This window comes from Podarcis gaigeae, assembly GCF_964106915.1.
Source record: "Podarcis gaigeae genome assembly, chromosome: 10".
Lineage (NCBI taxonomy): Eukaryota > Metazoa > Chordata > Lepidosauria > Squamata > Lacertidae > Podarcis > Podarcis gaigeae.
Genome location: NC_139686.1, coordinates 26,116,989 through 26,693,704, shown reverse-complemented (window position 1 = coordinate 26,693,704; position 576,716 = coordinate 26,116,989). Strand labels below are relative to the sequence as shown.

Genomic DNA, 576,716 nt, shown 5'->3' with positions numbered 1-576,716 from the left:
TGGAAGCTGAACATGCTTCGTTTTGAGTGCCACACTTCCGTTTTGAGTGTTACGCTGAAGTCTGTCTGCTTTTGCTATTTATTTTGCATTTTTGTTTTTGCAGCATTTTTGTTTTGTTTTTGTGACTGCGTGGAACCCAGTTCAGCTGCTGATTGATTGATTGTGTTGTAGCACCCTGCTTGTGGTTAACGCTTAGCTGGAATGAAATATTCAACGCAGCAATAGAGAAATTAAAATAGTAATTTATTTGTCAGACAAATAAATGAGAGGCACAGTGGTATATGGTTACCAAGCTCTGGCCTGGCCTCCTGCCATTCTGGCCAGCACTTATATTTCCTTAATCCAGCCCCCTTGCTCCTCCTTTGGCTGCCTCTGTCCAATCAGCCTGGTTGAAATTCCTATTGGCTGTTTGCTAGAACCAATCACAAAAGATACACCCATTTCCTTCTGTCCTTTTATGGGACACAAAGAGCTATATATTCTTCCATCTATAAATGACAAATAAGTAGTAATATATCTTACATGTGTCTCAACAAGGAATCTTAATTACCAGCTCACCTCTTGCCCTCCTTGCCCTATTGCCTTCCAAAACAGATGGTTAATCTTAAATTTTTATCTTCAAGGATCTTGAGTTCACATCAACATTGAAAGATCTCCTTCATTTGAAGGTTTCTAAACAAAAAGGCCTGACAACTATATATCAGGAGTGCTCGATGGCGTCTCCTGTCTGGCAGGAGGCTGGGCTCATTTGCCCTTCTGGTCTCCTATTGCAATATGACTCTATGAAATAAGAATCTAGCATTTCTTAAATCCTTTGCATAATTACATTTAAGCTAATATATTTCATACATTATCATAGGTAGCCTTTTAAAAGGAAAAGAAATCTTAAAAGGATCTCAGTTTAAGAAAGAAACAGCTTTAGAAAAGACTTTCCCAAAAATGCTCTCTTTCTTCCAGCCAGACCAGTTGCTTTTCTTTTCCATTTGCTCTTGGCCTTTTTAACCTTAGGAAGAAGATATGGCTCATTTTACTGGGAGGCACATGGTATTATTTTACTATTTACCAACCCTTAATTTGTTTATCTCTGCTTTTTTATCTTCTGTAACATGCAAGGTCAGTGTCCTCGCTCTCAGCCTGTAATTCCCTTTTTATGACTTTGAGAATTGTGCATCAATGATTTTTCAAAATTCTTGCAGCCAAATAGGGAATTATATTGCTGTAGCTGTTGAAATCTCTGTTCAACAGACTGTATGGCCATGTCTAAAACAGCATTGTAGAAACTTACTTTGCATTTCTGCTTTGGATCTTTCAATGCTTGCTGTTTGCTTCTCCTTTTCCTAACTTGTTCTGTCTGAAAGTTCGGTAGTATTTCTAGCTCCTTTGCAATCTCAGTAGCATCTATCAAAACTTGTTGAAAACCCTCATCACACCTGGAGCCCACAAGGTTATTCTGGGTCACTTGCAATTGGCTTGTAGCTGAATTTAAATCAGCTTCCTTATTTTGTAGTATCTTGCTTGTAAGATTGACTTCAAAAAGGAAGTTGTACCATGTAACAAAGGATACTACAGACTGAACTTTAAAATTGCATCAGCAAGGGCCTGAGCTTCAATTCAGGAAGTATTTCCAGGTAAACCTTTTAAGCTTGTGCCATCAAAGATCTCTATTAAAGCATCATATATACTGCCAAGATGATATCTCAGTGGTTTCACAGCATTGATCCAACTCTCTCACCTTGTTTTGCTCAATGACTTAACAGCTTTCCCTAAGTCTGGTACATGGCTAGTTAGAATTTGCCAATGCTGAGTCGGTGCAAAAAAATAACATAAAGATATAGATCTGTTGAACAAAACTGAAGAAACTAGTTGCTTCCAGACAACATTTAGCGGCACCATTGGCTACCAAGTTTAAAGCATATGCATTGCAGGGTAAAAAAAGACACATGAGTTTATGTCCAGAACCCTCTTTTGTATGCCATTTCCTTTACTGTTACTCCCATTATCAAAACCTTGACCATGCAGATTCTCAACTGGTAATCTCAATTGCTCAAGCTCCCAAGAAATGTTCTCTCTGACCTCAGGCTCAGAACATCTCATTATCTGATGGTTTGATTACATCAACATAACACAGTAAAATGGTTGTTTGTTCAGTATGACTTATATCAGACATGCAGTGCAGAATAATTTACTAGTATTTGGCTGAGTTTGCATGTGTTAAAATTTTCTGCTTTGTAGCAGCTACCAGAAGCTGTATAAGCTCATTTTGGATATATTTTTCTAGGTAGTTAATTCTTGTTTATTGATCTTTAACTCTGTGCTAACATTCATTCATGATAGGATCAAAAAGGCCTAGATATTATACACACTTCAAAAAATTCTATTCCTAGCAGTGTACAATGTTTCAGTTGTACCACATAATGCCAGGTTTAGCCTGCCAAGAACACTAACCAAAGCAATCAAGTGTTCCAAAATTTATTGCCAATATTGTTCTTTTTGCCTAATTTTCTGCTGGTTAATATCATCAATTGTTTTTCATTGAAATAAGTGCAATTCAAGTCCCCCCCCCCCCCAGGTCTGATGGTTTTCTAAATGGTCAGTATTCATCTCATGTGAAGACAGAATTGCTCCAATTTTCTTCCAGTCTTTTGAACCTGTTTCTTGTAGGTTTGATGCATTTTTTTATTTATTTGCTTCTCTCCTAGTATAAGCACATTTGGACAGTAGTTCTGTAAGCCAAACGAGACATATCGTCAGAGATGTCAGAAAGGATGTTCACCAGACAAATTCATTAAAAAGTGGAGTTTATTCATAAATCACTGGAATGTGAAATATCAAGATAACATTCCGCCATATGTATTACTTTCATCACTGATATAATTCTGAGTTGCATTGTTGCTGCTGTCCATAGCAGTTATAAATTTATATTACGTTTTGATTTAAAGATAGGATGGCTTATATATTATGGTGATATATGATTTATATATTTGGATTGTCATAATTTAACAGGGGGAAACCACCCTGCTTCTTTCATAAGACAAAAGTACATCCCATTTGCAATGTATTTGTATATGGGACAGTGCGACTCTGAATATCTTACTTCCTCTCTATAAAGCTCATGGCAAATGCTGAAGATGCTTTAGTCTCTTGATATACAGTGGTACCTCGGGTTACAGACTCCACCAACCCAGAAGTAGTACCTCGGGTTAAGAACATTACCTCAGTATGAGAACAGAAATCACATGCTGGTGGTGCAGCGGCAGTGGGAGACCCCATTAGCTAAAGTGGTACCTCAGGTTAAGAACGGTTTCAGGTTAAGAATGGACCTCCGGAATGAATTAAGTTTGTAACCAGAGGTACCACTGTATACACTTTTAGGACCCAGTCTTTGCCAACCTCTATACAGTGGTACCTCGGGTTACATACGCTTCAGGTTACAGACACTTCAGGTTACAGACACTTCAGGTTACAGACTCCGCTAACACAGAAATAGTACCTCAGGTTAACTTTGCTTCAGGGTGAGAACAAAAATTGTGTGGCGGCCGCACAGCGGCAGCGGGAGGCCCCATTAGCTAAAGTGGTGCTTCAGGTTAAGAACAGACCTCTGGAACGAATTAAGTATTTAACCCGAGGTACCACTGTACACTGTAGACTACAACTCCCATCTTCTCCAGCTAGTTGGACTACAACAGGAATTGCCCAAAACATCTAGAGAGCATCAGGTTGGTGAAGAATGACACTACAAAAGCTGATGCCAAAATAAATGTCTTCACTTTTAAAGTTCCACAGTGTTGTTTTTGCTGCTTAACACAGCTTGGTTATTGAACGACCTTAACTAATAAGGATAATTTCCTCTGTCCAATGTTTTCTGCCCACCCACCCTTATTGTCTGCCTACCCTGGTTATTCACATGCCTTCATATTTTGCAATCTCTTGCAGAGATGCCTTTTCAAAGTCACCTCACTCTGTTTTTCTGATTTTGTAAACAAATTCATCAGAGTATTGAAGAGGCACATGTTGACTGTCTGCACATCTGGTGTGTGAATGAAAGGAAAGGAAAATATTAAAACTGTCTTCAAATAAAGAAACAACAGCAGCAGCAGCCTAGTTATTGCAGGAGGATAAAAGCCCACATGAGCTGTAAACAATGGTGCACCCAAGGTTCACAAAACATCCTGGAAACCTTCCAACAATTTTTCAACAGGCAAAAACAGGGGCATGTCTAATTCATAACATCGCTTTTCTTAACAATAACTGAGCAATGGTATCCATGTTTATTCAGAAGTAAGTTCCAGAGGTTTCCCCTATAGTACAAATGTAGAGCAGGGGGTCGGGGAATCTGCTTCAGCCCTGGGACCCACTTTCCCTCAGCCGCAACTTTCCAGGGACTTGGTGCCAGAAGTGGGTGGTGCCACAGGCAGAGGTGGGGGAAGAAACAGATGTGATTCTTAGCTTTGTAGTGTAGGAAGTAGGCTGCATTCCAAACACACAGAATTCATTGGTTTCCACACATACACACAAGCAAGAGGCATCATCACAGTTCAATGAGGATGCCAGGCAGAATTACTGAGGATAGCTGCCAGGGGCAGAGAGCAAGATCTGGGGGGCACATTCAGCCCAGTCTAAGGCTGCAGTTCTATTCATGCTCCTAACAACTAAGCCCCATTGAACTTAATGGGACTGACCTCTGAGTAAACTTGCATAGCACTTTTGGTGAAAGATGATTGCCTGAGTTACTGCTTTACCCTGGTTGTGTGTGTGTGTGTGTGTACCCACTCTGTTCTTATTTTAACTGGTTTTAATATTGATTTCTTATAAAATATGTATATTATATTTAATGTCCCCTGGGACCTAATGGTGAAAGGCTCGTAAGAAATCAAAAGGAGAAGGAGGAGATGGTGTGGGCATGTCATGTGAAGTCTTATTTTTGATCAGAGATTATTGTTCACATTAGCTTCATTTTTTTGTGGGGGGGAATCATTGATATTTGGAATTACACTATTGTGATGTAGGAACTAACAGATGAATATTGAAAGTTGATCCTGTGAGCCCTTACAGTAGCAAAGAGACTTATACTTAAAGGCTGGAAGGATGAGCACCCACCACTCCATGTTCTGAAGATCTTACTGTCCTTTCTATACCTGAATAATCATCAGTCTTATTTGGATATCTGTTTGGGCATATGGACTAGGTAAAAGTAAAGGTACCCCCCTGACCGTTAGGTCCAGTCACAGATGACTCTGGGGTTGCATGCTCATCTCGCTCTATAGGCCGAGGGAGCCGGCGTTTGTCTGCAGACAGTTTTTCTGGGTCATGTGGCCAGCATGACTAAGCTGTTTCTGGTGAACCAGAGCAGCACACGGAAGCGCCGTTTGGACTACTTACGTTTAAATATGAATTGATAGGTTATTCTTACTGTTAATGTGGGCAGACATAGTTTCTTTCTTGTGTATTTCTATTATATTTGTTAATTAAAATTGGAACATCATCATCATCACACCACTACTGGATGTTCTTCATTCAGAATGTTGGCTATTTGTTTAACCCCTGGATTGGAATGGAAATGTTCTCAGGATCAACCCCAAAATGGTACCTAGACTATCAGAGGAGGCAGTATGCTTTTGAATGCCAGTAGCTGGGAACTGCAGCTGGGAATAGTGCTGTTACACTCAAATCCTGTTTGCAGGTTTCCCATGAACATCTGGTTGGCTACTGTGAGAACAGGATGCTGAACTGAATGAACCTTTGGCCTCATCCAGCAGGGCTCTTCTTATGTTCTTATAAATGTCCTATTCTAGGAATTCTGCCACCTCTGCCACTCTCTTCTCCTAAGGGCCCAGCAGTTGACCAGCAATGAATCCAGCAGTAATTGTGACTGCACCTGGAGCCCTTGCAGAGCATCTTCGCCTGCCAAGGAGTCTGTGACTCCTTCCACCTGCCTCCCTCTAGCACTCCAAGGTCAATTATTGTTCCTCTGGGCAGGGAGAGCTCATGACAAACTCTCAGCATCAAGAGAGTTTGCTTCAAGGATGCTTGCAATTACCTAAGCTTTTGTGAGTGCCACAGTTTGAGAGTTTGCAACATGTTTGAAAACACCTCAAAGAAAGTTTGATCTCACAATGGATCTGGCAGAATAGCTAAAGCTTAAAGGCATCCAACATGCTTCCAGAGGGGTTGCCGCGTTAGTCTGTTGCAACAAAAATGACAAAAGGGTCTTGTGGCACCATAAAGACTTCACAGATTTATTGCACATCTGATGAAGTGGGCTCCAGTCCACAGAAGCTTCTGCCACAGTAAATCTTAAGAGTCGAAAGACACTCTTTGTTATTTTTACATTCAGCAGCTTTTGCAATCTTGATAGGCAGCTATGGTGGAAAAGGAGGGGAGCAATGCACAGCCACTTCATCCTCATTCACACACATTATCACACATGTGCATTCCAGAAAGATGCACCCACTACCCTACATATTTATTTGATGAAAGAGGGAGTCTGAAAGAGAGGCAAGCAAATATGGCTGCTGCCTTGTCCTTTCTTGAAGGCTGCAATAAGAAGAAGACACAGTTTTAATAAACATATAGAACTCACTGTCATAAGATGTAATGACAGGACTTTATGGCTTTAAATGCAAATTCATTGTGGATTGGTCTAGCAATGGCTATTAAACAGCATTGGGGACAAGATTGCACCCTGTGGTACACCATAGCACAAGGAGAATGGGTTCAAAACACAGTCTATTATTATTATTATTATTATTATTATTATTATTATTATTATTATTATTATTATTATTACCAGCCACTCTAGGTGGCTTACATGAATTTAAAATTCAGTATTAAAACAGTTAAATTTAATTAGCAGGAACAGGGTGGGTCTTGAAAATGCACGTCTCAGGATAAAGAGGTGTGCCTTCAGCATTTGCTGAAATCCATATAGTGAAGGTGCCAGATGCAAGTCTGTGGAGAGGGAATTCCACAACTCAAGGGTGCCACTAGAATGCCGTCTGCCGGGCCATGAGTGTCCCTGATCTATGAACCTTCTCCTTCCAGCAAAGTGCAACCATACAGGACAGGCCAGCTCCTGGACTCCAGAACTTGGAACACACAACACCGCTATCATTTCTGCCAAGGCTGTTCTCTGGACACGCCCCTTTGGAAAGAGTGGGACCACTGTAAAATATTGCCCCCACTGTCCGTCCCACAGCTGGTCCAGGAGTGTCAATCACCTCAAAAGCCACTGAAAATTTTAAAAAGCAGAAGCGGAGTCACACTCCCACTGTCCTGCTTTTGATACAGGTTGTCCAAAGCTGATTCAGTTCCAAAATTTATAAAAACATAGGAAGCTACCTTATACCAAATTGGTCCATTGAGCTTGGTGTTGTCCACTCTGACTGGCAGTGACTCTCCAAGGTATCAGGCAGGGGACATTCCCAGGCCTACGTGGAGATGCCAAAGATGTTCTGGTTAGAGGAGAAGGATTAAGAGGTCAAGCTCGCAGTAAAACAGATTGAGAGAGGAAAGAAAAACATTCCTTCATTCTTGAAGAACGGTGCTTCTGTAATTTTTCTCCGCTGCCACCTGACAAGTATGCCTTTTATCGGGAAGAATCCTTTAACCATGGATATCTTCAATGAATTAGATGCTATAGATCTTTTTCCATTTATAATTTCTCTGAGAGCGCTAACAAATAGCCACACCTGGGGACATTAATCACATTTGGGGTGCAATCTTAAATTAGCAAAGAAGGTAATGGATTGTCCATGCTCAGCAGGCAGTTTTCTAATGTTTATAACACAGTAATTTCCAAACCAAATTTCTTCAAACAAGGCAGTTTATCATGCAGGACTGAGAGGCACTCCAAGGATGAAGTTTTGAAGTAAAGTTGTTCTGAGTTAGGCGGACCCTAAAGCGGTCAAAGGAAAGAGCCTCTTGCCAATTTTAATGAGGCAGCTTTTAGAGACCAAACAATCCAATTCCATATTTGGATTGAGAACCTTAGGAGAACTGAATACCTAAATAGTTATAATTTGGGGTTGCAGAATATAAATTCATACAATTTAAAACAGAAACGTCATTTCAGTCTTAAGGGAGTGCTACCCTTGTTGGCATCTGTCTGTCTTGGGAGACAGTGGAGGAGTGCACCTTTAGGAGTGAAGTTAAATTGATATGGGAGAGACATGTTGTGTTGAAGCTAGGACAGGTGAAGGTGTCTGGTTGTCATTCCTCTTTGGGTCCCTGCTACCAATGTGTGATCTGTCTGTCTCCAGGCACTGCAGTCATCTGCCAAGGATTCCCACATGGTGGGGTTGATGTTGCCAGCCTTCATGTCATGTTTGCAGATAACTTTGTAATACCTAGTTGGTTTGCCAATGGGCCTGGTGACTGAAGTCAGCTCCCCATATCACCTGAAACATTCTGTATGCAAAGCAGATGATTTGAGCTATAGCCAGAATGACCCTGGGTGAACATCAGACTCCTGCACTTCCCACTTCTCTTTCAGCATGGAGGCTTCTGCTTCCCTAAGAACACAAGAAGAACCCTTCTGGATGAGACCAAAGGTTCATCTAGGCCAGACAGATGTTTGTTGGGAAGCCCACAAGCATGACATGACCACAATAGCACTTTCCTGCTGATGTTCTCCAACAGCTGGTATTGAGAGGAATAATAAAAGGTACAGTAGTACCTCGGGTTAAACGCTTCAGGCTACAGATGCTTCAGGTTATAGACTCCACTAACCCAGAAATAGTACCTCGAGTTAAGAACTTTGCTTCAGGATGAGAACAGAAATTGTGCACCAGCGGCGCAGCAGCAGCAGGAGGCCCCATTAGCTAAAGTGGTACCTCAGGTTAAGAAGTGTTTCAGCTTAAGAACGGACCTCCAGAATGAATTAAGTTCTTAACCTGAGGTACCACTGTAGAGGAAGCTTGGGGTGGGGTAAAAAGGAGCTTTGTGATGCTTAAACAGACGAGCATGGAAGAGTCCTTTGCTCAATAAACTGTAGGAGATTCTCTCCTCTCCCCTCCTTTCAGAAGGCAATTTTGGTCCTGGTCCAACAACAAAAGTAAAGATATTTCCCCTTCCTTGTTCTGCCAATCCATTCACAATCACCTCATCTATGAGGAAATCAGACCTCAACAGACCCAGTGAATAAAATTGAAAATTAGAAATGTAACCATAAGGAAATAACTCCTTCTCATAAAAGGCAAGAGAGGGCTCAATAAATTAGAAGGATAAACACAAGACAGTCTTTCTAATCTCCTGTACAAGTCTCATATAATCCCTGTTAAGAACTACGAGGAGCTCTTGGATGACAACATCCAGAGTCTCAGACGTGGAGAGATGATGGGAGGGAAAGAGGGGAAACAAAGATGAAAGGTAGGTGCAGGGAAATGAGAGAAAGAGTGAGTCCTGAGGGCAGAAGAGGTTGGTCCATTAAGGCAAAGTGGGCACTGCCCCAGCAGCATCAATCTGCCCTCAGTCAGCCCTCACTTATCTGCTTTCTTTCTTACAACCAGTCCAAAGGTGGCACTGCCTGTCAGCTTTCTCCTCTTTAGCCTCATGTTTCACTGGTAAAACTCAGCAGGGAGGATGGGGACAAAATTAGAATTAGTTTTCCCATCTCTCTCTCATTGGCTCTGGCTGCACCTACTATTGACTTCCTTCCTTACATCCTACCAGTCCCAATGGACATCAACAGCCAACCACTGCCTTACAGAGAGTCATCTTTTGCTCCTCCTCCAATTAAGCAGCTCTGGTCCTAGGCCAAATTTTGCCTTCCTGTTCAGTGAATGTGATATTCAACAGTCCAAAACTGGCCTCCGTCTGTCCTCTCCTAAATGAAATGCAGAACTGCTGTCTCTGTTGCTTTGTTCAGAATGCCCTTAGCTCTTTGAATCAACCCGGATAATGACAGACAGAATAGCTGTCCAAATCCCCAAAAAGCTCTTGGCTTCCTGCCACTAGGAAATCAGACAAGCAGACGGGTCAGAGGCCACACAGCTCCTCAGCCACTGTTGTCAGCCTGTTCTCCTCCTTTCCTGCTGGTGTCTGACTATACTGCTGAGTAAAGAATGGCTGAGGCAGACGGAAGAGGCTTGTGGGCTTCAACCGCCAGATTCCCTGGTGGTGGCAATGGCATTTTATGTTACTTGGGGCCAGCCCTATCGTTAGGCAAGTGAAGAAGTTGCCTCAAGAGGCACATGCTGGCAGGGATGGGGAGCAGAGGTAAAGTGTTGGTGGACAGAGCTATGTGTGCTAAAGCCACTCTTGTTTGTAACCTTAAAAACACATTGGTGGATCACTGGTGGATTCCAGGGGTGTGCGCGCGCATAAGTAAATAATAAAAAGCCAGTCTTCCTGAACCTGTTGTCTTCCAGATGCTTTCTACTACAGCTCCTATAAACCCCAGTTAACTCAGCCATGCTTTCTGGGATGGACAGGAGTTGTAGTACAAAGCTCATGGAGGGCACCAGGTTGGGGAATGCTGTGCAAGACTGTGATCAGCCTGGGGTCGGCTTTCTTGTGATGGAGAAGGAGTCCAGCAGTCTCTATTTACAAAAATTAAGTGTGGAAAGTGGGTAAGCATTCAGATGGTGCAAGTCTTTAAAGAAACACAAAAGCAAACAGCATACTCTTGAAGACTATCTCCAAGGCATGTTCCTTTTTGCCACATAGCTGCACACTTTGTTGGCACTGGCTGCCTCTTAATTCCTGTTGCCCCACCTGAGCAGATGGTGCAGCTAATAGACACCAGCCATCAAGTTTCATTAAAGCTATTAGTTACATAAAATTCTAGATCTTGTTATCACTTCCTTCCAACTGTACAATCACATTTCTACTACATTACTTTTGTATCATTATCATCAGCATCGCCAGTATAATTCCTTTTGTTCCAAAGGTGGCTGAGGAAAGGACTCCCTTTGATTTGAGGCCTTGGAAGATGGGAGATGAAGGGGAGATGGGAGATTAGTACCACATTTCAGGGCTTGGAAGACGGGGGATAAGTGATTGCCTACAGCAATACAAGGGTCACATCAGAGGCAGCGCTCTCTCCAACCGGCCAATCAGTGCTTTGCTTTAGTAGTCCTTGTACTCTCTGAAAATGAATGCTGTGCATGGCTTGCTCACCAGAATAGCTAAGCATATTTCCAAGGATACCTGCCTCTTTCTTATGTGCAAATACCGGTACATTGATCTCACAAGCTGGAGAAACCTATGATTCAGCCACCTGCAATGGATTAGACAGGGCAGGAAAGCTTCACCTTGGATTTATTAGCTCAATGATCTAAGAAAATGAGATTTTAGAAGACATCTAATGAAGGGAAAGTCAACTCAGAGGGTGCTTTCAGGTGCCACATATACCCTATGATGTTGTCAGTCAAATGAAAACAAAACTGGATATCCATACAGAATTAGTTCTGGTTTGAAACAATTCTTTACTGTAGTGCTCAACTTCTCTGGAAACATTTGTGATTGTTTCATCATATATGTTCAGGATTTCAGAAAAGCAAGAGGGGCTTACACAGGAACAAATGACAAAAGCAAGGTGCTTAAGAGTCTAGGATTTGTATTTAGAAACTTTTCTTAGAGCTGTGTGCAAATGATCTCTCAGAAATCTCTACCCAAGAGAAACTGGAAGAACTATTTCATCAAATATCTCAAGGGAAAGGATAAATTATTGGGGCTCACCATTAGCAGTGGAAATGGCACAACTTTTCTCCCTGCCCCTTATGTGCCATTTCCCCCCCTCCTCCATTTCAATTCCTTTTCCTTTTGTGTTATTTTGTGCCATGCACCCTCACACCCTCCCCAAAGCTGCTCCAGAGGTCTGGGGGGAAACCCACAACAAATTCAAAAGCTGTGCCAGAAGAGAGAGGGAGAAGAAGTTCCACTGCACAAGCATAAATCCTTGACTAGCAGATCTATTTAGCTGGGTACTGCCTGATATATTGTGCTTTGGATGCTGGGCAAATGCAATATTCCTGCAACAGAAATGTTTTGTTGAGAGGAGACCTCTGACTCACAAGCCAACAAACTAAACAAAACACATTCCAGTACTTTTGTTGCTCTAGGAGCTGATCTTCTAAAAAAACCAAAACCTTTAATAAACTGTGGTGTGTTAATCCCATTTGTAAAACAATTGGCACTCACAGGGTCTATTCGGTTTCAGCTACTTTCTCTTAGCCCGCCAGATGGTGCACAATGGGCTCTCTGCCACCTCTGCTCCCTCCCCCACCATGTGTGCAAATGGGGGTGTGGCTAAAGTGTTCCATAACTCTGGATATTCTCACCTGCAGCTTGAGCCAAATGCTGTGAGCAGCTGGCTGTAAATTAGAGCAGCCTTTCAGTCTGTTCCAATTTATGATAAAATTTTGATTGAGACTGCAGCTGACCCCAGAATGGAATGATCAGGAATAATTAGGCCAGTGATACACACCTCTTGGGCCCTGTGCCAGGGTCAGCTCAGCTGAACTGCAAACTAGGTGAGGTGGTAGAATATTATAGATTCATGCATTTCCCACAGTTTGTAAGGGATTGGAAGTTTCATAGGAAACATATGAGAGATTTTTAAAAATTCAGGTCTCCAGAACCATGCTAGAGTATTATTCTGGAAGTTGTGAAATAAGAGTGACTCTGAGCATGCACAAAGAGCCTTTGCCTCACCAATAATCTATCACACCAAGCTGAAGGCTTTGGTTATAACCTGTCAAGCCCTGAATACCTTTGAGACCAGGGTGGTTTCAGACATACCTCTATCTCTAATGCCCTGTTTCAGCATAGTGCTCAGTAGCAGTTTATGCCTCAATCTCAGCAGCAATGAGGGGAAGGGCCTTCTCTGTGGTGGCCCCCTTTCAATGGAATTGCCTCCTGTTGGCGCTCCAACAAGCATCAATGCTGATGACATCCTGGCCCTTGTTTAAGAAATACCTGTGTACACAAACCTTTAACGGGATTTAATGTCATGAATGAATTAATAGTGTCCTTTGAATTATCCATTGCATTTTATAGTCCTGTGGTTCTAATATGCTTTATAGAAATATTTTGTACATAAATAAAATTAAAGTAAAAATATTCCCTGCCAGCTCCTTGCAATGGGAAAAAGAGTGCAGGGATTCAAGGATGGAAGTTATGTCTGCCTTAGGAAAGCTTAACATCACCACTTCTCAAGAAATGAATTATTGGTGGAAACGGATGTATTCATACACCAGGCTCTGTCTTTTACTCCTCTTCTATCTCCCATCAATTAACTTTGAGTGTTGCTGTGTTGAATAACTGTATTAAATAGTACTCATTAATTTCATTCTCGTCCCACCCCTACACACAGAGAGAGAGACTTTGCTATTTAAACTAGTTCTGTAATCAGGGGAGACCAGTCCACGAAGGCAAAGAGGACACTGCCCCACCAACTTCAGTCTGTCCTCAGCCAGTCTCCACCTGCTTACCTTCGCCCCACCTGACTCCATGGAGTGGCACTGCCTGTCATCTTCCTTGCTCATGGTCTCAATACTGCTCTTACAGATCTCAGCTGGGAGGAAGATGGGGAGAAATCTAGAATTAGTTGTCTCTATTGGCTCTAGCACCCCCTATACTGCTCTAGCATCTCCCTGCCTTCCACCCTACTAGTTCCAATGGACAGCAGCCACCACTGTCTATAGTCATAGACTACATACAACTAACCTCTGTAAGATTATCCCCAAGCCCTGCCTGACTTTATGGTCAACATTTGAGAGGCATATTTTAGGACCCACTCATTTCTTGCAATGGCAATTTTTTTAAAAAAAATAAAATGCTGGGATCTGAGGTTAAAGGACAGGTGAGAAATCATCTTCATCATCACTCATCCCCACTTTTTAACCAGGTTCGTAATGGCAAACCCACCTGTACCTCATGTGGCCAGATTTTAATTTTAATGATATGGGACAGCATCTAATGAAAGGTGTTTCCTTCAGCAGGATTGTAGCACCCAAACTGTAAGGGCAATCACAAGTTGTGCAACTCTACAGAGGAAGCACAAGTTGCCTCCTTCTTGAAGCTTTATCAATCTCAATGTTACCTTTTGATGAGCGATGAAATTTCTCTCTTAGGAACATAACTCTGCCTTGTCTTTTCAGCTGATTTTTGCAACAGTTAATCCAGTCCTTTTAAGACTACGACACACAAACAGTATTTAGAGGAATCCTGAGATTCCTTTGTATTTAGAGGAATCCTGAGATCTGGTGAATATCATTAACCAAAGAGATAGAAGTATAGTGAGCAACCTTTGCCCATACGGATTGTACGATGCAAAAGGCAATGGCCAGAGAGACTAAGCATGTGCTGGAAAGAAACAGACAGCTCCGACAGTAATGGGCTGTAATTGAGTTCTCAGCCTTGCTTTAACTGCCTTGGTGCTATTGCCTGTGAAAATTGCTCTGTTTTATGCTCTTTGTTAGGTTCTGTCAAGCCCCATTTAAAATAATGAGGCCCCTTCACTCACTTTCCCTCCGCAGAGTTCGGAAGGAGTCAAGAGAACTTTCAACGGGAAGAGCAAAAACTGTCATGTGTGGAGAACATGGGGGTTTGCGGTAAATTAGCGAGGTCTAGGATCTTTACAGCTGCTGCAAGCCGGCAGTGACCTTGAGGAAGGACAAATGAGAAAACACATTATGTCGTTCTCTCAGCCAATCAGCTCCTGCTCCCTAGAGGTACCGGATACCCAATAAAGCTGCCATTTTCGAGCAGCTGATCCATCTCCTTCATCAAGTGCATTAATCCAGAACGCACAGCACAGTGGCAGAGCAGATAGATGGCTAGCTGATTAAGGTCTCCTGTAAAAACCTGTTTGAAATAGCGCTGGGGTTTGGCCCACATCCTAAGGCGTCTCTCTAGGCAGCTTTGTTCACTGGATGGAGGATTTTAAAGAAGTGTTTTTATTCAGGCACAGAGCACTCTTGCCAATAGCTGGATGCAAAGCAGTAGTGTGGTTTTTTTTACAAAATGCTGTTGGGACTCATTCCATAAAAGAAGTGACAGAAAGAAAGAAAGAAAGAAAGAAAGAAAGAAAGAAAGAAAGAAAGAAAGAAGGAACCCTCTTCTTATTGAAAGCATAAATGTGTAGAGATCAATAATGGCAGCTCAGGTGCCATCATAACTTAGTCAGCCTTGGGTACAATGAACATAGTAAAGAGCTCTGTTGATTCAGACCAAAAGGTCCATCTATTCCAGCATCCTATTCTCTCAGTGGCCATCCAGATGCCTATTAGAAGTCCTCAAGCAGGCCCTATGGAGTTTGACTTGAGGAATGGAAGGGATTTCCCAGAATGGCTCTGCTGGTGTGCAGTGATGCTTCTGTTGGGAGGCTATTGGCTCCCAGTATGTTTCCGATCACAATTCAAAGTGTTGGTGCTGACCTTTAAAGCCCTAAATGGCCTCGGCCCAGTATACCTGAAGGAGCTTCTCCACCCCCACTGAGGTCCAGTGCCGAAGGCCTTCTGGCAGTTCCCTCACTGTGAGAAGCAAAGCTACAGGGAACCAGGCAGAGGGCCTTCTCAGTAGCGGCACCCGCCCTGTGGAACGCCCTCCCATCAGATGTCAAAGAGATAAACAACTACCTGACATTTAGAAGACATCTGGAGGTAGCCCTGTTTAGGGAAGTTTTTAATGTGTGACATTTTAATGTATTTTTAATCTTTGTTGGAAGCCGCCCAGAGTGGCTGGGAAAACCCGGCCAGATGGGCAGGGTACAAATAATTTATTATTATATTATTATTGCTGCAGCTCTGTCCCACCAGGCAAGCCATACCTGTCCCAAGTGGTGGGTACAAACACTGTCTGAGCGACAGCCCTGCAAATATATGGTGTCTATGTGATAATCCATTGTATCTACAAATGCACAGGCTCAGAAGGGATAAAGGGGAGTGCAGAAGTAAACACCCCAGAACAGCAAGACACAGAATAATATAAAAAGCCAAGCAACCCAATCCACCATGTGCTGCCAGCAGACAGCAGGAGTGAATACAGCACACTTCTCCAAGCTGATGATGTGTCTATAGAGCATCTCTCGGAAAACAGTTGAAGGCCTATACCACCTTGTTATAAATCTTACTATGTATCGGCTAGCTTTACTTTCTCACTAAAGGCTGTGAATACTTGAACACTAAGTAGCTAATTTCACACACACACAGCCATTTATTGTGAATCATATAGCACATTGCTTCATAAACTACTTTGAGATGCTTGGGTTGTGAAACTAGCTTGTAGAAAATGAGCCCTATCTAATGAGTATTTTAGTAGTCCTGCATGCTAGAAATGTGATAGTATTAAAAAGAAATGCAATATTTCCATTGCCTTTTTATTGTGCTTGGGGAATGTTCAGAAGCAAGGCAAGCAACTGAAGTCTTTCTTTCACTAATATTTAGAATCATAGAACTGTAGAGTTGGAAGGGACCATGAGGGTCACCTAGATCAACCCCGTGTGATGCAGAAACCTTTGTCTAATGTGGGGCTCAAAATCACAACCTTGAGATTACCGGTAAATCTCATGCTCTACTGACTGGAATCATTATCAAACAGAATTCTTAAACATCAAAAGTACGGTATGCTGTTCAGCAGTTGTTGTTACCTGTAGCATGTTACCCTCTCAAAAAGGTAAATTAATACGCCTCCCTTTGACTTAGAGTCCCTCCCTCAGTCTTCTAATAAAATCCATAAATTGTGTTAAGGAACCTATGGCCCTTATTGGATGCTGTTGGACTCCAATAGGACCTGTATTTAGGGATGGGGGAGAAATTTGATACAGTTTTGGATTAAAAAATGACTTTATCAAATTCACTCCTTCCAAAGCAATAGGAGGACCAAAACACAGCCATCCTTCAAAATTTGCTTTCTGTTGAATTTTGTGATGCAATTCCCCAACCAATGTTTTCAAAAACGCATATTTTAGGGGAAAGTGTGCAAAAAATTAACAACATACAAAATTGTGTTCTATTAGGTGACATTGCTTGCCCAGATGTGTACATGAGTCAAAGATCCATACCAAGGCTACAAAAAATCCTGAGTTTGTTAAGGGTACTGAGAGCTGTTAGGAGATCCCTGCTCCTCACATTGTGCTACGATTCCTGGTGTGGTTTAACAACCAATTACTCTTTCCAGGGAAATCTGGGAATTGCAGCTCTGTGAGGGGAATAGAGGTCTCCTAACAGCCGTCAGCATCCTAAACAAACTGCAGCTCCCAGGAAGGAATATTTAGGTGAAGCCATGTCTCTTAAAGTGGTATCATAGCCTTTCCTCACAGGGAAAGAGCTTTGGCTGCTTTATAATTTTGGTTCCTCTCATTCTGCCTTTGAAATCTTAAGGGGCAGGAATGTTGTGCCAATAGCAACCTAATGCAGAGAGCATTATATTCATGTGTGTGTGGGGGGGGGTGGATTCTAAAATGACCAAAGTCAGAAAGAGAACCATCTTCAACACAGTCTTTATTTCTCTTTTAGTACATCAGAAATGCAGGAAGCATGCCATTGTCCTCAGTATTCTGGATACTGGCCTCCAAAACCACCTTCCCTCACATAATCAACAATTTACCCCATTCAGCAATTCCCTTGGGCTGCATGGAAGGAAATGTGGTTTATTATTTAGTCATAACTGGCAACCAGACAGGAAATGTTTGATATTCTAGATCTGATCCCATGCAGAGTTGCAGAAAAAAGGCTCAGGGGCTGAGTTCACAAGAAAGATTTACTATAACTCATCGTTAACAATCCCCACAGCTGCTGCTTCCCCACAAATTTCCCTCACTTTTTTGTGTTAAAAAAGAGCTCCATTAAATCTAATATCCCTCTCTCCCAGGGAAGATGTTCTTCCTTTTTTGTCTCTGATATATCCTCCCTTTTTGCTCTTTAGAACCATCAAAGTCGCATGTTTGTTCTATCATCTATCTATATCTGTCTTTCTATATGTATCTATCTATCTATCATCTATCTATCTATCTATCTATCTATCTATCTATCTATCTATCTATCATCTATCTATCTATCTATCTATCATCTATCTATCTATCTATCTATCTATCTATCTATCTATCATCTATCTATCATCTATCTATCATCTATCTATCTATCTATCTATCTATCTATCTATCTATCTATCTATCTATCTATCTTCTATCATCTATCTATCTATCTATCTATCTATCTATCTATCTATCTTTCTATCATATATCTATCATCTATCTATCTATCTATCTATCTATCTATCTATCTATCTATCTCTATCATCTATCTATCTATCTATCTATCTATCTATCTATCTATCTATCTATCTATCTATCTATCTATATCTATCATCTATCTATCTATCTATCTATCTATAGTATATATATATATTCCTTATTTTTACCTTTGTGGATTCCCTGTACCAAAGCTTGGTTTCTTTTGTTATTAATTACTTTTATATTGTGTTGTAAATATACTTTATGTATTCCCCACTTTCCATCTTTCCATAATACATCCTTAACTTCACGAACTTCCCCCAATGCATATCAATAATTTAATTTTGGAACAATGTTTTGCCATGTATTTTTCCACACATTCCCATTCTTTCCTTAGTTTCTGATTTGACTGGAATCTAGATTATATTCTTCGCTCTTTCCTCATCCTTCTCAATCAAGAACACTGGCTCTGGGATTCTGTTTATCGCATACACCCGTCTGTGAAATTGACACTCACAACTCTCCCATAATAACACAGCAGCAGCAGCAGCAGCAGCAACAGCAGCACCAGCACCAGCACCAGCAACAACAACAACAACAACAACAACAACAATGTAAATGGGAAGTTGCTAATGGGAGTCCTGCAGCTACTGCTGGATTCAAGTACATTAGAGCATTTACCACAGGATGACGGATGATTTTTACATTCCATATTTTGCTGAGTAGCCTACTGCGTTACATTAAGGCAGAGTTTTGTGTTGAAATGTATATATCCCCCCCCCCTCTCATATAGCTGTGCACAAAGGCAATACACTCTTTGCATCTTAAAGCTGTCATTCCCTTATGGTTTGCTGCTATAAGGCTCGTGGAAGTAATGAACTATGGGAAATCTTTGCAGAGAGCTCTGGTTGTGTCACTTAGATGGAAATCCTATCCACGCTTACTTGAGCGTAAGTCCCATTGCGAGTAAGAGCATTGTGCAAAAAGAGACAAAGAGCTGGTGATCAGAAAAACTTGTTCATCCCAAGATCGACTTCTCTGTCAGCGTTTTGTGTATTTAATCTAACTGTGCTCTCCAACCCCTTCCAAATACTACAGACCAGTTCCTGTAACATTTTGACAAGTGAACAACTAAGTTAAACAGTGCATAAGAACATTCTGGCCCTTCCTATGACTCACTCTGGGAAGTTTATAGTTATAGTTATAATTATAGTTATAGTTATAATCCTTGAATTACTCTTGTTTTTGTGCCTTGGGCCTATCTCACACCCTGTGTCCCTTTTTCTGCAACCAATGCAAAACAGCTGGTCTGAAGTCCCTCTCATATGAGCATAGTATAATTATATTGGTATATTAGAATGGTTGTAAAGATTGGAGTTTTCTCTTCCCACAGACAGTGGGGCCTTGCTTTTACTTCTGAGTGCAATAGTTGCGGTTATGAACCTCTTGACATTTGGCAGAGTATGCAGGCGAGTATCAGACCTACTTTCTTGTAATTTGGCAATCCTTTGACCTTCTCCCTCAAAGCCATGGAGAGCACACACTCTCAACATCCTCAAGGCCAAATTTTTCATCCATGAAAACAGATTTATTTATTGCTTTCTTGGAGGAGTGTTACATCCACATGCAAACACAAATGGAGCAGTGCTTAACAAGCCATCTTGGTGAAATCAAGAGAAACCCAGTGCTTGAGAGGTAACATTTTGACAGCACAAGTTTGATGAGGTAGCATTAATAGATAGCTAACTTTCAAGATGATCCCATGGCCTTGCACTGGTGTGTCACTGAGCTAGGATTTACATTGATGCAAATCGGGTCCTCCCTTAAAGAGGGCACGTATTGCGGTGAGACCTGGACAACTGACACCCTGTGTTGTGAGTGGGTACATTGGTCAGCCACAACACCCGATTGGTAGGTCCCTCGAAGCTGGGTGCAATCTGGCCAATGGGACGCAGTCTAAATGGTTTGAGGGGCCTATTTATGCCCATACACGTGACCCAGAGATTCCTCTTTTGGTGTGTGCATTCGGAACACCTGCCCACCTCTCCCTACTTTTAGGGCTTGTTGCGCTTGACCTTGCTATGCCATTGTGTGTCGTCTGTCGTTGGGACAGGAGCACAGCAAGAATTTTCCGCACTTGGCTGATTGGCTGTTGCCATTTGGGTTTCGCCTGCTGCATAGCAAATCATCACAACTTGTAAGGTTGTGGATAGGATCTGGTTCAGATGATAGGGATGGGAGAACACTCTTGCCATCCCTAGGTGAAGGGTATTCCGTTAAAGGAATCCAGGGACTCGATGGTTTGGTCAAACCCTGAGAGGGGGTTTGGGGGCGGAGTTAACCCGTTCCCAGCTTTCTGCTTATCCAGGTGTTCACCCTTGGCTGACCTTTGCTGGAACCCTGGGTCAGCGCTACCTGCATGGCAGGGAGCTAGTTGAACCAGAGCCTATGCAACCAGTCGCTTTCTGTAATCAATAAAGTTGTGGCCTAAATTCTGCCGAAACCAAATTTTGAGTCAAGTGTGAATTTATTAAGGGGTGAGGTTTCTGGGTCTGAACACGCAGAAAGGGCCATTAGATTGCCCTGTTTATTACTGTATAGTAATACTATATAGTTTTACTATACTATAGTAAAACTTCTATGGAGAAGCCATCACGGATACAGGGTGTGAGCAAAGAGAGAGAAAATGTTTTGTGCTCATTCAGTTTTTACTTCCCCCTCCCATGTGTGTGTGTGTGTGTGTGTGTGTGTGTGTGTAGCATTTCTGACAAGAAACTTGTGGAGTTGGAAAATCTACCTTAAAAAGAAAAGAAAAGAAATGCTGACCCAAGTGCATCCCTTCAGTGCTCTCTCTCTCTCTCTTCCTCAGGACCCTCCCCAGCCTAAATCCCTTCTCAGTCACACACTCTTTCCCAGTGCCAGATTTACATATAAGCTAAACAAACTATAGCTTAGCACCCCACTCTCTTGGCCCCCCCAATTTTTTAAAATTGGATTTCACTATTATTATACTTCTTCTTAATTGTATTTCAGTTCACAAAATTCCTTTGATAAAAGAAGAAGAGTTTGGATTTGATATCCCGCCTTTCACTCCCCTTCAGGAGTCTCAAAGCGGCTAACATTCTCCTTTCCCTTCCTCCCCCACAACAAACACTCTGTGAGGTGCGTGGGGCTGAGAGACTTCAAAGAAGTGTGACTGGCCCAAGGTCACCCAGCAGCTGCATGTGGAGGAGCGGAGATGCAAACCCGGTTCCCCAGATTACAAGACTACCGCTCTTAACCACTACACAACACTGGCTCTAAAATACACATTTTGTTATGTGCAAATACGGTATAGCATTTATTCAACACAACAAACCAGCGACAATTTGTTGTTGACAAAGGACAGCTGGACATATAAAGGGCCGCATTACCTTCAGTAGCTTAGGGCCTCATCAAACCTAAATTTGGCCCTGCTCTTTCCCCAGGCCACACCTCTCTCACTGCAGCCTCCCTTGAGTATTTTTGCCTGGCTGGAATGTGTCCTTGAACTCTGACGATGCCTCTTGCTTTCCTGAATGGAGGACAGAGGACTGTGTGAGTGTGTGTGTGTTGAAATTTACCACCCATACAAAGGTAAAAATTACATTCATCACTCCACATCCATTTGCCTCTGGGTCACTGGCATATGGTCCCCAGAAGGCTGTCCAAAAAGGAAGGTGGCCTTCGGTCTGGAAAAAATGTTCATCACCCCGGTATAACCCATTGGGATTGTGTATTGTAGTGAATGGGTCTGCTGTGCAGTCCTTTTTAAGAAATAAAAAATTAGAATTATTCAAAGAATACCAGTCATGCAGAGGGCAGAAGCAAATTATTTAATAAAGAGGTTCCCAAAGGAGCATCGCCACCTCTTCCCAGCATATTATACAAATGTGCAAACAAGCTGTCAGAGCTCAGCAGTTCTAGTTACCCGGCAGCTGGTGCAAGACATGTCTTACAGTACGTTAGTCATTTGGCAGAGAGTCACCAACACGACTGGGAACTCTCTGGCTTGACGTCCAAGGAGCTATTGCAGTGCCAGAGCCATCTTATACCTGAAAATGTATTTATTGTCTCTTGAATATTTCATTGAGTTAGACTTCATAGACTGGAACTTTTAATGCAGATTTTATTTTATTTTTTAAAAAACATAAATTATGCACTCGAATCATTGCAGCTTTACTTCCATCACGTTTCACTGATTTTGGGAGCTCTGGGAGGGATCAGTGCCCATCGAAGGTGCTGCAGCAATTAGAAAGAGCAAGTTGTGTCTTGCAAGAACAGAAGCACAGGCTTTAAAAAATCTTCAAGGACTCATGATCCAAAATAAAATTTTAGCTTTCTTTGCATATATTTAATTGACATCCCTGAATTCTTAGCACGTCTTGTTCTTACCTAGCATAGTCAATTGCGAGGATGTTGCTATCATTCCCACATTGCTCTCACTTATCAAATATGCATGCATAGATAGCTCTTCGCTTGCGACTGCTGCACAGACCCAGATGCCAGCTCCTTAAGGAAAAAGTTCTTTTGGCTTCCTTCAAGTCATGGACTCAGCTGGAAGCCCTCACTGCTTTCTCTAAAGACAGACAAATGTAACAGTTCAGTGGAAAGAGCCTTCTTGGCAATGGCGCCCTCCCTGTGGAATGCCCTCCCATCAGATATCAGGGAGATAAAGAATTACACAACTTTTAGAAAACATCTGAAGCCCTGTTCAGGGAAGCTTTTAATGTCTAACATTTTATTATTATTTTATATTTTGCTGGAAGCTGACCAGACTGACTGGGGAAACCCAGCCTGATGGGTGGGATATAAACAATAAAATTATTGTTATTAATCATCATCATCATCATCAGACCATTTCCCAGCTTAGCTGCAAGCCATACTAGGAACTTAAGCATTCTGGTCTTAAAATAGGAGTCCAAAAACCTAAAATGACATCTCTCCCCCCCCCCCCCCAATCACAACACACAGTTATCAAGCTGACAAAAACCACAAGTTCCCTGACTCCCAGTCCACAAAATGAGGTATGTGTAATGGAACTAAATGTATGGTGTGTCTGCCCCTCTTTACCCCATGAATATTTCTTCCCTCTTCCAAATTTGTCTTTTTATCAGGTTCATAAGCCTCTCAGGTCAAGTTTCTGCTCTCTTGAACATTGATAAACACCACATAAATTGATGGTGCTCACTGGATGACTTTGAATCAGTCACTATTGGGAGGAGAAAATGGGAAGGAGACACCTTGAGTTCCTTGTCTTGCTATATACTAAAAATGTAATGATGTTGTCATGTTGCAGCATGATGACAGAACAACAGGCAGGCAGGGAGGTAGACAAGCTAGTGAGTGGCTAGCCTAGGCAAAAGTCACCAAGGAACAGTGAGCACAGAGCATGAATGACTGTGGTCAGACCATCTATGCCCAGAAACGGTCACTATGGCTTCCTTTCCTTCATGGTGCCCTTGTGTTACTTTCTCTTAGGGAGAAAAAGTAGCACAATTATATTACTACTGGCCTCTTCTTAACACACACTTGGTCCTCTCAACAGTCAATTATTTCCCAGTTCTACCTTAACTTTGATCACAGAAGAAACCAATCTATACAAAGCTCATTAGCTCTGTGGACAAACTGGACCTTTGCAGCCATTTGGCTGGGGGTGGGGAAATACATCAAATTAGTACTTGTCTTAGAAAAAAGAATTGTGATTAAATGAACTTTTTTGAGCATGGATGCTGACTAAGGCATCAAAATTCTTCCTTTTCTGGCATGTCCTCCAGGATTGTTGCAAACACTGACATATGAGACCAAAACAAGAGAGATATACTATCCTTGAGGGGCAGGTGCAGAAGAGGGAGAATAAATATGAATTCTTTCAATTTACCTGACAGTGCAATCCTATACATGTCTACTCAGAAGTAAACCCCATGATTTTCAATGGAGTGTTCATAGAGGCTACTCCTGTGTAAATATCTATAACATTGCTCTTGCATTATTCAGTTATTTAATAATGATATACTTATGGCATCCAAGGCATTTCTTTACTGTACAGGCACCTTTTTTTTTTTGAAAAAGAAATAAAATTAAACAATCTTGAGGCCACCTTCCATTTCCATTGTTTGTTTTTTTCTAACATAGTTCTATTAAAGATTTCTTGGTTTACAAAAGTATGTGCAATGTCTTTTTTTCAAGTTACATTTACTACAGATCAGTTTCATTTGTTGAGACATTAGTGTTACATTAGGAAGAAAAGGGGGAAAGAGGTGGAATGGGGAATGGGGAGTGGGGTTGGGGTTGGGTGGCGATGTTTCTATTCTACTTAATGTATATGTGGGGTTTTGTGTCAGCGTCGCTTGTGCGGGTTCTATTTGCTTGTGTTCCTTTGGTGGTAAGTGAGATCGAAAGGTCCTTCCAGCACCAACTGCTCCTCTGCCTCAAATTTTGCTTCTAGTAGAGAGTCAGCTCAGTGTAAATGGGGGCATCTGGTTCTACTTCATCTGCTTCATTTTGAACAAAGGAGGGAAGCCTTAACTAAGCTATAGAATATATTTACGATAGACATAAGCCTGAGCCCATCCAGGTTAATTCCCTTGTATCCCAAAGGAGTATTCAAAGCCAAAGCATCTGGATATGAAAAGGGCACAGCAGCCCTAAAACCTCCTGTTCCCTGCAGCCCTCATTTTTAAAATGCTTTTTAATTGTTAGTTACTTCCAGTTTGCATCTGACTAGATTGGAAATGATGTACAACTGCAGCACCTGGCTGAATTTCAAAGATAAAATGGCACAGGTTTGCAACATGATAGATGAAATAAAATAAAATAAAATCAGCATATGCAATTGGATCCATGCATCCTCCAAAATCAAATCATCATATACTTTGAAAGACTGCAAGCGACGTGGATATAGGAGAAAGGCTAGGCAAACAATGGAGTATGAAGGTAATGGTGAAGCAATGTGGGCACAGGAATCACTTAGTTTTTATTTTTATTTTATAACAAACTGGACAGCGTGCATGTGACAAGAGATGGATGAAATGGCATTGTGCCTTTCAGAATAACAGATAAGTAACAGTGGTTATAAGTCCTCCAACCAACAAGATAGCTTGAAGTGACAGAAATCAGATTCATGTTTTCTTTTACTGAATGTGACTAAGACAGTTTTCTTTTACTGAATGTGACTAAGACAGTGGTTTGGTCCATCCTTTTCTTTTTCTTATTTCAAGAGAGCTTCAAGGTTTATCCTAAAGAGCACCGGAATTGCTTTAGATGGGTGTGTGGAGGGGTGCAAGTTAAGGGAAGGTTTACACTGTACATGATTGCGGAATTATTTTTTTTAATAATATTTTTTATTGAGTTTATGAAATACAGAAAAAAGAATAGAAAACAGATTATATGAATAAAATAGAAAAGTTACAAATTTCCATGTTCTTTTTTCCATCAAGTCTAATGGACTTCCCCGCATCCTCCAAACCCTGCATTCTCTGTGGTACAAAACATCAGCAATTTGTTGACTTGTTTCAATACTTATTGTATCCTTCATTTTATCATGTTACCTAATTTCAAAGATGTTATAACCCAAATCATGTACATTTTCATTTAAACACAATAAAGTTATTTCATTATTCTACCTCTGACTTCTTGTGCCTTAATTTCCATTTCATTAATTTACCATTGCTGAAGCTAGAATTTCCTAAAGGGTGCATTTTTTAACATTCGTACAGCTTATAATGTTTTTTCAAATAGTCCTTAAATTTTTTCCAGTCCTCCTCAATTGTTTCTTCTCCCAAGTCTCGGATTCTGCCAGTCATTTCGGCCAGTTCCATATAGTCCATCAACTGCGTGTGCCATTCCTCCAGCGTGGGTAGATCTTGTGTCTTCCAATGCTTTGCAATCAGGATCCTTGCTGCTGTAGTAGCGTACATAAAAAAAGTTCTATCTTTCTTAAACACTCTCTGGTCCACCATGCCCAGGAGAAAGGCCTCCGGTTTCTTAGGTAAGGTAAATCTAAGTACCTTTTTTAGTTCATTATGAATCATCTCCCAAAAGGCCTTCACTTTTGGGCAGGTCCACCAGAGGTGAAAGAATGTCCCTTCCGCCTCTTTACATTTCCAACATTTATTGTCAGACAGGTGATATATCTTAGCAAGCTTGACTGGGGTCATGTACCACCGGTATATCATTTTCATAATGTTTTCCTTCAAGGCACTACATGCCGTAAATTTCATTCCGGTGTTCCATAACCTTTCCCAGTCTTCAAACATAATGTTATGCCCCAAATCCTGCGCCCATTTTATCATGGCGGATTTGACTGTCTCATCCTGAGTATTCCATTTAAGCAGCAAGTTATACATTCTCGAAAGTAGATTATTCTTTGGCTCTAACAGTTCTGTCTCTAGTTTCGATTTTTCCACCTGGAATCCAACTTTCTTATCCACTTTAAAAACCTCCTGAATTTGTGCATAGTGCAACCAATCTCGCACCTTGTTTTTTAGTTTTTCCAAGCTCTGCAACCTCCAACTGTCTCCAATTTTTTCAATTATTTCCCCATATTTAGGCCAATTGGCCTCCATGTTAAGTCTCTTACGTGCCTTGGCCTCCACCGGTGAGAGCCACCTCGGAGTCTTACTCTCCAATAAGTCTTTATATTTTGTCCAGACCATCAAAATTGCTCTTCTGACAATGTGGTTTTTAAACAATTTGTGCACTTTAACCTTGTCATACCACAAATATGCATGCCACCCAAAAGCATTGTCAAACCCTTCCAGATCTAGGACATCAGTGTTTTCCAGTAAGATCCAATCTTTCAACCAGCAGAAGGCTGCAGATTCATAATATAACCTCAAGTCTGGCAGGGCAAATCCCCCTCTTTCTTTCGCATCAGTTAATATTTTAAACTTTATTCGGGGCTTTTTGCCCTGCCAAACAAACTTGGAAATATCCTTCTGCCACTTTCCAAAACATTCCACCTTGTCCACGATCTGTAGGGCCTGAAACAAAAATAACATTTTCGGCAATACATTCATCTTTATGGCTGCTATTCGGCCCAACAAGGAAAGTTTCAATCTTGACCATATTTCCAAATCTCTTTTAATTTCTGACCAACATTTCTCGTAATTATCTTTAAACAAATTCAAATTTTTGGAGGTCAGATACACCCCTAGGTATTTTACTTTTTTAACCACATTTAGTTCTGTTTCTTTCAGAAACTCATCTGTTTCTGTAGTTGTCAAATTTTTTGCTAGAACCTTAGGTTTTTGCTTGTTCAGTTTAAATCCCGCCACCCGACCAAAGTCAGAAATTAATTCTAACACTCTTTTAGTACTAGAGACTGGCTCCTGTAATGTTAATACCAGGTCATCTGCAAATGCTTTCAATTTATATTGTTTCACTCCGACCTCAATTCCCTGTACCAACCGGTCCTTTCTGATCATGTTCAATAGCACCTCCAGAACTGAAATAAACAGTAGGGGGGATAGAGGGCACCCCTGCCGTGTCCCTTTTTCAATTTTAAACTCCTCTGTCACCACATTGTTTACTATCAATTTAGCTTTTTGTTCTGAATATATTGCTTCTATTCCATTTTCAAACCCCCGCCCCACTCCCATCCCTTCCAAGTTTTTCTTCATAAACATCCAAGAGATATTGTCAAAGGCTTTCTCCGCGTCAATAAAAATTAAAACCGCTCTAGTGTTAAGATTTGTTTGTAGAAGTTCCAAAATGTCGATAATGTTTCTTGTGTTATCAAACAAATGCCTACCAGGGAGAAAGCCGGCCTGGTCCTTATGGATCACTTCATTAAGCACATTTTTAAACCTACTTGCCAAAATGTCCGCAAAAATTTTGTAATCCACATTTAGGAGTGAGATGGGGCGGTAGTTCTTAAGCTGGGTCTTTTCAGTTTCTAGTTTGGGTATCAATGTGATGAAAGCTTCTTTCCACGTTTCCGGTGCCTTCCTCCCCTCCATAATCTGGTTACAGACCTCCAACAGAGGTTGTATCAAATAGTCCTTCAAAACCTTATAATATTTGGAGGTAAGTCCATCGGGGCCTGGAGATTTGCCTAATTGAAGGTTCTGAATGGCACTTTCAATTTCTTGCTGTGTAATATTACTATTCAGGGTTGTTCTCATTTCCTGAGGTATTTTCTGTAATCCGTTAGTTTTAAGAAATTGGTCCACCTCCGAATCTTTCTGCGGCCCTTGTGAATAAAGTTCTTTGAAATATCTCTGGAAGCACTTTCTAATTTCCTCGGGTTTCTGAACCATTCTCCCTTCAATCTCTAGATTTGTAACTGTATTAAGTTTTTGTCTCTTTTTCAACTGCTATGCTAGCAGTTTCCCACACTTATTTGCTGATTCAAAAGATCTTTGTTTCATTTGTTTAATTTTCCATTCCACCTCTTGATTTATCAGTTTCAAATATTGTGCTTGGAAAAATTTCACTTCTCTCAGCACTTCCTTCGACTTGGGCCTAGATCTTAATTTTTTCTCTCCATCTCTTATTTTTTCCAATATCTTCTCCTTCTTTTCATTCCAGAATTTTTTCTTAATCGTGTTTTGTTGTATTAGAAACCCTCTCATAACTGCTTTACTTGCGTCCCAGATTGTTCTTTTTTCCACAGTGGTATTTAAATTTATCTCAAAATAGTCCTTTAAAGTTTTTTGAGCCTTCTTAACAATCTTCTCGTCCCTTAGTAAGGTGTCATTCATTTTCCATCTAAAGGATCCGGTTGTGTTTAGTCTCAGTTCCATTTTCAGAGCGTTATGGTCGGAGCAGGTTTTTGGGCAGATTTCCACCTTTCTAGTCTTGGGTGCCAGTCCTCTAGTTATCCACATTTGGTCGATTCGTGTCCATGTCAGATGAGCTTCAGAAAAGAAAGTTCCTTCTTTTCCTAGGGGGTTCTTAACCCTCCATATGTCAATTAAGTCCATATTGTCAGTCATTTCAAAAAAAGTTTTAGGTAGTCTGCCATCTTTCGTAATGTTAGCACTTTGCGACTTATCCATATTTACAGACACAACCCCATTCATGTCGCCCAACATAATGATGTTGTTGTAATCTAAGTAGTCCAGCATAATCTCGTGCAGCTTCCTGAAAAATCCCGATTTTCCTTCATTTGGAGCATATATTCCTAATATCAAAAATTTTTCTCCTTGTGTCTGGATTTCAATCGCCAAAATTCTGCCGTGTTCATCTTTAAATAAAAATTTCGGTGACAGGCTCTCCTTTGCATATATCACCACTCCTCTTTTCTTGACTTTATCCGAAGAAATAAATTCTTGGCCTAATCTTTTGTTAATTAGCACTTTTCTGTGGAGCCTTGTCACATGTGTTTCTTGCAGGCAAATAACGTCCAATTGTTCTTTTTTCAAAATATGAAATACTTTTCTTCTTTTTTCCGGAGAATTTCCGCCATTTATATTCCAACTAAGAAGCTGCAAAGACATCCTGGTCTAATTGGTGGGTCCTACAATGGGGTGTCTAGGTTTCCCTCCGATCCCGGAGGTGGTAATGCTGGTCCAGATCCAGACGGTGTAGGTTTTGGAGATGGTCCCGGTGGTGGTGGTGGCCAAGAAGCTGCAGCTCCTTTCTGGAGGTCCTCCCCGTGGTCGTGTAGGAACTTCTGCTGGTCCTCAGGTGTTTTAATTCTTACTTTCCTTCCTTTGTAAGTAAATGATAGTCCTTGCGGAAACTCCCACCTATAAGAAATTGCGTTATATCTCAACAATTTGGTCAGATCTGTATAGGTGGTCCTAAGATCCAAAAGATGTTTGGGTATATCTCTATAGATTTCAGCCTTTTTACCTTCTATCTCCAAAGATTTTTTAAAATGTAGGCCTAGTATCTTGTCTCTTTCCTCTCTTGATCTCAAAATAACCAAACAGTCTCTGGACTTATCTTTCTTTATCGATCTTCCCAGTCTAAAAGCCGTCACAATTTTAAAATCCTTGTCTTCCTCAATTCCCCAGAATTTGGAGAACAAAAGCGTCAAAAATCCCTCTAAATTTCCTTCCTCCAGTTCTGGGATGGCCCTTAACCTGAGATTATTTTCCTTACTTTTCAGTTCAACCAATGGCAGGTAGGCTTGTTGTTTCCCTACCTGTCTTTTCAGAGGCCTTACTTCCCCCTTAATCTCATCAACCTTTTTGTTCGCCTGTTCTGCTTTTTGACTGGCTTCCACAGCTAGTTTATAATTTTCAGCCGTGGCTCCTTGCAGTTTCTCAATTGCCTGGGTGTGCTGGGAAACCTGATCAGATAATTTACTAATGGAGGATGTAGCTTGATCAATTTTTGATGATTGATTGTCCACTTTTTGATTTAAAATTGCCAGTTGTTCCAAAATTTGTTTCAGGACTGTTTCAGATCCTCCAGTTGCCATGTCTTCTGCAGCAGGCTCTTCAACTTCCACCTCCTGTGCTGTCAGCACAGTTGGGACAGATGATCTACGTTGATGAGTTAGGGTTGTTTGAACAAGTTGCACCGGTTTCTTTTCTTTTTCTTTAGCTTTGGCTGCTCTTGTTCTCCCTGAGCCACTCATTCCACACCTGCCTCTGTTCAAGGTCAAATTATCTTTTATTCCATGAGTCAGACAAGTCCAGAGTGTAAACAATTAAACCACAAAAAGTCTCAATAAAGTACAGTTCCCAGGCCTCTATGTCTCCACAATCCTCTAGGGGGGGGGGGTGTTTCAAAGTTTCAAGGAAGGAGAGAACTCTTTTCCGCCATTGAAGTTCCTATATTCCCCATATTAAATCTTAGTAATTCCAGAGCACAAAAGGGAGGTTCCCCGGGCTTTCTATTTCTTGAAAAAAGGCCACAAGGTGTCAAGAAGGGTCCCAGCAACAATGGTTAAGCATTAATGTCTCAGTCTATGTAACAGTTTAAACTCCAACAACAGTATCAGCAGTTTGACAGTTCTCTTTTGCGCACTGACAGTCCGACAACTGGGTTGTCCCTTTTAGCTCCGCATAGCTCGAAAATAGGAAGAAAGTTCCAAGAATAAAGTCCACAAATTTTACAAAGATTTCCCACTTGTCTTTTCCATACAAAGTCTATCAATGCACCTTTGTTCTGCTTTTACGATCCCTTTTAAGCGCTTCAGCACACTTCTGAGCCGTTGCTTTGATCTAGTTAGCAAGATTGGGAGACAGACTTCCTGTTACTCGCCTCCCGTTTTCAGCCAAATTCCACAATTTTAGTCCAATATTTAGTTCCCCTTACTCACGGGTATGTTGCAGCCAATTCCGATGTTTTCAAGAAGAAAGGTCAGCGCTCATCGGCAGCAGCAGCGCGGCTTTGCTTCCACGAAAAGAGCGATGAACTCACAGCGCCGCTCCCCCTTTCACGTTCCGGAGCCCCTTACGAGGTTCCTTCTTCGTTTCTGGGGGGGCTTTTGGCGCCTGCCGAGTCCCATGGCCACAGGCTCGCTCTGCCTGTGGTTTTTCTTAATGGGTCTCTGCTTTGCCGCAGCGGACGACCCTTTTTCGCGGAGCCCCTCTTCACAGAGTAAAGAGGACCGCCATTGCCGTTTTGCGCCGCCTCCGGAAGTCTACATGATTGCGGAATAAATTATTGACCCCTTTTAAAATGCATTAGCTCATTTAGAAGCTGATAGATGGGAGCTTTTATTAGCTTTGCAGGGTATTTCACATTTGTATCAATTTAGTGGAAACCAAGAGGAGGTTAAGGATGTTTAGATGGATGGTAGTGATAGCATTCTACTTACAAGGTCAGTAATCCTAGAATGATAATCCCTGAACCAATTTAAACTCTGATTTGTTTACACATTAGGGAAATAGGGGTTACAGATAAACCTAGCTGTCAGTTTGGGTTTCTCTGAATTTTTTCCAATCCTCAGTTCAAAACATTTCCCACACCGGTTTGCCAATTTATCTTAAATGTCCTCATGAAAATTCATTAGCATTTTACTATGCATTCTGTCCAAGTTTTGTATGCATTTATGCCCAATACACACATTTTGGAAAGCAATCTTCCTCAATATAATGCATTTTTTGTGTGTTGTGTATTTGTATGCACATTCCCCATATACGTGCATTTTGTACGCTGCATTGGAGAATGGGATTGCAAAATACAAATAAGCGCAAATTCAAAGATAGCTGAGTTTCAGTTCGCATAATATTCTGGGAGATGCAAAAACAGGAAGATTTGCTGACCGCCCCCCCCCCCATATTCACCATCTACTTGGGGTGGTGAATTCAGTAGGATTAATTTTGAGTACACACAAGGAAGAAATCGTGCTGGCAAACAAGTGTTTGCCACATGGTGGCAGCTGCTTGTGTATTCATTACAAAGCTCATCCCTGACAAATTCCTGTGGCATTACTGAATACCTGTTGGCTTCCTCTTGCCATTACTCAGAGTAAGAGGAAGAAACCACATATTCCCTCTGAACATCATTTAAGGTGAATATCACTGGAAATGTTTGCCGACAGCAGCTTTCCTTAACCTGGTACCCTTCAGATGTTGTAGGACTGCAATTTCCATCAATTCCCAGACAGCACAGCCAATGGTTAGGGATGGTGGGAGCCCCATTTAGGAAGGCTTGTCTAGAGTGTCTGGCATTTAATAATAATAATAATAATAATAATAATAATAATAATAATAATAATTATTATTATTATTTATTATTTATACCCTGCCCATCTGGCTGGGTTTCCCCAGCCACTCTGGGCGGCTTCCAACAAAAGATTAAAATATAATAATCTATTAAACATTAAAAGCTTCCCTAAACAGGGCTGCCTTCAGATGTCTTCTAAAAGTCTGGTAGTTGTTGTTCTCTTTGACATCTGGTGGGAGGGTGTTCCACAGGGCGGGTGCCACTACTGAGAAGGCCCTCTGCCTGGTTCCCTGTAACTTGGCTTCTTGCAGCGAGGGAACTGCCAGAAGGCCTTCGGCACTGGACCTCAGTGTCTAAGCAGAACGATGGGGGTGGAGATGCTCCTTCAGGACCAAGGCCCTTTAGGGCTTTAAAGATCAGTACCAACACTTTGAATTATGGAAACATTTTGACAGACATATGACACCACCCTGCCTTTTTAGTTATGCCAGGGGTGGGAAATGTTTGACCCTCTAGACATTGTTGGACTCCAACTCCATACCTGTCAACAGTGGTGATTTGACGAGCTTCTGATTGGAAGTTCCATTTTCAGTGACAAGGTCTTGAGCGATTAACAGCACAACCCAAACCATATCCACTTAGAAGTATATCTATTGGATTAAATGGTGGGTATTCCCCACCCAGTAAACGGAGTTAAGATTGCAGCCCAATCCATCAAGCCCAGTGTGAGAAGCAAGAAGGAAATGATGCTAGACGGTAGGATTAGTAGAATGTTAAGGATAGTGTTTTTTTGTTTTTTTTAAAAAAAGCTTATGGGTGCTGGAAAATTCATGGTGGGAATACTGTTGTCATCAACTTTCCCCAGCGACAAGATTACAGTGCACTCCCTATTGAGCATCCCTCATGTTCATGGGAATGATATGTGGATTGCAGTTTGCGCTTTCAAACTCTTCTTTGCATCAACCAGGAACAACAGTTGTTGACAGTTCTCACCATTCCATGAGATGCAATAATTGTCAAGGCTGCAATTCTGCATTAGCGGCACTCTCCTCTGAAGATCTAGTTTCTGGCATCATTACTCAGTCATGCCTTATTACTTACTGCAGTGAGACCATTTATAAACTATTCGGCTTGAACAAATCTGTTAGAATCAGGTCCCAACTGAACCAAGCAGAAGTAAGACCATATATGTTTCGAGCATTGTAGCAGCGTGACAGCTTGCTAAAGGAGAGGAAAACCAACAGGACCAGCACTTTGTTCACTTAGTTTAACAAGAGTAACACATTCTCATCACTTGGACAGAGAGCAGCAAATAGCCTTTCATATATATATTTTATAGCTATAATAACCAACATTTCTAACATGTACACAATCACTTCTGCCAAGTGCATCGATGCTGCTTAGATGTGGATATATCCTTAAATCTAACCTCAATCCATTGATTTCAGAGGGCTTACTCTGAATTAGGGTTCAGGAGAAGTTCTATTCAGTTCTTATTTAAATGTGAACTTACCTGGTTTGCACTTTCTGAAAAAAGACACAATCAGAAACACAACTATCCTTCAAAATTCATGCATCTCTGAATTTTGCAATTCAGTTCACCAGCCAAATAATGAGTACTTATGTGAGGGTAAAGTAGGCATATAAATTAGTGAAAACACGTTATATTAGATAACACTGCTTTGCAAAAATGTGTACGTGAAGCAAAATTGCACACAAAAATGTGTACATTTAAAGAAATTGCACTCAAATGTTCATGTATTATCACGAGGACTTAAAAAAATGCAAACTGATGTAGGGAACTGAACCATTGCTATTCTGAATATGTTTATTTCATTTAAATTAGAAGGTACAGTCGTACCTTGGAAGTCGAACGGAATCTGTTCCGTAAATCCGTTCGACTTCCAAAATGTTTGGAAACCAAACTGCGGCTTCTGGTTGGCTGCAGGAAGCTCCTGTAGCCTATCGGAAGCCCCATCTGATGTTCGGCTTCCAAAAATAGCTCACAAACCAGAACAGTCACTTTGCGGTGTTCGGGAGCCAAAACATTTGATAACTAAGCTGTTTAAAAACCAATGTACGACTCTTCTGGTCTGGTTACTTGCTCACAAATAATTCAACTAGCAATCAGTCAGGATGGGCTGCAGGTGGGTGGTTACAGGAAGGATAGAGGAGAGGTTGCAAGTCTCCAACACCTCTCAATGGCCTCATAGGAAGAAAGAAGACAGCAGAGAAGACTGGAGAAGGGAGAAGCTCCTTCTTGAGGGTCTCGGGCCTAAAAGGAACTAAGAACAAAGCAAGAGCTTTGATAGATCAGGCCAAAGGCCCATCAACTCCAGCATCCTGGTGACCTGTGAAAAGCCTGAAAGTAGGACAGGAGTGAAACTCGCTTTCCCCACTTGTCATCCTCAGCACCTGTTATTAAGAGGCATACTGCCTCTGACTGTGGAGGGAGAACATAGCAAGTAGGGCTAGTAGCCTCCATGCTTAAGAGAAGACTGAGAGAAGATGTGATAGTCAAATACCTAAAGGGCTGTCACATGGAAGGTGGAGCAAATTTGTTTTCTCCTGCTCCAGAGGGTAGGACCTTAACCTACAAGAAAGGAGGTTTTGAATAAACACCAGGAAGAAGTTTCTGACAGTAAGAGATGTTTGACAGTGGGATGGACTCCCTCGGGAGGTGGTGAACTTCACTGGAGGTTTTAAAGCAGAGGTTGGATGACCATCTCTCATAGATGCTTAAGTTAAGATCCCTGCATTGCAGAGGGTTGGACTAAATGACCCTCAGGGTCCCTTCCAACTCTACAATTGCCAAGGGTCTATCAAGGCTTCAGGGAATTACGATCCCTCCCCTGGTGGCAGTCAAAAGGCAGATAACCAAAAGAATTCTTACCACGTAATTTATTCAATATTCACAAAGAGATTCAAAGGAACACTGTCTCTATAATAACGGCGTTGCTCCGAGTAAAGTCCCACCCCTTTTCAGTCCCTCCTAATCTACATCACCCCTGCGCCGGCTGGTCAGTGCTTTCTGCCTCTCAATTTCTGTTCTGCTACTCTCACAGCCCATCTGGTTTTGGGAGAGGGAGGATCACAAATGCTTTCAAGAGACACTGAGTCTGTTAAGTGTCTCTCCCCCAATGCTTCTCCTTCCTTCTGCTCCCCCAATATATCCCAGCTTTTTCCCTCATCAGCCTCTGAACTATGCCCTTCCACAAACCACTGTTCTAAATCTATACTGTCCTCCTCTTCCTGGGATGGTGCAGAGAGAGAGGGCGGCAGCTCCCACCATTCCTCCTCAGTCCAGCCCCTGTCAACAATCCTATGAATAGGTCTGATCCTCTTTAGAAGAAGGTGAGTCCTAAAATATATATCTCAGCTGTCTAAGGCCAAGATAAAGAGTATCATCTTCAGCACACAGCAAAAGCTATACAATGAAATTGTCTGATACACCTTTGTGGGGAGGGAATTCCAGAGCTTTGGGGCTATCATAGTAATAATAATGATAATAATAATAATAATTTATTATTTATACCCCGCCCATCTGGCTTAGTTTCCCCAGCCACTCTGGGCGGATCCCAATCAAATGTTAAAAACAGTACAGCATTAAATATTAAAAACTTCCCTGAACAGGGCTGCCTTCAGATGTCTTTTAAAGATAGGATAGCTGCTTATTTCCTTCACATCTGAAGGGAGAGTGTTCCACAGGGGTGGGCGCCACTACCAAGAAGGCCCTCTGTCTGGTTCCCTGTAACCTCACTTCTCACAATGAGGGAACCACCAGAAGGCCCCCGCCGCTGGATCTTAGTGTTCAGGCTGAACGATGGGGGTGGAGACGCTCCTTCAGGTATTCTGGACTGAGTCCATTTAGGGCTTTAAAGGTCAGCACCAACACCTTGAATTGTGCTCGGAAACGTACTGGGAGCCAATGCAGATCTCTCAGGACCGGTGTTATGTGGTCCCGGTGGCCACTCCCAGTCACCAGTCTAGCTGCCGCATTCTGGATTAATTGCAGTTTCCGGGTCACCTTCAAAGGTAGCCCCATGTAGAGAGCATTGCAGTAGAGAATTTCCCCCCTTAGGGCGCAGCTTCCTGAATTTCTGAGGGTGGGTTGCGCTCTTGAAAAGTGAATTTCACATAGAAGTGCACATTTTGAATGTGTACAAAATGTGTACAGTAGAGTGAAATAGAGGCAAGAGAATTTAAGAAGCTGCCTTATTACTGAGTCAGACCACTGGTCCATCTTGCTCAGTGTTAGTGTAGACAATACTCAGTGTAGATAGCAGCTCTCCAGGGTTTCAGCTCAGGGTCTGTCCCAGCCCTGCCTGGAGATGCCAGGGATTGAGACTGGGACCTTCGGCATGCACAGCAGATGCTCTGCTTCTGAGTTGCAGCCCCAGAACAGGATGCAGGGGGATGCCAGGGGACAGAACAGAAATAAGACTGGGTGCCTGTGAAACCAAAATGGAACAAAATTTGCTGCTCAGCCCACCCTACTCACTGGACATCTGTAGGAACAAGATGAAAATCACCCGATCTGTGCAGGTAGCTCAGGTAAGCAAATAACTAGCTGCACAAAGCAATGTCAAGTAGCTTCTACATGGGAGCTCTGATAAGTCAACTGTCATAAGGAGAACTGGAAAAAAGCACAAGAGGAACATCTGTAAAATGCAGGGAGAGAATTAAGATAAACTAAGACTGAAACAGCAATGATCTTGTATAAAATATCTTCACTCCTCTAGGCCTCCCCTTTTCTCATTTCAGCGAGATTTATTTCTGAGCAAAAGGGCTGAATTACAACCACACTACCACAGCCTCTCAGACCCTATATATCATAGAAGCTGAGCAGCTTCACTCTCCAGAAAGCTCTTTACCCGGGATGTATTGCTAGGAGTATTTTTGCTAACACTTCAGCCGCTCCCTAGGGATTTATTTACGCCATCACAATATACTGAGCAATTCATTGTTATTTATGCGCACAAATATCTCCCCTCTTCGTCTTCTGAACAAGCATCTTTGTTACCAGGGAGTACATGCAGCTTGGGAACTTAAGCCTGAGAAATGGAAACCTCTTCTATGAACGTTTGTCATCATTAGTTACATTTCTGCGCAGTTGGAGCAAAAGGAAACCTGGCAAAATAATAACAATAATAAGTTTAACATCCTCTTACAACAACAGCCTCATCTGCAGCCTCTGACCTGATCCAGTAGGCTCTTCTTATGTTCTTACAACCAATGACACTCAATGCCTTGTTTTTAGTTGAGGTCAGTTGGGCCTCTGTAACATGGCGGAACAACCAACAACTCTCCTCTGGAGTCTCTCAGCAATTCAGCTTGATTTAAGGGCTCAGGCAAGACAGGATCCAAATTTTGGAATTGAGCTCAAAACTAAAAAACTAAAAAACTTTAAAAAGAGATCAATTTGGGGGGAGGAATTGAGCTATTTTCCCACTTGGGTGACAGAAAATATATCACTTTGCTGAGCCCTATTCTAGAACAAGCCAAGAGGAGTTCACTTTTCCTTTCTTAAAAGGCAGGAAACTCTATGGGATGCTTTGCGAAGGACCATAGTTCAGGGGTAAAGCATCTGCCTTGTATGCAGAAGGTCCCAAATTCCATCTCTGCTGCCCTGGCTAATCAGTGTAGACAATATGGAGCAAGATAGACCTATACAATCCAATGTATAATGTTTTGCAGTACAATACAAGTTTCTGGGTTTGTTTGGTTGTTTTGCATGCCCAATAGAAACGATGCTGCCCATTTTGAACACAAAATACTCAAAACACTAATGGCAAACAGGAAAATAAGATCTGTTTGAAAAACAACAACAACAGTGCACAGCAGCCGGAGTGGAAGATCTGGCCACACAAATAGAAGCCAGCAGAACAACATAAGAAGAGCCCTGCTGGATCAGGCCAATGGTCCATCTCAACCAGCATCCTGCTCTCAGAGTGGCTAACCAGATGCCTATGGGAAACATGGAAGCAGGATTCAAGCACAAGAGAACTCTCCCCCTCCTGTGGTTTCCACCAGCATTGCTGCCTCCAGCTGTGGAGCATCTCTACCCCCATTGTTCAGTCCGGACACTGAGGTCCAGCTCCGAGGGCCTTCTGATGGTTCCCTCACTGAGAGAAGTGAGGTTGCAGGGAACCAGGGCGCCCGCCCTGTGGAACACCCTCCCACCCGATGTCAAGGAAATAAACTGACTTTTAGAAGATATCTAGAGGCAGCCGGGTTTAGGGAAGTTTTTAATGTTTGATGTTTTTAATATTCTGTTGGGAGCCGCCCAGAGTGGCTGGGGAACCCAGCCAGATGGGTGGGGTATAAATTATTATTATTATCAAAAGTCATTACACAACACGGAGACATAACAGGAGACAGAGAGGGAGGAATTCCCCATGGGTGTGAGATGGAGCTGGTGGTCTCCTCTCTCTGGCGTGAAACGGCATCTCATGGGCTAACATTCCCCAGTGGCTAGACAAGAAGGCAGAGCCAGTTTTCTTTATATGGTCCACTCCTTGCAACAGAGGGAAGCCGCCTGATGGGATTCAGAGGCATCGAGCTGGATTTTTATTGGTCACAAATAATAATAAAAATGTGCTTCCCTATGATATGTGCTGCTGGCACATATCATAGGGAAGCAGTGAGATAGCAACTCACAAGTCTCATTGATTGTGGTGGCCCAATTGAATTTGGTTTGACAATGAGTCAAGCTATTTCCCATTTTTTCCTGAAACACAATGGCATGGTTGAGAGAGGGACAAGGGTTGTGTGCAATTCTGGGGTGCCTTTCAAAGCAAGAGTAATGATGCCACCTGCTAAAACGCCAAGTTAATAGACTATGGGTGGAGAATGGAGGACCAGAAGGCCAAATGCAACCTATGTATTTGGCCCCTCAGGCAAACCCTACAATCTAAAGATTTGGGGGTAGTAACAGGGGTTGATGCCTGGGAACCTACAGTAATTTGAGTGTGGAAAAGTGGGTGAATGTTGTGCTTCTAAGCAGTAGAGTCAGGAGGACTGCATACTGAAAGTAAGCAGCAGTGATTTGGTAGGACAACAAATGGGTATCTAAGGAGAAGGAATCAAGGAAGTACAGTTTGATCCAAAATGATTTCCTATTCCATGTCCCATATTAAGGGAATTATTTCAGTAAAGCTGGAGAGAGTGGCAGTTGTATTGCTTGTTAACTAATCCAAAACAGATTGTTAGAAGAAAATTTATGATGGATTTGAAAGCTATATTGCAAAGGGCAGATTTATCATGAACACATTCCAGAGCTGTTATTGCTAAGCAAAATGGTTTGGTTTGTAGCACACTATTTACATATTACCAATTGCCTTATTGGCCTCAGAATGGAAATTATAGTTGAGATATGCATTAGAAATTATGCAGGCCCAGGGCAAGGGGGAAATGCAATCAACTAATTTCATTTTGATGATGGTGAGCAAATTTTATATAGAGCAAAATTCCAGAGGACAGGTAAACCCTTTTTTGGTGGGGGGCGGGGGAGTGTTCTGCTTAATGGTAGTAGTTCAGTAGACTTAGCTAGCATCTCACGCTTCCCCTCTAATGTTAAAAATACATCAAAAGCAGGACTTCTGCAATTCGTTGAGCTGGGGAGGCATGTGTGAGTGAGTCGGTCACAGAGAGAGAAGGGGAGTGGGTAGGGCTGGATTAACCATTAAAGAAAATAGCACATGCTTAAAGCATTGAGGGAAGCAGAGCACCACAGCAATTTTCCATTGCCATATTTACCACGGACCATATGATGCAGCTGACCCAGGTTACACAAAAAAGATTCCCACAATAAATGAAACACACACAGAGAGAGACAAAACAAGTAATATAATAGTAATAATAAAATATTACTAATAGAGATTAATGAGATCCATTAATTTTGGGAATACACCAAAATTAGAATCTGCTAACTGGTAAACTACCACTTGGTCCACAGGCGCTCATGTGATCACTCTTCTCTTGGTCATATTGGCTGTCCTGCTCAGTGATCCACTGAGAGTGAGTACAGTGGCGCTCAGTACAGTGTTGCCTGGTGGGTTAAAAATGGTGGAACCAAAATCTTTTAAGTGGTTAGGGCCTCTAAAGGTCTTAATCCAACCCTGAGTGAAGGAATGGGATAGACAAACAGTGGTTCCATGCAAAGTTCTGTGGAGACCTGCCTTGCACCTGCCCAAGAGATTTGGTGTTGGTGTATGGATCAAGAATTCAGACCTAGGGTGGTGGAAAGAACCAGGAGTAAATGTGGGTGATTGAAATGTGGTACTGGTGGGTGATGACTCCAGAAATGTTGTATATATGCTTGGAATTTGTGGCAAATCAGGACTTTCCACCATACATGGACACGGTGAAACAGATGTGCATGCAGTAGCTTAGGTCCAGTGCACATGCCTTACAAGCAGAAGCTCCCAGTAGCTCCCAGTGATGGGAAGGAACTCTAATTTCAACCTTGAAAAGTTACTTCCAGTCAGAGCAGATGATGTTGAATTAAATGGACAAATAGTCACAGCAGATATGACAAAGCTTCCTATTTTCATTCAAAACAATCCACTCACGTTTCCCCAAGCTTTGCTGTATACCAGGGATCAGGGTTGAGGAACATCAGGACTGGGAGCTGATTGTAGAAGAGTTTGGATTTGATATCCCGCTTTATCACTACCCAAAGGAGTCTCAAAGTGGCTAACATTCTCCTTCCCTTCCTCCCCTACAACAAACACTCTGTGAGGTGAGTGGGGCTGAGAGACTTCAAAGAAGTGTGACTGGCCCAAGGTCACCCAGCAGCTGCATGTGGAGAAGCGGAGACGCGAACCCGGTTCTCCAGATTATGAGTCTACCACTCTTAACCACTACACCACACTGTAGCCCTCTAAGGTCAAGGGTGGGGTAACCTACAGGCCTGACACTAATTGTGACCATCTAAGCCTCTCTTATCCTGCCCTCAGGACTTTCCCAGGTCATGCCCCATCTCCCCAGACAACACCTCAACTGGCCCTGAAAGAGCACTAACACTTGTGAAAGACCACTGGCCAGCACCATGCTTCCCCCTGACCTTTTAAAATGATTTTAGAATCCTCAAGAAAGAAAGAAAAGACTTGCCCTCTGAATTGTTTCAGGGACAGATCCCATGAAGATCAGTGGGTGAGCGGGGCCATGCACAACCCTAGTATGAACCTTTGACTTTTGCATGACTGGAATGTAGATTACTGTACAAGAATCATATCAGTTACGGCACCCACTTTTGCTTTTGTCTGTCCTACTGAGGGCACCAGTAACCTGGCAGAGCTATACTGCCTTGCTCATTCTAGAAAGGAGCAGTCTGTTGGTAAGGGAATTAGTGACAGAGTTTCATAATTCACCCAGGAGGTGCTGAAGCACATCTTTGGGTAAATCACAACCTTGTCTCAGAAGCCCTGCTCCTGCACATCATCTGAGGCATGGTCCCTCACATGATAGGATCCAGGGTGCAATCCTATATCCACTAAGCTAGGAGTAAGCCCCACTGAACAAAATGGGGCTTATTTCTGAGTAGACATGCATGGGCATCAAAATTAAGCCTTGGGGAAACCTACATGACTGTGAATTAATACAGCAATATTAACAGCTGCAATACTGTTCATTGCCCATGAGATTTCTCATGACATTAGCTTCAGCTTATTTCTGTGGGCATAATTAGAGACCCTAGATCATGTGGATTTTATTTGCTGCTCCTGGTATGTTTTATTGTACTGCTTTATTACTGCGGTGGGTTTCTTGCTCTTCTTTTAAGAGTTCTTTTGGAGTTTGATAAATGCTGTCTGTTTTTGCACCCCATTCAGCATCATGCACAGTGGAAACCAGACCTCACACACATGGCCAATTACTCCTGAATGATATAAATGTTTGTGTGTGTTTGCTACATATACTTTACTGCCTTGCAACTGCTCCATGTGACATTTATTAGTTTGTCCTTTCTGCTCACATAATATTTACTCATTTATTTCATATAGTTCTATGCCACTTCATACCAGAAAAGACTCATCCACACTTCCACTTGTCCTGCTGCTGCTTCTGTGGTTACTCCCATGCCACTCCAGGTAACATATACTTTTGCCAAACACATTCAGGGAATAGAGATGACTGGCTTATTACATGGTAAGTCAGCAACACACATGGTGTTGTGCTGTGGCTAAAGGAGAAAAACAGTACATAGCTAGGTCTTTAAACACATATTGCAATGCAACTAGACTGAAGGAAATGCTCCATCCAGCTGCTAGAACTGGAAGAGAACTACAGGAGCCCAATCAGGTAAAAAAGCACTAACAGTCCATTAGCATACACAATGCATGAGTTGGCTGGTCATCTAGATTGGCATATATATAATATGGTTGCTTTCCGTCGTGCCGTGAATTCTGGAGCCTTTGCCATGTAGTTAGGCTTCCCATGGTAAGCAGCTGACATGATTGATAACATGACATGTAACCACAAGCAATCAGCATGCCACTCCAGGTTAACATATAAAATAGATTCCACATCTTATTTACAGGTATGCACATTTTCTCTGTAGTTATTTATGCCGCGGCTAGTGCTTGCTCTTACGTTAAATACAAATCCTTTACAAACTCACGAACTCCCCCATCCAGCCTCTTACTAACTGAGCCAAAGGAGCAATTTTGCAGCCTTAACTAGATGTTATCATCATTTCTCTTTTAATGCGTTATTGCTAATTTGCCTCCTGAGTCCTTTAACTTCCAGTTTAATGGAGCACAGGGGCAGCTTTTCCCCTAGTCTCCCCCCTCCTAAGTTTTATAAAGTAAAAAGGATAAACAAAGATAAGAAATAAATAAAAATACACACAAAACTAGATAAGGAAAGCACTAAAAAGACCGCCTGCGGTCTTTCACACTTTCTGGCACCGGCTCAGCTATGGAATCTGAAGAAGCACTGTAGCTCAGTTGTAGAGCATCATTTTTCCATGCAGAAGGTTCTGAGTTCAGTTCCTGGTATCTCCAGGTAAGTTTGCAATGTAGACAGTACTGAGTTTGGTCTGACTCAGTATTATAAGGCAGCTTCCTAAACCCCTAACAAATGAATTCCCTTCAGAAATTATGGTGACCAGGTTAGGGAAGGCTGATTTAAGATAACCCAAACTCAGAATTCCAGTATATGTAAAAGTGGAAGCACATGCCTCCAGTCTCTACATCTTGTCATAGGAGAAGAAGCCAGAATGCGAGCCTAAGATTCACTGCTTTTCCTCCTGCATGTCATGAACAATTATGCATGAAACAGGCCATTGCATTGGGAAATCTAGGAAAGGTTTCAAAAATGCTACCGGGCTTTCTTAGGTCAGAACTAAACATGATTGCTGCAAATCTGTATCTTCAGATTTAGGTTCCTTCATGCACAATAGCTATGAGGATGGGAATGGTTTCAAACAATTAAGCCATGGACATGAAGGGATTTCAAATCATGGAGAGTCACTGCCCATCAGAACAAAATATACTGAATTAGATGGACCAATAACTTAGTCGAAGGCAGCTCCCTATGCTTGGGTCATTTGAGCAGCATACCCAGAGGGAACATCCCTTGATCATCCATTAGTCACAGTGTAGAGCTCATGTCATTCTAGGCCACTGTAATGATATGAATATGAATATTTTGATCAATGGGCTATTAGATAATTTTTTGGCCTCTAGCTGTAAACACTTGGGTACACAGAACTCTCTTCGTACACAGTGTCTACAAACGGCTCTCTGCATCTTTCTGGGCATGATGCAATTTAAGTGATGTTTACAGCAACCGCACAATGAGAAATCTTGGCAAGCCATGCTTTCCTGGCATTTGGGTTTCTTACTATTCAGCTGGCAAGCCGACACTCAGTGCAGCACGGAAACCCGCCTGCAGTCTGTGATGTAGGGCTCCAGCAGTGCCAAGATGGCAAATCATGTCGCCACAAGATGGCTGCTGCCATGGCCAAGAATACCAGTTGTAATTAAAAAGTTGATTTCACTGCTTGTCATTTTATATTCATTTCGAGCTTTTATCTCCCCCGTCACCCTGAACATTCTGGACACTGTAGTGAGCAAAATGCATATTATGTTCCTCCCACTCTCTTTTTCTTAAAAAATCAAACCATTCAAAAAGGTTTTCAAAGATAGGATGCTGCTATATCTCAAGCTGTAAATGCAGGCTAAGATGTTTACCTTTCAAATGTGGACAGGTGACATTTTCTGAATGTGAAAAGAAATTATAATAATCAGGAAGAATATAAAAAGCAAGGAAGAGAAAAATGGATCCAGCGATATGTATGCATTCACTACATTTTCTCTAAGTTGTTCTGTGAAATACCTCTGCTAAATAGCTTGTCTGGGCTGCCTGCCTGTTGTTCATCATGTTAGACTTGGCATGGGTGCTTGTTAGTGATGGCACAACCTACAGCACGATGGCAGCCTTACATTTATATATGTATGTCTATAGGTGTCTTTGTACGTGTGAAGATATACACACTTTTCAATGCGACCACCAGCCAAATATGCATTTTGCATGCACCTTTTACATAAAATACGTGTTTTATGCACCAAAAATGCATTTACAATCCAGAGAAGTATATAATATGACAAGGAGCTGAATTCTAATCTGCAAGCAAGTTTGAGACCATCAGGTTGTGATGTTCTGCTGTGAAAAGCAGACCAAACAAATTTGTTCCCCATCCCTAGTAGTAGGCATACATCATTCTATACTGCCTCAAAATTGCAAAAATTGGGGAGAAAAATGCCCCTCAGGCTCTGCTGTGTTTCAACTTGGTCTTAATTTCCCCCACCCCCACTGCTGTCACCATGCTGCTAATTTAAATGTTCTGTTATTACAATTTAGCTACAGACTCCTCTATACAATCCCTGTAACAATAGCAGACATTTTCAAGTATCTGCATAATATTTTGCATTAATTACTGAAAAGGGCTAGCTTTGTATAAAGAACAGGGGGATCGGAACGTGTGCAACTCCCTGTAGCACTCTGGGGACATGCATGATTTGAAAGATGTTATAGTACCAAATGTGTGGTGAAAAATTGTACCTAGTAATGTAGGTTTTGCTTGGCTTCTCTCTGCTATTTCCAGTGGAAACATCAGTCTCATGACAGGTATTCCTCTTCATTCCCAGGAACCACAATGCAAACAAGGAACATTAATTAAGAACAGAAGTAGTATCTTCCTGGATCACACCCAAAGCCTACCTGATCCAATACCCCATTTCTCACAGCAGCCAAACAAATACTCATGGGAAGCCTCCAGGCAGGATGCAATGACTCTCCTGTTGCTCTTCCCCATCAACTGGTAGACAGCTTTTGCTCTTGGAGATAACCATCCGGCCTAGTAGTCATTTATAACTTTATCCTCCATGAATTTGCCTGATCTCCTTTTAAGGCCATCCAAGGTGGTGCCTATCACTGTATCACTGGTAGTGAATTTCACAGTTTTGACTATGGTTTTTGTGAAGAACTGCTTTTTCTTTGCCTGTCCTGAATAGGGGTGAGGAGAAATCCCATTCATTTTGCTTTGAAAAGCAAGGCCACTCAATTCTCACCATCCGAAACAATACACAGACCAAAACACAGCCGTCTTTCAAAAATTGCACTTCTCCTAATATTGTAGTGCAGTTTCCTAGCCATGTCTTGTATACAAAAGTGCAATGGATTAAATAACATGCAATAATGCACTATATTATGTAAAATTGCATTTTTTAAAAGTGCATAAATTTGCATTGAAATACTAATGGATTTTCATCGTAACTTTTTTTTTTTTTTTAAATCACAATCTAATGTGGACAAGTGGAGAACTGAACTTAACATTGGTAAAAATGAGAAATGGAGAGAAACCAAAATGGACAGGTACCCCCATCCCTGGTTCTGAATCTCCCACCATTCAGCTTCATTGGACAACCCTCAGTTCTAGTGATTTTAGAATTATCTCTAGTAATGCTCCCCAGCTATTTAGAAATGCATTTTTTAAAAACTGTCGTCATCCTCTGCTGATGATTTATTCTGGTTTTGCATTGTGTTTTTATGCTGCTTTAGATTTCAGGAATGGTTCTATTTTATGGTTGTAAACTGCAATGGAACCAATTAGTTCAAAAATGTCAATAATTGCCTTGCGTACTTAGGGTAATTTAGCAAGAACCACACAACTATGATGATTAGGAATATTTATTACGCAATATGACTGACGGCTTGCCCACACTTCCATTTCTCCTGTGTCTAGACAAGTGCTTTTATGTTTGACCCACACTTTTGGGGGCTGGAGCAAACGTCAGTCAGGAGAAAACCTCAATTGCCATTTGCTCTGATTGATGGAGCACTACACGGCCATTTTCCCCAGGGGGAAACAGCGGGACCAGAGGAAGTGTGGATAAGCCCCGACAATGATTGAAATCAGGTAGATGCTTCAAAAGTAACAACATGGTTAGCAGTTGCAAGTTACACAGGCTGCTCATACCCTATGGTGCCTGAACCATACTCAGTTCCTATTGCGCAGACAGGTGAAGAGATAAAGACTAATACAGTATGGAGGGTGTGTTAGTTAACAAGTCAAGATAAGAGTGGAATGTGGAAGACTAGGTAGTAAAGAAGATTTACTTTACTACCTAGTCTACCTAGGGACCCAGGTGGCGCTGTGGGTTAAACCACAGAGCCTAGGAATTGCCGATCAGAAGGTCGGCAGTTTGAATCCCCGCGACGGGGTGAGCTCCCGTTACTCTGTCCCTGCTCCTGCCAACCTAGCAGTTCGAAAGCACGTCAAAGGGCAAGTAGATAAATAGGTACCGCTCCGGCGGGAAGGTAAACGGCATTTCCGTGCGCTGCTCTGGTTCGCCAGAAGTGGCTTAGTCATGCTGACCACATGACCCAGAAGCTGTACGCCGGCTCCCTCGGCCAATAAAGCGAGATGAGCACCACAACCCCAGAGTTGGCCACAACTGGACCTAATGGTCAGGGGTCCCTTTACCTTTAGCTAGTCTACCTAGAGAGGAAGAGCAAGGCAGGAGGAGGGTTATGCTCCAGTCCAGAGCTTTTATCTTCTGTTGATGGGCACATGAATCTCCATTCATTTCAATGGAGAAGGCAACTCTGTTCATACATATTTTGTATGCATAGACTGCCCTCTTCAGCATAGACTGCCCTGTATTGGGAAGTTTTTAATGTTTGATATTGCACTATGTTTTTATTTGTGTTGGAAGCAGCACAGAGTGGCTGGGGCAACCCAGCCAGAAGGGCAGGGTATCAATAATAAAATGATTATTATGAAGTGCACAGAGAAACTCAGGGAAAGCAGGGAAGCTTGGTGTGAACTTTGAAACTTGTACAGCCAGAGGACTTTGCTAGGATCAGGGCATCAGCTTTAAATACCACCTGAAAGACATTTCTGTGGATTACCATTGAATTCTAGCCAGGTCAAATTCAGAACCGCTTCTTACAAGAAACAGATCGCTTCAAATCCCTTCAGACACACCTCTGTGAATACCAACTGGCTAGCAACATCTCTCTGAATGAATATTTCAACAATACGAAGATTGAGACATAATGAAGCCTTTGAATAGACAGATTTAGCAGAAGGTTGAAGGAAAGGAAACTTCTGTGTGGAATCAGAGGGCTAATAAAATTCAATGCATTCAAAATGGTTGCAGTGCCGGAAAGTTTAAAAATCCATATGCATCTTATCTTTATATATTGCATATCTAGACATAAGACTCAGAACGGACACACACACACCTCTTTTTCAATTTAAGAGACACATTCCTTCATGGCCAAGCTTCCAGGGGCTGCACACACAGTCTCTCCCTCTCCCACCCACCCCGTTGCCCCACATGAATGCACAGGCTAAGGCAGCCTGCATTTTCTTGCAGGAGTTCTTCTTTTTTAAAGACATGCCTCTTTTTTAAGTCTGAACACAAGAAGGGGGAGCTGGATTGAGCCTCCAACCCTGTCCCCCTCTTGACTTTTGTGAATTGCCTGTGTGCCAAGGGGTGCAAGTGGGCAAGGCTTAACTGGAACTGGAAGCTTATACTCCTTCCTGTTTGGAAGGATCTAGTCAGCAGCCCGGGTGGATAGGTGAGTGGAATCAGTCCAAAGCGTGAGGGTCTCCCTGGGTGGTTGTGTGAGGGAAACCAAGCAAAGGTAGGTCTTTCACAGGCCATGGTGCACAGAAGAAAGAACACATTTTCAAGAATCATGGCTGGGTGATGGGAGCATCCTCAGACCTGCAGGGCTCCAGGTTGGGCCAAGGACTCTGTCTGAAGCCTGCTCAAAGCTCAAAAGCTGGGTCAGAGTCATAATGCTGACAGGACTCCCTTGGTTTTTTAAAGTGCAATGACTATAAGGGCTAGGAGTAGGGAGACAGCTACTTCACTCCCTCACAAGAGAAGAAAGCCTGGACCCCTCCAAACATTGAGAGATAAGGTAAAATACTCCAGTGCCTCAGACTAATAGGGACCCAAGCTGGTGGGTTTAACCTTATTCAGATCCTTTTAACCTGTTTTACTTCCTTTTGTAAGTTGTAATTTTACAGCTGCAGAATGTTGCTTCATGCTGGTGCCTCATCTCTGCACTCCTGGGGACTAGGCAAGAAAGGGTTTCTTATTTGGTGGTGGTTCTCTCTGGCTGCATCCCCAAACTGCTCTATTCAGGGAGATACATTTCTTCCTACCTTTGAAGCTGTTCAGCCTACAGTTTCATAAACCACTGAAATAAAACGTGACCAGAGGCTCTCGAATAGAGATAAAACAGAGACTTGCAAAGCGATGCTTGTTGGTTTACGATAGCGAGGAAGTCATTTCTGCTCCGCTCTAGGTTAACATTGGGCAGATGCGTGGCGACTTCCTTTCCCCTACAGCCGGTGTGTGTGTGTGTGTGTGTGTGTTAGCTATCTAGAGACTCTCTTCAACCAGCCTCATTCAGTGCTGAGCAGCAAATAAGCAGTCAGGCATAAGTAAAGGTGGCTGCTTTCTCACCTATAAACTAAGGATGTCATCGTCTAAACTGGCCGCTTTCCTCTCTCCATTTCCCCTGCCGTAGCCACTTAGGTTTATGGGCCTCCTGGCTTCCCAGCACTAAATCCGAGTCCCTTGAAGCTTAAGCTTGCTCTTTCATGGTGCAACAACTGCTGGCGGTGATGTACGCATTTACTGTCTAGTTAGGATAATGAATGGGATAAACAGCAGGAGATAAATTGACTCAAGGGTTAGTTGGGGTAGTAGGGAAAAAATATAGTTTTGCAAATAAGATACTGTTGTAAACTATTCCGATTCTTTCTCTCCTTTTTAAAGTTAATATAGCATGAAAGGGACCACATCTGCCTGCCAGGGCTGCCTTCAAAGCCCACACTGGCCATAGATTCATGTCAAGTCTGTCTTTATTGATGGGGTTCCTCCCACCCACCACCATCAATTTTCTATTTTAATATTTATCTTTTTAATCTATCTCTCTCCTTTGGTTTCCCCCACCCCCCAATATATGATTTAAATTTTATGTGGGGAATGAAGTCATGGGTTTTCTGTATGTGAGCAGTTGGGTTGGATCCAAAAGCCCCCTTCCACTCATGGAAGGCAACACAGAACCTCCTCTACCAGAGGATAGGAATATTTGGCTTCAACCCCATGTCTGTAAAGTGATTTTGCACCAAGTATGCAGAACTGGTGGCCCTCCAGATTTTCTGGGATTCCAGCTCCCATCCTCCCTGACCATTGGCCATGTTACTTCCCATCCCTGCTTTACATAGTGTGCTGTGTTGTATCCAATGCTGGCCCTATGTAGAATAGACCGATTGAAGTTAATGGGTTCATTCATTTCAAAGAACTTGCTCCAGGATTTTACTTAGTAGATACAAACCAGTGAGTTTAGCACAATCCCGTGCACACTCTAACTGAAGGGCATCCCAGTAAAGCTAATGGGGCTTAACATCCAGTTAATGTAGTGAGCCCTGGAACGAGATAAGCTATATTACACCTGCTTTGCAAATGGCAGGTGTAATCAGTGGCGTAGCGTGGGTTGTCAGCACCCGGGGCAAGGCAAGTAATTTGCGCCCCCTAACCCGTGGATTTGCACCCCCTAACCCGTGGATTTGCGCCCCCTAACCCCCAGATGTTGCGGCCGGCCCCCCCTGCACCCCCCACGCTACGCCACTGGTTGCATTCATGCCACCTTGAGATTTGTTTGATTATTGTTCTCATTTGACACCATCTATAACTTATTTTTGGCCCGTCTTACTGATATTTGGGTAGAATAATAAACTGTTTCATGTTTATGTCCCTGTGCATCTGATTAAGAATGAACACAAATGGCCTTGCAAAATGCAGGCTATAAGAACCAGAAGACAAGCTTTATTTCATACAGCAAATATGACTCAGGCACCCAACAGACCCCTCCAGATCAGGAAAGCTGCATTTCGTGGAGTGGTGGTGATGTCGGGAGCAGAGGCATAGGGGGGGAGCAGAATCCTTTATTTGCCCACTATTTCCTTGCTGGGACTCAGGTGGTGCTGTGGCTTAAACCACAGAGCCTAGGACTTGCTGATCAGAAGGTCAGTGGTTCGAATCCCCGCGACAGGGTGAGCTCCCGTTGCTCTGTCCTTGCTTCTGTCAACCTAGCAGTTTGAAAGCACGTCAAGTGCAAGTAGATAAATAGGTAAATAGGCGGGAAGGTAAACGGCGTTTCCATGCGCTGCTCTGGTTCGCCAGAAGCGGCTTAGTCATGGCGGCCACATGACCCGGAAGCTGTACGCTGGCTCCCTCGGCCAATAAAGCGAGATGAGCGCCGCAACCCCAGAGTCGTCCACAACTGGACCTAATGGTCAGGGGTCCCTTTACCTTTTTATTTCCTTGCTGCAAATTCTTCCTGCTGGAATTGGCATTCTGATACACAGAGGTGTAAAATCCAAAATGGCAGGTCCCCAATTGACAGGAGACATGACTGACCAGAAAGTGAGCTGCTCTGCGACCCAAGAGGAAGCACAAGGAGATCCATTCATTTATAATTACAGAATTTATATTTATATCCTCCAATTGGACATGGGCTGTAGCTCAGTGCTAGTGCATCTAATGTACGCATTTTAGTGTCTTCCAAAACAGCTCCCACCCAGAACACCTGAGGGTCATCCAGCCCTGATGGGGCCAGGCTCAGGTTCTTAGGCAAGGTTGCCCATCAGCATTTCCTTGGGTTTCACCCCACCTCATTCATAGCCTTCATTGTTGTAAAGGCTTTTATCCTAATCCTCTCTTTACTCCTAAGGGAGACTCCTTGCCCTGCTTCCCTGGTTCTTATTGACTCTTGATTTGTTTCCTGAGGGTCGCGGGACTTGCGTCTGTCACTCTCCAGCCAGAACACGCCTCTGCAATTGTGGGATCACCTTGTGCCACTTACATATATTCTAGGATCGCAGTGTTGGCTATCCAGACAATCTGGAACCTCGTGGCTTTGTTTTAGCGAGAGGAGGAAGGCTGCCTTCTGCGAGGGACAACACCCCCCCCCTTTATAATCTAATTCAGTTAAAGCAGAAGGAACCTTTGCCAGTTCTCCCATCGCGGGAGGGAGGCAGATTATTCCCCCCTCCTTTTCAGGTGGGCTGTTGATTGATTGGAAATATTGCTCCCTCGCCCCCTTTGAGGGTTTCAAAGTCCATCAAAGGGCGGCTTACAGGCATCAGGCCATTAAAAACGGAGAGCGGAGGGTGGGCTAGGAGCCTTGGATTTTTATAGTACTAAAATCAGCCTCGCCCTTTGGGCATTGGGGAGGCTTCGCCTGCAGTCTCCAGATTCGGGCCCCCTTGAAGGAGCCGCCAAGCTCTTCGATGCTATACCCGCCCTAGACATGTTTCAAAAATTGAATATTGGGAAGGGGACGAAGCCGGGAAGAGACTTTCTTCCTCCACTTTGCCTTGGGTTGGGCAAGCGCCATCTCCCCTCCAGAAGGAAGCGGGGAGCCTGGGCGCCTCCTGCCCCCCCGGCTGCCCGTTGGCTCTCTCGCGCAGTCCCGGCGGGCGGGCGCTCTGCACATGCTCGCGGAGCCTCTTTCTCAGCTGCGCGGGGCTTCCTTCCCTGGATCTGGTTTTCGGCGGAGGAGCGAGGCCGTGGCGCCCGCGAGCATGTGCAGAGGGCCGCAGAGAGCGCGGGCGGCCTTTCCCCTGCGCGACTCCGCCTCCGCCCGGGGTGGCTCCCCGTCCTGGGTCCCTCCCCCGATGGCCGGGAGGAGGCGGGCAGGCGCGCTCGGCCGTGCCTGACTCGGAGGACCAGCCTCCCTCGACGGGGCGCTCGCGGGGAGGAAGGAGCGCGGCGCCGGCGCTGTCGCCAACTGGACGGCCGGCCAGGATCGCCCAGGGGGAATCGGCGCTCTGCATGTGCTCCGGGGCCGGCTGGCCACTGCGGGGAAACTTCACGCACCGCTTTCTAAAGTACAGGCGACGCAGCCTCCGCGAAGGGCTCGGCGCCGTCGGAAGAGCCCTGCGCGGCCCGAAGCTTCGCACAGTGGGCGGCGACCCGGCAGCTCGGATTCGCACAGCCAGCACTGTGAGAGAGAGTGAATGAGCCAGGTAGGGGCAGAGAGCTGCGAGTGCGCCCCCCAAAATGTTGCGCCCGGTGCGGCTGGCACCCCGTGCACCTCCCACGCTACGCCACTGGGTGTAATATAGCTTAAGTGGCAATATGAAATAGAAGCCAAATGCCACAGCCAAGCCATATTCTTTTCTGTGGTGGCCCCCAAGTTGTGGATCCTCCCTACTGAGCCCCAATTATGTAAGCCCTTGTAGATCTTTTATGCGGCCACAGCTGCTGAAGTCTTTTGAAAACGCTTTAGTATCAGGCTGCCTTCTCCTGAGCTCTTTTAACACTGCTGCTTCCAATTGCTGAGATGTCTTTAAAATATTTTGCTCTGTCTTAAGTATGAAGCTGCTGTTTCACTAATTATCTGGCCTGTGTTTTAGTTTTGATGCTGCTGTTTTATAACGGTTTGGATCTTCTTGTTTTTAATATATTCAACTAAATTTTACTCAGAGTAGATCCACTGAAATTAAAGAACATTACTAAGTGAGGTCAAGGGATGCGGGTGGCGCTGTGGGTTAAACCACAGAGCCTAGGACTTGCCGTTCAGAAGGTCGGCGGTTTGAATCCCCGCGACTGGGTGAGCTCCTGTTGCTCGGTCCCTGCTCCTGCCCACCTAGCAGTTCAAAAGCACATCAAAGTGCAAGTAGATAAATAGGTACCGCTCCGGCGAGAAGGTAAACGGCGTTTCCGTGCACTGCTCTGGTTCGCCAGAAGCGGCTTAGTTATGTTGGCCACATGACCCGGAAGCTGTACGCTGGCTCCCTCAGCCAATAAAGCGAGATGAGTGCCGCAACCCCAGAGTCGGCCACGACTGGACCTAATGGTCAGGGGTCCCATTGCCTTTACTTTACTAAGTGAGGTCCATTGATTTCCATTAAGTTTGAGCAAAAGTGAGTTGAATACTGCTAAAAGACAGCCCATAAGTACATAGACAAATAAAATAATTGGATTTACACCAGAACTCATATTGTTACCATTGATATTCAAATTATGGATTTGAAATATTATTCCCCCTTCAGCTTTAGACTACACTGTCGAGTTGTCATCTGGCTACGGAAGAATGGAGAATGTAGAAGAATTACAGATGCTGTAGAATTACAAGGAACCTCTCTTCCAAAGGTATTCATAACTTTGATGTTCTCATTTGGATTTTAAATTGCTTCCAAAAGAATTACTCTATAAATCCACTTCATTGTTTGGAGTATGTATTTTATGTGCAAGGGCTTGTGTATCAAACAGATTGCAAGACACTCATCTCTTAACTGCTTGTTAATTCTACGCAATTTACCAGGCAATAGAAGGATGCTTACATAAGCATGCCACCTGCCCACCCCCCTCTATTTCAATAGCAACTTTCATTAATGTCCATGGGGGCAGTGCACATGCATTCAAGGACTTAATTTGGCCCATGGTACATATCACATCATTACATGGTAAATTACTCCTGTCTTCTAAGCTACAGTGCAAATTGCAGGTAATTTTTTTTTAATAATAACACTTAGATCTTATCTTCAAAGCACATTGCTACTATTAATTAATCCTTACTCCCGTCAAAAGGAGGTTGCTGTATTATTCACATCATCCCAAATGGAAAATGAAAGCAAAGTATTGCGGCCTCCTTACCAGACTGGCATATGCAGTTGGGAACCCTCCTGTTCATTCTGCTGAGTGAGGCTTTGGACGTCTGCCTCAAAGTCCTGATAGCACCACTGAGGATGAAATCATCCAGCTTTTGTTTGTTGACATCTGACCCCGGTGTAGCAGTTTTTGAAGGCTGCAAGTAGGTGAATGGGAGTGAACAGATCTTCTGATATGGGAGCCATCGTATTACTGAAAGCATAAGTTCTGTGTCGGTCGATCAAGCTTGCAGTTTGTTCCGGATGCACAGGTGATGACTCTGGACAGTCATCACACGATTTTTGATGCAATTAGTTGGCTTTCGCCATCCTTGCTGTCAGTAACAATTGGATTTTGCTACATGCTTACATCACTGGAGACAAATGAGGGCAATTGAGAGCAAGGGCAAGTGATGACAATTTAAAGGAATAGACATTTACACCAGTACATGTTTACACACACACACACACACACACACACACACACACACACACGGGAGCTAATTCATAAAAGGAAAAGCTCTTAAAATAAATAAGTCAAGACAGTGAAATGGGTTATGTAGTAAATGATATTTGTCTGATATGCATCAAAACTATACTTCAGGTGTTGAAGTGAAGCAATACATATCACCATTTAAGTAGGGGGTCCCGAGTCAAGACTGTCACCAAACTATACCATTGCTCAGCCTGCAGATTGCTCTACCCTTCAAATATCTGAGCAATCTTCAAGTGGCTACATACCGAAGCTGAATACTTAATGTTGTAGAGCTCTGCCTTACCTGACTGAGCAAAGTGTAAAAGATCTCAAGTCAATAATTTTAAGATCATATGCATAAGTGGGCAATAGGAGAAATTACTTAGGGACTTGGGGAGGCAGCGAAGTCTGCTCTGTAGGACTTTCTGAACAGTATATTATATTTCATCCATAGCAGGTGCAAATATAATAGGTCTTGAAGGTGAACAGACCTTTATAACTTCCCTTCCAGCCCAAAAAATAGGAACAAGCAACAGCTGTTCACTCTCATTCTCTACATGATTTTATCTGTCAAGTTGCTCCTTGTAACTTGGAGAATAGATGAAAGACAAGAGCAGGTGGATTAAGTATATCTTGGGGACATGCGCTGAAAGGTCTTGCCAGATTGTGGTATTAAACATTCCTCCTTGCTGTATCACAGTACAAATATCACCTTTTCCTACCAAGCTCCCTTATTGGCTTGAGCTTTTCTTCAATCAGCTCAGGGATGGGTGGAGCAGGGGACTGCGACTCCCGTCCCCGTGACCATAAACTATGCTAGCTGGGGCTGATGGGAGTTGTAGTCCACCAATATCTGGATGGCCACAGCTCCCCCATCTCTGATTAAACTGATGGCTGCTTACGCCCAGTCTAATAACACTGCAGAGTTTGTTGCTAGCTAAAAGAAAGAAATTTTGACCATGCGGTCTCAGGAAGGAGCACAGATCAGTCGCTCACACCACTAGGTCCACCTTTTGCTGTCTGAAGCAAAGGCCAAAATGCCCACCTTCCATGTACAGAGGCCAACTGGACAAACAGTTGAATCTTCAACACAGTACTGTGATACAGCAAGGAGCAATGTTTAATCAGGGCATGAATGAGGCATGGTGAGGTGGTTGCCTGAGGGTGGCAGGCTCCTGAAGGCATTGCCACCACTGTGAACCAGCTGTGCATGCAGCGCACCACTGCCAGGCACTGGACTTTCTGCCTCCTCCTGCTTCCCTGTTGCTGCAGCCATGCCCCCTCATGGGGCCACATACACCCCACTGAAGTGGCCTGCCTGCACCTTTGCCCCCTCACATCCCCATCAGGTCACCAGGAAGGGAGGAATATCTGCCTTTCGGAAATATCACTTCTGTACAAGGCTCAAGAAACAGGGGGGAGGGCTGTCCCATTGGGATAGGGAGCAGAAAAAGCTGCTCTTCGAAAGCACCCAGGGCTTCTCCCTTTTAGAAAGGGATTTCAGGCAGCACCTTCAGGAGCTCAAAGAGGGGTGTGAGCCCAATGTAGTTTGCAATCAGCAAGAGGGCTTTCAAACCTCACTGCTCTGGCTTTGAAGTCCTGACATCCAAGACTTCAAAGCATTACCCACCTGTCAAATTTGGCCCACCAGGGGAAATGAGGAGTTAAAAACCTGGCCCATTGGCCAGAAAAGCTTCCTCACCCCTGCCATACTGGCTAAGCTAGATGGGCTGATTTTCTCCCTCAGTATAATGCAGCTTCCGTAGGTTACCTCCCGAACAGCCTCCTTGTGAAAGGTCACCACTTGAGGATGGCGCTGTTGATGGGCTGTTGGTGTGGAATGACTGTCTTCCTAGCTTCTGGGGCAGGTGGCCCTGGTCTCCTCTTGCCCTTTCCCATCACAGCACCAGCCCCCATCCTGCGCATCAAATGTAGATTATACTGATTCACATCTCAGCCGTTTATCATCACTAGTTTGTTTGAGAGATTGAAGACAAAGCAGCAATCTGGCTTTCCGTACAGCTGGTGTTATTAAAATCAGAGGCAGCCACAGACGGCTCTGCATGGGTGTGCTTTCGCTGCAAACTGACAGCTCTCTCCATCCCACTCCTCTCGCTTGCTGTTTCTCCTTCTTCTGCCATGCATCCTTCCTCTGACTCAATATCCCGGCAATCTGCTTTGCAAAGGAATCGTCCGCCCCCCGCCCAGGTTTTTTAATTAATTTCCCAGACCTTTTGCCACTAAACAATACATCTGGCCAAAGAGATATTAATAGTCCATCATTTGTTTGCTGGTTTGTTTGCTGGGAGGCTACACACTTCTCCTGCCCCCCCCTTCTTTCTGACGGGATTGGGTGCTCAGTGCTACACACACAATAAATCATTTTGGTCAGTGTCAGCAGAGTAATGAGGGCTGTAACTGCCTCTCATTTCTCTCATTTTATGTGTGAGATGCCGAAGCTGCAGCATAATGCCAGTGAAAGCTGGGGGGGGGGGCGGGGCGGGAAGCAACCCTGCGTAATGAAGTATGACCACTAACAGTTCCTTGCACCAGTTTTCAGGGTGCACAGGGAGGTGTTAGTGACTCTTAACTATTCTAGCTATACCTCAATATGCAAAAGGGAGCATCTTATATGCTAACAGCAAACTGAGTGGTTTTTTAGCCTAAACAGCACCAGCCATGCAGAAAAGGAAATGGTGACCAGGCTCAGGGGACTCCAAAGGTTGGCAGAAGTACCAAAACAACAACAACAGCCCTCAGAGGGAAGAAATCAAAGAAGAGTTCCCAAAACAGCCCAGAAAGGACTGAACATGCTCAATGGCCACAGAATGCTAACATATTTTGGGGAGGAGAATAAAAGCCAGGTTCAAGCTGTTGTTGAATCTAAGGAGGCTGTCATGACTTGGAGGCATGTTAAGGGAAGGCCTGGAGGAGGTGTGAGTACCCATGCATAGGAGGAGTCTGGTGATGAAGAGGTTAAGGGAGGGCTGAAGGAGCAGAAGTGTTTGTGTGCTCCTTTGTCTATTTGTACCTCTGCTTAAATTCTCTGGTGTAAGGGGAGGAGTGTGTGTGTGGCCATGTGGCAGTTTCAGTTATCTGGGGACAGAAGAAGGGCAAGAGGAGGATTTGAGAAGGAAGCAGGTGGAATTGGCTGGAAGTAATGGAGGAAGGTGAGGCGCTGTGGGGGAGAGGGAGTTATGGGTGGGTGACAGTTGTATGAATTTAGTAAGTAACCATGGGGAGCTGAGGAGAAAACTGGAGAGGGAGAGGAACTGGGGAGGGAGCTACTGAAAGTGGCTGGGAGTTAAGGGGGCATTTGTATCCTTGGGGAGAAGCAAGAGAGGGCATTTGGAGAAATGAGGGGGGGTGGGAAAGAGGGAAGAAGAAGCATGGAAATGGGGGTGAAGGGGGAAACAAAGGGGTGTTGCAGAATAGAAGGGAGAAGCAGCTTCAGAAAAAGGGTTGGGAAAGTGGCATTGGGGATTTTGCTGTTATATACATTTTTCCATGGGGGATAACTGCATGAGATGGAAAAAGGTATATCTAAGGCATTACCATGGGAAGAGTAGGGGGTTTGGTGAATGGAGCAAGCAAGGGTCACTGCCCGTGCCATACTATTATAGCCGCTGTCCTACATAACATCAGATGAAAGGAAAAGAGGAGGAGGAGGTCTCCTTGAAACACAATTATTTAATATCCTGAGGAGAAAATCCCTTCTGGGACAAGCGTTTTCAAAGGAGAAATTTGATCTGTCTCTGAATGTAATACCTAGGCTCCCATAAATTCCCCAGTTCCTCGGGCAAAAGTCTCACTCAGAGAGCCCTGCTGGGAAGAGATGGGCTGGAAACAATATAGGCTGACTCCTGTCAGGCCTACAGTGATGTGGAGAGAGCTCAGCCATTGGGGTTAAGGTATGCTCTGTGTGCACGTGGATACAGCTGGCTATGCTCTCCCCGATGGAGACAGGAATCAAGAGGCCAGAACAAAGCAGACCTGTGCCCAGTAACAGCAACTCAGCAAAGAAGGGGGAGACTTCAAAATCCCATGGCAGGAAAAGTGAAGGTTTCTGTTCTGCTTTGTAAACTAGCTCAGTTGGTAGAGCACGAGACTCTTAATCTCAGGGCTGTGAGCAAAAGATCCCCACATTGCAAGGGGTTGGGCTAGATGACCCCCACGGTCCCTTCTAACTCTACAATTCTGTGATTCTAAGTGATTTTTTTCATCCGAAGTCAAAGGCTTTGGTTTGAGCTATGGTTCTGCAAAACAAGCCAGTATTGAACTATGGTTTACAATAATCCTAGCATGTTAGCAATCTGTAGAGTGAACTGGCATTTCCCATTTCCTTCTGGATATTATTGGACTCCTTCCATCAGCCCCAGTAAACAATGGTCAAGGATGGTGGGAGTTAAAAGTCTAACATGTGTCGAGGCACCAGGTTATGTTTAAAGGTTGCTTTGAACTAACCTAGAATTACCTCACACGGAAGCAAATTCTTCCAAACTCCTCCTTCTGACAGAGCATTGATGATGTGAACCCAAGACTCACCACTACTCATGTAAGTCATACTAAAGCATCACTTGTGAAACAGGTCATTATATTGCAATATCTAGGGAGGGTTTTGCACATGCTATCTAGCTTTCTTAGGGCAGAACTAAACAGGATGACTACACCTTCAAATTTAGCTACATATCCAAGAGCTTATGAAATGAGGCTGGGTGTGATTTCAAGCAAAAAAGCAATGGGCAGGAGGGGGTGCATGGCAGACCCCTCTTGCACCCACTGCTTCCCTTTGGGGAAGGACCATAGGTCAGAGGGAGAGCATCTGAGGAATGACCCAGATCTAATCCCTGGCACTTCCAGGTATAGCTAGAAAAGACCCGTGTCTGTCAGACAGTGTAAATCAGCCCTCACTAGCCTGGTGTCCCACCCTCAATAGTTTTGGGCTACAACTCACATCAGCCCCAGTCAGCACCTGATGAAGCCAGGTTGGCAGAGGCTAATATAGTCAATACTGAGCTAGATGGACCAGTTGCCTTCTCAGATAAGGCACCTTTCACATGAACCCTCACCCTGAGGCCACTTTTAACCCAGCTATGCCTATATCTGCACTTGATAGCTGATATTTGGAATAAGGTAAGGCAGATTGTTTTGTCTGTAATACAATGCATGCCCCCAAATTACTCTTTTATAGGACAATAAGGGCACTGTGCCAGTGGTGTCCTGCTTTTAAAAGTTTGCTTAAGCTCCCTGAAATCAATGGGCCAATAAAAATGCTCAATGTGAGCTAGATTGTGTCCATAGAAACTTGGAGGTCTGCACATTGTTTCTTCTTTGCTATTATTGCAAAGGACAAAGATATGTTTCACCACCACCACCCTTAGCAAAAAGCCTTCCATGGCTCCATCTCGGCTAACCTGTACATCAGTCAAAACAATGTGCTCATTATCAGAAAGGAGGCGAGAGAGATGGCAGCCTAAAAATAGACTTCACCGTCACAGTGGACCTGTGTGCCAGTACTTCTTGCTTGACTGTGTGTCCTCTTCCTGAAGCTACAGAATTCCATTCACATCTGGACCTGCCTTGGCCCCACCTCCTTAGCTAACAACTTCTGCACATCTGGAATGCAGCTAGTTTGTCATTTTTGGAGTGTTTTTTCTTTATATCTGCTGCATGATCCAGCAGAAAAGGAAAAGGTGAATAGCCCTTACTTCTTGGGCAACAGCCTCTCCAAGTCAACAGCCCTAGTACAAGGACCTCGGAGCAAGAAGAGTAATTGCCGCCTCTCTAAGTGTGGTTATTTCCGTCCATCTGGCTGCAGGCTCAGCAACATAGCAAAGCGATGTATTAATTTGCAGTGTGAAAGCAGAAGAGCTAGAAATGCATTTGCAGTTAGGAATATAGCCAAGAGACAGCAAGAGGGCACCGAGATAATATTTTTCAGCTTGACATAAATTGGAATGTCTCTAATCCCATAGGGAAGAGCCGCAGAAGGGGGTGGGGAGCTTCTGCAGTCCACTTCATGTAGCTAATGAAGCAAGTTTGCTGGCTATGAAAGTGCACATCACAAACTAATTGTGGCCTAGTTGTGGTTCTGATACTTGTGGTTTGGTTTGGATGGTTGTGTTATGCTGCCTTTTTTGAGCAGGGCTGGGCTTGATAGTATTGATAATGTTGGGGTGGGTGAATAATTAAGAAGCTCATTAATTAACAAGTAATGATAAATAGGTGTTAAAATATATTTTACTGTTTTGTATGTTGATATAGTTGCAAACCTCACTGGGAAGAGGTTTTTCCTTTTGAAAGGTGGTATATAAATATATTAAATAAATACATAAATACTGCTATTTCTTTTCCGTTGTGGCATTACCTTCCCACCAAACCGAGGCAGGCACTTTCACAGTTCACATTTCTATGCCTCTTTAAAACTTATTGCTGTACCCATTTTATTCTTACCCATTTGCAGCTGCATTTATTTTACTGGGTTGTGTTTATATTGATGTATTGTATTTTTAGTTTTCAATAGTGCCTGAAGACTGTTGTGGGAGGCATTATAAAAAAATCTCTTAATAAGTAAATAAAACCAAAAGCATATATTCAGCAGAGTTTTGCCATCGGGGTCTGGATAGGGTCATCTGATTCATGCAAGTCATGCAATATCTCTTTCTACATCATGACATCAGGTGTGGAGGGCAGGAAAAGGCTCTTCAGCTTCCTCCAACATATGTTAAGCACAGTAAAACAAAAGCAAAAACCTGCACCCCAACCATAAGATTTCCACTGACATTTTCTCTCCCATTTGATAATTTTCCATTGCAATTTCTTACACTGATGAAGAATGGCTGGGGGGAAATGTGAGATAAATTTTTGGCACAGCGCTAGCCAGAACCATCCAGCAATTAGGCTTGTTCCATTTCCTCCTAATCTTTTTTGCCCATCTCACTAACATGAAGGGAGTGGATGAGGGTGTGCTGTCCTTGAGCTGCACATTACTCTTAATAATTTCACTGGAGGACACAAGCGCACAACAAAGGGTAAACCGCCTCTCTCAAGAATTAAGCTGCTCCAAGATTAATCGGAACCTCTTGTGCCGATGCCCTTTGTAGTTTCCAAACAACCAATGCATGAGAAAGAGGGTGATAAAAAGCAAATGCAGATTGCTTCTGCAAAAGCAGACCCTCTTTGTTCTATTGCCCGCGGTTACATATGATGCAGCCTCTTGACTTAACAGCTAGAATGCAAGCTGTGATCAGACAACATTGTGTCAGCCAAAAACCTGCCCACATGTTAGAAGGGTGAGGGCATATGCAGTTTCCAGGTGACACACTGAGCTGCTCTGCATGACTCTCCTCCATTTGACATGCCATGTGGCTTGTAGCCAGTTTGGCTATGACTTGCAATGCCTGGGACATGCAAGCATTTAGACTTCAGTTTCAGTGCCACTCCCCCTTCCCAGCTTTGCGTTGTCAGGGATGGCCTTGTATAGAACATCTGTGACAATTTATTGATGCATTTTTATGCTTAAATGTAATATGATGTGATGTGAATAGGGGGAGGATAAATTCAATGGGATCTGCATTTTAAAATGAAGCAACATAATTTGCTGGCCCTGGATGTATAAGCAGACTGGAACACGGCTATCAATCTGATTACAAAGTTTTTTTTAAAATGGACACAAAGTGTGTACTTTGCATGAAAAATGCATACACAAATGTGTAAAGGGACCCCTAACCATTAGGTCCAGTCATGGCCGACTCTGGGGTTGCAGTGCTCATCTCGCTTTATTGGCCGAGGGAGCCGGCGTACAGCTTCTGGGTCATGTTGCCAGCATGACTAAGCCGCTTCTGGCAAACCAGAGCAGCGCACAGAAACACCGTTTACCTTCCCGCTGGAGCGGTACCTATTTATCTACTTGCACTTTGATGTGCTTTCAAACTGCTAGGTTGGCAGGAGCAGGGACCAAGCAACGGGAGCTCACCCCGTTGTGGGGATTCAAACTGCTGACCTTCTGATCAGCAAGTCCTAGGCTCTGTGGTTTAACCCACAGTGCCACCCACACAAATATGTATTTGGAGGCAAATGCATACAAAATATGTACTTGAGGAAAAATGTGTGCAAACAGCCTATGACTGAATGCATGCCAAACTAATGTAAAATGTGTAAGAAATTTATACGAAATCCTGTGATTAGTTGCTGAAATAAGAATTTCACAGATGAAAAAAGAGGCAGGTTTTGTTACAGTCAAATGCTGATCAGCAGCACTGAGCCACCACTACTCCAATGATGTACTACAGTAGTATCCTGGTGTTCATCTGGTGCTGCCTGGGGCTGATGTGAGTTGTAGCCCCAAACAATTTTGGAGGGCACCAGGTTAGTGAAGGCTGGTCAAAATATACTTTAACAGCTGCAGACTTTGAAATGGCAAGCCATCCAAAACCTGGTGCTTTGTATTTATGAGTATGCTGTAGAACAGGGTACAGTATGCTCATAACCTGTGATTCTCCAGATGTTGTTGGACTCCAACTTCCATCAGTCTCAGCCAGCACAGCTGTTGTGTAAGTGTGATTAGAACTGTAGTCCAGCAACTTCTGGAGGTTCACAGGTACCACAATCTTTCCTTCAAGTTAAGAGTCAACCACTCCTTCCTCCATGTTTTAACTTCTAGAGATCCTGAGGAATGGAGCTGAAACAGGAAGAGCAACAATTCTAGCCAGTCACACTAACAAACTTAACGAAACTCATTGGTTGTATAACTTGTTTTTATCTATGCTCTGTTGACTGTAATAAACATGAATGGATGACTGAACAACTCTAGCAAATCATACCACAAAATTTAACAAGGCATCCTCTAAAGGCCAAGGCAGGGCCAGGGGCCAGAAACAGTCCTTGGTAGGGATCTTGCATGGAGAAAAGCCAACGTAAGTCCGTAGACATATAAGACATGAGCATTTGCCCCAGGCAGGAGACTCACACTCTGGCTGTGCAGCAGGAACTCATGGCCAATCAGGAGGGAACAGGTGGCTTCCCTCAAAAAGTTTGTGCCATCCTTCCCCTGAAGTGTTTAGTGGCATTGACAAGTCCACCCTTCACCATGTATCCAGCTGTGTAGGGTTAGCCAGTTACCAATTGGATCTGAATCAGAATTTGTAGGGCCGTTTCCATAACTGAACAAAGGTAGCATCTTTTTTGGCTATTCCACACCACAGGGCTGGAGGGTTGGATAACTGCATTTTGGTGAATTTGATTTCACATGTTGGTCACCAGTGGAAGGTTCACAGTGCAGGTTTCTTTCTTTGTTTCATACCACTTAATACCAAGACAATCTCAATGTGGTTTATGAAGGCATAATCTAAGTTCATTATCTGCAGGGAAGACTGGTTCATTAGTGCAACTGGGGAACTTTCCCACCAGTCTCAGTCTGTCTTCAGCCAGCCCCCACCTACATAAATTCAGTCCAGGGGGGTGGCACCACCTGTCAGTTTCCCCCTTCTTAGCCTCCGTGTTGCCTTTGTTGAATTCAACAGGGACGAAGATGGGGACAGAACCAGAATAAGTTGTCTCCACCTGTAATTGGCTCTGGCTCCCCTTCCCTGCTTTCTGCTTCTCAATGGGCACCAGCCATCATTGTCTTTCTGCCAAATTAGCATTTGTCTGCATGACACAGTGACGATCCTGGGATGGCTTGATTGGGATGGATCGTTTCCCCAGCCACATCTCCCTGCTATTCAGTTAGAGGGGATATGGGATGGAGTGACCCTGGCACTTGGCATCTTTGTCCCATTTAAGGCTGTCCAGCTGGAGTGAGTGGGGAAGGGATTTAGCACATCTTTGGATGGGCAGACAACGAAAAGTGCAGATCACTTAACAGGCTGGCCTTGGTACTTGAAAGCAAAGCAATCTTCTTCATTTAAAAGCAGACAGCAGGAGAGTGATTTCCCACCTCTTGCCTTAAACCATAGGAAGTCCACTTTGTTGGGATGGAGTTCATTATTTTCAGGAAGGCTCTTATTGCAGAACCATGGGTGTTGCAATAAAACTGTGGCCCTTGATGATCTTCATATATGCACATGTCTTTATTCCTGAGATGTTTGGGCAAACAGCGAGGACATGTGACTAGCAAAATAGGACCTTTCCCTATTGGAGAAGCAGCCAGAGGGCTGCTGTGTCAGATGGCAGAGCCGCCATGCTGCTGCTGCTGCCTTACGAATTCATCAAGGAGATGGGAGGACGCTATTTCTTAGCCATTTGCAGCTCTAATTTCCATGCCTTGGTAAACAGGTCAGCTGGAAGGAGACCTGTCTTTTGTTGCAGCAGCCTAATTAGAGACCTAATTTGTATCAGACCAAAAGATCCACTGGCGAGCTTTCTATACATCACTAGCAAACATTGAAGCATGCTCGTCTGGATAGTAATTACCTCTGGTTTCTAATTGACAGAAGGGTACCCACAGCTGTACAGCATGACGAGCCAACAAAGCCTTCTTAGACTCTGCTGCAAGAAAGGAAAGAATGGAACAAGCAAGCAAACTTTCTCTCCTGGTTGTATACTAAGGCTGTGATTCTCAGCAACGGGCAGGGGGACCATAGGCAATAGCCGAAGCTCTGCCAGACTCAAGTTGGCAGGGCAGAAGTCAGTGTGAAAGAATGCTCTTGTATTCCTCCATTTATTTCCTGGTTTTAATTCTTTTTGAGGCTGTTGTTCTCGTGGAATTAGACATGCTCAGAAGCACATCTACATTTCTCCCTCCTGCCAGGGGACTGGAGTGACTTTGGATCCTTCAGATCTCAACTGTTAAGCTGCCTCATACTAAGTCAAGCCATTAGACCATCTAGCTCAGGATAAGTGCCAACTCCCTGGGATCCTGGGTGCCCGAGCACCCACAAAATTCCCCATGAAAGGGCCGGGCACCCACAAATTTCAGTGCCAGGGCCATGCATGTTGCATGGCACCCATGGGCATGCATGGTTGCAGGGCCAAGTTGGCACTCCTGACTGACAGTGGCTCCCAAAGTTTCAGGCAGGGGTCTCGCCCTACCCCAGTTGGAGATGCTGGGAATTGAACCTGGGATTTTCAGCGTGTAAGTCAGATGCTGTACTACTGAGCTACAGCCCTGCTGAAGCTTGGTCCTCCCCATCCTACTCCACACAGACACGCCATGCCTTACCCCCCAGTGCCACTGAAACACCCTGCTTTTGGGAATCAGCTAGACTGGTAAAGAAAAAGTGATTTATATGCATTGTATATGTGATACAGTGGTACCTCTGGTTACGTACTTAATTCATTCCGGAGGTCCGTTCTTTACCTGAAACTGTTGTTAACCTGAAGCACCACTTTAGCTAATGGGGCCTCCTGCTGCCGCCGTGTGATTTCTGTTCTCCTGAAGCAAAGTTCTTAACCTGAGGTATTATTTCTGGGTTAGCGGAGTCTGTAACCTGAATCGTATGTGTGATATAATGGTTAAGAGCGGTAGTCTCGTAATCTGGTGAACTGGATTCATGTCTCCGCTCCTCCACATGCAGCTGCTGGGTGACCTTGGGCCAGTCACACTTCTCTGAAGTCTCTCAGCCCCACTCACCTCACAGAGTGTTTGTTGTGGGGGAGGAAGGGAAAGGAGAATGTTAGCCGCTTTGAGACTTCTTAGGGTAGTGATAAAGTGGGATATCAAATCCAAACCCTCCTATGTAACCTGAAGCATATGTAACCCGAGGTGCCACTGTATAACATTGTGCCACCAGATGGTGATATGGTGTCCTGTTTTTCTCTACCTGTTTTCCCTGTTTAAATTTACAACACTTTAAACTGAAATGCTTCTTTGATGTGTCTGTATCTGGCCTTGCTCTTACTGACATTAGAGCTCCCATATTGATTCAGCCAGGACATCAGAGGCTTCACTGACAGTGGGGAATAACAATTCTTCATCGGATCTTCCTCTCTGACATCCGAGAAGCATGTCCAATACAACTTATGGCCCCTAGATTGTATGCAGTGAAGAGGCCCATGTGAATGAAGATAGGCACTCTCAGCCCTTTCATCTTCTCAACCCCACCACCATCATGATGAATTGGTTAGGAATGGAGGAGGGATTCATTCTAAACCGATTTACACAAGGAAGTTGACATTTCCACCCCTATCAAGCTTTACCCATCTGTCAGGTCTGCCTCTAGATCCCAGCTCACAGAGGACCAACACCCGGTGGATATAATGTACAAAAGTCTTTATTGAAGTTTAGTTTCCATTTCAAAGCTCTGGGCGCGCAGACCCACGTCTTGACGCTAGACCGGCTAAGTCCCCTCTGACTCACTGCTCCACCCACACCAGTTTAAGATTCTAGCCCGGCTCCACCTCTTACGCTGTTCTTTCCTTCGCTGGGTCCTTCTGCCCTCTGGGGTTTCCTCCTTCCTGGACTCCTCTGACGCTGAGCCCCCTGAGTCTTGTCCCTCCCTCCGGCGGGCTTTAGGACCTGGCTCCCTTCCCGGGCTCCCCGCTGTGCCGCGCTCCTGTACATTTGAACTTGGCGCGTGCGCCCAGCCGGTGACTTTCCTTCTGACCGTTTCCCCGCTTCCTGATGTGGGCGTTGCCAAACCTGACTCCTCTCCTCCCTCTGGTGGTGAGGACACTGGTCCCGACTCCTGGGACTCCCCCTCCCCACTGCGCTCTGGTGGAGACGCTGGTCCTGATCTCCAACTGCTGCTCAGGGACTCCCCGCTGGCCCCTTCCTCCTGGGGCTTCCCCCCTGGAACCCCCCCTCGCTCTGGCCACCGGCGCTCCCTTCTGTGAGTCCTCCGATTCGCTAGAGAGGCTTGTGGAATAACTCTGGCCACTGTCACTGCCTGCGCCCCCCTCGTACTCCTCCTCCTCACTCTCCATTTGCTCCCCCTCCTGTGTCTCTCCTTCTGAACCCCTGACAAAGGCCTCTTGCATCAAGCACCCACTTATTTCTGAGTTGCTTGTGCATTATATGATGGGGGAGGGGGGCTTCTGGCACCAGGCCAACTGGCAGGCCAACTTTGCATTACAAAGATGTCTGCATATGTGATATGAAGACTGACAACATCACCCCTGCCGTGCGAGAATCCCTTACAGACGACCACACTGTAGTCAAGCTGTGACAGGAAGGGGGTGTGGTGGGGGCGGTTTGCCACTGAGGGGATGGCAAAATGTCGGGTGGCACTCACTGCAGGGCCTGCAGCGCACCTGAGCCGCACGTCTCTCCTGGGAGCGACACGGTGGCTCGAGTGCCCGTAGGCTGCACGCTGCCCCAAATGGTCTGCCTGTTAGAGGGGGATTTTTCACTGGTGGCAGATGACAGAGACTGTGACACCATGAGACTGGTGTAAAACCAAATTAAATAAAGGTTTTATTACAAAACAGCAAACAGCAAAGCTTGTGGGTGTTTTTCCTGCAGGCAAAGCTCAAACTGCAGCTTTTCTCCTTTTGTAGTCATGGCCAGCTGTACCCAATCAGCCCAGAGCTTACAGAAACTGTTCTTAAAGGTACAAACATCTTTGCTGCTTCTGTGCAGAATGACTCCCAACACTGCCCACTGCCTTTCCCTCAGCTGTAGGGTGGCTGAGTGGGAGGAGGCAGGCAGACTCCTTGGAGGCCCCACAGAGTGTCCTGCCCCGGCTCGCCCTGCCCCGTGGGTGGCTCACCCTGGCCCTGGGTACTGGGCACACGTGCCACTCCAGGCGCCCAATTGGCTTGCTTTGCCACTGGTAACAGGCAGTCAAGTTGTGTATCCATAGCAGTGACCAGAGGAGAAATGACTGCTGGGAGGAGTGCAGAGAGAAGAAATACCATGGTGCATCTGTGGTAGCACAACTGGATAGCTTCATCTGCCCCAGCTACAATAAAACATATCTCTCCTACATCGGTCTCTACAGCCACAGCAGGCACTGTAACCATCCAACAGCTTGACCTCACCCTCAAAGGCACACTCCTCCATTGTCTCCCAGAGCAGATGGATGCCAAATATTCATGGATCCCATGAATTATAGGATAAAGATACATACATTATGCATATAATGCATATAAGAAGTCTATCCTCACATGGCACTATATTTCTGCAGCATAATTTTAAAACTCTTAATACATACTGTATGTATTTATACACAGTTCTATGTATGGTTGTATGCCTTCCTTTATGTGCTGGTTATTTTAGGAAACCTGGAGTTTAAACACATATAACATGAATATAATAGTATATGTAAAATAATGTGTCTATTAATGCCTATTATGTGAGAATGTTTCATACTTTTAGAGGAGCCGGTAAAAAAAAATGAAACTTCACAACTTTTTGAGAACAAGGAGTGAGAAGGGAATAGAAAAAAATCTGTGCAGATAAGCTCAAGATTTTTCAGAAAATGCCATCCCTAGTTAATATCCCCTTAGATTATGCTACTGCATTTGAAGGCACTGTGTGTTTTCCCAGAATTTCATCTTTCAGTTATATACCACTTTGGGAAGCACAGATCATAGGGTTGTCAAAGTGCTGCTTTCTCCCTTCTGCATCAAGTGATGTTGAGGGGAGAAAGAAGCACTTTGACAGTCCTATGTGTTGGTTTTTGTTTGGTTTCGTAGAAGGAAAATAATAATATATATGGTATAATGAAAGAAGGAGAATTCCCAGGATGTCTAAGATTCAGGTTTGGAGCAAGTACTCTTTGTTGAGAGAGCCCCCACGGATATTTAAAATCACATAATATATAGCAAAGCAAAGTGTGGAAAATAGACTGTTAAAACTTTAAAATATCCCCTTCTATGTTGCTTTCAAAGTTCCCCACTTCCCTTAGCACAGGAAGAGACCACATATGTATTAAGTTAAAAAGGTTTACTTACAAATTCTTCAAAGGTCAGATTCATGTGCTTTTCCATACAGCAGCAAGAAGAGCAGATAGTATAACTTAGATTCCAAAATGGTAAAAGTTTCTAAATGCTTCTAAATGTTTCTAAACCAATGATGGTTTGCTTAGACCACACAGTCTAAACTTGGAGCAGTTTGATCGTTTGGTAACTCTTTTCCCCAAGGTGATGGGGATTGATGTAGCTAAGCCTAGCAGGACAACTTACTCTATGGTCTTAACCCCTTCATGCATTAATTAGAGTTAAGCATGTTGGTTATATGAGGTTAGATATCCCATATGCTCTGTGCTTTCCACATGCCAAGTGCAGGGCTGGCAAGTCACCTTGCAATGTGGTTTACGAGTACCAGACAGCAAGCTGACCATTGGCCACTTGGGAATTCTATGTGAGTTATTTTGACAAGTGACCATGTGGTGTCATAATCATGCCATGTCCCACCCACCTTTCAAAATTGGCCCATGGGAGCCAAAACGATTCCCCACCTCTGCAGCAATGTAAACTTGGGCTGAATTAGCCTTACTACTGAGGCTTTCTTCCTGGTTTACATTGACATCAGATCACATTTTTGCCCACTCTCCCTTAGTATGCATTTTCTGAATTAAATAGCACAGCTCTTCTTAATTCCCCCCCCCCCCAGTCCTTTCATTAGAAAGGGATAACTTTGTTGTGTAATTAGCATGCTTGTAATGAAGGATACAGAGATTATGTGCTAATTTCTCTCCCACACACAGAATTTTATCAGCAGTAATTGCATTAACATCTTTTCTTTTCTCCCCCACCCCTTGGGGCTTTGTAAAATTTGCATTTGGCCCTATCTCCCCAGCCTGCCCCACTTGCTGTCCTGCTCTGCAAATTTCCCAGAGAACCTCAAGCTGCTTAAGAAGAAAAGGACAAAAATGTTGATACATTTCAAGTTCCTTTTTTAAAAAGACTATTTTTTACACTCTCTCAAAGAGGCAAAGAAAACATTTCTGGAAGTGCCAACAAATAAATACCTTTATTTCTGCACAAATATTTCTTGTACCATTATAAGCAACTAGCTCCATTTATTGTACCCTGGGAGGGAATGGCTTTAATTAAGGCTTCAGGGTTTGTGCCTTTGAATTATGGAAATGGCCATACACTAACTTGGTTTAGAGACTCTGATCAGCCCCCTAAGCAAATGTATCTCCCTCACTCTTCCAGACCCTCTAAGGGAATAAAGGGGGTATAGATTTCAGACCCTAGGGGGATGCTTTAGGGTGCCATCTTGCCAATGAATGATCCTGACCATGAATATTAATCTCTTCTTTTACATCTCTCTTTAGATGTAATAATTATTGCATTCATCTTCATTATAACCCTGTGGGCTGGGTTTAATACAGGGGAAATGAGGTTATGAGTTAATGACTTGCCCAAAGCCAGTCTAAGAGTGTATGAGAGCATACAAATGTAGCAAGGGGCGGGGGCGGAGAGTGCCTTTCTAGATCAGACGTGGCTGGTCCAGCATTCAGTTTCAAACAATAGCCAACTGGAAGCTCCTCAAAGGCAGGGCATGAAGGCAACAGCCTTCTGCTTATTGTTTGTCCAAAGTATTTTGTATTCAGAGGTTCAAGGAGCACCTGCAACAGTATGGAATAGTTCTCAGGTTACTCGTTGGATCATATGACCATAGATTGTAGAGCTGAAAAGGATTCCAGGGTAAGAGTTCTTCAGTAGAATCCATAATCTGGGACTTGTGTAGAAATAAATGAGCTTTCCACTTACAAAAGATAAAAGTTACCAAGAAACAAAGTAACGCATTGCACTCAAGTAGCAGGCAATGTGGTTCAGTCCTTTAAGTGCCTTATGCAGTTCAGAAAACTTTCTCTGGTCCCAGAGTGAGACCCTAAGCTTATTCATCATTGCAGAGTTTAGTTTCCTCTGTTGCTGCAACTACTAGCCATCACTGACTTCTCGAGTTTACTCTCCCATTGTGAGAGATCTGCAGCTCAGTTTCTGGTGATAAGTCATCAGATAGCTTAACCGTGTGAAATGGAAAAACACCAGCCTTCCGCTTTCACCTAGAGTGAAACCTCTTGATTGAGGTTAACTTATTTGCTTTGCAAATGCAAACCTTTGCAAAAAAAACAAAAAACTGCTTACAAACATTACATTATATGCGCATTAAACTTTTAACTTTAACATCTAATTCAACTCCCTGACAGATGCTCATTCAGCTTCTGTTTAAAAGAATCCACCACCTTCCAAGGTAGTCCATTTCACTGCTAAACAGCTCTTACCCCCCAGAAAGTTCTTCTTAGTGTTTATTCAGGAACATCCTTTCTTGAAATTTGAATCCATTGTTCGGGTCCTGCCTTCTGTTCCCATAAGATAATCCAGTGATTTGAAATGTCTGACAATGCTCCATTAAATGCTTAGCAGTGCCAACATTTTTCTAATCAGTCATATATAAATATTTTTATGCCTGCCCTTTCTCTCTGTTCATTAAAAGCAACCATCCTGTTGACCCTATTATTCATCAAGAGAGAAATGAGATTTTAATGATGGTGCATCAGCCAGCTCAGTTATTAGTATTATGTGACAATACAGAGATGTGAAACACCCCCCATTTTTAAATACACACAAACACACACACACCTTCCTGTCCTTGAGATTTGCTATTATCAAAACATTTTTAAAACACATACAATAGAGGAGAGCAAAACAGAAAGAGATCCTACTTTAGATCAAAGGAGGAATGGAGTGAATGGAACTAGCACACGGTAGATGAAAGTTTATTCGATTGGCCATGGAAAGTGGCAGCTTTTATCAGCATCAAAGGAATATTGAGAAAGAAACAGAACACAAAAAGCAAAGACGAGGTGCCTCTCGACCCCACAAATAGACAGGACTTCCGCTTAATGGTAGAGAGTGCTGTTGGTCAAAGGACAGGCTCTGGTGGAGACTTTTTGGATGACTATGCATATGGCCTTGCAAAACTTCCACAGTGCATCAAATGTTTAGCATTTTACTAGAGATAAATGCAACTTACTTTGTCCTCACCTGCTGACCAGCAGGAGCAAAGGCAACCATATGTTTCTAGCACAGTCTTTGCTTCCTTGAGCCCTCCTCCCAAGTAAGGATCTTTGTGAATTACTATATAAAATGGACTTGTGTGTGGATCAGAACTTAGTTACCCCACTGGATTCGCAACTCAGTTCTCAACAGTTAAAACATATCAAAACGCACACAGATTGTCCTTTTTAAAATAATAGCGCAACAAAAATCAGAAATAGTTTTTCAAAAAGGCAATTTCGACTCTCTGAACTCATCTTCCCTTTAATAATTGATGCCTAGTTTTGATGGCTACAGCAAAAAAACACATCGCTATCTTTTCCAGTGTGGTGTAGTGGTTAAGAGTGGTAGACTCGTAATCTGGGGAACCGGGTTCGCGTCTCCGCTCCTCCACATGCAGCTGCTGGGTGACCTTGGGCTAGTCACATTTGTCTGAAGTCTCTCAGCCTCACTCACCTCACAGAGTGTTTGTTGTGGGGGAGGAAGGAAAAGGAGAATGTTAGCCGCTTTGAGACTCCTTCGGGTAGTGATAAAGCGGGATATCAAATCCACTTCTACTTCTAATTCTTCTTCTTCTTCCTTCTTCCTTCTTCTTTTTCTGTAATCTTAGGCCTGGAGTCTACCATTAAAACTGAAATATAATTTACCGGGGTTCCCCAAATGCAGAAGAAATACTTGGGAAATAAACTGGGATCTTATCTATCTTTATTATTATTATTTTTAAAAACAACAACCCTACAATATGGAAGAACATGGGGTGCTTAACATTCAAGTAGGTGAGGTATTTTGAAATGGATGCAGTGGAGACCAGTCAATTTTGGTGACAGGGACACTGCCCCACCTACCTCAATCTGCCCCCAGTCAGCCCTCACCTGTCTGTCTTCCTGCTTACAATCAGTCCAATGTGTGGCACTGCTTCTCTGCTCCCTCCTCAGCATTGAGCCTTGCGGAACTCATCAGGGAGGAGAATGGAGACAGAGACTGAATGACTTGCCTTTGCCTGCTATTGACTTCCCCTGCTGTCGGTCCCCCTGCCTTCCGACCTACCACTCTCAATGAGTCACCAACCCAAAGAATGAATGAAATGTTGATTTTAACAAGTTGGGTTGTGCTATATATTTCCGGTGTTACTTAATTGTGTGTCTTGGATTACGCTGTAAACCCTACAGCTCCACCCTGTGAATTTGTGATGAAGGGTGGGCGTCAGTGCTAAAATAAAAAATAAAAACACATCTCCTGATCAGGCCCATTTTTTTCTGAAGCATGCAAAACAATTTAGCATTTGAATAAGCAACCACTTACTGAAGGAGAGGAGGGGACGGGGGGGGGGGAGCAGGCTAACCGTGGCATTTCAGTTCTCTCTCCGGCTCATTTGTTGTAACATTATTGGCCTTTTAATGTCTTGAATATTGATCTGAAATGTGATACAATGCAGTTATGGGTAATGATGACTCATGCGTTGTTTCCATTGTATGGATACAGCAGGCTGACAGCAACAACAAATCCTTTGCTAAATGTCAATTTGCCTCATTAGCATTGCCCTGGCTGGTGTCCCACTTAGCTGCGGCAGACTTGGCAGCACTTTAAAAGGAAAGTAAACTTCAAAAAGGTTTCTGGACACTACAAGGAGAAAACACAGCGGGCATTGTGCGCTCGGAAGCAGTTTCTATACAACCTGGGGGCTTGGAATCTACTTACTTAACAGTGGTCAGCACTATGAAGAAAACACCATAACCCATCGAAAAAGTGCTTACTGACTGAATCGTAGTACAGATATTGCTTAAAAGTGAAAAAAGGCCATTAGATGGCTTGCCACAGAGCTACATGGCTCTGATTGCACAGAAAATGTGTAGGGATTTAGCTTCCACCAGCGGCTCCGGTTTCTCCATCAGATACTCAAGAATCCCAGGTTTCTTTTTTAAAAAGTTCCAGTTTCTTATAGCTCTTGCCATTGTAAAAGATGGGCTTTGAATTGTAAAAGGCTTTAGATGCCAAAATACTGGAGCTCCAGTGTGCATGGTGCACATATGGAGCTATGGAATTGTAGGAGCAAGCTGATTATATTTTGTGGTTAGGAGTGCATTGACACCTCTACTGCAGCTCGGTCTGCTGTCCTGAAAATTAAGAGCCCCCAGTGAATGTACAAAGCATTCCCCAACTCAGTTGGCCTGTGGGGCTTATGACCCCACTGGAGTCCCCATGGAGCTTAGAGTCATGCACAATGACTGCTTATATGTTTGGGGTTAGAATAGCCTCAGAGGGGCACCAAATGGCCTTTGAGGAGGAGTCTTTGTACCTTGCCTTCCAGATGCACCATAGTCCCTATAAAGCTGATCCTCTCTTCACCTTGAGTCCTCTTTATCCTTCAAAAGCTCTTCTGTATTGAACAGAATGTTCCTTTAGCAGAGGAGGCACTGCTTCAGATAAACTACATCTTTTAGATGGGATCACATCAAATAACATGGAGAACGTTTGCAGTTGTATTTAGAATCTAGCATAATTATACACCTAGACATTTCCAGAGACACAGGTGGTCCATCACACAGCACGAACACCTTGGTCATCCTCAGCACAGGTGTAGAAAAATCCCTGAACCTCTGGATTACTTCAAACATTGTTTTTCTCTCTACAATAATATGATAAATAATAAGCTTAACAATGATTTTGGGAAGCCATACAAAAGTCAACTCCACACTACGCAATTTCCATGTAGGCAAGAGTTTGTGTGTATAACAGGAGGTAGTTAGTCATTAATTTAGCAAGTATAGGTCACATCCTGTTCACCTGCTTGAATCCAGTTGAAGGCTGTAACAATAGGAAGGCAGCGACAGTCAGCAAGGTGCCCTTCAGACACAGTGCCATTTTTCTAGAAAAGGAGGTTTCGGAACTCACCAAGAATACCTCCCTTATTCTCTTAGAATGGCAATGGTGCCCACCCTCAGTGAGGGTCAGTGCTGTAATTTAGTTCTTGTGAGTTCCCCCTGAAAAAAAGCCCGTAATCATTGGTTTACAGCTCAGATCATATCACTGGGCACACTAGCTGGTGGGAGCTGTAGTCCAATACCACCTAAAAGCCCACACATTCCTGCCCCTACCCTAGGCCTTCCAATGGTCTTTCAGGTGTTGTTGAACTACCATGATCCATGCTTGCTGGGGCTAATAGTCCAACACCCTTCGTTTGTATATTCTAGACATGAATCAGAAGTTCTTCTTTTTGGATTTGAGGGCATGCTGGGAGAGACTGTGGATCTACAGCCTCTCCCAGTACAAACCTAGAATGCACCTGAAACACCTCAGCAGCCTCACAGAATGCACCAGATTTCCCTCTCTGGGCACAGACCTCTCTTTCCACCATTGGAGAGGGAGTTCCAATAGATGTCTTTGGGACACCCATCCATGTTACTATTGTATTTTATCAGTGCATTTTATCTTTTTTCTGTAGCTGCCTTGAAAGTTCCTGCAGTGATGGCCTGTGAATCTTTTGACTGTGTAGATATATACATTCTACAAATAACAACATGAGAGTCATTGACTTGGCTAATTCCAAGCAGTGAGACCACTTCCTGTATTATATTATCCCTACATTTGTTCTGTGGTGGCTCTTCCACCACAACGCCAATCATCTCCAAACAGCATGGCTAATGTTCAGGAATGATGGAAGTTGTAGTCCAGCAAAAGCATCTGGAGGACCACACATTGACAGTACCATACTCTAGAGCAGTGTTTCCCAACCTTGTGCCTCCAGATGTTTTTGGCCTACAACTCCCATCATCCCTAGCTAGCAAGACCAGTGGTCAGGGATGATGGGAGTTGTAGGCCAAAAACATCTGGAGGCACAAGGTTGGGAAACACTGCTCTAGAGGTAAATGATCATGAAAACAGGCCTGAATAGGCTACATCATTGGTTAACAGTAATAATTTCTACTATTTTTTCTCTCCAACATCACCATTTACCTCTTCACTGGCTTGCCACCTAGTCATTTAGATCAATGTTCTTGCTTTATCTATTTCTGCTTCTTCCCATTCAGCTAGCTGGCGCTTGCACCTGGTTCTGCATGTCCCAAACACATAGTTATACCAGTTGAAAAGAAAGAACAAATTTGCCTTTAACATCATTCCAAAAGTTGAAACCTCAGACTGCTTAGTTATCCCTGTCAGCCTCCCTCGGAGTTACAAATTACACCTTCTGCCAAGCCCGTCAATCCAGAGCTGTCCAACACACGGAATGGGGCTTCCACAGGCAGAGAAGCATTTTCAAGGTTGGGGAAAGGGAGGAACCTGACCAGCCTTATAATCAATCTCAGACAGTTCCACCTGACAAGAAAATCACCAATGCAAGACGCTGTGCTGCCAAAGGCAGTGGGTTACTAGACAACAGCCCAGATACAGCGCTGGCAGATAAATTCTACTCTGAGCAATTTTCAATGCACCATTTGTGTTATTCAGATCATCCAGCATCAGAATAAAGCAAGATAAATGCTGAGTTTTGCTTGCTGGAAACTGTTTTACGTTGTTAGCAAGGCCAGGTAACTGATCTATGTGCATTCCAAATGGAACCCATATTGCTCCAGCAAGAAAAGGGGGACTTGGAGCCAAAGGAACATGAAACTAAAAAAAGGAGAGGTGAAACTTCAAAAAGTTGCTGGATTTGAGCACTAGGAAAGCTTAAAGGAAATTGCAGCCACATTTGGGGGAGGGGAGGAAGCTTTTGTTTGGAGTCCATAGTCAAAAGTGTGAGCTAGTAGGATAAATCTGCAAAAATGTGTATAACAGGCAAATGTGAACAAAAGGAGATGCATCTATGTAGTTGTGTAATGGGGAGTTCTGAAATACTATCGATGTTATATTTAGCCATATCTCCCAGGCTTTTGGATAGACTGATGGGAGATATTTTGTTGACTGTACCTGTTGTTGTAATGTTGCTGAAGAAGGTTTTGGTGCTACTGTATTTTGCTGGAATAGGCTTTTATCACTGTTGTTGGCCACTGTTTCATATTACGCCTTATTATTGCTCTAATTTTGCACTAAATATTCACCACTTTTGATTTTCAGTTATGTCACAACTTCTCCTGGGGGCACGTGGAATGCTTAATTATATTCAGTCCTAAGTGGTGCCACATTTCCTAGTGCTACGGCTAATGCTGTTTCTGTGCTATTCCCCACATAAACACCTATGCCTGCTGCCTCTTCTTCCTGAACTCATAATGTGAAATCAGACTTTGTGCAGTGAGAAAAATGGCCGATGTACGGCCAATGGGATCTGGCTTCATCATTTTCTCAGTGAGGGTCAGTGGGTCTTTTTTATTTTTTTCATACATAACAGACTCAACAACTATGTCCAAAGTTTTAAAAGTAATAATATAGTGTTGGAAACTAACAACATCCAGATGCTCACAGATTCCCCATCCACCAAAGGGTCATGAATTAGAGTCAACTACATATTCAAGAGAGATTATATTTTTTGCCACATGTTTTAGAACAGTATATTGGAGGAGGAGCAGTCAAAAGAAGCTACAGTCTATCAATATCTATAGCTATAGCTATAGCTATCTATATATCTATATCTATATCATCTATATCTATAATCTATATTTTTTATTGTTTTTTTGCACAAATTTCCCAACATAACAACTTAATAACATTATAAGAAATATTTGGCTATAACAGCCTAAGACTTCCCTCAACCCCCTTCTAATGGTTTTCTAAATTCCTCTCTATTTTTGCATTTTATTACTATACTTATTGCTTTAAATCCACTCTTACATCATCTATTTTTAATCCTTTCCACAATGATTTATAAAGTCCTCCTTACAAAACTTCTTGTAACCCTACAAGCAATGTGAAATAATTACAATTGTCTTTCAAATACGACATAAATTTCTTCCAGTCCTTTAGGAAAATCTGGTCCTGCTGGTTTCGGATTTTCCCTGTTAGTCTCGCCAGCTCGGCATAGTCCATCAGTTTCGTTTGCCACTCTTCTTTTGCCATTCTTCTTTTATTCTTGCTGCAGTGGTCACATAGAAAAACATTTTTTTTATCATTGTTATGGATTTCTGAACCTACCATGCCAAGTAAAAGAGCTCCTGGTTTTTTTGGAAATGTATATGTCAGGGAACTGCCATCGGAAAGACAGGAGGTGGAGAGGCTCTCAGAAGCCAGGAGAGAGTCAGCAGCGGAGGAAGGCACCAGTAGGGGGAAATCGGGAAGTCTTAAGGAGAGAGAGATGGAGGCATGGCTCAGGGACTCTTCCAGCAGTAACAGCGGAGGAGTTTCAGATCCTCCCATAAGCACCCCCACTCCTCGCCGGAAACTGTCGCGCCGAGAATCCAGACGACGCGTTTCCGTCAAGGAACTTTTATGTTGGAATAGATTCCGTAGACGCCCACTGTCGGATTCTACCAGCGACTGACGGAGCCATGCTTTGGGGGCTCCGTTAGAGACAGAGGTTGGCTGGCTAGCCAAAACCCGGAGGGATCAAGCTTTACGCAGAAGCAGCTCATTATCCCATCACAGCAATCCGACAGTCTCTGAAAGCAGCTTGTGCAAGCAGAGGCATCATGAGCAACCCAGCCGGAACCGGAGGAGCAGGAGCTGGAGCTGGAGCGGGTCCAAGCCTGGAAGAAAGGTACAGGGCATTGGAGGTCCAGCTCGCGCTGCAAACGGTGAGGCTCGAGGAGAGGAGGGCTCAAGATGCGGATAAGGGGAAAACCACCCCACTCGCAAGAAAGGTGCCTGGATTGGTGCAGAAATTTGGGGAAGATCCCAGGAACTATCAAGCCTTTAGAACCGAGATGCAATATGCTCTCAATCTACAGTTTGATGACTTCCCCGATGAGGATTCTAGAGTGGCGTACGTTATTGGCCATCTAGAGGGAGGGGCGAAGGACTGGGTTAGACCCCTGATGGCAGCCAACAATGAAATCCTAAAGGACACGAGGAAGTTTTTTCGCGCCATGGACCTGATGTTTTCTAGCGAGATTGAGCAGGGAGTGGTGCGCAGGCAGTTAATGGCGTGTAAACAGGGGAGCCGATCTGTACGTAAGTACTGGACTGAGTTCACCATGTTGATACATAGACTGGGTTGGGACCTAGCGAGTGAACCCATTCAAATGCTGTTTGAAGAAGGGCTCTCTCCGGCAGTGAAAGATGAACTTTCCCGGGCGCCTAGGGCAGAGTCTATGGACCAGCTGACTAAATCTGCGCTGTCCATAGGAGCGCGCCAGGAGGCAAGAGCTTTGGAAAAGCGGGAAGGAAAGGGGGAACGTTGGAAGGATTTCCGCATTCCAGAGATTCCGGAGCAGCCTTTCCCGCCAGCAGAGCCGATGGAACTTGGAACAGCACGCGCGTGCGCAGTTTCAAACACCAGTGAAGGGCGGAAGAAGGAGGGAAAGAGTGCCAAGAAATGTTATCTCTGCCAACAGCCAGGTCACTTTGCCAGAGTCTGTCCGCAAAGAAAGGAATGGCAAGGGATGGCGGGAACTGTTGGGGGGAAGGAGGAAGAAGAAATAAAGGAGCAAGTAAAAGCCAACGCCTGGCTGCCACCATCAGGGCACAGCAGCCAGGCCAAGGAGTAGTGAAAGTGCCCATGCCGGAACCCCCAAGACCAGCGCTTGTGATAGAGGTGTTGCTGGAGCTGCCAAACGGACACCCACTAAAGATAAAAGCGCTATTGGATTCAGGCAGCTCCTGTAATTTCATGAGTAAGGAGTTTGCAGCTGAACACCAGATACAGACTATCCCGTTAAGTAACCCTCTGCAGGTGACCACGATTGATGGGAGGGAACTGTTGGGAGGAGAAGTGAGCCAACAGACTGTACCAATGATAATGAGGGTGGCAAGACACACAGAACTGATAGCGTTTAACGTAGCCACCTTGGGGGGAGCTCCTATTATTTTGGGGATGAGCTGGCTGGCACTACATGATCCGCTAGTAGGCTGGCATCAGAGGGTGGTTTCCTTTGGATCAGCACATTGCCTAGAACACTGCAAGGAGGGAAAGGCTCAGGAAGGGGCCAAGGCCACTCTAGCAGGGATGGAAGTAACGGACAAAGGGAAGGTGCCACGACAATATGCTGACTTGATTGACGTCTTCAGCGAAAAGGAAGCAGATAAACTGCCCCCGCACAGACCTTTTGACTGTCAAATTACCTTACTCCCAGGAGCACAATTGCCAGTGGGCAAGCTATATGCAATGTCAGACAGTGAGATGCAGGAGTTAAGGGAGTTCATTGACAAGAACCTCAAGCGAGGTTTCATCAGAGAGTCACGAGCGGTGGGGGGCAGCCCAGTGTTCTTTGTGGACAAAAAAAACACACGGATAAACCCAGGCTTGTAGTGGATTTCAGGGCCCTAAATGCAGTGTCAGAACCAGTGACTTTCCCCATGCCCAGAATTGATGACATTCTGACACGGGTGAGAAAAGGGAAAATTTTTACCAAGCTGGACCTTAGGGGGGCATATAATTTGATACGTGTGAGGAAGGGGGATGAGTGGAAGGCCACTATGTTCACCCCCTTGGGGGCTTTTGAGTACTTAGTTATGCCTTTTGGATTACAAGGGGGCTCGGCCTGTTTTCAATCATTCATGAATCACGTCCTGGGGCCATTGCTCTACAAGAACTGCGTAGCGTTCTTAGATGACGTCCTGGTGTACTCAGAGAATGAGGAGCAGCATGTGCGAGATGTAAGAGAGGTACTGAGCAGACTGCGAGCAAACCAGCTGTGGGTGAAACTGGAGAAGTGTCAGGGAGGTGGAATTCCTGGGGTACCGGTTGTCTGACAAGGGATTAGCCATGGATCCCAGCAAGGTTCAAGCGGTACTGGAATGGAAGACACCAAAGACCAAGAAGGACGTGCAAAGATTCCTGGGCTTCGGAAACTTCTATAGGAAGTTCATCAAAAACTTTGCCCACTTAACGGTGCCCATCACGGATTGTCTTAGCAGCAAGAAGAAATTTGTTTGGACGGAAGAGGCGCAGCGGGCGTTCGAACGATTAAAGAAGGTGTTTGCGTCGGAAGAGCAACTTTTGCACGTGGATCTACAGCAACCAATGAGAGTGGAGACTGACGCGTCAGACCGAGCGGTGGGGGCCGTGCTTCTCCAGCCGGGAAAAGATACGTCAGAATGGAGACTGTGTGCCTTCTTCTCGCGGAAGTTGAACAAATCCGAGAGGAACTACACAGTATACGACCAAGAACTGCTCGCCATTCATGAAGCATTCCGGAGATGGCGGCACTTGCTGATTGGGGCGCAGCACAAGGTTCAAGTCAGAACTGACCACAAAAATCTGGAATACTGGAGAACAGCCTGAGTGCTGAACCAGAGACAAGTGAGATGGGCCCAGGAGTTCTCCAAATTCCATTTTGAAATTCGTTACGTGCCAGGCTCGGAGAACGTAAGGGCGGGTGCTCTTTCCAGGAAACCTGAGTACTTAGAGGGGGAGGGAGCGCCTGAGGAAAGGCATATAATCCCTGAGGATCACTGGGTGTGTGGGGCGGCATTGGTGGGGCAGAGGGAACTGATAGTGAGTACTGAGAACGATGAATACGCCCAAGAGAAACTCAGAGAACTCAGGAGGACAGAGGAGAACACAGGGGGGTTTGAAGAAAAGAACGGGGCGTTGTATTACAAAGGGGCACTGTACATACCCGATGGGGAACTGCGGGGCAGGGTACTCAAACAGTTGCACGACAGCCCCACAGCGGGGCACTTCGGACAGCACAAAACCATGTGGTTGGTTACCAGGGAGTTTTGGTGGCCCAAGGTGAGGTAGGACGTACGGGAATATGTCAGGGGGTGCGACAGGTGCCAGCGAGCGAAAGGGGAGAGGCTGGCACCAGCGGGGCTATTAGAACCCTTACCCACACCAGAAAGGCCATGGGAGGCAGTATCCATAGATTTTATGACGGACCTGCCAAAATCCAAAGGCAAGACAGCTGTCATGGTGGTGGTAGATCTATTAACTAAGATGTGTCATTTTATAGCCTGTTCACATGCGGTCACAGCGGAGGAAACCGCCAAGTTGTTTGTAGAGCATATTTTCAGGTTGCATGGCGCCCCCTTGAGGGTGCTTAGCGACAGAGGGAAACAGTTTACTTCCAGGTTCTGGAGGAAGCTCATGAGCTTACTGCACGTGGAGGTCAATTTTTCAACTGCCCGGCACCCAGAAACAAATGGGCAAGCGGAAAGGGCAAACGGAATTTTACAACAATACCTGAGGTGTTATGTAAGTGACCGAGAAAATGATTGGGTAGATAAGTTGGCCCTGGCAGAATTTGCCTACAACACGGAGAATGTGTCCACTGGGATAAGTCCCTTCCTGGCAAACTATGGGTGTCATCCCAGGGCATTTCCAGGAGAAGGAGGGGAGAGGTGGAGTGTACCGGCTGCAGAACACTTTGTTGAAGAGATGGAAGCGATCCACCGGCAACTCCAACTTAACTTAAAGAGGGTTCTTTCCGGGGTTTTCCACCCTCACCGCCAGTAGAAAAGGGGGCGGGAGGGGGTGAAGGGGGCCCTGGAGGGGAGGTGGATGTCAGGGAACTGCCATCGGAAAGACAGGAGGTGGAGAGGCTCTCAGAAGCCAGGAGAGAGTCAGCAGCGGAGGAAGGCACCAGTAGGGGGAAATCGGGAAGTCTTAAGGAGAGAGAGATGGAGGCATGGCTCAGGGACTCTTCCAGCAGTAACAGCGGAGGAGTTTCAGATCCTCCCATAAGCACCCCCACTCCTCGCCGGAAACTGTCGCGCCGAGAATCCAGACGACGCGTTTCCGTCAAGGAACTTTTATGTTGGAATAGATTCCGTAGACGCCCACTGTCGGATTCTACCAGCAACTGACGGAGCCATGCTTTGGGGGCTCCGTTAGAGACAGAGGTTGGCTGGCTAGCCAAAACCCGGAGGGATCAAGCTTTACGCACAAGCAGCTCATTATCCCATCACAGTATATTTCAACATTTTTTAAATTTCATTATAAATCATTTCCCAGAAGTCTTTTACTTTCTTACATTCCCACCACATATGGTATAACGTGCCTTCTTTTTCTTTACATTTCCAACATTTATTATTTGTTTTATACATTTTGGCTAGTTTTACTGGTGGTATATACCATCTATACATCATTTTCATTATATTTTGTTTTAGCGCACTGTAGGCAGTAAAGTTAATTCCCTCTTTCCATAATCTCCCCCAGTCGTCTATTGGTATATTGTCTCCTATGTCTCTAGCCTAATGTATCATAACTGATTTAACCTCTTCATCTTTTAAATGCCATTCCAATAGTAATCTATGCATTTTGGATAGTATTTTAAATTTATTATTTAGCAATTCCAATTCAAATCTCAATTTGCTATGTACAAATCCATTTTTATTTTTGTCTTCTTTAAACATTTCATTGACTTGACGATAATGCAAGCAATAGTTAGATCTTGCTGGATGGGAGTCTTGTTTCAAGCCTTTGTCCTCCAAAAAAGGAACACGGCCTTTCCTATCTCACAACAAGCCATAGAGCTTGAGATGGTGTAGCTGTTTGCCATCAAGAATCCGTGTAAGATGCATGCAAAAGGCAAAACAAATTTCCAACAAGATATTCTGTGCATTAATTATTTCTTAACCCACTGCAAATATGTATGGAAGAGGGAGTACTGGCTCAGTTCATATTAGGAATTTTGCATTCGTTAGAACTCAGACGTTTCTTTGCATTTCCTTCGGTGCCTTTTCTGAAATTAATATATGCAAGCAGAGATGGGTTCTGCCAGTGGAGCTCCTATAGAGCAGAACTGTCATTCATCAGCGGACGGGTGGCCCTGAGAGTAAACCATCATTACGATTTCATAACATGCAGTTTCTTACCTCTGACTTTAAGATCCTTTGTGTGATTCTGCACCAGTTACTGTGCCTTAAGAGTTATACTTTTTCTTTTTAGAAAAGAATATATGAAAATAATTAATTTCATAGGGCTGCTCTGAAGCTAAATTTATTAATATTTCTTTAAAAAAAAATTTCACTGATGATGTGATGGACGGTGGTGAAAAAGTGTATAGTATCGTAATGGGTTTCTGGAATATGCTGAAGACACTGCTTTTTCCCTCTCACTTTCTCTCCCTTGAACTGGTGGGGTAGATCAGGTTGATTAAATAGCTATGAAGAGAAAACAAACAGAAATGTTTGATAACCTGATCTGGAAAAACAGACAACATGCATTTGCTGGAAAACATCAGAATGGCTAGTGGAAAGCATTTTTACTTGGCTCTTGCAGGGTGTCTGTGAGCCCATGCAATGAAGAAAGCAGCAAAGACCTCTGCCTATATTTATACAGTGGTACCTGGGGTTACATACGCTTCAGGTTACAGACTCTGCTAACCCAGAAATAGTACCTCGGGTTAAGAACTTTGCTTCAGGATGAGAACAGAAATCGTGCTCCAGCGGCTCAGCAGCAGCTGGAGGCCCCTTTAGCTAAAGTGGTCTTCAGGTTAAGAATAGTTTCAGGTTAAGAACGGACCTCCGGAACGAATTAAGTACTTAACCCGAGGTACCACTGTATTCCATGTGGACTATCGACTATTTGCAATGAAACTTGGGGAGGGGAGTGTAAATTGGTTGATTTGTTTATGTGCAGCTATGGATCTGGTTGAAAACAGAACAGGTTGAGTACCAAAGAAAGCAGATCAGGACCTAATGGCAAGAGGCAGGTGGCCTCAGAATAATCTCCATGCATAAACTTATTTTTACTCTCTAAAAAAAATGAGGCATAGGCAATATAAGCTTCTTATTTAGCTCTGGCTAAACCTAGGGCTTGACCTGCTGTGGCTTTAGAACTAGTATTTTCCCTGCTTCAAACTATAGGCTCAGATGTTTAGAACTGGAAAAGTTTATTTGGAGGTTATCTAATCCAATTTCCTGCTAAATGCATGATCTACGATGAAGGGTGCAGGTTAGTCAGATGGCTGTCAAGTCTCTGTGTAAATAACTTCGGTAGGTGAGCCCATCATTATCCAAGGCAAGGTATTACCGTATCAAACAGCCAAGTTTCTCCTAATTGTTACCTGAAATATGCTTCCCTTTGATTTCCACCCATTAGTTTAAGCTCTGTCTTTTGCTTCTCTTGTAGCTACAGTTCTTTCATATTTATTTTTTATTTTTTGCCCAGACTGAACAAGTAAATAAGCAGGGTTGTGAGTCTCTGTGTGTGTTGTTATGAAGACACATTATATCTTCACAGTGCTCTCCCCCACAGAAAATGGACCCTGTAAATACTGCCTTGAACTTTTCACCACTCAGTGTAGAATGAGTGAAGCAGGTTTATTCTTCAGCTCCATTAGGAGTTTAAGAAGACTGGAGTCTGTAGCTGGCACATCAATCTAAGATTGCTTCACAGATCTTAAAGTTGCTCAGGTTGGTATGACTGACTTGAAAAACCCAGCTTTGATTTTATTAAAAGCAGAAGCCCAGGTTTTTAAGCCACAGAGACATGGGAATATGATTGCAGATTACAAAAAGGCTCAGAAATTGACATTTCCTAGATGAGCACTTGTAGGGTCGCCAAATGCCAAGTATTTCACCTGCCCAATCAGCAATTTGTACTGCCTTGGGCAGTGTCGGGTATTTTCTTGAAGAAACTAGATACTTTGAAGCAGAACCTGGTAGTAGAATTGGAGTGAAGAATGTGGGGCGCTCCAGATGTTGTTGGACTACAACTCCCAAAATCCCTGATGACAGGCCAGGGGTGAAGAACAGGATCTTGCCAACAGGCCAGACTGTTATCTTTGCTCCTCTACCCGTTGCAGTCCAAGTTTGACAGATGGGCAGAGATGCCCAGTTGTCCATCACAGATGACATCACAATGACATGAGATTATGCTTTTTACTGACATGGTTTCATATCAAACTATGTAGGCAAAAGAACAGCCTACAAAACACCAACCATCAGCAAAGGATTGGGTCTTGCAGAATCCCTTACAAAGTGTTCCATAAAAACCAATAATTAGCTGACAGCCAGGTCTTGAGAAACCCCTTGCAAAGTACTTCGGAAGAGTTTTGCAGAGCACTTTGCAAGGGGCTCCACAAGACTGAAAATCAGGTGATTGTCGATCTTGCAAAGCTCTGTGCACGGTTCATTTTGCAGGGCATTCCAGGCATCGCTGAACAGCTGGTAGGTGGTACCTTCACACACCTCTTTGGCTGAACCTGGTCTTTATAAGCAGGTGGATTTGGCTTGGACAAAATGGTTATATGGACCAAACTAGGAGGCCTTACAGGCCTAATTCTGCCCATGGGCTGCAAGTTCCCCACCCCTCCATTGAGCCATTGTGACTGGGACTGATGGAAATTGGAGTTCAAGAACACATGAGGGCCATAGGTTCTCCACTGCTGGAGCAAAAGTTAATTTATTTTCTTGATTCTGCATCTCTGCTCCCAACATAGCAATATCCACCAGGACTCACCAAACATTCCAGGCTCCAACGCCTTGACCACCAAACTCCATCCAGTGATCAGAACAGTGACTAAAATTTTGAAAACCACTTCTTTGGAAACCTAGTATTTTCCAATTTGACTGTTCAGTACACTGTGCTGATGGTAGCCTTGAAATAATGGATTCTGTTCCTGGGCACTTATGAATGTGTCCACTAGTACAACAATGTAGCAGGAAACCAACTTACCTTGTTACCCACTTCATTTTAAATTTTAAAATAAACTTTAATCCTTAAAATGTAAATGAAAGCCATTGCCGAAGAAATCCCAGAAAAAGGAAACGCTAAAGAATATTTATCTTGGATTCTTTCAGTTTCTTCCTTTTAAAAGCATACTGGAATCCATTTGAGGGGAACGATATTTTCTTCCTTGTTGATGGCAAAATCTAAGTTACATATTATGGAGTGCCATCTACTGGCAGTTTCTCTAACTAGTGACTCTATGTCTATGCTACTAACCTCTTTTATCCAAGTTGCCTTGAGGGCATCGAAGGCAATCAGACACTGGGAAAAAATGAGAGATTCTGACACACAGAATTTCCTCTAACATGAAGGACAAGGAAAGGAGCAACCATAAATTTTGGATAATTGTTTGACAGTTGTGTAAGGAGGATTCATCTCTGCATAGGTACTGCTTATACCTTTAAACCCAGTTCCATGCACAGCATAAATAAATCCAGAGTAGCCATTTAATCCTTTCTCCAGAAAGAAATATGCGAGTTTGAAGCAGGCGGCTCATAACGCATTAGGATTTAAGATAGAATAACAATGAATGGCTAGAATCAGAGTCACCCTGTTCCTGTAATACAGGCATAGGCAACCTTCGGCCCGCCAGATGTTTTGGCCTACAACTCCCATGGTGCCTAGCTAAAAGGACCAGTGGTCTGGGATTATGGGAATTGTAGTCCAAAACATCTGGAGGGCTAAAGATTGCCTATGCCTGCTGTAATACTTTGAGAACATGAGAGCCTTGATACATATATGGAGTTCCTACACAATCAAGCACTTCCTCATTCATTTCAATGGAAGGGACACGTGACTCTTTTGCACATGTATAACCTCCCCCAATATTGAAGTGAATGCGGTAGCCTACTCACATGACAGCTCCATGAATGGTGTGGCACACCTCTGGCGTCCTGATCTAGAGGCCCTGGATTGCCCTGTCTTTTCATGCAAGGATTTGAGCATGTGGTTGTGCTTATAGTAACCAAACTCTCTACTAGTAATGTTGGACAAATCAGATTCTGTTTGCGTTTAAAGGGAAACCTACCCAATTCACACTTTCTAAACATGGTCATTCTCTGAAATGTTCACTTCTCTGAATTTTGCAGTGCACTTCTCAAGGCAAATACGTAACGTGTGCAAAAATGCATATACATTTTTGTGTAGAGTGTGCATAAAAACAGTGAAAATAAACATTCTTTGGAAATTGAGTATATTGCTTTGGAAATTGTGTACATTAAGCAAGATTGCATTAAAAAGTATGCACATTTTTTATGCAATCTTGCTTAATATACACAAAAATGCTGATGGGTTTTTTATGGTGACTTTTTTATTTTAGAAAAGCAGACAGATAGGGAACTGTGGAGAACTGAATTTAAGATTGGAAAAATGAGAAAGCAAAATTGATAGATTTGCCTGTCCCTACTCTTCACCGAAACCCAGAGCTGAATGCTGTAATATTTCCATACGCAATGCAGATACAGTTCAAATGTTCAGCTTGTTGCTTTAGTAATACAAAATTATTTTTAAAATAAAAGGCACACATACAGCTTTTAAGCAGACCAGACTCAGTCCTCGCTACAGAATCCTTAGGGCAGATGTCACATGAGGACAACACTCCAACATCATGTGACACGCAAGTCAAAACTCTGAATTGGTATCACTCCAACCACCGAACCATGCTAGAGTGGTTGCAGATGAGATTGGTTCCCTACCTCTGTTCATTTCTTCTCTTCTGCTCTTCTCTCTCATTTGTACTGAATCCTGCACTGAGACAGTAGGAATCTTTAATCTTCTCTTTGAATTCATTTGAGATGTGATAGATCTCGTTTACATTTAAGAAAGTGTCAGTGGGACCATGATAATACATCTCAAATGGTGAAAGTTTGCATCTTAATTGATTACCCGTGATGCTCTCTGGCCAAGTCCTCAGCTACTAATAAAGCATCAAGGGGTGTAAATGCAAAGGGAAGGGGGGAGGGAAGGCACTGAAGAGTTTAAAAAGGATTTGTGATAATTCCTCCAAGACGTCCCTGTGTGATGCTTCCCGGTCAATGGGAGATTAGATCGAAGAGTGGATTTAAACAAAGTGTTGGCTCATCACAGACATTTTTAATCCCCTTCTATCCATTCCCACAATAGGTATTGATGGAGAAACAACACACACACACACACACACACACACACACACACACAGCCCTGCAGAGGTCTTTTCATTTTACTCTTCTCTTCCTCTTTCTTTTTTAATTCACCAGCATATCTAGTTGAGCAGCAAAGAACTGAGCTCTCATGATCCCTTTGTTCCCAAGAAGGTAGCTATCAAGATGAAATCTGAAATGTTGATACACGATTTCAGAACTGACAAGTTCCCCACCGTAATCAGAAACCTTCTGGATTTTAGTCTGACTTTGTAAAGAAATAAGACAACTTCCACGCTCTGGAGAAAAGGTGGGATGGAACTATTGGCTCTGGTGCACATATTTTTCATGAATAAGGTCTAGAATCATAGACCTCCAGTCTAGAAGCCTGAAATTGTATAGTTGGAAGGGATCATGAGGGTCATCTAGACCAACCCCTTGCAATGCAGAATTCTGTTTTGCCCAGCATGTGGCTTGAACCTGAGACCCTGTGATTAAGTGTCTCTTGCTCTACAGGCACAGCTACCTGCTTGGTAACAACTGGTGGAAAAGATCTCTGCTTGGGTTCCTGGAGAACTACTCTAGTCAATGTATACCAGGGCTAGCCATTGTGGTGGAAAAGATCTCTGCTTGGGTTCCTGGAGAACTACTCTAGTCAATGTATACCAGGGCTAGCCATTGTGGTGACCTCCAGGTGTTAGACTACAGCTCCCACCAACCCTGACCATTGGCCATGCTGGCTGAGACTAATGGGAGTTGAAGTCCAACAACATCTGGAGGCCGCCATGTTGGCTACCTTTGCCATTTAGAATGACCTGGCCATACTTTGAGAGGGTACCTCCAGGTATGTCCAACATAAAGATATGTCTAATATATAATTAGCAGGGATAGCCTGCTTCCAAAAGCTAAAGTCTACATACAAAGAGGTCTACCAGTAGACTCCCCAAATTATGGAGATAGGACACACCTACTCCTCTCTCAGAGCTGCAATTCCCAGAGTTCCCTGTGAAGCAGAATTGACTGTTAAACCACTCAGGCCTCCTAACAACCATCAGCTTCCTTCAGAAACTGCAGCTTCCAGAATTCTTTGGGGGAAGTCATGACTGTTTAAAGTGATAACATAGTGCTTCAAATATATGGTGTGAATGTGGCTCAACTCTTTGCTGTTTACAACCATATATTTTAAACATTACAGATCTGATGAGAAAAGTTAATGGCATTATAAGCAACATTCTCTACGCTAGAATTCAGCCTTTCCTGATTGCAAATATTCTTCTCCCTGATAGAATTGAGGCTTGCTGCACTGTACTAATTTTCAGGAGACTCAAATTAATTTCATGTCCAGATGGTACACTGTGCCAGCTAAAATATACAGAATTATGCAACACATTCCTCTAAAGCATAACACTGGAAAAAGCTGTGTTCAAGTTTGGGAAAGAACAAAATTGTTGTGAAGGAACAAAAGATCTTGTCGCACTGTATATAAAGGAAGCCAATAACACTTTCTCTCATTATAGGATTTGTCCCTCATCTCCCCAGCCTTGATGCCAAATTATATGGGCACCTAAGTGGAAAAGCATAGAGCTCCCATCCTAAAGAGCATCCCTTTCCTATAGGCTGCCTGAAAGCTCTGCCCCTTAATACCTGATGGGGGAAATCACTCTGCAAGCATGTGCTCAAAAGACTGTTTATTAAGGGTCAGAGCAGGCCCCAAGATTCTCATTGTAGCCATGTAAAAAAAAAAATCCAATATCTCTCTGAGTTGCTATGTGCTATCTTCACAACAATCTGTGTTTTGAGTTCTGAGCTGCTCTGTTCAAAATCCTCTCCACTGCCAATCACTGTAGACAATACTAAGCTAGACGGATCTCTAGTCTGAACCAGCATAAAGCAATTTCCTGTGCTTCTATGTTTCCCCATTCACAATATTGGGTAATCCACCTTTAGCCAAAGTGGATGAAATTTGCAGGCACAGGAGCCCTTCTACAGCAGATTAAAGGGTAAAGGGACCCCTGACAATTAAGCCCAGTCGCTAATGACTCTGGGGTTGCGGCGCTCATCTTGCTTTACAGGCCGAGGGAACTGGCGTTTGTCCGCTTCCACAGACAGTTTTTCCGGGTCATGTGGCCAGCATGACTAAACAGCTTCTGGCAAAGATTAGGTAGGCCAAATTGCAGACAATATGTCCAGGTGCTTTTTGTGGGAGGAGGAGGAGAAGGAGAATATAAGTGGTTCTATATCTCCCCTTTATTTGTTTATATCTACAAGAAACATATAACAGAAACAAACCAAGCCAAATAAGCATTATGTCACTAATCCACAACTGGCTCTTATTAATGTCTGCAGCCATCAACTCACAAGCCTGCATGTTATTGCATATGTATGTTGGTTAGAATGTGAGATTAGGAAACTGGACATCCATTTTCAAATCACTACACAGCCATGAAACTAACTCTGTTCTCTCAACCCAACCTACCTCACAGGGTTGTGAGAATACAATGGGGAATGGGTTAGCAATACATTCACCTTGAGTTCCTGGAAGAAACGGTGAGATAAATGTACCACAGAAAATTAATTGGGGTTTATATAATGTGCCATTGGCACTCCATCTCCATCAGGAGGTAGGACTGTCATTCTTTTCACAAAATGAAGCTTTTGAGAAGTCCTCAAGGGTGATCCTTGCTAGAGTTTCCTTCCACAGTCTTGCCAGGAGGCATGAATGGTGATTGTACTGTGAAAAAAAGGGTATAGAAATCCCCAAAGAAGCAGTGTTGGATAAAAGTAAGGGTATGGCTGAACAAAATTCCACTAGCTGATCAACAATTTTTATTTTTATTTTTTGTGTGCTTACCTCAGAATTCCTTGAATGTTGAGAAATCCAAGTACAATATGAGGTAAAGATAAAAGCTAAAGGATCCCTGGATAAGTCTAGTCAAAGGCAACTATGGGACTGCGGTGCTCATCTTGCTTTCAGGCCAATGGAGCCACTGTTTGTCCACAGACAGCTTTCCGGGTCACGTGGCCAGCATGACTAAACTGCTTCTGGTGCAACGGAGCACCGTGACAAAAACCAGAGCGCACGGAAATGCTGTTTTTACCTTCCTGCTACAGCAGTACCTATTTATCTACTCTCACTGGCATGGTTTAGTAAACCAAGTACAATATGAGCCTCCAAATGTCTCTAGGCTTTGTTTTGTGGCAGTGACTACTGAAAAATGCTTTTACCAACCTTTGTGAGTGCAGAGATTAGGTACATACATGCTGTGGTAAAAAAAAAAAAAGTGTTCTCTTTTTAGTAGCTAAGGCCCCTATTGTTTCAATTCCAGCTAAGTAGCCTTCACCTGGTGGCACCTAGCTCAAAGCTATGACTTCCAGGGTCAAAAGCAGCTGGAATCAGAATGAAAGGCAGACACATTTATAGGCTGAGCAATGAAACTGCATGATGTGCTTGGCTCTGTATATCTTTATACTCTATGACTGGATGCACTGAGCAGGTCTTCCTTCCATGCATTCACTAAGATCTGCAAACTACCACTTTTGTGGGTAGCAAGTGATTGCCACAGTTAAGGTGCATTTCAGTTTTAGCTGCAAAGAATCCACTAAAACTCAAGGGTCATATCTATTGCTAATTATACTCAGATTAGACCCACTGAAATTAATGTACAAGAACAAATCCACACCATGCATTTAAAGCATTCAATGCACATTTAAAGCATATAACTTCCCACAGAGAACCCTCAGAATTCTAGCTCCCACTCTCAGAGGTACACTTCCAAGTACTCTTAACAAACTACAGTTCCCAGGATTCTTGGGGGGAAGTTATGTCCATTAAATGTGCATTGAATGTGCTTTGTTGTGTGGTTCTGCCCCTAGGTTCCTTAATTTCAATGCTTCTTAGTTGAGTATGACCCCAAGTCATGCCTTTCTGTCCATTCATACAAACATATTGTCTCTTCACCAGAAGTGCTCATTAGAGCAACGCAATCCCATGCACATCCACTAATGCCTTGAGTTCATTACTCCCTGTGTAGGTGTGTATAGGATTGCAGTCTTAATCTGCTTTCTTGTATCCAGACAGGTGAGGAGTGACCGAATCTAGTGATCTCCTTTTCTCCCCCGTGCCTTCATTTCTCTCAGCAGTGATTCACCACAGATCCCAAGAGACCGGTTTACAAGGCAGTTTAATTTCAAGGAAAGCGAACACGTATGTTTTTCTGACAGTGGAGCAATTAGCATAGTTTTTCAGCAGTCAAGCCACAGTACTCTGCACCTATGGAGGGAAATAACCTCAGAAAGAGCAGATAGTTCTTTAACAAGCAGATGGCAGCTTTCTCTACATCGTCACCCTATGGCAATCTTTCTCAAGAGCTGCTTCAGTGAGCTTCAAGCAGCTTAAGAACATCGGAAGACCTCTGCTGCATCTGACCCAGCTTTCATCTACTGCAGGGTCCAGCTTCCAGCAGTGGATAGCCAGATGCTTCTTAGAAGAGCAAATGGAGGGTATGTGAAGTTTCACAACAAGCAACATAGGTTTACTATCATGGCACTTACAGGACCCTGGACAGCTCCGTTGGTCAGAGTGTTATGCTGACAATGCCAAGATTGCAGGAGGCTGGACCAGATTATCCTCAGGACCCCTTCCAACTCTACAATTCTATGCTTCTATGACCGCCTGACAGCTGAGTAGCTGCTGCTTACTGTGAGGGAGGCAGGTGAGTTGACAGAGAGGTTGGTGTGGGGCAAATGCACTGAAGGAGCCAATCCAGCACTTTTGCCAGTGTGTTTGCCCTATGGCAACTTCCACTAACTCACCATCCCAGTAAGCAGCAAAGACTCAGCTGCTGGGAGATCAGATACGTGCTGCCGCCCCACAATGCTATCTGCTATAGCTTTAGAATACTGAAACCCAGCACAATCTTAATTATGTCTGCTCAGAGGTACATGTCCTATTGTGTTCCGTGGAGCTTTCTCCCATATAAGTGGGAATAAGTTTGCAGCTCAAGTTTCTTAGGCAACTCTTTGAAAAAGAGTGCAGGCCAGGAAAATAAATGAATCTCGACTTGGGAGCTTTGAATCCTGAAATTATTTTTGTGTGCGTGAGATAAGTAAATACTGCTACTTTGTGTTTTCCATCTTGAAAAGCGAGCTCTATTTCGACTGAGTTCACATGCAAATCTTTTCTACAAAGCCCTCAAATGCTTCATCAAACAGCTACAGCTTAAACATTCTGGATAAGGTTTAAATAGTTTTCAATTCTGCAAACTAAACAAGAGAATTAAAAACGGAAGAAAGGAAGGGCCTTGCAGTTCTGCACTCTGTCTAATCCACTTTCTGGTGCTTGGTGTATATTACAAGGAAAGATAGCTCCATTCATCCCCCAGGGGAGGTGCAGCATGTAAAACAATACACAGAACTTGATTGTGAAGTGCTCATTTAACAAGACTCCAATCTAAATGTCAGTTTTTATTTCCCCACAGGCATCCATCCCTTTCAAGCCAATGTTGCTGGTCCTGACGCTCCAGCCATCAAAGGGATTCATGGCCATCATTTTTTTGCTGTCATTTTACTGAAATTACAGAGCAGTGTTAAAATTTTGGTATCATAAATATTATTATTATCAGCATCAGCATCATTACATTTATTAGTTGCCTCACATAAAAGAGTCTCAAAGTAATTTAACAAGATAAAATAGAGATAGAATAAAATCAATTATGAAAACTAGAGCATATAAAACCAAGTACAATACACAATCCGTAAAATGTCCGTCCCTACCCCACTAAAAGATGAACACCATAGAAGAGGCCAGCTCAGCTACCAAAGGCCGGATAAATTTCTCCCAAGTCTAATACTTTTGTTTCTTACACTGTGTTAACTACAAGGAGAAGACACAACCTACAAGGATAACAGCCTCTATGTTGGATGCATTTACTGTTTACACATTTCTTTTCTTTCTTTTTGCATCGCAGTAAATAAAGAATCTGTGTGAAAGTAAATTATCTGAAGAAGTCTACGGGTGAAATGAGCATCAGTGAAAGTGCAGGAGAATTCAATATGTAGGGAAGAAATATAGTGTTTATTTTTCTTACCTTTCACGCTGGCCCATTCAAAACAACTCAAGTGCGGAAAAACAAAGGATGTTACTAGCTTTATTAACCTACAGTTTTGCCTATCCTTTTCCAAGGTCTAATAACTATATTTCTGTGACAAAGCTAGATCCCAAAGAGTCTTAAATCTATTCTTCAGCTTTAATATATGGATATAGAGAAATGCACATTGTTCCAATTAGTTGTGATCTGCAACTATTGAAATCAGTGGGAGATTTCCCTTTAACTTCAATGAGATGAGGCTGTGCACATGCTATACATTTAAATCACATCTCACCCCTAAGGATCCTGGGAAATGTAGTCAGTGGCGGAGCTTCATGCTCCGGCACCGGGGGGGGCGGAGAGCAGGCAGGGGCAGGGCTGGCGTACGTCCCAGGGGCATGGTACGCTGCCTGCAGGGGCGGGGCACCCAGTGTAGGGGGGGGCAGCCGCAATGGCACCCTGGGGAATGCACTGCCAGGGGCAGTGCACTCCCTCCACACTCCTCTTCCTCCGCCAGTGAATGTAGTTGACCTCTCACAGAGCTAAAGCTCTCAGCACTCTTAACAAACTACAATTCCCAGGATTCCTTGTGGGGTTTTTAAATGTATAGTGTGTACACAGCTGTAAGCTGCAGTCTACGGGTTGGATCCAGTTGCAGCACAATCCTATATGTGTCTACTCACAAATAAGGCCCACTGAATTCTGCCAGACTTACTCCAAGGTAAATATGGATAGAATTGCAGTGTTACTTACACTTCATTCACACTGATTTCAAAGGGAGTTAAACTCAACTAATTTACAGAGCAGCCGTATGGACATTACTCAGGAGCAAGCCCCACTGAGTTCAATGGCACTTACTCCCAGGTAAGCATGCATAATAATAATAATAATAATAATAATAATAATAATAATAATTTATTTATACCCTGCCCATCTGGCTGGGTTTCCCCAGCCACTCTGGGCGGCTTCCAACTGAATATTAAAAACAGTACAGCATCAGACATTAAAAGCTTCCCTAAACAGCCTTCAGTTGTCTTTTGAAAGTAAAATAGTTGTTTATTGCCTTGACATCTGCTGGGAGGGCGTTCCACAGGGCAGGCGCTGTGGACTGCATCCATAGGACTGCAGCCTCAGTTTGGCTCTAAAGGTATGCTTTTACATTCAGAAGTATGCACATTTTCAGCATAGGTCAAGAGTTGAGGATATCTTGATGTTAAATTTGATGCTGGGAATGTGAACTCTAAATCAGAGTAAAGAGGTTTACTCTTTAGGGTTGTTAAATGATCCCAAGTATGGTATGTGGAGGTGATCAAACGGCTCTATTACTTACAGTGACAGGCTAATAATGCCACACCACCTGAGGTTTTGCCTGATGAAGCACTGGGTTTGTCCTTTAAGGGGCTCAGGGAAATAAAGCGGAAATTTCAGTTAACTGGAGAAGGCACTGAGCATGGTTTGCTGGTGCTGCCTGTGTCTTGCTTAGGCTCCTCTCATGTAAGGGTTGGCCGTGGCAGTGAAAGCGATATTACATTGTTCAGCTGCCCAGATAAATGTGTTGCCAGGCAGCCTTTACTCAAAGGTGGTCATTCTAGTGCTCTAATTTGGACAGATCTTTCACCCACGAGCTGCTGTCACACAAGGGCTAATGACTGAGTTACGAAGCAGGAAGTCTTTAGCTCAGATCTTGCCTCTCCTATGAACTCACGACATGGCCACTCATTCTTCGCCTCAGCCACCCCCAATTGCCAATGTAATGCTACAATTCCAGACCCTCCAAGTGCTCCTATTTTCCAGGGACAGTCCCAGATTTGCAGAAGCTGTCCAGGTTTCTGCTTTGATCCTGGAATGTCCCACTTTTCTTTAGGACCTCCATATTTTCACTGGATAAATGTTGGAGGGTATGGAGTTATGCAGCCCCCCCAAACCAAGGAGATAAGTAACAATACAACCTTTAGAAGACATCTGAAGTCAGCCCTGTATAGGGAAGTTTATTAATGTTTAATTTTTTATTATGTTTTTATATATGTTGGAAGCCGCTCAGAGTGGCTGGGGCAACCCAGTCAGATGGGCAGGGTATAAATATTACTGCTACTACTACTACTACTACTACTATTGAATTCGGTGTCCCTATTTTCTCCAGAGAAATGTTAGAGGGTATGCAATTCCCTGAGCGGTTTAACAATAATCCCTCTTCCCAGGGAATTGTAGCTCTTTAAGGGAAATAGCGGCCTCCTACCAACACTCAGCACCCTTCACAAACTGCATTTCCCAGAATGCTTTGGGGGCAAACCATGGCTGTTTAAAGCGACATCATGGGCCTTTAAATGTATAGTATGAGTGCAGCCTTGGAGAATGCTGTTCCATGAGTACTAAAGCAATATTCAGTTGCCCATCGGATTAGCTTCCATGCATGGAATGGCAGAGGGGACAGGATCATCTTGCCCTTCACCTCAGACAGCAAAGTAGCTTGGGCCACACCTGCCTGTACTGGGGTGGTGTGGGGAGGTCCACTGAATTTGCCGACATGCCCATAAGACAGGGGTATCTGTCCCTCCACCCTGTTTCAACTCATAAAACAATTCACTTGGCGGCGCAACATCTGCCAATGGCAGGTGACCCACAGAGCTCGATGCATCCAGATGACTCCATCAAGTGAGCCAACAGGACTATCAACTGTGTACTGGGAGAGGGGAGGAGCATTCCTGGATCTCTGCATCCTGGAGGAAGCATCCTGAGGCCAAAAGCAAGCAGCTTTCACTTTGACGCCAAATGAGAGCCTTTCGCCCTGCTCCCCTGCTGTCTCCCCCGCACCATGTTCCTTCCGCCAAGCTCTTTTCTACGGCAGTTTGCACAGCGCAAAGAAGTTGCCAGCTGCTGGGCTCATTTCCATTTCAAACCAGGCACCCTGTTTTGTTTCAAACAAGAGAAACACCTCATCCTCTCTTCAAACCTTTCCATTAAAATGTCGCGGATTGGCAAAAACAGGGAAGCTGTGCGAGACGCATTCTGTGTAGGAACGCCTAGATTGATGGCTACACAGCCATAGGAGTGCATCATAGATAATGCTGAATGAACACACATAGGCATGCATAAGGAGCTACTAACATTTCTATTTAGCTTCTTCCTCTTTTGTGGATGTACCTCTTAGCTTGTCACCTGCCACATTTTGATGAAAGCAGATGTGCATGTTGGTGCCTTACTGAAGCTTGTTTGCAATATGCTAAAGGCATCCTTCTGGTTTAAAATATATAGCATCCCACACTTGCTATGGATAGATCATTCCTCTCCAGTATGAAGGATTTCTCTTCTTTTTACATTTGACTTGCTACTAGTTAATTAAAGGACTGGTCCTGGAAAACTGTTCTAGAAAGCACTAGACAGAAAAGAGGGTTTTCCCACCTCTTTCTGTTAAGCATAGCAATTGCTTTGTTCTATGCTTGTCTTTAAAGCTGGGAGCCATGCCAGCTCCATGCATACAAGATTTATGCATTGTGGCAAATTGATCAGTAAATCAACCTTGAGAGACGTTGTCCATTTTGAATTGTATAGAAAATGCATATATTACGAGAGATGTACACTGAAATGCTTAAAACCCTGCAAACTGATGCAAAAATGGGGTGAACTGAATTTAGGTTTGGAGAAATGAGAAACTCAGAGAAACCAAAACTGAGTGATTTGTCCATCCCTGCTCTACCAATGTCATGTGCTCCAGACAGGTGATTAGTTTATCTACAGTAGCCATATGTGATGTGGTCAGCTGACCTGTATTGTGTGAATTGGCAATGACACCCTGCTGGAAGAGCCCAATTGGTTTCACTAATGCATCTGCACAGCGCTGACATTGCCGCTATCCTGACGCACCCAGCTAAGCTGCAATGATGATGCTGTCAGGAGTGTAGCTCTGTTCCACCACCGATGTTCAAATACTCTGCAATTGCAGAAAAGGAAGTGATTTTCCAAGAAAGAAAGAAAAAAATCTATTTGCCCATAATCCTTCAATCACCATCCAAAAAAATAAAAAATGGGGGGGGGGATAGCTTACAAAATGTGTATCTCAGCAACTTGTCAGTACCACTTGCCCTGATCCATGTCTTCTTTGTGGTATCAGCACTGAGCCATCTTGAAAGGAGGGCCCTACAAGAAGAAAGCTTATAAATCTACTTTCCTGTATGCTGCTGTTGAAACGAATGCCACTTCTAGGAATGCTGTGTACAAGGCAAATGCTCAGAGAGCAATTTTATTAAGTACCACTCAAAAATATCTCATCTGGTAGGAAAATACGGCCTTGAAAGCAATGGGGAAAACCAGAAAGACAGATTTTGTGTTTCAGAAGTGCATGGAAATTACCCAAACACAGGTGTAAAATATAAATAACTGTGCTGTATTCTAAGGTAGGGGAGGGCAGACTTCAAGCTTATGGGATCTATATGGGCTTTTTTAAAAAAAATTAAGTGCACAAGTTGGAGTCTGGTGCAAAAGGCATTTAGAATTAAAAGGCATTTAGAATTAAAGAATTCAGAACATGAGAATTTTCCCTGAGTACCAGAACAGTAGGGGATGCAGGTGGCGCTGTGGGTTAAACCACAGAGCCTAGGACTTGCTGATCAGAAGGTCAGCTGTTCGATTCCCTGTGACGGGGTGAGTGCCCATTGCTTGGTCCCTGCTCCTGCCAACCTAGCAGTTCGAAAGCACATCAAAGTACAAGTAGATAAATAGGTACTGCTCCGGCGGGAAGGTAAACAGTGTTTCGATGTGCTGCTCTGGTTCGCTAGAAGCAGCTTAGTCATGCTGGCCAAATGACCCGGAAGCTGTACGCCGGCTCCCTCGGCCAATAAAGCAAGATGAGCGCCACAACCCCAGAGTCGGCCACGACTGGACCTAATGGTCAGGGGTCCCTTTACCTTTACCTTACCAGAACTATACTGAGTTCACAGTCCTTCCACACACAAATCCCCCAACCCCAGTTGCCTCCCCCAAGACTTCTTTATTTCAAAAATAGGGAGGTCATGTTCTTGTTACCATTGTTATACAACTTCAGTTTCAGGTTCCACAGAAATCTAGGAGACAGAGCTCCCTAAACAGTTATCAGCAGTGGACGGTGCAGGGTGCAGCAGCAGACATTGCAAAGATCCAAAATTACTGCACTTTTCTTTGCTAAGAGGATAACTCATAATGCAGTGACAGTAAAGAAAAGATGATACAGAAAGGTGTGGACAGCCTGAGAGAGAGCATCATACTGTGATGTGACAGCCAATTGGCGGAGTCACTGGATGTGTGCTATTCATCTGTGCAAAAGTCAATCAAGTTCATCCACAAAACGTGTCGATGAGATTTTGCCAACAAGAGGAGAATGACATCTCGATATGTGCAGGGAGGTTGCTATGCAAGTTAAAACAAACCACTAAAAAGATTTAGCTCTGCACTTGACAGAAAGCAGCCTTTCCTTTTCTGTGCCAATATTGAACTTGATGCTTTCTTGTCCATTGAGGCTGTGTGCTTCCCCATCCAGTTCTAGGTCCAGTTCAGGCCCAGTTCAGTGTGTCAGCTGGAGGCCTTCCATGGCCCTAATTGTTTAATTGTGGGTTTAGTCCCTAATTAAACATGTAGTCTTGAGGGGAGGGTGAAGGAGACATAGACATATGGATATCCATGCAGCAGGTCAGTGCAGATTTCAAAAAATGAATTAAATTTGAGGTGTCCATGTGTTTGCCAGGATATCACTTGGAAAGATGAAAGGGTTTCCCTCAAATCCGCCTGTCTAGGCTTTTTTGCTTGTGAAATGGGAATCCCTTGGGTCCTGCCTTCATCATCCACTCAGGCTACATAGACTTGGCAAGTGGTGACTCTGACAGACCACCTTCAGTACATCTTGAGCATGTAGGCTATGGGGAACCAGGATCAGAATTTGCTCATGAGGTCACCTGATAAGGAAGGTGGTGTTGGTTTCATGGCCTCACATTCAATAAGGTGGAGTTGGGGAACCTGTGGACCTTCAGACGTCATTGAACTCATCAGCCCAAGCCAGCATAGGCTGTAGCTGTGGAAGCTCAGCAAGATCTGGAGAGCCGGAGTTCCCCTGGCCTTCTATTAGGAAGGGCTATTAGAATGTGCATTCGAAGGTTGGGGTTGGGTGTGGTTTTTTGTTTTGTTTTGTAAAAATAAGAGTGCTTCCTGGTGAGCTGTTTTTGTAGCTTTCATCCTGATTTGCTTAAGGGGAGGCTAGATGTCACTGTAGATGTAATCCCACACTTCCATTACCACTTTCCTTATGGAAGAAAGCCTGCTCTTTTGGAGAAGTCAGTTTGTTGTGCAAGACCTCCCAGTCCACTATATAAGATCTACATTGGCCAGCATGTGTTTCATTCCCACTCAAAAGTAGTGGCGGCTTGCTGCTGATCACTACGCTAATCAATAAGTGCGTAGCCCTTCATATATGACACTTTCTGGAAGCTTAGTTCTCTTTCTTTCTCCATGCACAATTGCATGCTATCTCAAGGGTCTGATACATGACCCATCTGATCTGTCCACACAGGGTGTTAGCTATGTTGAAGAAGAAATAGAACCTGCAATATAATTGTATATGAAGATGCATAATATTAATATATCTACAAAAATTCTTCATATCTACCACAGTCTGAGTGCACTGCTGTTCTGGCTTCTTATTCTCACAGCAGAAAGAAATGGAAACACTGCCAATGACCTCAAATATGAATTTACATATGAACCAGCTGCTCTGTTTAAAGACCCTTACATGTGAAACTCGATGAGGTGCATTTGGTCACTGAATTACAAAGTGATTAATTGCGTGGACTTCCAGCAGTGTGTGAAATCTGTCTTATATGAAGCTTGACTTCACCAGGGTTGCTGGTTAGCAGCACATTTCCACATGCTGTACGCAAAACATCACCATTGTGTTTGTTAGATATTGCAAAAAGACGTCTGTTGAAGATCACAAGCACCAATGAAGATCCTGCAAGCTCATGTGAGCTGATGTGAAGTTAACTGAAGCAAAATATCAATGGGGTGTCCGTGCCATGCAGACATCTGCCTGTGTCATAAGCACAGCTTAGAATTTTTAAGTGATGTTATGAAAGCATTTGAAATAAAGTATTATTGATGAAGTTGAAAAGATGTTCTGGATGTTTCTGAAATGAAGAACATCTAGCCACCCTAGGGTTTGAGCTCTGATTAAAGGTAAAGGGACCCCTGACCATTAGGTCCAGTTGTGACCGACTCTGGGGTTGCGGCGCTCATCTCGCTTTATTGGCCGAGGAAGCAGTGCACAGAAACGCCATTTGCCTTCCCACCAGAGCGGTACCTATTTATCTACTTGCACTTTGACGTGCTTTTGAACTGCTAGGTTGGCAGGAGCAGGGACCGAGCAACGGGAGCTCACCTCATTGCAGGGATTTGAAACGCTGACCTTCTGATCCTAGGCTCTGTGGTTTAACCCACAGCGCCGCCCACTGGGCTCTGATTACTCACCAGCAAACATGCTCAAAACAGGCATACAAGTATATATCTTATTGAACTTAACTGGTGTTAAAATTTTGCAGAACTTGGATGCACAGAGATATAACCAATTATGCATTTACCTAAAGAATCCAACCCAATGATTTACAAATGATTCAGATGGTCATTTGAGCCATTCTAAGACAAATAATCAATCTTTTCTCACACCATTATAAACTCACTGTGGCTTATATGGCATGCAGCAATGGTGATGGATGGCACCTGATGCGTTCTGGTAGCTTTTACTAATGGTTACCATGTGCTGAAAAGGTCATGGGGGAAAATAGGCCTTTCGGCTAAAATTCTAAGCACAACTGTTAGGGGAATGTCCCATCGAACTTGATATGACTTCCAGTAAACATACTGATGATTGGAGTTCAACTCTGGAACTTTCAGTCATTGTCAAACCTAAGATTGACACTTCACTTACAGTGGGGGAGAGGTATTGCTCATTTACATACCTGAAATAATTTCATTATATGCACATCTAAAAGCCATTTAAAATTGCCTTTCAATGAAGCCTGAGACTGCTACCTTTCTCTGAGGGCATGGAGGGAGGGGGCCCTGCCGCTGTATATGTCACTGCATTTCAGTGTATGCAAATTTCAAATTGCCTATTCATCAGCTTTAAAGCCAAAGTAAGAAAGGGGATACAAAAAGTGAGGAAAAGATTCAGCTGAAAGCAGTCTTGCTAAAGAGTCAATCCAATAGCCAAACGGTGTGACCCTCATGGAACTTTAGCAGGGCATCATTATCATGCATATCCATCAGCTAAGAACAATACTATCAGGCTTATGTTCTCAGTGGTGCATCATGGGCAGGATATTTCTTGAAGAAGATCCTGGGACTTGGCGTTTGCTACGAGTGACAGGCCGTCACCCTGGCATTGTTTAACAATGAGTGGCAAGGATGTATTTCCATTTCACAATATGAAAACTAATATTGGGTTTGCAAAAACTGCTTTTTAATGATCTTTTGCAGCCCTCCAGAAAAATCTCATTAGCACTAGCAGAATCACTGGAGGCTTTGTAGAACAAGCCCTGCATGCACTGAAGCCAGGGACCATTAGCTACTGCTTCCCTCTCTAATTAAAGAGGCCTGTGTGTCACCTGGGGGACAGCAGATGTTTGGGGGGAAAGGGCACCTAAAGGGAGAGCAGAGATCTGCACAAAGGCATCTCTGGGGCTGCCAGACATTGAAAACAAAAGGCAAATGTCACATGAGGCTCCTTTCAACTTTTCCAGCTGAGCCTTCAGCTTCAGCCCAATGTGGGGGAAAAGATCCATGTGGGTTATTATGGAAGATGATGGTCTCTGCTAAGTGATATATGAGCACTGAGAATAATCTGTGGGACAGTTCCCCGATAAAATAATTATGACTCCATTGAAAGAGCAGCGCCAAAATGTCCCCAAATGAAATACCGTATACAGTGGTACTTCGGGTTACATACGCTTCAGGTTACATACGCTTCAGGTTACAGACTATTGTGCTCCGAAAGCGCGGCAGCAGCAGGAGGCCCCATTAGCTAAAGTGGTGCTTCAGGTTAAGAACAGTTTCAGGTTAAGTATGGACCTCTGGAGCGAATTAAGTACTTAACCTGAGGTACCACTGTACTAAATAATTAGATCATCAACAGTTTAGTCCAGGTAATCAGAGGTTAGTCAAGCCTAGAACTGGTCAGCGTTGAGGTGTGGACCCAGAAGATGGGACATAGTAACAAAAAGGGTGTCTCTGATCACAATCAGATAATTATGGAAGCTACCTTCTTAAACCCATTTACTAGGGAGAAAGTTCTGTAGAGGATGCATGGGACTTTGCTGCTGTAATCAACAAGAGGAGAACTTCTGTGGTGGGGAGCGTTCTCTAAGTTTCGGCCCATGGAAATTTTTGAATTCTGTGGGCACCACTACTATGGTCATTTTTCTCAGCCCTCCACTCCATGAGAGAGACAAAAGGATAACAATGTTATCTAAGTATGGATATGCTTAAAACTTCAATCTTAATGTTGGAAATGTAAAGAGATTGAAGGTACATTCTTTCACCTTTGGTGGACGTGCCCAAGGATTAAGACCTTCTGGGAGATGATCTCTAATGAAATGAAAAAGGTACTTAAATATACCTTTCAGAAGAAACCATAGGCCTTTCTCCTGGGCATGGTTGGCCAATTGGTGCCAAAGAAGGATAGAACTTTTTAAATGTATGCAACAACAGCAGCAAGAATACTCATCACAAAATACTGGAAGACACAAGATTTACCCACCCGGGAAGAATGGCAGATGAAAGTGATGGACTATATGGAACTGGCAGAGATGACTGGCAGAATCCGAGACCAAGGTGAAGAGTTGGTGGAAGAAGATTGGAAAAAAAATAAAATTTATTTACAGAAACATTGTAAGATCCAGGAATGTTAGAAGGATGTTGGAATGAAGTAATGTGGTTTTAGCAGAAACGATATAAAAGATTAGGTAAAAATTGATTTTTTTAATTGGTGAAATGAGAATGTAAAATTATAGTACACTAAGATAAATTATTAGGATAAAAACCAAGCTGAAAAGGATTTGCTGGAATACTTAATTGAACTAGAATACAAAAAAGGGAGGTGTGAGGAGGTCAGGGAAACAAGTAAATGAAAGACAAGACATGGAAAGAAGGAAATGTTTTTAATTGTTTTTATTTTTCTGTATTTTGTATTTTCTACTTTTTTTCTTTCTTTTCTTTTTTTCATTTTTGTAACTTTTTTTTGAAACTTTAATAAATATTATATATATAAAAAATAAAACTTCAATCTTAAGCATAGGAGTAGGTAAACTCACAGGGACACACTTCCAAGATTGTGCTGTGTGAGCATATTATGATCCCATATGTTGCTCTCAAAATTGCACATTTTCATTGGAGATTAAGTGAATTTAGGTGCCTAACTCAAGTTTGGGTCTAGACTGAACAAGCTCTTTTTATATGCCAGAACTGAACACCTGACCTCCAGACTGCAAAAAAAAATATCAAAGCAATATTGTTTCAGCCAACTTTTCTAAGGCTCCATGTTGTGACTCGAAACTATGTCAGTGTAAGGTCAAATACACATAACGTCTAAGCTTTTCATTATAAAAGCTATTTTGATGGGTCATGATAAGTTCTTAAAACCTGGAAGCACATCAAGAACCTAGAAGTTTGGAAGCCTTATAACTGATCAATAAAAGCAACACCAGACTTTCAGTCACTGGAGAACTAGACACATGCTGGCCAACCAACTGTTTCTGGAAGTTGGAGAAAAAAACAAAACTCAAATGTTGAGTTTCATCAACAGGAGACTTCTTTACAAGTGAAACAAGGTAGTGGTTAGGTCACTGTTGGGATCTTGTAGAATCTTGCATCTGCATGGATCACTGCTTCTTAAGTTGTACTTATGCCAGCTGAACACAGAGTTACAAAAATAACAGGATTTGACATGCATGAAGAACGTCTGAAGAAACTTGCTACAGAAGCTAAAGATGGAGGGAACTCTCTCTCTTTTTCATCCCAATAAATTAAGCTGGTGCTTAATTATGTACTAGTGGCATCTTCCAAGGCATGTCTACTCAGAACTAAGGTCCATTGAGTTCAATAGAACTTATTCCCAGATATGTGTATATGGGATTGCAACCTTATCTTATCCAGTACTTGCATAGTGTGCATTTTCAGCACCTTGTCCTCCCCTCCCCTGTTGATTTCAGTATCTCCTGTGGATCCAAAAGGAGAACAATAATTTGCTTATGTGCCCCTCACCTGCCCAGTTCTACCCTGCTTGCCAGAGGCCTGGGAGTCCCAACAAGAGAAAACCAGTGCATTAATACTCCCCTGTCCAAAGTCACAGTGTACATAACAAACATCCCATGCCGGCCGGCCTTCATGGCAAGGCTTCACACACCAAAGACAATTGAGTGCAGAAGGCCAGCCACTGGATATATTTTATTAGGTCAACCTGGTATCCTCCAGATACTTTAGACTCCAAATCTCACCAGCACCCAAACATCTAGAGTTGTAGTCCAAAAAATCTGGAGGGTATCAAGATGCCAAAGGCTGGACAATATTGAATGCCTGAATGCCTGTACCAGCATTTTCCAGAAGAAGGTCTCCTGTCCTTTTCCAGTTCTTTATGCACATAAGAGGATAAGTTCAGAAGAGAAAGGCCACAGCTCAACAGCAAAGCACGCATTTTGCATGCCGAGGGCCTTGGATTCAATAGCTTGAATGTTGAAGTAAAGACTGGGAAAGGATCCTATCTGAAACCCTGGAGAGTCACTGCCAATCACTGGCAATGCTGACGGAGCTAGGTGTATCAGTGGTCTGATTTGGTCTAAGGCAGCTTCAGTTCTTCCCAGAATCCATTTACCTATAAATATTTATTAGTGGGCTTTGCAATCTCTGTTCTATGCTTTTTTGGGGGGAGGATGCATCTGAAGCAAAGTTTGAGCTGCATTGTTATGGCAAACTATCTAAGGAATTTTTAGGAAAGCAAAAATAAGTTTTGCAAAGGCTCGCTAAAATAAATACATAAATTGGAGCATCAAGGTGTCTTTGCACATGGCACCAAATTTATCCAATGAATTACAAGGCAAATGTCTGGATGAAACTTCTGAGGAATTTTGAGGGGAGTAAAAATAATAACAATAATAATATTTTTAATAAAAAGAAAGACATTTCTCATGGGCGTTTTTCACGTTCCCAAAGAATGAGTGACAGCTTGTAGTTCTGGAATTGACAGCCCTTTGATGTATTCCCAAGTGATGCCACACATAGCTGGTAGCTCTTAGCTGTCACTATCAGTGTTCCTGCATAGCTGCCTGGATAAGGTGCTGCCTTAAGCTGCAAAAACAATTATTATTTTTCTTCCCTCTTTCTTAGCTGTCTTAAATGAGGATCAGCCTTCCAGGCCATGTTGTGAAAGGCATATTAGTTAACAGCCTTTAGGGATTGACTGATATACTGGACAGTACAGTTCTCAAAGCATATATATTGTGAAGGCATTTCTAATCATACCAGCAGCCTGATTAGTGACACCTGATGATGCCCAGAATAGTGTTCACTTATAATATCAGCATCTTTCATGGATTCACCTGCTAAGAGTGTATTTTAATGCAGGATAGTTATCCTTTGGTGCACTGCTTCTCTCATTTGGGACATGATTCACACTTATCCTGCTGATAGAATTGCGTGGGTGGAGAGCAATCTTGGCTCTGTAAGGTCGTCAGTTAATTCCAATAAAAAAATCCCAAGTCTGATGTGGCTATCTCATAATGAACATATGACGCTCTGTCGTCTGTTCCAAATGAAAGCCTCAAGTGTGGGAATTCTGGCCCAAGTTTCTGTGGTGGGGGTGTGTCTTGCCCAAGGCAAGGTGGTTCTTTTAAAATGAGATTCAGAAGTAATGCAAAATACACAAGTGAGAAGATTAAAGATTCTGTTCCAAGACAGCAAGCAACGTATACAAAGCAAGCAAGCACTTCAATCTGACACTTGGAAGCCCTAAAGAAGCGGCAAAGAGACCCCCCCCAGGTAGCCTCAGTTTGCACGGCCCTGCAGACAATCAGTCCATGCACAAGCTTCAAAGAAACTCTGTCCAAACCGTCCAGTTTTATAGATAGCCTGTGTGGCTTCCAAGACTGGCTATGTGCAAATAATCTATTAGCCACCGCCTTCCAAGGCCTCACTTTCTCAAAACATGTCCAGCATCAAAGAAGGTACCCAACATTATCCTCTACGACTGATTAAGGCAGCTGGGGGGGTTACCTCCTCCCGAAGTTCTCAGGACATTAAAGACTGTTCTCACACCATCAAAAAACTTAACAAGAGAGAGGGAGGGGGAAGGAACAGAGGCAGGAAGGGTAACAGTGTCAGACCACTAACTTCTCAATACATTTTTGTCTTCTGGATGCATTTCCCATACAGGGTGGGGGGTCCACTAAGGGAACATGCAGGACCAACAGCACAACAAGCACTCCACAGAGATCCCCCGCTCTCTGTCTGGTGACTCTGAATGCCCAGCCCTAAATACTTGCAAGAACAGCAGAAGGTGGAATCAGGTTTTCCTAGCTGGCGGAAGGATGAATGGCACAAGAACAAGCATTTGCACAGCTCCATGTGGAACTCAGGCTGGAGACTTCCTAAGGGTAGAGCTTTATTTATCAATTTACATTTTTTTTTGGGGGGGGGGTGTCAGTCCTGCCCTTCTAGTTCCCATGCATCACACAGAGCAGCTCTGAAAGGTTTCCAATCACACTACAGTGCAAATATATTAAAATGCAAAATGCAGCAAATTAGCAATAAAAATACAGAAAAGGCAAATAAAGTGCACAACATTTTAAAACAATGACAAATAAGCATGTCCTGAGCAAGCAAAGGCTTGCCGAAGTAAAAAAATAAAATAAAAAATGTTGCTGCCAACCGATAAAAGACAGCCAGAGTGTGGCCCACCCATGCTTCATGTGGCAAGTTATTCTACAATATTGGTGCTACCACAGAAAAGGCCCTATCTCTTGTTATCAACTGTGCCTCCATCTTGGGTAGAACATGGAATGGGACTTCTGATTTTAGGAAGTGAATAGAATGAGGATGAGATATTCCCCGGGCCAAGCCTTTTACGATTTTAAAGGTGATCACCAACACTCAGAATTGTGCCCAGAAGCAAATCGGCAGCTGGTTCAGACACCACAGTATACTTGTAACATAATCCCACACCCACTCACCCACTAACATCTTTCCTGTTCCATTCTGGACCAACAGAAGCTTCTAAATACTCCTCAAAAGTAACCAAATGTAGAGGACATTGCAGTAAAGAAGTCTTGATCTCACTAAGCTATGTGTTACCATAGCCAGGTTTCATTTCCCCAGGAACAGCTGCAGCTGGCACATCAACCTAAGGCAATCCTGGCCACTTCTGCCACCTCACCCTTCAGACATAAAACTGTATCTAGGAGCACAGTTGTTGGAACCTGATTTTTCAAGGAGAGGACAACCCCGACCAAAGCAGGATGGGTGTGGAATCTATGGAACCTGAATCTGATGTGGACTCACCTGGTGGGTCATAATGCAGATCATATCATGGATCCAGCTCAGAATCTGCAGGATCCCTTTAGGAGGCAGTCGGAGGATGGCAACATTGTTCTAGTGAGTGGCATGCAGTCAGTGGACTAGGCTGGTCCCCTAAATGTTCCCAGTAAAGTAGAGTATTAAAGTATTAAATCCTGGTGCCTCCTCCCCAAAGAGTGGGAAGCTTCTGCCTGGCTTAAGGAGGGAGGCGGGATTCTCTGACAGGGTTCAAGAGCCCTCCAGGGTTCAAAGCTCTTCAAGGCTTTGGGAAGGAGACAGAGGACTGGGGCTTCCTTCCCAAAGCCTGGGAAGCTTCTGCCCAGCTGAGGGAGGGAGGCACAACGCTCACACATACAACATCGGGCTGCTGCGACATCATGCGCATAACATCGTCCATCTTCCCCCCCCCCATCACCCTTAGAAGCTGGCGCCCCTGGCCCTAACAGTTTTCCTATGGAAATTTTCACTGCACGCCACTAGTTCTAGTAAATGCTTCTTCTTGCTGTGTAAACAAAATCCAAAAACAGGTCATCCAGCCACACATACAGTTCATTGCTGCAACATTTTGAATTAAGTACTGCAAAATTCCCAGGAGCAGCAAGGTTTTCTTGACATTCTGTTGCTCTCAGGGGGAACTGTACCAAAAAAAAAAAAGGCAACCCATGGTTGCCCCCAGTTTTTTCATAGGGGGCAATTCTCCCCGGGAGTGAAGGAACACGTTTTTCAAGTCCCAGGAGACTCCTAGCGTTCAAAGCAAGTGGTGCCCTGCATGCCCCACACCAGCTTCTCCAGCCTGTGGGCAGCTGGATAACCTGACTATGAACTTTTTTAAAGGCAAAAAAGAGCTTTTACTGAAACAGAAGCAGCACCGCAAACCACCTTGTAAGTGCTTTCCTATTTTTACTTAAAACTATTGTGTATCCAGGTGGATTTTTAAGGATTTTCCCTTTAAAAGCAGTACAAAAATGGGACAAGCACAAAGAATCTATCCACCCTTTTTCTTCCTCCTGATCAGGAGCACATCTGCATTGTCTGGACTGATATTCGGATTATTGGCCCTCACCCAGCTCATTGCCGCCAACCATCCCAACAACTTCACTGGCATTTGGTGAAAAATAGAAATAGGCTGTGTCATCCCCATATTAATGACAGCACATTCCAAAACCTTGGATGACCTCTTCTAGTGGCTTCATGAATAACTCGGGCGACAGAGTCAATCCCCGAAGGACCCCGCCACCAAGAAGAGTCCCCCATCGTCTTCTTGGACCATTTCCCACTGCAAAGGAGTGTCCCTCAGTCCTATTATTGCCGGCTTGAACATTTATAAATCCTTTTTCTTTCTTTCTACAGAAGAAATCCAAAGAAAGGAGCTACTGAGGTGTAGTTCTTCTTCAAGACAGAAGAAACATCCTCTCTGTCTCTCTTTTCTCCAGGTAGTGGTTTGAATCTGGTCAAGATCAGGAGCACCAGCATCATTTATTTTAGTCCAGCCACATGCTGATAGGAAAGTCTTAGGAATCACTTTAGGAATCACTGCATATTCAGTGTGCATCCTGGACTGTGTACAAACCTCACTTTCCATAGTCCACACTCTACAGATTAAGCACCCAGCCTTGGAAAATTTGCCTCCAGTGCAGAAGAAGACACACATTGGTCATCCTTTTTTTCCCTTCTATTGTGAAGATCCCCCCCCCCAAAAAAAAACCCACACACACACCTGTGTGCTGCTGACAGCAGCTGAGGATATAGCTCACTCCTTGGCACATTCTTTGTGGAGCTATATTCTTAACCTGGGGAGAAAAAGAAGCTTTTCATTTTTATTCTAATACAGTGTGGATTGCATGTGTGGCAGCCTCAAGTCCCTGACGGCTCAGCCAGCTGTGCAATGCAATTTTACTCTTTTCAATCGAGGGTATAAAATAAATTAGGCTTTTTGCTGCCACCAAATTACCCCTGATTTTAAGGGCTTGGGTTTGCTACAGCTAGAGGTCATCTCCTTATCCCTCTCCTATAATATTCTGCGGTGTGCACTGATGGTAGGCATTTTATGTTTCCAAGTTTTGAAACACATATGTGTGTGTGATTTATATCCACCCTAGCTATTAGCAGAACCAAGGCACAATACATACCAGCTACAGAGTTGACCCAGAAGGCAGAAATCTGCTGTGTGCCCCCCACACCTTTTTGTATTATTATTATTATCTGGAAGAAGAGAAGAGAAGGGAACAGGAGGACATGTTAGGAGCAGTGGAATGGCAATTTGAACAAGAGAGTCAAGGTGTTACAAAAGGTCATGCATTGCCGAAAATTATACCATGATGCCTAGTGTGAAAGCTACCTGGAAAATAAGTACCAAGAGATCAGCAGAAGGTGCAGTGTGAATGGACGCAGGAAAAAAATAATGCCAAGGTTGGGTCTACCTGCATTTGTAGAAATCAGGCAGGAAAGTGAACAGCTCTGTATTGGCAGATTTCCTAATATGTGTGTTTTGTGTAGTCTACACCATTGTGTGATGTTGCATGGACCTCTTCTTTGCCAGAGAAGTGGAAAATCCAAGGCAGTCTTTGAAGAGTCCATTTTTAGAGGAGAGGGCTAGAGGCTTATGGATCCTTTCTGATATTCTGTGTTTGCCAATGTGTGTTTTGACTGGGCAACATGTAGACGCAGAAAGAAACTGAGGGTCTGGTAGACTCCCACTCCCAAATGTTTTTCCGGAAACAATCAATATCTGTTCACTGACTTTCATTAGGGGAAGACATAGATCCACATGCAAAACAAGCAAATCACTCTGTTTGGAGAGCCCTGGAAAGATAATCAACCATGAATAAATGGTAGACCTGCACCTCTGAATGAAAGTGAAATATCCTGTACCTCTGTCCCCTCCTGTCTTGAGCTCTGGCCATTTCCCCACTCATCTTGGTTTCATTCCTCAGGGATTAAAAATGGTCACACACTTTTTGGGCAACTGAAGACACAGAGCAACTCAAAAACATAGGGAGGCCCTGGTACACCTCAAGATGTCTTGTTAACAATGCAAACCAACTCAGAAATGTGAAGAGAACCTTCCCCCAATCACCACTATTTGCCTTGTAGTTCGGGGTACAGACAGAGCCGATGCAAACCCCTTATATGCACACATGTAAGGATATCAGCAGGGAAATGTGCAAGGCTCTTCCTGAAAACATGCAAAGTTGATTGAAAGATTTGAAAACTGCAGGTAAAAACTACATAGAAGGAAGTTGTATTTGAAGTGACAAAACAGCTTAACTCCTTTAACTCCATTCCCATTTTCTCGTGTTCCTCTCCTGAGTGGAAACAGCGGGCTGTTTCCTGATGAATTTCCTTTTAGTATTGTTAACTCAACGTAGAATGTTACAGAACCTCCACACAGAGACACTTCGATTATTCTTCTTTTTTGTATGTGCTTTAAATGGTTCTGGAAAATGAAGGGAAGAGAAAGCAAAAAGAATCCCAGAAGTGGTAAGCCTGTGGAAAACATCCCGATTTTTCTAAGCCATGATTTCCTGAAGAGAAGCAAACCTTTAAAACAAGAGAAGCAAATCTTTCAAGTTTTCTCCAAGCCCTTGTCAATTAACCAACTAATGCTTCAGTTGATAGCAGAAGCAGCTCACCTGTTGGAGTGGAGACACAGCAGTGGGATATGTGCAGCAGCATCGCTGCTATGTATTGGGAGGGAGAGAGGCGAGGTGATGGGGAATTTGGCAAGGTGCAGGAGCACGGATGAGTGCTGAATTGACTCCAGTGGTGTGCCCACACTGCACTGACCTCCCTGCTGCCTTATCCCTCCCGCTGCCCCCTGCCACTCTCCCTCTTGGTAAGTGGCAGAATGCCTCCACTGTGAGGTTAGCGCTGCAGCGGTGCCCTACCTGGAGAGTCACTTCTGGTTGGTGGGTGATCTGCTGATGAAAGTTTTCAGCTTTAATGAAAATGCAGCAAGGATGAGAATTACAGATATCTATTCTGTACAAACTTAGCTACTGGGTGAGAGGCAGTAAATTGACCGGTACTGTCCTCTAGCCATATTCTCTGCCATTTACTGCTATTGCGGGTGGCATTTTGCAATATTAAATATAGCTCCAAGAGGCTGGGAAAAGAAATGAAGAGGTGGTTTTGAATTTGTTCTATACAGGTGTAAATGACTGAGAGGACAGGGAGCCTCCTGGGGCAGGAAACTGTTTTTCCAAGAGGGAGCAAAAGCTAAAAATGGAAATGGCTGTGATCATTTCATTTTTGCAACTGCACACAACCCAAGAGTGGGGGCATCACTTTATAAAAAACTTGTAGGGGAGAAAAAAGCCATATTTAAAGTACCTAAAATAACTACCGATAGGAGTTAGCTAGTTGCATGTAACCTACTGAGCTTTGCCATTGTCATGACAAATATGATCAGGAACTATATCCAAGGAACAAAAAGCAAGATGAGCAGCTAAAGACACAAGAAATTGCAGAGAGAGACAAAAAGAACAGCAGGTGGCTTTTATAGAAGTGCTCTGGTAAATACTACATATTTCTCCAAGGCTTAGTTCTCTTAACTGTGCTGTTACATTCAGGAGAAATGGTAATACTTGTTATTTACCATTAATACATGCAATGAACTTCCCATACATTATCCCAAAAATCCTTACAACAGGCAACATCTGGGGGCAGCGGTGGGTGATGATCAGGTAGCAACATTCCCCACATCCATAGCTGTGGGCTAAAAAATTGGTTTGGCTGCATGGCTATTGTTTCGCTGCACAGCCAGATTATACTTGCATCCTACACACCAGTAAGACTTTTGGTCTTGTGAATTAGCTCAAAGTGACTAAAAATATGTCCCATGAAGGCAGTCCTTCCATATTCCAGAGCTTTTCCTGGACATTTATTGGCCCTCTAATGGAAAGGTCTATTTTCTATATATCGGGGTTGGGGGACCTATGGCACTCCAAATGTTGCTGGACTACAACTCCCATCATCCTACATCATTGGCCAAATTCTGGCTGGTGCTGATGACAGTTGGAGTCCAACAAGATCTAGAAAGCCAGAGGTTCCCCACTCCAAGCTGTATACTAATAGCAAACTCATTATCCAAGTGTGCATCATTATGTAGCCAAATTGGCACCATCTATGCCCAAGTGGGAGATGTTGACAAGCCTGGAGATACCCCAAGTTTTGCCAAAGGACAAAAAAAAAGTCTTTTGAGAAAAAGCCATAAGGGAATGGGTACCCAACACAGTGCAATGAGCACAGTGGGCATGGAAGCCTGCCTAACATTTGAGGGTGGAAGAGGAATTTGGAGGAATGGGAATGGAATAGAATAAGGTACCTTGGCTGGCTGCTGGCTGTTGGCTGCTGGCTAGAACCCTGAAGTGGAGCTTGCTCCATTTTTCAATGATTGTTGATCAGATCTGATGCTTGGGGTGAACAGTGTGAGAGGATTATTCCTTTCCCACCCAACCCATTGGAAAGAGAATGCTAGACTAGATGGAGCTTTGGTTGTTGCATCTAGTTTGCTCCCCAGATCTATTCTTGCAAGATTTTCCACTTTGGTTTTGAAGTTATGACAGGGACACTTAGAATTGCATATGCTGGCAGGCAACTCTTTCCTGCTTGTAAGTTCAGTGCTGATTGTAACTTTCCTTGCTGGAGCAGTAAATGAGAGTTCATGATCCCCAAATCTTTTCCGGGGTTGCTGTTCTGCAAACAACAGTCCCCTACCTTGTAATTGTGACCTAAACCCTTTATTCTTACCTGTATGACCTTGACTGATTTGACATCCTATTATAAAGGCACTTCAAAGAAATAACTACTCATAATTTAGTTGCAATTTTCCTTAGAACAATCCATTAGAAACTATTTTCTTGTATTTATTATATTTTGCGGTTTTCCTTGAAGGACTATCGAAATCTTTTCAAACATAGCTGCACATTAGATTATACACAGTAAGACGCTTCACACAGGAAGAGAGAGAAATAAATTTTAAAAGACTCCAGCTGATTAACGTAATCTGCCTGAGTTTAAACTCAGTAGAACTCGCTTGCACACAACTGAAGGCAATGCAACAATTTGATCACAGGCCTAAACTATTAGAAAGGCTGTGGTGGTCCTAAACATGCTCAAATGAAACAGTGGCATAATAATAACTTTTCATATTATTATTGTGCACACCCCAATCTTCAAGCAGTGAGAGACTCCAGGGGTTGGTTTCCATGGAATGAAGGTCAATGGTGACTATGGTGCTGTTAGGAGATGTACCTTACACACATACAGAACCTGAGCATAGGCTGGAAGGGTTCACAGTATTAACACTCCAATAGATATTGCTTCTCCATTACATCTCCAGGGAAGCCTCCCAACCACAAGACATAGCTTTGGATTCTGCCTGCAGAGACTAGCCTCTCTGTGTCTCCTTTCAGCTCTCAACATCATCTAAAACGCAAGCAAAGACTAGAGCCCACTGGCCTACTGTTCTCCTTCCTAGCATATCATGCCATCCATCCAGGTGAAGTGGGAAAACACCCATCCTTGTCCTCCTGGAAGCATCTCCAGTTGTCACTATAGCAACATGGCCAGCCCTTTAGTTATGGAGATGGGGGTACTTAACTGGCTATCAACTTGACAAAGAAACAATTCTGACCAGTTCAGCAGTTCCTTCTATTATTCTTATTCTTATTTCTATACCACCTTTTGTCCAAAGATCACAGGTTTACAACATAAAAACAAAACAATACATGCCACAGTATCTCAGTCTTCAGGTTTAGGACTCCCAACAGCCCCCTCTAGATAACTGGCTCCATTGTCAAACTGCTCTTACCATCAAGAAGTTTCTGCTACTCTTCGTCTATAATATACTTTTCTCCAACTAGTTCTAAGACCTTCCCTGCTTCCCTGTCTGGAGGTGAAGACAGAGGAGCCTGATTCTGTGAGAATCCAGTGTTATTCGGAAGTCCTCTAGAAACCTAATGCTGGACTGATATCTGTGAGTCTTTTCATCTTCTGCTCAGCCTGTGTATAGGTAAAAAAAAAAGGGAGGGTGGGACACATGCATCACATAGAGACCACAGTTTCCAGTGACCTTCCTTCTAAGGAAGCCCAACCTCAGGTATACTCCAGCAACCCTGAAATACCTCACCCATTTGCAACTGGGGTGTGTGTAGCAGTATCAAATACAAGTGACGTGCCAGTCCTTTGCAGGCTAACCATCATATCAGATAAGATTTCCTTTAAGAGGACACAGATGGTCTCTTGAAATGTATCTTTCAGCCTTGACATTCTAAAGGGGACCCCTTAAGGGCTGCTATTCCATGAGGACAAGACAGGCATAAGGCTTGCTAGGATCTCTAGAAGACCCAACGAAATGAGATAATTAGGCAATGTGATAGCAGATTAAATTTCACTGTGAACAAGCGCAAGGTAATACGCATTGGAAGGAACAATTTAAACTCCTTGTACGCACTGATGGATTTTGAATTAGCTGTAACTTCTTGGGGAAAAGAAAACATCTTGGCAGCATTACCTTGAATTGAATGAAGACACCTGTTCTATGAGCAATAAGCAGGGGCTAAAGCAGAAAGAATAGTGGAGGCACCAGGTAGATGCCACTAATAGCACGAACAAGGTTTATATAGGACTATGGATCTTATGGGGACACGGGTGGCGCTGTGGGTTAAACCACAGAGCCTAGGACTTGCCGATCAGAAGGTCGGCGGTTCAAATCCCCGCGACGGGGTGAGCTCCCATTGCTTGGTCCCTGCTCCTGCCAACCTAGCAGTTTGAAAGCACATCAAAGTGCAAGTAGATAAATAGGTACTGCTCCGGCGGGAAGGTAAACAGCGTTTCCGTGTGCTGCTCTGGTTCGCCAGAAGCGGCTTAGTCGTTCTGGCCACATGACCCAGAAGCTGTACGCTGGCTCCCTCGGCCAATAAAGCGAGTTGAGCGCTGCAACCCCAGAGTTGGCCATGACTGGACCTAATGGTCAGGGGTCCCTTTACCTTTACATAGAACAATTATTGGGGATAAGGCTATCAATGGCTACAAGTCATGATGACTGATTGCTATTTTCAGGATCAGGGGCACCATGCTTCTGAACACCAGGAACTATTGCAGCCAAGCACTGATTGTGAGCTTCCCAGAGGCTCCATACACACTGCCGAGGCTTGCGCCTGGGAGGTCACTTCAGTGCTGCAAATGCAGTGGTTTGGCTTCACCCCCAGAGGCGCACTCCATTGTCTCTCGAGACTGACAGATGCCAACAGCAAAAAGTCATATAATGGGATATAATGGAATATAACTTGCAGCTTCCCTACATGTCTATCATTAAAAGATGCATTAGGTAACACATATTAATAAGGAGGGGAAGAAATAACTATGCTAGGAGTCTTAAAGAGAGGATTAAAAGAATATACAGAAACTGTTTTCAAATCCTTTTGTCTCCAAAGCTAGTTGTCTTGGCAACACACATCCAAGTTTTTTGCCAACAGAAACGAGGAAACCACAACCAGTAAGTTCTTAAAAGATGTAAATTATCTAATATGGCATTTAGTGCTGGTTTTAAGAGGAGATCATCTTGATGCCTGCAAAGCGTAGACACAATGTGCTGTGATCTCATTAAATTCTGGGGGTTTTCAGATCTACTTTAATAGACTGAGCTATCCTGCACTCTTTCAATTAGTAATGTCCATTAATTTCAGTGGGTCTACTCTGAGGAGAATTAGTGTTAGATACTACAGCATGTCTCCACCAGACCAGTTTGTTCAGCAACCAATATCAAAAGGGCCATGCAATAGCCATGAATGAAGCTGCAGTTCTCTACAATGTAAAGAATATCTGAAACAAAACTGTGGAGCAAAATATTCTCAAGCAAATTCTCCATTCACAAAAAGAGAATAAACTCAGTATTTAAAGCAGCTGAAACAAATTAAAGTCACAGGACATCTTGGGCAGTGGCAGAAGAAGGGCAGTGAGGGGGGTGCGGTTTACACCGGGTGTCATCACTGAGGGGGGGGTGACAAAATGAGTTTTTTTAAAAAAAACACAAAATGGACTCACAAAACTTTTTAAGAGTGACGTGGTGGCTTAGGTGCCTGCAGGTTCCGCACTGCCTGAAACAGCAGCGTGGGACTTGTGTCTGCCACCCTACAGCTGAGGGAGAGGCGGCAGAGAGGCTCCAACCATCAGAGAGGCTCGCCCCGCCCCCATGGGCAGTTCACCCCGCCCCCACCTGAGGACATGCCCCCGCACCATGCACCCGAGCGGCTAGCTACACTGCTGATCTTGGGTGCCAAAGGCCAGCATAAAGAAATGCATCTTCAGAATTCACCAAAAGTTGTACAGTGAAGGTGCCAGCTGTATTTCTGTGGTGAGGAAACTGATGAAGCTAATAAGCATAATACAATGCACGAGCTCTTTCCAGGAATTATCTCAAGCAGGGAAGTGGGGGAAGTAGCTAGTCCTCATTATTACTACTATTATGCTTGCAATGTGCTAAAGGCTCAAAATATTATAATTTATAAAGTAGGGAAATGTGATTTCTGACATCTTTTAATGGTGCTAACAGTGTAGCAGTAGTATACTTCTTCCAGTGTTCCAGTTCTGGCCGAGTGGAAAGGATAATGTTACTCTGATTTAAATACTTATTATATTTTATTTTTCTCTGTGTTAGGCTTTGGGGGAAATGAATATTATAAATAGGGTCTAATTAGCAACTAGCTTTGAGCCTTTCTCTCTCTTGCAGGTTTGGTCACTGTCACTGTCTTAATCTCGGGAGATTACTCTTCAGTTGTCTGGAGAGACTTCAGTCGTTTTTGCAATCTTTTTGATTCCAGCTCATTTAAATACCATGGCTAATTTCCAGGCTTAAAATGTCGAATAAGTTTAAGATTATGGCTTTTTAATAAGGGTTAAGAGGATTTTTCATTTCTACCAGATTACAAAATTCCTCAATGATTTCCATCTTTACAGAAGGTTTACCCTCATTCAAGTTTACAACTCTGAAAGAGGAGAGGAAAGTTATTTATACATATGATGATGGGGCGGGCAGGGGGACACTTCCTAGAATTAGAAAAAGAAGATGGCTCAGTTGTGTGCATCCAAGCCAAATTTTGCCTTTGAAGTTCCTTATTAATGATACTGTTTTGCATTTATAAAGCACTTCATAATATTCAGAGAGTTTCACAGCACATTACCTCTGTAATTCTTACAACAATCCTATAAGGTAGTTCAGTGTTATCCCAACACTGCAGGGTTGAGACTAAGAGACAGCAACTCACTTAAAGATGCCTGAGGTTTTAATATAGAATTTCCTTGTTTACAGCTCAGTCCATTAACCACTAACACCGTAATAGAATTTATGAATCGAAATCAGGATATTTGCTGCTGTCTTAATCTTCTCAGTGATGGCTTTGGTTTTCACTCAACCTGGTAATAATCTGCAGAGTGTGTCATTTTTCTGATTCAGTGCTGAAAGCGTACATTTGAAAAGGAAAACATATTAACTTGGTCGTAAGCCTATCATTATTTTGCATGGTGCTGCATGGTGGCTGAGATCTGAAGGTCATTTTGGCATTACTTCTGGGATTGGATATTAAAGATTTATCACTGGACATGGCACTGGAGTATTTACGTGGCATCAAGGTAGTGCTTTCCAAATCTACAGTTTTATGATTCTATGATGTTATGAATACTATTCCTGGCAAAAAAAAATTTGATATGAGTAAGCTAAACTCAAGTCCTGGTTGCTATTCCTTTTTTTTTTAGTTAGTTGGTTAGTGTCAGGGACCATGCTGAGGAGGGCTGCACTGAGGAAGAATGGTGGGAGCCACCCCCTCTCCCTGATCCTGAATCTTCCCAGGAGAAGGAGGACGGTTTAGATTTGGAACAGTGGTTTGTAGAGGGACATAGTTCAGAAGGCAAAAGCTGGGAAATACTGGATGGGGAACAGTTAGGAGAAGAAACACTGGAACAGAGAGGGTTAACAGATTCACTGTCTCTGCACATCATTCCTCCACTCTCCCCAAGGCTGCGAAGAGCTCAGAAAGTCTCAGAACAGAAAGCACAGAGGGTACAAACTCAGATTACAAGACGTAGGTAGGAGTGACGTAGATTAATAGGGACGGAAGGGGGTGTGATCCTTAACTGGGAGCACTGCCATTTCTAGGAGATGTGTTCTTTGTTCTCTCACTGTGATTATTAAAGTTTCTAACTGGTAAGACATTCCCTAAAGCCTGACTGTTAGTTTGTCTGGTGGTGACCTGTATTGTGGGCTGAGTGGTTGTGACATCCAGTGAAGGGGTAGTACAGGAACGGGTCTGCTGCACTATTGAGCATACAGGAGTTAATTCCTGGTAGGATCACACCATTAAGCACTCAATGCCCCCCCCAAATAATACCTAGAAAACAAGAAAGTAATCGTTATATGTTCTGATTCAAGCTAATCCATCAAGCCTGTGAATGGGAATTGCTATTGAAGTCTTCCACTGGCTGGTGCCCACATAGCCTCTGACATGCCACCCCCATTTTCCCCTTTGGCTGGTGGTGAGGGGGGGTTACCTTTATCCATAGAGACAAAGCAGGAAGTTGAAAGGCTGTTCTTTCCCACTTCCCTTTTTTCAGCTCTGTGTGCTTTCCAAGGCTCAGATGAAGTCTCTTGGCTCCAACTATTATACAGATCCTTTGGGAAAGAGAAGTGTGCAGGAGTGCACAAACTTTCTCTATTTCTGCTTCTTGGAGGAGCAGGAAAACTGATCTGGGAGAGAGAAGTGACCATAGGGATAATCTTCTTGGTACTTGTTCAAAAATCCAAATGTATCCTTGTGGAATGCCCTCCCATCAGATGTCAAGGAAATGAAAGAATTGCACAACTTTTGGGAGACATCTGAAGGCAGCCCTGTATCAGGAAGTTTTTAATGTTTGACATTTTACCATGTACTGTAAGCTGACCAGAGTGGCTGGGGAAACCCAGCCAGATGGGCAGCGTGTAAATAATAAAATTATTATTATTATTATTATTATTATTATTATTATTATTATTATTAGTTTGAGGACCCCTGGCATGAACCATATACATGCATTCCTCTTGTACTGAATTAGCCCTGGGAGAAACTGGCCTGATCAGTTGATAAAGCCTGAGAGGGACTGATCTACTAATCAGTTTTCAATAAAGGTAACATTCATTTTCTTCTTTTGAGATGTTTACTTATAGACCTCTTATCTTAGTAACGACACTTTCACAGAAGCTTGCTTAATGAAGATTAAAAACAAATACAAAGTACAATAATAGAATGAAAACTAGTATAATCCCCTCACAATTAATATGAGAGCAGTAAAAAAAAATTTGAAAAACACAGAGCCCATAATATAAGACGTAATTTCCACAGGACCAAATTTCGGGCGGGGGGGGGGGGGGGGAATCAAAGCAAGAAAGATACTGCTCATGAGACAAATGTGCAGAACTTTAAAGAACTTCATCAGCCTCCATATGAAACATTCAAAGTGGATTCTCATTCACTTTTTCCTAACTGTAACAGTTTCTCTGCTGCTTGGAACCATCCGTCGTGATCATCAGATTATGATTCTCTGTCAAAACAATTGCCTCTTAAATGGCAGTCAGCCTCACATAAACACGTTTCTCTGTAGTTAAAACCAGGAACAAATAGGTATCCACGATCAGTGAAGAGGTTTCAAATAAACAGTGTCTGACTTTTTATGTTACTTTTGTCACCACCACAGAATGGATGGTGGCTACTGGGTTTGTCTTATAGAGGAAAGCACCCAGATTAAACTCATATAATTACTTACAACAACAGGAGCAAAATGGAACTTTATGAGATTATAGCTGTACATAGATGTGGGAGTCTGGATTGTGCCCTTCCCTGTGTTAACTTCAGTGACAGCCAGAGATAATATATTCAGGATTGTATCTCTCTCTCCCCCCCCCCCCATTTCCTATTTTGCATTAATTTGTAAGATCCTGCTCAGGCAAAACATCTGCAGGAATTTCAAAGTGAGTTAAGAGGACTTCAATAGGATTAGCAAAGAAAATTCCCAGAGGAAGGGCTCCACACATCTCTACAGTGAAATATATAACTATACATCAAACACTAAATGCCAGAACATCTTAAACATCAGGTCCTTTTAAAAGTACACCTGAAGAGCAAATGCATTCAGCACTTGCAAAGTACTGCTAAGGTCAGTTTAAGGTGACTTTTGGTAGAGAGCCAGTGTGGTGTAGTGGTTAAGAGCAGTAGTCTTGTAATCTGGGGAACCAGGTTCGCTTCCCCACTCCTCCACATGCAGCTGCTGGGTGACCTTGGGCCAGTCACAATTCTCTGAAGTCTCTCAGCCCCACTCACCTCACAGAGTGTTTGTTGTGGGGGAGGAAGGGAAAGGAGAATGTTAGCCGCTTTAAGACTCCTTAAAGGGAGTGAAAGGCGGGATATCAAATCCAAACTCTTCTTCTTCTTCTTCCAGAGGGCCCTTGTTTTCCAATTTACAAACAGAGGAGGCCGGTTCATGTATTTTCAGGCATTATTGCTTTATGAATGGGTTTTCTCCTGTTTCAGATCACAAAGTCTGCTGACCCAAAATCAAGCTTTGTTTGGATTTTGGCTTGCATGCAAAAGCACACACCAAGATTTTTTACTGCAATTCACAATCACTACATACACACCACACATTTAAAACACATGACTTTCTCAAAGAATCCCTCACGGAGTTCCTTCTTTTAGTAACTATTTGCTGGTAAAGTAGATCACTTCCTTTCAAACTTTGCTTCAATACCAGTATGATGTAAGATGTGCTAGCAGCTCCATTTGGGCTACATATAAAGCCTGCAATCAGAATGGCTTTGTTAACACTTAAGTTTTCATTATCCTTTCAACCAGCCGTCTTACCAGACTTCTTTCTGCACACATTTGCAATATATGAATTTTATATACACGTATATGTGTGTGTATCTGTATGGGAAATACTTTAAACTGGTTCTTATATATAGAAAAGTTTGTAATTGTTTTTATCCTTTTAGAACTGTAACTTTTTTATTTGGTTTTATAATTGTATATTTAATTGTTGTAACCAGTCCTGGGCCCTTCTGATAAAAGGTGTGTAGATATGTGTGTGAGTGTGTATTCATTTAGTCAATCCTAAAAATAAATGTCCTCCACCAAGGTGAAGTCCTGACCTACCTTACACTTTGGCTACACTGGGGAGCTGACTCTGCCACTGTGAGATTTGCAAGGCCACCTACCCTGGTGTATTGAACAAAGACTGCCAGCAAACAGCCATCCCTTTGAGATCAAGTGAATTATTAGCCCAGTAGGACTGGGCAAGGTTGGGTTTTCAACATCAAGGTGTATCACCAGCCAAACGTCATGGTTTGGCGATATACCGCGATGTTGAAAAAAGCTGCATGAGATCCCAGGTGAAATTGCACAGTTCTCATTGTGGGAGCTGAGGCACATTCACCCCAGAGCCTTGCGGGCTGTGGCCAGTGCAGCTGGCCCCAGCCTGCTGCTCAGCCGCAGGGTGGAAAGCTCCTGTCCCCAGCTGAGCGAGGCCCCAGGCTCCTTGGCCAGGGTCCTCTGGGGGCAGGAGAGCTTCTGCCCCCAGCGGAGACAGGCCCAAGTCCCCTGCAGCTTGTGCTGGAGCCGTAAGGACCTTGGGGCTCCTTGGCCAAATTCCTTCCACCTTCACTGGCATGGGGGGCGGGTGAGCTACCTCGCCTGCTTGCTCACGACTCCCCAAAGACAGACCAAGTGGCAGTAGCCAAGCACACGGAACCTGTTAGACTCCGTGTGTATGACTGCCTTAGCCCATGCGGGTGTGCTATCTCTTTCCTCTGGTGGGGGGTCATTCACCCCAGAAGGAATGACACAGCGTAACCTTCCCAGGTGAAGTCCACAAGGTGTGGGGTGCAAAGCCACCCTATCTGCACCTTGTGAAGAGGGGCTGCTAGGGGCTGCTGGTGAGCACTGGTCCCACCAGCAGCATCAAAGTGTCCCTACACTTCCTGGCTGGCTTCTACCTGGAGGGTGGGTTCTGTCTTTCTGGGAGGAAAGGTGCAACCAGGCAGGGTTGGGGCTTCATACTCCCCAGCTGAGCAGCCCCGATCCCACTCCTACTTGCATGCAAGCTGCTTTGACAGATGTGTTTCCTCGAGCAAATGCAAGCCAGAGATTGTCAAGAAGCTGTGCACTTGGTTAGTTGACTGATGATGAGGCAAGAACTGTTTTAGAAAAGCAAAGAAGACAGGACACTGCTACTGGTCAGTACATCAGGAGACAACTGACACCCAGCAGTGCAGGTCTGGTGGATTTAGTTACTAGTGCCCCAAGCTCTGTCTTCCTCTTCCTGACATCCTGACTCCACTACTCTTCTAAATCTGCTTTCCAGAAGCTCAGGGCTACCATTTCCCCTTTTCTGTTGGTGGTTGGTTTTCTTGCCACTTGGAAGCCCCAGCAGGCATTGCACTTGAACCATGCCAGGATGATTGACAGGCGCTCGCATGTGGCTGGTTAGAGCATAGAAGCAGTGTCATCTCAAGTGGGGGACGGGGAGATGGGGTTTGCAGGAATGTGTTATTGATAAAGGTGAGTAATTCTAGCCTGATGAGCAGCAAGCAGAGACAAACTTGCAAAGCAGATAAGGCATGTGCACATCTCGTTTCAGGGTATTAGGCAACAAATGAGAACAGCAGCAAAGATTTTGAGACAATGAATCAGCTGCAAAAATGGGCCAAAAATGGAAGGGGGGAGCAAAAATATCCAAGAATATGCACATTTATTTGCCTGCAAGCATCTCCTTTTTCTACTGTGGTACAAGGTACCTAATGACTATTAGGGTGGGAATATAGAGCAAAATTTCTTATCTCACTCCATATGTTTATCGTGTAATGTCATCAGCATATAAACTACACTTCATTGAGCCTCTTCAGTCCTCTCCTGTGGAATGCTCTTCCTATAGCCTTCTGCACTATCTTTCAAATGTTTGCTGAAAGCATTTCTTTGCTACCAGGCTTATGCACACAATGAAGAAAATAACATTGTCTGCAAGAGCTGAAGAGCTTTTAATTTTTGTGTGTTTTTTTATTGTATTGTAATTGTTGCAAACCACTTTCATTTTCTTTATGAAATTGTGGCATACAGTTTTTTTAAAATAAATAGGCTAGAATTCAAATCCTGATTTATAGCAAGAGCATTTCTATGAGGTACTGTAGTAAAATAGAGAAGAAACCATGGTTCAGTTGCTTTCCAGTTGGTACGAAAGCTTGTGGGTTCAAGAGTGCTCAGTGGGAGGTAATCCACCAGACCATTGACAGCTGGAACTAAATGAGAAGTGCATCTGAATTTCAACCCTGTAGACTTCTGAATTAATTGGGGCACTTGCAGGATGTTGATATATGCAATGCAAATTTATTTGCAACAATGTTTATCTGCAACAAACCCACTTCCACCCAAATGTGAGGCTGTTTGAGATATGGAAAGTAAAAGGAAAATGCATTAGAATGTGTGGGATAACGCAAACTTGATGCAACATTGTCTAACTCCCTACAAACAAATCAGGGTGAACGCAAAAAACAACGCAACTGGTGATCAGGTATTTATTTTTGTGCTTTTATATTGTAAACTGCCTTGTGATCTTTGAATGAAGGGCATTATAGACATTTAATAAATAATCATAATCATAATCTGGAAGCAACTCAGAATGCAGCTGCCCAGTAGGTCCCTATGTTTTTCAGTTTCACCTTCTTCCTCCCCATACCTGCCTCTCCTTCTTGATGGATGTCCTGTCCCCCCGACAGCACGGGATTGTATGAGCTACCCAGTTCAATCTGTGGTGATCCAGGGATATCTCATCCTGACTCAACCAATACCAAATAGACCCAATTTGGCTCAGGCCTTCCTGGACTGAATCTGGTGCACAACCCTACTCTTGGCCATACTGATTGGAGCTGAACTCCAAAAACATCCCAGTGACACCATGTTGACAACCTCTGTTCTAGGCTCTAAAGGTAAAAACCAGAATTTTGAAATGAACCCAGAAATGGATCAACAGCCAGTGCAGCTAAAAACACGGGGGGGGGGGTTACATGACCCAGTGGACTGGTTCCAGTTAAGACCTAAGTTTTTGCAGGTGCAGCCCCATACAAAGCGTGTTCTAGTAGTCCCAAAGAGAGGTAACTAAGACACCTGTCTCCCTGACCAGACCTGTTTTTTTGTATGAATGGTGCACTAGCCTAAGCTGGACAAGAGAGTCATGACTGTAAGACATTTCCTACCTCACAGCTTCAAGATTTCCACCTGCAGCAGTAAAAGACTCTGAATTGTTCCATTAGGAGCATAGGACCTTATGCTATGTCATCCCATTGGTCCATCTAGCTCAGCATTTTCTATACCCAGAGGCAGTAGCTCTGCAGAGTTTCAGGCAATGAGTCTTAAGCAAGCCCTGCCTGGAGGGCTCCGAAAAAATTGTCTCTGAAAAGTTTTACACATCACTTGGGAAGACAGGTGAACTAATGCCTGTGTACTGGAAGAAGCAAAGACCACCAGTGTCGAAGCAGTGATTCTTCAATATCAACTTCCTTGGACCACATGTTGTGTGGATGCCTGATTATCGTCTTCCAAAGCAACTACTCTATTCCGAACTTAAAAATGGAAAGCATAAGGCTGGTGGTCAACAAAGGAGGTTTAAAGACTCTCTCAAGGCAAATCTAAAAAAATGTAGTATAAACACCGACAACTGAGAACCACTTGCCTGTGAGCGCTCCAATTGGAGAACAGCCTTTACCAAAGGTGTCATGGGCTTTGAAGAAGCTTGAGCTCAAGAAGAAAGGGAGAAATGTGCTAAGAGGAAGGCGCATTTGGCAAACCCTCACCATGATCAACTCCCACCCGGAAACCTTTGTCCCCACTGTGGAAGGATGTGTGGATCCAGAATTGGCCTCCACAGTCACTTACGGACTCACTGTTAAAACCATGTTCATGGAAGACAAACTTACTCGACTATGAGTGATTGCCAAAGAAGAAGAAGACCTGGAGATGCTGGGGATTGAACCTGGAAGCTTCTGCATGCGGAGCCCATGCTCTCCCACTGAGCTGTGGCTCTTCCCACTGGACCAGCCTGATAACTGATAGCAGCAATGGCATATTTCAGGCTTTGCAACCTCCACTGCCCATCTTTTCTGTTTATCACCATGCATATCAGACTTGTTCTTCTACATCTCCTCTCCCAGCTGATAGATGCAGGAGCAATGGATCTCAGTTCACTACGAGCATCTAGCGCCTCCTTTGGTCTTTTAACAAGCCACGCAAATGTGACAGCTGCCCCTGAATTAGGTAAAGTGGATTTTAATGATAGTTTTCTCTCTGGCCTGGAATGTCCCTAGGAGGGCAGGCACACTCTTTTACAACGTGCCTGTAAAAATGTCTCACTGATTATAATGTTAAGCTAATGCATATGTTTATTGTTATTAGTTCCAATCAGCTATTATTTATAATAGTGGTTGTATTATTAGCATTACAGCTGCCATCAGTTCATTGGGTAAATATTCAAAGCACACTAGTCAGAAAGAACCAAAACTATAAACATCACAGGCTTAGTGCAAAGGAGGCTGTGATTATAGTTCCCAATAAAATCAAGTTTATTTATTCTTAACTTAAGAGGCTGCTGCTATTTGGATTCCTGTTTCCTTACAGCATCTTTTCAAATTCTTTGCAATCCATTTACCCACATTTCTTCCTAGAAAAAATAATAACCACTTTAGGGTGGCCATGTCTCCTAGTGCAGTGGTTGCCAGTTAGTGAATGGCCTGTGGCCAACAAAAACTACCATCAAGATATCAAAATTTTCAAAAGTAGGAGGTTCATGGCTTGGCTTTTGAAAAACAAGGGGTCCACAGTACCTAGCTAATTGGAAGCCACTATCCTAGTACATTTGAAAGGCTGTCCAATCCATGTCTGGTTTAAAGATACAGAGCAGGGGCCATGAAGATGTCCAAATTACATATCACTATGGTGATATGTAATTTATTCCTATTTCATTTATAGTAAAAATATAAATAAAAAATTGCACCAGTGAATGTAAGTTAGCATATTAATTTTTAATGTGTATCTGTGTCCTCTTTTTGGCATAAGCGCCCCCTCCCCACCTTTGATATTTTGTCAGTTTCATTTACCAACTCTGCTTTAGGTCAGAAGCTTCTTTCCTCCAAAGCACACTTATTTGTTCCCAAAAGACTCACAATTTGATTGGTGGTACAGCTAGGCTTAGTTGAGACCCTGGGCTTAATGATCTTAAAAGTGGGCAGGGAGGGCTTTAGACAACCATGTGAAATACTTCACTTGTGAAACACACATTTCTCTTCTCACACTCACCCACCACCACAATGCTTCTATAACTTCTGTGCTCTCTGCTTTACAACTGACATGTTATAGCAAAATCCAACAGCCCGGGGGGGGGGGGGTTGTGTGTGTTTTTTAAAGGAAAGATTTTAAGTGTGTGCAGATTTGTATTAAAACTCACTTAAATCATAGTGCCACCAGAATTAAATTAATAAAATGGAGTTTGCTTTTGCTAGTCTGCACTAGATACATTTATTTGGGAATAAAACCCATCTTCTTGTAGAAAATGATAATAAATATTATGAGGATCTGCAATCAAGTGTGTGCCTGGTGGGCCAGCCCCTAGCAATGCATAACAGGAAATAATGGTATTGTGATGAGCCCCAGCAACAATGGGCTCTAGCATGTCCATGCAGGCTTTCATACTGATACAGAGCTGGTTTGCAGCTGTTCCTATCATCGACTACTGGGTGTCATTTGGGTAGTGAGCAGGTTGCAGCATCCTGGAGTTCAGCCCTAAGGTCCAGCCTTAACTACACTGAATTTAACTAGTTATACGACTTGGGAGTATAGAGTACACCAGCAAGTTCCTTTAGCAACTAAAGATGTGGCCTCATTGAAGGTAGGTAGGTGTTTCTTCATCAACTCCTTATGAGTCTTGAATTGCAATCCTGACCCCCCCTCACCAGTTGGTACTGGTAGGGTACCAACCCTATTTCTGTGGGGTTGTACGCAGTTCCCCCTTTTGGAAAAAGATAGAGGCAAAGTAGGAGTCATGCTGTGAAACAAATAACCTTAGTGTGCTGGTCCGGGGGGGGGGGGGTTTACCGTGAGGCGTGCTCAAAGTCCGGTCCTGGGCCGAGGGTCTGGAGACTGTCCACCAAGGGTGAAGCTGGGTTCAAAGCAAAAAGCCGGGCGTGGTCGGGAACTCCGGAAAGACAGGTCTGGGTGCTGGCAGAAACAGGTTTCCAACGTCGTTGCTCCCGCAACCTGGGACCGGGCTGACTGGCCTTTATCTTCTCTGAGCCAGGGGCGGTCCCAGCCCACAGGTGACCCGCCTCTCCTGGCCTTAAGGCAAGCACTCCTCCTGAGAGAAACCAGTTCCCTCCACCTCTCTGCCCTGAGCCTCTGCAGCTCAGGAGAGGCTGGAGGGCTACTGGACCCACGGGGAGGCTCACCTTCCCCTGACAGGGCTGGGAGAGGCGCACCATGTAGGCAATGGGTCCTCAATCACCTCCGGAACCAGAGTGGATTCATCTGGTGTCTGCTCCTGAGGATCCGGCACAGGTGCAGGCACTTCAGAGTCAGGGCCCTGCCCCAGCTCAGCCAACCCTGGAGGCGGGGACTCCTGTGCAGGCTGGGATTCCTCCGGTTCAGCCTCTGAATCAGATTCCCAGGCTTAGCACTTAGCTGGCATTTCAGTCTGAAACACATTTATTTCAAGTCCCATTGAAATCAACAAGGGAGGGTGAGAAATTCTACTTAGTGTGCATTTTATTGCAAACCTACCTAATTTTTTTTATTGCAAACCTACCTAATTCTCACTTCTCAAAAACAACATGCAGACATATATCCTTTGAAATTCACACTTCTCTGAATTTTGTAATACAGGAGTTTAAAAGAAAACAACCACCGAATTAATGCAGAAGTGTGGAGAACTGAATTTAACATTGGAAAAACATGAGACAGAGAGAAAATGTAACTGACCAATTTGGCCATCCCTACTGAATTCCAGTAATTATCCATTTCCAAGCTCCATCCATTTCAGCCCCCCCCCCCCGAATTGTCCCCTTCTTTCTGTGTCTCTTCTCTCCTTCTGGGCTCTCCTCACCTGCACAACCCTGGGGAAGGCCCATCGCTCAGTGATAGAACATCTGCTTTGCAAGCAGAAGGTCTTTAGTCTCTAGTAGGCCTTGGAGAGACTCCCAATCTGAGACCCTGGAGAGCTGCAGCCAGTCAACATGGAGACTGGATAGACCATTGATCTGTCTCAGTATACGGTAGCTTCCTACAATTCACATGTAGGATGCATTCACCCCATCCTCTGCTGTGCCTTATTGGTCTTAGGGACATTCACACAATAAAAAAGTAGCACTCTCTTAAAAGGCTTTTTACTCCCAATGTTGGTTTGCCATTTTTTGAATACTAAGCTCACATTCTGTTGTCTCCCTCCCTCTCTGCACACTCCCCAATATCTGTGTCCTATTTTGTTGGCCCAGTGCTAGGGAGATGCTTGTCTTCTTCCATCCTCATTTTGTTTAAAACTGGGTCAGTAGATCTTTTTATCCTGGTGCGACACCATTGGAATAATGTGATAGATTAAACCCAGGCTGTCAATTAATTCCTAAACAGGCTTAATTTAATTTTCCTTCTCAAATAAACCCAATTTACCTCCATGGAGGTGTGACACGTCTGATTAGACACAGAGAGGCTGGGAGGAAGAAAACCGGTGTGTGTGTGTGTGTGTGTGTGTACCTGTAACACTATGTGATAAGAGATCAAAGCGAACAGATCTCCTCAATACTTCTATTAGTCATTCAAAAGGGACCTTATTTCAAAGTTCCCTCTCTAACTCTTTAATTAGAAAGATAATTACTCCGGGTTCTGATGGGGTAAAAAAGTTTAAAGGGCAGCCCTTATTTTAAAAAGTAGATTTAGGGAAATTAGTAAAATCAGATAAAGATAAATAAGTCTTGTGTAGGCTGCATTCCTCAGCAAGGAAATGCTTAGTACGCAGGTCTACAGGCAGAAGAGCAAAGATGGGGTAATTGTCTCCTTTTGGTTTCCCTCAGTTTCTCATTTTTTTTCAAATCTTAAATTCAGTTCTCCACAAGTCAACATCAATTTGATTTTTTTTCAAAGGCACCTTGAAAATTCACCAGATTTTTTTGCAAATTTCTCCTAATGTACACATTTTTGTGTGCAACTTACGTAATAGACAATTTTTTGCAAAACCATGTTCTCTAATAAAATGCATCTATATGTGTGTTATTTTCTCTTATATATGTGTTTTTATGTTCACTTTACCTTAGTACATGCATTTCTACATACATTACTTGGCTGGAGAACTGCCCTTGCAAAATGTGGAGACATGCAAATTTCAAAGGATGACTTCGTTTTGGTTCATGTATTGATTTGGTACATCTCGTTTTGGCTGTGACCTGTGCACAGAGTGACTTTGCCTGGCAACACAAGGCCCAGAAAGGGATACAGGAGTCAGAGTTGTGTCTCCCCTGGCAGCTTCTTGTGAGATATCGTGGAATACTATCATCATGATTTTGGTATTGCTTTATTGCTTTTGTTCGTTTGTTTTTTTTACTATTAATGTTGTGAGATTGACTGGTCAAGGGTGGCCAGATTTCAACAGGGAACAGGGGCCCTGCAAGTTTAACTACTGGGGAGAAGATTGGGGTTGATGGGAGTTATAATCCAACAACATCTGTAGGACCATAAATTCCCTATCCCTGTTTTAGCTTTACTTGGAAGGAAGTGCCATTATACTTAATGGGATTTAACTCATCCCATGTGAGTTTTAATGAAACGCCAGCCTGAATCTAGTGTTACTTCAACTAAACCCCTCCCTTCCAACCAAAATGAATTGTAGAATCGTAGAACTGTAGAACTGTAGAGTTTGAAGAGACCCTGAGGGTGATCTCAATCCAACCCCCTACAATGCCGGACTATGCAGTTGCCCCATACAGGGATTGAACCTGCAACCTTGGCATTACCAGTACAATGCTCTAACCAAATGAGCTATCCAGGCTTAAGCTTGTAAGTATCTTTGTACACCTGCTCACTCCCATTCTTGTTGTCCTTGCCTTGCCTATTCCTCTTCTCTCTGTGTTGCTTGTTATCCTTGCCTCTCCTTTCCCTTATCTCCCATTTTTGTCTCCCTTGTATTATCTGTTTAACTAATGAGTTCAGACTACGTACAGGTGCTAGTAACTAAAGTGATTTATTCACAAGGTTATATACCACGTCCTGGACAGTCTGATGCCATCCTGCATCTGGCCAAGGGAACAAATGGAATGGGTAGACTGGATTATTTATGCTTTAAAGTCCAGTGCATAGTTAATCCACTATGTCTAAATGCAACAAAGCCCACACTGTTGAACTTTAGGTGGTAAGGTTCTCAAGGCAGAGGATTTTTGCGCTTTGCTAAAAAAAAATTTTTTTTTAGTAATATTTTTGCACCAAGTACAAACTGACTTAGTCTGCAAAGAGTACTCTACATCATCTCATCATCTTGCTTACAAAGTGCAGTATTGATCATATGTTCTCTAAAATCCTACCCCAGGCATGTCCAAAGTCCGTTTTGGGGGCCTAATCCAGCCCATAGGTCAATTTAATCTGGCCTCCATTGCAGTATATGCCATGGGGTGAAATCCTGAAAAAAATGGGGGGGGGGTTGTTTAAAAAGCTCAACAATTTAAATGTATGTTATTTTCTATAAAAAAAAGCTGTAAACATCAATCCTAAAAAAAACTCAACAACTTTGGCCGGCCCTCATGCATATTCACTTCATCAAATCTGACCCTCTTTGAAAAAAGTTTGGGAACCCCTGAGGTCCTACACACACATTTTGTTGTTAATCTTGAGCCTAGGAAAAGTTCTGTTAATAGGCATATTGCTCTCCATCTATCCTATTGATAAAGGTATCTGTAATAAAGGTTTCATGATACTGTTCAATTGTAATATCCCCAAAAACACACTTTACTTTCCATGGAAGTCACAGGCAAAATCCCTATGACACACTTGGCTCTTTTTGGGGTGTACTGCAGGTGCCACATACTACCTGTTCTGCATTTGTAAGAATTTGATCGCTTATTGTTGTAGTGCCCACACTTTGGAATTCCCTTCCTATTGAGATCAAGCAGGTGCCTTCACAATACACTTTTTGGCATCAGCTAGGCAAGCTAGGGACGCGGGTGGCGCTGTGGGTAAAACCTCAGTGCCTAGGACTTGCCGATCGCATGGTCAGCGGTTTGAATCCCTGCGGCGGGGTGAGCTCCCATTGCTCGGTCCCAGCTCCTGCCCACCTAGCAGTTCGAAAGCACTCTTAAGTGCAAGTAGATAAATAGGTACCGCTTTATATCGGGAAGGTAAACGGCGTTTCCGTGTGCTGCGCTGGTGCTGGCTCGCCAGAGCAGCTTCGTCACGCTGGCCACATGACCCGGAAGTGTCTCCGGACAGCGCTGGCCCCCGGCTTCTTAAGTGAGATGAGCGCACAACCCTAGAGTCAGACATGACTGGTCCGTACGGGCAGGGGTACCTTTACCTTTAGGCAAGCCTACCCAGATGCTTAGAAATGGGATAATTTGAATCTGTTTTAGTGTTTTAACTTTTGTATTCTTTAAAGTATGGCTGTGTTTTTTCTTGATTTTACTGGCTTATCTTTGGTAAACCACTTTGAGGGTTTTTTACAATCAAGCAGTGTACAAATTTGATGAAATAGATAAATAAAATAAGAATGAAGAACAGAAGCAGCTACATGTTTGGGTGTAGGTCTGTCTACTTTTCAGTGATCATTAGGAGGCCTGGAATTGAAAAGCTGAAGAATGGCAAAAATGAAAAGAACTTTTCAGAGGGGGGCGAAAATGCTATCTAGAGTGGTGGCTTGAAAGTTGTACAGGGCTTTCATGATTAGCAGGACTGTATGATCAACGTGGCTATTCCTGCTGCTTGAAATTTTCCTTTGTGCATTTGTAGTATGTTGAAATGTATGCCCATTTTCTTCAGGGCACCACTTGTTAAATCTTTTCAGTATGCTTGAGCCAAATATTTTGTACAATCTGTAAATGTAAAAAATGATAGTTGAGGTCAGAAAGCTTTTGTACAAGTGAAGTCAACATCTATCACTTTGATGACATGGTAGGCATATCAAGCAGAATTGTAAGAAAGCAAAAAGGTACGGCATTTTATCCAACAAAGTTCTTCTCAGAGTAGTTGGTCTACTCAGAGTATAGCTAAGATTAGATACAGCCCTTGGCATGACCCAAAATGCCAAGTGACTCTTCAATACCACAGAGGATATTTTGAAAACAGTTTCAATAGGGTTGACATATTTCAAGATATGAGCTTTGAGGGGGGGGCTACCAACAGAATATTAAAAACATGATAAAACATCAAACATTAAAAACTTCCCTAAACAAGGCAGCCTTCAGATGTCTTCTAAAAGTTAGATAGTTGTTTATTTCCTTGACATCTGATGGGAGGGCATTCCACAGGGCTGGTGCTACTACCAAAAAGGCCCTCTGCCTGATTCCCTGTAACCTCACTTTTCACAGTGAGGGAACCACCAGAAGGCCTTTGGCGCTGGACCTCAGCATCTGGGCTGAATGATGGGGGTGGAGATGCTCCTTCAGGTATACTGGGCCGAGGCCATTTAAAGGTCAGCACCAACACTTTGAATTGTGCTCGGAAACGTACTGGGAGACAGTGTAGGTCTTTCAAGACCGGTGTTATGTGGTCTCGGTGGCTGCTCCCAGTCCCCAGTCTAGCTGCCGCATTCTGGATTAGTTGTAGTTTCTGGGTCACCTTCAAAGGTAACCTCATGTAGAGCGCATTGCAGTAGTCCCAGCCACAAAAATGCAGCATAATGGGGGAAAATGAGGGCAACACCACATTCCTGATTTGTCTCCACCTTAAGTGGATTGTGGGGTTCCCATAGGCATCTGGTTGGCCACAGCAGGAACAGGGTGCTGGGCTACATGGGCCTTTGGCCTGATCCAGCAGTAATCTTCCTACGTTCGTACTCTCCTCCCAGATTATCACTCACATGAATTGACCAAGTGATACCATTGGTTTAACTCAACCATTTGCCCCTTGAAATCAAAGGGTCTTACAAACAACTTTTGCTGGATCAGGGCCCAGGGTAAGGTCTTGCACTCCCCCTTCTCTATGGCAGCCTCTACAGCATAAAGTTCCTTTGGAGGAGTGAGAGCACTGGAGACATATGGCGTGCTTTTCTAATTGTGTTTGTCTCTAAATATATACACAGAACAGTTTTTTGTTTGTTTGCACATATTTATAGCCTGTTCTTTGGTCCCAAATAGTTTCAGAGTAGCTTACTCAAGGGAGACATCCACCAGCAAAAGCCTCCTACAGATACTTGGAATAGCCAACAGCTTATTAGTAACCATGACTTATTCCTCACATCAATAGCCAGTCCGTTTTCAAACCAAAAGAAAGCCAAATAGGATGTCCCTGTTTTCATCAGAGAAATGGTGGAGGGTATGCCTTTGCAGTGTGCAAAGAACAGTATATATTCTTTTCTCCATTTCAAATATCATTCTTCATAGTCTGTGGGGTGGGGGTAGGATGGATACATGGGCATATGAAGATCCATGCATATGCTATTTTTCTAATAAATAAGGTTATAGATTAGATGATATAGATACAGTGGTACCTCAGGTTACATACGCTTCAGGTTACAGACTCCGCTAACCCAGATATAGTGCTTCAGGTTAAGAACTTTGCATCAGGATGAGAACAGAAATCGTGCTCTGGCAGTGCGGCGGCAGCAGAAGGCCCCATTAGCTAAAGTGGTGCTTCAGGTTAAGAACAGTTTCAGGTTAAGTACGGACTTCCGGAATGAATTAAGTACTTAACATGAGGTACCACTGTATAGATATATAGATATAGATATAATCCTCATCTTCCCCCGCCCCCAGCCTATGTGATGCTTGAAGCTGATGTGAGTTCACAGGCTCACAGATCACTGCTTGGAATCACTGAGCTACAGGAATGTCCCCAAGTACAGCTGTTTCCCCTGCTTCTGATGCAGTTTCTATGTGCAAGAGTCAGCATCCAGAGCCTAAATCAAGGCAGCAGAGTGAGACTAACTCTTACTTAAGGAGCAAAGCCTGTAGTGGATTCTTTTCTGTTTTCTTTACAGTTTTTCAATCAATTATCTTTAAATTTTAGAGATAGCTATATCGATTCTCAGATCTCTCCATGCTCCTAGCCATCAATGGGAGTTCAAGGTTGTCGGAGTTAGCGTTTATCTTATTGATTTTATTCCTTCTCCCCTTGCAATGGACATGGCTGAGACCAATTTTATTAATAATACAGCCAGGCTTCCCTCCAATACTTTCGAGGAAAGCTGCAGAGGTTAAACTAGCATATGCTGTAGTGTGCTTTTCATGAAAACCACACATTTCCATCCTCTGAGAATAGGAACCTTGGTGGCTCAGTGATGCTGCAGTTGTGTCGTACATGCCCCAAAGTCTAAAATAGGGATGATGAGCAGTTAGCAGTCATCTTGAGAGTCCCTCTGCTTCTCTGCCCAGCACCAGATCTCTTAAGTGTACTGGCCAATTTTTGTAGTGCTCAGCAGAGGTGATGTGTCTTTTTAAAAGGGGGGGGGCTTTGTGTGACTTTTGAAGGCAGGCAATCTGGACCTTGCTTGAGTTCCTCAAGACCAGGATAGAAAATGCATGAGAGAAGCTTAACACAGGAAGCTGCCTTACACAGAGTCGGACCACTGGTCTATCTATCGCAGTATTGTCTATACTGACAGCAGTTCTCTGGGATTTCAGACTAGGGCCTCATCCAGGCTGACCTGGAGATGCCAGGGATAGAACCTATATCCTTCTGTAGGCAAAGCAGATGCTCTATCAATGAGCTAGACTGCTTGCATCTCAGAATAACTAGGTTTAAGCCCCAGTGCCCAGAGGGAGTCAGACAGAAGCTTGCTCATATTGGCTTTGAGAGCAATGAGGCTCACTTGGACCCAGGAACTTGCCTCACAATATTTGTAGCCCCAGCACAGATGGCAGAAGCACAACCCAAATCAGTTCTGAGTTGGAGACATGAGAGTGGCAGGTATTTCCCTGTGAGGCGCAATCAGGTAAATGTCAGGGCACACACTGCTAGGGAGTACACCACATTTTTGTGACAGAGAGCATGGATTTTTATTTTACCCATAATGCACCAGAACTTTCAGTGGGTTGCATAGTGGGGCAATAGATATGGTAGGTGTTGCAACATGGTTGCCACGTAACGCCCAGGTAGGATGGAGCCCAGGATGGCACCCTGCCAAGGGCTCCCAAACCTTGAAGCCAGCCCTGTTCCCCTGAAGGGCAGCACCTCAGAAATTGCACCACTGTAGATCAGTCATGGAAATCCACACACGCAAAATACAACTAGTCTCTGGTATGACGGTTCTCTCAAATCTGAGCCCTGGCATCCATTCCGACATGCATACTGTTGTTGTTGTTTAGTCGTTTAGTCATGTCCGACTTTTCGTGACCCCATGGATAAGAGCACGCCAGGCACTTCTGTCTTCCACTGCCTCCCGCAGTTTGGTCAAACTCATGCTGGTAGCTTCGAGAACACTATCCAACCATCTCGTCCTCTATCGTCCCCTTCTCCTTGTGCCCTCAATCTTTCCCAACACCAGGGTCTTTTCCAGCGAGTCTCCTCTTCTCATGAGGTGGCCAAAGTATTGGAGTCTCAGCTTCAGGATCTGTCCTTCCAGTGAGCACTCAGGGCTAATTTCCTTCAGAATGGATAGGTTTGATCTTCTTGCAGTCCATGGGACTCTCAAGAGTCTCCTCCAGCACCATAATTCAAAAGCATCAATGCATACTACTTTGATTGAAACTACTAATACTTCCATGAAATAATACTAGGCATTTTCATGAAAGCAGCAGTCATATGATTTCTGAAGAAGGCCCTCAAGCATTTTTAAAGAAAACCATCGCAAATGTTTTTAAACAGGTTAACGGGATTGAAGAAACACCACAGCGTCTCATTTCTGTGGTTCTCAAAACAGTGTTTTGTGCTCCCCCTGCTGGTTGTGGAGCAACAGTTGCATTCAAGACTAGTATCCAGTAGCCCCAATATTTGCACAAATTGTTTAGGGCTAATCTCCAAAGAGGCTAGAGACTGTAGCGCAGTGGACAGCGCCTGCTAGCTGTGGGTGCTGCATAATGTATAAAATGGATCAAACCTTTCTGATAGCAGGTTCCATCATATGGTTTGTTTCTTATCCTTCCTCAAGTTGATCAGGGCAGCATATTTGCCCCTCACATTCTATCTGCACACAACAGGTTGGTATGGCAGACTACATCATAGATCCGACCAGGGTGAGAGATAGTGAGTAGTCCAGCCTCATCCAATGGGTGCAATGGCTGAGCAATGATTTGAACCCAGACCTCCCCCTTTCAAATCCAGCACTCCATCCACTACTTGGTACCTCAGCTCATTGCTATGAAAAGTGTTTCAAGCATAAACATAGCCACATTTGCCTAATTGGGATTGCTGTCATCTTCCAAAGTAACAGACCACATGGGATGCAAAGTATTCAATTAGGCATTTTAGATACCGTTGTGCACCGTGCTGTTGGATTACCTTGAATGGGTCTGTTGCTATGATTTTGCTGAAAGTGTCTCTGGATGAGAGCCTGAGATTTGAAAGAAAGGAATCTTTATGCTCTTTAAGGGTTCTAGATGTCCCCTCAAATGGGCAATTCACCTGCAGGCGTAGCGGGTGTGAGATGAATGTTTGGCAGGCTGTGTGTGAGGAACAGCAGTGTGCAGTTCTGAAGCTGGAACAAGGAGAGATGAGAGCATTCCAGCCAGAGTTAGCCCAAAGTGGGCGTGTAGCCAGGGCCAGCCCTCCCATTAGGCAAAGTGAGGTGGTTGCCTCAGGTGGCTGTTGTATTTATTTTAATAGGCTTTTAGATTGCTTTAAGGCAAAATTGTTTCCCAAAGTGAGCTGAAGCCATGTACAAATACATAGCCACAAAAGACAGAGAAAAACATTTAAAACAAGGAAATATATTTTTTCTTTTGTAAACAAGGGATGGAGGTTCTTGTGTATCATTTTGTGCTTGTTAAGATTGTGAGGATTTTAGCATATACACATTGACAAATCTCTTTGCAGTATTCAGAGGCAACCCTCTGATTGCATGTAGTTGTTTTATCTTTGTTAAATAATTTTTAATGAAATACACACAAGTCAACACACCATACAGAGAAATGACCCACCTAACTCTTGAGAACAGCATTCTATATCCTAGATGTTGCTAAGCACAGAGTGGACAGTGCTGTATTTGCCTCATGACCTGCCTTACTGCCTCTTGGGTGGAAGTAAAGGAGGAAGTCCCATCACCAGTGTTGAATTCATCTGCCAGGCTGATCAGCTTCTGTACATGAAATGAAGGGAGTCACCATCTTGTTCTTTTCCTTGAGCAGCAAAATGTCTTGGGCCATTCGTGGACGTATCCATGTGATGCTTACTGTTCACGTTGCTCTCTGGTGGTCTTCTGTCTGCAGTTGGAGTGTCTGGAGTGTGTGCTTACATAAGAGGGGCCCTGATGGATCAGGCCAGGGGCCCAACTAGTCCAGCATCCTGTTCTCACAGTGGCCAACCAGATGCTTGTGGGAAACCCTCGTGCAGGACCTGAGCACAACAGCCCTCTCTCCCCACCCTGTGGTCCCCAGCAGCTAGTCTTCAGAAGCATTACTGCCTCTGACTATGAAGGCAGAGCATAGCCATCAAGGCTAGTGAACATTGATTGCCTTGTCCTCCATGAATTTGTTAGTTCTCTTTTAAAGCCATCTAAGGTGGTGGCCATTACTGCTTCCTGTGAGAGCAAGCTCCATCATTTAACCATGAGCTGCAAAAACAAACACATTCTTATATCTCTCCTGAATTTTCCAGCTTCATTGCATGTCCACAGGTTCTACAGCTATGAGGAAGGGAAAACAGTTTTACTCTATCCACTTTCTCCATTCAATAAATAATAATTTAATATTCCAACAAAATATTAAAATACAGTAATGCATCGAACATTAAAAGCTTCCCTAAACAGGGCTGCCTTCAGATGTCTTCTAAAAATCTGGTAGTTGTTTTTCTCTTTGACATCTGGTGGGAGGGCGTTCCAAAGGGCGGGTGCCACTACCGAGAAGGCCCTCTGCCTGGTTCCCTGTAACTTGGCTTCTCGCAGTGAGGGAACTGCCAGAAGGCCCTCGGAGCTGGACCTTAGTGTCTGGGTTGAACGATGGGGGTGGAGATGCTCCTTCCGGTATGCTGGACTGAGGCTGTTTAGGGCTTTAAAGGTCAGCACCAACACTTTGAATTTTATAGTTTTATAAACATCTGTATCTCACCTCCAACTTGCCTTTTCTCTGAACTAAAATATCTCAAGCACTGCAACCTTTCCTTCACCCCCTTGACCATTTTGGCTGCACTTTTCTGAACTTATTTTCCAACTCTACAATTTCCATTTTGAGGTGTGGTGACCAGAACCACACACAGTATTACAAATGTGATTGTACAAAATGGCATCCTATTCCATTTTTTCTGGTATATTTTTAAAACAATTGTATGTTGCCACAATGCCTCAGTCTTTCATGTTCTTTCATCCAAAGGTAACTAAATTCAGTAATGCTGCCCATTGAACCTTTCACGTTCATCTAGCTGTTCTTCTGTATAGCCAAAGTCATGGTCAGTCAGCCAGGATGGTGGATTTATCCAAAGCAGATTCTCTGGCAAACAGCAACCTACATGTCAAGTTGTGTGCCAGTGCAAAGAAGGCCCATTGGCTGCAGGGGGCACAAGGCCTGCCAATCCTTTTCCACATGCAGTCATATGGCCAAATCTGAAGAACAAGAACTCAGTATGTCTATTACGGTATGTCAGGGCCAGATGAAACTGCACTTGGCGGCTTGGCTTCTCTTTGCTGAGGGAGAAGAGTCAGTTAGTCAAGATAGCAAGTTGCACAGACCACAGAGAGTGCTGCACTGGAGTCCTGACACTAACTCCAAGTTTAGCCACCCTGCAAGAGACCCCTGAAACAGATGCCCCCATGCTGGAACTCTGTTAATCCCCAAACTAGATATCACAGAGGACATTCCCCAAGGACTTCACACCCCATCAAGCGCATTTGCAATTGCAAGCAGTACACCTGGCAAGAGAGAGCAGAGAAATGAGGCAGGACCAGACAGGAAGCCATAAGGCTGCCCTTTCAAGGCTCTTGATTCCTCAGAAATGGTGTGAAGCATGGGAGGTGTAGAATGGCTCAGTTAATACCAAGCTTTCATTGGGGGGGGGGGGGAGAATCTGGTCACGGTTCTGAAGGACCTGCCTTTTACCAGTCTGACAGATCCAATATTGTGGTGCAAGATAGCCTAGTTGCACCATAAACTTTAATCTGCCTTCCTGATCATCCTTGCTTCCTGATTCTAAACTCTCAACTTTTTAGTAGATGTGCAGTGTCATCTATAGTAGATATATGGAGTGGCCTAAGAGATAAACTTGGTCCTGGGTGATCTGCTGGTGACAAGCTAGCACTGAACCAGAACTTTCAACAAGACTTACTTCTCACTGCAGCTTGCTTTTAGCCTGTCCTCCATTTACAGCAAGAATCTATGGACCTCCAGCTGTTGGTGGACTACAACTCCCATCATCCCTGACCCACAGATCTTGTTGGCTGAGGCTGATGGGAGTTGGAGTCCACCATCATCAGGTTCTCCATTCCTGTTTATGGGTTGCTGCAGTGGGTACCAACCTTTTTTGTAGGTATGTAAAATGTTCAGTATTGGTCACTATTCATATTGCCCAACAACCCTTTGCTGTATCAACAATTTCATGTAGCTCTTCTTCATTCAGACAAGCTTCCAGTAGCAAATGAATCTTCTTCCCTACTTTTGCCTCTTACATTCTGTAGGGCCAACAAATCAACCAGGCTCTAATATTGGCACCCCACGTTGGAGCAGCTGCCGACATCATCATCATTAAATCAAAAGGACCCACTTGAATCTCTAAGAAAATGGAGCCATGAAAAATTAACTACATAGATTTATGAGGAACAAATCATATGCCATTAACCTGATCACTCCAGAATCAAATTGCAAGGTTGATGAGATAAGGGTGGCACAGCCTTTTATTCATATTGGCAAAGACACAAGTATTGCCATTTGAACTTTAAGTAAACAAATAATAATAAAGGTCAATGTATTGGGGGAGAGGTGTCCAATGGAGCATCCTAGAGATTCATGTTCAGCTCTGTTTTATTGAACACTTATATTAATGATCTGGAACAAGAGTTAAAGATCAAGCTAATGAAATTCACAGATGATGCTACATCAGGAAATATTGCAAATCCCAGTAAGGACAGATTAATGATGCAAATTCTGTTCTGTTCGTGCACAGCCTTATGCCAAATCCTTTAATGAGATATCTTTGCACTTCAGAGGTGCAAAACCACAATGATATAAACTGGATATAGAATATGAATTGAAAAACATATATTTGTAAAGGGGGGGACTCAAATATAAACAATTAAAATAAAATGCAGATTAATAATGGCTATATTAGGCATTAGCCTGCTGTGATATTCAGTGGGAGATGTTGAGAGAGTAAGGGATGTCATAACCTTAGAGCTGATCAACATATTATTCTTATTTATTTATTTATTTCATACATTTCTAAGCTACCTTTCATTAACAACAGATGGAACAAATATACAATTTGATCAGCAAATATTAATACACACACATCAATTTACAGTAAAACCATTCAAAATAAACCCAATACAGTGGTACCTCGGTTTTCAAACGTAATCCATTTTGGAAGACCGTTTGGATTCCAAAATGTTTGAAAACTGAGGCGCAAAGGGCGGTCTGCGATTTCAATAGAAAAAATTGAGGGAAGAAACCTCAGTGGAAGCCATTTGACTTCCGAAGCAAGTTCAAAAAAGAAAGCAATTACTTCCGGGTTTTCGGCATTCGAAAACCAAAAGGTTCAGTTTCCAAGACACTCAAAAACCAAGTTACTACCACTGTACAAAAATCAGCCCCCTTCCATTCTCAACCAGGCCCACATAATACAAAGACCCATTCAGACATTATGGAAGATAAACCCCAGCCCAAACTGGGGGTGGTGAACACACAAAACAGAACTGAATGTCTCAAAGTTAACTGAAGTTACATAGGTGGATAGCCTCCCCAGTCCTCATACGTTCCCGCTGCCACACCTGTGTTCATGGAGGGGCTTATGTGCCTCTGGGGAAGAATTGTGCTCTTTTATACAAGGGCCCGAGCCCAGTCTCCTCTTTCATTCTTTTGAATTGGTAGGAGAACCAATTAGAGCAGTTGTGCTTTTCTCTAATTTGTGGAAGGCTAAAACTGTAGGGCTTAAGGGGAGATGATCACATTCCAGTTTCTGCACTAAGGCAGACACCTCAGTACTCTAATGCCCCAAACAGATTATCCATATTATGTAGATTATCCTGTCTGTGCCACAAGCAAGATGGAGCAAGGTATGCCTTGCCAGAAATGCCTGCTGGGCATGGAATGGATTTAGTCAAAAAGAATCCAGATGGCTCGGACAAGTAATAACTGCTGGTTGTTGCAGAGATCAAAATGACACCCCTCACATTAGGTTTTTTATTTTCAAGTTATGCCCACATTTAAGCATGCAGGTCCCTTTTAAGTACAGCACATTAGAATTCATTGCAAAGGCATTGCATTTGCTGTTTTCTGCCAGCATCCCCTTATGGCTGATGAGAGAAATCATAGGACACATTTTCATTCAACCTCAGAATTCTATCCTATTCACAGCCATACCAGATACCTGCTGTGACAGGTATCCAAAGAAACAGGACATTTCGGGGCATCCCTCAGCTGACTACCTTTTTTGAGTTTGCCCCCAGGAAACACTCCTCCAGTCACCAAAATTATTTTGATTTCTTTTGCAGCTGCAATATACGTTTGATGAGAGTGGGTCCCTCTGAATTTGCCTGAGATTCTGATTGAGATTGTGGTAGAGTGCATGGAACAATACTAGAAAACAGATGTTGTTTAGTCGTGTCCAACTCCTCGTGACTCCATGGACCAGAGCACTCCAGGCACTCCTGTCTTCCACTGCCTCCCGCAGTTTGGTCAAACTCATGCTGGTAGCTTCAAGAACACTGTCCAACCATCTCGTCCTCTGTCATCCCCTTCTCCTTGTGCCCTCCATCTTTCCCAACATCAGGGTCTTTTCCAGGGAGTCTTCTCTTCTCATGAGGTGGCCAAAGTATTGGCGCCTCAGCTTCAGGATCTGTCCTTCCAGTGAGCACTCAGGGCTGATTTCCTTAAGAATGGATAGGTTTGATCTTCTTGCAGTCCATGGGACTCTCAAGAGTCTCCTCCAGCACCATAATTCAAAAGAAAACAGATAGAGTTCATCATTATACAAAGGGACTTCTGCCTTCCAGACACAACATGGGAAGAAATACCTATTGTTGTTTGTGTTTTTGACAGGATGGCTCTAGGCCACGGTTGTGCTGTAAAATAAAACACTAAGTTTCATCAGCACAGACCTAGCCAGCATGATGCCCCCCTGATGTTGCTGGACACCAACTCCCATCAGTCCCAGTCAGGAAGGTCAATGGTCAGTGATTATGGAAGCTGTAGTCCAATATCTGAAGGCCATCATATTGACAACTCCTACATTAAGTAAGTAGCAATGTCTGTTCTTACTGACAGCCTGAAGGAACATTTTACAATTACATCAGAGATGGAATTCATTGGCATATCTCATCTGAGATAGTAACCTTTCCTAGCACTTTTTTCAGAAATTCAGATTTCACACAGAAACAGCAGGTCTCCCAGTAGCTTGGAGTTTATGTGCCTGAAAGGGTATGTATATAGACTCTGTTCTTGCAAAGACAGGAGACAGGAAGCTGCCATATACAATAGCACCTCAGCTTACATTACCCTCGGGTAATGTAAACATTGGGTTGTGAAAGTGGCAAACCCGGAAGTGTTTCACCATGCACACATGCGCTCTACCATGCTGCGCACATGCACAGAAGAAGTCTGTCGCCGCACGTGCATACGCAGAAGCAGTCCCTCCAGTTGCAGAAAACTCAGGATCCAACTGGAGCTCCGGAACAGAACCCATCCACAACTGGAGTTACCACTGTACTGAATCAGACCGCTGGCTCCATCTAGCTCAGTATTGTCTGCATTGACTGGCAGTAGTTTCTGTCAGAGGTCTCTCCCAGCCCTACCTGCAATGGCAAACCTCCCAGTATGTTTCCGAGCACAATTCAAAGCATTGGTGCTGACCTTTAAAGCCCTAAACGGCCTCGGTCCAGTATACCTGAAGGAGCGTCTCCACCCCCATCGTTCAGCCCAGACACTGAGATCCAGCGCCGAGGGCCTTCTGGCAGTTCCCTCATTGCGAGAAATGAGGTTACAGGGAACCAGACAGAGGGCCTTCTCGGTAGTGGTGCACGCCCTGTGGAACGCCCTCCCTTCAGATGTCAAGGAAATAAGCAGCTATCCTATCTTTAAAAGACATCTGAAGGCAGCCCTGTTAGGGAAGTTTTTAATATTTAATGCTGTATTGTTTTTAACATTTGATTGGGAGCTGCCCAGAGTGGCTGGGGAAACTCAGCCAGATGGGCGGGGTATAAATAAATTATTATTATTATTATTATTATTATTATTATTATTATTATTATTGTTATTATTATTATTATGTTTATTATTATTATTATTATTATTATTATTATTATTATTATTATTTGAGCCCTGAAGCTTGAACTGTTATAGGGGCCCGTTCACAACCAGCAACAAGGTCTGGGTAACTACTGTTATCTTCTTCAGTGGGGTTGCTTACAACAACCTTTACAATTTCTGTGTTACTGATCCTCGAACTTTGGGATTGTTGTAATATATACAATGAGAAAGTTGAGTTGTGTGACTCAAACTGGGTCTACAAGACCCATTTTTAATGCACTGTGGGCTAAAGTCACTTATGGGGCCCCTCTGGGATTAGGGGCCCTGAAGTTTAAGGCTAAACTTCCTTAGTTTCATAGTAGATCCACCCCTGCCTACCTGGAGATGCCAGGGATTGAACCATGGACCCTTTACATCCAAAGCAGGTGGTCTGCCATCAAGCTAAGATCAACACATGAAGGTCTGAAGCAGAGGCAAGAGATACAAACCTGCTCTTCACCACAACCATCACCCCCAAAATGCATTGATTCCATTCAGAATGTAAAGGTTTGAACCTCCTCTCCTCTCCATAAGTGGAAAATCAGTAGATAAGAAAAGAAATGGAGGGGAGGGGGTTATACAGCTCATCCATCTATGTACCCATTTCTCTCCTGGGTGAAATCCTAGAGATGTGACTGTGACACAGTTATAACAATATTTGCCCACTACACAAAGGTATGATGTCGCAACTATTTGTAAAAGGCTATGAGAAAACCCTTGATGTCAGCATGAATTATTACCGTGCATTAGCTGAACAGATGAGCGTGGCCTCCAAGTCTCCCTCAGATGTTCCATGCCAAAGTAGAACAGCACAGAATTATATCCTAATTATTCCTCTTGCTAAAACCCATGATAGCTTTCTCAATTCTCAGTCAATACTTGAACATCCTTCTGTTATAGAGAACAGTTTCATCAATATTTTATTTTATTTTTTAAATAATTTATGTTTTATTACAGAAGCAGATGGAGACCTACAGCACACTTCTCCCCCCAGAGACCAGAGCAGTGAATGGAAGACAAGTGAGTTGAAGAGGCTAATAATTTCCATTTCCCCATCTATCTGCATAGCTGGATTCCTGAACAAGCCTGGAACAGTGCTGCTAGGAATCCAAAAGGGATGTAGTAGCTTGGTTACCTTAGGCAAGCAACAGATGGGAGGAGAAATCACAAACAAAGCAGATGGAGCCCTGACACCTGGCAGTTGTGCCCAATGAGCCCCTACATTCTGTTAGTGCACTTGGCTGCCAGTCAGTGCTGGGTTATGGGTAGCAGTGTGATCTAGGGATGGGGGGTAATTATGGCTCGGTTTGCCAATCTACCCAGTTTGCACATTGCAACTCCACTGCGACAACCCTGCATGTGCCTCCTTAAAGACACACACACACACACACACACACACACACACACTGCAATATTTTTGATGGAAAGAATGATTGAGAACTATGAGAACTGTAGTTGTGTAAGGGAACAGGGGTCTCCTAAAAACTCTCAACGCCATTATGGTTCCCGTGATTCTTTAGGGGAAGCCAAACCAAATCAAGAAGACCAGAGGACAAACTGGGATGGAAGGTTGAGAAGCAAACTAGGACCAAAGAAGACAAGCCAGGAGGCAGGACCACCATTTTGGGGAGGATCATGGAGGAAGGCTGTTAATGGTTACTAGCTGAATAGATGTGTTCTTTCTACATGATTGGGGCATCAATTCCAGTTGCTGAAAACCACAGGAGGGGAGAGTACTCTTGTACTTAGGTCCTGCTCGTGGGTTTACCATGGTGGTTGGCCAGTGTGAGAACAGGAGGGCTCTTCTTATGACCAAAGAACAAGCCAAGACCAAAGAACAACCAAGGATACAGGAGCACCCCAGAACTCAGGAACTCCATGCTGCTCAAGCTAGATTTACCTAAACCTGGAAGCCCTTTATATTTCTTTCTGCTAAGAAGGATCCAATAGGCAGAGTCAGTCCAGGGCTAGAAGGTTATCCACTGAGAAGGCTGAAACCTACATTTCAGTGGTCCACCACATGGGGCAGTTGCACACACATTCAGCTACTCATAACACCCCTATCATTGATACCAACAGCCTTAACACATCTGGGATTCATTGCAAAGTACAGTACATACTTTTTTTAGGGCAAACTGATATGAAAATAAACTTATCATTAGGAAAACGAGAAAATGAAATAGTGAGATGCATCCATCTTTAGAAGCATGTTTCAGACATTTATTTGATTGTGCATAATGTCAGGAACAGAGCCTGATGCCTACCCACTTTGCCTTTATCCTTAAATGTGCAGACAATGAGAACTGTTCCCTGAATGGGGCTTAAAATGAAGGGCATGAGCACAGAGATTTCACAGAAGTTCACTCACGGGGATTGGCTGTGGTTCCCAGTTGAGTATAGACTGACGTCCGAACACTTCGAAATAAAGAAGCATCTTAATCTTTCTCTGTTTCAAAAAGTTGAGGAGGTGCTCAAGCTAGAATGAGATTCCCCTACCATTTACTGGAGAGTTTATTAACACTCAGTAATTGAAGTCAGTGTTCAATTCAGACTTAATAATACAGCCATTCCTCAATTCTCATGAGATCTGCCATACTCCAGGCTGACAATAGCAATGGTTTTTCAGAGAACTGAAGGAGACTTCCTTGCAAATCCCCACACCACTCATATTTATCCATTGTTTACTATCAGCAAAATCTATTTTTCAGTTTCAGATGGGGAGAAATGCTGCTGCAACAACTGTGTTTTGATTCACTGCCATGGGATAGACCTTAGGGGAGGGATGGGGAATCTGTGGCTCTTGATATGATGTTGGACCTCCATCATCCCAAACCAGGAAAGCCAATAGTCATGTTCAGCAACATCTGGAGAACTACAGGTTCCCCAGTGTGAACATTAGGGTTAACATTGCCTCAATAATGCTAGTGGAATTCCTAGGCTGATGTCTCACACTTGATTAGATCATTCAGCTCCCTCTGATTTCAGTTCAAGAGAAGGGCAGTAGCTCCATGGAAAGGCACATGCTTCGGGTACAAAATTGTGCTTCTAAGCTCAGTCCTGCTGCCAATCAGTGTCAACCAGTGGTTCCCAGTTGGGGATCTGTAGAACCCACCCGGGGGGGGTCTATGACACATTCCTGTCAACTGTCTGAGACATCCCATTTTGGGGGGTGTCCCATGCGAGAGCACAGTGCCCCAAAACATGTGGGGTCATGGCACCCAAAAATGCATGTTTTGGGGTGCCATGTTCTTGCACAGGTCATGTCACTCATGCAGGAGCATAGCCCAGAAAACACAAATCCTGATTTTGTTCTGGGATGTGTTGGAGGGTATGGTGGCACCATTCACATAACAAAAACTACTGCGGAGATACCAAGATTTTCAAAAATAGGGGGTCCATGGCTTGGCTTTTGAAAAGCAGGGGGTTCACAGTATTTAGCTAATTGGGGGCCAGTGGTGTAGACAATTCCAAACAAGTTGAACTAAAGGTTGGATTCAGTATAATACTCCTTTCTATGTTTCTGTAGGCTTTATGCAAACAATCTGAGCACAGGATTGCAGTCCTAGTCAATAAACACCATCAATTTATATCGGTGTAGTTTATGACCATGTAAGTTTTCCAGATACAAAAGCATTCTCTGCCCCAAGGAGCCTGCAATCTAATACAAGCTTAACCTTCTGCATTAAGCTGGAAGGGGGGGCAGAATCTCCAAGGCAACAGAAATCCTAAGCTTAAAGAACACAGTGATTGAGTGTTGCTGGAATCTATTTATAGAGATGTGTATAGGAAAAACAATTAAGGAGACAGACAGTAGATTAATAGGGAACAGCTTAGTTGTGCAGTTTCTGAAATCCAGCACCGGAGAACATGGCATGATGAGGGAAGAGAGGTGCATGGTACCCAAGTTTGTGCCACAAATGGAAATCCATTTGACTTTTCCATTTTCTCAATCAGAAACTTTGACCCTGAAATGTTATTTCCACTCAAATTTCTGTTGATTTCATGTATGCACCTGTACCAAGGAGACAATGTTCACCCAATCCTCTCTACATAACTGAGAGAAGGTGCTGAAGAAGTGCAAAAGCCTTCTCCATTTCAACTGCCTAACCTCAGAGATGAACACCAGGAAAATCACATACATGTAGTGTCTTTTCATATTGTCCTATACTTTCTCATATAATTCAAAGAGGGCGTTGAAAGGACCTGGAGAGCAATGTGGTTTTGGAAACACCGGAAGAAAATTTACATAGAGTTGTATCTAATGGGGTCCCCTCTACAAATGAAAGGTTCATTAATCCAACAGAGGCTTCTATCAGCAGAATAACATGGTAGATACTGTTTACTGATTTCCGCTACCTCCCTGGAGCTCCCAGTATCCTCCTCCAAGCTGCCCAAAAACATTAAGAAGGCCACAGTTTCCCCAGTCCCTGTAAGAGCTCACCAACACATGGAATAACTTCTAGGTCTGGAGTGTGCGTTGGGAAGATCTGAGCCTACACATTGCTCCTTTTTCAGACATTAAGCACTGGGAAAGGGCATGTTTAAAATAAGATGGCTGCACTTGTGACCGACCACATCATATGCAGTCTGTTGGTGGCCCTACAAGATATGCCATTGGCTTCTTATGTTAAGAACCTGCCTGGAGCTGCAAAACTAGAGAAGTTGTTAAGCACATGGATGACAGACTACAGGGCTAATGGACTTTGTTTGGCTTGGTGGGTCACAAGTTCCGTTCTGGAAAGTAATAACATGCTTAGCTGTTTGAAAAAATAAATCAGCAGGAGACATCATCTACTGGATGCCAAGGCAGGGGTGCTTCTGCGTAAATGTCAAGGGCAGAATTTTAAATGTGCCATCCCCCCACCCCTCCCCCCACTCCCAGTTTCCTAATTTATAACCCATTTTCATCTCAGTGCTATCTGTAGAGGCTCTGGCACTCATCTCCCTGAGACTTCCCTCCGTACTATCCCGTCTGACAGTGTAATTTACTGTACTTGCCTCACAGATATCTACAGAGCCTGAGAAAAGGCAGATAAGTGAGCCTGAATGGGTATGAAACAACTTGGGGAAGGTGGCAGCGATGCAGGTAGCTCTAGTCCTTTTTGAGGGGAGGGAAATATTCCTGAGGTAAAAGTTAAAGCAAGCTATCTTGCTTCTAACCTACCCGTTACTCCAGATTTATTATATGAACTGACACTCTTTTTAGTGATCCTGTGGATTTAAAAGCAGGCAGCTGAGAGTGAAATGGATTAGAGATATTCTCGAATTGGAGAGGATCATGTGCAGAAAAGCCAGTTTTCTCCCTTGAATGTACATCTTGGCTGTGAGTCCTGGAAGACCTGCTCCCTGCCCTACAGAGTTTTTTCCCACTTGGCCTGGGAGGCCAGGGCCCTGACTGACTCCAGCTACAAATGCTGAGGTTGCTGTGAAGACTCTCGGGCTGAGGTATTGTTTAGAGGGGGTTGTTGTTGTTAATGTTTTGTGTGTTTTTTTGGTATTTTTTAAGATCTTATTATAATTTGTGTGGAAATTGTTTAATTGGGTTGTGAACTTTTGATGTTTTATTTATTGTTTAGGACTACTTTTATTAGGTTTGCAATTATGTAATTTTCTTTCAAGTTGTAAGCAGCTTGGAGCATGTTTTGATCTATGGAAAAGCAGCATGCAAAGAAAATTATGTACATAGAGCTGAAGGAGGAAGAGTGAAGGAGGAAGAGAGTCAGTGTGGTGTAGTGGTTAAGAGCGGTGGACTCGTAATTTGGTGAACCGGGTTCGTGTCCCTGCTCCTCCACATGCAGCTGCTGGGTGACCTTGGGCCAGTCACACTTCTCTGAAGTCTCTCAGTCCCACTCACCTCACAGAGTGTTTGTTGTGGGGGAGGAAGGGAAAGGAGAATGTTAGCCGCTTTGAGACTCTTCAGGTAGTGAGAAAGCGGGATATCAAATCCAAACTCTTTCATCTCCATGGACATTTCAATTCTGTTAGATTTGACTTTTGCCCTTGTACATGCTTACCTTCTGATTCACTGTGAGGGAGCCAACCTGGGGCATGGGGAGAAAACTGACCAGAGGAGTTGGAGCCAACAGCACTCACTCAGAAATCCAAATGTGGCCACAGAACCCAAAAAGTGGCTCTTACACTAAAAGGTACTAGCAAACTGCTGCTGTGCTTTTTTCTGTAGAAACAAATGGCTGGCATATGAGGAGCTTTGTGTTCTGTGGCACCATTATTTGAAGTCACCAAATCAGGAGTATAATGGACATAGATCCTCCAGTGGCAATGGACTAACAAATGTGGCTTTAGTAAAATTCCCAGATCCCTATGGAGAAAATGCTATATACAGTGCTTAGGAATACAGTGGTACCCCAGGTTAAGAACTTAATTCGTTCTGGAGGTCTGCTCTTAACCTGAAACTGTTCTTAACCTGAGATACCACTTTAGCTAATGGGGCTTCCCGTGCCGCTGCCGTGCGATTTCTGTTCTCATCCTGAAGCAAAATTCTTACCCCGAGGTACTATTTCTGGGTTAGCGGAGTCTGTAACCTGAAGCATCTGTAACCTGAAGTGTCTGTAACCCGAGGTACCACTGTACCAGCTGTCATACTGTTTATTCTCTTTCCTGCCATATCTGGGACTGCATTGGAGGAAGCGTGCAGTGGGGTGCCAGAGTGCTCACACCAGGAAAATCCCAAACTGTATTTGGATGTTCTACAGTACACAATGGACTTAAGAGAGAGGAAACTCATTCTACCATACATGCCTATGCTCATCCAAATCTCAGCATTAGAGATGGAATATATTTATTGTCCTCTGGTCTTTCTTCCAGCACATTGCTGTCAGATTATATAAAATGATGCTATCTTAATGAGTCAAAATAGCAAATATAGATTTATTTGGAAGTAATCACTTTATGCAGATTTTATGGGCTTTCCTTTTTTTACAGATGTCATGGTCAGGTGAGGGGTGTGTCGTTTAGCTGATAAGAGATGACAGCAGGTATTAATTGGAAGCTGTCTGGGAAGATACGAAGGCCATATTGAGAGAAGGACCCTATTCCTTGGCTTGGCTAAATTCACTGATACTTCAGGGTGGATTATTGCTTTTGTACAGAATATTTTTTTTCTGTCAACAGAGAAGCATATTGCATTATTGAAGAGAATGCCCACCTTTTGCACAGTTCATGTGGTTGTTGATGATAGGCCTTCAAAGGGGCAGCAGTTTTAGTTACCAGCAGAATTGATTATCAGTATTCATTGTCTACAAAAAAAATAATCACCAACTTCTGATCAATAGGGGGGAAAATCACCATAGCTGAAGATAAAGTGGGAGATTATTATTAGAACACCTGAACATGGCTCCAGTTGCAAGGGAAAGTTGTGGAATCTCCCTCATTAGAGGTTATAAAGGGCTATTTCGACATTAGATGGCAGTTAACCTTTGCTGCAGAGCAGAAATTCAACAGGGAGCTGTGGGCAACCCTATCTCTCCAATTATTTTTTATTTAAATAATTTTTATTAAGTTTCATATTAACAAATTAAACACATCAAACCAATTAATCCAAATTATATCAATACATATCATGTAATCCAATTGTTTTCCAAATTATAAATTTTTGTGAGGGGTACCCATGCTTTTTGATCGGCAGAAGTCCAATCCTTGAATATTTGTGCTGCTTTCATCTTAAGAATGATATTTCCAGTCCCCTCTTCTCAGTCCTTGTCGTTACTCATTTTCCTTTTCATTCACCTCCGAGTTGCTCCACAAGTGGGTTGAACAAAACAGTCTTATTTGTGTTTCTGTGTGGGCTTTGTACTGCTCTCTCGTAAATCGCTCTCATCCAATAGTCCAGGGATTTCCGCTCGAGCAAGCAATCGCCATTTTGTCGTACCGATGAAATACAGTCTAAAAGCTCGCTCTTTAACTTCCCTAACCTGTTGCATCATAAGTTAGTCTTTTTCCAGGAGGGCTGCCCCTTCCAGATCACAATCTCCTCGAAAATAATAAATCTTCGGCTCGTCCTCCCCAAGTCCAAACCTCCTGCAACACAGGTCTCATATCACATCTCCATTCTAACTGCGTCACAAAGAGAGCCCTTCTTCTTTCCAAATCCTTCACAAAGTAAAACCTTTAAGTTCATATTATTCCCACACAATTCATTTTTAGTCCCATTTGCAATTAGTTGTTGTGACGGATCTTCTAAGAGGGAGGGTTATTAGTTAATCACATAGAGCAAAAAAATAAAAAGTCGTTTCCCCCCCCTTTCAGTTCTGTTGCATTCCATTCCACATACCATGTCTGTAGTACTTTGATGTAATCTTCCGTCTCAGTCTTCTTCATTTCCGTGGTAGAATTGTTAGCATATAAAAACCTCCTGCCTCTCTTGAAGCATGTGTGTTATCTTTCCCAATTTTTTTCCTTTTAAGTAACACAACTAGTTTCGCTCCTGGAAGCAGCTTCGGAGGAGTTCCGAGGCCCGCCAAGGGTTATGCACCCAGTGCCTCACCCCCTCCTTCTTCCGAACTCGGGGGTGATTTATGGCAACAGCGAGTGAAAACTGCATCTCTCCCCCCCTGGAGAGATGAAGGGAGACTGATTTACTCCCCATAATCAGCCTCGGATAGATGTTAATATCCGCCATCTTCCAAGGCGCCCCTAGCGGCCCCCCATCTCTCCAATTATTGTACCTGCATGATACGTGTGTTTGCAAATATTGTTGCACTTTAAAAAAAAATTTAAAAAAAAATAGTGCATACTCAAAAATATGTTTCAAGAAGAAACTCCAAAATGCATTGTTGTGCAAATAAAGCATATCATTTCTTGCCCTGGATTAGATATAGTCTCCTTGATCCTTCCAAGTGCACTACTATTATTTTAGGATTTTGCATGCTAGGGAGATGTAGCAGCTGAGTTCCAATATAATGGATACACAAAGAAAACCATATGAAACAAATTGGAAGAAAGTGTCTCTTTATTAGTAATCCTATCACAGCAAAGATCTTTGATCTTAATACTAATACCAAGAAGGACTTAACATTTCACTGTGCTTTTTTACTTCAGCTGAGTGCCTCAAGCATTGTTTCTCTGCTATCTTGCTGTGTCCATTTGCCTCATCATGTAAATTTGGGGTTTTTCTTCTTCTTGTGTACTCAGCATTGTATATTCAGTATCTTTATTATCCATGCATCAAATGAAGTAGGTGATTGTGGCAATGTGAGACTTCTCCCTCAAAGGCACACTCCTCCATTGTCTGAGACAGACGAATGCCAACACAGTTAGGAGTCTTAAGGTTCCATGCGCGTCTTAAGGTTCCTTTGTACTATTTCTGGTTACATAGTGATTCTACTAGAATCTGCTACCATTGCTGTAATAGGAAGGTATTTTTGTCTCCATTGGTACTGGCATTCTGAAGACACACCTGTTTATTAATAAGTAATAATAAGCACTCCTAACAGTGAACCTTGCTAGTGTGTGCCAACAATATTAGAGCCAAAACAGGATCACTGAGAAGGAAAGGAAAGGTATTAGCGTGACTGGGAGAACCCCAAGGTTGGCAGAAGTTCAAAAATGTTTTTTTAAGTTGGAGAGAACAACGCCCAAAACCACCCTGTCAGAACAGAGAATGCTCAATAGCCTTGGAATATTGTTTAACAGCTGGAAAAGAAAAATGGAAAACCTGGGGTTGGAATGGAGTTTCCTGGAGGAGGCACAGCTGGCTGGCACCCTAAACAGGAACATTCCTTCTAGGAGATGAAAATACATGGCAGCATTTTGTTATAGGTCCTGCTTGTATAATTCAGAAGCCCAAAGTCTACCATTGGCTTTTTGATTTACCTGGAGATGAAGAAAGCAACAATGAGCACCCACTAAATTGAAAAATAAATAGACCAGCTTCTCAAGTTCAGGTGTAAAGTTCTGGTCAGTCTAGCCTAGGAAGAGGATGGTAGCAGGTATGCTTAAATAAACCTAATAAACTAATTCAGCAATGACAAACCTACACAGCATCCTAAAAAGCAGAGACATCATCTTGCCAACAAAGGTCCGTATAGTTAAAGCTATGGTTTTCCCAGTAGTGATGTATGGAAGTGAGAGCTGAACCATAAAGAAGGCTGATCAATAAAGAATTGATGCTTTTGAATTATGGTGCTGGAGGAGACTCTTGAGAGTCCCATGGACTACAAGAAGATCAAACCTATCCATTCTTAAGAAAATCAGCCCTGAGTGCTCACTGGAAGGACAGATCCTGAAGCTGGGGCTCCAATACTTTGGCCACCTCATAAGAAGAGAAGACTCCCTGGAAAAGACCCTGGTGTTGGGAAAGACTGAGGGCACAAGGAGAAGGGGACGACAGAGGATGAGATGGTTGGACAGTGTTCTCAAAGCTATCAGCATGCGTTTGACCAAACTGCAGGAGGCAGTGGAAGACAGGAGTGCCTGGCGTGCTCTGGTCCATGGGGTCATGAAGAGTCAGACACAACTAACGACTAAACAACAACAACAATAAACTAATTCACGGACCTACATGCTGGTGTCAACATGGGTTGGTGTTTTGAACCAATATTTTCAGCACTTGTCCACATTGTGACTACACGAAAGGCCTCTTCAGACATTATTCACAGATGGGGAGAGTAAGGAGGATGAACATGCTAAGCCCTCATTCCCACCTTGGTCACTCTCTTAGAGAATAAGCTACTTCTGGTCAAGATAGTGCTTCCTGCAGGATTTAGTACTCCATTTTATGACAGTAGAGTTTAGAGGATTCATCCCTGTTCTCACTGCTCACACGAGCAGAATGTGTGAAGGGGGCTTAGAAGTCGGCACATGCTGATATACAAAAATGACTGCATAAATTGCCCATCAGTGTTGTTACAGTGCTCGTTTATGCTAAGATTTCTTTGCAGACCTCAAAAGAACTGGCAGTGCAAAGGAACTTCAAAACATGGGCAAATCATTGCTGCCCTCATTTTAAGATTGCTTTATGTAGCTAGTGCAATGTAAAGGAGGCCTTATTATGAAGATATATGAGCATATTCCATACAGCATAAAAGGAGAAATGAAACATATTTGGGTGCATCCTTCACAAGACCCTCCTCTGCAGATTTTGTGGCTTAGATCATCTATATGTTCCAGTCCTACCTAGACAGTGAGGCTGTTGCCTGAAGCAGTAGATGATGATCCATGCCATTAAAGAATAACAACTTACCAAGTCTTCTAAAATGTATAGGGAATCTTCTCAAGTACAAGAAACTCCAGAAAGTTGTTCTCCAACTTGGGGAGGGTGATAAGAAGAAGTGGGGCAGAGCTAGCACTCTTGTCCCTGAAGGGCCCATGTCTGTTTACTTAACACTGAATGTGAACACCTGATTATTTTAATTGTTTAACAGGGATATTCCATAGCAGTAACTTTTAAGTCTATATTTGATATTAATATTTAAAATAAACACTGAATTTAAATATTGGTGCTAAGATTCCCATTAATTTTTTGTAATGTCTAGAGGATGCTTACTTTTGCCAGAGTCTGACTGGAATTATTTATTGAGATTGTAAACTCACTTCAGGCTCTAACTAGTTGAAGGTCAACAATGGATCTTTTAAACAACTATTCTTGACTACAAACTCTAGCAAAGGAAGTTGTTTGTGATGAGAACAGAAGGAAGGGGTGTGGTGGGAATGGAAATGAGAGAATTCTGTCCTGCTAGCACCAGCACAACAGGACTTCCCTTAAAGCTGCTGTTCTATTCTCTCTGGTTGCCCCATGGAGCTAGCATGCTGGATATTTTCTTTTCCCACTTAAAATGTATAGTTCACTGGGGAAAGAACTGCAACCTGTTTTAAAAGCATGTGTTTAGAATTCTTCACAAGCCTATATTATCACAGAATTGTATAGTTGGAAGGGACACCAAAGAATATCTAGTCCAAACACCTGCAATGCAGAAATCACAGCTAAAGAATCCCTGGCAGATGGCCATCTAACATCTGCATAGAAACCTCCACCATCTTCCAATGTAGTCCATTCTACTGTTGAAAAGCTTACTGTCAGAAAGTTCTTCCTAATGTTTAGTCTGAAGCTCCTTGTCATTTGAATGCATTGGTTCAGGGCCTACCCTCTGAAGCAGCAGAAAAGAAGTTTGCTCCATCTTCTCTGTGACAGCCCTTTAGATACGCGAAACATAAATTACTAGCAAAATGTGCAAAACTTAGTACATACTCTTGCTAAATACTATATATGATCACAAAGGATAGGTGGAAGCCAAACTGGAGTCTGAAATCAGAACATATAAATCTCATTCCAGAAATTAGCAAATGAAATAAGGTCAAGGTCAAGGACTCTGGACGGTTAAGTCTGGTCAAAGGTGACTATGGGGTGCAGCACTCATATCACTTTCAGGCTGAGGGGGCCAGCGTTTGTCCACAGATAGCTTTCCAGGTCATGCGGTCAGCATGACTAAACCACTTCTGGCGCAATGGGACACCGTGACGGAAACCAAAGTGCACGGAAACGCCGTTTACCTTCCTACCGCAGCAGTACCTATTTATCTACTTGCACTGGTGTGCTTTTGAACTGCTAGGCTGACAGAAGCTGGGACAGAGCAATGGGAGCTCACCCTGTTGTGCAGATTTGAACCGCAGACCATCCGATCAGCAAGCCCAAGAGGCTCAGTGGTTTAAACCACAGTGCCACCCGCTCCCTGCTTAGCAAATGAAATACACAACTCTGTGATGGGGAAAGATTTTAGAGGAGTTATTTTCTGGTTGAATGAATGCACTGGATATGGAGTACTGTGAGAATGTTACTTTTAATATTTTGGAGGTCATGCCCTTCCCAATAATTGTGATGGTAAATAGAGACAGTACTGTGTTGCCTTTCATTATGTACTTCTGTCAGTGTTACACAGCCCTCTGTCACCAGAGCAGAACTCACAGCATTAAACAATGGGCACCAATCCCTGCAGAATCCCCAGAAGATGTTTCAGTTTCAAAATATGATGAAAGAATAGTAACCAAACACACACACACACAATGCTTAAATATAGCATTTCTCCTGACGGTGAACTCAGCTGCTGATTGCCAGTAGGACTGTTGCCAAATCAAGGCTTCTGAGAAAAGAGATGAGGTGTCAGCACGCTTGAAGGAACGTTTGCATGCCTGAGGTTTGTAGAAGTCAGGGCCGGCCTGCTCATGAGGCAGGCTGAGGCAGCCACCTTGGTTGGCTGAATCCTGGAGGTCAGCACCACCACAGGAGCCACCCACTGCTGCCAGAAGCCACCACGTGACCCTAGTAAGCAAGACTGGAGAGCAGCATTTTCTCTTTTTTCCTCAGGCAGCAAAACGGGATAGGCCTTTCATAGCAGAAGTACATTTTTACAAAAACACAACTGGGACAGAGGAGCAAGAAAATAATCCATTGATGACTGAGCATGCTCAAAAGCCATAGAATGCTTACTGTCATTTGGAAATGAAAACTGGGAAAACTGGGAGCGAAGGAGCTAGAATACCCTTCTAGAGCTGGCTATGGTTAGCCAACCTATATTCCTATTAGGGTGTGAGAAACCCCTGCAACATTTTGTCGCAGGTTCCATGTGTGTCAAAAAACCAGGAAACAATCTTTCCATAGTTCTTTTCCTCCTTCTAAGGGGATCCTAGTACTGCAGAGGTTTGGGGGAAGTTTATATATAGTCTGCATGTTTACATATTAGCTTTTGATGATATGACTTTGTTGGGCTTTATGCAGTTTCTGGGCATCAATAGTTTTGATGCCTGGCCTCGGCCAACAAAGTAGAAGAAAAGGCAGGATGGCTGTATATGTTAAATAATTATAAATACGCTTTCCTCACATGGTAGGACCTGAATATTGAGAAACTTAAGGTGTCTGAGCTCTTTTTTTGGTGTCGCTTATATTCGGCTTCCAACCACCGTGGTTGGTTTGGGATGTGTGTGGAGAGCTGGTTACTGATTATTAAATAAATAAATAGTAGCTTTTGAATAATAGCTGCGTAACTCCATGTCCTACATTATTGCTCTTGTAACTACACAAATCACTCTGGGCTGACATCCATGATTTAAGACATCACCAAAATAATTCCCTGGAATGAGAGCCCCATCAGTCACTGCCACTTTTTGTTTATTCAGTATAAAATGGAGGTGGTGATTAGATAGTAAAGCCATCTCTGTTTAAGCTTGATCTTCATATCATGGGGAAGCAGGAGGTTCTGGGTTCAAATCACAAAATGTATGCACACACACGCACACACGCACACACACCTCTAAGTAATGTGAGAAAGTTCCCAATTTGAACCCCCTTAGAACTTCTGCTTGAGCTGTTGTGAACACCCAGATCTGTCAATGATAGCTCATGTCCAATGAGGCCATTCTAGAGCTTCTGTATCAAGAAGAATACAGCCGTTTTGGAAGAAAAATCAGTTTATACTTGCCCGATAGTACTCTTTGTATAAAGAGGACAATATATAGGACTTGTTCTTCCATGAATTGCTCCATGAAGTAAGGTGGGTCTTTTCTCTTATAGGAGGAGATTATTGAGGCTCCAGCTATTGAGATGCTGAGAGCTGAGTCACTGCAGAAACATAGTCTGACATGAGCATAAAGCAATACCCTTCCATTACAGTGAAGGGGGGAGGCTGGTAATTGCACCATGGGGACATCGCTGGGCTTAAGCCATTTGCAGTTAATCAGAATTATTAATGTGTTTGGTTAACTTTTTTCCCTCCCTGACAAGAAGAAAAATTGATGAGGTTGCAGTCAACAGATACAGTAAATGCACTGGCATGGATGGCAGGCCTTCTCTTGGGGATGCAAATGAGAGAGCTAGCAGAAGAGTCGTTTAGCAAGCTTGTTTTCAAATGGAAATGCTGAGTGCAGGAAGTCTGCTGCTGCTCTTAACGTTAAAGACTGGTCAATTTTTTTTATTTTAAAAAAGTGCATGCTATATTCCCTAAATGTATCCAGCTTTAATAGGCTTGGCCTCCACTGCAAATGACTTAATATTCTCTCTGACGGATGATGTCTCACCAGAAGGACAGCAGCTTCTGCCAGGACAGCATCTTCCCATTGTAGAACAGTTATGTCAGCAGCACGAAAGACGAGCTCCAGCTTAAGTTGTCTGCCTCAAATCACCTACAAAACCTGCTTTGGAAGGATTTATGAAAAGCAAGGAGATACATATACACACACACAGGTGGTGGTTGTGAGGAAGGGGTAAAAAGAAACAGTTCTGGCACAGCTCCTTTTCTCTTGACCTCAGGGCAGCTAAAAACCACTCCATCTTGGGGCTGATCATGGGGGGGGGGGGGAGAGGCAATGCTATTTGCCAGCCTCAATAACTTCAGGAGAAATCCTAAGGTCACAGGGCACATTAACACAGAGGGGAAAGGCTGCACCAATTCAGCTCCTGGTGTTCAACAGAGTTTACTTATTATTTGTATTTATGGACCGCCCTTCATCCTATAGGATCCCAGCATGGGGACCACAAAATGAAACAGCAAAACAATGGGTTTGAAATGTAAACAAAACATCACATTTAACCAGGGCTGTCCCAAGACATTTTGCAGTCCGAGGTGGAGCTGCAAATGTTGTCCTTTTCCCATCAAGTCAAGATAAATAATACCCAAAGCCAGCCAAGTTGTTTTGGCATCTGAGGCAGAAAATCCCATAAGCAACTCTTCCCCCTCCCTGACGACAACAAGAACATTATGTATGACTCAGCTAAACCACTATCCTCACAGTGACCAAACCGATGCCTATAGTAAGCCTGCTAGTGGAACCCGAGTGCAAGACCACTCTTCCCTGTTGCAGTTTCCAGCAACTGGTCTACTGACTGTGGAGGCAGAGCAAGACCATCCTAGCCATTAGTATCTGAAGAAGTGTGCATGTACATGAAAGCTTATACCAAGTACAAACTTAATTGGTCTCTAAGGTGCTACTGGACAATTTTTTTATTTTATTTCTATATTTTGACTGTGTTAGACCAACACGGCTACCTACTTGAATCTCATCCTAGCTAGTAACCATTGACAGCCTTGTCCTCCATGAATTTATATAATCCTCTTTTAAAGCCATCCAGGTTGGTGGTCGTAACTTCCTCCTATGGGAGTAAATTCCATAGTGTACCTGTCAGGGGCTGGACTGAAGAGGAATGGTGGGAGCCACCCCCTCTTCTCCTGAACCTTCCCAAGAACAGGAAGACAGTATAGATTTAAAACAGTGGTTTGCAGAAGGGCATAGTTCAGAGGCTGCAGAGGGCAGAAGCTGGGAAATATTAGGAGAGGAACAGCAGGAAGAGGAAGCACTGGGGGGAGACAGCTGGCAGACTCAGTGTCCTTGGACAGCATCCCTGGCTCCCTCCCAGGACCAGGCGGGCATTGCAGGTAGTAGAACTGAGAGCTCTGTGATGGCCTGGGACTTGGGCTCAGACTCGGAGTCGGAGGAGTCTTGGTCCACACCGGATCCTCTGCCTCAGGTGGCATCTGAACCGAGTCTGGGGCCTGGTTCTGAAGAGCCCCAGTCTGCACAGGTTCCCCTGCAACAAGACCAGCTGGGCCAAGTCAGGGGCCTGACTCCAGATGTGGGGATTACCTTGTTGCCCTCTGCTGGGCCATCACTTACAGCTGCTCCACTACCAGTTGGGTCAGGAGAGGCTGAGGCGGCCTCTGGGTCTAGTAACCCACCAACATCTCCCGAGCTGCAGAAACTCAGGTCTGAGAGAAGGAGAGACCTGAGTTTTCGCAGGAGTAGTGCTCGCCTTTGGGCGAGACAGGGAGGTGAGTCACCGGGGATCAGGACCAGCTGTTACCCCGACAAAGATAAAAGGCTGTCGGACCCTGCCCCAGGTTGTGGGAGCAACATTGCTGCTGCCTGCTTGAGACCTTGTACCTGACCTAGCCCGGTTTCCTGCCTTGGCCCTGTTGGACTGACTCTTCGCGGAATCCTTGGATTTGGGACCAGACCTGGACTGTGTGCCTTGGGTTAACCCCCGGGCCCAGCACAAGCTTAGAGGCAGAAAGCTCTGATTAGCTGATGCAGGAGTGACGTAGAATAAGGAGGACAAAGGGGGGGCTTTACTTGAAGCAACACCATTTCTAGAGAGAGACCACATTTCTTTTTCTCTCGCTGTGATTATTGAATAAACTAATTGGTAAGAACCCTTCTTTTTTATCTGCTTCTTTGCTGCCAAAGTGGGAGGGATCTGATTCCCTGAAGCCTGACAGTATCTATGCACTGTGCCAAGAAGTACTTTCTTTTGTCTGTCCTAAATCTTCCAACATTTGGCTTCAATCGATGTTCATGAGCGTTGAGCTATTATAAAACTACAATGACGATACATTTTGTAGCATTTTTCACGCTGCCCTTTCATGACACTCAGAAACTGCTTCCTGAGCCACAGGCACTTCACTCTGCTTTGCATTGAACCAGGCTCATTGAATAACAGGCTCAACAACAAGCATCATAATCGGCATGACCCTCCTCCAATGTTTGTGTGAAGAGATGTGTTTTAAGCTGCTGTCTAAAAAACTTCACTATGGCGGCAGCCTTGAGATGGAAGGAGTTCCACAATCAGGGCCATCTAGTGAAGGCACAACCCCCAATCACCTTATCAACAGGCTATGTCTGCTGATAGGACCTCGAGATGGGGAAAAGGGTCCTAAGCCATTTAAGGCTTTATGCATTATAGTCAACACCTTGAATTGGGCACAACAAAATAGGCAGCCTGCTGCATCAGGCCAATGCCCTATTATTTAGTCCAGCATTCTGTTGTCACAGTGGCTGAACAGATGTCTGTGGGAAACCAGGAAACAGGATTCGAGCACAAGAGCCATTGCAATTTTCCTCTATTTGTCTCCTCCCACCTACAACTTTTGGAGCCACATTCAGTATCCCCAAACTATGCACCTGCTTCAAAGAGGGAGTGCTATGAAAATCATGCACCAACAGTGAAGTTTAATTCCAAAATTTGTACAGTGTGTGTGTGTGTGTGTGTGTGTGCGCGCGCGCGCAGGTTGGAGCTCCTCCACCATGATTAGCCCACTCTTACCCCTTGTGGTGAGATGATCTATTGGGGCAATGCGTGTAAAATAGATACAGTTATGAAAGGTAGGAGGAAATGCTATTTGCCACTAGGTTAGGTTGTTTTGCTCCAACACACACACACACACACCCATCAACAATAATCTTATCTGTTCTACTCTCTGCTTGAAGACCTGAAACCAATCCTTTGCATCCTAAATGAAGTGAGTAAGACTCAGAGGTAAAGGAGTGGAACTGGAGTAGACTGCAAGGAGTCTGGAGAATGCACTGGAGAATTTCTTCCCACCTTCAAGCCATTAATTCCTATGGCAACCAACCACCTACTGGGCCAACTCCTTAGTTATACTAAGGAGAGATACTGAACAGATTTTGCTAGGACCATTTGCTTCATAAAGGAAGTGTTTTACCAGTCCCCTCCTTTTGCACACCTTCCATTATTTGTACATCATCAAACTTAAGCGGTCATATAAAACAAGGAACTCTATGCATTCACTCCACAGAGAGTTTTGTGTTAATTATGGAACACCACATGCACAACCTGTGGTTTTGTGCATATATGTATGCATTATTTATGTGTGTGTGTTTTATTTAAATAATGCATGCAATTTCTGGGCTTTCTCCCACTGCTAAATGAGTGGCTCAAATTGGAGTGTGCGCTTGATTCAAGAGACAAGACAATAGCAACTAGCACTGAACCTCACAAATGCTCATCAAGGTTCATACCTAACCCATCCATATCCAGGGCGCAACACAAAAGACACACACACACAAACAAACAAACAAACACACACACCCTTCCTTAGGGAAGTTTACCTTCCAACCCTCTGTCCTCCCACTTCCTGTCTGCTCCTTCATTCTACCTCCCTCCTGGGCTGACTGAGTAGTGATATCCTTGGCTTTCTCTGCTACTCCAACTCCAAGATTATGTTGGGCATATTTATAATGAAGGGGGTTCTAGTGAGGAAGCAGCCAGGCAGTTGGACCAGAGTGCAAAGGAGTGTTGAAAATGGGCTCTGTGCAGGTGGTTCGTAAAAAAGGTAAAGGTAAAGGGACCCCTGACAATTAAGTTCAGTCGCAAACGACTCTGGGGTTGCGGTGCTCATCTCGCTTTACATCTGAAGGCTCATCTGAAGGCAGCCCTGTTTAGGGAAGCTTTTAATGTTTAATAGGTTATTGTATTTTAATGGTTTGCTGGAAGCTGCCCAGAGTGGCTGGGGAAACCCAACCAGATGGGCGGGGTATAAATAATAAATTATTATTATTATTATTACAAGCCGAGGGAGCTGGCATTTGTCCGCTTCCGCAGACAGTTTTTCTGGGTCATGTGGCCAGCATGACTAAGCCACTTCTGGCGAAACCAGAGCAGTGCACGGAAACACCGTTTACCTTCCTGCCGGAGCGGTACCTATTTATCTACTTGCACTGCATGCTTTCAAACTGCTAGGTTGGCAGGAGCTGGGACTGAACAACGGGAGCTCACCCCGTCGCGAGGATTTGAACCGCCCACTTTCTGATCGGTAAGCCCAAGTGGCACAGTGGTTTAACCCACAGCGCCACCCGCTGTGGTTTGTAATTGTTACCAAAAGGATTCTCGTCATATGCTTTGAGGCTTCCATGTAAATGGCCCACAAATTTGTAAAACTTCACATGCCTGTTAACAAAAGGTTGACTTTCCCTGTTCTGGTGCTCCATCCTCCTTCTGTCTGTGGTGTCTGCCCTCCTTCCCTCTGTGGAGATAGGTCCAAGACATGCTTGCTTGTTTAAATTCTTGTGAGCCAACTATGCACAAAATATGGTATAATATATTATGGGCTCCAATAGCTTAAACAAAATCAATGTGTGTGTAGATTTTAGGAAGGCCTTGTCTGTACACACAGCTGTTGCCTAGAGGTGGGGTTGCTACCTTTGGTCGGTTAAAATACAGGACAGGTCAGGCAAAATAAAGGACATGTCAAGGTGGGGACATGTCTCGCACTGAGTCTAGAATGATGGATGCTGGAAGTGAACAAATGAGTGCAATACACTATTAGTGACATATGCTACTTTCAAGGATTTCTAACTTGCCCTTCAACAATTTCTCAGGGTGGCGTACAAGGAATTAAAATTACAGTGAAAACAAAATTAAAACAAAGGCATCAGAACAATCCAGTTTAAAAACGCAGATGAAAATAAAGCCAGCCGAAATAAAACAAAGACAAAGCAGCATAAAAGCAATCAGCAGAGGTAAAAAGAGGTCAGATTTAAAAGCTTGGGGGTATAAATAAAGTCTTTGCCTGGTGCTGAAGCTGCCAAGTGAGCCTTCCTGGAGAGACCATTCCACAAACAGGGTGGTGCTCCTAAGAAGACCCTTTCTCCACTAGCCACATGCCACACCTCCTATGGTGGAAGTACCTGAAGAAGGACCTCAGTTGAAAAACCCATTATCCAGGTGGACACAAATGGAGATAAGCAATAATAATAATAATAATAATAATAATAATAATAATAATAATTGTACCCCGCCCTCCCCGGCCGGAGCTGGGCTCAGGGTGGCTAACATACTAAAACTAACACAGTATACAAAGAGCATAAGAACATAAAAACAGGCAATCAATGAATTAAAATACATCTTAAAATTAGTTCATAGCAAATTAAAATCTGGGCAGATGGCAGTCCACAGGTAAAATTGAGAGTAGTTAATATTCTCCAGGACCAACTGTTACCACTGGTATTATAAAGTTCCATAGTCCTAAGCAGCAACAGGATTTAAGCTGTTGACTTGAGCCTGGAAAGTACAGATATGCATAGTGCTCAGTCCAAGTTAACAGACTTACAACTGCGTTCGGGACTAATAGCAGTATCAGAACCGTATTCACAGCCAGCCCTGTGTATAATACATTACCATATACAAATCTCTAGCCATTGAAGCTGGTTGGACTGCATGGACCTTTTCATAAAACCCAGTAGGATCATTCTAATTAGATGCTGTTGGCGATTATTCATAGACTAAAAGTCAAATAGCCCTGTAGAATCAATTCCTAGCGTACGGATGTTAGCCTCTTAGATCTTGCCATGGGCTGCAGGTAAGAATCAAATGCATCTTGAAATTGTATGTGATGTAGATGATTCATGGAGTACTTACAAAAAGGAGGAAATAGCGCAGATTGAGATAATCGAGAATCCATTTATTGCCCATTTGAAAGGATTGCTGTGTACTGTGTCTGAAAGGAAAAAGAATGAAAGGAGACTTGATTAAGGTATGCAAAATAAAGAAAATGAAAACTAATCAATTCCTCCTTTATAGTTTGTCACAAAATGCAAGAGGATGCTTAAAATGCTAATTAATAAGTGTTATGTGAAGCTTGCAAATATATTTAGTGAGTCATGTTGCTATGTCAGTTATAAATATCCCTACATCTAGAGAAATGTCAGATAAAAATTAGTCTGTAAGAATAATTAATTCCCCGATATTTATGTACTTATCCTTTATGAAGCTTAGGGAGATTGTGGACTCCTAGGTTTTAGAAGAGACAAAATAAGTGTTGGTGTTGTGTCTTGTCGTGCACAGGGATTTGGTACCATATAAGGTTATGTTCTATATGTACAAATAAACCCTTGATAACCACTTGAAAAGATGGGGAAATAATAAAAGTAATTGAGTCTCATATGACCACAGCACCTGGAGACAATCATAATAATAATTTATTATTTGTACCACGCCCATCTGGCTGGGTTTCCCCAGCCACTCTGGGCGGCTTCCAACAAAGATTATAAATACATTAAAATGTCACACATTAAAAAACTTCCCTAAACAGGGCTGCCTTCAGATGTCTTCTAAATGTCAGGTAGTTGTTTATCTCTTTGACATCTGATGGGAGGGCGTTCCACAGGGTGGGCGCCACTACCGAGAAGGCCCTCTGCCAGGTTCCATGCAGCTTTGCTTCTCGCAGTGAGGGAACCACCAGAAGGCCCTCGGCACTGGACCTCAGTGTCCAGGCAGAACGATGGGGGTGGAGACGCTCCTTCAGGTATACTGAGCCAAGGCCATTTAGGGCTTTAAAGGTCAGCACCAACACTTGTGCTCGGAAAAGTACTGGGAGCCAAAGTAGGTTTTTTAGGACCAGTGTTATATGGTCTTGGAATGACTGCTGGGAGGAGAGCAGAAAGAAGGTACGCCATGGTACACCTGCATCAACACAACATCTGCCCCAGCTGCAATGAAACATGCCTCTCCCATATGGGTCTCTATAGCCACAGCAGGTGCTGTAACTCTCCCAATGGTTTGACTTCACCTTCAAATGTGCACTTTTCCATTGTCTCCCAAGACAGGTGACAATCACTTCAGAGGATGAAGCCTTTTCAGGTTAAGTAGATTTAGGGAGATATTCTGCACAGAGTGAGATTTCAAGCTAAAATTATTTAATTTGGCTACATTTGACCTGGGCAAAAATCACCCCCATCCCTTTTTAGTTGTGGTTCTATCTTTTTCAAGTTTCAGAAGTAAGTAGCCTCTTAGCTTTTGTAGCCAAAGAATACCATCCCAAGAGGAAGGCATCCCAAGTCTCAGGAAAGCTCCAGTGTATGGAGAAGTACTTCCATCTAGATGGTATCTGAATTCGGCCCTTTGCACCTTCCAAAATAATTCAAAGATCAGATTGCTTCTCATTATCAGCAAAGGAGTGGTTCTAGTCTTTGTGAAAATTTAATTGGCAATGGGTGTTGAGCTTTCCTCAAGGAAAGTCAGCATAGCCAAAGGTCAGGAATGATGGAAGTTGTAGTCCTGCACCATCTGAAGGCCACAGGTGACTGAGTGGACTGTATCACGTCAGACAGTAATAATAGGTGTATGGATGTTTGAATGCTTCCACATGTAAAAAGAAATCTATCTACAATTACAAAATATGTGCAGCAGGGAGAAAGGTGCTAGCCTGACCAATTCCCTGTAATGCTACCCACCCCCTTTAAAAAGAGGGCTGGGGTTGCAATGGTTTCTTTTTTAGATACCAATTTTTTGAAAACAAAAAGTGCTTTCAAACCTAGAATCTGAAGTGGCATGGTCCATTCTAACACCGTAATCCCACTTCCTTCTGTTGCATGTATAGAGCAGGCTTGGGTCTTCTTGGCAAAGTTGTAGTCAAATCAGCTCAAGGACACAGATCAAAATAATAATATGTATATTGCATAGCCTGTGTTGTATGACTTCTTATGCTCCTCCTCTTTTTGTGACAATTTTGCAAAGAATGTCATGCATAGTGGCTGTTAAAGCTACTAGTCTGCAGGAAAACAAGCTGGTGAGACCTGTAGAAGTTACTTGTGCAGACTAAGGAGTTGGGCCAGAGACAGCAGCTTTAAAGGACTGAAATAAACTCTATTGGCTCTTCGCTGGTTGTTGAATTGTGAACTGCAATGCCATCCTCTGGCCAGCTACCTCAGGGATGGGCTGTAGTCTGGAGAGAGTCAGAATCCATACACTAGGAGGCTGGGTCAGAGAATACGTCAGGAATGAAAAGCAATCAAGATCAGAGGACCAAGTGAGAGTCAGAACCAAAGAAGTGAGACCAGAAATACAAAAGCATACTACAACTCAGGTAGAATTCATTGAGCAAGCAAAACTCAGTTGGAATAGGAAGTTCTTTATACTAATTCTTTCCAGGTAAAGCCAATGGTCAGCCTGAATGGGTGGAGCCAGGAAAGATTTGAAGGGTTCTTCCCTGAAAGGCTGCAGTTATGCAGCTCGCCACAGGGGACAACATGTAGCAATTATGGCATAGATGCTCAGCAGAGAACCTTCTAGGCTACCAAGAGGGAGCTGTCCAGGTTCTACCTGCTAGAGACCCATGTTTGAGCATCATCTTACACAAAGGCCTTAGCATATAGAAAAACACCTGTCTGAAGTGCTCTTCTGTCTGCATGTCTGCATGTTGAAAGAGGACAAGCATGTATTGTCATTTTCAGGCAGAAGCAGCTCTTAGGTGCATTTGCCCTAATTAATGTCATATTCTCCAGCAATCCTAATCTGAATTCATTCTGTGTATACCATTTAGCACTTCAATTTATTTGAAATTCTTTGGCTGTCTCTCTCCAGGCCATTTAGATAAATGAGGTTTAGCTAGATTTCTTTGTGGGTCATCTAGGGTCTCCAGATTGCTTCCTGCACAGTCCCCACCCACTGGTACAACTTGACCCCTGAAGAAAGATGGTTTCTCACAAGGCATCCCAGTCTCTTTCTGTGCACTTTCTAGAATAGCACATCATGAGTCCAACCACTAAAGCCATATTCTAGCATGCAACAACTGCTGCGGTCTGAAAAATCAGCAAGTTTTGGTATTGGCCTGGGGACCAAATCTCTATATGGGCCTCAGGGCTCCCCCTAAGCCACCACATTTTCCCAGCCCACACCTCTCACCAGACCTGCTCCCTGCCTTCCTCAAGGGTTTAGCTGTGACAGTGCCTCTTGCTAACCTGGATGGTGGTGTCTGAGTATAGAAACATCTGATTTAGGTGTGGGTGGAAGGTAATTTACTGTACAAAGGCAGAAGGCACATCTATCATTCTTTCCACTTTTCATTCTGAACCTATCCACCCCTATCATGTGACACACACATACCCTGCAAGGTTGCTCACAAGGAAATGTGGTCTTCAGACTGAAATAGATTCCCCATCCCTGACTTGCACACACAAATGTGAACCTTCTTTATACCATCTAGTTCAGGATTGCCTCCAGCCATGAAGGTGGCCATGTGGCCACGCCTCTCTTTGAAGAGATGCCCAATGCAAATACAACTGTAAAATAGAGAACCAGAAGGAGGGGGAGCAAGGACCTTGAAGTTGCCAATGACACCTGAGCACTAGGGTGGCCATGTGTCCACAGAGGAAGTCCTCCATGGGTTGACCAAAATCTGGTCTAAAGAGGAAGAACCCAAGGAGGGAGAACAGGTGGGCCTTGTAGTTGTACATCAACACAGTTTCACTTGATGTGCCTCCCCCGCTATGGTGAGCTATTATAGTAATTATTTTAAAATGTGTATTTATACATAAAAATTGGCATATTCAAATTTTATGCAAATATGTGCCCTTTTATGATGTGTAAGTAGAGATCCTGCTGAGCAGGCAAAGGTAATCTAATTTAATTTTGCTTGAGTCCTGTGAGGCAACGATCCTCACCTGGCCAGCAGTATTTTCTCCACATGCAGTGCATAGGATTTTCAGCAGTCCTTCTGCTATATGCCCAACGGAAATGTGGTATGCCGTTATTTGTTCTGGCTTGTTTCCACTAGCTCTACCTCTGTCCCGTTTCCACTCTCCAATCATCCTGCTCTGCCTATATTTACTAAACCAACATTGGGCTCTCATTCATATTCCACTTTTTAAGACCCATATTTGCCAGGACACTTTCAAGAAGCAAGCCAATCTGCTGACAATTTCATTTTATGAATAATTGATTATATAAAATCCAAATGCTAGTAGAAAAAAAAGTAGAACAATGCCAACTTTGCAGCAGAATTGCACATGCTGGGCAATTACATGTCTTGCTTCTCTTCCCCTGGATACCATCCCAGTTCAGAAGACCCCCTTTGCTGTGCATCTGGTTTTGTGTACCTGAATCATAATTCTGAGGCACCTTGCTCCAACACTAGCCCTGTTCAAAGGTCTACTATCAGAAAACACTCCTTCTTCAGATGATGTGCAGTTTAGTTATTCTTAGGTTCCTAAGACATAGGAGGAATGGAGATTTAGCCCTGTGCTCCCAATGTACATTGCAGCTCTCCTGCAGTGGTCACTTGCCCCAGAAGTGCTTTAGTGCAGGAGCTGAGACGATGGTCTGTAGGCTTAATGGTCTATAGGTGATATTTTGCCTGTGAGGTCTTTTCCCAAAAAGCATGTGCTCCTGATATTGTATGAGATGTTAGGAGAGAGGGAGCTATAACTTCCAATGAGCATTTGGCGGCCTTAAAGCTGCTTGCCGATCAGAAGGTCAGCGGTTTGAATCCCTGCAGCGGGATGAGCTCCCGTTGCTCAGTCCCTGCTTCTGCCAACCTAGCAGTTCAAAAGCACATCAAAGTACAAGTAGATAAATAGATACCGCTCTGGCAGGAAGGTAAACGGCATTTCCATGCGCTGCTCTGGTTCGCCAGAAGCGGCTTAGTCATGCTGGCCACATGACCCAGAAGCTGTATACTGGCTCCCTCGGCCAGTAAAGCGAGATGAGCGCCGCAAACCCAGAGTCATTCGCAACTGGACATAACAGTCAGGGGTCCCTTTACCTCTTTAAGTGAGACTTGTTGTTGCTGCAAATCTGCAAAGCAGCTGGGATTGGCAGTACAACATGGGGAACCAGGTAGCACAGCCAATCCCAAGAGAAAGTAGAACTAAGCTTAGTGGCAATGACCACCCCATTGTCATGTTCCAGCCAGTGCCTGAGTCCCATTCCCAAGAGGGATAAACCTACCATCAAATCCTTACAAACACAACCAGAGTTTCTGATACTGCACAGTCCAGACGAATCATTGTCAACCACAGCTAGTCAGTACATATCCAAACAGGATCCAGAATCGAGGTCAGGAAATGGTCCAATGTCAATTTCACAGAGTATTCCACAAGTACAACACAGCAAGGGAGCAATGTTAGAGCCAGGTGCAAGGATGCAGGGAAGCAGAAAGCAGAAAGCAGAGATCAAGAAAGAGACTTTACATATGCTGGATTCCTGGCCCATGCCCTGACCACAGCTGCTGGTGCTAAATGAGTTTCAGGGATTGCTTACACCTGAGCAGACCACTGATTCATGAATAGCATGACAAATATGGGCCCACAAACCTCACTCTTCAGCAAGGACCCAATCCATTTGCTGTTGGCATTCTTGAGAACCAGAGGGTGGTTCCACCTTCTCCTCTGGAAGCTCCAGGGGTTCTCCAGCAGGTTCCAACCCAGAGGGCCCCTCAAGGGGATTCTCAGCAGAAGTTTCAGAGGCCCCTTCCTGCTGCTTAAGGCCGGGTTGGTGGGGAAGTGTGTGAAACATTCTCAAAGGACTCTCTGTCTGGTACCAGGTCAGGGCAAGCTATGACCCCCATAAGACAGGGGAAACAGCGGCAGACTTGAAGGCTGAACCTGTACATCTTTCAGGAAAGCTGTAAGATATTAGGGAGGGGATATCTGGCTTTTTAGTGTCAGGGATTAAATTCATGTGAGGATATTACATTGCACCTCATCTCCATTATCTGATTTATTGATTTTTTAAAAACTCATGTGGAAGGAAGTCCTGCATGAATGTTGCAAGTAGCTTCGTAGGCACTATGTGCCACCATGCAGGAAATATTCCTTTCCACTCCTCTTATTAAGGCAACAGTTGGCTGTTTGGTTTAATTAGGGTGCAACATATTTAAGTGGAATAAAGGAGAGATTGTTTACTCAGTGCAAAAGTTAACTATGATTTTCCCTGCTCTTGCATAATATTGAGACAGATGGCATTTTTGGTTTCAGAAATGTATGATAATGAGAATAACATCCACAGGGGCACTAACTAAAATAGAATTACCAAGGATATCAAATCTGCGAACACTAGGGCATGGTGACCTACTAGAATCAGAAAGAAGCTTCCCCAAAGTATAATCATTCACAGGTAGTAGCTAAAGGTCGAGGGAAAAGAAAATGTGCTAATGGCCATGTTAGCAAGTCCTGGGATGTGCATCAGAGGTCTTGCTTTCTTTAATGCAAACACTGCAGTTTAGCCAAGCTCTCCTATATGGGGCTCTTTAAAAAAATAAAAAAAAAGATATTTGAAGAAGTTCCCTTGAATGATCCAAAGATGCAAAGCATCAGCCTGATTCAAACAAATTCATGGTTTGTTGGAATGGGAATGAGTTGGAGCACTGATTTGTCTTCTCTCTCCCCTCTGCCCCAGCATCAGAGGAAACTACCTGATTGGTTGCATCACAGTTTCCTGCAGTGTCTGAAATGGGAAACCATGGTTTCAGCCTGGTTTGCAGACCCAAGATTTTAGGCAGTGCTTAAAGCATCCTGGATTTTGTGCTATGGGAAACAGTGGTTTGCCAAACCAGGGAGTCTCTCAAACCTATGTGGAAGAGGAAGAGCTAAGTGAAAGGAGGGAGCACTAGGGCTTTCCCCTCAACTATTTTGTTTTTTAATAACTTTTTGTTGCATTTTATAAACAAGGATCATAATAAGTGATACAAATAAGTATACAAATGACATGAGAAGACTGGGTCTATCACAAAAATAACAAATTTGCAGTAATGTCTACAACACATGGTTCATTATAGTGGTCAGTGTATAAATTCTTGGTTCATGAATTAATTTAGACAAAAACAAAGGGGGAATAGGATAGAACAGAGTTAACAGTTAACATTCAACACTGAATAGCTAAATGCCTAATCAGGAGCCATTGCAATTGTGCTTGATTACTTATGAGTAATAGTCATTTTTCCGCTTATGTTACCAATGAAACAACATAAAATGTTGGTATATTGATGAATGTGGGAGCAGGGTTCAAAGTAAAGATAATAATTTATGTTTAAATTTACATTTATATCAACTAGAGCCAAATGCTGATGGAAGAGGGTTGCTCATTTTCTCGAATAGTGGCATATGTTATATAATTAAACCACACTGTGGTAAAGCCATATTTCTTAATCCATCCACGTGTCAACCATAGTTTCTTTGTTAATCTCTCAAGGACGGCTGTTTCCCAAACTGCTTTGTACTGATAGTTTATCACTGTGCCAGAAAGGTCTTTGCAGTGTCTGGTTTTGTTGTATCTCACCACTTGTAATAAATAGCTTATCAAGTCTTTATTAGGGAAATCCAGTTTGTTGTCTTAAGATATATTTTTTAAAGCTAATTCTGGTTTGTCTTCTGATTGTTGCTTTGCCATTTTATTAATCTCTTGGAATACCATATTCTGGATTTTTGTACAGTTCCACCACATGTGGAGATATGTACAGGATGTAGGGCAGTCCCTCCAGTAACATGATGAGGCACCAGGACGGATCATTGCCAGTTTCCTATGGTAAGGTAACATCTATATATGAGTTTTCGGGTTAATTCTCTGTTGCTTGGGCAAATAGACTTAATGGGGAGGGTTGGTCCAAAGTCTATTCATTTGACCTGGGTCAGGTTCATAGCCAAAAACACATTCCCACTGAAGTTTAATAGGGTCTAGTGAACCCACCAATGCACTGAGTAGAATTTTATAGACTGCAAATGTTATACCTTGTCCTCCTGTGGATATTACAAGTCTTTCAAATGGGGCTAGTAGTCTTGTGACTGCCTTACTGATAACTGGGTTAGCCACAAAAAGTGTGGATTTGGTGGAGTAGCAGCCAAAGGGTTTCTAAGTTTCCTAGTTCATATTTATTGGTCTGATAGTGGTGCATTTCTGTTATAAAAGTTACATAACTGGTATAGACCTTTTGCCCTCCCTCCAGCCACATCAAATTGTTGTGAAGTGTTGTGGAATAGTGAGTGGAAGTGGGGGCAGGGAGGGCAGAGCTGGAGTCAGGATTCCTGTCTTCTCTTTCCATGGTGTGAATCTGTTTTGAACATTTCAGCCAGTTAAATATATTTTCCCTTAAGAAGAGATATGTTAAGGTTGGAATCCCCTCAATTAGTTCTGCTTCCAATTGGACCCATTGTTTGGAGATACCTTCTAAAATAAAACATGTCTTACATGTCTTACTTGGTTAGCAGTAAAATATAGATCCACGTTTGGGATGCCCCAGGCTCCTTCCACTATGGAAAGGTAGAGGAATTTGGCATTTATTCTGGGTCTTTTGCAGGAAAAAAATAAACAAATTTGACTTTTTCTACCGTTTTCATATCTGGTTGAATAGGATCCAAATTGGGAATTATTGGAATAGAAACAGCAGTTTTGGTAGGATCATCATTTTTACCATCACTAATGTATCTGGGAGGGTAAAATGAGTTTTGCTCCATTTTTCCCTCCTTCAGATTTTGAAGATTTGTCCACCACACAAGGGATAGTTTTGTGAACAGAGACTGCTAAGGTTTCTGGTTATAATTGTTTGTAAATATCTAAGCTTTGTGTAACAGAGTCAAATTGTCCGTTCTTTGAATTTCTTTTGGCTCTTGGGTGGTACATTGAAGCACTATTGAACTACTGCACTATTAGCATGTCAATGACATGTTGCAGAATACACCAGCCAAAATTACCCACCAGTCTTGAGAGACCCCTTGTAAGATCAGCTGCTTGCTAGGTGAGAGAAGTTGACAGAGATCATTTAAGAGAAGACATTGTCAGAACACTTACTGTAAGGCCTCTAGATTTTGTGTTGTGGAAAGGTCAGAAAGAAAAGGCTAAATGGGGAAATAAGAGAGTATGAAATGCAAGAGCAATTCACAGCTTTATGGTATAACTGGCAAAGGCTTCTACTTAATGCAACTCATAGCTGTTAGAGTACAGACTTAATTAGGTGTTGGAAACTTCTTTTTGTCCTACCCTGGAAATAATTTGTATTTAGCTAGAATATTTTGCTGAATACTCTGGGTTTGCAGTTATTGTTCTGGACTCCAGCAGGTGTGAGGCTCCTCTACATTCTAATTCCAGTAAATCCCCTGAAGGAATATTTCCCAAAACAATGGCGAGGAACCCACAAATTAGCTTAAGGTGTGGCAGGCAGAAATTCAACAAGTTAAGCCCTTTCTAATATGGGAATACAATCACGGGGAACATTTCACCTATTAGACATCATATTACTTATGTTTGGTCCTTGATTTATTTTGGGGCCCTCCTCCCCATCTACAAAAAGGGCACAAATTGGTGTATGATGGAAAGTGTGTGCAAATTTGTGCCCTCTTTTGTGAAAGGGGCAGAGGGCCTCATGCACATACAATGAACGGTGCCCAGAAAATCCTATTGCACCCCTCCCATTGTAAGTCATAGTCTGAGCAGATATGGGTCATACATTAAAAGCACTATGATACCACTTTAAACACTCACGTATTCCCTCAAAGAATTCTTGAGACTACAGTTTGTTGCTGAGTTGTTAGGAGACCTGTACAACCCTCACAGAGTTGCAATGCTCGGTGTCCACTACTGTGAAGAGAAATTGACTGTTAAACCACTGTGAGAATAGGGTTGTCCTAACAACTTTCAGCACCCTTGGCAAACAACAGATCTCATAATTCTTTGAGAGAAGCCAGGAGTGTTTAAAGTGGTATCATACTGCTTTAAATGTATAGTGTGTATGTGATCATAGAGTCCTGTACATTTCAGTGTATCTAATTAGTTTGATTCACAGGGAAACATCGCTGGAAGTCTCCAACCCATGCCCATGAAGTACAGAAAGGAAGGCACACAGACTAACAATACACTCAATGGCACCCAGAAAATTTCAGGGGGTTTTACCTGGCGAGGATTTTGCCCCAAAATGTGATCTTAAATAGGTTTCCGTGTGTCTTTATCTAGTGTGAAGAAAACACTCACTTTGCCATTCAGATATTGCTTGCCTATACCAACAGAGAGAACAATATTATATTAATTTACAACATTGTTCTAGGATATCTTAAGGACTAGTTGATCCCTATATCTCTACCTGATCGCTGAGATCTTCGGGCAGTCTCTGTTGGTGGTGCCCCATAGCTCAAATGCATGGCTCATAATTACTAGGAGACATGCATTCAGTGCAGTGGACCCAAGCCTGGGGACATCTCTCCAACTGAAATTAGACAGGCACCCTCCTTGCTGAATTTCAGGTGCGTGGCAAGGACTTTATCATTCCAGCAGGCATTTTAAGGTGGTGTGTCTGCTGCATGATAACTTTGAATTGCCCATTTTCTGTGGGTAATTTTTGTGCACACTGCTTAGAAATGGGAACAATGAAGCGATATATAAATGTCTTAAATAAAATAAAATGCATCTCCATTTTGGAAAATTTCTTACTTCTGAAGTATCATGGCTCCAGTGAGCACCAAGCAAATGTGTCCCCTAGAGCCCCTGCATGACCTTTAAAACTTATAAATGGGAATAGACTCGCCAAGTTTCATGCTGGTACCAATCAAAGTATATGAAGCAAAATCATCTCTGCTCCCTCAATAAGGCTTAACTACCTCTCTGTTGCCTTGTTTAGCAACCATTTGCACCTCCCTTTATGAGAAGCAAAGAGCTGGGGACACATTTAGGCCCATAGCGCATATTTTACTAGAAACTTGCAACACAGCAATGCCTAGTTCTCTGAGGAGTTAATGTTCAAACATGAGTAAAAATATTTATCTCCCAGTGTGGGACAAATTGAATTTGAAATGGCTACGGAGAGTCGCCATTCTTCAAACGGACCTACCACAGGCCTTCAATAAAGAGAAGCATATCTTGTGCCAAACAGATTCATCTGGAGAGGTTGTTTATTATTATTAGAGAACGGAGGGCATTTTAAAATGCAGGAATGTAATTTATCATGACTGGATTTTGTAAGCTTAGAGTTTAGACAGTTTCTCTCACTGCAGCCTAATAAGTCACTTTATCAGTGCATTTTATTTCCTCAGCTGTGACATGTCAGCAACCCTCTTCTCATTTCGGTACCACATGCCTTGAAAACAACTGACAAATAAATAGGAATCATTGATTGTGAACTTACTGAAATTACATATTCTGACCGGAAGGCTTGGATAATGCAATCTAGCAATAAAGCCATGCCCATTAAATGAACATAAGGTGAGGTTTCTCAGCGTCTCATTGAGGGGAGGGGAATTCTCATTGTGCAGATTCGTTTGCTTCTACTTAGTGACGAGCCAACACTGAAATTGTCTTGCCAAAATAATATTCTTTAAAAACAGCCCTAAGCTTGAAACATCTTGCTTGAGATAGTTCAATGGACACCATTGATTTCAGATTTTAATTTGGGGAAAATCAAAACTATTTATAATAGGCTTCATCTCTTCGACCATCTCTCTGTTAGTATTGTAGAATTTTTCCATCATTCTTGGAAAATGTTCATTGAGCCCCTGAAATAAGAACAAACTTTCTCCTGAGAGTCACATCCACACCATATATTTAAGCACTCATTTATAGCACCTGCCCCAAGAATCCTGGTAACTGTGGCTAGAGATTCCATCACTCCAAACAAACTAAAGTTTTCAGGATCCTGGGGTGGGGGGAGATACGGCATGGATGTGACCTTGGTGAATTCTCTCTGATCTTTACAAAAGGGATGGAGAACATGTATTTCTCCAGATATTGTTGGACTCCAACTCCCATCAATCTCAGACCCTTCCTGAGCTCTGCTATCTTTCTGTATGTTTGGCACTGCCTCCTGGTTTGTTTTGGTTCTGACTTGCTACTTTGGTTCTGTCTTCTGGGTTGACCTTCAACCCTTACTGACTTGGTACTACTGACTGCTGCCTTGTCCTATGGCTCCTGCTGGCTTTTGGTTTACCCCAGACTGCTGTGCACAACCCAGCACTGACAAGCTGCTTTCAGGCTGGATGTGTGCTTGATCTGTGGGATCTACGCTATGCACTCAGCCCTTCACTGGACTCAGAAATGAGAGGAGTGAAAGCTCTACAGGTGCTACCAGGTATAGCATTTGCAAGGGATACACATCCCAGTGTGCTGCAGTACCACTGGAAGGCTTCCAACTGAAGTTGTGGCCTTCTCAGCCAGTGTTTTTGGGTGGTTCATGATCCAACTTTGAAGAGCAGGTATGGAAAACTTGGGTCATTGACTATGCTTGCTGGTGTTGGTGGGAGTTGTAGTTCAGCAACATATGATGGGTCAAAAGTCCCAACCTCTGTTGAAGAGCATCCAGGCTCATTTGTTGAAAGGTCTCAAGCCATCATCATCAACTGACAACTCTACCCAAAGAGGTTTTCAGGAGGTTTCTCTTTGGAGTCTACTTCAGGCAAGCTTCTTCATTCAGAAGAGGGCTATTGATGGCTACTGGCCATGATGACTATACTCTGCTTCCGCAGCTGGAGGCAGCAATGCTTCTGAATACCATAGAGCTTCTGTGCTCAAATCCTGCTTGCAGGTTCCCCATGGTCATCTGCTTTGCTGATGTGAGAAAAGGATGCTAGACTAGATGGACCATTAGCCTGATTCAGCTGGCTCTTCTCATGTTCTTAAGGTTTGAACCTCCTTCATATGCTAAATCACAGAGGGGACCTTGTGTAATCCATGGTCAATGGGTGTAGGCTTTCTCCCTGCAGATGTCCACACCTAATGCATAGCTATCAGAGGTGGAGCCAGTGAGTGTGTATGTCCAGCAGGATGGTCCTCCTACTCCTTGTTTGTGGGGTGTCATGGGATTTCTGAGTTAGGTACCTGTAGCTTAAGGGGTGATTCTGAAATCAAGGCATGACAAGACCTGGTTGTTTATCTCTTTCAAAGCTAGCTCACTCTCAAGTACCAGCCGAACTGGAAATCAAGCCTTTCCAAACTGCCTGACTAATGGTTAGACAGTTGGCTTCATGTCACCACGAAAATACAGTCCATCATAGGCCCATTCATCTGTCATCTGTTGCCTTCTTGTCTCTTTTCCTTGGTGCGCAACTACATGAAATATATCCCTCTTGTTGCTTGTCTGGAACCCTTTTTTAAAGTTTTATTTTTATTGCTGTTTATTATGCAGTCACACTGAAATATTCGCATACAGCAACATTGCAAGCAATAACCATGAATTGAAAGTGGGCCAACTTAAGGAATAAACAGCTTCTTTCCATTTTTCTTCCTCTTGTTACAAAACTGAAATGAGCACATTATTAATTACACTTCTGTCTCTCTTGTCTGCTCAGTTTGCTCAGTTTCCTTTTTATTAGCTTTCAGAAGAAACTGTGCAGTTAGAAGGTAGGTAGCATTCTCACAGGTTCATTGCTACATAGCATCAGAAACTGCGAACAAAGCTAATAACAGGGTGATGAGACTGGAGAAAATTATCTGCATTATGTTGTCACATGGAGTTCAGACCTAGTCAATTATATTGCAACCCTGTGGGGATTATTTAAAACAGGGAGGCTTCTAACATTTGATTTTCTGTGCGTTGTTACAAACTGATCTGATCCACTCCTCTTGGACTAATGTGTGGATTGGGTCATAGTGATCTGTCAGATTTTGCAATGCAGTTCTTGGCTCAGAAATGTGTTTTAAAATAAAACGGTTCAAAATGCATATTTTGTGAGGAAGTATGGATTTAAATGGGAATTATTTATTTATTTATTTTTAAAAGTGGGTTGATGCAGGAACAGAACAGAATGGACTTAAGATATAGATGAACATGCTAGGACAGGCTAGAAAGATTGATCTGTCCATCCCTAATGATAAAAGGAGGATGAAGAGAATATTCATATGCATATATGCCCAAGCATGTATTTAAGACTTATCATTATGGATGAGTTCTTCCTAAGCAAATCCCAAAAAGTTTAAGAGATATAAATTGGCCCATCAGACAGCTATTGAAGATGAGCTTTTTTCAATAGTATTCCCTTGATCTCTCAACCTCAGTCTTCAGTTTTAATTTGCTGTACTGTTTTAAAAGGATTGTTTTATTATTTTAATTGTGCATGTTTACATTTCAGTGTTCGTGCAACCAAGTTAAATGCTTCAAAACTGTTTGGATGTCTATATTGGCATTAAGTGGTAAATTAATTAATGATAAGTTGCCAACCTGAGCCTCCTTGGTAGCTTAACTTGTGCTAATGGATGAGCATAGATCCAGTCTTATGATAAATTGTCCCAGGATTGTCTCTTAAACCTTCTAAGCACAAATCTTTTGAAGCAAAAGAAAACAAAAAAAAACCCACCCCTGTGCACAAACTTCCTTTATTTTTTAATTTTATTTATTGATTTAGTAAGTAAATTTGTATACCACCCGTCACCTGAAGATCTCGGGGCAGTTTATAACATAAAATTACAATAATAAAAAAACACATAATAAAAATAAGAACAAAAACAAACCAATAATCCCACAACACATTTAAAAGGGCATTGGATGTCTATCAACCAAAAGCCTGGTTGAAAAGGGACATTTCTGTCTAAAGATTTTTAATGAAGGCACCAGTCAAACCTTCCTGGGTAGAGGATTCCACAAACGGGGAGCCACTGCAGAAAAAGGCCTGTTCTCGTGTTGCCACCCTCCAGACCTCTCATGGAGGAAGCACACCAAGAAGGGCCTCAGCTGATGATTGCAGGGTCATCAGGATAATGGTGCCCAGGAGATTATGGGCCTTAGCTATAACCATGGCCATTGTGGATCAGAGTTGCATGGGAAATGACTGCACCTTGTCTAACCAACTGTAAATTGGTACTCACTTTTGCTCATGCATCTAACTGAAAAGAAAGACCAGGGAACAAAAGCACAAGCCTTTCTTTTTCTTTTTGCTGAAGTCAACCCAAGTTGGTTTTTCAATGGGTATATATGAGTTATAATAGATTTGGGGATAATTCAGTGTGTGTCATTTGTCTCATGTACTATATTGAAAAGTGAGGCAAGTCATCATTTCAATACAAGATCAATTTAACTTGAGCACCTCCACTGAAACAGTGAAGTTTTGTAGCAATTATAAATATATTATTATTATTATTATTATTATTATTATTATTATTATTATTATTTCAGCTGTATGTTGTCTTTTGGAGGGAAGAAGAATAAAACAGGAAAGACCCTTTGCCTGGAAAACTGCCAATGTTTCAGCAGAATGGTAGATCACAGAAACGTGGTCTACTCATCTCATGGTAGCTAGGGACCCAACAGGGACCACTGCTGCTGCTGCATGGGTTTAAGACTTTATCGTTCAAAACCAGCACTTACTGGGCCCAGAAACTAAACGGCAGCTAATACGGTTGGGCCAGGATGGGTGTAATAGGCTCAAACTGTCTTGCCCCAGTGAGCAACTTGACATATTTATGTGTTGTCTTTCTATTCCATGTGTGAGAAAGAAGGTGTATTGCTTCTTTTTTAGATGATGTTTACAGCCTTCTGTTCTTATTAAGACTTCCATTAAAAACCATATGTGAAATCCATCTGTGCCCATCCACCAGTGAAATGGACACCATTAACCAAACAAAATCCCCCTCCCTCTTGCCATCCACTTTGCACCTCCCAAAATGATATCGAGACAATTTGTTGAAAACTGGAGCATATTTGTGGGGTGCAGGGGGGAAGGGGAACGTTAGCTGTCACCCCATAAATTTTGTTGGTCAAAAGTTTTTTAACTAATCAATTGAGCATGCAGTCCTATGCATGTACCAGGGAATAAGTTCCAACCAATTCCATGAGGTTTCCTTCTGGATAGACCTATAGAACTGTGCTGTACATGTTGCAACCATTTTGTCTGCTTTTACAGTATTCTTATTTTTCAGACAGAGCCAGTGTCTAATTCAAGGCCGACATCAGAGGGTGATGAGATGAAACATTTATTACAAAGCGGCCAAGTGCAAAGGCAGATAGTTCTCCTGCCCCCTTTAACAGCTTAAAAGAGGGAATTTCAACATGTGTAGCTTACATGATAAACAAGCATTGCTGAAATTCCCTCTTCAGCACAGCTATTAATGGGACAGGAAGCCTGTCCCATTTTTTACTGGCTCATCCCAGTTTGCTTTGCATTAATCACTCAAAATGTTAGAGGAAGCAGAGAGTTCTTAGTCTGAACCCAGTCTCTCCTGAGTTAAGCGGTGGGGGCATTCCACAAGGGCCCCCCAAAATAATGGAGGCAATACTCATAAAGCTATATTGGGGATGTGAAACATGTGCACTGGCTCCATCTGCAATATGTATTTATACCACTTTAAGCAGTCATAACTTTTGCCAAAGAATCCTGGGAACTGTAGCTTGTAACGGATGCTGATAACTGTTTAGGAGGCCCCTATTCCCTCTACAGAGCTCCAATTCTCAGAGTAATTCAACAATCAATCCCTCTTCCTAGGGTTTTGCCTCTGTGAGAGAAATAGTGGTCTTCCAACAACTCTCAGCACCCTTTACAAACTACAGTTCCCAGGAATCCATGGGGGAAGCCATGACCGTTTCAAGTGATGTGGTACTCCTTTAAATGTATTGTGTATTTGGGATGACTGCTGGACTCCATCTCCCAACAGCCCAAGCCAGCATGGCCAATGATCAGGAATGATGGGAGTTGTAGTCCACATACCCTCCAACATTTCTCCAATGAAAATAGGGACATGCTGTTCCTTAATTAAAATTTTTACTATTTATACCCCACACATCTTACTGGGGTGCCCCAGCCACTCTGGGCAGCTTCCAAAATATATAAAAACATAATTAAACATTAAAAAAAACCACTTCCCTATACAGGATTGCTTTCAGATGGCTCAGGGGTCAGATAACTCCATACCCCCCAACATTTCTCCAATGAAAATAGGGACATCCTAAGGAAAAGTGGGACATTCTGAGATCAAATCAAAAACCAGGACAGCTTCTCTAAATCAGCTACATCCCTGGATAATAGGGACAGTTGAAGGGTCTGAGTCCAGCAACAGCTACAGGGTCACAGTTTCCTCACCCCTGAGCTCCATATAGATTTTATTTTATTAAATGGTTTTCTGTTCTGCCCTTCCTACACGAGGCAGCTTACAGCAGTAGTAAATAAAACAAAAGGACGTTATTTTTAATGCAGTGAACAGCTGTGATAATAACTATCTGTAGAACTGCACCCCAGGAATAGTTTCCTCAAGGTCTTTTCCTTTCAAATTTCTCACAATCCAAGACAGTCTTGAATTTCTCAGCTGCTTTTGATGCCAGCTTCAGAGCAGCTTTAGCCAAGTCTCTGTATTCTGGGGAACTAGCACCTTTAAAGAACATTCAGTAAATATTTCAGATAGCCCATTGATCCTGAACACATTATCTAAACCCTGCTGTTTCAACCCCAGAAAACTGGTGGACATTAAAAAAACAAAAACAAAAAACACCTGCTTTTCTGTTTTATGATCTCTAAGGAGCCATTTGCTGATTTGCCTGGAATACTCAAATATTTCCAGGGTACACAAAGGGTAAAAACAAAAAGTTTGTAAAATTTGACTTCATGTTCTTTCATGTGTTGCCAGAAAACTCCAAGTGGTATTCAACTAAGTTTTTCTCAGAGCAACCCCACTGAAATTAGCGCGACAATGTTAGGGCCATTAATTTCATGGGTCTACTGTGACTAAAACCTAGTTGAATACCACCGTGTGTCTGCTATGCATACTCCCTCATATCTACAGAAGTAAACAAGGTTGTGCATCTCCAAATCGTGGGATTTATAAATAAACAAAGCCTAGGCTGCCTTCACATCATAAAGCACTATGATACCACTTTAAACAGTCATGGCTTTCTCCCAAAGGAGCTGTAGTATGTTAAAGACACTAAGAGTAGCTAGGGCCCAACTATTCTCCTCTCAGAGCTGCAATTCTCATCATTCCCAGGAAGAGAGATTAATTGTTAAACCATTCTGAGAATATTCACTCTGCAAAGGGAAGTAAGGTTGTCTAACAGCACTCAGCATCCTGAACAAACTATACTTCCCATACTTCTTTGGGAGGGGCATAAGTGTTTAAAGTAGTATCACAGTGTTTTTGAAAACGGCTCAGTTGCTAATGCACTTTGTGATCCCAGCACAACCCCTGTGACAATGAAGACATGTGCACATTGCCTTCCATCCCTTAATAGCTTTACCCAAAAATATGTGATGTGTCAAGTTTATCTAGAAAGCTGCAAGCTTTCCTCTGAGTACTGGTTAGAGGCAATTCACCGGAGGTGAATTTAACAAGAGATTAACTACAGTTTACATCTAGCAGAACCTGGGGAGGATTTGCAACTTTCCCTGAGTTTGCAAAAAAGCTACCATGTGTATTCAAGCCTCGAGTGTTTCCTCTGAGAGCGAGATATGGAAAAAAATAAGTTTTAAAACTTCTTATAGGAATGGACAGCATAATTCAAGCAGATTGGAAGATGACTTCATTAAATAATAAAAAGATAAATCTACAACTTGGAATAAATAACTACATAATATTTGGAATATCCAGTTAAGACTGCAGAAGACCCAGATTAAAATCCTGCTATAAAGGTTACTTGGTGACCTTAGGCCAGTCAGAAGAAGATAAGAACGTGCTTTATATAGACCATGAGTTGGCAAACTAAGGCCTGGGGACTGGATCTGACCCAATCACCTTCTAAATCCGGCCCGCGGACCAGTGTGTTTTTACATGACTGGAATGTGTCATTTTATTTAAAATGCATTTGCAGACAGGGGTCTCTCTCACTGGAGATGCCAAGGACTGAGCCTAAGACCTTTTGTATGAAATGCATGAGTTCTACTATCGTCTTCCCATTATTTTCTGCCTGACCACCTCACAGGGTTGTTGTGAAGATAAAATTAGAGAGGAGAGACAAGATACACCACAATGAACTCCTTAGAGGAGAGGAGGGGTGCAAGTATAATATAGGTAAAGGTAAAGGTACCCCTGCCCGTACGGGCCAGTCGTGACCGACTCTGGGGTTGCGTGCCCATCTCGCTTAAGAGGCCGGGGGGCAGTGCTGTCTGAAGACACTTCCGGGTCATGTGGCCAGCATGACGAAGCTGCTCTGGCGAGCCTGCACCAGCGCAGCACACGGAAATGCCGTTTACCTTCCCGCTAGAAAGCGGTCCCTATTTATCTACTTGCACTTAAGGGTGCTTTCGAACTGCTAGGTGGGCAGGAGCTGGGACCAAACAACGGGAGCTCCCTCCGCTGTGGGGATTCGAACCGCCGACCATACGATCGGCAATTCCTAGGTGCTGAGGTTTTACCCACAGCGCCACCCGTGTCCCTCCTAATATATAAATAAAGTAAACAGAAAAGCTTTAACATGAGGAATGATGAGGATGCACAGCTAGTGAATCCTTTTTTTAGAGCATTCCTCACCCCTACCCTGCCTGGTTTAAATCAATAAAGTAAAAATGAGTTCTGCAGAAGGAGTTGTGTTCATTATAAGTGCTAGTTCATTAGAGGTGAGGTGGCAATATTTCTGAGGCAAGCTGTTAACCAGCACCTCTGTGGTTATAAGGCAATTGCTCACTCACATGTCTCTTCTGCACTGATGAACCAGATATTCTGACATTCAAAGCTGCCCAGCCGATCTTGCCACACATCACAGCTCCAGTCTCCCCATTTTGATTTTCACCATAAAATTACTGATTTGAACATTTCCTTCTCTTGTCTTTCCATACTTTCTTTGACACTCATCTTTGCCGGTTGATAGCAATATCTACTGTACAGTACCAGGCACCCTCTGCCACAACACCAGCCCTAAAATTATGCAGAGTGAGGCAGTTGCTTCAAGTGATGGATGCTGAGGCACAGGGAGCGGAAAGTGTTGTGAGTGCCATGTGACCTGCCCTGTAGCCTGCTGCCCTCAAGTGTAGTGGAAGACACTGCGGATTCACCAATAAACTGCCAGTTTAACTGGTTTCTGTGTGTGCCATGGGAGAAGGCGCAATCATGCCCTTTGCCTCAGGCAGCAAAGTGTATTGAGCCAGCCAAAGAAAGGCTGGAAAATCTGGGGTCAAATCAGAAACCGGGGCAGCTTCTGTAAATCTGGAACTGTCCCTGGAAAATAGGGACACTTGGAAGGTGTGATAAAATACAACATTAGGAAAAACTGCTTGCAAAAATGAGTATATCTGGAGGGAAAGTATACAAAAAAAAATGTGCACATTAGGAGAAATGTGCTTGGAAATATGTGCCACTTTCTTTGTGCAGATTCTAAACCAAGGAGGGTGAACTGAGCTTAAAACTAGGGAGATGAGAAACTGAAACTGACAGATTTGGCCATCCCTGCTATTAGCCATTGGGGGAGGGGGAGCTCCCTGGCACTTGTATTCAGCTCTTTATGCTTGCCTCTTTAAAAGGCAGTGCAGAAAATCATCCCTTTCTTTACCTGCAGCAGGAAAAGGTAATTAATCTCTGTCTTCCCCATATTCTTATCAAAACACCTTCTCCGTTCTAAATCTCCCAATCTATAAATTTAGCTCTCATCATCGGGAAACCTTCTACATTTGAATGAAAGACCAACCACAGAGACTTCTCAAGGAAGAGGTTCCTTCTATAATAATCTCTTGCTGTTACTGAACTTCTGAATTTTGCTCACTCACATGTGGACTAATGTCAGGTTGCTGAGCACTAGACAGAAGCTCTCTGCAGCAGTGTTGGTCTTTCACAGGAGTGACGAGGTCAGTGCCAGTTATGGATTTCTTTTTAATTTGGGGTTGGCTAAGCAGTAGGCCAATAAAATAGGCTGTTCATAGATCAGCTGTATTCTTTGACTTTCAGAAACCTGGAAAAGTGGCACAAATCCATTGTTCTCTGGGAGAGTTCTGCACAAACTGGATGCTTTACTTAGTGAGATTTGACATCTTCCTTTCCCATTATTTCCAGACTGCAACAAATGTGCATTCTTTCAAATAGAATAGCTTTGCTCAACATCTGGGTGGCAGGGTGTCAATGTTTGTGCTGTAATCATGAGACCAGCTGCCAAAAAGTAAAGGGAGAGCTGTACAAGTGGCAAACCACTAAATAGACCTTTGGTTGAAGTGGGAAATGCGGATAGAGAAAGTGCCATTTAGCAAAATATGCCATTTCCCTATGCAAGTCGTCGTTATTTTTAAATAAATGTTTCTAAGTAGTTGAGCAATTACAGTACTTTGTATTTATGTTACATGGAATTAAAACACGAGGGTGCCTGTTACCTGCAAGGGATCATAAATATTTGTGCTGATAGGTAAAAGGAGCAGGTAATGTTTAACCTCAGTTGAAACAGGGCTGGCTGTTGCATAGTATGGTAGAATGTTAACATAAGGAAAGGTTTGGGGGGATAGGCAACTATGTTTTACTTAGAGTAGACCCATTTAAATTAATGGAATGGATGTAATTAATTTATGTGGGTCGATTCTGAGTAAAACACAGCTGAGTACTGCCTTGGTGTATACTGTGCAGTGGCTGACGCGCCAAAACTCTGAGCATAAATAATTTCATTTGTAAGTGAAATCTAAGCAGCAACTTGTTAGGCACAATGTATATATTTTGCATGGCCTAACCTACATTTGCGGCATGAAGTTTCCATTAATTGCACTAGAGTTTCCACTTGCATATTCCCCAACAACAACAACAACAACAACAACTATTATTATTATTATTATTATTATTATTATTATTATTATTATTATTTATGACATATCCTGCCCATCTGGCCGGGCCTCCCCAGCCACTCTGGGCGGCTTCCAACAAAGATGAAAAATACACTAAAATGTCACATATTAAAAACTTCCCTGAACAGGGCTGCCTTCAGATGTCTTCTGAATGTCAAGTAGATGTTTGTCGCTTTGACATCTGATGGGAGGGCGTTCCACAGGGCGGGCACCACTACCGAGAAGGCCCTCTGCCTGGTTCCCTGTAGCTTGGCTTCTTGCAGTGAGGGAACTGCCAGAAAGCCCTCGGTGCTGGACCTCAGTGTCTGGGCAGAACGATGGGGGTGGAAATGCTTCTTCAGGTATACTGGGCTGAGGCCATTTAGGGCTTTAAAGGCCAGCACCAACACTTTGAATTGTGCTCGGAAACATACTGGGTGCTTGGAAACAAATCAGCATCATCAAAGGACGAAAATGAATGTAGAGTTGCATGAAATTTGCATATGCTAATTTATACCTATAGCTGCAAATTTAGAAACCATGATTAAATTTTAAATAGATATTTTTAAAAAATCACATCATGGAGGGAGGAGACTGTGACCATATGACCTGCCTACCTGCTGTCCAGGCGACAACGGTTGATTTTTAAACTAGACTTGAACCAGACAGCAGTTAGAGGGATATCTTTGAACAGAAAACTGGCATCTGAAAATTAGGACATGTGGCCACCTTAAATGATGCCAATGCAATGGGTGTATCTCTGCCAGTCTTCTGGATCCAAATTGGGCAAAATGATGGAGGTTTTAGCCCCCAAACTGTAAACCCAAAGCCTGCAGATACTATTTTGTTGCTTTTTCTGTGTCCAGGACAGCTGTTTATCAGCTCCATCTGGTACGCAGGCTGAGACCCTAACTGCCCGCGAACTGTCTTGCCAGAGTGGTGCATGCTCTGGTTATCTCTCACTCGGACTACTGCAATGCGCTCTATGTGGGGCTACCTTTGAAGGTGACCCAGAAACTACAATTAATCCAGAATGTGGCAGCTAGACTGGTGACTGGGAGCGGCTGCCGAGACCATATAACACCGGTCTTGAACGTACTGGCTCCCAGTACGTTTCCGAGCACAATTCAAAGTGTTGGTGCTGACCTTTAAAGCCCTAAATGGCCTCGGTCCAGTATAGCTGAAGGAGCGTCTCCACCTCCATCGTTCTAAAAGAAATAAGCTGCAGCTCAGAGAATTCTCTCTCCCTTCTCTACAAGTGAAAGGCATAAACTTGCCTTGGAAAATGAAGCCCTTCTGGGTTTCCACAATCAATCCCTCAGTAGGGACTTAGCAACACATAATTACAATGATGGCATGAGACCCTGCCAGAAGGTCATAATTAACAGGTGCAAATGGCAAGGAGCAGATTTCCATTAACAGAGCCGTGTGCATTCTCACATGTTGTTTCCAGCAAAAACTCTGGGCAGCCACAGACATGATTTCCACAATAGGATTGGTGGTGGCTTCATCACAAGTTGCCCACAAAGAGAAGGAATTAATAGATTGCTGCGCAGTTTGAGGGAAGCAATAAGCAGGCTTCCCACAGGGGACGATCCTGCATCCAATATTGTTCAGGAATTACTGGAATGAAGGAGTGAAACCTATCAAGCCCATACTATGAGATACTATGTGCTACTGGAAATAGGATTTGGCTTGATAACACTGAAGGATCATGCTGCTAACGAAAACAATGTTAGGTTGGGGGAGTATTGTTTTCTAAAGACAAGGACAAAGGATTGCATAAGGGAAACCAATTCTAAATCAACATTTGTAGGAATTGGAAGCAGAAAATGACTAGGCTCTAGCACGGCACTTGAAGGCGAGGTTTCTTGGAGATCCATTTTGCAAATGGAGTCAGGATGGTGTCTCCTATCCCACAAAGTAACATTCTCACAAGTTTTGTTGCCACAAATATAGTTCTTCCCAGGGTCGGCTCCATGATTAAGGGATCCCTTGGCACAGTACCATTGGGTGGATCCACTCCTAGGCTGGTGTCCATCCCACTCCTGCCCCTGTGAGAACAGCAGGCAATTGGGAAGATGGCATTTGAAATTTCCTACAAAGCCTCAGGCTACCCAATGTAACAATGATCCAGAGCACTGCAGGGCCCCACTGTGGACCGCTATATTAATTTCTCTTCAGTGTCTTATTGTCATGCTGTGTCAAGCACTCTGGGACATTGTGGGAAATATAAAATGGTTGCAGAAGAGGCGTCAGCAGTGGTGGTCCCTGTTGGGTTCCTGGCTACCATGAAAAGAGTAGACCAAGTTTCTGTGATCTACTGTTCCTTTGAAACATTGGCAGCTTTCCAGGCAAAGGGCCTTTCCTGTTTTATTCTTCTTCCCTGAAAAAGGCAACATACAGCTGAATATTGCTACAAAGCTTCACTATTTCAGTGGAGGTGCTCAAGTTAAATTGAACTTGCATTGAAATGGTGACTTGCCTCACTTTTCAATATAGTGCATGATAAAGGTAAAGGGACCCCTGACCATTAGGTCTAGTCATGACCGACTCTGGGGTTGCGGTGCTCATCTTGCTTTATTGACCGATGGAGCTGGCGTACAGCTTCCAGGTCATGTGGCCAGCATAACTAAGCCACTTCTGGCGAGCCAGAGCAGCGCACGGAAACACCGTTTACCTTCCCGCCAAAGCGGTACCTATTTATCTACTTGCACTTTGACGTGCTTTCAAACTGCTAGGTTGGCAGAAGCAGGGACCAGGCAACGGCTGCTCACCCCGTCATGGGGATTCGAACTGCCAACCTTCTCATCAGCAAGTCCTAGGCTCTGTGGTTTAACTGTGCATGATACAAATGACACAAATGACATTTGTATGATACAAATGACACAAATGAATTTTAGTGCATGACACAAATGACACACGGTGTGATGGCCTGGGATTCCGATTCAGAGGCTGAACCAGAGGAATCCCAGCCTGCACAGGAGTCCCCGCCTCCAGGGCCGGCTGAACTGGGGCAAGGCCTAGATTCTGAGGAGCCTGCACCTGTGTCAGAGCCTCAGGAGCAGGCACCAGGTGAAACCATTCTGGCCCCAGAGGTGCTTGAGGACTCAGTGTCTACAGGTGAGCCTCCCCCGGGGCCCAGTAACCCTTCGGCCTCTCCTGAACTCCACAGGCTTAGGGCAGAGAGGCGAAGGGAACTGGTTGCTCCCAGGAGGAGTGCTCGCCTTAAGGCCAGGAGAGGCGGGGCTCCTGGGGGCCGGGACCGCCCCTGGCCTTAGAGAAGATAAAGGTCAGTCAGCCCGGTCCCAGGTTGCGGGAGCAACGTCATCATTGAAGAGCTGTATCGGCCAGCATCCAATCCTGTTCCTCCAGTGTTCCTGTTCTCTGCCCGGCTTCCTGCTTCTGACCTTCCAGTGTTCCGGTTCCCCGCCCGGCTTCCTGCTTCTGATCTTCGAGTGCTCCTGTCCCCGCCCGGCTCCCTGCTTCGGACCTCGCCTCACATCTTGTGAACTCTGACTACGGTATCAGTACCTTCCCCCCGGGACCAGCACACACACTGAATTATCCCCAAATCTATTATATACATACCCATTGAAAAACCAACTTGGGTTGACTTCAGCAAAAAGAAAAAGAAAGGCTTGTGGGTTCATTCCCTGGTCTTTCTTTTTGGCTAGATGTGTAAGTGTAAGTGAGTACCAATTTACAGTTGGTTAGACAAGGTGCAGTCATTTCCCAAGCAACTCTGATCCACAATGGTCATGGTTATAGCTAAGGCCCATAATCTCCTGGGCACCATTATCCATGCATCATCAGCACGGTTTATAAAGCTTGCAGCTATTCGTCTGAGTCCCTTTAAAGCACTTTTAAATAGCTGGAGGTAATACAATCTCCCTGGCTTAGAGCCTGATCATTTTTCTCTGCAACCTGTGCTTTGTATAATGTTGCGCTCAGTTTATGATGGTCTGCAGTGGGTTTGGACATGCACCATCACCTTACGGCATCTGTCGTTTAACTCTGCTCAAAGGGGGCTTCCCAGCAGTTAGTTCCATTTGTGCAGGTCACTGTAAGCACAGCATGGGAAGAATGGGCGCAAACTGGAGCAAGGTAGCTGGAGTGGTAGTCAGCTGTGCTGTTTTAGAACTGTGCATACCTCTGCTTCCGTAGTCCCTGCCTTTGATCTAAACTGCAGTGTATGTACACTCTGAAACTCTCAGTGCTGTGAAACCACTGGAAGAAGGAGCTTCATATTTCACTCAACTTCTACTTGCACAGAAGTATTTTAAAAAAAGAAGAAGAAGCTCTTATTAAAATGGAATCAAACTTTACCTGGAGCATGAGCCATGGTTGCCATCAATTCTGAAATTCAAAGGCTAGGCTGACTTTCAAACAATCTGCCCTACATTCACCTTGCTTTCAAGTTGCTCCATGCTAATTTCAGGGAAAGCAGCCCCTCAAGGATGTAATCTCCTAATATTTCATATTAAGACTTCATTTTGAGCATCCTTAGCATACTGCATAGCAGTTTCATACCACTGGAAGCCGAACATAATAATACTGGTAAGATGATTTTGCCTCCTGGGACAAATGGAGAGTGATCGCTTGCCCTCCAGAGATTTTCTACTAAGGATGTTTGCTTTGTATGTGTGGAATACAATACTATGACGTTGACTTGGAACCAAGCTGACTCCAGCAAACCTTTGAATAATAATAATAATAATAATAATAATAATAATAATAATAATAATAATAATTTTATTCATAAAGCTTTCCTCCTCAGTTTGCCCCCAAACATATGTCATGTTTTAAAGGTGCATCAGTCTTCTATTTTGTTCCTTTGTTTGTACTTGGCAAAGTGGCATTTTCTCTTATGTGAAATTCCTCATTCCCTTAGATCAGTGTCTCCCAACCAGGGGACATATGGTCCCCTGGGGGGGGGGCAGGATATTCCAAGGGGGCCACAGGTGAAAAATGTGGAAATAGGGGGCCATAGCAAGAGGTTAGGAGGCTACAGAGGGAAGTGAGACGTGAGGAAGAAAAAAGTATAGTGGTACCTCGGGTTAAGTACTTAATTCGAGGTCCAGAGGTCCGTTCTTAACCTGAAACTGTTCTTAACCTGAAGCACCACTTTAGCTAATGGGGCCTCCTGCTGCCGCTGTGCCACCGGAGCACGATTTCTGTTCTCATCCTGAAGCAAAGTTCTTAACCTCAGGTACTATTTCTGGGTTAGCGGAGTCTGTAACCTGAAGCATATATAACCTGAAGCGTATGTAACCCGAGGTAAAGGTAAAGGTAAAGGTACCCCTGCCCGTACGGGCCAGTCTTGACAGACTCTGGGGTTGTGCGCCCATCTCACTTAAGAGGCCAGGGGCCAGCGCTGTCCGGAGACACTTCCGGGTCACGTGGCCAGCGTGACATCGCTGCTCTGGCGAGCCAGAGCCACACACGGAAACGCCGTTTACCTTCCCGCTGGTAAGCGGTCCCTATTTATCTACTTGCACCCGGAGGTGCTTTCGAACTGCTAGGTTGGCAGGCGCTGGGACCGAGCAGCGGTAGCGCACCCCGCCGCAGGGATTCGAACCATCGACCTTTCGATCGGCAAGTCCTAGGCGCTGAGGCTTTAACCCACAGCGCCACCTGCGTCCCTGTAACCCGAGGTACCACTGTATTATTATTATTATTTTATTTTAAAAAATCCTGATTCGCTGGCTATCTGCTTGGCCAATCACAAGCGGGTAAGGGGGTGGTCCACAAGGGCCTAATGCTCCTTTTTGCCATGTCCATTTTCTTGGAGCAGTCCTGGTTTGTTTCTAGCAGGTGGGGGCGATCACTGAGGCTCTGGCTTTGACCAGTAGAGCCTGCGATCCAGAACCCCCAGGTCAGGTAAGTGCGGTGGAAGGCAGGCAATGGGTAGGGCTGGGTGAGCCAGAGCTGTTTATTGCTGCCACCAGTGCTGAGCTTGGTGGAAGTCTGAGCCTGGCTCTGCAAGGCGCAAGATGAAATCCACCCCAGCTAGGGTTGCCATACGTCCAATTTTTCCTGGACATGTCAAACAACAAAAATAGCCTCTGGGTGGAGTTTTTTTAAAAGGCTGACTTGCATCTAGTAAATAGCTGTCTACTCAGAAGAAAGCAGCACTGAGTTCAGTGGGCTTACTCCCAGGTAAGGGTGTATGGGACTATAGAGTTTTACCGAGGCAGCCAGAGCTCCTCCAGATGACAATATCTTTTTGCACCTGGTCAGTGAGGATCACTGGCTTTTAAAAATTCTCTTATATATACACAACTCCCTATGTGCCTTTTGGACTGTAGCTAACGGTTTCCCTCTCTTTGTCAAATAACTGGGGTCAAATATGTGTTGCTTGCTTTTTATAATACATGGAAGATGGATCTCCCTTGGAAGGTCCAGGAGTCTCCTTCCTTGGAGGTTTCTAAGCAGAGGTTGGATGGCCATCTGTCATGGGGATTGCACTAGAAAGATGATCCTTGGGCTCTTCCAGCTGTATGGTTCATTGTTTTTCCTGCTTCAACAATATTTCATTATGTTCCTATCATTTTATGCAATTGTATTTTGTATAAAAGTTATAAATAAAACATGTTCTATTTACAAACAAAACATTTAAATAGCTACCTTTCTACCGGAATGATGGGGGGGAGTGGCATGGACACAGCCAGGATTTTTGTTAGGGGGCAGACTTTTGTTAGGAGTGGAGAACTTCAGATTTATATTGATTTTTACTTATTTGGGGGGGAACTGCTCCCTGCCCCTCCCTTGGCTATGCCAAGGAAACAAGGTCAGAAGGGAGCCACAGTCAGGAAAAGGTTGAGAAACGTTGCCTTACATCACAAACAAGGGGCTCATCCAGACTTCTTTTTGTGCCACATTTCTAGGCACAAGTCCGTGTTTTGAAAGCACCATCTCTGCATACTTTTCTTTTTTCTTTTTGCCGCATGAAAACCCACTCTTTACTGATAAATCAGAGCAAACGGCAATCTGCAGGAAGCACAAATTGCCATTTGTTCTGATTCTGCATTAAAGAGCAGATTTTCCTGGGGAAAGCGGAGGGGCAAACAAAGAAAAAGTGTTTGGACACAGAGCTTGAAAGGGCAGACCTGCGCCTAGAAAGTGTGGGCCAAAAGGTAAATGTGGATGGGTCCTGAGAGCCTTCTCTGCATTTTTCATATTGCTACTATTGGCAATATATCATGGGACCTTTAACAAGTGGAGTACAGTCATACCTTGGATCCCAAACTCCTTGCTGTCGAACGTTTTGGCTCCCAAACACCACAAACCCACAAGTGAGTATTCCGGTTTACGAACGTTCTTTGGAATCCGAATGTCTGACATGGCTTCTGTGGCTTCCGATTCACTGCAGAAGCTTCCTGCAGCCAATCGGAAGCCGTGCCTTGGTTTCCAAACATTTTGGAAGTTGAATGGACTTCCGGAATGGATTCCATTCAACTTCCGAGGTACCACTGTACTGCAAAATACCGTAAGTTTCCTAAGAAATTATATCAAATATTTTATTAAGAAAGCGGTTTTTTTAGATGGCCCAAAGTACTTCACATGTATTTCCCTTAATAATCATGACAATTTCCCTGTAAATTAGGGCAGTATTATCTCCCTGCATTAGATCAAAGAAGGACGGGGGAGTGGAGGTTGGTTGAGAAATAGGGGGTTGCTTAAGATGAGTTCACATCTGAGGTGACATTTGAACTGGATCTTTTCCACTCCATCACTCCATTCTATAACGCTATGCTGCTCTCAGTGCATGATTTTATGATCATTTAATTTTAATTCACTAGCAGTACTTACTGGCAATAGTATTCATGTTAGCAATGAACATTACACTTGCAAATGATGTGTACAAGTGCCCCCTTTTGGGGGCCTCAAAGCATCACACAACATACAGGTGAAGATGGTAGGTTTTTATTTTTATGGGATTCTTGAATGAAGTGCCAGGACTTGACTGGAGCCTCAAATGACCTCCTTGTCCATTTTACCTTCTCCAGTCCCTGTGGATCTATTCACCAAGACAACTGTGTTGCAAAGTAACAAATTTCGTTGAATGCACTCACACAAACAAATAAAAGACAATGCAAAATAAAAGTGTCAGACATTTCCAGAGATGTGGTTTTTGCTGGTAGAGGTGTTACCCATCAGTTTCTCCAACAAGATTCCAAATCAAGGAGTCACCCTGAGCTTAATCCTCCACCCCTCTACATATATGTTCCATACATCATAACCTGAGGTACCACTGTACATGGTAAAGTAATTCGTTCCAGAGGTCCGTTCTTAACCTGAAACTGTTCTTAACCTGAAGCACCACTTTAGCTAATGGGGCCTCCCGCTGCTGCCGTGCTGCCAGAGCACAAGTTCTGTTCTTATCCTGAAGCACAAGTTCTTAACCTGAAGCACTATTTCTGGGTTAGTGGAGTGTGTAACCTGAAGCATATGTAACCTGAAGCATATGTAACCCGAGGTACCACTGTATATTCCATACATGGTAATGATGGACTTGCCAGTACCTAACTGCTCCTCCAAATCTCCCCCTTTTCATATCACATTGTATGTGTGCCGTGCACAGAGTACCCAGTCAATTGAACCCTAATTCTCACTTCCCTTGTTCTGCTTGTCCCAGACAACAACATATTATCTTATATTGAGCTGCAGCACAGTACACATCAAATTCCCATTTGGTTCTGGCTCTCTGGCTCTACCCTAGACATCCTTCAACAAATCCTGAGCCAAACACATTTCCACCTGAAAGCCTGTGTTCATCAACTTTCTATTTAAGAATCATGCCCAAGGATTTTCCTGCGTGTTGGGACAAGAGTTAACTTCTGCTTTTCTGTGAGCGTCTAGCTATTTATGTCTGTTTCAGTCTTTGTGATCTCTGTGTCCATCCTTTTTCTTCCTATAGCTAATCATGGTAAGATTGTTGCATACATATCTGTGTACATGTATGTGTGTGCTATTTTAGTCCCACAACAGGTAGAGGCTGCATATTTTTTAAAGGACAGGAGTGAACTCTTAGCTCCCATTCATGAGCAATTACTCATATATCTGCTCTTGCTGACAACTTCCCAACAACTTCTGCATGGAATGAGGTTTCTGACATTTTCATTCTGTTATTGAAGCTCCTTCAATACCTGCTTTTTATAATATTCCCTCTCATCTAGGGTTTTATACCTGAGTCCATGGAGGTTCAGAACTTTTTTCTGACATCTCCTGTTTAATACCCAAGAAGCCAGAGCACTCAGGAGACCATGCTTTCATGCTCTGTAGTCACATCGAGATCAAGTGAATTTTTACCTTTATGTTCCATCAGTGTTACATATTCTAACCTGATTCAGGGCAGGAGGAGGAAATGTAATCCATTAATTCAGACTCATGAACAGGCGCTCAGCTCTCCCTTTCCAGCCTTTTCTATATCTGGCAGTGTGACTACCTTTCAGACTGATAAGAGCACTTTGATTCAAGTAGGCTTGGCTTGGTGTCTCAGGGCCAGGCAGAGGCCAGGGGTAGCTTTATGAGGAATCAAACCTTTAGCAGGGGTGGGCAGAAGGCAGACTGAAATCTGTTGGTAGATCTCACTTGTTTCGTCAAGAGCTTGTGACCCCCTATTAATAGCAACAATTAGAATATGCTTCCCCACCCCCAGACCCTCCAAGTGTCATTTTCCATGGATGCCCCTGATTTAGAGAAGCCATCTCGGTTTCTGACTTGATCCCTGAATGTCCTGCTTTTCCTTAGGATGTCCCTATTTTCACTGGAGAAATGTTGAACAGTATAGAGTATCTGACCCCCAAGCCATCTGAAGGCAATCCTGTATAGGGAAGGTTTTTTTTTAATGTTTAATGGTTTGTTATGTTTATATATATGTTGGAAGCCACCCCGAGTGCTGGGGCAACCCAATAAGATGTGTGAGGTATAAATAGTAAAATTATAATTATGGAATGGGACATCCCTATTTTCATCGGAGAAATGTTGGAGGGTATGCTCCCCCACACTTAAATTAGGCTCCTGAAAATAATTAGGCCCCATGAAAATGGGGAGTGTATTTTGGTGCATGTAAAATGACTTATCTAGTACTGATCACAAATTTCTGGGCTCACGTGTGCCCAGAGATACCCTTTTCCTTAATTCCTCCCCAGCTGAGCTACTGTTTTGCAACTGATTCTAGGGATCAAAAGAAGTGGACCCTGTTCACACCTGGCCCTTTGCTGGAGACTGGAGTGTAATAGAATAAAGGAGTCTGCTCTGTTGGTCAGGTGAGGGCAGAAGGCCAGGCTCCTAGTTAAGGATGTAAGAAGGCATCATTTTCTGCTCCACCACGCACTCATCACATGCAGCACTGTTTCCATTTCACTGCAACTCATGTTCTTCTAAAAACTATGCTTATGTGTCCCAAAATTACATCACTTACATAAGTTTCATAAATTATTTACTTTGTCATTACATTATGTCTCTCCATTCATTTCAATGTAATGGCAATGTGATGCAAATCGAGAGGAAAAAATGTAATTGATTGCATATGAAAGAAGCAACAATAGTGAATACCAATCATATCCACAAATTGATTTCCATTCCAGACATGGGATGAATAAGTGAACATTGACAATTTCCACTCCAGTTTCCATTGAACTTTCCCAACACCCCTTCTCCTAGTACTATTTATAGAAGCCCTGGCCAATCCAGAGGTTTCATATCACCTGCCCATCTCAGGGAGCGGATGTCATCTTCTTTTTTGTGCCTTAGAGCCCACAGCCCTGGATAAATTACTAGGCTACATTCCAGATTATGAGGTTCCCTTTTCAACAAGTCCCAGGTCCCCTGGCAAACAGCTTAATCTGCAATATTGATTTGCAAACTAGAAAGCTGTGTGCTTACATAAAAATTTGATTTCCCCTGGAAGTGTTAAGAACAACTCTGGCATACAGTAGACGGCTAAGGAAGCTGTGGAATCACCTACCTAAAGCTTTGGTAAAGGAGAACAACTGTGTACCTGCCATGGATATCCCCAGAGTTTCCCCTTTTTATTTCAGTGCTCATAAAGGACTTTCTGGAGGGCAGAAGTATTTCCAAAAAAAGCCTCTTAAAAAAAGTATTGTTTGCTGTAATTGGGTTGTATCAAACTAAGTTCTGCTTAGAGTGTCTGCTCTGAAGATAATGAATCTACGTTAGTCACGCCCACTAATTTCAGTGGGTCTACTTTGAGTATGCTAGAATTAGGTATCACCCATTGTTTTCCCTATCTGCTGCTGTTCGATACCAGTATTTTTTGTTAGGGTTTCTTTCACCTTCCTAGGGTGATATCAACCACTCAGAGATTACATAGTGAACTAATGTCATCAAGGCACTACACAGTCAGTCAGATTGGGCTATATGATGGCATCATTAGGTTGTATGGAGTGTTAGGGAAGAAGCAGTATCTCTGGTGGGGGACATGCCATGCTCCTTCTGGGGTACGAGGAACTAGATCAGGCTGTCAGGAAGGTCCCAGCCTGCAAACACATGTTCCTGCTGGGAGATGTCAATATCAGCATTGGGGATGAATTCCAAACAAAGATGTGCTCTCTCATTCTCAGCATGCTTGTACCTGTGTCTCAGGGACATCTATGCTGGTTCGGTCATGCCCACAGAATGGAAGATAGCAGGACCCCCAAGTATGTGCTCTACAAGGAGCTGGCTTAAGGCACCAGGCCATTGGCAGGCAAACTCTGCATTGCAAATATGTCAGCAAACATGGCATGAAGGCTGGCAACATTAACCTCGCCATGTGGGATTCCCTTGCAGATGACCTCAGTGCCTGGAGGCAATCAGTCAAGTCATCTGACCCCAGCATTGACCAGAGGAGGAATGACCACTGGGTGGATGGCAGAAAGAAGAAAGGCCTGCTTCAGCACAACCAGACACCTTCATTTGCCCCAGCTGCAACGAAACATGTCTCTCCTGTATCAGCTTCTACAGCCACAGCAGACGCTGTAACTCTGCAATGGTTTGACTTCACTCCCCAAAGGTACACTCTTCCCAAGACCGTTTCCCAAGACAGAAGAATACCAACTGAGGACAAACAAAGCCAACTGAGAATGTCAGCAATTCTTCATGTATCAGCCACATGGATGATCCCAGTCAACTAAATCAGTGATTCCTCTCACTCTGCATGGATGAGCACCTTTTTCCTCTTTCAATGCAACTTCCCCAAAATAATCCATGAAAATGTTCGTGAAAAGCAGTTCCCCCTTTGGCTCTTCCCTAGCACACTATGCTGTCCAGGAAGGATTTTTAGTGAATCTTGCCATAGTGCAGGAGACCAGACGTAGGAGACTCTGGACAATAAATCAATAATGCTTTCTTTGCTGCAGGAACAGAGTTCATTATTGATGGGAAAGAAAGGGGAAAGTAATATGCACTTCATTTTTTAAAAGGAAACAAAACTAAAGGTTTGTAAAACAATTGCCCTTGGGATTTCAGTTATTTTAGCCCGTATTCTAGTACAGCTTGGGGGCAACCTGTCAGTTTTGTGCAAGTATATTTCATCTAAAACAAATGCTATGACAGTCACAGAGGCCACACAAAAAAAAACAAAACCCTGGACTACCAAAGTGTAAATGAGCAATCTCCATTATGAAAAGGGCAGCGGAGATCTGGGGGATGCTTTCGTTGACCTATTTTGATGGGAACTTTGCTGATAAATGCACACAATACAGGTTAGAGAGGAATCCAATTATAAAGCGATTAAGAAAGCACAGCCTGTCAACTTCCTTGATTGGCTGAATGTGTGTAACCTTCTCTTATTAACAGGAGGTGTAATGAATACAATGCACCTGGCACAAAGAAGAATGCGGGATCCATATGGATGCACTATTTGCATACAAAGCTGCAACAGTCCATTTTGAATATGCCTCACTTTACCTTCGTCAAAGCTGTACAAGGGTCATGTCTAAGGCTCCAAGTTCCGTAGATGATGGAATTTAGCCGGTTGGGAAAACACTAACGAAAGAAACAGAAGAGCCATTTTGTAAATATTGGGTAAAAGGTTTCTGCTAATGGTCTTTATAACCCTTCATTTTATCAAAAGTTGTGTCCATCGCTATGCCAAATTAATCTGCAACAGCATTTTAGTTGAATAAAAGTTTGCTACGTATTTATTGTTCTGACCAATGAAGTCAATTAAATATGTGGCAAAATATTGTGGCTCCTTAAAGACTGACATACATACATGCTGCAACGTATTATTAATATTAGCTTTCTACAGTGGTACCTCGGGTTAAGAACTTAATTTGTTTTGGAGGTCTGTTCTTAACCTGAAACTGTTCTTAACCTGAGGTACCACTTTAGCTAATGGGGTCTTCCCCTGCCACCACACGATTTCTGTTCTCAACCTGAAGCAAAGTTCTTAACCCAAGGTACTATTTCTGGGTTAGCGGAGTCTGTAACCTGAAGCGTCCGTAATCCGAGGTACCAGTGTATTCCACCTTTCCTCTAGGGAGTTCAAGGTTCTTCCCCTCCCCATTTTACCCTCACAACAACCCTGTGAGGCAGCTTAGGCTGAGAGACAGTGGCAGGCTCACGGACACCCAGTGAGCAATATGTCTGAGGGGAGCTTTTTAACCCTGTTATCTCACATCCTAGTCCAACACTCTAAGCCAGTGGTTCTCTAGCTTTTTTCTCTGAACCACACTTTCAAAATAAAAATTGGCTTGCGCCAATTTTTTGATTGATAAGAAATATATTGGAAAACAAAAGGAAACAACTCCTAGCAGTTGTATAGTTGTAGATTTGTATATTAGGGAACAGGTCCATAAAACTGCATATAGCAGAGAAAATAACAGATAATAATAATTAAGGGAAATTGCTTGTGGGGAAATGTGTACATTAGGCAAAATGACATACAAACATGGGTTTATTAGGAGAAATTCACACTATACTGCTGATGCATATTCATGAGGACTTAAAAAATACTATGAACAGTTATGGAAATGTGGCAAACTGAACACAAGACTGGAAAACTGAGAAACTGAGAGAGCCTCTCCTCCTTCCGGAGGAGAGGGGTTGTGAGCGGGAGACGATTCCCGCGTCACGCAGGGGGCGTCCTGCCCCCTGCCCCTCATCATCGCTGGCGCACCACGCCTCCCAGCTGGGCATCCAATTAGGAGACACTGTGGGGGCGTGGTTTAGCCGCTCAAATGCGGCCGCGCCAGCTTTCCCTGCCATTGCACTCCTGATCGTCCACGAGAAACTGAGAGGTACCAAAATAAGCAAATTTGCCCATCCATATTGTACCATAGACTCTGTTCTTATTGTTCCCAGAGGTCACATGGAAAGTTCTCCAGCAGCAGTAGGAAGGCCGTTTACCTCCTACACAGTTAGGAAACCTCTACCTTCAGAATAAATAATCTTTTATCCTGTGTTCCCTAGTTAGAAATCTGAAAATATATCCATATGTTAAGGGGTGATTGTAGTGTCCAGATGCAAACATTGATGATTCTGCTTCATTTTGCATCTATTTTTTTAGATATCATTAGTTATTGTGCAGAGATGGGAATTTCCATATTTGGGATGCTTGTGGTTTAATTAGACACCCTTCATCCTGGTGGTGGGTGTTCATTAAAAGTTTGTCCTACTCGGTATGATCTTGGCCCGCAATGAAACCCTGAGCTGCCATCCTTGCCAAATTAGCAGAGAATCAAAACAAACAGGCCATCTCCATGGCCCTTTTACTGCATATAAAAATGTGCAAAAACATTTTTAAATCTCCTGGAACAATCTGTTTGGATAAGATGTTAATGCATTTATTGAAGATGTTGACATTTAAGAGAGAAATTTATGGTTCATAAAGAGAGACACAGCGATTCCCAAGTTGGACTGTAAAAATCAGGGAAGTGACACATGTTGATTGCAAGTCAACACTTAAAAGTAACAAATGAGTCTCTAAATTATATTTATAAACTTTATGTACTAGCTGCTACTTAAATACTAACCTTATAGGAATTATTCAGGAAGCCAGGGCATGGACATTTTAGTGTGTGTGTGTGTGTGTGTGTGTGTGTGTGTGTGTGTTTAATGATCAAATGGTTTGAAGGGAAATGTAAAGTTGATTATTTATTTTCTATATTCCTGTATATATCTGAAAGCTCCTCTGCCATACTAATGAGTGTCAGAATATGAAGAAGTTGCTTGTCACTGATCCTGGACTTGTGAACCTTGACCTTTCCTCCTGCACCAGGCTCATTCCTGCCAACCCTTCATCTTGTGAGAGCTCTAGTACTGGATTAGATCCTTTCCTGCTGAAGAGTCTGTATCATTGCCCTACCTTAATAAAGACTACTTCTTTACAAGAGCATCTGTTATTGTTTTGTGGGGTGGGAATCAGGACACTCAGCTTATGCTGGTGCATCCATTCAAACACCTCCATCACAGCATTTCTCCCCTTTTCCAAGCACACATGAGCTTTATATGATGGGGTGGCAAGCAAACAGCATTACCAAAATCAATAGCAAATGCAAATGTTTCCCTATTTCCCTATTTCCCTAGCTCTCTATTCATTGGTTGGGCAGGAAGGACTGTAACCAATCAAGCTTAGGACTGAAAAAGTGACCCAAAGTGCAGGAGAAAGCTAAGCCACAGGTCATTTAAGGACATGACCTTATCTGGGAATTTGACCTGTTCACAAGTTACTCCATGGAAGGACACAATGCATCTCAAACTCTCTAGAACTGTATCACTTGACTCAAAGTAACAATGGAGAAAGAAGCAGAAGATGCTGCTTTCATGTGTGCACTTCTACAAGGAATGCTTCTTTTTAATCATGAAAATTTTGCATTTAAATATCAGTTGAAGTACATATTGCAACACATTTCCTCTCAAAATGCACATTTTATGTGTGTTTTGCTTTTTTGGTTTATTATTATTTTTAGCTAAGAAATAGGTTGGAACATTTGGAAAATGTGACTACATTCTGGTCACCACATGAGTGAAGGAGGTACAGATCAGGTCACTTCCTATTAGAATTTTTAAAAAAGACTGGATTTTTCAGGCATCTCTACTTATAATGTGCAGGTTACACACATCCTGGACTGTTTATAGTATATTTGTGTGGCTGTACTTTATTGCACCTTGCCTGCTTTGCAAAAACACTCTCTGTGTGTGTTTGTATGCTAGTTTATAGATTTGTGTAGCGCTTATCACCGCGGTAGTTATTATGATGGAACGTTTTGATCAATGTTGTAAGCATTTTCCTACTCATAAAATCATTCAATATTTACATTCTGTGAATTATACTCTCTGTGCATGGTTCCTGAAAGAAGCTGAAAAGGAGGTATGTTACAGTCTCACTCTTATTAGGGTATCTTCATTCCAGAGTCATAGGAGAAGCCTTCTCATTCTCATGCACCTAATCCATGCCTGATGGCATCAATAACAATATTTTGTCAGTCCAGATATGTGGCTTTCCATTTATGTGAAAGCTGTTAAATGGAAGAATGCCCACATACTCACTTTCATATTGTCATGATGGCTGGTCTGCATCTGATGAATTTCAGTTTTAGCTGCAAATAATCCAATATAACCCAAGACTCCTGTCCAATACTAATTGTACTCATTCAAGTAGGCCCATTGAAATTAATGGACAAAACTAATGTAGGGCAGATCCATGCTTAAAGCACAGCCACTGCACATTTAAAGCACATGACTCCCCCCAAAGAATACTGAGAAATGTCATTTCCACCTCACAGGGCTACAATTCCCAACACCTTTAACAAACTACAGTTCCTAGGATTCTTTGGGAGAAAGTCATATGTTTTAAAATGTCTGTTCAGTGTGCTTCGAATGCATGTTATGGATCTGGGCTATGTTAAGATCACTATAGGAAACATTTCTGAACCAAAGTGGTATGTGGTGGGTGTAAATAAAGGTAAGAATATAAGAAAAGCAGTGCTAGGTCAGACTAAATGTGCATGTTGTCTAGCATTCTGCTTTCCAGCCAGATGCCTCTGGGGAGTATAAAGGGCTGGAGGAATAGCAATCATAAATCTCTGCCCCAGTGATCATACAAGTCTTGTGTTTGTTGCAGGGCAGTGGAGGGAACACAGCAGGAAAGAGGCAGAGATGACATAGCAAGCAGATGAATAATTATTTTTGTTTATTCTAAAATATTTAAACACCACCTTCCTGCTAAAATCAAAATAGAACCTAGTTAACAAGTTTAAAAGGAGAGAGAGAGAGAGAGAGAGAGAGAGAGAGCACAACCAAATGAAATCATAAAAATAGACCAAAACAATAGAAAGAACAAGGCGGGGTAGTGCAGGAAAAGAACACAGCAAAGGAACATTAACTCTCAACGCCAAAAGCCATCAAAAACAAAGTCTAGATGGTAAGCAAATGCGGATATGTGCCCTTAAGCTGTCCCCCCTCCAAAAAATGGGGAGTAACAGTACAGTCTTGTGCAGAAGTATTCTCCACTGAGTTCAAGAAGGATTAACTAAGTGTTTATAAGCTGCATTGCATTATGGTCTAAAAGCGGGGGTAGGGACAAAATTTCAGCCCAGGGGCCACATTCTGTTCTAGACAACCTTCTGAGGGCCACATGCCACTGCTAGGTGAAGCCAGAGGTAAAAGTGGGTGGGTGTAGTGTATGTATCTTTGTAGTACCGGGCAGTTTCTTCACACCTTCACACACCCCTCTGTATTCTCCACCCATACATGCAAGGGTCATTATCAGAGTTCAAGGACACATTCCATTCAGGCAAAAACACACAAGGAGGGTGTGGCACAAGCAAAGTGATGGCCTGGGAAGAGGTCCAAGGGCCAGGTGGAGAGAACTGGGGTGAGGGGCATGAGGGTCCCCACCACTGTGCTAAGGAGTTAAACAAATACACTTGGCCAGGTGCAAAATGCCAATACAGTGGTAAAGCTAAAGGGACCCCTGACCATTAGGTCCCGTCGTGGCCGACTCTGGGGTTGTGGCGCTCATCTCACTTTCCTGGCCGAGGGAGCCGGCGTACAGCTTCCGGGTCATGTGGCCAGCATGACTAAGCCGCTTCTGGCGAACCAGAGCAGCACACGGAAACGCCGTTTACCTTCCCGCCGGAGTGGTACCTGTTTATCTACTTGCACTGGTGTGCTTTCGAACTGCTAGGTTGGCAGGAACAGGGACCAAGCAACGGGAGCTCACCCCGTCGCAGGGATTCGAACCGCCAACCTTCTGATCGGCAGGTCCTAGGCTCTGTGGTTTAACCCACAACACCACCCACATCCCAATACAGTGGTACCTCAGGTTAAGTACTTAATTCGTTCTGGAGGTCTGTTCTTAACCTGAAACTGTTCTTAACCTGAAGCACCACTTTAGCTAATGGGGCCTCCTGCTGCCACTGCACCGCCACTGCACAATTTCTGTTCTCATCCTGAAGCAAAGTTCTTAACCCGAGGTACTATTTCTGGGTTAGCGGAGTCTGTAACCTGAAGCATATGTAACCCAAGGTACCACTGTATTTATATGAAAGGGCTTCCCGTGGTTTTGGGGATACTGGGGAGGGGGAGAGAAATCCTATTGTAAAGCTAGAATGGAGGGTATGCATTGAATGTAGATCAGAAAGGAAATATGCATCCAGCGAGTTCATGCCCTGTCCCTTCAGTAGAACTTCCAAAGTCTCCGCAGGTGTACCCAAAATGCGCTGCTTCCTAAAATAGACCATTCATTCTATTTCAGTATCTCCTTTTTTTACCTCTCTCTCTCTCTCTCTCTCTCTCTCTCTCTCTCTCTCTCTCTCTCTCTCATCTTTATTCTAGATGCTAATGCCTAGCTACTAGTCATATGTCACATCTCTCCCACGGCACATCATTCTGAAAGCTCAGGCAATCATTTTCAATACTTCCTAAGGAACTGATACACCACTGAATTCTGCAGACGGACAGTGTCTAACAAGAGGAAGCCAACAAAAGGGAGGCAGCAGCAGCAACCTGCTGCATTCTGGAGGTGTCAAAACTGAATTAAAACATGGAACCAGATACATGGGAATAATCATTTTGGAAAGGGGGGGGATTGCATCAGTCAAAATGTTATTTTATTTTTATTCATGAGGACAGGGAGTAATTCTCTTGAAGCTTTACCTCCTGTAATTTATTATCGTTCATCTTATTTGTACAGCAGTGAGGATAGAAGAGGATAAAAGCATTATTCCATTGCCTCTGTTTCGCTCCCTCTCTCCCTCCCTCTCTTCCTCCAGATAGAAGAGACATAGTGTAAGCAGAGCCAGTTGTGACACCAAAATACAGTATTTTTGGAACAATGAAGGTTGCATAAACATGTACGGTTTGGAAGAAACCATCAGAGGGAGAGTGAAACAAAGCAAAACATGCTGATTTACCTATAGTGGCCTTTCGCAGACCTGGTACCTCCCAGATGGTTTTGGACTACAATTCCCCCTGGCAATGGTGGCTGGGGCCAGTCGGAGTTGGGTCCAGTGGGGTTTGGGGGCACCAGGGTGGGGAAGGATGCTCTATACATTCTCAATGGGTAGCATTCACATTTAATGCTCTGCCAACTTTTGCCTATGGTCCCATCCACCTCTGTCATGTAGCCTTTGGAAGGTTATCCAGAAGATACATACCCATCAGGTTGAAAACTTTTCCCCACCCTTGTGCTGGTATATAGTACAACAATCCCCCTTTGGGGCAACCATGAGCAGCAGAACTGAACTTCCCATTCAGTCTTCCTGGCATTAGGTAAAGGTAAAGGTACCCCTGCCCATACGGGCCAGTCTTCCCAGACTCTGGGGTTGTGCGCCCATCTCACTCAAGAGGCCAGGGGCCAGCGCTGTCCGAAGACACTTCCGGGTCACGTGGCCAGCGTGACATCGCTGCTCTGGTGAGCCAGAGCTGCACACGGAAACGCCGTTTACCTTCCCGCTAGAAAGCGGTCCCTATTTATCTACTTGCACCCGAGGGTGCTTTCGACTGCTAGGTTGGCAGGCGCTGGGACCGAGCAACGGGAGCGCACCCCGCCGCGGGGATTCGAACCGCCGACCTTTCGATCGGCAAGCCCTAGGCGCTGAGGCTTTTACCCACAGCGCCACCCGCATCCCTTTCCTGGCATTAACACAAAGGTAATTTTTCACTGCTCTGTAGGAGAGAAGCCTCCAACCGCTTTCATGTTCCCATGCAGGGACAATCCATCCACCAGTTATCATACGCTTTCAGGCTAACTTAATGTAGTTGCAAGATTTTATACAAAGTTAAGAAAGTATAGCCCTACCACTGAATAATTTGCTGGTCTTATCACAGCTCTTTTGTATTCACAGGAAATTCCTCAGATGTTTTGCCTGAGGAGAGACACCTCCTCCTGCCCCCCTAAATATATATATATATACTGCTTTAAATTATGCTTTAGGCAATTTTTTGGTGTCTGCTAGCAACTGGGTGCTTTGTTCATCATAATAAACCTTGAAGAGATGGAGATCTGCTTTGTTAGCCACATCAAAAGGCGTGGTGTTTCTTGACCAAATATCCAGAACAAGTACAAAACCTCCCATGGCTGCAATGGTAGAAATCCCAGTACTTAAGCTTTGCTTAGGTCTATGTGGAGTCTAGGCCTCAAGGGTTCTGTGCTCCTTCTGACTCACCAAGATTAGAAAGTATGATGTTTATCGCTTCCGAAAGGAGAAATTCTTTGCTTTCCAAAGGGTCATAGCACTTGCCTGTAGCCCTAGATTTTCCTGAGCTATCATAACAATATTATTATGTAGCAAGGAGTTTATCTGAGGTCATTGTGGTATTAGTAATACTTTTCTTCTAACTTTTGTCTGGTTGGACCGGAATCACACAGCATGTGCACAATTTCTTGCTCATTTTCATTTCTGCAGACGCTACTTTTGACGAGAGCGTGCCAATTAGTACCCTATGTGATTTTCTCATTAGCATCTGTAATCAGCCAGAGGAATGCTAGTAGCCACATTTCCACCAGTCAGCTCCCATTAGCCCTGAACGATTCAGTAGGGCCCAGGTTACGTGACCCATTTTATGTAATTATGTGACAGAACTTCTCAAACTCCGTTTCCATCACTGCCGCTTCTCAGCCCATTTTGTTCTTCAGGCTTATCTCGACATAAACTGAAATTTCTTTTTCTCATACTGTCCTCCGGTTTGAAATCTTCTGGGCACTGGCCTTGCTGAAGCGGTCAGAAGAAAACCACAGCCTTTTGACTGATGAGAAAGAGACATTTGAAGTCAATGGAATTACAACATCGATTTGCACCAGCAGCAGACGGCTTATTCTATATAGAGAGAAAAGTAGATGAGTGTTTGGTTTTTCAGGGAATATGTCCATGGTACATATACCACTGTCATTTAGAGACATAGGAATTCACATAGGGAGGCATGGCAGATCCAATTGCTATATCTATCTTTATTCAGCCTACAGCAACAGCCTACAGCCTACAGTTTCTTAAAACAGGATCTGTGCTATTAACAGCTGCATGAGAACTAGAAAAGCAACGAAGCTTTTGACATTTCTATGCTACAGCAGGCATCACCACTTGATTTTATGCAGCTATCAAAGTCACAAAGCCTTTACCCATAAAAAGATGGCAACCTTATAGTGCCTGCAACAATGGATATTCCTGCATGCTGTTGGGAAGAAGCCATACTACCATTGTGAATCAATCCACTCAGTCCCGGCTTCTTAGCACTGTATATATATGAGGAGACCCTAAGCTTGAAGCTGAAGCCTGTTCTGTCCTGCTCATTGTTAGTGGCGCTTCTGTCTTCCATGAATTTCTGTAAAGATTTAAGACCTCATGCATCACAAGGAATATCATATACACAGAGCTATTGTACCTATTTTTCATTCATGTCCATGAAACAAACCCTAGACCCTGCAGTCAACATACTTTCTACAGCCCAGGAGAATGCCCTCATTTATACTTAATGCTAAACCATGGTGAACATTAACCATAGTTACTAAACCATAGTTAAAGCTGTGGCATCTGGAAAATAACTTAGACATTGATTTTTTTATTATTGATTATCCACCTTTCATTCTAAGGTTCCAGAATATGCCACAGAATAGTTAAAAGCACCAGTGGGAACAACAGAGCCTTGAAAGTATTTTAATTTTTTCACTGCTTTTCATTCGTGGATCTGTAGTTTGGGGCAGTGGCAGACAATTTCACCTAGGACTTTCACCAACAATCCACAAGCCTCCTAAGAGTTGAAAGTCTAGTTACCCTTTAAGAGGCGAGTTGGCCAGCAGTGGGTGGAGTCTAGGAGAGATGGCTTGGAGCAGGCTTCCTCAACCTCAGCCCTCCAGATGTTTTGAAACTACAATTCCCATCATCCCTGACCACTGGTCCTGCTAGCTAGGGATCATGGGAGTTGTAGGCCAAAAACATCTGGAGGGCCAAGGTTGAGGAAGCCTGGCTTGGAGGCAGAGGCTTAGGAGGCTTCATTTAATTTCCAGTCCTTGCTGGAGCAAGTAGCTCACTCAGAGCTCTCCATTTGCAGTTTGAGCAAGCCAATCTCAAAATTCCAAATGAATTACATTGTTGTTTTGGATAATGGCCCTAGTATCAGAGACTTCACTTTCAAAGATGGTTTGCAGTGTTAAAAAGTGGTTTCCTTGCCTATTGCATCATAAACCAGTCTCTATACTGAACATTGCCTTTGACTCCCAGTGAGTTGCCAATTCAATTGTGCATCATTAAACTATAGATCTTGTGCCATCCTTTGGAGTCTTGTTCAAGTGAGCTTAACAAAGATGGCAAAACCAGCGTCCTGCAGGGACTCATTGGTTTCCACTTGGGCAATAATTTGTATTTTAAAAGCTGCACAAGAAAAAAAATTGGAAAAGTTCCTGGACATGCAACTATTACTCAAGTTCTGCCAGATGCAACCCAGTTTGAATCCTGAGCCTTCCTGCTTTAAGCACTAAACTGCAATATTCATACTGTGGTGTAGTAGCATTATTTTAATGGCTTCAAGGAAAGCCAGCCAGGTAACAGTGAAAACTGTAGAACTGAATATCTAGCTTTAGTTTCTGCCTTAGGAAGGGAAATTCTTTCTGATATTGCTCACCACACAGATTGGAATCTACACTTATAATAGCAGTTTGGGGAACATAAAGTGTTTATATAGGGACTTGGATTTAGTTTCCCAGTCTCCCCCTTTCTGTGGAGAGCTTGTGGTTCCTCGTATATTATTATTATTATTATTATTATTATTATTATTATTATTATTATTAATATTATTCCAGGCAGAGAGCCTTCTCGGTAGTGGCACCCACCCTGTGGAACACCCTCCCATCAGATGTCAAGGAGATGAGTAACTATATAACCTTTAGAAGACACCTGAAGGCAGCCCTGAAGCTTTTAAAATGTGTAATGTTTTACTATGTTTTTTATATAAGTTGGAAGTCACCCAGAGTGTAGGTTACAAATTATAAAATTAGTAGTAGTAGTAGTAGTAGTAGTAGTAGTAGACGACTGGGGCTGTGCACATGCAGCTCTGGCTATTGTACAAATGTAGAGTAGGATCCAAGCCCATGTATTAAAACAGGTATAAGAAGCCTATAGCTTCCCAGATGTTGTTGGACAGCAGCTCCCATCAACCCCAAGCAGTATGGCCAATAGTTAGGAATAATGGAAACTGTAGTCCTGCAACACCAGGAAGGTCATAGGTTTCATACCCCTAGACTGAAACACAATTTCCTTGAGTTCGGCAACAGTGGTGTTTGTTTAACTGATCAAAACAGCAGTTGGCTTTTCAGGGCAGGAGAGGGAGCTTGCACGATCCCGTGTAATTTTTAAATTGAAGTGCTATCACACACTTTTCTCATAGATACTCAAACGTTCTGACAAGTTACATTGACTGTGAGTACTTTACTTGTTATGTCTTGAAGATTCCACTCCTGGCAATTGTGCGCCTGCCTCTCCCTCTTGGTGCTGTTCCCTCACTTTTCTCAATACAGAATGACAGTGGAACCATAAATCAATGAGTGATGGGAAACTGAGCCGTTAAAAAAGTGTACCATGACTTCAGAAGGATCTATTGATCATCTAGCCATGACCTTGAGCTCTTGGTTTCACAACAAGGACAAAAATTCAGTGCAGACTGTAAGTCCATTCAAACTCAGTAGCACTGGCAATTTGCAATTTTCACATGTGGGTTAGCTTGTAAAACTTGCTTGGGGGGGGGGGGAGTGTGCTTTCAGCCGAAACCTTTCTTTTCACAATTCAAAACAGTTTCTTGGCATATGGTATTTTCTAGCATAGTTTAGGGAGGTCCTGACTATATTTTATGAGTACAGAAAATATTTTGTTTGTTGCTTGGCTAATATGGCAAAGGAAACAAGTTGTCACAGTGGCATCACTTCTATCATGATTGGTTTGTCCCCCCAGTTACCTATACAAAATAGGACTACCCCATTCATTTCTCACAATGCATTACACTATTTGCTATCTTGAGCCCCATTAGAAGATTTACATCATTAATGACTACGACAAACCTGTGGGGAGGGATGCCATCTTGTCCTTCACTTATCGCAGCAAAATACCGTGCGTCAGCTTTGAAAGTTCATCCATTGGTATAGCCAAGTTCATCAGCTCAGACCCCAGTAATTCTTGTCCTTTCAAGATCCACAGAATATAATAAAGTGGGGAAGGCAGAGAGAAAATCATAGGGTCTAGCAATGTTTGGAATCATAAAATGCCAGCAAATTGTTAAACACAAAAGCAGAGCTGTTTGATACTGACAGGCTAATTGCCATTGGCTTTGCTGCTATCATGTTGCTCGACCTAAGCACCAGCTTTTCCCAGCAACCGCTGATGAGGATGAAGAAGATTATCCCTTGGGACTGACAGTTTCACTGCTGAAAAGAGGTGACCTTTTCTTTCTCAGTGCTGTCAGGGACATCCCCAGCTCTGCATCCATACCTACTCAAAAGCTGACAAGACTATATAACAATTTATCTGGGGGGAAAGACTAGGCTCATCTCAAAGCTGGAAAAGGAAATGGATGGGCATCTCTAATTTACAGGTGTCTGTAAATGAGTTCATAACCTTCAGCATGAGACTCTTAATCTCAGGGCCGTGGGTTTGAGCCCCGTGTTGGGCAAAAAGATTCCTGCATTGCAGGGGGTTGGACTAGATGACTCTCATGGTACCTTTCAACTCTACAATTTTATGATTCTATGATTCACAATTAATATGCCTCTTACAGTATATCTGCGTCCTCTCCTTCAAATATTTGTAAGAAGACCTGCATTTTACATTTACAGTACAATGATATCACTGTAAAAGTCATGGCTTTCACCAGAGAATCCTGGCAACTGAGGTCTCTTAGGAGAATCCTTATAGTGCTATAGTTCCCAGCACACTTCACAAACTACAGCTCCCAGCATACTTTGGGGGAAACCACGGCTGTCAGAGTGGTATAAGAGTGCTTTAAATGTGTGGTGTAGATGTGGCCATCTACATTACAGACTATATTGGCCCCATCTGCACCATACATGTAAAGCACTATGATGCCACTTAAATAGTCGTGGCTTGCTCAAAAGAATCCTGGGAGATGTAGTTTGTTAAGGGTGCTGATAGTTAGGAGACCTTGATTTCTCTCACAGCCCTTCAACTTGCAGAGTGGTTTAACAATCAATCCCTCTTCCCTGGGAACTCTGTATGGCTGTTTCTTTATGAGTAGGCTAAGGATGGACCATGATATACCGGTACTGAAGAACCAAAGTGGTAATGAGCGTCCAGTGCACAGTTTGATACAGAACCTCTGACACATTAATCCAGCCCATCAGGAAACTGCACATGAACACATTCAATTAGAGTGGGTGGAAGTGCCACAGCATGCAAGCATAACTTGGGCAATTGAATATTTTCCTCTTGGCAGAATAGTCCTAATCAGCACACTGAGGAGGAGAGACAAGCTGTCTGTTCCAAGTGTTCTAAGGCAAGAATTGGACCTGGTGGTGTTTTGTTTTGTTTTAATCCACAATGCTTCTTTAGCTGTACATACAATTAGTTTCACCTTCACTCTTCTGTTGTCACACACATCCTCCAGGATCTCATTCTACCCATGTCTTCAGATCTTTTCTCGAGGCCCTTTTCCAAGTACACTACCCTATTTAAGAGAGGTGCACTGTGCTTCAGCAAAGAACATTATATTTTCTGCAGTAGAGCCCCAACTTTGGAATTCAGACACCTGTCCAGTGCCAACATTGCAAGCTTTGCAACATCTGGCGAAGACCTCACTATTTGCTCAAGCAAAGTTGGGGAAACTGTGACCCTCCAGATGTTGTTGATTTATGCCCCCCATCATTCCTGACCATTGCCTGTGATATCTGGAATGGATGGGTGGTGCTGTGGGTTAAACCACAGAGCCAGGACTTGCCAATCAGAAGGTCGGCAGTTTGAATCCCTGCGACAAAGTGAGCTCTCGTTGTTTGGTCCCTGCTCCTGCCAACCTAGCAGTTCGAAAGCATGTCAAAGTGCAAGTAGATAAACAGATACCGCTCCAGCGGGAAGGTAAATGGCATTTCCGTGTGCTGCTCTGGTTCGCCAGAAGCGGCTTAATCATGCTGGCCACATGACCCGGAAGCTGTACGCCGGCTCCCTCGGCCAATAAAGCGAAATGAGCACCGCAACCCGAGTCGACCACAGCTGGACCTAATGGTCAGGGGTCCCTTTACCTTTACTTATCATTCCTGACCATTGGGTGTCATATCTGGAATGGATGGGAGTTAGACTCCAACAATGTATGGAGGGTCACAGGTTCCCTATCCTTGGGTTAAGTGCTTTTGGGAACTTTTCTCTATTCTGTTGCCCCCATCCCACCCCCAGATTTTCAGTCACTTCATTTTGCTTTATTTATCTGTTGGTTTAAACTAGTATAGGCTAGCACTACCTCCTTAAAGAGGCAGCAGGTACAGAATCAGCTTCCAGGACCACTTATATATACTTGTGTTGATCTGCCCTACTCACCAGCCTAGCAGCTGCATTCTGCCCTGACTGCAGCTTCCAGACCAGGAGGGTTAAGATATATTTCAAATAAAAATGGGCTTCACCCAATTCAGTCCTTCCTCTATGGGCTTTGATGCAGCTATTAAATGTTGGCAGTGAATCCTCATTTTGGGTATCATAAATGCACTGGTTAGGTGCAGAAGGAGCCTGTGGCCAGGAGACTATTCATGATTAATTTGGTTGGGTGGCATTGGACTTGACAGATTGCTTAACAATATTTGTTATTTAAATGCCAGAGTAGCTTATTTTAGTATCTTAGTTTAGTGTGCTTGGCTCTGGGACTGATGCATTTGTTATAGGTATTCTCTGAATTTATATACCTGGCAGTAATTTCTACTGTCTGGCAGCCACTCTCTGTCAATGACTGAATGAGCCTTCTCTCAAAGAAGACACAATTCTTCCCTCAGACTAAAGCCAGTTCCTTTCTAATTAGCATCATGGTTCTGGGGTCTGTAATGGTAAACCTTTCTGAAGTTAATGAGGCAATTCTGGGAACAATTAAGCCTTCCATGTATAAAAGACACACAATTTTAATGGAAATGAAGTGTTCCATTTTGAGCAGGAGTAAAATCTTCATTCCTGCCTCAGCTATAGAATTGTCTGTAAATCTGGTTTTAAGATACAATATTAAACTGTGAGTTAAATATAGATACATCCTCTTCTTTCTAGTATAGACAGGAAAGGAAGCGAATGTTAATTACAAATAGATGTGAACTAGTTCATGTTTTCCTCAGTGTCATTACTTGCTCACATTACATTACAGAGCAATAATTGGAGAATTCATTTATTTATCCTTAGCATCATGCAGCAAATGATATTATCATGCAGGATAAAACTTGTCCATGGTGCTGCCATGATGGAGGCTCATGGGATGGATGTGGTGCTGAGTAAAACCAGGCAGTAAGTCAGATATTGGTTTGTAAGAGATGGCTGGGTATGGTTGGTGAGAATGTTTGAGAGTGTGGTTTCTGTATGAAGGATTGCTAAGAATGTGTTTGGGAGCTGCTCCTGGGCTGCGGAAATGTGGGAGAAGCTTCTATAAATGTGCCTTGTATATGTGGATTTTTAAATTGCAGTATAGGATTTTATTTTTATTTGCAATTTTTTTTTAATGCTTAAGAGAATATATTGTTTTCCTGTTAATTATGCTGCCCTAAATGTGGATCTTATATTTGATTGTCATTTGTAATGTTTTATTTTTACATTTTGTAAAGTTTTATCTGATATTTTAAGATAGGTTGTAAACTGCTTGAACATTTTCTTCGGAGGGAGGAATGCAACACAAAGATTATATAAATAAAATGAATAAAAGTGTGTCAATTAGAAAGCAACAGAAATTGCAGTAAGGTATTAGCATTTTGTTCATGCACAAAGTAACAGCTCTTAAGGAGAGCTGGTCCTAAAGCAGGATCCGTCCAATTTTTCCTAGTCTCTCTGGTCAAATCCACACCATACATTTAAAGCACATGGCTTCCTCAAAAGAATCTTGGGAACTGCAGTTAACCCCTCACAAAACTACAATTCCAGAATCCTTAACAAACTACAGTTCCTATTATTCTTTGGGGGCCAAACAATGTGCTTTAAATGTATAGCATGCATGTGACCTTGTTCTATTGTACTTAAAGATAAGCCTGTAAAGATCAGTTTCCACAAAACTGAAACTAGCTGCAATGGGCTTCTGCTGCTGGCTCTGACCCTTAGCAATGGGCCTAAAGGACAATTTCCCTGTGCATCCTTACAATTTAAGAACATAAGAAGAGCCCCACTGATCTATCAAGTCCAGCACTCACAAAGAGAACTCAAAAGGAAAACCTGAGCACAACAGCACTTTCTCCACTTGTGATTCCTAGCAACTGGGATTCAGAGGTCTACTACCTCCGACACGGAAGACAGAGCTTAGCCACAGTGGCTACTAGCTATTGATGGCATCAACTTCCATGAATTGAACTTTTGTGATAAGAGCCTAATTTATCAGATGGAATGGAAATTCCAGTGTGGTTGTCCACTTGCTTGTTTCTGCTGTTTCCCACCTTATTGTCTTGCTGCTCCTTCTTATCTGCTTCTTTTTACATTACTTCCCAGCCAACTTGTGGTGACATCCTTAGTGCATGACACCTAATATAATTAGGCAGCTTCCAGGTTCAGCTAGCTACTGTACTGACCACTATTTTAACTATCAAGTTCAATGGCATTGCATCCTTATCCGAAATGCAAACAGCCAGGAAATTTGGGGGAGCAGGAGCCTGAGCTTTTCAGTGGTAGTCTTTGCAATATCACTGATAAAAATGTTTCATGGCTTTCTGTCTATTTCTTTCTGTTGCTCTCTCTCATACAACAGTTAAGCTTAGCCCCACATGACTGGAATACAAGGTACAATGGACTCCCTCTGCAAGACTTTTGAGATGTGTTATAGTATCAGAGGGCAATATACCATACTGGTTAATAGGATTGTGTCAGCATAAGTGAATGAATCACTCCCATTCCCAAACACTCCCCTCCAGTCTTTGTTTAACAACATTTGCACTTTCCTGGGTCTCTGTTGCCATCATGCAATAGACCTATTTACTTTATGATGTGGGGCTTGGGCTTGCTTTCTGGAAGGATTACATTTGGTCTATTTTCTGTTGCAAAGCTTTCAGCTGTACTCTGATGGAAAAGCTGTCCTGCTGATCCAAGTTAGGTAAGCCCTGCATGCCCCTGCTGTAAATGTAATTGTGTTCAGTGCAGTGGCAAAGTGGGAACTGGATGTTTAGTGCTTAGCACATTTCCTATGAAACACCTCACCACCACCTCCCAGCCTTACACACCTCCTGCATGCTCCCTCAGCCTTCTTCATGTTTCAAAGGGAAGAATCCAGCACTGCTTAGAACCTCTGCACAGGGCCTATTACCGCAAACAATACTCTTCTTGAATCATCGTATCACCAGAGACTTGGGTAGTTAAAATCAATGGTCCAATTCATAAGTTGTGAGGCTATGTGGTAAACCACATCCCCACGTTGGACTCTTGCACTGCCCCTGTAGTATACAAAAGCTCCCAGCACAAGGAATTGCCTTGATCACGTTCCATTATTGATCTGCTATGTGGAAAAGATATAAATGTAGCTGCAAAGACTGCACATTTCCCATGATGTTAAGGGGAGAGTGCTGTGTCCTGCTAGGGAGATTAATAATTTTATTGGTTCATGTTCCCACACCCTAATGTTTTATATCACATTATTCACATTTCTGCCATTTTTACCATATGTCAAAATAGGAATAATACTTTCCCTATGGAGAATGATGTAGTTCAGTAGGAAAATTCAGAATTCTAAGGTTCTTTCTCTCTCTGTGTGTATAATTTGAATTCAACCTATGTCCATATTATTTAAGTTCCTTTTTGTAATTTTTATTCAGGTGTGTATCCCCCTTTGTTAAACTTTTGTTTTGCAATGGCCTGGTGATCAATTACCAATAAATGAATTTGAAATATGATTCCTTCAACTCTGGAGGTAAAGGAATTTCAAGCAGGGCCTCAGATGATGACCGGAGTGAGTGTGAAGGAACCTACAGAGGAAGGCAGTTACTAATTTGTGGAAGAACTTTCTCTCTCTTTGTTCAGTTCTTGTTTTGTTTTAGAAGATACACCCACGATACTGGACAGGAGAGAGAAATTTGCAGCCAACTGCCTGTTTAATTAGTACCAGGGTGGCCATGTGTCCTACTTTACAGAGGACATTAGTGAAGTGCAGCCAGGGGACAGTCCTCTGCTTGAAGTGCTGACTGGTCTAAGTCTGGTTTCAAAATAAATAACCATAAGCAGGATGAGCAGGGGCCTTGAAGTTGTCCATCAATAGCTGGCACCTGGGCAGCAGACTAAGCAGGTACACAGACCACCTGGTCCCAGTCTTCCACACCATGGTGAATTGTATTGTGTTACTATTTAATTTAGTCATTTCTAAATTTGCATTTATGCATATAAATTAACAGATGCATTTCCCCCCAGACTTGTCTTCTCTATAGTCCTCTTTTGGGGAAAGGTTTTTCTCTTGCTTGGCAATACATAAATGGCCACTCTAATTAGTAGACATGTAAGCATTGCATTGGGGACGCAGGTGGCGCTGTGGGTTAAAGCCTCAGTGACTAGGACTTGCCAATCGAAAGGTCGGTGGTTCGAATCCCTGCGGCAGGGTGCGCTCCCGCTGCTCGGTCCCAGCGCCTGTCAACCTAGCAGTTCGAAAGCACCTCCGGGTGTAAGTAGATAAATAGGGACCGCTTACCAGCGGGAAGGTAAACGGCGTTTCCGTGTGTGGCTCTGGCTCGCCAGAGCAGCGATGTCACGCTGGCCACGTGACCCGGAAGTGTCTCCGGACAGCGCTGGCCCCTGGCCTCTTGAGTGAGATGGGCGCACAACCCCAGAGTCTGGCAAGACTGGCCCGTACGGGCAGGGGTACCTTTACCTTTACCTTTACCTTTAAGCATTGCATTGCAGGAGGTTGAACTAGATGGCCCTCAGGGTCCCTTCAAACTCTACAATTCTATGATTTGATGATTGGAAAATACATGTGCATATGTTCTCAAACCAAATTATAGGGAATCATAGTAGTAGCTTACCAACCATGTAGCAAACCGCTGGATAATTCAGAAGCTGTTGGCTGCACAGGCAGATACAGATGATCAGAGCCCTTTCCAATTGACACTTTCTTTTGCCCTCTCATTTGCCAGCCACTCTAATTCACTCTATTTATTTAGAAAATTAATACAACATCTTAAGTCAAACATGGGTTCTAAAGGGCAGCATGCATAAACGTTCCAAGTATCAATACAGTATTAAAACAATCAATATCAAATCAAGCAATGTCATAAAAATGGAGAGCTAATAAACCAAAACCATTCAGACAGCTAAAACCATATAGTAAAATTTAAAAGCCTGAGCAAAAAGCCTTGGTGTCTTAACCAGGTGCAAAAAGGAATACTCTGTCAGTGCCGGTCTTTATCCCCAATGTTAGAGGCAGTGTGCCTCGCCAGTAGCTGTGAATCACAAGTGAAGAAATTAATGCCCCCAATGGTTCTTTTGCAGCCATGAGTTTATCTGCCCCACATCCAACACCACATGTGCCAAATAAAAATTGCACCTGGACTTAATTTAATCTGATATATATTATCATCTGCAAGCAATGCTCTTCTGCATTCCACATAAGACCAAAAAAAACCCCAGTCTCTATAGAAAAGAGTAAATGGATAAGAGTCTGATATCAGAGAGAGACATATTAACAGGGAGAAATGTAAAGTATTGCACTTGGGCAAAAAAAAAAAAAATGAGAGGCACAAATACAAGATGGGTGACACCTGGCTTGAGAGCAGTACATGTGAAAAGGATCTAGGAGTCTTGGTTGACCACAAACTTGACATGAGCCAACAGTGTGACGCGGCAGCTAAAAAAGCCAATGCAATTCTGGGCTGCATCAATAGGAGTATAGCATCTAGATCAAGGGAAGTAATAGTGCCACTGTATTCTGCTCTGGTCAGACCTCACCTGGAGTACTGTGTCCAATTCTGGGCACCACAGTTCAAGAAAACTGACAAACTGGAACGTGTCCAGAGGAGGGCAACCAAAATGGTCAAAGGCCTGGAAACGATGCCTTATGAGGAACGGCTAAGGGAGCTGGGCATGTTTAGCCTGGAGAAGAGGAGGTTAAGGGGTGATATGATAGCCATGTTCGAATATATAAAAGCATGTCACATAGAGGAGGGAGAAAGGTTGTTTTCTGCTGCTCCAGAGAAGCGGACACAGAGCAATGGATCCAAACTACAAGAAAGAAGATTCCACCTAAACATTAGGAAGAACTTCCTGACAGTAAGAGCTGTTCAACAGTGGAATTTGCTGCCAAGGAGTGTGGTGGAGTCTCCTTCTTTGGAGGTCTTTAAGCAGAGGCTTGACAACCATATGTCAGGAGTGCTCTGATGGTGTTTCCTGCTTGGCAGGGGGTTGGACTCGATGGCCCTTGTGGTCTCTTCCAACTCTATGATTCTATGATTCTATATTCAAAGAAACCAGTGGGGGGACATTTCAACCTCTCAGGACATTGTGTTACTCACCTTTAGGGGACTATTCTTGAAGACGAAACTTCAAATAGAGTTTCCAGTATAAAACCACTGAAATACAACTTCTCAAGAAGTTCTATCACCTGGGCCCTGAAACGAGATAATGGGTTTTTCACTGAGATGTTCATTGGCTTATCAATGCCAGGATACCTGTACCATCATCCACACTGCTTTGTAAATGGTCACCATGATGATTTGCATAAAACACATTTAATATAACCGTAATAGTTTGGACTTTTTACATTTCATTTCTCTGTTATCTAACAGTCCCTCTCTCCAGCAACCACCATATAGATACCTACCTGCCAGTTTATATACCTGATTAAGCAGATTGTAGTCTGAAAGCTTGGACCGTAATACATTTGTTATGGTTTAAGGTGCTACAAGACTGTTGATTTTCCTGGAATATACTTACATTGCTACCCCTCTCCTCTGAAAATTGTTTTGTGGTTGTTGGTTTTAAATTGATTTCTTGTTCAATTATGTTTGTAATGCTTTCTCATTTATGTGTGGGAAGGGTTAACAATGTTTTGATCCCTATCTCCAACCATCTGCAGAGAGTAGGAGATTTAATTTCAACACCTTTTGAAAGTAAAATGAATTCAGCCAGCCATGTTTTATAGGTGCTAGCTACACAACTTTTTTCCTCCTGCCTAAAAAAAATAATTAAAAGATTACAGCTGAAATGGTACATCTCATAGGGTTCTGGTAATAGAAAGCTCATTTCATAATTTGACTCTAATTGTATTGACAATAAAGTTTGGAGGAAGCAAAGAAATGTGCTTCCCTCCACTCAAAATACAGGGAAAGAGCCATGGATCATAAGAGCTCAGCACTAGAATCTGTTTTCAGTGCTCCTAGATTAGTATAGGGATGAGTTACTAATACAGAAGCTGCCTCTGCGCATGTGCAAAGCAAAGTACAAGTGTGTCACAAGCAAAAAAAAAAAAAAGGTGGGTGAAGTTACCATGCAACATCTGAGTAAATTGCACGGACATGATCTGGCTGCACAAGTAATTTCTCTTGGGTAAATGCAACAAAGAGTTGGAAGCAGGGTTAAGCATGCATAAGCCTATAGGGTAGCTTATGACATATATTTGCATATGGTGCTGCCTTCCTTTTTTGCTATGGTGGGGGAGCATATCTTTAGTCCAGAAGGGAGAGAAGGATCATAGCAGTGTGGAATATATTTCCTTTATCTCCTGATAGAACCCCATTAACATACCCAACTATCATGCATTATTATCTTGAGAACCAGCAGGGCAGAATCCTGCCACCTACCTCTTCGTGCTCCCTGTTACATTGAGAAACCTTGATGAAACGGGTTGAATTTGGAAGCTCCCTTAACATTTACACTGCAGAATAATTTGCTTGCATTTTAACTAGCCTGAAGGATTATGCATGGCGAGAGGAACCACATTAAACTAGTTGTGCGATTCAGATGGGGCCCCAACTGGTTTGAAGATCCCAAGACCAGATTGTGGCTGAATTCACATAATCTATTTACAACACTATGATACCACTTTAAACTGCCATGAATTCCTACAAAGATTTTTTGGAAAGTGTGTTTGTTTATGGGTGCTGAAAGTTGTTAGAGGCCCTCTAGTCCTCTCAGCCACACTTTTCAGAGTGCTTTAACAATCAATCCCTCTTCCTGGGGAACTCTGGAAACCGTAGCTCTATGAGGAGAACAGGGTTCTCCTGACAAATCTCAGTACCCTTAACAAACTACGGTTCCTAGGATTCTGTTTAAAGTGTTTAAAGTGGTATAATGCTTTAAATGTATAGTGTGACTATGGCCTGTATTAGTAATCAGGACCTGATCCTCTGCCCCATTGCCCCAGTCCCCAAATCGGTGTCCAAGTCACAACCTCTTCAGATCTCTTCAGATGGTTGCTTATTGACCCATTGCTAAGTGCCAGCGGATACAAACCCAATGAAAGTAATCAGTCCCCAGGAGTAAAAGTGTGGCCTATGAAGTTGACAAGAGTAGTTCTTTTATTTCATATGCAAGTCACACAACTTGTATATTATCATGTAAGATTGTTTGCTTTATTGTCTAAGTAAATGCCAATTAAGTGAGAAGCAGTTTTTCCCCCTTTTGCTTTTATTGCACGCATTTGGTAGCTTTTATGGTGACTCACAATTCAATAAATAGAGCAGCAAATCATTACTTTCTGCCTTAGTCTGATGATTGATTTGCTTTTCCTGGGGAAAGCTTCTTTATGGCTCTTGTTGCCTAGACTAATGGAGGAACTTCAATCTTTTAAGCCAAATTCATTTGTGGTTAAATACCAGTGGTTAACCATCTACTCTTTATTTCCTTTGCCACATCCTAGACTACTTCAAACATTATTTAAATGTGAGGGATTTTCAATGGTTAAAATATACATACTCGTGAAACATTCTGCCACTTCCCATATCTTGAATTGATTCTCCCAGGCACAATTAGAAACAAGATAGAAAAATACCTTAACTTCCACAAAAGTCAGTCTATTTGGTTCAGCAGAAGTTCTCCAGGGTTTTAGACCTTTGTCTTTTCCAGCCCGGGACGCAGGTGGCGCTGTGGGTTAAAGCCTCAGCACCTAGGACTTGCCGATCGAAAGGTCGGCGGTTCGAATCCCTGCGGCGGGGTGCGCTCCCGCTGCTCGGTCCCAGCGCCTGCCAACCTAGCAGTTCGAAAGCACCTCCGGGTGCAAGTAGATAAATAGGGACCGCTTACCAGCGGGAAGGTAAACGGCGTTTCCGTGTGCGGCTCTGGCTCGCCAGAGCAGCGATGTCACGCTGGCCATGTGACCCGGAAGTGTCTCCGGACAGCGCTGGCCCCTGGCCTCTTGAGTGAGATGGGCGCACAACCCCAGAGTCTGGCAAGACTGGCCCGTACGGGCAGGGGTACCTTTACCTTTACCTTTACCTTTTCCAGCCCCACCTGGAGTTACCAGGTACTAAACCTTGGACTTGCTTCATGCAAAGCACCCCTTGAAACAGTCTTTTCCCACATGGTACAAACTTACAGCTATAACATTTCCTTTTTCAAGAGGCTTGGTTGTTGTTCATATTTTGGTGTCTAGCTGACTATACTATTTGGAGATGGAAAGTGAGGACACTTGCCCCAGTGATCCTGGTTTTTTTTTGTTTTGCTTCATGTAATGCATTAAAGTGGCTAAAGTATTTTAGATCTCTTGAAACTCATTCAGATACAGCCATCTATGCCTTCTCCTTTGGCCTGTGATTTCATTCTAGACGATTGGAATGTGGCTATGTTAAAAGGCTATGCTAAAAGACTGCTTAAGTGACAGCCTTGTTCCTTAGTACAGAATAATTATCTAGGGTAGGGTGCTTGCAGTTGTCCTCCTTGCTTGAGAAAAGAACTGCCAGCATATCATACAGTGTTTCTCCAAATCATCATTTCTTGTTGGAACTCAGCAGCTATTGTAGATTTGCCAAGATATTTTTCATATGGTTTTCCGGGGTGTCATTGCATGTCAACCGTCCCAGTCCATAACAGTTAAATGATATCACTGCCATGTTGAGCTTTATGGTATACTTCAGTTCATCTGATATAACTCTGACTGTAAAGCATTCAGCAGTGGGCACTGCTGGAGGCAGGATATTAGACTTGATGGACGAATGCCTTGATGCGGTATGGCAAATGCTATCTTCCCTTAAGTAAACAGTTCTGAAGTTCAAGATATTTTGGTAGACTTTGCTGCAAAATATTATTTTTAAAGCTCCTATATTTCTTTAAATCTTCAATAAAACACTCCTCACTCCTAAGCAAGCCACCCTATTTAAGTGGCTGTTGCGAGGAAACAACTTAATATTTGAAGTATCTGTGGTAGTCTAAAGCGTTCCGAAGATGTCATTCCTCCCCATAATTTTCTGTTACCGCTCTGGAAAGTTGTTGTTTTTTTTTTAAGCAGCAGTGAATGTTTAGTTGTATCATTCTCTCCCATGAATATTTACATTATTATTCATGGGATATATGCTCACACCTCCACCCTCCATGTGAAAAGGGTGGATGGGCTAAATGGAAACAACTCAGAGGGTTTTAAAAAAATAAACTGTTATTTGTTAAGTGCTTCTCTCAGCTGCTTAAAATGTTTTGTTCTCTTTATGCTTAACTCCTTGGGCTATTCTCAAACAAAGGCTCTTTCTTAATAGGTTGATTTATGGCAATAAACCACTTTGCATCCCCCTAATGGAGTGGAAGAAATGAGTTAGAAGAATGCTGTACTTTGCAGACAGGTGCCCCTGGTCCACACATGTCAAAAAATAAGGTATCACAAGAACAAACTCTGCTACATTTTTATTCATTTTTTATTTTTATTTTTGAAGAAATGAGTTCAAGGAAATGGCATTAAAATCTGACATGTTAATGGGACCAGGACATTAGATATTATTTTAATATGTGGAATATTGACATTTTGATGGCAGCATAATTATTAGATGTTATTTTGTTGCACTGAAACATCATGCACCTGTGAGCCATTTGGGATTAACCCATTTCAGTACATCCCTAATGAGGAAAGGGAGGGAGGGAAAGAAGTTCAACTCTACAACTGTGAGTAACAAAGATGAAAAGGAAGGGATCTCGATTTGAAACCAAGGTCAGACTGGTTCAGGGCATAGCTGTCAACTTTTCCCTTTTCTTGCGAGGTATCCTATTCGGAATAAGGGAATTTCCCTTTACAAAAGGGAAACGTTGACAGCTATGGTTCAGGGACAATTTTAGCAGTCCACTCCTAAGACACCTATATTTACTTTGCTGGAAAAGAGAGTCCAATGGGAGGATGGCTAGGCTCAATCTCTGGTATCTCCAGGTGATGGGAAACCCTCTGCTGGAGACAAGTGTAGCTGGAAGTCCAGCAGAATAAGGAGTCGCCAACGCGCTGCCCTGCCTGCTGCTGCTGGGACTCCCCGGGGCTGATGGGAGTTGTAGTCGACGACATCTGGAGGGCTCCTCATTGACTTTGTCTTCCGCCTTTTTCCCTGGAAGTGCACAGAGCGCTGGCAACACTTAGCCAGGACTAGACACAGGGCGCCTTAGCGCCGCTCGAGTCTGCACAACAGGCTCATGAGGGGCTGAGGGCGCTAACTTCGCCGCGTTGTCCCCATGGAAACTGCGGAAGACCGCAGCGAGCTCGGCGACGCTAAAACTGCCTCCCCGCTTTCAAAGCCCTTTGTGCCGGGCTCCCTCTTGGCCCCAGAACTCGCACAGGGCCTCCCCCCGCTCTGGAACACGCGAAGGCGTCGTCGTGTGAACGGCTCCGGGGAGGGTTTTCCAACCTCGTCCCCCCCCCCCCCTTTGTAACTCCAGCCGGCCCAGCGGAGCGCAAGAGGCGGAGGAAGGCGGGACGGGATCCTGCGCTTCTGTCGAAAGGAAGCCCAGACGGGCTCCTGAGTCGCCGCAGCCCGCCCGAGGGAGAAGGAGCCACCGCCAGTTCCCTGCCTAGAGACACACGCACATGGCCGTTATTCAGTCGGATTATTATAGCCGCCTCTACTGCTCCTTCTAGGCTCCCATAAGAAGCAGGAGGCGGGCGCGTGAGGAGCCGGAGAGCGTGTCCGCGCTGGTGCCCGCCGCCAGCACTTCGCGGGGTTTCTCCGGACTTTTTCCTCAGCAAGGCACCGCCTCCGCCGGGAGGTGCGAGAAGCGGGACAGAGAAAAAGCGGAAGAGCGGGGAAAAGGCTCGCCCTCCGGCTCTTTCCCCTCAGTCTAGCCACCGCGGTGAAGGGAAATACCCTCTCCGCTAACTCGCGAGCTCCGCTCCCTTCCCCTCTCTCTGCCTCTCTCCTCAGTGAGGCTACAAGCGAGGGGAGGGCGGCTGGAAGGGGGAGGGCTCTGCAGCAGGGGGCCGCTCCTGGTTGGGCCCTGGCTCGCCGCCTGTCACAGGGCGGCGTGTGTGTGTCGGCGGGCTGGCCCCGCCTCGGCTCCTCGCCGCCCATCCCCTCCGCTGCACAGACAGACATGACACAGATCCTCAGTGGCTGCAGCTGCCGCTGAGCGAGCGGCCACTTCCTTGGGCTAGGGCGGGCGCGAGGGCGCGCAGCCTGCTGGCAACGGGAGCTGAGGCGGAGCGGCGGCGGCGGCGCCTCAGCGAGCAAGACAGAGAGAGAAGCAGCCCGCCTGCCTGCCTGCCAGTAGCCACACTAGGGGCCAGCCTCGCTTAGCGCCGCCCGGAGCCCGCCTTCCTGCCTGCCTGCCTGCTATACCTCCGGGCGGGGGGCAGCCCGGGTCTCCCGGGAGCGCCGAAGCCGGCTGCCGAAGTGGTGGCACTTGGAGAGCCGGCGGCGCGGCGCTGCTGGGAAGGAGAGCGAGTGACTGAAGCGCCGCCGCCAAGGCAGCCCGAGCGGCACCCAGCGGCCACGCAGACCGGGCTGCCTCGCCGCCGCCGCCTCTTCGTTGTCCGCGACCTTCTTGAGGGGCTTCCCCACACCAGCCTCTCCGAGCCCTGTCCGGGCCTGGGTTTCCCCCGCCCGGCGTGCTTGCAGGCCCCGGGGAGGCCGCAGCGGAGCTAACGGGACGTGCCCCTCCCCGGGCCAACCCCGCGGGCCGCGCGAGGGGGCCTGGGCGCAGCGCGAGGCGCCCGGCGGGCCACGGGGGTTGCCTCCCCCCCCCCAGGACAGCATGGGGGAAGGAGGAGCCGGCAGGCCCTGAGCAGGCGACCGGGGAGGGGGGCTCCCGGTTCTCCCTCCTCCTCCTCCTCCTGCTCCTGCTTCTCTCCCCCCCCCCTTCCTCCGCTGCTCGCACGCAGATCGGACCAGCTGAGCTGCCTTATAGTCTGGGACCGCCGGAGAGATCCTCCGAAAGCGCTGGATCGGCGCCTGCTTTTCTCGCGCAGCCTGAACCATCGCATCCCTCCACCCCACCCCCCCCGCGAGTAAATTAGATTGGTAGAAAGAAGGGGATCTGCGTCTGTTCCGGGTGCCTTTGGTTCCGAGAAGGAGCCCAACAGCTGCCCGGCTTAGAAGCGGCCAGCCTCACAGGGGATCCCCCCTCCCTTGGCAAAGCACCTCTCCGCAGCAGCAACACCAGAGAAGGTAAGAGGCTGTTTGGGGCTTGGGCGGTGATGCTAAGCCGGGTATTGCTCTGTGAGAAAGAAGAGGGGGAGCATCTTCCGTCTCTTCTTTCTTTCTTTCTTTCTCCTCCGTATTCCCCTTTAAATAAGCGTGCGGCCCGATCCGACGCCCATTTTACGTGAAAGAAAGTCCCGTTTTGTTCACTGGAGTTCATCCCCAAGTAGGCGTGGATGGAATTCCAGCCTCACTTCTGCTGCTCCTGCTGCCTCGTTTTGTGTGTTCTTCTTCCTGACGAATTGGGCTTCTTTTCGAGATACACAATCGCAGCCATCTCTCAAGAGCCGCGCTCCTTTCTGTGCAGCCCATTGTTGTTTGCACGGTTACTCCGAAGCAAGCCTCCCAGATTTCCGTGAATGTTGGTAGGATCGCAGTTGTCTTGAGCCGGTCGAAGGAACGCACCACCGCCAGTTATCTCCATTGGCGGTGGCTAAAAGGAGACCGGGTTTGATTTGGAAGGCAAGTCATTTGTCTAGGACTGGATTCATTCTCATACACTTTGCTCAAAAAATAGTTATGATGCTTATTGCACGACCAAAACATACAAAAGTCAGGAAGATGGCAGTTGCCACCTGCATTCACTTCACTGATGTGCAAAGGATTTCCTTAAAGTCACAGAGACCTCAGTAAGCAAAGAAGTGGGCTATTGACTTTATTTACTTTTTAAGTGGTACTTGCTGTTCAGAAAGGGTGTCATTTGGGTGTTGGTACTCAAAAACAGACCATCTTCAAAGTGAAGCTTTAAGACCCCCATGAAAGTAAAGAACAAAATGTTTGATGGAACTGAATCCTCTCAACATCACTGTTGAGTTGTGTGTAACTTGTGAAAAGTATCCAGGGTGGAATGGACAGAAGAACCTGTTCAGAGCTTATGGATAAACTGTTGTCTGTTGAGGTCTCAGTAATGTGTGTGTGGATCTTAGCCACCAAGTAGAGGAACAGATTTTGTGGTTGGGGAGAAAAAGGAGGCAGATAGGCTCTCTTTGAACCTTACCATGTATGCTGAGGAGTCAATTACTACTTGCTTCAGTTCTTGAACCATTGTACTAGCATAGGTCATTAGGATTGCAGCCTTAGGGATTTTGTTTTGTTTTGTTTTGTTTAATGTGTGGAGAGATGAGAATCTTGGACAGCAAAACCATCAAAGCTAGCCCTGGGCAGGAGATATTGATGAAGAACTGTGCTTAAATGTGCAGCCCTGTGTATCTTGAAAACTTGCCTATTCCGCAGGCTAAAAGGTCTTTGTTGTATACCTTGTATAATAGATTTTTTAAAAAAGCATTTCTGCTGTATCAACAAATAATTGCTGTGTATCTGCATGGGGGGCATGAGGAAGGAGGGAGGGAGAGTAATGAGCATGTTTGAAAGGTCACTTCAACATTTCAAGAAGCAAGCTTTCTGGCTGGTTTGACTTAAGCGATTAGGTTCAATAAGGAGTTGTCACATTATCAGCTGTGTCCACTTCTTCTCCAGGATGAATGGGCTGTAAACGTTATTTCAGTCCTCTCTGAATTTATTAAAGTCAATACCCTCTTAATAGACAGTCTGGTTAAATGGGACACTTTCAAGGAACAGATTGCTTTCAGCTAGATGGCTGTTTAATTGGGGCAGATTCTTCCCTTGTACTGCTTTAGGTTTGGTGTCTTGGACAGATTTCTGCTGTTATCAGTCTGTGTGAATTGTGTCATTTAGTTCATTTAGCTGATCTCCTTGGGGAACAAATAAACAACTTAGTGACTCTGTAGAGATAATATGAAGTTTGGCAGTGCTTCATGTAAGTGCTGTTGGAGAGGTTCCTGGTTCATGTTATGTATTCCAGAGCCCATCTGATATGCTTCTCTTCTGAGCATTACCTCAAATTGGGGTGGGGGTGGGGGCTTTCCTTTTTCTGTCTTGCCTTCATTTAAAAAAGAAGAAACAACAACTACTGGGCAGGTGTGCTGTTGCCAGCTAGCAACCAAAGGCTTTCTTCCTGGTTGACTGATGTTAGAGGCATATGTGAAAATGGATTAATGAAACTGCAGCAGAATTTTGAGTAGTTGGCACTGTGTGCATGTATAGAATTGCACTTTGTCATGTATAGAATTTGGTTAGTATGGGACCTGTGAGAACTTGGCAGAGGGGTGTCTAATGCAAGGTGTAAAAAATGCATTTCGCATATTAAAAAGTGCTACATAAATTGGGCACAGCTTCAGTGTAGCTGGGATTGGGTATATCAAACTTTGCATGGGCTGCACATTGTTTGGTCTTTGGGCAGAACAGCTCAAGAAATGCTGCCTTTTTTAGTCTGTTCCTAAGCATGTTTATTTGGAAATACATTCAACTGAAATAATTCGGAGTTACTACCAAGTAAATGTGTGTTGGGATTATGGATATTAGACTTACTGCATTAGCTAACAAATGCTTAGAATGGGGCATGCCATCCACTATGCCAGAGCTCATTACAAATCATGATGTTATGCCAGTGTTGCAGGCAAATGTGCCAATGCAGATGTTTTGAGTTGGGGAGTCATTATTCAGTCTCTCTCTCCCCCCCCCCACTCCAAATTATTACTTGAAAGTGGAATGGAGAGGGGTTTGGCAAGGGCACAAATTCTAAACCCAGAGTCCTAGTACATCATTTGGAAAATGCCAATTGATCAATGCTTCCAGCCTAATGGAATCTTTCACAGATGCTTTTTCTTTCTCAAACTGAGTTGGAGAGAACTGAAATGGCCATTGGATTGGACCTCAGTAGTTTGAGTCTGGATCTTAATTCTGGAATAGGTTCTTAGGCAAGTCACACAATGTTTATTGTCCTAGCCTTAATACACCTTTAACCACCCTCCAATATTTACTTACTTTTCAATATTACTTGGTGTTTTTATAAAAAAAACATTCTTTCAAGCATACATATGCAGTGGAGATTCTAAATTATGCACTTTACTAACTGTATGTACCTGAGAGTAACAGCTAAATCAGAGTAAGTGTATGATATATACATGTGTACCTTCTTGAAACTTGGTTTCGTCTGTTGATGGTGATTCCCACAGGAAAGGGGACTTGTACATGTGATTGAGTTAAACTTAAAATGTCATATAAATGACTATTTATTGACAGTTTTGCACCTAAGAAGTACAGGAACTTTGATAAATTAACCTAAGGTTGCTTACACTTTCGAGAAGTGCTCTGCTGGAAATGGCAATATTTTAACTTAACACAGAAATAGTGCTGAGTGTGTTGCTGTTTGTATTCTTCAGCCTCTTACTTCAGCAATATGCTAGAGGGACTAGTATTGCTACTGTCTCAGCCCCTGCCCGCCTGCCCCAGTGTTGGAAACCTAGATACTGTCACAATAAGCTGCTATAATAAGCGAGAGTACCAAGCCCTTATTGCCAAGAGGTCTTGTGCTTAAGACAAATTGGTATCTGTAAACACTCTTGCAGCAGAGGGAAATATCTTAACTAAACCTAAGCAGATCGGAATGCTGAGGTGTGATATTGAGCGTGAAGTACCAAATGGTAACTTGCAAAGCATTTAGATGCAGTCTCTCAAGGTGTGTGTGTTTCTAAGGACTCAGAACTGACTGCGGGACAGGCCTTGTCAACTACAAATCTGTAATAACACAAACAGATCTGAAGTTTAAACTTTCCAGGTCTTGGATTGTCCTGCTGTTTTGGTTGTCTGTTGTGGTTTACAAATCCTGTGGTCAGCAGGGCTTAGTGGCCATGTAAAATCCACAATGAACTTACTGCAGAGTCATTGATGGGCTAGTAGCTTGGGGGGGGGGTGAGAACCCACAAATTAGTTAATGGATATTAAGGCTGGATCCTCACATTGCCTTTGTTACTTTCATATATCCTGTCTGGAATGTGTGCTGTGGCTGAACATCTCCATTGATGTAACCCATTAGCAAATACTGTTCCTCTAATATACTTTGGAAATGCGTAGGGAAGAATATACTAGTGATAGAGGGCTTAAACTAATCGGCAAGGGTCTGGCTGCTCTCCTCTGTTTTCACATAAGATATGATGGATTTTGGGTTGCATTATACAGAAGGATAATAATCCTTTCAGATGTTGGAGTATGTGTGAAAGAGAGCTAGGAATAGCACTGAATATTAAAAAGCCAGATACCGTCTGCAAGCTATTGAACTTTTCTGGAATTCTAAAGAGTGTCCTCTCAATAAACTGCAGCGCAGAAGAAGGTAGAATTTATACTCCGTGAGCTTGTAACAAAATATTTGTGTCCTTTTCTGGCACAGAATGATAATTGTAAGTACATTTTCACCTAGGTAAGGTCATTCTCTTGACAGATAAATTGTGTTGGTGCACAGAACATCTCTCCTGTGAGTTTTCTTGAGCATATGTTGCTTTGTACGTCTCTTGTGGAAATGAAGCGTTCTTATAAATTCTGTACCAAGATGCAGTGCGTTACGAAGCCTGCCTAACCTGCACAGGGATATTCTTGTTCATTTTGACAGGAGTAATTGCATGTTGCTCTTCAGAATCCAGTCCTTTTTAATGAATATTTTTCCTTTCTTGTAACCCAGATTTCAGTGCAAACTGGCTTCGGAAAGTGAGTAGCTTTTTGCTTGGTGATTCAAAAGCTGATGGCTGCTGGTGGTAGGAATTTTATAGTAGGTATCACCTACTATAAAAACTGTTCAAAGCGGCTTATGAAAGGAAAACAGCAATGCATCACAAAATCAACAATCACAAAACAATTTTGTAGCAGGAATAAAAAAAGTAGGAACATAATAGCAAATGTAACAACATACAAAGAAAACATTTTGATACTATGAATGTAACAGCAACATTACATTGGCAACATTACAATTCCTGAAAGTAGCAAAAATTCCTGAAAGTAGCAAAAACAATAACAAGTTGCACATTCTCTCTAGAAACAAGTTGCACCTTCTTTATAGAAACATCCCTCCTATGATGTTACCTATAAACAATGTTAGAAATTCACATATATAAGCTAGGTGCCCAATGGCTCCTTAAACTAGGGTTACAGTCACCAAAACTGAATGCATAGTTTCCATTTTGGGGCAAGATGGTTCGAAAGTCATATTTTTCAATATGACTTTTTGGTTCCTGAAATTCATTCTGATTGTGCAGATAAAACATAACAGATTCTACAGGATTTGTTGCTAGTCAAGATCCAAGGATCCTCAGGCACGCACCTCCACACGGTGTAGACGTCAGGCACCACCCTGGAGCCCAGGCATCTTCATTTGGTCTCAAGTGGCCCCAAGCCAGGTGCAAAATGCACCTGGTGAATTTCAAACGCTGCTCACAGTCCCTCCCCTACAGCAACATATTACAAGGAAAAGTGATAGTCTGTAAGATGAGAGATTATTGGGGCGGGGGTTGTTCTTAATTTCATTATGTATTTTGTGTTTGTTATACTGTAATTTTATGGTGTGAACCACCCTGAGATCTATGGATGAAGGGTGATGTACACATTTAATAAATAATGATCACTACTATTTCCTTTTGGTGGTTGTTGCGTGAAATGTACTATCCTGTGCCCATTTGCACAGATGTTTACAGTGGGACCTAATTTTGAATAAGCATGAATAGGATTAAGCTGCATGTCAACTGTCCTCATATAATGATGGGCATATAATTATATGCAACCATGGAATGAACAAAAACATTGTAAATAGTTGTGCCAGTCGCTTAGAAAAAGCCAATAGCCAGTGTATGGTTACAATACATTTAATAGGACCACCCAGAATGGCAAAATCATGTGTGTGTTGTTGTTTTTGAAAAATGTAGTTTGTTTGTTTTTTAATGTCATTTCATGCATTACTTTCAGGGAGGAAGGGGGCAGTTTTGGGGGGAATTGCCCCAGGGGCTTCATTTGTGGCTTCATTTCCATTTTGGACCTAATTGCCTTAGTTTGGCCTTGGGGAAGCTTTAAGTGTGTAAAGAATATTGAAGTTCAGTGTTCTTCAATGAATGGTTTGAACTTGTGTGTGGAATCCTTTCTCTTAGTGGTGAACCACTAGATCTATGGAAGCTAGATGCTCACTTTAATGGTAGGCAAATCCCAGTCAATGTGAATGTATTGTGCATTAATTGCATTTCCTGCTCCTCTGACTTAATTTCCATTTTGGACCTAATTCGGTTTTTTGGCTGCTCCTTATTTATACCATTAAGACAAATCCAAATTTTGTTAAACTCCCCAAGAGGCTTTGCCCAATCTTCCATGGGGTTTAGAGCAGGTCTGTTGCTGGAAATCTCTAGTATAATTTCCTAGAGCTCAGGCTTCTTGGTCAGTCTCATCAGGAATGTTAATAAGCACTCATTGCTAGTCAATTGTGGTTGTGCTGAGTGTTTGCCCACATATTCTGGAGTGAGAAGGGGATTTTTACAAAGTTTCAACAAACTCTTTGCTTACATTACATGTTGATAGTTGCTGCATCCCACAATCTGCAACTGATGTTTTTGTTTGTTTGTTTTTAAATGACTTATTCCTGAGAATATTCCTGCCAATCAAGGTTCATGTAGGCAGTGTGATGACATGGTACAGCCAATCATATTCGACAATATGACGATGTCACAAAGCCAAGTCAGAGAGAGGGCAGGAAACATTGTCAGGAGTGTTTTTCAACCAGAATGCTGTTGGGTATTCTAAGTTTAGAAAAGTAAACGTAAGGGGGACATATGAGGTTTATAAATTCAGGAAAAGTATGGAGAAAGTGCTCAAGAGCTCCCCCCCCCCCCAATAGCATTAGAACTCTGGATCATACGATGAAATTTGTTGGTTGATTCAGGACAGACAAAAAAGGACCTGTGGAATTCACTAACTTATGATGTGATGTTTTAATTAAAGGTTATAAAAATTCATAGGTAGATACTTTTATTAATGGTTTATTAGCAATGGTGTCTAAATGAGATTTCCATGTTCAGAAGCACTGTATCTGAAAATAACAGATGCTGAGATGCACACAATGAGGAACTGCTAGTGCCTCCATGCCCTGCTCATGGCTTTCCCAAAAACATTTGACTTTATTTCTGATAAGATGGCAGTCTTTAAAAAACACAACAACAACTTTGGTACATTTTAATTAATCTTTGTGAAGTGTCTTGGAGATGAAAAGTATTGTGTAAAATGCTGTGTTTTCATTTTAAGCAAATTATTTTTGATTCAAGAGGCTTGAAACTAGTCATGATGTTTATTAAGAGCTTTGGTTTATTCCTGGTAGCGTTTGTTGCAATTGCAGACTTTGGAATACACTTTTAAGGTGTATAAAAGACCTGGTTCTGTAGGCAGAACTCAAAGAAACCGCTACAGCCATATTTGTGATTTCTGTTTACCTGACTGATGTCCACCTTCTCCTCAGCCGCTTTGCTGATATGACTCATGCTGATAAGCTCTCCAAGGTCCACCAGCTGCTTCAGCTCCTTCATAGCTCATACATGGGCACAGAAGGATAGAAGGCAGTGATTTGTCTCTGTTCACTTAAAGCATTGCCTCCAGTTTCCCAGAGATGGCTTTTTCATACATAACTCCAGTGCTCGAAAGCTTGCACTGGCAAATTGATCATGCAGGCTGGCCCAAAACTTCTTGGGGGGGGGGGGACTCTTTAAGTCAATGAGAGAAAATACTTTTTAAAATAATTCACAGATGGCACTACATACCTGCACAATGCCACAGCTTAAACTCTTATTCTTATTTATTGCTTTTATCGCATGCCCTTCAAGTCACTTAGGGTGGCATACACAGCCCTTTCTCTTATTTTATATTCCCAGCAACCTTGTGATGTAGGGTCGGCTGAGACAGTGCGCTCTCAGCTCATCAAATGAGCTTTGTGGCTGAAGGCAGATCTGAACTCAGATCTCACTGGATCTGGTCAGTATGCTAATCACTGCACTGCACTGTGAAGCTGAATATATGGAGATTGAAGACAGACAAAATAAAGCACTTCTTCACACAGTGCATACTTAAACTCTCACCAGTGCCAGTGATAGCCACCAACCCTGGATGGTTTTAAAAGAGGATTGGACAAATTCATGGAGGAGAAGGATACCAGTGGCTCCCAGCCATGCTAGATATGTTCTTCCTCTGATGTCAGAAACAGTATGCTTCTGAATACTAGTTTCTGGAAACTGCAGGATGTTTTGCTTGGCCATATGGTTGGCCACTGTGAGAACAGGATCCTGGTATAGATGGGACACAGGTCTGATGCAGCTTGGTCTTACATTCTTATGCCCTTCATTCAGTGGCGTAGCGTGGGGGGTGCAGGGGGGCCGGCCGCACCGGGCGCAACATCTGGGGGTTAGGGTTAGGGGGCGCAAATCCACGCGTTAGGGGGTGCAAATTACTTGCCTTGCCCCGGGTGCTGACAACCCATGCTACGCCACTGCCTTCATTTGCTTTCTCATCACCTCTCTTTCCTATCACTGATTCCCTGTTACTTTTAGTAAACATCTTACTTGATTTGGATGGTATCCCACATGGAGTCAACAGGATCCCAGCATTCTCCAGGCCCTGGAGTTTAGGTGGGGTCTGCCCACTAGCGTTGATAAATTCTCTCAATGGCTTCATAGCCTGTGGAATAGTGGCTTGACTATAGCCGCTGTGACAATGATTGTCCTCAGGCATCCTCCCAGCACAAGGTCAAGAAGAAGAAGAAGAAGAAGAAGAAGAAGAAGAAGAAGAGGAGTTTGGATTTGATATCCCGCCTTTCACTCCCTTTAAGGAGTCTCAAAGCGGCTAACATTCTCCTTTCCCTTCCTCCCCCACAACAAACACTCTGTGAGGTGAGTGGGGCTGAGAGACTTCAAGGAAGTGTGACTGGCCCAAGGTCACCCAGCAGCTGCATGTGGAGGAGCGGAGACGCGAACCCGGTTACCCAGGATTACGAGACTACCGCTCTTAACCACTACACCACACTGGCTCTCAATGTGTGACTATAACTTTCTTGTACCACCAGGCATTATTAAGGTAGTGTTTGGTTTTATGGTACATTTTTCTTGTTTTCTTGCTCCGTTTTCTATATATTGTTTTTATGTGCACTGCTTAGATATGTCTTATAGAAATAAGTGGCTCTGGTTCACAAGGGGCCTGAAGCAAAAGTAAGTGGAAGGGAGATAGCCAGAATCAGGTAACAAAAGTACAGCCTGGGCTTTGTGTTCTTTATGCTTAAAAAGAGGAAAAAAATCTGTATTGAGAGATTGCAGATGCTGCACCATTAGAAAATCAGTTTTGCAACCTGAATAAATCTTTCCCTCTAACTCCTAGAAATCTAGCTTCCCAACTCTGGCTTCTGATATTTCAGTAGATGACATTTCGCATTTTTAACCTGATCTCTGCAATCACAATGGCTTAGAATCTTTAAAAGAAAAGAAAAAAGAAAAAACCTAATGAGCAAAGTTAAGAATCCCAGGAAGCTGAATTCTATGCACAATGCCATATTCTACAGATTTCCTCTGCTCTAGCAGCATCTGTGCAACCCTGAATATAGTCCATTCCTGAAGATTATATGATAGCAGTTGTACTCTGAAGAAATATTTCTGCTTAGTTGCCATTGTGTCTGCAAAGTGCCATCCCGCAGAGTACTTCTGGTGGTGAATAGGCAGGCGAATCTGCATTGTCTCCACTGAAACATTGTCAACCAGCTGTGATGAACTTGCCACCTGCTTTGAGGACAAAATCATTTAAATTCAGTTGGGCTTTGGAATCTCACCTTTCATAAAACAGTGCCAGAGTGTGATGTGTTGGAGGCTCAGTCTTGCCCTATTACTTTTGATGACTGTTAGTCTGGCTTGTCTACTGGCTTGCGCTTGTCGATAATGAGGACAATCGCTTAAGAGTGGGAACTATGTGCATAATAATATTAAAAGGTGTTTACAGTGGATGGCCCTCAGCTGTATAATTTCCTTCTCTTGGAGAAAGTTCATATCTGTGTGTTGTGTGACAGGCCAGAGTAAGTCAAACACATTTCACTACCTAAAGGCTCAGATTTTTTTTTTCTTCCCCTGATAGGAGAGCTCAAATTGAGAACATAGAGGAAGCTAGAGAAAGATAGGAATCTTTTCAATGTCTGTTCAGGAGCAAGGGATAGTATAGGATAGAAGGTGTAACAATTTACGCTTTGCTGGTTTTAGAGGCAAGATGGCTATAAATAAAGTTTAATACACAGTACACCCTGTAGGTCAATTTGACACTGAGCATCTCATGGAAGTGGTGAAAGACATTCTCATTCTGATTGCTTTTGGGTGCGGATAGGATTATATTTCTAACAGTGTGCTATATGTGCAGTACCAGGTTTGGAATAATCAAGCTGAATTTGAGTAGACAACTTCATTGAATTAGAACCACATCAGATCCTGTTTTGTTTGAGTGGTAGTGGAACACACAACTTTTCTTAGTTTGGCTATATAAGGTGGATCTGTGGTGGATGTTTGGTCTTTATGTTGGTGCATTTGAAAGGGGAATCTGATCTGGAGGCATTGATTCTCTACTGTGTTCTTGAAAGGAAATAATGAATGTAAGCATCATTTTCTTCCTCCCTTCATGACTGTGTGGTAAATTAAAATGTTTTTCTCTTTTTAGCCATAACCTTGTAATGCAAAAACACACTTCTTCTAGGGCTAATGCTTTTTAGGAGGGGGGGGGGGGACAGTTGGCTCCCCTGCTGTGACTTCAATCATGCATTATTTCATAGCTTCAGAGGATTTAATATGTTTCTGGTGACTTCTGTGTGTTGCACTTAGATGATAAGCAAAATCACTATAATAGGCTAGATGCAAACACCTTCTGTCTTCACCCAACAACTTCTAACAGCTTCACTTCTCTCGTTTTCCTTACTCTTGCATGTTCCTCTGTTCTTCCTTCTTAGGATCTATTTGTGTCCATGCCCATTGATCAATATTTTATGAATTCAAGTCCTTGGATAAAGACACATTCTTGCTCGTGAAAAAAATAGTTAGCTAGCTAAAGTAGTGCTGCCTAAGTATATGGCTGGTGAGATCATATATGTAAGAGAGATCTAGGCCATGGGCCACCAACCTTTTTTGGAACAGTGGGCACATTTTGAATTTTGAGAAAATGCCATGGACACCAATCACAAAATAGCTGTGGAGGGGGGGCATACTGCAAAATAGTTGCCAAGGGGTGCATGGCATAGCACAAAATTAAAGAGACAACCAGCCCCAACAACCTTAGGCTTACCATGGAAGTAACCATGTCTTGCTAATCCTAATTGTGGAGAACACACAACACATACACAAAATGATGCTGTTGCTGTATAATAGCAGGGAGCATTCTTCAGTACCAGGAAAAATATACAAGGTGGCCACACACACACACCACACTCTCTCCTTTCACAGAAATTGCTTAGAAGGTGCTTGCCCATTGCAGAAACAGTGGCTTGCTGCTGTCATTGTTTTCTTGTCTAGGCTTTCAGATTATAAACAACTTTGTATTTTTACTGCTACTGATTGGTGGTGATGTTGATCATTGTTTTATTTTTATATTTGTTTGTTTATGGTGAGCTGCCCTCTACTTCTGCCTGGGGAAAGAATGGGAGGTAGCAATCACAGACAGACAAAGAAATAAGTTGTAAGTGTTGTGAAGTCTGCTTTATTCTCTGGAGCCTTTAATGCAGGCATGGTCAGACTCGGGCCTCCAGATGTTTTGGGATTACAATTCCCATCAACCCTGACCACTGGTCCTGCTAGCTAGGGATGATGGGAGTTGTAGTCCCAAAACATCTGGAGGGCCGAGGTTGCCCATGCCTGCTTTAATGAATGGTGACTTTATTGCTCTTCTGTTGTGGTGGCTCTCTCTCTTCCTACCCATTGGATTCTGGATTTACATTTATGGGCTTCATACACTGACTATGTATTCATTTGACTTTTATTATTTGTAAGCCACCTTGTACAATGAAAGTGGAAAGGCAGGTATGATAACCAGCTTTTTCCCTCTTAAAAAAACCCAAAAAACATTTCAAGGCCATAATTATGTTGTGATTACTAGAAACAGCCTTCACAGGTTGACTGTTGCTCTACCTGTTGGTCATAACTTACTGAATGATATGTGACATGGAGACTGCCTTCATTGCACAGTCTTTCTGTTGCTTCCAGGGGTCTCAGAAATCTTGAGATGTGTGAGGAGATTGCTTATTCTGTCTTTACATTTCACCAAGCCATTTGGCTCATGTGTCACAAGTGTAAACTGGGATACGTGCTATGCCCTCAGCATCTTAAATTGTATTCCCATAGCCAAGCTGTCTGCACAGCACTTTTCCAAGTATGTTTCTAATGCCTGTGCTAATTATATGATCTGTGTGCAATTGCAGCTTGATCTCCTATGTGTATCTTACCTACTATCACCCATAAAATGATTTTGTTTTCTTGCACATGCCTTTGGCATGCTGCATTTTGGCATCCCTTGCTTTCTCTTCTGGGTCATCTTAATGATTTGAATCTCCTGCCTTGGGCAGAGAATTTGGCTTAAGCTTGTGGTTTCCTTCTGTAGCTCTTTCTGAAGCTTGGCTTTACACATCTACATGGGCTTGGTCCTGTCCACAGAATGGAAGATGGCAGGATCCCCAAAGACATACTCTACAGGGAGCTGGCTTCAGGCACTAGGCCTGTTGGCAGAACAAACACTGCAGACATGACATGAAGGCTGGCAACGTCAACCCCGCCATGTGGGAATCCTTTACAGATGACTGCAGTGCCTGGAGACAGTCAGGCTATTCATATATAGCAATGACCAGAGGAGCAATGACTGCTGGGAGGAGTGCAGAGAAAAGAAACGCCATGGTGCATCTGCAGCAGAACAACCAGACTCCCTTCATTTGCCTCAGCTGCATCAAAACATGTCTCTTCCGTATCAGTCTCTACAGCCATAGCAGGCGCTGCAACCTTTCAGCCGTCTGACATCACCCCCAAAGGTGCACTCCTAAGACAGATGCCAACAACAGCAGTCAGGAAATGGAATCAATCCATGTGGTGAATCATTCCACATGATAAACATCGTGCAGCAGCCTGCCACATGCCCTTCTCTTTAAAGCATTCATTCTGGATGTTTTGCTGTGGCATTGTGAACCTTGTCCAGTCTTTGGTGAAATGCTACACACAAATAGTTCACTGTGAGGTAAAAGCTGATATATGAAGGAGACTCCTTGACACATTTCTCTAGGAAGAGATGAGGCTTTGCTTTGTGTTATGTTGCTTAGAGGAATTTGGTGCAGGTGCCTTCTTTGTTGTGGTGGCACAAACACCGAATGCCCTTTTAAAAGAAGGCTGCCTTTCTTTTTTACTGTTAGCTGTGAGGAACCTTTGGCTCTCCAGATGTTGCTGAGCTACAACTCCCATAATCCTTGGCCACTAGCCATGCTTGCTGCGGCATATGTAAACTGTAGTATATATAAGGTGCATATTTCCGGAACCCACTCTATTTTTGTGATTACATTTTTTCTTGTACAGTGGTGCCTCGCAAGACGAAATTAATTCGTTCCGCAAGTTTTTTCGTCTTGCGAGTTTTTCGTCTTGCGAAGCACGGTTTCCCATAGGAATGCATTAAAAATCAATTAATGCGTTCCTATGGAAACCGCCTTCAGACCAGGTCTGGGACAGTCTGTCCCCCGACCTCTTCTGAAGGCTGAGGGGGGGGGGACAAAGGTCTTTGCTCCCCCGTGCCTGCCTTCCCGGGAGAGCGGAAAGTCTTTGCTCCCCCCCTTCAAAAGCAGTCCGGGACAGCGGAGAAAGACGCTGCGTTTCTCCGCTCTCCCAGGAAGGCAGGCAGGGGGAAGCAAAGACTTTCACCCCCTGCCCGCCTTCAGAAGAGGTCCTGGACCTCTTCTGAAGGCCGGCGGGGGAGCAAAAGTCTTTGCTTCCCCCCGCCTGCCTTCAAAAGCCGTCCAGGATAGCGGGAAGCGCTTCCCTGCTATCCCGGACTGCTTTTAAAATGCTGGCGGTGAGGAGCAAAGCCTTTCGGCCCCCGCCGGCCTTCCTGGACCTCTTCTGAAGGCCGGAGGGGGGGGGAAGGCTTTGCTCCCCACCGCCAGCATTTAAAAGAGGTCCCCGGAGATTTCCCTATGGGCTTTTTTCTTGCGAAGCAAGCCCATAGGGAAATTCGTCTTGCGAAGTGCCTCAAAAAATGGAAAACCCTTTCGTCTTGCGGGTTTTTCATCTTGCGAGGCCTTCGTCTTGCGGGGCACCACTGTAATTGTAAGTTTCGAAATTGTTGTTAATGTTGTATTTGAAATTGGTGTAACCCACCCTGGGACCTTAGGGTGAAGGGCAAGTAATAAATTGAAGCACCAAGAGCACCTGTTGTTCACACTTAAATTGTTTGTGTAGTTCAATCCTATGCATGCTACTCAGAAGAAGGTTCTATTCAGTTTGGTAGGAGTGATAATGTTGGAGCCTTAATCTATTGTTTCAAAGTTTCTACGTAATTCGTATTTGTTTATCTTAAAAAAATGTATGTGCTGTACATTGTGTCTACCTCTTCATTGTAGACTGTCACTGAATTCATATTGATTATATATATGTGTGTGTGTGTGTGTGTATATATATATATATATATATATATATATATATATATATATAAAAAACTTATATCCTTCCTGCCTTCTAGCATGGAACCCAGGTGTGGCATAGATGTGGTTCTCAGACACCATCCATGCAGTCACCAGACCTAGACTTGCTTAGTGGCCTCTTGTGCTTTCAGACCCCACATAAATTGTGCTAATTGATCCAAGTTAACCTATCAGATAAACCTGTGAGACTCAGATCCACCCCCATCCCAGCTAGCCAACAATTTTTAAATCACCCACGAACTCCACACTTCATCAGTTTCTTTTGACACTCCAAGCAACATGGTTGTTTGGGAAACTTTTAACTAGCTTTCTGCATTTGCTAAAAATTAAGGAAACGGATGCATTTTTCTTTTTGAGCAGCAGGCTGCAGAATCACCATCTTTCCTTGTCCATATAATCGCAAACCCATTTTGAGTCTGGATTCAAAACAGGTGAGGAGCCCAAGGGAGTGGTTTTGAATGGACTCTTAGTGAGGCCTGTTAGTTACTCTGTGTGAGTGGAATTAGCACTTCAAGGATATTCAACTGAACAGAGCAGTACTACATTGCAGTCTAGCTGTCTTTGAATCCTAGCTCTTTCCTCCTTCATATGGCATTTGTTAGGCTGTAAAACACCTTGATATCAGCAAGAGGTGTTATAGAAATTCAATAACTCTGAAATAACTAAAAATATCAGTAACAATGAAAAACCATTCTCTTGTAGAAGGCAGCGGGTACCTGGCAGAACTCTCTGCAGTAAATATACTTGGTTTTCTGAAATAAGTGTCATCTCTCTGCCACAGAACCCTCCTTTAATAACTGTTTTATGAAGGCAGAGTGAAGAGGCATCATATTCCTAAAGGTGAAGAGAGAACTGGGCAGTGAGGAGGGTTGCACAACTGCCAGAAGAGAGAGTGGACCTGAGGAGAGGCTGTGGACCTGATTTTTTAAAAAAGGGTTCTGTGGGGCAGACTGGAGGTGGTCTGAAGATGAGCCTTGCCCCCAGATGATGATAGACATCTGGTCCCCATGTTAAAGGACTTGAATTTCTAATTGCTTATTCATGTGGAATCTAGTCTAACTTGATTTAGATTGAAGTTCAAGAGGTGCTATAGAATAGTCACCAAAAATGCCTGATCACTGAGCCACAATGTTTTCTCAGTTCAGATCTCACAGCCAGGAACTCACTAGGCAGTCTTGGAAAGCCAGCATTCTGTCAGCTTCAACACCCTCTTCCTTTTGCATGAAAATAATACTAGCCTACTTTACTAGACCATTTGTAAGAGTTCACTGAAATTATGTGTGCAAAATAGTTTGAACACACTTTGAAGTACCACTTCAAATGCCACTGCTACTGTTGTTGTTTGTTGGAAAGGGCAGGTGCAAATTTTGGCAGGATTTGAACACGTACATTGAATTTTATTGCCTCCTAATAAGTGTGTGGATGTATACACACACAGGTACACACGAGTGTGTGTGCGCGTGCACACGGAAATTGGATAAAAGGCAGCTCCTTACTGGAATCCAGGGTGCAGTTTTTGCCCAGATGCAAAATCCTATTAAATAAATAAGAGAGGTACTAGTCCCTGCTATGCCCACCTACTGGAATCTCAGGCATTCATTTAGATGCAAGTGGGATGGATGTGTCTAAAATGAGGGGTTGAGGTCAGGGGGAAAATCAGTCTCATCTAAGCCCAGATGATCTTTGATTAAGCACCATGCCTTCTTCCAACTCCCCATGTATTTGGAGCAAAGGTGACCTAAAAAGTTTGACTTGCTTAGAACATTGCCTTGACCATGCATGTGAACATGATTTCTGGCTCTTTCACATACTGGTCTATCCAATGTTATCAGTAACAAATGGAGTGCAGTCTCATCCCCCAGACTTTGCATGGCATTTGGATTGCTGCAGGGATTCAGATACAGGTTTCCTTCTTCTCTCTTACTCCTTAACCTTGCAGAGGGTTTCTTTTTTCTTTTTTCACTTCTTTTCTGCACCTCTTACACCTCTGAAACGCAGCATGCCGTGCAAACCTATCCACACTTACTTTAGAGTGAGTGAGTTAGCACTGGAATTGGTGGTAGCCATTCCTGAATAAGCATGCAGAGAACTGCACATTATATTTTCATAAGTGACTTTTGACTGTATATTTTCATAGACAATTTGGTTATACATTTTCATGCAGGGAAGGGTCACTATCAGCCAGGAGCATTAAGAAACAGTGATTTAGGTGTGCATGGCACATGTATGCTTGAATCCAAGCTTGATTTCTGATGATTTCTCATTTATTTCTTGCAGTCGTAGGATAGTATCTACAGTCTGTCCATAAAGTGCTTTGTTTTCTGGATGTGTGTAAAGTGTTTAAGTGGGAGTTGTGCAATATCATGTTTTCCCTCCAGAGGCAATTGCAAAGAGTATCTGGAAAATGACAAATGCAGGGAGTAGCATCTGGAATGCAACACTTGCCATATGGACTCTGTGTCAAATGTTCTAAAGTACTTTGTTTCTTTCCTCCCATCTCTTTTTCTGTTGTCTGTATAATAAATTGGCAAAGTGCTGAAGGCTTTGCAAGTATTTAAAAATATAATTAGTATTTTCTTTTACATCAGTTTCATCTACTTTTTAAAGTTGGAAGGCAGTTTATTGTTTAGCCTGTTTAGTCTGCATTGTTTATAGTTTAGCCTGTTCTGTAGGCTCTAAGTACCGTATTTTATGCTCTATAAGACTCACTTTTTCCCTCCTTAAAAATAAGGGGAAATGTGTGTGCGTCTTATGGAGCGAATGCAGGCTGCGCAGCTATCCCAGAAGCCAGAACAGCAAGAGGGATTGCTGCTTTCACTGCGCAGCGATCCCTCTTGCTGTTCTGGCTTCTGGGATTCAGAATTTTTTTCCTCTTGTTTTCCTCATCCAAAAACTAGGTGCGTCTTGTGGTCTGGTGTGTCTTATAGAGCGAAAAATATGGTACTTAGCTGCAATTTGAATAATTTTAGTTCTAACCACAATAAAGCCAATAATTTGTAATGGACTCTTCATTGTTAAGAGAAGAACACTGAAGCTATTCTTTTCAGCGATGAATACATCTCTATGTTCATTTAAACTTGATTGAGTGGTATTGGGGTGAGATGAAGGGGTTCCAACATGAAGCCAAATCATGGTTTGGTCCTATGTAAATGAGCCTGGCTGAACCATCAGAGTAACACACTTCTCTTGCATGTCGCAGTTTAACCCTCATTTTCCTGGTTTGAGGTAAGCCATTTGGATGAAAGCACAAACCATGGTTTGTGCAAGGCTTAAAAATCAAGGTTGGAAACCATTGTTTGAGCCCAGTTTTTTCCAAGCAAGCACAAACCATAGCTTGCAGGATTGAACAAAATGGCAAGTGACTCTGCTGCAGTCTAGATTTTTCTCTAAGCTTGTGGTATGTTGTTTGGTGGATTATGAGTTTTAAGTTTTTGGAAGATGGCATCCACCAACATTAACATTGTAAATTTGATTATGGGAGTATTGGCTTCTAAACAAAACAACATCTTTCCTGTAGCCAATATGATTGTACATAATAGTGAATCTGCCAGTTGTAAATTTTCTGTGGTAACATTGCCCAACAGCTAGTTGAAAGCAAGGTAACAAAATGCATGCATCAGAAGAAAGCTTACTCTGAGAGAATTGGAATGCAACTTCTTGAGAATTCACATTTAGATTTAATGGTACACCTTGCACTTTGATTCCAGGTCTGGCTGAAAAGGCAGCCAAATTCATGCTCTCAGGGACAAAAATGTGTTTGTTGATCAAGATAATTTGTAAAGGTGTCGGCGGGGTGGGGTGGGGAGCTGTCAGTTCACTGCTTGGCACTCAAAGATTCCTCCTTGAGGTGAGAATTCATGTGTCTGTGCTAAACTAGTAAGCACTATATCAGGAAATATGCAGATGCCATTCCCTGCAAGGCTATCCCATTTCTTCCTTCAACCTGATACCTCTTAAAACAGAATGGAAGTTGGTAATTAACAGTGTGCTGTAATGGATAACCAGACTCCAGTCAGTGTAACTTTCTTAATGCTTGCATTAAGCAAGAATTCATAATATTTTGCCTACTTTGAACTGTTCGGCTACATTTTTTTCAACCGAGCATAAATATGATGCCTCCATGAAACAGCAATTTAGATACTTGTTAAAGAATTTTCCTTGTGCTGTTTTCCCAGGACAATGGACTTCTAATTCATTTGAAGCTTCATTGGTGGTTAACTTAGTAGTAGCACATAATTTCTAATGTGTGAAGAGTTTAGCCTTTTGTTTGTCTTTGTAATAATGATATAGATTCATATGTCATAATTATTTTCTCTTTACAAATGAAGAACTGAGGCTAGAAAGGAGTGTGAGGCTTGGTACCACATTGAGTTTATGGGTATGACTTAAACTCAGCTCCTTCTAGTATGTTGTTGTTGTTGTTTAGTCGTGTCCGACTCTTCGTGACCCCATGGATAAGAGCACGCCAGGCACTCCTGTCTTCCACTGCCTCCCGCAGTTTGGTCAAACTCATGCTGGTAGCTTCGAGAACACTATCCAACCATCTCGTCCTCTGTCGTCCCCTTCTCCTTGTGCCCTCCATCTTTCCCAACATCAGGGTCTTTTCCAGGGAGTCTTCTCTTCTCATGAGGTGGCCAAAGTATTGGAGCCTCAGCTTCACGATCTGTCCTTCCAGTGAGCACGCAGGGCTGATTTCTAGTATACTTGACACTTATTGAATACATGAATGCATGAGCAGAAGCCCACAGAGATATATCTGTTGAAGGGCTGTACCATATGAGATATCAGGTAGTGCATAGAATTTCTGAATGTTTCCCTGCATTAGATTTTCTCTATACTCTTAGACTTACCTGTCAGGGAAAAGGTCCTAGGCTACCCTTTCCCCCAATATGCTTCTGCATTATGAAAGGTGGCTTGAAAATGTTTAGCTTATGAAATTTTCATGCAGAACTGCAAACTATAAATCTGTTACTCAAGATTTAGTTGACAGGAAAAACTGTTTCTCAAGTAGACATACAGATTTATATTACTGGTGTTTTTGAAGCCCATAATTGGTGTATGAATTTGTCCAGCTTGTAGTGTGCTTGGCTGTATTATAAATAGAACATTGTTTCCCACAGAAGCTTTTCCTCTAACTTAGAATGTATATCAGACCAACCTTTAGCAGCACAGATGCCCAAAGTGTGGTCTTCTGTGTAGGTGTAAGCTCCGAAGTTATTTAATATTAACTCCTCTCAGTGAAACTTTGTATGATTGCTGTGTTTAACTTTCAAAGCAGCTCTTCACCATAGCTAATGGAGTCTGGTGTGGGTTCAGAGAAGATGAAACCAAAATGTTGTTTGCAGGGGCTGGTACAATATGCGTGCACACATTCTGAGCTGGGAGATAATTCTTGGTGAGGGGGCGTGAATACAAGCTTTTAAAAATTCTTCTGAATTTTGATTCTTAGGGGAACCTGCTTATTGCTAATTTTATGTGATTTTTTTTAAAACAAAAGAAGATTCAAAACCACTGATTTGGACAAGGTTCTGAATCCAACAGTGTTATAGGCTAATATTGCTGCATTATTATCTTCAGCCAGAATGCTCCCTCTGCCAAGAATTTTCTGTTGCACTATTAATTGGAGCTGTCAGTGTGAATACTGAAGTAATAACATTTGTTTTGCATGCAGAAACAGCATAGAGATCAGCAATTAGTTACAGGTTTGAAAGCACCATCCCCTAGTGGGTTACAAGAGGTTAGTGTATATAACACTGTCTTCACTTTCCACACTCTGCTTCCATTTTATCTTAATTTGACTTTAAGCTGTGTTCACACTTCCACCTAATGTACACTCGCTGCATTTCTAGCAGTGGGTTTTTAATCTGTGTTCACACGACATTACCCCAAATGCATAAGTATCCCATACTTTAAACAAAAAAATTCCTTCCAGTAGCACCTTAAAGACCAACTAAGTTAGTTCTTGGTATGAGCTTTCGTGTGCATGCACACTTCTTCAGATACCTTTGATGGACTTCCATTTCATGCGGCTCAATGTGGTGCCTTCCATAGTTCCAGTTACAGATAGGTAGCCGTGTTGGTCTGCCATAGTCAAAACAAAAAAAATCCTTCCAGTAGCACCTTAAAGACCAACTAAGTTAGTTCTTGGTATGAGCTTTCGTGTGCATGCACACTTCTTCAGATACCCATACTTTGTTATAAAATTCTATTTTTTGATGTGTTGTTTCTCACATCAGATTCACACTGATTCGACTCCTTAAACTGTTTCCAATTCATCTCTAGCCAACACCTTTCCTTAGGGTAAAGATGTCCAATGTCCCACCCAGTCAATGCCCTGGTGTGCAGAGTTCATTTCAGAGACAAAAATGAATCTGACATTAACAAAGCCGTGCTGATGTGAATAGCTAGGGGTGAAAGAACTGTGAAATATACCGGGGGTGGGGAGAGGGGGCAATTTCACTACATTCTAAAGTGGTAATGTGAACACACCCTTAGTTCTCACATTCATTTGAGAAAGGAAGCCCACAACAATATGTTTGTTTAGTGCAAATAAATTGACAAGGGAACCTTCTTTTCACCCAAAGAGTAGCCTGTCCATTGCTTTCCCTGTATGAGTCATTTCTCTAGCATGTCTCCTTCCAATAAGAAGGCATTCATCCAAAATCAAAGGTGCACTCCTTAGAGTAGATACTTTTTACACTTGGAAACAAAAAGAATTCCCCCCCTCCCCCAGGGAAAAGATGTGCATTTCAAGGATCAAGACTAGGGGAAAATGCTGATTGAAATGGAGTTGCAGTAGGTTTTGATTGGGCAGCCACAGATTAACCAAGTTCTGGTACATATATATGGGATTAGTTATGCTATGAATTAGATTGCACAATGTAAATGAACTGTAGCAGAGTACAATGTACATAATTAGTTCAGAGAAGAGCTGGTGTTTTAACATAGTGACAGTACATGGTACTGTATGTGATTAATGCCAGTAGGCGTTAAAAAAAGAAATAACTCACAACCAAGCCAAAGACTTTTTTTGGGTACTGTGGAAATAATAAACCCAAATGGGAACTCAAGTCATCCATAAAGAGTGGGAGCTTTTTGTTCTGTTTTACCTTTTATTATTATGGCTGTATACTGTCCTGTTTGAAGTGACAGATGTGTGCCCTATAATATTGTGTGTTGCAAACATACCATCGGAAATGAAATGCTTTTATTATAAACTGGAGGTGAGTCTTAGCATACCTCTATTTTGGTTGTCATAGGAGCTGGATATGGCACTGCAGTTTATTAGTTGATTACTGATTCCTTTGTTCTTTTGCCTGAAATGAGATAATCCCACCACTACAGAAAATTAGCTGGCCAGCCAAGTTCACAAGCCAGAAAGCTCCAGAGTTTAGGATTTAAGCGGAAGACTGGTTACCTCCATTGTAAATGTATGTACTGAGTTATCTGCCCAGGTATATTGACATGGTCTGTGGTGATGGATTGGAATTGCACTCACTACTCCTTTCCCTAAGTGTTCATTCACTTGTGCTGTAAATCTTAGGGTTTGGCCAATAGTCTTGTTCAACTCAATGATGCTTAAGGCTATATGCATTCTGAGTGCATTGACTCAGAACCAGGTTCCATTAAATCAATGGGACTTGCTTCCACATAAAGTTTAGTATTGGTGGTGTGAATTGGATTAAATGCAAATAGTGCAGCTTCACTTTTGTTTTGTGCACTAGATGTTATAGCTTAGAATCTGAACTCATAAGGTGTTTATACCCATGGTGGGGTGAAATTTTGTTAACCAATTCTGCACAATAACCGATTAAAGAAAGATAACGTATTTGTGTATCCTCTGTGCAATAGGCAGATAATTATGTTTCCGAAGTCTTAGGTTGCAATCCCAAACACTTCCAATGCTGGCTTTAATAGCATTAAGGCCTGGATTAGAAATTTCAAGAAAAATATTATTTGGATATTGATTTATTTTGGCCAATACCAAATTTTACACTGTGATTCCAGAGTAACAATAGACACACACACCTAAGTAGCAGTACTGGTATTGGTACCGGGAACTAAAAAGCTTATTCAAGTGTGCCCAAGGATTATTGCATACCTAGTGGAATTATTCACTTTAAACAGTGGTCTACCATGCATTATCAAGATTGATGAAAACCCCCCACAATTCCCTCGCTTTTGGAAGCATTTGCCCTGTGGGATCAGAGCTGCTGTTTAAGGAAAAGAAGATGAAAGTCACCTTGATTAGATAGAATAGGCAATGTTTAGCAAACCCACTTCTAAGCATTTTTCATGCTGGGTGATGTACATTTTAAGACTAGGTTGCTACAACCATGAGTTGCTATCTGTAACTTACAGGTAGAGGTGGCAGCTGAAGTCCATCAAATTCGGATCAAGCAGTGGAAGTGCAAAGATTTAGCAGCTAAATTGATATCTGGCTGTGAGGATGGACTAGAGAGCCAGTAAACTGAAGCTTAATCTCAGTAAGATGGTGGCATTGTGGTTGAGTGGTTCATCTGCCCAGCGGTGTTGTATTTATCCTGTACAAGATGGGGTTGTGCTGCCCCTTAAGCAACAAACGTGCAGTTTGATGTGCTCCTTGGTCCTTTCTTTGTCCCTGGAGGTACAGGAAGCTTCCATGGCCCAGAATGTCTTTTGCCAGCTTGGGTTGGTGTTCCAGCTACCCTACCCTGGATAGAGAGCCTAGCCTCTGGGTCAAACTTAATGCATACCATACAACTACATCCATTGTTCTTCTTAAAGAAGTGGAAAGTGGGTTGTTCTTGTGATCACAGCATGAGGGGAGTTTTAGTGATTTCCTCCCTAGCCATGATGCCCCACTGGGAAAAGGCTACAAAACTGAATAAAAAGAAAATTCATAGTGCCAAGGATATTGGATTTTCAGGTGGAATAGTTTTCATAAGTGAAAACAGACCCTTCATAGAAGGAAGCTTCCTTCTTTCTATGTTTTAGGCCAGGCATGGCCAAACTTGGCCCTTCAGATGTTTTGGGACTACAGTTCCCATCATCCCTGACCACTGGTCCTGTTAGCTAGGGATGATGGGAGTTGTAGTCCTAAAACATCTGGAGGGCCAAGTTTGGCCATGCCTGTTTTAGGCAGCTGCCATGGCATATTGTGGTGCTTCCTTGCTTGATGCCACAGTTTCAAAGTGGGGAAGTATTAGGCCATCTTGGTCATTCGCTCTTATCTCCAGACCTGTGAACAACAGCCTGCTCCTAATCCAGGCCTTGCTCCTGTACCTCTGTGGACAGGAATTTCCCTGCTAGCCCAAATTCCTGCTTTCCTGTGGTTTGTTGTGTTAGGATTCTCCTACTAGTGCACTCACCATTACTATTGTACTGCAGATGTTTACCACAGGTCTGACAGTATTCAAACCACAAGCAGTAAACTGTCTTGATTTTATACCCCCTCCCTTGTTCAGAGTGAGAGGAGTGAAAACCCATGTGTGAGGGGAAAAAACCCTTTTTACTTATCACCATTTATAAATTCCCATGTTTACCAATTTGGCCTATTAATAGCACAGATACAGGCATTTGTTGCAGCAGACTATTAAATTAATAGTGTCCTTAACCAGAGGAAAAGAGAGGTGGTTGGCAAACGCCCAAGGAAAGAATCGACATTATTGCTTGGTGAATTCTAATCGCTTAAGTGCTTCTGCCTACAGGGTAGGTGATAGAAATTCACTTTGCAGTGGCGTATACTATTTAAAACACACACATTCTCTCTCTCTCTCTCTCTGTATACATGCACACCCATTTTTAATCCTAGGGTGTGATATTAAAATGATTGTCCCAATAAGTGTCCCTTACTGGTTTGCAGTCATCAGACATATCCTCGTTTCAGAGGTATCAAATATCTTTATAATATAAAAGACAAGATGAAAGCTACATACTTTTTTTTTACATCTATTCATTTGAGAATAATTCATAATTTCAAATTGGGGACAGGATGGAATCTGGTTCCAAGGCTACACTGGAATCTTGCATTGCATTGCGCTGTACTGTAATTTATATATTTAGAATTGCCTTGCTGCATCAGTCAGAAGGTCCAGTCAGTCCACCACCCTGTTCTCACAGTGGCCAACCTGATGGCTATGGGGAAGCCTGTAAGCAAGCCATGATACCAAAGCCCTTCCTAAATACCAACAACTAGTATTCAGGGACTCTGATATGGTAATATGGCCACCATGACTGGTTGATCGTTGATAGACTAGCCATTGATTGTCTTATCCTCCATTAATTTGTCGGATCCTTTTCTAAAGTTCTACAAGTTGGTAGCCATCACTACAACTTATAGTAGATAAGTTCATATTTTAATGATGTACTGTGTGAAGTTTTTCTCTTCTCCTACCATTCAACTTAACTGAAGGACACAGAGCCATAGCACTATATGAGAAGAAAAATAAATCTCTCCACTTTTTCTACATCATGCATAATTCTACACCCTTCTGTCATGTCACCTTTACCAACCCCACCCCAATGAGCTCCCTATTCCAACACTGAGTCTCCACTAGCAGCTAGACTCTGGAAAGCACACAAAGGTGATGGCCATCTTTGGCTGTTTGTTCCAGAGATCTGATGTTCAGCATGGAATGCTTCAATAAATTGAGGCTTTAAGTTGGTATGTAGACTGGGGTAGCCAACAATGTGCCATCCAGATGTTGTTGACTATGCATTCTTTCATTCTTGACCATGATAGCTGGGCTGATGGGAGTTGGAGTCCAATAACATTTGGAGCACATGACATAATGTTTCCAGATATCTTTAGGTGCCAGGCAAAAACTTTCCTGTATAACCAGGCCTTTGGCCTTTAACTATCTGTGGCTTTTTAAAAATGGGTGGGATGGTTTTAGTGTACTTCTTTTCCTCGTTGGTTTTAATGTTACTATATGGGTGTGTTTGTTTGTAAGCCACTTTGAGTTGCCCTGGGCAAGATAAAACAGCTAACAAATTTAAGAAAGGATGATGCTGATGATGTCAGCTACCCTAGTCTAGCCTTTAATAAAGCCATCTAAGCCTAGTGCTTATTGCGCCATCTTATAGTGAGTTTTGTGATTTAATGATATGTCATGTGAAACTGCTTTCTTCTGTGTGTCCTGGATCTACTGCTGATCAGGTATGAATTCTAATGATCCCAAGCTCTTCTATGTTTAAATAAGGGAAATAATTTTCTTCTATCCACTTTTGGGAAGGTGTCACCTTATGGTGGAACCTGAGAAATAAGTTCATCTTTTTTTCCTTTTTTCTTTTTTAAAAAAGAATCCATTACCTTAGTGGCTCTGAGAAATTACAGCTTGGAAATACCAAATTCAAAAAAGAATTTCAAGATCAAAAGGTACAAAATATATCCTTTCAGACTTTCAGAACCTTTTGCCAGTTTCCTTTCCCCATTTCTGACTTTTCTCCTCATTTCTTTTAGAACCATTCCACCCTTGAGCACCTATTTTTTCGTCCCTTTTCTCTTTCTACAATAAATCTGTCCTTGTGCTTCTATTTCAGATTCAGTAAGGATGGTATTCTGTTTTTCTTCCATTCGTTTTCTCTCCCTCCCCCTCCTTTATAATGATTTCTATCTTTCTAAAAGAAGCTGATCCTGTACTGCAGTATGCTCAGTCTCTTGGCTTTCTTGTTACTTTCATAGATTTGTAGACCAGATTTTTGCAATGCTTGGGGGCAGATTATGTGGTCTTTCACCAAGGAAAAATTCTGATCCATGCTCTGAAAATGCTTGATGAACTTATGATAACAATCTCTTTCTCCAGTAACACTGGCCCAGGCCCAGGTTCAAATCCCCACTCATACATGAAACTTCCTGGGTGACCTTGAATCATTTATACACCCTGAGACCACTGTACCTCTCTGGATTTTTGTGAGGATAAAATAAGGAGGTGCCATGTATGCTACTTTCAGCTTACTGGAGGAAAGGTAGCGTATAAAATGTAATTAAAGAAAATAATATTGGTGTCATCAGTTGTGCGTAGCACAAGATAATAGGTCTGTGCTCTGAAGAGTGTACAGTCTAAAATTTGGCACAGGGGAAACAAGGGAGCAATACATTAGCTATCAATAATTTAATAGATTTTATGTTAAATTGTTTGGATTTTTTTTTTTTACTTGATCTTAGCCCCAAGGACAGCAGGGCAGAACAAAGAGTTAATGTAATGAGGAATGTAAAGCTAGCTAAACTCTGTGAGTATGTCCCTGCCTAACAGAGTTATAGAACAACAACCTGGCATAGCTTTTTCCCCCCCTTTTGTCAATATTTGCACCAGCATGTTATCTAGGCAAGGCAATAAGTACTGGTATGCTATACCTTGGCACTTAAGTTGTTGTGAGTGTGTTTCGCTCTAAGAAGATTGGGAATTTCTACACTGTGCTTTGAAGTTTTCTTGTCTCCACAAACCACACTTAAGTTTTGCCACAGTTAAAGCTTCAGACGACATGCTAAACCTAAAATGCAAGTAGAAGCTTCCAATTTCTGCCTGGCAACCATGCTGGGAAGGGGAGAACATGTAATCATGGGAATCCAAAGGAGGTTATTGCACTATAGAGAGAATGCAGTTGCAACAAAATCCCCCCGCCACGAGAAACAGTTTACATTATTTTTAAAGGATTTTTGCATATTTTACATTGTGTCTAAATGTAACACATGGTACAGTGCATTCTACATACAGTATATACACATAGGACGTGGTTCTCTTTCACAAGCATTTTCTCTATTTATATCCACATCGTTGCTCCAACCTTGCAACAGATGTCATCTTTTTTAAAGCCACCTCCATGTTCCTCCTGCTCATAAACACCTTATAAAGTTGTTATGTAGCCAGCACTGAGGCTAAAGTCACACTTTAACTGAATAATGTTTTTGACATATGTATTTTTATGCATCTCTTGCAGGGAACATTTAAGACATGAAGTGTGTGGAAACATGGAGTGTGAGAGACATGATTCAGAGAGTTAAGATTCGAGGGCCTCCTTGAATCCAGAAATGTCCCTTCCCTTCATACACTGTGGGGTTTGCTGAATGAGGTTGCCACAATAGCAAATACATCTGTTTGCTTAAAATACATAAATCTGCCCTTGCTGAATAGGAATGTCTTAGCATACTATCTTATAGTAACTTTGGCACTGTTACATTACCACAAGTGTCAAGAGGGTGGCAGCAACAGTGTGAGCTGGTGCAAAAATGAAAATGCTGCACATGAAATTGTCACAAGCCACACATGGTCTTTGAGCTGCATAATAAATGGTTAGTGTGGAATGTCCAGGGAAGTGGAGGTATTCATTTGGGGGAGATAAGTGGGGGCAATAGTATCAAGCAGTTGTGGGGAACATTTGGCTCCCCAGATATTGCTGAAGTACAGCGTGAGTCCTTTAAAAGAGACCCCGTGGATACAGAGAACACATGTTCCATGGGGCCTCTTTTAAAAGACTCACCCTGTACAACTACCATTAGCCCCAGCAAGCATGGTTAGTACAGTGGACGCTCGGGTTGCGAACGTGATCCATGCGGGAGGCACATTTGCAACCCACAGTGTTCACAACCCACGTGGGTTCGGCACTTTTGTGCATGCGCAAAGTGCAATTTAGTGCTTCTGCGTATGCACAAGTGCCAAAACCTGAAAGTAACCATTCCAGTATTTCTGGGTACGGCGCGGTGCACAACCCGAAATCACACAACCTGAAGCTCCTGTAACCCAAGATATGACTGTATCTTTGTAGGGCCAAATCTGATGTACACCAGATGATATAAAATATGTGATGCTGGAGGCTTAGCAACCCTAGTGGGGTAGGTGAAAATTTGGAGAAACAGATGTGTCTGGCAAGTCATTACTGAAGCATGAACAGAACTGAAATCTCCTTTCTTGCAGTACCATCAATCTGTAACTCTTTTCCTTTGCTGTTTTTATGAGCACTAAAACCTGTCCATATTTTCCTCCATAAGAGATGAAACAAAAGTATTCCAGTGTTTCATTTGCTAGACAAAGACATTTCAAGAACTTATTTTAAAGATGATGTCGTCTCAGGATATGCATAATTGGAGGAAGAAAGTCGGGAACTTTTTCTTCTCTTCTGCTTTCCCTACTAGTATTTTATTATTTCCCTGGTGAAACCTTTTGCATGAATTGCATGACAAATGAGTCTCCTTCCTTTTGGTTGGCATTGAAAGGGAGTTATTTGGGTAAATGGAGCCTTGCTAAGTTTATCACAGGAAGCACAATAGGAAAAGAGATCAATTTTAAGTAATGTGTGGTACATGAATAGGATTTAATGGGAGACAGGTGGTCCAGGTTACTGATAATGGAAGGAAGCATCTTGTCAAAGAAATGCCTCAACTTGAACCACGTCTTTTAAACAAAAGCCATACGAAAATGGTGTGTGGTTTTTATTTGTGCATTGCTGGTACACCTGCAAATGCCACTGTGGCAAGTCTGAACATAAAATTCTCAAATAGTGGATTGAAAGGCAACAGATAATTGTGGGAACCTTTCTTGTCAAGTTACCGTAAGGTGTTGTTTATTTCTAATACAGTGGTACCTCGGGTTACATACGCTTCAGGTTACATATGCTTCAGGTTTCAGACTCTGCTAACCCAGAAATATTACCTCAGGTTAAGAACTTTGCTTCAGGTTGAGAACAGAAATCATGCTCCGGCAGCGCAGCGGGAGGCACCATTAGCTAAAGTGGTGCTTCAGGTTAAGAATAGTTTCAGGTTTAGAACGGACCTCCGGCACGAATTAAGTACTTAACCTGAGGTACCACTGTACATTTTTCAAGATAGCACTGGAAGGTGAACTCCACTTGTAATGCATGTAAATGACCACTAGGTAAACAGAGGCTAGATTTCCATCATTTGGGATGCTGTAGAAACAATTTTCTGGCATCAGCAGGGGTTGGCCTGATGATCTTTAGGACTCTCTTCCAACTCTATGATCCTTTGAAGTATTCCATAGTAAGGAGATTTATACTTTCCCCCCCATACCAGACCTTAGAAATAGATAAAAGAGTGCAGAAGGCAGGGTGAAGGGAACAAGCGTTTCTTCTTCACACACACATACACTTTTAAATGTTATTAGCATTATTTTCTTATGGATATTCACAAAATTCTCCCCATCTTAATTTCTCCCCAAATTTTGAGATTCCATTTTTTCCAGTTATTCTTTATGGAATGGCTCTTAAGTTAGCAATCTTCCATTTTTAAAGCTGCTTCAGGCAGCTATGCATGCACATTGATATAACATTGGAACTATGAACCCTCATGCAGTAATCTGATCTCAGAGACTTTCCTTTCTTGCACTTTGTTTTAACCTGATGTGTGCATGCTCATTAGTTGCTGCAAGGAAGACAGCTGCTGCGAAATGTGCATGTGTGAATTCTGAAATGTAATTTTAGAAATTCTCCAAGTCAAAACAGAAGGCAGGTGGAATTCAGGGATCAATAATAACCCAAGGAACAATAGCATAATTAAGACTTCCATTCATCTCTATAGAATTTCTAATGTTGATTGCGAGCTGAGAATGTCTGTAAACCAAAACATGCTATTTCTGAAATATGGAAAAGAACTAACTCTTCCTTTGCAAGCTGCCATTCTGATGATAGTGTAAATCTGGGGAAATAAGGCTTAAGCATGACCACCTTTTTATGGTGACTAATCGTAATATGCCAATCCTGTACAAAGATGAATCTCTGCTGGTGTTTTCCCCATTATTAAACTGTTTGAGAATCATTGCTGTAGGACTGAACTCCTACTCCAATAAATTTGGAAGCATAAATATGCAACTTGTGGTTATGAAGTAAGCCTGTGCTGGATTAAATTTGCTCTTCAGCCACATGCCATCTGTATGATTCTGGCCAAATATTTATGGCCCCATCCCCAAAACGTACTATGCCAGCAAGGAAGTTCTTAGGACAGTGTGCTCTAAACCCCAAGCCAATGTAGCATTGCAGTGACTCATGTCACAACATAATGCCAGTATTGCAGGACAGATATACTACTATGAGTATTAAAACAGCAGAGTGCCGGATAACAGTTTGTGAGCAAAGGGTGGCACAAGAAGAGGGCTGAGTTCATAATATACTATGACTCATACAGATCTTGGGTAATTGCGGGGTAGAGAAGGAGAGAAAATGAATATGGCTCATTTTGCTAAGACAACTTTGTTCATCCAGCTCCAATATTAACTGGGATCTTAAATCCCATCACTCATGTAGTACAAATTCACTTTTTGTTCTTGACAGTGGTTTGTGGTAATCATTCTTTGGCAAATACCTTAGCAATTATTCCTGCTTTGACAGCATGTGCTTAGGGGGCTCACCAATCAGTACTTTTAATTCATTGCTTCTGCCCCCAACCCCCGTGTCTTGAAAAGAGAAGGGGATGAAAGTTCCTGGACAACTTTTGTTTGGAAGTGAAACAGGTTCACTTCCTGGCATCTCCTGGTAGGGTGGAGAAAGACCGCTGTGTGAAATCCTGGCAAGCCAGTCAGCATAGACAATACTGAGCTAGATGGACCAATGAGCTAACATGGTATATTCAGCTTCCTATGTCCCTATGAGCTTCAGCTCATGTTGGCCAACTTCATTGGTGCTGCATTCTTTTTGCAAAGGACTGCCTGAGCATAGTGACTTCTTATATTTTGCAGCCATGGGCAGATGCATCTTATTCCTCAACAGACAAACTTTTTGGAAGTTTTCAATTGCACAGGTCTGCCACAGATTGAGGGACATGTATTACTCATTCACACAAGCTCTTTGGCTATATATGCAGATATAGAAGTAACACCCTTTCAACAGCAGTTCTGTTTCCAAAATGACACCATTTTTAGCTTTTGAGTGTTGTTTGAAAGTGATTTGCCTTTTGCAGAATATGTAGAAACCCAGAGTGAAGACACAACTGAGCTTCTGGAATTCCGTTTGTAAGACCACATGGGTGGCTGTGTCAGTGCCCAGGCTGAAATAGCTTAGCAGGATCAGCAAGAGTGGCAGATGCATTGCCCAGCCAACTTTTGCGCTAGCAAGTACCACTTCACTGGCAAATTTTCTGTGTTCTGCTGCAGGAGCTGACATCTGTAAGCATACATATGTGTCCTTTTACTGCCTCATGAGTTTTGTGTTCCTAAGCTGCTTTCTCCCAGTCCACATCTTCTTTCCAATCCCCCAAATCTTCAATCAAAATCAAACTTCTTCAATCCCCACCCTGCCTCCACTGCCATCAACACAATGCAGATGTCTGTTCTTTTTCTTTTTTAAAAAATATTTTTTATTAAGGATTTTCTTGTTTTACAGAAGTGTAGTGCCTCATATTTTTTTTCTCTTCTTCTTCCATGTAACATTTTTACAAATCCGTTTCATTTGTTGAGGCATTAGGGGGAGAAGAAAACAGAAAGAAAAAAGAAAGGGGGGTGGGGAGAGGGAGGATGGGTGGGGGTGGGGTCGGGTGGCGGTGTTTCTATTATGTTTAATGTATGTAGAGTTTGGTGTCAGTGTTGCTTGTGTTGTTCACTTGTGTTCCTTTGGTGGTGACCTCTCTCAAAAAAAATTCTTGCTGACCACCAATTATGACAGGGCACCCCTAAGCACATGTCACTGGGTTCAGTGAGATTTAGTTCCTAGTGAGTGTGCTTAGGTTTGCAGCCTGGAATTCTCCATTCAGAACTTTGCTAGACCATGGGTAAACCAGATTGGCCAAATTGGAATATGTCAACCAGAAGAGACAACCTGAGTTTTCTCATTTTAAGAACATTGTGCAGTAGATATTTAGATGGATGCCCAACCTTAGATGAACTTTTCTGTATATTAAATAAATAGACAATTGAAATACTAACCCAACCCAGGCTAGGAGATGGACATTGGAATTGCATGTTTTTCTTAGGATGACCATTCAGTAAGATGATGTACTTAGCAATACTCCTCTCTATCATTTCACTAGTAAGATTTGGATTCTATTGGTATAGCCTATCAAGGGACAGAAATTTAAAGGTCATATTCCAGAATGAACTTATTAATGATTAAGCCTCACTGGAAAAAATAAATTGAACTCACACTTGTGCATCTATGCACTGGATTTCAGTTATGTGATAGTTGCTTGATTTCCATCTGCAGAGACCTATGTACAAGTTATTTTGTGTTAACACTTGTCAAGTTTTTATACGTGCTCTTTATCAGCACAACTTCTTTTACAGTACAAGGAACTTGGGAGAGTTTTCATGGGGTTATGTACAGATAAAAAGTTCTGACAACTGTATATTAAACTATCACAGCTAGAGTTTCAGTTTTGAAGGAAGGAACATCTTAAATGAATGAGATAATACATGGTCCAGACATAGTGGATCTTATGAAATAGCTGTGATTCAAAAGCTTGGTGGGAGAGTGCACTGCAGCCTGCCAGTTAATTTCAAGTTCGTTCCTTTCTCAGACTGGGGGAAAACAGCCAATAGGAGGACAGCTTTGATTAGTACATAACAAATGTTGCAGTGCAACTGAGACAGGTCACACATCTTTGGAAGAGGAGATCTAGGAAGAGAGGGGAAATTGTTGAAAAAAATAGCTGAAGTTATAATACCATGCCGCAACCTTTGCTAGTAAATCTTAAAAGAAAGAAAAAAACCTTCTTTGATTTTATTTTATTTTTTTCAATCCCCCCCCCCCCCCGCGTAGGTTTGTTAAAATTAGTTATAACGGCTTTTTCTTTTCTCTAAGGCAGGAGTGGAGAGCTTGGGTACTGAATGTGGCCCTCCAGGCACTTTCATCAGGCCTCCATAATTATTTCCAGGTTACACCCCTCCCCATCCCTTCTTTGCACCCCAAGTGCATTTGCTAGTCTGGAAAGTGCCCTTGAACTCTGATAATGTCTCTTACATGTATGGATAGATGATATAGAGAGGTGTGAGAGTGTGCATGGAAACTAGCCTACAGTACAAAAGGGGAATTGTACATTGATTGCTCCGCCTACTTCTACCTCTGGCCACACCTACCCCAGCATCATGTGACCCTTGGAAGCTTGTACCCATCCCAGCTCTTAAGGCTCATGTACTTATGTGATCGATGTCACCTCACTTGGGAACTTGAGATCTCAGGGTCTGATGTAATGCATCCGTGCATACGCCACAAGAATCATTACAATAGCCAAAATGAACAGGATCATTATCTGCGCTTTAGCTTCCTTTTATGTACCACAACTCTATAGCTTTCCCTCCATTAAGGTAACTAGAGGTTCTTAAGATTCCTTTGTTTTTGTGTATAGGCTTGCAGTATACAGGCTCCTTGAGGAAGAAGTGTGTTATAAAGTTAATAAATAATCACATACTGACTGTATACAGGAGATCCCGTGCTGGCCCAGCCCCTTTCCCAGTCACGAAACACCCCTTTGTGAGAATTGCCTTCTGCTCACCTTTCCAGCAGGCACATTGGAGCACTCCTCAATAGAAGAGCTTCCACCATAGCAGAGGCCAGTGGAGTTGAGCAAGTCTTTCCACCATTCAGACCCCCTCAGGCATGGCAGATGGGGGAAGTGTGACTTAGTGCTCTCTTTGTTCAGGAGTTAGAATGAATTGAGGGATGGAGAACCTAGAGCCCTCCAGATGTTGTTAAGGCTCAGCTCCTGTTGGCCCAAGCCAGCCTCTGGAAGGCCACAAATTTCCCATCCATGGTCTAGGCCAGGGTTTTCCCTCTCCAGTTGTTTTTGGACTACAGTTCCCATAATTCCTGACCACTGGTGCTGCTGCTAGCTAAGGATGATGGGAGTTGTAGTCCAAAAAACAGCTGGAAACCCAAGTTTGGAAAACACTGGTCTAGGCCAAAGACTCCAAAGCAGGAACAGGTTTGCTCAGCAGCTGATAACAGCTAGAGAAGGAGAGAAAGCACTATACAGTATCAGCCAGAAGCAGGGGTCAGACTTTTCTATCTTTTTAGCAATTTAAATTTTAATCTAATGACAACTTCCTGATGCAACAACACCTCTCTTTCACACGGACTGCTTGTCTCTCCGTCGCATGCATTGCCTGTTCCTACTCGCAGACATTATCCTAATAGAAATGAGTTACTTTAATTCCTTGCAGCTGTTGATTTTTCTCTTTTGACACGATGCTCTGCTGAGAATACTAAGTTTTGCTCCTGTGCTCACTGACCTTTCTTTATCAGCTTATGGGATAAAAAAGGGTACTGAGACTAAATAGATTGTTGGGGGGGGGGGGGGGAATGAAAGCTAACTCCTTAAATGTCCTCTGAGTTAATGCAGGCATATAGCTTAAAAATAAACACCACGTACACTAAGAGTGTGTGTCTGAGGTGCAAAGAGAAATTCAATATTACATAAACACTTTTAGAGGGCTGATTCAGAGTTTCCCCGTAACTGTATTATTCTGAATCCAAAGAAATGTGAGAGTGAGTTCTGTTTTCAGTGCAATAGAGTTAAGTAGTTGGCATTTCTAGGGCTCGACCTCAGTAGTATGGTATATTGTTTTAAAACTAGAAAGCGTGTCAGTACAGGCTTTCCACTGGTAAAGGCTTTTTAATTTTTTTTTAATTTTTTTTGCAGAGCATCTTTCTGAGTTGCTTACCCATTCAGAATTGCTATAGGAGTTGGATCTCCAGATTGGCTTTGTTTTGTTTGCACTTCATTTATTTATTTGCTTCTCAACCTAAATGCTGAGCAAGTTGAGTTTTAAAAATGCAAAATAATATTCCACAGTTCTAGTGATTCACTGGTCATGGCTCATTTGATATGCAAAGTGTTGCAGGTTTCCTCTCTCTGGTTGCTCTTCTCTCCCCCCCCCCCCCCGGGAGTGAGTAGAAGGACACATGCTTTGCATGCAGAAGGTCCCAGAGTCAATCTGTAGGCAGCAGTGATGAGGAAAACCTCTCTCTAAGAAAATCCCAGGAGCTGCTGCAAGTCAGAGTACGCATTTCTGAACTGGGTGAACAAATACTCCCAAGTTCAGAAGCTTCTTAAAAAATGTACAAGTAAAAATAGGTGAAAGGTCGCAATTCTCAAATATCTTTACAGTACATTGATGTCTCGTGGAGTTACTTACTTTAGTCATCTGTAGGAACCATTTCATGAGGCTCCCTGCTTGATTCTGTGCGTTTCTCCGCTCTCCCGGGAAGGCAGGCAGGGGGGAGCAAAGACTTTTGCCCCCCACCGGCCATCAGAAGAGGTCCAGGACCTCTTCTGAAGGCCGGTGGGGGGCAAATGTTTTTGCTCCCCCCTGTCTGCCTTCAAAAGCCGTCCGGGATAGCGGGAAGCGCTTCCCTGCTATCCCGGACCGCTTTTAAAATGCTGGCGGTGGGGAGCAAAGCCTTTCGGCCCCCGCCGGTCTTCCTGGACCTCTTCTGAAGGCCGGAGGGGGGGGGGAAAGGCTTTGCTCCCCACCGCCAGCATTTAAAAGAGGTCCCCGGAGATTTCCCTATGGGCTTGCTTCTTGCAAGCAAGCCCATAGGGAAATTCGTCTTGCGAAGCAACTCGCAAACGGAAAACCCTTTCGCCTTGCGGGTTTTCCGTCTTGCGAGGCATTCGTCTTGCGGGACACCACTTTTATGGCTACTTGTTTGCCATTTATAGATAGAAGGAAATATAGCTCTTTGTCTCCCATAAAAGGTAATAGGAAATGGGTGTATCTTTTATGATCTTTTATGGTTCTAGCAAACAGCCAATAGGAATTTCAACCAGGCTGATTGGACAGAGGCAGCCAAAGGAGGAGCAAGGGGGCTGGGCTGAGGAAATATAAGTGCTGACCATCAGGGCTGGAGTGGGCAGAGCTTTGGTAACCATATACCACTGTGTCTCTCATTTATTTGTCTGACAAATAAATTATTATTTTAATTTCTCTATTGCTGCGTTGAATATTTCATTCCAGCTAAGCCTTAACCACAAGCAGGGTGCTACAATTTGCTGTAAAGCTTATCCATGTGGCTACCAAGTTACAGGCTACAATGCTTTAAAAAGGCAAAACCTGCCATTTAATGCAATTAAAACATCCTGGTTTTGTGTCCAGTTTATTCTTCTGCCTTTAGGTTGTTGCACATCTTCTTGTACTTCAAGATGCACTTGATTTCAGTTTGGCATTCCCACCCCTTCTGCCCACTGCATTCTCTTAAGCTTTTGCTCAAGACTGAACTTAACATGACACATGATGTTTCTGTTTACTTCCTTTTATTTTTACATGATAATCACTGACTGATCTCTGCTAAGATCTGGGAATAGTTTGTTAGCTGCAGCTGCAGAGGAAGCAAAAAACATTTTGTGTTTGTTTTTTTTGTATGGGTCCGATGTAAACTGGGCTTTGAAAAATGCTATTTCTCAGCATCTGGTGGAACAGTAAGGCATTTATTTTCAAAAGGCTAGTTGGGAAGAACATTGCTTCTATAAACCATCTGCATGGTGTATGTTTAACCATCACAAGGTTATCAAACTCCAGGTAACAAACAATATCTAGGAGGTTTTTGCAGGGTCTGTGCTCAAACAAAGGCTATATTTTATGCCTGTAAATGCAGCCTTGTACTCACTGCCTCCACACCACATAACATGGACCCCTTGTGCTTAAGATCGCAATCATGAAATTGGAGTCAGGGCTATTCGTGTGACTCCCACACATTGACCTTATCCATTTGGCCAAGCATATGCCTAAATGAGTGACTTCAAGATGCATAACAAATTATTACAGCATATCCCTTTGCTTTGAAAACAGCTTTACTAATTAAGATCAGTGTCTAGAGCGGTGTATATAATAATAATAATAAATAATTAAAACAAACAAACAAACAAACAAATAATATAGTTTCCTCAGCCACTCTGGGCAGCTCACAATCGAGTGTTAAAAACAATACAGCATTAAATATTAAAAACTTCCCTAAACAGGGCTGCCTTCAGATGTCTTTTAAAGATAAGATAGCTGCTTATTTCCTTCACATCTGAAGGGAGGGCGTTCCACTAACTTTGAAAGATGTAATAACAGTGGCAGGACAGAACAGAATAGGGCCTTTTCAAGGTGTGCTCCAAGTCTCTTTTCTTGAGCAGCGGCTTATTTTCACATTGTTATTATTATTACTTGCGCCTAGGGCTTGCCGATTGCATGGTCGGCGGTTCGAATCCCCGCGGCGGGGTGAGCTCCCGTCTTTCAGTCCCAGCTCCTGCCCACCTAGCAGTTCGAAAGCACCCCTAAGTGCAAGTAGATAAATAGGTACCGCTTTATAGTGGGAAGGTAAACGGCGTTTCCGTGTGCTGCGCTGGTGCTGGCTCGCCAGAGCAGCTTTGTCATGCTGGCCACGTGACCCAGAAGTGTCTCTGGACAGCGCTGGCCCCCGGCCTCTTAAGTGAGATGGGCACACAACCCTAGAGTCGGACACGACTGGCCCGTACGGGCAGGGGTACCTTTACCTTTACCTTGATATTGCTTTGATTTATGACACACATTTTACCATAAGGTTTCCTAGGTGGGTTACCACAATTAAAAATGCAATATTAAAAGAAGAAGAAGATGAGGAGGAGTGAGGTGAGTGAGGCTGAGAGACTTCAGAGAAGTGTGACTAGCCCAAGGTCACCCAGCAGCTGCATGTGGAAGAGCAGGGAAGCGAACCCAGTTCACCAGATTATGAGTTTAGAACACATAGGCACAAGAATAGGGTTGGCCCATACTCGAGCACGATACCCTGGTTAAGAGCTGTATATTTTTATTATATAATAAAATATATTATATCTTGCCTTTCCTCCAAGGAACTCTAGGTGTATGCATAGTTCTCCTCCAACCCATTTTATCCTCATAACAACCCTATGAGGCAACTTGGGCGGAGAGGCAGTGACTGTTCACCCAATAAGCTTCATGGCTGGGTGCACATTTGGGTGCCCAGTTCCTTGTCCAGCATTCTAATCACGCTACTATACGAGCTGTACATACTACTTCTGACAGTCTTTTGAAAGGTGGAAACATGGTGTGGAATCTCTCTCTCTCTCTCTCTCTCTCTCTATATATATATATATATATCTCCTGCTATATCCAGTTGCAGACTTGCTTTAACTTTTGGTCTGATGCCTTAGTTGCTTTAGGGTCTGGCATTTTGCTCCAAGACTTGTGGTGGAGTGGAATATTAATTTAAAGATAAAGTTAAAAAAAAACAAGGTTGGTTTTTAGCTGATGTTGCATGAATAGCAGTCTGGTTTCTTGAAAAAGCATTTTGAAGCTATCCTCACTGCTGAATGATCTCCTGACTCTCAAGATTGGCTAGAACTGCTGTTTGCCATGTTAAATAAACTACAAGCCGGGTGGAGGAATGAGCTATCTGTTTTGCCCTGTAATTAGATGTAATTATAATATACTCTAAATGGTGATGTAGCTTCACATGAGTTAAAGTGCCCTTTCAAAGGTTAGTATTACTGTTGGAAAAATTAAAACGGGCAATCGTGTTTTATGTTTTGTTTTTAATTAAAAGGTTGAATCATCAGTGATATTAGGCAGTGATTTTCAAGTGTGAAGAGTTATTTTAAAAAGGTGCAGCTTCAGTGAGGCTTCCTCAGAGAGGGATGCCTTGTTTTTGTTTTTGTTTAAAATATTTAGGCCTAGCTACAGTTGGTGCTGATCACTCTTTATTTTTAGATCAGCTGGACTAAAAATAGGGAAGACAGAGGGGGGAACAAAGCACCATGAATCTTACTGTGTGTGTGTGCTTGAGCTAGCAAAATTCTGTGTATAGTCCCCAGAATGCGGGATGGGTATTGATTTAGATCTGTCCTGTTCATTGAAAATGCTGTCTTAATAAAAAGGGATATCTTGTTCAATTGTGGTCCAATCTGGAATTGAGAAGGAATTCCTGCTGCCTTCCTGTGATCTTGGGTTCCTCCCCTCCCCTTCATTTGGGGAAGAAGAAATGAATGGGCTTGCATCATCGTAAATGTTTTCCTTGGGATCAGCCGCAGTTGGATTTCACTCATCTGCAGAGAATTTCCCAGTGTTCTGCAGTTTGTTTATAAATCCACTCCAGTCTCTGAACTTCTTGGGTTGTATCAAATAGTGTTACATGACTCATTCCATCAGTGCAAGGATTTCTGCTTGTGCAGTGGAACTCTCCCCGCCCTCACTCTCACTAAATTTGTTCCATGGGGTGTCCAAACCCTCTGGACCAGGTTTGGGAAAGGTGTGAGCATGTGCAGGGGGATGAGGAGGAATGAGTGCATTGGATACTGCCTCTGAGCCTTCATATTTCCTAGTTTTCGAGAGTGAGATGGATGGATAGCTAATCTATTTCATTTATTACCCACCATTCACCATCAGATCCCAGAGCCAGTCACAACAACTTTAAAATACAGTGGGTTGTATGCAGCTAGCTTTTACTCAGAGTAGATGCATTAAAATTATTGACCACGACTAACTTAGGTTCATTATTTTCAATGGCTTTACTCTGAGTAAAAGTTGAATACAACCCAACATTAAAAGTAGTTTTAAACAAATTGCAATCACATTTATAGGATCCTAATTTATATCTATATCTGACTATAATAGGGTTGCCATATTTCAAAAAGGGTTGAGCTTTTTATTTTATTTTTTGCAAAGTTCTTCAGCTATTTTTTGCAAAGTTCTTCAGCTATTTTTAATGACATTTGACAAATCTACACATTCAACATGGGTTGTCGGATTGTCCAGAACTACTAGCTTATTGACACTTCTAGGCACTAATTTTCTTCAGCAAATTTCTCCCTGCCCCTCGAGATTATTTTGTAATCTTTGTAAAAACTGTTAAACTCTGAATTGCAGCTGTTGATAAAGCAATCATGCAAAAAATACAAACATTCATATGGTGTCTCCAACCTCGAGAGAAAAATCCCCCAGTAAAATCCCCCAGATACTGAATTCAATCCAGCATGCTTTCTAGTAAGTATGTCTGAGACTTACAGATCTTAATTTTAATGCTTTGAGGTAATATTTGTGGCATGATGCGATCAGGCTGAAGAATCCTCATCTCTCCAGTCAAGGATCCTTTCCAGGCTGCAAGGCACCATTACACAAACTCAAATGTGCTAGAAGTTATCCCTTTCCCATAAAGCTCTTGAACACACATTTGGGGAGAGTGATTTGAGCAATTAAACATGTGTGGTTTAAGTTAAGTGAATACACTAACACTTTATTGGATAAAACTCCAATCCTGCTTTGCTTTTTGAGTTGTCACTATCTCTGAATTTAAAAATGAAAGAGAGGATAGGGGGGTCACACTTGGGCTGAATGATAATGCAGCTTGGGAATGGCAATTTGTGTGTATCTCCTTTCATTCTGAGAGGATTTGCAGCCCATGCAGCATCTTCTGGCATATTCCCTCCCAAGCACCTTTCATTACAGCAAACAGATGTGTTGTGCTTCTTATATGAGTCATCTGAGGATATGAGAGTACCAAATATAACTTGAGGGACTGAGGTGTGTCCCATGAAAGCGTTACCTCTTGACTTCAAGGAGGGTGAAGCTGATAAGGTACAAAGATGGGGTTAGCATTCTTCTTTTGGCTTGGCTTGTTTCACTACCACAGTCCAGATGCTTACCAAACTGCAAAAGTGTGAGGTAAAAGCAACTGGAACACAAATCAAACTTGTGAGAGACAAACCATTCAGCTCTCTATATTGGACAAACAGGCCAAACCCTACGCCAAAGGATAAATGGACATAAATCTGATATCAGGAATCACAAGACAGAGAAGCCAGTAGGAGGACACTCCAGTCTCCCAGGACATTCAGTACAGGATCTCAAAGCTGCTTTGTTATTACAAGAAAATTTCAGAAATAGACATGAAAGAGAAGTTGCTGAATAACAACTTAAACTATGGAGAGACCTGGTCTGAATAGAGATATTGGATTCTTGTCTAGTTACATATGCTATAGCTATTTTTTGTCATCTGCATGCTATCCCTTGCTTTTTCCTGTAGGACTAATTGCAGTTGTTAACAGGTTTACCATACCTATTGAGTCAATCACCCATCTCCTACTATCCTTCTGAGAAAACTGCCATCCCCACCCTCCCACTATATACAATGGAACCTCTACTCACATATGGAATCTTTTCTGGAGGTCTGTTCGTGAGTCGATCCAAGTCGCTGGGAGATGCATTCGACGGCAGTGCCATTCTGCGCGTGTGCAGTCTGCAGAAGCCGCTTCTGCGTGTGTGCAAATCGCGACAAACCCGGTATTTACTTCTGGGTTTGCCGCGGTTGCGAGTTGGATTGTTTGCGAGTAGGGGCGGTGGTAAGTTGAGGTTCTACTGTTTAAGGGTCTAGTGACTTCTGTTTCAGTGTATATGAAGAAGTGTGCATGCACACAGAAGCTTATACCCAGAACAAACTTAGTTGGTCTCTAAGGTGCTACTGGACAATTTTTTTTTAAAAAAATGTTTATTTCATCTGCATCAGACCAACACGGCTACCTACCTGAATCTAAAACCATTGTTTGGTCATCATGGCTAACTCACTGTTAAACATGGCTTAGTATTATGTGCAAACTAAGCTATTGTGACAGATACAATAATCTGTGAAGAAACTTATACAGCAATAAAAGACTGCTAACATGTACTTGTATCAGATAGGTAGCCGTGTTCGTCTGCCATAGTCAAAACAAAAAAAATTCCTTCCAGTAGCACCTTAAAGACCAACTAAGTTAGTTCTCGGTATGAGCTTTCGTGTGCATGCACACTTCTTCAGATACACTGAAACAGAAGTTACCAGACCCTTCTATATAGTGAGAAGGTGGGGAGGGGTATTACTCAGAAAGGTGGTGGGAATGGGTGATTGGCAGATAGCCGTGATGAGCCTGTTGACGACTCTTAACGACTCTTAAATGCACAGAGATAAGCTGTCAAGTTTTTGTTTTCTTGTTTGTATATCTTTAAAATCATCAAATCCAATATGTCTTTGCTTACAATCTAAATCTACAGCAAAGAGAGCCTGAGTTAGTAGAGCCTGTGACTCAGGGTTGAACCCAGGGTTGTGGGTTCAAGCCCTATGTTGGGGGAAAGATTCCTGTAGGGGGTTGGACTAGATGACCCTTATGGTACCTTTCAACTTTACAGTTCTATGATTCTATGACACAAAAGGAGAATGGACTGGGAGGGAGGTGGAAATATGTAAACTTGGGTACCAGTTCTTACCTACAAGTTGTATCTCTTCACCCAACTGTTCAATAACATTTATTTTAGTGGATTATTAAACTTTAAAAACTATTCCTGTAAGTGGAATTAAAATTGATGCAAATTAGTAATTGCAGAAGAAGTTTTCTTTTGCATTCTAAAATTAATTATTAAACACCACTTGTTGGTTCTTGGAAAATGTTGTTTTCCAGAATACAAAGGCAACTGTTTTTACCTTTTTCTGAAGGCTTAATGATCAATCACATGCAAAACCAAGAGCCACATCACTTATAAAATCAGGTAGGCATATATTTATTGCTCTGGCCTTTGACATACCAGTAATTCATCAGGGGAGTACAGAATAAAATTACTGTACCTAAAACTGATCTATGCAAATTTCAATTTTCATTAGACATGTGAGGGAGGGGAAATACATCTATCAAATGCAAACTAATAAAATAGCTGGTGGGGGTGAAAGCAGAATGCATTTCAGCCTTGTCAATTGAAAGTTGCAAGAGCACAACTATTACACAGTTTATTCATAAATCACCTATAAAACAGTCATTGTTAGGAGTAAGTTGACTGAAGTTAATGAATACTAGAGATGTTCATCAGGGTGATTTGAGGAAGGTTCTCATGTTTCAGAACTGGATCACTCCCTAAGCTGCCAAATGAGTCTGTGGCTCTGCTCTCTCTCTCTGTGTGTGTTTAGAACAGCTCTTTAGAAAAATCTAGAGCTATGAGCATTAAGGAGCCAGGTATTGTAGAAAAACTGGAATCTAGGGGGGAAATGCTATTCAAAGGTTGTTGTTTGTGCTGGCTGCTTTTATTCAGCTCTTGTCTCTTTTGCAATGGGTGCCCCAGTTTGAAGAAATCATAATTACAAACACATGACAGTTGGTAAGCTTAAATATTTAAGAGCAAGTGGAACTGCATTTTACAGACATATTGCTGCAAATGGCGCAAGCATCTTTCTGTCAGAGATAGGAGGTGGTTCTTTCTGGCTAAATTCGCTTTAGGTTAAAGTAAAGGTAAAGGTACCCCTGCCCGTACGGGCCAGTCTTGCCAGAATCTGGGGTTGTGCGCCCATCTCACTTAAGAGGCCAGGGGCCAGTGCTCTCCGAAGACACTTCCGGGTCACGTGGCCAGCGTGACAAAGCTGCATCTGGCGAGCCAGAGCCGCACACGGAAACGCCGTTTACCTTCCCGCTGGTAAGCGGTCCCTATTTATCTACTTGCACCCGGAGGTGCTTTCGAACTGCTAGGTTCACAGGCGCTGGGACCGAGCAGCGGGAGCGCACCCCGCTGCAGGGATTCGAACTGCCGACCTTTCGATCGGCAAGTCCTAGGCGCTGAGGCTTTAACCCACAGCGCCACCTGTGCTTTAGGTTACTTGGTGGAAATAATACCATTTTGGTTTGTATAAAGTAACTTTATGGAATCAGGTGGGGAATCTCTGGCCTAGGATCCAATGTTTCTATGTGGCCCTTGGGGCTCTCATCAAGCCACACACCCTCCCAAGTTGCAACCTTTTCAAGAGATTTCCGCCTGTCTGTCATGTGTCTCTGATAATGCCTCTTGATTTCCTGGCTGGAGTTTGTGTTGCTGTGTGCCTGGGTGGAGTTTGTGTAATGGTGTACAGGTTTGTGTACACCATTCCCTGTTCACGGAAGTTTTTAATGTATGATATTTTAGTGTTTTTTTTTTGTTTCTATGGAAGCCGCCCAGAGTGGCTGGGGAAACCCAGTCAGATGGGTGGGGTACAAATAATAAATTATTATTATTATTATTATTATTATTATTATTATTATTATTATTGTGTAGACACTCGCCTACTGTACAAAGGCATATACAGTGGTACCTCGGGTTATGTACTTAATTCGTTCTGGAGGTCCGTTCTTAACCTGAAACTGTTCTTAACCTGAAGCACCACTTTAGCTAATGGGGCCTCCTGCTGCCACCGTGCCCCCGGAACATGATTTCTGTTCTCATCCTGAAGCAAAGTTCTTAACCCGAGGTACTATTTCGGGGTTAGCGGAGTCTGTAACCTGAAGCGTCTGTAACCTGAAGCACCTGTAACCTGAGGTACCACTGTATATATAGTCCCTTGCATGACTTATCCTGTGGTTCCCATAAGGTTTCCTAGAAGAGAATGCTGGAAAAGATTCCCCACCCCCAAGCTACATTGTGTGCACTCTCTCTCCCAATCTCACTCTCTCTATATATACATATATATGTATATGTATATGGCTTCAGTGACGGAGCTCCATGCTCCGGCACGGGGGGGGGGGGGGGAGAGAGCAGGCGGGGGCGGGGCTAGTGTGCATCCCGGGGGCAATGCGCTCCCCCGCACTCCTCTTCCTCCGCCAGTGTATGGCTTTAGTGCGAGAGGGGAGAAAAAGAATAGCTTTTCTGTATTTCCATGCATTTTTGTTGTTGCTGCAAATCCTTTATGAATATTATTAGGTACCCCCCCCAGCCCTTTGGGCTGTGGGTGTTTTTTTTTATTGCTGATGGTAATACCTTCATGGTCCATCTGCCAGTTCCCCTACATCTTTTATTCCCGGTGCTCTTTGCCTTGCAGATCAAACTTCACTGTCACTTCTGCCCTCCCTTTTTACTGTATTTTATGCCTTCACGGACATGCTTTATTCAGCAGCAAGCCACTCTCACCTCATGAAGCCTTAATCTCTTTCTTTTCCACTACCTTCATCTCAGGAGAGGCTTTCTGGCTAGCTGGCTTGGCGTCTTATATTCCCAAGAAGTGTTCTCCTTTTCCCATCCCACACATGTCGTCCCTGCTATCCTGCCATTGAAGGAGTTAAACAGCAGCTGTAGGTGGATCTCCTGTGAGCTTGTCCTGAGGAATGAATGTTATTTTAATCTTCATTATCTGCATGACAATGCTGTCTGCACTCAGGAGGGTCCCTGACTAGCCAGATGGCAGTCTGATTCCTCTGCTCCTCATAATCAGTTTCATTTTATTTATTTGGTGGTGGTGAAAGGGAAGAGTTTTGCTTTTAAAAAAACCTTCTCTCAGCCATCCTGTTTGTAAAATTTGCAGTGAATGCATTTTACTCCCCCCCCCCCCAATTAGTGGGGCTTTTCATTAAAGGTGCATATCTGCCAGAAGAGAGAACCAGTTCAGTTCAGTCCTGAGGATTTTCCTTCCCACCAAAGGCTGTCAGGGAGGAAGTCAAGCTGCTCCAGCTTTTTTAGGAGCTTCAAATAGTAAGTTTTGCAAAGAATACCCTCTGTATATGCACCCTCTTATCAGAATAATAATGAGAGTAAATAATAAATAGCTAAGTGGAAGGAATGCAAGGAAATCAGTATTGAAAGATTCCCCCCACCCCTTGTTGGGAACAGAAACTGATATGAGGCAACAAAGAAAGGCTAATCAAGGTGGAGTTGTTTCCTAATACCCAAGATTAAAGGTAAAGGTACCCCTGCCCGTATGGGCCAGTCTTGCCAGACTCTGGGGTTGTGCGCCCATCTCACTCAAGAGGCCAGGGGCCAGCGCTGTCCGAAGACACTTTCGGGTCACGTGGCCAGTGTGACATCGCTGCTCTGGCGAGCCAGAGCTGCACACGGAAACGCCGTTTACCTTCCCGCTAGAAAGCGGTCCCTATTTATCTACTTGCACCCGAGGGTGCTTTCGAACTGCTAGGTTGGCAGGCGCTGGGACCAAGCAACGGGAGTGCACCCCGCAGCGGGGATTCAAACCGCCGACCTTTCGATCGGCAAGCCCTAGGCGCTGAGGCTTTTACCCACAGCGCCACCCGCGTCCCAATACCCAAGATTACAAGGAAGCAATAAAACCAGTTGAACCTGCAAAGAAGGCCATGTTGAGTTTAAAGGCACAGAAGCCCTGAAAAACCTTCATAGTCATTTTGGAATTTTAATTTAAGTTTGGTATTTTCTGATGATGATTTAATGTATTTTGTAGATCTGTTGTTGTTGCTGTAAGGTGCTTTGAGTATTGGGGAAGCAGATGCTAAGTTTTTTTTTTAAAAAAAGTCCACACTAAGCAAGCTGGATCCACAGTTGAATTTTATTACATAATTTTTCCCTATCTGGACACTCTTACATTTCCCTAAGCAATTTTAGCACCTTGTTGTGTTTGTGTGCACACACCTGTGAGTGTTAAATTTTCATTTGCACTAGTGAGTGTGTGTTTGTGTGTGTGTGTATATATATATATAGGTACCTTGGGTTACAGACACCTCGGGTTACAGACATTTCAGGTTACAAACTCCGCTAACCCAGAAGTAGTACCTCGGGTTGAGAACTTTACCTCAGGATGAGAACGGAAATCACGCGGCGGTGGCAGGAGGCCCCATTAGCTAAAGTGGTACCTCAGGTTAAAAATAGTTTCAGGTTTAGAACGGACCTCTGGAACAAATTAAGTTCTTAATCCGAGGTACCACTGTGTGTGTGTATTCAATATTTGCATAACCTCAGTGAAATTGAATTCTATAGAAAAAAGAATGAGTATATGATGTCCCAATCTGATGAGGAAAACATGAATGATGGTGTTCTTTTCTTCTGACAGTATGCTGTATCTTTTGGGTTTTTTTAAAGTAGTAAATTATACCACACTTACTTCCTCCAGCATCCTAAAAAAGCAACTATATTAAGATCTTTTATATGCGCATTTATCTAAATTTAATCGACTGATTTTTACTAAATGCTGTATAATAATAAAGAAAAATCTTTAATCAGAAGACAGTCCTTGTTAAATGTACCTTTGTATTTAATTTTTAAAATGTTGAGAAAGAACTCAATAATGCAGTGTTCAAAGCCAAAGGCTATTACGAGCTAAATAAGTTCAGTGGTCCCTTCTAATTCCCTGTTGGACATCTGCCTGCAATGTCAGAATGCTATGCAGTTTGACAGCTTATTCACAAAAGCGAACTGATTTGGAGAGCTGAGATTACTGATTAACCATAAGTATACTGGCAAATCTCTGTAGGAGAAATTTGATCAGTGCTTGCTAGCAGTATGCATAGCTCTTTTGCCAACAATGTAGTGCCTTCATTTTCATTAGCAGAAGAATAAATCTGCAAGCACATTTTTTAATGGCCTTGGCATTATTTTTAGATCTAGTGACCAGTATGTTAGGAATGAATAACCCCCCCCCCCATGCATTCTTGCCTGAATAGATGAAACTAGCTTTGCCTTATTTGTTACTGTACTGTAGAACTTCCTTCTATTCACACTTTTTAAAAAGCCAAACCAAATACATTTTAAAATGTAATGTAAAAGGTAAAGGGACCCCGACCATTAGGTCCAGTCATGGCCGACTCTGGGGTTGCGGTTCTCATCTCGCTTTATTGGTTGAGGGGGCCAGCGTACAGCTTCTGGGTCATGTGGCCAGCATGACTAAGCCGCTTCTGGCGAACCAGAGCAGGGCATGGAAACGCCGTTTACTTTCCCGTTGGAGCGGTGCCTATTTATCTACTTGCACTTTGATGTGCTTTCGAATTGCTAGGTTGGCAGGAGCTGGGACCGAGCAATGGGAGCTCACCCCGTCACGGGGATTCGAACCGCCGACCTTCTGATCGGCAAGTCCTAGGCTCTGTGGTTTAACCCACAGTGCCACCCGCATCCCTTAAACTGTAATGTAGCAATTGATAATTAAGGCAAATGGTGATGGGTAAAATAAACTTTCCTAAAAATGGGAAATAGTCTGGTTTTGCACATGAATGATCCCCACATGCGTTAAAAGGGAACCACGAATTTTGTACTTCACTCAAGGGAGCAACAGTCATAGATCTGAAGAAATTCCTGTATTGATTTCATTGTAGATATCTAAGGACTGCTGCTGACATATCTATCCAATTTCCATCATCCCAGACTATTGGCCATACTGTCTAGGGCTGCATGGAGCAACATCTTGAGGGCACCATGTTGGCCACCCCCTGGCCTAGAATGTACACAGTCATTAATTGTTTGTTTGTTCTTTCTGTATGAAGTGTTAAGGGGAGGGTAGTACCTCTGGTGGGTGACACATTGTGCTTCTTCTAGGATAGTTTGTTCACCTTTGGTCCCCACCCTGCACCCAGCTCTCACCTGTGGCTCCCAGAAGCTGTCAGCATGCAACAGCAGTCACACCTGGGAATGGCTTTGACAAGCTGGCTAAACCAGATGAGGGTAGCCAACGGGTCTCAAACCCTTGGTAAGTTAGTGACTTCCCTTGCATGTGAAGACAGCCTCCGTCATGTTGAATGGGCAAGACAAATAGTGGGTCCAATGGTCAAGAAGGCAGTTTCTGCATGAGCTGTTGAGGGAAGTGAGGGGCAGATGGGGCTTGTCAACCTGGGAAGTTCCAGCAACTCCTGCAGCCATGTTGGTGCCAAACATTGTCCTGTTTTCCTTTGGACCACATCAGGAAGGCCCAGGGGGAGGTATTGTTGTCAGGGCAGCCCAGGACTTCTATACACACTGCCCAGGCTTGTGCCCTGGCGAGGTCACTTTAGTGCTGCAAGACAGACAGATGCCAATAACAACAGCTTGAATTTCCCAGTTAGTATGCCATAAATCACACACACCACCCTGATGCTTAAGTTTCTGTATCTCTGACTTTTTATTTGACAACTCTCACATGATAAAGATGCTTATATGTGGCTGTCCCTTCTTTACAGAATGTGAGCGCAGAAGGCACACATCAATAGCAGTCTTTTGTATTTGAATTGAAAAGAAACTAAGTATGTGGGGGTGTCTTTGCCAATTTAAAAACTCTTTATCTCTCAAATAATTAAATCCTCTGGCACAATTATCCTAATAGAGCACAGTGGGAAGGTTTCACACCTCCAATTTAACCAGCTGTTCAAACTAAAAGAAATATTATTTAGTGGGAAGCAGTTATGTAATGTCTCTCAAACTAATCCTTCACAAATGATGTCTATGGAACTGTGAGGTAAGCCTATTCAGACCATACTCAAACACTATATTATAGCATGTTCTCCTTTATCATCTGACAGCTGCACTTTGTTTAGGTGCTTTTTATACTTGCATATATGAATTTAAAGCTATTTACTCTTTCATAGTGAAGAACCATATGTCTTCATGTGCACATGAAAGTTGGTATTGACTTGCTTGAAATTTGCACATTCTTACACAAAATGACCTGCTGTGCAGCTCTTGGGACGTGCAGATCAGAACTTGGCTGTCCACCAGATTTTGCACTTCTTTGAATCTTGTGCTACAGTTCTCATCAGTTTAAACACACTGAAATTTGCATTTTAATAAGTACTCTTAGAGAAAATATGCATTTAAATACACATTTTGAGGACTTAAAATAAAAAACCTTTCAGATTTATTGCAAAAAATGTGAATGGAACAGAACTATACATAAAAAGCATGTGAAAGTGACAAACTGGAAATACAGTTTTTCTGTCCTTAGCGTAGATATTTGGCTGTTGGTGCTAAGTATTGCAACAGCTTTATTAGTATTGCTTCCCCCTTGGAGAATATTGGTCTATCTTAAAGGATTACTGAGAGAATTTACAAAAAGATCACTCATTCAATCTATGCATGAGGTCACAGCAAATACTCCTGCCCCTGACATTGTGCTTGCCAGTTGGCCCCTTTCCTTGTCATTCATGTGTTCAGTTGTACAGTGGTACCTCTAGTTGCAGACTTGATCCATTCTGGGGTGCCATTTGCACCCCAAAAAGTCCGCAACTAGAGCACCACTTCTGCATGCACACATGGCGCGATAGAGTGCTTCTGTGCATGCATGAAGCATGCACATTGCTTCTGCGCATGCGTGTGCGGTGAACGCAGAAATAAACACTTCTGGGTTTGCCGCGTTCGTAACCCAAAAAGACACAACATGAAGCGAATGCAACACAAGGTATGACTGTATGCACAAAGTCACATTTTCTGTAGACATCCATGCTATGTGTATCAATGTCAGAAAAGGGGCAAGCCCATGCACTTGGTGTCAAGGGTAGGGCTAGTCAGCATGTCTGCATTCTGGGGATGCCGGTGACACTCTGGTCTAAATCACAGAGCCTCTTGAGCTCGCTGATCGTATGGTCAGCAGTTCGAATCCACAGGACTGGGTGAGATCTTGTCGCTTTTTCCCAGCTCCTGCCAACCTAGCAGTTTGAAAGCACACCAGCGTGAGTAGATAAATAGGTACCACTGTGGTGGGAAGGTAAACGGCATTGCCATGCACTCTGGCACTCGTCACGGTGTCCCGTTGCACCAGAAGCAGTTTAGTCATGCTGGCCACATGACCTGGAAAGCTGTCTGCAGACAAACACTGTCTCCCTTGGCCTGAAAGCGGAGATGAGCACCACACCTCATAGTCAAATTCGACTGGACGTAACCATCCTGGGGTCCTTTACCTTTACCATTTTTACCTTTATTTGAACACCTATAGCCTTGGCCCAATATTCTTATTGTGGTTGGATATTTGAATACTGAAAATTTATATAAACGGAGTGAGGAGGAGAGCCCTGAATGACATGATTATGTCCAGGAACTCATGTGTTGCATTATTTACTTCAACAGACACAAAGTGTCTTCAGTGCTAAAGGGAATCTGGAATTACATCCTGACAGAATTTGTTTCCTTTTCTCTGGCAGCAAACTAAATTACAGCTTATCACTTAGGAGATAAAGGAAGAGGGAAGCCAAAACCAATAGGAATAGCAGAGATGCATTGCTAGACAGCCTGATAATAGATGAACACTGATAGTTTGAGAGTCTCTGAAAATAGGTAAGTGCTTACTGGCTAAGTGCTACAAAAATGAGAGCTGCTGATTTATTGTTTTCCACCTCGCTCTGCATAAAAGCTATACTTTGGCTTTTTGGTCTCAAAGCTTAGTAACAGGGGGAGGAAGTACTCTTCCCCAGAGACAACCAGGTGGAAGACTCTGAAACAGTGCAAAGGATCATCTTCTTAACTCTTTGAAGATATGATGACCATACAGACATTGAATTCTATGTCCTTCTATGTGGGAAAATGGTTGCTTGTACATAAGAGCATGAGCAAAGTTCTTATTGCTGCAAGGTGATTTCATAGCAGGAGGCCCGCTTGGAGCATGATCAACACGTGGACAGCTCATGCTGTCCTAATGATTGGTCCACGTAACATAGCCTGATTGTCTGCGTGGTCTAGTGCGATGGTCCTTATCTGCTGGCTGAGAACAAGTTGCATTCCTTGTATTTTGTATCTTCCTACTTTACACAATAAAGGCTGTGCTGCAGCAGCTCTAAGGCAGCCAGATTTCTTCAACCCATCTCTGTGTGAGACTGATTCTTACTGATGGCGAGCTGGTTCTCGTCACTTCTAGTTAATAGTTTGATGTGATTCCCGTAAGTTCTTAACAGAAAAGATATAATAAATGTTTGTTGAACAGGAATAGAACACAAACAGCTGGAATTCAGGAGGCAAAACATAGCCTTATCCTCCATGACTTTGTCCAGCTCTCTTTTTAACCAACCAAGTTGGTTGCCATCACTCCCTTCTGGGGGAGCGAGTTCCATAACTCTCCATTGCCTGAAGATCTGTCCTGATCTTCCAACATTCAACTTCATTGGATGCCCATGAGTTCTAGTGCTATGATAGACTTGTCACACATAGTTTTATATGCTTCTATCACATCACCTCTTGCTTACCTTTTCACTAAACTAAAATGTCCCAAATGCTCAACCTTTCCTCATGTGGGAGTTGTTCCATCCCCTTGATCATTCTGGTTGCTCGTTTCTTTTCTTTTCTAACTCTAAAACACCCATTTTGAGGTGTGGTGATCAGAACGGTACACAGTACCCCAAACACTTGTGCCCACCTGCCTGGCCTACCAAGGACGAAGGCACCCTCCTGGCGTTCGAGTTAACCAGCCTCATGGGGTGCTTGGTGCTCCTGTGTGCTGCTTCCTGGGGCCTCAAGCTGCTTGATTCCAGTGCCATTGTTCTACTTCCCAGCTGCTGTGTCCCCATTTCTACATATGAGCTTCAGAGATGCTTGAGCATACGATGTTGTTATGATATTAGATGACTAACAGATGGCTTGTCCCACACAACAGTCAAAGTTGGGCCATGAGGTGGGGGGTGATAAAAGATTCCCCACTTCTGTAGTAAAATATTCTGTGCTCTTGGTAGGTACGAGGTGGTCTTCTAGTTCACCCAGATGCAGGGGAAGGTGAAAAAATGCAATCTCTCAGAGATGAGATCTGAGGATAAATTGCATGCTGACTCAAAATGTGGAGAGGTTAGATCCTGAGAGTCAAGCTTGGCTACACAGAGTTGAGCATGGCTACAGGGAGCAGAAGGGAGAGGTGTGTTTATTTTCCTATTGGCCAATCTGGAAATTTAACTGTCATCTAATGTGCCACCTTCTTTTTTAGTCCTCCTTGTTTATTTGAGGTAATCTTGGGTGTTTATAGGCTTCAGAAGTTAGATTGGTGATAGCAAGGCCTTTCACATAATGGAGCCTTGTTTGTGTAACACCATCCTTAGGGAGGCCTGCCAAGTATAGTGGCAATTTTCTGGAAACCCATTTTTAGAGAGTTGAATCTTTGCTGCAATTAGATATGTGCTTTTCTTAGCAATGAGGTGAAAACTTGAAGCAGGGCCAGTGAAATATGTGAACACCCCTGCTTAAGTGACTGCATGCAAAAAAAGGAGTACATAGTTCACCTTAAGCAAGGCACCCTGCCTCTTTTCTGTTCACACCTCGACTGTGACATTATCTGCCCCCTTCCCCTAAGGCTGTATGGGCTAGCTGCCTTTTGCAGCCTGAGATTGCGAATGTTTTCAGTGCTATGATCTCAGACCGAAACTCTAAAAATAGCTGGGATGGAACAAAAAACAACAACAACCCACTGCTGGAGACTCTCACAGCCCAAAGGTCTTCAGCAGTGGGTTGTTTTCTGCCCTGCTCCCATTCCATTGTTGTTAATTTTGGCTATTTACATCGATTGGGACATGAAGACACAAACTGTCCTTCACCTCTTGAACAGGCAGAATTAGACCTTGCAGTTCTAAAAGAGGCTGGGGAAACATGGTATGAAAGCAGTGTTAGAAACTGAGATATGAAAGCTGGGAGCTAAATGGCACCTTAAACCTAGGTTATGGGTGCAACGACGGAGAGTCTCAGCACCCTTTTTTATAAGAAGAATACAAAGCTAAAATCTTGTGTTCCAGCCTTCAGAGAGTGGGTGGAAGTAGGGAGGCAGAAAAAGATCCTCCTTTCGATACAATAATCTTTATTGTCATTGTCCCATACAGAACAATGAAACTGAAAAAATCTACATCAGACATTCAAAAACCCAGTCATTTCCTTCCACTGTGCAGTTTTAATCTGAAATCTTAGGTGCAATACTGCGCCCAGAGCTCTGAAATTGCTCCCACTAATGAAATTCCCTGTTGCAAAATGTGCCTAGAACAATGGGAGTTTTGAATGCTGTATGAAAGCACTAGGTTTTTTGAAAACTCCCATCTTCCCTACCCCAGTGCTTGCAACAGCTCACAAACTTGGTGGAAAACATGAGTGCCTAGTAGAAATCTTCCCAGAAAGCCAAACCTTTGAGGCAAACATGTGCATTCATCCCCTAGCTATTGCATCTGTTTCATATATCTTTGAATTTGAAATGTTGATCTTGTGTTTGTCACAGGTGAGTTGACATTTGAGCTGCTTTTAAGTTGCCTTGAAAATCTTATATGGATGGGGCCTATGGCAGGATATAAGTGACCAAGAGTGCCCCATCTTTAATGTAGCAATACTGGGCACACCAAAGGAAAATGGTTCAAGTCTTTAGGTATGTGGGTTTAATGTGAGAGTCATGACAAAGGCACTTAGAGCAAATGAAATGCAGCACAAATGAGTGTGCTGCACCGGAATAATTCTGCTTAGTCTTGTACTGTTCTTTGGTGACATTCTATAGGACTAAAGTGAGTTGCTCTAGTTTTGCATTTGCATTCAACAAGGATGGAGCTGGGCTGCCTGAGCTAGAAACAGTGAGCCAACCATTTCTTAATTTTTTTTAGCTAGTTTAATGAGAAAATTGAACAAAAGAAGACAGATTTTCAGATAATTGGGCTCAGGAGGCTTCCTACTTTTTTCTTCTTTCCCCCCAAGTAGATAAGCTGTTCGGATTTTCATAAAAAGTGCTTATGATATATAGAATTTTTAATAGCTCTGGCAGTGGTTTCTTGCTTCTCAGATTTATGCACCATATTCTGTAGGTAGTATCAGAAATCAGGAAGGAAGCATGTTAAAATGAGATTGCAAGGGGGATTGACTTAGCTCAATGTACCTTTCAGGGGGGAAGGTAGATTCAGTAACAATTGTTTTAAATAAAAAAAAATCCCCGTTCAGAATATCTATTGATGGATCAATCTTTCTCCTGGTGATTGTGTATGCTGTCTTGTTTCTATAAAAATTAATATATACATAATTGCTACTTAATAAAGCCTTTATACTGGGTGTGGCTAAGGTGTGACCCTCCCACCAGTCCCAGCCAACATGGGCAATGGTCAGGGAGGATGGATTCTTTAGTCCAGCAGCACCTGGAGACTACAGGTCAGCCCCTCCCTCCACACATTGTTCAATATTTTGCCCTTAAAGTAATATGTTCTATATAATAGTAGACATTACAAGGAAAACACAGGATTCCCAACCCACATTTACCTTGTAATGGCAATGTATGGGCTCAGACGCATTGTTGGAGGAAGGAATCTTTTTTGCCCATCTTCCTCATTTTCTTTCTACCCTGCACATGCACCCCAGGTAGTTATTGATTCATTATTGCAAGCTAGCTTCACTTCTGACTTTTGGGACTTGCAAGGGGAGGAGAATTTTAAGAACACTGAGCAGGGGGAGGGACATCTGCAGGGTATAATCATTGGGCCATGATGGTGTTCAGGGCACCTTCCATCACTGACTTTCCCCTATAAGTGATTGATTGGGGCAAAGTTGGGACTTACATTTGCCAGCATAAAGTCACTTTGGCCCTAATTTAAAATTAACCTATGTTCTCTGCTACTTTGATCTTCATAAAATCATAGGTTTGTTTGTAGAGTTTGTAGAGATGATCCTGAGGAGGATCCTGCGGGATCCTCAACACATGGTTCCCCATCCAAAATAGAAACCATACTGGACCTTGCTTAGCTTCGCAAATGTGCCAGCAGTTTTATTGCTGCACCACTAGGAGGACTCACTAAGACAACCCCCAGTGATCCCTGGCCTAATGACTAAGAGCCCTGAAGTTTCTGCCTCTGACAAAGGTAGATTTCAGGAGGGAAGTAGTGGGCACACATAAGTTCAGTCTGATCTGACAGTGATGAAATCATTAATCCTTCTTGCTTCAGTTTAAGGCAAAACATTAAAGACTTAATTATATTAATTCTAATTTCAAACCAGAATATTTTAAAAACACAATATAGCTCGTACTAGAAATATTAAACAAATGAAGTTAAAAATAAATTTGTAACTTTTTATCCACTTACAGCTTTGAAAATGTAACTGAGTGTGCTTTAAATCTAAATATTACTATTTATTTGACATACTAGATAATGGATTTTGTTGAGCGAGCGTCTTTGAAAAATAATGCTGAGTATAAATAAGGAATACTTTTCCACAAACACTAACAATGTTATTTAGTTTTGCACCTCGTTGCAAATGACATCATGGTAGGTCTACAACAGCTTTTAAGCCCACAGAAAGAAAAAGAAAATCTCACCTTATTGATTCCAGAACTGGCAAGAAATAAGAAAACAAGCCATGCAAGAAGGCAAAATAAAACAGTGTTAAGTGCAGAGAGTAAAAATATAATATGGAGGGAGAAAATCTAGTTTGCATTAAGATAAAATGCTATCAGTTCCCTTTTCTTCCTTTTCTGAAAAATGAAAGAGGATTTCCCTACCCTTTTTGTTCATGCAAGATGTCAGAAATTTATTTGTGTGTTCTTGTATTGATACCCTGCGTCTCCTCCAAGGAGCTTAAGTTGGTGGACATGGTTTTCCCCTTCAGAGAGACAGGTTAGGGTGTGAGAGAGAAAGCAGTTGTGGTAACTTGTAACACTAAACCATGGTTTAGTGCTAGGAGGATGAGGCTTCATAAGGTAAAGATCAGGTTTCATTAAATGAAGCTCCAGGTTCATATCCTCCCCTTTCTCTCCTTTCCTATGCAGCCAAGAGAATGCCTGCCAGTTTTAATTCCACTTTTAAGGAATCTTGGAGTTATGTATGAACCAGGAATCTTGTTTAAAAGAAACACAGATCAGGTTTTAAACTAACCAGTTGCACTCCCCCCCCCCAACCAGTTGCATTAGAGAGAAGGACCAACCGACAGAGCAGGTAAAAACCTTTGTGAACTTCCTGCTCTGCTTTTTCTGCTGCTCCCCATGAAAGGAGAGAAGAGATGCCTGACCATTCTTGAAGGACCTAGCCACCCAGCAGTGATTTACAGCAGCTGGCCTTGAGGCCAAACTTCTTGGTTTGGGTGCAGATATTTTAAAAAACAAACAAATAAACCAACAGGTTAATGTGAATGATTTTTTTTGGCTAGGGAACAGGGGGTCAGTGTTGAGGGTTTTTTAATTTGTGGGTGGGGGTGTTGTTTTCTCTATTGCATAGTGCTCTATTGCATCATTGCTGTTATACAGGGCAGATGGATTCCTCCACAATGTGTTTTATGGAATATTCATGTGATATATGATCCCCCACTTTTGAATGGTATAACATATTTATGCATTTCCCTCTCCAACTTAAGTCACTTGGAAACATTGGGTTACAAGTGACTAGTAAGTGTAATAATAAATAATTTAATAAATCATGGCTGGTTAAGTTGGATTGTTTAAAACCACAATATCTGGTTGATACATAGCCATATTATTTGACTGCAAAGCTAAACTTGGCTGAAGACCACCCACCTGACTACAGAAAAATGAGGAAGCCTGGTACACTTCTACAAGCCGAGCAAAGCATTTACATAGCACTAAGTATGAGTGTTACATATGAACTACAACAGTGATTGGTCCAATGCCCCACAGAGAACTTCATGGTTTAAGAAGGATTTGAACCCAGATTTCCCAAGACCTAGCTGAACACTATTTACATGCTCCAGTGGGAGATGGAAATGGTTTATGTTGCTGAATGGAGGGGGGAGCACACCTGGCTGCAGATAGAGGTGGAGAAAAGCTGCTCCTATGTAAAACGCCGCTTGTTCCCTCGGCAGCTGGGCCAGCAGAGTTCAACTCATGGCTCCTTGAGAGCTGTGACTTGCATTTCCCTAGCAGCAGCAACTGGGGAGGAGGCCACTGGAACAAATAAGTAAGCCAGGTGCTGATTCTTGGCTGAGCTGTGAATATGCCCAAGGCAAAGAATGAGACACTGAGCTGTTCCCTGGGTTAGGCTGCAGACTATTCCAGCAGCCTGCTGCTGTTTTGACTTCTCTAGCTGGGGAAACATCAAATAGGGGTGGCAAAACTGAAGTGATGCAACATGGACAAAACCAGGAGTTTGTTCTATTGCAATTTAAAACTGCTATCTCCATTATGCCTCGCCTGGCTCTGAAGAAACATTGCAAATATATTTCATTGCTGCTGCTTCAGATATCTCTGAGAAGAGGAAACTGCTGGGCCAACTGTGGCTGGTAGGCAATGCATGTTTGGGGCTGGTCCGCCATTGCTACTAGCCTAGCTATTTGAGCTAACAGGCAAGGTAGCTTGTGACAGGCTGACAAGCTTAAAACTTGGCCTCTTGAGCCCAGGCCTGTGAAGTAGCCTTCTCCCTTGTGGTTAACCAAAAAGGTGCAGTTATTTTGTGGCAAGGGTGGCAGCATTTAGAAATATGTAGGAATCTGCTGTACTCTGTTCAATGTACTCTCTTCCAGGCAGCTACTTTGTGGGCTCTGGTTGGCAGTGATCCCTCTGGTAGTGTGTGGGGCCCCCAAAAACTTGTGCCAAATCATGTTTATAGCTAAAAACTGGCACTTAGGCTTGTGTTTAAAGTTCTATAATTGGTGAATTCAAGATTTCTATGCTGCAACAAAGAACAGAAACCTTCCCTCTATTTCTCTGGCTCTCTGTTTAATGCAAAGGGTGAAGAGACTGACCAAGACTTACTTCCTTTTTAGGGAAATAAAGTCATAAAAAGAGGCAGGGCTGTACTCTTTATATAATGACACTCGTAGAATAAGGAGAGACTGGTTTAGAGCCGCAAATGATCCAAGAGATAAGCTTCGGCATCCTCTGTGACATTACAAGGGATTCTAGGGTTCAACTCTTGGATTTCATGCTGCTTCAATTTTAGTCACTAAAAATACAACCATCCTTGGCAATTACTTGTGCTGCTTTCTGCATTATCTAACCCTGGCCTTTCAGATTATCATCATTTTTTAGTTATGAGCCCATTAACAGCTCTGCTGGTCAGTTTAGACTTGCATGGTGTTACAACCAAATACATGCAATAGAAAAACATACTAGTTGCAGAATAGGGGTGAGACTTTGAGCAATGTTGAAAGGGTGTTTTAAAATGGTCATGCAGGAGGCAGCATATTTAAATACAAAAAAAACCTAATACGTGCTAATGTTTAACCCCCTCACACACCCACATACCATCTCTTTTGCATGGCTGGTTGGGAGTTGGACAAGAGGCAGGGAAAATAAATCAGATAGGCGTTTGGAAGAGGGAAGATAGTGAAGCATATTTGATTAATTTCTGTGTCCATTACAAAGAATAGGAGGACTTGATCTGAAACAGAGCATCTGTGGAATAGCAGCTATTGAAAGTGAAATAATATGTTCAGAATACATTATGGGGTGCGTAAAGGGGGAGTATTTGCAGCATATTGGGCACTGTGTCACCAAGAGCTTTTGCTGACTGGTTATATGCATTTTATCCCTCTCATATTGAAATGAATGAAAGTTTCTCTTGGCACATACAGTCAATTTGTTGCAGAATTATCACCACTGTGGTTTAACATGTATTGGATAGTATTCCAGGGTACTGTGCATAATGCAATGTGTGAGTTGCATGATTCTTGCCCAGAGGGGTCACTTTAGTTTAGACAGAATGAAAAACCCCTTGTAATGCTCTTTCCCAAGCAAAGCCACCTGGCAGTAACTTTAATTCGCCAGTACCAGGTTAAACTTGTTTCTTCTTTTTGACGCAATGTGATGAGTTGATATGTAGTCCATGTATTGGTGATGTTTTAATGCTGCTGCTGCTGCTCTGTATCCTTTATGAGTTTGGGATTGTTTTTAATGTTAACTACTGATAGTGGTTTTTATTTACAATTGTGTGTGGTTTTATTCTGTTGTAAGTTGCCTAGAGACTTTTTTTGCGCAAGACACCTGAGTTATAAAAAGGTAAAGGTAAAGGTACCCCTGCCCGTACGGGCCAGTCTTGACAGACTCTGGGGTTGTGCGCCCATCTCACTTAAGAGGCCAGGGGCCAGCGCTGTCCGGAGACACTTCCGGGTCACGTGGCCAACGTGACATCGCTGCTCTGGCGAGCCAGAGCCGCACACGGAAACGCCGTTTACCTTCCCGCTGGTAAGCGGTCCCTATTTATCTACTTGCACCCGGAGGTGCTTTCGAACTGCTAGGTTGGCAGGCACTGGGACCGAGCAGCGGGAGCGCACCCCGCTGCGGGGATTCGAACCGCCGACCTTTCGATCGGCAAGTCGCCTAGAGACTTTTTTTGCGCAAGACACCTGAGTTATAAATAACACTAATAAGGATAGGCAGAGTGAAAGCAGGAGCAGAAATAAGGCTTGAAAGGTGGGAAATGTATGTAATGAACATTGAAGATTTTGAAGAAATAGGAGAGAGGCACTATTCAGCATATAGGGTCCATTGTCTACAACATGGTATTGAGGGAGGATAGGTGTACATCTAACATACATGCAAGATCTGCAGTCCATAGGCGGTTCAAGCACCCCAAAATAGTATCGTGCCATGTTATCTAGGATCTTTGCTGACCGTGGGCAGGTCTATGCCTTCCACAGGGGTGTAAGAAGGCATTATATTCTGGTTTCACCCTGATTTCATTGCATTCAGCACTTTCCATTCTGCTGCATTTTGTTTTCCATCAAAACTGACATTTTTTATCTTGGTGTCCACTGTAACTTACAATGTCATTATGTTATTCCACCCCTTTCAGTTCAGTGGAAAGGAAACTCAGTGCAAATTAGGAACAATGTAATTGATTATATATCATTTGTAGACTGAAAGCAACAAGCAGCAGCAAATATGTACCTTCTCCGGATTTATCTCCTTTTAGACATGGGATGAATAAGTGAACACTGCAATTTCTGCTTCTGTTTCTCCCTTCATTGGAATTCTCCAGCATCCTTAGTCTACCAACATAATGCTGTCCTATTTCAGCAGCCTTTCTTATGATATAGGTCAGTAAAATGTTCTTGGGTGGAGCTACCCTTCTGGCCACCATACCATGCTCTCAGGTCTATTTCTATCTCTGATTTCCCACAACATACTGAATTGTGAACTTTTTAGTGCTATTGAAAGCTGTGAGAAGATATAAAATTCTTGGATAGTAGAGCAGTTTTAAAAACCATATATATATATATATATATATATATATATATATATATATATGCTGTGCACTGCAATTTCTCCAGAGTGAAAGTGCCTTGCAAATATGCTGAATTTATCACTAGGACATGAGTGTGACTTAGAAAAGCATCATTTTTATCAATGAGATAATGGCAAAACTGAAGAACTCTACTGGTAGAAGGACAAACAGGACGAGACACAAATTTCACAATATTTATTTATTTATTGTAATGGCAAGCTTATTTCTTTTGCATTTAACATCAAGGTAGGGAGTTGCATAGCAATAGTTGCACACCCTTATTCTTTTTATGGATTTCAAGCAGTTACTTACCAGGAAGCATTCTGGCATGGCATGGCAGAATGCTTTGGTTTAGATTTACAAGAGAAAAAGAGATAATGCTCTGTTGCATCTTCCCTGCCCTGTCTCTCTATTTAAGGGGAAAGAGGAAGGGCTGTAGTTCATTGGTAGAGCATCCACTTCGCCTGCAGAAGTTCACAGGTTCACTCACTGGCATCTCCAGGTAGGACTGGGAAATATTCTCTATCTGAAAGCTTGGCAAGGCTCTGTCAGTCAGTGTAGTAGATGGTAGTGAGCTAGAAATACCATTGTTCTGACTCTGTATAAGGCAGTTTCCTATCTTCCTGTGACAAAAACAGATATGGCCCAGTGCAACAAAAATTCCTACCTAGCATGTGCATTACCGGATATTTGAAGAACTGCATGTACTGCAATACTGCTAGTATACGAAGTTGCTTTCAAACTTCAGACTATTCAGTGATGTATTGTTATAACGACTATAAAAAACTCGTATTTCAACACAGGAAATGTTCACACACTTCGGTTGTTTTGAGCACTGGAAGTGGATTGGGCGTGAATGTCAGGCACATACTTGAAGGTGGGAGGACAAAACAAGAGCAGAGCTTGAGCTGAGGTTTTGTGGGAATACCAGATTTTGGCATTAGTAGTCAGAATTTCTCATTAAGGCAGTTTATGCATCTCGTTTTTCATGTAGAGCCTGCTTGTGTGCCCACAGCAGAGAGGTACAATTTTGCCCCTTGCAAAGACACTGAAGGAGCATGCACAAGTTGCTTGTTCTCCTGTTTTGGGCCAGGCCACCCTGAAAGTGTGTGCTGCTACCATGGACTGCAAGGCTTGCTATATTCCTGTGACAGAAAGGATAGAAATAATTGGGTGGGTTGAACATTCCTCTGCTAATTTGTTTTTAGGAACCCATTACATTATAATAGAAAGGGAAGCTCATTTTGTTGTGGTTGTTCTTGAAATAATTTGTTTATGCAATGTTGCATTAGCGACCTGTGTGCCCTCATTACAATTCTGTACCTATCATCTTAAACAACTTTGTTCTTCTGATCTCTGAAGAGTGCTTTTCCTTGCCTGGAAATTTGCTGTAGCTCCAAAGCTGTGCAGTGCAGTTATGCTTCATAGAAATGCCGAGCAGTGCTGCTGTGGGGGTGGGCAGGACACTGTATGCCCCCCAAAAGTAATACGTGTAAGCAGACGGGAGTGAGTGCAGCATGATATGTAGTTTCATGGTTACACTGCTAAGCTTTCCAAGTAGTAGTAGGAAATGCTAACGATGCTCACATAAATATTTGTTGGTTCAATTTCCATATCTTCACTTTTCTGTTTCTGTTTTTTGTTTTTTTGTACCCCTGCCCGTACGGGCCAGTCGTGTCCGACTCTAGGGTTGTGCGCCCATCTCACTTAAGAGACCGGGGGCCACCGCTGTCTGGAGACACTTCTGGGTCACGTGGCCAGCGTGACGAAGCTGCTCTGGCGAGCCAGCACCAGCGCAGCACACGGAAACGCCGTTTACCTTCCCGCTATAAAGCGGTACCTATTTATCTACTTGCACTTAGGGGTGCTTTCGAGCTGCTAGGTGGGCAGGAGCTGGGACTGAAAGACGGGAGCTCACCCCGCCACGGGGATTCGAACCGCTGACCATGCGATCGGCAAGCCCTAGGCACTGAGGTTTTACCCACAGCGCCACCCGCGTCCCTATTAGGAGTATTTAAATTCTAAATCCAAAGAGCCAGTACAACTCTTGACAAAACCCAGAGCTTTGGGTAAATTTGGTTTCATCATTCCTCCCCCCACAGTTATTTTGTTTTGTCCTTTGTCCATTGAATTATCCTTTCAGGCCCTGCACCATAGCCAGTGAATTGCGAGAAGGCTGGGTTCAGTGTGAAAAGGGCAGGTAGAAATGTTGTGTGTACTGCTGTCCTCTGAAATGGATGTAGACTTCTAACCTTTGTTCTGCTCAAGGGAAGCCCTGAGATTCTAGTCCCCTGCCAGTTGGCACCAAAGGCTCTGAAGTTTCTCAAGTGGGAGACCTTGTGACCATGGTTTATCTGACCCTTGTATCAGATAATCTGGATGTACATAGAGGCAGAGCTGTGTACTTTCTTGGTACACAGAATATTGAATATTGAATCTGCTGGGAAAGTACAGAATATTGAATCTGCTGTAGAGATTGCAGCTCTCTGACACTCTTATATTATTGTTAGAGGGTACATCTATACTAGGGTGCCTTGGCTGTAGAGGGACCAATGTTTAATTAAAAACAAAATCAGAAGCTAGAGCTGGGTTGAACAGAGCCTGGATTTTGGAACCATTGCACAGAAGTGCGTTCAATAACATCCCCATTCAATAACAATGTGAACTGAATGCATGAAGTACCTTCTTCAAAACCATTGTGTTTGAGGCTACAAGTATTTGTATTTTTTAATCTAATCCTCCATTTTCCTGAAGGTTTTATACGCCTGTAAAAGACTTTTTCTGCCTCTTTTACAGGACACTTTAGAAATTCTTTATACTTCTGGTGGGTGCAGGATTGAGTTTGCTTTAGCATTGCAAGGTGGCTGTGCATGGTATGTGTGTTGTTTTAGCAAACATTTCCCTAATACTCTGCATCCTTCTCAGATTCTTATGCTTTGTGGTCTCAAAATGCCTTATGAGAAGAGTTGACTCATGACTCCGGGTCAGACTCTGGGAAGGGTGACTACTGAGCACCTGAGAATTGTTTGCATTTGCTTATAGTTTAAGGGGAATCCTTCTTTTTACCTTTTTTTCCTGAACTGATTGCTTTAAAAATAAAAAAAAGACTTCACTATTAAAAATACAGCTTTTCAACGACACAGGAAAGCCCAGATGAGGACATCATAGAGTTTTGGTTGCAGATCACCAGAGGGATGATTTGTAGGACTCTTTTTTTTAAAATCTAGCCTGGGTTTCTTTTCCTTCAGCTACTGAACAGATAGTATTGTGTAACTTACTGAGTTGTTAACTGTTTGTTCAAATTCCTTAAAATGATAAGTGGCAGAAAGGCAGCATGACAGTGTTCTGTTCCCTTTTGGATGAAAGCAATGGGGATTTATGGTACGCTATTTTCTTTCTCACTTTCTCTAAATTCAAACTGGGTAACATAATGAAATAAGTCATATTGTGATTTCATTATGAGAATAATTTGGGTATCTGTGAAGTGTTTGGTGATATGTTAAAGGAATTGCCTCATGGGGGCGTGGATTGCAATCTTATGTGTACTGACATGGAAGTAAGTCACACTGAACATGTAGGATTAACTGCCAGGAAAACATACATGGAATTGCACTGTCTCAATTACTTCCTAGAGAAAGTTGCATTCACTGAAGATTGCTGTGCATTGGCCATTGCCCCACACTGTCTTACAGTGCCTAGAGTTTGTTTGGGTCATCCAGTGTACAGTTCTAGGAACACAAAGAGACAGCAGATCTTGCAATGCAGTGACTCCAGCTTCTTGACTAGTCATGAACAGAGACTGGTGTTCTCTATGCTGTGATAGGGCATATTTGAAACGCTGTCCTGTGTGCCTAGCTAAATGAGGATAGACAGTTCTGTCCCTATGCATGCATGACCTCTGTTTTAGGATATCATGTTTCTAAGAGACATTTTGACACCCTTTCAATATGATGCTGTCAGAGACTATTATTGTTTGAGCATTTCAGTAACACTGTGTGTGCATTACAGAAAACATGCATGCATTAAAGAGAAGTAGGCACAGTCTTTTTGGAAAGTGGATTCCATTTCTTTTTTCTTTATAATTAAATATAATATAAACTACATCATGGCAGTTGCTGGAGCAGGCACCATTAATGGTCTTACTTTTTACATGAATTTTTGTTCTCATGCCCTCCTATCAAACTTCAGGAACTTACTTTGAACAACTATTACACGTCACTGTGTACCAAATTCCATTAGTGGGCTTGTTTGGTTATCTAGAATTCATGGTTGAAAAGGAGGAGTTAGCAGCAGCATAATGGCAATTACCAAGGATTGGAGGAGGGCCAGCCCTCCCACATTAATGCAATATTCGTGTAGAAATTGGGAAATTGCTGTCACGCTGAAGGCATCAAATCTTGCACTTGTTCAGGAAGGAAGACAAGCTGATGGAGTTTGTTGAAATGTTGAAGATCTTTATTGTGTTTGACAATCTTCAAGACAACACTGAACCCTGTATTTTGTTGATACTTTTGTTATCAGCTGTGGTTTTTTTCTTAAATAAAATGTCAGTATCATAATGATCCACGTACATTAAAAACACAATAAATAATATAGGACAGAGGCAGAGTAGAATCAGCTTGCAAAAAATTAATTGTGTTTCAGGAAGTACATCCCATCTAAAACATAAAATCGCCAATATCTCCCCAAATATGCTGCCCAACATGGCAGTATATGTGGTTTTGGGTAAAATATAAAGTCTGCCCCCCGCCAAGCTCACTATGCTGATTTAAATGCCACTGTGCTCTAGCCGACACTTGCTGAATCACATTGAAGCACCCAGCTCTTCTACATTGATCCAAAAATACAGTATTGGAATAAGTGGGTGATATCCAACGAAACAGACCTAGTAGCAGAAAGAAGTCTGCTTGTGCAAAAGAACCCCCCTTTCTCTTGCCACACATCCCCTGCACCCTCCCCAAATCTGCTCTGGAGGTTGGGAGAGACCTCAAAACAGATTTAGGGGACACACAAGGGAAAGAGTGGGAGGATAAGTTCCATTGCACAACTAAAAGTCATTGTGTTAAAGGATCTACTTCATTGGATACCACCTAGGGTATTTAGAATTAGAAATTTGAATGGGTAAACTTATTAATTTTCTTCATGGGTATGCCTAGACTTAGAATGTTGTTCCATTGTTTGTTTACCTCCCACCAGAACCAACACTGTGCTTTTCCAATTGTGTGTGCTTTCATGTGTTAAATTTCCCAGCTAGGGGTGATGCAAAATTTTCTCAACTTTCAAGTCCCAAGGCAAATTCAGCTGTCTTCCTGCATTTACCTTTGGATTTCAGGCCAAATGCATCCCTAGTGGATCTCTTTCTAAGGTTCCCGATTGCTGCTGAAGGGGGAAAAGAATATCCTGGATTGAACTGCAGGAGCCCATTTGGTTTTCTTTAGAGAGCTTTTATAAATGCACCATTAAAACAAATAATACCCTTTTCCAATTCTGTGGCAGCTTGAGGTTTGCAGTGGCAGAACACAGTATCTGGTGGAAGAAGGTCAAAGTAGATCAAAGCAGTGAGCAGACAAGAACAGGATCTTGGAGAGCTCCAGAGGAGCCCTACTGGCTACCTATTAAGGCAACTACAGGAAGTTATTTCTGCAAGGCAATAGAGCCAGACTTAGCCTTGTGTAGGCTGACTATATGAGGAGTGAAATAGGTTCTGCCTCCCTGGAGCTGGCTGCATGATTTAAAGGACACACACCTTATTCTATAGTCCTTGGCATCCACAGAGCTGGAGATAAAGGTGTACTGCAAAATACAGTGGCAGGTCTGTTTTCTTGGAGATCGCAGAATTAAGGTACTGATATTGGAGTCCTCCATGCACACTACAAGGTCATTGGCCTTGACAAGGTTATTGGTCTTGAAAACCCCTCTCTAGTGCTATTGCCAGATTAGTGATTTTAAGTGGAGCTCACGTTTCCCCTTCCTGTAAAAGTGGGAGCATAGAATGGTAGACCTTGTTAAACCAGGCTGTTTAATTCTGCTCACCATCTTGGACATGATAAGTTCTCATGAAGCACATGCTCATGAAGCACATAGTCACTGCTCTTGCAGTGGGAATAACTGTTTCAAATGTTACCAGAGCAATTTGGGATGATGTAACCCAGTCACTCAGTCTCAGTGAGAGTCCTAGAATTGCTATGATAGATCATTGTTCCAAGCATAAGCAATTACATTATATCGATCTTAATATTATGAACATCATGGCACATGCTGAGCCAAAGTGCTGTACAAGTAATTTAGTGGGATAACTATTTGGAGAACTTATAATAAAACTAGCACAAGAGCATTTACATAACAATAAATGCCTGTGTTTCTCTGTGCTGTTACCTCCCTCCTAGGTGAGATTACACATCTTCCACTGAATGCACGAGTCTGTGAATGTTATGGAGCTGTGTTAGTGTATCTTTGGGTCCTCATCGTGAGTGTTAACACTAGCATAATTTCCATGCTTGTTGCCATTCTCGAAATTAAGGCTTGATAGAATACCATACCAACAGTGGGAAGAAAAACCAAGGTAAAGTTTTGGGCCCATTCTATTTTGCATCAGGCAAAGGAATACTTTACATAGAGATGCTATCTCAAAACCCCCAAAGTATACAGCAAATCTGTCAAAACTTAGCTCATAGTGGTAAAGTAGGATGTAGACATTGGGGAACTTGGCACCTATTTTGGGGTGTTTTTTTAATTGAGAATTTCTTTTTGTCATTGATCAGGAGATAGCAAGAACCAGTTCTTAAGTGAGCCACCCTTTTTGTTTGAACTGGGAAACAAGAGGCTCAGAACATATTTAAAAGCTCTAACAAAAGCTATAGATTTAAACTAGCTTACACAAGACACACTGGTATTTCAAAACACCAATGCCAGCACTTTATTCTTGGCTACAGAAAGACCTCATTTGCTTGTATGCTAAGAGAAGACTGGAGGGTGTACCATGTAGTTAAAACCATGCAATTTAAATGCACCTAGGGCAGGCATGCTGCAATGGAAAAAATAGCCCTACATTCCCATGACAGCAATGTGATGAAAATGCTCAAAAAGATATGTGAAAAGTGTTGTTCAATATAAACACATGTAAATGATGCACATTAGGGCAGAAAAATCACTGTTTTGTAGCATGCTTGCATGTTTTGCCATGATGTGCTTCATTTACATGTACTCTATAGCATTTGACTCTTCCCACCCCCCACTCCATTTCAAATATTTAGGACTATTCTGTCCTTCCTTCTGATTTTGTACGTGAGGAGGTTAAAAGAGAGGCTGGCTTGGCATCAAAGCTAGAATGCTACATCACTCTAGAGCATTGAGTGCATATTGGAAATGGAGAGAGCACTTTCAGATTCTGTCAATAAGTATTGGCATTTTAATTAAAATCTTATTAAGAACAATGAAAACAGTTTATTTCTATTTACTAATAACAAGAGGGTGCTTATTCCCAGATTACTATTTTTAAATGTGTTAAGCATGACTGGGTTTATGTGCCACAGCAAAATATAAGCTATTGCTCATGGTATGAGCCAAATGATCTACTTTACTGGCTTGGGAGACCTACTACTTCTTTTTCTACTACTACTGGAAGAAATAAACCACAGTACCTGGATCAGCATGGTTTGTTGTACTGCAAACAAATCACATTGATAAACCAAGATTTGTTCTTGGCTTACCATTGGTGATTTTTCTTGAGCAAAATGTACTGCAATCCATGGTTAAATTACAGTGGTTCATTTCCTCCTTAAGCTATGGGGGGGGGGAGGCAAAATAGCCCATACAGGTACATTTGTGGTAAACCATTAATTGCGGTTTACTGTTATATGCAAACTGGGCCTTTGTTTTGCACAGTGATTACACACGGCTCAGTTACACAAATCTTATGTTAAATCACAGAAGTATTCAGAGATGTGGTCAAAATGCTTGAGAATTGCTTTGAAGATATCTGAAAGTATCTCATTTTAGAGTGTGTGTATTCTTTTGTTTTTACCATGTAGATTCTCTGAAATATGCAACAACTTATCACCAGCTAAATTGACTAGATGAAATCTTTTTCTGTTGTTGACATTGTGTTATTTTGACACCACGCAACAGGAATAGCTTTGTTATTCATATCAATCTTTCTCTATGTCTTTGTATGTTAAGAAAAGAGCTTGGAATAATCCATTATTCCTTAAAGCAGTGCATAAACCCCAAGGAATTGGTGGAAGTCTAAAAGATAATACTTATTTGATGACTTAGACATCCTGGTACTAGTAATACATATATTTATGATTTGAAAAGAGAGTAGTCCTAATCAGGTGTGACATAACCTGGGAGGAATGTCAACCTGCCCAGCATTTCAGGGTGTGTCATGTAACCCAAGGAGGCATTAATGTGGTTCCCACCCAAGCACCAACCAGACCTGAACTATGCTTAGCTTTATCAGTGTGGAAGCCTGATGTGCCTTCAGACCAATGCTTAAGGAACCAATGCTCTAGGCTGCAAGATATAATGCACATACAGTTTCAGCAGCATGGGTGGCTGGTCAAAAGGTGGTGTGTGATTTTCCACCACACTGCACCCCTACACTTTCTGCCTCCTTCTTGTGCATATGAAATACCTTCTCTCATTTTGTAGGATATTGCAGATTTACTAGAACTGACCACATTGTAGTGAAACTTTTTGTACTTAAAATGTATTTGGTGTAGATGAGGCTCATGAGAGTTGACTTTTAACTAATGGAGGATGGTGTATACTAAAGCAGTGCGTGTAAAGCTGAATGTTCTGTACAGCAGCCTGTTTCCTTTTTTTAAGATACATTCAAAACTCTTGAAGTGACAGTAGCAATCCCCATTCCCGGATGATATCTTCTCTCTTGAGAGTGGTAACATCAGTTTCCTATATTATGACTTTGATGTTTTCTTCTCGCCTGCTTCTTTTTATTCTTCTTCTTCTTCACTTTAGATTGAGTTGGCTATTCACCTTCCTCCCCACCCCACCCTATCCAAGAAATGTTGTCAAAATGAAAATTTAAAATGAACATAATTGCTGTTTTGATTAAAAAATGAAGAAAGCAATTTAAAGTAATGATCCTTTTCATTGAGTGTTTTGTTATTGGCTGTTGTTGGAGGGTAGCAGGAGATTTATTTTCCAATTTAAATGTCTTACATGTTTTATCAGATTCACTCACCTTTTTTTGCAGATCCTTTGTTCTAGTAGAATGTTCTGAATACTACTTTTAACATTTGTTGAGAGTTAAGAGCATTAAGGTTTACTACCTTTAACCTTGAGAGAAAATAAGTCAAAGTATTGAGCTTTCCTTTCTGTTACTTTTTTAACTGCTTGGAAGCTTAGCTAGAATTACACTGTAGATGGCAAGTATTGGCTTGGATCCAGAGAATCATGAGTGGAGCAAGAAAATATCATTACAGTGGACCCTCTGGATATGAACTTAATTCATCTCGGAAGTCTGTACTTACCCTGAAAAGTCTGCATCCAGAGGCACTGCTTCTGTGCTCGCGCACATGTGGCGCGATAGACCGCTTCTGTGCATGCGCATGCTGTGAAACCTGGAAGTATACACATTCACAACCCGAAATTACGCTACCCAAAGGTAACATAAGCTGAGGTACCACTGTACTGTTCCATAAACTCTTGTACAAGCTAAATAAGTTTTCTTGCAGCACCACAATGTATCAGGAGTTGGGATACAGTATGAGAAACCAGTAAGCAAGGAAGACACAGGCTATAACATGTAAACTGAATTAACTATCTCAAGAAGGAGCTTGTGCAAATGGAAGAACTCTGGATCTGGGCCATTTTTCTCACACAGCACTCTTCTGCTAATTCTGAAACTACATTTTCATGTCTTTTGGATCCAAGCCACATCATGCAGGCTTGTTCTCTCTTTTTAATGCATCTGATTAAGTCCTACAAGTTTCACTTCTGCCCCCACCCCTGCAGTCTGAGAGGGGGAAAGAACTTGTTTCACGGTTTCATACATACATTGCAAATTTCCATTTATTTGCAAGTGTACATAATGTTAGAAATATTTTCCTTGGGTGTGTGAAACTATGCTACGCCTTAGAGGAAGGATGCCTGATGGAGAACTGGGAACATTTATAAAATGTTAAGAGTGCAGTTCCGTTGATTAAATCATCCTTCTCTGAGCAGGTGCCCCCAGATGATAGACTACAACTCCCATCATTCATGACCATTAATTAGTTATCATCTGTAAAATATTGCATCTATTATATTTAATAATAGAATCATCATAGAATCTTAGTATTGTAGAACTTGAAAGAACCCTGAGGGTCATGTAGTCTAACTTCCTGCAGTGCAGGAATCTCAGCTAAAGCATCCATAACAGATTGTCATCCAACCTCTGCTTAAAAACCTCTAAGGAAGGAGTGTCCACAACCTTCTAAGGGAGTCTTTTCCACTGTCAAACAGCTCTTACTGATGTTTAGTCGGAACCTCCATTCTTACAACTTGAATTCATTGGTTCAGGTCCTACCGTCTAGAGGAGAAAACAAGCTTACTCCATGTGATAGCCCTTTAGTTATTTGAAATTAGCTATTGTAACTCTTCTTAGTCTCTTCTTTTCTGGGCTAAACATACCCAGATCCTTCAACCATTCCTCATAAGGTTGGTTTCCAGACCTTTGATCATGTTGGTTGCCCCTTTGTAGCATTATTTTTTAGTGAAGGAGTTGCAGATTCATATGTTAAAATTCAATGAGAAAAATAGTAATTGGCAAATACATAGGGTTGTATCCAGTGCTAATCCAAATCAGAGTAAGTAATGGACATGATGAACTTTGGTTCATTAATCTCATCATGTCTACCTAAGTATAATTTAGTGATATACAATATTCCATTCATGTACTGTGGCAAGACGAGTTAATGTAGAAACTAGGTAAGCCACAATGCTTATCAGTTTAGTTTTCATAGTAGCTTAAATCCAGGTATTGCCGCTGGTTCAGGTTCTGGATCAAGCAGGTTTTAGTGTAATCCTGAAGCAGTCATTTTTAAAACAATATTTGGTCTCAAGATAATACCGAATTAAATCCTTTCCTTGTCATTTAAATTTGGGGAGCTAGTACTTTCTTGCAGTCTCCTTCTTTAAGAAAATAAAAATCTTCTACTAACTTTAAAATCATTTTTTTTCCCCTGGCCATAATAAAGCTTTCTATTATTTAATATCAACTGTGGGAGGAGAAAAATAAGAAGGCTGGCTTTATATCACTCAGATGGTTTCACAAATGGTTTTGTACAAATTGGGTTAGACAGTAGTGCCAATCATAGAAATACATATTCCTTCATCTTATCCATTATTGTTTGTTCTGCTGCATTCATAATTCAAATACTTACTGTTTCTTCAAGGCAAGGATGATGAACTGGTTCCTTGAGGGCAGTATTAGACTGTGAGGTTTTGTTGAGATTCTTCAACGGAACCAGAGCATTTGTGGGAAGCATGTAGAGTTTCAGTGTGCTTCAGTGGACACTTTGATGAACTTGTGTATGGGATTCAGGGTTTAGATTTCTGTTCTCAATAGACTTGGTGTCCTTGGCAAAGTCACCCTCTTCTGAGTTTACTGCCTTTAGCTTTAATGTCATCATGGAATTGACCTATGGTCCTGGATCACTGTGAGGGTGAATGAGATATGCATTTCATGAAATCATAATAAATGTTACATTTAAGATTTAAGGTTCATGATATGCAGTTTTATTGGCATGCAGTGACAAAATGTGATTGATATCATGAAGCATTTGAATAATTGTTGATGGTTGTATTTAATAAAGAAATCAGAATAAGGCAGCTCTTCAGCCCTTACATCTTTCTTTTTAAATAATAATAATAATAATAATAATAATAATAATAATAATAATGCTGCTATGGAATTTTATTCTGATATAAAGTTAAAATTAAAGGCTGCAGAAAGAAACAAGACACACAAAAGCACAACAGGATTGCTAATTAAGAGAGAAAGGAAACATTGATTGTAGTGTTTTTTTTATATAATATTTTTTATTGAGTTTAAGAAATACAGAAAAAAGAATAAAGGATAGATGTAAGAAAATAGAATAGAAGAATAACAAATTTCCATGTTCTTTTTTCATCAAATCTAAAGGACTTCCCCGCATCCTCCAAACCCTGCATTCTCTGTCATATAAAACATCAGCAATTTGTTAACTTATTTCAAAGCTTATTGTATCTTCCATTTTATCATGTTCCCTGATTTCAAATATACTGTAACCCAATTCTTGTACGTTTTGTATTGAACACAATAAAGTTGTTTCATTATTTTACCTCTAAATTCTTGTGTCTTAATTTTCATTTCATTAACTTACATTTGCTGAAGCTAGAGTTTCCTAAAAGGTGCATTTTTTTTTAACATTCATACAGCTTATAGTGTTTTTTCAAATAGTCCTTAAACTTTTTCCAGTCCTCCTCGATTGTTTCTTCTCCCAAGTCTCGGATTCTGCCAGTCATTTCGGCCAATTCCATATAGTCCATCAACTGCGATTGCCATTCCTCCAGCGTGGGTAAATCTTGTGTCTTCCAATATTTTGCAATCAGGATCCTTGCTGCTGTAGTAGCATACATGAAAAAGGTTCTGTCCTTCTTAAGCACTCTCTTGATTGTAGTTTTTAGTATATCATGGGAAAGCTTGCAGGACAATTGGCGAAACAGCCTAAAGAAAAGCTCATTTCTTATCGAGAGTTGTGATGTAAGCTATGAAGCTGAATTGCCCTGGCTCCCACCCTCTGGCATACTACTCAGAATCTTGGCTTGAGGGAACCCAAAAGCTTCATTTAAGAAATCAGTATGCTGTCTCAGCATCAGTTCAAGGATACCCAAGTCAATAAACAGTAAGTAAAGCTCTAGGATACATGGCTAGGTATAGCTAAGGTGTTGTCCCAACACTAGGCATGCCCCTCCCTCCCAACTCATTCACTTGGTTCTCATCTTCAGGGGAGGGGAGTCTATGCTGGTGCAAATGGTTGTTCATCCTTGGCAATGGGACCTGAGTCCAACCCTCTGAATCTCCTTCAGCTTCCAACCAGGCTGGTTGCTTCCTCAGCTACCATGGGAACTTTGCTCTTAGGAGGTGGGGTAAAGACTGAGTCAAACAACTCCCCTTTCTTTCTGTGATGTCCAGCGACAAAGGGGCAGGACCCTATCCCAAGCCACTGCTTGAGTTCCTCCCTACCTCCAAACTGTGAATCATTCTTCCCTTCCTCTTCTAGTAGATCCTGTCAACTGCATCCCAACCTAAGTGGCACCAAAGATCCATGACATGAATAATAGTTGGAGAGGGGGAATGTGCAACTGTACTTTATGTGAATTTGATCAGAAACTTGAAGGTCTTTTCAGTAAGTGATAAAGGGGAAACCATGGCACCATAAAAACATTTTTAAATTGAGATTTATTGCCTGTTCTTGTTGAGTAAGCTTGCACATCATCATAGTCTTCCAAATGTTATTGATCCATTGTTTAGAAGGTTGCTTGGGAATCTTCCAATGATGTGCTGTACATAGATTTGTTGCTTTATATACAATTGCTTAAGAAGGCCTTTATGCAGGAATCCAGGGTCCTTAGGTTCAAATTTATGCAAAATCATTATATTGTTCAATGCAGTGTGGATATGTTGGTTCAAGGTATGAAGCAGTCTGTCCACACCCTTTCTCACAGTAGAGTAATGTACCGCCTATTGAAAACTAGATATTAATCTTCCTTTACATTTGTGTTGGTTGGTTGATAAGGTTGTCAAAAAGTTAGAGACACAACACCAGTATTAATTTCCCAGAGTTTCACTTCCATCATTCTCCCTTGCCCAGACACTGTCATCCAAAAATGGCATTTAGAGGATATTATAAATAGATGGTATCAAACTTTAACCAAAGAGAGAACATCTATGAAGGATTCAAAATGTATTTTATAAATAAAAAAGTAGGAATTGGTCTGTGTGTTCAATGAGTATGCGTAAGAAAGTGATATAGCTGCAAATACCAATACAAATACAGTGAAATTGGATCAATTTTTTTTCAAGACTTTGGCATAGGAGAGAGGCTCCCCTTTATCCATCAAATCAACCAATGTATAATACTGTTATTTTCAAACAGGAAAGCCTATGGCATTGTTGTATGCTGTAGTTTCTAGAAGATGCAGCACTGAAATTAGTGGTTTAGCTGGCTAGTCAAAGCTGTTCATGGGATGTGGCCTCTGTGAGCTCTCACTTGTGGCTCCTAGAATCTTGTTATACGAAGATTGCTTGGAATAAGAGGAGTCCTGACAAGATATCAATCTGTATTTTGGCTGTCGGTGATATCAATCCGTATTTTGGGTACTCAGCCACCCACGAATATTAAATGAAGGGGCTAGGCACCCTAAGAACCTCTTTGGCGGTGCGTGCATGTGTGCCCCGCAGCATGCACATATGACATAAGCATGCCACGGGGCATGTACATCACCACATCACCAAGCCCCTGAGATGTGCACGTGTCACATCAGCACACCGCCGGACATGTGTGCACCATGTCATCACACCCCCGTGACGTGCAGACTTGATGTCAGCACACCCTGGGCACCCACTGTTGCAGGGGCAAGGTGGCATGCCTGCCTATTCTAACTTCATTTATTTAGTTTCTGAGTTCACATTTGAAGGTACCGAGTTGAAGCTGGATATAGTGAAGTTGCAAGTATTACAGCTCCTCTGTATTTCTTAGGTGTCCCAAGGGCAATGAATTGATCTGACTTGTAGATTTCCTGCAGCAACAAAATATCAGGATGTTACTTGGCAAGGGGGTTGGGCAACCCTCTTGCATCTGACAGGTTTGCAAAGCCTTTTACATTGCAGGGTACCACTTATGATCTAAAAAAAGAAAGAAAGCAATTTGGAATCTTCGCATCACATGAGCATTAACATGTTCTCTCTCCTTTTAAGATGCAAACAATTTTCTTACCGCTTATGAATATTACAAGTTTGAGTCACCAAAATGAGTCTTCATTTTGTGATTAATTTCTAATTTTGGAAATATTTCTTATTTGATTCTGGACAAAGTGTTTAATAAAGAACTTATTTCGTTTGCTTTTTTACTTAAGGGAAGTTTTAGAGGAGCCTCTTTCTTTGCTGTTTCAGAGTAAAGATGAATGAATAATCTCACACTGGGTTTTGAATCTGAACACACAGCTTACTGCTTAAACTCTGAATACCTTTAAAACTTCAAGGACATGTTTACCCTGCAAACATTTATCTGTTTTAACTGTCATAGCATTTCCCCATAAAATCCTTTGAATTGTAGTCTGGTATAATATCAGACCTCTTGTTAGAGATTCGTAGTGCCACTACCCCACTTCAAACTACATGTCCAACTTTCTTAAAGAGGGAATGCCAGTTCCAACAGAATATGTCTGTGTTGTGGATACATCCAGACTTCAGTGATGTAATTTATTAACTTGTTCCAGTTAACTAGAGTAGTGGCACTCTGCATTCATCTGTGGATTAATTTTCTTATCATAATCATAAAATTTAGATGTAATTTTTTTTAAGATGCTCTTTTGATAGAAAGGCTTTTGTGTATAATTAAAAAAAGAAAGAAAACGAGATGTGCATATTGCATCTACTATATAAGCCAGGAATAAACAATATATATATCTTTGAGATGTTGTGATCTGCAACACCCATCGTCCCTAGTCAGGCTGACCAATGGTCAGGGATGTTGAAAGTTGTAGTCTAGTACACACTGCAGGACATCATGTTGTTTACTCCTGAATTAAGCAAGCTGTGGCTTCCTAAAGCAAGCTAGATTGGTAAGATTACATTCGCTGTATGGATGTTCTGCCTTCCGCAGCACACTGTTGTGGATCATAAACAAACAGTTTATTCCATCCTCCTTGGAAGCAGGGACTACGTGGTTCTTTCATATCCTCTCAACATTTGACAAAGGTAAATAGTCAACATATGTCTGATTAAGTGTTCAAGGTATTTGAACAAGCAAGCCAGAACAGTATGAGCTAATGGCATAGTTTCCTCAAGATTTTATTTGAAAAAAGTTTTAGGATTGAATTTGGTGCAGTTTTGACAACTTCGTATGCATAGTTTAAAAAACTTTTTGTTCCTATTTAAAATTGATATTGTTTGAAGACTATATAGCACCTTTTTCTAATGTGTGAGATTAACAGCAGTCTGGTCTGCTAAATAATGACGATTTTTCCTTTGTACTTTCAATTTGATATATAACTTGAAATATACTGTATTTAAATGTGATGAGGAGTGATACATAGAATTTCTTACACCCTTCTCATATTCTGAGGGGTGTGGGGATAGACCAAAATATATATACAAGGTTAGACAAGTAATTAACCTTATCTATATTGCCTGATGTATACCCCCAAGCTTGGAACATACCCTCATTACAGAGGACAGCTTTGCATACTACATCCAATATATAAGCCAACCATGTATGCCTTGACCAAGTTGTGCTGGTATGGTTGTGCTGGTATGGTATTGGAAACTGCTGAAATACTGTGAATGGTTTGGGGAGAATGCAAGCTGAACTTTTGATGCAAGAAGACATTTTCCTATTACAGCTATTGACATTCACTGCTGGTAGGCCTTGTAATGAACTTAGCAGTCCTGAATACAGCTATAAACTTGGATTGTGCGTGTGTGTTTTGCTACTCTTCTTGTTTTGACTCTGTGTGTCACTGTGTGTTTGTGTGTTTTGCCTGACTCAGAGCTGAAATAATGCAGAAACATAGAGTATTTCCTACCCACCCCAACTCTTCTGCAGCTTCCACCTGAAAGCACAAATCCCTGTCTGGCAACCATGGGGAAGAAAAGATTAATCCTGGAGGCTGAGCTTGATTTCACCCAAAGAAAGCTGGGCTAAAGTCAAAGCCGAGCTAAATTCAAAGTACATACCTTGTCTGATTCAAGGTTCATCTTGAAAGCACCACTGAGTTTAGCATGCAAGGAAGCCAATCTCTTTCAGCTATGATCCAGAAATGGTTTTAAAGACCATATGAGAGACAATCCAATAGAAAATGCATAGATAAGGAAAGCTTACAAAAAGTAAATTGAGTTGATCAATATTTGTTAGTGGTGCATATCCCACTTTTGGAAGGGTATCTGTCTTGTGGAAAGACTGTTGAAAGGAAAATAGAAATAATAGTAAAGCTAAGGTATTTTTAAAGTAGCTAATGTCTTAGATGTACATCTGCAAAAAGGACAGAGTGTATCTGTGTTAAAAAAAATGGCATTAAATAAAATGACATTTCACGTTTCTGTGAGAGCTACTTGACCTGTTGCTGTGAAAACTGGGTACCCACAGTACAGTCTTGCCTGGTTTCAAATACCCATGCCACATTCAAGAGTTCGTTTTATAACAAATGAAATACAGAAAACATTTTTACGTAACAGAGTTACTTACTTTTTAAATAAATTGACTCTCAAATCGCTAGGAACCTCCAAGACTGTTGTTATTCTCTTAAATAACATCGGTAAATATACGAAGAGTGAAATGTAATCATTCACCACTCTAGCCAGTGAAATCATGGGAAAATTGATAGGCTTTAAAGTATACTTGAAAGGTATATCAGTTAAGAAGTAAAGTAAATAACTGGGTTTTAATACAAAGTCGATGAATGAATAACAAATTCGACTCAATACAGTGTGTCACACATGAATGAAATTCCTGATTCCATTTTAGAAAACAATACAATGCTTTCTGTAGCATTTTAATGCACAAATTAATGTACAGTGGTACCTTAGTTTAAGAACAGCCCTGTTTACGAACTATTCACTTTAAGAACTCTGCAAAACCGGAAGTAGTGTCCCGGTTTGAGAACTTTACCTCGGTCTAAGAACGGAATCCGAATGGTGAAAGGGCACCGGCATGGGAGGCCTCATTAGGGAAAGCACGCCTCAGTTTAAGAATGGCTTCAGTTTAAGAACGGACTTCTTGAACGGATTAAGTTCGTAAACCGAGGTACCACTGTATTACATTAACAGCTATTGCAGAATGTGTTGCAGTAGTTCTCATCAACTTTTTGATACCATCAGCGATGGTATCCTCCTGGACTATCTGCTGGAGATGGGTATGGGGGGCCTGTTCTTTGGTAGTTCCATCTTATCTCCAGGGGTGGTAGAATTGGATGGGTGCTTCTTGGTCTCCTGGCTTTTTAGCTATAGGGTGTCACAAGGCATTGTCTTGTCTCTGATGCTATTTAACATCTACATGGAGCAGTCTTTAGGTGTTTGGGAGGAATATGCTGATGATACCCAACTCTATTTCTCTTTCACGTCTGAATTGGGCATGACTGAGAAGGCCCTAGATGAGGCCAAAGAAACTGAGCCTAAATACTGGTAAGATGGAGACACTGTGGAGGAGTAGTTCCCAGCTCCAGGAAGTTGGTATGTTACCCCCCCCCCCCCCCCCGGAATGGGACTGCTCCCAAATCCTGCTCTGTTACTGTAGATGCTGGTATCCTTAGTGTCTAGGGGTGCCTTTTACCAACTTGGGTTGATATGACAACTACAACTGTTCCTAGATCAGGATAGCTTGATCACAGTTGTCCATTCACTGATAATTTCCCGGTTCAATTAGTCCAATGTACCCTATGATTAGGAGGCTGAAGCTGGTGCAGAACTGGGCTCCTAGGTTGCTTGTGGGGGCAAGCTGCCACCATCATATAACACCCTGCTTTCAGGATTTGCACTAGGTGCCAATCTGCTACTGGGCTGAGTTCAACATACTAGTACTAGCAGAGAAGTCTCAAGACCAAGTTCCTTGAGAGAGCACCTTATGCCTTACAATCAGTAGATCACTGCAGTCTGTGGGAGAGTCTCTTCTGCAAAGATCTCAGAAACCTGTTTCACAATAACTCAGAGCAGGGCTTGTAATATAGTTGCCCCATTGTGTGGAATGGCAGTCCTGTCAAGGGACAACAGGTGCCCACTATATGCACTTGTCTGAAGCAATTGAAGACATTTGTGTTCTGACAGGCTTTTCTAGCTGGGTAAATGGGTCTGAGTGTCTATTTTGTATGGTTTTAGTCTTGATTTAAATATATTTGTTGTTGTTTTCATTTCTCATTTTTAATTATCTTTAGTGTAAATAGCCTTGAGACTTTTTTAGAAGGCAGTTAATAAATAATTGATAATAATGATGATGATAATAATAATAACAGTAGTGGTACTTACTATATTTTTATAGCAGCCGCAGCCCACAAGGTGGGTTTAAATATTTTAAATAAATTGACTGCATCTGTGAAAATAATTTTGTGGTGGGATTACTTGTATTCATACAAGAGCTATGCCCAAGCCATGCTAAAGCTCTGCTATTAATATTTGTGATGGTCTTTTTCATATTTTTTAAATAAATAATCTGAATGTAAGGTTTTGAGTGTGTTCACTGCTGTCTTCACCTGCCTTTCAGAGTGGCTGCCACTTCTTTTGTTTTTCACATCCCAGCAAGCTAGAGAGGACCATGAAGCAAACAGGGTAGCCTGAAGGTCTTTAAGATTATTGATGACAAAGAATTAAAAGCAGAGTCCGATTCTGGCATGTGCGGCATAACAGATAACTCTGGTACTGACACTAGTAACTGCCTGAATTGCCAACTGGAAGAGCTATGAGGATTAACCAATGTGCTCTCTAACTTTAAGATTACTATCTAATAACCTCTATAACTTCTATAAGAGGGACGCGGGTGGCACAGTGCTCTAAACCATAGAGCCTAGGGCTTGCTGATCAGAAGGTCAGCGGTTCAAATCCCCGCGACGGGGTGAGCTCCCGTTTCTCAGTCCCAACTCCTGCCAACCTAGTAGTTCAAAAGCACGTCGAAGTGCAAGTAGATAAATAGGTACCACTCCGATGAGAAGGTAAACAGCGTTTCCATGCGCTGCTCTGGTTCGCCAGCCACATGACCCAGAAGCTGTATACCAGCTCCCTCGACCAATAAAGTGAGAAGAGCGCCACAACCCCAGAGTCATCTGTTACTGGACCTAATGGTCAGGGTTCCCTTTACCTATAACTTCTATAACTTCACTATTCTGTTTGCCCCTATTTTGATAGAGGTGGGGGGGGGGAGTTAAGAGAAAGTGACTTTGCCAAGGCTGCCCAGTGTATTTTCTTGGGTGAGCCAGGATTTGCACCTGGACCTTCCATATTCAAATAAAATACTTTCCAGTGGAGTGCAGTGATGTTTTACTCTTGCATGTTGTGTTATTTGTAAGTTTTGGCTGATGAATTGCCCTTAGACTTTCAAGATCCTGGTGCCAGTTTCTTTTCCCTTTGATATTTTAACTACACTAGATCATCAGTTTCAACAAAAACAGCTAGTTCTTTTCAAACGATTTGCTTCTATGCTTTGTTTTCCTCTAAATTGTGAGATATTTGCACTCACAGAATGATCGCAATAAGAAATACTTGCATTTGCTTATCTTTTAAGTGAGATGGATTGATTGTACAGCACAGTGATGCACAATGCTAGTGAGTAACATACCTAAGAACAGGCAACCTATCTGTCCTCCCATATAAGCAAATGGAAGCTTCCTGCCCCCTATATTTTTGGAAGACTGCAAACAAAACATAAACACTATTCAAATGCAAAATGAGAGAAGGTTAATGGTTCTACTGAAAATGTCACACCTGACATTTCATAGTACAGTGGTACCTTGGGTTAAGAACTTAATTCATTCTGGAGGTCTGTTGTTAACCTGAAACTGTTCTTAACCTGAGGTACCACTTTAGCTAATGGGGCCTCCTGCTGCCGCCGGGCTGCTGGAGCACGATTTCTGTTTTCATCCTGAAGCAAAGTTCTTAACCTGAGGTACTATTTTTGGGTTAGCGGAGTCTGTAACCTGAAGCGTCTGTAGCCTGAAGTGTCTGTAACCCGAGGTACCACTGTACTCACACTTGACAGAGACTCTGTTAATAGGGTTAGTCTGAAACGCACACATTTCCTGTAAAAAAACACCCAATGCAGAGTTGTATTGAGCGAGTTCCATCAGAATGGCTAACCAAAGAAAGGCGGGGGGACGGGACGACAAGATTCTATATTGTACAGGCACATTCTGAGTAAAGGAGGGTGTTGGGGAAGGGAGAAAGAGTGCCCTTGCCCACTCTCCCCTCCTTCCATGTTCGTTTTAACCCACAGTTATGAATGCCTGAAAAACACATACATAGCACAAAATGAATAATGAATGCATTTGCTGGAGAGGAGTCTGAGCCATCATATAGGTACAGTTTTCCCTCTACTGTATTGGTCTGGTTACCAGAACTTGCTTTCCAGAGGTGTGGTTTTCATGCAGTGGCGTAGCGTGGGTTGTCAGCACCCGGGGCAAGGCAAGCAATTCGCACCCCCTAACCCATGGATTTGTGCCCCCTAACCCGTGGATTTGTGCCCTCTAACCCTAACCCCCAGATGTTGCGCCCGGTGCGGCCGGCCCCCCCTGCACCCCCCACGCTACGCCACTGTTTTCATGTGCATACTGCCTCTGACAGTGGATGAGGGTTATCAAGCTGTTGATTCTGGATGAGTGCAAGTGCCACAGTAGTGCTAAGGAGCAAACTGAAATGGTGAAATGTAAAGGGCCCTAAGGCCACCTTACACTTCAGTTTTACATTTCACAGTAACCGATCTGAAATCAGAACAGAACTCAAGACTTAACAAGAAATTGCTGTCTGTTGTAGATTCCAGACATGTGTACCTGAATGACTTACATGTTTGTAAACTTGCCATATTCACATGTTTTCAGGGAATAACCGAAGCATGTTAAGTGCACACCTAGAAAGCATTGTGTTTGAAGCAACTCTCAGAGAACATTGCTGCTTACTACTACTGATTGCTACTGCTTCTGACTCTTCTGTTTTCAGTCTGTTGCTGGTGTACCTGCTGCTCTTTGGAAGCAGAGGCGGCAGAACAGGTGGCCCTGTTTTATCTACCCAGGAATACCACCTGTGCAGAGACATCAAGGAGAATGGAGGTTTCTTTATTTTCAAAGGGCAGCGTAAAATGGTTGCTTTTTTTATAAAATGTATGTCGCGTGTAGCTGATATGATAAGATACGCTATTGATTTATGCTCTTTCATGATGCTTCTAAGGCACACATTTATTGTTTTTGACATTTTACAGAATACTGAAATTGGGACGGTGTTTTTGCAGTGTGTGTGGCCTATTTTTACCCGTGTTTTTGCAGGGACTGTTGGAGGAGTCTAACTTTGCTCATGAGAATGGCAGGGTGCTAATGTGCACTGATAATGTATTGCTTCCTTCTCTTTCTTTCAGGGAATATGTGGGAGACTGTGGACTTCATGCTTCCGACATAGGAACAGAACCAGATTAGGAATCTCCACTTCTGAGAGAATGCTGGGAATCTGCAGAGGGCGACGGAAATTCCTGGCTGCCTCTCTGACTCTCCTTTTTGTTCCTGCTGTAACCTGGATTTACCTGTTTGCTGGGAGCTTTGAAGGTAAGAGGAAGAAGCCTGTCTAATATTGATGGGTTTTGGGAGCTGATGAGTTTGGGGACTTTTGTTGCTGTCACTTTAGATCTAGCAGCATTTGGACAGATGGGATGAAGTTGTCATCTGTTGCCTCCCCCATTTCCCCACCCACTATAAAAAGGGGGGGGAGACGATGCTGTCTCTTCACCCTGACATTTTCAGTATCTATTTTCCAGACCTCCTAGTTAGCTAACTTCTGTGGTTGTGCCTATTTTGAGGGTTGTAGCATAAACTGATTTATTAGACTTATAGACTGATTTTATATATATCACCTTCCTTCAGCAACAGTATTTGTTTAACTGTCCTTGTGCAGACTGCCAGTTGAACCCCAGCACAATACAAGCTGTTTGCCTTCAACTAGGAGTAAAAGACCAGTTTTTGCTTCCCATCTTCACACAGTTAACTATTTATGATCTGAACAGTGTTTAAAACTTTTCCTCTTGCATGTCCCCTGCAACTGGCAGTTCAGAGCTGGAGGCAGCATTGCTGGAAGCAATCTGAGTACATTTCATGATTCAAACTCTGTGCTTGGAAAAATGAAGAAAAATAAATCTACATTTTATTGGAGGTCTGATAAAAGAATTGCCTGATATAAATTGATTTTTTTCTTACAACTTGTTGGGGGAAAGGGAGCTTCTGCACTTCACAAAGAACATCAAAACAAAATCTATTTATTTTTATACCACCATCTGCACAAGTCACAGTGTGGTTTACAGTAAAAATAACAAGTAAATAAGAATGCATTAAACCCATAAGAAATGCAATCTATCAACAACAACAACAACTTATTTTTTTCTACACCACCCATGTGACTGGGTTGCCCCAGATATTCTGACCCCTGGACGGTTAAGTCCAGTCAAAAGCAACTATGGGGTGTGGCAGTCATCTCACTTCAGGTCAAGGGAGCTGGCATTTGTCCACAGACAGCTTTCCAGGTCATGTGGTCAGCATTACTAAACTGCTTCTGGCTCAACGGAGCACCGTGATAGAAGCCAGAGCGCATGGAAACGCCGTTTACCTTCCCGCCGCAGTGGTATATATTTATCTACATGCACTAATGTGCTTTCGAACTGCTAGGTTGGCAAAAGCTGGGACAGAGCAACAGAAGCTCACCCCGTCATGCAGATTTGAGCTGCTGACCTTCCAATCAGCAAACCGAAGAGGCTCAGTGGTTTAGACCACAGCGCCACCCGCGTCCCCTACATAATATACAAAAGCACAGCAACAAAACAACAGAACATCACACATTAAAAGTGTTCCAATACAGGGCTGTCTTCAGATGTCTATGGAAGGTTGTATCCCTTTGACATCTTTTATCCCTTTGACATTTATCCCTTTGACATCTTATGGGAAAGTGTTTCACAGGGTAGGTGCCGCAGTTGAGAAGGCCCTTTGCCTGATTCCCTGTAACTTCACTTCTCACAATGAGGGAACCACTGGAAGGCTATTGGAGCTAGACCTCAGTGCCTGGGCTGAATTATGGGTGCAGAGACCTCCTTCAGGTAAACAGCACTGAAGCCATTAATGGCTTTAAAGGTCTACATGTACACAAACACTTAAAACACACACAACAACAAATTACTGAATGCTGTTGCTATTAGTAGTTGTCAATTAAGTCCTTTCCTCCTCCATATACCCTCTGAAAAAGATGTGTCTTGACCAACTACCTGAAGTTATAAAGAAGTTGTAGGCTCTCAGGATGAAACAACCCTGGTTCATGCTTCTCTTACTGTGGTTAACACTGTACAGCGGGTGGATGTGGGTGTGTGGCTAACCTGTGGCCCTCCAGTGGTCAGCAATGATGGGAGATGTGGGTAAGCAACTTCTGGAGTACCATAGATTCCAGCCAATGGAATGTCACACTCTCTGCTGATGTTGTCATTGCAGATGTTGGCATATGCTTACATAGGCAAGTATTTAGTTAATTACAACTTGGCTGTCCCATAGTCATTGCATAAGTGCTTTCTAGAATAAAACATTAATGGAAGAGTGAGAAATTGGCTACTTGAGATCAGAATGGCTTTTGCATGCTGAAGAGGTTTGATTTCTCCCCTGCCCCTCCTTGCTCTATAATTCAAAGCTCTCCTTTTTTTTAAAAAAAGGTGACTTACATTCCAAATTATTACTTACTATCTTCTGTCTTACAGTCCAGCTGTAGATAATCCCATCTCCCAGTTGCTTAGGGGCATTTATGAATCTGGAGTGTGTCATGCAACAGGTGTCCGGCTCTTTCCTCCCACCCCCACCCCCCAAAGTAAATGCAAGAGCAGCAGGCAATCAAACAGCTCGAGGACAGCAGCTTAGATAGGAAGATAGTTTGTCCAGGTTTGTGTCTCCTAAGCAAGATGAGCATGGTGTGCAGTTTGAAAGACCCAGCTCAGCAGTAAAAGTACATTTTGAATTCCAAAGGTCCTATGCTCAGTCTCTCACATCTTCAGGAAGGGTTGGAAAAGACTCTTGTTTGAAACCCTCAAGAGCTGATGCCATTGTGTAGACAATGCAGAGGTAGATGGGCCAGTGGTTGGAATCTGTAAAGAAGCTTCCTGTCTGTCTCTCCCTTCCAGATACATTGTGCTGTCTTACTTGGTATAAGAAAGCTTCTCCCCTGCACCCACACCATAGAATCTTAGAATCATAGATTTGGAAGGGACCCTGAGGGTCATCCATTCCAACCCCCTACAATGCAGGAATATGTAGCTATTCCTTACAGGGATCAAACTTGCAATCTTGGTATTATCAGCACCACATGTGTGTTGTTGCATTTGTGGTGTCTAAGAACATATCCCATTATTTAGAAAATGATTTGTAGGGAGGTTTTTTGAGTTGTAAAAAACCTTCTGCAATATTGAATGTTACAACAATACAAAATTGTTCTAATTACAAAGAAAGGGGGAGGTATTCACCAATAAATTGCACTGCTTACAAAATAAACATAAAATAGCTCTTTTGGTTTTAACATTGTACTCCAGGCTTCGTTATCATTTCAGCAAGCAACATAAACAACAACATAGCAAATACAAAATACAAGTAAAGAGTTACTCAACAAAATAGAAAAATAATAACAAATAATTTTTAAAAAGAAAGGAAAAAGAGAACTAATTAGCTCTTGAGCCCTTATTTGCCAAACAAATGAATCCAATAACTATCTTTATATATATATATATATATATATCTGGATATATAGACAGTGAAATTGAAAGAGATCTAATTAGCCTAATAAAAACAACCAGTGATTAAGAAACACAAATAATAACCTGGATGGCATTTTAACAGTTTTTTCAACACTGAGATAGTGTTCTCATTTTAAACCTTTCCCATGCATTGTTCAGCTTTCCTTTGGACCACATCAGTGAGGCTGAGAAGGGGGGGGGGTGTCTTGTCTTTGGGCAGCCCAGGACCTCCATACGCACTGCCCAGGCTTGCACCCCAGAAAGGTCACTTCAGTGCTCCTAACGCAGCAAAAACATTGTGGGAGGCAACAGTTACAAGTTAACAGTCTCTGCAGCCACAGCAGGCACTGTGATTCTCCAGCAGTTTGATTTCACCCTCAGAGGTGCACTAATGGTCTGTCGAGCCAGATGGATGCCTACAACAACTCCATCAGCCACATCCAGCATGGCTAATGATCAGGTGTGTTGAGAGTTAAAATCAAACAACATCTGGAGGGCCACAGGCTGTCCATCCTTGCAGTAATCCCTGCCTCTGATGCTGCCTCTTCCAGTGCATACCAGTAACATAAGTTTTGTGGCCATAGTCAGCAACTAGTTTTTTTTCTGGAGGGACACTTCAAATGCAGAGTGAGAGTACATGGGTCAGCAAAGTGATCTTCTACCATGTTCTGTTACGACAATTATATTTTTTCCTATCTCCTACCTTTAGTTAGGCAACTAGGAAACTGGCTTGGCTTTGACGGGGGACACCAGCTTTTGAACAGTAGTTTTAGGAATTAATTGTCCATTTGCTTTAGTTCAGCTTACCCCAGTTTTCAAGCCTTCCTTACATTGGCAGGCTCCAAATAGACAATCTCAGCTTCCCTACCCCCCTTCCTTTCTTTTCCTTTTCTTCTTGCAGCAGTGCTGTTTCATTTATGGGCTGGGGGGATTTAAATTTTCCGATCTTACAATTCAGCACCTCAAAACCCAAAGGAGATGAAGGACTCTCATCTGTTTAGCTAACATCTTGAAAGACAAAGCTAATACTGAAGCATGAAAAAGAGAATGAGGTTTATTCCCCAGTGCATACATAAGCAATATTTGAATGAGCAGTGATTCAAAAGTAACTTTAGTTTCTGTCAGATTGAGAGAGGAACTGAGATGTCTTGCCAAGACTAAAACACTGATCTGATATAACCTTATTCCCCCTCCACCTGGGAATTGCCTGTGGTCACTGTTCTTGCAACAGAACAGGCTTGCACAGCTTCTGTGACTTCCCTGGATGAATGCAACCCAACAGCCATGTGATATTCTGCAAGGAACTAGATAACCCCAACCCCAATTTTGTAATTCTGGGCAGGTAGCAAAACCAGAAATTTTATTTCCACTAATTCCCAACCTGACAGATGACACTATTTTAACTGATGGGCTGCATTTGACTTGGTAAGTCACACATTGTGCTGGTCTGCTTTAGAAGAAGGAAAATTGCATGATCCTTAGTTTGAAGTAATGAATACATGAGGCTGCTTCATATCGAATGGGACCTTTGGGCCATTCAGTATCATCTACTATGCCTTGCAGTGGCTGTCCAAGGTCCTGGAAACTCTCAACACCTTACCCTGATCCTTTGTAACTGGAGGTACTAGGGACTCAACCTAGCACCTTCTCTATGCAGGGCATGTGCTCTGTCACTGAGCCAGAGTCTCTTACCATAATCTGAGTGTTCAGCAGAGGCAGAGTTAAGGCAGCTGACCGTTTCCCCCTCACTGAGCTCTGAGCAGAGAAGGTGTCCTGTTATGGGAAGGAGGCATGTAGGCTCCAGCAGGGTCCTAGAGCCCTCCATTCTCCTTCCCAAAGCCTAGTTAGTACTTGCCAAGATTTGGGGAGAAGGTGAAAGGCTCTAGGACCCTCCTGGAATCCTCAAACCTCCTTCCCAAAGCCCAGCACTGTGTGGGTGCTGGGGGAGGATTTTTGCCTAGCTTAGGGCACCATAGTACCAAAGTCTGCCCATTTATTCAGATTTTTTAAAAAAGAAAATAAATCCAGGGCTGTTAAACTGAATGGGGTATTCATGTTTTCCAGTTAATTCTTACCCAGAGTTATTCTAACCTGCAGTTTTTAGCACTGAAGACTTTGAAAGGGGGAAAGTGGATTTCTAATGGATGTTTCCCACCACTCCTTAGATCGTTATCTCACTCATTTCAACTATTCTAGTAAACCTTTGGATTGTGGTATCTGGGTTTAGAGAACCTGGGAATGGATTGCCAGCGTTGGAGAGGTTGGGTCCAATTTATTTGTTTATTTCTTGGTTTGTGGGATTAATCAACTTCCACTCCAAATTCAATCTACTCGTGATGCTTACAACATTTAAAATACAATCCTACGAGATGATAATAGCAATGGTAAAAGTATTAAGAATATTTCTGGAAGAAATATTTCTGGAAGACTGGAAGAAATTTAAGATCTATTTACAAAAATACTGTAAATTGTATGAATGTTAAGAAGGTTACTAGATCATAAATAATTTGGCACCATTAACTTAGATGGAATTATGAAGATAAGTTAGATTTAAGAAAAGATAAATTTTTGGATAATTACTAGACTACACTAAACTCTTAGGATCTGAATAAAGGATATCTAAAATTAGAGAAACAACATGGGAAAACTAGATAAATAAGATTGGAAACAAGGTGATAAATTGCTGGCAAAATTTTATTGTGAGGAACGCAAGAGCGGGAGACGTGAGGGAGTCCAAAGATGTCAAGAAACTACGTTAAGATATATGTTATATTGTTTCTTTGTTGTGTATTGTATTCAAAAACTGTTAATAAATATTTATTAAAAAAAAAAGAATATTTCTGTATAATCACATCCACGTTCAGTGGAAGCCCTTTTCATCTGCCCACTGAAAACAGCATTCTAACATACTAAGTGGGCATTGCGCAGTGAGTTCCCCATCCCGTTCACACACTCCTGCCAACCCAGCACATGTTGTGGTTTTACCAGTTTGACTACAGTAGTTTAGTTTTATTTGCTGCTCTGAGTTGTACAGCTTCCATGAGCAGAAGTGATTTGGAAAAATCACAGGCAACAACTGATTAATGCATGTCTGAAAGATGTCACTAAAAGGGTGAGATGGAATGAGGCGAGGCAGGGCATGCAGGAGCCGGGAACAGAACCCCCACAGTAAATGTCAGGTACTACCAATTTTGGTCAGCAGGGGAGAGACTTCAGCCAAAGTGGGATTTGGTTGACCGCTTCAGATCCATATAGGTTAAGACAGAGTTGGCAGTCTGAATTCAGCTAATTGATCTGTGAATGCTTCCCTAGGGAATTATTTTCTGGAGAATGCTATTCTTCTTGATTACATCGACAACCTTTAATCCCCCTCCTTTCACTAAACCAGAGCAGCAAATTTCATTGGTTTTTTAAATATATTCATTTTCAGCCTTGTCCATTTTGGTAGAAAAGCAACTTCTCTGGCCTATTGTGAAATCTAAAAATAATTCTACAAAGAGGATCAAACTGAATAGTTTTAAATAGCTGTTTAACATGTCAAATAACTATTCATGCAAATAAGGATTTAATTTCATCACTTAATAGCATCTGTATATTAGGTTCACCAAATAAAACTTGCAATTAATGTATAATGAAATGATGTTTACTAGTAATCTTTTATGCATTAAGAATGGAATGTGTTTACTCTTTAGAAATGTTTACATCATGAGTACACTAATGCAAAAAAATATTTTAATAATTTAAAGAGTGTAAATTACCAGTTTGCCATGGAGAGACTTGAAACTTATTCAAGTAACCTTGCAAATAGCTGTTAATCAGTTACTACTTATTGCATTTTAACTCCTTATTTTCCAATGAGCTCAGGGTTATATCTGTGTTTCTCTCCACCACCACCCCAATTAATCACAACCACCCTATGAGGTAGGTCAGACTAAGAGATCATGAATGGCCAAGGCTGCTCAGTGTTTTTCATGGCTCCCTGGTCCTAGTTTATTATTCATTCATTCATTCATTCATTCATAACCTGCCTTTTCCCCTGATGGGGACTCAAGACAGCTTAAAGGAAAAAATAATAACTGCTTAAAACATAGGAAAAAAATCTTATTTAGATTAGTTTTTTTTATCTTGTATTATGAAAAAGCTTGAATAAAATATCATGCGGAGAAAACCAATCATGAAAAACAATTGAACATTTGTAGAACTAAAACTATAAACGTATATAAAATATGTTAAAACCCTATCAATAATTACAATTAAAACACCACAGCACCAGCCTTTTCATTCCCCATAACCTGTTGAAATAAGAAAGTCTTCACTTGCTGGTGGAAGGACAACAAGGAGGGTGCCAGTCTAGCTTTTCCTGGTAGGGAGTTCCAAAGTCTGGGAGCAGCCACTGAGAAGGCCCTTTCCTTGTGTCCTCATCAAGTGTGCCTGTGTGGATAGCAGGACCAAACTAAGGGGCTCCCATGAATATCTCAAAACCTGGGCAGGATCATATGAGGGGATACGATCTTTCAGATAGATGAACTCTAAGATAACTCAGGAGCTGGAAGGTACCACTTTGTCTGTTCTTAGTCTAACCAGAGTAACTCTCCATTCTATTCCATTCCTTTGCCTGCTTTTTTGTGACTATCCTTAGACTCCCTCCATCTGTCTCTTTCTTTCCCATACCCACTTTCCCACCACAGCACTCACTTTGAAGAGGAAACCACAGGGCAGAAGTGTCAGTTCTCTCCAGTGTGTGAAAGGGTATTGCATCAACTAAGAGGCTGGGATTACATACTCTTACACTGAATAATAGGCCATCAACCATCTAATTGCACATGTGCACAAACTTACAGAGTTTCAACCCAGACTTAGTCATGCTTAGAGGAGAGCATTTTTTTTTTTTAAAAAAAGGAACTTAAATTAGAAATTCCATTGATTTTAGTGGGTCTGTTCAAAGCATGGCTGAGGCTGGATCCAACCCCATGGTGCGTGTTTGTCATATTAAATTTAAATAAGGCCTATGATATTACAAGGATGGGTATGGTTCTCATAAAAAACCTTCTCAAATCATTTTCATTGAGTTGACCTGTTTAATCTCTGAACTGAATACCAGGGCAATATTCTTTCCCAGAAGTATTAAATATAACAACTTCCTAGTCTGTTTCAAAGTCTGTTTTTTAACACAAAAAAGGTAACTGTCTCAAAGGAAAGATCATAGAATATTTTATATGAGCTGGAGTACAAATTTCTTGTCTGTGCGTACATAATTATTGCTCTCCAGCAGCTTTAACAAATGTTCTCTGAACTTTTGCCAATAAATTGCGAAGTGAGTAAATCTAAAAGTTCACTTGAATTTACAGTGTGGGGTGAGGTCATTTATACATCTAAAGTGAGAAGGAAATGTTCTTTTTCACTGAAAATATATAGCGTGCACTGTCCTAATGTTTGGAAGTCTAATGGGACTTAAAGGGGCCACTTCAAATAAGATGGGCTATTTCATGGAGGCCCCTTAGATCTCCTTCTCTGTGTCATGTGCCCCATGCAGCAAGCCATTTTGTAGCCCACCTACTGTTGTAGGAGTGGCTTGTGGAAACCTGGCGATAATCCACCTGTTAAGGGTTACACATTAGACCAAAGACAGGGGACCTTTTTGACTTGGGATCTAGATCATAATCTGTCACATCTCCATAGGCCAGCTTTGACAGGTGAGACAGTGGTCCACCTGCCAATCACCTGATGCCATAATGATGCCAGATGGTTGAGAGGTGGGTTATCCTGCCCATCTGTCCCTGGCAGGTGGCCATGATTTGTGGGGAATCACCTTGCAGATCAAACTGGGGCTCCTGCCAAGCCAATGTTGTTTGCTCCTAGGTTGGAGATTCTCCCCCTGCATGCACTCACACATACATTAGATCTAGGGATGCTGGGATGAGGAAACATACATGGACTGATATAGCAGTTTGCATGTCCCCCACTAGAGGTACTACGGATCCCCTTACACCCAATACATCCAGCTTTACCTAGTGGTTGGAGAGAATATACTTTCAGAGAATAAAAAAAGACCTATATTTTTATAGGTCACTACTATCCTTTGACATGTCCCCCCACCCACACACAAAAAAAACTTTTTTCTATGTGCACCTCAGGAAATTTAATATTAACAGTGCAGATTAAACACATTCAGTTCATCAGAGAAGATATTAATCTTGTCCAGGTCCAATGGGGAATTTAATTTTCCATATTCTATTTCCCTACCTCATGAAGCTCTGGCGGCTGTCACTTGCACCGACATCTGTGGGACTTTTAATAATCTGGCTCCACAAACTCATCCTGGTGGTTTCATTCCTTTTTATTTCTTCCTTCACTCTTGCTGAATTTCATCACTGCAGGTTGTAATTGAAGACCACTGTCAAGAAACAGAGGGGAAAATGTCTTTCCTTTGTGCAAAGCTGTCTCTGCAGCTGATGGTTTTTGCTAGAGCTGGATAAATTAAATCAGGACATGGTCACATCTGGGAGTTTCTTGCAGAATTCTTTCTAGCTTTCTAAGCATCCCTCCATGCTCCATTGAGCATCTGTATGGCTAGACTTTTTCGGTGATTGGAAGAGGAGACTCAACATGGACTCTTCGCCGTTTAGAATTGTAGTGCTCATCAAAGTTCGAAGGTGGAGCATAGGATTTGACTTACATTGCCTGCTTGTTAATACAGTGAGCATTCTTTAAGAATAGTTATTAAGTCATTTATTAAGTTCCATTAAAGTTATCAAAAATATTTCAGAGCAGAGTGGCGTGTGGATCATAGCCTTTGGCAAGCTTGCATACATATTAATCTTCATGGCAGATCTGCTTGCTAATTGCAGAAGGCAAACCTATCCATGGGATTGCTGCAGACTTGCATTTTTATAAGCCCAGATAAGAAGTTGCCTCAGTTGTGTAAATGTCAAGAGCAGTTCAAAGGAACTGGTCATCTGTGATGGCCGCATATTTTAAATTGATTGGTAGATTTATAGAAGGAAATCTGCTTAAAACCACCACGTTAGCTGAGACTGCAGTGAGTCTTATTGATCAAATCTGAAAATCCAGCTTTAACCTGAATACCTTATAGATGACCCTTATCAAAATATGACAAGCACTGACTTTTTTTAAATCTTAATGCCTTTTAATTTTTAACATAAGGTTTGCACTCAAAAACTAAAGAAAACTATTGCCTTTTTACACAGGACTTTGTCCTAGAACAGGAGTCAGCAAACATTTTCAGCGGGGGGCTGAGGGTTCACTGTCCCTCAGACCTTGTGGGGAGCCGAACTATATTTTGAAAAAAGATATGAACAAATTCCTATGCCCCACAAATAACCCAGAGATGCATTTTAAATAAAAGGGCACATTCTACTCATGTAAAAACACACCAGTTCCCGGACCATCTGCTGGCCAGATTTAGAAGGCAATTGGGCCAGATCTGGCCCCCAGGCCTTAGTTTGCCTTCCCATGTCTTAGAATATATATAACACAGGCACTCTGTAAACTGTGGTTATCAAACTAGAAGATAAATGATTACTCCCACCCTTCCTTCCCTCTTCAGTGTGAGTTTGAGAAGAGCGCTGCTGGATCAGACTAAAAACACATCTAGTCTAGTGTCCTGTTTTCACAGTGGCCAGTCAGAAGCTCACAAGCAGGACATGAGCACAGCAGCAGTTTCCTATTTGCATTCCCCAGGAGCTCTTCTTCAGAGTCATGCTGCCTCCAGTGCTGAACCAATGCATGACTCTGAAGAAGAGCTCCTGGGGAATGCAAATAGGAAACTGCTGGCTATATGCTTCCCTTCTTATGCCAGCTTTAACCATGAATTAGTATTGCATATTCCCCAATGCTAACCATGGGGAGAGTGGTTGGCATTGACCATCTTCATCCCTGGTTTCAAATCCTGGTTAAGACAGCTTGCTAACCATGGTTAAGAGGGAAATTTATTACTCTACTCTTAATCATGTTTAGCATTTGGTGCAGCTGTCAGTTTAACCATGGTTTACCATTATAAGAGGAAGTGAGGGGATTTGTGCTAGAGGAGGAACAGTTTGTTTATCAATGTTTTCTTGAAGTGGGTTCCTGATCTACCAACCATGGTTTGCAGGGATCCACTCTTGTGTCTGTACCCATACCTTTGACAAAGACCTTCACAGGTCCTTTCTCCCTCCACTAATATAAAAACATGTCAAGTCAAATAGGTTTCTTTTGGCTGTATCTTTGAATGGCACTGTTATACAAGTTTCTTTCATCATTATTTTTATCACAGCCAAAGAAGAGCCTAATTGCCATTAATAATGACGTAAGGGAGCAGTGATACACCTAGGTAGTAAAATGGGACAAAATGACATTAGTTTCAGAACAAAATACTTTTACAACCTGAAAAGTGTTTGCTGTAAAGGGGGGAAAAACTAATTAAAAACCATCAGGAACATTTTCCCTTTAATTGGCATCATTGTTTTATTTGCAGGTTTGCACAAGGGATCTGTGTATACAGTATTATTCAGTGCTGGTCTGTGGCAAGAAATAATGGAGTTTCGTACAGAAAATTTTAGACCATGTTGGGCAATCATAAAAACATGAGATCCCATGCACAAGGGAAGGGAAATGTGCACTTCTGTACATCATCTTCACAAGCAGCTTGGGCTTGCAAACATTTGCTTATTTAAACAAACAGCCTTATTGTTAATTATTAAAGAAGTTGTTTGCCTCATATATCCCCTAGTAAATAAAAAGGAATATAAATATATTGGCATTATGCAGAAGACTAAAAACGTTGCAGTGGTTTTGTGTTGTCTGACTGTAGAGCAATTTTTGCAGAGTCAGAGCAATGTGTGATTAGTCTTCAGAAAGGAGAGAAAAGTAAGGGCTAGGTTTTCTTGTGTGCACTTCCCATTTAGAAACCTAGCAAAAGAACCTTTCAATTTTAGGAGGGGGCAGGGCTGCAGCTGTGGCAAGATGTGTGCTCACCTGCCTGACTGGGAGGAAGATTGCTTTTGTGCTGTGCCCTTCTACCTTTGGAACATTGGAAGCCTCATTTGCTTTGTTGCTTTGACACTGCTGCACTCCTGCTGCCTCTGCATTTGTTGGGCTTATCTTGAGCCATTATGCTGAATCCTTTGCTGATCCTGCTGATCCTAACTTGTAGTTGCCCATAACTCATCTTGGGGACATTATTTTCAACAGTGCCTCTGTGGCAAATGTATCATCTGCTATGAACCCCCTTTAGTGATTGTTCATCAGGCAGCAGGCATCCGCCATTGTTGGATCTACTTCTGCAGTGAAGCTTTACCTTCTTCTTGCTTTCCCAAATGCAGTCCTGCTCTGAGTACCAGAAGGACTGAGTGGTTGTTTTGATCATTTCCTTTGGAGGAGAAATGAGACAGAAACTTAAATGCTGCAGATATAGTATATCTTGATTTGAACAATGCTTTTGACAAAGTCCCCATGATATTCTTGTGGAGAAGCTGCTAAAATGCGGGCTGGACAAGGTAACTGTTAGGTGGATTTATAGCTGGTTGACTGACTGAACCCAAAGAGTGCTCACTAATGGTTCCTCATCATCCTGGAAAAAAGTGACAAGTGGGATGCCACAAGGTTTTCTCCTGGGCCTGTTGTTGTTTTCACATGACTTAGACAAAGAAATTGAGGGTCTGCTCATGCAATTTGCAGATGATACCAAACTTGAAGGGGTAGCTGATGCCGCAGAAGAAAGAATTGGCATTCAAGATGACCTTAACAGGTTGGAGAATTGGGCCCAAACTAACAGAATGAATTTCAATAGGAAGAAATGTAAGGTTCTTCACTTAGGCAGGAAGAACCAGCTGCAGTAATTTAAGATGGAGGACACCTGGCTTGCCAATAGTACATGTGGAAAGGATCAAGGGGTCGTAGTAGGCTACAAGCTTAACATGAGTCAACAGTGTGATGCAGCAGTGAAAAAAGCTACTGCTTGGTTGCACAGAATATAGTATCCTGATCGAGGGAAGTAATAGTACCACTCTATTCTGCCTTGAGTGCTCACTGGAAGGACAGATCATGAAGCTGAGGCTCCAATACTTTGGCCACCTCATGAGAAGAGAAGACTCCCTGGAAAAGACCCTGATGTTGGGCAAGATGGAGGGCACAAGGAGAAGGGGATGACAGAGGACGAGATGGTTGGATAGTGTTCTCGAAGCTACCAACATGAGTTTGACCAAACTGCGGGAGGCAGTGGAAGACAGAAGTGCCTGGCGTGCTCTGGTCCATGGGGTCATGAAGAGTCGAACACGACTAAAGACTAAACAACAACAACATTCTGCCTTGGTCAAACTATAGCTGGAACACTGTATCCAGTTCTTGGTGCCACAATTTAAGATGGATATTGGCTGGAATGTGGGCAGAGGAGGGCAACCAAGATGATCAAGGGTCTAATCTAGCTTCATGAGGAATGGTTGAGGGAGTTGGGTGTGTTTAGCCTGGAAAAGAGGAGACTGAGAGGAGTTATGATAGCCATCTTCAAATATCTGAAGCAAGCTTGTTTTCGCCTGCATCCACAGCAAGAGGTGTAGAGCGAGTGAAATGATACTGGCATTTCATTCTGATATTACAAAGACCTTCTTCCGCATTTCCTAGCGTGTATCTTAAAATGCAAGAAGGGAAAATGGCCTGGGATGACAATTGTTGAATGGTAAGTGTATTTCATTCATTGGATTTGACTGAACAGAAGCAACTACAAAAATAGCCACATCTGAAAGTAGCGGGCAACTTTTATAAAATGTCATCCAGGCTTCCAAAGCAACAGAAAAGGAAAGGATTTCTGCTTGTCTCAAGCAGATAATGTGCTGCTTCAGATGCTTCTGAGCACAGTGTGCCACTCAAGTGGAAGAGTAGAATGCTGATGGTAAAAAGGTGAGATGTTTTGGGTACCATCGCTGTCACTGAGAGCAATGATTTAGCACTTTTGTTTCATGCTTTCTGGTTTATCAGCTTCCCTCAGGAGCTGTGTCTATGCATTTTTACCATCCTTGACCCCATTTTCAAATGCTAAGAGATTAGTAGGTGATTCTTGTAACCCAAAGGGGGGTGAGGGGGGAAATGGGGAAAAAACAGAATTAGAAGCATTTAGACCTGGGATGTAAGTAACTCTTTACTTGACATTTCATATATTAAGCTCATTTAATTAATAATCATGGAAGATTCATTCACACCGGAACTACAAAATATTTCCTGTGTTGAAAGTGCTTTTTCTTTCTATGTTTGCGTTATGTAAACCTGCTTTTTTTTTGGGGGGGGGGGGAGATGTACTATATACAGGAGTCAAAATGTCCTTATGAAGTCTTAAATGTGAAATTCCTCCATGACAATTTTGAAATGGGAAAGATCAGTTTTCATCGTGCTGAGAATGGTAGGGTTTCCCCACAGTTGCTATCAGAAGAGATAAGAAAGGAGGCCTTGTGAAGATATTACTAGGGAGGGGGTGGACAACGCTGAGATGGAAGGGGCCACAATCTGCCTCAGTATGATGCATGCAGAGCCATTCAACAGGTAACCAAACTGAACTACATGGGGTTGAGTTGAATTTCTGTAATTGAGTATACTCTGATTTATTTCTTTAACTTTTATTTTTATTGATGTTCGTTAAACACATGCAAGATGAATTCCATACAAAAGTAGAATCAACTGCTGAAACAAACATAAACAAACAAACAAACAAACAAACAAGGACTGGAGATTAAAGTTAGCATGAGAGTTTTTGAACCTGGGCCTGATTTTGGAGTATGTGAGTCCAAACCAGACAGGAGTCCATCACCTTCCAAGTTCCCTGTACTAAGTGCTCTGATTCTTCCAGCTTAAGTTTACTTTGACAGATTGTGAATTTAAAACATAAGCACTAAATGCATCATAGAAACCCATTTCACTGGTTTCCTTATCTGTGCTGTCTCTAGCTGTATCAGCCTGTCAGTTTGCCACACTCTATTGCTCACTCATGCATTGATTTCTACTCTTGCTTAGTCTTCCATGCTTATGATCAGTGCCTTTTCCTTTTGCTGCTGATCAAGGTGTTGGTGGCAGGATACTTCCCATAGCAGTTTTTCAGGTTTCTGTTTTGCATTTTACACTTCAATTCATTTCAAGTGCCACCGATGCATGCTGATTTTTATTTTGTTTTTAAGAATTGTACTCCTTGGAGCACATCTGCATTGTGGCCAATGGGGAACTGGAGTTGCTTAGACAGAACCTGAACAACTTATATATCAGATGGAAAAGACAGGGTTGCCACATTTTTATAGTCTAGCCAATGGATTGCACTCCAAATGTTGTTGGACTCCATCTCCCATTAGCCCCAGCCAGAATGCCCAAAGACCAAGGATTATGGGAATTATAGTCCAGCAACGTATGATGGGCTTCCCCCTACTCTGCAGTCCTTCACACTCAGCCATGTATTCCCTCCTTGCGGAAAATATTGAAAGAGAAACTACGGGTGGAACTGAAAGAAGAAATCAAATATTAAATATTTCTTATAGACTTGCATATCTGACAGTGTCACAAAATCACAAAGCTAGTGTTCAATTTACACATTAACATTACATACGAGAGCTTGCAGCGGGGAGAGAACTTGTAAAGTATATACAACATGCTGTTGGAGGAACTGGACATGGGGGGAAGGGGTTGATTTCTTTCGTGGGCACAAATCATCCCATGTATGAGATAAGCCACCAGGTGCTAGGTCAGTCAAGCCAGTTGCTATGGCAACAGTGCAGTGCCATGTATATAAGTGATTAAAGCGCATCAGCTAATTAGACAGTCACTTTATCTGTCTGTGAGCCAGAGTCTGTGTTACATCTTGAAGCTGGAGAAACGAATATACTTTGTGCTTGTATATATTTCTGTATCTGCACAGCCTACAAGCTTTGTGTATATATCAACGTCCAGAAACGTATTACTGAAACCTACAGCAGTAATTATTTTGGACCTTAAGCTGCCTCTGTATAGTGACTGGAATTGGTGGAAACTTCCACTATGTGGGTATCTCGCCTCAAATTCCCAACAAATGCTCTGTCAGTATTTGGATACCTACAGGTGAGGCAACCTTTGAACTTAACTCGAGCATTATTTCTTTGGGCTCTTTTTAAAACCTAATTCAGAAAACAACTTGAGGCATGTTCATGCACCCAAAGTTATTTTTGCTCACAAATATGCTTTCTTATTTCACAACAACCGTGTTCAGGCATCAAACAAGGTTTAAATTGGGAGGTGAGGCAGCTCCACTCCCAATGCCTCTCAGTATGCCAGCTGCTCTTTAATTCTTAGTGGAATTAGTGTAAATGTCTGAAAGGCTTTTAAAAGTGCATTAAACTGAACCATTCCATGAGCAAGAATCATGCTTGTTGTAGTTCCTGATTGCAAGGACAGTTTCTAAGACTGCTCCATTGTTTAATTAGCGAAGATCAAAGGAGTAACTGGTGTTCCTGAGGACATTGAGGAGGAGCTCTGGTTTAGCCCATCATGTGTTTAAGCAACTGCCTAAACATTTGACTGAATGGGTTTTTTTCACAGTGATAACTTCTACAAAAGAAATATATGTAGGAAATGTAGTTGTAGTAAATGTTGATTATGCAGACATTGCATTCTTGACAAACTCTAAATTACAATCCTGTATTCCCACCCACCCCTTAGTTTGTGTTAGCTTTTAGTTCAGGTTCCACACTAGCAGCCACAGGCTTTCAAAAAAATGAAGATAGAATATTTATTAATTTCATATTTATTACTGGGTTATTTTAACTCCATAATAAAGTCTTGAAAATTTAAGAGAGACATTCAGCTCCACACTGCAAAACAGCTAGTACATCCTATCGAAAATAATAATAAAATAAGTGTAAAATAATTTAATCATTGCCAATTGGATGCTGATATTGCCATGTCTGCATGCTGTATTCCAGCCTTTTTATTTATAATTTTATTTTACAAAATTTTACCATTATATTCTAGAAATGTGTTTGGGTTTTTTTTTAAAAAAATGTGTCATTCTTGGCAACAGTTATTGGAAATGGAATTTAGAAGTATCCTTATCTCCTTGTTGGGGACGCAGTGGTGCTGTGGTCTAAACCACAGAGCCTAGGACTTGCTGATCAGAAGGTCAGTGGTTTGAATCCCCGCGACGGGGTGAGCTCCCATTGTTCAGTCCCAGCTCCTGCCCACCTAGCAGTTCGAAAGCACGTAAAAGAGCAAGTGGGAAGGTAAACGGCATTTCCGTGCACTGCTCTGGTTCTCCAGAAGCGGCTTAGTCATGCTGGCCACATGACCTGGAAGCTGTCTGTGGACAAACGCCGGCTCCCTCAGCCTATAGAGCGAGATGAGCACGCAACCCCAGAGTCTGTCATGACTGGACCTAATGGTCAAGGGTACCTTTACCTTTACCTTTTATCTCCTTGTTGGCATGGTCATGAAATCAACTGGCATTATCTAGCTCACTTTCAATTGTTTTCTAACTTGTTATAGTTCTCACACCTGAGTGACTAATCCTACCTAATGTTTTAAATAAATAACAAGATATTGGCTTCTTTCATTGCCCTTGATAGTCCTTTTCATACTTTAAACATCATTTGCATGACTAAATCCATAACATCCACTCATTGCACCTGATCTTTACATGTATTCTGCATTGTGGTTCTCTCTTAGCCTGGCTAGACTTGTTGCATTCGTTGTCTTTTTCTTGTCTGAAAGGTCTGAACATTGAGTTTATTACTTGCTTCCCCTAATCACTAGTACAGATCACATGCAGGATTCCCACAGCACAAAATTGAACATAATTTATTGTGCTGTTTTGGTGGCCAAGATTAATGGGGAAAAGTCAGTGCACTTGTTCAATAACTTTACAAATCTTTGCCTCCCCTATTTCTGACAAATATTTAGAATTTATCGCCATAGGCTAGTGTCTCCCAGAAGAGCTAATGATACTTCAGGGCTTGTGGCTGCTTCTGTGTGGTGATGAAATGCCTCTAATAAATACCTCAGTATAATTGATGTTATTGGAAAACATCAGCAGATATTGACTTGGAATTTGTCACAGCAAGGAAGATCTTTCCCCCCTGTGCAAATGCAATATTTTGAAATTTCAGTCTTTATACATCATATTCCCAGAATCATTAAAGGGAGGATAAAGGGATGAGAGCTTGCAAGCAGGGCACATACGTCCAAGTGTGATGAGGAAGATAGCTGTTCTAGCATAACTGTATTTTATCTATAGGAATTATTTGGAGGGGAAATGAAGAAGGCAATTGAAGGGTTTGTTTTCATTTGTTATGTATTTTTGTGTTTTTTGTATTGTAAAGTGCCCTGTGATTCTCAGATGAAGGGTGGTATAGCAATTTAATTAAAAAGAAAAAATTAGTTGTAGAGCTCTGTCTGTGACACTGCATTGTGAGATGTATAAGTGAAAATAAGGGGAGGAAAGGGGAAGAACCTACGTTTGAATGGCAAATGCAGTTTATGAAGGTGTCTGCAAATTAAGTTGTTTTCTTCCCTTTTGCTGCTTTCTAAAGTGACAACCTGTTCTGTTCATTAGAGTGATCAGAACTAGAAGGTACTCACTTAGCAATTTAGCCCTTTTCCTTCTGTCAGGGGGAGTGGAGGAAACGTGATATTCCTTATTTGTTTACCGCATCACTTTTCAAGTTTTGAACCCAAAGGATGAGACTTTATTTTCTGAAGGTACATAATCTCCATAGGCTACAGAGCATGGGGAGATTGGTAACGTTCTGCACTATTAGCGTAAACAATAAACATACCAGACACAAAGAAATTTGTCCCAGTTTATTTAACCACTAGAGGTTCCCAATTTATATGCCATTTTTTTCCAGCAGGGCTTATTCCCATACCTTTGTGTACCAGTAAGGAATACCTGCTCCAGCTGAATCCGGAGTTAGACACAGTTAACGTGGATAATAAACTCCTTACTCTGTGACAGATTCAGCTTTTATATTTTTCAAGAAGCAAGTGGGAATCGGACATCCTAGCAGCCCTAGGAATAACCAGAAACATCTCCAGCACATAGAAAATACCTAATCTAATATGTTTTTCTCCTCCCCCTTAAGACCTAGCTTTATAGCTTTAGCTCCAAGTCAGCTTTTCCCTTCTCCATTTGCTTTTCTTAACACCCAGTCTGATGAACAGTTGCTTGCTCACCGTTATGTGGCATTTTGGTCACCCTAATAAATACATTTCCCTACTACAGATTTGCAGCTACATAATATGTATCAAAATGCATATACCAGGGTAAAGTATGCATAACCCATATAGAAGAGAATACATAACCCTACAGATTATATACAAAGGAAGAAATAGGCAGGTGGTGAAAATTCTAATATTTGAAATATATTTTTTTAAGTAGACCTAATTTTTTGAACTAATTTCATTCCGTTCTTTAAGTTGAGCAGTTAATGTGCATAACAACCAGCCATTGTTCACATTCACCAGGCCTCTTCATGTTAGGATTATTCTCCATGCGGCCTGTTAAATGCACACAATGGCTGGTTGTTATGCACATTAACAGCTCAGCTTACATTCATCTTAACATGTGTATGCATGTGCGGCTATATAGCGTAGAGAGAAGGAGAAGAAGAAGAAGAAGAAGAAGAAGAGGACGACGACGAGGAGGAGTATTTTGGATTTGATATTCCGCTTTATCACTACCCTAAGGAGTCTCAAAGGGACGCAGGTGGCGCTGTGGGTTAAAGCCTCAGCGCCTAGGACTTGCCAATCAAAAGGTCGGCGGTTCGAATCCCTGCGGCGGGGTGCGCTCCCGCTGCTCGGTCCCAGCGCCTGCCAACCTAGCAGTTCGAAAGCACCTCCGGGTGCAAGTAGATAAATAGGGACCGCTTACCAGCGGGAAGGTAAACGGCGTTTCCGTGTGCGGCTCTGGCTCGCCAGATGCAGCTTTGTCACGCTGGCCACGTGACCCGGAAGTGTCTCCGGACAGCGCTGGCCCCTGGCCTCTTGAGTGAGATGGGCGCACAACCCCAGAGTCTGTCAAGACTGGCCCGTACGGGCAGGGGTACCTTTACCTTTACCTTTAAGGAGTCTCAAAGCAGCTAACAATCTCCTTTCCCTTCCTTCCCCATAACAAGCACTCTGTGAGGTGAGTGAGGCTGAGAGACTTCAGAGAAGTGTGACTAGCCCAAGGTCACCCAGCAGCTGCATGTGGAGGAGCAGGGAAGCGAACCCAGTTCACCAAATTACGAGTCTACCGCTCTTAACCACTACACCACAAATATCCAAATGAAATTCAAATGAAATGAAGTTCTGTACCTATATTCTCCAACGGAACCACACAAAATAGAAGAAAAGTCAAAAGGTGAATGATTCCATACCAATTTTTAAAAAAGAAAATATCCAGTGAATAACATGTCTGGCAATTACATTAGTGATGAACTTTATTATGCCTGGAATTGTTAGGCATATGGAAGAACAAACCTTGCTGCGGAAGAAGCAGTATGGCTTTTGCATTATCCCATGTTGCAAATCACACACAGATCTTGGAGGGTGTCAAAAAGCACACAGAACTAATGGAACTTGTATAATCATTTCTCATCTTCTGCCACCATTGTGTGCATAGCATAACAATATTCTGACTCTTTCAGAGTATGTATTTGTTTCTTTTGCCAGCTGTTGACAGTGATTTATAATTGCTTCACTTAAAAAATAATTCTCCTGTGTCTTGAACCTTTAAGTGCATGAATGGGACCTGAGAGAGTGTTAATGTGCTTTCCAACCCGTTGTTCAATTGTGCTACAGAAGAGTTACTTGAATACCAGATCCCAGGTTATTTTGACATAAAGCATGTACTCCCCTTGATATTTAAGCTCTACATCTAAAGCTCTTTTGGTCTTGGCTCCTTTTACACTTTTGAGTTGAGTTTTGCCTTCCCTTTGGCTTTTAGCTAATCAGCCACACACACACACACACACACACACACACACACACACACACTCTCCACCCCTGGTTCCAGGTTCCTTCTAGGCCAGCTCCATTTGCACATCTTTATTTTGCCTTTGAGGTTACCGTCTAATATTTTTGTTTGTTAGGATTATAGCATTAGTTTGACTTTTAAATAAAATGAAACGGGCAGTTTCTCATTAACATTTATATTGCTTTTCTACCCTCCTTGTTTAGTTGTGGCCAAAAAGTTTTAAAGTACTGGATATCTATAGTTTAGGGAATTTCTCAGATGAAGAATAACCCCTTTAGAGCTGGAGGTGGCACATAAAGCTTAATGCAGGGTTCAACTCTTACGAAGGCTGCAAAGCAAAATGAATAGGGTAGAATTGTATTGGTATTTAAGGAAAAAAATAATTTAGCTGTTGGAGCAAAACATTTTGCTTTGCAGAAGGGTGGGTAGGAATAAGGATTGGGCTTCTATTGATCTGGTAGCATAGGTACATCAGGGAGAAACCAGATTAATGCATACTATAGGGATGATCAAATAAATGCATTTGCAAATACAGTGGTACCTTGGGTTACAGACGCTTCAGGTTACAGACACTTCAGGTTACAGACTCCGCTAACGCAGAAATAGTACCTCAGGTTAAGAATTTTGCTTCAGGATGAGAACAGAAATTGCCCAGCGGTGGCAGCGGGAGGCCCCATTAGCTAAAGTGGTACCTCAGGTTAAGAACAGTTTCAGGTTAAGAACAGACCTCCAGAACGAATTAGGTTCTTAACCCGAGGTACCACTGTATGTCCCAGTTATTGGGGGATGCAAACTGGAAGGTGTCCAAGCAGAAGGCAATTCCAATTATGGAGCAGGGTGGGTGTGTTACTCTGATTTCTGCCAATTTCTGTCCAGCAGTTGCAACCCACTACTCACCATTGAATGCTACCCTGCAGTGTCCCCTGGATCTCAGGAGTAGCTTTTGGGATCACCAAGGACTGCAGTAGGAAGAGGCAGTAAAGCCTTGTTTTATAAGTGGAATGTGATTAGGTGCAAAAGACCCCTCTCCTTAATACAGGTTCATCATAGCTGAAATACACAATCTGGTTTTGATTAATGTAGTTTAAGAAAGATGTGCAGATAATAATAAGTGATTCGTTGGGCAAGTACACCCCCTGTTATTTAGAGGCCCTCCATTCTCTGCTAAGAATCAGAGAGATACATTTTATATCAGCAGCAGCTTCTAAAAATTCTTCCCAGTGACAGCATTCTCAGCTTTTAGCAAAGAAGGGGTTTTATAGTTACTAGGTCCAGGCTCTAGGTATCATGTCCCCTCTATCTAGCCACAAATCTTTCTCCAATGGGTATTTAGGTCACCCCTCTTGGCGAAGCAGGGGAATGAGTCATTGACATTCCATTCTACACCATCTAGGTCTGAGGATGTGGCTCTCCCATTATTCTCAGACTCGGGTAATGATTCCTCTGTAGCTTCTCCTGTTCCACAGCCATGCAGTAGCATGTGATTACACAGTCAGCTACAGTTCCTTTAAGGATTGCAGGCAATTCTTCTGGTGAGCACAGGAAGACACCCCCCTCCTCCTCCAAGGGAAGGCATTTCCAGTCTCCTCAAACCTTCACATGATGCTGCTTCTTTTTCTTTGGTGATCACTCGTAGCCGGGTAAGATTGTCTTCCATGAACACGGTCTTAACAGTGATTCCGTAGGTGACTGTGGAGGCCAATTCTGGATCCACACGTTCTTCCACAGTAGGGACATAGGTTTCTGGGCAAGAGTTGATCACAGTGATGCCAAGTGTGCATTCCTTTTGGCTTGTTTCTCCTTTTTTACCCTGAGTTCATGGTCAGTTTGGGGATGGATTTTTGGAAGACTCCTGCATATGAAATGTGTGGAGATCAGTGCACACTGACCAATGCATAGTCTTTGCAGTAAGGCTCTATTCCGATGGCATGAGTATCACGATGACCGATAAATTCTTATCTGCTGCAGCCTTCATCCGCCTTCACAGCCATTGTAACATACCACTTGTTATCTTCTGCCTGTTCTGCCATTGAGGACTTCTTGGATCATTCTTTGTTTAGCTCCTCCCCTTTGACCTTACTGCCTTGGGTGACCCTACTGGGAGTATGAGACTCCTGACGACTTCTGGAGAGTATGAGGCTCACAAGGACCACAGGAATGTGCAAGCCCATTCACCACGACATGGTGATGATCCAGTGAGTGAGACATGATGTTTATCCTTTGCTAAGAAAACATCTCCAGAAGCTTAGCCAACAGGATCTTCTGGGAGCTGCCCAAGGTCCTGATCTGCTTTCCTTTGTATCTGCCTGCCCTGCCTTGCCTGTGTTTCGGCTATCACTTTCCATGCTAGCTCCAGCAAAACAGTGTTCTAGTGATTTGTTGGACTTCTGCTAGGAAATGATTCTAGTCTCATTGAAACCCTTCCATTTTTCCTCAAAATACGTTTGAAGTTTTGCATTTTCAGCAAAACCTTGCTTTGGTGAAATTTTAATTGCAACTCCTTATTTCACACCATTTTGTTTGAGTTTACAGCTAAATAAGATTGAAATCTGATCAGACACAGTTGACACTGTGCTGTGAAAAAGTCATGTGGGGCTTGGAAATGGTAATTGCCATGTACTCCCTGGAAATCAAGATAATAATCATTGTATCCTAAATGGTGTAAAGGGACTAAGGCAGGGATACTTTGAAGAAGTATCTGGTGATGTAACCAAATAGTTCTCATTCTCTTGAGTTCAGATTTGGGTTCAGCATACCCAAATCAAACATCACACACTGCCTTTCTTTGTACACTTAGAAAATTTAGGAATGAAATTTAGGAAGTTTTTGAGGATAACAATAGTTCTGTGTCCATTCCCAAATCGTGAACTCATCTCCATTACAATGATTACGGTAACCCACTTTATGCTTGTGTAGAATGCAACAGCCAGACTACTCACAGGAGCAGGCTACTGGCAGTATGTTATTCCTCTGCACTGCCTGTCAGTTTGCTACTGGGTCAAGTTCAAGGTTCTTTTCTTAATTCACAAGCCCTTGAGCCCAAAGCATTTTAAGGGTTGTCTGATCCCTTATAGAATCATAGAAGTGGAAGGGACCTGAAGGTCATGTAGTCCAATGTCCTGCAATTAAGGAATCTTAACACTCAGTCCCCAATCCAATTTGAAACCATACTGGACTCGGCTTAGCTTTTCAAATGTACTACACCACTAGGAGGCACCTTATGTGATACTTAAATGGATGTTTTTATTTTTCTTATTGTAATTTTATATGCTGTAATTTTCTTTACAGGTGGTCTATAAATATTTCAATCAATACATAAATCTGTGTCTGCTGAATGGCTTTCATGTGGAGGTGAATTCAGGAGTCTGTATTATTCTGAGTCAGACCAATGGTCTGCATTCCTAGTAGTGTCTGTCTTGTCTTAACAGCAGCCTTCAAAGTCCAGTTGGAGTTTTCTTGCAGCTCTGTTTCCTTAGATCCTTTTAAAAGAGATGCTAAGGATTGAACCAGATATTTTTGTTCACTGACTATGTGCTGTACAACTGAGCTATGGCCGTTCCACATTGTGTATGCTTTAGGTTTCTCAGTGCTGAGTACAGAAGTCACTGCAATCAATCACAAATGCACAATTTTTTCCTAGTATAAGCTGCAACCTCTATAAAGAATGTATTGTACTGAGAATGTATTAGATCATATATTGTCATGGCAGTTGGTATGCATAACTAACATGCTTGCACACCTGAATATTACACAATATGAAGATAAACTATATGCTTTCTATTACCTTTTCAACAACAACTACAGCACTGAGCTATTACAGTGTGATATTTTGCAACTTTTATGCATATTTGCTTTAAACAACACATTAAAATTCAGTGCAAAAATGCTTCAATGCAGCCTTATGCACAAAAGCTGAGAACTTCCCATTTACAGCTGTGGTGGGAAACATAACTTGGTAATGTGCTACCTATGCTTCAGGGAACAGGTTTACCAACATAAACAGCAACAAAAATGTGCTATTGATGTACAGGGGGTGGAAATTTTGTGCTTTATGGGAGCCATGTTTATATTTTTGAGCTTCCTGCCTTTCCAATATTAAGTTATGAGTTTATTTCCCACACTGCATCTGTACATGATGTACACGGCAGCTTTCCACCTAACCAACCTGCCTTCTTGATTGACACTCTATATTTGCTGATGATCACCATCCATCCTGTGGGCAAAGTATGAAGCATTGCTTTATATTGGCTCCTCTCCCTTGCTCCCTGGCTTTTATTTGTCACCAAATAAAGTTGCTCTGATCCCTATACAGTAACACAAAAAATACTTTCCCATGTATAAGACGAGGATTTTTCCGTTAAAGTAATGTTTTAAAAAATAGGGTCGTCTTATACATGGGTAGTTCAGAGGGGGGATGGGGGATTGGTTGCTTTTGTGAGTAGGAGATTATCAGCAGTGGTAGTGCATGTGATTGGTGGCTGTGGCAAGCCTTTTTTTAATTGGCTGTTGCAGCAGTAATTCGGCTGGCGATAGGCGGCTGCTGGCTGTGAGCGGTCAGACATTTGCTCAACAACTCTGTGCAATTTCCCCCCATTTTCTTAATTTTGAGTCCCCCAAAATAGGGGGCGTCTTATACACTGGCACATGTTATACATGGAAAATTATGGTAATCTCTCTTGTTGCTCATCCATCTGATGCCCCTCCTCAGTGTGCTACACTGGCTTTCTGTTCCATTTCCTATGTGGCACAAACCTCTTGCCCATACATTTTTAGCATTTCCCCATAGTGTTGCTTCTTGGTTTCCTGCAAATTCCTGGCAGTGATCAATTTCTTCTCCACCTTTGCCATCATTAGTCTCTTCTTTAAACCAGAAATATCTTATGTATACCAGGGGTGTGGCTTTGGAATAACCCAAGGGGCAAAATAAGAGAGGCTTTGGGGGCACATATGAAAATGTTTATGATTCTAAAACTTCCAAGACCCTTTTCTTCAAATTGGCTACATTTTTATCCCCACCCCTACATTTTATTAGAATTTGCAGAAATTGTGGCTTTCCTTTTCCTTTTTTCAGAAACAATAAACTTTCTCCTGTTGCATTTGTGCAGAAATTTAGGATTCAAAGGGCTTTCTTGATCAAGCTGAGAGGCATGGAATTCTGGGCTAGACCAGCTTTGCAGAGCTGATATGATTCTGACATCTCTAGCTGCCAGTCAAAAGTTGTTTGTGTTTCCCTGATCTCATGCTAAGCATCTTTCCACCTCCTCTCCTCTCCTACTTGCTTGATGGTTCAAGAACTTCAAGATTTACTTTTGAACGGCACTTGAACAACAGGAAAAGTTTGCAGAATGCTTTTTGGCTCTTGATGTGATTGATATTTACACATTCTCTCTGTGCATGAGATAACTTACTGATATCTTTCAACCTTGTTTCTGTCTGGTTGTTGGCTGCTGTCTCATCTCAGAACTGTTTACACAGTCTATTTCCATCTTCCTGCTCCAGGGTCTTTTCAGCTGTGTATGTGGTTTGTACTTTGTCATTCCAAGGTGAATAAGGATGATGTTCTCCAAGGGGACTCCCATATTCACCCTGTTTCCTATAAGATTCTTTTAAAAGAAATAGAACTAGAAATAATTCTAGTAATACTAAAACCTGCATTGCATTGGTTGCTCAAGTCTGTGAAACAATACTGTCTTAAAACAATAAGATGTTTCATATTTCTCGATAAAATGATATAAAGGGATAAAGCCACAATAAAACAATATTAATAATTAAGCTGTACTGAAGAGCGGTAGCTATGCAACAGCTTTTGAATTGAAAATGAAAGCTCTGTTTGTAGTTGAGGAGGAGTAAACTAGCAGTGTTCTGCAAAGGTCTGTATAACATTTTCAGTAATTTCAGGTTACCATGTTGGTCCATTGCGGGGGGTGAGGGGGAATCCATAAGTAACAGCAGAGCAGCGACTTTACTAGGAGGACTAAGAGCTGGGATGGGAAAACTCCAGATGTTTGATTTCAACTCTCTCATCCTCCGCAGCCAGAATGGACAGTGGTCAGGAATGATGGGAGCTGTAGTCTGGGAGGCCACAGTTTCTCTCTCCCTGAATGTAATGAGCGTCAAAAAATGAATGTGCTTTGAGTTCATAAAAAGGAACACACACACCCCCCGCCAGTGACTGTTAGTCTTTACCAAATAACTACTAGCTTTCCAAAGTGGGAGCAGCCATGCCCCTGTAACCAGATACCTTTTTGTGTGTGCCATACATAATTGAAGTTCAAGTCCTCTCCACAGTCTATTAAATTCACTAGGGCTTACTTATGAGTAAACATTTATCTGCTTGATCTGTATATGTACTTTAACATTGCCCCCCCCAATTCAGTCTTGTAATGGTCATCCTGCAGACTAAGGTTCTCCTCTTTCCAACCACTTTACCCAGCAACATCTATTTTTAATCCCCCTGGGGTTTTGGGGGAGGTGGGGGGCCATTTGAGTTTTAGCTTGATGAAGGCTTTTTCCTACTGAACTCAATATGCCTCTCTTCTTTGTTACATACAGGTATTAGCCAGCAGTTACTCTTGCTTTTTTATATTAATGACCAAATTAGACCATCGTGTAAGGTCCAACAACCGCATTGTGATGGTTTCACCTTTGAAGCACCTGTGGTTTCACCACCACTTTCTAAGTGCATTTTGCTGCATTAAATACCACTCAGCACAGCATGCACCTTCTTTTTATTTATAGCATTTTAGAGAGAACAGAAGAACAGAGGGAGAGATAACAGTGGAAAGGGGTGGGGAGAAGAACTGATGTAAAAATGGGGTGGGGGGGCACATGGCCCTGTGTTACAAATTGGACCTAAATTGGAGTTGAAGGAAGAATCCTTGGGCTGAAAAGGTAGTTACCTATGAGGTTAACCTCACTGCCATTTTCAGTACAGTGGTACCTCAGGTTAAGAACTTAATTCATTCTGGAGGTCCGTTCTTAACCTGAAACTGTTTTTAACCTGAGATATCACTTTAGCTAATGGGGCCTCCCACTGCTGCTGTGCCGCCGCCGTGTAATTTCTGTTCTCATCCTAACGCAAAGTTCTTAACCCGAGGTACTATTTCTGGGTTAGTGCAGTCTGTAACCTGAAGCGTCTGTAACCTGAAGCGTCTATAATCCAAGGTACCACTGTATCTACTTAGTTCACCTTCCCAGTCAAGGTGCTTAACTTAAAGTTTAGGGAACCAGAATGACATCAACTTTAACTGATTCATTAAGAGTGATTCTTACCAATTACCGTATTTTTTGCTGTATAAGACTCACTTTTTCCCTCCTAAAAAGTAAGGGGAAATGTGTGTGCATCTTATGGAGTGAATGCAGGCTGCGCAGCTATCCCAGAAGCCAGAACAGCAAGAGGGATTGCTGCTTTCACTGCGCAGTGATCCCTCTTGCTGTTCTGGCTTCTGAGATTCAGAATACTTTTTTTCTTGTTTTCCTCCTCCAAAAACTAGTTGCGTCTTGTGGTCTGGTGCGTCTTATAGAGCGAAAAATACAGTATGCAAAAAAGGTATGAGAACTGTAGAAAATGCAAGTGCCTTCCACTCTGGGTCCTATTATTGTTTTATTTATAATAAAATATTTCTATACCACCCTTCATCACTATTGTTCCAGAGGGCAGTCCAGAAAAATAAAACAAATACATCAGGAAAAGGTATAGTTACAATAACATTCCATCCATTTCCACCTACAGTTTCACCTTAAGCTCTGTATTAATAACTAGAAATTGAACCATCTAAGACTGGGTAAGGGTAAGGGTAAAGGGACCCCTGACCATTAGGTCCAGTCGTGACCGACTCTGGGGTTGTGGTAGTCAACCTTTTATACCTGCCCCCCACTAATGCATCTTTCTTGATCGTAAAATTTCCTTACCACCAGTGCTCGATGGAAGGAGGATTCAGCTTGTGCCATAGAACCCCCTACCACCCACCTAGAATCCTGAAATGCCCACTAGTGGGCAGTAGGGACCGGGTTGACAACCCCTGATCTAAGATGTGTCCATTAATTGGCCTACTTAAAGCCTCAATAAAGCAAGTTTGCATGAACTGGGAACACATTATAGGTACTCACCCATTAGCATCAATCAACATTAGGAACCTCCCTCCAAATTATGACCCCAAAACCCTTATGTCATGCTCCAGGGGTGTCCTTAGGGGTAGTGTCTCAGTCCAAGAATGTAAAAGCCTATTACCCAACCACTTACCCAAGAGAGTGGGCTCCAGTTGTAGCATGATTTTGCACCAAGAATCAGTTTGGGTCCAAAATATGACCCAGAAGCAATGTCAGGAAACAGTCCAAGGTCAATATCACAGAGAGATCAGACAGAGGTGGAACTTTAATCAGGGTCCAGAGACCTGTGTTTTCCCCATTAACTGGAAGGATCAAGAGGGAAGCCTTATATACCGTGGCCACCTAGATCTCATCCTAACCACAGCTTCTGAGAGCAAAGAAGTTCCATGGAAGGCTTGCTCACTCGTAAGCCAAAATCTATGAGCTGTGTGATGACTCTAGGTCTGTAAGGACATGCTTTGCTGTTGCTCTTCAGCCTGGGCTCAGGTTTCTGATGCTCAAGAAGACTGAGGGGTACTTCCACCTCCTCCTTGTGACAGCTCCAAGTTTCTTCAGCATGTTTCCCACAAGAAGACCTGTTCAGGGGATCCTCAACACTGTTTCCAGGAAGTTATACCTCTCCTTGACCTGTGGAGTGTCTGGTCCAACATTTGTTGATTCAGTGTCACCAGGTCAGGGCTTGATATGGCAGGATACCTTAAAATGAAAATACCTTGCTTCTTTCCCCTTCTTTTATTATTTTGTTTATATTCTCTTATGCTCAGGGTTCCAAGGGAATGTGTGGCCTCATGGTTCCCCTCCAAGTCTTTACCCTAAAAGCAGAAGGCTAAAGCAGGGGTGGAGAAACTGTGGCCCTCCAAATGTTGATTGACTACAGTTCCCATCATCCCTGGTCATTGGCCATATTGGCTGGAGCTGATGGGACTTGGAATCCAACAACATCTAGTGGGCCACAGGTCCCCACTCCTGAGCTAAATGGACCTGTCACTCCCCCCCCCAAAAGACTGTCTTTTCTCCTTCCACTTGGAAAAGGTAAAATCTGTATCCTAGTATTTTCCCTCTTTAATTTCTGTCTTCTGTCTTCCCTTTGCAGATTACCCAAACTGTCTCTCAGGTTTTAATCTCCTAACTTTTCTGTTCTATCACCCTCTCATCTCCTTATTTGACACCAGCCTTTTGCATCCTCCTTGTATAGCAAAAACTCCTTGTTTCTTTTCAATCTATTTGTCCTCTGTAAAATTAGCCCCACAATTCCCTGTCCAATATGAATGCTGCATCTGTAAATAACCTTTTGTTTCTGTAATATTGTAATAAATTACTCATTTGATTACTCTGTTACTGGCTCTTCTGTCTTGCTCCAGATTCTTTCCCCCATACCAGTGGGAGCCAGTTGTCCCTGTAACACACCATGATTCTTGGCTTAAGACCCAAACACATGTTCCTTCTGCAACCAAGGACACATGGTAACAAGTTTGAAGACTGCTGACTTAGATTATGGAGTAGAAAGTCTTTTATAGTACTTGCAGAAAGCAGTAAAGCATAGGAAGTACAAGTGTTGCTCAAGGTTGAATTTAAATTCAAAATGAAATTGTAAGGTGTAATTTTCTTCTTCCTTTTTAAAGCTCTAGAGTATTGTTTTTACAATATTTTAACAGATTGGGGAGGTAAGATGGTAACAGAAATGAGTCCCACTTCACACAATTCCTTTTCTAATCACACCCCTGTGCTATTGTTCATCCCATGACATTGTCAATAAAGTAACAATATATAGACAAAGCCTTAATATTATAGTGTCAATAGACATACCATTTGGTCAGGAGTAACACTTCTGGTTTGAATTTTAAAGGCAGATGTCTCTCTGCTGACCCCTTTTATTTTACTCCTGATGAGATAATTGGATAGTGGAATAAAATGTTTCACCAAGTTGTAGAGGGTGGATAGCCACCTGCCCAGGCAATTGGCTGTGGTTATTGTGAGCTTATAGTAAATGTATTATTCCAGCGGTTTGTATACTAGGTCAAACAAAAGTCTCAGGATAATCTGCATGGAAGACTTGGGATTCTACTTTTAAATCCTGCCTTCTCACTAATTGTGATCCTGATCGAGAGACAGGCCTTTTAATATTCTACATATAAAAGTCCATCAGAGACTAGTCCTTTAGTGACTAGTTTCCCCACCCTTGATTTCTAGAGGGAAATAATATCTGCAATGGCACTTGGAGATGCTAGAGCAAATGTGGAAAGGTTTTCATTTTAATTAAAGAGATTCCACCCAATGGGAGGTAAATGAACCATTCATACAACATTCCTGTTAATAGTATTCTGAATTAGGCAAGATGTTCTATTTATGTGCTGCTCTGGAGCCTACAGGGGCTACTATTCCAAAGTGTTTTACTGCTACTGTCACTTTGGGACTACCTGCATGTTTGAATCAGAGAGGACCTGCAATTACAAGGGTTGACCTCAAATTTATTGACACCAGAAGGCTTTGTCTATGTCTGATGCTGTTTTGGCACTGTCCTGGGATGAATAATAATAGGAGAATGTTCTTCTTCAAAGGGGAATTGTGTGAAGTGGGAGATGTAGAGCTCGTAATGTTCATGACAAAGTGCAAATACAGATGCTACCATTACGTCAACAACCACACTTGCCTAAAGCACAAGACTTGTTGCTCCGTTGTATATCCAGCTTGAAACTCACCCACAGAATACTGTTGTGTTCTGTTGCTGGAAATTGCCCGTCAGTTTGTTCTACTGCTTGCCCATAAGCTTTTGAAATTTGGAACTTGCTCAGCAGTGACCAAGGTACCAGTGGTGTGTGAAATGGAATAGAATCTCACAGTCAGGGTTGAGTTGAATTGGGGTCCAATACAACTAGGCAAATTTCCCACTCATCCAGCCCTTTCTGAATCCTTGCATGTTTCTAGGACCCATGTAGAGATGGCCACGCAGAATCTTCCCACTCTCTCCTACTGGTTTTGACCCCCTTGATCCCATTCACTGCTCCAATTGACGGCTTCACTCCGGTAGTAAAAACACATGGTGTTTGGGGGACCCCCTCTGAAGATCATCTATTTGCCTCTTAGAAGACTGGCCTTGATTGTTTTGTCCTGGGAAAACTCTCCCAGGACCTCATGTTTTCTGTTTGTAAATGGTGTGTGTGTGTGAGAGAGAGAGAGAGGGGGGGGGGATAGGTGTACTTCACTTCTCAGGAAGTATTGTGGAGATAAATATATTTGCCATGCAGCAATGCACTCTGGTAATGGAAGCCAATAAAAAAAACACACCCTAGGATTTGATAGAAAACCCTCTTCAAAGCCAGATTGTTCCAGCACTTTGCACAGAAATTACCATTTGACATGGTCAAATGCATTGGTGCCAGCCATGGTCGTATAATGTACATTCCAGGTTTCTGCTTTTTAGTTTCTAATCTTTTCTTTGTACTTTCTTCCTCTTTCTTGAGACTTGTGTGTTGCAATAAACCCTGCCTGACTTTGCAGTTGGATGTGGAGGAAAATGGATCCAGGTGTATGTTTTATCCCTTTGCCACTGCCCTGATAGGCTTTGAGTTTCATTAAATGAGACTGGCAAAATTTTTCCTTTTGTGTGCATCTATACATATATCAGTTATTAAGCATATTCATATTAGGGTTCTGAGAATCAGTCCTCATTTTGCTGCTGTTGCTGAATATATCTATTGTAATGGCTATTAAGGCTTGTCTGTATTGCAAACAAATGGGCTCCTTTTTGTGTGGGTGTTGGTTACTATCAGATGAATTCTACATGGGTTGTTTGACACCTGTTTCTGTCCACAATTGGGATGACGCTTGGGCTTGGTGTCTGGTCCTCCCACTGAAGTTTTTAAAAAATCTGACAACAGCATGGTCATGGATCTGATTTATTCCTTACGGCAGGCTTCCTCAACCTCTGCCCTCCAGATGTTTTTGGCCTACAACTCCCATGATCCCTAGCTAGCAGGGCCAGTGGTCAGGGATGATGGGAATTGTAGTCTCAAAACATCTGGAGGGCCGAGGTTGAGGAAGCCTGCCTTAAGGGGGGAAGATATCTTGTTCTATATGAACAACTGCATGTTTTGGGACCAACTGATGTTTTTGATTATGAAATTTCAGTCCTTCTCCTCAGCAGCCCTCTAGGTTGTGAAATTCCCTCTCCACAGAGGTGCATCTGGTACCTTCATAATATAGTTTTCAGAAATGTTGAAGACATGCCTCTTTATCCCTACTTTTGACACCTGATATGCCTATTTTTAGGAACCACCTTCTTTCTGTGATTTTAAGTAAAAAAACAACACCTGATTTTAATATCATGTTTCAATTGTTGTAATTTGGAAGAAGGGTGGGTTAATAATAATTCTGCTTACTCACATATCACAATCTGTCTTGCAAATTCTGCATGGTCAAAACAAAAGCAGAAGTTTCTTCTTTGTATTTCTTAAAGGAAATAACTTTTTGGCATGCCATTACTTTGTAAGCTATCATTTCTCTTCTTTAATCAGACAATAGAAACCATGTGCATTAATGAAAGATGGCATAAGTACATATCCCTTCCCAACTCTTATTACCTTGAATGCTTGATGGTTCTAAATTATAGATCTCCTTTTAGTAGAGAAAATGAGCGGACAGCAGGGACAGAGTTAATAAATTATCCTAATCTGCTTTGCCTTTTATCCATAGATGTATGAAACTTTGCCAAGAGAGATCTTGAATAGAAATCCATTATAATAAGGTTTTTAAAAGGGTGAATTTTTTTCTCCTTTAAGGGGTCTCCATTTTATAATTTTCAAAGTTTTTGTTCTTTCAAGCACATTTTGTTCTCCAAGCACATTTTGAAACTTTGACTCAAACTACTATAGCATATTGTAGCCAGTGGTGGCCTTCTGCGGGGCATTTTTGGGGCAGGTGGGTAAAGCCACTGATTTGCTAATCACCTGATGCCATATGATGTCTGCTGGTTCGTAGGTCAAGTTGTGAGAGTAGGCACTGGACCATCTCCAAAGTTAGGGCTGTACTCCCAGAGCACCAAGACTGGAGATAAGCCTCTGCTGTCACCCCTTATTTCTGAGGAGGAAGCAGAGGCTTATCTCTGATTTTAGTACTGTGGGATCATAGCACTAAGGTCAGAGATAAAAGAGAGTTTACTATCAAAGAGCAGGCAGAGGATTGCCTCTGATCTTGGTACTAAGATCAAATGTAACCTTGGCTCTTGTTCTTGCACTGTTGTGCTTAGTACTAAGATCAGAGATCCCTTATCTAAAATTGTGGCAATTAGTACTTAGGTCAGAGAGAACAGAACTCTGCACCATATGCTCTCAGGTGACTTGACAGGTGTGTGGGCCAAATTTAGAGTCCTGGTGGTCAGAGACTTCCCTTCATCATTGTGGAATATGATAAATTCATACCAAGCACTCTACATTCATGTCACTTAAAAAAAGAAAGCAAAAAAGTAAGACCAGGAGAGCATGGCTTTACCCATTTCAGTTCTTCATTGGCCTGGGTTCTACATAACTTAGGAAATGTAATTACCCCACATAGGCCTCTGGTTCACTTCAGTAAGAGGAAAAGATGCCTTCTACTGAGAGATGGGAGTGTGGCAGATTTTTCTTGATGCTGGTGCTCATGTTCCAGAATGCCTTCCCCATGTAGGGCCACAATTTCTCTATCAAAACACTCTACATTCTGTTTTCTTTTCAGGCTTTTGCACTGTCCCCCCCCCCTTTTTTGGAGGGGCTGACAGAAATTATTGGGAAGGATTGATAATGTTTTGTAAATTGCATATTTATCACTTAATGTTTTTGCACATAGCTTGGTTGCTAGTATTGCACAAAGAGCAGCTAATAAGATTTACGCATGATGGCTTAGATCCTAGGATCTGTAAGGAGAGAGAATTTCACCAAATTATTTCCACACCAACCCTGCAACCACTTGAGCCTCTTCCCAGAGAGTTGTGAGAACAATGATAACAGAGATCATTGTGATACCTCAAAGCAGGGGTTGTTATAGACCAACTCCCATCAGCCCCAACCAACATGGTCAATGGTAAATATAAATTTGTTACTTTGTGAAGTGTCATGGGACTCTTTATTGGCTTTGCTGCAAGAGCTTTTTACTGCTGAACAATGTCATCCAAACATTGAGTCTTTAAAGTTTCTGTGCATAAATGCCTACACCTCAGATTGAAAGGCATTGTGGCATTTTTGTATATATTTAATGCCAGCATTGAAACTGGGCTGGTTTTTCATATGTCTGCTTCTGCATTGTTAAGATCGAACCTCCTTTGTATTTAATGTCTTGCATCTTTCATCCACATGCTTAATTTGCCTTCACCCATCCATGATTAAGTATAGAGTGGCATAATTTAGACATCCATCTGGTTCAGGAACATGCATTGTATAACAGGGACCTCAACAAATGCATTGTTGATTCTAAGCAATACAACAGCAACTTACTCCGCTATAACTCATAACCAGACTTCTGTGTTTTGCCTACTAAATGATATTGTCAATACTGTATGTTGCCTATAGTAATGTGCCAGGTTCATCCCAGCTCTCTTTTCTTTAATTTCCTTGTGAAGCAAGTAATTATGATTTTAATTTTATACATGGGGGGAAATGAGACTGAAGCTGTGCATTGTTTTGCCTTAGCCAGCAGAAGTCTGTGTTCATAGTGCATGCTCCAGTGCCTGACAACCATTGCTGAGTGGCATTGCATTTTCCAGCTGACACCTCTACACAGGGACTTGGGATAGGGAGGAGCGCTGGGGAGGTGCACCTGCACAGAATCCATAAGACCTTATGCAAGCTGACTGTGTTCATGTTCGTGCAGACCTTCGGAGCAAGTTTAGCCTGGTAGAACAGTACCTTTATCCAGAGTCCTATAAATTATGATGGTGCTCGGTAACTGTCTTTCTACTACTTGTAACAATCTCACAGGGAATTTCACCATTTAAACTGCTACTCTGAAACAGCAAGTCCAATAAAGAAACAAAGAAGTCAGCTTGTGGTTGAATCCTTCCCTCTCCCCCCCCCCCCCCAATCTCTTATTCCTGTTTTATTTTTGATTTTCTAGTCTCTTGCAGTTCAGGTTAATAGTTTGAAATGTTAAAACTGAGTGATTGTAAAAGCTTGCAAGAGGACAATTCAGGAAAACTTTAAAGCTTGCCACTCTTTTACTATATTTTTGTTGATGCTGATAAATGTACAGTGGTGCCTCGCAAGACTAAAATAATCCGTTCCGCGAGTCTCTTCGTCTAGCGGTTTATTCGTCTTGTGAAGTAACCCTATTAGCGGCTTAGCAGATTAGCGCTATTAGCAGCTTAAAGGTAAAAGGTAAAGGTACCCCTGCCTGTACGGGCCAGTCTTGACAGACTCTGGGGTTGTGCGCCCATCTCACTTAAGAGGCCAGGGGCCAGCGCTGTCCGAAGACACTTCCGGGTCACGTGGCCAGCGTGACATCGCTGCTCTGGCGAGCCAGAGCCGCACACGGAAATGCCGTTTACCTTCCCGCTGGTAAGCGGTCCCTATTTATCTACTTGCACCTGTAGGTGCTTTCGAACTGCTAGGTTGGCAGGCGCTGGGACCGAGCAGCGGGAGCGCACCCCGCCGCAGGGATTCGAACCGCCGACCTTTCAATCGACAAGTCCTAGGCGCTGAGGCTTTAACCCACAGCGCCACCTGCGTCCCCCTTAGCGGCTATTAAAGCCAGCTTAGCGGCTATTAAAGCCAGTGGCGTAGCGTGGGTTATCAGCACCCGGGGCAAGGCAAGTAATTTGTGCCCCCTAACCCATGGATTTGCGCCCCCTAACCCGTGGATTTGCGCCCCCTAACCCGTGGATTTCCCTAACCCCCAGATGTTGCACCCGGTGCGGCCGGCCCCCCCTGCACCCCCCACACTACGCCACTGATTAAAGGCTTAGCGGCTTAGCGGCTAAAAGGCTATTAGTGGCTTAGCGGCTTAGAAAAAGGGGGGGGCGAAAAAAATCGCAAGACTCGCAAGACGTTTTCATCTTGCGAAGCAAGCCCATAGGGAAATTTGTCTTGCGAAGTGCATCAAAAAACCTAAAACCCTTTCGTCTAGCGGGTTTTTCGTCTTGCGAGGCATTCGTCTTGCGGGGCACCACTGTACTGAAGGGTTTTTTTTTACCCTTTGTTGTGCCAGCACAACTGTCTTTTGCTTTTTGTGCTAAAAGGTTGCAAACCAAAATAATTTAAGGCAGGCTGCACATACACCATACATTTAAAATACTCTTAGGCCACTTTAATAGTCGTGGATTCCTTCCACCCCAACACAAACCAAAATCTGAAAATGGTGGTTTAAGGGTGATAAGCTCACAGAGTTAAAGTTCCTAGCACCTTTAACAAACGACAGTTCCCATAATCCTTTGGGGGAAGCCATGACTGTTGAAGTGACAGAAGAGTGCTTTAAATGCATGGCAGGGATATGACCCTAATCTTCACCAATGCTTGTTAACTGGGCTAGTATCCAGAAAAGCATATGCTTTTTAACGGAAGTTTACAGGTAATCCACACCTTATATGAGGGTTCAGTTCCAAGGGTGACACATACAGTATATGAAAACATTGCGTATAGCCAAAATTTTGTTACCCTGGGAGCTGCCCCATGGCTAGTGCCCTGTGGTTGGTGAGTAATGGCATCCCTTTTGCTCCCAGAGCCAGTGTGCTAAGTCAGCCTTGCCCAGAAAGCAAGGCTGAGAGCTCAAAAGCTTTAAAAGAAAACTTAAAAGCTCTTGTTCTGGGTAACCCCAAGCAGATCGGGCATGAAAAGAGTTTTTAAGCTCTCAATCTTGCTTCACAGGCAAGGCTTACTTGGTGTGCTGGCTCCAGGAGTGTTAGGGATGCTTCCCCAAGATATTGTGGGACAAACCAACTTCCTGTGAGATGTCATGAGAGCATCCCCAACTTGCTCATGCATGGTTGAAATCACTCAAGTTAAATGTGCATGCGATGTGGGTTACCTGTATTGGATTCAAATGTTTTCTGGCTACCTTTAAAATAGCTTCTTAAAGAAAACAATTTTTCCAACAATGCTATAAGGTCAATGAACAGCCTCTTAAATCATTTATTTGAAGTACGCTATCTAACATTCTGCTATCCTCTGTTTTCAATAATAAGCTGTTAATACTTTATATCACTGCTATTGATCCAACTGTTTTCTGAAAACTCCAAATAGCAGCCAATAAAGGGTTTAAATTATTGAAAAGAATTGACCATCCAACTGGATACTTGGATTTCATTATATAGAATGCGTCTGATGAAGCACATTTTCATTAAAGCAACAAACTGAAAGCTTGGTTATTAAGAGAGAAGGCCAGGCTTATAAAGTTGTGAACAGCTACAAATAAAACATTCATCTTAATAATGATAATAAAAAGGATGGCTGTTTAAATGGCAAGTTAAATGAGGAACATTTATAGCTCTTAAATGGCTCCTTTTTCTTTCTTGTGAATGTCAGTCTTGCATTCAGGAATTCTGAAGCATTCAAAGGTTTAAGATAGTTGCCACCGTAACAGTTTGCACCAAAAAGAAAGAAAGAAAGAAAAAAGAATGGTTCTGGAAATAATGTTGACCCATGCATATGTAATGGGAAACTATGGTTTTCCTCTGTAGTGAGCTTTGGGCTCATATGCTCCCCACTTCATTTTTTATGACTGCAAAGAGGAGAATGGAAGTTTCCGCTTCCAATTTTAAACAAACCGCAGTTGACTGTTACATAAATATTTAATGAGCTGTGGTTTTGCATTCCTCCCCCCCCCCCTTCATGGTGTAATTCTGGGGGTATTTTAATGTGAATTTTAAATTTTTATATAATGTGGTGGCATTGACCCCAGGTGCTTGTTTTTATTGCCCAGGTTGAGTCGGAAAACTTATTTCTCACATGGTGTAATGCTAGCTAGAAGCTAAAATGATTTGCAGTGATTAAGAATAAGAAGCTCACATCTGCAAACATTCTCTTCATGCCAAAGAAGAGGGGAGTTAGTGAGCATCTACAATGTCTGCTTGCCCAACAACTGAGTGGATGAAGAAGGCTATGAGAGGGTTTGCATTATTTGGACATGCAGTATTTCTAATAAAAAGTGATGTTTCAAGCATCATAGAATTGGAATAGCTATCCATATTTTTTAAAAAAGTTGCATTCCTTTAAACATCACTGGTATAAGATGAGCTCCAAGTTGGATACTTATCATTCTTTTGTTGGTGGCATTTATTTATCTCAGTTTTTTTTTGTTTTTACTTATTTTCAGATATGCTAAATCAGTTGTTGCTAGGCTTTTTAGCCTTTTCAGCCATGTTTTACTGCTAAAATTAAATCTGAACAGAACATTCTCAAATAGAGTGTTCTCTGTTTTTTCCTGTATTGGACTGTGCGTCCTCTGTTCATCAAAAGTTATGAATGTGAAGGAGTGGGAAAATTAGAAATAGGGAGAAACAATATCTTCTGGCTGTGCTTTATTTTAATGTGACCTTTTAAAAGCATTAAAAGCATGGGTGGGTATAGGAAGTTTTCAGAATGACTAGGTTGTCACTTGTCATTTTTATTTTTTTGGGACACATGAATTGTTTTATCAATCCTCTCCCTTGTCTTTTAAAAATAAGGCTGAGTTTTATCTAAGAGCACATTGTGGAGAAAAGGGTAATAGAAAATGATGCAAATGTAATGAAATGATAGAAACAGAAGCTGAGGAAGAGCTTATGACAGCAAAGCCCCTTGAACTTTCAACCCACTGGACAGTTCTCTACTGAAGGCATTAAAACTAAAAAAAGCTTGTTATCCTATGAATATTACATTAAGAGTGTGGATCAGTTGTCAGCTCACATTAAAACATAGTTAATGTGGTTACAAATATTATTATTTTTTAAAAAAATAAAGAATAATGAAAATACATTATTAAATAAACATAAAAATAAAATAAGATTTAAAAATAAGGCTAAAAATAAACAGTGTGCGACGGGGTGAGCTCCTGTTGCTTGGTCCCTGCTTCCAACCTAGCAGTTCGAAAGCATGTCAAAGTGCAAGTAGATAAATAGGTACCACTCCGGCAGGAAGGTAAATGGCGTTTCTGTGTGCTGCTCTGGTTCGCTAGAAGCGGCTTAAGTCATGCTGGCCACATGACCCGGAAGCTGTATGCCGGCTCCCTTAGCCAATAAAGCGAGATGAGCGCCGCAACCCCAGAGTCGGCCATGACTGGACCTAATGGTCAGGGGTCCCTTTACCTTTATTAGTGTGGATTGCTCAGATAATTCTCACTTTGCTCCTGCTGTTGCTATGCTAGGGAGGAGACAAGGTGGAGGCTGGCTTAATTTTATATACAGAACCACACTCATGGTTTGTTCAAAAGAAACATCATTCCAGAAACATCCTATCCTCTCATGCCATGCCCATTTCTCAGTGAAATTCATCAGTACTTTTTTGTTTCCCTGTCTTTTGAATGCAAACAACAGTTGCTATCTTTTTAGAAGCTTTTAAAATAATGTGGTGCTTTCACATTTAAATGTTCTTGGATCTCTTTTCCTACATGTATTTTAAGAATCCTAGATAATGTGAAAAATATTCAATGTGATGAGCCATACCTCAGTTGGTAGAGCATGGGGTTGTTTTTTATATAGAGACAGCCCAGATTCAATCCCTGGCATCTGCAAATAGGCTTTATAAAATAATATAATCATAGAATTGGAGAGTTGGAAGGGACCCCAAGGGCCATCTAATCCAACCCACACAAAGCAAGAATCTCAATTAAAGCATCCATGACGGCCATCCAAACTCTGTTTAAAAACCTTCCCATCCACCACCTTCCAAAAGAGTCTTTTCCACTGTAGAATGATTCTTACCATCAGAAAATTATTCCATATGTTTAGCTGAAATATCCTTTCTTGTAAATTGAAGCCACTGGTTTGGGTCCTACTCTCTCAAGCCGGAGCTTCATATTCTGTGTGACAGCCCTTTATATATTTGAAGATAGTTATATATCGTCTCAGTCTCCTCTTTTCCAGGCTGAACATATCCAACTTCCTCAAGAGTTCCTCATAAGGCTTAGTTTCCAGACCCTTAATCATCTTGGTTGCCCTCCTCTGCACATGTTCCAGCTTGTCATCATTCTTAAATTGTGGTGCCCAGAACTGGACACAGTATTCTGGGTGTGGTCTCACCAGGACAAAACAGAGAGGTACTATTACCTCCCTTGATCTGGACACTGTGCTTCTGTTGATGCAGCCTACACCAGCATTAGCCCTTTTTTTGCTGCTGCATCACACTCTTGACTCATGTTAAGTTTATGGTCTACTCAGACCACTAGATTCTTTTCACATGTATTATTGACAAGCCAGATGTCCCCAATCTTATATTGGTACAGCTGGTTCATTTGTTCCTATTGAAATTCATTTTGTTAGTTTGGGCCCAGTTCTCCAATCTGTTATGGTCATCTTGAATGCCAATTCTTTCTTCTGCGGCATTAGCTACCCCTCCCAGCTTGCATGAGCAGCCCCTTAATTCCTTCATCCAAGTTGTTTATAAAGACACTGAACAACAACAGGCTCAGGACAGAACCTTATGGCACCCCACTTGTCACTTTCCCCCCAGGATAATGAGGAACCATTAGTGAGCACTCTTTGGGTTCAGTCAGTCAGCCAGCTACAAATCCACCTAAGAGTTACCTCATCCATCTCACATTTTATCAGCTTTCCCATAAGGATATCCTGGGGGAATTTCTCAAAAGTCTTACTGAAATCAAGATACACTATGTCCACAGCATCCCCCTGATTCACCAAGCTTGTATATATAAATAGATTCATCTGAAATGACTTGGTTTTGATAAACCTATGCTGAGTCTTAGTAATCTCAGCATCCTTTTCTAAGAGCTCATAGACTGACCATTTACTTATATATTCTAGGACCTTTTCTGGTATCAATATCAAGCTGACCGGTCAGTAGTTACCTGAGTCTTCTCTGAAACCCTGGAGCACCACTGCCCTTCAGTGTAGATAAACTTGAGCTAGATGGATCAGTGGTCAGATTCTGTATAAAGGCAACTCCCCATGTTGCTAACATTTGTATATGTGGAATATAAAGGAACATTTTGGCAAGGTTCCTTGTGTCTGTGTGTTTAAGAAAGCACATTATTATTTCCTTTGTTAAAGCACATACTCCTTACTCGTGAGTCCTGGTTCCCTTTGCTTGGCCATGTCTATAATATATGAGAACACTGTGAAAGGGAGAGTTTTTCCTTTTGTTTGCTGTGCAAGAAACACCGCTGGTTTGTGATGTAGCACCAGGGAGCCGACCACATGCTGACCTACTGCTGCACAGTGTCGTGTTACATTTATGGTGCTACATAAAAATGATTTAGAACACCATGCTCTACGCATGTAAAATTTGGGAAAGATGAGGCTCATTGCTGATTCCATAGAAGTCAATGAATTCTGCCAAAGCCTTCAGCAAGAGTAAGATTAGGCTCAGAATATGCCATATTTCCTTTGTAAGAAAAAGAGTGAGATCAATAGCTTGCCTGTATTTTGACTACAGTCATTCATCACCAAAGTTAAGGATGAATGTGCAGATCCTTATATATGTAATTCTGCCTTTGCAGAAGCAGCAAGGTGGATGAAGAGATGGCCTGAAATGAAAATCAAAGAATTAAGCTGCCTTATATGTAATACAGCCTTGGTTCTTACTACTCTTACCATGAAGTCCTTATTTTCATAAAATTCCTATATGGATATATTTAAGTGGAATATAATGATCCTGGGTAGTGAGGAGAACAAATTTCCATAATTCTGCTTTTTCATCAGAACAAGTTTAATCTCTATTACTTTCTATTCCTTTCTTCTTCTTTTACCCTCAAAAGAAATTGAGTTTTAATAAATTTACCATAATTGATTAAATGTCCTAGAGTGGTAACTGTGTTAGCCTGTTGCAGCAAAAGAGGTGGGGGGAAGAGTCTCTTATTGGGACCTTAAAGACTTAACAAATTTATTATGACAAAAGCTTGAAGAGGAATCTGGTCCACAAAAGCTTTTGCCATAATTCAAATTCAAATTTATTAATAAGGCAGCCAAAGTAAGGTTATAGCCAAAGAGAAACAATCGAACTGGGAGTTTGTGACCAGGACTTAAAAACAGGACTTGCAAACAGGGGAGTATGCTAGGGATTGGTGGAGGAGTCTGAAGAGACTGAGCTTGTGTCTTTTGGATTAAGGCTGGTTGCTTGTATGAGCTGTTTGGAGGCTATGTAGGTGTGGCTGTGTGCTGTGCTAGAGCACAGGTTCTGAAGGGGGTGGGCTACTGCTGAGAGGAAACCAGGCTAAACAGGGAAGTGAGTTGGGGGAGGAGTTAGCAGCCAGCAACCATTATATTTAGCTGATTGCAGTCTCTGGGAGCTTGTGGACTTGTAAAGAGTTGGTATTTGCAGGGATGTTTAATGGTGGCATTTGAGGGGGAGGCCTGGACTGTTGTCTTACAGTGTACATTGGACCAAGAGATGGATAGCGAGGGAGCTGCTGCAGTGACTTGTAGCACCTGTGCTGTGTTTGTCTTCCTGCCTGAGAATGTGCAAGCTACACCAGCTGCAAGTGCAAGCTGGTTGCCTTGCTGGAAGAAAAGGTGCAGCAACCGGAGGCCCATCTATCCATACTTCAAGCTGTTGGCCAAGATTAGGAATTTCTCACTAGAGCAGAGTGAACTGCCCTGGAACAGCATTGAAGGGTGGGTGCCCCTAGAGAGGAAGAAGATCACCCTTTCCAGGAGATGTGCTCCTGGAGGTACATGACACATAGAAGCAGGACTGTAAGGAGCCATGCTATGTCACTGGAGCTGCAAAATCAGTTCCATGCCCTCACCTTAGATACCAATTCTGCACCAGAAGAGCAAGGACAGCAGTTGTAGATCTCAGAGCACACTGAGGTGGCTGTGGAAGGTTCAGTGTAGAGAATGATTCCTGCTACTTCCCAAAGAAGGGACAGACATGTGGTAGTGGTAGGTGGCTCCCTACTGAGGAGGACAAGGGTAGCAAGTGCAGAGGTAACGGGATTTCCCTAGTAGTGTCCTGTCTTCAGGAGCAAAGATTCACAATGTGACAGAAAAATTGCCTAATGTCCAATGACCACAACCCTGTCCTTCTGATTCATGTGGGTACAAACGATACTGCCAGACATAGCCTTTGACATATAGCAAGCAACTGGGTATGTTTAGACTGGAAAAGAGGAGACAGAGAGGCGCTACGAAAGCCATCTTCAGATATGGCTTTCATGGAAGATGGAGCAAGCTTGTTTTCTGCTCCGGAGGGCAGGCCTCAAACCAATGGCTTCAAGTTGCAGGAAAGAAGATTCCAACTACGGTAAACACCAGGAAGAATTTTCTGACCATAAGAGCGGTTCAACAGTGGAATGGTCTCCCTCAGGAGGTGGTGGACTCTCTTTCATTGGAGGTATTTAAGCAGAAGTTGACTTGCCATCTGTCATGGATGGTTTAGTTGAGTTTTCTGCATTGCAGGGGGCTGGACTAGAGACCTTTGGGGTCCCTTCTGCCTCTACAATTCTATGAGTCTATGATATGTAAGATATATACATAAAAATAAAAAGCTGACCTATACAGTAAATAAAACAGAATAAAAAAATAGAATCTTAAATATTGAAGGTGGCCATATGACCTTGTCTAAGCTGAGCAGCCTTCACTGCAAATTTACCTGAATTAAACATTACAGGCCTGTCTGAATCAGACAACAGATATATAATCTTATTTAAGTTACTACTGTATTAATGTTCTTCCCAGCACCCTCCAGCTGCTTATGGTAGCAGGAATATTTTATGGAAACAATTTATTGGATTCAACCATTTCCCCCCTCATTAAACAAAAATTAGATCTGCCTTGTTCATTTTTATTTTTATTTTGTGAGAAATAGCCTGTACTGAGGAAGGTTGTGATAACAGAAGTTATTAACATATTCACACACAGACATGAGAAAAACCCTGCTGGATCAGATCAAAGGTTTATCTAGTCTGTCATTCTGTTCTCACAGTGGCCAACTCGTTTCCCCGGGCTAGTCTGCTAGCAGGATGAATTCATTAGAACTTTCCCATTCAAGTTCCTCGGCAACTGATATTCAGAGGTATCCTGCCTCCAAAGCTAGAGGTAATATATATATATAATTATTATGACTAGCAGCCATTAATAGTCTTATTTTCCTTGAATTGGTCTAATCCTGTTTTAAAGCAATCCAAGCAGGTGACCATTACTGCCACTTGCTGGACTGGATTCCATAGCGCTGTGTGAAGAAGCTCTTCCTTCTACCTGTCTTGAATCTCCCAACATTTAGCTTTATTGGTTCTAGTCTTATGAAAGTAGGAGACAGGCTTCTCTCTGTCCAGTTTCTCTGCATCATGCACAGTCTTATGCACCTCTATCTGTGATGTTCTGCCTGACTTATTTTTTCCCCAAATGAAACTTAAAATCCCCAAATGTATCCTTCCTACATTATCATTTTGGAGGTGCAGTGACCAGAAATTGTATACAGTGGTACCTCGGGTTACAAACGCTTCAGGTTACAGACTCCGCTAACCTGGAAGTAGTACCTCGGGTTAAGAACTTTACTTTAGGATGAGAACAGAAATCGCATGGCGGCAGTGGGAGGCCTCATTAGCTAAAGTGGTACCTCAGGTTAAGAACAGTTTCAGGTTAAGAACGGACCTCCAGAACGAATTAAGTTCTTAAACTGAGGTACCAGTATACAGTGTTCAAATTGTAGTTGCACCCTATATTTTTGTATGAGGAAATTAATCCAGTTAATTTTAAGATAGCACATGCTGCCATTAATTTTTCCTTAAGTCTTTAAAAAAATAGCCTTTCAATCTTTTGCTTTGGAATTGGGAAAAGACCGAGCAAACAAGCTCTGCTTGCGTCACAGCAGCAAAATGATTTTCACTTTCTTCTTCTGAGGTTCTTTGCTGCATTTGCTAGAAGAGGGTTTGTTAGAGCTTCTTTCTTTCTTTCCACCTCCTGAAAAAGAGATGGAAGGAGGGAGGGAGAGAAGAGCTAATTCATGAGTCGCTTGTCTCTCCTCACAAGTGAAAATAAGTGTCATAACAGAGATCAGTCATCATGTATTCTGAATATGCCATTATTTTGCATTTTTCCTTTCCCTGCTTTGTAGGACTGAAGTGACTTTAATAGCAGGTGCACTGAATCAAAAATTCTGGGAAAGCAAGGGGAGAATAGAAAGCTCCAAGCTCTAGGAATCTATTAATATCTCATTTACTGCTGTTTCATCACTGGAATATCACAGGTGTTTGTTTAATAAACCAACTTGACAATAGCCAGTATGCATCATGCATATGTAATATATTAAAAGGGGAAAGATGATGTTGCACAAGACATCCAAGAGCATTTCAGAGGTCCGGTGTGGATGCTGCATTGTTAGTAGAAATCACAGGCAAGAGAGTCACTTATGCTTCTGTTCAACTGCTAATAATGTACATCCACATCAGTGGTGCCCAGATCTTTCTTTAGCCCGATTTTTGTGTTCCAGAGATCCAAATGACAGCGATTTGGATATAATATATTACTAGCAGATGAGCTGAAGCAGAGGTTTCACATCTGTCATCCCCCCTAAAAGCCAGGACCATGTCAGAATATTTTTCTCTTCTATAGAATTTCCTTTTTTAGTTGTTGTTGAAAGCAAGTTTCTAGGTGCTTATAGGTGCTGGCTGCAAATAGATGAAATTTATTTCATCTGTGCAGAGGGCACAGAGGTGGCAATGTAAGTTTTCCAGTGTTAAAAGGGATGGCTGTAAAGTCAGTGTTTTACCTATACCTTGTGACCAAAAAAACAATAACAAAATGACAAAAAGTGCAGAGGAAACTATGCAAAGTAAGAGGAATCATGCAACTTTCCTATTTTGCTAAATGTATACGGGTTGCAGAAGTATTCTTTTTGTTGGGTGGGTTTGGTTTTTTAAATTGTTTGGGTGCAGAAACATAATGTTTGGGGTTTGAAGTACACACAATCCTACCCAGAGTGCAGAGATGAGACCCTTGCCTTGTTCTTATCCAAAATGCATGTACAATCTTTGCATATGTGTACATTTATTGACTCTTCCTCAGTTTGGCCATCTCGGATATTTCTCCTCTTTTAGGGGCCTTAGAGCCAAGAATCTCGACACATTCTTCTTCTCTTCCCTTGGCTTTAAATGCCTTTATCACCCTTGCAGCTTAACACATTGTTTAGGTCATCTCTGCCTAGGCTTGCACATTTCTGGAGTGACTGGATAAAATCAAGCAGCTAATTCTGGGTGCTAGAGCTACATGTTTCAAAGATGTTCCTGCTGCTTCTTGGTAATCTCTCAGTGTTGCTGCCTTGTGAACTGCAACAGAAGTACAACTATATGTTGGTTTCCAGGTGTTAGCCAACAGTAGCTTCATTTCATAGGCTAGCTACAAAATATAGGTGAATTGATATGTAAAAATATCTGGTATTTATTTACCTGAAAATTGGGGGCTGCTAGAGTTTTATAAGCAGCAGCTGCACCCAAGTCTGACAGCAGATGTATTGATGCCTAGGGAGAAATACTCCAGTGCTGCTATGGCACTGTCAGCCTAGTTTTAGGGCCTGGCGATTCCTCTTCATCAATCCCACCAGGCTTTATGAATTATTGCCTCTCCAGAGCATCCCATTTATTCATATGCTGATGCACACCTGTACAAGCATTCATAGAAATTCCATAACCGCATCAGAAATCCATCCTCGGTTGTAGCCTTTATTGCACCTCTTGGAGAATATGTGTTCCTGGGAACTTAGTTTGTGTTGTTTGTGTTGCATGCACACAATCACATCTGCAGCTAGACCCACAGGCGTGATGGGAATTTGCAAACAAACAAGTTACTATATTTTACATGCAGTACCGCTTCGTTTGGATGTGTTGTTGTTGTTCTAATTGCGCACAGTACAATTTAATAATTAACTCATTCTAGTACCTCATCAGATTTAGATTATTTGCTTGCATTTACTCTTAGATAATGAAGCAGCCTCCGTGTAGTAGTTTACTCTCCATGCTCCTCCTAAGTCTTATTAAACGAAAAGCACAGGCAACATTATCCTAGCCACATTTTCACCAAAAGGCTGCTCTAATCTCTGCTTCTAACAGATTGTGCTCCCCTCCCCCTTTTTTTGTTTCTCATTGTGGCTCACCTAATGAACATGTGCCACTGCTAGGAATGTCAGAGAATTCTGACAAATGGGACCAGAATTTGCCAAAGTTCGCTTATTCGTCCAGTGTCTGGAAGAGACATCAGCGAAATATGAATCAGAACAGAAATCCATGCCTTTTTACATCCCTGCAGAACTATAATGAAGTATGAATGCAAATCTTCTAAAAAAGAGAGAGAGTAAAAAATATGGGGCAGGAGGAATGGATAACAACATATTAACTCTTCCACATCCCTGCTCTACGTCATATTCTGCAGTTGGCAATACATGGACCAGCCTTTTTTAACCTGGTGCTTCCCAGAGATGTTGGACTACAACTCCCATTTTTTTCAGCCAATACAGTTGTGCCCTCCAGATGCATTGGCTTAGTTGTTCTGGCAGCCTGGTGCTGATGGAATTTGTATAGTCCAGTGCATCTGAAGGGCACCAGGTTGGCAAAAGTTAATGTAGACAATGGCAGGTAAGCACATGCTTCTTACAGGTGTCCCAGTTGAACATTGACTCATTGTAAACAACAAATGCAGAAGCCCCTTAAACATCCAAGTCATGAAAAGTAATAGTTCATTCTGCACTAATCAGACTTCATCTGGAGTACTGTGTCTATTTCTAGGTACCATACTTTAAAAACAACGCATGCAAACTGGGGCATATTTTGAGGAGGGTAATGAAGAAGGAAAGAGTTGTGGAACTGGATGTGTTTAGCCTGAAAAAGAGAAGGCTGGTAGACTGGCAAGACATTCTACTACTTTTAAAAATATCTTGAGGGTTGTCACACAGAAGAGGGCAAAGGTTTGTTCTTTGTTACTACAGAAGGCAGGACTAGATATGTTGGACTTAAGGTTTTGGTTGTTTGAACATTAGAAGAAACATTTTGATCAGTTTACTCCAACACGGTGCCCTCCAGTTGTTAGTGGAACCAACCAGTTACCTAAGAGGCGGTGGTTTTCTCTTGCTGGAGATCTTCAAGCAGAGACTGGACTGGATAGCCATCTGTTTGGAGCACACTTGCTCTGGATTACCTGCATATTTCCTAGATTTGGGCATCTAGATGGACTAGCCTACAATCCCTCCTGCACTTCTCTGATTCTATATAGTACAACAGTTGGGAGGATAGGGTGATGAAGGTAAAACTCCATTCATGTGGACATATTATTTCAGCTTTGAAAATGCTTCCAGAGAACATATCCACCTAACATTTACTGTGTGTGTGATTTCTTAGAAGAATGATTTCAATAAAATACATGTCTTAATTCCAAGGTACAAGCAGATGAGTTTTTACATCTGCTTATGTGTATGTATGTCTGAGAAAGAATAGCTGTATTTGTTGAATTGTTAACATCCTTTCATTCACTGTACTGAAAGAGAAACACAAAGCTCACCACGCCACCTTTGTCCCTGAAAAATCAGTGCTGCACAATCGGAACACAAATTCCAGTCTCCATAGTTGCGTCAGCAAGGGAAAGAATCCTTTTACATAGGCAAATACTGCTCAAAAGCTTAACTCAATAATTAGCAGCTGGAGTCTTCTGCTGATGAGCAGCTGAGACTATTCAGCAAGAGAATCTGAATTAACCACAACTGGGTGCTGAGTTAGCCTTTTTTAATCCATTGATATTTACTGCATCATGATTTTAACATATCTGAGGCATGCATTTGTGAATTTACCAAATTTCTTTTTACTCTTCTGGCAATGGTCTGTCTTGCTTCTCAGCCAGACATGACAGCAGTAGGGAGTGCCCCCAACTCCAAGGTTAAAAAGAGTCTGTTGTTGTACCACAAATTCATGTTAGCAAGTGCTTGCTTGGGGCATTTAAGAAAGAGATGAATAGAAACTGAAGCTATTATCCATGTTTAAGAGTGTGGAGCACGGATTGAAAATTAAACTTCTCAGGGTTTTCAGGAAAGATTTGCATGAAATAAGAGAGGTAGTATCATGCAGGTGTTCTAAGATGATGTTCCAAAGATATGGGGCAGCAAGGAGAAAGTGAGGTATCTTTTGAGGGTACCAGAGACCTTTGGGTACAGGAAAAGCTAGAGGAGCAAAGGTAACAGGGATCTAACAGGGTATAAGAGCTGGAAAATCTCATTTTATCTGGAAAGGATATTTCCATCTTTGTTCTCCACAATCCCCATCCCACTAAGTGTTATCTGAGGCCTAAAGTGCTGGGAGCAGGGAATGTTTTTGCAGTGGTTGGAGTTTGAGAAAATAATTCATCAAGAGCACAGATGGTTGATTTAGAACCTAATAGGTATTAACACACTATTTCCCCCAAGCTTCGCTCCTGATATTGATAATGTGTTATCTTTGCCAAGCCTCCCCTCTTGATAGCATGTTATCTTTGTCAAGCCAAGCCTCCGATAAAATCTTATTTTTCACTCACTGCTTAGCCTGATAAAATGTTGTTTTCTTTCGACTCCACTCTCTGCAAAAAGGGCAATGGAGGAGGAAAATGTTTCTTTTAAAGACTTCTCTTTTCAGCAGAGTTGTACATTTCCCTAGGTCATATAAAGTGGGTTGCAGGAGAAAGATTGGGGACGAAAGTAAAAAGGCAGTAGCTTCATGGAAGGCTGAGAAAATAACAGGGCAAATCATTTGCAGCTCCATATTCCATTTACCTGAGAGGAACTTTGAGTGACAGTTTTAAGTAGGCATGTAGAGGACTGCCCTGTTAACTAGCTGGCCACTTCTCCTTACTTGGTTTTCATTTATAGACAAGCAGGTAGATTTAGCATCTACTGTAAGCAAATGTCGCATTTACCTCCTATTTTGGGCAAAGCACACCTATTTGACACCATATGACATCAGGCTTGGAGATGTCTCATCTCCAGTCTTGGTGCTAAGTACCACAGCACTAAGATGGGAGATAAGTCTCTGCTTATGTACTTAGAATATGCACACAAAATGGCAGTAGTGCCGTATCTGTATACGCAGATTCTGACTCTAGCAGAAGTCTCTTAATGTGTTTTCTAATATGTAAAGTGGCAGCTTCTAATGTGGCAATGCTACACTGTAGAGAGTAAGCCCATTAAATGCAATGGGAAGTAGTTCTGAGGAAGCACGTATGGGAATTCACTTCAAGTAATGTTATGCATTAAAAGCTATGATATTATATATTGCAGATGGGATACAGTCTTGTACTAGCAAATTGAGGTTGCACAGCTAACATGGATTTGGCATGCAACAAATCCAATTCAGAAAAAAATTGGACTTTTTACAGTAAAGAAAGTGATGGGGAAACACATGGGAAAGTGTAGGATAACAGTTGCTTGACATGATACAGTGTAAGTTCCCTGCAAACAAATCCAAATGACTGTTCAATAAACAATGAATATTATATAATCTCCCTGCAAACTTTGTGCAAACAAGTCAGGGTGAATCCTCAATAAACAGGACATTTGGAAGTGACAGCTCTATTCATTCATTCCAAACAGCAGCAGCAGCAGCAGCAGCAGCAGCAACAACAACAACAACAACAACAACAACAACAACAACAACAACAAATCTTGGATTGTTAAATTAAAACCATTGTAGAAATTTATTTTCCTTCTTTTTTAATCATTATTGTAATTTCTAAATTTGCATCTATACTTATAAATCACTAGGTACAAAGTTCATGCAAATCAATGTCTCCTCTTTTTATTATAAATTTCCTCTTTTTTAGTGATGCATAAATGGATACCTAAGTAGGCTGAAGTAAGATGGTTCACAAATCAAGAGAGCAGTTCAATAACTTTTCACTTATAAAAAAGCTTCCCCAGAATTTGTTACAGTTTTCCAAACCGGATCATTTCCTTCAATGCTTTGCTGAAGTGGAACTTGACTTTGCAGCAGCCAAAAATAGTCACCTGTTTGTTGGTGTGATCCATGCTGAAAAAAATTGCTGCTATTCCAATTTATAGTGACAGCAAAGTACCTTCATGCTACCTTACACTTCGCTGTTGCTGTCACTGGTTTCATCAAGGCAAGGAGACTTGAACCTGTACATGTGGCAGTTGCTCACTGTGTTCAAAATGCTCTTGAGGTACCATTTTTCCAGATTCATTATACTATTCTCTTAAAACTTCCTTCATTCTGTAAGCGTTTTCAGAGGTTTCACTCATTTCAGAATTAGAAGATGCCTTGTTTACAGTGCAGACATCTGGAGAAAATTGCTCAGCTTCATTCAGCAGTCCTATCGGCTGCTGTCAAAACAGCTCATCAGGCAGCATTCTCTAATTCCAGCTGATGCTACCTCGGAGCAACTTAAAAACTTACAGTAGGACACGTTGGTATAAAAATTCTCAGTGGGTGTGGGAATGAGTTTCTTAGCATACACTGTGATTGCTGTGTGGAGATGCAGGCATTGAAACACCAAATGGTTAGCAAAAACAGCCTCATCCCAGCAGCTGACATCCATCTGAGCAGTTTGTAAAGCCAGGTGTCTATAGACAGCCAAAGCAGCAGCCAACAAATTCAGAATTGAAAAAAAAATTATACTGAGCATTTTTCCTGCAGCTCAACACATTCTGTTCTATTCTTGCTTTATTTTTAAGCTCCTTGTGTTATGTACTTATTAAATGTGTTTTGTGTTAATATTCTTGTATTACTAGTGTCTGTGTGCATCATAACACATAACACATTTCATTAGGAAAAAGACCTCATCCCTTTTGTTTCATTTTGGGTTTTTTCTTCCAAATTTTCCCCACCCCCACTGGGTGTGAAACATATTAGACTGAATACAGATGTGCAGGTATTATCTTGCCTTTTTGAGCATCCACTATTTGCTTACCCTATTTTTTTAGGGACTCTTTTATTTAAATTAAATTTTTACCACATATTTCTACAAAGCAGTTGGTTTAGGATTAATAAAAAGTTCTGGACATATCTGTTTGCCTTGGAATGTGAGTTTCTTTTTGGCCCAAATGTTCAAGCAGAGTGTGGTGAAATTAGTTGGTTCCTTTGAATCCGCCAGCATGTCTGTTTAGAAGTTACTGTAATTCATATATCTTTGTATAGATAGAAAGATGTACATACACATGCCATACAAATTAGTTTAATTTTCTTATCTGATTGTAAATTCTAGGTTGGCTGTCCCTCTAAGACCAGGGATGGAGAATATTTTGGGGGACTTTTGTCCACATTTCATTATGGTAAATGTGGTTGGAGTCTTCATACTGTCAGTGTGTGGGGTCAACCCCCAAAATGGGTGGCATCCCTTCTCTCTTTTCTAATCATAGTAATAGTCAGTTTGTTTATATGACGCGTTTTCCATGAATACATTGGTGCTCAATGTAAACAGTCTAAATGTAGTAGTACATTATCTGTAAACAGGAGAAATCATACTATCACTGCAACACAATATTAACAATTAACAGTTCATTTAAAATATCTCAGAAATTGAGGTGACCATGAAGTTTACCAACAGGTAAGCCTTCTCTCCCTCTTTCTCTCCCTTCCCCCTTCATTCCTCCCCCCAGCGACACAAGAGTACTCACTCACTGTGGCACCCTCTCCCCCCAAAAAAAGAAATCTGCTAGCCTGCCTCCACCAGTTATCTGCGTTCAGTAAAGCAGCAATTGATTCCCAGTACACAGAACTGTCCAGAAGTGGTCTGGATACTAAACCACAGAGGGTGGGTCCTAGAGTGGCATTCTAAAGGACTCCTCTATCTGAGGTTAGGGAACCATACTATTTTGAAGGACCATCCTAGCTCTGTGCTTGGCCAACGTGCACATGAATGCCTTTCTGACAGACAAACATTTTCTTCTTCTTTGGTGGCTTGGGGGCCACCGTGAAAAAAGTGGAAAGCCATAGGTTGTCTACCTCTGCTTCATGTTCTGTTACAAAGTGAAACGTAACCAATTTTGCTTCACTTTCCTGGCACCTGTACCCTTATGACCGAAGAGGGTCAGCCCCAGAGTGAAAGAACTTGAATTTGCTGTCCCAAGAAAGCACCACCTTACTTGTATAACATGTAGTCCATACACCCCCAGAAGAAATATTTGGATTTGAGTTGCTAAACATATTCATATAGGGTCATGAGAATTTTGGCTGTGCTAAAGCAACACATAATTTGCATTCCATAGCAGCCTGAGACTGAATTATGTTTGTTTGGAAAAGGTGGGTGCGAAACTGCCATTCCGGTTGGGTATGTGGCATTTATTTATTTCGTTTTATCTTTATTCTTGAATTCTTAAAAGAGTCAGCTACTCAGACATTATAAATCGGTTTTAGAAATCATGTGAGGGGTGGGTGGGTAGGCAGGCGTAGATGAAAACAAAGATGGGGATATGAAGCATAAGGCAGTCTTTCCTTTAAATGAAAAAAAAAATATGGGAGTATCCCTTTTGTTAAGAGAGGGGGAAAACTGGGCTTTCATGCGGCCTGTGGGTTGCCTGTTTCTACTCCTGTCACAAATAAAGCCAAACATAAAATAGAAAATCTGTTTCTCTGCCCTGCGTAACTATAGAAAAAAGAGGGTGCCTTGGAACCCTCTGGAAAATGATACTTGTGTACTTCAAACAGCACCACTGTTTTGTGTTTTTTCCCCTTTCACTGGATATGGATGTGCTTTCTGGCAGTAAAGTTGGGTATTTATAACTTCATGTGAACCACTGCAGTACGATTACCACTAGCGATAGTAAGAAATGTTCGCTGTAAATAGTCTTCCTTAATAACCTTGGTAATATAGCATTAATAGTACTCAGTTGTTTATCTAGAACAGTTCCATCACCACCAGTTGTTTTGCATGCCCACACACATCACTGTGGTTTTAGCAGCTGTTCATAACTACTAAAATACTTGGTAATGGCTACATATCTGATAGAGCCTAACACGTTGGTGTTACACAACTGCTTTCTGGCAGTAGATGTATCAGAGCCATTAATAATAGAATAGCTCACCGATAATATCAGAAATAAAGATTATGGGGGGAAAGAGTGCTTTTTTTATAGAAAAAGAAATGCTGCCTTAAAAAGCACTGAAAATGCATGCCACACCAACTCCTGATCCATCCATCCAGGGTCTACCAGAACTCTCAGGGGGAGGTGCTGAAACAAAGTTCTGGAGTGTTCCGGCTGAAAAAAAGCCCTGTGGAAAACATAGGAGAGAACATGGGGATTTGAAACATGTGCAAAGTTGTTCTATTCTCCTATTTTCTGTAATTGTCTACACAGTCGCATCAATAGTGTATTACAAGGGTCTCCCACGCCCAAGCTCCACATTGTAATACCCAGACACCAAAACTTGGTACTGGATGTGGATAAAAAGTTTTTCCTGGTCTTGTATAGTGTTTTGCTTAAACTCTGTCACTTCCTGACCACTTTCATTGCTGAGAGGCTCCTTGTTGTTAAACTCTACAATGCTGTTAAGTTTGGAGGAAAGGTCATAGGTCATTGGAAGAGCACATCCTTTGGATGCAGAAGGTTCAGTATCTGGATTCAATCCCTGGCATCTTCAGGTAGGGCTGGCACAGACTCTTCTAGTAAAGCTTCCAAGAGCTGCTGCCAAGCAGTAGAGTCAATACTGTGAGCTAGTGGACCAATCTTCTGATTGAGTACAAAGCAACTTCCTACGTTTTCTGCATTTGCAACATTAGTGTGTGTTGTTACATGTCCTAACTTCTTTTTGTTGACAGTGGAGGAGTGCACCTTTGGGGGTGAGGCCAAGCTGTTGCACGGTTGCAGCACTTCATGTGGCTGTAGAGACTGATACGGGAGAGATATGTTTCATTGCAGCTGCTACGGATGAAGGCATCCAGTTGTGCTGCTGCAGATGCACCATGGTGTTTCTTCTCTCTGCACTCCTCCCAGTGGTCATTTCTCCTCTGGTTTCTGCTAAAGATGCACAACTTGACTGCCTGTCTCCAGGCACTGCAAGGGATTCTAGCCTTCATGTCACATTTGCAGGCACCGAGTTGGTCTGCCAATTGGCCTGGTGCCTGAACCCAACTCCCTGTGGAGCAGGTCCTTGGGGACCCTGCCATCTTCCATTCTGTGGACATGACCAAGCCAGGGTAGACGTTGTTGAGACAGGAGTGTGAACATGCTGTGGGCTTGGGAGAGCACATCTTTGTTACTATGCAACAGATATCTCTTAACTTACAAACCTTCCTACATTTCAGACAAGCTGTTTGATTGAAATCCATGACGCAGAGAGAGATTGCAATGATTGTAACCAGGCCTCACAACAAATCTATCGTGTTGGAGCTAGAGAGAAGTGGGTTTGCCATGACCAATCACTTCCAAAGAAAGTGACATGGGTTCTGTGTGCAACTCACTTATATTTGCAGAATAACTAGCTGCTGAACAAGACAGAAGGTGCCATTCTGACCTGATTCCTGAGTTACAGGATTGGTATGACTGTTGTTCTGTTGCAACTCTCTTCCACATCACATTGGTAATGCAACAATAACAAAGCATATGGCAGGCACAGGATCAGATGACAAGAACAACAATAATGCTCTGGTGGTGATGCCACCTAAGTTTGATGCCAGAGAGTGGTTTCTCACGTGTTTCTGGTCTTCCTACATGGGTTGTATCCAACGTTAGTTGTACTCAGAGGAGACCTATTGAAAATTGTGGACAGGACCAACTTGGGTTCATTAATCTTAATTGATCTACTCTGAGTAGACCCTGGTTGCCTATTATGGTCTCTGTAGTCTTACATTATCAGAAGGTCTTGAGACAGAATCAAACAAGCATCAACTACATCACATATATAACAAGAAAGATAGGACATACCTGATGCAGAGGAGGAGCTAGCTGCTCTGGCACCTGGAGCAGCGCATATGCTGTGCACCAAGGGGTGGGGCTAGCCACCCACGGGAGTGGGGCTAGCCACCCATAGGGGCGCCACCTGCGGTGAGCATCCCAGGGATGATATATTGACATATTGGGTTAGTCATCTGCATAGTTGTTGTTGTTTTTAGCAATTCAGGACTTATTACAGAAAAAGGTTATCTCTGTTCCTTTTTGAAACCTAAATTTTAAATGTCCTTTGTATCACTGCCTCTTTTCCCCCTCCTTTCATCCTAGATGGAAAGCCAGTGTCATTGTCTCCAATTGAATCTCAGCCCCACAGCCCTCGTTACACAGCCACAAGTCAACGTGAAAGAGAGAGCCTGGAGGTCCGCATGCGAGAAGTGGAAGAGGAAAACCGGGCACTTCGCAAGCAGCTCAGTCTTGTGCAGAGCCGGGGCCTGTCCCATCGCCGAGGCAACCACTCAAAAACTTATTCCATGGAGGAAGGGACTGGGGACAGTGAGAGTCTGCGGGCTGGCATCGTGGCAGGGAACAGCTCAGAGTGCGGACAACAGCCAGCAGTGGAGAAGTGTGAGGTAGGTAGATTGTTCTTCCATCTCAGGCCATGCTTCTCAATGTTTGGCTGGCCAACTTTTCCATGGATGCATGTGTGAGAAAGGGACGACCATGCTCTGCAGCTTCTTTGAGTGCTTTTGTCTGGCTTGAATGGGTCCTTGAACTGCTTACCAAGGTGGAGAGATGCATGTGGTACAGTGGTATAGAAACCTCTGACCCCTAACTGGGTTGCTGGAATGTACCCATTGTACAAAGGTAAGAGTCACATCTGTCTACCTAAGCTTTCTGTGCCCTGAGAAGTTTCTGGCTTGCATGCCAACTTGAAACTGATTATATAGTAGCACATTCCTGCTGTCTAAACTGCATAGGGATTAAAATGTATTTTGTAATTGCCCATATTTTTTTTTGCATCTGGCTCTACCAGCTTCTGGCATGCAGCCACCAAGATGTTGCCAATGAAGGAATGAAGATTGCGGGTTGCAAACAAGTTCCCTTCCCCTGCTCTGTTGAGAACTGGTTGGCTTTATTGGGGCCTTGGCCTGCTTTCAGTGGTATACCCACAACATGGGCCATTGGCAAATAATTTTTATAGATTCCATATATATTTTCTCCTTTTGTGGAAGCAAGCAAGTCATGTCAGTGGTGATGCTGTGTGCTTGTTGATATGTAATTTAGTAATATGTAATTTAGGAAAGTTGGAAGCAGTGCACAAAAATATGAGAAAGACTGGAAATAAAAGTGATATTAAAGAGAAAAGACATTTGCTTATATGGCATAAGATAAATTTGTAGTTAGAGTTGGTAGAGTACCATCATGTCCAAGGACAGCAACTCACTAAAATGCTGGCAAGTTCCATAGGACAACATTGATGTTTGTATCAATTATATTGTCTAATTTAATGGCTGTTGCACCACAATTTTCAAAGTCCAGTAGGAAGTTTGTTAACTTGGTCCACTGATTACTTTAAGATCACAATGTAAAATCTACCAAGGGTGCTTGGTGCAATAGGCAGGTTTTGAACTGTCATTTTCACTTATCCTCAGTTTACCTTTAAATGTGACTGTCTCTATTTTTACAAGGTTGTAGAAATTATTTGAATGTAACTTGTTATGTACAAATTATGAACACCCTATAAGTATTAATTACATTAACCCCAAATCAGGAAAGATAATCTATTATAATTCCCCGCAGTTCCCATGGGTATCCTAACTTCTATTTAATTTCCATATCTTCAATTTCTTGCACATATTCACAAGCATGGTTCCTCTCCTCATACTGTTGAAGAGGGATGCTAGCAAAATTCCCTCAAGTCGGGCTCAGAGGGCTTGCAAAACCCTACCTTAAATGAGAGGCAGGTTTTGAAAGCCCCTAAATCAGGCATAGGCAAATTCGGCCCTCCAGATGTTTTGGGACTACAACTCCCATCATCCCTGCCCACTGGTCATGTTAGCTAGGGATGATGGGAGTTGTAGTCCCAAAACATCTGGAGGGCCGAATTTGCCTATGCCTGTCCTAAATTCTTCTCTGGCTTAGAATAACCTGCCAAGCAAAGAATACGGTAATTCCTGGTTTCCCTTCTTGGTCCCCAAACACCCTTCCTGCCAACACTTCAGTCTCCTAAGCATCCTCCCCCTGCCTTCCCCTTTATGAACACTTCCCCAACAAGGCACCCTCAGGCTATTTTGCACCGCAACTCCAATCAACCCCAATCAGCCTGGTCAATGGTTGGAGATACTGGGTGCTGGAATTAAAGCAAGAGGTATGGGAGGAGGGTGTTTTTGGGGGACTAGGAAGGAGGGACTCTTGGGGATCAGGGAGGTAGGTTATTTTGCCAAGCTTTTGGGTGTGTTTTCTCCAGATTTTGTTTAGTTTTCTTCAAAGTCAGTTGGAAGCAAGTGGGTGCAAGCTCACTCATCTGTCAGACTCCACAGACCTTCTAAGACCCGCTGAATACAGCAGACATGTCAGCTTCATTTAGACCTTGAAAATGTGTCAGTTTCCCCAAAGATGCACAGCGGTAAATATGACAATGGTTTTCACGGTTGTTACACAGTATCACTGACTCCATTGTGTTCTTTCTTCCAAGATGTATTTGTGATTGTCACTCACTCTCATTTTGCGAACTATATCCATTCAATTTCAAAAGGAGCTGGGAGGAGGTGATACCTCACTTGAGTAGAAGAAAGCCAAGTTTTTTGAGGGCACTTAACAGAATACACCAAGGAGAAATCAATAAACAATGGTATCGGCAAGTTCTGAAAATAGCTGCAAGCAGCTATTGAGAAGCTGTAGATGGGAACAGCTGGCCAGAATCTCTCTCTCTCTCTCTCTCTCTCTCTCTCTCTCTCTCTCACACACACACACACACACACACACACACAATTCCAACCAATCAACAAAACTTAACAACTGAAAGGAAATCTCTTGGCAGTTCTAGATCTGCCTCCTGTGCCCACTTCACAAAGAGCAAATCTCACTGAATGTGGTGGAACTTGCTTACCAGTAAGCATGCATAGGGTTATATGGTAACTGTCTTCCGAGTCATATTTGTCAAGGGAATTTTTACACCACCACAATATTTCCCAAATGGTAGGTGGTCTATAGATTCTTTACATAAATCAATAAAAGAGTACAGGATGATGATGATGATGATGATTTGCCTTTGTAGTATCCAGACTACTCTTTTTATTTTCTACTTTTTATGAGTTTGATCTGAAACTGTAGGAATCAGAGAGGGAGAAATCCTATGCTCACCTAGGTGAGACTGTGGGAGAAAGGTAGTCAAATCTAACAATGCATATTCTTGCTGGTTAGCATGTGAATGGGTTAAGGACTTAGACTGTATTGCTAATAGGCGGACTCAGACCATAGAGATGTAACTGGCAGAGAAGGCTCTGTGTGATGTCATTTCCCCTCCTATCCTGGGAGGGAAAAAGCAAAAGAAGTATTTCCTGTTCCTTCTCTCCCCACCCCTCTCTTCAGCCAGCTATGAAGGAAGGCATGCCTCTGATTGCGCCAGCATGCCTGCAGCTGGTTTTGCTGTAAACACAAGTATTTTACCTGCATTTACTTTTAATGCTGTTGCTGCTAGGGACAAATGCTTGCCTGCGGGTAAAATATACGCTTTAAACTTGCTTTTCAGTCTGTAGCCTGTTCCTTTGACTAACAGGGTAACAAAGTGGGAAATCAGCCTAGCAGCTAATTCCTTTGCTTCCAATTAAACTGCTTAAGATGAGATTTAAACTCTGCTCATTCCCGCGCTTTTAACTGCCAGTAGTAATTCTTTTGTCTGTTTCTTTTGTCTGTTAACCAACACACATAGGCTTGTAGGGCGATAAAATATAGTTAATTATATTCCCTCACCTACCTAATAAAACCCATCAGATACAAGGGATGCTAAGAAGTCATCACTTCCTTGGCAAGGACATCAGTTCCCTGGGTTAACATTAATGAATTCAATTAACATCCCCCCCACTCCCCAGGAATCAGGAGACCAGACAATAAGTAGAAAATGAAAAAACACATATCCTCATTTTAGCACACCTACAGTCATCACTAGATGTTGCAGGATATTTATTTGTGGCCCAAATCAACAGTTCCATTTCTTTCACTTGATTCACTTTTTCTAATAATTGAATAACAGAGAATGCATGATGTCACATCATCACTTGGAGAGATTATCTGTCTTCTGCAAGCAGAACCCAGTGAAAAGGAACAGGGATTTGGTAATTTCCAGAGAGGTGGCTGTGTTCTGTTGCAGCAGAAGGATACGAAATGCAGAAAACTACAGACTATGATCATTGTGTTATTAAAAGTGGCCGGTCACAAAAACCAAACAGTAGTTGATGACACAGGCATCCTGGCTTTGGTAAGCCACCTAACACATGTAATGTGGTGGAAAATCCATTGCTTCTATTCTGTCCACACCATGGTTTTCAAATTGTAGTCTACCTTTGATGTTTCCTGGTTCTGGTATAGCCACCTTAAAGTCAATCCTGAGTATGCTGGGAGGTTAAAATGTCCAGCTGTTTTTTGGTTATTGCTATTTCTGATGTTAGATTTATGCCCATTAATTGCTTTGCCATTTGTCCTACACAGAACAAAGAAGGGTATTGTTGGCAGATGATTTGCAATATGATGATGCATCATTATTAGATATTGTAGGCAGAGGGTGGATGAAACATGAAGCTGTTGTTGTTGACAGCTATGAAAAAAAAATATGTGAAAGCTAAAAATCTGTGAAATCCAGAAATCTGTTGTGGTATATAATATGTCCAGCGCATTCGACATGCAGTCTTATTCAGTGGCAAGAAAACCTTCCACTATCTTCTTCCACTGTCATGTTAAAGTAATTCACTTAGGGCATATTTTCCTCAGCAGCAGTTTGATAATGATACAGTGGTACCTCAGGTTAAGTACTTAATTTGTTCCGGAGGTCAGTTCTTAACCTGAAACTGTCCTTAACCTGAAGCACCACTTTAGCTAATGGGGCCTCCTGCTGCCGCCGGAGCATGATTTCTGTTCTCATCCTGAAGCAAAGTTATTAACTTGAGGTACTATTTCTGGGTTAGCAGAGTCTGTAACCTGAAGCATATGTAACCTGAAGCGTATGTAACCTGAGGTACCACTGTATTCCCATGCTTTTGAAATCTTGCAGATCATTTTTAAGTAATGGGGGGGGGTTGCAGGGCTGGGATTAGGAGATTACTATTTGCTTTACTAGGAAATGCACATGAAGCAGTTTTTCCAACCTAAAAAGGTAAAGGTAAAGGGACCCCTGACCATTAGGTCCAGTCGTGACCGACTCTGGGGTTGCGGCACTCATCTCGCTTTATTGGCCGAGGGAGCCAGCGTACAGCTTCCAGGTCATGTGGCCAGCATGACTAAGCTGCTTCTGGAGAACCAGAGCAGCACACAGAAACGCCATTTACCTTCCCGCTGGAGTGGCACCTATTTATCTACTTGCACTTTGATGTGCTTTCGAACTGCTAGGTTGGCAGGAGCAGGGACTGAGCAACAGGAGCTCACCCCGTCGCGGGGATTCGAACTGCCAACCTTCTGATCAGGAAGTCCTAGGCTCTGTGGTTTAACCCACAGCGCCACCCGCGTCCAACCTAGTGCCCTCCAAATGCATTGGACTACAATGGCCGTCAGCCCCATCTGCTGATGGGAGCTGCATGCAGTCCAAAACACCTAGAAGGCACTGAGTTGTTGAAGGATGATTTCAGCTCTCTCCCATCTTTCTTGTGATTCTGCAGAAATTTGGATGGCTGAATCTCTAAAGGCCTAGAGGTATATGTGCTGCAGCCAATTTTGGACAAGGGAATAGCAGCTAAAAGGGGTGACTAGATTAGATGGCCTTCCAGATTATAATGACTTTTACCAGTAAATTTACTTGCTCAGCAGGGGATTAGTGTTATACCCCAGGCAATGGTTATGTAAAACATGAAACTTCCCCGCTCTCACCATGCACCTATCTTAACCACACAGTATTTTGATAATGAAATAGCTTTAACTTTTTCCTCTTAAAAGATTCACACAGTAATTCAGCGACAGAATGTAAGCTTAATTTAAACATCCTTATTATCAGATTTGCCTTCTGGGTTCTCATCATTTATCCTATTACTGGAAATGCCAGTTATGTGTTTACAAGAGAGGTCCAATTTCACTCCACCCCCCCCCCCCCATCCATAGTAAGACATTATTTTAGCTTCCTTTCCCTCGAGGTAGGGGAGAATTAAGGCCAGAAAAAGGAGGTTAAGGGAAGGATTGTGTGATATAGCAGAAAACAGAGAGATAAATCGACACTAGCCCTCCTCTTATTGCATTGTTGGGGAGGGTCAGGAGTAATCTGATAGAGGCACCCCCCCCCCCCAAAGCAAGTGCCTCTGTTCAGCTTGTCAGAAATAGATGTGATTTATAAGCATAGCTTACAGCTGAAATGTTACCACCACCATCACCACCCACAGACCCACCACACTGGCATGGGAAGGAAGATGGTGTTCAAGCACCTCAGTGGAGTGCCTTTTGCTGCCACAGGAGCTAGGAATCCATGTCAGTGTCCCAAGTAGGAATGTGATGTTGCTACATCAGTTTCTGACAAAGGGTCTCCATCAGTGGAAAGTCACATTCACAGTAGAGACCTGAAGTCTCAGCTCACCTCTCTCCTTGGTAGGAAATTGAGTGCTGACACAGAGCTGAAACACTCGTGCCTCCCCTTTCCTCTACTCTAGATAAACTTGGTGGACTCTCGGGAGGGAGGTGGCTGAGTTGGCTTTGCAACATTTCTGCTTAGAAGCATACACAAGGGATTGAGACCCTCTGGGGTTTGAAAAGGGATGCCTCTGCACTCTTCATCATAATAAAAATAAAAATAATTTTTTTTTTAAGATTATGAGGATCATATTTTGTGAAAAGCTATAGGTAATGACTTACAGAGCATCTGACTATTGAATCTCTATTCCCTTTGTTACTTCATGTTGCAGCTCAAGTCCAGCTTCCCATTCCTCCATGTGGTGTTGGATTTTACATGTCTCCTTGTTATAGTCCTCCTTTTTATATTTAAATTGCCCTGCCCCAAGCCCATTGAGTTATGCGATCCATTCAAGTAAAAATTCAATAAATATTATTATTTAATGACATTAGCAATTTTGTTCCAAAAACAATTTTTGATTCATATGTCTGGTTTTACAACAACAATAAAATACTATTCCCATTTGGAGGATTGAGTTTACTGTAGGACAAAATTGCTAAAGATGTGAAAAAAAATATTTTATTTTTTAAAATGGGAGTAGCTAATCACCTGGAGAGGTAGCAGGACCTTTCAGATGACAGTAGCTTTAAAGGAGAACTGAAAAAGAGAGGGGTTAAATGAACTATTTGAATAGGCCTTCACTATGGAAGTTCTTTTGGTTTCATGATGGAGACCTCACTTAAAAATATCAACTCAGTGTGCAGCAGCACTGAAAAAGGCAAATTTAATATGGGGAATTATTAGGAATGGGTGTGTTTTCTGTGGAGTGTCTTCATCTGGAAACCTTGTATAGTTCCAGCTCCTTTGCCTCAGGAGGGTATCCTAGTACTGGGAAAGATACAGAAAAGAGCTCCTGAAATTTCAGATAGTTTTCTTAGATGCTTCTTTGTTTAAGAAAAAATATAACTAGGGGAGGGCATTAGAGTTCATAAATTTATGAATGCTAGAGAAGAATAGATAAGTTTTTGTCCAAATTACACAATTTGTTACAAATGAAATAGTTGGGTGATAGGTTCAGGCAAAAGGAATCATTTCTCTTATGGAATTGATTGCCCCAAGAAGTGATTATAGCCACTATCTTAGGTAGTTTATAAAAAGAGTAGAGAAATTGATGGAAGATAGAATGTAATCACTGTGTTGCAAAGGAAGTATAGCGTTGCTGGGGGATATACAATGGGGGGAGTTGCTGCCTTCAAGCCCTAGTTGAGACTTCCCACAGGCATCTGGCTAGCCACTGCTGGGAACAGGATGATGAACAAAATGGACCTTTAGTCTCGTTTCAGCGGGACTTCGTGTTCTCAAGGCCACCCGGTGAGATTTGAACCAGCTGTCTCTGCTGTTTACACGAGTTTCAGCAAAAAAAAAGACAATAATGTCAAAGTAATTAAAATGAAGAGTAACAGGGATGTTTCTTCTGTTTTCTTTTTCGGGCCTTAGAGGACATACCTTGATGCGATTATTTGCTTCTTTGTGTATGTGAGAGTCAGTGTGTTGTATAAGAAATTGTTAAGGAAAGCTAAAACAGTTATTAAGGAGGAGAGTGCATTCAATATTGAATCTGACTAATCCACGAAGTATCACTGAGTTTGGGGACAGAGATCTACACCAGTGGTCTCTGTTGTTTATATGGGTTTTGGTGAAGAAGAAAAAAGACAGTACTGCCATAATTCAAATTGTGGTATTAAAAACAAAACAAAAGTCATTTAGAAATTCACTCAAAAAGAAGCAGACTTAACCACATAAGCACACAGCTGGAATGCCACATGGGAAAATCAGCTTGGAGTATGGCTGACTGGAGTATTTCTCTGTTGAAAATAGCAGCCTCTCAAATCTTCTTAACAACAACAACAAGAAGAAGAAGAAGAAGAAGAAGAAGACTAGGGGCATGCTTAGAATTAAACCACAGATCTATGATTCTCAATGGGATCAGATACTGAGAGGTATCTTCCCTGTGGTTAGTTTATTTGTTCCTTGGTTGAGATAAACTGGGTGGCAATTTTTGTTGGGCTCTTTGTGTGAGCAGCAGCATGATGGGATACTTCTTGCCTTGATTCTGCTCACAAGAATCAACCCTATCGCAACCCTATTTCAAATTCATGGGTGCTGGAGGGTGCTGCTAAAGGAAACACGAGCTTTTCTTACCTTCCCCATCCCCTCCAGCAGGATGGCACTTCCCCGTGTCCATGATTCTTGGAGCCATAGAATTCCTGCAGTGCAGGAATCACAGCTAAAGAACCGCAGACAGATGTGTTCTGTGCACAAATTTTACTGACATGTACCTTCATTAGGAAGAATGCAAACCAGGCAAAGCATCCCAAGGCTAGAAACTGCACTTGGGATTTCATGTTTTGTAAAACACATTGATACATAACTTCAGTATAGTTGTAAGAACATAAGAAAAACCCTCTTGGATGAGGTCAAAGGTTCATTCGGCATCTTCTTCTCACAGCGGGCAGCCAGATACCTATGGGAAGCCCACAAGCAGGATCTGAATGCAGCAGCGCTCTCTCCACTTGTGATCCCCAGTAACTGGTATCCAGAGGCGTTCTGCCTCCAACAGTGGAGATAGAACATAGCCCATTGTGGCCAGTAGCCATTTAAGCCGTCTTTTGTAGACCTGGTATCACAGAGGCACACACTTCTTAGCTTCTCTCAGCAGGGCATATAAATGCAGCTGAGTACTTACTTGTGTCAGGAGATTGTCTATTGACTCCAAATACTTTCTCATTTTATTCCTAGGATTTCCTCCCCTTCTTATCTAGGATCTTCTAGGAGATCTCAAATCTAGCCTCCATTATTAATAATAGTGATGTTATTAGCTGCCTACCTAGAACAGGCATAGACAAACTCGGCCCTCCAGATGTTTTGGGACTACAATTCCCATCATCCCTGACCACCAGTCCTGTTAGCTAGGGATGATGGGAGTTGTAGTCCCAAAACATCTGGAGGGCCGAGTTTGCCTATGCCTGACCTAGAACAGGTCATAAACTTGGGAAGTCTCAACTTATTTGTGAACTTCTGAAGGCTACCTATCACAAATTTTACCATCTCCTTTTCCTGCATCATATTCTCTATCCATCTATCTATCTATCTATCTATCTATCTATCTATCTATCTATATCTATCTATCATCTATCAGCTATATCTATCAATCTACATAATAAAATGTCAGGTGCCTTGAAACAATGATTTCAAATGTACAAATATTTAACGTACATGCTGTTTAACATACAAGTGTCAGATGAGCATTAAGCACAACAAATTGCATTATTCAATAGTGGGACTGTTTTCCTGTTTAATGAATAATAAAAGTGAAAAATTAAATTGCTCTTATTCCCCTTGCTTTCATTGTCTCTTTCTTTCTTTCTACTTAGACAATCCATGTCGCCATTGTCTGTGCTGGATACAATGCCAGTCGGGATGTTGTCACTCTCGTCAAATCAGTCTTGTTTCACAGGTAACACCTTTATCTTGTCGCATGTTTCTTTGTAAACATGATTAAATATGGTTTTGCTCCTTCTCAGTACAGTCTTTGGGTAATGCCATGTTCCTAGCCCATGCAAACAATACTTTCCGGTCTAATCTAAATGTCCTCTGTGAAGAATGTGTATTAGGTACTATATGTACTTTGCCATGCATTATAAAGTTGGCAGCAATTCTGTATGGGTACTACCACTGGGTGTGTCTGGCTGCTTCTCCTGTTTGCATACTTCTATAGCTATTATCTGAGGGACGCAGGTGGCGCTGTGGGTTAAAGCCTCAGCGCCTAGGACTTGCCAATCGAAAGGTCGGCAGTTCGAATCCCTGCGGCGGGGTGCGCTCCCGCTGCTCGGTCCCAGCGCCTGCCAACCTAGCAGTTCGAAAGCACCTCCGGGTGCAAGTAGATAAATAGGGACCGCTTACCAGCGGGAAGGTAAACGGCGTTTCCGTGTGCGGCTCTGGCTCGCCAGATGCAGCTTTGTCACGCTGGCCACGTGACCCGGAAGTGTCTCCGGACAGCGCTGGCCCCTGGCCTCTTAAGTGAGATGGGCGCACAACCCCAGAGTCTGTCAAGACTGGCCCGTACGGGCAGGGGTACCTTTACCTTTACCTTTATAGCTATTATCTGATAAATGTTAGTGTCACCTGAGCAAGTTTTTCCAATAACAACTGGACACATTCTCTCTCAATAGTTGGGGTTATTATGGAAACAGGCAAAAACTGATCTCTTAGATCTCTTCCACCTAAGCAGTAAAGGGCTTTAGATCAACATCAGATTTTTAAACTTAGAAAGTTGTGTTCAAAGGCTAGTAGGGAATCCAATAATGATAGAGAAGTGCTATAAAACCCTTTGAGGAACCCATTGACAGTAGGCTACCCTATTCTGCACAAACTGATTCTTCCAAATTATTCATACGTGCAGTTATACATGAAGCATATTACATTAGCCAAGCAAAATAATAGTACTGTAACTATATTTGCATCTTGCAAGGCAAAATTTGAAAATGCAATCAAGCTGAATTATAGATACTGTAGTTTGTAAAAAAAATACATTCCTTACAAAACGATGTTGCTTTGCACTGGTCAGCCTAGCTTTTTGTTGTTGCTGCTTTCATCTTACATAGACTTCAAAAAATCTTAAGCAAGTTTACAGACATTACAGAAGCATTAAACCTGCAGTCTCCTTATTGCATAACTTCTTCAGACAGAACATGTGGCATCCATGTTTTTTCTAGCTCATATTATTTTTCATTTTACTAAAAAAAATAATAGTGAAAATTTACATGGTATCTGACTGATTTTGAGTGGGCATGCCTTGATTTGAAAACTGCTCATGTTTTTCCTTGGAAAGATTTTACAGATGACATGTAGTAGTAAAGGTGGATCTGTATTGGAACAGATGTGAAAAATCACTTTAGTTCAGTATTCAGCTATGCAAGCTAAGCTCCCAGCTTTCCAGCATTGAGCTAAAACTGTTCTTACCAAGAACTACACCAGGGAACAGCTAAATCGGGAAATTGGGCCACTTTTCCTAGTCAAGATAAAAACCAAATCCATTCTATTTACTTAGAATTTATTCTGCTCAAACAAAGCTCAGTTGTTGGGGTTTTTTGTGGTATAATTGGTGTGTGTACTCATCTGGAAAGCTCACAAAGCTCCCCCCCCCCATAAAGCTAGTGGTCTGATCTCTAGTCTCTACAGATCAGAGTTATCCATACAGGGCCTCTGTAACTTCTCCATTAGTTGTTCTGTTTTTATCTACCATGCCATGAACTATAGCCTGTAAGGTCAAAAAGGGTATGGAAGATGAGAAAGGAGTGGAGTGGAGCGCTGTGTTCATTTTCTGCATTTAAATCTTATACTCCCTCCATGATAAATATAAATAAATATACATAAAACAAGAGAATCAGAGATAAGAAAGCACATTTGATTTGAACATCTTTGTTTATTTGAACATCTTTGTTTATGCTACAATACTGATAAGGAGGAAGAATTCTCTTTGAAACAACCTTTTATATTGCAATGCAGATCAAATCAGAAGACATTAGTATTAGTATAAAAAAGTAGATAAACTTACTATTCACTTTTTAGAAAGAGCTTTTCTGTCCTTTTTTGTGAAAAATTTCGAATCACAGCATGAACATTAATTATTCTGACAATGTTTGATTCAATACTTAGCCTGGCCAAATCTGCAAGATGTTCTTGAGACATTGTAGGCCTTAAATAATTTTTAATTATTTGCTAAATGACCTCTCTCCAAAAACTACTGTTGCTGTGAATGTTAATAGTATTCTTAAGCTAACATAAACATAATGCAAACAGGTCACCGAGTTTGTACTCTGTCAACAAGTTCAACAGATCTAATGGCTTTAACTGTGCATTTACAAAATTTGTTTTATGTACCAAGGGTAAATGTTGCATTTCTTTTCCAAAATCACCCCCATTAAGGTCAGCAGGACATTGCTCTGATAAAGTTAAAGCTTTCCTCTCCACATCATTTTTGGACATAGTAAGATATTTCCACAAAAAGTCAACAGCACTGAAGTGAACTGTTAATCCTGCTATAACACTGTCTACCAAAACATAAAACACACACTTTGTGAAGTAGGCCTCTTCTGGAGTATCACCTCTGCCATTCACTTATTCCAAGTTAGCATCAGGTGTGCTGTCATCATGCAACCTTGCCCTCTTGTGCCTAACTCCATCATATATACAGGAGAGTTTTATTTCTATATTTATGTTTGATGCAAAAGATGCTGCATATAATAAAACTCCATGGACTTCATTTGTTGTTCTGGCCATCACATTTAGTCCTAGGAGGTCTTCTAGTGGTAATTTAATGGCAGGCAAGTGAGCTGCAAAGGGCTTTACACATTCAGCATGATCTGACCGCCTTGTTTCAGACATACCATGAAGAGCACAACCAATACATTTTTGTAGTAATTTCCACCACTTAGAACGGGAGTTGAACAAGGTGGTACACAGTTTGAATTGTTCTGAAAAAGGCTATTGCTTCAGATATGCATTCAGCAGCATAATTTCCATGTAAGATGAATGTATGACAACCACAAGGTAAAAAAAAATGCTGTTGAGAATTGTTCCTGTATTTCTGCTTGTGTGCCGTTGTATTTTGTGGCCATATTTGCCCCATTATCATAGGCTTGAGCTCTACAATCACTGGGAGAAATAGCATATTCCTTCAATCTATGCATTAGCAACTGAGCCATTTCTTCTCCTCTTTTGTTGCTACAATCTGTAAACTTGAGAAATCTTTCTTGAATCTCCTACCCTGTTTGTCTTAAAAGTACATATCGCAGAATAAATGTTGTTTGTTCAAAATGGGAAGAATCTAGTGTGGAATATACTATTACTACAAACTACTTTGTAGCAAAATGTCTTGTTTCACAAGATTCGAGCATTCTGCAATAAATTCATTTTGTGAGTCTGTGGACAGATAATGAACTTGAAACCTCTTACTCCTTTTCCTCTACACTTAGCATGTGTTCTTGGAGGATGGTGTTCCACCTGGAGAACAGTTCAATGATTCCTAAAAAAGTTTCCATTGTTGGAATCACCATTTTGATGGGTGAACCATTAAATGGTAGACCATGCTCTCCCAAGAAGAGTACAGCACTGATGAAATGCTTTAAAAGGTTATACCATAGCTGTCAACTTTTCCCTTTTCTTGCGAGGAATCCTGTTCGGAATAAGGGAATTTCCCTTAAAAAAAGGGGAAAGTTGACAGCTATGGGTTGTACCATTTCACAGCTTCAGTTTTGATTGATGCTTCTAAGATGATGTCAACTCCTCTCTCAGACAGCAGGGCACCATTCTAGTTCTCACCAAGCTAGGTAACATTCTCTGTGACTGTTGCTCTTTTCATGTTTTGGGACCTTTTACTTGGGAAGTAAAAGGTACAGCTGTGCTTGCTTGATCAAAACAACAACAAAGTAGCAAGAGCTCACCTGCAAACTTTGCAGCTTGTTGCAGGTTGGCCAAAAAATAACTTGAGTTGTAAAAAGACTTTACAATTCCTTGTTAATTATATCTGAGCAACTTTGTTTCTCAGGTTAAGCAATAATTCCAAATTAACAGCACCTTTTGTCAGCAAAAGCCCAAATTAAAATACATAGAGATGAATAATCATCTAATCCTCTATTCATAATATTAATAAATCAAAGCACAATTAAATATCTTAGGTAGGGGTTTTTCAAGGGACTTTTTGCTGTTGCTTATATTATACCTTTACAAATATTAACTACCTCCTGGTTTTTATTAGAATTATTTGGAAAATATAGTTTTACTGGTTGTAATCAGTTCTTCATCAGTTCGTGATGATAGTGGTGGCAATGAGCTGTTTTGCCCTCTCCTGCTTGAAGATGGACTGCTCTCAGTGACATCACCCACTGCCCTTCACTGGCAGACAGCAGTCCCCTCTGTAGGTGGAGCTTGTCACCTGCAGGAGAACCAAGTCAAGCCTGTCTTCTCGCTTCGCCCACTCATGTCATCTTTCACTGGGACTACAGTACCACCTCTCTGGATATCTTAGGAGAAGTAGGTGGCAGCACGTTGGCAGAAGACAAAGTGGCCGGGGGAAGAAATATTCTGGTGTTTTATGTAAGCTTACACAAAATGTAAATGTTAGTTTTCACACAATATATGCATATGTTTTCTGAGGTCCCAGGGGATTCCTGGCTCTCTCCTTTGGTTCCCAGGCCCCCTTTTTGACCCCAGGCAGGGGTATGATGTGCCCTCTGCACTCCACATGTATCTGTGCATGCAACTGATTGCATAAACCAAACACCTTCCCTGCAAGTGGAACAATATTTTTCTTGAAAATTGTAATCAAGGTGACAGGAAGCAAAGGACTTTTCAATTAGCAAGAACCATCCTGCTGCCAAGCCAGAACCAAACACTCATGTGGATCTTCCTGATGCAGCCTTGAACTGCACTTGAAAATGATTGGCTCAGAGGTTGAATATGTTATCATTTTAGTTGTGATTTTAAAGGGAAGATTGCTTTAGAGAGGTCTCATCCTCCACTTGACTAGGGCACATCATACAACAACCATGTAATTCAGTATAATTAGTAGGCTTTGGGATTGGTAGGCAGCAGGATGCTAAATAGCTGGTGTGTTTAGATAGCTGGAATGATGGTGAAAAGTGAAGCTGTATGAATGTGAGACAGGGGTAGTGCAGGGTTATCCAAGTTTGCCCATTCTACATTCTTTGACTTTTGAGATGCTCTTAGCTCTTGGCTTTCACGGTTGCCATATTAATTCCCACATGTACAACATATATGGCAGGAGTAATGCACTGTCAGAAGTATTACAGTCAAACCTCAGTTGTCGAACGTAATCCATTCCGGAAGACCATTCGACTTCCGAAATGTTCGACAACTGAGATATGGCTTCCGATTGGTTGCAAGAGCTTCTTGCACTCAAGCGGAAGCTGCATCGATGTTCAAGTTCTGAGGAACCTTTGAAAACCGGAGCATTTACGTCTGGGGTTTTGGCGTTTGGGAACCGAAATGTTCAAAAATGGAGCCGTTCAATAACTGAGATTTGACTGTACCAGCATATATATATATTCCAAAATGGCTCTTCTGATTATGAATTCTAGGTTTGACAATCAGGCCCAACATTAGCAATGAAGACATATTGGAAAAAACTGGTTTGTAAGCAAAACATTAAAACACAACTAGAAAATAAATCATAAACCTGGTTCTCTTTTCCCTGTACCACCTGTTTTCTGGTTCTCTTTTCCCTGTACCACCTGCTGGGGTTGCTTTTATAAGTCTTCTGGGTTCTCCTTAACTTGTAGCTGGGTCTCTTCTCACTTTTGAAGGGAATGGCATTGTGGGATCTGCCAGGGCTGAGGCGAACTCCAACAGAGTCTTACAAGGAGTGTACCGCACAAGTGACTGCCAAATAGTAGCCAGTATCCACCGTCATACAGTAAAATTCCATGGGCTGCAATCTCTAAAACCACACATATTCTAGAAAGATAGTTTATATAATTCAGAGCCTCTCTCAGTATTTGAATTAGTTTCCTCCTCCCATTTTTATTTATTTATCATTCCAAAAGCTGCAGTAGATAACGTCTGCATCTTTGTTTTGCTTTGCCCCAGCAAAATGTTTCAAAACTGCACTTGAGGTTTCAGATGAAAAAAAGAAGTTTAGTATCTCTAGATGTGCGAACATATGTGCCCACTCTGTAGAAATCCTTAGCACTTTTAAGTCAATTTGACACAACTGAGCAGGAGAAATAGAATAGCTCTTGAGTGCTTGCAAGCTGCAATAAATATTCATTGGTACTGCTGCATAGATGGAAGCTTGAACAACCCCTCATCAATCTCCGGTCTCTGAAGTGATGCAGATATTTTCCCAATACAAACTAGGCTAGCATTTGTAAGTGCGCCACCAAGGACTGGACCTCGTGTAGCACAGAACAGCACTAACTCATCCTCTGTTCTTTGTTTGTTTTTATCTTTCCAGTGAATTACCCATAGGGCTAGCCTATCCTCTCTGTGTATATCTGCGCTATACCCAGTTTGAATGTGTATATCCTCTCCTCGTCCACAGATTTCTTTGCAGCTTCTCTTCCAAGAATAAGAATCCTGGTGTGCTCTGAGATGTAGGTTTGGCATTGTCCTCCTCCTCCCACTGCAGAAAATACTGTTTCAGACCGGGATGCATCATTTTCTGTAAGGGGTGGATTTGTAGTCCTTTCAGTTTTATCTCTGCAGAGATCTGCCTATACCATCAGGCCACCTGATGCAAACTCATACTAACTGAGGTATCTGTTTCCCAGCTGTCTTTCTGCACACCTTGCCTACTACCTTTAGCATGTCATTGTGATCCCCCTGATTCACTCGTGCCCATAAGTCACACAATATGTCCTTACTCAGTGAGGCTACTGGATTTTTCTTATCTAAATGTATATGTTGCTTTCTTGGAAGCTTAGCAAGGAGTTCTATGTACCTGTGATATTGAACCTGCGATAGCTGTTGCAGTCATTGGGAAAGGGAAAATGCACATGTGAACTTGCCATAGTCATTGTCAGACATGGGCCTGATTTGGGCGAAAAGAGGAAGCCCTAGCCTCGTGCAAGGAGTTTTAGTATTTCTGGCTGTCAATCAATAAATGGCAACATTAACTTCTTCCCAACAACAAGGGAAGCCCCAATCGCATCAGTGGCCAACGATCAGTTAGCCCGCCCCCAACTTTGGAGTGTCCTGGCGGCCCCCACCGCAACATGTGCTCTCCATGAAGGAGAACACGCTTTGCAGTCATTGGGAAAGAGAAAATGCACATGTGAACTTGCCATAGTCATTGTCAGATATGGGCCTGATTTGAATAGAATACTAAACCATAGTTCTAACCCGTTACACAAATAAGCTGCAGTGAACCACATCATGCACTCCACCCACAGTACTAAATGCACAGCTTCTGGTGGCTATGAACCATGCATCTTAGTCACAGGGAACCACTAACAGAGACTCCCCTGAAGATCTCAGTGATTGGGCAGGGATATAAGGAACCAGGAAGTTCTTAAGATATCCGGGACTCAAGTTATTAATGGCCTTGTAAATTAATACTGTACAAGAACCTTGAACCTGACCCTGGTAGCATCTCGCAACCAGTTGAAGCTCCTAAACACCACCAACAGTCTTAACAGCAGAACTCTGCACCAGCTGAAGCCTCCAGACTAGGCCTCAATAGCAGCCCCACATTGAGGTTAAAGGTAAAGGTAAAGGTACCCCTGCCCGTACGGGCCAGTCTTGCCAGACTCTGGGGTTGTGCGCCCATCTCACTCAAGAGGCCAGGGGCCAGCGCTGTCCGGAGACACTTCCGGGTCACGTGGCCAGCGTGACATCGCTGCTCTGGCGAGCCAGAGCCGCACACGGAAACGCCGTTTACCTTCCTGCTGGTAAGCGGTCCCTATTTATCTACTTGCACCCGGAGGTGCTTTCGAACTGCTAGGTTGGCAGGCGCTGGGACCGAGCAGCGGGAGCGCACCCCACCGCAGGGATTCAAACCGCCGACCTTTCGATCGGCAAGTCCTAGGCGCTGAGGCTTTAACCCACAGCGCCACCTGCGTCCCCACCACATTGAGGTTACCAAAGCATAAATAAATATGGCCAGGCTATCCCAATTCAATGGCACCTAGTAGTTGGTGTGCTAGCAGTAAGTGGTCAAAGGCACTCCTAGCCACCGAGGCTGCCTGAGGCTCAAATGACAAAGATTTATCTGGGAGCATCCCCCAAACTTTGAACCTGTTCTTTCAAGAAGGAATGCAACTGTGTTCAAAGCACAAAACTGGCTAATCTCCTGGACATGGAAACAACTGTGAGCTTCAAGAGGTCACAAGACTATCTTCAAACTGAGTATTATAACAATTGTTTTTTTGCCAGGAAATGAAAAGCCCATTGCACATTACAATTATTATGTAAATTACAAATAATTAGCACAGGCTAATGGAATAGATTTGCTTCAAAAGGCTTACAAGAGAGAAAGGCTACCTACCTGTTTCTGTAGGTTGTTTGGTTGCTAACTGTGATTCTTACTGCTGGCAATTTAGCAGCACCTTTAGCTGATCAGAGAGAACAATAGCATCACTGTGATATGAAAGGAGTTTAGAGTTCAAACCATTCATTCTGCCAGTAGGTGGTGGTTTATAATAGATCCTCTCTAAATCCATTTTGCAAATGCTCCTGGGACATCCATAGCCTTTAAGTGTTACAACTGTTGCAACCTATTCCATATGTTTTCTTCATTTAAAATTCATGGTGCAAATGCATTAGAGTTTTCACCTTTGCCACTGTTAGGCAAATATTTCTGATTTTCCTGTCACTTAATTCAGAAGTGAACGTATGCTTCTCTCATGCTGTGTGGCACAGGATCAGGACTTGGCAGGGGGCAGCTCAATGTCATAGGGCTCAATATTCTTCCCCTAGGTTCCCAGATAACAGATACAGCAACATGGGTGTGTCTCAAGAACTTGCAGTTTATTCTAATCTAGAAATGCAGGCAAAGATTTTTAAAGGTAAAATGTTAGCCTTAAAGCCAATTTTTTTTAAAAAAAATTGCATGGCACTCTGGATTGTGATTTATGAAAAGGTTGCAGTTGACAATTTCAGAGCTATTGCTCATCCGACTTGAAAGACCCGACTTCTCACGCTGTCCAACATGATGACCATTACAGTTCTTGTATATATTTGTATTAAGAATAAGGAAATGAAATGGGATGTCAATTAGGTTTGCTTACCTATGACAGCTAAACAGTTGGAACACATATGTAATACATTTAGTAGTACTCCTCACTGACTTGTATGGATTGAATTTATAATTGTTCATATCTGTGGCTCTATCTCGCCCTAATTCAGAGTTTACTCCATTTGCACCATTATCAAAAACCTTGAAAGCGGTGCTTGTGCAGAAATACAATTAATTATTTATTTATATCCTTGTAGGAAACCCATCCACAGACTGCCATTTACATTCCATCTGTTCAGGGACTAAGAAATCAGCCAGAAACATCAATAACGTCTTTATTTCCCAATTTGCTTTCCATTTTATGTGGCTAATTTCATTTGTTAATATTTAGCATACTTGATACTTAACTCCCCTATGGTTTTTAGGTGATGGGAGCCTTTTGTTGTTCTTATCTTAACATTTCATTTTCCCCCCAGATAAGAATTATATGAATAAATTATCTTGAAAGGCCTAGAAAACAAGTACAACTACATGATCTCCCACAACATTTTATCTGGAGAGTTTCTATTTCTGTTTGGTACCTTTAGGATTTTCAATCTTCCAAAAGAGGGAGAGAGAAAGAGAAAGAGGCAGGTGGGGAGAAGTCACCTTGAAATATGTTCTTGCTAATGCAGTATCCAAACAAAACAAAACAAAACAAAGCATTCCAAAGGCACAATTTTATGTTGCTCATTTTAAAAGTTTAAATTCTGAGTAGGGGCGATGGACTAGTGAATCTGTTGAGACTGTTTGACTACAGCTTCCAGTGCTTCCGACCATTGGCTTTGCCAGCTGATGTGAGGTGAAGTCCAGCAACATCAGCAAAGCACCTTGTTGCTTACCTGTGCTTTAAGATATGTCAGAGTAACATCATGTTCAAAACTAGCCTCCACCAGGAGAAGGGATTTTTCAGTAATTGCTTGATGCTGTGCAATTCTTGCCTACCAGAAAGCTTGCCTGACAACAACACTTGTTTCCTTTTAGGACAGCTGAAAACATCATTGTTCTGTAAAGCCTTTTTGACAGGTTTTTCCTGCTGTCACCCAGTCTGTTTAAAGCATTATCGGTTTAAAACCAGTTTAACATTGTGTTTTTAATTGTATTTCTGAGTTTTGAAGACAATCACTAAAAGGTAAAATGTAAATTTAATAAATGAGTGAATGAATGACATTTACAATTCAATGGGGCTTACTCCCAGGTTAAGGGAGTATAAGGTTGAAGTGTAATTGTTTGATAACCAAAGAACCATTTCTTATTTACCAACAAGTTGTCGCAAAACTTCCCCCGGGAAACCTCCAGAATATATGGAGTGGTTGCTAATCTGGGCTAATTTTAAAGCGTCTGCAGGGTAGCAAATATATATATGGTGCAAAAATAATGTTCCTGCTTTTTGTTTACCTGCTGTGTAGGTAGAAATCCTTTTTAAAACAAATACCTCAAGTGTTTTGATCAGGCTTTTTGTTAGTGTTCTTGAGTCTGATCTTTAAGTTTTAATTGGTTTAGATGAATATAGATTTGCACATAATTATTCAAGGGATTCAGAGACAAGGTCACATTCGGGGAGAGCTGTGCAGATATGCTTCTGCCAATGGCAGACAACTGCCAATAACAATATTGTGTTCCAGATTTTTGGAAGCAAAAATACCACATATTTGTGGTGTGCTCTACTTTTAGAACTCTATAATATCAACTCCTCAATTGGAACAAATCAATACAACTTCACTGACTGACACCAGCAAAAGATCTGGGTTTTTCCCCCTTCCTCTTCTATTTTTGACAGTGTTTGTTGTGCAACCATATTCCCAAGAGGTTACACATAATCCTTAGCTGTTTTCCCTCTTTGAAGGAAGGAATTGAGGGCCTTGCACTCTAATACTTGTGTTTTCCAATTCACTGATTTTTGTACTTTGTTTCTCCTGACCTTTCGTCTTCAAGTGAAATGTTTTTTTTCTAATCTCTCCTATGAGAGTATGTAACATTTCCAACTTAATGACATTCTCTTTTCTGCAGTCTTGGTGAAATGCCTGAATTCTCTTTAATGACATGGTGCTCAATTCATACCTGTTGGTCAGCAAAAGCTGGCATTCCCTGAGGTTACCCTTAGAGGGACATTGGGCTGCTGGCTTGGTCTGTTCCATCCAGTTATCGCTCTTATTTATTTCACTTATGAATTGCTTCCTATGAAGCATCTCAAAGTAATTTCACAATAGAAGAAAGCATCTGTAAAACAATCGCAAATATAAAAACTGTTAAAACGATTGCATGTATAAAAACAGTTTGAAATCCAATCCCAATGCTTGACTGAGATACAGTAAAAGCTTCCATTTCAAAGACTTGCTGAAAGGGGAAGATCTTCTGCAGGCACCGAAAAGGCAGTAGAGATGCTCCCTGTCTGATCTGTGATGATCCAATCCACACTAAAGGCCTGATTCAGACATTATGCAGAACAGACCCCCTGAGAAGATGGTGTCTGCAAAATGTTCTCTTGCAGCTCACAGTGATTGGCTGGGTATATAAAAGATTTGATCTATTAAGTATCCTGGTCCCAAGCTTTATAGGACTTCACCAGTACCAGCCCCTTGAACTTAGCCCAGTAGCTCGTTGACAGCCAGTGTAATTCTTTCAGCAGCAGCATAATATGTACCCAGTGAGCAGCCATGCTCCCAGATTTTGCATTAGTTGCAGCTTTTGGGTCAACCTCATAGAGCACGCTGCAGTAATGCAATCTGGAGGTTACCAGCACATGGACAACAGTGGCTGGACTGTAGAGGTTTTTGAAACACTTAGCCAAATCTAAATGCTTTGCCATATGCATCATAGTAATAATGTGGTTTGCACTGAGATCTCTCCACACACACCCCTTTCATATGGGAATTAACAGCAGGAAGGTTCGAATTGTGGGTTTTTCTTGTGTCCCTTTGACTTTATTACTGTGTTTTCTGTGTCTGTATCCAATACTTTGGGTCAAAGACCTTGAATTTGGTAGAATTTAGGGTCACACAAAACAACTATTGGAATTTGCTGTTGTTGCAGAATTAGAGCTTGCAACAAAAATAACCCTCTTGGCTCTCTTACAATGGCTATATGAACACATGTAGGGTTGCAGTGCTTTCAGTGTGCATTGATATCAGTGAGGAAGCATCTTTTTGCTTGTAGTTCGCATGTTCACTGAAGATCTGGGAACCTTTGCTTATGTCCTTTACATCCTGAATACTGAAGATATGCACTCCTTATGGTGAATACTGTCATAATGGTTCTCTGTTTTCCTTGCCCCCATTTGTTTCTAGTTGACCTTATTCATTGTTTGCTTTTAAATGTCCATAGAACACTTAAGGAGGAACCAAAAAGGACCAGACAGACATTTCTAAATTACTATATTGAGTTAGACATTAGGAAAGAGAGCAGTACTTTGGGTCAACCAAATTAAAGTGTACTAGGATTATGCAATCATGCCAAACACACTCTTATTGCAGCACCTTATAAAGCATCCCATCATGGATGAAGAATGGCACTTGACAGATACAACTATTTAACTTTATAAATTCCAAGTAAATGAGGGCACATTGTGCCATTCAGAAGACTGGAGAAGGTTTGAGAAGGATGCTAAAGGCTAATTGGACCATCTGCTGTTTTAGTGGCTTTTTCTTTCTGTTCTTCCATGCTTAGTAGGAAGTTGCACAATGGTAGATAAATTGCAATATTCGTCCCACCATGCAACTTAATCACACAGATTGACTAAGATCTAGTTCTCGAAGAGCAGAGAGGAACCAAATCTGCACGCTTAAAACTAGTATCAGGAGGTTTTTAATGGTTGATGTATTATTATGTTTTTATATTTCTCTGGAAGCTGCCCAGAGTGGCTGGGGAAACCCAGCCAGATGGGCAGGGTATAAATAATAATAATAATAATAATAATAATAATAGTAGTAGTAATATGTCAGGAAGAACAATAGGCTAGAACGGTGCAAGGCAGTGGTGGTTGTTTGCAGGGTGTAAGTAGTAATCAGTCATCTGAGCCCTTGCCTGCAGTGGTGCATTTCAGACACAGGTTTATCTCTTCCCATCTTTTCCTTTTGAGATTGTCTGTGGAATGTTCTGCTTCTCCTAAAAAGGGAAGCATATGAGGGAGTGCAAACCTGATGTTTATAATTCCATCATATCCCAAGGGACATAAGGGTCACATAAGAGATCTCCATGCTACTCTAGAAGTAAGTTTGTCACTAAGTGCATAGACGTGACAGTGTTGGTTATTGACCAAAAAAAAAAAACTTTATCCTCTATTCTTCTATTTTTTCGGGAGCTGGGGGAGAGACATTCTTATTACACCAAGTCGGCACAAGGTAATTCAGAAACTTCAAAGCAAATCAGACTAGCACTTTCAGTACACAAAAGAGAGAGAGAGAATTAATAGCCTTTGAAGGAGCAAATGCATGAGAGAGCTTTAGACCACAACTGAACTAAAATGGAATGAATATATATATATATATATATATATATATATATATATATATATAATCCCAGCTCATTATACAGCTGCACACACCTATTATAAAAGAGTATGGGTTGTAAATGGGGAGAGCTCCTTTTATAAACAGAGCTCGAAGCTCTTACCAGTGTTATTTCCTTCTCTTTTGTTTCCATCAGACGGAACCCTCTTCACTTCCACCTCATTGCAGATGCCATTGCAAAACAGATCCTGGCAACTCTCTTCCAGACCTGGATGGTGCCTGCAGTGCGCATAGACTTCTATGATGCAGATGAGCTGAAGGTAAAGTAAAACAAAATGCCATCATAATCCAAAGGCTGTTTTGTTGTCTGTTCACCCTGTTCATAATTGTATATAATTGAAGAATCAGCAACTAGAGCAGGCACACAGGCAAACTCGGCCCTCCAGATGTTTTGGGACTACAACTCCCACCATCCCTAGCTAACAGGACCAGTGGTCAGGGATGATGGGAGCTGTAGTCCCAAAACATTTGGAGGGCAGCATTTGCCTATGCCTGCACTAGAGGCCAATTATGGTCTTAAGAGGTGCCACATGACTCACCCAACCCAGTTACAAGGTCTGAGTGACAAAAGCCACATCCAAGTAGTCATACTCCGGACAGGGAAATGATTTGAAGCAGCCAGGGGGGGGAAAATTCCCAGTTTGTATGAAAATGTTTAGAAACTTGGCATCTGAAGACAGAGGCATCTGAAGGTTGTGGCAGTAATTTGTATGCCATATCAAATCAGTTCCATGCTAAACTTGATTAAAATCCCGTGAAAAGGTAGAAACAAAATTTAGCAAATTGCTCTGCTAATTAAGGAAATTTCAAACCACTCCATGTGTTAGGAGGAAGTGAAAACAGATTATAATTAGAAGAAATGGCAAAGGGGAAGGATCATATGTCAGAAAATACTCTCACTTAAAAAAAATGAAAGAGATGACTTCAGGATGTTTCACATATTAAGCAGCAGACAAATATTGACCTAGATGTACCTTCCTGCCAAGGACTGCATTTTGAGAAAAACTGAGGCTTCATTATTAAAACACAGAATCCATACACAAGAGATTATTTAATTAATTAAAACTGCAAACTTTTCCTTCAGAGTTTCTTCCTTTCTCTTCATTTTCACAACTTCAAGAGAGACTTTATTCCATTGTTTGAGGTGGCTTTACTAGTATCTTGCTCATGATAGCTGCTGCCACTCATCCTAGCCAATGTGGTACCTTCCAGATATTTTGCCCACAACCCTCATCCACCCCAGCCTGCCTACCTACCCAGTGATCAGGGATGAGGAGACTTGTAGTCTGAAAAATCTGGAGAGTACCATGCTTTTAAGAAGCTTAAGCTCTTTCCAGGTTGATTTTCTATCCAGATGGCAGTCAATTTGCTCACAAACTTCATATAGTCAAATGGTTGGACAAATTGCTTCCATGCAGGACACTGTAGAGCAGATAAACAGAGCAGATGCTTATGATTTACTGTTCAGCAGAAAACCAAATTTGGGAAAGTGAATTAGCTTTTTTATCAAGTGCTCTTGAACCTTTCAAGAATCCTTTGTATGCTCTGGGACATCTTCTCTGTATATGGATGCTCACCCCTGAGCTACTGCTGATGAAGGATACATCTGTTCCTGTTTTATTTCTGGAAGTTCAATGAGAAAGCTACCCTCAGAATCTGACAATGTGACTTTGTTTCAAGGGCCCAAGGAGGGAACGTGACACCAGTAAATTTTGAGTTCTGATTTGTTGCAGTAGCACATCTTCATGTCCTGTCACCTTGAGCAAATAAAGGCAGATCTGCAACACTTCAATACCATTTTTTTCCACCGACTGCAGCATTGTCCTATACATGTCTGTCATGTCTGACCTCTAACAATCCCTTACGCACCTCTTTGTGGCCTGTTAAGCCACTTCTACTCAACCATTTTACTTTAGCTTGAAGGATCCTACCCTGTGTGAGAGACTTGGTGTAGAGTAAGGCCTTATGTGAGTGGGAGACAGGAAGGGGGTGTTTATGTTGCTGTTTCCTTGATGCTATACTGCCCTTAATGAGCTGGTTGCAAATTATGGTTAATGCATTCAGTGATTTTTGTGGCAAATGGTTGGCTAGGCATTAGCTGTGTTGTGTGGGTATGGATGGTGGGAATGTTTCAGATTGAGGATTGTATATTTGCTTGTTATTATAAAAAATATTTGTGCACCGCTAGTCATAAAACTAGTTCGCAATCAACATACATACAGTATGTTGAAGATTGTGAAGGTTGTGTTTGAGAGGTGTTGAGAGTAGAGTGGTTGCAGCTTCTGTCTCAGTTATCTTGTGGAGGCAAAGGTACAGTACATAGCACAGCATGTTGTATACTGAAACAAGAATAAATGTGTGGTTTTTTCCAGAGTTGTTTTAATCAGTTTGGGCAGAAGTTCTCAGTAGTAGTTGTATTTTAATTCTAGTCTTGCACCGTTTTACATGGTTAATGCAATAAGGCCAAGTGTTCAGCTTTCCATGAAACAACATCTCCTGCCAAATTATGTTATTATATGGGTTACAAAAATAATATTGTGCAAAGTCCATCAGCTCCTTTCTTGGGGTGGTTTGTTTTCTCCTTGTATAGAGTCAGTCCGGTTTATGGGTGGTTGAAGTCCCGGCTGAGGACGTCGGGACCTGGGGCAAGACGGCAGGGTGGGAGCAGAAATGGGAGTCCGGAAGCCAGGAGTCAGGAAGGCAAGGGTCTGAGAGCCGGGAGTCAAGAAGCCAAACACAGCAAGTCAGGATGCGTGTTACTGTGGCAAAGAGCCAAAGGGAAATGCTGACCTTATACAGTGGTGCCTTCCAAGACGAAATTAATTCGTTCCGCGAGTTTTTTCGTATTGCGATTCTTTCGTCTTGCGGAGCGCGGATTCCCTGGGTATTAACGGCTTTAAGAAAAAGGAAGCAAGCCCATAGGGAAAATTGTCTTGCGAAGCAACTCCAAAAACAAAAACCCCTTTCGTCTAGCGCATTTTTCGTCTTGCGAGGCATTCGTCTTGCGAGGTTCCCGGCTCTTGCCACCAGGTGCTGTGAGTTACCAATTGGCCTCACCTGTGCGGCTGCGCCTTGCCTCTTCAGAACAAACTTAGGAAAGCCCCAATCCTGTGAAGCCCTACTGGTCACAGGGCCTGGCTCCTGCATGCACTCCTGACGGTCAAAATGTATTGTACATAAGTTCCACATTTATGCCTGATACCTGGTTTCCTTGACAACCATTCATATAAATAGTTATAGCCATAGTAAAAGTATTACTAGTAGGCCTAGGAATCAGATAGAGGTAACTGTAGAATCTTGTTTTCAATAACAAAATATGGAAGCTTTATTGTGAAAGGATTTCCTACTGTCCAGCCAATACCCTGAGAGCTCTAGGACATCCCTAATTATATATCATTTTGAGGAAGCATTCAGGTTAATGTGTCTCTTTCTTACTTTTGACCAAGCATCTATGCTCAGTATGTGAAACAGAAATTTAGGTGTACCACTGCTTATTGTCTTACAGCGTCTTATAGCTTATCCACTAAAAAGCTTTTTTGCTAAACATGGTGGTTTCTACCGAAGCTGTCACTTCCTCCCCTTCTCGACAGAGACTGCTCCTTGGTGTTGAGCTTTCTAGAAATGTCATTAACTCATATATTGGAATTGCTTCTGCACTGAAATAGCTGGAATGAATCATATTGAAAGGTCGCCCTAAAGGGTCACCCTAAAGTTGGGAGCATTAGCCTACAACTCATTTATATTGTACTACTAGCATACTGTAGGTGCTTTATAAATATTAAATGATTGTGAGCAACTGGCCACATTCTTAACAATCTGAAAATGTTCACAAAATGGAGCTGTCTGCTGATATCTAGCAAGCAGAAGAGGTCTCCCTGCAATTCCATAATATTCCAGTATTAATTGAAGGGTGAACTGGATTTTTGCAGTCTTATTCACTTTCTCCAGTGCAATTTTGGAGAAAAATCACAGGTAGCCTGGGAAGAGCTCCACGAGGGTCCACCTCACTCAGTTGGTGGTGCCTTGTGCATACCTTTCTTTGTTCCATTTAGCTTCTGTAAAGACTTCTGTAATCTGCATCAAATGATGTCATCAGCTGTTAATAAAAGAATCTTCGTACTTGCGGCTGGGGAGCTGCAAATATATTGCTGTGAGTTAGACATACACATCATGATGGCTGGGGGTGGAAGTGTGTGGAGATGTGGCCCTCCAGATGTTGTTGGACTCCACGTCCATCAGCCCCAGTCAGCATCACCAATGGTCAGAGATGATGAGAGTTGCTGTTGTTGTTCTTACAACAAATAATTTTTTTAATCACCTTCAAAGCCACCAACTCAAGGTGATTTACACATAAAATAATTAAAAATGCAAAAAAAACCCCAACAACAAATACATTTAAACTAAAATCCTAACAAATTGACAATCATGGTAAAGACCCATTTATGCAGCTGTGAAAGTCTGTTCTCTGCAGCATTATGGGCCTGCTTATGTAGCAGTGGGCTGTAGGTTGAGGCTTGTGACCCGATAAGGTATATAGAAAGTCTCTCAGATTTCACACATGATAACAAAAATTGGTTGTACAATATCCTTAGTACGAAAATTGGTTGTATAATATCCTAGGTTGTGGGAGAATGTGGAAATCAGCTAAGGTTGTCTGGGCAGAGGAATAGAATTCCAGCCCCTAACTTCATCTGGCTAGCAGGTGGAAAGACTAAATGCCATGCTTAAGGACTTGCTTGAGTACACTTTCCCTGAAACTGAAGATCAGGACAGGTTGAAGGTTTCGCTTGCTGAATCTGCAACTCTTATTCCCAAGACAGGCATTGTAGAAAGAAAAATCTGACAGGAACATGATTAGCATGTACAGTTGACTCTGACATTCCTCTGTGTTTGTCAGTAGCACTTCTCTCAGTAATTGTGTTACTGCTTGTTCTTTCAAGCTTAGTTTGAAGTCTTTTTATTATTTCTTATTTATTTTCTGTATAGCCTAGTTTCTGTAAATGCAGTTATACTGGGAGTGAAGGGATGAAGTTACATGATATCAGATTTGAAATAGACTAGTGGTGGCCTAGGGAGCCCTTATTATGCAGTTCTGAATCCTTAAACTCCTTGCTTATTAACTCTTAGGATAGAGCCCCAAGAAAAAAGAATATTTGATGCTCATACGTATTAATGTACACTGAATCATGTCCCCACCATATCCTTTCATCTGTCATTGTTCTTTTTGTGCACTGATTTATCTGTAGCCCTCTAAATGTTTTGGACTTCCAACTTCCATCAACCTCACTCAGCGTGGTCAATGATCAGGGGCAATGGAAGTTGTGGTTCATCAACATTTGAACAGCCACAGTTTAGCTACACCTGTTTTGTTTGCCATGCCATCTTTTGAACCATAGGAAACATCTTAATAAAAGGTCTAGAAAGTAAACACAGACATGTGAAGTAACAATCACACATCCAGCAACGGAGGAATGAAATGCTTACAGGGAGACCATCACTCTCTGAAATTTTCAGCACCTCTAAATTATGGAGTCCTTTGAACTGCAGCTGCCTAGCTCAGCTGTCTGTATGTGAACCTTGTCTGTATGTGAAAATAATAATAATAATAATTTTTTATTTATACCCCGCCCTCCCCAGCCAAGGCCGGGCTCAGAGCAGCTTACAAGCAAATCACAGCAGTAGCAAGTAAAACAGTAGAATAATATAAACACAGCATCAGTAAAAGCAGAATAAAAATGGTACAGATATAAAAAGTATGAAAATATAAAAAGAGAGCTTCAGTTGGCAATAAAGATGGTGCCAGATGAGCCTCAATGGGGAGGAGGCATTCCACAATTGGGGTGCCACCACTGAAAAGATATTTGGCAGAGGTAGTTGGAGAAGGGAAATCTCCTAAAGAGTGACCTCAGGGTTGATATATGTGGGAAGAGGCTTTTGACCTTTCAATTCAAAGGTCAAAAAGAGTACTCTCTACCCATGAGTTTTACTTGTAGGGCAGGAAGCAAGTTGGCTAGGTCCTTCTGCTAAATCCCCCAGATCAAATCCTCCAGCACCTTCCACAAACTGGGACAAAATTGTGATGAATTGTTTGATTCCCATTTGTGTCATTAAAAAGAAATAGAATTGACACAGCTTTGTAGTTCACGGCTGGCTTAGATTGCAGAGATGAATTCGGCATTATGAACATGTTCCCAAGGGGCCATTTGGCCTAGAGAACTTCCATAATAAGTTCAAGGTTAACCTCAGAAAAAAAGTGTCTTGTTTCACAACAGTGATTGACATACCTAAAAGAACAATCAGAAGTGACTCTCAGCCATGCATTGACATATTGCCATGGGTAATAGCCTGAGAGCAAAGGAATTAGTAGCTGTTTGAAGGTGACTCTTCTAATTCAGGGCAGGTATCATTTTCGCAGCTTTCTCTGCTTTGTGCATGAATCTTCCACTGCAGGTGGTATTGTCACGCAATATTGTCTTTCCATTTAATAGGCTGAGCAATCTAAAATTAATAAGCAAAATGTAGTCCTAAAGTGTATTCATACACAGACACAGTCTTCAAATGATTTTTTTCCACAAGCATGATCTGAAAATACAAAAATGCATAAAGATATTGAACCCATGTAATATGTAAGAACAATATATAGAGTGTGTGTGTGATTATAAACTTAAACTTAACACATTGTATAACTAGCAGCCTTGTATCCCACTTTGCTTGGGATTTCTAGGAAACTAAAGAATTGGTTTTGAAACTAGTAGTTAAAACCAGTGCAGTTTTGAAAGTTTAGCCCACCATCCAGTCATATACAAACATCAGTGAAAACCTTCTCCTTGACCTCAGGAACCGTCATGCAAAAATAACTTAAGAGGTGTCCAAATGCATAGTAGACATACAAGCAACTTTCCAAAATATATCAAAGATGCATCATGTGATCATTATAATCAGTACAGGAAGAGAGTTCTTTACTTGGTGATATGTAACTATCTATGAACAGGAGACTGCTGGAGGTGTCCTGCCTGAACCAATATCATTTGTCAGTCTGGTTCTAAAATCAAATTTGGGTCCTTAACATCCTTCCTGAATCCATACCCGAGGTACCACTGTATTGGATTCCTGTCTCATTACATATGCTAATCATCTGCATACGATCCCTTGCTTTTTCTTGTAGGACTAATTGCAGCCATTAACAGTCGTCAACAGGCTTACCATACCCATTGAGTCAATCACCCATCTCCTACTACCCTCCTGGGGAAAAAACCCCACCCCACTCTCCCACTATATATAAGAGCAGCCATTCTTGGTGACACCCAGGATCTAAGTAGCCAAGCACCCTCTTTCCAGTAATAGTCAGCCATGTGCTTTCAGGAAGCCTCCAAGCAGGGCACGAAGCCAACACCTCTCTTGCTCTTTGCCACCCCCATCCAATGGTATTCAGAAGCTGACTTTGCTGAAACGGGAGTGCACGTAATTCCTGGTGTTATTAAACATGTCTCCTTGTGGTAATTTCTTCAAATATATAGACCTTGTATTGCTGTATCGTATGAAATGGAGCTGATTGCGCATACAAATCCTTTCGCAAACAGTATAATTGCATCTTACGCACATTTTACTTGTGCAAATTTAGTTATACCCGCTCAACTCTGACGGTAGCCACAGCATTCCGGGCAACAGTTTCAAAGATGAGTTGCATGTTGCAGCAGAGGGAGAAGGAGGAAGAAGATATCTCGGCTCCCATCCTTCTCTGGAGAAAGAAGAAACCCCAGCTGCGGAAGGGAGGAGAGAGGCTGATAGAGAGAGATGCAAGCAGAAGAAAAAAGCCAGAATGGATGCTTTTTTGCTCCTCCCTTCCATAGCCAATGGAACTAGGTTTCTCCTTTCTTCAACTGCCTCTACTGCTTCCCCACTAATTTTGTAGCCCAGAGAACTGGATTTCTTGTTCCTCTGGCAATGGAGATGCAGAGAGGTCCTCCGTGTGGGGGTGCCCCTTCCCTTCCAGCAGGCAACACTTGGCTATGAGTGAATTTGCATATCTGTGCTGCCTCTGGTTTGGAGCCCTTTGTGAACTTCAATCACACTGTATGTGTATATACAGACCATTTTTCACTTTCTTTTTGCAAAGCTCACATTTCTTTCATGTTAGAAAGTCCTCCTTTTAAACAAAACAACAACAACAACTGCATGCTTCTGTGCTCTGCTTTGGTCCCTAAAGCTGTAATGAAGAGGTCTGCCACTTATATTGTTCTTAGTGGACAACATGTTCATGGTGCAATAAAGTTCTATGCTTGGAGCTAAAATAGAGTGCAAGATAAAAGGCAGGCCTTGTTAAAGAGTACAGAGTGAAATCCCTACAGTCAGGGACTCTTAGCCTTTTCCTGACCCTTTTGTCTAAATAAACTCTGGATACCAGTGGTAGCTTTTAATGAGAGAGAGTGGAGATGTTGAGGGGAAAATGAGGGTAAGGAGGTTGAGGAAGATGCTTGGAACTATACTAGATGGATGGGAATAGATAGATGTGAAGCAAGTATGTCAACTCTGCATCTGCTTAGCAAATGCTGCAATTAAGAATTACTGATTTTCTCAGTTACTTTCTCCAAAGTATAAATACACAAGGTAGTTCCTCAAAACTACCTTGTAGGAAGTGTCAAAACTGAAGTCTGACAATGAACATTGTGTCAGTAAAATTAGGCTTTGGGTGTTATAACATTGACATAATCTGTAATGTACGTAAAAGCAGTAAACATTTGCTGATATAGGTTAGTGCCTGGTCTCAAAATATAACAGTTCTTATCCTGTTGAGATAAGGTCTGTACCGAAAAGGTGACCCTGCTTGTCTTTTCCTTAAAGAATTAACCTTTCCCTTTTCTTTTTTAAATGTAGGGCCAGCATCCTCCCCTAATTTAAAGCCCTTTGGTTTTCAGTTAGCATCCAAAAAGCATTGCAATGCAAATGATTTATTCTGTGTCCTCAGAATAAATGTTTAAACCTTGTTGTTTTCCTCTAGTTCAAATTCCAGGGCAGACTATAGTGGATATATGACTTTGGCATAATGGTGTATTTAATTTCCAGTGGTCTACAAGCACAATGCTTTCGTGATAATAATTCAGCACACTACAGGGCTACAAAGTCAGTTTACATCTTGCAAGGGTAGACAGAGTGATTCAGTTATAAGAAATTATTCTTGCTTTTAGGGATTCAGTTGTGTTTCAGACCATAAAATTGGCATGAATTTCAGATAACTATTTGGGTTCAGGGGTGGGACCAGGGCCCAATCTGCACTATACATTTAAAGCACAATCACACCACTTGAAATAGTCATGGCTTCCCCTAAAGAATCCTGGGAGCTGTAGTTTGTTTGGGGTTCTGAAAGTTTTCAGGTGACTCATAGTCACTTGGTAGAGCTACAGTCCCTAGAATGGTTTCACAATCAATCCATGTTCCCAAGAACTCATGACTGTTTAAAGTAGCATCACACTGCTTCAAAAGTATAATGCAGATGGGACCTATGGCTTTTGCATGTTTGACAGATGGAACCCAAAAGAAGCTTCAGGGATGGGGGAGCCAGTGGTAAGGAGACTTCTGGGGAATGTTCGTTAGCCCCATCCCCTTGCAATTCTACATTTTGTGCCCTGACTTTCAGCCAGCTGTTCTTATTACCCCCTTTGATTTCATCCTGCTGCCACTGAGACCTACGAAGGGGATGACAAGAGGCTTGCAGTGGTTGCTGCCTCCTCTACTGGCATATAGCTATGTGGACCAATCCATAAAATATGAGATTACTCCCAATTTTACTAAAACACTCATTGTTGGGTCTCTTCAAGATGGGCTTTGGAATCTTCTTCTGAAACTCATGTCCTCTCACATTCCATGTGGATCCTCTTGTCAACAAGTCTTTTAACCCACCTTTAGATGTTGCCACTGTAGTGAAACCTGCAAAGCTCAGGCATACAAATCTGGGCTAACCTATATGAGAAGCTGATATTGATGTCACCAGAGGTCGGTGGAACTCAAAGAGTCAGCAGCCGCCACCACACTATGGGGGTAGCTTTTGAATTTGGGCTTCAATATCCAAGCTTTATTTATTTCCCCCCCAAAGTGTGTTTGAGTAATGAAGGCATAGAATGTTGCATTTGGCTGATTGATTGATTGATTGATTGATTGATTGATTGATTTTATTAAATTTCTATACTGTCCTTCACCCGAGGATCACAGGGCATCTTACAACATAAAACACAAAAATACACAACATAATCTTAGCACCTTTGGCTCAGATCGTGTCAATGTGACAGTTTGTGGTTCTGCTTATGTGCAACTCTGGCTATTTTGGAGACCTTTGGAGTGTGCACAGAGCCCTTGTTTCTCCAAACAATTATCTGTATTAATCAAGGATGACTGAGCAGCACTTTTTTCAATTTCAAGGGCAAGCATTAGGAAGAATGCTGAGAAACCTGTTTTTTATAAGAACTACTATCTCTAATAAAGCTTGTCTTTTCCTTTCCTTCCTTCTCTCTTCCTTGTCCTTTCTGTCTATTAGTCTGAAGTTTCCTGGATACCCAACAAACACTATTCTGGGATATATGGGCTGATGAAGCTGGTTCTGACAAAGACTCTGCCTGCCAACCTCGAACGAGTCATTGTACTCGATACAGATATTACCTTTGCTACAGACATTGCTGAGCTCTGGGCTGTCTTTCACAAGTTCAAAGGTATTGTAATGCCTTACGTTTTCATACTTTTTGTTAACCATCCAGGACGTATAGAGAACTCTGTTGTTTGAGATGACTATTCTCTGCCTGCTGTTACTTTCCTTTCATAGTCTGCTGCCTATTCATTTACTGCCAATGGTAAATTAGAGTACCATTTTGGGGGTGGTTCTGCATACAATATTATATTGTAGTACAGGATAAGTGGTAAGGTGTGAATGTGTGGTGGGGGTTGCGTTGCTATTGGTGTACATTAGGGACTAGGTCAGTGGAACTTTACAAAGAGAGAATTAATTGCTGATGCAGGAGGAAGAGGCTATAGCGGAATACAGGGCTACCAACTAAGGCACAGCCAAGAAATCCCATAGCAAAATCAAAATGGCTACATGTACTCAAAATGCAGTGAGTGCATCAGTGTTAGGAGGGCAGCGGTTTCTTAAAAGAAGCTTAATGTTGTTTCCCGTTGTGGCCTTGCAAAACAAATCAGTAGAGTTTTTCAAAGTAACTTTCAGAGTATGTTGACAGCAATAATGTGTATTGAAAACACAGTTCAAAAATAACCAGAGTTATGGAGCAGGTATCACGTGGCAATTTTTTAAAGAGTTCAGTTTTATTTGTGTTGGAAAAGCTAGGCTGAATCTCTTATGTGTATATTCCTACATGTATTTCTGCAGAGTAGATTAGACTGAGAACCTGGCTTAGCTAACATAAGTTACGAATGCAGCTTTGATTGAAACAGATCCAGTCATTTAGCATGTACTGCTTCTGTTAACTTAATGGTGAAGGCATCTGCAGGTAATAATGGTCATGTTCAAGCAAGTTTCCCATCATTTTCCCAATTTAGCTGCTTACCAACTGCATATTTTAACTACAGCAGGAGTCTGCATGGAGTTTCTGGAACTCATATTAACATTGTGAAACATATTTCTCATTGTTTCTGTTTTTGTAGGTACTAGGCTGTTCATCCCATCCTCCTCTCAGCTATTTTAATATTCACACTTTGCTTGCTTTGATTTTTTTCCTCCTTCTTATTACAATGTCTGGCACTCTCATTACATTTGATTCCATAATACAGATATGAATTCTGTCCATCGCTGGATCATCACATGAAAAAAATCTATCTTTTAGTGATTATTTTTTGTTTCTTTAGTCTTTCCTCTGCTTTCCTATTATAACATCTCATAACAAGTTTAAAAGAACCTCTTTGGGACAAAATGCTTCATGAAAAGTACTTAACACAAGGGTAATAATACTGTCCTTAAAAGAGAGCTCCTCCTCTGTAGGAGCCTGACTCCATATTCTGCTCCATCCTTCAGGGTAGTTTTGAAATCATTGACTTTCTTACCAGAATTGTTCAGGCACCCAATTGCTGGCTAGAATTGTCTTGTACAAAACCCTTGTCAGATTTGATATTGTTTGAGCAGATAAAATAATTTTCACAGCAGGTAGTGCAAGGAGGAATAGAATGTCTTCTGAGATGCTAAGAAGAAGCAATTTTTGCTCAGCCTGTTCAGATTTACATGAAAGACTCATGCTCTTTGGCATTTGAATGCTTGCAAATCATCCTAAATAATCCAACTGCAAATTATGATTTGGGATGGGAATAACTTGCGTTTTGCTTGAGAGTGTCGATGATGGAGCTAATATTAGCTGGAACTAACAGCTACCATTCCCCCCTCGGCAGTGGCAAGCTCTCTTACAGTTAATCTTAGGCATGCTTAAGGAATTTGTACTTTGCAGATTCCTATATGAAAAAGCCTGATACACACTTCTTGAACTAATGCAGTGACCAGAATTTAGTAATCCCCTAGATTTTGCCCAACCTCAAATATTCAAACACATAAAGAGAGTCCTGTTGCACCAGGCTAAAGGCCCCTCTAGTCTTAACATCTTGTTCTTACATTGGCCAATCAGATGCCTTTGGAACCTAGCACAATACTCTTGTCCCTTGTGTCTCCCAACAATGGATTTTTGGAGGCATATTGCCTCCAGCAGTGGTGGTAGAACCTATCCATCATGACTAGTAGTCATTGATAGCCTTACCCTCCATAAATTTGTCTAATCTTCTTTTAAAGCTATCCAAATTGGTGGCCACCACTACCTTTCTTTAAAACACTTTTAACCCACCTTTCAGCCAGTAGGGCTGCAAGGCATCTTACATACGTCAGAAATAAGCAAACCTTAAGGCTTACAATCTGAAAAGGGATTGGAAGGGTGGATGGAAGGCAAACACAGGCTCTAACTGTTGTTTATGAAGCTGTTTGTCTGTTTTAGAGATTTATAGTCTCCCTTTCAACAAGGTCATAGACTGGTTTATAAAAACATCCAGATTTAAAGATTTAAAGTTTTGGGTTTTTTTAATTCCAATTTTAAAAGAGCAGAAAAAAGAGTAATACTCTTCAGATTAAAAAGGCTGTATGTTTGCATGGAGACTTCTCTTGACATCAAAAGGGCATAAATAAAGTAGATGCCAAGTGAGCCTCTGATGGGAGAGCATTGTGTGGGCACCACTGCTGAGAAGGCCATTTCCCCTTCACACTTTCCTGTTACTTAAGATCACGTTGAAATTGTTTTTCAATTCACTAAAGTGAGGATGGCAAACCAAGTGTCCTTCAGATGTTGCTGGACTACAACTCCAGTCATCCCTGACCATTGGCTTTGTTAGCCGGGGTTGATGGGAGTTCGTATCCAACCACATATGGAGGGCATCAGGTTGGCTGTCTCTAAAATATTTCAGGATTTATTGAATAAATAAGGTAGACTAAATCCATGATGGTGGTTCACTTTCTTAGATGTTTGTGCAGAGAAGGTTTGGGATCTTTTCTTAAGATGGTATAGGAAGCAGAAATCTTCTCTTTGTTTATTTGTGTGTGCATCCATTCATATGTACGTTTAATAATTTAGTTTTGGTGATCTTGTGATAATGAATGAGATCACCTAATGCACATGTGTTGCACAATTTGTGTGGACCGAATTCCTCTAAGTTGCAACTCCATCAAGTGGTAGAAAGGTGTATACATGACTTTCTAGTAGCTGCTCACTTCTGCATACTCACAGTATTTTTGAATGTTTGCTTCCAAGCCTGTTAAGCATGTCACCCTGGGCCCATTCCTTGTGTGAAGGGTTGGTTTTTAGCTGTGGATATGGGTCTGAGTGAGAGAATAGGTTGGTGTCTAGTGCTATAATGTAGATATTGATACTTCATTGGCATAAGGCAAAGAAATTCATCAAGCTCTGATCATGCACACCTGTGCTAATTTCTGCAGTGCTTTATGGGAGAACAGAAGTTTTCTCCAAATATTTTACTGTACAATTTGTTTTTGAGGAGCAGGTGGTGTTTCTACTGTCATTGAGAAGGTCATTGCACAGTAGGATCCACTGTGTACTTTACAGGAGCTGCAATTGTAGATGGATAAAATCCTCCGGCAGATACTGAGGTTCTAAGCCACAAAACTAATGGATCTGTGGGTTTTCTTTGTGCTGGTGTGATTTGCATGGGCAACCCATATTTCTGTTCCTCTGAGCCTCATATAGAAGTCTGTTTAATCACTCCCAGTTGTCTAGTGGCAGCTGACATATGTTACCCTTGCTCCAGTTTGCCAGCTGACAGAGACTGACGGGATTACAGCCATTTTTATATGAGAGCAGCATTCCAGAAACACATGAGAGAAAGGAACTATTATAGATGGCAAGTGCAGAAGAGCCAGCTTTAGTCTACATGCTGTAATATTAAATAGAGAGGTGGAGAAATATTATACCCATGCTATTCAGGAAACCTATGGCCATATAGCCTAATTAACCATAGTTCTTGAGTTGTGGGAAGCAGGGTATAATGTTATGAAATTGGTTGCTTTTTGTAGATGATGCTACAGCATATATAAAAAGTGAAAGTAGAACCTTCAAATTCGTAATGTGTCAGTGTAATTGCATAAACACTAGTAGGTTTCAAAATTAATCCTAAGTAGCTCTATACACCCCTAGTAATTTTGAGTCTTGGCTACAAAATTAGCTTTCACCAACCTAGAATCCCTCCTGGTACTCCTGGCTGGGGCTGCTAATGGGAGCTGAAGTCCAAAACATCTGGAAGTGTACCAGGTTGGTGAATTTCTGTTGCAAAAAAGGAATGCTTTTCGGTGTTTCAAGAAGATAACTATGAATGTGGTGAGTTTAAAATAGAGAGGAAGTTCAAGAGCAACTGTGAATATCTGTCTACACCCTCATCAAACTTGCAGCATGGATATGATTTATTGTTAAGGTGACACTATATGCCATTCTTGGCCAATGTGTCAGGACAAAAACAGCTTTTATTTTGAATTGGGGTTTTTTAAGGCAAAGGGCTGCACTGCCCTGGCCCAGTTCTGTAGCTTCCCTGCTGTAAATATTGCTATGTTTTTCATCTGTATGTTACTTGCATATTTTAGGTGGTTTTATCCTACTTCTTAATATTCTTAATGTTCATTATTTTGTAAGTCACTCTTGAGTTTGTGAAAAAAGGCACCAATAAACATAACAAGCAACAATAATTAATTTTTTTGTCAAATAGACCAGAAGAACAGAGAGAAAAGGCAGCATTGAAAACAAACAAACAAACAAACAAACAAACCCATATGCATGGCAATGGGCATTACAGTGGTACCTCGGGTTACATACGCTTCAGGTTACAGACTCCGCTAACCCAGAAATAGTAATTCAGGTTAAGAACTTTGCTTCAGGATAAGAACAGAAATCGTGCTCTGGCAGCGCAGCGGCAGCAGGAGGCCCCATTAGCTAAAGTGGTGCTTCGGATTAAGAACAGTTTCAGGTTAAGTACAGACCTCCGGAACGAATTAAGTACTTAACCCGAGGTATCACTGTACTCAGCAACATGGCACCAAGTGAACATTCAAAGGAGTCCCAGACAATCCAGGCTCTCCATTTTAATAGTAGACTCAAGGCTATTTAAATACCCTTCCGAAGCTTTTATATATAAATTTCTATTTAACTCCTATGTATTGAAAACCTTCCCCCACACCCACTTAAAAAAAGAATTAGATTTAAGTTCATCTACACAGCTGGTGATGCAGGTTGGTGTTGTTGTTGTTGTCTTAAAGACAAAAGTACTGACATCCCAGTGCTTCTATCTTCCCTGGATAAACACAGGCTACAGAACCTGTTTGCTTTGCGCAGCAGCTCAAACAGTAATAAAAATCTGTACTGACATCATAAATACCAGAAAAGGTCACCAGCGATTTGGGTGCAGGCACAAGCGCCCAAAGCTGAGGAAGGATTGGCACATAGTCAGTCTGGAACTTTAAATCCTTAAGCTCCCAGCATGTGGGGACATTGGTATATTGCTCTTCAGAGTGCCTAAGGTAACAATCTCACTATGTGAAGTTTTTGCAGCTCTTTTGGAGGGAATAAAGCACATTTTTAAAGCCTGCTTGATGGTATTCTTACAGGGAGCGTTACTGGCATGAAAGTTGCTGTGAAACGGCCTCTGCAAAAAAAAATTCATCTCTACAAAGAAGGTCATACATTTGCCCCTGGGAATTTGACACCAATTGTGTTAATGGCTGACTTGTACAATTGGATCTGCCTAGAGAAAAGTTTCAGAAGGATCAGATCTATCAGACAGCAAGCAGTAAGCAGCACTGTGTCGGGTCTGGCTCTAGGTAGACAGATAGGGAAGAACTAAGAACAGGGCCCTGCGGGAGCTTGTTGGGCACGCAGAATGGTTCAGACACCTGGAATGAAGAACAAAACCATGATCCATGTATCATGTGGCTGTGATTCTGCAAGTATTTTCATTTAACTATATAAAGTCTAAGTCCATTGGTCAATGAAATTTACAATTGGCCTGGCAATGTGCAATTTATCCTGTCCCTGGGCGTGGGGCCAAGTGCCCTCATTCGTCAGTTGGCCCCTCTCCCAGGGGAACACCCAAGATTTGCCACCACCATAGGCCAATATGTGGCAGGCAGATGATCCAGCCAGCCATTCACTGGAGCAGCTCGGAGCCCATCTGCAAAACCGCCTGCCTAGGAGGGCAAAGGGACTTCCCACAAACACATTCGAAAAACCATTGAATGTTAATCAGCCAAATCCCTGGTTAAAGAGAACCCTTTTTCCCCTGGTGCCTAACGATAGGTAATGAAGGTGCCAGGTGAGCCTCCTTGGCTCTACTCTGCTTCTGAGTACACAGGAATAAGATTGCACTCTAGGCTAGAGGTATCAACGCTATATTTTCTCAGCAATAAGAACCTCCTTAGGAGGTGTTTTCTTCAATGATGGGATATGCAGAATTAGCAAGTCTATCTGGTAAAATCAGTTAATGAAAGTTTTCAAGGAGGAATGGAAAATGCTTGTAGATTATTTTAAAAATTACTGTAAATATGTTAGCACGCTAGCAGGTTTGGAGTAAGTTCAGCAGTACAAGTTATTTTGAGAATAAAGCTGAGAGAAAAAAGAAGGTATAGATTACTTACAATATGCAGCAGCAAAAGATAATCATGAGAAAACCACAGAAGGGTGGGAGGGAAGTTGACTTTTTACGTGAGTGTTGGATCAATTGTATTTTATTTGTGAAAAATTATAAACATTAAAAATGGAGGTGTTTTCTTCAGAGTGAGATTAACGGAACAGTTCCTTCTTTGCCCTCTGAACTGATGTAGAGAGATTGTTTATTGAAAATATTTGTCTCCTGTCTGTACAGTAATAAGCACACCACCCAAGGTAGCTCAACAGTAAAACTAGCCAATAATAGCAATACAAAAGAAAAGATAAAATATGGCTTTTTAATGTTATGAGCTCTGTGTGCGCGCGTGCGCGCACACACACACACAAAACTTCACACACAATAGTTCCAAAACCTTCAAGCTGCTACTGAAAAGGGCCTCCTCCCATGTTCCAACAAGACGCAACTCGGGTAGTGGTGGCATGTGAAGCAGAGCATCTCTGGCATATTGTAATAATTGAACAGGCTTATATGAGGTAAGGCAGTCCATTAAGTATCCTGGTCATAGACTCCTGGAACAGCTCTTGACTGTAGTTAGGGCTTTTACCATTCAGGGCCCTAAGTACCGTACACTGGTACATCTTTGTACCACCAGCACTCCTGCCTCTGAAAGGTGCAACTGTACAGATCAGCATAATAAGTAGCCCCATTAAGGAAATTAGTAGCACTTCACATTTGAGAAAATCTTCATATAATACATCCCTCCGATCTTGCTCTTGCATGACTGAAGTTAATTATAAGATAGTTTCAATTCAGCCAAAGTGCCATTCAGGTAAATAACTAGCAATTCTTTCCCTTTTAAAGTAATTTCAGTGTGTTTACTATAATCTCATACAAATAATTTTTCAACAACCTTATAATGCGACTTCTGTGCCTGTGAACTGAAATTCAGTTTCCATCTAAGATCATATATAAATAAATGGACTGAAATTTAGTAATTTAGTATATAAATAGTTTCTAACCAGAGCAATCAGTTTGTGTATTAAATTCTATTACTGGGGAAAATATGAGCAATAATAGCTTACCTAGCCTCCTGTAATACAAAATCAGTCAGAAATAGGTTGTTTTCAGTTGTAAATAATTCATTGTGCATGTTTAAAGGCTCTAACCTTCAGCGAGAATGCAATCTTTCTTTGGGAAAATTGCTAAGAAGCACAGATGGATACCATCAAGGATTTTAATTGGTTATTTAAATCATAGTTAAAACTGGCGATTTAAATACAATCCGCCATAGTTTTGACAAGATAAAATTCATTTTCTTCAAGGAGCTCTGCTAAGTACTTTCAGATGTTCAGAACTTGGCTCCAGCTCCACATGGGAGTTTCCAGGGCTGATTTGTTTTGAAGTAGTCTTCACAGGGCAGTGTGCCTTTAGGATTTGGGACAAGGTTTGTTGTGAGAAGCTACGTAAGGTGGCCAAAATGAAATGGAATTGACTATGCCTGTGTACTTTACAATTCACTAATGGATTGTCATTTTTGCTTTAATTTAAATATTGTATGCTTTGCAGTGCCTTTCTGAACACTGAACAGAATTCCATGTAGAGATTCAAAAATTATTGCATTTAACTGGCAAGAAAAGAGAGAAAAGTAATATAAGGCATCTTCTGTAGCAGACAAACTGTAACTGAATCATTTTGACCAGCCAGTCCTGGGTGTACAATAACAGAATTCACCTTATGCCACTTCACATCTGCTTAGAGAACTCCATGACTGAGGAATATTTAAGTTTCAAAACTCCTGGAAGACTATCAAAGAAAAAAAAATGCAATGCCATGTGTTTGATATTTTGCATACTGATAACCAACCTGCTGCCTTCCAGATGTTGAGGACTACAGTTCCTATCATCCCTCACCATTGCTCATGCTGGCTGGGGCTGATGGGAGTTGTAGTCCAAAAATATATAGGGGAGGCATCACAAGTAGGCACCTTCACCATATTCACTGCTAAAAACATTCTTGTTTAGACAAGCCTACCCAAACTCTTAGAAAGCTAGTATAAACTTTGATCTGTTTTCAGTATTGTAACTCATCCTACCCTAACCTGGTGCCCTCCAGCTACAGATGGGAACTACCATCCAGAACACCTGGATGGTATCGGGCAAGGGAAGTCTGGTGGTAGCAATGCAGCTTTCAGTTGCCACATTCCCATAATTGTTACGGGTTGTTCAGGAGCACTTGCTATGGATAAATTTGTCCATCTATTTGAGAACAGAGAATTGTGTGTCCTGATCAGCTTTTATCTTCCTCCTCCTCCTCCTCCTCCTCCTCATCCTCCTCCTCCTCCTCCTCCGGGTTTAATTAAAAAGGAATTTGAGAGGCAGCAAAATGCAATAGCAGATACAGTTGTTACTTAAAAACCTTGACATAGGAAGGCAGTTTTATAGAAAGCATAGTGTTTCATATGATCTCTGATAACCATTCTGAGATCCGAATTTAATATGTTAAACAATGTGTCTAGGCAAGCAAAACAATAAGCAAAAAAAGAACTTTGACAGTGTACAGATATTGTTGTTATTAATTTACTACAGGAACTAATATGCCAGGGCTGGTCACAACAATTTAAGACACAACTTCAAAAGCAGTTTAAAACAAGTTAGTCACAAGAATAGAGTGGGTCCTAAAAAATAAACATTTCAAGCGTCAAAGACTAGGCAAACTCATTGCCACAATATGTGTTGGTGGACATACCTTAGAATTCCAAAGCAGATTGGACACATTCATGGGGGATAGGTCTATCAGTAGCTAATAGCTATGGTGCTTATATAGGACTTCAGATTCAGGTGCAGAAACACTGGTAGGTGGAAAGCAACAGCACATGCCCTATGTGATCTTCCTTGGGCATCTGTTTGGCCACTGTGGGAAGCAGGATGGTAGACTGGGCAAACTTTTGGTCCAATGTGACAGGGCTCTTGCTCTGATTTTTTAGGATACCACAGATTGCTAATTCTGTGGTATGTAATGAAGGGCCAGGCTATCCACAATTTATCAGGCTGAAAGATGGCAACCCTCATGCCCTTCAAAGAAAAAAAGTATTTTTTTTCTCTCCCCCAACTGGAGTGATATTAAGCAGCAACTCCATCCCCGATACACGCAGTTTCTGGGTTTGTGCTGCGTACCTGAATTATTTGTGCTTGCCTAGAGCATTCTAACTCAAGGCCTGTACAAGTAGAAGCATCTCTTTTCAAATCCTGCAGTGATCATTCTCATTAATTTAGCAGGCTACATAATAGGTTTTCATGTTCCTGCTAATTAAGACACAGCATCAGTGACTCTCATCTTTGTTATGTGTGAAAATCCGCAATATGGGCTAGCCAGTTTAAGGAGGAAATGGGACCACAGAGTGCATTAATAAAATTGTCAGGCAGCTATTAAAATAGTTTTAAAGTGTCTGAATTTTTATAGATATGTTGAAAGGTTGAATAACACTTGTCTTCACTCTATAAAAAGAACATCTGCTCCTTTCTGCTGGACCTGTATAAATGTCTAATAGTTGGGCTACAAAATGCTCAGATGCAAAATTGTGCTACACTTTGACTTAAAGGTTCCTTTGGGGACTCTGCTTATTTAAGCTTTCAGGCGCCTGAAAACTGCATTGCAAATGTATTCCCTTTTACTGTTTTCAAAAATACCACCTACCAGTTATTGCATTTGATTTATTTCACTGATAATGCTCAGCATGTGGAAGACATCTGTGGCTTTTTACATGTTGCCATCTAACATATTGAGTCTTGTAGCATGGGGGTCTTACAGCACAGCATCCTTGTGTGTCTTTTTCCAAGAAAAAGGAAGCCTTGGTGTATTCGAGTGAGTTAAGTAAAGATATTGCAAAGTATTCTTTAGCATATGTTATCTGACAGCCATTGCTTGTTATTCAGAGATTGATTATTTCTGTGGTCCAGTGTTTAGGGTTCTACAAATGTTAGCTTGTGCAAGTCATGATTTGTGCTTGCCACTGACTCCTTTCGCCCACCTTGTGTCTGTATACTCAGTATGCTACAGGATCCAAGGGACTGTCTCACAACATGCTGGACTTTAGAGCAGGTAAGAGACAGCACGTCTCTCAAAATGTAATCTAAGGTCCAGTTTGAGTGGGGAGCCCTCACTTCTTGTAATTAGGACCAAGCTGAACAAAATGAAATTAACAGAGAAACCCAACTTCCTAACCACTGTGACCAGGATAAGTGAATTTCACGGCACTGAAAAATTATTTCAAGTTGATTTTTTTAGTAGTTAATTTTTAATTGCTTTTAAGAGTTCAGATTCTGCATTCATGTATGTAGTTATCTGCTAAAAGCAGCTGTAAATATTCTCCTGGGTCTTCTGGTGTCTTAGAGGAACAGCCAAACCCCTTTCCCTGTTGCACTCATAGGCCATGTTTGCATGTTATGCCACTCTAGATGATGGCTTATGACTATACAAATGCACTGGAACTGGGAAAGAGATTGCAGCTACTTTTTTCATCCCCAAGCTTTTTAGCTTGCCACAGCATGGCAGATAAACCAAGGTCGGGCTTAGCATATTGTGCAAACCAGGTATTGTGGTTATGCTCTCTACTCCAATATGATTAGTCCAATGGTGGCTACAGTCCATGTTTTAAGTAGAGAAGACGCTAACCATGATCCTGAGTTTAGGTGACATGATAAACCAAACACTGGTTTAGCTGCCATTTTGCACTAAGCTAAAAAGCCCAGGGAAAAGCAAAGTTGACATGAGCTTCTTTCTTGGAGTCAGCATGTTCATGGTTTACCATGATGTGCAAACCAAGTAATAGAATATAACATACGGCAGGTGCTACATACAGAGTGTAACTAGAGTCTTAATCTGGACAATTCATCCTCATTAAAACTAAATAAAAATGGGGGACAAATCGATCTTGCCACATGAAATATTTTCATTACACATTAAGCTGTGCTTGTAGCAGGGGAACATTTACCTAGTCTTTGACCTTGAAAAGAGGATCACTGGCCTGGCAAATGCATTAATCTGGCCAAAATGGGAGAGGTGGAGCATAAAAGTGTTAAATGCATCAATAAGTAAACTAGATTGCAGCCAGTCCCGTATACATAGGTTTTGTTTTTCAACCGTACCCTTTTATTACATTTCACCATTAAAAAAAAAAAAATCTATGAAAGATTTTGCTTGCAAAGCTTACAAACTTTGCAGTACTTCCTATATTTGGTTTGGAGACATTTGCACAGGGAAAACTATGGATACAAAAACTTCAAATATATATGTTTAGATGGCAGTTCTCAAAGAAATATGATAGTAAACATTTTAGAAGTATATTGAAGAACAGGTGAAAGTTAAGATGGCCAAAATTGGTTTTTTTAAAAAAAGTTTACATACACTATTCCACATACATACATACATACATACATACATACATACACAAAGCTGGTGTAAACTTTATTAGTTCTTCATTAGATGGGAAAGCACTTGGAGTGCTGTTTAAGAGTGGATTACAAATACAATATTTTTAAAAAATTATATATACAACCTTCCACCACCACCCTTTTTTAAAGCTCTGTTGGGGCAGTTTGCTCATTAGCTCACATGTGCTAATAACTCAAAATTAGTTAATTGATAGTAAACAGAGTAGATGAATAAACAAATGGTGTATGTGGACAGAGGAGCCACCAGCCCATCATTTCAGCAATGTTTAAGTTTACATCTGCAATGATGATCTGGCTCAGAATACACAGAAATGACCCTAAGGAATGGGACTCCAGGGTCCGTTATGTCACTAAGGAAGTTTACTCTTAGGTTTGATAGATGCATAAAGGAAGGCAGGGAGTTTATAAACTCAAACCTAAGACTTTATTGCCTAAGGCCCTTGTACTATTCACATGCAATCTATCAAACACATTGGCTTTTCATGGTAATCGCTTGATATCCTACCCTCTCAGAACATGCCTGGCTCACTGTCGACAGCACCTGGGCCATGATAGTAACAACCATACTTCTAAGGACCTAAGGCCCCATTTCCAATTACAAAGCTCTCATCTGAGGTTTTACCTTGGAGGTTGATGCTACAAATCATGTCTGCAATGCTGTGCTTGGCAGCAGACCAATTTCCACAAGGTACACAATGGCATAGGGGCACATCTGCCTTGCAGTTGCAGACCCAGGACTAAAGGTGAAATGCACTGCACAGAGTTCAGTGACCTGGCTGTACCCAATTATGAGGTGGTGAATACGCTGTTGTTAATCTGTGAAAGGGAAGAAATACCCTTGCTTTTGAAATGCAGTGTGTCCCTGAGAAGTATGTTTCCTTGAGCTCCACATCCATGCATCCCGTGAAAGAAGAGAAATGCATGGCGATGGAATTAGCACCAATCCCTCATTATTTCTCTTGTTGTTTGTATTCACAGAGACCTCACACATTCCTACCATGTTCCATTTATAGTGATCTTGAGCATATGCCCATATAGCTCAGTTAAATGGAGGAGTTTTTATTTTCCAATTTTATGTTTTAAAATTTGTTTTAGATTTTTACTTTTCTGTGCCAGTAGATTTTTTTTAAAGTACTGGTCACTTCAAAATACTGCAACTAAAGGCTATTCATAAAATTCACAACAGGAGACTTGTGGCATAATCTTTAAAACTGACAGCTGGTGAGCAAGATTATCTGCAAGGTTCGGTTGTCAAAGCACTTTCTGCAATAGCAGCAGCCTTGGAATGCATTTGGTTCTTCTACTCCAAAAGCAGGCATATTGGTCTAAGGTAGAAGCATATCACAACCTCCCCCCCCCCCTCTCTCTCTCTCTCTCTCTCTCTCTCTTCCTTTCTGCGCTTTGAACAATGAAGACCTCCAAACTGTGTGGTAGATTAGGAAGAGAGGCTGTCGTTATTTCCATTTTGGCAAGATAGGCAGGATTTGGATCAGACAGAACACTACCAGGACTAAGGCAAATACTATGACAAGTCAGCCTGGAGGAGACAGGGAGTTTGTGAGATTGTATGACTTAAGCTGCCTCTTGCTATATGCCACCAAGCAATTTCCACTCTTATGAATGGAGAGTCAAGCTTATTAACGGGGAGTCCATGAGAGACCGAGTGCCCAAACTGCAACCCAAAACCCACTTATTATTATTTATCACAAAGTGCCAACACTGCAATTTAACCTGTATATCTCATTTTTTCTGTGTGTTTCACGTTTCTTCTTTATGAATGCTGTTGTAATAAACAATCCTTCATAAAACTTATTGCATTACATTCTTCATTAAATTATCTTTCTATTGATATATAGTTTTATGGTATAACTCAGTGCTTTTTTCTAAAAAAATGTTTAGGGGTACTCTCATTTTGACTTAAGAAAATCACAATGGGGGGACGGAATAAATACAGTTCAAATTGAGAAAAATAAATACAGTGGTACCTCAGTTTTCAAACAGCTTAGTTCTCAGACTACTTGGAACCTAAACACTTCAAACCCGGAAATGAGTGTTCCGGTTTTGGAACATTTTTCGGAAGCCGAACATGCTCTGCTCTGAGTATAACTTTAGTTTTGAGTGCCACACTTCCATTTTCCTAGTGAGGGAAGGCGGTCTGGGTGGCAAGCGAGCAGGCACCTGCTGCCCTCCAACTCTAGGTCCCCCCACCGCCGCCACAACAGCAACCACCCCCTCCTCAGCTCTGGCGGCCCAAGCGCTGAGTGAGGGAAGGCTGGGCCGGGGCAGCAAGCGAGCAGGCAAGGGATGTCGGCACCACCCCCCTGCTCCCACTTGCAGGCGAGTAGAAGTGGGATCGGGCTGCTCCGGTAGGCAGCGTTGCTGCTTGCATGAGAACAGGAGCTGGATTGTGGCTGCTCAGCTGGGGAGGTGCAGGCTCCATCACACTTTCCATTGAGGGGTTCACGGCTGCACTCCCCTCAAAGGAGAAGTTTGAAGGAGCCCCCACCTCCGCATCAGATCCCCTGCAACCCCGTGAAGGCAGCCAGGCTGAATAGTTGCTGGGGATGGGGAAGGCCGAGGCAGCCCAGAAGCTGCATCTGAGAGCCCCTGCACCACCTGAAAACAGCCAGGCGCTCCTCAGCTGAGCTGCCCGATCCCGCTCCTACTTGCATGCAAGCAGGAGTGGAGACAGGGATCTCTCAGCATGAAGCCTCCACTCCACTTCTGAGAGATCCCCGCCTCCACTCCTGCTTGCACGCAAGCCCTCCTCCTCCTCCCACCCCACCCCCAGCATGGAAGCTACGGCCCTGCTGGGACGATGGCACACATGCCCACAGAGTGCCCTCTCTGGCACATGTGCCATAGGTTTGCCACCACTGTTCTAGACTGTTGCTATTTTCAGATCGGAGTCATTCATATACCAGCAAATGCAGGTTCCACAGTGAAAGTTGATTTGGTGCTCTTGCACCATAAACCTCCTTCCCCCCAAAATGGGACTTTTTGCAATAAGGAAAGTGATGGGCAAAACACACTGGAAATGATTGTTTCATGTAACATTGTATAACCTTTCCTGCAAACTTGGTGCAAACGAACCAAGATAAATGTTCAGTAAATGGGTCATCTGGAAATGGCCTGTGTTGCTAAGCACTCTTAGTTTGAGAACCAGATGAGACGTGAGTATTGCCATATAGTTGAATTAAAAAACAAACAAAATAAATAAATAACTATCACTAGGGGGCAGGGAGCAAATTGGGGATTTGGTTGGGTAATTTCATTGTCCTACTTAAAATTACTGCCATGCAGTAACAGGAGAAATGAGTGTTTACCTACTGGCGCTAAGAAGAGCTTTCCTGCCCCTGCAGCTGGCAGGTATGGGGCATTATTCCAGTTGGAACCCAGGTAGCAGTAAAGAGTTAAAGACCCCTCCCACAGTCCCAGTCCAGCAAGAGTTTATTTTTTCATTTAAAAAATAAACTAAGCAAGGGCAACCTACATGACAAACATCATGTCTAGTTTGCCCCTGAGTGTATATAGTAATTTATTATAGGAAAGGGGCACTACTTGATCATTTTTTCTCCTTTATTCTCCCTTAAGGAAGCTTTCTTGTGAAAGTATCCTGACATGGTGAAATTTATGGTTAGTCACCTCCTGAGGAATGATAAAAAACTGACCTTCGGATTGTAGAGTGTTCATTCATAAGAAAGGTGCACCACCGTTGAATGTAAGGAGTGAGTTGCCATAATAACTTTTGCAACATGCTGCTGCTTTACCAGCTGGGACTGAGCCTCCTTTTCCTTCACAGAGGCAAGGAGAGCTAATTTTCGAGAGAGAGAGAGAGAGAGAGAGAACTAACTCTTCTAGATCACCTATTTATTGAGCAGTCATCCAAATTAGCTTGCAGAAAGCTTATTAGGAGGTTAGGCTGTATTATTTAGCATTACCATTACTCAGCAATGATTCTCATTGGTTTGTGAGGAAGATATACAGCAGTGGTCATTCATTCTGCATATCCACTCTGATTTGCTTGCATGGCAATTACATGTCACCCCACTTTTCAACATGTTTCCTCTTCACTTTCCTAACAGCAAAGTGGATTTGTTGCACCAGCGCTTGCATACACACCATACATGTAAAATGCATTTTCCCCTCCAAATAATTGTTGGAACTGTAGTTTGTTAAGGGTGCTGGGAATTGCAGTAGTGTGAAGCTACAGTTCCCAGGATCCTTTGGGGGAAGCCATATGCTTTGAATGTATGGTGTAGGCACAGCCAGAGCACTTTAATCCACTTTAATCACAGAAAGCTAAAGTTCCAGTATGCTTTTGAATTGCTCATGCAAAATACCGACAGTCTGGAAGTGACCAAAATACCAGCCAGCTAAGTGAATTGTCGTCATCACCTCCACTCTTCTAAATTGGTAATTTAAAGACCATATGCACTTTTTACTGTTTTAGCCACTTTTTATTATTTTTCCTGATCTTACATAAGCTGCTCTGGGAGCTTTGTCGGCTGAAAAGTGGAGTAAACATGCTTAAAATAAATACATCATAAATAATTTAAATTCACCTGCAGAAAAGCTCAGAAGAAAAAGGAGCTATGAATGTTTCCTATCATCTGTTGCCAGGGAGTCAAGTTCAAAACTATGAGGACTGAACCCAGACGTTTTTGACAAGTGACTGTAATAACCTTACCCTGACTTTGATCCTTCTTTATGAGTTTTTTTTGGGGGGGGGCAGTAAAAATACAGACAACTGGTAAAGTGGTCCTGGAAAGACCTTTGGGTATACCAGACACAACAGGGACATTTTTCAAAATGCAGGAAGATCTAAGACAGTCAAAATGTGAAGGTGGTGCAGTGTGACTAAGGCAATCAACTTTTCATCACATTGTCTCTCTTCCTTCCCAGATAGCTGGTTTAAGTAAAAGAAATATGATGAGCATAGCTTAGACATAGCAGGTTTTGTACAATTGGCTCCAGAAATCCATGGGTCAGGGGCTGCAGAGGCTGACTGGCAACACCACCACATTTTCTTCATTTCTCGCTGTAGTTTATGTCACAGCTAAATAAAAGTGTTTGTTTACTCGGAGATTTAAAAAAAAATCTCTTTTTTTCTATTTTCAGTAATACAGTATTAAATAATTCATTCAGACATACAAAACAGGATGTCAAAATTAAAAAAAGAACTTAGGAGAGAAATGTACGTTAACAATGGATGTCTTCTATCTCCCAAATTTTCTTTCTTTTTACTTGTTCTAGGAACCTTTTTAAAAAGATCTTACTATTGGTTTTGTTTGGATTTAAAGGTGATGTACAAAATGGTATGCATTTTACATTCCTTCATATAAACAAGATCATTCCATCAAGATCTGGCACCCAATCCTATGGTCCAACAATGCTGGCAGCTGCTGCACCATGAATATACTAGTACTGTATAAGGCTGATGCATTTGCGTTATTCATATGACACTCCCAGCCACAACATGAAAAACTCAAGAATAAGAGTGGAAATGCCTGTCATTTTGCCCATCCCTCTTCACCCCATCCTGCCACATCTCCCCACATTCATTGCCTGTGCCTGCTGGTTATTGTCCCAGTAGGGCTTGCCTCATTAATGCCTGTCATCCACTGCTTGGTCTGTTATCACACAAAATCAGTAAACTAGGAATCAAGAAGACAGTGAGCTGTTGGGGCTCGCCTGTCACCTTACCTGTTGCTCTAAAGGCTCAGGGCAAGTTGCAGACTTTCACACCTGGGCGGGGGGCAGTGGAGGTTCCTAGCCTATGCCCTATGCAGAAGACAACTGAAGTCACAAATGGGGAGAGGAATCTGCTGGTTATGATGAAAACAGCTGACACAATTCCAGCTTTTTCCAAATCACATAAATGGCAGAGTGAGCTGGAAAGCCTCACAACAGAATGGAGTTGCCATCCTTTCTACTTATGCATGAACTTTGATTCACTAAAATTGCAAAATGGCAAAAGAACAACAAATAGAACATAACCCATATTGTTGAGTACCACTGCAGGCTTCTCCACACATACCTTCCCTCCACTCTTTCCATGCACAATCTCTGCTTTAAAGCTCCATGTTCGAGTTCCCCCAGCCCCCTTTTTTCCTTTTGTTCCAGAGCTTTCCCCCTTGAAACCTGCTCTTTAAAGCTCAATCAGAGCAAACGCCAATCTGTGTGAAAACCCCAACTGATGTTTCTTCACATTGACCACTGAAAGGCAGGTTTTTGCAGGGAAAGCTCCAGGGCAAAAAATAAATAAATCAGAGATTTTAAGAGCAGACCTGTGTCTGAAAAAAGCATGGCTAAAGGTGGCGAGTGTGGATAAGCCCTGAATCTGTGCATTGCCGTCTGTCATGTATTCTTCAGAAGCACAAGAACCCAGGAGCACAAAAAAAATTCAAGAAGTTCACATGGAAACAGGTGGTTTTCTAGTGGTCCGTTCTGTTGCTAGAATACCTGTTTGTGGTTTGAATTGCACTACGTTTGGAGGACGGCACTGCCCCTGACCTTTTGAAGGGCTTCCCTGGAGATAGATAAAAGAGTCACCTATTTTTCAGGCATAACTTTGCACTCCTGCAGAAAGCTGAGACTTGCTCTGAGCAAGAATAGGATTCTACCTAAGTCCTACCTAAAGAATATTGTTATACTAATATGAATTCATTTTTCACGCAGTGCTGTGCACCGTCAGGTTGTAGTGTTAGAAGTTATGTTGATAGTCAAGCATATGGATTCACCCACTTTGCACATTATGGTCATATACCCCATAATTTCACCAAATATGTGTTATGGCTTAGCTGGAAGGAAGAATTAGATTTGTTGCATAACTTGGAATCACTCAGAATAGTGATGTCTGGGCTCTTTCCTTTTGAGTTTATATGATTGCTTTTTAAAGGACTAGTTTCCATAACAACGGGAAACATTCTTTTATATTACCATAGGAACAGGCTGGTATCATGGGTGTCCCCTCCCCACTTTTCAGTTTTATTTCTTTTTTGGCTTTGTGACAGCACATTACTTGTTTTTATATAACGACCTTTTTTGCAAATGTACCACATCACTGTAGATGTTTCATAAGATTTTGGTCATATATAACAGAAGAGGGAAAAAATCTGGTTATTGATATAGTCATGAAAAAGAAAACTTGGCTTGTGAGTAGAAAAAAAATCTTAATTAAGACTGTACAAATGCAGACTCATTTTGATTTTGTGTTGAAAATGCTGCTTTCTAGGACAGAAATTCTTGAGACTTTCATCATGACAATATTCACCTTTCCCCAATCCTGTTCACTGCCTTTGTTTTCTATTCTCTGCTGCTGCTTTGATACCATCCTCCTAATTATTCCTATTCCTTCTTTCTAGATTAGTCATATGGGTGATTACAACCAGTCAGGGCTCACAGAGTCAACAGGATACTGCCATAATTCTGTATTGATTAGATTTCGCTACCCAATGTCACTGAAGGCAAATGAAATAAATTTACAGCAGAGTTTTTAAACTTTTCTCTCCATGAACCACTTGCTGATGGTCTTGGTGGAGTACTTAAATATTAGTTCTGCTTCTTGTAGCAATTATACTGCAACATGCTGGATTCTGTATGTTTTTAAATTGTATTTTTTCACTGCTTTTATTTCTTATAAATAGGTTGTATAGAACTGAATTTGTAATATGATTAAATGAAATAAAAAGAAGTAAGAAAATACAACAAATAATTAAGAAGATTATTTAATGAAGACATGCCATGTACCAGCTGAATGAAGCTCATGGACCACTGAAGGTCCACAAAGCACTCCTGATTTAGAGGGCAGACAATCCTTCCTGAATTAATCAAATGCTTGCTAAGGCAGCCTCCTGCAACCTAGTGCTTGCCAGGTATTTTAGAGTCTAACTCCAGACTTTTTTTGCTGGTTGGGGCTGATGGGAGTCCTAAACTTCTGGAGAGCACCTTAAGCAGGTACCAAAAAGGAGGGTCACTCTCTGTGTTTGCAAAGATGCTCATGAAAAAAGTGTGGCTTTCAGCTCAGCCCTACATATAAACATCTATATTAATAAGAAGTCAATAATAGAAATCAAGCAGCCATTTCAGGTTATATTTTAATTATCTAAATATTTATACCCCATCTTTCCTTGTTCAAGGAGTTTAATGTTATCCCATTTTTCCCTTCCTAGTGCTTCCAAGGTAGCTCACATAATTTGACAGTGCAGTTCTATGCTATGCATATTGACTCAGAGAACTAGTTGAGGTCAATGGGACTAATGCTGCAGCCTAAAACAATGTTTAATAACCCTGCCACATGTCCACTTTATTGTCTTTTTGATGCCAGGCAAATCCTTTTGTATTTCTCAAGACCTTTTAAACACTTTTCAATGTTAGGTCATTTCATATTAGCCTCTGCAACGTTGGTGGCAATTACCGTATTTTTCGTCCCATAGGATGCTCCATCCCATAGGACGCACCTAGTTTTTTGGGGGGGAAATAAAGGGAAATTTTTTTCCCTTTATTTCCCCCCAAAACCAGGTCGGGGAAACCGAACCAGGTCGTGGAACAGCGGGATGGCGGCGCTGCGCCTCCCTGCTGTCCCCCGAGCTTGTGGGGCTGGCCGATGTCTGCCTGGCGTGAGGGGCGCTCTGCTTCAGGGCGCAACTCGCACCGGGCGGCAGGCTGCTATCCACAGGGTGGGGAGGCCTGCGGGAACTCCTGCAGGGCTCCCCACGCTGCGGATGTCTGCCTGGTGCGAGGGGCACTGCTATCCGCAGCGTGGGGAGCCCTGCGGGGAATTCCCGCAGGGCTGCCTAGGCTGCGGATGTGTTCCTGAAGCACCGGGCGCTCCGGGAAGCAGGCTTCTATCCGCAGCCTAGACAGCCCTGCGGGATGTCTTCCTGAAGCCTGGAGAGCGAGAGGGGTCTGCATTCGCCCCATAGGAAGCACTCAGATTTCCCCTTCATTTTTGGAGGGGAAAAAGTGCGTCCTATAGGGCGAAAAATACGGTAGTTGGTTTAAGTTGTTTGTAGTGTTTTAACTCTTTTATATGATCAAATGATTTTTGCTGGTTCTGATACTTACTTATTTTTATGTGTGAACAAAGCCAGCCCAAGACATTTGCTCTCTAAGGCAAAGAACAAGATGTCCCCCATTCTATGTGCAGAAGCCAACTGGCCTAGCAGTTGAGTCTTACTTTAAAACTGGGCGTGAGTGAATACTTTGCTGCACCTGAGGGTAACAGTCTAGCTTAAGGGACACACAGCTGGCTGTGCAACACAGTTTTGTCCTCCAACAGAAAGGAACAACTATGTGACTCAGAGAGAATAGCAGGGGATTACTGTTGTTGCCTCTTCTGCCACATCTGTCACCTGGAGCAGTTGCTTCACTGTTCCTAATGGTAGGGCCATTTGAGCATATGAATTGTTTTGTATTTTGATTTGTCTTCTTTTTTAAATTTCTGTTTTACGTTAAGATTTGCATGTCACCTACAGAATAACAAATCAGTATAACAAATCAGTAATGAAACAATTAAACATAGGATTTCAAAACTCTGCTGCATGAGACAACCTCCTAATATTTTTGAACATGGGCTTCAGCCACAAATAATGCCAATAGGATGTCTCATGTTGTTGTTTTTTATTATTCATCCAGAGCACAGCATCAAGAAGCTGTTCCCTGTTTACTGATGAGCCACAGCAATGTTTAAAAATGTATGAGTGCCAAGACAATTTCAGTCCTTAGCAGTGATGGGCAGTACGACCATTCGTCCAACAACTCTGATGTCTACAAGCTTATTTTTTTTAAAAAAAAATGTACTAACTCTGCTCAAAGGAGTTTTGATGTGATATGCACTCTCCTATCAGATTGTGGTTTGTTTAGAGCAAGACATAAGCCTGGGTTCACACATAACACCATGGAGAGGAGCGAAATGGCCATGCTTCTTGTTTTTACGCTTGCTGGTTCACACTTGGCATTATGTGCAAACCAGGTCACTGAATGAGTATTGTACTACAACAGACCATTGTGTGCATGCTAAAGGTGGAAACCCATTTGTGTTGTATATTTGGTGTGATACTCTTTATCCTTTGTTGATAATATTGCTATATAATGCAATCCTATGCAGGTTTACTTTGAAGTAGGCCCCACTGTGGCTTACCCCCGGGCAAATGTGCATAGGATTTCAGCCTAAAGACAGAAAGAAGCCACACCAGTCAAGAGAACTGGGCATTTGGTGTGTGTTTTTTCTTGAATATATCTAGGAATGTGGCCTTTAACCTTGCTGGAAATGGTTCCTTCCACCAAAACAAAAAACAGAAATCACATTCCATTTTGCTCCCATCTTCCATCTGAACCAGTGTCCCTGGCTATAACACTGCCTAGGATAGAAGTTAATACTAATTATTATTGATGCAGTGTTTCTCAGTTCCCTTCATAGTTGGCAGCATTCTGACTTCACACTGGGTGAACTCTGAAGCATGAAGTAGCCTCATCCTAATTTCAGACAAAGGGAAAGGAGTTTTTTTTTTTTAATTTTAAAAAAATACCATCACCTTGAAATTAGTTTCTATTACCCTTAAATTATTGAAGATTGACCACCGTGCAATGTGATTTCTGCCCTCATTAATCTTACTAACTGGCTGCATTCAATACAAATCCTTTCCGAGTGTTGTCCTCCCACCTATAATTTGGAACTGCCTGTGTCAGCCCATTCTTGCATTCTATTAGCAATCGCCTTCCTTACACTTTAATTTGTTATAAGTGACTGGTGTTTTCTCACTGGCAGCCATAGATCTTTATTTAGTGGACAGTTAGGCACAAATCCTGATAGTTATTTTCCACTCTTCCCATCCATATAATCATATCGGAATAGACGTTGATGGGCATGCTGTGGGATGCACGCATCTGTGGAGATATTGTTGAAATGCCACCTTCAGTTGTAATATAAAAACCAAGGTGAGAGCAATTTGGAGACCGAGCAGTGGAAAATGATTGGCTTATTTTATTCAGCATTTATTTGATGCAGCTGTGGCCTTCTGTGGAGCTATTGGATTAGACATCCCATTTGTTAAGTCCAAGTCACTGTGTGAATTTTCTCCCTGAATCAAAAGCACTCCGGTACAAAAGCCGAGGTTGTACCTGGCAGTAACGCTCAAGGAATTTCATATTTGTGAGTTTACAATTGTGAACTGACCTTACCTGAATCTCCTGGAGTAATGGGTAGGTCAGAGCATAGCTATCTATAAGGTGGTGCTTTTTTCTTCTTCTTTCAAATATTGCAATGTAGTTCTGGGATCAAAAGCCTCGAAATGCTTTAAAAATGCATATTTGAGGGGAGGGAAATATGTTCAAAGGTAAGTATTTCAATGCATATTGAAATGTACATTTTGTACATATATCTCTTTGAAGTTTGTGCAATTTAATGAAAAAAAGGGATTGAATGGACTTATTACTGAACACATTTGAAAGTGACACAAACCAGAAATAGTTCGGTATATTCAGCACTAACTGGGTGTGTGCCAAAACTGTTTTGTCATAATTATACACCGCCAAGGGCTTGGAGATCTGATTAACTTAGGGAATAACAACTTCAGAATTTGACCTCATTATCTAGAGCAGGAATTCAGCCAGCAAGGCCAGTGAGCAGGAATGATGGGAGCTGTAGTTAATGATACCCAGAAGGTACCACATTGGGTAACTCCTGCTCTAGGGAATGCATGGTGCGTGCTGCCAGGTTATCCAATAAAATATCATCTCCATATTTGGACACTTCCCAGGTTCATTGTGACCATGGGGAGGGTGGGGGAATTATTCAGCTGTCCAATGATCTTTTCTCCATTGTTCAAACTCCTGTGTGCTCTTCTGATGGACTGGGAACCCATGTGCCTATCAAGCTGTCCTGATGATAGAGCTGCTTTTATTTTAGAACCAGCAAATATTAATTTTCTTTGTCACACGACTGAATTAATTACTATTCCAAAGAAGCTGTGAAGTGGGCCTCAGATAAACCATGGGAATCTAACATGAGAATTCAAATGAATTTCATATCCTGTGTCCTAATAGATTTCTGGGTATAGAATGACAATGACAGGGTTTTTGTTGCCTTTTGTTTTGGATTTGGATTGCTAGCTGGATCTTTTTTCCTTTGAGGGAAAGGGAACTGACATGTAAAAAAGGAGGCATCACTTTTTTCCCCTCAGAGAATAGGAGACATAATTTCTCTAAGCGGGATTCAGAAACACCGTCCTTTTCTCCCCTTGCTCAGGAATGATTCTCTAAAACCCTATAAGGTCCTGCATGCTTTGGCACAAGCAGGGAGTCTAAATTAAAAGCAATTAGTAGTTCAATAACTGTCAGTTACTGTTCAGTGTCTTAATGAAGATGTAATTAGCACTAATGATGACTTTATGAAGGAAAATAGCAGTGGATTAAACATGCACTCGCATCTCCTTTTCCTTCCAAACGCAAAGCACACACTTTCTGAAGTAAACCTTTATGATTTGAAAAGAAAGAGTTAAATCTGTATGCACCGTGCCATTCTTTGCTGTGTGTAACATGTCAGTGAAAAACATGTTGCAGTTGCATAGATATTTCAGTAAAGGTGTATTATCTTGCATAGCCCCCTCCCCAATGGTCTGGCATCAGTGGCTGGTGGGCCATGCCAAGGATCCAGCCTTTGCTCAAGGATGTTGGCACCAGCCCTATATATTCCTTGGAAGGAAGCTGGTCTGAACCTCAAGTTTCAATGCCTCAACCTCAGAGTTAATTTGGAAGTGAACTCTACAGCTGCTGAGGACCATATTCATAACTGCTATGACCACTAGATTTAGGTCAGGGACCCAATAGTGAGTTGCTTCCCACTAACAATTAGAAGAGAGTAAGATGTGTGAGGCCACTGTGTGGATTCTCCAGGCTTCCCCTATTTAGATGTTCAATTCCAAAAGACGGTCTTAAAGGCTTTGAGATGTCGGTGCTAAAGCACGAGCCCCACTTCAGATGCAATGGCAAGTCCCATTTTAATGGAAATGGAAAGTGAAAGTTTCTGAAGTTGTCCTGGCCACATGGGAGGAGAGGACAGGGGTGGTATACAAGCCTGCAACCTCCTGCAACATGCAAACACTGCCTCTGTTCTGTGTCAGTTATCAGTTATCTGCATTGGTGGGACTGAAGCTTCTTTTGCAGCTAAGCCCAACAATTCAGAGCTGCAACCAAAAGTATTCACACTGCAGTTGCCAACAGCTCTAAGACAGAGAAAATTCTGGCATTTCTAATTTCTGTTACTGAAAGCGCACTTTTGCAAAGCTAGGCTGGAGTGAATATCAAACCGCACCTGGACGCTTCACTCATTTTCAAGAGCCCTTTCTAGGAAGAGTAGTTTGCCTTTTTAAATCTCCCTCCCCCATATAAAAAGGAGGGAGAAGAAAAAGTGTACATGAAACATGGGAAATCTGGAAAAAGGAGGTGTTTGCAAAGGGTTCTGTTGACCTTAATGTATATCTTCTTGCAGTTACCCCAATAGTGAATAACCTAATCCAGGGGTTAGCAATCTTTTTCAGTCATGGGCTGGTACATTTTAAATAAAAGGACACATTCTACTCATGTAAAAACACACTGATTCCTGGACCATCCATGGACCAGATTTAGAAGGCGATTGGGCCGCATCTGGCCCGCGGGCCTTAGGTTGCCTACCCCTGACCTAGTCTAACAAGGTTGCTTTTCTTACCTCTGTACTAAGGAGAAGACAATCTCATCTCTCTGCTTAATCCTGATACAATGCTTCTCAAATTAATAATAAAATAAGTTGTGCAGTTGTATAAGCACTATTTCTCCAGGGAGCCAGTGGCACTTCAGGGATATTAATGAATTAATTAGCACAAGCCCAGGACGTATTATTGCTCACATTTTGTTGGCAGTGAAAGAGGCAGGATAAACTTGTCCAGGGTCAGGCAAAAATTCCACAGCACAGCAAGATAGAGTGGTGAAGCGGGGGAGAATCCTTATTCCCCATGCAGCACCTAAAATCCGATCCTGCTACATAAACATTTTCCACCCTAGAGATACTTAAAGCCCTCTTGCCTCATTCTATAAGGCCAATGCTATGCTTATCCATGCAAGAGGATGTACTGGCTTTTTTGTTTTTATATCCCATTGCAAATTCATGGCTAATTTGCCCTCCGCTATCAAATAATACTATACTTAGCACTTATCTTTGCAATACTTTACAGGCCTCTGCCATTTACAGCGGTATCGTAATCCTCCCTCCACCCAGCAGTACTTGCTGAAACGAAATGAAAGCGAAGAGGATATGATTTGCTTGGGGACTGGGGCTCACAATGGATCAGATTCTGATACCTATGAATATGCAGAATTGCACCTGACTCTATTCTTACCTACTAAAAATTCAGTTACTTTCAAGTAAAACGTACCTTCAGGATTGGCCCAGTGGGATTAAATGAAGAGTTATTGTATTTCCCTTGGCCTTGAGAAAAGGCTGGTGGAATATTCATGACTAGCTCTTATTGAAGTGGCCCTTTCTGATCACACTAATTGGTGAGCCACGTGCACTCGGCTCCACCGAGTGCCAGAACCTTTTCAAATCCATGCATGTGGGGTGGAGAGTAGACGACTAAAAGGCAAAGGGAACAAGTAGAAATGTAATTGCAATAGACCTTCCTTTATATAGAGATGAGGAACAGGGTACCCAGGTCAGAATGATCTGATCTGAAAACTTTTATAGTTCTTATTCTGTGTCACTTATGGATATGTTTGAAAGCAACGCCCTGTTTGCTTTATAGGGTAAGGTATGTGGAGGCCAATGGTTGCTTTGTTTTCACTGTCTTTCAGATTAGTAGCCACCACTAATTCCTAAGGGAGGTGTTTCTGCCGCACACTCCTGAGTCCTTCCAGGCCACAGGATGTTTATTTGCCAGAATTCTCCAGTTCGGAAGACTCCTTCCTAGGGCAGTTCTTGCTAGTCCCATGCCATAGTAACAAATGGTTGCAGATTAAGTCAGTAGCCTATATCAGGGCACAGACTGCTCCTCAGAGCAGACAAAGTCTACAGCAGGACTAATCTGGCCAATTTCCCAAAGGCCTTATTGCAGAAGCAACAGTTTCTCATAGTGCTCTGTCCAAGGTCCTGACAGTGACAGTACCTGGCCTTCTATAAGTCAGACCTGGCTGATTTTGCTACAGTTTCCCCTTAACTGATGTGAATCTGCTATAGCTGCTATATCTCACCTTACCACACCTGTCTCTGCCCTTCCTTCCAACCATGGTCTGACCTTACCAGATGTGACTCTGCTTATCTGCTGTTATTCTGCCCTGCTAGCAGGCACTACTGTTCAATATGCTTCCCTTCTGATCGTGGAGCCTGGCCAGAACAGGACAGTGTGATCCTGCTCCTCACGCCTCCCCAAGATCACAGTAATGTAAAAAGTTAAAAATTACCTTGCTAATTGCAGCTTTTATATCATTGCCCCCATTTCTGGTAGTTTAACTATACTGGAATCTAGAACTGGAATGCATTCACTGAAAGAATCCAGAAAGAAAAATACTAGCCTTCCATTTTTGGAGTAATATTGAGTTTAATGGTTGAGAAAGGCACTGAAGTTAACAACTAAGGCTGTGATCCTAACTCCACTTACCAGGGAGCAAGAACCACTGAATTCAGTATGACTTAGTTCTGAGTTTGCATGGTTAGGATTCCAGTGTTATACTTAAGAAACACATTGACATTTCTAGATAAGACGTGGTAGCAGCTAATGGTCTTAATCCATGCAGGGAGAGTGTGAAACACTGGACAAAGCATTTGGTATGAACATCAGAAATTTGTGTTCAGCTTTCCACTTAGACATGGAGTTCTCTTTGGAGACCTAGAGCCAAATCATCCTCCCTCTGTCAGCGAACCCTGCATCAAATAATTATTCCACATTCAGGTATTAGGTGAGTTCAAGTGCAGCCAGATATCTATTGTTAATGTATTCTTCTTCTACCTTTTAAATGAGTAGGAGCTCAAATGAACAGCTCTTTTCTATCTATTTAATCATAGCATAACTCCCTACATAACAACAACCAGAGCCTTGTTTTGCCCCAAGCTTGCCAGTCTGTTTTCAGGAATGTTATGTCCTTATAAAGTGGATGATGAATTTCAGCCAGTTTGCAGCCATCACTCTTACATAAGAGCGTCAGCTACCCTGAACGGCTAGGAGCAGACGGCAGAGAGCTCTGAATGAGAAATTTATTTGCCATTCAAGATAATAACAATGGCTTTTATTGGCCCTATAGAGAGCATAAATGGGTTTTTCAAATTACCAGTGCTTTGTTTTTCATAGACCAGGCCTCCACAACTTCTGACCCACCTAATGAGGCACAGCAAACTAGCAGGGTATTATGGCTTACTAGGTCTCCCTGTTTTCGTAGCCGCAACAGGCTGAAATCCTACACATACCTACTTGGAGGTAAATGTTACTGAATTAAGTGGGACTTCAATTTGTATAGACAGACATGCATAGTCTAGCACTATAAATATCTCATTTGCAGAGGCTGCCATATTGTCAAAAGTAGTTTGTATTCTGCCAAGGGAAACACATTTTCAAGGGGACTCCTTGTGTGCTAGATACCAGATTTTGCCATGTGGTGGTACATGGAAAAGAAATACTAACCACATTGATGTGGAAGAATGCTTTGATCAATATTTTGATCATAAGAACTGGACTTTACACAAAATAGAAAATTTTCTTAAATAGTTAATAAATGATGCCTAATCAATTTCAAGTAAAGAATGGATAGTTCCAGTTCAGATATTGATGATGGCTTAATTGTGTGAGATGTTGCACTGATAGAAAAATGCATAGGAATTAGTGATAAGGTCCTGCTCTGTCATTGTTAAAATCACAACTTAGAATCATAGAATTGTAGAGTTGGAAGGGACCCCAAGAGTCATTTAGTTCAACCCCCTGGACTATAAGAATCTCAACACATGGTTCCCCAACCATCTGACATTTTACTAGGGCTACAACATGCTTTGTGCTACTATGTCATCAATGGCTATCAAACAAAATGTATGCAGCATAAGAATAGTAGGTGTGATGAGAATAGAGATTGTGCACTAATACCAAAGGCCTTTGGTCTGCCATGGCAAAATCCCAAACTAGTGCAATCTTAATCACCTTTTGCATTGTAATAAGCTAGAAGTTTATAATAGAAGTGAAACTGCCAGGCAGCTGCCCTGAGTTTACTTGATTTCCATAGGACATCATTATATCTTGGTCAACACATATCATTATTCATTATGTTACAGATCTGTGAGATTTGTAAGACAAAGGGTGGTGTGAACACACACACACACACAGGCTGTGGGCTTTCTTCTATATCTACTGCATTGACTTGTGTTAAGTGGTCAGCACAGATGAAGCACACTGAATTCATCTTAAAACAATTTCATTCTTCCAATTCTAAGGTGCATTTTCAACCTTTGCCACAAGACACAGCATGCTCATGAAATTGTATGCTGAGGTCAGAGTTCTCTGCACATTATTGGGCGTAGATATAGCAGGAAATCTTTTGTTTCTATGAAACTAGTTCCTTTTCTTAGCTAGACCTGAGCAAGAGTTGGAGGTGTTGGAACAAGACATGCATTAAATAGCAAGGCGCCCTAAGTGAATGTATTATTTCTATTTCCCCATAAGTTACAGGAACTTGGGGAGCTCTAAGTTAGGAAATGATTTTTCTGACCTCTAGCTTGGCATGTCAGCAAAGCCAAATTTTGTAGATTTTTGTGACCTTGGGTGCAGAGACGAGAATTCTACAGATTCACACTAGAGACACACAGCTGTGATCAGAATTGGTTGGGAACACATTTGAGGGCTCTTTGCCTCACTTCAAATTTGAAGTCACATTTGGGCTGTAAAAATGTAGCTAATTTCCCATTCTAGATGCAAGTAACAATGCACAAACTATTCCCATGGCGGGTGCCACCCTGCAGTTGGTGTTTGTTTTGGAATTTAGGCTTGGCTGTTTTTAACCTCAAATTCTTATCCTCAGCATGGAAAATGTGTCTGTCTTGCTAAAGGACAATTCTGAGTAAAATGATAACTAGTTGGGATATGGCCAGACTAATAGCTTCCTCCAAGTTTATTTTGCTTCCTGCCACAGTCTCAAGATCCTTTTCATCAGTGCCACTAAATTCAAAGTTAATCCTCCTTTTGTACTTATGCTGTGCTTATGGCCTACACTCACTTCCTTGAATTCTGTTTTAATTTAAAGCCTCTTGTGACCAGGCTGCCTGCAATGCATTAAGTTGAGCTGTGATATTTTCAAGTAGATTTAAATGCTGGGTATCCAGGAGCTACTTTGGCAGTGCGGCTGCATGCCCAGCTGTGTTTAGGAAAAGAATCAAAAGGGTGCCTCCCCACCTTGTTTCCTAGAAAGAAAACATGCCATCTGTGTATCAGCTGCAGAGAGGCATGCTGGGTCAGCAGGGGTTAAACAGATATGTGTGGCATGTAACTACCTTAACCTGCCAATTACTCAGTAGGAAGGAAAGGGCTTGCTGGCTCTCCTTGGTTATGGGCAGGGAAACAGCTGATAAATACTAAAGCCCAACAATTCATTAAAAAGGATAATGTAGGGAAAGGGAGATGCTATTTACTTTTAGCTTCTTATTAAGAATTTCCCATGCTTCAGCTGATCTATTGGTGGAAAAATCCCATGGTGCATCTTAGCCAATGCTTGATGGGAGCAGACTACTGCTATGAGGGTCAATCCCAACTCCCCTCCTGAAAACATGCACAGGATCAGATCAATAAAGGAGCATATCGGGCCACCTTCTTCTTGTTCCTGCCATCTTAGGGCTCCCACATTTGGTTTTCATGATGAGCACCATGTCCACACCCTCAGGCTGCAACAATGGAAAAGCTGTGACAATTGAAATAATCCCATAGAATAGGAGTAGAGAGTGCTCTAGGGATCTTAACTGGCCTGCATACTTAGTGACAATCCAATTCAAGTCAAATGAAAGCAATATTTTCCTCTATATACTTAGTAAACATATTACAGCATACTTCCAAAAATCCCTGCTCAGCAAAATAAGGGCCAGTTTAGAGAAGTCCCAGGCAGTACTTACCCCCTCAGAAGGTATTGCTGGACATCTCACCCAAGATGTAATGGTAGTGATGAAGTGCTGCTTCTTTGCTACCCTGGCTGCCACAGAGTAGAATAAGTTAGGGCTCTCATGGATTTAGTCAGAGTGACATTTTGTCACTAGTACTGTAATCACCTCCCGGTCTGTTTCATCACCCCCAGCTCTCTCTGATCATCCATGGAACTGAGCAAGTTCTCAAGGTAGGAGAGGACATGTAGGAGTGATCGTATCCAGTGCTGGAGCTCCGTAATTTGGAAATACTGGCACCCTCACCCATATGCACCTCCAAAAGCAGCTTATTTAGAGCAATGGTGGCTGAAGAAATGCACCTGCCCTCGTCAGTTTCCCCAAAGTTAGGCTCATGCTCTGTTTTGCTTCTCCTGCACTCTCACACACTTACATTTAAAGAGACTGAAACATTGAAACTAGAGCTGTGAGCAAATGGCCACTGGAAATTTGTCACCATATTTGTGCGCAGAAAAAAAATGGGGAGACAATTTCTCCAATGGGAGGAGTAACTATCCAACACTTTCTTAGGGGTGAAGTTAAACATTTTTCTTTTCTTGTCTCCTAAGTAGATGTTGATGGTGGTTGCTACTGCCACTGCAAGCAACAATTGTTTTGACACCTTTGTCACCATTTTGCATCCTGCACAGTGTATTGCTGAGGATGGTAGCCACCACAAAATAAGGATGGAGAATGTTTGGGAGGAAATATATAGGCTTAAAGGGACAAAATAAATTGGGGGATAAGTGTGGAATTGTGTGTTTGTTATTCAGTGAGAGTTGAACAGTTAGAGCTTGTGCTATCTGATATTTTCCTTATAGCTTGGTTCCCTGTATAGAACACCCTTGAACCTGGTAAACCAATAATGCTTTGTGCGACTCTCTAGTAATCCAGTACACAGAATACAGGTGCTCAGAGGCCTGTCTAGTTCTCTTGAACAGATAAGGAAAATAACCCCATGGTGCTGCCCAAGAATTCTTCATTCAGTGATAACTGTTGAAGATAAGCACACAGCTACCATTATAAACCTCCTAGGCCTTGGAAGGTGTGGGTTCAGATCTAGATTGTGGTGTGATTAATGAAATGTGTTTAGTAGCCTTATCTGAGTCTTTAATGGACTGTTTTCCACATTAAACCTCTGCTGTATGATTGATGGGCTTGTTCAGGCTTCTGAAACAGCGGGGGAGGACTAGTGTTAGTTGTTCAAGCTGTGGAAAGGAATAAAGGAACCCTTCTTAGCTAATACTCTGGTAACTGCTGTGTCTGTGTCTTTCCCTTTTCGTACCCATCTTGCTTTCTGGCTGAATATATACCAATTTCCACAAACTGTGTGCCAAGAAACAATCTAATATATTTTGGAGGTTTTGTAGAATCCTTGAATCATAGGGGTGAAGAACATTTAATCCAACCACCGTACACAGAGCTTACTACCCCAGCACTCATAATACATTAGTCTGTAACCATATAATAGTGGGCCAAAAGAAGGGAACAGCAGAGAACATAATGCCATAAACATAGGAAAGGGGATAAATTTTCTAAAAGTGTATACTTAGCAACATTCAAGCAGGTCAAAGCAAATACTGTCTCTTGTTTCAGAAATTCCAACGCTTGGCAGCGATTACCGACACTCATTCTCAAAGGGCAACAACCATCAGGACTTCATTGCCCTTTAAGAACTCACGTTATCAGTTGCTGTCAGGTTGTGCCCAAATTGCATGATGGTTTCTGTCTTCTTAGACCTTAATCCTTTCACTTTTACTTGGGTGAAAAATAAAGCAAACAAAAGGAGTCCTTCGGAATTTAAGACTAAAAGACTCCATGTAACAGGACAGAGAGTTTCAGGACAGTCATTAAGATCTAGAGGCTCATATTGGGCACCTTCATATTTTAATGGCAAAAAACCTGCATATTTCAAGAATATATAAAAATGCTGTTAACCAGAAAGTTGGTGGTTCGAGCCCAGCCAGGGACAGCTGTGGGCAGGATTCCAGCATTGTAAGGGTTTGGACTAGATGACCCTCAGGGTCCCTTCCAACTCTACAATTCTATGATATATACGGTATATTAAAAAAACACACACACACACACACACACACACAAAAATAACTCTAGTGATATAATCAATGATGCAGGGAAACAAGAATCCCCATTTTCAAAGCAAAGGGTTTTGTTCCTTTCAATAATATAATATAATATAATATAATATAATATAATATAATATAATATAATAATATAATATAATATAATATAATATAATATAATATAATATAATATAATATAATATAATATAATATAATATAATATTAGTGATATAACAGGTAAAAGTAATTATTTCTAAAATTAGTTACTGTCAGAGCTGCCTCTAGATCCCAGCTCACAGAGGACCAACGCCAGGTTGATGTAATGTACAAAAGTCTTTATTGAAGTTTAGTTTCCATTTCAACGCCAGAGCGTGCAGCCCTACGTCTTAGACCTTAGATCGGCGAAGTCCCGTCTGAATCACCTCCCCTTCCGCACCAGTTTAAGATCCTAGCCCTGCTCCACCTTCTGCGCTGTTCTCTCCTCCTCTGGGTCCTCCTGCCCACCGGGACATTGCCCTTTCTGGACTCCTCCGACGCTGAGTCGCTCAGCTCCTCCCCCTGCCTCCGGCGGGCTTTAGGACCCGGTTCCCAATCCTCATTCTCTGCTGTCCCGCGCTCCTGTACATTTGAACTTGTTTCTCGCGCCAACCCAGTGACCTTTCTCCTAACCGTTACACTGCTTCCCGGTCGGACAGGATAGACCGTGGTAGGCCGTGCACCTTGAACACGTGGTCTATGAACAGTTTGACTGTTTGTTCTGCTGTGGCCACCTTCGCGCAAGGAATGAAGTGGGCCATCTTGGTGAACAGGTCTACTACCACGAGTACCGCTGTCTTGCCTCGCGAGCTGGGCAGATCTGTGACAAAGTCCAGGGCCACTTTCTCCCACGGCTCGAGGGGCGTCTGTAGCGGTTCCAGCAATCCCGCCGGCGGCCTGTGTACTGGCTTGGCCCTTTGACATGTGTCGCACCTCGTGACGTAATCCGCTACTTCCCCCCCATCTTGGGCCACCAAAAGTCTCTGGCTACTAATTCCACCGTCTTCTCTTTGCCGAAGTGCCCAGCGCTGGGCGCGTCGTGTAACTGCTGCAGTACCTTCGCGCGGAGGTCGTCTCCCGGCACGTAGAGGGCCCCTTTGCGGATGAGCAGTCCGTCGCGTATCTGAAACTCGTCGTCCTTCGCCGTGCCGCTTCGCACCTCCTCCATCTTGGATTGTGCGAATGAGTCTGTCTGCAGCGCGCGACGTACTGCATCCAGGTCCACCGTGGCTGAGGCGCATGCCCACGCCTTCGGTGCGAAAATATGCTTGGCTGCTGCCGGCGCCTCTGCCTCGAGATACTGCGGCTTCCTGGATAGCGCATCCGCCATGACGTTGCTGTCCCCTGGGATGTATTCTATCCTGAAGTCGAAATCTGCAAAGAACTCCGCCCAGCGGATGTGTCTCTGGTTCAGGAACCGCGCCGTGCGCCAGTACTCCAGGTTCTTATGATCCGTGCGAACTTGCACTGTGTGTTTGGCTCCGATGAGGAAGTGCCGCCACGCCTTGAATGCTGCATGAATGGCCAGCAACTCTCTGTCCCAGATGGTGTAATTCTGCTCCGACTTGCTGAGTTTCCTGGAGTAGAAAGCGCACGGCCTCCAGTCCCTTTGCGGATCTTGCTGCAACAGGACTGCCCCCACGGCTCTGTCTGAGGCATCCGTCTCAACCCTCATGGGTTTGCTGGGATTCACATGTAGCAGTTGTTCTTCGGACGCAAAGTGACGCTTGAGTTTCTGAAAGGACTGCTCCGCCTGCTCCGTCCAGATGAATTTCTTCTTCTTGGAGCTGAGGGTGTCCGTGATGGCCGCCGTTTGCATAGCGAAACCCTTGATGAACTTGCGATAAAAGTTGGCAAAGCCGACAAACTTCTGGACCTCCTTCCAATTGTGCGGGCTTTTCCAGTCCAGCACCGAGCGGACCTTGGCGCTGTCCATGGCGAGTCCCTTGTCGGACAGCTTGTAGCCCAGGAAATCTACCTCCGTCATGTCGAACTGGCACTTCTCCAGTTTGGCGTAAAGTCTGTGCTCTCGTAGTCTCTGCAGGACTTCCTTGACATCTCTCTCGTGGGCCTCCTGCAACTCCGAGAAGATCAGAATGTCGTCCAGGAAGCAGACGCACTTCTTGTAGAGGAGCCCCGCTAACATGTGATGCATGAAGGCTTGGAAGCAGTGGGAGCCATTTTGTAAGCCAAATGGCATAACTCTGTATTCATAGGTGCCCAAAGGCGTAAACATGGCTGTCTTCCACTCGTCGCCTTCCCTCATACGTATAAGGTTGTATGCCCCTCGCAGATCCAACTTGGTGAAGACGCGACCCTTCCTCACCGTCGCGAGCAAGTCGTCGATTTTGGGCATCGGGAACGCCGTGGGCTTGGTTTTCGAATTTAAAATTCTGAAATCAACTACCAGCCTCTTTTGGGGCGTGTCCTTTTTCTTCACGAAGAACACAGGACTGCCCCCCACTGCTTTGGACTCCCGGATGAATCCTCACTTCAAGTTGTGATCTATGAACTCCCTGAGCTCTTGCAGTTCGTCTTCAGACATGGAATACAGTTTTCCAGTCGGCAGCGTCGCCCCCGGCAGGAGGTCAATCTTGCAGTCGTATGGTCTGTGGGGTGGTAGTTTGTCCACCTCCTTCTCGCAGAAGACCTCCAAAAACTCTCTGTACTTGTCGGGTACCGCTTGCAGCATGCCCAAGTGCAACTGCGGTCCATCTTCTGGCCCCTCATCTTCCTGGGTAGGCAGTATGCAGTTCGCTGCGCAGTAGGAGGAGCCGAAGGTCAATTGGCACTGGTACCATGCTAATGCCGGACTGTGCCTGTCCAGCCAACTCATGCCCAACACTATGGGGGTGTCCGACAGTTGGGTGATGTTGAAGCTGATGACTTCGCGGTGATTTCCAATTTGCATCACCATTGGCGGCGTTTGCTGTACCACTTGTCCTCCCAGCAGCTCTCTGCCATCGATTGTCACTACTTTCAGGGGCATCGTGGCAGGCAGGAGCGCTATGCTATGTTGCGTGATGAAATCCACTCCTATAAAGTCTGCATTGCTACCAGAGTCAATGGTAATAGGGACTTCCTTGGTGAGCCCATTGGGAAACTGGAGCGCTGCAGTGAGCTGCACCACTGGTTTGGGTGGGAGGGGGTCTGTGGGCTGTAAGATCCCTGGGGACTGCTTCACTGACTCGTCTGGCTGGGCCCCAGTGCCTCTGATTCCAGCCAGACTCCGTCGTTTCCCTTCTGTGGTTCACTCTGCTGAATTACTTCTGTAACTGTCGCTGAGGCTGCAGTGTGCTTGTGCATCCTCTGGGGAGACTCTTTCGCCATGTGCTGAGCACTGTCGCAGATGTAACACTTCCTGTTCCCTCTAGGAGGCTTCGGTTTGACTGCTCCCGGCGTTAGGGCTCTGGCTGCTGACTGAGCCTTGGCACCACCTAACTCCATCGGCTCCTCTCCCCCTCCCAGTGGAGGCGTGGATTGAGCGCGCGCTGTGTCCCTGGGAAAGAAAGGAGGGGCTCTTGCTGGTGTGTGTCCCCAACGCCCTTCGTCTTTGCTCCAGGAACGTTCTTCCAGACGCACCCCAATCGTCAGCGCCCTCTGGACAACTTCTTGAGTGTTCTGGGGTCTCTCCCCCCTTGCAATTTCGTCTTTCACAGCCCCGTTCAACCCCTCCCAGAAAAGGTCCCTGACGGCAGCTGAGTCCTTTTCCCATCCCAGCGCGTTGACCAATGCAAAAAAGCGGGCGTGATATTGCCTTACTGTGGCCCTGCCTTGTTTCAATCCATATATCTCTTTCCTGGCAACATCTACATCTATCGCTGATAAAAAACAAGCATCCATCGCCTTAAGGAAAGCTTTCGCATTTTGGAGGGCTGGGTCTTTATCTCGCCACAGATTGCGCAGCCACGCTTTAGCGTCTCCATGGAGATGCGTTAGTATGAAGCCTACTTTCTCCTGCTCATCTCTAAAGTCCTTCTCCAGCAACTCTAGGGCGAAAACCACGTCTGCTCTGAAGTTAGGATACTGCTGCAGATTCCCATCGAAATGCGACACAAGGCTGCCTCCTCTCTTTCCCAGCCCAATCCCCTCTGGTCTGGTTCCCAGCGCCCCCTGTTTAGTCAACATTTCCAACCTGATTTGCAGATCCTTGCAGGCAGCAGCTGATTCGTCTTCTCTCTTCCTGGATGCTAGTATTTCCGCGTTAAGTTGTGCCACTGCGTTTTGCAGGGCTGTTATTTGTTGTTCGGTATTCATCTTGTCCTGCCTTCGTGAGCTCGCGAAGCACCAATCTTCGCCCCTCGTGGCGTCCACTCACGTTGCGAGGTTCTTTTGGTGACGGGACTGTCAGAGCTGCCTCTAGATCCCAGCTCACAGAGGACCAACGCCAGGTTGATGTAATGTACAAAAGTCTTTATTGAAGTTTAGTTTCCATTTCAACGCCAGAGCGTGCAGCCCTACGTCTTAGACCTTAGATCGGCGAAGTCCCGTCTGAATCACCTCCCCTTCCGCACCAGTTTAAGATCCTAGCCCTGCTCCACCTTCTGCGCTGTTCTCTCCTCCTCTGGGTCCTCCTGCCCACCGGGACATTGCCCTTTCTGGACTCCTCCGACGCTGAGTCGCTCAGCTCCTCCCCCTGCCTCCGGCGGGCTTTAGGTTCCCAATCCTCATTCTCTGCTGTCCCGCGCTCCTGTACATTTGAACTTGTTTCTCGCGCCAACCCAGTGACCTTTCTCCTAACCGTTACACTGCTTCTATCACTGCTTCCCTCTTCCGTGACACTGGCCGGATCTGACCTCCCCTCCATTGCCTGACTCTCCGATGGAGGCGTGGTCAGCTCTGCCTCGTCTCCTCTCCCTGGTGGGGAAAGCACTGGACCCGATACCTGGGACTCTTCCCCCCACTCTGCTCTGGTGGGGAAGCTGGTCCTGATTTCCAACTACTGCTCTGGGAGTCCCTGCTGCCCCCTTGCTCCTGGGGCGTTCCCCTTGGGAACCCCCTGCCCCTGGCCACTGGCGCCCCCTTTTGTGAATCTTCCGATTCGCTGGAGAGGCTCATGGAATCCCTCGGACCACTGTCCCCTCCTACGCTCCCCTCGGATTCCTCCCCCTCGCTCTCCATCTCCCCTCTTCCCTGTGCCTCTGCTCCTGAGCCCCTGACAGTTACTCTATGCAAAAGTAATGAATTGGCCAGAAACATGAGTGTTCAATCTAAAATGAGATGTCAGAGATCACAGCTGACATCACCCACCCCTCATTTTCCCTACACAGGGACAAAATAAAGGTCAGTTGTACGAGGGCTGCATCTGACATAAACTTTATTAGACATAATTTCTGACCTCCTGTGCCTATGGGATTCTCAGTTCCTCAACAGAAAGTGAAAGGAGGCCTGTATACATGAATTCCTCTGCCATTACCATAATGTTGCTATTGCTGACTCGTAGCAGCAGAGGAAGGACAAAGGAAGTCAGCAGAATTTCATGGCTGATCATGATGATGGTGAACTGCAATTCTCCATTGGCAATGGAAGCTTTTCTGAGGCCACACAGAGCCCTGTAAAGAAATAATTTTTTTGCCTTGCTGCTTGTAACTCTTTTTATTCTTTTACAACATGAGACCAGATTTACTGAGCTAAATGTATTGCTCCCTGCTAAACTAAACACATGCTGCCATGCACCACACTGCCCTGTAGGTAGTCCATCTGATCATCTCCCTGTTTTACACTGTTTTGTGTTTTCCCTCTTCTATAAGTAATTTGTCTTCTCTGTTACTTTCCATTCATCTCTCCTCATATTTCTTACCTTGACTACTCATTCGTTTGCCTGCTGTTTGTGTTTCCCCACCCACCCGACATAATCTTTTACAAGGTATTTGGGCACTCTTGCCCATCCATCCCGTTCATTCTGTGGGTCATTACACCCTTGCCTTCTAGCTGCATATCTGTCTACCTAATTGTGCTCTTTCTTGTCCCTAATCTCATTTCTTTTATTTTCTCATTATGTTGGTGAATAATAGCCATGTATTATTAGGGATCTTGTGAAGGAACCGTATTGATTGGATCTTTTTTATTTGCTATGTTAATAAAACCAACTAAATAAATAATCATGTCCCACTACTATAGCCTAAATGCTTTTGCATCCTGCAAAGGCACAGGGGAGTTCCAGCCTGCTTGCTCTTTAATTAAAAGTAAGTTTTCAACCGCCTCTTTCATCATCAGAATTTTCTATCACCTTGAAATGAAGGCTCTGATGTTGTCTTCTAAAATTATTGAGTGCTAGCCAGCTGGGGGAGTTGAGTTTAGAGTATACATTAATCTTCTTAACTACCTTCATCAAGATGACTGTCCAGGCTGCCACAGATCCAGTGCTTTTGTTCTCTGTATCTCTCTTTTTTTTTTTGTCCACAGTTTGCCTCTGTATATGTTCCATGAATATAAACCTTGTGTTATGTGCTTGTTAATTAATAGGACCAGGGAATTATAGATCCAGGTCCTTGAGGTTTTTTCCAAGGTGGTAGCTAAGGTCAATAAGCTAATATGCAGCATTAGTGCTTGGTTTGTCTTTCAATAGACATGATGGCTGTATAATATATCATACCATATCAGAGACAATATGCCTCTGATTACCAGTTGCCAGGGAACAGCAAGGTAGTGCCTACTTGTGGGTTTCCCATAAGCATCTGGTTGGCCCCTGTGGGAACAGAATGGTGGTGCAAATGGGCCTAGCAGGACTCTTCTCAGTTTCTTACATTTTTTGTAAAATTCCAAGTTAAAAGTCGAATTGCTGTAGCAGTCATTTTTGCCTTTCCAGTGTGTGAATTTCTTCTCAACTGTTTAGTTTTATAGTCTGCCTTGAGAGTGAGAAAACACATGTAAAAATGTCCTAGTGCACATGGAATATTGGCAATATACTCTTCTCTCCCCTTCTGTCCTCCAGAACATTTTCCCATCATTAACTGTGGTTTTGCATTGCACCTACACAACTCATAGTTCTTTCATGAACCAGAGACAGAAACCATGTTTTAAGTATGTTGCAAACCAAAGTAGAATAAAAATAAAAATCAGACCTGTGTTTTGTTCTAACCATAGTTTATAACAGTGCACATGAAACTGTGGCTAGTGCTGAGATGAGGAAAATTGCTACAGGGAGCGGAAAGGGCACATTTTTTCACTTGGACTGGCTCCCAAAATGCAAACTATGGTTTGGAGGAAGCCAGTGCTACTTCCTTTATGAGATCAATGAAGGTTTACTCAAATCATGCTGAATTTGTCATATAAAAATGAAGTAGGAAATAGACTTTGAAGTAAGACTTTTCTTACTTCAGGGATACACTGATTGTTTTCTGAAAACTATGCAATCCTAGAAATCATATAATCATAGAAATGTAGAGTTGGGAGGGACCCTGAGGCTCATCTGTATCTACTTAGAAGTAAATCTGGTGGTGTTCAATGGGGCTTAATCCTAGGTAAGTAGGCATAGGATTGCTGCCTGACTATCTCGCTTTCATGTAAATCTTTAGACAAGTTATAATTTATAGAAAGCTTGCATATTAAAATATATCCAAAAAGGGTTTCTCTGTCATAGTAAGCAAAGAGAGATTTATGCTCACTTGACTTTTTGTTCTTATACATTTTGATTAAAAAATACATCAAGATATGAGATGGCTAGAACACCCATAAAAATGGTTTTACTGCACTATAAAGGGGAATTCTGCTTCCATTGCATGCATTAGTACAGAAAGAGAGGATTAATTGATAAAGTAGCTTTCTCCTATTAAGATTTTTTTATTTGCAAAAACTGTATCCAGGTTCCAGAATTTTGAAAGAATGGAAATGTGCAGTTGAGGTTGTTAGACTTGTAGTCAAAATATGCATCTTGTCCCTAAACTAGCCTCTATCAGAAGAATGGGAAGTAGTCAACACAACACTTTTTTTAAATTAAAAAAAAAATCCTGGATAGGTCCAGGAAATTCTGGGCAGATTAGATAAATATTAACTCTGGATAAACTGTGATATTAAGAATATCAGCATGGCCTGTGCAATGTTTAAGTCATGTTTTACCAAACTTTTTGAAGTTTGAGAATTCAACAAGAATGTGAATAAGACTGGATGAAAGTATATGCTGGAATTTCTCAAACACTTTTGATAAAGATTCCCGAGTAAATCTGAAATAAGAGGACGGGTCTTCTCGTGGATTAATAACTGGTTACATGGCAAGACACAGAGGGGAAGACAAATGAGAGGAGCAAGAATTGGGCTCCTCAAGGTTCTGTACTGGGACTGGTACTACTTCACATCTTCATCAATGATCTGTTGTTAAGCTGAGCAGTGAGCAGTGAGGAGCCCAAGTTTACAATCTCCCAAAATTATTCAAGTCAGACTGCAAAGAATAAATGTGTAACAAAATGGCAAATAAGGTTCAATATGTGGGAAATGATGCATGTTAGGGCTAAAATCCCTAACTTCACATCTGAAGCAGTGATAACTAGCCAGGAAAGAAATCTTGGGGTCGGGTGTATAGTTCAATGAAAATGTCAACTCTGCATGTGGTAGCTGCGAAAAAAGGCAAATTTAATGCTAGATATAATTAGGAAAGGAACTGTAGATACAATTTGCAGTATTGTAATGGCTTTATGCAAATTGGCATTGTGACTACATTTGGGTCTAGCTAGCGCAACTCCAAAAAAATTTGTTGAGTTGGAAAAAGTGTCAAAAAGTACAACCAAAATTATCAGAGGGTTGAAGAACCTGTATAAACACACACACCACTGTCCATAGCAATTCTAAGGTGGTTTACAACCTTAAAAGATAATTCAGTGACTTCAAACCAATTCAAAACATCAAAATAAATACAAATTAGTTCAGTGACTAGAACAGTAACTAAACCCAGTTATCTGTAATTCCCAGAGGCCTGGATTAATAAATGTTTTTAAGAAGGCACCAAAAACTCAACAAGGTTGGTGCCTGCCATATTCCTTGGGGGGAAGAGATTGCTCCATAAACTAGGCACCGTGGCAGAGAAATGCCTCCCCCTGGTTGATTCAAGGTGTATTTCCTCAACCAAGAGGGTCTCATCCTGAGATCTGAGTAGGAACAATATAGTATATATAGTAGTAGCAATATAGGTGGAGGCATTCATGGAGGACATGGCTGTCAGTAGCTGTTTGTCATGATAGCTACATTCAAAGATAGTATGTCACTGAATACTAACTGTGCACTGAGGAGCACAGTAGGACAGAGATGTTGCCTCCATGCCCCGCTTCTGGTCTTCCTTAGAGGCATCTGGTTGGCTCCTGTGAAATCAGGGCGATCAACTAGATGAATATTCAGCCTGCTCCATAAAGCGCTTCCTTTATGTGCTTAGTTAACATGCTAATCACATTGCTATCTAATTCAGAAATCTCTCTTCTTCCTCCTAGTGGTGCATTAGCTACATGGCTTTTTAATAAACTTCACAAGTGGAATGTTGTCTTTGTTGGGGAGGGGCATGTCAGTTTAAACTTCTGAGTGCTGATTGCAACCCATTTTTTCCCTTTGTTCTGCAACTTTCCAACACTCATGTCTGCAAGACTGATGAGTTCCTCATTGTGGAATATGGATGACTCACCATTCCCCTAGATAGGGTACTAGCAACACCATATATTCAGACAGCAGTTGCTTTAAGCTGTGCATGTTTCTCACCTTGGCACTCTCCCTCCTGAAGGCATAGGATAAACCCATGTCATTGGCCCCATCCATACATTTGAAATTGTTTTCACAAGCATACCACACACCACACATTTACCAGCAATGTGGGATAACACCCATGTCACTAGGTTTGTAGAGAGCCTTATACAATCTGGAAAGCATTACACTACATGTGCAGAAAATGTGCCGCTGAAATTTTTCTCTTGCAGTCTTTTCAATTATAATTTGAGGACCCATACTAAGAGGGACATTTGCAGTAGGTCTCCTAAGGAGGGCAGGGAAGGAGAAGGAGCTCTTCATCTGCTGGGAAGTGAACCGCAGAGGCTCTGTCGATGTCAAGGCATGTAGACTTTTTGCACCCTGTTGCCTTCTGCCCATATAATACCAACATTATCCAGTGTGCAAACTCCAAGTAATGAAGTCTGAGTCTCTCCCCCATCTGTCTCACTAAATGCCACTTGGAACAAGCGCCTTTTCATTTGACAATAAAATCAATGAATGAAATATTATAGAACTGAAGGAGATGGTGCACAGAATTCATAATGGGGGCTGTTTGTGTTCTGGCAGAGTCTTGTCTCCTCTCCATTTTTCTTTCCATTATCACCCAACTTGGATTTACCTAATGAAAACCTCCTGCTAATCTCCTACCTAGTTGCTTGTCAACCTCAACCTTTTTGCACCCCTTCAGAATTCCTCTGGCTCATGTCAATGATTTTGGAACCCTCTGAACTAGTTAGATATTTGTCATAATTAAAGCACATATGGTGTTAACTGAGTGAATGAGTGAGAGGCCAAAGAGATGAACATAGCATTTAATGGCTCCCCCTACACTTTCCTCTGTATTGTCTGTTATGCCCTCCCTTTCCTTGCAATGATATTCTTCAAGATGAGGGGAAATCCTCAGCCATAAGTCAATAAATGGTGAGGAATGAAAAATGCCTGCAATAGAATGGACTTCTGTTAATCCCCTTAAAAAACCATTTCTTATCGGCAAAGGTTGGGAAAATGCTTTCTTATTCTTTTTATCAGCAAATAAGTTTCATTCTCTTTGGGGAATATTTTTTCTAATAGTGTTTTCTCAGACCTGGTATTTTCTCTTGGGTGGTAGCTTATAAAGAATCATAGAATTGAAGAACTGGCAGAAATGTGAAGGTCATCAATATAAACCCTTATGCCATGGCTGCAATATACGTCTGCTGCTGTTTTATCACATTTATATAACACTTCTCATCTGCAAAGTGCTTTGCAATGTTTCCCTTTTCTTGCCCTCCTAAGAACCCTGGGAAGTAGGTCAGGTATCATTCTGAGGCTAAAGAATAAAGACTTCTTCAGGAAAATGCAATGACCTGGTTCACACATCACAATAAACTATAGTCAAAATAAACTATGGTTTAATGTGAATGAACAGTGGGTTGGTACATGCTGCTCAAAAGTTCCCAATTTCTTCTTTCTCGGCTCATGCTGCCCTGGTGAGTAAGTAATCCATAGTGTTGATGCTATGTTTGAACCCAGGATCATGGGCAGAACCATGAGCAGAAGCCATTGTTTTTGTCCTATCATTCATGGTTTGTCACAGAAATCAAACCAAACGCCTGGATGTGAACATAATGACATAATGTTTCCTGCCCAGTGCATACAGTATCTACTCCCTAGCCACTTCATTGTGGGTGACTTATAACACTGTTTTACAAAAACCCTGATTCCTCCGTAAGACACAGAGTATTTCCTTATCCAAGCTGGATGTCCTGTTGGGATACAGGGTTATTCAAGGTAAACATCTGGCTGAATTCTACTCAAAACATGAAGATTTGTCATCGTTCCTACGTGCTACGTGACTAGCTCATTGTCTGAGCCTTATTAATGGACCGTCATTTACACCTTCGGAATTGTTAGTACCTTCTACTCCCAGCTTTTAAATCTTTCTCTGTAAGAACGATTTGGATCTATAACTTGTCTGGAAGCCTAACGTTGACAATGTGAATTGGCTTCTGCATAAAAACAAATCAATCGCCCCTGTAAGAAGCAATAGGTATATATGTTTACAAACAGCAGTCTGAGTCTGCTGGAAGCAGGAGTATTTTATGTTTTCATCTCAGCAGGTTCATTAGTACCCCTAGAGAAATAGGCCCTTCACATTTTATTTTGCATCTCCAAAGAAGGACGGAAACATCAAATCAGTTAACGATATGTCTGAAGCCAGCCAGTTGCCACACATTTTGTACTTGCAAGTGTTGCAAATAGGCTGCACAGTCTTCACGCAGCCTGATCTCCAACCTCAACTAAGAATCTATTATTATTATTATTATTATTATTATTATTATTATTATTATTATTTATTTGCATATACAGTTGTACCTTGGGTTAAGTACTTAATTTGTTCCGGAGGTCCGTTCTTAACCTGAAACTGTTCTTAACCTGAAGCACCACTTTAGCTAATGGGGCCTCCTGCTGCCACCATGCCACCGCTGTGCGATTTCTGTTCTCATACTGAATCAAAGTTCTTAACCCAAGGTACTATTTCTGGGTTAGTGGAGTCTGTAACCTGAAGCGTATGTAACCCGAGGTACCACTGTATAGCCCACCTTTTCCTCCAAATTGTTTAAGATTATGTACATACTTCTCCAGTGGGACGCAGGTGGCGCTGTGGGTTAAAAGCCTCAGCGCCTAGGACTTGCCGATTGAAAGGTCGGCGGTTCGAATCCCTGCGGCGGGGTGCGCTCCTGCTGCTCGGTCCCAGCGCCTGCCAACCTAGCAGTTCGAAAGTACCTCCGGGTGCAAGTAGATAAATAGGGACCGCTTACCAGCGGGAAGGTAAACGGCGTTTCCGTGTGCAGCTCTGGCTCGCCAGATGCAGCTTTGTCACGCTGGCCACGTGACCCGGAAGTGTCTCCGGACAGCGCTGGCCCCTGGCCTCTTAAGTGAGATGGGCGCACCTTTTACATACTTCTCCTCTTTCCCACTCATATTAGACTAAGAGGTAAGGACTAGCCCAAGGTCACCTAGTGAACTTTATGGCTGAGTGGGGATTTGAATCCTAGTCTCCCACTATACCACACTGGCTGTGAGCCACTCAATCCACCAAGACTGGGTGGGTGGTGGCAAGGAGCTGGGTGAGTGTACTGGTGTACTAGTAGCCATTCCTGAGCAGTGGCTAAGGTGGCACATTCTAGCCACATTGTTCCTGTGCTGAGACCTCCAATAGCTTGTGTAAGCTGATGGCATTAGCTGAGGCCTTCATGCATTCATAACCACGCACCTGCACTAGAATGATCAGGTGATTTCCCCCAATTAAATTGGCTGCTTCCTGCCAGTAATAACCAGAACAATTTTGGGACCTCCCTCTTGTTTGTGAGCCATAGCTGTGTATCTCACTGGTTGCTGTACAAACTTTCTGATTTCAGTGCTCGCTCTCTCCCCCTCCCCCCGAAGCTGATTTCTTGCTTCACATGCTCCACCTTTTCCAGGGTTGTGTTCAGTGATGTAGTAGAGCAGGGATGGTCAGGGACCAGGCACAGCCTCTCATTTCACAGCAGGGATGACATCATCTCCGGCGTCATGATTTGCCAATCCTTTTCATGCCAGAAAAATAAGCTTTTCTCAGGGAGAGAAGTCCGTCAAAATAAGCTAAGCAGCAAAGCAGAGGAAGAGGTAGGTTGCATTAGCATGCATGACTAAGGCTAAATTGTGACTTTTATCTTGAAAAATTCCAGAGATCTGGGGTTTTTTCAAGTGTCTTGCAACTGAAACCAAAATATCTGTATTAGTCAAAAATTCATTTTTGTGGCGTAGTCTTAGAAGTGGCACAGCCTTGCAGGTTGTCACAAAGAACACCTGCACTTCAGAATTGATTGCTACACCCCTGAAAGAAATAGGCTTGAGCTTATGGAGCCCAGCCCTGGTAAATGTATCACAGTCCAGCCACTAGCTGATTTTACTATTCTCCATTACATGGATGCACTCTTCTGACAGGACTCGTGCTAACTACCTGCCTTATCACAGAGCCTTATCCCCTTGAATAATAAAATAATGCATCTGTGAAAGACACGGTCATGGTGCATGAGCAATTACTTTCATGCATTCAGCACATTCCTTCAAGATCATTTCACTACGTTATCACTTAGAGGCATGAAGGGAAAAAAGAACCTTTATCCCATAAGTGCATTTCTTCACGGTACTGATTCATACTGTCCCCACAATACACTGCGTGTTACTCCTACGCAGCCTTCATTCACTGCAAAGGGCTTAATGCAGGGGTCCTGATGAAATCCTTTGAAATGGATAGTAGTCACGCATTTGCTGTGCCAGGTAAATTGTTCCCTGTGCTTTTTAATGGACTTGTGCTCCTAAACCTGGTACACATCGAAAATTCAGCTTTCCTTGCATTACTTTATATCCGGTTTGCACTGCACATATGCTGGGCGGTGTGCAGGACATGGAAGGATGGTCTCTGCCCCAAAGTCGTACAAGCTGAATGCTGCAGACAGAGCAAACAGTGAGGATAAAGCCTGTTTGAAGAGAAAGCGAAAAGGGAAGGGATGGGGATCACTGTGGGTTGTATTTTTTAATATGCTATTTATGCATGTTTAAAAATGCTTTTGAAGGACTGGATCCTATGACACAGGGCAAGCCCAAACTGAAGTCCACTTGCACAATGAGGAAAACAAGCTATCTTCTGAATCGCTTCTTCATATTAATGACTATCCAAGAAATAACATCCATTGTGAGCTAGAAGGAAAGACGATTGCTTGTTACTTTGTGATGCAATTGTTACAGCATAAAGTATTGGGATAAAGATAGAGAATCTGTGGTGTTTGTGGGTGGTTTGTTATTACCGCTAGAAACCTTCACATTTCAGATCTTGTTCTTAAGGCTGGGAAGTAGATTTGAATTTTAATTCATCATGGAGAACTGCATTTGGTAATAAAACTGAATCTCACTGCTGTGGAAATGGATTTTCAACTTTATTGGCAGAAAGGTCACCAAGCGTTCTCCTTTTGGACTAGAAGTAGCAACAGTTCTAAATGACATCACACTTGGCTGGCTGATGCCTGGAACTTAGGTGGTACAAGAAAGTGAGGTTTTTCTGTCCCATGAAGCAACATCCGGCTTTTTGGGTAGTTTGAGTGGTGTCCAGGAGGACTGCAGAAACTGTATTAAGGGCAGCCAGGTTCAAGGTGAATTACACTGCAAGGATGAAGGCTTGAATGAAAACCAAGGGATTTATGGCCACTTGACCCTGACACCATCAAAGTTGGTGATCACACCTTCCAATGACACTTTCTGCCTTGTTTAAGAGTACAGGTTGCTGCCCCACAGTTTCTATCTAACAAGTGAGCTGTCTCACCAATTGAGCAGGTCTGAAGAGGCTTCTCAAAGTGTATCTTCCAGCCCCTTCCAGTGAGGTTATAGCTGTAACTCAGTGGAAGAAAATCTGCTTTGCATGCAAGAGGTCCCAGTTTCAACCCCCACCATCTACACTGAGGTAGGGAAATCCCTCTGTCTGAAACCCTGCCTGAGCTAGATGGACTGTTGGTTTGATTAAGGATAAGGCAACTTCCTCTGTTCCTGAGACTGTGATGCTGGCCCCACTTTTCTCTTATCGTTGGCATGGCACCAAGTGGAGAAGTGCCAAGCTGGGCAGCTGCAGTGGCCACCATATGCTTCCAACCATCAATATTTTACCAAAGGATACTACTTTGAGGCAGAGAGGAAACTAAGGATGCATTTGGGGTGATGAGATAGCAGCCACTGCAACCCAACACTTCCCTCAGTGCTAAGTCCTTTAAAATTGTAATAATAATAGTAGTAATAACAACAACAATGATGATGATGATGATGATGATGATAATGATGAAGTGGTGCAAGTATGAGCTCTCTGGGGCACCCAGTACTTACCCAACTATGGCATGTTTTAAAGCTGGGCCTACAACGGAGACAATTTGCAGGCAAAATAAAAATTGCACCTTGCTCACCTGCTCATGTTTACAATCCTTCTAGCATTTCCTGAATTTCAAAATCCCAAATATTTAAGTGGGGTGACAAATACAGCATCTCATTGTGCTTTCTCTGTTGTAGGGCAATGCTTATTTTGAAGTTAATGTTTATGTGCTCCACATCTTGCCCATTTGAGTTGGTTATGACTATACCAGGAACTTGCTCTCACATTTTATTGAAACAAGAATGTTGCTCCTTATGTAGTACAGCAATGCACAGGATACGTCTTATGTTAGGAAGAGAAAAGACTGAAGACTTACATTTCTTGTAATTTCGTGTGTGTGTGTGTGTGTGTGTGTGTGTTTGTGCGTGTGTGCGTGTGCATGGGTTTTCAAAGATAACAGGCTACAAATCATAGGGTGCAGGAACAAGCACACAGAGTGCCATTACTAGCTGCAAAATAATATTAGCTTGAAAATCCAAAGGCATCTTCTTACATCCAAATCCAGGTTGTCTCTTGGCAATTTACCTTGTCTCTGCACTCTCATATTCAGATGAGGAAAACATATTTTAGCCTCCTTCTACCCTCTGGAACAGGTGGGTGTTAACTTGGGGCATATTCCAATGATCTTAACTCCAAAAATGGCAAGAAAGAGCCCTATGAGCTGCAAAAGGCTGGAAAATATAGCAAACTAGAGACTTGTTTCTTACATCCAAAGCTACTGTTTTAGCTACTGCACCACATTGGCATAATTTTCCTGAGACCTAGTCCAATAACCTTATTCTTATGAAACACTAACATATGTCTTGTGTGTAAGGTCATCATAGCTTTGCTATGCTGTTTCTCCATTGTATCCTCTAGTCCTAACTACAGTAGAGTTTACATTCTGAGCAAAACCATTCATAACTAAAGATATTAGAAGGCTGCTCTTTGCAAAATCCAGAGGGTTCCCCACTCTATTTTATGACCGAAACCTCTTTCAGGGTGCTACAATGTTTGGAATAATCCTGTTCTAATTCTGCCCAACTTGATAAATTTTCTCTGTGGTCATGGCTGGCATCACAACCTTGGTGTTTGTGGGTTCTCTCCCCCGCCCCCCGCCCCTATTGTCTGGTTATTAATGATGATGTATGTATAAGTAAAGAAGACATCTTCATTTTCATAAGCTAAACTTGTGCCTGGAGTAGCAAGGAGTGAGTGGAGTGCACTTAATCATAACTGTGGGTCTAGAGCAGAAAACAATGACAAAGCTTTTGCTGTTAGTCACGGTGTTTTACTATAATAACTCTTAAGAAGGAGAGATAGGCAGAGCAGAGTACAGAGCAATTGAAATGCATTGTGGTCACTGCTATGTTCTCATCTAGCAAAGAATCGTGATGTTTGCTTTGTCTTTCAAAAAAGGGATCCATTCCCTTTTCCAGGGGCGCAAAAGATTAGAGGAGCTAATTCTTCACCTCAGGAGATCTAGGTTTGAAATGCCAGCACACAGTGAGAAGTGAAATGAGTTGGTAAAGTGCCCAGTTGGAGGATTGATCATAATAGAACAGAGCTCCCAGAGGGCTTGGCACTGTGATTTCTTCTCTGGAGAGATCCAAAGGTAGATGCTGCTTTTGGAAGAACTATGTGTCAGTGACTGAGGCTGGAAGTCCATACAGTGGCGGAGCTTCATGCTCCAGCACTGGGGGGTGGAGAGCAGGCGGGGGCGGGGCTTGCGCGCATTCTGGGGGCATGGCTTCCACTGTGAGTGGGGGGCAGCCACGATGGCACCCCACCAGGATCACACTGCCAGGGGCTGTGCACTTCCCCCACACTCCTCTTCTTCCGCCAGTGAGTCCATACTATCTTGACAGGAAACTAGTTAGATCCCAGGGCACAGCCAGAAGGAGCATCTTGCTGAAGCTGAACAGGACTGGGTCTGGTCACTGCCTTGATGGGTGGTCACATGAGAATCACATGTACATGACCTTGGGTTTGATGAGGGAAGAAACAGATAGTTTGACTTTTCAGGAAACTACCAATGGCGGCAGTAATTGATTGTTACAAAGCCTTCTTAAGACTGATCGAGCATTCATTATGTGGCAGCACATGAGAGGGTGTTGTTGTTATAATAGTGCCCCTAATTATGGAATACCCACTCCTCTCAAGTTTGACCAATGACAATCATGCTGGGTTTTAAGTAACAACTAATACAGTATTAGGCCTTTGGTTATTAGCAGTCATTGGTGGAGATGGGAAATACCTGCCCTAAATGGATCCATGTGTCATGTTGTTGTTGATGATGATGATAATGTTAACGATGTTTTATTGATTTTACATTATGTTTGAGCTGTGTCACAAGATCCTGCTCCATTCACTTTGAGCTTCAGAAAGATGCAGTCACAAAGTGGTGTTAACCTGGTGGCAGAATGCAGCACTGGCACAGATTTAACCAGAAGTGGGTGGGTATCATGGGATGCATAGCACATACACAGAAGTGTCTGCCCTCGTGGCATGGTTCTATCAAACAACATAAAACAGGACTGCAATGAGGTCTATGTGGTACAAGTTTAGCTTTATTATTTGATAGAAATGACAATAAGTGCTTCACCACTACCACTGCAGAAAAGAAGGGATAATCTCAATAGTGTCATACCAAAACAACAACAACACAACCACACAGAATAACAGCCCCTTACTTAAGGAGGGAAGTCTTTTTAATGAAAAGTAGCCAGTGTAATTTGAGCTGAAAACAGGGCTCTTCATTCATCAGGGCATTCAAATTGTGTTTTCCAGAAGACTGTTTTTTATTTCTTATAAAGGGGTAATTTGTTCCCCACTGTTCAAACTAACAACTCTGCCTGAGAGCTGGCTGCTGAGAAGGAAACCAAATCTAAATAAAAGTCAGTAAAGGTATAGTTCCATTTCAGCCATCCCTTCTGTTTCTAAAATTCAGTCACTTAGTGATGTTGCTTATACAGCTAAAATGGCACCACCTACATGCAAGAGTAGAGGTATCAGCAGACTTGGGAGATGCCAACATTTGCAGAAGTACAAATTATTTGGCGGGAAGGAAGCAGCTCAATGTGAACTACGTATATTCAGTGGCCACAAATTCTGGCTGATTGAGTGAGGTTACTCAAAACTGAGTTGAAAGGAGAATGAAATGGAGTGTCATGGAAGAGCACAGGACTGACTGGCTGGATCAGTGAACAGGAGCACTTCATCCTGCAACATTTTGTCATAGGTTCTACCTGTCTGTCTGTTATCATTTTTAATGGATGGCAAAACGGGCTCAAATCGGCACTGGCAGAGGAAGGGGATGCGGTGGGTGCGGGACGCCCTGGGTGTCATCCCTGAGGGGGGTGACATCACTGCCCCGCCACCCTGCGACGCCCCACCCCCGGGTACACAGCATTTGCGCTGCTCTGGGTGCCAGAGCAGCTAGCTCTGCCTCTGCAAATTAGGTAATACAGGTGTTAAAAAAACAAACAAACCTGGATACGGCTTCCAAGTGAGAGAAGAAATCCATTAGCAACCAACAAGGTTTGTGCATTATCAATTATGAGTCAGTCTGAGGACTGACCTGTGTGCCTTGAGTTTGAGAGACTAAAATGAAAGCAGATGGGTAGTCTACAGAGAGGGAATTCAATATTGACTTCTTGCAGATAGGATTTTCACATTTTTCTTTTAATGCAGTTTGTAACTACTTGAGAAGACTCTCTAGACTGCTGAGTTATGAAATCCCTTGCTGGACATTAGACAAGGTCAGCTTGTTCTTCTCACCAGTAATATTTGGTTCCACCCGAGCCAAGTTCTAGGATTGCTAAATTGTACCAATTAGGACTTGATTCTGTCTTTATTCTTTTTATTACATTTTCACCCGACTTTTTCCTAAAATGCCCAAGATGGCTAGCCACAATAAAAACTACAGTAGAAAGTTGTCATTCCATATAATTCAATAGCCCAATAAAAGCATATATGAGAAAATAAAAGTTAAAAAGAAATGCTAGTTAAAAACACATTAAATACTGACCAAATCACAAACTAGCAGAGAAGAACAAATCTGCTAAGTAGGACAAGCATGTACTTAAATGAAAAGGTTTTCACCTGCAGCCAAAAGGGCATCAATGAGGGGTCTAAACGTGGCTCCCTTGGCAAGGAGTTCCAAAGTCTGTGTGCAGTGACTGCAAATGACCTTTTTTTGGGTTCCTACCAAACACTTCAGAAGCTGACAGAAGAGAGACCCAGGCCTCCTTGAAGATCTTAATGTTCAGGCAAGTTTACACGGCAGGCAGCCCTTCATGTAGCCTTCTCCTAAATCATCTGGGGCTTTATAGATAATAACCAGTGCATGGAATTCTGCTTGGAGCTGGGCATGCAGCAAGTGCAGCTGTAACTGTTTTAACCCTGGAGCCACTTGCTCCTATAGCCTGGCTGTAGTATTCTGAACCAGTTGCACTTCGCAAACATTCTTCAAATGCAGTCCCAGTTGAACTCCTATTCTCTGATTTGCCTTTTTACCAGCCAGGAACACCTCTGTCTTAGGTGGATTAAGTTCCAATTAGCCCAGCCTCAACTAGTCCAGAAATTGTATCAGAACATCAGCAGTTTTCTTTATGACCGTGAGACAGAATTGGATGTTGTCTGAATACTGATGACACCAAAGACCGGGACAGCCTCCACCAGCAGTTCCATGTAGATGCTAAACAGCACACACAGTGGATGGAACAGAACCACCCTTTGGGACACCATAGGCTAATGGCCACCCCAGCTCCATCTTCTGAAACGACTCCTCCAAGAAGGACTGGAACCAGTTCAACAGTCGCATCGCAGCAGCCAGTCCAGAGTGATCTCATGGTTGGTGGTATCAGAAGCCACTGAGAGGTCCAGAAGTGTGAACAGGGTACACTTCCTTTGTCCAGTCCCACCAAAGTGTCAGTTTGCATTTTGTGATGCAAAATGTATTGGTCTAAAGTGTAGAGATCTTTCCTATTCTGATTAATTCAAGAGGGTTCTGGAAGCTTCTCTGTGTGATACAAGCTGGAAGTTTCTAGCTAACAAGCAAGCTTCTATTCTGCCTAGAAACAGGCAGAAGATTCCTAATGTTTTGGTTATTCTTTCAGAGAAGCTGAACAGCTGATTGAAACTGGTTCTGTTATCTCTTTCTGTCAAGGAGCCTGAGTTTCACTTTCTGCCTCTCTTTCCCTCTGGTGTGGTGTTCTGTATATAGTATGCTTAGTATTAAGGTTTCAGTCCTATTGCAAGTTAAGTCTGCTGCAACTGGATTTCTTATGAACTGTGCCAATCCTGAAGATGTAAGGATTTGTGACTGATAAGCTCATTTGTCTTCAATAAACTCTGTTGGATAAAGCTAATTTGCCTCTGGTCTATTTTGGGGGAATCCTACAACGTGTTTTAAGTTTTGACTCTGCTAGCTACACGTTGGAGTCTGCTCTGGGTCAATATGAGCAGAATTCATGACACAAACGTCATCAACTACTAAGGCAACCAAATCATTGTCCAGCCTATAACCTAGTATGGGGAATGGTTTTCAACCCAAGGACCACATTCCTTTATGGAAAATTGTCTGTGGGGCTGCATGCCAGTCATAGTACTGCACTGCTTTTATTTTGTTTGTTTATTTTTTTAAATGTTTTTATATTGCTGTGCACTGCCTTTGTATTTTGTGAGGGAGCAATATATAAAATGTAAATATAAAGCAAATAGGCGAGACCAGAGGCAAAAGTGGGAAGATGAAAGGGTGTACACCTTACCTTTGCCCAGTAGTCCACAAACAGAGAGAGAATGGGATGAAAGTTACAGGCATGGAATCTTTTTCAGAGGGGCTGAAGCCTACCAGATTTCAGACAAATATGCAAGGTGTTTTGGTAGAGAGTCTTTAAGGGTAGTGTATGTGTGTTCCAGAAAAGGATGCCCTAACATGCAGAGCAGCAAGAAGTAATCCCTAGGTAAGCTTCTTGCCTTGCAAAATTACAGAAGGATAAGTGAAGGCTCTACACACTGTAGGTTTTAATGAGTTTTGATGAATGAAAAACAGTTTGAGTCTTCTTTGTTTTCTGCACAATTGACAGTCACACAGTGAAGACGCACAGCACAAAACACAGAGACAGAGACAGACAGCTACTATATTATGTTCACAGACAATCAGTCAAACGCAGACTTACAAATAACACTGAAATGAAATTAAATGCTGCTAGAGAAGGGAAATGATTTACCTAGTAATAATAACATGCAAGGCAGACAAACAAGCGAGTGTGATCTTACAAAAAAGGGGGGGGGGCTACAAGAGATGGGATTGGGAAAGGAATAAACGGTTAGGTCACAAAAGCAAAATACAACCAGTGATAACTCCACAAAGTTGTTAGATGTTACTTCTTTTCAGAGAGTCAGCTTGCAAAGAACAGTGAGAAACAATGAACAGTTTATGGTGTTACTTCAATGTTGCTCCCAAAGGAGCTACAATAGGAGAACCCTAGTCAAGTCATTCTCCATTTAAAGCTGGAAGTGACAAAAGTATACCCCCTTCCTCTCCTCCTCTGTGCCTGGTGATAAATATCTTAGCTGTTCTGTGGGACGTTCAAAATAATTTTACTTTTTGGCTTACCATATTGTAATTGAAAACCGTGCACTGAAGCTGGTCTGAAGCTTTGGGATCAGCCCACTTTACCTTGGAGGTGATCCAGATGCATCCAGAGTGTGTGGGCTTCATCAAAAGGTGATATACACCCTTGATATTGACCATTCCATTGTGATAGTAAACCTGCCTGCATGAGCTTTTCTCATATAGCTTTAAGAAATAATACATGGTGGGCTCAGTTACAGTCGTCAAAATACTGTAATACATTTTGAATGTGTTATAAACATCCAACACCAGATGGCACCAGAGAGCAAAAAATAGTTTCTAATGATTTTTACATAGGCTTTCCCCCCCTTTTGTTGTAACAAATTAACTTCTGACTTATATATAGCACTTTTGACCTATTTCTAGATCCACCCAGTGTTTTCACTAATTATATTGTATATTTTAAACAGGCTGTTTATATTCATATGGTGACGTTGTTGTTATTATTTACGTGCCCTTAACCCTAAGATCCCAGGGCAGATTGCAACGTTAAAACACAGTATTAAAAATAGTTTAAAGCAATTTATAATCACAGAAATAAGCAAAATGGTTCGTGGTGGTTGAACTAATCTATGCATCTAGAGGTAATTACAATCTTACAGGTCTTCCAGAACTGTTTTTTCCTTTTTCAAAAAGCGAAAGAAAGCAAAATAATCTTGTTTAAAATCAACATGGATTAGACCAAGAATTTGTCGTCAAACACACACTCTCTATTCTGCATTCTTCCTTCGAAAAGCTCAAAAAGAAAATAGCTTACATACAGTTCCTTGGTGATATCCTATCTAGGCATCTTATATTGCCAAACCTTCTTTACCCTGAGCAGTTCAACTATGTTTTGTGCCTTCCGTCCAAATACAAATCACAGTTGGTAGCATGAACACATTTATTTGACCTTGAAGTTCAAAAGTGTTCCATAGTTTAGAACAATGTTAAAACAAACTTCTCATTCAGCATATCATGTTGGCAAACATGAAAATAAAGAAACAAGTTCAATTAAAGATAAAATATTAATCCCACACTTATTAAGAGTCTGGGATGCTTATAGAAATAAATTAAGCCCAGGCGTTTCACCACTGTTGCCAATTATTTACCATGCTGAGTTTAAGACAGCAAAATCAATGGGAGGCTTCTTTTAGAGAACAACATAACCTAACATAACTGTGTGACGTTATAATAAGCAGCCATATGATTCCTCTCTCTGAAATAAAATAGAAAGCTGTGAGGAAAGCTTCTAAATGTCAATATTTGCAAGTTAAATCCTTTGTAATAAACGTTTAAATGGTGACGGGGGGATTAGGGCATTAGCCAGTGGCAGTTTTCAGGGACCAATAAGGAGTAACTATCTAGCATTGATAAATTACTTCAAGGCTTGGAAGATACAAAGGGCAAAGTAAAAATAATGTGGGGGTAGGATTTGGAAGGAAGCTGGGGTTTTTTGCATGTTTTAAAAAGTGTTACTCACCCGGTTTTCTTTTTCTCATTCCCCCACCACCACAAAGCCCCTGCTTTTGTGTAACATCTTGCCTGATGAAAAATTGTAATGAAATTGAAAACTTACCATAATCCTGTGGCATTTCAGTTCGTCTTCATAAAGGCACTGGTGCCTTTGCTGTTTTTTCATCTTACCATGTTTGCCTTGGGGGATATTTTCTAATGAAAATCATTGATACCATAGGCCAGCCAGACATAAGTCTAAGGTTTTTTGTTTGTCTCATTGCTGTTCTGCTCTTCTTTCATGGAGCTCATGACAGTGGATATGAACTTCGGGGCTGGCCCCTACTATTAGGCAAAGTGAGACAACCACCTCAGGCAACAGTTCGCTGTGGGAAGGCAGTAGGACAACAGTGGCAGCTGCCAGGTTGTTCCTCCTAAATCCCTTGGTCATTCTGCTCTCTTGGAAGACAAGTGCCTCCAGTACAGTGGAGGATGCCACCCCATCAGCATAGTTTACTGTATGTAGGATTCAGTTGCAAGTCTGATTTGCTTTTGTACGTATAGAATGCGACAGGCACCATATTTGACTCAGAGAATGATATGCCTTGGACCTTCCTCCATGAGTGTATCCTACTTTATCCATACAAAAACCCTGTGAGGTAGTTTGGACTAAGACATAATAATGCCTCCAAGGCAAAATGAGACAGTTAATACTGACTTTTTTTTCACATACATATGGGAGAATTACATATATGTGTCTAGATACAGATATGAATAATCCTACTAGGGAAATGTTTGAGAGATGATGAAAGAACACTTTTAGACGCTATCGGACTGAGAGATTTTACAGGTTTGGTTAAAATCAAAGTATTAACTTTTAGTCTGGTTGGAGGGCATATGTGTAAAACTTACTTTTATTTTATGGATTCATTCGAAGAGTTTATATATCTCACCTTTTGAACCTTTTCCAGGGCAGCTTGCACTAAGTTCCTTATTGATTAGTATTGTATCTTATTAAGCATTTCATTCTGTTGAATATGTGTCATATATGTGTCATATAAACATAAGTAAATAAAACTTGAAACAAAAAGTGTCTCATGATAGACCTGGTCAGGCATTCAATACCCAATTGGCTACCTTCACCCCCAGATACCAACTCATGCACTGATTGCACTCCTGGTTGATCAGGATTCATGTCCCTGAGGTGGGAGCCCTACGTACATACAGCCTATATGGGACTGGAATGGAAATTCTGCAAAGTTTGGTTCTGATGTTGATTCACTAGAACATGATTTTGGCATTGAGGAAATATCTGTGGGCAAGGTGCCAGGACCCCCAAGCTCCAGCAGCTGCTATAAGATGTAGGAGAGACCAGCAAAAGAGTAGCAAAGGTTGTGAGTGTGATATGAGGAATAATGGGGACCAAGGTAAGGGGACCTTTGTTATCTATGGATTCAGAAGGAGGTTGAGGAGCTAGAAAAGCAGGCTTACTGGGCAGGGGAGTAAATATAATGAAAGCTTTGTGTTCTGATGATTAAGCCCTTCCTAAGCCAAGGTCTCAGGGACGTGGGTGGCGCTGTGGGTTAAACCACAGAGCCTAGGACTTGCCGATCAGAAGGTCGCGGTTCGAATCCCCGCGACGGGGTGAGCTCCCATTGCTCGGTCCCTACTCCTGCCAACCTAGCAGTTTGAAAGCACGTTAAAGTGCCAGTAGATAAATAGGTACCACTCCAGCGGGAAAGTAAACGGCATTTCTGTGCACTGCTCTGGTTCACCAGAAGCGGCTTAGTCATGCTGGCCACATGACCCAGAAGCTGTACGCCGGCTCCCTCAGCCAATAAAGCGAGATGAGCGCCACAACCCCAGAGTCATCCGCGACCTAATGGTCAGGGGTCCCTTTACCTTTTAAGCCAAGGTCTAGGCTAGAGGATATTTAGCTCTCTCTTTCAGGGATTGCAGAGGCATTAAATAGGCTCCAAGTGGTCTTATGAAAAAGGGTTTTTTTTCATACATCTGTATGCCCATAGGGTCCTCTCCATCTGGGGGATGTGGCCAGCATTTGCATTAGTTTCTAGGGGACACGACTAGCTGGGTGCATTCAGAGAAGCCTCTGAACAGGGCTGATTTGGTTCCTAAACAGGAGGATTGGCTTGTGTAGGGTACAATGCCATGCAACATGTTTTCATTCTATGTGCATTATGTCCCTCTGGCATTTGTGTGCTTGCCTGTCTTTCCTAAGAGTTTGTCCTTGGTTTTTTTGTTTTCCAGGCCAGCAGGTTCTTGGTTTAGTGGAGAACCAGAGTGACTGGTACCTTGGGAACCTCTGGAAGAACCACCGTCCCTGGCCAGCTCTTGGGAGAGGTTACAACACAGGTAGGCCAAATTGCAACATGGAACTAACTGAATAACTCTGATTAGTGAAATGAAATGAGGGAAGGGCTATGAATCCCTGCCATCAGAGGCATGTTGGACCATGTTGAGAGAACAGGATGCCTCCTTCCCACAGCTCCTGCCAATGCCTCTTATCAGGTGATTTAGAGGGAGAGACCCTCTCCCCTCAAGTTAACATTGACTTTTAACATTGACTTCCAATTTATGAGCAGTCTCTGAAAAACAGGAGAATGTATCCCACCTGAAGACCATCATAGCCAGACAGATGTAAGCTAGAAAGTATTTGACGGAGAGGGCTGCCCAAATCCTCTCTTGCATTTCTACCTAAACCTGTACTTAATGGCATTGTAACTTGTCCAAACTATATGCTAGTTCATTTCACAGCACTTTGGTTGGGGTTTTTCCCTGCCTCCTGCACTCAGTTGCTGGAGAGGGGGATTCACTTGGTGAAATATAAGTATCTGCATTCCTAGATTTGAAAGTTCCAGCTGAAATTTAAAAATTATGAATACTCAAAAACTACCATTTATATTTTCTCTGTCATTTCCTTCCCCATCTCAATATCATTTTAAAAAAAAATCACTCACTTTCAATTTTAACAGCTGTTCCCCTCTTGATTGTTTGCCACATGTTTCTACATCCAAATTGACATTCATATTTTTAATATTTTACTTCTGGTCTGCATTAATTTGTTCAGATTGTTTCCATGCCCCTTCATAATTTGCAACATGAAATGAGGGTGCCCTTTAGTTTTATACCACCTTAGTTGTTAGTCGATACTGCAAGGATATCTAGAAAAGTGTTCTGTGAGCTCTCTCTCAACTCTGGAGCCAACCATTCCTTAGAGCTTGGTTATGTTCAGAACCACTGTAAGGTTGCTCTTCTTGTTTGGACTTTGATAGTCTGGGCTAAGCTAGTAAACCAATGATGTGTGGGAGAGCATCTTGTTAACAGGACTGCTCATGTTTCTGTTTACACATGTACCTGAATACATATGTTACACATGAGTTCAAGGAAGCAAAACCTTTGAGGATCTTTAATCTGAAGATGAATTCATGCCACGGTGGTTATGGCGCCATGTGCCATTACCAATTTATAAATATCAATTACATTTACTAGAGGGGATTAGCAAAGAATAACACATGTCAGGATGAATTCAGGCAAAATATTTATTTACACAAAATTGTGGGCAGTGAGTAAAAGGACTTTGTGGCTTGAAGCTCCAATTCAGTCATTTAAAATAACAATATGGTTAGTTGTTACACAAGCTACCCAAACCCACATTTGTCTGGGCCAATAGCTTAAAACTGTTTCTATGAAAGCAGTAGAAAAAGATGGAGTTGCAATATATAGAGCAGGATCGCTACAAGGGAATGCTCAAATGCAGGTGGCTGGGGTTTGGATAACGCAAAGACAGAAAGATATAAAGATTTGGAAACTAAGAAAGGTAAAGATTAGAGGAAAAGATGAACACCAATAGTTACCTGCCCCAAGGAAGGGAGAGTAAGGAGCTATTGTTTACTGAGTTTCAACGTGACCTGCTTATTTGATATTGTTGCAGCATATGGATTCCTTACAGCAGTTCAGTTGACTAGGCGCCCTGTCCTTCCAGTACAGAGACTCAGCATATCAGCTTCCTGCTTCCTGAACAGACACCACAGGTTCAGGCAAAAAAGGGGGGCCTCAAGTCAAAGTATGGCTATCACCCTGGGTTCCTGAGAAGTCACCCTGGGTTCCTGAGAAGTCTCCTAATGTAATTAAACAAAAAACAAAAAACCAGAAGCAATTTCCATGAAGGGATATTACTAGCTTTTGTTTCCTACTTTTTTTTTAATAGAGGTGTAGTGGTTGGAGTGTTAGACTAGGACCTGGGAGACCAGGGTTTAAATCCGCTTTCGGACATGAAGCTCACTGGGTGATATTGGGCCAATTCACTGCCTCTCAGCCCCAACCTACCTCACAGGTTTGTTGTAGGGATTAACTGAGGAAGGGGAGAACCATGTACACCACTTTGAGATACTTGGAGGAAAAGATGGGATGATGATGATGACACAAGAGTCCTAGTGAACCTGAAGAAAATAGCAAACATATCTGAGAGGTGAGGAGGCAGGGGGACAGTATCTACCTAAGTGATAGCCATCCACAGGGCAAAGCAGGCTTGGAGAAGGAATGTAGAGCAGCTCTCTGGAGTATCCAGATGGCTGGATAGTTTGGGGATGTGTGGGAAGCACAGTTATATGAGAGAAGCTTCCTGATGGACATTAGCTCTAACACAAAGGATGATTACCTTAATGATAGTACTGGAAAGAGGGTTCATTAAATGTTAATTAATTCAAATACTGAGTCATTACCAGACGTATCAATATAATTTCACTACTGCAGAATGGCATGGTCATTACCAAGCCAATCAGAATTCACATCCAGATGACTGAGGTGTTCCCCATGGGGAAAGTCAGTGGTACTTTCCCAGGAAGGGTAAATTTAGACTAAGCATGATTACCAGTGGAATATGCTTGCCGGAGGAAGTCTGTAGGGCCAAACAAGGGCATATGTTTATATTAGATAATTAATTAACTAAACTTTTTTTTCTGTTCATGGCTTCTGAATTTACTGTTCAATCCCATGCCCATGCAAGTCAGTCCACTTAAGCCAAAGTTTGCTTCCTCTGTTACTTTGCAATAGCACCACACTCATTGCACAAAGAGAAAGTAGCACTTACTTCTTGAGCATATTAAACTGATCTTCTCAATCACAGTGATCTTCCTAATAGCAGGCTAGAGTGCTGGTCTTAATATAGGGAGAGCCAGATTAAAATCCATGATCTGGAGTGGTTGTGGGAGACTTGTAGACCTAGAACATGCTTCACCAAACTGGCCGTCTCCAGATGTTTTAGACATCACCCCCAGCCAACATTGCTAACTGCCAGGGTGATGGAAATGGTGGCCTAGAACATCTGGAGGGCACCTGGTCAGGGAAGCCTAATCTAGAAGTTGCCAGCAACAGGTGGGGACAGAGAAGTCTGACGCAAGAGGCAAATTTGCTGAACATCATTTACTCTTTGATTGCATCATGTTATGATAAGGATTGTATAGGCAGCATTGGGTGATGGGTGGTGTGCTACATTTGGACAAGGTAATTGAACTAGAACGACTTTGCTTTCTTCCGGTTCTGTAGCTAGTATTCTGGACAACGGTAAAATATATAAAAATAAGATTATGACAGGGTGATGGACTCATGTCCTTTCATTGCGGGGCCCATTCACATAGCTGGTCAACAATATTTTTCCCGTAGCAGAGGAACTGGCATGCACCATTGCACATAGGGTAAAGTGTAGCCATAGAGGCCCCATTTGTGTAATATCTCATTTAAGGAAAAGAAGAAGATTCAAGCAAATTGGACCTTTGTGTCTAAGGACTTTTGTGCACAGCATCTTCACTGCATGTTAGAATAGTTGATGTGCACTTTGAATAGTGGTTCTTCTGTGTTTGCAAATTTACATACCCATGCATTATCATTCTTATAGATCTTAGTCTACTCATACTTCTACTTTTTCAGTTGTCTCTGACATATCTATTAAACCTCACCCTTTTTCAGCTTGTATGATTAGGAGAATCTAAAAAGTGGGTGGAGAGGTGAATGGAAAGCCGGTGAAAGGAAAGAAGATTGGATAGGAGGTTGCCGTAAATGGAACAACATTTTTCAAAAATGTGGAACAAGAGGTCATTGAGTGAGACACTCAACCTCTTGAAGACAGCGAAGGATGGATTATTGACAGAGTCAGCATACCCTGCCATAAAGAAATCCAGTAAAAATTGAAATGTATTATTTGACTCAATACTCCCAGAGGAGAACAAAGACATAAATCTCTTGAGGAAGGTAAAGAAATAGTGAAGGAAGCTCAAGTCTTATCAGATACCGGCTCAGTAAATTAGAGCAGCTGTCAAATAACACAACTGGTGGCGGGGGGGGGGGGGCAGAAATCTTTAGAAAATGGCAGAGGAAAGATGAAAGCCACAGGCAAATCAATCACGGTGCCATAATGGAGAAGCAAATGGACCAAGCTCTGGAACTATTTAGACTAGAATGGAAAAGTAAGCTTTAAAGAAACTGTCAACCCTAATGGTTACTGGAGAAATAGGGAAGGAAGGAAGGAAGGAAGGAAGGAAGGAAGGAAGGAAGGAAGGAAGGAAGGAAGGAAGGAAGGAAGGAAGGAAGGAAGGAAGGAAGGCAGCACTATTTGCCTCTTCAATAAAGCATGAGTGAAGTCAGATCAGCACAATTAAATGAATTTAACAGTTTACAAAACTTCCCCAAGGAAAAATGTCCCTGCTTTTGCTCTCATTAATGCTTTGCCTCAGGTCCTCAGCAAAACTATAATATTAGTCCCAGGGCAGGCTACACATTCATGGATTCACTGCCAGCCATTGTTTTTCTCTATATATAGTTAGATGGTGTTCTGGTGGGTTTGAAGGCTTGCATGCTATTTTGTGACACAGGTATTGCCTTAATAATGAATTCTGGGATTTAAATTGATGAAATATGTAATTTAGATACAGTTGTGTAGGCTAGAACTTATCCAATGCAGACTCATGGATTTGCCACCTACCAAGTTTTTCTCTCCACCCCATTCTCTCCAGCCATGTTTAATGTCTAGCATGACAGAGTTCTGGAGAGCTTGAAAGCTAGATTCTTGACTGGAATTAAAATTTCACAGGATGGCACACATCATTAGCTGTCTTTTATCTTAAAAAAAACCAGGTCGAAGTCAAAATCCACTGACAGCCGCTCTTTACTTGTAGTATTTGAGCCAATATTCCACTAAGACGCAGTGTGCTGCTTCATCAAAAGGCAGTTTGACTCTTCTATGGACTCCTCTGCCCTAGGCCCTATTTATGCCATTGAGGTTTCCACTAGTGGAATAGATCAGGTTATAGGTCTATAGGCAAGCAGGAGCAACTGTGGAAGTGGCAGTGATAGCTGAAGATCCCTATTACAGTAATTAAACAATACACATATTTGTTTAATGAATCCATGCTAGTGGCCTTTCTGAAACCTCTTTTCATTTGCATACCATGGCATGTATGCATGAATATTGCTGACACATATGCTTGTACACAAAACTTAAATGATTTTGATTTGTTTTAAAATGCTGGTGAATATATGGAACTTACTAGAGGTCTGAGTGCATCAGGACAATGTGATGATCAACTTTGCTTTGAGAAGAAAGCTTTATGCATTTTGACAGCAGTGGAACACTAATGAAGCAGATGAGTTTTTTAATGTCTGCCTCCTCTCATAATGTTTGTCATGAGCCACTGACAACATTTACATATTAGATGTCCCAAAACTGGCTTTAACCCAGCAAGCGAACTTCAGGTCCCCCCCCCCCCCGCACATCCTCCCCACATCTCGTTATCAGCTTATACTAGTTTATGCAATGTGTCTGACACTTTAGGGATGGAAGTCCAGGAGGAATTCATTTAATTCTTGCATTGCAGGAGGTTGGACTAGATGAACCTCGGTGTCCCTTCCAATTCTACAACTCTGTGATTCTATGACCATTAAATATGGAATAGCCATTGCCTACTCTGAAAAAAAATAGACCTACAGTGAGTAAATTGGCATTGCGGTGGAAAAATTAGTCCTCTCTTTCTAACATTCTCATATGTATTTGCAGCCTTCTCTAACCTGGTACACTCCAGATGTTTTGAACTACAACTCCCATCAGCCCCAGCCAGCATGGCCAATGGTCAGAAATGATGGGAGCTGTAGTCCATGATGTTTGGAGGTTTCCAGTTTGGGGAAAGGCAACCGTTGTTTTTTTTAGCAATTAATGTAATTACTCATGTAGCTAAATTATTTACAAGAGGCAGCCATAGGCCAGATTGTGTCCCCCTAAGGAACTTTTCCAGCTAAATCAATGAGACATAAAAAAAACCTCTCCTACTTTTTCATTAAGGAAAATATATAATGACTCCAGGTTCTAAGAAAGGGAGACATGGCCACTTATGAGAATGTCAGTTTGTTTAATAAAGTACAGTGGTATCTTGGGTTACAAACACTTCAGGTTACAAACACTTCGAATTACAAACTCCGCTAACCCAGAAGTAGTACCTCGGGTTGAGAACTTTGCCCCAGGATGAGAATAGAAATTGCGCTGCGGTAGCGGGAGGCCCCATTATCGAAAGCGTGCCTCAGGTTAAGAATGGTTTCGGGTTAAGAACGGACCTCCGGAACGAATTAAGTACGTAACCAGTGTACACTTCTGTACCACTGTACAGACCATTGTCTGGAGCATAGAGCAACACCCAAGAAAACAAAGTTCACCATCCCTGATCTAGAACACAATAATGCCTCGTTTATTTGAATCAATAAGCACTGGGGCCCTTTTACCTTCAGCTTTGTTAATAACTGTTTTTTTTGCTCTGGTCCACTTCTTGGCATTCCTTGTTTTTTTCTGAAGAATATAAAGTAATCCCATTAAGGAGGAGGACACGTCTCAATTCCCACTTTTAAATGAGGAAATAATGCCACTGTAGTTTGATTTAAGACCCCGTTATCAGAGCATAAATGTATGGAGATGTGCATGTTGCACTCTAAATTGCTTGTACAAAAGAATTCTTGTTTCCCTCCATCCTGCTGTGGACACTGAAGGAAGCATATGTTTTGAAGTAAGAACCAAAGAATATAACTAATTATGCTGCTCCAATCTCAGGAGTGCTCTTCCCTTTCTAGTGATGGGAGGCCTCTCATCAGTAATTTTAGCCCAGACAGAAGAATTGCACATCAAAGCCAAGCGTTGCTGTCCTGGTGACTAAACTGAACAAAAGCCCTATAATAGATAATGGGGATTCCATGAAACTACATAGTAGTAGCGGTAGTAGTGGTGATGATTCTCACTTACTGAATGCTTTCATCCCCTTTACCCATGTTGCTTCCCTACATTGATTAAATAATAATATCCCTACATAATAGATGGGGGCAGAGATGAGAGCAAGAGAGAGCCTAAGTGAAAGCATAAGAAGTATCCTGCTGGATCAGACTAAAGACCTAGCTAGTCCAGCATCATATTTCATACAGTCACCAGCCAAATGCCTATGTAAAGCCCACAAGCAGGGCATGAAGGCAGCAGCCTGCTGTCACTGAGATCAATCGATCCATTACAGTCAACAGACCAGCAATAAAACAAAAGCATACAGTAGATTCTATATTTTTGATTCATTGACTCATTGAATCTACTTAGTTCTTCAGCTGCAGCAACATCCAGTAGGGGCTGAATCCCCAAAAGGTATAATTCATTTATAGGGGTAAACATTTACAACTACTTGGTAAGTTTGTAACACAAACAACTGTCCTTTGGGTCTGTTATAGCTTCTTTTGAGAACTTTGGATTGGGGCACAAATTCAGTTTTGATTTGCAGTGATAAAGAAGCCCATTCAGTTCTCCTCTAGGTGAAAATGTAGGCACAGTCTGTGATACAAAAAGCAAAATAATCTATTTTATTTTGTTAAGGGTTGGGTTGATTAATTATATCTGAGGATGGGCAAGACCTTTTCCTGCCTTTCACACTGGTGAGACTAATACTAATGTAGTTCCTAAAATAGGCTGGGAGAGTGAGCCAAGAAACAGAAAGGTTTTTTTAAAAGCAGAGTGTCTCTAAGTAACTACATTTCCATAGCCCCAAGCAACAGGCCTGAACATGAATTACAGGAGACCTCCATGCCTTTATAACATTGCTCCTTATTTGTTAGATGAGTCTTGTCTGACTAGTTGTCACCCTGCTAATTCAAGAAGATCTGCTTGTATCTGCCTTTCACTCTTTTGTGCTTATGTGCTGGCAAACTTTCCCCCTTTTCCTTCTGGGTGGGAGAATAAGGGAAAATATGCTGCTACGCTGTCATTGGAAGATGAAAGGATCGCAGCTGGAGCCAGATGTCCAAGGAAGGGAAAAATCCTTTGATTTCCCCTGTTCTCCCACCTCCCATCTCTCTCTCCCCCAGCACAAACAGATGAGGACAAATCCCTTTCTGCCCTGCATTCTGCTGTTTGTCATCTTGAATCTAGCCTGAATTGCACTCAGCATGACTCTGGGGGAAGGAAGGACTTTGTGAGGCAACACTCTTGTCACATACACTCCCACAGCTGAATGCAGTTCTTAACGAATGTGAGGGTCATGAATCTTGGAGAGAATGCCAGTTTGAGCCCTGGCTTCTAGAAAGCAAAAACTCCTTTATTGCCTACTTCAGTTTTGGGGGCTTTTTTGATGCTGCTAATATGAAATGAATAGAATAAATTCATCCCCATGGCATACACTCCTTCATCTTGCTAACACTGATGGAAATTGTGCCCTTTTTAGAAGTAAACATTGCAAACTGCAACAGGCTGAGCTGCCCTTTATTGCATCTCTGTCTTTTTTGGTGTTCAAACCCTGGATGGTTCAGCAATATTTTCAAAAGTATCCTTTCTATGTATTAAGAGTGGGAATCATTTATACATCCATTCCAGGATGATTTTAAATGAATGTCCATGCCACTGTGTAGTAATAGTAATAGTAATAATGATTCTGAAATTGTTTTAGGTGCTCTTGAGTCAAATATCTTATAGTGTTGCATTTTTCAGCCTTTGTGTTTGGTCTCCTTCCAGTCTTTGCCTCTCAGCTGCCACTGTTGATAACCCCTTAATCTCTTTAGTTGTGACACCATAATCTGCCAGCCTGGGAGAAGAATGGGGAAACAGAGGGGGGAAATAACAATAAATGCCACCCCCACTGCACTCTCTTAAATAAGTATTTATTAGATCATTTTTCCTGTTTTTCAAATGTAAATGTAAAACCAGTTTTACACATCCTAAGGGTCTGAGTGAGGGATGGTTTATTTTATTCCTCTCTCTATACCTTATTCTTATAACCAAAGTCCTTGCTGTCTGGAGGTAATCCACAACAGGGAGGGGAGTTGTTACTTTACTATATAATCTATCTAATCTATCTGTCTGTCTGTCTGTCTGTCTGTCTGTCTGTCTGTCTGTCTGTCTGTCTGTCTATCTATCTATCTATGATGGGAAGATTCCACTTTACAATGACCTTCAGCCTCAGCCAATCATTCCTTGGTGATATTCGTGGCCACAAATACTTTTTCTCACTCTCAGTCACACACGCAAACCCCTGACAGGATTAAAGCTCTTTTTTCCAGGCAAATGTTTCTGGGGATTAAAAAGGGAAAAAAGAAAATCAGTTGTGCCAGTTAGAAAAGAGGTTGGCTAGCATTTCATCAGGACAGATTTTGGGCATGGTGATGACCTTTTCCTCCTCTGATGAGTTCTTGCAGCAGGAAAGCAAAGAAGATATAATGGAATGCTTCAATACCAGATGGATCATTGTGAAAAATGTCATTCAAATGCACTTGGGGAGGTGACTTAAATGCACTTTTTTATTGTACAAATTCTTCTGTTGGCAATAGATTCTGGTTGAGTAGTAGTGCCAGGTTAAATCCATAACCTTTCTCCCCCAATTTTGGGAACATTTTTCTCTCCTGGACAAAAAAAATATCTGCTATACTAGATGTCAATCTTTATATTAAAAAAACAAGCGAACAACAACACCTTAACTTTTAGCAATAGGATGAGTCAAAAAGGCTGCAATCCTGTGCGCACTTACGGAGGAGTAAGTCACACTGAACGGAATAGGGCATACCTCCGAGTATACATGTCTAGTATTGCTCTGTAAAAACTACCTGTGGTTCACCCAATCAGTGGATTGGCTGGTTCAGAATACATATTTCTTAATCAATGTAGTTTGAGACAGGACATGAAATGGAGGTGGCAATAAGTTCCTGTGAATATAATTTTACAACCTACCTAGGAAGCCTTTTTGATTGTCTTAAGTCACACTTACCCTTTCTGGATGTCTTCTGCCCTTTTCGGCCAAAGTTGTTTATTTAGCATTCCCCTTTGGTTTCTGCTTTTGTTCTTCCCCCCTACCCTTGGTATTTCACCTATTGCAGGTGATTGCAGCTTATAGTCCCTGTCTTGCTCCTTGGTTATTATCCTGATGTGTTAATTTTACAGCATCTCCAAGTTTAACTATATTCTGTTTCTTATCGCTCCTTTGTTGCAGTAATGAGGATGTTAAGCGAGAGAGGGCCTATCGCTGATCCCTCTAGACGGTTCCTGCTTGCATTAGAGGCTGCCATTATCAGGACCATTTTTTGTTTAGCAACTTACTAGCAGTTACCATTCCCCAAAATGAGGTTCTTATCTATGTCCACTGGTATTTCTTATTGAGGCAGTCCCCTGAGACTCTATCTTAAAGGTTTCACTGAAAGCAGATACAGGGTTTGTACTACATCACCTTCATCCACTGCTTTTTGAAGTTTGGTTTTCAGCTATGTACGGAACAGCTGGGAGGGAGGAGACCCACTGGAGTATAATGAATAGACTGCAGCCTGTTTTGCATGCTGATTTCTGTGTTAACCCTGTCATCACTGCAACAGGCCACCATAATAGATTTTAACTACTTTAGTCTTCTCCGTTTGTCCTCATTTGCACTTCATATTGTGGTTTTTATGTTGATCTTTTCTGTGAACCACCCTGAGGCCTCTGGGTACAGGGCGGCATATAAATTCAATAAATAATAATAATAAATAATAATAATGCAACGGGAAGGTGCTTCATTCTCGAAAGCCCTTGCAATGGGGGTGATAAGTGGAGAGGAAGAAAAAGTGGGTTGCTTAGTGACAGCTTCATTTTGAAGGCAAGTTGCAGCTTTGAATTTGGGGGTTTTCACTGGGACCATGGTGTGTGGGGGGGTCAGCTCTACCATTAGGCCAAACTGCTGCCAATTGTCATGAAATAGCAACAAATTGTAACTTGTTTAATTGATCATTATTGCAGTCAGGGGGGAGAAGGCATTTGTGGGATTTTCTGCTTCAGGTGCCAAAACAACCCCTCACTTGGCCTTGGCACCTTGACTTGAGTGGCAGGGGTCAGGAATGTCATTAAGTGCTCTGTCTCAAGCAGGAAAATGTTTTGGGATCGGTCCTGTGCAGGGGGAAATGGTTAATGTCAGGAGCTGGAGTCATGTATATGTCAGCTGCAAAAAACCAACAACACAACAACAACAACAACCACCCATGGTGCCAGTGGAATTACCGTATTTTTTGCTCTATAAGACGCACCAGACCACAAGACGCACCTAGTTTTTGGAAAAGGAAAATAAGAAAAAAAATATTCTTAATCTCCCTCTTGCTGTTCTGGCTTCTGGGATAGCTGCGCAGCCTGCATTCGCTCCATAAGACGCACACACATTTCCCCTTACTTTTTAGGAGGGAAAAAGTGAGTCTTATAGAGCAAAAAATACGGTAACTCTTTATTCAAGGAAACAAACCACAGCTCCAGCCTAGTGGTCTCAGCAACTCTTTCTAGGAGGTCTTACCCCAAAGAAGCAGTTGTGAGGACTGAAGGTCCCAACCTTCCCAGTGCCCACTAGGAGTCCTCCTCTCCAGGGTCCTTCCCACACAGTCTCAGGCTGTGCCTGCACACAACCCCCCTCTGCTCTGCCCGTTTCATTTCTCTGTGTGTTCTAGGACACCAGTGGGGAGGGGAGCAGAGCTGGTCTCAGCCGGAAGGGGAGACTCCCCAGCTTCTTCAGCAGCCTATCTCTCTGCCTCCTGACCAGTCCCCACTTCTGCCTCAGAGTCTGAACTGCTCTTCCACAGCCTATTACCTCTTCTGTCAGCCTCTCCTCCTCCCGGTCTGCTCCTTCTTCTCTCTCTAACCCCTGATCATCATCCCACCACCAATCCCCTGGCTCTGAGCCTTCTTCCCCTGGGGGTTCACCCAGTGGTGCTTCCCACCACTTTTCTGTATCCAGCCAGTCCATGGCAGTTAGTAGCTCCTACCCCTCACCTGCTTCTTTTAAAAGGAAATGCATACATTGGCAAACAATGTCTTTAACTTAACAAGTTTGGTCCAAAGTTTCACAATTATTAAGCTAATTCTTTATTTTTTAAAACAAAACAACAGCAGTAAAACTGGTTGTATTCTAATCAGGATAGTTTCTTTCTCTTCCTCTGTTAATTGTTTTCTGCAAAATGATGGGCTGGTTTCCATTTTTTAAGAAAGTGCTTGCTTTTAACACAATCCAAAGTGTTGGTGTTGACCTTTAAAGCCTTAAATGGCCTTGGCCCAGTATACCTGAAGGGGCGTCTCCACCCCCATCGTTCTGCCCGGACGCTGAGGTCCAGCGCCGAGGGCCTTCTGGTGGTTCCCTCACTACAAAAAGCAAAGCTACAGGGAACCAGGCAGAGGGCCTTCTCGGTAGTGGCGCCCGCTCTGTGGAAAGCCCTCCCATCAGATGTCAAAGAGATAAACAACTACCTGACATTCAGAAGACATCTGAAGGCAGCCCTGTTCAGGGAAGTTTTTAATGTGTGACATCTTAGTGTATTTTTGGTCATTTTTGGAAGCTGCCCAGAGTGGCTGGGGAAACCCAGCCAGATGGGCGGTGTACAAATTATTATTATTATTATTATTATTATTATTATTATTATTACTACTACTACTACTACTACTACTACCCCAGTGCAGCACTGAAACATGAAAGCCTTTGCTTTCCCTGTTTTCATTTTCTTTTCTTTGCATTTATTGTTGTTGCTGTTGTTGATTCCAGGGGTCATTCTGCTACTTCTGGATAAATTGCGCAAGATGAAGTGGGAGCAGATGTGGAGGCTCACCGCTGAAAGAGAGCTAATGAGCATGCTCTCCACCTCATTGGCTGACCAGGTGAGTGTGCAGTTCAAGGTAATGGCACAGAGGTTGCTCTTGAGAGTAAGTAAGGGGCGGGGAGAGAGAAAATTTACACAACTTTCCTAGCCAATGATGATTCTTTGCTCCAAAGATTCCCCTGGAAACATGTTGGGAATTAGGTGCATGGAAGCATGGAAAAGGTACACCAGCTTTCCAGGATGGTGGGGTTGCTTGTAAACATCAAATAAATGAATGAGTACCCTTCATTGGATCAACAGATTTATAAAAATAAATACTAGAAGTGAGCTTTCAAGAATCACACCCTTTTCAGGCTGCAGGTGTTCAGAGTGAGAACTTTCAAAATGAGTATTGTACATGCGGAGGCTCTGTAGTTTATTTACATATTTATGTGTCATATTTTCAGCCGTTCACTTGATTCTTGAAATGGCTTACAAATGAAATAGAAGTTTGCAGATCCATGGCACCTCTACAATGAAAAACACTGGATTTTAAAAACCTGTAATTGGAAGCCTGCGTAGAAACATTCTGAAGAAGCCAAAACCAGTCAGCAGCAAATTGAACCTTGCCATGGAGAGCTTTCCATGCAGAATGAATGTCATTATGGAAAAAGCCAAACCCATTGCCCTTACCATCCTCAACCCTGTAGGACAATCATGGAGCACAGATCAAAGGGGCTGGGGAGTTACATACGAGAGGAGGCCCTCCTAGAAGCTAGCAACTTCTGGGCCATTTACAGCTTGTGGTAGCCAGATGTCTCTTGTGCACTTAGATCCATGCAGCTCTAACCCAACAAGCCAAATGCAGCCTACTAGTCATGTAGGGCAGCTTTCCATAAATCCCATGATTTTGTTGCCTGCTAAGGATAGTGCTGAGCTGAAAGTCTTTGGTTGCTCATTTTTGGTTCACAATTGGAGATGGGAGGAATGAAATCTAGGGGCACTGGCAGTGGTTGCTTCTTAATTTCCTTTTGTGGGGTATAAATGTAGTTTTTCAGAGCTCAGAGAAGACATCTGAAGGCAACCCTGTTTAGGGAAGCTTTTAATGTTTGACTATTGTATTTTAGTATTTTGTTGGAAGCCGCCCAGGGGCTGGGACAACCCAGCCAGATGGGCGGGGTATAAATAATAAAGTTTATTATTATTACTATTACTGTTGCTATTCTCCACCACCTCCACAGGATGGCCCAGAACTACATCATGACATTGCTTCATTCCAATGAGCCTCCTGGGGATGGAGAGGAATGATGGTTTGCACTGGCAGCCCCAGTGTTGTCTATTTTACCCAGTTCAACTAAAACAGAAAAGATGGTTTAAAAAATGGAGAACTAGCTCTTGAGCATTTGAGGAATGCTGTTGGTGGTTGTTTATCCTGTGATTTCAGAAAACTAACATTTTCCCCACTACTGCGCACACACATTTTTCTTTTTAAAGAGATGCATGTCATTTTCTTCCTTTGAAACAAAAGGCTACAGGCTTCTACGAAGCCTGGAAATACTATTTCCTTCTCTACTGGTTTTGTCATTCTCAGTTCAGCAAACAGTCATTATGGTTTCATCTGACTCCAGCAATTGCAACCACCTCCCTCTCTTCCATCCCTTGCCATACAATCTGAGCACCTCACAGACATTAAGGATATTATCCTCGCAGCACAGCTGGGAGTTAGAGAAGACTCATTACCCCCCATTTTGCAGAAAGGATGCAGAGATGTGGAGCGATTAATGTTCTGATTCAAAACCTATCAAAGTCCATTTTAAAACTCCTGCCAAGTTTGGCTGCCATTCTGAAGCCAATTTTCTTAAGAACAGTATGCTGAAAACCACTGGGACTACTCCAGAGTGCCTATTGTTTCGGATCTACAGCTTTAGATTGAGTTTAGATTGAAATTCTTTGACCAAAAGAGACACTATTCAACCTAGGACTTCAAAGGCAAGGTTGTCTGCATTCCATCCTTCCTTTTTGTTGAATGCTATTGGGACTGAACTGCCACCTGGCATCTTCTAATGCATGAAATGTTAGGTCTGAAGTATGATTATGTGGGCTTTTGGGGAAGCCTCATAGTATCCATTAGTCTTTACAACAACAACAACAAAGATGTCAGCACTTTTACTTGTTTTCCAAAGGCTGAAAACTTTGTGTGTGGTTTTTTACAAAGTGCCAATTTTTTCTTCTCTTTCTGGCAGGACATCTTCAATGCAGTCATCAAACAGAACCCCTTTCTTGTCTACCAGCTTCCTTGCTTCTGGAATGTGCAGCTGTCAGACCACACCCGCTCTGAACAGTGCTACCGGGATGTGTCTGATCTAAAGGTAAGATTGAACAAAACTGCTTAATTATGACTAACTAATCCTAAGGGGACGCAGTTCAAAAGCACCCCTAAGTGCAAGTAGATAAATAGGTACCGCTTTATAGCGGGAAGATAAACGGCGTTTCCGTGTGCTGCGCTGGTGCTGGCTCGCCAGAGCAGCTTCGTCACGCTGGCCACGTGACCCGGAAGTGTCTCCAGACAGCGCTGGCCCCCGGCCTCTTAAGTGAGATGGGCGCACAACCCTAGAGTCGGACACGACTGGCCCGTACGGGCAGGGGTACCTTTACCTTTACCTAATCCTGCATGAGGTTAGAGAGATCGAAATGTCTGTTTTCCCACAATGCAACTTAAGAGATGCCCCTTTAAGCAACTGGGTAATGATATAAACAATGCATATAACAGCAGGTTCAGACAAATCACTCCACATGTTGAAAGAAAGCAGGAAACCCCACTCCCCACCTCTTGCAGTTGTGCACCACAGCTAATGTCCACACATTCAAAATATGCAGGATGAAGCGCTACATGTGTCCTGATGTACATGTGCAAAGATCTCCATAGGTCACTCCTTGCATAGAGGGGCTTTACAAACATGCATCTATACACTCATAAAGCACCTTCCTGTGCATTCAGAATGAGCAGGCATCTGATGCCACAGTGCCCAGACTGTCCTCGACATATTCATGGTATTAAGCACCCGAGACGTATCCTACAATAAAAGCCACTGGGAGTGGAGGGAGAAAATGCTCATTTTAATGATTGCCAGCTACTTTGTAGTTTCATTTGCTGAGGAAATTGCAAATATACTGTAAATGCCAATACTTGGGCTTTGGACACATTAATGCACAATTCTATGCACCTTTACTCAGAATTTGTCGGTCAGTGGGGTTCACTTCCCTGTAAGCCTGCATAGGGTCACAGCCTCAGTCACTTAAAAGTGGCTACATGTAGAGATGAAACAGAACTATCTTGAACCTGTTATCACCTTCAGCCTTTTCAGGTGAATGGATCCAGCCTGTGGCACTTCTGCCTTCTGGAAATGGGTAGAAAGGATTAAATAAAATGTACTGTATTTAGCATAAAAGCACAGTTGTTTTATGCAGGGAATTTTACCAAGCAGCAATAGGGTGCCATCTGCAGTAGGGCTTCCCAAATGCAGAAAAGAAATGTTGATGCATGCAAATCATTGTGGGATTGCTGCTGTGCACAAGCTAATCCACTGGCGCTTGCATGGATAAAATACATCCTTCATCCTTCCATCATTTTATTCGTATGTTGCCTTTCCATAGTTAAAACCATGCTCAAGGCAGCTTACAACATGAAAAAAAATCACATAATTGCAAACGTAACACAAAAACAATAATCAAGTACACAACCAAATTGAAACAATTTCCACACAAATCATAATAAGATCTAAAATAAAGATACAAAAAAATAATAATATCAATAACAGCAGCAACAAACCCTAAACAATAGTCCAGCCCAAGAGTCTGTTCAGCAGCCTCAGCTTTTGTAGCTGGAGTCAGTCCAGTCCCAGCCTTCCCAGGCCAGATGGAAAAGGCCCACAAGGCAGGGAGGAGGTCTTCCAGGACTCACAGCCAAATGGTCTCTTAAACAAATGCAGCCTCTTTCTAAGTGAAGCCTCTAACAGCTAATATAATTCCTGCCCTTCCTGTATTCTGTTGGTGTGGGGGGAAGTGGAATAACCTCTTCCTTGTTTGTACTATGAACCAATGGTGCAGCTAGGCAATAGTCTGGACTGACTCCAGCTACAAAAGCTGAGGCTGCTGAACAGACTCTTGAGCTGGACTATTGTTTAGGCTTTGTTGTTGCTGTAGCTATCTATTTTGGAAATAGACTATTCACTAAACTGTGTCGGCATCATAGTGACAGTTTAGTGAATGGTAGGCTAACATATGAGCAGTCCCGCAGTTTGCGCCTACAAAATCTGAGTCCTTGATTTAAAACAAAAAGCAGGTCATAGACTATTTCCAAAATAGATAGCTACAGTCTAAAATTCTTAATGCTTAAGGAATGATTCCTGTTGACTACTTTAAGTTGGATTGATCGTTGCATTCGAGACAGATCTCACTCTTTGATTGCCCTACTTCCAACTTGCGAAGCAAATTCTACCTGTCACTAATTGGCTTCAGGACCAAGGTCAGGACCAGAATTGGCATGGTCAGGCATCTGCCAAGGGCCAACAGCCCAGCAGAGGACCCATTAATAAAAGGCATCTCAACCTGTATCTCCTCTTCACCACTGCAGCCTGGTTGTTCACCAGCTGCTTATTCTGGCTCAGTCAGTGGTGGAGCAGTGGATGAAGGAAGATCAGTAGATGCCACTGCCTGCTTGATCATTGGCCCACTGCCTAACAGTAAGCAAGTGGTATCAATAATCAAGAAGAGAAGGAGCAGGACTCACTGTGGGAGTGGGTCCTATGGACCCTCCAAAATCTGGAGCTGAGGCAGATTCCCACATAATGTTGATGGTTTAGTGCTTTGTGAACATACCTAGACAAGCCAGAATGAAGCATCAGATACATGTTCTTTCCCCATCCCTTCTGCTCATCCTGCATAGCCGAGAGGAAGACTTTGGCAGAATTTAGTCTAATTTGTAAAGAATCCTGGCTTAGCATTTAATTCATATCAGGGTTTTACTTTAAAGCAAACTTGGCTATGGTGTTGTTGTTTTTAACAAGCCATTGCCAAACGATGGTTTATGAAACCAGAATTTGTTTTAAGCCAGGATCCCTGGTTCAAACACATATTAGCAGCCTATGCATGTAGTCCTTAGGGAGAAAATGTGGCTGACATATTTAGCACAGGGTGGATTTTAAAAAACAACAACCTGGAAATTAGGAAGTTCCAGTGACATTTAAAATAAATGGCACAATACAGTATATTTGGCACATTATGTATTTTATACTGAATAGGACTGGAGTGAAGAAAAATGTAGCAGAAGCCTCCAGTGGGTGGAAGAGAAAAAGATGAATTGTATACATTGGTGTTAGAGGATTAAGAAGAATGGTGTGGGAAGAAGGAAACACAGAAGGAGATTTTAAATTCCAAACTGAGCTGGACCTGGCCTTTGCATTGCTCAAATCAGATGGAACCAAATTATTCCTATCAAACTGAAAAGGCATCCATTTAATTCCATTTGACCTGGAAGTCACTGAAGTTTGGGGATTTTCATCATTGCAGTGACCCAACTTTATGTTTCAGACTTCAGGTGTCCTCATAAATGGCTGTTGTTCTGCTATGGGTGCACTTCTCTGTTGCTCTTTTCACAATCTTGGGCGATAGACCTATGTAGCTGCTAAGTAGTGGACTGATCTCTCCTGTTGCCCCCAGTAGTGGTAGAAGAAAATAGCCTTGTGTGTGCAATAGGAGTATCACAGCTGTTGTGTACCCAGCAGGAATTATGAAACTGGAGGCTCCACATATATGAGGAGTAGAGAAACTTTTCGATTCAGATGAGTCAAGCTTATCTTGAACATCTGATTTAAAATGCTCCACTTGAATGGGAGTGAGTGGGTTGTTGCATGCGGAAAATATTTATTGGATCACAGCGAACAGGAGATAAGGAGATATGGATAATTAAGACAGTCTGTTAATTTGTAGTGATCAACCAACCAAGTAAATTAAAATATTACCCCCTCTTTTTTGTCATCTGTCTTCAGATTTATAGTCTTTTTCACCATACCTTGGAAACAATTTCCTCTATGCTCCCAACTCAAGATCTAAGATGGCTTAAACCTAATAGATACATTGTCCTAATGATGAAGCAGCAAGTAGACTTCTTTCTCCAGCAGTCAGTTCCGCTGACAAACATCTAGAGAATGCTACCAAGGACACAGGCACAAACTATCCACCCCCTGCTCACCTTGCCCAGCACTCCTGGCAAAGGAAGCTTCCTGGTCTTTACTGCCATTGTTGACACACCATGTACTGCCATCTTTTGCATTTACTCTGACAACATCTGTCTTGTTTTGAATGAAGAGACACAATTTCCCCTGCCGTTTCTCAGAGCAGGACTAGACACTGTATTCAATATGGGGCTGTCACCCAATGCAGGTGATAGGAGCTATAGTTATTTGGAGGAAGTTGCTGAAGGCTGGCCTAGACATAGCTTCTAGTACAGTGGTACCTCTAGATACAAACAGGATCTGTTCCAGAACCCTGCTCACATCTAGAAGCAAACGTAGCTAGTGACGGCACATCTGCGCACGCACGTGTCACTTTTCGTCGCTTCTGTGCATGCGCGCGACGTCATTTTGAGTGTCTACGCATGCACAAGCGGCGAAACCCAGAAGTAATGTGCTCCGTTACTTCCGGGTTGCCGTGGAGCGCAAATCGAACGTGCTCAACTCAAAGCGTATTCAACCCAAGGTATGACTGTATTTCACATCTTAGGGAATGGTGAGATAGCATAATAGCTGGCAGGAGGTGTTGAGATAATTTTTATTTTAGTTTAGTCATTTAACAACATTTGCATATCACTTGACTATAATAAAACCTCTAAGTAGTTTACAAAAGAAAACGAAAACATTAAAATTATCTACCATATTGGCCCAAATATAAGCCACACCCACAAATAAGCTGCACCTTTAAAATTTGGCGGCTTGGGGGAGGCTTGGGAGTGGCGGACAGGACGTGCACCATTGCCCCGTGTTACTGGGCTGCTTTTTAGGGGGGAGCCACACCGCTTTGACAGCAGCGTAAGGTCATGAATATAAGCCACACTTTAACTTTTCACGATCAGAATTTGGAAAAAAAAGTGTGGCTTATATTCAGTCCAATTCGGTACATTAAACTCATACTATGTACATTGATAGAGGGCAGGATTAGCCAATGTGATGCCCTGCAGATACTGCTGAATTCCAAATCCCAGCAACACTAACCAGCATGACCAATGACCATGGATGATGGGAGTTGTAGTCTAGCAACATAGGGAAAGCACCAACTTGGCTACCCCTGCTGTAGTGTATACAGTAGGATACAGCAGGTCCTATTTAATTCTCACTCAACAGCACTTTTGGATAGAGACTACATTCAGATTAGATTCTTTACATTTCAAGCAATAATGTGTTTTTCTCTGTGCAATGAATTTTCAGTTGCAGCATTTTGACAAAGACCACACAGCAGTGAAATCCTATACAACAAGTTAATGAATTGTGATTTTCCCCAACAATGAGTTGTGACCTCACTGAGTGAGTCAGGCAAGAGAATTTGCTGGTTGTCAAGGATACAACATAGATATTCTGGACATTCAAAATCATGAGAGAAGACATAGTTTTCTTTTGTGGGGGTAAGAAGAATGGATAGTTCAACAGAAATTCATTTAACTTCTTATTTATATATATATAAAAAAAAATGCCCCAGAAATACATTGCCTGGCATTTGCAATCAGTTTGAATGTAATCTATGTTGAACCAACAGATGCTTGGATTGTGATCCTAATCAAATCTCTCCATATGAAAAATGAACTAGCTGGATGTGAGTCACCCTTTTTTTCCTCGGCCATGTTTTCCAAACTGGAACAACCTGGTGAAACGTGTCTGCTAATATTTGCATTTTTCAGAGGCCTTAACCCAAAACAGTCATTTCAGATTCACCTCAAACATTTTTCACCTGCTAAACCTCTTGCAAGTCCAACTGCAACTCAAGACCGAGCTGACTCATTGCAATGGTGTCCTGGAAACTCTCTAGCTTAGCAAAACAATCGTGGTAGCTGAAAAATGTTAATGGAGCCCTTCTGTCCAAAACTGGGCTCCTCATGTCTTTGATCCAAGCACCGCGATAAGCTCAGTTCCTCATTGAAGGACTGCTCTCTTCATACAAGGTATATTTTCAATTGACGGCATTTCCATGGCCAGGCTGTTTGGGGAGGCCACCAGCAAATTAACAGCTGAGCTGAAATATGAACTTAAGACTCTCCACTCATTCTCTTGACTGCTACACTATTCCGGTTTCATAGTTACCAAAACATAATTACCACCGCTGTACTATACAATTTATCAGTGGTAGACAGTGTACTATATTTATGTTAGTCGGTGGGAAATTCATATTCAACTTACAATGCAACTGTAATTCACCTTACATGTCTACTTGGAAGTAAGCCTCACTGAATAACTCCCAAGCAAGTGGGTATAGGATTGCAGCCTTAACATTTCAAAAAAGAAGTAGACAAACTAAAAGAATAACTGCATATTCTCTGATAAAACCTAAGCGAGGGGGAAACAATAGTATTGAAAAGGCCATCTTATTTTCTCAAATTAAGTAGCATGTGACCTTTAAGAAGTATTTGCCCTTTAAGGCAGTTAACATGACAAATACAAATAGAAATTAGCCGTATTTTTTTGAATTTCTCAGAAGGTAAGGCTAGCTGAGTTGGGGGTTTATAAGTGAAAAATAACACATTACAGTTTTGGTCTTATATGTATCTGTAGATAGGTGGTGTTTGATATTTAATGTCATATTATATATGAGAGAGCCAGCACGGCACAGCGTGGGAGACCAGGGTTCAAATCCCCACTCAGGCAGGAAGCTCACTGGGTGCCTTGGGCCAGTCACTGCCTCCCACCCTAACCTACCTTTCAGGGTTGTTGTGAGGATTAAATGAGGAGGAAGAGAACCAAGTGTGCCACTTTGAGCTCATTGGTGAAAAGGGTGGGATATAAATGCAGTAAATAAACAAAAATAAAATAGACAGTGTTAGTTCAGAAATGTGCATGAGCCTGCCATGATCTGGGATGCAAGTATTCCCAATCTCTATTTGAGCATTTAGTAGTAAAGGGCTTATGATTCTGTGGGTTTAAGATGGAAATGCTGAGTTAAAATTCAGTGTCCTCCAGTACTGAGAGTTCTTGAATTTGAAATGTGTAACTGTAGTATTGACTTCAGCCGAATTAGGATTTAATTATGTATATTGGTTTCAAATAGGCTGCAGTTCTGCAGCACATTCATTTGTAAATAAATGAATTTGAAGTTCTGTGCAGTTACTCATGAACAGCTCTTAATTTGCATTTGGGTCCAGCCCAATAACCTGTGCAGTGGGGTGCTTAATGAATTTACGAAAAGTGTACATAAAAGTGTACACTACATAAAAATACTAGATAAGAAACACAAAATACACAGTAAAACAAGAACAGAACAAAACAAAACAATACCCCCTTCCCCGCAACTGTTATAGTAGGTTATACAAAATTAGCCTGAAAAATATGACTCAAGTGTTTGTTACAACAAAACATACAGTAATCCTGAACAATGGAGTACCAGTAATGAGCCATTTCCATGCAATCTTTTTCCCAAATCCATGCATCATTGATTTCCAATTCTGGGAAATCTTTTTCTGATGGATTGGAAACTGGAATATGATTGGAATGATTCGGGACCACTTCATGCTTTGTTGTAATATCCACACAACTTGCAGATATAGGAAGACTTGTCCAGTGTTAAAGGCTAAGGGTGTGTTGGTTGTTGGACTAGAACTCCCATCCATCTCAGGCAGTATAACCAATGGTCAGGAATGTTGGGAGCTGGAATCCAACAATATCCAAAGGGCCACAGTTTCCCATCCCTGTAGTCTAGCCTGCCAGTCTTTCTCCATACAAAAGAATGAACTGCACTTTCTCAGCTATCTTTCCAGCCAGATCATTTATTTTTATTGGTTGAACTAAGCACCTCAAGCACTAAATGATTTTGCAGCATTTATTATATCTTGATTTTTGTCATTGTTCATCCTGTAATTTCATTCCTAGCTAACACACCTACTGTGTTTGCAGAAATTAAAGGAGGGGTGTTAATTACAAAATATAATAATAATAATAATAATAATAATAATAATAATAACAACAACAACAGCCCCTGCACTACTAAAAATTTGGTTGTTTCCTCCTGTCCTTTAACCATGTTAACACCTGCCTATCCTTCAAAGAAAAAAATTCTGGACACTATTCAATTCCATTCAACTTTCATTCAACCCAGTCCAGGCTCTCTTGGACATCTGTTCACATACAGATTCCTGACACACATTTCAGCTCCGATTAAATCATGAATATCAAGTTCTTGATACCCACTAGCTTTTGGAAATGCGAAAACTTTTCAATTTACAGCTGCCTGGAGAGTTGAGGTTGACAAATACAAATATCTAGACTGGCCATAGTACACCCACAAATCTAAAAGATGCCAACCGTTCAGGGCTTACAGTATCTGTAACTCAGTTTGGGCTTCATGCTTCCAGAGACCATTTTGGTCCTCAGAGGTATGCACTACAAATGGATTTCCAGACCCCAAATAAATACAATCTGTTTAGAGCTGAGTTGAGGAAAAATTCTGTCTCTCTTTTTCTTTTTCTCATTCCCCTGCAATTTCTCCCCCCACACAGAGTGCCCTAGCATAATGCTACACCAACAGCATTAATGCCTCTGCTAATGGTGAGGCCCAACCCCTAGAAACTATTGTATAAGTTCTACTCCCTTGGAGAAACTCAGTGAAATGATCCCCACAATTTCTCTGCCTGCAAAGATGGCGGTGAGTTTTTGGAAGGCCATGTGTGCACAGCTCTGATTGTAGCTGCCTGCAAGGTCAGAAAAATGGGTTCTAGATCTACTCTACTGAAGCAAGAAGAGTGGAGTGGATGGATCCAACTGAACGAAAACCTTTATTTTTCTACCATTCTCCTCTTCTTGTCTGATGGCTGGTTTTCCTGTAGAGCTTGGCAAATCCGCTCTAGCAACATTCAAAGTTCTGAACAAATAAACTGCCAGAATTTATTTTTCAGGGTTGAAACCCAGTTTGCTCCAATAACAGGAAATTGCTCTTTAAAAGACTGGTTTTAAGAATGGCTGTTTTGATCATAATTAGTAATAGCTACGTACTGGCTCAGTTCCGAATCCCAGGTTGAAAATTTGTGGCAGTCAGTCAGGCTCTGCTGAGAACACTGGAAAAGGAAATTATCTTCTAGTTTTGAGGACTATAGCTTGAAATGATAGCAATGTTCTTACTTTTCCCTTCCTCGTTTTCTCCTTTGTGTTCTTAAAATAGTCTTCCTCCCCACCTTTTAGGTGATCAATAATTCCCATCCTTTGCCATTTGGGCAAAATCACTTACTTGCATCCTTCTAAAGCTGTTTGCTTGCATTCACTTATTTTTCTGCTTCCACCAAGGAAGGCAACTTCATTTCAGTAATACTTTAACACACTCTGCTTTTTAGGTTTTATGCAATGAGTTAAAAAAGGTGAGCCTATTTCTCCAGGGGTGATTCACATGGAACGATTTGAATGTAGTGCAGACCAGCAAACAATTTCGCTGTACCATATTACATGACCATCCCACTGCACCACTTGGAGACTTGGTATTTTGGAGCTAAAACTAGACACTCCACATAAGCAGCAAAAATCATCCCTTTTTACAAACAGACAAAGTTTTAGCCAGCATCACATTCTGAATGAGGATTGGAGTGGGGAGGTACCATTTAGGGTCTTCCACAGTTAAGCCTTTCTTCAAGGAAACTGGAGAACATAGGTAGCGTACGATTCTAAGTGATTTGAGATGACTTCATTTCTTCTTGTTTTTGTTTATATAGCTCGTTTTATCCCTCAGCGGTTGGGTTTTGGCCTTGCTGCATAGTCGACAGTCTGAAATTCCAAATAGGTTTGGTCTCATTGCCTAAGGAAGATGCTTTCAGATTAGTAATAAGAAGTGCCACGAGGAAGTTAAATAAAGCTGTGATACAGCACTGCAGCCACTGCTTACTCAGCTCTTGGCAATTTTTTTGCTGCTCAGAGTGCTGCCGCCCCTACATGTAATTTCTCTAATGGATGTACAAAGCCTTCAGGAGCCCCAGTTTGGAAGAGTTCCCAACAAAATCCTCTCTCTCCCCCTTCCTCCATGCATACACACATCTTGGCCTCTTTGGAATTCATAGAAGCTAATGCTTGAAACAAAGAATCCATTTTATGCCTAAAATGTAATCTCCATAAAATGAATTTGTTCCAATCTGTCACTTCTTGATCCCCACTGGAGGTTTTTCTTCAGGGCCTTTAATTCTCACCCTATTATCATCTCCCCATTACGTTGCCAAAGCAGAATGAATGGTGGCTTGTTGATTGGGCTGGGGGTAGGGAATGGTGGGGTGACACCTTTTAAATGGGCTGCCTGGCCTCTATTGAAGACACAGTAGGTGAGCTGTTGAAGCTGGCAGGACACGGTATTCATGCACAATGCAGCACAAGACTTCAGCAGTGTGGAGAAGAAAATTTCCCAGTGCTTAATTTTTTTTCCTGCAGAAAGTTTTTCCAATTCATAAGTTCATTAGTAGCAGGGGATGGGTGCCAACTGCAACTAAACATTAGGCAAGCTTGACAGTTTCAAAAGTTTTGGCTTTGTTTACTCAATGCAAGTAAAATAAGCATGCTAAGTTATATCACTCAGGGGAAAAAAATATTTCCAGTGCAAACTAATCTTGAATTTTCAAATTCAAACTTTTCCAGAAAATTCACATCCCAGCAAGCCTTCAAGTTATGCATCTCTGTTTGTAAGGATGCAGGAGTATGAGATAGAGTCCTATTGTATGTCCTTGTTCGATAGGGATGTTTTCCCACTGCTTCATGTTCTCTAGCTTCCTTGAAGAAAAGGTAATTGTGGAAGACCCTAAATAGTGCCCACCTACTCCAATCCTCATTCAGATTCCAACACTGAGAAAGGACGAAGTAAACTGATTGTAACAATAGTGAGAAAGATGTTCCTTAAAGGCAGCAGGCAAATGTGGCTGCGTTTTCACGACGGGAATGCCTGCTTTGTTTTTTCCCCTCCTAGGTGATCCATTGGAACTCACCCAAAAAGCTGAGAGTAAAGAACAAGCACGTTGAATTTTTCCGCAACCTCTACCTGACATTTCTAGAGTATGACGGGAATTTATTGAGGCGGGAACTCTTTGGATGCCCCAGTGAGGCTGATGTCAACAGCGAAAATGTAAGTTGGAAGCATGTGGCATAAAGATGGTGGCGGGGCTTTTGTTTTGCATGGACCTGTGCAACTTGGAGGGAGGGAGGCTTGTATCCCAGGTGAAAGAGTACAGGTTTGTTGTAGAGTCCATTGCCTTTCTTACTCTCTCTCTCTATCAACTTTCAGAGGATAGCTTTCCCAGATACCTACAGACTGGTTCATAACAGTCATTCAGACTTGACTCCCACAGATTATTTTACAAATATATCAAGAAAAGGGGTAGAATCTCCAGTATCCTTAAGCAGGTGTGGGGAACCCTTTTCTGCCATGGGCCTTGCGTCTTCATGGGTAATTTGTTGGTGAATGCCAAGCCAAAGCCAATAGTAGGTGAGGCATCCTGTCTCTCACTTTCTACCACCCTCCTTTCCCTCTGACTGGCACAAGCTATTCAAGGAATTTTCCAGCCCTAATACCTGAAATTCTTCTAATGGGAGAGGCTGGGAATTAAACCAGGGACTTTCTGCACACAGAGCATGTGATCGGTCGTTAAGTTATGATTCTTTCCCTGCCCAGTCCCAAGTAGAAATGCAATGGAAAAGAGACTGGATTCACAAAACGTCCCCCAATCTCAATAGTCTACATTGTTGAAATGATGAAGAGATGGAAGTAGCTAGACCTATATTTTTGAAAAGTTATGTGTCTTTGTATTTCTGCATATATATTGCAAGCTGTATAATGGGAAAGCATTTGAAGGTGCAATTATTGTGGGCAATTGTTTGAAATTACAGCTAGTTTCCTTCCGTAATAGCTATATGCTGAGTTCTTCCTCCTTCCATGTACCTATGAAGCACAATAGCAGTGTTCAGCACAAGTAGAACAAAACTTGCAATTCAAATCCCTCAGGCAAAGTGGTCCTTTTTAAGTTAAATGCGGGGATATTTATATATAAAGGTGTGTTCTTTTGTGTTTGCAGTATCAATTTGTTTAAAATGTTAGAGGCAGGATTTACTGCATGATGCATTTAAATCAGACTTTTGCAAAGCCACCTACAAGAGAATTCACTAGCAGAAACAAGGTAGGCAAATAATTTTAGGTGCCCCTATAAGAAAAGGGGTTTGGGCACCCCAAAATTCCTCATTACCTAAATTCTGCAATTTAATATGCACGATAGTTTATAACTGTTGTTTGTGTTATGTTCACAACCACCCTGTGAGGAAGAGGGCTTTGCTGGTGGCAGAGGAATACATACTGAACAATTACTTTTAGGCTTCCTCTATGTATATAGCTGGTCACACTTCAAACAAATGGTGAATAAATGCAAGGCTGAATTAGGGTAGTTGGGGGTCCTGGTGCAGTTCCCAAAATAAGACACACAAACACCCCCAATGAAATTAGGTGCCACAAATTAAGTCCTGTAGGATCTTAAAAGTTAACAAAATTTTATGGCATAACCTTTTGTGGACTACGAGCACTACTCTGAGCATGTGGAGTTTCACAACTCTCAGCAAAATGAAAATGAAAAGGTTCTTACCAACCATAGAGTGAAGATCTATTACTCTGTGCCTGGGCCAGCCTTATCATTAGGCAAAGTGAGGTGGATGCCTCTAGAAGCAGCATATGCTGGGAATTGGGAAGCAGTAGCCAGACAGAGCTATGTGTGCTCTGTTGTTTGCCCTGCATCCCCCAAGCTAGGTTTCTGCCCTCGGGTGCAGTGGAAGAGGCTGTGCTGTCACCAGTGTAAGATTCAGATGCCAGTCTGGCCAGGCATCTGTACTTGCAATTGGAGGGAGCACTGTTGATTCTCCACCCCACCCCGCCCCTTTGGAGTTATTTTCCTTCTCTTCTTGACTTCTTAAAGAGACGGTCATGTTGCTTTAGAACTCATGAAGCTAACTATTGTGCATAATTTCATATCTGAAAATCAAGGGTAATTACATATACCTCTAGATATACTCCCCCAGTTCAAGCATCACATCACACACACACAACTGTAACTTACGAGATAGAACTACAGTTTCTCACTTCATTTAAAAAAAACAAAGAAACTCTCAAACACACTGGCCCAGTTTAGACGTAAAATATACAAGCCTGGAGCTCATATGCTCCCTTCTCCTATGTCAGTGTGACCATGAGAACAAGATTATAAACTTTCAGTTAACTACTGTTTATCTTAATGTCTCCGAACCATAAATTGCAGTTGATTTTAGCTATGGTTTATGGAAGCAAGCCAGCTTCACATACCATGGTTTGAAGCTGGCTTATTTCCTCACTCCATGAAGACTAACCATAATCTGGCTAGGTTTGGACATAATCCTCCATTGCTGTGGTTGGTTAAAATTGGAAGCAAAATCTCATTTTTATCGCAATATATTCCAATGAGGCCTCTGTAATTCATCATTATTTTTATTCTAAGTTTATTTTCGCTCACTGGTTCCTTTCAGTTTCTGTTCAGTGCATTCCAGCAATAAATGTACTCCTTTCTTAGTTGCAATAAAGTGAGGAGGAGTTTTATTTATATCTTAAAAGGTGTTCCTAACAACACAGAGAAGAAATTAAGTAGATATTTCAAAATACCTTACAAAACCTGCAATTTTAAAAAGAACTCTTTCCAACTACGTGAACAACATTTAGAATGCAAGTCTGAAAACTTAACATCTGAAAACCACGGAGAGAAAGGGGGGGCTGTTCCTTTAAATGGCAATTCTAGTTGTGAGCCTATAGTCTCCACTGTGTCACTTGCCATAAATTGTTAACACAGACTACCAGCGTACCAAGTAGGGAAGCCTTGCAATGTATTTATTTTTATTTCATTTATTTTAAAACATATACAGATAGCCCTCTCATATAAAATATCAACAAAATAGGCAAGTACAAGATAAAAAGGACTAGCTCACCTTGAGAAACTTAGCACAACTGGATAGGCTTGAAGAGAAGTCTGAAAATTAGCAGCAAGGATGCTGGCCAAATCTTTGCTGGAAGAGTATTCCTCAGCATGGGACCAGTGACACAGAATGCTCTACTTCCAGTTGAAGTCAGTTGTCCCCATGTTTCAGAAGCTTGGCTAACAGCACTCTTATGTAGCATACCTTAGCACAGAGGTAACTTTATGGAATGGAATGGAATACAAATGTCATTCATTCATTCAATGTAATATTTCCCTTTTCCAAAAAGCAAACGATCAAGTTGAGTTGGGGGAGGTAAGACAATAAAGAATACGCTCAGAGATAGATGGCAGCAGCACATATGGAGGCTGCTCCTTACAAGAGAAGGGCTGTCATTCTGTTTTGCTTTGCCTGCAAAAAGTCCCTGGCATCTCCAGGGATGGGTGAGGAATATCTCCTGTTTAACACCCTGGTTTGCACCTCCCACTCAGTGTAGAAAATACTGAGATTGATAGACCAATGTCCTGTCATGAGTCTTGAGGCATCACCAGGCTCGGGAATGGCAGACTAAGATGGACAAGAAGGAAAACCAGGAGAATGACCGGGGGGGCTGAGACCTGGGAACAAGAGCCTTGCAAGTGGGCACCCTTGGCCCACCTTTAAAAGCTTGGCAGGTGGGTATTGCACCCCATTGAGACAACTCCATTTTTCCTGTGCAGTTCTGGCCTCCTTTCCCTGATCTTTGACTCCTTGGACTTGACCTGCTGCTTCTAGCCTGGCTAACCTTTCATTTCCTGGAAGCTAACCTGAGCGTAGCTGCTATTGTGATCACTAAATTTTGCTGAGCTTGTATATCTTATTTGTCTCAATGAAGATCTCTTCCTTACTCTCAAGTAAGAGCCTCTCTCATCATGATCTGGGTGGGAACTAGGGTAATAAGGCACTTCCTATGTTCCCGCTGGGAATGTTAGTGCCAATTCGCCAAAATGTTCTGCTTGGCATTCCTTGTAGTTCTGGTGCTGGGAGGGGTGGAAATTACATTTGCCCAGTGGGCAGGCTAGCCCCACACAAGAGAAAATACTAGTACAGGATTTAAAACAGCTCTGCCTCAGATAATTTGAGGGTTGGTTGAATGGTAGCTTTCATTGTTTACAAGATCAATGGCTTATGCCTGTCACTTGCAATCTGGCTGTCTCAGAATTTACCCTCAAGGGGTCATTTCAATATGTAAGCTATTACAACTTAGCAACTCCATGTTATTAGAGGTATTGCATTTAGAATTTAATTTGTAATTAAGAGAGCTTGTTTGGAATGCAAATATCTGTTAAATACCTAATGGAGTTCAATAGGTTTCATACTGCCCTCAGTTATGCTTTGGCCTCATTACAGCACACTAGTGTTAAGAAGAGGCATTACAGAGAGCATAAATTAGATTTATAGTTTTTTCCTTATGCTCCTTGTTTTTTGCCTGTATGCAAAGTAGCTCATTTCTCCTGTATATTATGCATTCTGCTGCATGCTGGTGGTTTCTTCTTTTTGTGATTTCCCTCCCTAGTTTGAGTTTTTGTACTGTGGGTTGTGGTGAAGGAGATCATTCACAGATGCTAAAATGATTTTGTAGTGGCTCCAGGGATAGAACACCATTTTCACGTAATGGTTTGACATCAGAAGCATTTGAAACAGGATAGGCTGGAAGTTTAAGTAAATATTTAAAAAACAACAACAACAGGGGAAACCAGGGGCCTAATTTCTGAAACCAAGTCTTTTGCTTACCATTGAAATATGTTTCTTGATTTTGGTGGGCAGAGCAAAGTCTCACGCTGTCTTCAGAGTTGTTATTATTATTATTATTATTATTATTATTATTATTATTATTATTATTATTATGTATTAAATTTGTACATTCTTCCTGTCAGTAAAATTTGAGATCTAAAATAGGATGGGGACCCTCTGGCCCTCCAGGTGTTGTTGGGATGCAGCTTCCATCAGCCCCAGCCAGCATCACAGGTAGTCAGAACTGATGAGGGTTCTTTTCCAACAACATCTGGAGGGCCACCAATTCCCCCTTCCTGTTCTGAAACATTCTTCCTTACAAGAAATAGGCATTTCATTGCACAGCTTCTGGCAAATGCTGAAGAGGCGCCTCTTTACCCTGGCTTTTGATACTTGGCGTGGAAATTTTTAATAGCCACGTTGTTTTTGTGACTGTAAGTTGTTTTACACTGTTTTTGATACTGTGTTTTAATGTTGTAACCCACCCAGGGACCTCATAGTGAAGGGCTGGTCGTCAACAAAAACAACAACAACAGATTCCTATATGTCAAAACAGTTCTTCCCTCTGTTTAACATTTTTAAAACCAAGCTTTCTTTGGGAAAACCCAATTCAGCATCCCCCTGTGTGAAGTTGCCAGTACCTGATCATAGCAACACATAAGGAGAGATTGAGATCTGGGAGTTAATGTGATGGAATGTCCTGAAAAGCTTACTTGAAGAATTCATTTTAGTTATAACAGGCACACAGATGGCAGAGATTATCAAGGGAAGAAGCCCAAGAACATGACATACTTGACTTCAGAGCAGAGATGCTGGAAATGTTTGTCAATGGTAGCTTATTGTAGCATGTGACTGTTATCGGGCTTCATAATGTTTTATTTCCTTCCTCATGTTTACAGTTTGGTTATTCTACTGCTTAGTTGCTTTCTATGGAGAAGGGATATGAGTATCCTGACATTAAATATATATTTTTAATCTCTGTTGTGGCAACTGAACTTGCATGCTTGGGTTTGGACAGATGGAGGGAAGGGGAGAGATCTGATACCATTAGTTCAAATGCAACAGGGGAGCACATTTGGTACAAAAAGGGAAATTATGGTAAGAAAAATAAGTGTTTTGTGCTAAGTGCAGGGCCTGTAAAATGGAAACTATTGAAGGGTTTTTTATGCTGCCTAATATATGTGATGCACCACCCGTGTCATCTGGTGACTTTGCTTTCACAGTTGCTAAATGAGCCACCAGATTTAACAAGGGTTCTGCACTAATTTGCTCCATATCTCATGCATGGCATGAAATGTGGAAGGGGGAATTTACAGCCCTTGAAATAAGTGGAAAGGACCTCAGCAGGATTAGTGGCCTTTAGATCAAGCATTGTTGCCTGTCTCATCCTACTCTTCCCCGCCTCTTCTTATTTTAATGCTGAAAGTAAGTTTCCAATGAAAGTCATAAAAGCAATGCACACTGTAATATCTTATTTATGAGCTTTCTATAGGCCTTTAATGTTTATGTCCAGCATTCCATTACCAGAGGACCTACTTGTAAAGCGCAGGGTTGTTCTGTAGTATGTTTAGTATACCCAGTTGTGACTTCACAGCAAAAGCTGTAAGGCAAGATATAATTTCTCTAGTAAAGGCCTCATATTCATTCCGTATTCACTTTTTTTCTTTTTACAGTGACTTCTGTCAGGGGCATTCATATGATGAAGCACCAAAACTACTGAGAGCAGTGGCAGTGATAAAAGCTGTGGTGCAGGGTGGAGCAGTTTTGTGACTGAAAGAACTTGCATGTTACCAGTTTTAAGGGAATTACCCTGCCAGTAACAAAGAATGCTTAATTTCCTCCAAAAAGAGCTGTGCCAGGGGAAAAACTCCCAGCCACTTGATTGCCCAGCCACTGAGGGATCTGATTTTTATACATGGAGTTTTGAGGATTTATTCAGTTCTGTTCAAGTCTAGTGCAAACATGTTGGATGGTAGCTTTTTGGGGGGGGGGAACAATTGCCAAAATGTAGGCATTTGAGGAACTTTCCTATCCTGAGTAAGGAATAGCTGATGGGGAAATACTGGTTGATTATGTAAGCCTTCTTGTGAGGGCTGTGTCCTACAAGATAACCTGTAAATAAGGATGTAATATAATCATATAAGAATTGGTTGAAGTCGCTGTTCGCGTCACTTTTTCTGTCCCCAAAGTCTTGTGTGGTAGAATAGTAGCTAGTGGGCAGGGGTCAAAAACAGGATCCACAAATACTCATGTCACGGTCACCATGGCAACCACCCTTCCTGATTAGCATCACTTCTCATAACACATACTTCAAAATATGTTCCAGAGGCAGAACCACCAAAGCACAACATGAAGTTGGGCCTGGAAATGGCACACAAAATGGGGGTCCCCTCACGGTTCCTTTTCAGTGTCTCCAAAGAGCAGCCTGGAAAATGTGGATGAGGCAGGGTAGATCCTTTAACTTTAGAATGTACTGTAGGGATGCTCAGAGCAGAGACTGAACTAAAAGCACAGCAGCTGAGGGCAGGAAACAGCAGGAAAATTAAAAGCTGCTGAAACCACTCCGATTATAAATTCAGACCAGCTAACTGCTGTGCCTGGGAGCACATGATCAACAAGACGAAAAATACTGTTGCAATTAGTCTCTGCACACCAGTGGAATAGCATTGCCTATCTAGAGCCTGTTTTGGAATGCAGAACATTTTAACAGCTCCTCCATAGAAGTTCCTGGACAATTCCTTCGGAATAATGCAGCCCAAATGGAGACTTGCTTTTAAAGCTAAGGTTGTATATGCACTTCTAAATTGCTCAACTTGATTCAAAGGTTTGTTTGCTTTCAGCAAGCTGAGGTTTTTTAAAAAAATAAAAAACACAGCATAGAACCACATAAGTTAAATTGATATAAGCAGACAACCGACACTACTATTTGTATATGGGCACACATACAAAAAAGTCCCCTTTCCCCTCTGTGGGAGAGGATAGCCACAGAAGAGCCACAGCAAGTATGTATTTTGGCTAGCCATAGGGGGGGAAAACAGTGAAAGCTGTAAAGGCAAAGCACGGCATGCTTGCTGTGTGAGAGAGAAAGTTTATAACCATGCAGAACAGGGAACACAGAGTTCTGTGGCTATCAGAGCAATCCAAGCCCTGTTGTTTGAGGTGGGGGGTTGGATTGGGCAGAGGTGTTTCCCTACACAGCTGTGCTAGCTAATCCAGCCTCCATCCAGTCACTGCCAACTGAGTGGCCAAAGGGACACTCCATCAGTACAGCACTTCCCTTCCCAGTGGGTAAAAAATGCCACCAGCCAGATTCTCACTGGAAGTGGAAGAGCTTGGAACAGGCCGTTATGGGGATGTTGAGTTGGAGGGACAAAAATAGCCTAGATCCCAAACCAGTTCCACTGATGTGACAAGATGCCACCAGGCCTGATATGAGCCCAATCACTGCACCACTTCTAGGCTGGTGCAGCAATCTTCATGCCACCCACTTTCTACCCCAACAGCTGTAGCTCAGTGGTAGAGTACCTGCCTTGCATGCAGAATGTCCTGAGTTCAATCATCAGCTTCTCCGTGTAGGGTAGGAGAGACTCTTGTTTGAAACCCTGGAGAGACACTGCCAATTCGTGTTGACAATACTGACCTAGATGGACCAGTGATCTGACACAGTTCTGGGCAGCTTCCTGTGTTCTTCACCCTGCATAGCAGGGGCTGTGGATGCAGTGGTTTGAACGGTACTGGAAGTTGGGAAGGAGACAGAAGTGTTGACTAGAGAGCAGGGTTCCTGTGCTTGTAAATTGTTGGGAAGAGATAATTTCGGATGATGCACTTGTCCTGCCTCAGTGTTTTGGGGGAGAGAAATACCAGACCTGTCAACAGCCCCTCTTCTGTGCAGTTACTGAAGATTCAGAAAGGTTCAGAAACCTCGTCCTCCCTGGTATTTCACCATAAGCTGTAAAACTAAGACCGCCTACTGGCATTAATAATAATCCTCCTTTCAAAAGAGGGAGCCATGTTAATTAGAGCAGTAAGAGCAGCTCTGCAAGTGCAAGACCTTAAACTGGTTTAGAAGGAGATTTGTGCTCGTTGCTGTTATGAGATGTTGGGGGAGAGTTTTAAGCTTTTCTTCCCCTAATTAAAAAAATCCATTTGCAAAAGAAGTTGGAAGTTACTGTGCACTGAAAGATAACTGTATCCATCAAGGACAGCCTTTAATCTCACAATTAGGTCCATGCGGACAAGCAAGCCAGCTCAAGACATTTTGCTGCCTGAGGCAGAGCAGCAGATAGCTTTTTCCTCCCGTGTCAGGGTGCACAGTTCCCAAAGCTGGTCAAGTTATTTTGGCACCTGAGGCACAAAATCCCACAAGCACCTTTCTCCCTTCCCAGCAGTACAAATGCAGTACAGTAATAAGTTAAATAACCATCAGTTTGCTGCCCTTTCATGTCACCTAAAACTAGCTGCCTAAGGCAGCTGCCTCCTTCAGCCTAATAGTAGGGCCCACTCTGTACAAGACCCCCAGGCTATAAATATTTCTTTGAGGAGTTGTTGTTTTCAGCTTTAGTAGCTAATTAACGTACTGAGAATTCTAAAACAGAAGGTTGGCCATGGTAGGCTTAGCTTGTCCTTTGACTTGGGCATGTCTAGTGCAAATTTCTCCTCCTCCTCCTTTGAATAGGAGAAAGCTGTGTTGTGTTATAATCTGCATTTGAAAGACCACCTCAGTTTGTGGCATGGTGCACAAGGATCTGCTGTCTGGAGGTAGAAGACCCAAAGTCCCCTTGAATATTCAGAATTAGCTGTGCAATCGTTTGGCCCATTTTCCCTTATGGCTTGTATAAATATTAATATATCATGAAGCTGCTTGGAGAACTTTGAAAGGCTAGAAACTGGCTATAGAAGAACAAATGTAGCAGGCGACTACCAGTCAAAAGGTGAACATATGCAATTTGTCACATCAGCTTTCAGTTGGTTGCATGTACAGCAAACCAGCCCTCATGCAGTAGAATTTGTTTCACGGACTATCGTGTCTTCTTCTTTAAGGTTTTTTGTGATAGACAGCAAGGAGCAGCTAATCAACTGTCTAGGTAGATGGATTCTGTCTGTCTAAGCCACAGACAGGGAGTCACCCTCCACCACTGATGTTGTTAGGTTACAGTTTCTAATGTCTCTGTTCATTGACCAAGCTGGCTGGGATTCACAAAAATGCAGTCCAACAACACCTGTTGTTGTTTAGTCGTTTAGTCATGTCCGACTCTTCGTGACCCCATGGACCAAAGCACGCCAGGCCCTCCTGTCTTCCACTGCCTCCCGCAGTTTGGCCAGACTCATGTTTGTAGCTTCGAGAACACCGTCCAACCATCTCGTCCTCTGTCGTCCCGAGATGGTTGGACGACACCTAGAAGTCCACAAATTCCCCAACCCTAGTCTAGGTCCATCTCAAAAGCAGTTTCCTCTGATCTGAAGGTGAGACGCATGCCCCAGTTCACTGTCCAAATAACTAAGTTAGAAAATATCCTTTATCTCCTCTTATTTTCTTTTTGAGCTGGTAGAAATCTGTATCTCTTTGGTAGTTTTTTGTTTTGTATTTCTTACACCTTCTACATTATTTTATTCAAAAACTAATGAAAGTAGTTGCTACCTGTATCTGTGAAACCATTCTCGGGGGGAGGGGGATTCTTGAAGGAGGATTGCAAGGGCTTTTAAAATTATTCCAGCTTAATATGTACAATCAGGAAGAAACTGACTACTTGGACAGCTGCACGGTCCCCTTTATCTAAAGCTTGTTCTTATACAGTGGTACCTCGGGTTACATATGCTTCAGGTTACATACGCTTCAGGTTACAGACTCCGCTAACCCAGAAATAGTACCTCGGGTTAAGATCTTTGCTTCAGGATGAGAACAGAAATCGTGCTCTGTCGGCACGGCAGCAGCAGGAGGCCCCATTAGCTAAAGTGGTGCTTCAGGTTAGGAACAGTTCAGGTTAAGGACCTCCGGAACGAATTAAGTAATTAACCTGAGGTACTACTGTAAATCAAAATCTTCTTACACTTCTTTATATCATGAACAGAAGTTACGAAGATGTTTGCCTAAACACAGCATTTAAAGGGCAAGTCAAATGCATAGGTTGGAACCTGCATTTCATTATAAATTTGGGTATATAACTAATATGTGTATAATTTGGCAAATTTGTTCATGTCCTGCCAGTTTTCTGGTCATGCATTGTAATTTAATAACACTGTAGACACATTGAGGATACAGACTAATTGCATGCATCTTTCACATAGATTAGGCTATAATTATTCAAAATATGAGTTGCATTAATTCTTGCTCTTTGGCATAATTTAAAGAGAATACAAGGATCCTCTTCAGCAGAGTGAGCAGAAGCAGCATCTGAGGCGTTAGGCCTTGAGTCGAAAAAGTTGCTGAGGTATTTGGAAGTTAAATGTGCTGAAGCCTAAGATACCAAGGAGGCACACAAACACAGACATCTTAACTTTTATCAAACTTTATGATTTCTTGCTTATCTCTAGATCATTGAGAAACTGACTAGCATATTTGAAATTAGTAATACTCTGGTCAAAATGTATTGGCTTGTCATAAATTGTGTTCCGGAAACTTAAATGTGAAGCATGCCAATTAAAACTTTTGCAGACTTGGGTAGTATAGGGCTGGCTGGCAAGAGAGACAATGCAGGGCCGGCAGATGCGGCAACGACACACAGGCTTTCACTACACGTTGTTAATTACATTCCTTCTCCTGGATTTCATATGTGATGCCCTGATAATATTTGAGGATATGTGCTCCTTAAATGAGAAGTTCTCATTGAAAGACAGCACAAACTTTATGGTCAAGCTTAAACACTAATGAAGGGTTTCTGTTGGACAAAAATACATTTCTGGGCCACCATCTGCAGATCAAAGTGGGGGGTCATATATACAGAATCTGGCCAGCTTTGTATTGGAATTGTCCCTAAGAGACAATTCCCCCCTCTTTTTTTGCACCTGGGCTCCTTTGAGAGGAAGGGCAGGATATAAATTTAATTAATTAATTAATTAATTAATTAATATAATGTAACATTTCCACTGTGGAAAGATGTTACATAAATATTAAACTTGCATTTGGTCCCCTTCTGGCTTCATCCCACCCCCGGTTAAAATACTAGGGCATAAAATGTGATATTTCTTTATTCCATTCCTCAGCAGTAGTCAGAGACATAATTTAATCCATAGTGCTATTCCGTAGCTCATAATTAAGTTGTTATATCCTTTTATCTTAGAAGCCTGAAGTAATCTGATAATCACTCAGTGACTACCTAGATAATGGCTACTTTGCAATTACCAACTTATAGCTTGGCTATTTGTGAAATTAAAAAAAGAAGATACTATGATATCTCGAAGGAGTGGTATGGTACAGCTCTTCTAACCATTTCTACTTAGGCTGATGAATAGAACTGATAAGGGGAGAATGCTAATGTCTTTCCATGGAAGGAAATTAAGATGTTTCATCTAGTCATTTCTGGCTTTATTTAAAATGTTATTTGTGCTTAGGGGGAATGAAATGAACGAGGGTGTGATGAACTGAGGTTTTCGGTGGTGAATGAAATGTAAGATGATGGAGAATTTGTGCCCACAGTGGTGACTAGAGTAGGGCAGAGGAAGAGAGGAAGAGACACATGGCGACAAGGATTGGATAAAATCAGTCATCACTTTATAGACTACAGCTTTCATAATATCTGGGCATGGCCAATGGTGTAGTGGGTGGGGATGTGTGTGCAACTCAAAGACTTTTTTTAAAGGAAGATAAGGATGCATCTCTGGCCATCACTTGATCATTTGATGACTGGAGAGAGGACAGTAATCCCCCTGCTCGGCTGATCCACAGCTGAGAATGGGAAGAGGGGGTCTGTGCTGAATGTGTCTGTTGGTGGGTATGTCCTCTGTTCGTGCATGAGAAGGTGTGAGGTGACCACACCCACCACTGGCACGGGGCCCTTGGAAGGTTGGCCAAGAGCAAATGCAACCCCCAAACTATAATCAATTCTTCTTCTGTTTTGTTTGGTGAGCCATTTAGTCATGCATGAATTTTGATGGCTCTTCAAAAGAAAACATATCTGCAGGAGTAGGAACCCTTGATGTGTTTTTTCCAGAATGCCAATGGCATAGCTTTCAAGTACAGTGGTACCTCAGGTTACAGATGCTTCAGGTTACAGATGCTTCAGGTTACAGACGCTTCAGGTTACAGACTCCGCTAACCCAGAAATAGTACCTTGGGTTAAGAACTTTGCTTCAGGATGAGAACAGAAATTGCTTAGCTAAAGTGGTACCTCAGGTTAAGAACAGTTTCAGGTTAAGAACGGACCTCCAGAATGAATTAAGTTCTTAACCTGAGGTACCACTGACAGAAACTGGAGTATTTGGTACACTGCCTAAAAGTAAGTCTTGCTATATCACTGCTGCAACAAGGCTGGATCCAGAACGGCATATACAGAGACAGAGGCAGAATTTTGCCAGCACACATGTCTTCAGAAAGTTCATAGAAAGTAGTTCATAGAAGTTCATAGAAAGTTCATAGAAATACATGTTGATATACATGCATTCCCCTTCCAGAGGTTAATCTTTAGCTTCTCTCAAAAACCTTAGATGAGTTGTTGTTGTTGTTGTTGTTGTTGTTGTTGTTGTTGTTGTTTTTCCCCTATCCTGGCTAGTTTCCACTGACACACCCAGTGCTTCTGGAAGGGCTTTACTTTGCATGCAGATAGTTCCAGGTTCAATCCCTGGCATCTCCAGGTAGGGCTGGGAATGTTTCCTGTTTGAAAACCTGGAGAGTCACTACCCATGTGAACTACTGAATTAGCTGGACCAATAATCTGATTCAGTATAAGGCAACTTCCCATGTTCCTTTAAAAAGGTTTATTTGTGCTGATGGCCACTATAAAAATATACTTGGTTAATGAGTTCTGTAAGTTAATTATGCATTGTGTGAAGTAGGCCTTCTATTTCTTTTAGGGTCTGTAAATGAGATGACTTTGGGGTCTGCGAGAAAGTTCATACATGCAATGAATGAAAGTGACAAGATGCTAGTGAGGTACCTAATCTTAACAAATGACTACCCTTCACTAAAAGAGATTTAGTAATATATATGCTTGTGGTTTCCCCTCCACCACCCTACCCCCACTGCAGCTCCAGAAACAGCTGTCTGAGTTGGATGAAGATGACCTGTGCTATGAGTTTAGACGGGAGCGTTTCACTGTCCATCGCACCCACTTGTATTTTTTACACTACGAGTATGAGTCTGCTCCAGACAACACTGATGTAACGCTGGTGGCTCAACTCTCAATGGACAGGTAAGAAATGCCATTTTATTATCCCACCAAGAACTCTGGAAAATGCAATTAGCACCAGCTAATGAGTTCAAGAAAATTTCACAAGGTCTTATGTCAGTGGGGAAAAGAACATTTGGGATTCACTGACAGTAAATGAGTGCCATTTTCTTTTCTTCTTGTGGAAAGCACCAACAGTTGTTTTGTACAGAAAGAGGGACATGATGAGTCAGAGACTTCAGTGCTCAGGTGCAGGGTAGGAAGTTACAACCCTGGAAATGGCCTGATCTACCCTATTGGTAGTTAACTGATCATCATCATCAGTTCCCCATGTTCAAAGTGCTATGCAGGACAGGCAACATAAGCACAGCAATTCATACTTATGGTACATGACAATGCTGTATAACAATGTCAATCCAGCCATTATAGTTCATTTAAAATACATCAAAAGTGTAAATGAGCGTAAAAAAACATGTGGTGAGTCAGGAAAGGAAAGAACCTAGATAATGTTGATTGTTGACTCAAGCAGAGGGTTTTTGTTAGTTCTCCCATACCTTCTGTACCATATGACATACTTGCTTTGCTGGGGATTTTACAAAATAGGTTCTTTGTTCTACAGCATATGTAGACCTCTCCATTTGGTCCATAAGGGTGTTTAGGCCAAGCCATGCCCACCCTGCTGCCATTTATGATGTTAGGAGCGGGATAGTCAAAGGTGAGTCTTGGATTAAAGGGGTTTTGATGCTTGCCAAGCCTCTTGAGTCGTGCTTCTCAGGGGAGTAGTTCTTCTCAAGGAAAGATGCACACTTGTACTGCAGGGGTGGAGGTGGAAATCAAGTTCTGGCCCACTAGCTAGATCCTCTTCCATGCTCCTGTCCTAGAGCTACTGCTGTCCTTGATAGCCCATGCTTTCTCTGTCTTGCTTTTGCGTTGGGCACACTCGTAATTTTCTTTGAGCAGAAGCTGTATTGAGCTGGCAATTTTTATCCTGTCAAATTTGGTTTTTAAGCAACTGCATCCCGAGAGCCTGGATAAACCCGGAATGTGCATTCACAGAGATTTCGAGCAGCCTGTAAAATGTGCATCACTTCTGTTCAGAAACCAAGAGCATCTCATCTGAAATGCAACATCAGAATCCCCACATCCCAATACCTGAGGCCCTCCTTCCTCCCTGCTTTTGGTAGAGTTAGTTCTAGGTAGGAAGGAAGAGGCCCGTCTTCAAAAGAAGCAAGCAGCCAGCGCTGCATTAGGCAGAGCACATACCTAGCAGAACATGAGGCATGTGTAACACCTCTGTCCCTCTAGTTGACTACACAGAAAGGTCAGTGTTCCTCCACAGGGAGACCCTAGGAACTTAGGCTGACTAAATACATGCTGATTTGCTGTAGAAATGAGCATAAGCCCACAAAAACCACTGCACTGTTTGGCTGCTAGCTTATGCATCTAGCACATTCAGTCATCATTCACCACGTTCACCATCGCCTGTTCTATTGATTTTTAATTTGGAAAACATTTCTTGGGGTGGTGGGGTTTGGGGCTTTCGTGCGGGCCTGTTGAGTTAAACAAAGACGAAGAAAAGAATCTCACACAAATCCTGTGTGAATGCCACAGTGAATTAGAGAAGGAAATGAGGCTGTGTATGTTTTCCCTCCAGGATTTTAATTCAAAGGAGCGAACTGCAGCTCAGCACTGTTTTGCTGGCAACAATGCAGCAGTTGAGCATCTGTTTCGCTTTTTTGGATCCATTCAGGGAACACGCTGTATTGATAGACAGGGATGCCCATCTTTATTCAGAAAGGAGAAAGCAATTGGCCTGACATGAGAAAAAAATAATCTTTCCACGCACTGTTAGTAAGTTGTTGTTATTCATTGATTCGGGTTGGAGATTCTCTCTTTCAGCTAAAATCAATAAATAATATCCCTACCAAAGAAGCTTTTAGCCATTTTATTTCCTCTTGCACCTTTCAGTTGTTTTTCACTATCTTTTTTAAACTGTTTTTCTTTATTACATTCCTCCCACAACACTTGTATTGTGTGTTATTGTCATTGGCAAGGAGAGGTGCAAATACTAGTAATAGATGAGGCTATAGCATTTGTTCTTTCAGTGAATGCTGTGAAGAGAGTGGGCTAGATGCTTTGAAATGTCTCTCCTCACCACCATCCGTAGCAGAGCTATTTTGCAGTGCTCGTGCAGCACGATCCTTGGGAGTGTTGCTGCTCCCTGGTCAGTTGATGACGCTGTGCTGGCCTCATCTAGAGGGCAAATCAGCAACATGCTAGGCCTATGGGGGCAATGCTTTGGGGTGCAGACCTGAGAGAAGACTTTCTCATTTTTCTAATCCTAAATTCAGTTTTCCACACTTCTGCAACTATTTGTGATTTTTAAAAAAACAACCTCATGTAAATTATCAGCATTTAAGTGTGAATTTTTCCTAAAATACATGCCTGTATGCAGTTTTACGAAGTAATGCTTCTTAATATGATGCATTTTTGTATCTTATTTTCACTGATATATACATTTTCATGCACATTTTACTCTAGTATATGCACTTCTGTACACATTGTTTGACTGGAGGACTGCATTGAAACATTTGGGTAGGTGTGAGCTTTGAAGGATGGACTGTGCTGTGGTTCCCAGATGGTTTCAAAAAATGCAGATTTGGTAGATTCACCTATAAAGGCATGTTTAACCTACCCATTCCCGCGAGACACCATTGCTGCAAAATACCATCCCTAGAAGCAGCCATACCGTACCGCTGATCAGCTGTTGTGGAGGAGACAGAGTGTCATCTTGAACTCTTGCAGTCCGCAACAAATCTCTATGGCCCTCTCCACAAGCCCAGAGATGGTGGTTGCTGAATGATAGCATTTGGAGGACCAACAATCTGCCTAGGCATTGAATCGCCAAGCAGGCCAACAAAATACTAGCCAGGTAGTAATCCTATATCCTTCCACTCCCACAGGTAAACTTTTGCAGTATGTCAGACACCCTGAAAGGGCCCTGCTAGACTTTTCCATGACCACACTGAAGCAATTGGGAGCTTTATCTGAAATCAGTTCCATCCATCTGTGCTGATTGTCTGCTTTTTGTTGCATAATAGGGAAGAGAAATCCACTGTGCTTTTTACTGTATATTTTTTAACAGCATCATATGTTTTATTTATGATTCCTATCATGGGCTAGCTAAAGCTTTGCACATACATTTGGGGGTGTTTTTGTTTGTATCGATCCCTATTTCTAATTTAAGTGTGTGTCACACCCAATAATAACCATCATTTCAATAATAGATTAAAAAAAAGAGAAAATAATGATTCAGGTATACACTAGCAAACGTAATCTCTGGTATCTAGGGAAGCAAAGCTTCTTGGATGTCATCAGGATCATTCAGAACTGCAGGGAAAAGCTATTAATGTTGAAATCAGAATTTATATTTGCCGGTTTGAACATGTTATTTCTTTCTGCTGCACAGCTTAGGAAAGATGGCGGGGGAAGAAAACAATTATTATTATTTTTGATTACTGTAATGAAGAGAGAAAGATCCTTTTGCCTCATATAAACATTAATAGGGGGGTTATAGTAGTAGGGATTTGAAAAATGCAGAAGAAAATCTAACTGCCATGTCTTGATATTTTAGGGGGATTGGGATTTGATTTTTGAGTGGTTTCTCTGCTTTCTCTTTAGATTAATAAAATAAGAGGTTTGGTTTAGCAAACACTTGTTCACATCCTTATGGCTGCTCTAGTTATTCTTGCTACAGAGGATAAGGACTATAACTAGGCAAGATTTAATTCAGCGATATACATGGAAAATGTTATGTTGTAGATTTAGGGGGGACCCCCCCCCCAAAAAAACCCTGAAATTTAATAATTGGTAGGATTTTGATTATTTGAAGGGAAGATTGCAGGCTAAACTTCCTATCCAAGCCAGGGCCTCACTTGGGATAGAGGCATTAACATGACAAAAGGTGTTGATGGCCCATCAAAGGGAATTCTTGGACCTGGACAGGGGTTGCCATGGTGATGGGGTATTTGAGGTATCAGGAAAAGAGAGTCTTTAGAGCAAGGTGTGCTGGGAAGAAGGAGGGAGAGAAAAGACTGGGATCCATCTTGGGCAGGCTGGTTGAAGGCTGGCTAGGAGAGATGTCTTTGACTCCAGGGCTGAACTGCTGCAAGTCCCTCCTGAAATGACCTTGCTAAAAGATCTGAAATCTCTCCATGCAGACTGAAGGTGTAAATAAGTGAATAAATCATATTTCTTAAAGCTATGGTAGTCTCTACCGTGTCTCAATTCTCCAAAGCAACACATACCCTGGGTGAGTGCCTGGAACCCCCTGGTATCTTACTACAAAAGAAAGTGTACCACCCAACTTCTGTAACAGCTAATGGCTTTACATTTGTTTTTCATTTTAATCTAAAACACCATTCAGCTACACATACAGAAGAACTTCCTTATGTGATAGAAGACTTCTGCATCCCACCACACTCTGCCCCTTTGGAGTGTGTTTATTTAGGATTCACACATGTAATCAGTGGCTAGTTTTCCTGAACATTTACCAAAGAGGGGAAAAATAGCGGAGCCTCAAGTCACCCTTGAGAGCAGCCTGCCAACAAGTTCAGTTGCCACAAATGCCATTCCCCAAACTTTTCACCTTCAGCTTGGCAACTGGAAGACCACAGGGATTTCCAGAGCTGAGATTAGGTTCACTGGTGGCCACTTACTGACCCCTGGGTGAAGAATAATTAATTTGCCTCAATCCATTCCAATGTTCACTTGCACTTTTGTCTGGTATTTTCCATTCTGCTGCAATTGTTTTAATTTTGCACAAGTGGTTCTTCTGTTTTGTCATCAGCTGATGCATAAATAGCCTTTTATTATACATATGTCATACAGTATGATAGACACACATATCTCAGCAATGTCTACAGATCAGTTATCTTATGTGTGTTCCATTTCAATGTGGACTTGTGGCACTGTAAAAACAAAGTGGGTCTATGACTGAAATCCTAACCATGCAATCCTAACCATGTCTACTCAAAAGCAATCCCCATTGAATTCAATGAGGCTTACTCCAAGGCAAATGGAGTAGCATTGCAGCCTGTCTCCCTATCTTGATTCCATAGTTCAATATAAACTTGTCACCCTGCACTGTTTTCCTCACTCCGACATCTGGGAGAGACAATTTAGCACCCTGTTGATATTTTGCTCTTTCTGTTCTAGATTGTATGGATTCCTGTTGACATATTAAATGTTTTACAGGCACTCCTCTTCACTCAGTGCAATGCCACTTAATTACACATAGATCATTTAATTGCAACATTTTATTTCATAAATACATATTTTATACAGAAAATGTTTGCATGCATTTATCTGCTAAAACATAAAACTCAATTTATGTTTTAAATGTTTATACTAAACATGATTTTGTGTTTGACAGCTTGAAATCTGTTTTTGTGCCATGTAGAAAAGAACAATAATGATGATGTGTTCCTTTGGTTTTTAAATCCACAGTACAAAGGGGATTGAATAGGTCTGTATAGGCTGCCACTAGCAAATAACTAGAAGTTATAAGTCTAAGTCAACAACTTCAGTGGGGGGATGAAATTTGTCTGTGGCTGGGGCAAGGACACTTAATATTTTAAAACAAAGATTTAGGGGATAGATGGAGGGTGCAAAATGAGCAGTAAAATCCAGTTGGTTCCCCCCTACTTTGACAAAGAGACTTTAATCGAGGAACACAGATGAAGTGTACAGAAAGCAAAAGAGATCATGTCTTCCCATATTAAAAGAGCCATAATGCATTCAATTTTTAAAAAATTCACAGTAAGAAGCGGATTTTAGTCCATGTTGACTGTCTCTAGCAACAAACAACTTATATACAGTCAAAAAACAACACTGCTAAAAAAAAATTGCTGAGGCACCTGTCAGGACAGCAGCAATTATACATCAATGAATATGTAAATAGTGTCTATTGCAAAGCAATTTATGCATCTATTTATGTATAATGTGAATATGTTAAAAAGAACTGAGGCAAGCATCATTCATAGGAAGAATCTGTGCCATGATGGGGGTCAAATGGGCAGGTGGAAAGAAATCCACTTGAAAGTCTAGTCTTGATTTCAAAAGATTCTTCCTACATCTCTACCCCAGCACATGCACATGATTTCAAAAAACAGAAAGGCTTAATCTGCATTAACATCAGCAGCTAAGTACTTCAGTTCTATGCAGCCACATCAGTGTGGTTCTAGTTGCTATTGAACAATGCTGGGTTAAAAAAACACAGATGTTTTAAGGTTATCTGGGATTTTAAAAATTTTGTTTTTATTGTATGTTGTCTACAGTTGGAAAGGTAGTTCAAAATTCTATATTATCATTATTATCACTGCAACTACTTTGCAAACTCCACAAAGAAGCAAGAGCACCAAGGGGTGTTATTTGGAAAGAGCACTCTACCACTTTTTGGGCAGATGTTGTTACACTCTACCACAATCCCCACTGTGACTTTTCAAAGCATTAAAGAGCAACCAAGCCATCTGCATTCAACAGCAAAGTGTGGCTGACCAAATAAAAACTCAACAACACTATGGACACATCCAACTGTAGTTCACGGAGCTAAATAAGTGATAAACTGCGGAAATGAATGTTGAAACAGAAATTCAATATAAATTCAACTCCTTGTGAATTTACCACTTAATAACAACCAATAAATGTCCTAAGTAAATATTAGTAAACCTGAGTAGGGCTCCCTGAAGTACTGCAGCTTCCCACAGCTAGGAAAACATATATATATATATAAAAGCAGCATAGTTTACATTTCTTTCCTTAGCAGAAAATACAACAGCAATGAATGAAGCAATACAATGTAGTGGTAGGCACTTACTCTTGAGTATACCATTGCCTTCCCCAACCTGGATTGTTGAGGATTATAACTTCTGTCAGCTAATCAGCACAGTACTAGGTTGGGGAAGATGTAACAAACAATTACCTATTTTATTACTTAAATGGTTTCATTCTTTCAAAATATTGAAGGTGATTTTTGCCTCTCCAATGATTCCAAAGGCCCTCATCTGCTGCATCTCCCCCTTCCTTGTTCTCTGTGATGGGACAAAATCTTTAAAATTAATGTTTCTTTTATTCTAGAGAAGATGTAAAATGTACCAATTTTTAGTTAGTCTTTGAAGCTCCCATTTCGGAGATGGATCTCCAAGTGATCTTTCGACTTCAAAGTATCAACATACATATGTGGAAATATTTGCATGGAGGTTACCCAGTACAAGAGTTTAAACAGAAAAGGGGAACATCCGGGTGGTAAAAAATTCTCTGTTCTAACCCTTCCTTTCTTCTCTTAGACTCCAGATGCTTGAAGCTATCTGCAAACACTGGGAAGGACCAATCAGCTTGGCACTCTACCTTTCTGATGCAGAGGCACAGCAGTTTCTGCGCTACGCTCAAGGCTCTGAGGTCCTCATGAGCCGTCACAACGTTGGGTACCACATAGTGTACAAGGAGGGCCAATTTTATCCGGTGAACCTCCTACGGAATGTGGCAATGAAACATATCAGCACGCCATACATGTTCCTGTCAGACATTGACTTCTTGCCTATGTATGGACTCTACGAGTACCTCAGGTAAGCACATGAATTTTTCTGGCAGGGTCACAAGAGTCAAGCCATTGGTCCATCTAACTCAGTATTTTCTACAGTGACTGGAAGCAGCTCTCCAGGCTTTCAGAAAGCGAGTCTCTCTTGGCCCTACATTTTGTTTCATTTATTACTTATTTTTTATTAAATCTGCTGCCCTTCATCCGTAAATCTCAGGATTCACAACATAAAATTACAATATAAAAAAACACAAGATACGTAAGAAAACTAAGAAAAAGAAACCAAACCAATAATCTCCCCCTTCCGCAACACAATCAGCTAATGGCCTAGTTAAAAAGGAACATCTTTGTCTGGCGATTAAAAATGTATAATGAAGGTGCCAGCTGAACCTCCCTGAGGAGAGCAGTCCATAAACAGGGAGCTACTGCAGTAAAGGTCCGTTCTCATGTTGATACTCTCCACAGAGGCGGAGATAGTTGCTCCAGCACCCAAAGCGGCACACATGCTGTGCACCCAGTGGTGGGGGCAGGGTGAGCGTCCCAGGGGGTGAGATGCCCATGGGGGGTGGAGCAAGCTGCCCATGGGGAGTGTAGCGAGTTGCCCATGTTGGGCTGCTTCCTGGGCGAGGGGATAGAGGGAGCCGAGCTGCTTTGCCAGCAGCCTTCCTCCCTTCCCTCTTCCTTTTGACAGCTATGGGGAGGCTCCCCCTCCCAGAAGCAGCCTGGGAGCAGGGGGCAATGGGATGTCGCCCACCCCCAACTCCCAAGCCTCTCCCGAGCTGTCGAAATGAAGGGAGAAGGGGGGAAGGCCGCCAGCAAGGCGTCGCAGCTCTGCCCCTTCCTCCGACGGCTCAGGGTAGGCTTGGGAGTAGCAGGCGGGCAGCACGCCAAATGTCACACACACACCCCAGTGATGACACCTGGGGTGGACCGTCCCCCCTTCCTCCATCCCTGACTCTCCAAACATCTCGCGGAAGAGGCACACAAAGAAGGGCCTCAGAGAATGCTCTCAGGGTAGGTTCATATGGAGAGAGGTGGTCCTTGAGGTATTGCGGTCCTGAGCCGTTTAAGGCTTTATAGGTCAAAAACAGCACTTAGAATTGGACCTGGAAACTAATTGGCAGCCAGTGCAGTCAGACCAGGATCAGTGCAATATGCTCAAACTGTCTTAAGCAATCTGCTCGCCAAATTCTATACTAGCTGAAGTTTCTTAACCTTCAGAGGCAGCCCTATGTGTAACACATTGCAGTCATCTAACCTAGAGGTTACCAGAGCATAGACAACATAAGTTAGTCTATCCCTGTCCAGATAGGGGTGCAGCTGGGCTACCAGCCAAAGCTGATGGAAGGCAATCTGTGCTACTGAGGATTTATTTATTCATTCATTCATTCATTCATTCATTCATTCATTCATTCATTCATTCATAATGGGCACTTCCATAAAATATGTAGAAGTTGCTTGCAGCATACAAAATATAATAAAATCAGTTGATAAATTTCCATAAAGCATAATTAAATTACCTTGTGTCCCACCCATCCTGCAGCCACCAGGAAACAGGAATATTATAGAATACTCAATGCTCCATCACACAGAACAGTTCGTGATAGTAGAAATGGTCAAACTTAAATATTACAAAACATGAAATTGTGTTCAAAATTTTGAATTTAGATAATATACTCCAAAGGGAGATTGTGAAAGTCTCTACCATGAGGCACTTTTAAACATAAAAATGCTCAAAAGCTATACTAAATGTACAATCACATCCTGAAATGGCATGGAAATGGACAGAGTGGCCCACAGGTCTCTCCCATCTCTGATATGTATTCTTCTAGGATGTCTTTAACAAGAGGGGATGTGAAAAATGTTATTGAAGTTGTTATCTCCCTGACATACTGTTAACCCAGCACTGTACCTTGAAAATGGAGCTGTGATCCAAGCAGGTTAGATAAGTGATTGAAAGATAAGATCTTGTCAAAGCAGAATAATTACTACACTGAACTTTGGAGGTGGGGGGAGTGACTTCAGTGTGTACGGTAGTATAGCAATAAATATGAACAATTTAGGTTTCGTGGTCTTCAGACCTCTGCTCTATTTACATGGCTTCTCTTAATGAAGATTCCCCCCACCCTTTACCTTCTTCCAATACATGGAACAAGGAGGACACCATGTGGTCAGAAAAAGGATCCAATATCCTTGATTTTCATGAGCTGCTTCTTTTAGAAAGGGATGTTGTTGTTTTTACCCAACTATCACCAAACCCATTTTTACTCTTATCACATCTTCTTTTTCTGCCCATATCCATTTTAATACATGTGATAGATTATCCTGATAGATACTTTCCATTCCTTATTTGCTGCCTGCAGTTTAGCTGAAAGTTTTATGAACCACTTCACTTTCTCCAGTTTTGGATTCCATGTTCCAGACCACCTTGGCCAAGGACAATGTGTGCATTCTCAAACTCAGCTGAGCAGAATCTACAGTCCTTGCAACAGGCCCTGCTCAGGAACTGTTGCAAATGCTTAGAGCCAGCAATTTCTGCATATTTGTGTGCAAGCACACACATGTTTATGTTGGCTCTGGAAAGTGAGAGGTGAGCTGTGTTTTGTGCCTTGCAAAGTTTTAGAAAAGTCTTCCAGTTCAAAGTGTTGAACAGGCAAACCAACTTATTGATTAGAAAATAGATACTGAATAGAAAAACCATCTAATTTTAGGAGTCCACGCTTCACTTTCATCCTTTAAAGTCGCATCTTGAAATGTAGTTATTACATGTCAATTTGTGACATTGCCCTCTCTTTTGCTCCATTGCTTATGCCCTAAAATAGAAGGATTCCCTTCCCCTGATAGATGACATACCACTGGTGAAACAGTTCTGAGGGGATAATATAAAATATATATTTGATGAGTTATTCTTGAACAATTAAGTTACACTTTGGGTCTCCTGCACCCCTCTGTCCACTGCAGGTGTGAGGAGGAAATTGGAAGCTCCTGCTTTCATTTTTAACTGAATTTAGGTAACAGTGAAACAGTTTAGCATTGTATCCAGTTTCTTAGTTATGTCCACAATTTCTATACTGCTGAACTATGATGGCCTCTAAGTGGTTTACAAGGACACAGTACAAAAATATGCAAATCAGCATACACAAAATAGCATAACAAATACTGCATTCAAAATATCATAGTAGATCCTAATACCAAGAAATGAAATTCCTATTTGTCCTAGCCTAGCCTGACAGAAAAGTAAGGAACAATTCCACTTGAAAATAAACTCTGTTATAATTCAATGATCTTTTACAATCTGGTTTGACTACATGGACTTACAAAGTTGTCTTCTACTAAGTCAGATCAGTTTTCCTTCCAGCCCAACCCAACAGGCAGCAGCTCTCTGAGGTCTCAGGCAGAGACCTTTTCCATCTTCAGTATTTTGCACTCTAGATCAGAGATGGAGAACTCTTCATGTGGTCTTCTGTATGCTGTTGCACTCCAGTTCCCATCAGTACCAGCCAGCAATTCCAGTGCTCAGGGATGATGGGACCTGTAGTCCAAAGACAAGTGGAGAACCTCAGGTTCCCATCCAATGATGCAAATTCTGGAGGCTGAGTCACCACTTCACTGAGTCATTGCATAGTCATTATTATTGCTTATCGCTTCATCATTTAGCTCATGATCTGCAGTCTGGTCAATACGTAGCTCTTTGTTGAAGGATTGTTACAAGCATGCCTTGGGATTGCAGGGGGCGTGTTGTTGTTTTGAAAAATCATAAATATGATTTTCCACATGCTCTTTCTTTGTCTTTAGAATGTGGGTGAGAAGTAGGTGCTGGAAAGCAGATATTTATGTGTGAAACCTGAACCAATCTGTTCAGGCATTGTATAGAAATAAATACGTAGCCTGCACAAATCTTTCTACTTCAAACACCCCGGCACATAATATAAATATATTAGAAGTACTGAGTCACACTTGAGTCAGCTTACGGAAGCACTACGTTTAATGCAAGTGCGATCGACCGAAACTGTCCTTAATTGAGCAAACTGGAAAGAAACGTCCACTAAATGAGTTTATATAGATCCTCAGCATGAAGCCTCAAATTCAGATATAATATCCTGAGTCTTAACATAGATCCTTTCCCATTATGAAGCTCATATACTGTTGACATTCCAGTGCTGCCTAGTAATGGAACCAGGCAGCTCTTCAGCCCAAGGAATAACAAAGTTCACATACTGCTCTCTTCCCATTTCTGGGTGAGGCTTATCTTCCTTAGCTTACACCTCTCATTTTGACACTTTGGACATTGAATCATAGAATTGTAGAGTTGGAAGGCACTGTGGGTTAAAGCCTCAGCGCCTAGGACTTGCTGATTGAAAGGTCGGCGGTTCGAATCCCTGCGGCAGGGTGCGCTCCCGCTGCTCGGTCCCAGCGCCTGCCAACCTAGCAGTTCGAAAGCACCTCCGGGTGCAAGTAGATAAATAGGGACCGCTTACCAGCGGGAAGGTAAACGGCGTTTCCGTGTGCTGCGCTGGCTCGCCAGATGCAGCTTTGTCACGCTGGCCACGTGACCCAGAAGTGTCTCCGGACAGCGCTGGCCCCTGGCCTCTTAAGAGAGATGGGCGCACAACCCCAGAGTCTGTCAAGACTGGCCCGTACGGGCAGGGGTACCTTTACCTTTACCTTTAAGGGACCCTGAGGATCATCTAGTCCAACCCCCTGCAATGCAGGAATGTGCAGCTGGATCGAACCTGCAACCTTGGCATAATCAGTACTAAGGTCTAACCAACCAAGCTACCCAGTGAGTTGACATATCTGCATTGCAACTGTCATGGCCTTGCCCTAAGAACTCTGAGAATTATAGTTGGGTGAGGGGCTAAGAATTCTCTTAGAGATTCCTGTCCCACGCTACAGCTGCGAGAACTTTTGGCTCAACTTGGGGGAAGAGAAAACTAAATCTCTACCCTGCTTTGCTGATTAGAGGGTGGGATTGGGGTGGAGTTTGTGGGTGGCTCGTTAATAGCAACAGAGTAACTCATTCTTTCTGAACCTTAGGGGGGGGGTTCCTGATAGCTGCAGGAAATCACTTTTTTGTGTGGTAGCCATCATTTCCCACATTAACACACAATGTCCTCAGATGATGCAACATCTGAAGGCTCTGACCAGATCATAGAGTCCTCCTTCCCAAAGCCTAGCTAGCGCTTGCCCAAGATTAGGAAGGAGGAGGGAGGTCTCCAGGACCCTGCCAGAGCCTCACCCCTCTGTCCCAAAGCCCAGCACCTCCCTTATCCAGCTTTGGGAAGGCACCATGAGGGCTGGGATGGGTGTCAAATCTTGGCCTTGCAGGGGGTGACATATTACCAAGGTCTGCCCCTAATCTGGGGCACTGGGGCCAAAGCAAAATGGCAGGTGGGCTCTTGCCACAGGGTCTCTGTTGTTACTATTATGAGGAGCAGCAGGAAAAGGAAGGAAGGAAGGAAGGAAGGAAGGAAGGAAGGAAGGAAGGAAGGAAGGAAGGAAGGAAGGAGTCAATGTCCCACTGCTGCCAGTGGTGCTCACTGACAGATTCACCACCCAAGTTTGTTTAGCTCATCTAGATTATCACAATTTGTAGAACTTTAGGAGAGGAATAGTAGGGACTATATGGGAGAGTGGTCTATTGGGAACTTGGTCATGGCAGCAGCTGAAGTGGTTACCAGGAGAGGGACATGACCAACCTGCTCACCATTGGAAACAAAGCTCAGGCTTCAACTGGTGCCAGTGCCGCACACCATGTGCATTTTTAAAGCTGTTCTCCACAACTGTGTGGCTTTATAGATGAGACACGTGCTTAGAGTAGCAATCTGAAGATCCAGCATTACTGCAGTCTTTCTGGAGCAGGGCAGAAATCAGAGCTGTTGAATAATGCTGTGACCATAATCATCATCCATATGTTTCATGTACCAAGCATATTAAGAGCATCCTAGTCATATACCTGTGAGGGACGCAGGTGGCGCTGTGGGTTAAAGCCTCAGCACCTAGGACTTGCCGATCGAAAGGTCGGCGGTTCGAATCCCTGCGGCGGGGTGCGCTCCCGCTGCTCGGTCCCAGCGCCTGCCAACCTAGCAGTTCGAAAGCACCTCCGGGTGCAAGTAGATAAATAGGGACCGCTTACCAGCGGGAAGGTAAACGGTGTTTCCGTGTGCGGCTCTGGCTCGCCAGAGCAGCGATGTCACGCTGGCCACGTGACCCGGAAGTGTCTCCGGACAGCGCTGGCCCCTGGCCTCTTGAGTGAGATGGGCGCACAACCCCAGAGTCTGGCAAGACTGGCCCGTACGGGCAGGGGTACCTTTACCTTTACCTCTAGTCATATACCTGTAGCCATTTGACTGCCACTCTAGTGGTACTTTGTCTCCCATTTCTTCTTAACCATTGGTTGCATCTTCCTTTTTACAAAGGACAAGAAAGGGGCAGGGCAGGGTCTTTTAATGCTACTAACGCAACAAATGTCTTAACCTTTTCAAAGTAGTCCCACAATTCCAAAAACAACATCAAACACAAGATGCTATTTCCAAAATACTACTTACGCTGCCTTCAGATGCTTTAGATTAATGCTAAACTGGAGGAGAGCGGGTGCAGTAATAGTACTGCCAGGTAGAAAGATTGGTTACAGCTGTGAGGGTATTGGCGGCGAGCCTTTTTGGTCTTGGGTGGCGGTTAGGCATTGGAATAATGTGTTTGTGATGTGTGGAAGGGCTAGGTGTGGCCATCGCCTACGCCTTCAATTTTGGGTATTCCATTAAAGGAATCCAGCGGTCGTGTATTCTGTCCGATGCCTGTGTGGCGGGAGGCCATGGCACGACCCTCGGTGACATCAGGGGAGATCTTATAGTTGGATTAGCATCAACAGGCTCCACCTACTGGTGAATAAACCCCCCTTTTAGGCTCACTCCTCTCCGAGTGGGTGGAGTCAACTGACGTGATCCAATGCCTAAGCCAATACCTTTTCACTTGCTGTAATCAATAAAGTTGTGGCCTTTTCTTGCCCATTAACCTTATATCACGTGTCCGTGTGTTTTCATTACACTATGCGGGGATCAGGTCCTCGAACCACAAATACCAACTCTTGTGATATGTGTGCTACAGTCGTTTTGGCCATACACGCAGACAGATCTTGCAGTGCCCTGATTTGTCATTTGGACCAACATCAGTCATCACACAGTGATCAACGTACAGTTGCAGTGTAGCTTCTGGGTGTCAGCTGGATCACCTGGAAAACTGATTCCCTGGAAATGTCCTGCAAAACCTATCAGCACTTGTAGGAATCCAGTTCTGTCTCCTGTTTGCACAATAAAGCTGAGGGAAGCCTACAGTAATAGCAGAGAAAGTCAAGATAATGATCTACAGATTAGGCCAATATGAAAGCATTTTAACTAGTTTAGCCCCACTGCATTTAATGAGATGCAAATGGCTTCAGTGCACCTTCTTCCTGCTTCAGTACTTTGTGGGTCTTGCCAAGTTCTGTGCCAAATCTACAGAAGAAGGCACAAGTTAAAGCAGTGGGTGGAATCATTAAGAGTGTCACGAACGCTGAATAATTCTGGCAGCTGGAGGAGGCTGGTTGTAAAAGAACTTTCTATTTAGAAGCAGTTGCCTGGGTCAATTAGAATTGATGGAAGGTAGGGGGAGAAGAAATAGAGGAAAAAGTACCCAAAACTTATAATGGGAAGCTGATAAAATTCAATAACCTTTGCACACTGACAAGGAAATTTGATGCAGACTCTTCAAACAACTTTCAGAAAAGTTTCCCAAGAGTTACCTCATTTTATGGAACATCCACACAGAGAGGCCTGAGGGGAAATCTTTGATTGGTAACTATTATGAAATCCCCAAAACTTAAAGTTTATTCAGACAATTTACTTCCCAACCCCACAGCAGATGTGACAGCAAATCCTAGGATGTGGCTCCCTTTCATTTGTAATAATCAGAATCTTGAACTTGGAGCTCTTGAGTTTGCTAATATTTCCCTTGGAGGCTCACAGCAGTATCATAAACATCATTACAGTTAATCCTGTTAAGGGGAGCCGAATTTGACATAAGTGGAGAATGAGACTTTATTAAGGAAATGTTTTTTTAAAAAAATTGATGCTGCACTGTTTCTTCTGACAACAGGAGTCAGACCCATGCAGATGTTCTGTCAGCCACCTGTGTGAGCAGAATATGTGTCTATAATGTAATATATGTGGTGTACTGGTTAAAGTGTTGAACTAAGATTGGGGTGACCTGGTTTCAAATCTCCACTCGGCCATGAAGCTCAGTAGGTGATCTTGGGCCTGTCACACTCCTTTTCTCTCAACCTAACCTACCTCCAGGGCTGCCCACTCATGAGGCAGAATGAAGTAGCTGCTTTGGGTGGTGGAAACCCAAGAGGCAGTTCCCCTGAGGACATCTAGCCACTGCTGGCAGCAGGGAGAGCTCACTGAAATCTTGCAAGATATCACAACACACACAAGATCTCATGAGAATTCAGCAAGATCTTGCAACATTTCAGTGAGATCTCACCAGAAGCTGCCACTGCTGCCACCACCACTTCATGGGTGACGCCGCACAACCCAGGTAGGGAGGTGGCGCTGTAACACATTCCCATTTTGCCTCACATCACCCTACCTCACAGGGTTGCTGTGAGCATACAATGGGGAGAGAAAGAACCATATGTGCCATCCTGAAGGAATTGTAGAATATAAACATAATGAATAAAATAAAATATCCCAATCTGCAGGAGACATTTGAATGGCCATTCAAGAAGAAATAACTGAGTTGTTGAGCATGTGTTTTGTAACAACAAGCATTTTTATTTATACCCCACCCATCTTCCAACATAATAAAAACACAGCAAAACGTCCAACATTTAAAGCTTATTGATACAGAGCTGCTTTCAGATGTCTTCGGAAAGTTGTGTAGTTGTCTGTCTGTTTGACTTCTTGTCTCCAGTACCCTGAAGAAGACCATGAGATGTTCAAAACCATACAAGAAAGTGATAGACAACCCATGCTGTCTGCCCCCACAATCGACCTCCCTGAATGAAGGTTTCATTTCCAGCTGTTGCAATGAATATCCCACTAGCAGGCCTGTCTTGTTTGAAGAATCTGAAGAGAAACAGGACAAAAGTCTTCAAACAGGAATGAAGAATCTGTGGCCTTCCAGACATTGTTGGACTACAGCTTCCATCATTCCTGACCATTGGCCATGGTGGCTGGGGCTGATGGAAGAGTCCAGCAACATCTGGAGAGTCACAGGTTTAAAGATATCCAGACTATGGGGTTTGAGCTCAGACTCAAAGCAGTGGAGAATCATCTCATAATGTATGACCTCAGGCATGAAATAACAACTCAATGAGCTCCAGTTTTATTAATGTACAAAATAAAGTTTGATCGGTAATCTCCACCCCCTCTCTGACTGGGAGATAAAACTGTACAAAGTAAATCTTTCAGAAATAACTCAGGAATTATTAGAGTGTAGAAATGTTGAACACTAATGCTTGTTTGTTTCTAATGTGACTTCCATAGACCTCAGCAACTAAGAAATTGTGTACTTTTAAAAATCCCAATGGCAAAATTAATAGTCTTCCTAACATTTCCTCTTTGAGCAGTGATTTTGCTAGTGCATATGAGCTGTGTGGTAGAGCAGAAGCTGTGCATCTCTTCACAGGGGAAATATGGAAACCACTTTTTGGCCATAACAGGGAAGCCTGGAGAATTGGAAGTACATGCCTCCAGTGATGCCTTTTTCCACACTTATCCGCAAAAGCTCCAAATGCAAATGAGAACTTGCAATTTAGACAATGGGTGACTATAACACATACAATGTACTCACTGGGAGCTAATACCTCTCAACTGTATTTGTTCAGGTAAGTCTTTAAAAAGCTAATTAAAAATTTTGCTAATTGGTTTTGGTTTTTTCTTTTCATTTTTCTCCTCCAGGAAATCTGTTGTCCAACTGGACTTAGCCAATACAAAAAAGGCTCTCATTGTACCTGCTTTTGAGACCCTCCGCTATCGCCTCTCTTTTCCCAAGTCAAAAGCAGAGCTGTTGTCTATGTTGGACATGGGGACCCTCTTCACATTCAGGTACTGCATGCATCTTTTTAAAAACAACACCCACCCACTCACCCACAGTCAGGAAGTACTAAGGCTTTGTTAAAAAACATATAAAAGTTTGTGAAAACTCACTCCCACGCTTTATTGCAGGGGTGGGGAGCCTGTGACCCTCCCTAGTTGGACTACAAGGCCTATCCTTTATTATCATTGGCTATGCTGGCTGGAGACTATAGCTTCCCCACCCTTTTTATTGCTTCATCTCAACCACCAAAACTCTTCCCTTTTCCTGCAATATAAGAGGTTCTCCAGACGAGGGAGTCAATAACAATTGCACAATGACCCCTGGGAATGCCTTTGTATTTTTCTTGTTCAAACTTGGTACAAACTTGGTAAGACTGTGAAGATCACTCAGCCTCTATATACAGAATGAGATGTACACAAGCATGAAAGGTCCAAGCCATATGGAGCTGCATAAATTGTACTGAATATGGAGCTTTAGCATTTGCCAGCACTGTTCTTTGCCAGTTAAAAAAGGTAAAGGGACCCCTGACCATTAGGTCCAGTCGTGGCCGACTCTGGAATTGCAGCGCTCATCTCGCTTTATTGGCTGAGGGAGCCGGCATACAGCTTCCAGGTCATGTGGCCAGCATGACTAAGCCGCTTCTGGCGAACCAGAGCAGCACACAGAAACGCCGTTTACCTTCCCGCTGGAGCAGTACCTATTTATCTACTTGCACTTTGACGTGCTTTCGAACTGCTAGGTTGGCAGGAGCAGGGATCGAGCAACGGGAGCTTACCCCATTGCAGGGATTCAAACCGCCAACCTTCTGATCAGCAAGTCCTAGGCTCTGTTGTTTAACCCACAGTGCCACCCGTGTCCCACAAAAGAACATAGTATGTGCCAAAAATACTGTTGCCTCTTCTGTTTCCTAAATTGTGTAATAATTTAACAGATTTTTTTGTAATTAGGAAAATAACTGAATCTTTCCTAGCTAAAAAGAAATCTACTGAGAAATAAAACCTCTAAGTGTTGACCTCACTTTTATGATCCCTCATCAATCAAATTTTCCACTTGCATAGCATTTATTTTCCCATTAGGGGCTTGCCTCTTTTTTCTAATTAACAACAGAGAACAAAGGTGGGCTGGGCTTCTGTGCTATTACCATCATTGCACAGTTATTTCTCCCACTTTTATTGGCCTGTCTAATTCTTCCAAGTTCTATTCACCCACACCCACCCTGCCCGAAAAGCAGCTGACAATTTCCACCTCTATTTTCAGGTTGGCTTAATAAGTCATTAGTAGCCATTGAGGCCAAGTTGATGAGGGAGGGCTTCCGTGACAATGATTGCTGATCATGCCTGCAGCATCCCAAACCCTCTCACCAAGTGCTAGATTGCAATCTTTCCCTCGGTGAAATTGCTTTTGTCACCTCTTTCCCAAATTCATGACCTTTCCTGCCTTTGGGCAGCAGAGAAATATAAAGTACTTCTCCCTTGTAAATTCCTCCCCACCCTTTCAGTCCACTTCTCAGCAAATTCTGTGGTTGCCTGGCTATTCTAAGAATTCCATAACTGGAGATTAATGTATGACTCCATTCTGCCTTTTGTACTAAGCCATTCATATTAAAAGTGACCAGCTCCCTTGCGGCAGGAGGAGTCAAGCTATTAAGCTTTGGCCTGCTAAAGGGGACATCCAGGTGGTTAGGCTCTTCAGCACAATGAAAGTCCAACCAAGTGTGTTGCTGCTGCTCCTAGGTCCACATACTAAGTTGCTACCAAACTACATGCATCACCTTCATGCTAGGGTGGCACATTCTCCCTTTTCCATGGTTACAAGAGCATCAGTGCTATTGAAGGAGTTGTAACTGTTCTATCTGGGGCTAAGACACCTGGAGAGGCACTGTAGAGTGTTTTCTTATTATTCAACACACTCCCTCATCCCAGGGAGCTTCTGTACTAAGCAGAGTCTTTTGTTCTGATTCTCATGTATAGCAACAATGGACTGTCCATGGACTCAGCTATACAACTGCTAATAAAGCGTTTTAAGTGTGTTGTAAAGTGCATTATACAAATGTGACACTAGATGGCAAATGTGAGCTATGGCAAATTCAATATATATATATATTAAAACTTTTTTAAAAAAGCATTTTCACATTTTTTATATGTGTGTAGATTTGACCCATGTCTGTTAGGCTTACATGAGCAGGAGTACGTCAAAAGGCCCTGGTTGAGGCCCCACTGGACTATTCAGTTCACAGTGGTTTATTAGGGACAGGGTACGGCATCATACTCTGTTTCCACACTGAACACAATCTGGCAATTTCCTTGTTGGGGCACTGGTGAGGTGTGACTTGTCAGCCCCTCAAGCTTCTCCCTACTTTGGCTCAGCTGGAATTCAAGTCTGGAATTCTCTGCCCCTTCCCTTCCTCCTCAGTTATAAGGTACTTTGAAGGCCCACTGTCAACAGCTGTGTCTCTCCCCAGCTGTTCCTTATCTGCTTTATAAAGTCACACTGCACAGGGGAGAATTGGATGTCTTGTCTAGCTGCAGGCTTGCATCCTAGCTTTCTCCACCAGTAAGCCCTGTTGACTAGGGCCATGATCCTGCATTCTTTCAGGGAGGAAAAGCAGAGGGCCATGGGTCAGTCCCTGCTGGTCCTCCACAATGTCCAAGGCTTCATGTGTGACCACTCCATATAGATGAACATTGTAGTCCCAGAAAACAAGAAAGTGATTTTTCCTGTCACGCACACTCGTTTTTCCAATATTTCACACCCAGAAAAAAGCATCTCCATGAACCATCTCCATGAAAAGGCAAGGACAATGAGTTTTAGTGCACAGATTCTGGATATCTTCTGGAAAATGTCTAGATGGTTTGGGATCTATACAACTAGGAGTTTGCTTTGTTGTAATTTGTTGTTGCTGTTTCTTCAGTTCCTAGCAAAACAGGGCTATAGCAGAACCTGCTGCTACAAAGATGCAACTCATCTGTGCTTACTCACTAGCTAGTTCTGTGGAACATGCAAAATATCCCAAGGATTCCTAGGTTAAGCCAAATCTCCATGTCAAGCCCAACATTTTCATTTTGTGGGTGAACTGAGATGTCTGACAGGAACATGTCAAGTTGACTTGACTGCACTGGTTCTTATGATAAACATTTGAGCGCACTGTAATACATGCTGCCTGTGATGTAATTATTTCTTGGTTTAATCAATAATCATGTGGCGAGGGCCCATGTCAGTGATTTCAGGAAAGGCACAAGTGCAAGAGAAAATTATTGATCGTTGTCTTAATAGGGTGAGCTCAAGCTGTGTTTGAATAGGCCTTGCTGTGACGTGAATAAGATTAAGAAAATATAAAAGGATGCCTTCCTGTAAATTGAATTGATTGTCTTAGATGGAATTGTGTAGATGGCACATAGCAACAAAATGAGAACTGTGATGGCACTGAAAGTATTTATCAAGGCTTTGTTTAATGTGTTTATCGATCTGAATTTCTGTCATGATATCAAAGAAGTGCCACTTCAGAATTCTGCATGCCTTGGAAACAAGCTTCAGAATGAAAAACAAGCCTTTATCATTACTAGGAACAATATGTTAGCTCATTTTCAGTTGCTTTATCTCAAAGTCAACATCTCATAGCTATCTTCCAGGACTGGAATTACTTTAAAATACAGAAGTGAAGTGTCATAGTTCAAGAATGCTCCCCTAGTCAGTCATGGTTTGCCTTTTCCTCATTAGATCTGTGTGCTTGATGCTATAGCCCTAATGTCCATGCAGTGGCGTAGCGTGGGGGGTGCAGGGGGGGCCGGCCGCACCGGGCGCAACATCTGGGGGGTAGGGTTAGGGGGTGCAAATCCACGGGTTAGGGGGCACAAATTACTTGCCTTGCCTCGGGTGCTGACAACCCACGCTACGCCACTGTGTCCATGTTTCCAGCTATTGCACGAGCAGTCAATGTAAGGTAGTTTCCAGCATTTGCCCCATTTCAGTGAATTGTCTGACCAATGATTTTACATCTGTTCAAGGTATCATGTCTGGACAAAAGGGCATGCACCAACCAATTTTGCCAAGTGGCGGACAGCCACCACACCATATCGAGTTGAATGGGAAGCAGATTTTGAGCCATATGTCGTGGTAAGGCAGGACTGTCCAGAGTATGACCGAAGATTTGTCGGATTTGGCTGGAATAAAGTTGCCCACATCATGGAATTGGATGCACAGGTGAGGAGGAAATCTTTGCTCCAATATGGCATGTATGTGCAGGCAGTTTAAAAGAGGGCTGCTCCTCACCAGGTTGTAGTACAAACTGTTGATCAGGGGTGGGGAACCTGTGGCCCTCCAGATGTTGTTGAATTCCAACTCTCATTGGCTCCAGCCAGCATTGCTAATGCTCATGGATGTTGGGAGTTGCAGTCCAGGAATATTCGTGGGGCCACAAGTTTCCCATTGCTGTTACTGAAGGAACATTCTTGCTTAGAATTCACTGGAAATAAGAGATGTGAGCTTTACATAAGCTGTCACAGCTAAAAGGTAGCTAATCATCATTGTTGACAGGAGACACATTACAATCTCTCCTTATCGCTTGTTCCTGTTGGATGCTAGTCCTAATGCAACTGTGCTCAGAGATGTTGTGTGAAGATACACCACCTCAGTTGCTTTAAGACTACCTATCAGATCGCTTCTGAACTTTTGGTTTACTGCAAGTCTGAATTTGTTCTCCTTGTTCTATTCTGCCATTAGGATGTGTGAGGAGCTCTTCTGTTAGGGGGAGACATTCAGACCCCATAATAAGGTAGCCTGAAGTCATGCCAGCCATCAACAAATACATCGTGTCCATCTGCTGACCATGTAGCATAGCTCTTTGCCATTAAGAATAATGCTGCACTAAAGTTTCATCTTAATTCTCTTTACAGTGTAAAAGTTGTTGTTTGGGGAGAGGAATTAACCTCCCGTCAAAATAAAAAAAGAAAGAGGCACCCTCCACACAAACAAAAATTGCGTTTTTTGTGCCAAGCAATGCATAGTCCAGACAGTCACTCCCCGCCTCCCACTTGCCCAAAAAAGGAGGTGGTGGGTTAAACCATACTAGTTCCAAGTCACCTCATTTAAATTTGCACCTAGCATTTTAAAGCTGGAGGTCAGATCTACAAGCAACATCCATGTTTCTCTCATGGCAAAGCAGTTTGCCAAGACAGGTCAGGGGATACTGATAGTTTTCTGGATTGCTTCTCTTGTTACTGCTATTTGCTTTTTACTGCTTAAGCTCCCGAAGCCAGTGAAGAGGAAGACTGGGAAATCCCACACGGGAATTTCTTAAGTTGCAATGTAAAGAATGGTGGGTTCCAAAAAGTCAACCTGGTTCTCCACCAAACACTGCAAGGTGACAAATGTTTACTTTTGCTAATGCTGCCCTTGGTTATCAGGTCCTGAAATCAGCCTGGCCCCTATAAACCCCAGGCCTGGTTTTATGATTTATTATACTTCCCTTGCCACTTGCTATTCCTCAGCAGTTTCAGATCTCTGCCAGCCTGGGTTATCAGAGAAGGTCAATTTTGATCTTGCCTGTAAATATGTCATCTTGTTCCATAATCTGTCAATCTATAAGGCCCTGTGCTTTGCTAACTGACCTATTATTAAATACAGGAGAACTTCCTTTACCTAAGCATCCTTCTTGTCAACATTTACCCTCCTAATGTTGACACGTAACAGCCTTGTTCAAGGAGTCTTTGTCTTGGATGGCAATTTGGTCATTTAGTCAGTGAGGACACATCTTCTGTTTAATCACAGCATATTTGAAAGTTTGTTTCTGGAGTCACATGGCAACCTTGGAGCTCCCACTCTACATTCTATGCCCATACCTGGGAAAAGTAGCAGGAACACAGAAAGATGTATTCTACTAAGTCAAGCCCCACTGGTCCATCTAGTACTTAGTACTGTCTATACGAGTTGACCATGGCTCTTTAGGCTTCTGATATTAACAATGTGGGAATTTTGCATGTACCTTTTTTGCTCTACCACTGAACTATGGTTCAGGAAGCTTTTTGGAGAAAACTGCTGCTCTAGGACAACAGAGGAATTGAAAACCTTCCACATGGGGTTAATCATCTCCTTTTTGCAGCTACCTGGATTTGCCAAACTCTGTCTACTCACTTTTTATAGACAACTCTGCCAGTGTTGTTCTCAGCCTACTTACTGCATTCCTGATTTTCTCTGTTCTATTGCTTTCCTCCAGACCTGCTTTATGCAATTTCCCCACAACTGCATATTCAGCCAGTTCAGTGTAGCCTAGCATCACATTACTGGATGTTTTTTTTCAAGACTACTGTGCCTTTAATTAGAAACTTCCTCTTTGTGGCTTCTGTCTATAATTGTTTCCAGTTCAGTGTGGTGTGTTATTATTGATGAAATCCCTTTTCGTTGTCCTTTAATTAGTGAATTCTAGTTCCTGATGAGACACTGAATTACTGATCTGCCCTCATTGTCACCTTTATTATTATGAAAAGATGCTATTTTGCTTTTTAAAAAAGGAAAGAAAAATGAGATAAAACCTATACTTAAAGTCCCCCATTTGAGTTCAAGAACCAATTAAAGGTCTGGTTACGGACAATTCATCCCTAATGCCATGTCTCTTGAACAGAAAGGAATTAGATTAGGAATAAGGAACCTGTGGTCTTCCAGATGTTGCTGGACTCTTAACTCCATTTGTCCCTGCCAGTATTGCCAATGGTCAGAGATATTGGGAGCTGTAGTCCAACAATATCTGGAGAACCACAAGCTCCCCATCCGTGAATTAAAGGCAGAAGTTGCAAGAAGGATGCTTCTAACTGAAGGAACTTTTGCTGATTGGCATATGCATTACAAGAAGGCCTTGGCCTTTTTACACCTTTTTACGCCAGGTAATATAACACTGTATTAAATGCCTTGAAGATGCACTTATAATTTTTCTTCCGGTGGATTGCAGGAAAGCAACACTTCAGCAGCTCTAAAAGACTCTTGTGTAGTCTAAATCGGCCAGGAACAGGCAGATTCTTTGCCTTTGAATAGGCTCCAAAATTCTCAATGGGTTTAAGCTTGAGATTCCTAAGATATAAGGTGTGGGGTTTTTTATCATGGAATAGCTTTCTTCTTGCCATAAGATATATAAGCAATGGAGAGAAATAACTGCTCCTAGAGAGGATGGGGTTGATGAGGTGTAACAGCAACACTGCTGAATAAAGAGGATGGATGAAAGGGCAGCCGAGGAGGATGTTGATGACAGTTAAAGCCCATAGCCCTCATGCAGAAGGAGACATTAATCTTCATAAAGGCTGCAAAATTCTCCAGCGGAGCTGGGAATAAGTAGATCTGACTGTAAACTAACATATATGTGTATAATAAATTCATCATTAAAAGAAAACGAACATTGATTAAGCATATGGATTCACCTTTGCCATGTGCAATGTATCCAGACCAAATACTACAAAGACATTAATGCTCATTTTTAACACCAGAACTAATAGTACAGGGTGGGGAAGCTGTGGCCCTCCAGAAATTGCTGGACTACAACTCTCATCATCCCTGGCCATTGGCCATACTGGCTGGGATTGATGGTAGCTGAAGTCCAACTACAGCTGGAAGGATACAGGCTCCCTCTCTTCAGTCTACCGTAATGTATCAATAATGTTTGGATGCACATTTTAAGGAAGGATTTACACGTTATTTTGTGGTGATCAACATTAATCCTGGGGTTGCAGGAGCAGGACAAGTGTGATGGGGAAAGGGGCTATGCCTTTTTCTGAATTTCTGTGATAAGTGAGGACAAACCCCACCCCTAAGAATTCTATAATGCTATGCTAGTACTGTTTCACTAGGAGGCTGGTGCATTTGATGTAGACACAGATTTCAGACCCTTTCAGATGCCAGCCCTTCCACCCAGACCCTACAATAAATGCAGAGCAATTAATTTGGAGGTCCAGTTGTCTGTGGAGAGGAGGCTTTTGTGAGCAGCTCAGGTGGCCCTGGGTTGCAAAGCTGTAATTCTTTGAAATAGCAGCCCTGAGTGACTTGAGCAGCATTTCAGCTGTCATTCTTTAGTGATGGCAAAATCCCGAGATTTAATGCCCCATGTCTTTGGATGCAGCTCAGAAATGTGCTGCCTCCTACTTCAGTACCAAAAACAGAGAAGAAATGGGCAGAACTTAACAGTTTTATTCTGGCATTCTCTAAGATTCCAGATTTGCAGTTTTATGCGGTCATAATGCTAGCTTTTAGAAAACCATAGTTTGCAAATCAGGTACCAGGCTTGTGAAAGTGCATTTCCTCCTTCCTCTCTTTCAACTCTTCCTTTGTCAGGCTTCACCTTAGTTTTACATCAGCATACCTAGTGTAACTACCCATCCTCATCTGCACGTGTAAACAGGTGTGCACTTGTATCCAATCCACATGGTTTTTGAAGTTATTAACTGAGAGTCATGGTGTGGACTGGGGCAAATTATACTCATCCGATAGGGGTTTAGCAACCAGACAACAGACAAGAGCTACACGGGGGAAATATACAAGTATATTATAAAAATATTAATTAATTCCAAAAACAACATCTAGTGTTGGACCAGCAGTTATTTAGTTAAATCTGAGGGGTAGATGATATTATTATTATTATATTATTAAGCATAATAAAAACATAATAAAAAGCATACTGACAGAACAGCCTAATACGAGTTGCAGGATTTCGTGCAGCTGTGGTATGAACTTTTTTTTATTGCAGAATATGCACAGCCCAGCATATCATAACTAGTTTATAGAGTCTTGATTAAGATGGGAATCCTGATCAGTCAATCTGCATGCTTAAATTGGGAGTAGATATAATGCTAAACCAGGAGTAGTCAACCTTATCCCTACCACCCACTAATGCATCTTTACTGATGGTAAAACTTCCTTACCGCCCACCAGTGCTCGATGGAAGGAGGATTCAGCTTGTGCCATAGAACCCCCTACTGCCCACCTGGAATCCTGAAACACTCACTAGTGGGTGGTAGGGACCAGGCTGACAACCCCTGTGCTAAACTAAAGTAAAACCAGCATTGCATCTGTATCAGCTCCACTCTATAATTATAGCAGAACAATGTCATAAAACAGCCTGCTGAATCGGGAGGTTTCTGTTTTCACGGTGGCCGACCAGATGCCTATAGGAAGCGCACAAGCTGGAACTGAGTGCAACTGCACACTCTCCCCTCCTGGTATCCATACTCCCTCCAACAGTGGAGGAAGAGTCTAGCCATCATTGTTGTTAGCCATGAATAGCCTTCTCCTCTATGAATCTAAGTTTCTTTTAAAGCCATCCAAGTTGGTGACCACCACTGTGTCTTTTGGGAGCAGATTCCATAATTTAATCATATGCTGTGTGAAGAAGTGCTTCGTTTTGTCTGTCCTGAATCTTCCAACGTTCAGCTTCAGGGCAGCTGCGCTACTGAAGACCCTGGTGTGTGTGTGTTTATGTGTCAGAATAGGAAGCGAGGAATGAAGAGGGTTATTTCAGAGACCTTGGCTATGATGCTCACTCTTAATCCATGCGACGGTCACCTCCAGGCTTGATTATTGTAACTCGCTCTACACGGGGCTGCCCTTGAAGCTGACCCAGAAACTCCAGTGGATGCAGAATGCCGCGGTGAGGATCCTTACGGGGCCCTTGCTGCGGGATCACATTCATCCAGTGCTTTACCAACTGCACTGGCTCCCAGTGGAGTACAGGGTCAGGTTTAAGGTGCTGGTTTTGACCTTTAAAGCCCTATGCGGCCTAGGACCCACGTACCTACAGGACTGCCTCTCCTGGTATGCCCCGCAGAGGACCTTAAGATCCACAAATGACAACATTTTGGAGGTCGCAAGGTGGTTAGATTGGTCTCAACTAGGGCCAGGGCCTTTTCAGTGCTGGCCCTAACTTGGTGGAATGCTCTGTCACAAGAGACTAGGGCCCTGCGGGACTTGACATCTTTCCACAGGGCCTGCAAGACAGAGCTGTTCCACCTGGCCTTTGGTTTGGACTCAGTCTGACCCTTATGTTTCCCTCCACTTATGGTTTTGATCTATGGGCTACTTTTTAAATGAGGCTGCATTTTAAATTGCATTTTAACCTGTATTTTAAATTGGATCTCCCCCCCCCCCCCATTATGTTTTTACTGTAATTTTACTGGTGTTAGCTGCCCTGAGCCTGGCTCTGGCCAGGGAGGGCGGGGTATAAATAAACATTATTATTATTATTATTATTATTATTATTATTATTATTATTATTTTGTCTGTGTTCTCAGGAGTATGAATTCACGGTGCTGCCCAACGCCTACATGATCCACATGCCGCATGCTCCTAGCTTTGACATCACCAAATTCCGCTCAAACAAGCAATACCGTATCTGTCTCAAGACCCTCAAGGAAGAGTTCCAGCAGGATATGTCACGTCGCTATGGCTTTGCAGCGCTGAAATATCTCACGGCAGAGAACAACAGCTAGCACCACTTGGACTGCTGTGGAAAACAGAGACTGAAAGGAGGAGCCATTGAATGTGTGCGGCCCAGTCTTTTAGCCTGGAACTGAGAGACACCTTTGTTTTGGGGATTTGTTTTTTTTTTAAAAAAAAAGGAAAAATGCATCAAGCAGTTCTAGCCGTAGAGATTTGGAACAAGATCTCTCCAGACTGTGCTCATGAGCTGCCACCCACCCGCCTCTCTAAGGCCTTTAGTTTCATTGCCCAGCAGGTGTGGGCAGAGTGCCTGCATCTATGAGCAGCACCCAGGGTGGCAGGAACAGTGGAGGGAGTGGGCATTTGTTCTTAAAATCGCACAGCAAAAAAACAAAAACTATCTTCTTTGAAATATAGGCTTTCATGTTGCTATTTAATAATTCCACATTTTTAAAAAATATGTAAAGGAAGATCTTCAGGTCACTGTCCGGTGAATTAAAACAAAACAGGGGGGAAAGTCCCTTCTAGAAACTGAATTTGCATCTGTAAAACAGCTGTTGTCTACCCACAGAAGAATGCTATAGAGCAGGATGAACCAAATTCTGCCTGTCAGATGAAGGGGAGCTATATCTAACATAACAGGATTTGTGGTTTATTATATATTGAATATACGCAGTATTACTGTGTAAGCATTTCTGTGGCATCACACAGTCATTTTTCTCTAATGCTGCAACGATGGACTCTCCTCCAGCTCCTCACTGCTGCCACCTACTCTGGCCATCTACCTTCCTTTAAATCCAAATTGCACCCTTTTGCACTCCATGTTCATCTCCAGCTCTGGCCATTCATGCCGGAAGGTCTGTGCTTTTACCACACTGTTTAAGCTCTGCTTCCACTTGAGAGCTTTTTCATGCACCTTTCATGAAACAAGTGGCCAAAGTGGATTTCTGACTACCATTGGTGGGGTGGGGGTTATTTTTCAAAAAAAAAAAAGAAGGTTAAGTATTAGTGTTGGCACACATACAGGTCATATTATTATTATTATTATTATTATTGAAAATCACAGACCATTGGCTCTTCCACAGCACACCTGCTTGCAAAACAGACTGTACCTTTGGCTGCAAGTGGACGTTGTCACGGAACAAGCAAGTTTAGCTTCAGTAGCCATGGGGCGCTACAGACTCTTGAGAGATTGCTTCAGTAAAGGAGTTTATTAGGAGCTAAAAGGAAATATCTCCCCATTTGAGGTAGGGAGAAGCAGGAAATATTGACGGCTTTTGTTTGGATGGAAACTGATTCAATTCACAGCCACTATTACATGTAGGAATACTTGGTGAGGGTAGGCAAGGAGTGCGAACAAGCAACACATAGAAACACACACAAAACCAGACACTGGACATTTTGTTATTATTATTATTATTTTCGTTATTTCTTTGGAATTAATGTTGTGTTTACATGGATGGAGGAGATGAGGATTAATGCACTACCCTTACTTGGGGCTACTTGTATTTGGTTGCAATGTTATTGAGAGAGCAGAATTTGAATAAATGAGAAACATGTCTTTCTTCCTTCCCCTGACAATGCAAAAGCTCTTGCTACCACTTACCCACCCTATACAAGTCACTGCGTCTTGGTAGTTTGCTTTATGGGCTAGTCGTTTGGCTGCTGCCAGGTATGTCCTCCTGGCTTCTTCATTGCTCTATGTGAGTTCTCCCATCTGTTGTTTTAAGTTACTTGAGTGTGTGGTGGTTTTCTATGTCCCATGCTTCAGAGGCTAATGAGTGACAGCTACATCATAAAAAAAACAAGCAAAATTGCAGCTCCTGATCAAGAAACTGGAAGAGTTCCCTGTTTGCAAGAGACAAATACAGTTGTGTCCTATTCCTGTATTCTTCTGATGTAACATGTATATTTGGGACTTCTCCCCGCCAGCAAAATCTATGAGACACAAGAGCTGGAGATCAAAGATTAAATTGCTAGCCCAGATGCATCCATCTCCACTAATGGGTGATATGTCACTTGGCTCCTAAGAGATGACTTGACTCATTCTGGGAGTAAGAGAGGTGGCTTTGGGTTAACAAACTGCATGAAAAGTGATGAGAAGCTCTAGAGGAGCTGCTGGATGAAACCACATATGGTGCACTAGTCAGCTTCCAACATAAGCACAGCCTTACTCCATAAATAACCAAGATCGGAAGAGGCAGCCACATGCGTGTACCTTTTTGCCAACTCCAGGGATAGTTTATCAAATGTACTGTGCATGGTGGATGTATCACAAGTCATTGGGAGACATTTAACCCCTGAATACTCACTCCTTTGTACATGTCAGGAGGAAATGACGAAAACAAAGAGGGCTAACTGCAGCTGAACTGAACCACAAGTTGTCCATCACTATTCATCTTCCCCTGTGACATGCAGCTGCAAGAGAGAGTTAGCTATGTTGTAGGTTGCACAAATGGGCCTTGCATAAACCAAGTGTGCCTTAGAGCATTTTCCAGAATCCTCTGCAATGCACAGTAATGCTACGACAGAAAGCTGGTGTTCCCTGGAGGAAGTTCGGCTTCCATTAGGATCATCACATTAGAGGGAGACTTGCATGCCATCTGGACCAACTCACTGCTCAATAGAGGGAATTTGGAGCTACAGCATCCCTAACAGATGGCTGTCCAGCCGCTGGTTGAAGACCTCCAGTAAGTAAGAGAACATACACACAGGAAATCGGTTCCACTGTCAAACTAGTCTTACAATTTGAAGGTTTTCCTAATGTTCAACCAAAATCTACTGTCCTATAACTTAAGCGCTCTGTTTCCCACCCAAAATATTCAAGCAAGTGGCTTTAGGGAAATAGCAGTACAAGCTCAACAGTTGACATAGGGCCCAGGAGTCATAACTCAGCAGTTCAGGAACAGGGCAAGAAGTTCAGAACTGGACAGAAGTGACAAAGGTGGCCCAACAAGTTTCTGCACCATTCCTGCCAAGCTTTTAAAGATGAAGCATGGGACGCTCACTCACAAGGCTCTTGCCTTATGGGAATATTGAATTTGTCTGTTCACATTTTGGTATTATGGATCCCTATTGTTCTATTGGGTAATGTACTAGAAAGTTAAGAGAAGGGATTACAGGTGAATCATACAGTTCTGGGCTGATTCTACATTTCTAATCTAATTTGCTAGCCGGTGAGAGTCTCTGTGTGAGAGATCCATCACACTCCGGTTTAAATTATTATTATTATTATTTTTATAATAATTTTTATTGATTTTTCATTTTAAAACAAACAAAACAAACAAACACATACAAACATGTATATTTCCATATCCTCCTTTTCATAAACCTTCTTTCATGGACTTCCCCATACCTCCCCCTCTCTGCATCCTTATTTTACAGTTTTTTCAGCAACCCCTTAGTCCAGTTTATATTTATAACTTATTTTTCCTCAATTTCATCTTAATTTATCAAACAATTTCAGCTGCAATTCTGCATCTTCTTTCCCCTTAACATTTTAGCACTCATCAATTTTACAACAGTTCTTGAGATAAACTTTAAACTTCTTCCAATCTTCCTCTACCGTCTCTTTCTCTTGGTCACGGATTCTGCCGGTCATTTCTGCCAGTCCCATAAAATCGATCACTTTCGTCTGCCATTCTTCCAGTGTGGGTAATTCTTGCGTCTTCCAATACTTTGCTAGAAGTATCCTTGCTGCTGTGGTAGCATACATAAAAAAAGTCCTGTCCTTTCTTGACACCAACTGGCCAACCATGCCCAAGAGAAATGCCTCTGGTTTCTTATGAAATGTATATTTAAGTACCTTCTTAATTTCATTATAAATCATTTCCCAGAAGGCTTTAATCTTTGGGCAGGTCCACCAAAGGTGAAACAAAGTACCTTCAGCTTCCTTACATTTCCAACATTTGTTATTGGGCAAATGGTAGATCTTTGCAAGCTTGACTGGGGTCATGTACCACCTATAAATGATTTTCATAATGTTTTCTCTTAAGGCATTACATGCCGTAAATTTAATACCGGTGGTCCATAACTGTTCCCAGTCTGCAAACATAATATCATGACCGATGTCCTGTGCCCATTTAATCATAGCTGATTTGACTGTCTCATCTATTGTATTCCACTTCAGCAACAAATTATACATTCTTGATAGATTCTTAGTATTGGGTTCTAACAGTTCTGTTTCTAATTTGGATTTCTCCACCTGGAAGCCAATTTTCCTGTCTTGTTTAAAGGTTTCCATTATTTGATAATAATGGAGCCAGTCTCTTACCTTGGACTTTATTTCTTCAAGTCTCTTTAATCTAAATTTGCCACTTTCTTGTTCTCCGGTTTAAATTATTTTAAACTATACAAAACTCTGTTTGCTTTTGCTCAAGGAAGTCTTGGTCTGTACAACATCAGAAACAAAACAATTCAATTACTACAGATTAAGACACAAAAGAGGCCAGTATCTCTGCATCTCAGGTGGAATGGATCTAGATATTAATTTGCAGTCGGATGAATGAGATGTATTTTTTCAGAGAATCATTAACATCTTGAGCAAGTAGCTGCCTGGAGATGTGGTTAAGACACTAGTTTTGGCTACCATACATCTCAATATGACTCTTCAGTGACTATGCTAGAGTGGCCTTATTCAGATGTAATGCTAAATTAAGGTTAAACATTAAGATAAATGAGCCTTGGGTTTGTGAGATCCCCTCTCCTCTAGCACAAGCCACAAGACAATTGAAACTGTTGCTTCTACTTTTAATTAACCACAATTTATTGTCATGTCTAAATCCAGACAAACTGTGGTGTGTCTTAACAATGATTTAGAGAAACAAGCCAACTTCAAACTGTAATTGGCTTCTTTCTCTAAACTACCCTTTCCCAACCTGGTTCCCTTCAGATGTTTGGAACTACATCTCCCATAATCTCTGACACTCTGCCATACTGTCTTGGGCCAAAACATGTAGATGAGGACTGCAAAGCAGAATTAAGGTGAACCACAGTTCTGGAGTCAGACATAATGCAGATGCTCCACCCGCTGCTCAATCTGAAGTCTTACTTGTTTTACATAGGAAAATTCAGCAGAGGGCTTCTAGTCGCATTCACTTGAAGGTGAGTTGGATTCTCTGTGTGACTGGAGATCCTGTAAAAGCAAAGCCCCCCAGCTGCATTCAAGCAAACATGAGAGACAGCCTCCTGCAGATCTTCACCATGCAACATCGAGAAGGTTGGGCATGGAGGCAGAGCTTGCGTACATACCCCTTTCCCTGTGCACACGTTCAATGACTGTGCATTTTGGTGAATATCTGACTACGCCTATTAACCATGATGAACTGAAAGCAGAAGTGAATACTTCCAATCTTGCAGCCATGTTGGAGAAGGAGAGGGTAGGAGCATAGTTCACTGTTGCATCCAAACCTCATCGCTGAACTGCTGGCTACTTTTAGATGTGCCACTTTATAACTGGGAAAAACTGGGTGTTTTAACATTCATATGGCTACAACCAAAGCAAGCACCTGGTTCCCCCAGAGCCATCAGGATACAGGTAAGTTGTAAACAAGAAGGAGAGGGAAGTAATTATGTGGTTGGTAGTTTTTACACCTGCCACACATGACATAGCGCAGAACGTTTGGTTCTAAGGATTAGCCTAAAATGGGTGAGGAACCTCAATCTCAGGGGCCAAATGTGCCTCCAGTCCTCTCTATCTGGCCCTTGGGACTCTTCCCATGGCATCTCCTTGTCCCTAGCAACGACCCTCCCTGGCCCTGGTTCACATCCTGTGTGAATGTGTCTTTGAATTCTGATTATGCCTCTTGCTGCCATGGATGACGGGTGTGCGAGTGTACAAACCAGCCTATCTTACAAAGCGGCAAGTTCCATTCATTGCTCTCCCCACTTTTCCCTCTCACCCCACTCAGCATTGGCATATGGCCCCAGGAAAGTTTCCCAGAAGGGAATTTGGCCCTTGGGTAGAAAAGTTTCCCTTGGCCTAAATCAAGTTAGTGCATAGCTTCTCTAACACTATTTAATGTGGCTCCTCCCCCACACCCGGCCAGTATATAAAATAAGTCAAAACTAAGGTTCACTCTTACGTAGCTTTCTAATGGAAGTGTTGAATCATGCTGCCTAATGAGAAGTTTTTATAAGATCATAGATCTTTGTGCATTAATATCAAGAAGGAAAGGTCACCATCACAAGTCAACCTCAGATAACATTTCTTGCTAATTGTGCATTCCACAAAACTCTGCAGTCAGCAATGTCAAACTGCAACGGACTCAAAGAAATGTACCCCTGAAATATCCAGGGCCATAGTTTTAGCTCCTGTCAGTCTCATATCAGCTATTTGATCAAGTGATTGCATACAACAGGATAACCATCAGAATCTGACTGAAATCAGGCCCTGAATAATAACCAGAGCCATGTGTCATTAGGATAAGAAGCTTAAATTGGTTAATCAGAGGGATTATGAGTATTGTACCGGTTAATTGGGAAAACCACTAGCCTGGTGGAACACATAATTTAATAATGATATTCTGTTGCGCAAATGCCCTTACTTGAAGGAAGAAATATGGAGACAAAGGAAAGAGATTTATCTACCCCATCCATATCAGTGAAAAGTGAAGGGGTTTTAGACTGCTGATATGGAGGGGAAGCTTGTTCACATCTCTACACTCTCATTGATATTAACAAGCTAGTGCCCTTTAAATAATGGTTGAAAAATACTAATTGAGTGGGAGGACAAAAGCAGAGTGCCCTTCACTTCAGCTCTTAATCAGCAATTCAACTCACAAACCTCAGAGTGTGTTGCCTGCTTCACAAATAATGAAAGTAGATCCATTGTAGGGCTCAGCCACACTTCTGCTTCCCCCTGAGAAAACTCACTCTTTACCACTGAATTGGAGCAAACGTCAATCAAGTTTTCTGCAAAATGTTTGCTCCAATTCAGCAGGATTTCCTGGGGAAAACAATAAACCACTCGGACCCATGTGCCAACTCCAGAGCGAGGCACCCACAAAACTTTTGCTGTGGGTGCCTGGCCTCTGCCCCTACCACTGCTGCCCGCCCCTGCCACACACAGTAGAACAGGGTTCACACACACACAAGCATCCCTCCCCCAACATGGGGACAGTGGGGCTGGATGGCACATCCAGCAGAGCAAGGCCAGCAGACACCCTGCTCTCTGCCTCTGAGGGAGGGCACCCAGACAAGGCTACTGTTACATAAATATATGTTTCTCCCATTAACAGCAATCACATTTGAAAGTGAATAACTTTAGCTGTAATTTGTGTTGGAATCCGAGCCTAGTCAGAGGAATGTGCCACTCTCCAGGCACCGGCTGAATTCCTCACTGACCTCCCCCTGCGACTCCCGGCAGGAAAACAGGCGAGGTCTGTAATCGGCGATCCTTCCCAGATGTGAGAAGAACACACCACTCCTTCACTCTCCTCCCTGCTATCCCCAGGGAGGGGAAAGAGACAGACAGAAATGTATTTACATGCTTTTATTTCTGTCTTTTGCAGCAGTACAGATAAACATGTCTGCACTCTCTTTACATCAACAGCAGAGAGAATATAACTCCTCCCATGTACTTCCAGTACAGGTCAGATGACACACTGAGCTAACGTCCGGTGCTCAGTACAGTGAATGGACTGCCCCTTTCTTCCCATGGCAACAGTCACAAACATCAACATCCTGTTTGGCTTTCCAGCCACCTGCAGCTGAAGAAACTGCTGCTCGCTGCTGCATTGCTCCTTTTTGGTAACAATTTGGACACAGTCAATTTATCGCATCTCCAGGAGGTCTTGCCAACATAGTATCTTCTAGATGTTGCCATAGTACAACTCCCTTCATGACCAATTACCTCGCTGGCTGGAGTTGAGTTATACCCCCACAACATCTGGAGGACACCACATTTTCTACCCCTGGCCTAAGGCGTGGGGTGGCCCGAGCTCCAACACCTTTCATAGTTGTGCAGAAGAGGGGATTTCAGCTGGTGTAGCTTGTCATGCAAGCCATGTCTGCTGAATTTCCCCTCTTCTGCACTACCTGTCTTCCCCAACCTGATGCCGTCCAGATGTTTTAGCTTACCATATCCATCAGCCTCAGCCAGCGTAACCAATGGTAAATTGTAATCAAAAATATTTAGAGGGTTCCAGGATGGGGAAGGATGGCCTAAGGCTACAATCCTGTGTACACTTACCCTGACAATAAGCTCCACTGAACACAATGAGATTTCTTCTTCTTCTGAGTAAACATGCATAGAATTGCACTGCTCATGTTTTATGAGTTTTCTTACCTTCATCTACAAGCCCAATGAGATACCTTTGTTCAATTTTTTTCTCAATGGGTTCACAGACACGCACCAAGTCTGCCCACCTGAATAGCTTTGTACCACTCCATCCAGATGCTGGCACCTGAATGCTATCCCCTGCTTTGCCTGATAATTAATAGATGCATCCAGCAGCACTGGACCCCAGCACACATGCTTCAGGCCAAGTTGAAAATTGACTCTGCCAACTTTTAGCTGGTGTTTAATAAACCATGACAGTAATTTACTCCTCCATCCTTTGAATAATTAGTTTCCTTTCCATGTAGATGTCCCTGCAAGGAAGCTAGTCAAATCCTTTTTGAAAGCCACTGCATGGCACTTTCAGTGTTCATCCTTACTGTAGATGGCATCTGTATATCACAGGCCAAAAAGGGTAACAAGACCCATCTGCGGTAATTCACAAGACCAAGGGGGGTTGTTTTGTTTTTCCAAAGGTCTGTCCATTCATCGTTAAAATGCAGCATGCATTCAGTTATACAGCCTTCACTAGCCTGGTGCTTTCCTGAAGTTATGGATCAGAACTCCCTCCAGTCCCAGACACCACTGCTGCATTTCTAAGTGCACTGGTTTTTCTAAGTTTGTGTGGTGTTGTGGTTAGAATGTCAGACTAGGGCCTGGGAGACCAGGGTTCAAATGTTCTCAAATATTCTGGAAGTAACAGGATGCGCCAAACTCTCAGCTTATCTATGAAAGATAATCAGAAGTGAGTTTCAACCTTTGATCCTCCCAGTCAGTGTATAGTTTTTCGTACTTTATCAGCCACATGACATCATGTTTTGCACTTGGAATCTATTTGAATGAACAGCTAAGTCAAACAGAAAGAACTTCAACGTTTGCCCAGGTGACCAGTGTTTCCCACCACAGACGTCCTTTGAGGCTGTCTTGGAGGTTGCTTCTAAAGTTTGCCGTCTGGCTTTGCAGGGGCCAAAGATAGCATAGGAGCTCTACGGAAGGGTGTGGAGTCTGTGGCCTTCCAGGTGTTGTTGGTCTTCTATTGGCCCTAGTCAACACGGCCAATGATAGAAGTTGGCATCCACCAGCATTTGGAAGGTCACCGATTCCACACCCTTGACACTGCTGCATACTCTCCATTCAGCTTTTTGGATCAACTCCCATTATTTTTAGCATCAGAATATTGCTTAAAATGGCATTCCGTGCATCCTGTGATATGCGATTTACCATTATCCTGCAGGACCCTCATAACCGGAGCACGTTCACAACTGGTATTTATCACAAAGCTTTTCAAGAGGCAAATGTCGTATTCCGTGAGATATATTTTGCACTCAGCATCCATTTATCTAACCACTCTGGAGGTTAAATGTGTCAGCAAATTTAAATTGAGGGTTGCATCGAAGTAATTTAAGAGCTTACAAGATTTGAGCTGACTAATGTATTAATATTTTAAGCAGCATCTTAGAAAGTGAAGGAGAAAGTTATGGATAAACATTAGTAGGCGTTTAAAGAGTAAAATTAACAAAAAGAAAAAAAGAAATGTGAGGTCCAGTCTAATATATCTTCAAGTGTGTGCCTGATGTGGATTAACAAGAATGACTATTTGACTGAAATTCATAGATGGAAGCCTAAATAACATAAATATATACAGTATCTGGCAATCCATCATTTGTCTCTGATATGCTTAAGGTTGCATCACCTATTAGAGATCACTCATGACCCATGCTTAGGCAGATGAGAAATGGATGCCTGTGCAGTCACAAGCTCTGAGGAATCAATCTCCTGGCATCCTGAACACGGCCAGCAAGAGCCTCCAAATAACCCATTTCAAAGAGAATCAGGTAGCAAGTGATGGGGGGAAATTCTGCCTGAGACCTTGGAGAACTGCTGCTAGTCTAAGCAGAGAACATTGGTCACAATGGATCTCTGGTCTGATTCAATACACTGCATCTTTCTGCACTCCAAAATACTCAGATCCAAGCATTGCTGGCTAATCAAGCCTAATCAAACAGAGTGAACTGAATAGGGAAGCCCAAGCTTGAACAGTGAACTCTGGGCATACACTGGACTGACAAGTGGGTTCACTATTTGACTCAACATTTCCCCCCCCCCCAAACATGCATTTCTGTATATTGAGCACTTTAAAAAATGTCTGGTTACTTATCTGAACTTCATAGTCCTCTCATGACACCCCTCCCCCAAATTTCCTTTGGAGTGAAATGATTTGTAACATCAGATACAGTATATTTGCTAAGGGGATTATTTATGAAGTTTCTGAGTTGAATTTTCCATCTGCCATGAATTCACTTAGTGGCCTTGTGCAAACTCCGCTATTCTCTCAGCCTCAGCTCTGCCCTCTTCTTACAGCAGTGGTTGTGCAGATCACACCAAGGTAATGTACCGGTATGTGGTGTGGTTAAATACTTAAACAGATTATATACAAATGTTTTAAATGAAAAACAAGCAACCTCATGCCTGGGTGTTGCATCGGAATTCTAAGAAACAAAAAAATTGCCACCGTTTGAAAATTCTGTTCACCATCTTGATTCAAAATGGCATCCAGTTGTATCTAAACATAAAGGAAAACCCGCTCCTTGATCTCAGGAAGAATCATGCAAAATGTGGTTATAAGTGGTGCAGTTTTGAAAAGGGCAGTCCATCATATTGATCCAAAATGACAGCCAACTGTATCCAAACAGACAAAAACCTGCTCCATGAACTCAGGGACCACCATGCAAGGTGTGGACATCTTAAGAGATGTCCAAATGCAAAGTCAACAAACACATTTTCAAAATATATAGTAGATCTGAATTAGCCTTTTCAGCATCAACACTGGCTTTAGCAATCCTGCAACTAATATTTTTGGACTGTCAGAGAGTTCAGATGAGAGAGAGGGAGAGATCAGTGGAACTCATAGGACCAGTTCACAAAGCCATTGCCTGCCCAGTTCACAGAACACATGTCACACATCATTTTGTATGCAAGGCAAGTATCCTGCTGCTTTCTTTGGATCTGTATAGTTTTTACACTGAATTTACAGGTTTTGCAGTTAATAATTATGTGAACCAAACCCAAGAAAGGAAATTTCAAAGCTGGGTAATGGAAGTGACATTAATAAGATGAGTTTTATGAAGCTCCATACATATTCTTGACCAATTGACTTTAACAAGCTCATTATAGGCGGATAAACAGACTGATCTGGTTTTATCTGCTAAATAAATGTTTGTTCCTTTATTTCTAATAGCACATGCATTATTTCTTCAGCTGACCATAACAACACTACTTGGTTGAGCAAGCACAAATATTAAGGCAATTATTGAGCCCAAAATGTTTTTGCACTCTTATCAAACATAACAGCTGCCTTTGTACTCACAATAAACCATGGTTTCTGACTTATCTTGGTTTGCTGCAACTGAGCAGCATTTGGTCTCCAATACTGTTTCATTCCTAGTATGGCACAAATGGAAGTGACAGTTAACTTTGACTTCCTATTACAGTTGTGCCCAGGATCATGGGTTTACAATGGTACCTCAGTTTTTGAACGTCTTGGAAGTCGAACGTTTCAGCTTTCGAACGCCGAAAACCTGGAAGCAACTGCTTTTCAGAAGCCAGATGTGCCATGCAGCTTCTGTATTGACCTTTCCGGACGTAAATGCTTCCAGAAATGCATGCTTCAGTTTTCAAACATTTCAGTCTTCTGGAATGGATTACGTTCAAAAACTGAGGTACCACTGTATATCCAACTAAGAGATGCACAGGGTAAACCCCTTGAAAGCATGAAACTGTTAGTAATATCCTTTAACATCAATGTTTAGTGTAGATAAGCCAATACCAAACTACAAGTTATGAAGCTGGCTTATTTTCACTAATCATAGTTAAGATTAACTAATATTTAGAATTCGGGCACACCATTAAAACAAGGATGACTAACTTATGGCTCTCCAGATGTTATTAGACTAGCCATCAACATCTGGAAGGTCACAGATGAGCCACCCCTACACTACCCTACACTAAACTCTGGCTAATCTAAAATAGAATTTCTTCCTCGTAAGATTAAACCATGGTAAGCCACGCAGTCACTTCCTTTAGAAGTGAATGTTATTTCAATGCCTGCCCTTGGAAAGAACTGGAAAAAAGCTTGGGGGAATCCGAGTCTCTAAAAGCAAGTGGTATCAGTGTACAATAATAAGAGCCTTTCCCAAAGCTGTGATGATCAACTTTCAAACTTGTTACTTTAAATACATAATGACCTTTTCAAAGCCTTCACAATTTAAATGTTTATGACATTGGGAATCAATGGGACTTAAAGGTGCTTAACTGTGTTTGTAAATGCTGAGCTTTACCCGACACTGAAATGACTGGAGAAACCATTGTTTGCACAGAGTTCTATCTGCACATGATGTTCTGATCTGCAGGGCTGCCGCCTTCTGGCAAGGCAGGCAGGCCTCAAGTGCTCAAGTTCCTCCAACAAAGAGAAGTGGCCTAAGGTCTCCAATCCACTCTTCCCAAGCTCTGCTGCCACGGGGCATGTGGATCTTAAAGTGTTGATTCCCCAGCCTAAAGGTGATGATTACTTTGCCTTCAGTGCCCTCCTGCCTTGTGTTTGCCCAGTGTCATTATGCAGACATGCTAATGCGAGCCAGGAAGTCAGGCTCAGGGGAAAAACATTTTTGAGTGCCCAGACTCAACCACTAGGCTCGGATCATCAGGAGCCTGATCCAGGTACCACAGTATGGGAAGTATGGGAGACACTGGCTCAGAAGAAGCTCAGTGAGGGTTCTGACTCAGGTTCTGCAACCTCCCATCCACTGGCCTCAGAACTTTATTCAATTCTCCAGCCAGTGACACAGCAACCCCAGGTCTGGCTGGCCCTCTTCCTCCACCTCTGAGCTTCATTTGGGACCATGCCATGTTGAGGTCCCCACTTGTGTCCCCATGATGGTTGGGCACCATGGGTGGTAGCTACTGCAAATTATTGCAAGTATTATGGAGCTAGCACCACAGTGACCAACAGTACATCTCATAGACTCTAGACATCCTAGGCATGTGCTAGGATGCAGTGGTTGCTTGCAGGCTCAGCCAGTGAAAATGGAGATGCTGATTTTATCACCTTGGATTGGTGTTAGCAATACAATACCTTTTTGAATGTGCCCAGAACTTCCTTCTATACCCCAACTACCCATCCTCCTTTCAACTACCCCAATGTTGCCACTGTAACTTCTGCTGGATAAATTTTAAATGTCTCTTCACCGAGCCAAAGACTCTTTCCATGGTTACCCAGCAGATAACATTATTCCTAGGAAAAGCTGAGAAGAAGCCTGAATGGTGCCATATCCCTATTCTTTCCTTGCTTGGCTTGGCTTGGCTTGGGACAAGGAGTCATGTCTACTGCTGAGTGACAATTGGAGAGTCCTTGTTCTTGGCTGGGAGCCCTTCTCTACATCAGGGATGGGGAAGCTGTGACTCTCCAGATGTTGTTGGATTCCAATTCCTAGAGGTGTGAGATTGCACAGCCAATTGTCAGGGAAGAAGAAAGCCATGGTCGAGCAAGATTTGAAGAGCCACAGCATTCCCACACGTGCTCTACAATATGCAGAAATGGGTGACAAAACTCTGAACTGAAATGCTCTAGACCAGGGGTCAGCAAACTTTTTCAGCAGGGGGCCGGTCCACTGTCCCTCAGACCTTGTAGAGGGCCAGACTATATTTGGGGTGGGGAATGAATGAATTCCAATGCCCCACAAATAACCCAGAGATGAATTTAAAATAAAAGCACACATTCTACTCATGTAAAAACACACTGATTCCTGAACCGTCCGCTGGCCGGATTTAGAAGATGATTGGGCTGGATCCGGCCCCCGGGCCTTAGTTTGCCTACCCATGCTCTAGACTGCAAATATGGGTCATGGGGGTTCATCATGGGCTACATACATATTCCCTGCCCTTTACCCCAGAGTTTGGCTCAATCCCCAATCAGCCAGGAGAAAACCCTACTTAATTACCTAGTCATAATGGAACGAAGAGATAGGGAAAGCTCCCACTGTGCACCTGGTCAATGGGAAGAGGCAAGCAGATGGATAGTCAATTATCCCTGGGAAGTCTTTTACAAATTGTTATCAGACACACTGTCAAGGAAGTAAGGTAAATCTATATGCCCGTGACAGTTGCTAAATGTAGCTTTACTGCGATGTAAGAAATCATAACTGGTCTTCTAAATAACTGTTCTGTTCTGACTTTTATGATTAATATAGGCATGAAGTTGGGGTTTCAGTGCAGTATATATTTTTTGAAGTTTTCATGAAATAATATCTGCATTTTGACCACAACTGTCTTTTCCCTATCAGAGCTGTCCCCTGAAACCTAGAACTGCATATTAATCCTGCTGCTGCCAATATTGCAAAATGTGGCTCTTGGGCTCGCTAAACATGAGGAGCTGCCTTAGCCTTAAATGAAAAGCAAGAGAGAAGGGATGACGTTGTGGCCAGACATGACATGACCTGCATACATGATCACAGCACTTCTTACTCCTGTTTATTGGAAGTCTTAAATGCAGCTGGAACAGGTTAATAGTGTACAACTAACTGGTTTTTGCAGTAGGCTGGAGTAATTTTTTCTAGCTTCCTGCAGACATCTCCCATCCACAATTCCCTGGCTTAAAAAAGGACTCAGAATGAGCCAATAAAAAGACATACCGGTAAGTATCAAAAAAGGCAAGAATATGAATAGAGGTCCTTTCCTTCATTTGGGGAAGGAATGTGCAACTATTTTGTATGCAGAAGGGCCTAGGTTCAACCCCAGATGTGGCTGGGTGAAACCCTGGTGTGAACTCCTAAGGAGCCTCTGTTAGTCACCGTGTAGACAACACTTGAGCTAGATACTTGGGAAAGCATTGTGGGAAATGATGCACGACATGCCTTTGCCACCTGGACTCTGAAGAAGGTGAAGAAGGCATCATGTACAATACAGCACAAGAATATTTCAGGGTTAAAAGCATTACCAACAAACGAATGAGCCCATGTTGCATTTTCGTTTTAGCCTGGTTTGCTCGGGAATTGCACTCTGTTTAGTCGTGACACATGCGGTGTTTACATTCTTTAGGGGGAGAACCTACAGTTTCATGAGCCTTTTGGTGAACGGTGCATGAAATTATGTTTGTCATTTACTTGCGAGTTACATCTCACCGAGGAATTTAAATTTTAAAATTATGCGGCAGCCTAGTGGCCTGAACTATCGGTGAACCCTTTTCTCACTCACTCACCCGCTGTGGATGAACCTGGAGACTACGCTTTGGGAAAGGGGGGTGAGAAGGAACTCACACACCTGCTTTGTTTTACAAGCACCTTTTTGAGAGAAACTCATTTCCAGAGTGCAGCTTTCTTCACTGCCACCTTCCTGAGCACCTCCTGAGAGGAACCAAGTCTACTGGGCTACCATGGCTCGGGGCAAAACAAACCCTCTGCCCCAGGCACCACTAGTTTTTCTTTAAAAATAATTTTGATTATGTAAAGTTGGGGTGGGGTACCTCAGGCCTAGGGGCCAAATCAGGTCCTCCAGGCTATGCCACCCTCCCTGGCCAGCCTCCCTTATTGGCCCTGCTCTGCACCCTCTTGAAGTGCCTTTGTCTGCCTAGAAGGTGTCCTTGCTCAGTGGTACTTCCTCCTGCTTGCATGATGGAGAGCTGGGTGTATGCATGCAGAAACCTCTGACTTTTTGCATGCTTTAGTCTGCAAAAGTCAGAGTTATGTCCGTTACGTAGCTCATTTTGGCCTCAGTGCTGCTAGGTGGCCACTAGAAGGTTGTCCACCAAGCAATGTGTCTCTTGGGCTGTAAAAGGTGAAGCAAAGGTAAAGGTAAAGGGACCCCTGACCATTAGGTCCAGTTGTGACTGACTCTGGGTTTGCGGCGCTCATCTCGCTTTATTGGCCGAGGGAGCCGGCGTACAGCTTCCAGGTCATGTGGCCAGCACGACTAAGCTGCTTCTGGTGGACCAGAGCAGCGCACGGAAACGCCGTTTACCTTCCCGCCAGAGCGGTACCTATTTATTTACTTGCACTTTGACGTGCTTTTGAACTGCTAGGTTGGCAGGAGCAGGGACCGAGCAACAGGAGCTCACCCTGTTGCGGGGATTCAAACTGCCAAACTTCTGATCGGCAAGCCCTAGGCTCTGTGGTTTAATCCACAGCGCCACCTGCGTCCTTAAAAGGTGAAGTAGGTGATGTGAAAAGACTGAGACCCTGGAAAACCACTGCCAGTCAGAGATGACAATGATTCCACCACCACCTCATATAAATTCACTTTTTCCATATGTAGTTATGGGGAGAGGCCAAACCTGAGTGGTACAAAGTACTTGCATTATATGCAGAAGGGATGGCTTTTGCAATGGTTGCAGTTAACTAGTTTTCCAATGGGCTGGAGTAAGTTCCTCTCGCTTCCTGTATATGCCTCCCACCCACAGTTCCCTAGTTTTGGATTTTTAAAAAAGAATTGGGATGATCCACCTCAAAGACAGAAGTACCAAGTGGCAAAAGTATGAATTGTAATTATTTTCATCATCTGCAGACAGTGGTGAATCATGCGCCTTGCATGCAGAAGGTCCCAGATTCAAGCCCTGGCATCTTCAGATACGTCTGGGTGAGACCCTAGTCTGAAACCCTAGAGATCATGGCCAGTTAGGCCACCAATGGGCTGGCAGTTTCCTGCATTCCTGCCACTCAGCTGTTGGTCTTCAACTTGTAACTCTTGCTCTTTTTGTGCTCTTTCAACATGAAACCGTGGCTGTTTTAAGCAAAGTTGTTTTCCTTGGCGCACACAAAACAGCATACTCTACATTTACACACTATATACAAGTTAAGGTAAAGGGACCCCTGACCATTAGGTCCAGTCGCGGATGACTCTGGGGTTGCGGCGCTCATCTCGCTTTAGTGGCTGAGGGAGCCGGCGTACAGCTTCCGGGTCATGTGGCCAGCATGACTAAGCCGCTTCTGGCGAACCAGAGCAGCGCACGGAAACACTGTTTACCTTCCCGCCGGAGCGGTACCTATTTATCTACTTGCACTTTGACGTGCTTTAAAAACTGCTAGGTTGGCAGGAGCAGGGACTGAGCAACAGGAGCTCACCCCGTCGCGGGGATTCAAACCGCCAACCTTCTGATCAGCAAGTCCTAGGCTCTGCCCACAGCGCCACCCGCGTCCCATATACAAGTTACACCAATACTTTTCTCCCTACTGGTCCCAGAGGGGTTTCTGTACTTCAATGTCTTTACTGAACAAAGTCCACACATAATTTCTAAGTCAATTTTCACATAGTCCTTTAACAGCTGAGTCCTGAGGCAATTCTCAAAGTCTCAGACATGCTCTTCTCAAAGTGTTCAGATAACTCCACAATTCCACAACAACCCACTCCTTCCTGACAACAACCCATGATCAACAACCAACAACCCACGGCTATAATCTAAGCCCCTATATACATAAAGTTACATGCCTAATCTGCCCAGTAACACTGCTAATGAAGTCACTAGATTCAGCCAGGTACATCTCAGGAATGAGTCAGCTCTTTCCTCACTAATGAAATTAACCCATTAATGGCATTCCTTAACAAGGACTTGATCCATTTATAGGTCTGTGCAGCATCACAAGTGCGCTTTGTCTCCAGTAAAGATGGCATGAGGTGACCATGTGCCCTAATGAACTAAGGGCAGCTTTGAAAGGCTGTCAGAAAACAGTGTTCTGTTTTACAAGGTGTCCTCTATTTGAAAGCTGTCCAGTCCAAGGCTGGTTTAGAGACAAGGAGCCATAAAAAGAGAGAGCAGGAGCCATGAAATTGCCCATCTACACTGAGCAACACCTGGTCAGCCAACAGGGCAGGCGCATGTCAGTCGCCTGGCGTCTTGCCTGCCACAGTAAGATGTGTCACATTTCTATTTCAGTTATAATACTTTTTCATTAATGTGTGTCTATAACTATGAATCGTCAGGCGCTAAGCTTTTATGCAAATGGTGGCTCTCTTTTGTCCCACCCCTCTTTTTTAGTGAGGTGAATCCTCATTTTTGGCAACATATGTGACAAACAGGCAGGACAATGGGGAGGAGAAAATGGATCCCAGCGAGGGATGTGGCTGGGACCAGGATACACCAGGGCAAGCAAGAGATGGGGAAGGAAGTGCTCACAGGGTGATGGAGGGAGAAAGGCAAGGGAATGAGAGTCAATGCACAGGAGCCAAAGCAGCAGGACCCATCACCAGAGGCAGAGGAGCCCCTGTCTCCATGAACATGGCAGGCACTGAGATGTAGAGAACAGCAGGAGGGGTGCTCTAGGACAGGGGTCAGCAAACGTTTTCAACAGGGGGCCAGTCCACTGTCCCTCAGACCTTGTGGGGGAATGAACGAATTCCTATGCCCCACAAATAACCCAGAGATGCATTTTAAATAAAAGGACACATTCTCCTCATGTAAAAACACACTGATTCCCGGACTATCTGCGGGCCGGATTGAGAAGGCGATTGGGCCGGATCCAGCCCCCGGGCCTTAGTCTGCCTACCCATGCTCTAGGAAGCTGAGGCAGGCAAGGGGCCACAGGCTAGCTCCCTTGCTGGCCAGGTGAGACTCATTAGCTCTGGGAGGAGGTGTGTGATTCCTTAGCTGGATTAGGCTTGGAACAGGTGAGGGTCACAGGCCTCGTCAAGCCCAGGTGCTGCAATCAGTCGGCAAAAGGGAAGCAGAGTTGAGGTGCTGTGTTTGCTCAACTGCCCATGTTGAAGGACCTCAGCTTGGATGCTCCAGGAGCTCTGTGAGATTATGATTCAGTTTGAACTTTGGACACACAGATTGACCCTGCATGGGGGGCTTGACATATTGACTTGCTTCCAGGTAAGCCAGGGGTTTGGGACAACATAAAGCAGGCCCTCATAATGAATTCAGGAACCAACTTCACCATGACGAGCCAGTTTGCAATTTATAAAAGAGAGCTTTCCCTCCTCTGGTTTTCATGAAGGTGTTTGATCACTATCTGAAAGGAATACAATGTACTTGCTCATTCTGTGGCTGACTGACTTCAGAAAGAACTGTCTGAGGCCTGTCAGTGTGATATTATTTTCATTATTTTGATGTGCAACCACATCAAATCCTACTAGCAGCTTGATGCTTTCATCTGTATAATGCTGCTACATTTTACGTGAAGTAAACCCTCACTGGCTTCTGCGCAGTGACACAACAACATGGGTAGCCACTGTAGTGCCCTCTAGATTTGCAGTCTAATAACATCTAGGGGGCACTACTTTGCCTGCCCCTATATTACACAGTTAGAAATTTATTATTTATTTATTTATTTATTTATTTATTTATTTATTTATTTATTTATTTAAATGTATTCTTCACTTTTTCTTGCCCATTGCAACCAAAGCAACTTACAACCCTACAACCAAATAAACATCCCCACATAGATCCATTAAAACCGGGGGGGGGGGGGGATGCATTATGTTCACATTTCCCCCCCTCCTGAAATTAATATTATCACAATATTGTCAAGACCTCTTATCTCTGTATGTACTACAGTACTAGCTGTATCTCCCATGAGTCTCTGATTGTAACTTTCTTCCTTGACCTGGAAGCCAAATTCACATTTTAAGCCCTTTCTCAATACCCTTGCTATGCCCCTTACTTCCACACCCTCACCCACAAACATTCCTGAATGTCTCTGAAAGCAAAAGCTGCTGCAGATTACCTTAGTGTACCTGCCACATTTAGGCATCTAAAGCTATCGTCCTCTTTCCTAGGATGTTTATAACATTAGAGAATCTGGTGGAGGTGGCATCCATCTGTTTCGAGAGACAATGGAGTGCGCCTCTGGGGGTGAAGCCAAATTGTTCCCTAGCTTAGCATTGTGTTAAGCTTGGCCCTGACTCTATGCCACACAGTGATAAAATAGGTGCCTGGTCTGCTTCATATGCCTATCCATGTGACAGGATGCTGAGGCTGAAACAACTAATTTAAAAAAAAAAATTAAGACTTCTCACATAGACATTCCTGAGTCTTTAAAACAGAAAGTGTTCTACAGACAGTTGTATCATGTACCATTGCTGCCCTCTACTGTTTAGATTGATAGATATTTTTAAGTAGCTTATTTGTGCAGGCAAAATGCAGGACCTCAGGGTCATCCCATTGTTTCCTGCTGACCTTCCTGCGGGTAGTTTCCCAGTTGATTCCCAGTTGGGTTTTGGTGGTGCTAGAACACAGGGTGGTGTGAGAAGGTAGGTCAAGGGTTGGGCTTGTGCAGCTGATTTTGGCAGCACATGGTCTCAAATCCCTTGGCACTTTTGTCAGAGGCTGGCAAAATGTATGAATATAACCAAGCCATTGTGACAGGATTCACTTCTGCAGCAAAAATGATATGCGGCTTCTGAAGAAATTAATAAGATTTGCAAAAGCAGTAGTGGCATCTGAGAGACCACTTCCTTCCCTGCAAACCCTCTAGGGTGTTAGGATCAGTGGAGGGGGCCTTTTCGATAATGCAGCACCCTCAGAAGCGGGTGTGTGTGGCCCGAGAGAGACCATTTTCTATGGTAGCTCCCACAGAGCTGCGTCTGACAATTTCACTATACACTTTTCGGTGAATGGCTCTTTACCCTGGCCTTTGTCAGCTGATAGGTATAATTTTAGGAACCACCCTATTGTTGTGGTTGTGAAATGTTTTAAATGGCTTTAATGTTGTTATAAAAATTGTTGTAACCTGCCTTGGGGCCTTAGTAAAGGTAAAGGTAAAGGTACCCCTGCCCGTACGGGCCAGTCTTGACAGACTCTGGGGTTGTGCGCCCATCTCACTTAAGAGGCCAGGGGCCAGCGCTGTCCGGAGACACTTCCGGGTCACGTGGCCAGCGTGACATCGCTGCTCTGGCGAGCCAGAGCCGCACACGGAAACGCCGTTTACCTTCCCGCTGGTAAGCGGTCCCTATTTATCTACTTGCACCCGGAGGTGCTTTCGAACTGCTAGGTTGGCAGGCGCTGGGACCGAGCAGCGGGAGCGCACCCCGCCGCAGGGATTCGAACTGCCGACCTTTCGATCGGCAAGTCCTAGGCGCTGAGGCTTTAACCCACAGCGCCACCTGCGTCCCACTCGGGGCCTTAGGGTGGGCAATAAATCTGACAACAATGTAATGTCACATTTGTACCTTGGAGTTCCTTAGAGAGATGGTCACAAAAGGAGAGCCAAGAAAAATTTCCAGACCCCTTAAATTCCCAGCCATTATTTTTTCCTGGTTGTAAATATTGCTTCCTCTTTTAAGATGTTTCCTCCAGTTTTTGTCAGCTCTCTTCACACCCAGCATGCTGCTTTTGGAGTTGTTCACTCTGGATACTGTTTTGCATGAGTGAGGAGGTTGGATGGAGTCGATGGAAAACTTGGGACCACTGAGCAGTCTGTGGCCTGCATTGGGTGGCCTGAGGTTGGGCCCTTTCTGCATCCCCCCTTGTCATTCTGAAGTTTCTGTAAAGCGGGGATGGGGAACCTAGGCCCTCCAGATGTTGTTGGACTCCAACTTCCATCAGCTTCAGCCAGTATGAACAATGCCAATGGAGACTGTTCCATTAGAGCAGGGGTCTGCAACCCGCGGCTTCAGAGCCGCATGTGGCTCTTTTACACCTTTACCGCGGATACTAGCGAGGGGAGGAGGCATATTGTGCGCCCCGACACTCCCCACTGTGGCGGGCGCTGTACTGGCTGTGACGTCGCATGGGGGCGGTGCGTGCGTTAGTCAGTTTGCTCCCAGTTAGTCAGTGCGGCTCCCAGTTTGTTTTTTTCTTCGGAAACGGGTCCAAGTGGCTCTTTTTGTCTTAAAGGTTGCAGACCCCTGCATTAGAGACACTGAGTTGTTTTAACGTGCTTGATTTATTGCATATCTTAATCATGGATATTATAATGGGCTTATTGTGTGTTTTAATTATGGCTGTATATATATTTAATGTTTGTGTTGCAGGTTTTTACACCTTGTAAACTGCTTAAAAGTCTATTTTGGCAGTAAGCGGCATATTAATAAATAAGTAATAAAAGCATTGATGAGAAGATAATGAGACTAATCAGGAAAAGGGCCTTTGAGGACATAATATCCAAGGGACTCCCAAACCTGGAACCACTGGCAATTAAACTGTGTGCTAAAAAGACTACCTTAAAAGAAAACACCTCATATATTCCTTTTAAGAAAGTTGTACTGGCGTCTATGGTTAATGATTGATCTGGACGTTAGCAGAGAAGGCCTGCCAGGCTAGAAATCATGAGATGCTAAACTGCAGGGCCAAGAGAGCTGTTGTCCAAACAAAATAATAAATAAGATAAAATAATAGCTGCAATGATTTTTTGCCTTACTTCCTGTTTGGTTCCCCCACCCCCGTGCTGCCACTCTCAGGCATACTCAGCAACAATGCTATAAAACCTTCAAAGTTCTCCATGTTTTTATGAATGTTATTATGTACTGTGTTGTGAAAATAAAGAGAACACGATGTGATTACATCTGTCTTGGTACTGCAGTGCCAGGGTGGAGGTCACCATTCTGAGTAGACACTTTGCAAGCTGTGAATAAGGTAAGGTGGTTGGTGGCAAAAATGTGTAGTAAAAACACCCTGGAATGATGTGAGCTTGTTTGGACTTAAAAATTAGTATTGCTTTAGAGATGGGACAGAGGAACCATAGAATCACAGAATTGTAGATCTGGAAGGGACCCCAAGAGCCATCAAGTCCAAACCACCGCCCCACCCCCCGCAATGCAGGAATCTCAGCTAAAGCATCCATGACAGATGGCCATCCAACATCTGCTTAAAAACCTCTGAGGAAGGAGAGTCCACCATCTCCCAAGGGAACCTGTGCCTCCCACCCTCCCAATGTTCCTGGACCTCAAATCCCAACATCTCTGACCATTGGCTATGGTGACTGGGGCTTTTGGGAGTTGGAGTCCAGCAACATCTGGTGAGCCACAGGTCAGCAACCTCTGAATTAGGTTAACAGAACTATGGGTTCTTGGGATAAACGCCACATTACACAGTGCATGTCGTAATGTCCCAATGTGTAGTAGTATTGGGAAGAGGTTTTTCGCATGGAGAAGTAGTGATTTGGAGGGAATGCTTAACCCCTCTCCTGCCTACTATTATTCTGCTGAATGGGATGTGAGAGAACCTTGATGGCTGGTTTTAAACGTGAACCTACCAAATCAGTACTTCCCAAAACAAGATGCAAACCAAACACAGCCATCCACAATTCTTTTCCAAATTTTGCAGTGCAGTTCTCAAGCCAAGTAATGTGTACAAAAACCACACATATTCATGGAAATAACATACCAAAACGCATTATATTAGGAAAAGTTATTTTTTTAAAAAAAGTGTATTAGGCAAAAGCGCACACAAAAACGTGCATATTGCAAGAAATTTTCAGTAAAATGCTTGTGCGTGTTCATGAGGGGGAGGGGGGGAAATCACAAATAGATGTGGAAATATAAAGAACTGAACCTAAGACTGGAAGCATAAGAAACTGTTAAACCCAAACGGACAGATCCACCCATCCCCTGGCCAAGCTGCTTTCCACCCTGTAGGATCCCAACATGTAACTGGAATCCTAAAATACTCACACCAGGTGCAATGAGAACAAAATACCATATTTTTTCCGTGTATAAGATTAGGGTTTTCCCCCTTAAAAATAATATCAAAAATGTGGGGGTGTCTTAAACACGGAGGCCATCTCCCTCCATTTTCTTAAATCGGAGTCCCCCAAAATAGGGGGCGTCTTATAGACGGAAAAATACGGTAATTGGGGAAAGGATTGTTCACCACTTCACCCTGTCAGTTTCCCACACAACACGCCCTCCCCCCCCCCAAAAAAAGCTGCTTTTCTCAATGAAACATTCCGTTGGAGCTTTGTGACACCTGTTTGGGTGTAATGTGTACTTTCACCCTCACCTTCCAAAGCAAAGCTGGGCCAAAGTGACACATAACTGGTGGCTTTCTCTGGCATTTCCCCCACATTTCCTTGCTCTTTCCCACAGTGAAATCACAACATGATGTTGGTCTGTTGCCATGGAAGCAGATTCTTGTCAGAGAGCCACTGCAATAAGATTGGAAAGTATTCTGTTGGGAATAGGGTAAGGATGGGAGAGTAACAATTAGGTGAGGCTGCTGGTGGTGAGGGCAAAACCTGAAGATTTGCTAAAGGTAAAGGTAAAGGTACCCCTGCCCGTACGGGCCAGTCTTGCCAGACTCTGGAGTTGTGCGCCCATCTCACTCAAGAGGCCAGGGGCCAGCGCTGTCCGAAGACACTTCCGGGTCACGTGGCCAGCATGACATCGCTGCTCTGGCGCGCCAGAGCTGCACACGGAAACGCCGTTTACCTTCCCGCTAGAAAGCGGTCCCTATTTATCTACTTGCACCCGAGGGTGCTTTCGAACTGCTAGGTTGGCAGGCGCTGGGACCGAGCAGCGGGAGCGCACCCTGCCGCGGGGATTCGAACCGCCGACCTTTCGATCGGCAAGCCCTAGGCGCTGAGGCTTTTACCCACAGCGCCACCCGCGTCTCTAAAGATTTGCTATGGGGGTACAAAAGTAGATTGACAGGTTTCATTCAAAGGAAGCAGAACCTTTCCCAGCACTCTGGTTTTTTGTTTTTAACACTTGTGGATGGGAGGATTGTCAAATCCACAAAGCACTTAAGGCTTCCTTCCTTTCATTTGTATGAAGAGCAGAGCTACGCTGGAATCCTAGCTTCTCAGTGGCTGCCTGCACATTGATGCCAGAAGCAACTTACCAAGTGACATGGAGTCACTTCGCAAGTCTTGCTCATGAGGGCTATGTGGTCCTTCAGCCTGGTTTAGGCAAGCTGCCCCTTCTTCCCACACTGTGGTTTAGTAAATGATTTGCAAACAGCCAAAGAAATGCGTTGAAAAGCACTGCTTTTTCGGGGACATTTTATTCCCTCTCACCCCTGTTTCACAGAACCCATTCACGCATGTGCTGTAAAGAGTTTGCAGACCCTAGTTTTACACCATTCTCATAACCCAGTTCTTGCACACACAGAAAACCTGATCGGGTTCACACATTACCACTGAGGACATGTCAAGGAGTTGAAAAGCAGGAGGCTTTTGCACTTCATATATTTATGTCATGTCTTATTTGGCCACAGACACCTGACTCTCATTCATACTACTGTTGGGGATCTCATGAATCAGGCTATCTGGTTGGCCGTTAATGTAAAACAGCCTTTGCTGAAATAAGGAGCAGAATAAGGCATAAAACAGAGAGGAAGGAGCATATTTTTCTAAGTGCTCTCTGTGAATTTCCCTCACTGATAGATGAATGATAAGAACAGGGGAAGAGGGGCGGGGGACAGAGTCTTGCTTTCCATAGGGGGATGAAGTTGCTGGTGGTAGCAGGGAGATAGTGTTTAGCGTGCAGTAAATTTCTCATATTTCTAAGTCATTTGAGTGCACGTTTGCCAAGACTTTAAGATGTATGGAACCATACATCAAGTCCCGTGTAAAACTGGTGCCATTATTCTCTCATTTTTCACCGGAGCTTGTAAGCAGGTCTCATATATCTTTAACTCCTGCTGCAGCGCAGGTTTCTTCTGCCTGTTCTCCTGCACCTTCCTGCCAATTAGATTCCAGCAGGGACATGATTTATGTAAACACTTCATCAAAGTAATCACCCCAGGAACCGGAGAAAATGGCAAGCCAGTGTCAAGCATGGGACACACATCAAAAGATGCAAAATCTGCATTTTCCCCCCAGTACGATTTAGCACTAGGGGAACAGATCCATCCTAGCTTTGCATCTAAGCCACTTTTTACTTTAGTTCATGTCATTTTATTTTTCTCGGAAATGAAACCAAGGACATTCTTTTAGGTCACAGGAAATGTCACCAGCTTGTTTGGGGCATCAGTTCTGACAGTTCTGGGTTGTGTTGCTTTGTGTGCCTTTTCCCAGATCTTCTGTCTGATGAGATTGCTACCTTTTTGGAAATGTTTTGCCTGTCACCAAGTGGAAGGTACTAAAAAGCCCTCAAAGAAGGTTTCAAGGTGCATATTTGTGCAGTGAAATTTACACACACACACAAAAATGTGCACTGACTTTTTGAAACGGGGCACGCGGAATGATAAATAACTCCCTCCAGTTCTTTGAGGCCTTTTCTAAAACTGACGCCTGGTTCCACCACAATGTTTGCAGTGACTTTCAGAGTGTTTCCCTTTGTTCTGTTTTTATATCCATGGGTTGCATGTAGTTTTAGTGCGTTTTTGCTTTAACTGTTGTTACTTCCAGTGGTGGAAATGAAAGTGAGACAGTCTAAAACTACACATGTGGATGTATGGAGCAGAGCTGTAATAAGGCAACCTTTTCCATTCCACTCTGTGTTTGTTGCATGCAGCACTGGTTCCATTCTGCTGAAGTTTGCCTTCCACCAAAATTACACTATTCATCTTGCCGTCCTCTGTGGTGAATTTACATAACTTTGAGGTGCTTGATTTTGCCAGGAGCTGGCAGGCCACTTGGAGTGGCTTGCCAGGCTGCATCCAGCCAGTGGGCCATGGGTTCAGCATCCCTGTGTATTGCTAGACCAGATATGGCTGGTAGGCGGCGCTTCCTGGTTTCAATGCAGCTTTATTATATATAACTTATTATGAGCAGTTATAATGAGCCAGATGCAACCATAAAGATGTCAATATAATCATATATATATATATATATATATGCTTTCGTAGATTTTCACGGGTACAGGAATGCAGGTTTTGGTGTCCTCGGGTGTCTTCCCGTGTAAAAGTTGGGGTGTCTAGGCGACGTTTCGACGAGGTCTCACTCGTCATCTTCAGGCTGGTGCTTTCGGCTTCTTGTTACTGGAACAGAGCGGGATCACACCCCCTCTACAGTATTTATAGGAACTCAAACATTGAGATCCCGCTCTGTTCCAGTAACAAGAAGCCGAAAGCACCAGCCTGAAGATGACGAGTGAGACCTCGTCGAAACGTCGCCTAGACACCCCAACTTTTACACGGGAAGACACCCGAGGACACCAAAACCTGCATATATATATATATATATATATATGTGCTTTCGTAGATTTTCACGGGCAACTAATCCACACCTAATGACTCGTAGATTTTCACGGGCAACTAATCCACACCTAATGACCCACCTAAGTGGTACTCAGGATATCACTCAAGAAATCACTCAAGGTATCTCTCAAGTAATTAAGGAACAAAAGAAGAAAAGGCACACTAGCCTGGGAACTTCCTCTCTGCCCAGAACATTGGAGGCTAGACACCACACCCCCTCTACAGTATTTATAGGAACTCAAACATTGAGATCCCGCTCTGTTCCAGTAACAAGAAGCCGAAAGCACCAGCCTGAAGATGACGAGTGAGACCTCGTCGAAACGTCGCCTAGACACCCCAACTTTTACACGGGAAGACACCCGAGGACACCAAAACCTGCATATATATATATATATATATATATATATGTCAGTATGATTAACACCTTGCATCTGTCAAAATAATTAAGACTTAGTGGGCACGTCTATCTTGGCCCAGCCATGGAACTGTAATGGACAATGTTTGGTATTTGTGTTTGATTTAGAAGCAGGAGAGAGTGCTTGCTTGGGATACTGAATAATCTAGGGGGAGGAGGAGTTCAAGGGAGCATGGGATGACTGTTGAGGGGTGCAAATTTTGTGAGTTGATAGCTGGAAGAAGGGCAGTAGATAATAACTGAATAATGTTCCTGAACATTATGTTCAGTAAATAGTGAAGTTACAGGAATGTGTTTAGGATATTAGTGCTCTTAATCCCATTCAGCCCTGACTTTGGTTTACTGTGGATTTGTATTCATTATTCTTCAGATTAATCCTCTGTCTGTTGATAACCCTGGGTACTTATCCATGAATCCATAAAGTCATCTCTACACTTCCACTTGCACCTCCACTGTGCTGTTAGCACGGAAAGGCTGTGATTGCCCCCAATATTTATACATTGTCCAAATAAACACATTTATTCCCATCCCGGGGGACGCAGGTGGCGCTGTGGGTTAAAGCCTCAGCGCCTAGGACTTGCCGATCGAAAGGTCGGCGGTTCGAATCCCTGCGGCGGGGTGCGCTCCCGCTGCTCGGTCCCAGCGCCTGCCAACCTAGCAGTTCGAAAGCACCTCCGGGTGCAAGTAGATAAATAGGGACCGCTTACCAGCGGGAAGGTAAACGGCGTTTCCGTGTGCGGCTCTGGCTCGCCAGATGCAGCTTTGTCACGCTGGCCACGTGACCCGGAAGTGTCTCCGGACAGCGCTGGCCCCTGGCCTCTTAAGTGAGATGGGCGCACAACCCCAGAGTCTGTCAAGACTGGCCCGTACGGGCAGGGGTACCTTTACCTTTAAAGTTGTCCAAGGGACGTAGGTGGCACTGTGGTCTAAACCACAGAGCCTAGGACTTGCCGATCAGAAGTTCAAATCCCCGTAACAGGGTGAGGTCCCGTTGCCCGGTCCCTGCTCCTGCCAACCTAGCAGTTTGAAAGCACATGAAAGTGCAAGTAGATAAATAGGTACCTCTCCAGCGGGAAGGTAAACGGCGTTTCCGTGTGCGGCTCTGGCTCTGGCTCTGGCTCTGGCCAGAGCAGTGATGTCACGCTGGCCACGTGACCCGGAAGTGTCTCCGGACAGCGCTGGCCCCCGGCCTCTTGAGTGAGATGGGCGCACCAACCCCAGAGTCTGTCAAGACTGGCCCGTACGGGCAGGGGTACCTTTACCTTTACCTATTCCCATCCCTGCCCATCTGCTCCTTCATTCATCTATCCCTGACTGTCTTTTTTGTTTATATTTTTTTAAAAAACACCAAAACCTATTTAAAGCACTTAGTTTCCCCATATAAATATTCCGTAGCAGTCAGTTGTTTTATGACACAACCTTTAATTTTAAACAAATGATTACATGCATGCACTTCTGCAGATGTGGAAACAATGTGAAGCACATCCTTTTGATTCGTAAATATAGAAGCAGTAGCCTTCTAATAAACTTCATGGAAATCAATGCACACTTCATGTTCTGCTTTCATGTTTCTATGAAAATTGTAAAACAATGCTTCTGAGCCATTGGTGTGCCAGAACCCAATTGCATCCTAGGCATGTTTACTCAGATGTCCAATGAGTCCCACTTCCTAGCTTCCCATTTAGAATTCTTCCCCATACCTAAGTGTACCTATTATAGATTAGGTGTACTTGTTGCAAATCAAAACAAACCATCTAGCCGAATGTATGCAGGACAAATTATGACGCGAGCCATTTGGATCCAGAGTACTGCATTATCTAAGAGTCATATATGAGATAGCACAAAAAATAGCTTCCTTCTGTTATCCCATCATGAGCCTTTTTTGCATCCAACCACACCCTATCTCCTTTCTCTAATTTAAGGATTGCACTTTGCGGCAGGTTTTCATAAGCATCTGAGGTAATCTGATCAGATGCTTTCACCTCTGTACCATTCCTTGCCAGGATCATATGTGAATTCTGGTGTCCCTCCAGGTTGTAGGTGCAATAATATACTCCTGGGATTTGGCAGGTGAATATGCCAGATGACTCATCAAAGACTTGCTGCTCGTTGTATAGAATATTTTGAAATCCCATGGGCTGATTAGGTGCTGGATAGCTTTTGCCCACTTTTGCAGAAAATGCAGATTTTGGTGGTGCTCTTAGGCCTGGTTGACCATCAGCTGCTGGCAATCCATGGGGGCATATCAATTCTGGAGTCCCTGGCAAACCTTTTTAAAAATTGAAGAGAGAGGGGGAAAACAATTTAGCAGAAAAAGCAGTGACAAATGTCTGTCTCAAATCAAAATAGCCTGCAGCTGTTTGGGTACAGACTCTTCCAACCACTTACAGGGCCCAGGCACAAAAGCAGTGTTTGAATGACAGAGTCTTCACAGGTACTCAGCTTTGGCTGTTAAAAAAGAAGTTAGCAGTGCATTGAAGTTGTCATCCAAATACTGTAGAAATAATTTCTTTCTCAGAATCTCTAGAGCTGAGATGGGATTCCTGCTGCCCCCCAAATGTTGGACCCCCAATTGCTATCAGTCCCAGCCAGCATGTTCAGTAGTCAGGAATGATGGAGCTGTAGTTCATTAACATCTGGTCTAAACCATCTTGGCTTTGAGTCCTGGAAGACCTGCTCTCTGCCTTGCAGGAAGTTTTCCACCTGACCTGGGAGGGTAGGACTCTGACTGACTCCAGCTACAAAAGCAGAGACTGCTGACCAGATGCTTGACGTATTGTTTAAGGAGGGCATTATTGTGAAGTTGGTGTTGCTGTCATTGGTGTGGGTTTTTTTGTTGGGGTTTTTTTTTTTTTGGTATCTTTATCTGTATTATAATGAGTTATGCGGAAATATTTCGATTCAACTGTGTGCTTTTTGATGTGATTTATTTATTGTTTATGACTACCGTATTTTTCGCCCCATAGGACGCACTTTTCCCCCTCCAAAATGAAGGGGAAATGTGTGTGCATCTTATGGGGCGAATGCAGGCTTTCGCTGAAGCCTGGAGAGCGAGAGGCATCGGTGCGCACCGACCCCTCTCGCTCTCCAGGCTTCAGGAAGCTATCCGCAAGCCTTGCAAGCCCAGCGGAAGTTCCCGCGGGCTCGCAAGGCTTGCGGGCAGCAGCCTGCAGCCCGAAGCACTCGGAGCCCTCCGGAGGGTGCCCTGTGCTTCGGGCAGGTGTGTGCAAGGCTTGGGGCGGCAGCTGCAGCTGGGGAGGGAAATAATTTTTTTTTATTCATTCCCCCCCCCAAAAAAGAGGTGCATCCTATGGGCCGGTGCGCCCTATAGGACGAAAAATACGGTACTTTTGCTATGTTTGTAATGGCTTGTAATGAGCATGGCTTTAAATGTGGGAAGATGGCATACAGATAAAATGATGTATATAGGATTAAATGGCATTAGGTATTGCAACACTCATGCTTGATTTTTCCTCTACCAATGCACTGGAGTGAGGGGTGATTTTACAGAGGAAAAGTAGTGGGAGAATAGAGAAGGGAGAAGAAGTTGTTTGGATATTCACATTTATCCATCTCCTGCTGTTGTGGCACTAAGATGTTGCCAAAGGTTGTGATTTCCTGGTTTGGAATACAAATTTGTTCAGCTTGCAATGCTTAGTTGTATTATGAATCAAGCAACATTTCCCCACAAAGGTCTTGGCCAGCTGGGAAGGTAAAACAGGGTTCTGCACCTGCATGGCCTTAGCAACACAGCAGGAACCCCAAACCAGCTGCTCTGTAGGCTCATGCACAGAATACCTTCAGTGTCAACCACACTTGCTCTCCCTGAAATTCCCAGTGCAAAATGTTAATGCCGTAAGCTGTTTTGAGCATTATTGATGAAGTGGGACAACAATAACTATCAATTAATACACTAATTATTGTAATTATCTCCTGCCAACCTAGCAGTTCGAAAGCACGTCAAGTGCAAGTAAATAAATAGGTACCGCTCCGGCGGGAAGGTAAACGGCATTTCCGTGCGCTGCTCTGGTTCACCAGAAGTGGCTTCGTCATGCTGGCCACATGACCCGGAAACTCTACGCCGGCTCCGTCGGCCAATAAAGCGAGATGAGTGCCACAACCCCAGAGTCGGTCACGACTGGACCTAATGGTCAGGGGTCCCTTTACCTTTACCTTTAATACACTAATTAATTTTTGGACTTTGATGGACTTATAGAGGATGTGATGATGATGGTGTACTGAAAACAATTAATTCTCAAGCTCCATATTTAGCTTTATCTTAATATTATAGAATTGTTAATTGTTAGTAAATTGTTAATGTTTAGGATATTAACCCTGTGCAAAACAAAATATGGCCCACCACTCACTCAGTAAACCACTTGATTTTTAGCTACTTTCCTTGAATAGCAAAAAAAAGGGCTGTTTCAGACATTTGGTATTTGGTAGACCTGACGATTGCTGGTAGCTTGCCTTCTGTGTGGTCAGTTATATAAAATGTATTTCAGCAGGTTGAAAAATAGTTCAGATTAGTGGCTGAACCACAACTGAACTGGAGTTTAGACATTCAGGTGTTCATAAACCTGGACAGAACTCGGCTCCCTTACTATACTTTTTTAAAAAACAACAACACAATATTGCAGTTACTATAATTTTACCATTGTAGCTGTTTCTTACCATGTTTTGACATTCTTTGGTTTTATATAATCATAAAAATTATACCATTTGATATAGTGAAATCTCTCCAAGTGGTGTACTAAAAAAAATTAAAAAATACAACAATGTGCCACAAAATTTCCTAAAAAGATTATGAAAACAAATAGCAACTGTATATTGCAAGTAAATATTAAAAAGGGATGGAAAAGGGGTGGGGTTCCAGGAAAAATGACTTTGGCAGTGGCATGCACCATTGAACCCAATGGACTTCTCTTCCCCCCCACCCCCCGCTGAAAAAAGCTCTGGTTCCCCACTTGTGTCCCAGAACCAGAAGAGGCATGAAAAGGGAAGAGGAGAGACTGACAACATGCAAGCACAGTCTCTGATTGCTTGGGGGGGGGGGAATCCTGGAGAGGAGGGGACTTAGGCAGCTATGGATAGGCAGGGACTTTCAGTCTCAGCAACAGCTTCATGGGGAAGGACCTACTGGGGATGGGTTGTGGTGCTCATTAGTTCTAACATTCCGCTAAGTCTGTGCAGATTGTACTTTTGGTAATACTTAACTATAACTTGAACAGTGTGATTTACTGCTGGCTCACTCGTGACACTGACCCTCCTCCCAGTCCCTCTCCCTAAAATGGGTGACCAACAGGGTGACCCAAGCTGTTTCTATCTGCAATCCAGGATTAAACCCAGCACCTGCTTTGTTTATTTGGTAAACATAACCAAGAACTTGATTTCTGTTGCTTGGTTTCTGAAGTGTTCTGTCTTCCATGCAAAGTGTAGTATCATGGGCTGTCCCTTGAGCCCGCTAGATGACATCGCAAGGGATCGTTGCCTTAGGAGAGCGAGAAAAATTCTCAGGGATGATTCACACCCCAGCCAGCACCTCATTAATCTTCTCCCCTCAAGCAGGAGATATAGAAGTATAATCAGTCGTACCAACAGGCTAAAAAACCGTTTCTATCCGTGGGTTGAATGGAAAATAATATAGTGCAACTGACTTTCGGGGTTGGTGTGTTGTGCGACAAGCACTCAGAGTGCAATGAGATTGAGTGTTTGGGGGGGGGAGTTGTTTGGGGGGGAGGCTCAGTTAATTTCATTGTACACAGGTTGTACATTGACAATAAAGGTATTAGTAGTAGTAATAGTAGTAAAAAAATTGCTGAGAATTAAGCAATACCTGGTGCCCCCTGTGGTCCGGGAGCACCTATAGGACCAGGTGGACCAGGAGGACCAGGAGGACCAGTGAAACCAGGAATACCAGTAAAACCAGGAGGACCAGGTGGACCAGGTGGACCACGAGGACCAGGTACACCAGGTAGACCAGGTGGACCAGGTGGACCGGGAATACCAGAAGAATCTGCTTGAACTCCTCCAGCTCTGGCCAAAACTATGGTCAAAATCCAGACACCTGAAGCAAAAGATAAAGAAATAAACTACCTTAGCATTTTGATATTGTAGATAGCTAAAGAGATAGCCACATAGGCAGTCACATTTGGACTACATGTGTTTAATTTCTACTTGATTACATTACTCATGAAAGTGGGCAGAAAGATTGATAAAATCTTTTTTAGAGTCAATTCTACTATAGCAAAGGCGAATAAAGGCTAGGTGACTGTTTAGTATGTCTGAACTCTGTAGCTCTCAGAGATAGAATATTACAAACTAATTTTAAAAGAAGGCTTTGCATTGAGGAAAATAATATAATTATCTTGAGAGAGGTCCCAGGGAGGCTGCTAAAAAAAAAGAAGACAGAATTATAAATTTATCCCTATTGGGGAAGGGCTGTGAAGGAGGTCTCCAAGGAGCATGCAGCAGCAGGCAATACATTCCTCAGAGGACAGATTGGCTGCCCCTGTAGATCCTGACACTTGAAGCAGTCACCTTATCCAGCAGCAAACACCCATCTCAATAGTCAAGCCTTAACAGTAATGTTCAGGAGGCCCAGAAAACAAAAGTGAGCTTAGCTGCCTCTTCTGCAAAGGATCGTGCATGAGGAGAATGGGACAACCTGTAGCACATTTCAGAAGCTGGAAGCATTTTAAGTGGGGCATCCTTAGATGATCTTAAAATTGGTTGGGCCAAGGTCACGAGCCTCTTGCCCTCCAGATGTTACTGGACTACAGCTTTCATGAGGTGACTGGCCAAGTTGGCTGAGAGCTGACAGAGACGGAGTGCAACATCTGGGGTGTCTGGATGTAAGGGCAAATGTGACACAAGAGCATTCTTAGTGTGCCCTGGCCCCAAGCTTTGTGTGTTCCCAGTATTGCTCTTACAAGCCCTGGATGAAATGCCAGCTAATCAGCACCACTTTGCATGCTTGTCATGGTTTTGGGAAGAGAATTAAACCTATTATCAGAAATGAAAAAACCTACCTGGACAAAGGAAGCTGCGGGGTCTTGATGTTCCCAGCATCATCTTGATGTTTGGGGGGGGGTTTAAACTGATCTCAGTTCTTCTCTCAATTCCTCCTTAGGACCCTCCTTAGGTTTAAGTGTGTTTGAACAGCTTTGTCACATTTATAGCTCTTTAATGGGTGGCTGCAGTTTTTGTATCCAGGAAGGAATTTCCCAACATTGCTACTTCTCTAATATTTACTCTTTGTGTAAAAGACCTGCGCTCCATTCTCCTCTGCTCCCAAAAGAGCAGGGGCTGGGTTGGGGACGATCACCTCAGCCTATTTCAACATCAGTTTCCTGCAAATGACACTTCAGATAGTGGAGCAGATGAGGCCGTTGAGTTAATGAAAGTTGAACTTTTACATAGTAAATAAATACGGCATGTTTATTTAATTTCTTCTGTGGAAAAATCTTCCAGATGGTCATGCCAGAGTGTCAGAATAAAGTTGAAGGTCAGGGAGGAAAGTAAACAAGTCTTGCACTGGTTTTGAACTATCGTGTAATTTCTATAGAATTAAACCCATTCTCAGAAAGAAAACCTAACCTGGATGAAAGAAGCTGTGAGACTGGCATAGGAAGCAGTTAGCCTGCGGTAAATCACCCAGATCAAAGTTGGAATTAACCCTTTATTGGCAAAAAAAAAACCCACTATCTTTGCAGACTTGGCAGAGTTCCAGGCCTAATGGAGCACAGAAGCTCATTCCCTGTAGGTCTTACTCCATGAAATCAGTTGCGGAGACTAAAGGTCCCTGTCTCCTCACAGCCATCTATGTCTGCTCCTCTTCATGGCTTTTTCTAAACAATCGGAGACTGCACCTGTGTACCCCTCTTTGCTCCTCCTGTTTCATACTTCTTTTGGCTCTGGGTTTCAGTAGGGAGGGGAACTTTTAGCAGTTGGAAGGGGAGACACCCAGGACTCTTCACCAGCTTGACTCATCTCTGCTCTTGGCCTCCCTCCTGTTTCAGCTTCTGCCTCTGATTCTGGACTTCTCTCTGCCACAGACTCTCCCAGCTCACTAAGTCCTGTTACCTCATCAACTTCTGACACCTCCTCTTCCCCATCTTCTCCTTCTCCCTGTGACCACTCATTGTCATCCCACCACCAATCCCTGGGCTTTGAGCCTTCTTCCCTTGGGGGTTCCCCAGCTGGTTCTTCCCACCATTCCTCTGCTTCCAACCAGTTCATGACATGTGCTTGGAAGTGATCTATCACTGGAATCTGTGTTCTTCCCTCAACTCCTCTGAACAGGATCAAGTGTGGTCAACTGGCTTTGTCACTTAAATGCTTCCATATATCCCTTTCCCTACTTTAAAAAAATCAGTAATCATATTATCCACAAATCAAATACCCAACATTCCCAGCATTTCTCGCCTCTAATATTTATTTCATGCTGCCCAAAAGTACATGGATTCCAACCGCCATTGCCAAAAGACAAATCAACATTGTCCCAGAAACTAAGCTTGACCTATCCTAGGTCTGAACTTTGTACATCTCAATTTATTGCAATTAGAACATTTTCATAAGGGGCAAATGCAACATGTTTGCTTGATTGACACTGAAAAGTAGGGCAGATGGTCATAGCAGGCTGTGAGAATACTAAAGTTGATCTTGGAAGAAAAACAAATTAGAGCTTGCCTGGTTAAATAAGCCCTTCCAACTCCACTTTACATATTTTATGTAAACATCACATTTCAGACATGGAAGTCACCAGTCTAACTTCCCCAGCATGAACATCTGCAGAAGAAGCCCTGCCCATTGTCCCACCAACAAATAGAGTTAGTAGCACAGTGACATGGAGCAGGACCTTCTCTGTTATGGCACCCCATATGTGGAATTCCCTCCCCAGAGATTCAGTTGTCCTCTGAATTGATTAATTCTAGGCATTAGCTCACAACATACCTGTTCTCTCCGGCCTTAGGGTACTGGTTGAAAGGGTTTTTGAACTTGCTGGTGGACTGTGATTTTTAACTCTTGCTCTGTGGATGTTTCCATCCTTTTTCTGGTTTATATTGTGGTAGTATAGCTTTTGCATGGATTTATGCATGTTATAGTCTGTCATTTACTGCCCTGGGAACTTTTGGGCTGAAAGGCAGCAGAATATCAGTCCAATAAATAGCGATGAAGAATAACTTCATGGCTGCAATCCTATATCCCCACTTTATTGGAAGCAAACTCCTTTATTTATTGTATTGCACTTGCAGACTGCCTTTCTGCCAAGGCACACACAGTGGTTTACAATTTTGAAAAGAAAAGAAAATGCTATAAAGTTGGTCCTGCAGGTGGAAGGAGGACAGACTGACTGGACCAAGCCCTGATTTTGTTGCTTGCCTGCTTCCCCGCCTCTCTCCTTCTCACCAGTGGAGGATGGTGCTCATTAGAACTGGTAGGGAGGAAGGAAAGGAGGGAGGCCAACAGTTAGGCTGAGCCTAGCAAATGGCTGGTAGAGCTAGGAGTGCTGCTGTTTCGGAGGAAATGTCAGGCTCCCTTAAATTTTACCTTCCACTTCTACATTCTGCCCCACATAACCTCCACTATCCTTGCCCCAGCAGTAGAATTAAACCCATTGTTCAATTATTAACAATAATTCTGAAAATAGAAAACCTAACCCAGCCAAAAGAACTTGTTAGATATTTTGCATTGTCTCGAGTGCTTGGATGTGATCTGCCTCTTGAAATCTCTCTTTTTCCCCAGCTGCTGTATGATTGAACGACTTGTTTCCTTTAAACTTTTACATAGTCCCTCATGCTTACATCATTGGTGGTCTAAAATTTCCTATCAGGCTTGCTCAATTTTTACTAATGATGCTGCCAGCACTGTGCAGGGCAGGGTGGGGCGGGTATACTTGCCCCGGGCCTCAGAGGGCTAAGGTGGCTGGAGGGAAGCACCAGGGTCTTCCCAGCCAACCAGGGATTTAATGGGCCTACCCCAAGCTCAGACAAGCTCTGCATGGGCTTGGGTGCTGCTCTAAAATACCTGTGCTCCAACCCTCCCTCTCCCCACAACCCTGATTAAATCATCATCATCATCATCATCATCTTACCCTAGTGAAAATTCTGGTAGTGGACTGATAGTTTAAGCTTGTAAAGTAACTCCTTAAACTTTAAATAGTGAACAAATGCAATGTATTCATTTAATTAAGCCAGAAGAGTCAGACAGGAGAGCCTGGGGAAATGTAACAGTGCTGCTTTGCGGAAACAAACGTGTTAGACTAGCCACAGTTTCCTGGCAATTTAAACACCTCTTTACACTTGATATATAATAATCATATTTCAACAGACAAGCCATACTGGTGGCCTGACTATTTGCAGTTCTCTTCAGTTTCTTTTAAGCAGGAAATCTATCCACATATGAAATCCTTTCTGTTTTGGTGCTGCAGGATGGTGCGGTGTAGAAACCCTGAACAATTATTGATTCAATTATGTGCAATAGGTACAGAATCAGCATTCCTCTGAATGGCAGCTGCTGAAGGCCATGCACTCTGTCTGGGTGCTCTGGGCCACAAGGTCAAATTTTGCTGCCTGAGCCAGAGCAGCAAACAATTCCTCCCCCCAAGCATACATCAAATTGGCTTCAAAGAAACATTTTAGATGAGGGCAGCCAGTAAAACAAGCACAAGCCACATTATGATGCCTGTTCTTCCCATAGGGCTGAATATATGCCCTACTACCACCACCAAATTCCAAAGAACTTGGGTGGAGCCAGAAATATTTTTTTGCTGTAAGGCACAGCATGTCCTCTGGACATGCAAATAATTTGTTTGCAAAGCTCAAGTCAATTCAGGTTTAAAAGCAGCTCTGTCAAATTCACTTTCTGAAACCATATGAGAGCCAAAACATAGCCCCACTTCCGAACTCCAACTCATCCCAATTTTTGTGATGCAGTTCTCTAGGCAAACAATGTTCACAAAAAATCATATTTTAAGTGAAAGTGTGCATAAAATAAATTTATTAATGAAAATAGCATTTAAATGTGCTATATTAGGAGAATGGGACATGGGTGGCGCTGTGGGTTAAACCACTGTGCCGCTTGGGCTTGCTGATCAAATGGTCAGCGGTTCTAATCCCAGCAATGGGGTGAGCTCCCGTTGCTCGGTCCCTGCTCCTGCCAACCTACCAGTTGGAAAGCACATCAAAGTGCAAGTAGATAAATAGGTACCACTCCGGCGGGAAGGTAAACGGGGTTTCCGTGCACTGCTCTGGTTTCACCAGAAGCGGCTTAGTCATGCTGGCCACATGACCTGGAAAAACTGTCTGCGGAAGTGGACAAATGCCAGCTCCCTTGGCCTGTAAAGCAAGATGAGCGCTGAAACCCCAGAGTCATTTGTGAACTTAATTGTAAGGGGTCCTTTTCCCTTTTATATTAGGAGAAACTGCTTACAAAAATGTGCATATTAGTCAAATCATTCAAAAATATTGTTGCACGCCACCCCAAACTCTGAACAGTGAAGGTTTCCAGGGGTTCCAGGCACTTACCCAGGGTTCGTGCTGGCACAGTGAAGACTGTGGTGTCTTTGGGGTATATGGCTTATTTACACACATATATACAACCTGAGCCTATAATGAAGGGGTTCACAGCAGTAGCACCTCAAAAGGGTCCTGTTTCACCCATAGCCACAGCCTTGGATGTGAGCAGAAATCAAGCATCTCTCACTCTGGTTTCCCAACCTGCTTCTTTGTTCCTAGCTCAGATCACTCAACTCATAACTCTGGCCTTTCTCTTACTAAAATGCTGAAGAATTTTCATGTGAGTTAAAAAATAAATAAATCAGAAATTGCTGCAGAAATGTGGGGAACTGAATTTAAGGTGAGAAACTGACAGATCCTTCTCTGTTTGTTCCCTTAAACTGCCACTAGATGTCAGCCCAGGATATGCTAAAATAGAGACAGATTTTTTTTTTCACAAATTGACTGTGGTATGTAAAACAGAGAGGTGTACATGAGGTGTTCACAAGTTACATTCAATGACTGTACAATCTGTGTACCTGTGCACACAAATAGCTGAACTGCATACTAATATGTGTAATGCTCAATTAGTGTATAGTTCATATGGATACAACAGCTGAGCCAAGCATATTTATTTATTTTATTCACACTTGATGGTAATAAAACCTCAAAGCAATTTACAAAAAGAAAAAGAACCATAAAATTATCAGCAAAGAAACAGTTTGAAAACAACTATTAAAAACTTTTTGTTTAAGTGGGGGGAGATCAACAATGATCTGAAAACCAGATTAAAACACATGTCAACATTCTACATGCTGGGTTTGCAGGCACTGAAAAGAACACAATGAAGGGACCTACCTGATGTCAATAGACCTCAAGGGTATCAGCAGGACTACTTGGGAAGTGTCCTTACTGTGTTATGTTCAATTGTATATTTCCTCTTGTAATCAACCTTGTAGAGCAGATAATTGGTGAAAGGTTCTAGAGCTTCATTGTATGGCATCCAGTAAACATGCCCATCTGAAACTTTGGAGTTCTGTTGCCAGACAGCAGCATAAACAACATTGAGCTAGATGAACCAATGCACATAGGAAGCAGACTTATACAGAGTCAGACTATAGGTCTATCTATGTTGTTATAGTCTTACAGATGGTGGCTCATCAGAATTTCAAGATTCTAACCCAGCCCGACCTGAAGATGCCAGGAATTGAACCTGGTATCTTCTGCATGCAAAGCAATTGACTTACCACTAAGCCACAGCTCTTTCCCCACATGGTCCGACTTGATGTAAGGCAGCTTCCTATTGAGACAAATGTCTAAACTTTTGGTGCAGAAAATGAAAGTAGCCACCAAGCACAATGCACTGAAACACTGGCACATTCGTGAAAATGGCTGCTTGACCCAGGAGAATATTGCAGATTGCATAGATTGAAGCAATATAGGATGAATAAAAACTAACTCCTCTTGGAATAAAAATTGTCCAGACCCAAAATATGGTTTTAAAGCTTTACTAACAAAACGTTCTTCAACAGACACAAAACAATAAATGATATATCAAGACAGTTGCAAAAGTCATATGCTTGTCCAAGCATAGGCTCAGCTTCTTACAAATATGACATAACTCTAAACAGACCTGAAATCAAAAGTCTCTCTCTCCACACAGATTCCATTAGCCTTCATTCCAGCCCAAGACTGTTCCTCCTAGAGAGAATCATTAGCAGACCTTTCTTTGTTGGCTTGAGAGAACAAAAAAAAAGAAACCCTCAAAATGGTGATTTGCAACTGAATACCTCTCATATGATATAAGTTAAACACCACATCAGAGCTAGCAGAGAGACACATCAACAGTTAATTATCAACCCACCAGGTACTCAGAGAGCTCTTCCTAGCTTTAATGGAATTTCCTCAGTGTTATCTTTCGCAATACACATTGAGAGTCATTTTCCATTTCAATGTACAATTAAACAAGTATACTTACCAAAGAGTATTCAAAATCCATTACAGGCTTGGAGGCTGTACTCTTCCCCCCCCCCCTATATATTTTTCTGCCAATAGAGGTCAGCCTATGGTAGGCTATGATAAATAAAACCATGTAACTCATGAGTAGGCAAACTAAGGCCCGGGGGCCGGATCCAGCCCAATCGCTTTCTAAATCTGACCCGCGGATGGTCCGGGAATCAGCGTGTCTTTACATGAGTAGAATGTGTTCTTTTATTTAAAATGCACCTCTGGGTTATTTATGGGGCATAGGAATTCATTCATTTTTTTTTTTTTCAAAATATAGTCCAGTCCCCTATAAGGTCTGAGGGACAGTGGACTGGCTGTCTGCTGAAAAAGTTTGCTGGCCCCTGATGTAACTCTTTGGGAAGCTGCCTTCTATGAATAAGACCACTGACAGGCAGTGCCTCTCCACAATTCAATAGAGGTTCCCCTTTCCAACCTTACCTGGAGCTTGGGTCACTATGTGTGCTGTACATTCCTGTAGTCATTCAAAGCCCCCATGCAAATGCATTTGTGATGTCATGAGCATTGGGAGCAAGCAAGGAGTGTTTAATCACTTGTGGAAATGCCATCTTGTTATTTGGAAGGGAATAGCTGTTCTGAGTTAAACAATTGGCCACCTCCCTGGTGGGGTCAAATTGCACACCAGTGAGGATGAATCACTATACCCAAAGGCAATGATAACACGTCTCTAGACAAGCTCTCGCGTTTCGTGCTAAATAAATAGAAACAGTGATATGGCCCAAGAGGGAAGTCATGTTTTATTATCTCAAGCAGTGGTGTTTTTACAAATGAATGCAATGCTTTCTATTGCTCCTGTAAGATTGTTGTCTAAAGCAGAAACTGCAAGGTGGATCGTTAGTGTAAAGAGACAGGATTTCCCACTTGGGCTATCTGCACAATTTCAAGCTAAATTCAGATTGCTGGATCTTGGATCCAGATCACTGAATCTGCTTTAAGATGAGATGCTTAGATAGGCCTAATCCTGGCTGCCTTCCTTGGGCCCCAAGAGGGGAACACCATCTGCACCTTATCACTGTTGTTTGCACAGGATGTTAAAAATATCTTCTAAATGGAAGCAAACACATCTGTATCCTTTAAGACAGGGATGGGGAACCAGTGGTCCTCCATATGTTGTAGACTATAGCTCCCATCAGCCCCAACCAGCCTAACCAGTGGCCAGAGATGGTTGGAGTTGTAGTTCACCAACATCAAAAAGGCCGAAAGTTCCCCATCCTAAGGGAAGTGGTGTCAGACCCAGCTCCCACTCTGACTCCTCTCCCAAGTTTGAACCCATCCTGTTTGCAAGCATAGTGACACACACACATACACCTCCCAGATTTGGGAGAACTTACATATCCAGACATGTGGGCTTGGTCATCTGATGGATCTTAGAGGAAGGCTGAGCTTGCTGAATTGCAAATAATATGGTCATGGCCAGAAAAAGGGATTGGAGTTAAACACATCGCCTTCCAGAGAGATACTAATGGGGACCTACCTTGTTGTAAA

The 576,716-nt window shown here is 42.5% G+C and overlaps 1 protein-coding gene and 2 long non-coding RNA genes across 3 annotated transcripts; 1 reads left to right on the top strand and 2 right to left on the bottom strand.

The window, feature by feature from the left end:
• Window positions 1-215,293: 215,293 nt before the first annotated feature.
• LOC310826365 lies at window positions 215,294-237,414 on the bottom strand. The gene is made up of 4 exons (XR_014555793.1): window positions 237,359-237,414; window positions 223,883-223,978; window positions 222,398-222,523; window positions 215,294-215,407 (listed from the first exon to the last, which is right to left on the bottom strand). It is a non-coding gene; the product is annotated as an uncharacterized lncRNA (long non-coding RNA).
• Window positions 229,842-535,510, top strand: LARGE1 (LARGE xylosyl- and glucuronyltransferase 1). The gene is made up of 15 exons (XM_083700252.1): window positions 229,842-230,932; window positions 314,505-314,688; window positions 372,195-372,496; window positions 382,104-382,186; window positions 396,110-396,233; window positions 406,502-406,673; window positions 465,752-465,856; window positions 478,540-478,652; window positions 480,817-480,942; window positions 491,759-491,914; window positions 505,723-505,886; window positions 513,209-513,487; window positions 523,401-523,547; window positions 527,544-527,739; window positions 533,802-535,510. Exons 2-15 carry the CDS (start codon window positions 314,583-314,585, stop codon window positions 533,997-533,999), a joined length of 2,271 nt encoding a protein of 756 aa, XP_083556378.1. The 5' UTR covers window positions 229,842-230,932; window positions 314,505-314,582; the 3' UTR covers window positions 534,000-535,510.
• Window positions 522,141-569,055, bottom strand: LOC310826298. The gene is made up of 3 exons (XR_014555710.1): window positions 568,676-569,055; window positions 567,545-568,149; window positions 522,141-522,566 (listed from the first exon to the last, which is right to left on the bottom strand). It is a non-coding gene; the product is annotated as an uncharacterized lncRNA (long non-coding RNA).
• Between the last annotated feature and the right edge of the window lie 7,661 nt (window positions 569,056-576,716).

What these genes read in the sequence shown, in the direction of transcription:
- LARGE1 (XM_083700252.1), top strand. Translation starts at nt 314,583, where the DNA reads ATGCTGGGAATCTGCAGAGGGCGACGGAAATTCCTGGCTGCCTCTCTG. An exon ending in GTTTGCTGGGAGCTTTGAAG is followed by an intron (nt 314,689 to 372,194) that starts GTAAGAGGAAGA and finishes CTTTCATCCTAG; the next exon opens with ATGGAAAGCCAGTGTCATTG. An exon ending in TGGGAGAGGTTACAACACAG is followed by an intron (nt 465,857 to 478,539) that starts GTAGGCCAAATT and finishes TGTTGATTCCAG; the next exon opens with GGGTCATTCTGCTACTTCTG.